At 34.6% G+C, this 566,862-nt stretch overlaps 8 protein-coding genes across 11 annotated transcripts; 5 read left to right on the plus strand and 3 right to left on the minus strand.

Annotated features, from left to right (window-relative positions):
* Nucleotides 1–78,730: 78,730 nt before the first annotated feature.
* On the plus strand, nucleotides 78,731–402,763 carry LOC124540124 (KH domain-containing, RNA-binding, signal transduction-associated protein 2-like). Of its 2 annotated transcripts, none has more exons than XM_047117562.1 (10): nucleotides 78,731–78,881; nucleotides 211,161–211,313; nucleotides 326,205–326,302; nucleotides 360,009–360,125; nucleotides 360,557–360,703; nucleotides 369,332–369,481; nucleotides 377,814–377,942; nucleotides 385,117–385,216; nucleotides 399,900–400,050; nucleotides 402,560–402,763. In XM_047117562.1, the coding sequence occupies exons 2-10, from the start codon at nucleotides 211,211–211,213 to the stop codon at nucleotides 402,630–402,632; spliced, it is 1,068 nt and encodes a 355-aa protein (XP_046973518.1). In that variant the 5' UTR covers nucleotides 78,731–78,881; nucleotides 211,161–211,210; the 3' UTR covers nucleotides 402,633–402,763. The 2 variants fall into 2 exon arrangements, with proteins under 2 accessions (XP_046973518.1, XP_046973517.1); XM_047117561.1 differs by lacking the exon at nucleotides 78,731–78,881 and adding an exon at nucleotides 207,272–207,452.
* A 54,842-nt stretch (nucleotides 402,764–457,605) lies between these two features.
* Nucleotides 457,606–473,674, plus strand: LOC124540074 (transient receptor potential channel pyrexia-like). The gene is made up of 11 exons (XM_047117487.1): nucleotides 457,606–457,737; nucleotides 462,757–462,877; nucleotides 463,918–464,112; nucleotides 464,507–464,724; nucleotides 468,947–469,128; nucleotides 469,994–470,175; nucleotides 470,258–470,483; nucleotides 470,556–470,714; nucleotides 470,985–472,100; nucleotides 472,171–472,431; nucleotides 472,597–473,674. Exons 1-11 carry the CDS (start codon nucleotides 457,722–457,724, stop codon nucleotides 473,458–473,460), a joined length of 3,540 nt encoding a protein of 1,179 aa, XP_046973443.1. The 5' UTR covers nucleotides 457,606–457,721; the 3' UTR covers nucleotides 473,461–473,674.
* Nucleotides 473,675–482,568: 8,894 nt separating this feature from the next.
* LOC124540261 lies at nucleotides 482,569–487,767 on the plus strand. Its single transcript, XM_047117730.1, has 6 exons — nucleotides 482,569–482,613; nucleotides 484,440–484,521; nucleotides 484,935–485,035; nucleotides 486,482–486,569; nucleotides 486,882–486,982; nucleotides 487,609–487,767. The coding sequence occupies exons 1-6, from the start codon at nucleotides 482,569–482,571 to the stop codon at nucleotides 487,765–487,767; spliced, it is 576 nt and encodes a 191-aa protein (XP_046973686.1).
* Nucleotides 487,768–489,168: 1,401 nt separating this feature from the next.
* Nucleotides 489,169–499,479, plus strand: LOC124540086 (KH domain-containing, RNA-binding, signal transduction-associated protein 2-like). 3 transcript variants are annotated; one of them, XM_047117500.1, is made up of 9 exons: nucleotides 489,169–489,204; nucleotides 492,379–492,685; nucleotides 493,806–493,930; nucleotides 494,177–494,286; nucleotides 494,910–495,115; nucleotides 496,349–496,468; nucleotides 496,806–496,978; nucleotides 497,613–497,836; nucleotides 498,931–499,479. In XM_047117500.1, the coding sequence occupies exons 2-9, from the start codon at nucleotides 492,475–492,477 to the stop codon at nucleotides 498,998–499,000; spliced, it is 1,239 nt and encodes a 412-aa protein (XP_046973456.1). In that variant the 5' UTR covers nucleotides 489,169–489,204; nucleotides 492,379–492,474; the 3' UTR covers nucleotides 499,001–499,479. The 3 variants fall into 3 exon arrangements, with proteins under 3 accessions (XP_046973456.1, XP_046973457.1, XP_046973458.1); XM_047117501.1 differs by having other exon boundaries at nucleotides 489,175–489,204; nucleotides 497,613–497,849; XM_047117502.1 differs by lacking the exon at nucleotides 496,349–496,468 and having other exon boundaries at nucleotides 489,180–489,204; nucleotides 498,931–499,478.
* LOC124540085 (E3 SUMO-protein ligase ZBED1-like) lies at nucleotides 489,744–492,367 on the minus strand. The gene has a single exon (XM_047117499.1). The coding sequence runs from the start codon at nucleotides 491,987–491,989 to the stop codon at nucleotides 490,118–490,120; it is 1,872 nt and encodes a 623-aa protein (XP_046973455.1). The 5' UTR covers nucleotides 491,990–492,367; the 3' UTR covers nucleotides 489,744–490,117.
* A 2,237-nt stretch (nucleotides 499,480–501,716) lies between the features above and the next one.
* Nucleotides 501,717–503,034, minus strand: LOC124540030 (dynein light chain roadblock-type 2-like). The gene is made up of 4 exons (XM_047117429.1): nucleotides 502,934–503,034; nucleotides 502,790–502,868; nucleotides 502,579–502,679; nucleotides 501,717–502,450 (listed from the first exon to the last, which is right to left on the minus strand). Exons 1-4 carry the CDS (start codon nucleotides 502,934–502,936, stop codon nucleotides 502,340–502,342), a joined length of 294 nt encoding a protein of 97 aa, XP_046973385.1. The 5' UTR covers nucleotides 502,937–503,034; the 3' UTR covers nucleotides 501,717–502,339.
* A 253-nt stretch (nucleotides 503,035–503,287) lies between these two features.
* Nucleotides 503,288–515,749, plus strand: LOC124540330 (SH3 domain-binding protein 5-like). Its single transcript, XM_047117821.1, has 9 exons — nucleotides 503,288–503,500; nucleotides 504,133–504,324; nucleotides 504,949–505,134; nucleotides 505,981–506,102; nucleotides 507,701–507,882; nucleotides 509,508–509,680; nucleotides 513,538–513,763; nucleotides 514,414–514,546; nucleotides 515,139–515,749. The coding sequence occupies exons 1-9, from the start codon at nucleotides 503,450–503,452 to the stop codon at nucleotides 515,257–515,259; spliced, it is 1,386 nt and encodes a 461-aa protein (XP_046973777.1). The 5' UTR covers nucleotides 503,288–503,449; the 3' UTR covers nucleotides 515,260–515,749.
* Nucleotides 515,750–529,562: 13,813 nt separating this feature from the next.
* LOC124540304 (zinc transporter 2-like) lies at nucleotides 529,563–543,529 on the minus strand. The gene is made up of 9 exons (XM_047117785.1): nucleotides 543,413–543,529; nucleotides 540,443–540,605; nucleotides 537,853–538,044; nucleotides 536,525–536,666; nucleotides 535,766–535,859; nucleotides 534,104–534,228; nucleotides 533,101–533,216; nucleotides 532,403–532,581; nucleotides 529,563–529,873 (listed from the first exon to the last, which is right to left on the minus strand). The coding sequence occupies exons 1-8, from the start codon at nucleotides 543,413–543,415 to the stop codon at nucleotides 532,430–532,432; spliced, it is 987 nt and encodes a 328-aa protein (XP_046973741.1). The 5' UTR covers nucleotides 543,416–543,529; the 3' UTR covers nucleotides 529,563–529,873; nucleotides 532,403–532,429.
* Between the last annotated feature and the right edge of the window lie 23,333 nt (nucleotides 543,530–566,862).

Consider the following 566,862-nt stretch of genomic DNA (forward strand, 5'->3'; position numbering starts at 1 on the left):
GAGGTAGATTGAGGTGTGTCATAATGATTTTAGAAGTAGGTGGATAGTCATGCAGTCTATATATTTTTCTAACGAATAAAGCGATAGTTAAAATTTATTACAACATAAACGATTTAACAGCACCCTCATCTTACGCCCGAAGTTGGAGTAGCTGGAAATTGATAAAAATGTATTCTTAAGCGAAGATTCAACCCTTAATTCCAATAGTTCGCAAGAGTAATATAAGTTCTCGATTTTGTTTTTTTTTTATAATTTTGTTAACTTTGGCTCTAGTAGTAATGGTGTAAAAACAACAACAAAAACATCCTGTAAATTCCCAACTGCAGGGCTAAGTCCTCCTCTCCTTTTGAGGATGTTTGGAACATATTCCACAACGCTGTTCCAAGTCGGGTTAGTGGATACACATGTGTCAGAATTTCTATGAAATGAGACACATGCGGCTTTCTTAACGATGTTTTCCTCCATCGAGCTCGAGATGAATTATAAATACAAATTAAGCATATGAATGAGTGGTGCTTGCTTGGGTTTGAACCATCATTCGTGATTTCATCATCGTTCATTATTGGTTAAGATGTACGCGTTCTAACCACTGGGCCATCTCGGTTCTGGTGAATATAATTTTAAATCAGCGCGAGCTGGTTAATTGTTAATGCTGAAAATTGGAATGTAGGTATTGAAAAGGGGAAACACCGCTGGCATTCTTACCACGTCGAACGGTCAAGATACATACAGTATAATTTATTATTTTAATTCATTAATACATATTGAAGTTTTCAATTAAATTCTTTCAAATGTTCAATTTGACTTCGCAAGAGTGATAGGTTATTTGTTAGTTAAAAAGAAATTTCTGAATTCCGATATGAGAAGCACTTACTGCAACGCATAAAAACCATCAAAATCGTCCATCCGTATCTTTGACGATTTTTTAAATGATTGTCTGGTTAGTCTAATAAAGTGCAATTTTAATTTTGATGATTCTTGCATCATGTAAGCACTATTGAACGAATTATCAAAAAACCTTCCTAACGGGGATGTAAGTTTGTATGGAAATTCGTTATTTGGAGCGTTAGAAACATGAAATTTTCTTTTCAAGCTTCTACTTTTGATTTAAAAATACTGTTATGTTTGTGAAAATGCATCAGCTAAAAAAGTAGAATTGGGTATAAATGTTTGTATAAGAAATCAATGGATTGCTCTTAAATAGATTTTTCTCCTATCCGTCAAACGCTTGTATTTATTGCATTTGTCGAATAGAGACATTTTAATATAATTCAGATATGGGGCTTTCTATTAAAACTAGCGGATCTCCCACGAAACGTAGCCTTTATTCAAAAGAGTTTTTTGGACTTTCGTGGCATTTTCTCTCTCTAAAATTGATTCTTTGTCAAATTGTACAACAACAGCCTGTAAATTTCCAACTGCTGGGCTAAGGCCTTCCTTCCCCTTTGAGGAGAAGGTTTGGAACATATTCCACTACGCTGTTTTAATGCGAGTTCAAATTGTAACTATTTAGTAAATTGCATTGAATCTCCCCCTCTTTTCTGCACATCTACGGCTGAAGCTCTTCAAAAAACCATAAACGATTTTTCATGTGCAGCTATCGCCCCGTAATGACTGGGAGAACGCTATTAATACATAAGGTTATGTAAGTCGTAACAACAATGAACGCAGATAGCATGTGAGTTTATTTGTGTGTATGTGTGTGTGAGAGATTACCTTTATTTTAATTTGGCTAAGTTATTAATGTCTTTTATATTATGGTCGGATAGAAATATTAGTGTAAAGTCAGAGAGCTTCATGTGGAACAACACGATCGATACCCCCAAAATGCGCCAGTATATTCTTTACATAAATATTAAATACTAGCTGTGACCGCGACATTGTACGTGCTTGAATTTAACAAAAAATATATATCCTAAGTTACTCCTTGACAAATGATATAAAAAATATTATACTTTATATCTACATTTTTGAATCTCATTGTTTATATTTTTTTGTCATTTAAATTATTTTATTATTATACCTATTTGTTGACATTTAAATTAAATTCGATCAATTATTTTACTTAAATAGATTAAGGATTTTTTAATTTTTAATGTTTAAAGAAGTTATTACATTTTATTCACATTTTAATAAATTTTAATATATTTATTTATTGAATATTAAAAATTTTATCATACGTATTCGCTGACACTAGACAGATATCGATCCATACTCCGAACGGCCAAGCAACACAGCAAAGATTATTTAATTTTCAATTAACTACAATTAAAAAGTATAGAGGAAGTTAAAATAAATAAAAATAAAAGAACTTATTATACCTGTTGTCGAAATATCAGAATGTCTGAATTAGAGAAACTATTAAAAGAATTGAGAGCCGACATTAAAAAAGATTCTATTGAATCTTTGCAAAATCTTGAAGAGAGAATTACAAAAAAGATAAATGAAAAGATAGATGAAAAATATGGTTTGATGCAGGAAGAACTAAATAAAATAAAAGAAAATAACTTGGATCATGAAAAAAGAATTTCCATAATAGAAAAACAAAATAGGGAGAGAAATATTATTTTTTTCGGAATAAAGGAAGAAGAAAAATCTTATAGTGACTTAGAACTGAAAATCATACAGACACTGAAAAACGAACTCAATATTGAATGCGACCAAATGGAACTGCAGATGGTAAAAAGGATGGGTAAATACGACAAGAACAAAGTGAGACCGATCGTGGTAACCTTGTCTACCTATGGGAGAAAAGTTACTATATTGAAAAACAAAAACTCCATAAAATCAAAAACCATATACATAAAAGAAGACTTTCCTCCAAAAGTTTTAGACACAAGAAAAAAATTACAAGAACAACTAAGAAAAGAGAAAGCAGCTGGAAAAATCGTCCATCTTAGATACGACAAACTAATAGTACGTGAGCCAATTAAAAGAAACAATGAACAAAAAGGAGAGAGAAAAGACCCTAGAAGCAGCAAAAAAAGAACTCTAGAAGTAACACCGCCACACAAAAACAAAAATATTCAGACAGAAACAGCACAACAACAAGCACTCAAAAAAAACAAAATATTTGAAAAGAAACCTGGGACTAGTCAAAGGTCTATGGAGAGTTTTCTGAATGGATCCTCCCTGCCATGTGACGAGTAGCAACCAAGGAAGCCACTCCAGATAAACAATCACGCCGCACCCTCAAAAATAAAAACAAAGATAAAAAGACACACATACAACAATTTTAGAAATTCTCCCCCAGAACGGCTCGTCACCGAGGGGGCAGTAGACGACCACCCTCCAAGTAAACAAAAACGAAATAAATATTATATTGCGACATTCAATGTTCGATCTCTGTCAAATGAAGCTAGAGTTGAGGAACTGGAATATGCATTATCCAAAATTAAATGGAATATAATAGGCATCTCCGAACTAAGAAGAGAAGGATACAAGATAGAAGATAGAGGCAGCTATTTACTCTATTACTACGGAATAAGAAAAGGGGAGAGAGGCGTTGGTTTCCTCGTAAAGAAGCAATGTAACACAGAAGTACTTGACTTCATAGCAATATCTGATAGAATCACCATATTAAAAGTGAAGATACATGAAAACCTCTTCAACATAATCCAAGTCTATGCTCCAACTGCCACATCTTCGATAGAAGACATAGAAAAGATGTACTCTGACTTAGATATTGCAATGAGCAAATGCACACACAACATAATGCTTATGGGAGATATGAACGCAAAAATTGGTTATCCTAAGAAAAACGAACAATTAGTTATGGGTGACTATGGTTACGGTAAAAGAAATAAAAGAGGAGAGATGTTTATAGATTTTTGTCTACAATATAAATTAAAAATTGCCAATACTATGTTCAAAAAACCGGAGAAACTAAGGTGGACCTGGATGTCACCAAATGGAAAATCAAAGAACGAAATAGACTTTATTGCAACAAATCATCCTAAATATGTGCAGAATCTAGAAGTGTTAAGTAAACTAAAACATCCGAGTGACCATAGATTGGTAAGAATAACTATTGCTATGGAAGCCAAAAAGAAAACACGAAGATCATATAAAAATTTAACAAAACCAATAATAGAAAAAGCCCATACGAAGCTCCCCATTGTCACATTTTCCGACTGTGAAGAAAACATACAAAAACTTAGCGAAAAAATAGAAAAAATGTTATCAAGTACCTTAACCAAAAATGATACGAATAACAAAAGAAAAAATATAATAACGCCAGAAATTGAAGAACTCAAGAAACAAAAATATGAACTAAAACATAAGAAAAATAAAACAAAAGAAGACAAAATAAAACTAAGCAAATTATATAGAGTAATACATAAAAAAATAAAGCAAAACATCAGGAACTATAGATTAAATACGATGAGTAAATATATAGAAGAAAGAGGAGGTGTAAGAAAAGCCTACAGAAAAATAGACAACACCAAACAGCTATTGACACAGCTCACAGATACCTCAGGAAACGTAGTCACAAATAGAGGTGACTTAATGAAACTAGCCACCAAATTCTACCAGGATTTGTATACAGACGACGGAAAGACCAAACTAACACTATTAAATACCACTCACGTCAAAGACTCAGTTGCACCTTTCATAGAGAGTGAAGTAGAGTTATCCATAAAACTGCTAAAGGGTGGAAAAAGCCCAGGACCCGATGGGGTCACAAATGAAATGATGAAAGCTAGCAAGGATTACCTTATTAAACCACTTACAAAGCTATTTAATCTTATTCTAGTCAAGAAAGAATTGCCAGAATCTTGGACACTTTCAGAGATAGCACTCATATATAAAAAGGGAGATCCAAAATTAGTCACAAACTATAGACCCATTAGTTTGATTTCTTGTCTCTACAAAGTATTCGCATCGACTCTACTAAGACGGATAACTAATTCAATAGATGAAAATCAACCAATTGAACAAGCAGGGTTTAAGAAAAAATATTCAGCTGTTGACCACATACATACTTTAAAAATAATCATCGAAAAATACACGGAACACAATCTTCCCATATACATCGCTTTTATTGACTATTCAAAAGCATTCGATTCTATCTCGCACAACTCTATTTGGCAAGCACTTACCAATCAAGGCATCGAACATGACTATATAGATTTAATAAAAACAATATACTCAAAAAGCAGGACTAGAATACGACTAGAGAGAAAAGGACCAACATTCCAAATAGAGCGAGGCGTAAGACAAGGTGACCCTCTATCGCCAAAGCTATTTATTGCAGTATTGGAATCGATATTTCAAAATTTAGAGTGGGAAGACATTGGTATCAATATTAATGGCATATACTTATCACACTTGAGATTTGCCGACGACATTGTCCTCCTCTCTGAAAGTCCGGAAGAACTGCAATATATGCTGACCTCTCTCAGTTATTATAGCGAAGCTGTTGGATTATTAATTAATAGAGATAAGACAAAGATAATGACAAACAGTTATAAAAAACAAGTTTCGATATCGTCAGTACCGATAGAATACGTAGAGGAATATGTATATCTTGGCCATGTAATTTCATTCAGATCATGCACAGAGAAAGAAATAGAACGAAGAATAAAAATCACATGGAACAAATACTGGTCCATGAAGGAAGTATTTAAAGGAAATATACCAACAAAACTCAAAACTAAAGCCATGAACATATGCTTACTGCCCTGTCTCACATACGCATGCCAAACCTGGCCGCTCAAAAAATCCTATCTAAATAAAATCAAGAGATGCCAAAGGAGCATAGAAAGAAGTTACATGGGTATAAAGTTAAAAGATAAGATAAGAAGCTCATATATCAGGAAAAAGACCAAGGCTAAAGATGCAGTCAAACAAATATTGACACTTAAGTGGAAATGGGCCGGCCATATTCAAAGAACAACAGACGGAAGATGGTCGAAAACTGTGACAAATTGGTCCCCGATTTACAAAAAGAGAAAACAAGGCAGACCATTCAAAAGATGGAGTGATGATATTGCAGATGTAGCGGGAGCGCATTGGACGAGAGTGGCGAGGGACAGAGATAGCTGGCAACATTTGGAGGAGGCTTTTACCGCAACAGGCGGCCCTTACATAGAATAGAAAATATACATAGAGGACAAAAATAGAATAAATAAATAAACATACTAATATATTTAAATAATAAAAAAAAAGACAACATACTAAAATACTAACACATAAACGATGACAATGTTATATACAACTAATAAGGGAAATAAAGCTTTATTATTATTATTATTTTCATTTGTTTACTTTTTCTCGGTTTTCACCGGTATACTGATATGCACGGGCCTAAGCCAAGTGCACAACAGGGTTAGAAGTTAAGGAGGTGGTTTGTGGAGTAGGTTGTGAAGTAGATTCTATGGGGTTCTCATTTTCAGTTTGAAGGAATTTTCTTACGATCCGGCAGGTGTTGAGAATTGCAGCTTTTTATTATTATTATTATTATTACTCCTTATATCAGCTATCTGCTAGTGAAAGTCCTGTCAAAATCTGTCCAGCCGTTCCAGAGATTAGCCGGAACAAACAAACAGACAGATAAAAATAGTAAAAAATTTTATTTTGGTATATGTACCGTGTATATGGATTGAGTAAAAAAGGGCTATTTTAATATTACAAACAGACACTCCAATTTTATTAAATGTATAGGTTATTTATTTTTGACTGGAAAACTTATTCCCATTGTCGTCCCGGTCAATAGCCGATTAGATATAGTTTCGGCCAACGCTTTATGATACTCGACCGCTGAATTTAATCGTTTAATCTGGTACCAAGCACAAAAGGCAATGTTTCTTTAAACGGCGCGTATAGTATGGATGTTTTTCATCCTGAAACTTTATCATCCTCTATCATTCATATTATTAATAATGGCCATAGACTATTTGTATGGGAAGAGTGAAGTGCTATAGAGAAGAAATCTTCTAGTAAATTAATGAACTATTAATCTATATTTAAATAAGAAGAGCAAATGGGCAGTAATCCCACATAACCTCCAAAGGGCACGGATCCCTTCGGAAGGTTTCAAAGGCATGAGAAAAAATCTAAAAAGTATTTAGGACACATTTTAAACGATAATTGCGGGTACAAGTCCAAGCAAGCACCACTGATCTTTCATGTGCTTAATGTGTTCACGTAATTCAATTCAAAGGAAAACATCGTGAGAGAATTTGCATGTGTTCCTAATACCTACTTTCAATTAAATTTTGCTTGAATAAGCCACGATCCCCCTACTCAAACGGAGGCCTTAGTCCAGTAATGTGACATTTATATCCTGTTACTTTACCTGTATATAAATGTATAAAAAGCAAGTCATTTAATGTTTCAATTGTAAAATGTGTTCTAGAAGCATCAGGAACAGTGGATTCGGGCGTTCGTGATCTATAACTAATGCAGATATATTCCCTGGCTAACTGTATCTGGGTGAGTTTACAGAGTAATGTGTGACTAGGGGTCGCCCATTGGTCAAAAATGATTAATAAAAAAAGACATATACATGTATTAGATAAGATAGAAAAACGTGGCGCAGTTGGATGATACCTTGTCACTATTCCAATAAAAAAAAATAAAAATAAATGTCAAAATGAGTTTTTTTTTAATTTGACATGACATGTGTTGTCAATGACAGTATACTCGTAAAATCATAACTCGAAAGTGACAGTGGCGAAATAATCTGTGCCCTCTGAACAAATAAAAGTCACATTAACTTACAATATAATAACAAGATGGTCCTCGAAAATTAGGCAGAACGTCGTCCGCCTTGATCTTTTATATTTTCCCGCCGAATAACAAATGACAGATTATACAATATACAACAATATGACAAATATTTTTTGGTATTAATTCGGAAAAGTAAGTATACTATATACATTTAAATAAAGCTAGTTATAACGGATTTGAATCGCGTATATTAATATTGGCATTATTTTTGGCATCCCGACGTTTCGAGCACTATACAGCGTTCGTGGTCACGGGTAGACTACACCGGGACAGTCTCAAAAATCAAAAATAATTAATATACGCGATTCAAATCCGTTATAACTAGTTTTATTTAAATGTGTAATAATCGCGAAAATTTAAGACAACATTATGTATACTATACATTTTCATGTAAGATGCGTTCTCTGGGTTTGGATATTCTATTTTCAACTAAACAGATTCTAGATAGCTGCGGTTTTAGTCTGGGATCGGCATCGATGGGTTTACTGCACGTTAACGTAGCACAATTTACAGTCCTGCGTTTTAAATACATATTAATAAAATATCATGAAACTGTTTGCTCAGTATTTATATTTGTATTTATAATAGCCAAGATGGCCCACGTGAATCTTAACCGATAATTGCGGGTTCAAACCCAGGCAAACACTACTGAATATTCATGTGCTTAATTTGTGTTTATAATTCATCGCGACCTTGGCGGTGAAGGAAAACATCGCGAGGAAACCTGCATGTATCTAATTTCAAAAAAATTCTGCCATATGTGTATTCCACCAACCCGCATCGGAACAGCGTGGTGAAACATGTTACAAACCTTCTCCTAAAAGGGAGAGGCCTTAGACCAGCAGTGGGAAATTTACAGGCTGTTGTTGTTGTTGTTGCTGTTGTTGTTGTATTTATAATAGATCTCTAATTCGATTTATTATTATTAAAGGAATTATTAATATTCCAATTTACCCAAGATCAGACTTAAGCGGGTTCCTCACATCAGCTAAGACTCTCAGACATATGTACATACCCATATCCGCCTTATAGGGCATGCGGATTCTTTGTCAATTTTCCGTTTCAAAAATCATTTTATATATTGGAACAGTATCAATTGAATTATGAAGTGATACTCCAAACTTATATTATTTCTAAAACGATTTAAAAAACACCTTGTCACAAATCAGTTAGCTTATTTTTTTTATTTACCAAATAGGTATAACAATATCATAATAATAGGTATCAACAGTCACAGATAATATTATCATCGCAAACTCGGTTACTTTTGTAATTAAAACTGAGCTCGAAGTTTTTAACCGGTTAACAGCTTGTTATGGCAAAGATTGCTTTGTTTTATGCCAGGAACTTTTGAAAATATTGCCAGTGAGGGTGGTGTGGAAACTTTTTATTGATATTTAAAACTTTCTTGTGTATTTATTGAGGATATGGAAATTTGTTTTATTATAATGTGGTAATGCTTCGTGCTGGTTTGGGTAGGTACCATTTATCACATATTCAACCACTAAACAGTGGCACTTGGTATTGTTATGTGATACGAAGGGTGAGTAAGCCAGTATAACTAGAGCCTATATCTATCGAAGTAGGAATAAAGGTAAATAAACCTAAGATTCACATATTTCATGAGATCTGCTAATAACTCAGTTGAATTGTGCTCTTCTAAGAGTTTAAGATCAAAATATTACACTTAACTACTTATATCTACTTTAATTTTGCTTCCAAAATTCCGACAATATTTGTCGATTTTCATAACGCCATTTTGTCGCCATTCCATTCATTCCAGTTACCATGAATAAATTAATCAAGCTCTCGGCCAATGATATCGCGTCAGTAATTTCAAGTCAGTCGTCAAATATTGTTTATTTGGCTTTTCTCGTTTTGTGGTTAGCATAGAATATAAAAATGTAAGGAACATGATAAAATCTTCACAAGGTTCCAATTTGCAATTGTTAATTTAAAAAAAGAAATATAACGTTTTTTTAAATGGCAATAATTTTATCCTGTAAATATATTAGTCTGTGTATTTTTTTAACGTTTTACGTGATAGAAGTGTAATATCATAGTGCCCAATATGGCCGCTTACGTCATCATAGGCAATAGCTCTCATGCGAGCGACTAATCACATCTGGAGTTTCACGTAAATAATTTGAAGAGTTAAGACCTAACGGTGTAGTTAGAAACTTTGCACAGAATGTAGATAGAATTTGTTATGAGACAACAATGAAGTCAAAATGGAGGCAAACTTTTAAAGCATGTTCCACAACTAGTTGGTACGAGATGATGAACGCGTTTCGTTTCATAATTTATTGTTTACATTATACAAGAAAATTAAATTTACGCTTGTTAAGAAGGACACAACAACGACCTATATAAATCCAGAAATTTACATGTAAAATTATTTATTTCAAATTAAACTAATGAATGAGAAAATATGTCTAATGTAACGGCGTTACAATGAATGACAAAAATGTTGCCATTACAGTTTATTTGAAACTATGCGTTGAGTGGAGACAGCGTCTCGGCAAACGTCGTCCTCAGGCACCGTGGAGTGACGATTGCAAAGCGGCAGGCAGGAGCTGGATGAGAGTAGCCGGAGAAAGACCACAGTTGCGTGCACTTGGAGAGGCTTATGTCCAGCAGTGGATAAAAAAGGGCTGATGATGATGATGAAATGATGAAAAACAAAAGTGTCCGATTGTCAGGTGTTGCAAATGCTGATGTGCCGCTTCGTGTCAAAGAAGAGAAGCTACACTCGCTTAGCAATAGTCTCAAATCAAAGAAAACATAGTAGTTTTATTACGTATGTGTAGTATATGAAATCCTTCTCCGAAACGTGATGTAGATTTTGATATAAGTTTTATGTATATTGGCACAGCGTCTTCTTCAGGAAGGCTTTATAATATCTAAGTATTCGTATACAGCTTATTAGCAGTTTTCGCCTGCGGTTGCGCCTACAATGGTGGAGATTTTGTAGGTAAAATAGAATATAAAGTAACGTCTATTGCGTTCCTCAGACGAACTCCCAACTTGCATCATACCAAAATTTATCTTCTTATCGAATACCCTTCAATGGTATGGGTGTGGTTCAAAAGTGTAGCAAACGGACAGATAGATAATTACAATAAGTATGTTTTGGAATCCAGCATGTGTCGAATTTCAACGGATTTCTGCCACATGTGTCCACCAATCTACATTGGAGTAAAAATGCTCCCAATGTTCTCCTCAAAGGGGGGGAGGGGCCTCTGAGACCAGCAATATGGAAATTTACAGGCTGTTACTATTATTACCCAATATAATCATAACAAGTCTATTATTCACAGATATATACCCTATTTAGTCGAGATAGGCTATTTAACAAATACCTCATCTACTAGAGTAACATCGCGATTATTTTGCTGAATATTAGCAACACCGGATCCGGTAAACGAAATGACGTCAGATTCGGTTTTGAATCCGCAATCGTCAGGAAACCTTTATTAGGTCTGTTTATTTACTTGCTTTCACCCGCGTTATATATATAAATAGCGACCTATTCCAACTTCGCACGGATAATACTACAAAATATGCTACGATATTACATTAGAAACTTCTAAAAATTATCAGTGTTTCCTTACTATATTGTCCTCGTATATAAAAAAAAAACTTCCTTTCAAATCACGCTATCTATTAAAAAAACACCGCATCAAAATCCGTTGCGTAATTTTAAAGTCTGAGGATACATATGCTGCAGCTATGCAGCTGTAAGCGACTTTGTTTTAAACTGTGTTATGATTATAATATAATATGTATAGAGGTGTAAGGTTTACTAATCGAATAACAAGAAATATATATTTGATTATGAAGATATTTTAATTTTTTTTATAAAATATTACTTTAAATTGTTCACTGCCTAGTTTGTGTTATAATACTATTAAAAAAAAAGAGTTGAATGTCAAATACGTACTTGAGTAATGGCGGGAAATTTGGTAGGCGGTACGATAATCGATTCTTTGTAAGATAATTATACTATGTAAATTTGTAAGAGAAGTTTTCTAATTGATGTGTGTTAAGAGCTCTTATTTCAATTTTCAATTTCTCAGCACTTCTCATTTTTTAAGGTTGTGCGCGTGTAATTACTTACGCGATTATAAACACACACATACAAACACACGACTTCAGTCAAGGCATATAAAACACCGTGAAGTTATAAGATTATTTATTCCTACATGTATAACATCAAGATGGAATTTGAGTGAGGGCGCCACTGTATCAGTGTGACTTAAAGAACAATTGATATCCATAAGTGTCATACTTGAGTTACCAACTAAATCGTGCTCCATCCTTTCTTGCAATTTAGTTACTCGCCATGCCTCTTTGTTTTTTTTTTAAAATTAACAGTCCATAATCTGCATTAGAGCAGCGTGGTGGTAAAAGTTCCAAACATTCTTCTTGAGGATAGAAAGCGTTAGTCTATCAGCGAAAATTTAGTTGTTTCTTGTCATTCATTGGAGTCGAGATGGCCCAGTGGTTAGAAGGCGTGCATCTTAACCGATGATTGCGGGTTCAAACCCAGGCAAGCACCGCTGATTCATGTGCTTAATTTGTCTTTATAGTTCATCTCGTGCTCAGCGGTGAAGGAAAACATAGTGAGGAAACCTGCATGTGACAAATTTCATAGAAATTCTGCCACATGTGTATTCCACCAACCCGCATTGGAAAGCGTGGTGGAATATGTTCCAAACCTTCTCCTCAAAAGGAGAGGAGGCCTTTAGCCCAGCAGTGGGAATTTACAGGCTGTTGTTGTTGTTACTCATTGGACGAATTTGCGTATTTAATGAAAATGTAGCAACACCATAGGTTTTGTAGCTTATCCTTGTAGCAGTTATTGAAATATTGCATAAACTAGGTAGGTACCAAATTAAAAATTGGGCATCGTACTAGTAGTCACATGGATTGATAATGAGAATACATATAGACATATAGGTAATACATATAGACTGTAACTGCCTGAGTTACCAACTAAATCGTGATCCATCCTGTTAATCTTGTAATATTTTATAGTTATTGTGATTAAGTAAATGATGTTTTAGTAAACAGATATGTTGTTAACGCGCAAAAAGTGAAGACTAGAAAACGTCCTAAGCGAGACGTTTGCCTTTAATCGTTTTATGAAGTAATACGTTATAACACATCATAATTACGTAATAATACGTTTTGCTTAATTAAAACATCTATTTATCCCTTTTACTCATTGTTTTTATCAAGCTATCCTTTTTACTTGTAACGAAATGTAAAATAAACGGTCCCCGGCGAGGCACACTTTTTTCTATTGTTTAGTATGGGTATAACATATCTGTTTATTAGAATATCATTGGATTAAGTATTGAAAATATACTACTGAAGTGGTTGTGTAGACTTTTATTTCGAAGATTACCTTGTCTGATATTGCGAATTGACGTATTATATACGAGTTGTTGCACGAAGCTTTGCTCGCGTTTTAGATGTGTTAGTCGTTACGTGTTGGCCAAAAAAGAAGCCCATGTCCTTTCTCGAAGTTTAAGTTTGCTTCATACCGAATTTCATCGAATTCGCTTCAGCTGTTTAGTAGTTAAAGAGCGACAATTTATATTATTATGGATTCTAAGCTTAAATCAAACCTCTATAATAAATAATATTAAGCAACACTATTTTTATTTACCCCCAAAGTGTTTACCCCAGGCCGCCATTTTTATTACGTCTTTTATTTATGTTTCCGTAGCTATGCCTTATTCGAAATTCAAACATGTTTTTTTTTTAAGTGTACGTAGGTAATATATGCTTGCGTGTTACGTGCCAGAGTTTCTAATGAGCGAAATCTTGTTATAAATATTAAAATTGAGATTTCGTCAGGAATGTGCTATACTTAGAATACTTGGAATTAATTAATCAAAATATAATTTATTCGAGTAGTCTTTTACAAGCGCTTTAGAATCGTCATTTTAAAACCTATATTAAGTGAAGCTACCACCGGTTCGGAAAGTAGATTAAACTCAGTAGTTATTTTTTTTTCAACATAAAAATACAGACATGTACTTCAAAACAATAATATATGTATGTGAATATTATATAATGAATAGCTAGTTAAGCGATTTTAAAATTAGCCTTATAATTTTAGGAACTTATATAATGGTCGAAGAAATCACATAAATTAGCAATTAGATACGATCTTTTAATCAAAATTAATATGACAGACGTCTCAATAAATTACAAAGTTTGAGAAATATGTTTAATGAACGAATTTAATACATATTAATTTATACCAAAGACAACTGAAATTTTAAATAACTGGTATCTTTTTTCCATAATCAAAGTATTTTTAAAAGGGTTATCAGAATTTATACAATTTCATTAATATGTCAACATGCTTTATGAATTAAAATTTGTATCACACGTTTCGAAAATGAAAAAAAAAATTCAATTCCAACAAAATGTATTAACGCACCGCCAAAATGGATTGCGGGCATTTAAGGCTCATTTGAATTCAGAGTCTTCGCATTCGAAATTCGAATTTGTATTTGGAGGGAAACGCTAATACCCTTGATTATACTGCATTCATTATAAGGCTGATTCAAGAAGTTTTTATTCATCCGTCGGTTTGAATGCTACGTGATTTCATTTAAATTAATTAACGAATTTTATATAGAACAAATGAAATTAATTACACTGTTATGGTTATAATATTAGTTAAAAGGTGTAAAAGAAATAAATATTCACTTGGTGGGAAGGCTTTGTGCAAGTCTATCTGGGTAGGTACCACCCACTCATCAGTTATTCTACCGCCAAACAACAGTACTCAGTATTGTTGTGTTCCGGTTTGAAGGGTGAGTGAGTCAGTTTAACTACAGGCACAAGGGACATAGCATCTTAGTTCCCAAGGTTAGTAATGCATTGAAGATTTAAGGAATAGTTAAGATTTCTTACAGCGTCATTGTCTATGGGTAATGGTGACCACTTACCATCAGCTGGCCCATATGCTCGTCCACCAACCTATACCAGAAAAAAAATCCGAATTGACGTTTGAAACTTACCAGCAAAAGTCCTATTTTGTTTTCTTCACTTTTTTAATTGTAGTTTTGGTTTGCTTTAGACTCTGATATTTTTGACAAAAGAACGTCACTAGGCTGTATTATTAAGCTACCTTTGCTTAAACATGACGAACAATCAAATGTAACAATAGCAACACCATTCTGTAACATGTCACTTCGAATCCGCAAAGTCATATAAAATCCGCAGACATTTTTAACTTTGCCGTTTCGTAAATTCAAATGGTTTATAAATAATAGAGTGGTAAAAAAGGCGTATTACTCGATACAAGATTTTGTAGATGATAAAAAAGCGTGGAATTAATACCTCTTGAGGATACTACAAGATAGGAGGAGACTACAGGATACAGGAGACTACAGGAGACTACAGGATATATTAATTTTTATAAATAATTGTATTAACTAACATGACTTTGTATTTTTTAAATGTTGAAAAAGAGTAACTACTGAGTTTCTTGCCGGTTCTTCTCGGTAGAATCTACTTTCCGAACCGGTGGTAGTTTCACTTAATTGTTATTGACGATTCAAAATTGCTTGTAAAAGCCCACTTGAAAAAAGTTTATTTTGATTTTGATTTTGAATCTCATTGGTGAAATATTGACAGCCAACTTATAATGATACGCTATTTTGATACAAGTCTCCTATGCATTTAATAATTACTAAAGTCAATGTCGTATATTCTGACATTTCAAGCTCAGTATTTATGTATGTGTGACTTTCGAGTATCTTGTTACAGAGTAGCGTGTAATATGTGTCACTTATGCTAAATAAGACCGTGTCCCGGCCAACACAGTGTAGGAAGTCCTCGGTCACGGTGGTGTGACGACTTACGCAAGACGGCTGGCAGGAGCTGGATGCGAGTAGCCCAAGAACGATCTCAGTGGCGTGCAATTGAAGAGGCCTATGTCCAGCAGTGGACGGAAATGGACTGATGGATATATATGCTAAATAAAAAAAGTATTGTAAAAAATAAATCGAGACAACAGTATATACTGTATTGCCGAAAATATTTCATCGTTATTTTAGAAAAATATTACTAAGTTTTTGAAATTATTAAATAGATAACAAATTTAGTTATATTAAAACCTCATTACTTCATTTCATTAATTCGGTCGTGTTTCATAATTTGATATGTCATACACAGACAGTTTCAAAATGTCCGATATCAAAATGAATTCAAAATAATTCGTCTAAAATGGAAAATAAAACATAAAAAATGATTACAACAACGACATAGCATTTAATAACATAACGGTGCATAACGTGTAAATAAAATTGTTGTTATTGTTCAACAACATTATCAAATTGTTGCGTTTCAATAAAATGGGTAAACTGCCGTATCTGTACACGGATTCCGAGGAAACAGAGGAAACATCCAGTTCTGTGGAGAATGTTAAGAAGAAGAAGAAATTGTCGTTAGTATTTATGATAATATTGATCAACAAACGCTTGAACAACGATACATAATAAGCGTTCGGGTGCAAGCAATGTTCCCACACTTTCTTACAGACAACCTAAAACATTTTTAAAGAAGTTGGGTGCTTCACATTTCTGCCAAGTCTTGAGTAACATCAGAGAGGTGTCTTAGCGGCATCCCCTGCAGGCTGTATTAAAAAGCCTTCTTCGTAGTGCTAATGTATTTTTTTTGTCTTATATTATTACGGGGCTGTCTATATTACGGCCTCATCGTTATACGCTTAATTATATAAAAAATATTTCAATAATGCTAATGTCTTGGCCAACCTCTACCGTTTCAATTGTGTGCGTGAACCCACACAACACAATACAATACTTGTGTAAGAATGCACTTGTTCACGAATGGCCATCTGATGCGACAAAAGATAATTCAGCCAACTTTACCTGATTTGGTGTATCTTTTTAACCTTCCATATATATTGTATATATCAATATTCTGTACGTATGTGTGTAACTGAGCTGAACCTAAATGTATCGATTTCGACAGATGATTTAGATTAGACCCATTGCTGTCGTTATGATAGGGAAATAAATTCTTAATCTTTCATTTCATATCCCACCCGGATGAATTCGGGATGACCAGCTCGAATTTGTTTTATATGCAAAAATCTACGTGTTAATATGATTATTCTTTGATCACGGTCGTATGGCTATGATATATTGAAAATTGGTGTTATAGTCCAAAATGGAGATTTATTACGAGCGAAATAGTGTAACAGCTAGTCCATTACCTTCCGTAACATAAATTCGAAATATGTTTGTTACATTTTCATTACAATGACATACAATAAAAATATACAGACGCATAATGACATAGAATAAATGATTGTTGAAAACCTCTAGGATACTAAAATTTGCAAACGGAAATATCAAAAAGAAGAAATGCAACATCCACAGCAAGTCTGAACCGGATCCAGATTTCCGAAGCCGGAGCCGTTCGAGCCAACGGATCTTCAAGCAGAAGCTGCGTGGTATTCTGAAGCATACTGAAAGAGAATGTAAGTTCATACACATGTTAAAATTAAAATATACTTCACTAGCGAACCGCCCCCGCTTCGCACTGATACTAAGTATACTACAGAATGTCTTACAACGTCCACAGTTTTTCAGTCATTCGACAATACATATTGAAATTTACAAAATTATATCTTATGTATTTTATATAAATTTACAAATTTTTATAAAATACATAAGAGTCGAGATGGCCCAGTGGTTAGAACGCGTGCATCTTAACCGGTGATTGCAGGTTTAACCCAGGCAAGCGCCGCTGATTCATGTGCTTAATTCGCTGTTCCAATGTGGGTTGGTGGAATACACATGTGGCATAATTTCTATGAAATTTATCACATGCAGGTTTCCTCACGATGTTTTTCTTCACCGCCGAGTACGAGATGAATTATAAAGACAAATTAAGCACATGAATCAGCGGTTCTTGCCTGGGTTTGAACCCGCAGTCATCGGTTAAGATGGGATTCTAACCACTGGGCCATCTTGACTCCTCTAAAACAATTATCTTTAATATTAACCATAACAGTCAATCTATCACAAAAGAAAACATTTAATCTACAACACAAATAACCATCAATAATCACACTACACAGTAATAATCAAAATGGCGATCCAAAATGTGTCAACAGCAAAACTCCCGCCTTTTTTTTTATTTGTGTGACGTGACGTTGATGTTACTTGTTCATTCCAACAATACTTAAATCTATTCTACCTTTACTTGGAGTATTTGTGTAAGCCATTAAGGTTAAGTAATAAGTTAAGCTCATTAGATATTTCACTACTAAACAGCAATATAGTTTTGTCTTCCGGTTTTAAGGCATCTTAGTTTCCAAGGTTGGCGCATTGGTGAAGAATGTTTAATATCTCTTACAGAGCCAATATCTGGGAAAAATGGTGATCACTTGTCATCAGATCAACATTACGCCTTCCTCTTTGATAAAAAATAAACAGTTTTAGGTAATTTTCCAAAAAAATTGTATAGGTTAAATTCTTCGCGTATTTTTCAGCCTACTAGTTATGTGCTCATATGTAAGTTACGTTTTGGGTAATTACCTAAAAAACTGTTTTAAAACAAGTGCACTGTTAATAACCATAAATAACGTTACTCTCTAAAGAGTACTTCATTTCATATACCAACTCGTACCAACTAAAAAAATCTATTGCCTTACTTTAGCATATTTTTCATAAACTTCACGTTTAAAAGCACTCTTATAATCAAAAATATAAGCTCTTATGTGTGAGAGCGGTGAATTATTTCACAACGACCAAGTTTGTCGATGGAGTGATTTTGAACACATCAAATTGGGACGGCGATATAATATTAAACCCTGTTTAATTACGTTGTGCATGTTCTGTTTTCTTATTACGAAGGATGATGGGGTTTTTGTTTTGGTCGTGTTATTTATCAGCGTCACAGATAATATTTGTCTTTTTTTTTCTTTTTGTTTTAGACATAGAAAATTTTACTGGTTGTTTAATTCCTAAAAAAAATTAATTATGGAAATATTTTGTTTCATAATCTGATTATGTTTGAGCTTCTAAACAAAATGATTTACATTTATTAACTGGCAATATTGTCAGTATCTGTTGCGTTTTATTATAAAACTGCTATGCTCGCGACTTGGTGCACGTTTCAATAAATAAAATTGTCGTTTCCTTAATTACTTCTTATTATATGATCTACATGCCAGTGAAAGGCCCCTCAAAATCGGTCCAGCCGTTCCAGAGAACAAAGAAATAGAAAAAAAATGATATTTTATTTTATTATATGTATCGTACATACATATGAATTAAGTAAGAAGCGGTTTTTTTATTGTTATAAAAATACACTCCAGTGTTATGTATATGTATAATATATGTTAATATATTTACCCAGATTGACATGAAACATATAAGTGAAGTAACTTGGATTTAATATAGATAGCCCTAAGAGGTTAAGTAAATTTTGCTGTCATGTGCTTTGTAGTCTATATTCAAAATGGCGATAAAATGTCGCCGTTGAAGTCGCAGCCATTTTAAAAGTTTTGTAATATATTCTGTTTATTTTTATACTAGCTACTCACCCCGGCTTCGCACGGGTGCAATACTGATACTAAATATACTACAGAATTTGTTTATTTACGACATCACATCGCAAACTTCTAAAATTATCAGTGTTTCTTTACTATATTGTTCATGTATTATATACACAAACCTTCCCCTTGAATCACACTATCTATTATAAAAAACGTATCAAAATCCGTTGCGTAGATTTAAAGATATAGGGACAGAGAAAGCAACTTTGTTTTATACTATGTTGTGATGGAACTCCTATACGGCTCACAGTTAGGGTGCGATATGGGGCAGAATTTCTTACTATCTTTAATCAAATTTTGTGTATGTGATGTGATGTTATATGATGTACGAAATATATTGGCTCTTTTACAAAGTTTTTTTGCTAAGGTCGATTACAGCTTTTTCGAGGGATCCTTGTAGTTTACGCCGCGTGACGTATTAAAGCCGCATTTTCGACAGTCTATTTTTGCTTTATTCGCAAGTTTCCTTGCTTGGAACGCTTAATTTATCCATATTAAGAAAAAATAGTTAGTCAACATCAGCTTCACTTAAAAACAAAAAATAAATAAAAAAATTAACAAAAAGAAAAACCGAAGTTTGATCGTTTGAAGTCGGTTTTTCTTTTTGTTTTTGTTTTGGTTTTTATTTTTATTTATGTAGATATTAATGAGATCTACACTTAATTAGAACAGTTTATAGTTCTATCTTTTATAGTTTAGACATCATACGCAAAAAAACAACTTTTTTGGTAGATTTTTCCTTTTTTGTCCGAAAAACCCAATTATCTTGTGTCTTCCCTTCTTGTTTTTCAAAATAAAATTTAGCCTATATTATGCGGGACTAAGTTAGCTTTCGAATGGTGAAAGAATTTTAAAAATCGGTCCAATAGTTTAGGCAGATTACGCAAAAAAGCAACTTTTATGGTAGTTTTTTTCCTTGTTTGTCCGAAAAACTCAAAATATCTTACGGAACCCTATTTTTTTTTAAAATAATACTTAGCCTATGTTATGCGGGATTAATTAAGCTTTCGAATGGTGAAAGAATTTTTAAAATCGGTCCAGTAGTTTTTGAGCCTATTCATTACAACCAAACAAACAAATTTTTCTCTTTATAATATTAGTGTAGACTCACTAGAAAAATGAGGATTAGACTGATGAAAATTCATTTTATTATATCTTCTCTATAACTTTTATTGTTACAATAATTAATGATTATTGTAAAACATTGGCCCATATTTATGTTGTTTTAAAATTTATATTTAATATCCCTTATGCTCCCTCAACGTAGAATGTAGATGTAGGGCTTACACAAATCCCTCACACCAAGCTCATGATAAAATGTTTTTTTTCCAGCATCAGACGAGGATGACAGCGAGCCAACACGATTGTTCCGCTCCCAAGACCGGTGCCTCGTTGGACAAGTTCCCAGGCCGGCGGGCTCGAAGCCTGGCCGTGGGGGTGGTGTCGCCATCGTTGTGAGGAAGAATACCAGTGTAAGTATGTTCATGGTTTCCTAACAACAGCCTGTAAACTTCCATAGCTGGACTAAGACTTCCCCTCCCTTTGAGGAGAATGTTTGGAACAAATTCCAATACGCTGTTATAATGCGAGTGGGTAGAATACACATGTGGCAGAATTTCTATTAAATTAGACACATCAACAGCCTATTTTTGTCCACTGCTGGACATAGGCCTCTCCCAGTGCACGCCACTGTGGTCTTTCTCCGGCTACTCGCATCCAGCTCCTGCCTGCCGCCTTGCGTATATCGTCACTCCACCGTGCCTGAGGACGTCCTACACTACGTTTGCCGAGACGCGGTCTCCACTCTAGAACACGTTTTCCCCAACGGTTGTCGGTTCTACGACAAATATGACCAGCCCACTGCCACTTCAGCTTACTAATCCGGTGGGCTATGTCGATGACTTTGGTTCTTTGACGGATCACCTCATTTCTGATGCGATCCCTCAAAGAAACGCCGAGCATAGCCCTTTCCATAGCACGCTGAGCGACTTTAAGCTGGTGGACCAGCCTTGTCGTGAGTGTCCACGTTTCGGCTCCGTATGTCATGACGGGTAGGACGCACTGATTAAAGACTTTCGTCTTAAGGCACTGTGGGATCGACGATGTTAGGATTCGACATAACTTCCCAAACGCTGCCCAATCCAGCTGAATTCTTCTATTCACCTCGTCCTCAAGGTTGTTTCTACCTAATCGCAGAGTCTGCCCAAGGTAGACATATTTTTGAACAACTTCGAGGACGGTACCGTGTATCGCAATCGGTTCCGGTAGAACATGTTCATTGAACATGACCTTGGTTTTATCCAAGTTCATCCGTAGGCCGATACGCATAGAAGACTCAGCCAGATCGTTCAGCATTTGTTGTAGGTCCTGCAGCGTTTCTGCCACGATGACGATGTCGTCTGCGAATCTCAAGTGAGAGATGTATTCGCCATTGATGTTAATGCCACGTCTTTTCCAGTTCAGCGTCTTGAACATATCCTCCATTGCATTAGTGAACAATTTGGGGGAAATAACGTCCCCTTGTCTCACTCCTCGATGCAATGGTATGGGATTTGTTTGCTGATTCTGTACTCGGACGGACATGGTGGCAGCTTCGTAGAGACATCTCATCACTTGGATGTATCGCCAATCAACTTGGCAACGCTGCAGGGACTCCAGAACAGCCCAGATTTCAACCGAGTCAAAGGCCTTCTCATAGTCCACGAATGCAAGACACAGGGGCCGATTATACTCATGGGACTTCTGTATAATCTGCAGCACTGTATGGATGTGGTCTATGGTGCCGTATCCGGTCCGAAACCCGGCCTGCTCCGGGGGTTGGAATTCGTCGAATCTTCGCGCAAGACGGACGCAAGACGTGATCACTCTTGAAAACAGCTTATAGACGTGGCTCAGTAGGGATATGGGACGATAGTTCTTCAGCAGGGTTTTGTCTCCCTTTTTGAAGAACAGGACGACCACACTCCTACTCCACGCCTCCGGAGTTCTCCCTTCGAAGAGGACAGAGTTAAAAAGCGTCTGAAGTTTCCTAAGTACCGGTTTACCTCCCGCTTTTAATAGCTCTGTGGTAACGCCGTCCTCTCCAGGGGCTTTTCCATTTTTAAGCTGTCCAAGAGCAGTCTCGATTTCGCCAATACTGACTTCAGGTAGGTCTTCGGAGAAATGGCGTGTTAATGTAGCTCTAGGATCCTCATTTTCGGGATCAGGTGGAGATGCATGCGATGCGTATAACCGGCCTTAGAAGTCCTCTACTTCCGAAAGTACTGCCGGCTTAGAAGAAACGACTTCTCCACTTGCTGCGGTCAACTTCGTCAGGTGGCTCCTTCCAAGAGACTGTACGAACACCTTAGACCCCCGATTCTGCTCAATAGCTCTTTCTATTGCAAGAGTATTGGAGCACCGGAGGTCGTGTCGTACGCGCCTGCTGATCTCTTGGTTTAATTGCCGTTTCTCTGACGAAGTGACAGGTGGGTTTTCACGTCGTTTCTTCATGAGCCCCAAAGTCTCTTCCGAAAGGTTCGACTTCCTGCCCTTACGCTGCATGCCACAATATCTTGTGCCTTCTTCCCTGAGAATTCGAACTACATTTTCGAGGTTCTGGTTTACGTCAGTTGTGGTTTCCACGGCAGCGAATCGGTTCTCCAGGATTGACTGGAATGTTTCAGATCCCGCAATGGTTTGGAGCAGCTTTGGTCGGAGCGTGGACTTCATCAGACGGGCGCGCTCGGCCTTAAAATTGATATTCAGAGAGCCTCGGAGGAGTCCGTCATCACTACCGGTATTGAACCTGTGAATCACTGAGACGTCTCTGAATATATGCCTCTTGTCCGTCATTATGAAGTCGATCTCGTTTTTTGTCATAGTGTCGGGGCTTTGCCACGTCCACTTCCTTTGCGGCTGCTTCTTGAAGAAGGAGTTCATCAAGAAGAGCCCCTCCGTTCGAGGAAGTTGACAAGCATTTGCCCCCTATGATTCCTGCTTCCAAATCCATGGGGTCCTACTACCGATTCGCTGCAGTTCTGTACTCCCACTTTAGCGTTGAAGTCCCCCATGACAACGTTGTAGTGGGTTTTCGTGGTGAAGTGGAGGGCCCTCGATATGTCATCGAATAATTCTTCCACTTCATCGTCCGAGTGTGTCGAGGTCGGTGCGTACGCTTGCACCACCTTGAGGCTGTACCTCTCGGTGAGCTTTATAATGAGGTACGCTACCCTGTTCGACACACTGGAGATTTCCACAACGTTGTCAACTAGGGACTTATTTACCAGAAACCCAACGCCACCTTGGGATTGTTGGTCACCCTCTCGGAAGTACATTAGGTGGCCTGATTCGAGGGTTACGGTGTCCTCTCCCTCTCTACGGACTTCACATAGCCCTAATATGTGCCACCTAATTTTCCCAAGTTCTACCTCAAGTTGCGCTAGATGCGAGTCAAGCCGTAACGTGCGTCCGTTGTACGTCGCAAGGGTCAGTCGGTTGTGGTGGCCTCCCGTAGCCTGGTGATTCTTAGCACCCCCCGTCCCGCCGTTACCATAGTCGCCACCATGACGAGGAATAGCGGGGCTGCCGGGAACTGGGGGCCGTGGCTTGCGTGTGTGCTGCATGTGGAGGTTGTGCCCATAATCGCCACGCTGGGCAGGCGGGTTGGCGATCGCAGGGCGTAGCTTCTCGCACCGGTGACGCTGCTGCCCGTCACCGGCCTGTGGTATTTAGCTACGCCTATTATGTTGTTGGTTATACCGCCATCAGTCGGTCGCCAGAGCCTCGTTTGCTGGTCGGCAGGATGCACCACGGGCAGGTGAGGTTGGCTTGGGGCACTAAGGTGTAGTTTGCGCCCCCTTACATCCAAATTCAAATTAGACACATGCAGGTTTTTTTACGATGTTTTCCTTGGAGCACGATGTTTTCACAAATGGAGCACATGCAATGGTGTAGCTAGGTGAGGAAGGGCCCCGGTGCATAAAAAAAGAATCGGGCCCTCACCCCCACTTTCCCATTCCTCTTTAACTAATAATTACCCTTTAAAATTATAGATACCAAATATGAAATGTTGTGCGCAGGGTCGTGATTTTCTAGCTATAGAAGCTTAAGGTTTAGTTTAGAGGGCCCCCTGAACTCCAGGGCCCTGGTGCACTGCACTAGGGTTGCTGAGGATTCCTCTTCCTCTTCCTCATAATGCGAAAGTTCCTCAATATTTTGGGTTCCTCAACCGATACCGCATCCTCATAAATAAAAATTAAAAATCCTCTTCCGCTATCGCTTCCTCAAAATTTAAGAGCAATTTATGAGGAATCTGGAGCTGTGGTAGACACATCCTGCCCTACAGCCACCGCTGCCCCGTTTACCAATAGAAGATAGGGCTGTGGTACTAAAGCTACTATTAAATAACGACATTAAAGAAAAACTAATTATATGCATGAACACAGTCTTTTATGGTGAAAAATTGATCCGAAATATTTGGGAGCTTTAAGGAGCTGTACGGCAATACTTATCTTCTCCCCTATCAAGTATGCCCAGGGAACGATGTTTTAGCAATACTGAATATGATGAGCTAAGAAGCCGGTTATCAGGGGAAACAGCGTCCAAATTATTTTTTATAAAAAATAACCTCGCTATAATTAATTTTCATTATTTATTAGTATTCAATTCTTTTATTTTAATTAATAAAATATTTGACTTATGTAATTAATAAAGATATAAAGACTGCATTCTTATTATATACCTACTATATATATCATTTGAATTCCTAAAATAAATTGTACTATTCACTCATCTTTTTTGTGTGCTTGTGTTGTGTATGTTATTGAACTCATTCATAAATTCTGGACCGATTTTGATGATTCTTTATTGTGTGTTTTGAGAATAGTTCAATTTTTTTTAGTGTATGTATGTTATGTACAGTCAGAATAACGGCTTTTCGGTTTGATCCGCTAGTATTTATAATTTCCTATCTTCCTAATCCGCTTTCTCTACCGCTTCCTCATCCGCATCCTCTTTCACGAAAAATATCCTCATCCTCATCCGCATCCTCTAAATTTGCGTTCGACAAATCCTCTTCCTCCTCCTCTTCCTCATAATCACTTCCTCAACAACCCTACACTGCACCACCTGGCCCTACGATAGCTACGCCACTAAGCACATGAATATTCAATGGTGTTTGCCTGGGTTTGAAACCAAAATAATCGGTTAAGATGCACGCGTTCTAACCACTGGGCCATCTCGCCTATCATGACATACTGTATTCAGTATAAGATCGCTATTTATAATATAAATAAAGATAGGTAACATTAATCAAGAACCGTTAGTAGTGTACAATACAGCTGAGCTATTAGCAAATTACATGAAATGCGTAAATCAAAGGTAGGTTTATCTTTATTCATTATTCGATTGGAATAAACGATACTAATTATGAATATTAATACATGTATATTATATTAGTTTCATATATCCAAACAAAATTAACAAAAATAACAAGCTTTATGTAACTTTGTACTGCGATAATCAATCACATATATGTGCTTAATTTATATATATATATATGTGCTTTATTTGTGTTTATAATTCATCTCGCGCTCGGCAGTAAAGGAAATCATCGTGAGGAAACCTGCTTGTGTCTAACTTGATAGAAATTCTGCCACATGTGCATTACACCAACACGAATTGGAACAGCGTGGTGGAATATATTCCGAACCCTTTCCTATTAAGGAGAGGGTTTGGAACATATAACACTTTAACCCAGCAGTGGGAAATTTACAGGCTGTTACTTTAATTTACTTTTATGTCATTATATACAACGTTCGCAATTTTAACTTATAAGATAGTACATACAGCTATATCCCTGCTTTTTAAATCTGTAATATCATCGAAAATATGCATTTAAATTATTCCTGTCGAGATATTGATCTATATGAAATTAACAATGTATTCAAGGTACCTAATTGGATAAGGATTATTGCTGTATTGCTTAAAAACGCTTCGTAAATAAGTCATTATTTTTCGTAAAATCTATAGGGTAAAAAATGGTTATTGTGGATTATCCATAAAACACACTCATAGTGTCGCCGACTTTTTATTCGAAATATTTAAGTTGTACAATACTATAGTACATTATTTTGACATATTTCGTACAGATAGCGTTTACCTGTATAATAATAATAATCAGTGTTTGTGTATTGTATTACTGTGCATGTTATACACATGAACGCTCCTCTTAAATTACTCTATCTATTGGAAAAATCACATCAAAATCCGTTGCGTCATTTTAAAGATCTAAGCATATACAGAGAGAGACATACAGCGGTAAGCGGCTTTGTTTTTATACGATATAATTACACTATTACACTTTATTTAAAAAAAAGTTCCGATAGCAGCTTCGTTGATGTTCAAAACGCATTTTTGCGCTAATCCATAATCAATATAATATAGCACACATTAACAAATACACATAACCAAAACGCATTAGAACAACACGTTGGAATAAGTTCCAAACCTTCTCCTTAAAGGGAGATAGGCCTTAGCCCACCAGTAGGAAATTTATAGGCTCTTACTATACATACATACATTTGTATTAAGATGATTCTTGAAAGAGTTATTCGTTTTCAACAAATTACAATAAACACGGAGCTTCTTTTAATTCGCAAGAGAATGCTTACAGTAATAGGTATATTATAATGTAAAGAATCTAACCTTCCTTACGCCAGCTCTATATTTTATGATATCTGTAAGCTATTTCTCTCAAGCAATTTTGATCGTAATGTACAAGGTTTAAAGACGCTTTTAGAATGAAGCTAATAATCTTCTATGCCGGTTAGTTCCGTCGTATGTACTGGTAGGATGCACGTGAAATAGGGCTTAAACATTGAAAGTGAGGGTGATAACGGGACGATAGGGAGCTCTTAACCGCGATGTGAATAGAGCTACGAAATAATAGAACTGCCATTATTTAAAAATATATTTCGTTTATGTGTAATTTCTTTGTATTGGCGAGTATATTTAGCTGTTGTGAATTTGTAGTTTTAAATATGTGTTATTAGACAAGTTAAAATATTTAAAATTAAATATTCAGCTTTTAACCAAGTCCTACTTGTTATATTAATAGTTTAAATAAAGTCAACTCAACTGTTATTTTTTTATTATTGTTCTTCTTCACATAATTTATTAAAATATTATTTTTTTGTTTCACCTTTTTCCTACATATTCAATAAAATAATAATAATATATTTATTTTATATCTATAATGCCCGTTTGTCTTAAATTTGTTTTTTTTTAATAAATGGTCCATGTGTAATCACCAATAAATATGTAATGGTTAGGTTCTAAAAAAAATTGACATTAAACGATGGCATGTCTATATATTCTTAACTCTTTTAATAAGAACTTTGTATCGTCGGATAGTTTGGCACTCGTTCGCTCCATTTTTCACTAGAAACTCCCGTTGGATCTCGGTTTAAAGCCGAGTGAAATACGAAGGCTCCGACTTTGATTCCCGAGTGGTTTCCAAAACGTATTCATTACATAGATAAAGCTCGTTACATACATTTTCATTTTAGATTTCGAAAATGATAAAATTTATTTAAGATACATTTATTACCTTAGCATATGTTAATAAACATTGACAAGACGTTATATTGTCTATCAACCATGGTAGGTAGATAGCCGAAGTCACGAGTTTCCAGGTCTGTTATAAATACATATTATAAAACAAAGACCCCGGCTGCGTCTGACTGTTTGTATTTTCGAAACTCAGAAACTACTGAGCGGATTTTCATATGGCTTTCACTAGTATACAGAGGGATTTTTAGGGAAGGTTTAGGTATTTAATTTATTGAGGTTTTTAGGTAAATAAGTTGAAATAGAACAACAATTGTTAAACATGTCGGAGAAAGCAACAAAAAATATGTAAATAGATGGTAAAAATATAAAAGAAAACTTATGTCCACTCGTGCAAAACCGGGACGGGCCGCTAGCATGATATAATACAAGTAAGTAAGATTAAGTCTTCATGTGTTTACATGTGTTCATAATTTACCGGAAAACTTCCCTTACAGGATGATATTCTACCACATTTATATCCAGTCGAGCGTTGGCCAATAAGTTTAAAATATTCTAAATAAGAGCGGACGTTTATACGCCACAGTAGTCTAATACTTAAGTGAACGTTTTACCTTTAAGAGCTGAGATGGCCTAGTGGTTAGAACGCGTGCATCTTAACCGGTGATTGCGGGTTCAATCCCAGGCAAGCACCACTGAATATTTATGCTCTTAATTTGTGCTAATAATTCATCTCGCGCTCGGCGGTGAAGGAAAACATCGCGAGGAAACATGCATGTGTCTTATTTCATAGAAAATCTGCCATATGTGTATTCCACCAATCCGCATTGGAATAGCGAACACTTCTCTTTAAAGGGAGAGGAAGCCAGCACAGCAGTAAGAAATTTACAGGCTGTTGTTGTTGTTGTTGCCTTTAAAAAAATGTCTAAAAGATTCATATATGACGTATTCGACTGTAAACTGACGATATCCATCGGGATACGTGATGCTGCACGATAACTATTAGGACAGGACACGATCCGTTAGAGAGTGTTTATTGGAGTGAGTCGCATTTCAGACGGCAATATGCACTAACGAGAAGTTTGCTATTAGGTCACTATGATTTGTCGCTCCCTGAAGCCGAGCCGAGCTGAAATCGGCCATCTCATGATTTTTGTTGAGTAGAAATCCCATTTAATCTGTTCAAATCAGGTAGCTTTTGAAGCTTTTGAGAATAATAAATAGCTATAGCCTTTTTTTTGTATGGATGGTTGTTGGAATGTGTTCTTACCGTTACACGTAGTAACATTGAAAGCACGAAAAGTCGTTGATTTGACGACATAACTGTATCGTGTGCTGGCAAATTTGCCGTTCCTTCGATATATGATAGCCAAAGTGTACTTGTTTGGCAAACACGGCGGATGTCCTTATTCCCTAAAGAACAACCACCATGGTCGATATCAGTCATTAGGATATCAATGTATTCTTGAGTTTTTCCTTAATGTTGTTCTTGAGAAATCGTTGGCGGTAGTTGTAAATAATATTTCCTTTGTTCTTCAAATAGACAAATGTCACCTTAGTCTACCCGTGACCACGAACGCTGTAAAGTGCTCAAAACGTCGGGATGTTAAAAATAATTAATATACGCGATTCAAATCCGTTATAGCTAGTTTTATTTCAGAGTTTTTCCTTTCCTATATTTTTATATTCCGAATAATTTTACAAATGGTTTGACTTGAGTCAATTTGGGCCTTGAAAACAATACTAATTAACGTACATACGCATTATTCGTATAATTTTGTTAAGGATATTCCCAAAATTCAGAACAATTAGCACGAATTCTCGGATATAATTGGGCTTTATCTAAATATCAATGCTCGGTGTTGCTTCTAACGGATTCATTGTAGTATTAAATTTTCCACTTAAATGGGTTTTCATAATGGATCTGTTTGTCGCTCGGTTCATCGTTTACGAAATTCACTATTCCTACTAACTAACATATACGACATGACGTTAGATATGTTAGTATTATATGGTAGTAACGGTGTTTATATATACTTACTAGCGACTACAATACTAATACTAAATATAATACAAAATTTCTTTATTTATGACATCGCATTAGAAACTTCTAAAATGATCAGTGTTTCTTTACTAAATTGTCCATGTATTGTATATCCCTACTTCACTCGTATCTATTATAAATAAAAATTTTAACAAAAAGAAAAACTGACTTCAAACAAAACACTATTTTAAAACAAATGAATATGCACTAAAAAGTAATAAAAATAATTGCGTATTCAACATATTTTTAGAGTCCTCCTAAGTAAAATGAAATGACAAATATTAGACTACTTAAAAGTCGATTATATAATGTAGTTCGATACGATTATATAATGTAGTTATAGTTATTGTTATATTTGGAGCCAGTGTCAATGTCAAACATAAGAAAAAATTCTAAACATAATTAGGAACAGACAGCAGTAAACGACTTTGTTTTATACTATGTAATGATAATGATATTATAAATTCGAAAGTAACTCTATCTCTTTACCTTTCTGTTGCTCTTACATGAAGAAACCGATGAATTTAATGAAACCTGACAATGATATTTGGTCTCCTAAATAGGTGTACCATTCAGCTTCCAAGTTTGGTTCCAATATCCAGCCAGTACACAGATATTCCCATTGTTCGATGATGGCCACATTTTTTTAAATTATACATGTATATTTAATTCGTATCTTATACCAACATTCGGTTGAGCAGATTTGATTTTTACAATTCCATTTATTCTGAAAACTTATTAAGTAGCAACGTTCTCCGAATGTAAAACTGAAGTTCAGTCGAAACAGTTATGCTAATAGCTCAGGCTGGTTCCCACGACGCAAATGAACCCGAATTTCGTCCATAGGCGAGCTACGTGGAAATTCGTACGTTAAAATTGATCGAGCCCGAATATTGTTTGGGCATTTGTCTGATATTGTAAATTTATGTCCATAATTTGACACGAGCAATATGTATCCATTTGAAATTTTGAACGATTAGTGGATAGCTTCAGATGACTCAGTGCTAACTTCAGAAAAGTTAGGGAGCCCCTTTAACTGGGCTATATTAGATACCTATCCATCCATATTGTGATAGCCGTCTGCGGCACGGATCGTAAAGGCTACGGAATCGTTTGATATAACGCATCCACAGCCTCTCCCGTGCTCACGACTCGACGAAAATTTCCTCGGGGGGTGAAGGTGATTTGAATGATGAACACCTCGTACTCCTCGCGAGTGGGTACGGCAGCAAGAAGCAGTCCTAGCTGTGTGTCAATCTTGAATGATTTTATCATGATAACCTTAACTTGAGTATCTCCCCTATATCTAGACTGGATCTAAATCCGGGATTGGAAAGTTAGTTATCGATCTGTCGTTTTGTAAGATTGTGTCGTATTTTGGTTTTAGATATTCGAGTTACTAAAAGCAATTATTATCTTAAGTAAATTCTCTAATGCGTGAACGTACCTACTGATGGCTCGAGTAGCTGTATATTCTATATATCTGTCCTATTATGTTTTGTTTTAATAACATAGTGGTAAACATATTCAAATTTCTAGTTATAGTCTTTAGTTTACTGTGAGGTATGGTTTCTGTTTGAAAGACAAATCCAATCTGAGAGAGCCAATGTAATGACGATGTATGGAATGGTTAAATTTCTTACGGTGGCAATGTTTATGGGCAGCGGTAACTTAACTTCAGGTGGCACATTTGAAAGTCCACCTGCCTATAGGATAAAATAAATTGGCATATCAAAATAAGGTCAGGGATAAACATAATTGACACGTAAAATCACGCTCAAAAGTTGAAAATATGTATGATATGTAGTTCTTCTCAAGTATTTCAGTTAGACCAAAGCCGTAACACATATTATTACCAAATAAATGACATTAAAAACATTACTAGGCCATAATGGCTTCAGACAGCTTAAAACCTCGAAAAATGGCAATCTTTGTATGAGGACTATAACTAAAAATAAAACATTATTGCTAAATAAATCACCGAATTTATAAACGTATATTGTACAGTTAAATAATAATTGACTTAAAATAACGATGCCCTGGCCACTGTTTATTGATTGGCCATCATTGGCTCCAATTAAATTGGACCGAAACCACAAATAAGCTGCTGAATTCGCTGCGAAGCGATGGAAATGCTAATGGTGTTTGGTAAAGTTTATTCTGCGAATGCAGCCGAATTTTAGTTCCCCGTCAGTTTTATTTTGTTTCTCAGCTGTTTATTTAATTGTAGCAAGGTTTTGATTGAACTCTTTAAGCATATATTTTTAGCAATCTTAGCGTTAATTGAGATGGCCCAGTGGTTAGAACGCGTGAATCTTAACCTATGATTGCGGGTTCAAACCCAGGCAAGCACCGCTGTTTCATGTGCTTAATTTGTCTTTATAATTCATCTCGTGCTTTGCGGTGAAGGAAAACATCGTGAGGAAACCTGCATGTGACAAATTTCATAGAAATTCTGCCACATGTGTATTCCACCAACCCGCATTGGAACAGCGTGGTGGAATATGTTCCAAAACCATCTTCTCAAAGGGAGAGGAGGCCTTTAACCCAGCAGTGGGAATTTACAGGCTGCTGTTGTTGTTGTGTTTGTAGCGTTAATTTGTAAAAAAAAATGTTACAAAACATTAATATGTAAGGCCCATTATTCGACACAAGAATATGACGCAAGACGGTAGGCAGGAGCTGGATGTGAGTAGCCGGATAAAGACCAGAGTGGCGTGCACTTGGAGAGGCCTATGTTCAGCAGTGGACCAAATCAGGCTGATGATGAATGAAACATATAGTTTTAGAAACCTTAGTATTAATTTAGGAAAAAACACTTGTAAAAAACATTAATATATAAGTTATTCATTTCGGGATATTTATCATGTTTTTTATTTTTGTTCGGTGATATTTGCCATAGGGATATTTACCATGTGTTTTGTTTTTGTTTGGTTATATCTGATCTGATTTAATATAATGTCCCGGCATAATCGGTCCAGCCGTTCCTGAGATTAGCTCGAAGAAACAGACAGACAGACCGACAAAAACTGTAAAAAAAATGTTACTTTGGTATATGTACCGTGTATAAGTACATATGCATTGGGTAAAAAAGGGCTATTTTAATATTACTAAAAAGATTAAAACATTAAGATCAGGAAGACCAAATAAATCAAACTTGATAGTAACAAATATATTTCACAATCCCTTGCAATCCAACAGTCCTTACATATCACTTGCACTTTCCTCGCTAAATTCAGTTGTTGAATCACAGGAAAGCAAGACTATTTAATCGTTTTACTATATGTTCTAGCTAATACCACGTCAGCAGAGCTCCACAAGCAGTACCAAGAAGAGAAGGTGGACCAAGCACGTTGATAGGAAACGCTCTTATTGAAGATAAATTCAAGGATACCGTCAGGTTTTGGTTTTTAATAAATCTACGGACTTAAAACCTGTTTTATTATCTGTACTAATATTATTTGAGTGAAGGTAACTCTGCTTATATGTCTTAGCTGAACCGAATATGATGAAATTTTGTCTGAGGCAAGGTTGAACCTAAATATATAAATAAACCTTGCTATGTTAGTACTCTGTACGTTTCGGAACCATTCAATAGATTGTGCTGAAATACTAGTATTTTTTCGGGCTCGACTCCTAAATCATAAGCATGTGCTTAAATAATCTGACATGAATAAAGATTATCGTTTGGACATTGGTCCTTCAATGTAAACGTTTTATGGACACCCTTGTTTTATCCATGTTAAGTCAGGATTGGTAGAGAAAATTTCAATAGACAATACTTAAAATAAATAAAGATATAATAGTCTCCCAGAGGTTTGAAATATGAACTGTGATCTATTTTTAGAATTATTACACAATCGGTTGCTAGAGGGTTTCTGGTGGAGGGTTAGCCCAAGATACTATATGAAACGTACCTGAATTGTTACATACGTGTCAGGTATGGTCCTTAACTATAAATTAAACTATTATAAAAAGACTATTATTTACATAAGAATTAATAACATTAAATGCTTAAATATATACAAATATGAACTAAAACTAGTTACTGTATAAATCTTGACCGCGTGGAATGGTGGCAAGAATGCTAACAGCGTTTCCCCGTTGAATCGCAATTCCGATCCTCTGGGCAAAAAACGAACCAGCCCTCCTGTCACCAGTGGAGACAATGAGGCGAGGTGTTATACTTTTGATGAAGATTTTTGCACCACTACTAAAAAAGTAATTTTTTTGCTTCAGCTTTTTCCGCAGCGGCACCGGCTCTTAACATTGTTTCTCGGATGAGATAGGGCCAACGTTTATTTACATCATAAAAAATGAAATGATGTGAATATAACAGAAAAAGAACATCAAAATGGAACAGGAATGGCCTGAGTGGGGATAAAATTAAATTTAAATCTAGTCACGATATTGTTTTTATTTTGGTACTTAAATATGGCGGCAAAGGTTATTTTTGATCTACTACATTAATAACTTGAAAATTACGCGTTAATTGGAATAATTTCATCGCATATGATGTAATTTTACGGTTCTCGCTCGAGAATTAATTTGGTTATCGTATACATGTAGGGAAGTGTTCTATTAATAAACAATATTGGGCGGGATTTTGAATTTCGAAGCAATTTGTTAGTTTAAACGGTTTTGTCGTTACTTGATTGTTTAAATTAAAAATACAGGTGCTAGAAGATAATAATGCTTATCTTTTTAATGTGGGTTTATCTTGTAACAGTAGCGTGAAATGACAGGATGGGATATGTTACATTAAGTATAGTAATTACAATTATTAATAGGATACACTATCGAAATGGCGTTTTTTAATTGTCTAAATTTCTCAAGTGAGATTCGAATTCTTTCTGACTCGTACTTCTGGTACGAAGCACTCTTATTATTTATGTAAATAATATATGGGCGATTCTTCTAAAAGTTTTTAATTTTTTTTAAATATTTTTATCATTTTCCACTTTGATCGAATTCATGGGAAATAATCAAATTCCAGATAGCACCAGTAGTGTGAAAACTATGACATTTCTAGTAAAAGCTGAAAAATACAAGTGGTAGGGCTTTGTGACACATTCTACCGCTAAAAAGAAAAACTTTGTTTGTTTGTTCTTTTCTTCTCTTTGTTTTGTTCCAGTTGGAAGGGTGATCCACCATCCATCAGATAGCTCACTTAACATATAGTATATACGTACTACTCTTGATGAAATAACGGTTCTCATATATTTGGTCATGTTCGCGAGTTTGTTTGTGGAATATGTTCCTACTCTGATGCAATCAGGTTCTGTTACTCTCCTCTGTGGAGTCAGGTATAGTAAGACACAACTTAGATGTAGCATTCAAATTCAATAAAACCGATTACTGCCGATTTGGCCCAGTGGTTAGAACACGTGCATCTTAACCGATGATTTCGGGTTCAAACCCAGGCAAGCACCACTATATATATGTGCTTTATTTTGTGTTTATAATGCATCTCGTGCTCGGCGGTGAAGGAAAACATCGTCAGGAAACCTGCATGTGTCTAATTTCTTTGAAATTCTGCCACATGTGCATTCCACCAACCCGCATTAGAACAGCGAGGTGGAATATGTTCCAAGCCCTCTCCTTAATGGGAGAGGAGGCCGTTAGCCCAGCAGTGGGAAATTTACAGGCTGTTACTTTACTTTTTTTACTGCCGATTTATACAACCAATAGAAATAGCTTCCTATCGCGCCGTTCGACGCTATTCGTCGCTTTAAATTCTCGCGTCAGTTCAACCCGAGAAAGCAAGTGCATGTAAATCGACGACGTCAAATTGACTTTTTTTTTATGGAATATGTGGCAAACGAGCAGGAGGCTCACCTGATGGAAAGTGACTACCACCGCCCATGGACATCTGCAACACCAGGGGGCTTGCAAGTGCGTTGCCGGCCTTTGAAAAAGGAGTAGGCTCTTTTCTTGAAGGTTCCCATGTCGTATCGGTTCGGAAAAACCGCCGGTGAAAGCTAGTTCCACAATGTTGTTGTTGAATAATATATTGGAGTCATATAATATTACAAGTTAATACGTTTGTGTAAAGATCATATTCACATAAGAAAAAAATATTGATAATTTGGGATAGCGTACTTGATTCGGATGTGATCGGTTTTACGAATTTTGCCGATGCTACATCTAATTTGTGTCGTACTATACATTGATCTCACTCATCGTTCAGATCGTCCAAGAGATGTTTTATGGGATTAAGGTCGAAACTTTAGGCGACCTAATTCAATCGACGATTACATCTACAAACGCTTTCAAATCGCCAGACGGATAGGTGAAAACTTTTGCGTCCACGTAAAATGATTTTGTCCAAGGGCAGATTATGTGGATTGCGCTTGAGTAATAAGATCTTCCAATCTGTACATTAACAACAACAACAGCCTGTAAATTTCCCACAGCTGGCCTAAGGCCACCTCTCCCTTTGAGGAGAAGGTTTGTAACATATTCAACCATGCTGTTCCAATGCGGGTTGGTTTGTTCCATTTGGTAGAATATCCTGCCCAATAAGTAAGAGTGACCCTAACATAAGTTGTTATTTCTTTAATATATTATATGGCTCTGCTAAGCATTTTTCTCATGTTAGTTTGGGACCGTACTGAGATAATATCTTGGTATCATCACAGAAGTATCCTATCCCAGTTATCTTGAGACAAAATTGATAAGACTGGCAACTCAGCTTATTAAGTTATTTAACCGTCTCGTAGCTTATTAAAAATGGTGGAAATATTTTTCGTAGAGCATTTTCACAGTTTGACTTCAACTTAAAAAGATTAAATTTTGCAAAGGAACTTCTTATAGAACATACGTAGAATTATACTAAGAAATATTTTTACGAAAACGGTTGGCAGATGAGCATATGGGCCACCTGATGGTAAGTGGTCATCATCACCCATAGACAATGAAGCTTTAAGAAATATTAACTATTCCTTACATCGTCAATGTGCCACCAACCTTGGGAACTAAGATGTTATGTCCTTTGTGCCTGTAGTTACACTGGCTCACTCATCCTTCAAACCGGAAAACAACAATACAGAGTACTGTTATTTGGCGGTAGAATAACTGATGAGTTTGTGGTACCTACCCAGACGGGCTCGCACAAAGCCCTACCACCAAGGAAAGGATGTAAGATGTTGAAATTGGAGACGAAAATATGGATTAAGCTTTGTCTTTCTTCAATGTTTTTAGAAATGTGATGTTCTAACACAAAAATCCTGGTAAGACAGTTATATTTTGGAAGAATATTTGTTCCTTATTTTTGGTATTAAAAATATTTAACTAACTGTATATATGGTACAGTTCACGTACCATAAAAACATATAATTTAATGTAAAAATCTATAAATGGCGGAAAATGAGCCGCCAAGTTAATAACAATGTGCCTCGACCGAGGTAAAACGAGCTTATGGGCAATTTAAAGGTTACTTAAATATTCAAATTTGATGAAAATAATGTTTTTGATCGGATGTCCAATCAAGTACACGCTAGTACACTAAATAAAACACAATTTATATAATTGTGGCATTTTAGCGATGAAAGTGTACAATCGTATTTATTTGAAATCATGATTACGCTTTATCAAAGCGCTTCAGCGAACTACTATAGTTGCAGTATATAATTGGATGCACAACGAGACGTGCGCACAATCATATTTACATATTAAATAATTTTTTTATTTCATTTTTAAAACGTATATTATATTTGTATTGTAAAGTACTATTATGTGCATATTTCTTTCATTTTCATTTATATACTATATACATTTTTGGTTTTGATTTTTGACCCAATGGTTAGAACGCGTGCATCTTAACCAATAATTACGGGTTGAAACGCAGGCAGGCATCACAGAATTTTGTAATTTATCTAACTAATTTCAATAAAATTCAGCCACATGTGTAACCAAACTGCATTTGAGCAGAGTGGTGGAATATGCTTCAAACTTTCTCTTCAAAGGTAGAGGAGCTCTTAGCTCGGCAGTGGGAAATTAACAGACTGTTGAAGATGATGATGATAAGCTAATTGTACTAACTTCAACACAAATATTTACGACATTGATAAAATCTTTACGCTTGGATGCGAGCAACAGTTAACATATTTTTCCAGATTATTTCATTGATGACGTTCCAGGAACCCTGAAAATGCTGATTGTTATGGAAATTCCATGATATAAATACGATATCGAATATTTAAATGTTAATATGGTATACGTAATTAGAACTTGAACTTGGCTTGACACGTTGTCGCGTGTCTAGATTATTAAGACAGCGGTTTGCTTCTCTTAAAATCCCTCCATGTCTGAACATCTAGTATAGTTTGAACTGATTTGGAAAAATGTTCTATAACAAATTTGATTACCTATATACAAAAAGGTGTAAGTAACTATCACAACAATATTGGCTCGTGTACTCTCTTTATCTATCTATTATCTATAAAAAGATCGCAGATTTGGAACGTACATCACGACAAGGCCACTGAAAACGTTGACATGAAAGTTGTAGAATTATATTCAGCGTATCCCAAAGTTCTTGGCTAAGCTTTATCAACAACAACAACAACAGCCTGTAAATTCCCACTGCTGGGCTAAAGGTCTCCTCTCCCTTTGAGGAGATGATTTGGAACATATTCCAGCACGCTGTTCCATTGCGGGTTGGTGGAATATACATGTGGCAGAATTTCTATGAAATTTGTCACATGCAGGTTTCCTCACGATGTTTTCCTTCACCGCTGAGCACGAGATGAATTATAAAGACAAATTAAGCACATGAATCAGCGGTGCTTGCCTGGGTTTGAACCCGCAAACATCGGTTAAGATGCACGCGTTCTAACCACTGGGCCATCTCGACTCGTAAGCTTTATCATACTATTATAATACACACAAAGCAAATAATCTGTCTGCTAGTAATTTATATATAACTATAAATAAATATGAGACAGCATCACATACATTACTCGGATCCCAATGTAAGTAGCTAAAGCACTTGTGTTATGGAAAATCAGAGGTAACGACGGCACAAGCACCCAGACCCAAGACAACATGGAAAACTAATGATAATCTACATCGACTAGGCTGGTCGAACCCGTGACCTTGGAGTGGTGTACCCATGAAAAGCGGTGTACACACTGATCGACAATGGAGGTCGTCAAAGGAGGTATATGTGTTGATTATTATTATTGTAACGCTATCAATCACAGCCCCGACTCATACGAAGCGCCTTTTGGCATTGTGTCAAGTAATGCAGATCTAATCAAAGAGTATTAAGATGATTCTATAATACTCTTCAACTAGGATACTTAGCCAAGTTTCATTGTATTGTTATTTCTGTTATTGGTGTTTATATGATTAATCTATATTATCTGAAAGTCTGACCGTTTATTGGTTGCTTATCACGTCATCCTCTGATATCAACCAATTACGTTTCAGACTAGCTGTGATCTCGACTTCGTGCGCGTTGGGATTTAACAGAAAACATATCAATTTTGTATTAGACAGCTTTAGTGATTATAGTCGTTTGTCGTACTGAATAGTATTTGAGCAATGCATGTTTTTATTATTATTGTATAAATAATTCTAACATAAAAGTATCCCCTAAGTTACTCCTTATTACATCAGCTATCTGTCAGTGAAAGTCCCGTCAAAATGAATCCAGCCGTTCCGAAGATTAGTCTAAACAAAAGGGCAGACACACAGACAGAAAAGATTGTAAAAAAGGTTATTTTGGTATGTATACCGTGTAGACATGTTATGTATTAAGTAAAAAGCGGTTATTTTATTAAATGTATAGATTAAAATAAGTAATAATTATAATTATTTTTAAATCTTAACAATTTAGTAACTTGTAATTAAGAAGAAGTTACATTAAGTATAGTAATTAGATATACTACATATGCATACACTATCGAAATGGTTTATTTGAATGTAAACATTCCTCGTGTGAGATTCGAGGTGAATTCATTTAGACTCGCACTTCTGGTCCGAAGCACCCATGTTATTTATGTAAATATTATTTATGTAAATGACATGGGCGCTTCTTCTAAAAGTTTTCAATTTACGACTATAGGTCTTCAAAATGAGACCATAACCAGTTTCAACCGACTTCAAAAAGGAGTAACTAAATTATATAATCGTAAATCGACTTTTAAGTAGTCTAATATTTTTCATTTCATTTAACTTAGGAGACTCTAAAACATATGTTGAATACGCAATTATTTTTATTACTTTTTAGTGCATATTAACTTGCTTAGAAATAGTGTTTTGTTCGAAGTCGGTTTTTCTTTTTGTTAAAATTTTTATTTATTATGTGCTATATACAATTACTGGGACAAAAATCTGCTTCCGGTATATAAGATGTGAAGCTGAGAACCAATCAAAATTTCGAGCTTAAACCTACAGATGTTAATATGATATAAAAAAATGTCGATGAATACAGACGAAAAATTTTATCGCATATAGATCGGATATCTCGTCGAATATTTAAAGCAGATTTAAGTCGAACGCATATTCATTTGTATATTTCATTTTATGTAGTTCGTTATATTTTTATCTTGTATGTTGGAACAAATATTGGTACATATACAACAATTGTCTTCTTGGTCTAGTGACTATTCTATTCTTGAGTTATATCATCTGTTAAGAATTAAAAAGCAAATGTGTAGTAGCAGCAACAGTTTGCCAATTTTCTACTGCCGGTCTAAGGTCTCCTCTCCCTTTGAGGAGAATACTAGGAGCTTATTCCACCACGCTGCTCCATTGCTGATTGGTGGATACACATGTGGCAAAACTTCGTTGAAATTAGTCACGTGCAGGTTTCCTCGCGATGTTTTCTTTCACTGCTGAGCACGACATGAACATTCAGTTGTGCTTGCCTGAATCCGCAATCATCGGTTAAGATGCACACGTTCTAACCACTGGGCCATCTCGGTTCATTTTTATTTATTAAGGCAAGAAATATCCATTTTTTTAATACTCACAGTATTAAAAAAATGGATATTTCTTGCCGTTTACGTAATTCGTCTCTTCCTTTAAAGAAAAACACTTTTTATAAATTATTACCTTTAATTTCCTATTCTAGAGACCGTTTGGTTTTAAAGACATTACCAACCCTTATTCCTAAGTAATGACATTAAAAATAGGCCATAAGTAAATATCGTACAAGCGATATTAATTCTTATGGAGTTTGAAATAATGAGTATAATTCTTTGTTGATGATTTGTTTGTTATTTGGATCTCCATTGAAATGGGATTGGTAAAATGAAATCAAGGTCACGTCGATTAATAGTGTACGTTACGCTCATTGGTTGAGTTGGTAAAATGGCTGTTCGCTTCCAGATGCTAAGGTTTGATAATACAATAAGTTTAACTAGACATTAAATAATTATCCATTATATCCCATGCCATATTCGAAAATATTCTTTTCTATTAATCACTAAATCACCTTTTTTTTTTCTCGCTGGAAAAACGCTTTACGCGCTTCCCCCACGTGATGAAAAGTGGGGGGGTGTGTGGGACTCCCCGGAGCCCTGAACGCCGAGTGCGCCCAAGCACACCGGGTTTACCCACTAAAAAACCAGCGGTACCCTCTCCGTCTTACGGCGGACGCCACGGGATCGCTTACGCATGCTACCGTGACGCCCTGACGGTCGGCCCGTCTATACGGGCCTCCAACAGCTAGGGGGGATTCCCAGGGTACTGAGACCCCCCCTGGTCCCTACGGCGCCTATTGAGGCGGAGGGAGAAGGTGCGCGTAGCGCCTTTTCCTTCTCCCAGGTCGTCTTCTGCGGAGCGAGTCAGCGGCGGCATTCTTTTCCCGCTCCCGCTCCGCGGCTTCCTTCTGCGACATGACACTTTCGCAGAAGAAGCGCATCTCCGACCAGCACATCTCGCTAGCGAGCATGGCGTTGATAACGCTCGGCAGCGAGAGGTCTCCGCCCATACTCGCCGTAAGGGTGTGCCTCTGGGGCCCCCACGCAGCACACTCGTACAGGGTGTGGTACGCCGTGTCCACTGGCGCACCACACTCGTGGCAGGAGGGTGACTCCTCCCGCCGCGCTATCCCGTGCAGGTACTTACCGAAGCACCCGTGTCCGGTAAGAATCACTAAATCACCTAAACAAACCAAAAAGTTTTTTTTTTTAGGTAATGACGCTGTAAGAAATATTAACTATTCCTTACATCGTCAATGTGCCACCAACCTTGGGAACTAAGATGTTATGTCCCTTATGCCTGTAGTTACACTGGCTCACTCACCCTTCAAACCGGACCACAACAATACTGAGTACTGTTATTTGGCGGTAGAATAACTGATGAGTGGGTGGTACCTACCCAGACGGGCTTGCACAAAGCCCTACCACCAAGTAGAAAAGTATCAATTACATTTGAATAATTCTGTGTTTTAATAAAAAGCTAGCTATACAACCTTTAACGATTGTGTATAAATGTGTTATCATCACACAGTACAAAACAAAGCCGCTTACCGCTGTCTGTCCCTATATATGCTTAGATCTTTACAATTACGTAACAGATTTCTATGCGGTTTTTTTTCTAATCGAAGACGACCGTCGATCCCACAGTGCCTTAAGACGAAAGTCTTCAACCAGTGCGTCCTACCCGTCATGACATATGGAGCCGAAATGTGGACACTCACGGTAAGGATGGTCGACCAGCTTAATGTCGCTTAGCATGCTATGGAAAGGGCTACACTCGGCGTTTCTCTGAGGGATCGCATCAGAAATGAGGCGATCCGTCAAAGAACCCACTGGATTAGCAAAAGAAGTGGCAGTGGGCTGGTCATATTGGCGAAAACGTGTTCTAGAGTGGAGACCGCGTCTGGGCAAACGTAGTGTGGGACGTCCTCAGGTACGGTGGAGTGACGATATACGCAAGATGGTTGGCAGGAGCTGGATGCGATAAGCCCAAAAACGATCTCAGTGGTGTACAATTGGAGAGGCCTATGTCCAGCAGTGGACGAACATGGGCTGTGGATTGATTGATTTTTTTTAATATATAGAATGATTCGAGAAGAAGGTTTTTGTATGTAATATATTGACAATGTAAAGAATTTGATAATTTTAGAAATTCTGTAGTTGTAAATATATTCAAGCCATTTAGTATTAGCATTAAATCCGTGTGAAGCCAGGGCGGGTCGCTAGTTTAAATTAATTTATAGGCTTACACTATGTAATTTATGTGATATATATTTATGTATGAAGATTAATCTTAAATCAGATTTATCTCGAAATGTAAGCTAAACTCGTTGAGACATTTACGGCAAGCCACAAAAACGTAACCTCATTGTGTCTCTAATTTCCCGAGGGCACATCTCGTCCTGGATATTCACATTAACTTAGTAATTTTAATGTGTGCTTTAAAAAATATGTTACATAATCTATTACATTTGTTACAAAAATCAAAATCGAAATATATTTTATTCAAGTAGGCTTTTATAAGCACCTTTTAATCGTCATTTAACAACTATATTAAGTGAATCTACTAGGTTAGGAGAGTAGACTCTACCGAGAAGATCCGGCAAGAAACTCTTTTTCAGTTACTCTTTTTCAACATTAAAAATACAAGATTATTTTAAATTAACATGGTTATTTTTATTACAAAAGTTATTAATTTCGGGATATTTACCATGTTTTTTATTTTTGTTCGGTGGAGCTCGATATTTCGAATGTCTTGATCTCGTAAAAAACGTGGTAAATATCCCGAAATTAATAACTTTAGTAATTTAAAAGACAGTCTAGTTAGTTAATTCCAATTATAAACGTATGTAAGTTATCCTGCCTGGAAGTCAGTAGGTATTAATTCAACGCCTTTTTTCATCTGCATAATCTTGTTTTGAATAATATGCCTTCTTTAACAATGTATTTTTTTTACAAATGATTTCAATTTATGAAACGGCAAAGTTTACATCACAAGGTAACAATCGACATTGTTTTTTTTATTCCCGTCATGTTTATACAATTTATGGGTTGCATACAGTGTGTAATATTATTATTGTAGTAAGTATTAGTTGCATGTACTGTCTTCCTCGAGGTTAAATAGGAATTTTATTTATTTCTAACAGACAGCGACGACCAATGGCTCCAGTACAGGCTCCATAAAATACAGTCCACCTATATACGAGATGTTCAGTTAAACACACACGTATAATTGTGTAAATATTCATCAACATTTGATTTCCCAAATATTAAGATTTAAATAACGATGATTTTTTTTTGCTGACCGTACTATATCTCAAAATCAAAAGCTTCGGTAGACTGTATCATAAGATCTTGTTCTCGTAGCCACTGGTCGCTTATTTCTAGGAAACCATAGTGCCGCATTATTACATAGTATAAGCTTAGGATATTTAAAAATTACGCAACGGATTTTGATGCAGTTTTAATAGATAGAGTGACACGAGAGGAAGGTTTTTGTATATAACACATGGACTATATACCTAGTAAAAAATAAGTACGTATCTGTAGTACCTGATATATTTCAGTCATGTTAAATTAAAGGTTTTATCAGACTATACAAGTGAAGGTTCACGAATTCACTAAGAACGCAAACTGGTCTTAACTATATCTCATATGAACAATGTACAACCAATGTTTCGTGATGACGTCACTAAGATAATATATTAATAATGCGTTTTAATCTAACAATAATTAAATTATTATCTCACACTCGACGCTGTTTACGTAATCATCGACCACAATTAGCGGATGGTAATTTGTTGTTTTTGTAAAGGCATTGTGTACGAGGCAGTTAGTATATCGAATTTAGTAGTGGCGCATTTCCGAGTAAACCTTTACTATTGAATTTTGCAACTCTTACATTTTTTATGATATACATCACCATCGTTCATAGAAAATAGCACTGTACGAACTATTTATTGATAATCCTTTACTTTTTTAATGTGCCACCAACGTTTAATTATATTTAACTTTCATTTACATAAGAATTATTGATATTAAGTCCTTAAATATATACAAATATAATTTACAACAAAAACAACAACAACAACAACAGCCTGTAAATTCCCACTGCTGAGCCAAAGGCCTCCTCTCCCTTAGAGGAGAAGATTTGGAACATGTTCCACCACGCTGTTCCAATGCGGGTTGGTGGAAAATATAATTTAAACTTACTATATAAATCAAGAGTGCGTGGAATGGTGGCAAGAATAGCTAGCACGGCAATAAAACGTACCAGCCCTCCTGTCACATTATTTAAAAGTAAAATAACAGCCTGTAAATTCCCACTGTTGGGCTAAAGGCCTCACATTATTTAATAATTAATTATAATCACTTTTATTTAATACTAACAATCTATACTAATATTATAAATTTGAAAATATCTCTATTTGTCGGTCTGTCTGTCGTTCTTTCACTACCAAACCGTTGAACCGAATCTGATGAGGTATAAAACAAACTTGAGCACTAAGAAAGGACATAAGTTCTTTTTTTGCCTAACACGCGAGCAAGCCCAGGGCGCAACTAGTATTTTATAAAACAACGTCTATGTAGATGCAGTTATCAAAGATGCTAACTTAAATTCAACCCGAGAACTTCAGTAAATTTAGTTTTAGAAACAAAATCAATCGTATGAATATCGTCGTCGATCTCTTAAGCTGATATAAAACACCTTTATTAAGATAAAATACTTTCAAAACTTTCGTATATTGGCAAACGATTGAAATGGACTTTATAATAAAATTTTTATTCCATCAAAGCCGGCTTGACACCTACAATCGCCCCTGGGCGTCGTAAATGTCTATGAGCATTGTAAGTAATGTTCTATCAGGCGAGACTTTTGTTAGTGTCCCATTAATGTCATAAAAATTATGCGTTTCAAGCGTTATAATTAAGTTTTAATTTAGCTCTAGTTCAGTTTCTTTCCGAGCGTAATCACTGAATCACAAACATAACACTGAGTCGATGATAATGATAGAAAAACTGAGCTTTGTAGAGTATTCTAGTAGCCATTATATTATAGTTTAAATCTCGTGTGAGAAAATCTAAATATATAAATAATATTTCCCCCGTAACATATTTTACCACACAACAGTTCTGAAAAAATACCTTTTGTAACTCTACCACAATAATTACATTATTGCTTATTATTTAGGGCGTATCTATGCCAAGCCTTATTATGATCTTTTGGAATACGTTTCTCCACGTGAAGTGAGGGTAATCTGAAACTGTCAGTGTCTATGATACCTAGTGCGTATTAATGCCGGAATACCAATAAATTTGGTATGAAGCAAACTTGAACTCCAAGGACTACTTTTTTGTCTAACATGGGGCGGGCGAAAACTAGTTAATATTTCTTACAAGGTAAGTATAAGTAGGTCAGATAAAAATGATCACGGGATCTTTAGGATATATGTTATTTGGAGTCCCAGATACAGTCTCAGAGTTTCTCGCTCACCACCATACCACCACAATTTACAAATAAGAAAAACATATGGAAAAAGTGATATACAAAACTAATATTCAATAAAATCAACCAACTAAATAAACTAAGATACTATTGTGTATTTTTTTAGAAAATATACCTATATTTCGAGAAGTGAAGCTATGGGGGATAGACCAGCTATATATAAAAAGATTGTACCATGAAGTAGTATGTACACCGGTCTTCTGGGTACGCCACTTCGAGGTCCCGGGTTCGATTCCCGGCCGAGTCCATGTAGATAAAGTTCATTAGTTTTTTTCTTGTTCTTTTATGTCGTCTTGGGTCTGGGTGATTGTGGTACCGTCGTTACTTCTGATTTTCCATAACACAAGTGCTTTAGCTACTCACATTGGGATCAGAGTAATAATGTATGTGATGTTGTCCAATATTTATTTATCTAAAAAATACTGACCAATGTAATATTTTCTGGCTCAATTTATCTAAATAATTATGTGAGTTGTTTACGCAGCTAGGATAGATCTTGTTTTCTTTTACACGATAAAACAACTTGTCTTATTTCGAGGGCGGTGCTTTTATGTAAGAAATCACTTCGTACGTCACTCTTGATGTATTGGAAACCGACTTCCGGTGCGCTACGATGTTTTATTTTGTGTTTTAAATATTATAGACAATATATAGTAACATCATTTCATAGTATAAAACATGTTGTATATGTCACCGTAAAATGACAAAATTCGTTAGATTACAATCTCACGAGATAGATGGTAATCTGTCGAAATATTGTGAACCGTGAGATATGATTGCAATTTAACGTATTATTTTCGCTATATTGTAATCTATCGAAGTTAAACTGTTAGATTACAATCTGTCCCGTGTCAAAGTGTCAACTTTTTTGTCAAATATATATAGTACGACACAAATTAGACGTTACATCGGAAAATGCAATGGAATGAAAATAAAACCGATTACTGCCGGTTTACACAACCAATAGAAACAGCTCCCTATCGCGTCATTCGACGCTATTCGTCGCTATAGATTCACGCGTCAGAGAAAGCAAGTACATGTACATCGATGTGTCAAATTGACGAATATATTAGGTCATATGATATTACAATTTATTATGTTTGTGCAAAGATCATATTAGCATGAGAAATAAATATTGATAATTTGGGATAGCGTACTTAATTCGGATGTGATCGGTTTTACGAATTTTGCCGATGCTACATCTAAGATGTGTCGTACTATACGCGATTTTTAATGACAGTTTTGTCTTATTCATTTAAATTGTTAGTTGTTAATTTATTTCTCTGTTTATATAAGGTTGTTCTGTAATATTTGCTGTAACAATAAGCTTTCATTAAACGGTAGGAGGAAGTAGCAGTGTTCGCCTCGTCACCAATCCCTATTGACAAGTAATCTATAAATTATTCCTCTCATCTATTTGTTACATCTCCGAAGACATCTGTCGTTCGTTTGTTCATTAACTATACTCATTAGTGAATGGTGTAGAGTAGTTGACAACAGAGAAATATTTTGACCATTCCTAAAAAAAACGTTAAATTCAGTGCTTAAAAGTAGCTTGTAAATTTCTTAGAAGAGCCTAAGCTGTTTCTTTTGAGCATCTTTGAGAGGCTGTAACGCAGAAGTGCAAGTCTGTGCCCAAAACAAGATTATGTTTGCAAATAGAATATGTTATTGTTTTTTATTTATTACATATGGGGAGATGAATTTGCCAATCGGTCATCTGGTGTTAGCGACTACCACTGTCTATAGATATTACTCTAAAAGTTAATAATCATTTTTTATATCACCAATTCACCATCAACCTTGGGAACTAATAGAGGAATCCCCTGTGTCTCTGTGTGCTGGCTCACTTGCTCTATTGATCAAAACAATACTAAATATTGTTGTTTGGTGGTAGAACAGTGATAAGTGGATGTTACCCAGAAGGGTTCGTATAAAGCCCTACCATGGAAATTGTAATATTCGTCCGTAATTTAAAAGCTGAAGTCTTTACTGTTGAAAATTTTGATTATAAAACTTTAACTAAAACATATATTAAATTTCGGTGAATTTTAATTTAGTAATGATGATTATGATCCACAAACCCGGATTGAAGCAGCGTGGTGGAATATGCTCCTAACCTTCTCCTTAAAAGGAAGCCTTGTCCCAGCTGTACTGTACTGATTTTAAAGTGGACGTATAGTTACGATTGTTGGAAATAAGAAATATCTTTGTTTTGTATTACATTTTGAGAGAATCTACAAATTGAACCAGCGCTAGTTATAAATTAAATAAAACGTACTTCAAACCTATTGGAATGAAATAGCTGATATAAACGCGGATAATATTTTCTCTGTAATCAACTACTCTATGCCAATTTGAATTATTAAAGCGGTTCGTCTGTCCGTCTGTAACGGCTCCTCACTGTATTCTTAAACATTAAACGACCTACTTACTTTGAAACCGGTCTGAAAGACTTATTAAATACTAAAATTATTTCTTGGAGAAAATTAGTATGAGAAGCTTATAGTATTTTCATATTAGATATATAAGAGGAGGGAGATATGATTATGATGTTAAAGGCAAGATAGTTGAGTGGATATTTTACGTGGATTTTACCTTAGGTAGCGGGTTGAAATGCTTAGTAATAATAATTTATTTGGTAACATTTATGAACTAATTCGTAACATATGATTATCAGCTTACGTTATTTTTATGAACGGTTCATATTGTATACCGAAGAAGTATCGGCAAATATAGTAGTAGATTAATGATAATTATATAAATAATAATTTCCGACTTCTAAAAAGAAGGATAATGTCATTATCGACTGTAATATTTTTTGTACTTCAAGTCTCCGTTACTTACCATATACCGAACGGAATAGGAAAATTATTTTTTGGTTTCGAAATATACATTTGCTGCTTGATTTCGTTTATATTTGAAATCGGATATTTTCTTGCTATTTAATTTAATTTTATATTTTATTAATCTTCTCCATTCATTCCATTGAAAACAGGTACTGTATTGAGTATTACAGTATAATTTTTTTTACACTAATTAAGGACCGAGTTGTCTTCTTAGAGGAAACGAATTAAACTCTCTTAAGAATTTACGTTAAATGAGAGAAATCATTAGCACTTGTAACGCAATAGGCGTTTCAAGTTTATATATATATATTTATCCTTCACTGATGGTTGTAAACATTTCTTTTCAAGTAAGCTGTCAGGCACACTATCGGACGTATAAATTCAGTACGGCAGGTGAGTTATTGGGAAGGCTTTACAAATCATTAAACCGTTCAGAAAACCTACATAGAGTTCTCACTGAGATTTTGCCTTAAGAGGGTTGACACACACGGTGGAATGTATGCTCAATCGCGTTATACTTTTGCCTTTTTTTTTAAATGTGTTGTTGATTTATGAGCACCAATGATTGCGGGTTCAAACCCAGGCAAGCACCACTGAATATTCATGTGCTTAATTAGTGTTTATATTTCATCTCGTGCTCGGTGGTATAGAAAAACATCGTAAGGAAATTTGTATGTGTCTAATTTCATAGAAATTCTGCCACATGTGTATTCCACCAACACACATTGGAACAGCGTGATGGAATATGTTCCAAACCTTCTCAAAGAGAGAGGAGGCCATAGCCGAGCAGTAGGAAATTGATTGTTGTTGTTGTTAATCTATTGGCTTACTGGAGTCTCAGGCTGAGATAGAAAGGTATTGCCCCAAAATCTATACCTCGATTAGCGGCAAGAGCCAGTCAACGCTGGAAGTGTAATCTTCGAGAAAATCAGCAGTCCACTGTGGGTCACTGTTGCTTTTCTTACCCATCTCGATAAAACGAGAGCATTCATAAGTACAATAAATAATAATAATTGCCAACAATTGCCTTCTTCATTTCTCTGCATTTAACCTAATATATTTTTGGTTAGTGCAGTACCTCTTTTCCTTCCACTCCCCTCTATTACTCCTCATCTATCTCTCTTATATACCTCCTACCACACTCCATCCATGAATTCTTAGGTCGCCCTCTTCCCTTCCCTCTCTTTGATGTAGTGTCGCTTTGACCAGTTGCCACCGATATGAGGCATCATAAAATTGGAAATTGAAAAAAATGTATGATTGCTTACCACTACTATTACTTACTTTACATATTGTAAAGTATGATGAATTAAGATGGCGAGTTCCATTTCAAAATTAACATTTGCCAGGAGTTTCTGAAAACATAAAAAAAATATATCAAACTTTTTTCCAATGAACTGTTGGTCGAAATATGGGTCAGTGTGTTCCAAAGGTAAAATAAAAGCGTTAGGAACATCACTCTTTCGACTTCTGACGCTAGATATGTTTCAGCTCCGACGTGAAATATCGACACCTATCCCACGCTGGTTTTCTCGATTGGTCCAGATTTTTTTTCCAATTAAACCGTTGAGGATACTTGAGTTTAACGTATTTATTATGAATTTAATTGGACGCCTCTCGGGACGAAGTAATGACGGGCGATAAATATATATTTCGAATTTCTGATCTTAATTGGTGTCGAAGGATTTTTCGGAAAATGTTCTTTTGAGATTTCTATAATAGTTGTTAAATTAAGATGCAGTGTAAGTTAAATATCGAAATGTTTATTTTTATCAATTTTACCCTATGTCTGAAGCAGCCAGGATACTTTATAGTTTTAAATTTAAATGAGATGCAGTAATTTTATTAATATGTTACTGAACTCAGATTAGGGCACGATGGGACTGACAATTTCACCTATGAAAAAAGTCCCTAAATAAAATAAAAAAAAAAAAGAATTTTACGATTTATTCTCATGCTATTTTGGGGATTTTAATAACAAAAATAAATATTTTGATGATGATGTCGTTCTGACTGTTTTCAGCTACAGTGACAACCTCTATGGTGATCCAACGACGCTTTATCGATTTGGGGTTGAAACCCAAGAGTCTGCGGCCTTACATTTAGACCACAAGCTAGTCAATACTATCTTAACTAATACATATTGGTAGTCTTGTTAAATAATTATTTCTTGACACACGTTGCGAATGAAACGATCGCCTCCTGGCTATATTCATATACAATATGTATTTAATTAATTTGACAAAAAAAGACCCGCTGAGTTTCTTTCGCCGGTTCTTCTCAGGTCAGGGTGCTCATTTTTCCGAACCGGTGGTAGTGCTTAAATTGACTATCAATAACTAAGTGTAATGCTTCTATATTGAATAAAGTTATTTGAGTTTGAGTATGAGTTTGAGTCTGATATTGTCATTATTGATTTAACATCCGAAGGAAACCCAGCGTTGGTTATAAAACTCCCTGTACTTGTAGCGCGAAGGAATATTATAAACTTAACTAAAAACTCTTATTATCGTCGAAGGATGTTTTTTTAAGGATTGTCGAATAAAAAAACTACAAAGTCTTTATCTACAAGACTTTGCCGATAAAATGCAATATAAAATTGAATATGCGGTGCGAAAGCGCTTGCATCGCTCGCCGATAAGTTAGAGAGGTTTGAAGCAGTTTCAAAGAGGTGTTAATGGAAAAACTTAAGATATTCCCTGTAAAAGAATTGTCTTCTAGCAAAGGATTTAGAACTCGCGTCGAATACTGATAGTATTCACATTGAATCAGTATAAGTGATCGTAAATTACGTTAAATTAAGACATATGCTGATAATTTAAAATGGTGGCGTTTGGATGTTTCAATTAATCGTGCTAAACCTGTAAAATAAACTCATAATACCTTTAATACGTGTAGCAAGTTAGTCATTGTTTGAAAACATGATGCAATTCAAATTCGAATTGAAATTGCTTTATTCAATACTAGTTGTCGCCTGCGGCTTCGCTTGCGTTTTAGAGTGTTGGTTGTCATGTGTCAGGCAAAAATGTCGCCTATATTCTTTCTTGGAGTTCAAGTTTGCTTCATACAAAATTTCAGTTCAGTTAAGAGGTTTGGTCGTGATAGAGCGTCAGACAGATAGAGAGATTTTTTTTATGGAATAGGTCACCATCACCCAGAGACATGATACTGTAACAAATATTAACTATTCCTTACATTGTCAATGCGCTACCAACCTTGGGAACTAAGATTCTATGTCCCTTGTGCCTGTAGTTACACTGGCTCACCCACCCTTCAAACCGGAACACAACAATACTGCGTACTGTTGCTTAGCGGTAGAATAGCTGATGAGTGGGTGGTACCTACCCAGGCGGGCTTGCGCAAAGCCCTGTCATCAAGATACATAAAGTTAGTTACAGATTTATAATATCAATATATTTATATTAGAATTACACTTATTTATTGATAGTCAAACACTAGCACCGGTTCCCTGTCTTGAGAAGAATCAGGGAAAGTCAATCAAGGAAACCTCATCGGCTTTTCATTGTCTATTATGCTATTTACATATATAGAAAAGAATAAGTTCACAAATAGTGAATTAATGTAACCCTTTTTGGTAACGGAACAGCCCACAAAAATTGTATCGAGTTACAAAATATACTTCGTTATAAGAAGGGGGAACTCGCAGGAAGATCTCGTTACAAAAATATTTGATTCCAAATCAATCGTTACATCCAAACATCATGTTACAAGATACATAATAAGTAGACTTTTGTAATATTGTCGTAATAATTTGTGTACAATTTAAAACTATTTTTAATTACACCGAAGAAGTAGAGAGAACATGGTAATCTTACACACTCACATTAGAACAGGTACCATTTTTATATATTCAACGGCTCTGACAAAATAAATGTCTAATTTTAAAAGATCACATAAGTCAATACTTTTCATACAATGTATATACAGTGAAACCTGGTTAAGTGAGACATCAAGGGACCTGCAATGTCGTTTCACTTATAGAGGTATTCCACTTACCCAGTGTCTCAGATATACACGTATAAATAAATATCTGTATCATTTACAGAGGGTTCCATTAATAGAGGTGAGAATACAGGTTATTTCAGTTATACAGGTGCGATCATTAAATAAAATAACCATACAAATGTAATCAACAAAAATATTTTTTAAAGCCTTTGATCACGTGTCTTTTTAAAATATAAAATATTTTGATTTAAATGATTTATAAATAATTCTGTTAGTATTTCATTATTACCAATAGGGGCGTTAATATAACTATATTAAAAAAAAATATTGAAAATATTCATAATTATGGAAGGCTCATCATTACATAGTATAAAACAAAGTCGCTTTCTCTCTCTCTAGATCCCTAATTATGTTTAAATTTTTAAAACTACGCAAATCATTTTGATGCGGTTGTTTTAATAGATAGAGTGATTCGAGAGGAAGGTTCTTGTATGTAATAGTACAATATAGTAAATAAACACTGATAATTTTAGAAGTTTCTAATGAGATGTAGCAAATAAACAAATTCTGGTAAAAGGTATATTTAGTTTCAGTGTTGTACCCGTGCGAAGCCGGGCGGATCGCTAGTAGAATTATAATTTATTATTACTCATGTTTCAATGTTAGACGACCTCCATGGTCGAGTGGTGTGTACACCGGTTTTCATGGGTACGCCACTCCGAGATCCCGGGTTCGATTCCCGGCCGAGTCGATGTAGATTACTATTCGTTTTCTATATTGTCTTAGGGCTGGGTGTTTGTGGTACCGTCGTTTCTTCTGATTTCCATAACACAAGTGCTTTAGCTACTAACATTTGGATCAGAGTATGAGTAATGTATGTGATGTTACCTCATTTATTAAAAAAAAAGTAGAATTAATTTTTTTATCAATGTTTTTATGACATGAGTTTCAAATTTTTTAATAGGGCAAGTTAAAGTTAGCTGCGGAATCTTATTAAAGCAACGAATACCGCGCCCCAGGAAGGATTATTAACTTTGCGAAGTCGGAAACAAGGTGTTATTAGTTTACCTGTCCCCCTACGCAATCATTAACACCGTTATTTTTCAAAAAGATGTATCTTATAAAGCTATCGTCATTAAATATATCATAAATGTGTATGTATGAATAGAGTCGAGATGGCCCAGTGGTTAGAACGCGTGCATCTTAACCGATGATTGCGGGTTCAAACTCAGGCAAGCACCGCTGATTCATGTGCTTAATTTGTCTTTATAATTCATCTCGTGCTCAGCGGTGGAGGAAAACATCGTGAGGAAACCTGCATGTGACAAATTTCATAGAAATTCTGCCACATGTGTATTCCACCAACCCGCATTTGAACAGCGTGGTGGAATATGTTCCAAACCTTCTGCTCAAAGGGAGAGGAGACCTTTAGCCCAGCAGTGGGAATTTACAGGCTGTTGTTGTTGTAGTTGTTTGTTGTTGTATGTATGAATGTGTGATATTTGATCACGTGTCTTTCTCAAAATGAATGAAACAATTGACCATTTCACAATAAAGTATCAGCCTTCTATTTCTTCCATTAAAAATACTATTCTTTCGTTTTTTCGTCGAAAATTACTGCAAAAATCGGTCAGGCGTCCCTTTCAATATGTTTTCAGCGGTATAAAATGAATAGGTACGTGTGTACGACGTATTCGAATTTTTCGTGCTGGCGTAGTGTTTTTTAAAGCTATGGAAATACGCAAAAAATCGGATGTGAAAAAGTGAATTTTTATCCGAATTCGAAACGAAACATTCGATGATAGAATATTAGTGGAGTTCGATCATTTCGGAAAATCTTATGAATGTTACTATTTTTTTATTTTGATGTTCAACTTGGTCACTCTTGAACTGATGTGTGGGTTTTGTCGTCGGAGTCAATTATGTCATGCAATAAAAGGTAAGGTTTTTATCATTCATGTTTTTAATTACTCAAAAGAGTGATTCGTTAAAATACACGATACATATTATGTTAATAACAGTAGTTTAGTAAAGCTCAACAGAATATTTATATAAATAGTTTATCTGTTATATATTATGTATTATTCACAAAAGCTCTATTCGCTTTGTAGATATTAACTTTAAAAAATAATTATATATATTAACAAGCAATACAATAAAATCTAACCTTTAATTTAGAAGATCACTTATATATACCAGAAATAAAATAGGTCCTAAAATTGAACCTTTTGGAAGCTGACGTTCATAAATTAGAACTAAAAATAATAATAATAATAAACGACTATTCAATCTCATCTCCGTCGAGACGGAGAAAAATACTTCATCGGAATTACTACTTTTTCAATTATGAGGAGGCCTTAATCAGCAGTGGGATATAGACCAGTAGTGGAGTGGACATATGGAATAAGATCCAAGCTTAAGAATAACTTTTAAATAACACATTGGTAAATCTATAGCCGTTATTTTTATATAACTTATATATATATTTTAAATTCAAATTTTTACAAAAGTGTTGTTCGTTCTTTTATGTACTTTTTTCAGTTTACTAAACTCGATTTGTTTTTATTTCCATGGAGCATCACAATCTATTTATATTTATCGCTTTATCCAACAATACCTGGTACCGTAACATATAAAAAAAAAGCATGCGCTCGCCTGTCACAGAGATTTGAATTCAATTTTTAGCGCGAATTTTGGGTGCTTCGGTCATACTATTTCTAAGTCACAGATTTTTTGTTTCAGTTGGATTTTATTATTAATTAATATTCATGTCAAGATTTTTATGTTTTTGTTCTATAATTTCGGTAAGAATAAGAATTTGATAGCGAGGTTGTGGCTCTGTCATAGATCGAGACTGTAAAAGAGAGTAATTAATAATAATAATAATAATAATTTAATAACTAATCTGGCAACCAACTAATACGTCAACACGAAAAAAATGGGGCTGTCATAAAATTATTTAAAGAAATTAATGAAAAAATTCTATATTTATCTAAAAAAGTGTAAACAGATATTCTTGGATCATAAATAATAAAATATACGTACAATTATACAAAAATGAACAAATATACCTACATCAATAATTCTACCAAAAATAAAAGTGACATTGTCAAACCAAAATAAGAATGTTTAAAACCCAAAAACATGTTGACAAGAGCCAGACAACGAGCGCACAACTATCCATCCCCGGACCCGCCGCTCAGCTCCGCCTCGCAGACACAGGACCCCGCACAAGGAAGTAGTCTGGTGTCTGCAGTTGCGTCGAGCTCGAGCGACGAGTACTTCTCCCCGCCGACGTCGCCAACACCTGTACGTCGAGCGGGGAGACGCCGGCCACCGACGGGCTTGGGAGCCAGAGGCCAACCGGTCTCGAACAGGGTCCCCGCTTCCGGTGGTGGTGTGCAGCGCATGCGATGGACACAACCCATCAATGAAAATTTCATGCGCGCATACTATGGGGCTACAAAGGGGGGAACTAACCTCACGGCGTACCGTGTTAGGATGCTCTCTCTGTTTCAGGCGCTTGAACCAGCTGTCAACGTCTCGGCTCAACGACTGTCGGATCAGGTGCGAGTCATTCTGCGTAACAACAGGCTGAGTGACACCGTACTTGATCGGATTCGCTCGGAAACATGTAATAGCGGTGTCACTTCCGGCCCGTCAACGCCCGTGGTTGAGGTACCACTTCCTACAATACCACAGGGCCCAGAACATGATGACGAGGGCGGTGGTGACATGGCTATTACAACAAGTAAGTACAGTGATCATTTGAGGAGCGCACTGGGGGATGCGATTCGGGAGTATCGTAACACTCCCGCTGAGCTTAGGCCACGGTTGCCACGTTTGCCCATGACTAAACGGAATAGGGACCTAGTGTGCACTCTGGATTCACTGCTCACAGATTATTTTGGGGGCAGTGAAAATCTCGAGGATACGCACTCAATTCTGTTTTGTGCGGCTGTTGCAGCATGTCGTGTAGCTGGTGTTACATTTGAAGACACCGAACGTGCTACACGACCGAAGGCTGTTGCACCGGCCTGGCAGAGCAGGATTGAGAAACGTATTAATGAGACCAGAGTGCTCATTGGAAAACTATATTGTTTTAAGGAAGGGAATACGCGTCCACGTGTAATGCGTTTCGTGGGGCGGGCGTTCTTGGGGACTGGTATAGGTCCGCAAGAATATCCGTCCCATGTCGTGGAGCGTATTGACTTCCTAAAACAAAAAGTTTATGCATGGGCAAGCCGCATCCGTCGGTACAGGCGGCGAGTGGACCGTTATCACTTGAATCGCAAATTCCAGAGCGATCAAAGGTGGGTGTACAGAACGTGGGAGCGACTCGACCAGGATGTGAGCGATGGATGCCGCCCAGATGATGATGCCACGAATACATTTTGGCGCAACATCTGGTCGGTGCCCGTCGACCACATTGAAGGTGATTGGATGCTGGAGGTCAGGCAAGCGTGCGAGCCTTTGGAAGTGATGGGAAAAATTTCCATTGCTTCTGAAGATGTAGCCGCTGCAGTTCGATCCGTTTCCAACTGGAAGTCTCCGGGACCGGACGGGCTGCATAACTTCTGGCTAAAATGGCTGCGCAGCTCGCATGAATGCTTGGCATCCCAGTTCCAGTCAGCTCTAGAGTCTGGGTCGCTACCACAGTTCCTTACCACCGGAGTCACCCACCTGCTCCATAAGTCAGGTAGTGCAACGGATCCTAAAAATTATAGACCGATTACTTGTTTACCGACGGTCTATAAGCTCCTTACCGCCATTCTGAGAGATAAGATTAATAGTCACATACAGAATAATAGTATTTTGTCTGTCTCTCAGAATGGATAGGGGTGGATCACGAGGCACTAAGGAGCTACTCCTCATTGATATGACCATTAGCCAACAGGTTCGTCGTTCTCGAAAGAGTCTGTCGACATGCTGGATAGATTACAAGAAGGCCTATGATTCCGTGCCGCATACATGGCTCTTGAGGGTGCTGGAGTTGTATAAATTAGATACAACTCTATGCAGTTTCTTGAGATCATGTATGGGGCAATGGCGGACAGTCCTTCGCTATCCAGGATGCCGAACGATTCATGGTAATGACGAACCGATAAGGATTGAGCGGGGAATATTCCAGGGCGATAGTTTGAGTCCATTGTGGTTTTGTTTAGCCTTGAACCCCCTAAGTACTCTCTTGGAGAGTTCAAGGCTGGGCTATCGTTTGCGGAGTGGAGGTAAAGTAATATCCCACCTACTTTACATGGATGACTTAAAGCTCTTTGCACCTTCAGATTCACAACTAATGGAGTTACTAAAGGTAACAGAAACTTTTAGTAATTCTATTAGAATGGAATTTGGAGTTGACAAATGCGCGGTTATGCATGTAAAGCGAGGAGAGATTATGGAATCTGACGGATTACAACTTTCAGATTCCATAAACTTTAAGTCACTGTCCGCAAACGAATCATACAAATACTTGGGTATGTCGGAAGCGTTAGGCATCAATGTGACCGACATGAAACAATCATTGCAGGAGCGTTTCTTTGGTCGCCTGAAAAAGGTACTCAAAAGTCTTTTATCAGGTGGCAATAAGGTTCGCGCCTTCAATGGTTGGGTCATGCCGGTCTTGATGTACTCTTTCGGCATACTCAAGTGGACTCAAAAAGAACTAGACGCCTTGGATAGGAAAGTCCGTGTCCTGCTGACTGCATATCGAATGCATCATCCTCGGTCTTCGGTGATGAGATTGTACATCCCACGGAGATGTGGTGGCCGTGGCTTTTTAAATGCCAAGACCCTACATAACCGTGAGGTATACAAACTCAGGGAGTATTTTCTCCACACTGACTTGGATATGCACCGAGATGTAGTTACAATGGACAAGGGACTAACTCCGCTCTCCTTAGGCAAAGAGAACTGGCGCAAACCTGTAGTACTAAGTACTGAGAACCGCAAGGAGGTATGGAAGTGCAAGGAGTTACACGGACGCTTCTATCGGGTCCTTCATGGACCCGATGTGGACTTTATGGCGTCCGTATCTTGGCTACGGTTCGGTAACCTATTTGGTGAAACCGAAGGTTTTGTCTGTGCGATTATGGACGAAGTTATCATGACGAACAATTACCGGAAGTATATTGTGAGGGATGGCACGGTGGACATATGTCGGGCGTGTCACACTCCGGGCGAATCCCTTAGACATATTATTTCCGGTTGTTCTCGTCTTGCTAACGGAGAGTATTTGTACAGACATAATCAAGTGGCCAAGATTATCCATCAACAACTTGCAATTCGATACGGTCTTGTGGTATCAGAGGTACCATACTACAGGTATGTGCCCGACCCAGTTCTCGAGAATGGTCATATCACAATGTACTGGGACCGATCTATAATCACTGACAGGACTGTTGTCGCCAACAAGCCTAATATAGTGGTGATAGATCGGTTAGAGCGAATTACTCTTTTTTCAAATATGAGGAGGCCTTAATCAGCAGTGAGATAAAGACCAGTAGTGGAGTAGATAGGTAGAATAAGATCCAAGCTTAAAAATAACTTTTATATAACACAGTGGTAAATCTATAGCTGTTATTTTTATATAGTATATATGTATATATATTTAATTCAAATTTTTACAAGTCTCCTTGCCCGTAGCTGACATCGGCTCCAAATATAGCAATAATTATAACTACATTGTATAATCGTAAATCGACTTTTAAGTAGTTTAATATTTTTCATTTACCTAGGAGGACTCTAAAAAATATGTTAAATATGCAATTGTTTTTATTACTTTTTAGTGCATATTTATTTGTTTTAAAACAGTTTTTTATTAACATAAGAATTAACAACATTAAATGCTTAAATACATATATACAAATATGAACTAAAACTAGTTACAAACAGTTTTTAGTTTGAAGTCGGTTTTTCTTTTTGTTAAAATTTTATTTTTTCAGTTTACTAAGCTCGATGTGTTTTTATTTCCATGGAGCATCACAACCTATTTATATTTATCGCTTTATCTAACAATACCTGGTACCGTAACATATTAAAAAAAAGCAAACGTTCGCCTGTCACAGAGATTTGAATTCAATTTTTAGCGCGAATTTTGGGTGCTTCGGTCATACTATTTCTAAGTCACAGATTTTTTTGTTTCAGTTGGATTTTATTATTAATTAATATTCATGTCAAGATTTTTATGTTTTTGTTCTATGATTTCGGTCAATAAGAATTTGATGGCGAGGTTGAGGCTCTGTCATAGATCGAGACTATAAAACAGAGTAATTAATAATAATAATAATTTATTTATTCTCTCCCACATTACATATATTACAGTTTAAACGTATCTTAATAATAAGTACAATAATGTGTGGGAGACAGGAGCCCAAACTAGGTTGCCCTGTGCTAAGGGTCTCCTGGCTCCACCTCTAGGATATCAACAATTTGTTATATAAAATTACATGTAATATGAAAAAGACCAAACATGATATAGACATTGTAAATTATGAAATAAAGACAAATAAAATGAAAAGTAATTTATGTTCGTGACTTTGTTGTATGAGTGCGCGCATCTGCGAATTTCCGTGTATGTGTGTGTGTGTGTGCGTGCGTGTGTGTGTGTTTGCGTTCTAGTGTGTGTGTGCGTGTGTGTGTGTGTGTGTGCGCGTGTGCGTGCTTGCGTGTGTGTGTGTGTGAGTTATATATAGTGTGTCGGATCGTGGTTATGTATAGCCATTACATAATTAATTGTATACTTCTTGTTGTTAATCTTACTTTGACCTCATTGAGGCATCGCTGTTAATTTGGATCGTGTTTGAATCTGAATAAAGAAGAACAAGAAATACTTTTTAATGGAATATCTATTGACGCAAGTGATACATTGCAATATGCCAAAAGAGGCCAGCCCATGACCACAGACCTCTTTTGTTTTTCCGATTATTTCCGTTGCTATGGTTACTATGACAGTTGTTATCTGTCAGTGTCATATATCAGTGTGATCTGTAAATGATTTTTATCATTCATTAATATAAGAATTAAAAACAATAAATGCTTAAATGTATACAAATATAAATACAATATAGTAACTGTATAAATCTTGACTTGCGGAATGGTGGCAAGAATGCTAGCAGCATTTCCCCTTTTGAATCGTAATTCCAATCCTCTGGACAGAAAACGAACCAGCCCTCTTGTCACCAGTGGAGGCACTAAGGGGAGGTGTTATACTTTTGATGAAGCTTTTTGCGTCACTACTCCAAGGGCCAGGTATTTCGACAGTAAATGGAACAAACAAGTAATTTGACATAAGTCACGAATATTTAAATAATTTTTATCTTCTGCTTTTTCCGCAGCGGCACCGGCTCTTAACATTGTTTCTCGGATATGAGACGGGGCCAACGTGTTAACACATGTAGCGTCCTACACAAGGGCCCGTCCTTATATACATATGTGATGATTTTAATTATGTTATTCTGATTTAGAGATGGTAACACTGTTGCGTCGTGATTGGCTGGCTGATCGAAGCCGACATTGATCGACTGACCAATTGGATGACTGGAGAGATTGTGAGGTGACAGGAGAAAATAAAAGAAGAAAAACAGGAGAGAGCGGTCGGTGGTCAGAATCCGGGGTTTTGAACGGGGTTATAATGAAAATTAAGGGTGATTGATTGTACAACTTGGAATTATGCCGATTGAACCTATTATGTTAAATAAATGTATTTTATATTGGTTATTGTTTGGATTTATAAAACATATATCATGTACTTAAATATATTTGATATTGAATCTGCGAATTGTAGAAGACAATTGTAAATTAGTAGTGTAACTAAATTAATTTAGATTCCAAAATACAACACGGAGCGTTGTTAAACTGTAATGCCGGCTACACCCACGGCAATTCAAGATAAACTAGACGGCTCACTGTCACTTCTAAGTTGTGATTAATTGATGCAATATTAATTGGCACACTCCGAGTTGCAGCTTGTTTGATCCCAGCGGACCTGTTGCGTGGCGCAAGTTGCGTTTATGTGATTCATTATTGTAAAATAACGCTACTTTAAAATCACCGTCACAAATATATGTAATTTCAGTAGTTCGGTATGGCCAAAATAATATTATCGTTTTACAATGATGCTTCAATGTCTCTATCTTTTGCTAGAATGCCCCACGCTATAGTACAATTGTTTTATAATTACAGCTCAATCATATTTAAAATAAGAAATGGTGTTACATGCCAGTATTAAATGCTATGCCATATAAAATAATATTAATTTCAGTTTTACAAATTATTGATCAATTAATTACAATAATAATTGTAATTAAATATAATAAAGTAAATTCAATAGCTCCTGCTATATTAATAATATTCAATAATAATGTAATATAATTTATGATATAGAATCAAATGTCATCAAACCGAATTGAAGGCTAAGGTTACTCTCGTAACATATATCTTCGAATGAATTAATAAAATGTTGCTTAGGTTTTATTTATTAAGTTGTTGAAATAAAAATGAAGGAATAAAATATATTTTTTTATGGCATAGGTGGCAAACGAGTAGGAGGCTCACCTGATGGAAAGTGACTACCACCGCTCATGGACATCTGCAACACCAGGGGGCTTGCAGGTACGTTGCCGGCCTTTAAGAAAGGTGTACGCTCTTTTCTTGAAGGTTCCCATGTCGTATCGGTTTACTATACTTTGTTTAAATAAAAATAAAACCTAACCTAACCTAAATATTAGTGCAAACGCAGGATTTTTTATTAAGTACCACAATAACTTAATAGTTAATAACAAAAATAATGAAGAAACTTTTTAATAATTTGAATATAAAGACAGCATACGGGATAGGATTTTGGAAATGTTACAAACAAAAAGTGTGCTATCATAATCAACTTACTTTTCAATATCTGCGTGTTATACATAATTATAACCCTGATAAAGCTATTAGGTTTAAATTTGGGTGGGGATTTTGTGTGTATCTAAATTGTAGATACACATTTGAAGCAAAAAAGAATATTACTTATATAAAGTAAAAACAATGTAGGTTATTTTTGTGTGTAAATATAGTAAACTGTTACGAGAGTGACCTTGGCCTTCAATACGGTGTTATGACATTTGATTCTATATCATAATTTATATCACACTATTATTGCATATTATGAATATAGCATTTATTGAATTTACTTTGTTATATACAATTATTATTGTAATTAATTGATCAATAATTTGTAAAACTCTAATTAATATTATTTTATATGGCATAGCATTTAACACTGTCATGTAACACTATTTCTTGTTTTAAATATGATTGAACTGTCATTAGACAACAATTGGACGATAGCGTGGCATTGTAACAAAGGATAGAGAGATGATCCCGAACTACTGAAATTACAGTACGTATAAATTTAGAACATAATCCTTATTGGTTTTCCTCTATAATACGGGTCTTCCTAGTTAAGATAGAGAGAATAATTTAAAACAATTTCAATACTTTTACAAGCGATTATATATTTTAGTAAAAACGCATAGTCCTCTGTTTTGGGCCACACCTTGCATTCAAGGTATTTATTTATAATAAATGGGGGTTGTAACTACTCTGACTATTGTTTGAACTAAAATATGTATATTATGTAGAGTAACACTTGCTTATTTCAGGTGTTTTTTAGAAAAAGGTATTATTTAAGGTTTATAATATATTTAGATAGTGTTGCAACAAAAAAGCTAACTCAACAACAACAACAACATACTGTAAATTCCCATTGCTGGGCTAAAGGCCTCCTCTCCCTTTGAGGCTTGGAACATAATCCACCACGCTGTTCTAATGCAGGTTGGTGGAATACACATGTGGCAGAATTTCTATGAAATTTGTCACATGCAGGTTTCCTCACGATGTTTTCCTTCACCGCTGAGCACGAGATGAATTATAAAGACAAATTAAGCACATGAATCAGCGGTGCTTGCCTGGATTTGAACCCGCAATCATCGGTTAAGATGCACGCGTTCTAACCACTGGGCCATCTCAACAGCTAACTCGAATAAGCCAAATTCGACGTGTTCTCTGACTGTCACTACATATTAAAACTGTAGGCCTCTGGGCCGCTCTGTCCGTCGATATGTCGATAAAGTCCAAACTACTGAACGGATTTTCATGCTGTTTTCACTAATAGTCCCAGCGATTCATAAGGAAGATTTAGGCATAAAATTTATTAAGTTTTTCGTGTAAATAAGTTGAAATAGAACGACAAGTGTTAAACGAGTCGGAAAAAAGCAACAAAAAATTTAAATAAAAGTTAAAAATTACATTTGGTAACAGTAATTCGATTTTTAATTATACGCGGGAATTTCTTTTGCCACCTTTCCAAAACAATACGGATATCGTTCTGAAATTGACTCGGTTTTTTTTCATCAGATACCAAATTAAAATATGTTCTTATTTATTAAATATTATATATAGATATGGTGGTGACTATTTTAAGAATATAATTGAAGTTATTGTTAATATACATAATACATAAACTGCAATGCTTATAGAAGTAATCCAGCTTTATTCAAAATTCCCGAAGAGAGCGCCGAACTCTAAGAGCACATTCACTTGGTTTCGAATAAGGATCTACATAAGATATATTGAAGATATAATTTGAAGGGTAGAATTCCTACCAAGTGATTGGCTCAGTCTACAAGGCAAACATATAAATAAATTTTATATCTACATATTAACATACTAGTACGTATATATATGATATATATGAGACAACATCACATACATTACTCTGATCCCAATGTAAGTAGCTGAAGCACTTGTGTTATAGAAATCAGAAGTAACGACGGTACCTTGTGGTACCGTCGTTACTTCTGATTTCTATTTTCTTCTATTCTATTCTACTTCTACACACAGACCCAAGACAACATAGAAAACTAATGGTAATCTACATCGACTCAGCCGGGAATCGAACCCGGGACCTCAGAGTGGCGTACCCATGAAAACCGGTGTACACACCACTCGACCAAGGGGGTCGTCAATATCAACTTATATATATATATATACTTGACGACCTCCGTGGTCGTGTCCGTTCCAGAGATTATCCGGAACAAACAGACAGACAGACATACCGTCAAAAATTGTAAAAAATGTTATTTTGGTATTCATATACATTGAGTTAAAAAGCTCTATTATAATATTACAAAACCGACACTCTAATTTTATGATATGTACTCGTGCATACTCCTACATATACATATATATTTTAGATACACACACAGACATACGTATTAATGTTGTAAGTAATATAAATGGGAAAAAAATTTATTTTTTATTTCTATGAAATGTATTACATTTCATAAAAATAAAAAATAAATTTTTTTCTGTATTACAGTACTCTAAAATAATTTTTTTTTTGTATTACAGTACTCGAAGTGTCACGTCGATTCTGGTATGAGCGCGTTGTACTAACAATAAAACTTTTCACCTTTATTGGGTATCGATTAATTTGACATACGCCGTTATGGTTCTTAGCATAGGCTTAAAAAATACTACCTCTAATCCAGGTTGCGGCGCCATTAGCCACTGTCTCTCAAATTACGGTTGGGATGGATTATTTTTATTGACGTTTAGGATTTGTCTAGCCAATCACTGTCTTATTGTTTTTTAGAAGATTGGAATTTCTTTAGTTAGATCTGATCTTTCTTTTTGTTATTATTGACAAAATCTTTGCTGTTTTTTAATGATACTTAAAACAATTACTTGGTGGTGGGGCTTTGTGCAAGCCCGCCTGGGTAGGTATCACCCACTCATCAGATATTCTACCGCTAAACAACAGTATTGTTGTGTTATGTAAAAGTCTATCAGGGTAGGTACCAATCATCACATACTTTTTTTATGCAATATGTTGGCAGACGAGCATATTGGCCCTTGTTTGTAAGTGGACACCACCACCCATAGACGCTGACGCTGTAAGAAATATTAACTATTCTTTACATTGTCAATGCGCCGCCAACCTTGGGAACTAAGATGCTATGTCCCTTGTGCCTGTAGTTACACTGGCTCACTCACCCTTCAAACCGAAAAACAACAATACTGCGTACTATTGTTTAGCGGTAGAATATCTCATGAGTGGGTGGTTACCACTTTAGTACTTTGCCGTTAAATAGAAATACTTCGAGTTTTTGTGTTCTTGCTTGAGGAGTAAAGGAGCCAGTGTAACAGGCACAAGAGTCATAACATCTTAGTTACCAAAGTTGGTGGAAATTTCCAATGTTGGCGGAACAGTTAGCCATACAAAGTAAAGCTGTCAATAGTACCACTGGTTTCCGAGTTCCTTTAAATATAAGAAGTGTTGTACCTTATGACAGTAATAATATTAACTCACTTCAAATCGAGAGTCATCTTTTGAGTTTCTTGTCGGTTCTTCTCGGTAGAATCTACATTCCGAATTAGTGGTGATTTTGATAGTAAAGTATTGATTTTTGGTAGTTAGCGAAAGAAATTATGCTTTATTTTTTAAATAATGATTAATTTCTAGTATTTTATAAAAAAATAGAGCTGAGATGGCCCAGTGGTTAGAACGCGTGCATCTTAACCGATGATTGCCAGTTCAAATCCAGGCAAGCACCACTATATATATGTGCTTAATATGTGTTTATAATTCATCTCGTGCTCGGCGGTGAAGGAAAACATCGTGAGGAAACCTGCTTGTGTCTAATTTCATCGAAATTCTGCCACATGTGCATTCCACCAACCCGCATTGGAACAGCGTGGTGGAATATGTCCCAAACCCTCTTCTTAATGGAAGAGGAGGCCTTATCCCAGCAGTGAGAAATTTACAGGCTACTTTACTTTACTATAAAAAAATATATATTTGTGTATTGTATCTTAAAATACATGTTGTGGCCGTCTTAAAGAATGGCACACTTTATATGAAATATATATATATATATATGTTTTTATGTATAACATGTGCAGGTTATTTCTTAATAAATAAATGTTTGTACTCAGGGTTTGGAAAAAGCCGTCTAATGTCTGTTAACGGTAAGTATACTTCAAATCAAGTCGAATGGTACGTGGGTGTAATAAACTGCCGTTCCCTTGTATTATATTGTACAAAATAAATTTATTGCTTCTCGTAAGTATTTGCAAATGGTATAAATTGTGCCGTTCAAACATTGACCTTGGAGGTATAATCGCCGCTTACACTTTGACCATGGAGTAATAATCCAAAATAAGTTTTGGCTTCCCGTCTCATTACCATTGCTGATCATTACCCGCGTACTTGCTGGTTCAGTTTTGGCCAAAAAAGCACTTCAACAGAAACATAATATTGGCATTCTTGCTACCATTCGATTAGTATTTCTTATTTGGATATTCAACGGAATATTGTTAATCAGCCGATGTTATATTTCTTACATCATTATTTTTTATTGGCTGTGGTGATCACTTATGGTTTCCTATTTCTGCTTAACTATATAAAAAAAATCAGTATTGTATTTTAATTTTAAGGAATATTAGTGGGTTGCCCGCGAAACTTGCAATTATTCAATAGATTTTTTTTATTACGGAGTGGAGTGGTCCAGTGGTTAGAACGCGTGCATCTTAACCGATGATTGCGGGTTCAAATCCAGGCAAGCACAGCTGATTTATGTGCTTAATTTGTCTTTATAATTCATCTCGTGCTCAGCGGTGAAGGAAAACATCGTGAGGAAACCTGCATGTGACAAATTTAATAGAAATTCTGCCACATGTGTATTCCATCAACCCACATTGGAACAGCGTGGTGAAATATGTTCCAAACCTTCTCCTCAAAGGGAGAGGAGGCCTTTAGCCCAGCTGTGGGAATTTACAGGCTGTTGTTGTTGTTTTTTATTATTTTCGACAGGTTTTGTTTTGATTTCATTGCATTGTAAGCTGCAAGTCACTCATCTATACGTGTATTTGGCACCATAAACTCTCGCGGTGAAGAAACATTTTCACCACTGATGATACATTATTTAAATTAATTATATATTTTTTACTAAAATATCAAATGAAAAACAACGTATGTCGTAGTAAGCTCTCATGGATCATTTGGTTCCATTTTTTTAATTAGGCATTTTAAAAAATCGCTATAACCGGCCAGTAACTTTATGCTCTCTCAAACGAATTCTTTCTTACATCGCTACAATTTCATAAACTACAATCAAGAAACCCCTTCAATTTTCAAAATTCGAAAAGACACGATAACCGACTTTTCATGTATTTCCATAATTACTGGGACAAAAATCGGCTGACGCTATTATTCACTAGAGAAAGATATTTTGCTGACCGTACTGGAAGTAGAGCACAGATAATACACGCGCAGGCACATGAAACAACTTGTCCACAATGTAATTCTAGTTTTAAACTCGGAAATTAAATCAAAACTCAACTCAGTTTCACCGTCTACGTTAATTAGGCGTGTTTGCGTATCTGAAGTTTCAAATGTATTTATACATCAATCATATTAAGTTCAAAGCTCTGTGTAGGCCGAGCGCTGGTCGTAATAATACATCACTCTTTTGTCATACGGTTTCTTTGATTAAATAACATATTATTAACTAATATAACATATTAGTAAGTAATAGTCGCCCGCGGCTTCGCTAATTTTTTAGGGTGTTAGTTGTAATGTTTAAGGCAAAAAAGTAGCCTATGTCCTTTCTTGAATTTGAAGTTTGCTTCATAACAAATTTCTTCAAATTCAGTTCAGCGATCCTTTCGTGAAAGAGAGATAGACATACAGACAGATTTACTTTGACATTTATAATATTAATATAGATTTATTTTTAATTTTTCATCTCTGTTATTGATCAGTTAGGACCAACAAATGCATGTCTTGACTTCATTGATACGTTCATAAATTTATTACATTTATAAAGAAAGCATATTATACAAGATTATGCCGACGATAATAAATAAAAATTTTAACAAAAAGAAAAACCGACTTCAAACAAAACACTATTTTAAAACAAATGAATATGCACTAAAAAGTAACAAAAATAATTGCGTATTCAACATATTTTTTAGAGTCCTAAGTAAAATGAAATGAAAAATATTAGACTACTTAAAAGTCGATTTACGATTATATAAAGTAAAGTAACAGCCCGTAAATTTCCCACTGCTGGGCTAAGGCCTCCTCTCCTATTAAGGAGCGGGTTTGGAACATATTCCACCACGCTGTTCAAATGTGGGTTGGTGGAATGCATATGTGGCAGAATTTCGATGAAATTAGACACATGCTGGTTTCCTCACTATGTTTTCCTTCACCACTGAGCACGAGAGAATTAAGCTCATATATGTAGTGGTGTTTGCCTGGGTTTGAACCCGAAATCATCGGTTAAGAGGCACGCGTTCTAACTACTGGGCCATCTCAGCTCTGAATTACATACATATGTAATTGGAATTAAGTAACATCACTGTATAGTAAAATGTTGAAAAAGAGTAACTACTGAGTTTCTTGCCGGTTCTTCTGGGTAGAATCTACTTTCCCAACCCGTGGTACCTTAACTTGATATATTTGGTAAATGACGATTCAAATGTGCTTGTTTAAGCCTACTTGAATAAAGTAAGGTTTTATTAAAAATAAATATTAATATTATAAATGTGTAAGTAACTTTGTCTGTCTGTCTGTCGCTCTTACATGACCAAACCGCTGAACCTAATATGATGAAATTTGGGATGAAGCAAACTTGAACTACAAGAAAGGGCATGGGCTTTTTATGACACATGACAACTGCGAAGCGAGCGAAGCTGCGGGCGACTGCTAGTTATAAATAATATCGTCATAAATTTTTGCGTGTTAAAAGCGTACAACATGTGAAACGCAGCCGCCTCCCGGCCTATTTCAATTTCCTCCCTCAGCCGTGTATAGTATATCATTCATATTTGACTACACCTGCGCCGTTGTGACGATCAAAAATTGATATTAATTTGATGAAACAATGAAAGCTAGCGAGATTACTGAAATTAACCCAGTTAAGCTTATACAACATATAAGTTCATGTATCTAACTTTACATATAACCAACCAACAAATAGAAATACTATGTGACTATAAAATAGTCTATTTGCTTAGTTGTATGTGCTTGTGGAAGCTGGTCTTGGTTGGTACCACTTATTTTTTTATTTTATTTTATTAAATAGGAAGCCAACGCTGTATACAGTTTTGTTTCTTTTTCTAGACTACAATTATTAAATAACTTAAATATAAAAATTGTATACCTCACTTATAGGCTAACTTAACATGCGTAGGAATAAAAAAAAGTACATTCTTTGTTATAAAACTTAAAATAGAACTAAACTACGTAAGCAAAAAAAATAAAAAAAAAGGAAAGAGGAATTAACAAAACATGCTACATACACTTATCATTATACCGTCGATATCAATACTACTAATAATAGTGAGCCAATGAAACGTAACGTCTTAGTGCCCAAGGTTGGTGGAATATTAGCTATATACAGAAAAGTTCATTTTCTTACAACGACAACATCTATGGGCCATGGTGACCACTTATCATCAGAAGATGCCAGGCAAAATGCTTAAAAAAACATACCCTCCGCTGTGTTCTGCTGGTGGCTTGATGGAGATAGGGGGTAAAAGTGATGTCACTCCACCCCTCTCCTTTATTGTGCGTACAAGACGCGACGTCATCCCCGCTGACATGATCCTCAGGGCTAGATTCCAGTCATATCAGATAAAAAAGTGGTCAACCTCGGAATGAAACGTAATAAGCTGTAAATTGGTAAGAACCTTTGTTTTGTCGTTGGTGTCTCAAAAGTCACAAGAGCTAACGTCTTCGCGTCTTGAGATAGTCAAGGTCAAAGGTCATAAGTCATAAAAATCGGTTTTCTATTGCTCAAATTGGATTTGCACCCATTATAAAAGTTGTAGTGTATAAAATTTTCTACAATTTTTTCATACGATCAACCGTTGTTGCGGTGAGAGTGAGAGGGCGCCGCGTAGTTATATACGGTACTTATTATGGTGAAACTGTGAAAATGAGGTAAAACCCTTAATATGACTGGGCTACTATCTGAAACAGGACGCAAGGCACTTACCTCACGCATCCATAAAAAACTATCCATTAGGCTAAGAGGCACTCCAATATATATAACTACATTTCCCACTGCTGGGCTAAAGTCTCCTCTCCCTATGAGGTGATGGTTTGGAATAAAAATGTGGCAGGATATCCTGTGAATATTTTCCTTCACCGCTGAGCACGAGATGAATTATAAACCCAAATAAAATACATGAATATTCAGTGGTGCTTACCAGGGTTTGAACTCACAATAATCGATTAAGCACCGCGTTCTAACCACTGGTCCATCTCGACATGATTATATATCATGTAGTAATTAATACGCTTGAGGCTTACATAACAATAATGATAACATTGCGGTACAATGAAATCGTAATGTGTGTTTTTAATTAAAATTTAAATAATTCATAAAGCGGATACCTTTGTAGCTGTCAATCGGAATGATTGTGACTTTAGCTGTGGTCGGGCTTAATTTTCGTGTGTTATTTTGCATGTACAGTCGGGGTAGGAAGTGTTCGTCACCTTATCACCGTCACAACTACACAGGGTACCATTGAAAACCAGCGTTTGGTATTTGGAACCCATTAGGAAGGAATGGTACACCTTTTAGGATACGTTAATTATCACTGTTTTTTTTTAGTACTAAGTTATAATTACTTAATATGTTTTTTTTTTTATTTTGGTTGCTTTTCTTTTTTTATTAATTTTTTTTTATAATTTTTATTATTTTTTAATGCGTCTCGTGTCCTAATCAACATTTCTTTCTTTCTTAAGATCTATTTTCATGTTCTCAGTATGAGCGATAATCTGCTTTACCGATCGAGAACATATGACACTGACAGACATATTTTGACAATTCAGTAGAAGATATCATATCTAATTTAAATTTGGAATGACTAATTACGCCAGTAAAAAGATTACATGTTGATATAAAACTAGATGTAGTCCGAAGATGCTACACAATTTTGAACCAAGTTCTCATACTGTGTAAGTTTAATTTTATATGCAGTTGTCAGTTTAGTGCTTTATTTTCAAAAGGTATTAAGAGTTTAAGACTTGATAAAGGAATGAATTTGAAAACTGACGTAGGTTTTCTTACTCTGACTTAACGAATCCCTCTGAGTTTGCGCAGCCATGATAAATGTGTTACATGATGCTGCAGCACCATGATGAAAATACGAATAGTCGCGCCATTTTATATTTGACGACTTCCGTGTTTGAGTAGTGTGTACAGTGGTTTTCCTGGGTGCACCATTCCGAGGTCCCTGGTTCGATCCCGGGCGGTGTAGTGGTTGTGATACCGTCGTTACTTCTGATTTTCCATGAAACAAGTGCTTTAGCTATCAACAACAATAAACAACTGGGTCAACTGGGTTCTAACCATTTGGTCATTTCGGCTCATATATAGGGATCAGAGTAATGTATGTGGTGTTGTATTATATTTGTTTTTATATTATTATTTATTATATAAATAAAAACTAAACGAAGACCCGGCTTCGTGCGGTTAAATGTTATTGATTCGGATTTTTTATTTTTTACCGATCTATTATTTACTGTGGGTAAGTTTCCATCGAGTATGCAGTATCCCTGCACGAAATTTTTATTTAGAACACACTTCCTGAACGCACCCGTAAACGTCAAACATGGCCGACAGTTGTCAACTGTCACGTGACATGGCATCCATTGAATTTCATGGGTTTAATGTCGAAATATCTGGATTATACAAATTTTCCGGAAATGTGTTGTCGACTCAAACTCATTATTTTTTATTGACCTATAATTATGGATAGTTTTTGATAGGGACGAAATTATTAGCTATGTATGTTATATTATTATATATATTTTACTTCCGATAAAAATGTTTAATCGCGAAATAGTTTGTTGTGTTTTGATGTTGATTTTAAGGTTGGATGAATTAGTGGTATTTATTTATTTAGTGGTAGTTTCGTTACAAGGGATATATTTGTATGGAACGTCTGGTGTTATCCCGGATATCATGTAAACGATTACAATTATTATTGTATTAAAATGAAACAGGAAATACACATCATACTGTATATTTATTTCATACAACATATTTAAACATTAATACATTTTAATTTAATACAATGAACATTACAATTAGTACAATAATCTTAGCTTAAATTATTTTCGCCATCAAAGCCCCAAACGAACTGAGAGCAAATCTATTCACACAGTGCTTTTAATAGCTTTAGCCCTTCTTACATTTACAATTTATTTGACTACCCGCCTTGCTGTTTTTTTTCACATTTTAATAAAAATAATCAAATCATATATCATCATATATTTATGTACAGTATGTATTATTTATTTTTAAATAGCTTACAATCATTATCAAGGTCATAAACGAAATCTGCTTTAGTATTTTAATAAAATAAATAAGAAAGTTACGGATTCATTATTTTTTTGAGAATTAAAATTGACTTATTTAAGGTGTAAATTTGACTCTTCCCGACACCCTGTGTGTACTTATGTATGTATATGTATGTATATATGAGTTAAAAAAGTTAATGCAACACGTTTATCTCCCTCGACACACTGACAGCGTCCTTTCCTGCACTTCCTAACGTCGGCTGGTAAATGCTAAATTAGCATTATTCTCGTATTTCGTGAAATATATTTTTCTGTTGACAAATAACAAAATGTAAATATACAACAAACAATAATAATAAAAATAAAATCTTATGTATCAAACTAAATATGCGACTATAATAAAAAAAGAATCCGTTTTCAAGGCATTTTTAACCTAGACAGTGTTAGAACGTGTACATCTTAACTGATGATTGCGGGTTCAAACCCTGGCAAGCACCACTGAATACACATGTGCATTCCACCAACCCGCATTAGAACAGCGTGTTGGAATATGTGCAAAACCCTCTTCTTATTGGCAGAGGAGGCCTTAGCCCAGCAGTAAGAAACGGGCTGTTACTTTACTTTACTTTTTTTAATCTATAATGCTGTTAATTACAGTGAGTACACAGAGTAATACTGACTTTTCAAATTAAAATAAGCTTTATTTTACACCAGTAAACACATACATAAGTCCATTCAAGAAAGAAATGGTCTTATCGCTAAATCAGCGATTTCTTCCAGACAATCTTAAGGTATATGGAACTAACAGGGGTAAAAAGAGGAAGGAATAATATATTTAAAATAAAGTAATGTACAGTACTTGAAACATGGATACACATACATACATGGCTTTGTATGTGTATCTACATATAAATATGGATGTATATATGTCTGTATATAATTTAAAGTGCAAGATAGTATTGTCACAATAAGAGTGAGTTTTAATGTGTGTGTGTGTGTGTGTGTGTGTGTGTGTGCGTGTGTGTACTTTGTTGGTTTAGAGAATTGAATAAGTAATGTCTTTAAAGAGTCGAAAGCGGTTGCATCGCATGTTTTCGAAACGCTTGAAATTTAACGAAATTCAGCGAAAGAAGTCAGCGCTGTACCAATCAATATTAGACGAAGGTCTCGTTATGTTAACCGTCAGTCAGTCTGTCAGCGGTTTCAGCTTGTTTTATTTATTTAAAGCGCTCGTTACAGCCTTTCGATATTCAATGGGTTGTTTAGTGTTTTTTCTAGGCTAATTTTGACGGCGCTGAATCGCTGATAGGATGAAAGTGATTGATGTACGAGTACATAGCTTTTTTATGGTATTCATAAAAAGGCTATTTGATTTGATAGGTTTCGATGAAGCGAAGTGGCAATTAAGGCGGATAAGGTTTTACTAAAAAATATGTGTGAGTAATTGTTTTAGGATATATAGGATTATGCAAAGATATAGTCGCTTTTTTCTGAAATTTGAATGTTGACATTTTGACCACAGATTATAATCTGATAGTTGTCACATGTCGAATATTTCTAACACTGTTTGTGATGTTTTGTTTTTTTTTGTTGTGATTTTTTTTTAATTACGATTCAACGGAGATATGCTGCCAGCATTCTTGCCACCATTCCACGCGGAAGGTTTATACAGTGACCAGTTTTAGTTCATATTTGTATATATTTAAGCATTTAATGTTATTAATTTTTATGTCAAAAAAGAGTCTTCTATTTTTATCGGGAGTTATACATATTATTATGACATATAAAATCTTAATGTAATTTCTTATATTTTTTATAAATAGCCGGATTGGTAAATATCCTGACGAGAAACATTCACTTTTGACATTGTCGCTGTAGGAAATATTTTTAATTGCAAAAACAACAATGCGCCACCAACTTTGGGAACTGATTTTCTTTTTTGATATAGGAAGATTTTTGGACACTTTTTCGGTACCCACAGACAGTGGCGCTATCAGGCATATTAACCATTCCTTACAATGTCAATGCGTGACCAACCTTGGGAAGTAAGGTGTTATGTCCCTTGTGCCTGATACAAGCTTACTCAAAGTGGAACACAACAATACTGAGTATTATAATGCGTAAAATGAAAATAAAATCTTTCTAAGATATAAAGATAATCAGCTCCATCAATCTATCTCATCGATTAAAAAATGCCACGAGATAAAGTCCCTACTTTATCCGGGCGAAGTCGAAACGGACAGCTTGTAAAAAAACTCTTAGTCTGGAATACTTACATCTTGGAAATAAAAATAAAGATCTAATAACGAAGGGAATAGTTGGAGCGGCTTGTTTAAAATAATATTAAAACTTACGAATTATTTCATAGTAATTGACGGATAAATCATTACATAGTATAAAACAAAGTCGCTTACCGCTGTCTGTCCCTATGTATGCTTAGATCTTTCAAATTACGCAACGGATTTTGATACGGCTTTTTTAATAGAAAGATTGATTCGAGAGAAAGGATGCACATTATAGTTAACACTGATGATTTTAGAGATTTCTCAAGTTATGTCATAAATAACTAATACTCCGCAAAGTCAATAGATCCTTTTTGGGGCAAGGTATCCGTTTCTATAATAAAATTCCGCAGAAATTTTTAACTATGCCCTTTGGTAAATTCAAATCGTTTGTAAAAAATACATTGGTAGAAAAAGCATATTATTCGATACAAGATTTTATAGATGATAAAAAAGCGTGGAGTTAATACCTCTTGACTTCCAAGGATACATTAATTGAAATAATTGTATTTAATTAACATGACGTTGTATTTTTTAAATGTTAAAAAAGAGTAACTACTGAGTTTCATGCCGGTTTTTCTCGGTAGAATCTACTTTCCGAACCGGTGGCAGCTTCAGTTAATTGTAAAATGACGATTCAAAAGTGCTTATAAAAGCCTACTTGAATAAAGTTTATTTTGATTTTTTTGAATAAACACATTTTTTGCGCATACAATGCAAACGTTGGCTCAACCCTACGTAATAGATAATAATGTATAGTACGACACGACTTAGATGTAGATACAGTATGTAGTACATCCGAATTAAGTACGCTATACCAAATTATAAATATCTATTTCTTATGTGAATATGATCTTTACACAAACGTAATATCATGTGACCTAATATATTCGTCAATTTGACACGTCACTGACGCGAGAATCTATAGCGACGAATAGCGTCGAATGGCGCGATATGGAGCTATTTTTATTGGCTGTGTAAATCGGCAATAATCGGTTTTATTTAATTCGCCGATGCTACATTTAAGTTGTGTCGTACTATACTATAGTATTGTAAACTTTAAAAAAGTCAGTGATGGTATATGTCTATCCTTCAGGGATAACCCATAATAACCATTTTTATCCTTTATAGATAGATATCCATCTATAGTATATTTAGTTTAAGTATTGCACCAGTACGAAGCCGGGTCGAGCCGCTAGTATATCTATACATTCATGTTATACTTATATATTATATGTTTGACGACCTCCGTCGTCGAGTGGTGTGTACACCGGTTTTCATGGGTACGCTACTCCGGGTTCGATTCCCGGCAGAGTCAATGATAATCTATATCATTAGTTTTCTATATTGTCTTGAGTCTGGGTGTTTGTGGTACCGTCGTTACTTCTGATTTTTATTTCTTATTTTTCATAACACAAGTGCTTTAGCTACTTACATTGGGATCAGAGTATTGTATGTGATGTTGTCTCATATTTATGTATTTATTATTTATGTTATTACGACGACACACACTCATACATAGTTAAGATTAGGCACATAAGAAGCCTTAGAGCAAATCTTTTTGACTTTTCTCGACTGTAATATGTATACGCATAAACCTACATCTTGAATCACTTACTCAAACCGCCTATAAATCCGTTGCGTAGCTTAAAAGATCTAGCGAGGGAAGGGACATTGTTTTATTCTATGCAAAGATTGATTAAAATATTGATACATTTTACTCCAAATGTTAAAAATCAATAATACGTTTTTTGCCATTTCTTTAGGTTTTTTATTGTTATAATGATAAGATCGATCAGTAAAGCCTTCTCTTTAGTGACTTTGTAAATCATTACGCTTGAAATTTTTGGAACAAGCAGTAGGGGACCACTTGTTTTAATTCTATAAATCACTTTATACCCCGCGCCCGGCTTTGCCCTCACGTTGGAGGGAACATAGGTTTAGGTATATAAAATTAGCCTATGTATATAGAGTTTAAACTTACTTCATACCAAATTTCAGCAAATTCGCTCCAATTTTTAGCCATTAGACAGACGGACAAAAGTTACTTTCGTATTTTTAATATTACTGTGTACTATAAAGCTTTAAATTACACAAAAATAATGTATTAGTTAAATATTGTATTTGAATTAATAGAGTTAATATTTCGTAAAATTTTAATTAATTTCGTGCTCGGGGGTGAAGGAAAACATCGTGAGGAAACCTGCATGTGTCTAATTTAAACCAAATTCTCCCACATGTGTATCTACTAATCTGCATTGGAGCAGCTTGGTGTGATGTGCTCCTAACTTCCTCCTCGAAGGGAGAGGATACTTTATTCCAGTGTGGAAAATTTACAGACTGTTTCTATAAGATATCTTATGACTAAGGAAAGGTGGGTATCGACTGGATGAGGTAGTGAAGAACTGGGTGCTCGTGTACGCCTTAATTTGCCTTGTCCAACAGTGCGAAATTTACAGGCTGTTACTGTGGTCATACAAGGCATATAAACACAGTTTTTTTTATACATTAGTGATTTGATTCCGTCACAAACTTTATTTGTTTATTACTATTTTTATAATGTATGTATCGTAATTTAACCCAAAAAATGTATTGTACCTCGACCACTTATTAACTTAAACAAACTTTACTTCAAATAGATTATTAAAAATCTCATCAATTATTACCATAGGTGGCTACGAATTTTCCGAACCATGGTAGCGTTGGTAACATTTTCGGAACAATTGTATCGTAAATCCCAAATTGATTTTTGGAAATTATACCTTAATAGACAAGATTTAGAGTTCATTTTCGGTTATTGAATATACAGACATGCGCTCTCCTGTAAAGTACGAATTATATCGTTCCTGTTTCTTCGCATTTTCAGCGCCAGTACCCGTCCGACTTTCATGAGGATTGGACGTCAGTAAGGAAGGTTATCGTATAACGCTCGCGATCGAAACGTGTGATTAATATTTTTATTTAGAGTGAAATCAAGTGTCTTAAGTATATTTCAAGACTGTAACATCGAGAACGAACGAAAAATTAAATAAAGGTAAGTGTTGTTATTGAGAAAATTTAAAAAAAAGTTATTTTTTTTAAATCGTTGTGTTAATGTCGAAGTACTCAAAAAGGATGTTTTCTTTCGCTTTTAAGGGGTAAAAATATTGTTTTTATTATCTATTAATATTATTAATTCATTATCAATGAATATACATAGCTATCGTCTTGTAGTTTTTTGTTGTTAAGGTTATATTTGATAAAAATATTCTTAATCTGTTAAGGTTTGATATTATGTAGGTATCTAACAAAAAGGCTTAGCTTAATTACTGCTGATATCTAAGAAGGATATGTGTTTACTGTACATATTTAGAGTAACATACAGAAAATATTATATAAACGATTTGTTTGTAAAATATACAACATAATTCATTGGGTTTTGTAATTAATTAGAAATAAAAGAAATATGTATAATTGTATATAATGCTTATACATTAATTGCTTAAAAATATTCGACAAATTTTATTCAATAAAGCAACACTAAAATTGTTCATTTACACTGTGTATTTGAGCGTTATGTTATTAAGGGTCGTTGACCTCGCAATTATTATTTTAGGGGACTTCCGATTTCATTTAATTACTTGAAAATGTTGAATATAATATATCTCGGATAATTATATTACATTTGTTTTGGACTTTTAAAAAATCTTATGTTTAATAATTTTTGATTAACAGTACTTATTTCCTGTTAAAGCCTGAAAATAGATGACTATATTTACGCCCAGCTTTGCTTAAGTGTAAGGAGTATGGCGTCTACACATTTGCACATTTCTAAAGTCAAATTTGAATAACTTTTGTACAACTAACCCCAAATGTACCCCCTTGTATAGATAATTAAAAAAAGAAAATTGCTTCATATAAAATTTTATCAAAATCGGTTTATTGGTATACCTGTAAAAATATAAGAGACAAACAGAGTTACTTTAGCTTTTATAATATGAACAAGATGCTGGCCGCGGCTTTGCGTGCGTAGAAGTTGAATATATTTACACATTAACAAAAAATATAACGTTAATTTAAGACATCATACATCATCATATATATTTCACTGCTGGGATAAAGCCTCCTCTCCCATTTAAGAAAGAGTTTGGAACATATTCCACCACGCTGTTACAATGGGGCTAGTGGAATGCACATGTATCAGAATTTCGAAGAAATTAGACACATGCAGATTTCCTCGTGATGTTTTCCTTTACCGATAAGCACGAGATGAATTATAAACACAAATTAAGCATATACTTATACATATATAGTGTTGCTTGCCTGGGTCTGAATCCCAAATCATCGGTTAAGATGCACGTGCTCTAACTAGGCCATCTCAGCTATTTATATATATAATCTACTTATATTTAATCAGTAGCCCAAAAATGTTTCTAAGTTAAAAATGACAGACGTCCACACAAACTTCGAACAATTATTTCACCCCCTCAGACATATAATTTCCAAAATTCCTTCTTTAGTGTGTGTCTCTTACTTAGACATTGTGGAATCCGAACTCAAATAATCCGAATTCAATTAAACAAAAAATTGCTTTTAAAACTAGTTTATATCAATAATTCTTTATCAATTTAATTGTACATTGTAACGTTGTCAGTAGTGGTTAGTTAGTGAATAAAAAAACAAAAGAAGATCACAGAACATTCGATTTTACACATTACTTTTTCTTTTTGATCGATGGATGGATGAAAACGATCCTACTCACCAACTTTAATAGTTTACGCTCCGTGATAATGTCAGTCCGGACATATTATTTAATATATGTATATATATACAATATACATATATAGATAGATATATATGTAACTAGTTGACACCCAACTCTTCGCTCGCGTATTTGGGGTTGCTTATCGGTGTCAGGCATTAGAAGTAATCCTTAATCTTTCCTTAGATTGCAAGCTCTTTTCATACCAAATTTCAAAGTAACAAAGTTGTATATGTATTCTTTAATTTGAATTAACAATAATGAACTATATATTTTTTTAATAAGTCGATAAAAATGATCACTGATGTTTTTGCTGATGTTTCACCCTTATAATAGAAATTCGGGCTTTGCATTTGATTTAATTCTTATAAGAGAGTACTTGAATTGACTTTTTGATACTGACTGTTTTATTGACGTCAGAATTTTCTTTACAATCGTTAAATAATTTTAATTCGAAATTTAAATTATTTAAAATATAAATGCTCTGTGCGATACTTCATCGAACGTCAGAAGAGAGTACTCGTTCTATTATGATCCCAATGAACATTGAAATTTAAATTTAATGGATTGATTTAAACGTTTTTTAATTGTATTTTAAGTAAATCCGAAATCGGTTTGTCGTTTTAAATGAGAAATGAATTTATGTTATTTATTTACATTATAATATTGAGTACACTTACTCACTTGGAAAGGGTGATGGAAGCTCCGTATCTACAAAGGAAAAGTTCTTATATATGATTTCTAAATCTATATAAACCCTCTGTAAATTATCATACATACCGATCTCGGAGGAGGTAGACGTGTTCCTTTCACTTGTAACATTTTAATTCGCAAAACAATAGTAAAAGTAAAAATTATAATAAACAATTGTGATACACGGTGTTTACTATTGACATTCGGTTAAATTTGTGATAAAATTCATAGTGAAAGTGTAAAACAATGATGAAAATAGAAATTTAAAAGTGAATTCTTATCAATGTTTAGACAGTGACGGTGTATCAAATTGTTGGTGTCTACCATATACCCACTTTTATATATTATCAAATATAAATTAGTCAAATAAACAGCGCTTTTTCGCAAGTAAGATCAACTGTAGATTGGACCAGTGGCATAAAATTGGTATACGTATACGATAATACCCGAGTTCAATCCTCAGTAAAAACAGAAATATTTTACATTTTAAATTTTAAACAACATTGTATTTTTCTTCGCATTATTATAACATTTAATATTATAATGGCAGAGAAACAGACATCGTGGGGATGCTGCAATGTAAATAAAGACAAGGACGACAAACATATGCAATGTATAGAATGTAAAAAAAAGTACCACTTTGGTTGCTTGGGAATTGATTCTTGTACGAAAGTGTGCACAGATTGGAATTGTCCCAAATGCAGCAGACCTAAACTAAAAGGAACTAATAATGATGAAACTCCAGTTAAACCATCAATAAGTCGTACAAGTTATAAAATTACCGATTCAAATGTGACCAAAAGATCATCAAAAAGACAAGCGCTTAGTTCTCCAACGTCACCTATAGCAAGTGAGGGACCTTCACAAGAACTGATACGAAATGTCATCAATGAAGCAATTAATAAACAAATGTCAAACCTTATGATAGATATTAACAAAACAATAAAAGATTCCATAAGTACTCATTTTAAAAACTTAGAAAATAAATTTGAAGAACTTCAAGCATCAGTTTCTTTTATTAGCAACCAGTACGATGATATGAAAAAACAACTTGATACTCATTTGGAATTAGTTAATAAATTAAAGCAAGAAAATCAAACCCTTCAATGTACAGTGACTAACCTACAAAATAAAGTAAACTTAATGGAACAACATGCACGAGCTAATAATGTTGAAATACAATGTGTTCCCGAGTCAAAGAACGAAAATATAATCAATGTTATAAAACAACTCTCAAAATCTGTAGGATACAATATTAAAGATAATGAAATAGTTCACTGCACCCGTATCGCTAAAATGAATCCAAAAACTACAAGACCCAGATCTATCATAGCACAACTCAGCGCACCTATGATTCGCGACCAACTATTAGCGGCAGTTATAAAATTCAACAAAAATAATCCCTCCAACAAACTAAATACATCCCATCTTGGCATAGCAGGTAACAAGGCTCCCATATATGTATGTGAACATCTATCCGCATCGAATAAATCTCTTCACGCTGCCGCTCGTCAAAAAGCTAAAGAATTAAACTACAAACACATTTGGGTTCGTAACGGGCGCATATTTATGAGAAAAACGGACATCTCCGACTACAAATTAATTAATAGTGTGGAATGTCTCAACAAATTAACCTAGACCTAAGTTATGTTGCATGTAAATACGTTGATTCATTGCAAAAATGTTGGCATTAAATGTATATTACCAAAATGTTAAAGGTCTTCGTACAAAAACACTTGATTTCCATAGAAAAGTGTGCTGTAATAATTATGATCTTATTGTATTGACTGAAACTTGGCTATGTTGTAGCATTTTAAGTGCGGAACTATTTAGCGATAACTATAATGTTTACAGAAGAGATAGAGACCGACTCAATTCGAGCAAAAAACATGGTGGGGGAGTATTGGTAGCTGTAAGTACTAAACTTAACTCTCGGCGAATGGAATCCTGGGAGAGTTCCTGTGAGGATTTATGGATCACAATAGACATACACAAAAATAATAAAATAGTTTTGTGTGCTGCCTATATCCCCCCACCGGTCAATAAATCCGTATTGAACAGATTTATAGACAATGTTAATCGTGTTTCAGAATTTACACATTACAATACGCTTATCATTGGAGATTTTAATTTAAGCTGCATAAACTGGGATTTGGTAGGCAAAGCTAGTAACAAGTGCAATTTACCTTCTTTGGCTCAATCTCTTGTAGACTTTTCTCAAATGAACTCTTTTTGTCAAATGAATCACATAAAAAATCAACAAAACAAAATCTTGGATCTCGTTTTCTTTAATAGTGATAATTTTAAAGTTACGGTTAGCTCATCATCAAATGTATTGAGTCGAATAGACCCTTTTCATCCACCTTTAGATATTAGCGTCAACAAGGATGACAATACAGCAAAATTATTAGAGTCAAACTCCAAATATGTAAAATATAACTTTTTTAAGGCTGATTTCGCAGCAATAAATAGTTTCCTCAATCATGTAAACTGGGCAGAAAAACTTTCAGTGTACAATGACGTCGATACAATGGTAAAAATATTCTATTCTGTCATACGGTCTTCAATAGAACAATACGTACCCAAACAGACACACAGAAATAAAACTAAATATCCTCCATGGTTCAACAAAACTCTTATTAAAAGAATTAAAGAAAAAGAAAAACTAAGAACAAGATACAAAAAATATAAAAATCCTATGGACGAGATTTCCTTCAAAATTCTAGAAAAGAGATGTGAGAAATTATCATTAGAATGTTACAACTCTTATATAAAACGCTCAGAAGATAACATCAAAACTAATTCTAAATATTTTTGGACATTTACGAACTCAAAAAGACAAAACAATTCTCGTGCATTTCCATCTACTATGACGAGAAATAATGTCGAAATTTCAGGTGCCAGTAACATTTGCAACAACTTCGGTTCACATTTTTCTAAAATTTACAATAGTAATACAGCTACCCAATACAACGTCAATGATATCCTAGCTAATATGTTTGATGACGCTAACAAAAGCTGTGTCTTATCATGTATTCAGCTAAATGAACACGAAATATTGAAGAAATTACAAAACCTAGATCCGCATAAAGGTGCAGGAGCGGACGATATACCACCAATTTATTTAATTAACTGCGCATCATCTCTTGCTAAACCTCTAAGAATAATTTATAATGTATCACTAAGTTTGGGAGCATTTCCAACTAAGTGGAAGGTGGCAAAAGTGGATCCCATTTTTAAAAGTGGTAATAACGAAAAATTAGAGAACTACAGGCCTATATCTATTCTTTCGGTGTTCGCCAAAGTATTTGAGTCTTTAGTTTATCCGTATATATATGCCCAGTTTAAAGGTGGTATTAGTCAGCATCAACACGGTTTTATATCTGGGAGATCTACTAACACAAATTTAGTTAACTATACTGAAATACTAATCGAGTCTGTTGACAAACGAAAAAGAGTTGATGTAGTCTATACAGATTTTAGCAAGGCATTTGACCTGGTTCCCATTTCAGTTCTCCTTACAAAATTATCAGTATTTGGCATGACTGGATCTATATTGGACTGGTTAAAATCATATCTTTATGATAGGTGTTTCTATGTAGTTGCAAATGGATATGAATCTATAAAATTCAACATAACATCTGGAGTTCCTCAAGGCTCACACCTGGGTCCTTTACTTTTTAATATTTTTATCAACGACCTACCAAAAAGTTTTCATCACTCAACACCTTTCATGTTCGCTGATGACCTTAAACTCCTAAAGGTTATTGAAAATTTTGAAGATGCTAGTCGCTTACAGGAGGATCTAAATCGATTGTATCATTGGTGTAAGGTGAACGGAATGGTACTCAACACAGAAAAATGTTCTTGTATATCGTTCACTCGGAATAAGCTTGAAGTTAACACCAGTTATTACCCATACGTCATTGCTAATGTCCCTCTAAAACGCCTTAATACAATCAGGGATCTTGGTGTGATTTTCGATGAGAAGCTTACATTTATTCCACACATAGATAATATAGTCACCAAAGCCTCAAAGATGTTGGGTTTTGTCCTGAGGAACAGCAAAATATTCCGAAATGTACATACCAAAATAATTCTATATAATAGCTTAGTAAGAAGTATACTAGAGTATGGTAGTGTCATTTGGAGGCCACATTATGCAACACACTGCCTAAGAATAGAGAGGATACAAAGGCGATTTCTCTATCATCTGGCGTTCTCTCAAAGAAAGGCTAAAGAACTCTCTTCGTATAATGAAAGGCTAGCATTTTTTAAGATACATAGCTTGAGCCAAAGAAGAGATTTGTTGGATTTGATGTTTTTGTATAAAAGCCTTAACAATATCTATGATAATCCAGATTTAGTATGTAAGATAAAATTTAATGTTCCCTCTCGATATCCACGTAAAACAATTAATCCTCTTACAAGACCTTTTCGAAAAACTGTTTTGGGCAATAACTCACCAATTTCCAGGATGTCTAAAATTCTAAATGATAGTTGTAAACATTTGGACCCTTTTAGGGACTCACTTAAAACATTTCGTTATAAGTTTTTAAACCACCTGTAACCTAATTTTTATATATAGAGATTTTAATATTTTTTTATCAATAAGTTAATACATTTTTAATATAATGTAATAAATGTTTTATAAACTTCCTAATATTTGCATGCTGTATCTGCCTTAAAAGATAATGCATTTAGAACTAAGCTACACTGTAATTCTTTTTACCCAATATTGTATTAATGTAATTATCACTGGTGGATCTTAAATAAATAAATAAATAAATAAATAAATAAATAAATAAATAAAATAAATAAATACAGATAATAATCTTATATATTGAAAGTGTAAGCCGCTTTTTGTTCCAATGATTATAGGAAGATAGCTGCATGGAGAAGATCGATTATGGTCTCAATATGGAGAGCTCTAGCCATAAATGTGCAGAAAAATAAAGAGGATTCTTTCATATATTTTTTGTGATTTAACAAATATTTAAGATACTGGCCGGTTAGACAACAATACGGTCGTATATGAAAAAAAAAATTAAAGATAATTGTTATTGATAAATAATAATTGTGAATAAAAGCGAAGTTTCGCAGGAGACCCAAAGTAAATATTATTCATCGAATCATTAATTGTATTACTAAGTAATACAAACTTTTGAATTGTTATAAGGATGAACAGACGTAAGATGAACTGACGGCTTCAGGTCAGAAAGTATCATTAAACCAAATTGATTTTGGTCACGAACACCAATTTCAAAAGAGACTGACTACGCAGGACAAGTCCAGGCGTGTGAAAGCAAACACAGATGCCCTCTCCGAAACCAACACGAACTGAGTTGTAGGGTACAGGCCCTATAGCTTAATTTACTTTCCGAGGTGTACCAATTGCTAGCCCCGGACTTTATTTGAGAATAAATAAATAAATAAATATTGGACAGCATCACATACATTTCTGATCCCAATGTAAGTAGCTAACGCACTTGTGTTATGGAATATCAGAAGTAACAACGGCACTACAAACACCCAGACCCAAGACAACATAGAATACTAATGATAATCTACATTGACTCGACCGGGATCGAACCCGGGACCTCGGAGTGGCGTACCCATGAAAACCGGTGTACACACTACTCGACCACGGAGGTCGATAAAAGAATTTTTTCCACTTAATCCATAGTCATAGGATCAAATCTGTGGGATTGTAAGCAACTATGAAAGGGAGATAGTCATCAAAATCGTAACTTATACATATTACTAGCTTAGTCTATTTATTGTAGTCATATTTCTCGTTACAGTGATTTCTCTAATTTCAATATTATTGATTTGACACCTAAAAGGAGGTTCAGCGTTGGCTAAATAACTACTCCTTAAAAAATAGTGTTATATAAGAAATTTGAACGCCAATTTCACCACAGTTGAATATGGTATAACTAAAGTAAAATTCTGACTATGACTGTTATTCCGCTAATCCACTGGCATTGCTTGGCACCACACGGTATGGCATATACACATATACTGATACCCTGGACTCGTGAAGGTTGTTCACGTTGGTCTCCTTCGTAGTTGAGTACGAAATGAATTATAAATAATTTTGACCAAATCCAGCACATGAAGTTGGACACACGTGAATAATATTCCTGATTGGATAAAAGATGATGATGATGGATAGAATCTCTTCTGTGGATGTTTATCATGAGCCACTCAGCGTGTACAATGTGAGAAGCAGCTTCGTTTCAGAATATTTAAAGAAAAGAAATATTTATACTGTGACATTAATTCCTCGATCAAAGTAGTATTAAATGTAATTTTTGTCTAAAAATTCTTTACGTAGTGAGTGAAAAAAGAAGGTTTGATCTTTGTGCAGGTTTTTCAAGGTTCGGGAATAGAATAAAAGGGCGGAACAAAGTACTTTTTAATTGTACTACACTTCCAGTTTTAAAGCGTTTCGCACGTTTCTGCGGTCCGTTTCATTCTGGAGTTAAAAGTTTTGTAAAAATAAACGTACATAAGTTGGAATTTATTTTTCCAAGAAATATATGGTGAAGTTTTCTCCAAGAAATATATCGTCAAGTTTATTATGAGAATAGAACAACACTGACTCAGCCGCAGCTTGGAATCTTAAGAGTGTAGTCAATGAGTTTCTTGCCGGTTCTTATTCTTAGAATCTACATTTTGAACCAAGTTTGTATTTAATTTAATCCACTTCCATGATTCAAAGATTCTTATAAGAACCAATTCCATAAAGAACATTTTGACTTCCCATGCAAGAAAAAGAACAGAGATGTTGTTAGTGGTTAGAAATCGTACATTTGTTTTTTGTTTTATGGTATAGGTTGGCGGACGAGCAGATGGGCCACCTGATGGTAAGTGGTCATTATCACCCATAGACAATGACGCTGTAAGAAATATTAACTATTCCTTACATCGTCAATGTGCCACCAACCTTGGGAACTAAGATGTTATGTCCCTTGTGCCTGTAGTTACACTGGCTCACTCACCCTTCAAGCCGGAATACAGCAATACTGAGAACTGTTATTTGGCGGGAGAATAACTGATGAGTAGGTGGTACCTACCCAGACGGGCTAAAACAGAACCCTAAAGTAAAGTAAAGTAACAGCCCATAAATTTCCCACTGCTGAGAAAGGCCTCCTCTTCCGTTAAGGAGAGGGTTTGGAACATATTCCACCACGCTGTTCCAATGCGGGTTGGTGAACCCTACCACCCAGTAAATTTAGTCAAGGTAATGACGTCACCCTGTAAACGTAGAAAAAGAAATGGGCAACCATCTTGGTTGTCCCGGTGCTAACAAACTTTGAACTGCCAGTTGCACTCTTTACGAATTTCATAATATATTGTTGGTATATAAATTAAAATCAATTTATCAGAATCCATTCATATTAATTGAAATACATTTTTGTAAATCATAATGTTTATAAATATATGACATTTTTTTTGTAATTGAGATCTCTAAAGATTTCTCGTAATTTAATTTTCTAATTTTTCGGATAGATGGCTTTGTCAAAAGAGTTCTGAAACTTTACACCACATTAGTCATCCGGTTATGATTTAGTTAAATTTCACAAAACCCAAAACATTTTTTTTTGTTAACATCTTGTTCTATTTCAAAGTCAAACAGCGACAACAAAGTACTTTAAAATATAAAGTTTCATCCAACCGGCAGAATCGTTCAACTGGTTAATAAATTCATTCAAACGTTATATATAAATTCGGTTCGGTTTTGAAATCAGCTGAGTTCCTTCGAAACTATTGTGGTATTATAATACGAACTGCCAACGTCTTCATTTAACTTATATATATACATATATATAATAAATGTCGGCTACGATTGTTTTAACCCTATTTATATATGTGTCAATGGCCCTATTGGTTTAGATTATGAGATCCTATTATTCAGACCTCAAATCGATTCGGTGAAATGTTATTGGTTGATTCCATTGAGAGTTTATCAGTACCAGTGAAGTCTGGAAATAGTACAGTAACAGCCTGTAAATTTCCCAATGCTGGGCTAAGGCCTCGTCTCCTTTTGAGGAGAAAATTTGGAGCATATTCCACCACGCTGTTTCAATGCGGTGTATTAACATGTGGCGGAACTTAGTTGAAATTAGACACATGCAGGTTTCCTCACGATGTTTTCCTTCTTCACGGGTACAAGATGAATTATAAACACAAATTAAGCACAGGAAAATTCAGTGGTGCTAGCGTTTGACCCCGCAATGATCGGTTGAAATGCACGCGATCCGACCACTGGGTGATTCCCCCTGGAAATTGGCTTTGCTTAAATTCACATGCCTTGCAAGCACGTTTATGAACTAGAATCCCCACCTGATTATGAGAGTAATGGTAATACAGTGTCCATCATGACTGCTGGCATATTCAAGAAGATAGAATAGGATTTGGAAGATAAAGTGACCACGTTAATATTGGCAGAGGCCATTGCTGCCAATAAATCTGTACTTGGGGGTTAATGTCTGGTAAGTAGTATTTTATATTCCAAATTATGCGAAGCTTTGTGAAGACCTACATAGCTACAATCGAGTTGCTCGTAAAACAATAAAAATACATCCAGGGCCTTTGTTTTCTGTACGAAAGAATTCAAATTAAAGCATCCATCCGGGCTTAGCAAACATTTCGACTATTTATGTTTTTTTTTACCTAATGAGAACATAGTTGCTGATTTGATGTTTTCAAAGAAAATTAAGACCTTATTATGACAGAATTTTGGAGTTCAACCAGTACATTTGTTAATTTCAAAAGTACAAGCAACATACTATTTATTTATTTATTTTTTTATTATAGAGCTTAGTCATCAATTTGACTATATTGCTCTGTACTGTAAGCAGTTTACATTAATTTATTTTCTTAATTATAGAATATTAATAACTAATTTATACAATTGTTTTGCTTCATATGATGTAGGAAAGGTTAAAAGCTTATACAGTGCGCAATAGTTAAAGTAATGCCCAAATCAACATTAATATCCTTTCTTAGGGACTCGCTCCGGCCGCATTCCAATAGAATATGGTAAATATCTTCGATTACACCGCATTCGGTGCAATTTGGGGAATTCACTTTCTTCATTAAGAAAGCAAAAGTTTATTGAAAGGTGGCCGGAACGGAGTCTTCAAGCAACATTAAGATCACGGCGACTCAAATCACAATTATCAATCCACGGTATATTTAAGGGCTGAGCTTGCATCGTTCTGTACCATATACCTTTTCCAACATACTATTTAAATCTTCAAATTGTGTATTAAGATCCCAGTTTTATAAATTAGAAAGTATGTATATTTGTTGGTGTTTATTATTAACAAATATTTTGGACAAATTTTATATAATTCTTGTGTATTTTTTTAAAGGTTGAAAAACAAACCCAGTAGAGTTATTTGCCGATTCTTCTCGGTGGAATTTGTATTTCGAACTGGTGGTAGCTTCTTAAATACAGTTTGTTAAATGACTTTTCAAATATTCACTAAAGGCCTACTTGAATGAAGTATATATAGATTAAGATTTTGCATGTATATGTTACTGAACTCCTAAGCGGCTGGACCGATTTTGTTGGTTTTTGTTTGTGTGAAACCACACAAAAAACATCAATATAGATCCCTAATGGCTTAGATTAGACTCAGTAGATGGCGCTGCTATCGAGTGCCAAAATATTTTTTAACGAAAAAACTTATTTTGATGGACGAGGTCGGAACGGATAGCTATGTATACAAGTAATCTTCAACGAAACAATAGTAAGTATGTTCGTATACATAATAATCTCGTTAATTAATTGTTACACAAACGAATTCTATTTGAATCGTTTTCGTAACCTTTGTTTTATTATCTAATTCTGTATGATTAAGTCTTAATACGTGTAATTTCGGAGTGCGGGACAAAGGCTTTCTTCTTTTGCAAAACCTTTGTACCTTTCGATCACGTCTATCAATTTAATTGGGGCTTGCACAGAGCACAGACACAGGTGTCATAACATCTTAACCTCCACGGTTAGTGGCGTGTTGGTGTAATGTGAGGAATGGTTATTACACCTACAAGGTCATTTTTTATGGGCAGTGGTAAACACTTACCCTCATGTGGCCTTACTTACTCAGGTGGTTCATTCACCTACCTATTACATAAAAAAATCGTCGCTCCAGTGTGATACACATCTGACAGGATTTCTTAGATTCTTAGAAACAGACGCATTGCAAAATAAGTGGGATTGGGCCGGAATTGGACCCAAAAGTTGGGTTGTAGAGAACTAAACACGGTGTTGCTTTGGGTTTTGAAGTTGGTCAAAAGCGTCAAGCCGCTATCGTCACTGCGAAAGAAACTTGATAGACGAATATGACGAAAGTCGCGCAATCTTATCATACGGGCATTGAAATCACACCCAAACATATTTCTATATTACGGAGATGAGAATCCTAAGAGAAATGTGTGGTGTGTGGTGTTACGCGAATGGATAGAGTAAGAAATGAGTACATAAGAGGAAGTTTGAAAGTGACACCGATAGCCGAGAAGTTATGTGGAAGGCGGCTATCATGGTATGGGCATGTAATGCGGAGGAATGAGAAACATATTGTGAGAAAAGCCTTGAGCATGGATGTGGACGGATATAGAGGTAGAGGACGACCAAGGAAACGATGGATGGATTGTGTGAAAATATACAACATCACACACATTACTCTGATCCCAATGTAAGTAGCTAAAGCACGTGTTATGGAAATTCAAAAGTAACGACGGTACCACCAACACCCAGACCCAAGATAACATAGAAAACTAATTAACTGTTTTATATCGATTCGGTCGGGAATCGAACCCGGGACCTGGGAGTGGCGTACTCATGAAAACCGGTATACACACTACTCGTCAACGGATATGTATAGCAAATTATAATTTGATAAAGTAGGTTATGCAGCACTACATCTCCATTGTTTTTCATCTGGATTTCTCTTCAGCAATAGAGTCACTCCCTACATTTGAAATGGAAAGACCTGAATTACCGTGGTCACCCAAGGGATAATAATAAAATCATAAACTTGGTAACTGTATGTAAATTGCGTCAGTTTAAAAACGGATTAACATTTTTTGCAATTGTAGTTTTGTGACGTCATAAATTACATATAATTACGTTTGTGCTTACTTTTTAAATTATTTATTTACACATATTAAGGTCCTGACTTCGTATGTGTTTGTAGAAATACATTTCGAGGTTTATATTTTAACCAACTTCAAAAAAAAGAAGACTGTCTTACTATTCATATGTTTTGTATAGTTCGTGTAATCTCCTTAAATAATGCTAAATTATTTCTCCGTTCAAAAGAGGTTTTAAATGGGAAGAAGAAGATGCAAAGAAGCAATTCTTTGTTGTATTACGGTTTAACGAGTGAGTGAGCTAGTATAAGATTATTAACAGAGACAAGGGACATAATAACATAGTTTCCAAAGTCGAGGGGTTTTGAGTTGTATTGAATGGTTATAATTTCTTACGGTGCTAATGTCTAAGCGGTGGTGATCACTTACCATTAGGTGACTCATTTCCCCCTGTCTGTTTTGCGTACCTTTTCATAAATAAAATACTATTTAAATTTCGTAATGATCTCTCGGAATTTAAAACTTTATAATAAATGCAAGCAAATCAAATGTGATTGTTGCGTTATTATTGCTATAACCCAGTGGTCCAAGTGGACCCCCAGGGGTCCACGGGCGACATGATGGGGAGAGCATTTTAGCTCTTTACATAGCATATATAAGCATAGTTATATTACCTTATTAATTTTTTCTCGTAATTCTATTCTTTTAATAAGTATAGTGTTAGAAAATGTATGTATTTATAATGTATAATTAGTGTATAATGTTTCGTTTTTATTTTACCTATCGGAATATAGGGACAGAAGTCAGAAGCGACACAGTTTTTATTTTTTGGTGACTTTAAGAATGTGGTAGAAATGCAGCAAAAGGGGGTCCACCGAAACCAATAAAATTTTGAAAGTGGTCCACGAGAAAAATAAGTTTGGGAACTACTGGTATAACCTATTAAATAATTTTATTTTGTAAAATACTTACTTAATTTCATATGATAATCGAAGTATTTAATAAATAATAGGATTGTACGAGAGAATCTTCTACCAATTAATTTATTATTAAGTCATGTAATCAAATATATAACAACAATATATGGACCACCCTTCATCTTCATCTTCGTTAAGGGTGTATCAATTTTCCGCCCAAAATAATCTAAGACGGGGATGCTGTAAGTTTTGCCAACATACTGTGAAGTCATGGAAGTAATATTAATTCTTTAATTAAATCCTGCAGATATTTTTATATTTACCATGTCATATATTTAAAGATGGAATTAAATATATATGTTGCTATACAATATGTTCAAAGTAAATAACATATTAAGTGTTTGTTCGAATATTATATGTGTGGTGGTACTTGTTGGTAGGGTTTTGTACAAGTCCGTAAATTGTGATGATTGAATGATACCTACCTAGGTACCATCCAATCATCACTATCTACCACATTAGAAGAAACACGAAATACAAACAGTAAATTGTATATGATATAAATTACGCAGTATATATATGTATATATATATGTTATTGCTATATTTGGAGTCGGTGTCAGCCAAGAAAACCCTACAGTATATCTATCAAAAAATAATACGAGAATACTTTAACAAACATGTTTTTTACAAATTACCTTTTATACAATGATATACTGGATCAATCAAGGGGCTCGTATCGCTTCTTTCTTTTGATTATTGGGGTAAGGGAACCGTGGCTGACACCAGCTCCAAATATACCAATAACTTTAACTACGTTATATAATCGTAAATCGACTTTTAAGTAGTCTAATATTTTTCATTTCATTTTACTTAGGAGGACTCTAAAAAATATGTTGAATATGCAATTATTTTTATTACTTTTTAGTGCATATTCATTTGTTTTAAAAATAGTGTTTTGTTTGAAGTCGGTTTTTCTTTTTGTAAAAATTTTTATTTATGTATAAAACATACTTGAACTCCAATGAAGTATGAAAGGCTTTTTTTGCCTACCACAAAAATGAATACCCTAAAACGTGAGCTACGCCGAGGATGGCTACTATTTGATAATATAATAAAGGCATTGTCGGAAGTGCTGTTTGATCGATCGTTGCTCGCTAGATCGATCTTCCTTCCAAATAACAAAACAAACAGGGTTCTTCATTTACATCGAGAATACAATTAAAATTTGCATGTTTTTTTGTTTATTTAAATAGTGTTGTTTATCGGATTTCATTAACTATGTATAAATATGAGAAAACGGAAGGCAAAATTGATGTCAACTAGCGCCCGTCCCGGCTTTGCACGGTTAGACATATTAAGTTTTTATATTTTTACCCTTTATTTATATATTTTTTGTTTTTTCCGACCTTTTTAACAATTGTCGTTCTATTTCACTTAATATACGTAAATCTTCCTTATGAATCCATCTGTCAGGCATGAAAATTTTATAGTCCAAGTTTGCTTCATTCCAAATTTCATCAAATTCGGTTCAGCGGTTTTGTCGCGTCAGAACAGAAGCGTCAGACAGACAGACAGAATTACTTTCACATTTATAATAGTGATATAAATAGGAGACAACATGACATACATTGCTCTGATCCCAATGTAAGTAGCAAAAGCACTTGTGTTATGGAAAATCAGAAGTAACAACGGTACCATAAACACCCAGACCCAAGACAACATAGAAAACTAATGATAATCTACATTGACTCGGCCGGGAATCGAACCCGGGACCTCAGAGTGGCGTACCCATGAAAACCGGTGTACACACCACTCGACCACGGAGGTAGAAATAATATAGAAATATAGATAGATAGGTATATACCTATCATTAAATACGTAATCCTTTTTTTATTCGGTTATAAAGCATTATTGGCAATTTCCGCAGTTGGCCAAATATTAATGCGGTATCGGCCGACAGTTTAGTGGGGAAAGGGGTGTTGATGCCTTTCATATAAAAGCCCGGCAAACTATTTAGTAATTGGATCGCCGTGACTAGGCTGAAATGCCGGTTCGGTCCGTTTCAGCCTTTTCGCTCATTTATATAGATAATGTATAAAGTAGGTCATATGCCCTTTCGGAAAGGGGATAGAGGGGTTACACGTGTAGTTGAGTAAGTCAGTAAGTAAGGTCGAGATGACACAGTGGTTAGAACGCGTGCATCTTAACCGATGATTACGGACAACCCAGGCAAGCACCGGTGAATTTTCATATTCTTGATTTGTGTTCATAATTCATCTCGTGCACGAAGGTGAAGGAAAACATCCTGAGGAGACATGCATGTGTTTAATTTCATATAAATTCTGCCACAAGTGTATTCCACGAACCCGCATTCGAACAGTGCGGAATATGTTCCAAATCTTCTCCTCAAAGGCAGAGGAGGCTTTAGTCCAGCAGTGGGAAATATACAGGCTGTTGTTGTTTGTGTTGTATAAAGTAGATCATATGCCTTTTTTTATTTTTATCGCGAAGCGGGAGCGGGTAGAGGATGCCGGTGAAGAACCGCTTCGCCGAAGAAGACCGTGGAGGAGGAAGAACCGCTATGCGCACCTTCTTCTCCCGCCTCAATAGGCGCCTTAGGGACTAGGGGGGTTCTCAGTTCCTCTGATATGCCCCTGGGAGTTAGATGCCCCCATAGGCGGGCTGACCGTCAGGGCGTCACGGTTGCATGCGATCCCTTGGCGCTCGCTAAAACAACGGACAGGGTACCGCTGGTTTTTTAGTGGGCATTCCAGTGTTTTGTTCACCGGCGTGTCCCACATACCCCCCACTTCCACGTGTGGGAAACGCGAGCGCGTTCTTCCAGCGAAAGAAAAGGTCATACGCCTTTTCGTTAAATGGGATATAGGGGTTACACGTGTAGCTAAGTAAGTCAGTAAAATTAAAGTCTTGTAAATTTTTGCTTTAGACTTATTTTTAAAAGCGTCACGTGTACTACGATTATCCTAAGTCACGCTATGATATATTAATAGTATTCTTTACTGTACAAAAGTGAATATATATAAAAAAGTCCGTATGTTTATCTATACGTCCTTATATCCTTTATTAGATTGTGATGAATTTTGGAATATGGATAGTTCGCTAAAAGTTCCTGGTCCAAAATAGATAAGATTTTTGATTTGTATGTTGGTACTTTTCAAGTTATAGAGGACAAATTATCAGGAGTCTCAACTGATGGAATGTGATTACCACCGCCCATGGACATGTGTAACACCAGGAGGCTTGCTGGTGCGTTACCGGTCTTTAAGGAATGTGTACGCTCTTTGCTTGAAGGTTTTCAAGTCATATCGGTTCGGAAAACCGACGAAAGCTGGTTGGAGTGATTATGCGAGGCAGAAATTGTTTTAAAAATCACGATGTTGTGGATTTTCGGACAAATAGGTGGTGCGGGTGAAACTTCAATATGAGTCTGTTACATTTACTTCTTTAAGAATCTCTTAGTTCTCGAATGAAGGCTGGTGTTATGACGATGATGGATTGGTTGATATTACTTTCAGATACAATTTTCAAGGGTCATAGTGACCACTTACCATGAGACATCCCATTTTATTAGATAAGTATTCATTTTTAAAAAATAAGATCTTTCATCCTAAGAGTAGGAGGATGAAGGAAAACCTAAGAGACGAACCTAAGAGTAGTTCTTTGATGAAAGCTGGTGGAGCATTAATGATGATGTGATGATGATGGTGACATTGCTTTCAGACACAATGTTTATGGCTTATGGTGACCACTAACCATCAGACAGACAATTTTATAAGCTGAACATTAATTTGTAACCTAAACACACAAATACATATACATATGTGTTATCATACCAATCTGTGCCTGCAATAAAAATGTTAATCCATAGATTCCAGTTATCATATTCATAAAACGATTCGTTTTGCCTACGGATAGTACACTTTTGACGAGTATGTCACCTTCATACATAAGCTTGTATATCCTATTACAATCGAAAAAGGCGCAGATTTAAATGAATCTTAGATTTACATATACCGTATGATTTGTCAAAGCTCTGCTATGTAATATGCACTACAAACAATCTTTGATTAATATATGTTAATTTATAACACAATAGTGTTCTCCTAGAATCAAAATCAAAAAATATTTTATTCAAGTAGTCTTTTACAAGCACTTTTGAATCGTGATTTAACGACATATCAAGTGAAGCTACCACCGTTTCGGATTACAGATTCTACCAAGAAAAACCGGCAACAAAATCAGTAAAAACAGTATCTTTCTCAACATTTAAAAATAGAAAGTCATGTTAGTAAAATACAATTACATATGTACATATATAAATCACCCTGCCTCGAAGTCAATAAATGTTAGCCCCACGCCTTTCTATCGTCTATATAATCTTGAATTTAATAACATGCTTTCTTTACCAATGTATTTATGAAAAATGATTTGAATTTATGAAACGCCAAAGTTAAAATTATCTGCGGATTAAACTACTTATATGCACTTTAATTTTACCTTTAAAGTTCTAAAAATCATTGTCGATACTCAAAAGCCTGATATGATTGGTCGAAATAATTAAAACATGATTTCGACCAATGAAATCCCGATACTAAATCGATATTGTTATTTGTCTTTACAGTTCCTATAGTTGGAATAAGCTTAAGACTATTATTTTTCTTATAGGGGTAGGTGGATGAACAGTTGAGGCATCTGATGTTTGTGCTCACCTCTTATCAAAGACATTAGCACTGTGAAGTATATTAATAATACACACCAATCTTTGGAATTAAGTTGTTATATTCCTTGTGACAATATACCGACTTATTCACTTTGCAATCTGGAATACAATACTAATAAATCTTGGTATTTACCAGCCTTGCCAGCATTGATGAGTATATAATACCGACCCAAACGGCCACACACAATTCCGCATAAAGTAAAATTATCTGAAACAAAATAAATAATTTCTTAAACATAGTAACAAGATAACATTTGCGTTTTAGTTGAATAAATTCTTATTTCTTCACTTAGAAAGGAGATTTAAGACATTTTTCGAAATTCCTTTTTAGAGAAGCATTTTTCAGTTCTGTTTTCGTGGACTTCTGAAGTGCTTTCGAGACCGGTCCGTAAGTTCTTTGAGTCTCGGATAATTAATTTAAATTTGGCCGTCTGTCACACTTTACGTTACTGTAGCCGTTTTTCAAAGAAGTAATAAGTGTCCTTGGTTGATACTTTTTTCTTGATTACACGAACGTTCGAGAAGCTTTACAAATGGATATTTGTCACAAATATCTTTACAATTAAAGTACTTTAAACAATTTCGCTGTAGGGCGTTGTTCAATACCGTCTGTGGGGATACCATCCTCTCATTATATATTCAACTAATTAGGAATACCATTACATCGAGATTATCGTTGTTATACATCACCATCAGTATAAAAGTAAATGATTTAGGCATATGTCATGATAGTCAGCCTCTATTCAATCAAAAAGTAAAGAATACATATAATTTGTGCTCAATTTTAATTTTAATTTCAATCGCTAATTTAATGTATGTTTTTATTTTCTATTATATAATTTTAGTTTGAATAATGTTTAATTTATATTTTCAGTAATATGCATGTTGAGACTATCTGTAAATAGTAGAACTTTTGCTTTGATAATTTTGAAATGTTATTTATTTTTCATGTGATATTGTATCTACTGTTGGTTGTCCTAATAAAATAAAATAAACTACTACATAGTTATTATACATACATACATAGTTATAACTACTATATAGTTTATTTTTACATTTCATTAAAAGTAAAAAGGATAGCTTGATAAAAACAATAAGTAAAAGGGATAACTAGATGTTTTAATTACGCAAAACGTATTACTTCGTAATTATGATGTATTATAACGTATTACTACGTAAAACAACTAAAGGCAAATTAGGACGTTTTCTAGTCTTCACTTTTTGCGCGTTAGTAACATATCTGTTTAATAGAACATCATTGACAGACAGAGATACTTACACATATATAATATCGGTATAGATTAATTACCCATTTTTATTAGTAAATAGTTTCTTGTTAAATCTGTTTTCAAGATATACCAGTCGAGTTGGCCTCTGGGGACCAATCAACGTCGAGATTTACAAATATTTGGACCTCTGTTAATTGGTCCAATCACAAGTACCCAATTAGAATGTAATGTCCTTGTATCATACGTTTATCTACGGCCTCGTGGGATAAAGATATTCAGTAAAAATCCGGGAAAGAGAAACTAATGATGTAATTTATATTTGTGGGAAATTTAGTCAATAATTGGTTAGTCGGAGTCGAGATGGCCCAGTGGTTAGAACGCGTGCATCTTAACCGATGATTGCAGGTTCAAACCCAGGCAAGCACCACCGAATATTCATGTGTTTAATTTGTGTTTACAATTCATCTCGTGCTCGGCGGTGAAGGAAAACATCGTGAGGAAACCTGCAATCATCGGTTAAGATTCACGCACTACACAAAACCACTGGGCAATCTCGGTTTGTGCGTGTTTCCTGTGACAAAAATTAGTTGATACCTTATACTGACCGGTTTATTGACAAATTTTCTCTTACGATTACGCAGCGGTATTCAAACTCCTCCATTCTTCCTCTAACCCAAAGCGCTAGCCGAGACCAAAATGCTTTTTTTTCCATTTGTCATTTATACAGAAGCCTCTTAAGACTTCAAAATTATCGCGTACAGTTCTGAATAAAATCCGTAGTTATTCTACTGCCAAATAACAGTACTCAGCATTGTTGTGTTCCGGTTTGAAGGGTGAGTGAGCCGGTGTAACTACAGGCACAAGGGACATAACATCTTAGTTCCCAAGGTTGGCGGCGCATTGACGATGTAAGGAATAGTTAATATTTCTTACAGTATCATTGTCTCTGGGTGATGGTGACCACTTACTATCAGGTGGCCCATATGCTCGTCCGCCAACCTAAACCATAAAACAAAAAACCGTATTTTAACGAAAATGACACTTACGATTTAAGAGTTAAGAGCGTTGTAGTTGTATTAATATTATTCGGTGTATTTACAAACAATGCCATGTTTTGTCTAGTGGCTATCATCGATTTTCACTAGAGCACTTTGTATACTCTCTTTGATGTGCTGGAGTATACCGAAACATACGTTTGTGAATATTAAATCAATGATTTCACGTACTAAATAAATTATATATTATGTTCACCTGTTCAGAGCCTGGTGGCCGTAGATTGAGGTTGTAGATTCCGTATAGAGGATGTGTTGGGGGTAAGAGCGTCACGGAGACCGTAAAGGCAAACGATACGACATTTAACTTACTTTAAAAAAGGAAGTGACGTTTTTCGGCTGTGTTTTGTTATTTGCTACCATTTATAAACCGATTTGGAAAAATCTCTATTTGTTTGGGATGGCTTACTACTCGTTTGGTCCCATTTGAATTTGAAAAAACATAACCTCGTTAATAAGGGTAAAAGGATAATGTAATAGGTGATTTTATTTCGAATATTATTTTCCAAGATTTTTATTTAAGGTCGATTTTTTGTTGAAGCAAAATGTTCTTGAAATTATATTGTAGGAAATGTTTATTCTGAGAGAATATAGCTCTATGGATTGAATATCTGACACGAAAATAACAGGTTCAAATCCGGAGAAACACAATTGGTTTTCCATGTACTTAATCATCAGTTTCTAATATTCTACTGTTAAATAGTAATCCTTTGTATTGATGTGTTTCGATTCAAGCGAACAAGTTTAGTTAGTTTATAAAGGACATAAGTTCAACTTTACCAAGATTAGTATTACATCCGTAGTGTAAGGGAATCTTAACATTATTTCGATCCTCAATATCTATAGGCGGTTATGACCACTTACCATCAAGCGAAATATTGGGTACATTGTCAAAAAAATGAAGATTTACCACGTGGAACTTTGTAGTGAAGAAATAAAAGCAAATACAAAATTAAAAAACGAATACAAATTCCACGTGGTCCAAACAACATGTCATTTTATTAATACTTTACTTTGGATAATAATTATACTGACGTTTTAACAATAAGAAGCGTCAGGCAGTCTTTTGTTTTATAATCGGCGAGCGAAATATGTTAATGGAAATAGTTTTCAGTAATTTAGTTTCATGAACAGAACCTAAGGCTCACTGTTCATACGTTTATATGTAAATTTCGACATCATGTCGGCATGTACGGTTTGATTATCAAAATATGTTAATGGCCTACGTGTTGGTTGTCCGTACACGCTTAACGGTCGCGTTACGAATAAATCAAGTTGACCCTACCATTTGTGCGTCTTGGTATCAAGTTATGGAAGTCTAGAATTGAAAAGAGACTATTTTCGTTTTCGTCATTTTTCAAAGATCTAGTCACTTGCGAAAACAACCGCTCGCGTTTAATTATTATCGTGCATTAGTGTGCGTGTGTGACGCCCGAGTTTACATGTCTTAGTGTGCGTGAGACGGTTAAAAGTAATGTCAGCAAAAAATTGCGGTGCGTCTATGTGTATGTGTATATTCATTCACAAGGCGTATTAATTTTTTCAGATAGTGTACATGAGAAACAGAGCAATTATTAATTACTGAATAAGTAAAAAAAAAAACAAAACCAATTTGAAGCAAAATATATGAAAACCTAGACTTTCCATAATAAAATAAATACAGACTATATTAGAGAGATGATTCGCCGTCCAAGCCAAATAAGTCGTATCCCCAAGACACCCCAATCAAAATGAAAATATTCTTTATTCAAATAGGCTCATACGAGCACTTTTATTGTCGTCATATCTATATGTATAAAGTCAAAGTCAAAAATCCAGTAGTATAAAGTAGTTAAAAATCTACCACCTGTTCGGAATTTAACGCCTCAGAACTGAGAAGAACCGGTGATATACAACAATGGTATCTGTTATTTGATATGTAGGTAAATTATTTAGTCAAGACAATGCCCTTTCTATGTACAGTCAGAGTAGGAAAACCTTCGCCATTTTTCAAATCCATTCCTTTATCAAGTCCTAAACTCTTAGTACCTTTTGAATCTAAACATCAAATCATTGCGACGCAATATGTCTTCTCGATCGGTAAAGCAGATCGCTCATACTGTGCACGCGAAAATAGATCTTAAGGTGACGAACCTTTTCTTATTACTGTACCTATATATTGTGTACATATCAACGGATCAATCGTCACTGTTTCAACTTATTCGCGCTTTAATTCGTAAAATAAATAACGTTAACTTTTTTTTTTAAATTTTCAAATGTATTTTACTATCGACCAGTGTTCGATCTTAGGCACTAATTTTCCAAATTAGTACAAGCCAGTGACTATAACAATGAGGCTGATGACATGACAAGTCCACCAACCGATGTCGACCAAGACTTCCATTCTCAGGAGTCAAATGGCCTGAGTGCGGTCTTCGTTACTATATAGTTTGCATTTGACAATTGAAATTGCAATTCAACAAGGAACTATTGCTCGGATTTCCCACAACTGACCACTTCGTTATTCATATTATATCTGGAGAGAGTTACACACAACAAGGCACGGCAATTTAAAAACCTACCTTCATTGACGACCTCCGTGTTCGAGTAGTGTGTACACCGGTTTTCATGGGTACGTCACTCTGAGGTCCCGGGTTCGATTCCCATTAATTTTCTATGTTGTCTTGGGTCTGGATGTTTGTGATCAGAGTAATATATGAGCAGTTGTCCAATATTTATTTATTATTTGAACTATGAATTAAACCGAGAAATTCAAGACTCGCCTAATAAGCTACACTACACCAATAGCCTGTAAATTTTTAGATAGCATCAGATTTCGTTTCAGTGGTAAGAGCAATTGACAGACAAACAGACACAGCTAATTCCGAATTCATAATATATAATTTGCGTGAACTATACAAACGACTTCCCATGTTTTTCTCTTCTTAAAATATGCCTTTTATTTCACTTGATTTTGTTTTAACCTTAACAGCCTGTAAATTTCCAACTTCTAGGCTAAGATCTCATCTCCCTTTGAGGAGAAGGTTTTGAAGATATCCTACCACGCTGCTCCAATGAGTGTTGGTAGGTACACATATGGCAGAATTGCGTTGAAATTAGACACATGCAGGTTTCCTTACGATATTTTCCTTCACCACCGAACACGAAATGAATAATAAACACAAATTAAGCACATGGAAGTTAGTTAGTGTAATTAGTTATCATCATCATCAATAGTCTGTAAATTTCCCACTGCTGGGATAAGGCTTTCTCCCAGCAGTGGAAAGTGGCCCTTTGAGGAGGAGGTTTGGAACATATTCCACTACTTTGCTCAAATGCCGGTTCGTTACACATGTGGCTGAATTTCGTTAAAATTAGTTAGATGAATTACAAAATTCAGTGATGCTTGCCTGGGTTTGAACCCGCTATTATCGTTTAAGATGCATGCGTTCTAACCACTGAGGCATCGTGTTTTCTGTCTATAGCCTGTTATCAGCTAATTAGTGTCGTATTGAATTTGCTCAAATGTTGTACCATTATATCAAATATCAATCAAACTGTCCGACAGTGTGATGTCACAGGATCATTATGTAGTTAATTCGATCATATGATAATGAAATTAATTAACATTCACGAAAACATACGTTATTGTTATGAAAATAAGATATTAATTGCTTTGGTGTTTAGTGAAGTTAGGACATCTAGTAGTTGGAGAAGTTTACTTTTTACCATTTTCGATAGTGTGATATACAGTCAGGGTAAAAAAGGTTCGTCACCTTAAGAACTATTTTCGCGTGCACAGTATGAGCGATAATCTGCTATAACGATCGAGAATGACAAATTTCGTCGCAATTATTCGATGCTTAGATTCAAAAGGTACTAAGAGTTTAAGACTTGATAAAGGAATTAATTTGAAAACTGACGAAGTTTTATCTATTTAGATGCTCTGCCGGTTCTCGGTAGAATCTACTTTTCGAACCGTGAGTAACATGACGAGTCAAAAATGCTTTAATGAATCGACTTAAGTAAAGAATATTTTGATATTGTTTAATTTTAAATTTGGATCAAATTTTGGCTGTTAGGATGAGGGTTACAATCAACAAATAAAATGCGCAAGGCAACTTTAAGCAAAGCCCTTCCCTTCAATCCACCTGGTGATTCTCGTTGATTTTCATATTTAATTTATTTGTTTAATAAATGTTTGTGATTGATGGATTAAAGAAAATTTACATTTAGAAATCGTAATAATTTTAATTATATTTACATAATTATTGTTAAGAGCCGAGATGGCCCAGTGGTTAGAACGCGTGCATCTTAACTGAAGATTTCGGGTTCAAACCCGGGCAAGCACCACTATATATATATATGCTTAATTTGTGTTTACAATTCATCTCGTGCTCGGCGGTGAAGGAAAACATCGTGAGGAAACCTGTATGTGCCTAATTTCATCGGAATTCTATCACATGTGCATTCCACCAACCCGCTTTGGAACATGTTTCAAACCCTCTCCTTAATGGAAGAGGAGGCCTTAGCCTAGCAGAGGGTGATTTACAGGCTATTACTACTACTACTACTTAAATTATCTGAATCATGCTAATGTTATTTAGAAAAATATACAGAATGAAAAATTAAGATGTATGGTATCTAAGCTAAGGGTAATTAATAAATAACATTTTCTGCAACATTTCGAACTACAGGATATTTTTATATCTGTATATATCTCTGACCTTATACAACATTATCTGTGACTGTGACATTTTTCGCGTTTGAATTTTTCAAAAAAAATATATTCAAGCCTAAGTTACTTCTTATTACATCAGCTGTTTGTCAGTAAAAGTCCCATTAAAATCGGTCCAGTTATTCTAGAGAAAACCCAGAACAAACAGACAGACAAACAAAAATTTAATAAAATGTTAATTCCTTATATGTTTATACGCATTTATTAAAAAGCGATTGTTTTGATATTCAAACAGACACTCCAATTTTATTATATGTATAGATTACGATTAATTTTGAAAGTAAAGTTCATTTCCTGCAAAATTTTGTTTGAACGGCATTCAGCCGTGTTTCCTATAAAGATCATAAGTCTCTTAAAATAGCGGATCTGACCCAAGAAATTCACCAGAAATTTATTCAAAATTAAAATTGAATAAGAATTGAGAATGTAATGACTCAGAACAACATCTCATACATCACTCTGATCCCAATGTAAGCTAAAGCACTTGTGTTGTTGAGAATCAGAAGTAACGACGTTACCACAAACACCCAGACCCAAGACAACATAGAAAACTAATGAACTTTTTTCTACATCGACTCGGCTGGGAACTCGCAGTGAATACCCTTAAATCCGGTGTATACTCGACCACGGATGTCTAATTGCTAAGTTATAAAATACAATTACATTAATTACTGTTCACTTTAATGGTTACACTAGCCTTATGTCCTGATGGCCTGAGATGGCCCAGTGGTTAGAACGCGTGCATCGCGCAAGCACCACTATATACATAAGCTTCATTCTCTCGTGCTCGGCGGTGAAGGAAAACGTCGTGAGAAAACCTGCATGTGTCTAATTTCATCGAAATTCTGCCACATGAGCATCCCGCATTGGAACAGCGTGGTGGAATATGTTCCAAATCCTCACCTTAATGGAATAGGAGGCCTTAGCCCAGCAGTGGGTAATTTACAGGCTGTGACTTTACTTTATACCTGTGTCCATTGAGTTACGTGTGTTCTCCGTTCACGAGAAATGTGAATCATAGTCCTGAAATATATCCAGCAAGCAATTTAGTGTCATATTTCAAACACAATAAGGTACATAATTCTGTTTTCGCACATCATTATCATTTGTTACGGCTTTGTTTGATACATAATTGCTTTTTATAGCGTGAAAATGTCTGGTCCCGTAATGGGGACGCTGTATGAACACGTTCAACGGTAACATACGTTAACTGTACGTTTTGGAAGTGAATATTTACAGCTCTATTGTAATTAATAAACCTTTTCATTTATTTAGAACGTCAAACAAATAATTATGGTTGTAATATAAAAGGTACATGAAGATTTAGAAGGTACATTACTTGGTGGTAGGGTTTTGTGCAAGCCCGTCTGGGTAGGTACCACCCACTCATCAGTTATTCTTCCGCCAAATAACAGTACTCGGTATTGTTGTGTTCCGGTTTGAAGGGTGAATGGGCCAGTGTAACTACAGGCACAAGGGACATAACATCTTAGTTCCCAAGGTTGGTGGCACATTGACGATGTAAGGAATGGTTAATATTTCTTACAGCGACATTGTCTATGGGTGATAGTGACCACTTACCATCAGGTGGCCCATATGATCGTCCGCCAACCTATACCATAAAAAAACATGAAGATAATACTTCTTAAATGATACCGGTTGCCCGCGGCTTCGCCCTCGTTTTAGTGATTGGTTGTCATGAGTTACGTAAGTAGCGTATGTCTTTTCGTGGAGTTTTTTTTACATTTATAATATGATGAACACTACAAACGGCATACACTTGCTTTTGTCGTATCTCTTCTTAAAAAATGTATTGCCTTTAATTTTACTTACATTAACAGCCTGTAAATTTCCCAATGCTGGGCTAAGACCCCCTCTCCCTTTCAGGAGAAGGGTTGGAGGATATTTCACAACGATGCTCTAATGCTGGCTGGTGGTACCTAATAAATAAATAACCTCAATTTCCTTGCTTGTATATTATTACTTTCATTAAGATAATTGTTCTTTTATTTGCTATTATTTGCCGTTTTTCTTTCATTTCGAAACCAACAAATCCATTGTTACCTATTCCAAGATAAATTGCTTGTAATAAAGCCATTATAAAAAATAATTCAAGCGTTACAAAACGGTTTTCATGGGATCAGAAAATTACCCGAGAAAATTCGTTAAATTAAATTTGTATCTATCATAAATTATTAAAAGGGAAACATCTTAACCCTTCCCGGATATAATTACTCAAAACAAAATGGCGTCGAGAATGTCATTAACGGGTTAAGGATCTGAAATGGCGGGTAAATCATAAGTTTTGTCGGAATTAAAGATTATCGTGTATTTAAACAGTTTGTTTTATTACGTGCGATGTAAAAGCTTTAATGGTATGTTAAAAATTTGCTCAAAACCCCAATTCTAATTAAATTAATTTTCTTAGTTTAATCCTTGTAAAAATCCAATCAAATCAGTATACTTTCGCTCGCTACTTTGTACCGCGTGATAGAGGGGGCCGTATGTTAAATATTTAAATTTATATATATATTAAAAGATACTGTGATTCGAGTGGATGATTTTTGTATATAATACATGAACAATATAGTAAAGAAACATTGATAATTTTGGAAGTTTGTAACGTGATGTCGTAAATAAATAAATTCTGTAGTATATTTAGTATCAGTATTGTACTCGTGTATATATATAAAGTAACCAATGTTGTACTTTAGGGTTCGAGTTTATTTTATTTATTTGTTGTAAAAGTTACATCATCGGCTTATCACTAAACACTTAAAAGTAATATTTAATATAGGTAACATTCGAGGTGATACATCTTTATATGTATATACAACATATATATATGTATATACCTATACAAAATATAAAATAAATTTAGCTAAATTATATTACAAATTTAAGAATAATATATAACTACATAACTAAAACAAAACATATACGAAAGACAGACGGACAAAGTTAAACTTGCAAACAGTACAATACTAATGTGCAATATGTCATAAGATCATATGACACACAATCTTTGATTTTAGTATATTTGTTAGAATAATATATACGCTTATCGAATAGATATATAAATATTTAATAATGTTATAGTAAGCTGAAGGGATCTCCGTGTACGTGTTTTAAATTAAAATTTAAAACCTGTTAACGTATGATTTTTAATCTGTGCCGAAAATTAATTTTCACGAAAATTGGATCGGGCGCGATTGGGTCACAATATCGAATTACATTTTATATATTTTTAAAGTTCTATATTAGCGATGCTTGTGTTGAAGTTTGGATAAAAAAAAAGGGTCGAATTTTTATTTCTACTAGTAGTCACCCGCGGTTTTCACATATTATATTATGTTTATGTAAAGTGTAATAAATAAAATAAGCTAAATAAATGTAATAATTCGCCTACATGAATCAGCGGTGCTTGCCTGGGTTTGAACACGCAATAATCGGTAAAGATGCACGCCTTCTAACCACTGGGCCATCTCGACTCTATCCATACATACATATTTATGGTATATTTAATGACGATATCTTTATAAGATACATCTTTTTGAAAAATAACGGTGTTAATGATTGCGTAGGAGGACAGGTAAACTAATAACACCTTGTTTCCGACTTCGCAAAGTTAATAATCCTTCCTGGGGCACGGTATTCGTTGCTTTATTAACTGCAGCTATTATTAACTTACCCTATAAAAAATTTTAAACTCATGTCATAAAAACATTAATAAAAAATTTAATTCTGCAATTCCGCAATAATCGGTTAAGATGCACGCCTTCTAACCACTGGACCATCTCGTTTTTGCTTAACGCATTACAACCAATTCCTTAAAACGCGAGCTAAGCTGCGGGCTACATCTACTTCAAAATTAAAACTTAAATTCCAATTAAGAAGATTTCAGAGCGAATAGATAGTCATTACACATACATATATAAAAGATAGCAGCTACAATTGACTTCTCACGTTCAATTTAAAACAATGAATGAAATATGATTGAATGGTGTGAACATGAAAAGTTAGTTATTGACTGTCGTTGAATGGAAAGAACGAATGGGCGTATCCAGAGGGGATCGCAGTCCGTATACGTGATCTGGTCAACTGTACGAAATAACAATTTATATCTTTTATTTGATTATTTCGCCAGTTTTCTTTCAACAGGCTATGCTATATATTATGTGGTAACTATATAATTCGCTGGTAAATTTGACTCGTTTCAACGGATAACGTTTATAATTGAAACGTTACCAAAATTTTCTTTGTCTTGTGTATACTCTCTTTTTTAAGTAAGTCCAGGCTAATGAGCTATCTGATGGTCAGTCACCACCTTCCATCATCCTCCTGCCCTTTTCCCAATTTTATTTGGGATCAGCGCAGCATGTCTTCTCCTTCCATACTTCTCTGTCAGACGTCATCTCACAAGTAACATTATTTATAACCATATCGTCTTTCACACAATCCATCCATCGTTTCCTTGGTCGTCCTCTATCTCTATATCCATCCACACCCATGCTCAAGGCCTTCTTCACAATATGTTCCTCATTCCTCCGCATTACATGCCCATACAATGATATGACCAGTCACCACCTCCCATAACCTAGAATATTCTATAGCATTGGTGTCATAAGAAAAATTAATCCTTCCCTAAATGACATCACTGTGCTACCTGCTTTGGGAGCTAAGATGTTATATTCCTCGTATCTGCTATCTTACTGGTTCCCTCACCATCAAACCACAATACGTAGTATTACTGTTAGGTGGCACAATATCTGCACATACCTACGTATCTACCTACCACCAAATCTTTTGCAACTTTTAAAAAAATACACTCAAAACATGAACTTACAGTTCTATACTTACTCGAAAACATGTATTTTCACGTTTAATCCAACATAAGAAAAGAAAACCCATCTCGATTCAAACTATTAAGCAAATGCATGAAAAAAAACATCATTTGAGAGTGGTAGATGTGTTGTGTAGACGTTTTCTCGCCAGACGCCTCGCACGAGAATGTATTACATGTTATATGTTGCTTGTTGTATAAAGGAGGGATATATATCATTAGAAATTACATAAGACATTACTACTATTAAACAAGCATGCTTGATAAAGTCTTTTCTGGTATATACCGGTTCAATCCAGTTGAAACTGGTTCTTACTGGTTCTTGATAGAATTGACATTACGTTGTAGTTTATGATTGATTTGATCTTATTTACCTAACCTTAGTTAATTTCGCAAGATCTTCTAAAAGTTTTTTTGTCCGAATCGGTAATATATTTAAGAATTAAAATTATCAATAGACAAGTGCAATCTATACATATAATAAAATGGGAATGTCCGTTTGTAATATTATAATAATCACTTTTTAATAAATGCATATGGATATTACGTACATATACAAAAGTACTTTTTTTCAATTTTTGTGTCTGTCTGATGTTCCTGTTTATCTATAGAACGGCTGCAAAATGCTGAAAGCCCCATCAAAATCGGTCCAGCCGTTCCAAAGATTGGCCGAAACAAACAGACAGACAGACAGACCGACAAAAACTGTAAAAAATGTTATTTTTATGTATGTACCGCGTACAGACAGATATGTTTTGAGTAAAAAAGGGCTATTTTAATAATACAAAGAGGCACTCCAATTTTATTATATGTATAGATGTAATATTTTTAAGGGTATTAATAGATAGGCAATCTGAATTTCAATAGAATATGAAAATTCCCTTTATTTTTGTAATGATTAAATAATGAAATATCTTTACGTATTCAATTATGTTTTGCGTAAACGGTCGTACCGTTATGGACCTTCCTGTAACTGCGTATGAAAAATAATACTTTTGCACAATCTTTATTTACTCAGCAATTGTGAATGCTATTTTACATTTTTTTACTTATTAATTTTATTTAAATATATGATGTTTCTTCGGCTGAGTCGAGATGGCCCAGTGGTTATAACGCGTGCATCTTAACCGATGATTGAGGGTTCAAACCCAGGCAAGCACCGCTGATTCATGTGCTTAATTTGTCTTTAGAATTCATTTCGTGCTCAGCGATGAAGGAAAACATCGTGAGGAAACCTGCATGTGACAAATTTCATAGAAATACTGCCACATGTGTATTCCACCAACCCGCATTGGAACAGCGTGGTGGAATATGTTCCAAACCTTCTACTCAAAAAGAGAGGAGGCCTTTAGCCCAGCAGTGGGAATTTACAGGCTGTTGTGGTTGTGGTATATGATGTTATTTATTCGGTGAACGTTTTACTAAACCAATAACTGTAATGATTGTTAAACGTTAGCCACCGCTGGGCTAAAGTTTATGAATGCTTGGAAAAGTCTTGGCTGAATTTCTTCCTATACAGGAAAGTCTTATGAGGTCTTTTGCTTTGAGCAAATCTAACTGCGTAGGTATCACTCTCTCATCAGATATTGTACCGTTAAGCAGTAGTTATTTATATATATATAATAAAATTGGAGTGTCTGTTTGTAATATTAAAATAGCCCTTTTGAACTCAATGCATATGTGTACACGGCACATATACCAAAATTACATTTTTTACAATTTTTGTCTGGCTATCTATCTGTGTGTTCCGGCTAATAATCTATGTAACGGTTGGACCGATTTTGACAGGATTTTCACTGGCAGATAACTGATATTATAAGGAGTAACTTAGGCTACAATATATATTTTTGTTCAATTCAAACGCGTCTAAGGTCGCGGGCACAGTAGATATAACATCTTAGTCCACAAGGTTTGTAGTGCAATGACGATTTAAAGAATAGTTAATATTACTAACAGTGTAACTTATGGGCGGTGGTGACCACTTACCTTCAGGTACAATGGGTCGTCAGCCTACCTATATCATAAATAGCACGAGATCGGTAACCGATTAAGATTCATATATGCTATTGAGCTTTTAAATATAAATAAATATATAAATATTGGACAACATAACATACATTACTCTGATCCCAATGTAAGTAGATAAAGCACTTGTGTTATGGAAAATCGGACGTTAGTCGACGTTACAATAATCACCAAAACCCAGGACAAAATAACTAACGAACTCTTTCTTCATCGATTCGGGAATGGAACCCGGGACCTCACAGTGTAGTATCCATGAAAACCGGTGTACATACGGTTACACAATTCGACCACGGAGGTCGTCGAATATTAAAATTAAATTCAATTTCTGATAGTAGAAATAAATTTATACAATATGTATTAATATTAAAAAGGTATTGTAATCGCAGATATTTTCAAGTTAAATACGAAGGCTTGAAATTCGCCGACGTCATAAAGACTCCGTTTCGAAGTTTTGATGTGAAATTAAAATTTTACGCGATTGCTCCTCCAGCGCTTGGAAATGTTACAATTCGGTAGGAAATATCCGAAAATTTGAATATTACAATAGAATATTAATTTTTATCAATTACTATGATAACAATATTGAATATGTATGGCTTTACCTGATGACTTCCAGACAGGATACATTACATACATATATAATTGTATTTAACTAATATGATTGTATTTTTGAAAAAGAGTAACTACAGAGTTTTTTGTCGATTCTTCTTTCCGAACTGGTGGTAGCTTCACATAATTGTTAAATGACGATTCAAAAGTGCTTGCCAACTTGAATAAAGTTTATTTTGATTTTGATTTATTATTATACTGTGATTTGGCAAAGATCTTGATCCTGGTAGTACAGGTTCATATAGATATCTTTCTTCCATTATCCAGTCAGTGGTGATCCCAATGAGATGTAGATGTGAGTGTAGCAATTCTTTGAGATACATTTCCTCGAATAGTTTGACCATCAGTTGGGGTGATCAGATCAGAAGGTATGGTTTATTTGCTTCGGTGCTGCTTTCACCATCTTGTTTTTAACTATGTTCGATAACTAATTAATATAATTCTATCTTTAGTATTGTCTTTAGTGATGTATGATATTTATTACTCAATCATTCTATAACTGCTGATCTGGTTTTAATGAAATTTGGCACACTGATATAAGAGTCTGCAAAAGGTTGCTTTATAAAGGTTATTTTCTATTTCGGAAAAATATACCTAACACCGGAATTTGCCAACATGCGGACGAAGCCGCAAACAAATATACAATTTCTTTTAAATGTATAATCATATATGAAGCTATAATATATATCTAGGAGTAATATACACATACAATATACACTATGAGCTTATGTTAAGAAGATTCAAGTAAAATCAATCCATAAGCTAAACTTTATAATGGTCTTCTATTACATTATTAAGCACAATTTTAAGTCTAGTTTTATAAATATTCAAGAAAATCCGGATTGAACCGGTTAATACTACAAATTTAGCTGCTTGACAAAATTTTTAATTAATTCAATTATTTCAGCTCGATATTATTACAATGATCAAAATGAAGGCTTAATAAATTGTTATAGATTTCAATTGAAACTTCCAACGAAAACAAATGAAATTTAATTAAATTTTCCAGATTTTAATGAGGCGTTCTACGTCTTGGATTTATTTTATACCATTCCAATACGATTAAATTTCGAATGTACCAAATAATGTTCTTTAATTATAAAGAAGGAATTTTCATATAAATACATATTGCATAGTAAAATTTTATTCATTTAATATACTTCACAAGTGTCTGTTGTTATATTTGCCGAACTGGATTTATCTGGATTAAAGACACATGACACTCATAGTGCCCGGGCTTTGTAAAGCAACTAATTTCTAATGGTGGTATGAATAACAAGGGGTCTCGAGAAATAATTGGTGGCTTTCGGTCTACCTTAGTAGGTACCAGATACTCATCATATATACCACTGACAAACAGTTATTCTTAGTATTATTGTGTTCCGGTATTAAGGGTGTATAAGCCAGTGCAATAATTACAAGCACATTTTAGTTCTCAAGGTACAACAGTACCAATGTTAATAAGCGATGGTGACCAGATACAGTCAGGTATGCCATTTGTCCGTACTAACCTAGGTGGCTTGATAGCTCAGTCTCCCCACCGATTTCGTTCTGAGCCGAGGTGCGATCTCATAGGAGACACCCTCAGGACGAATTTTAGTTTTAATTTAGTTTTAATTTAGAGCCCCGCGCTCAACCTCAGGGCAGGGGACATTAGTTCTCGCCCGAAAGTCAGGTGACGCTGTGAAGGCCAGTAGGGCCAACAGCAATACACAACACACAAAAAAAAAAATGATAGCTCAGTGGTTAGGACACGTCGAACCTGGACTAGGTTTGAAGATTCACGTCTTCTAACTACCAGTATATTGGATAGCTCATAAGGCTGTAGATACTGGGTAAGATAATAATCTAAGCTTAGAAAAGATTGATGGACTCTATCAATCCGATTTGTAATCTTTCCGCATCAGACCATTTATCCAGCTAGTTTATATATTTCACTAGTGACCCGAACTTGATTCGCACGGGTGCAACACTGATACTAAATATACTACAGAATTTGCTTATTTATAACATAACAATATAAAGTTCTAAAATTATCTCTGAATCACTCTATCTATTAAAAAACCTCATCAAAATCTGTTGCTTAATTTGAAATATCTAAGCATACATAGGGACAAACAGCGGCAAGCGACTTTGTTTTATACTATGTAATGATAACATACCGCTTCGATTAACGAGAAAACATGTATGTAATTAATATTTTACTATTGGTCAAATACAAATAAATGTGTTGTGTTATTTATAGTTCGTTTCATAATTAAATGTAATTATACAAAATTATACATTCATAATGTCAAGCTAGTCACGACAAACACGTTTGGTTCCGTATAATTCAGATCTTTTAGTAGGTTACAATAAATTTAAACTTAAAATAAACTAATGCTGGATTTACAAACTATCAACTAATAAAATAATTAAAAGTGTATTTCATAGATAAAAAAAAACACCTGGAGTTAGGCTCGGGTTCCATCATAGGACACTAATTACTGTAAATAACAGCATTTATATTTATTTGAAAAGAGTAACTGTGTGAGTTTCTTCTCGCTAGAAGCTGCTTGTCAGAACCGTATATATATATATATATATATATTACGGTATAGGTTGGCTGACGAGCATATGGGCCACCTGATGGTAAGTGGTCACCATCGCCCATAGACAATGACGCTGTAAGAAATATTAACTATACCTTACATCGTCAATGTGCCACCAACCTTGGGAACTAAGATGTTATGTCCCTTGTGCCAATACAACAATACAACAACAACAACAGCCTGTAAATTCCCACTGCTGGGTTTAAGGCCACCTCTCCCTTTGAGGAGAAGGTTTGGACCATATTCCACCACGCTGTTCCAATGCGGGATGGTGGAATGCACATGTGGCAGAATTTCTATGAAATTTGCCACATGCAGGTTTCCTCACGATGTTTTCCTTCACCGCTGAGCACGAGATGAATTATAAAGACAATTATAAAGAAAAATTAAGCACATGAAACAGCGGTGCTTGCCTGGGTTTGAACCCGCAATCATCGGTTAAGATGCACGCGTTCTAACCACTGGGCCGTCTCGACTCCCAACAATACTGAGTACTGTTATTTGGCGGTAGAATAACTGATGAGTGGGTGGTACCTACCCAGACGGGCTAATTTAATTATCGACGATTCAAAACGCTTCATTGCGAAGTTACAATAGTACCGTTTCTAATCACTAATTATAAAAGATAAGTCTCTCAATGAGAGCATGCTTGCAGCTATCGAAATGGTTAGCGAGCCTTACAATTCAAAAACATTAATTAATTATGCTGCGTCGTCATCCAGTCGAACTCATAAGCATCCTCAGCATCATTGTCGTGTAAGAGGTTGAAAAGTCAACAATAAAAACGGAAGTCGTAGGTTCATTTAAAAATAGAGAAAATATTGTTGTTTTTTTTCGAGATGGTTCTAGACTAGAGGAGGTAGTTGTCAACCGGAGGTCCGGATAAGCGATGTGCTTAATTTGTGTATCTATCGTTCTCATTATTAAAGGAAAAAAATGTATAGCTCGTGAAACCACGCGATAGTTAAAAGTACTTTAAACTTCATCTCGTGCTCGGCGGTGAATGAAAACATCGTGCGGAAACTTACATGTGTCAATTTCATAGAAATTCAGCAATATGTGTATTCCACCGACCCCATTAGAACAGCGCGGTGGAATATGTAATACCTCTCATTAATGGAAGAGGAGGCCTTAGCCCAGCAGTGGGTAATTTACAGGGTGTTACTTTACTTTACTTTTACTTTACTTTACTTTAAAACTTGTGATAGGTTTTTTATTTTAACTGTAAAAATGCCAAAATGCGGAACTTCATTTAAATGAAAATTTTATTGTCGAATACATTAGTTAGAATCAAAGTCTATCGATTAAATTTAGTTTAATTTTTTTTACGTTTCTCAAAATGTTTTCTTATACAGCCTTAGCACCGCTCTCTAACTGGCCAGTAACCAGCTATTCAGATAATCTTTCAGCTGTCTAAAATCAATTTACTTTTTTAATTTTTAACAATTTAGTAAACTGCAATCAAAAATCATTTTTATTTTTCTGCACATCTACTTTTTACATGTTTATTTTATTACTGAAAATCAGCAGATCTTTGCTTGACGTCGTACTCGTCGTCTTCTTGTAAGGTGACTTCACTGAATTTAATTTAATTTATAAATTGTATATGGTTTTTATATTACTTTAGTTTCACACAAATTGAACATTCAGTAATTTAGAAAAAGTATAGATAACTATAAGAATGACACAAAACATATCTCTTAAGTTAATTCAATTATATACATAGAAAACAAGTAGAAGCATGTAGGAAATCATAAGGTACCCTAAATTTTGATAAAAATTTGTACAACTCATCAAATTATACGTTAATTATGTTCTGTGGTCTAATTTACATTCATTTCAATATTTCAACATAATATATTAATCGTTCTGTACATATAATTATGCTATGAATTAATTGTATATCATATATTGTATGCTCGGGGCTTTGCTTATGTATATATATTTGCTTATATATATATTTGTTAGGCATACAGTTACTTTACATAGGTATACTGTAACCTGAAATCTGTGGTCGAGACTAAAGATACTTTTCGCGAGGTTCTAAATAGAAGTAGCATAAAACTCTCATTAGCTTCCTTCGAGAGATTTTTGTTTTCTTTTTTCATAATTTTTGTTTATGGAACGAACAGTAAGTGGTCACCCAGTGGACTTACTGGAAACTGGAACTGGAAATCAATCTATATTAATAGTATAAATGTGAAAGTAGCTCTGTCTGTCCTGAATGCTCCTCGTACAGCTGCAGTAGTGGTTACGCTGCAGCCAGAAGCGGAGCAGAAAGGTGTCACATATGCTCAGGTCTTGGAGCGCGCTGAGCAAGGCATTAAGCTGCAAGAACTCGGCATCAATGGAGGTCTAAAAGTCCGACGCTCCGCGACGGGAGCCAGGGTGCTGGAGCTGCCGAGAGCACAGTCGAACCAGGCAGAAAAACTAGCCGATAAGCTCCGCACAGTGTTGGATGGGGTGGCCAGCGTCGTTCATCCCGTAAAAAAAGTGGACATTAAGGTGATGGGGCTAGATGACTCCGTCACCAAAGATAAGATTATCGCCGCAGTCGCCCGCGAGGGGCATTGCGCCATTGAAGAGCTAAGATGTGGAGAGATTGCGCGTGGGCCCGGTTACATGGGTATGGTCCGCGTGACATGTCCAATAGCTGCGGCGAAGAAACTGTCTGACGCCGGTCGTCTCTTGGTTGGGTGGAGCTCGGCCAGGGTATGCGTGCTAGAGCAGCGCCCTTTGCGCTGCTACAAGTGCATGGGCCTTGGCCATACAAGGATATTATGCCCATTCAATGCGGATCGAGGGAGCCTTTGCTTCCGGTGCGGCGTTGAAGGTCATAAATCGGCTGAATGCACCGGGAAGCTGCGCTGCGCGGTGTGCGCAGAAGCCGGAAAGTCCTCCGGGCACGTGATGGGGTCGAAAGAATGTAACCCCCCCATCACGAAAGGTAAGGTGGTCCTCGCTACCCAGACCACCAACAACGTCGGACGGCGCCAGGCCGAGGAGGAAGCTGCAATGTCAACATGAGTACCGACTTCAGCTTCCTTCAGACTAATCTCAACCACTGCGCCGGGGCTCAGGATCTACTGCTGCAGTCCATGGCGGAGTGGGGGATTGACCTGGCTGTGGCCTGCGAGCCCTATTACGTTCCTCCCTTAACTCATTGGGTAGGGGACGTGGACGGCACCGTGGCGGTCCTCGCGAGGAGTGGAACGGGGCCCCCCCTCTCACTCATCGAGAGGGGCTCGGGCTACGTAGTGGTGGGGTGGGGGAAGTACGTCATCGTCGGTACGTACTTCTCCCCTAACCGCAGCCTGGCTGAGTTCGAGACATATCTCGGCTTTGTCAGAGCTGCGGTGGCCAGGCAGTCACCGAAACCGACACTGGTTCTCGGTGACTTAAATGCGAAGTCGCGTGCCTGGGGCAACCCTGCCACGAATCCGCGAGGGAGGGCCGTTCAAGTGTGGGCCCTGCTCTCCAACCTGTCCCTTCTCAACAGGGGGCAGGTTCACACCTGCGTTCGCCAACAGGGGGGTTCCGTGGTGGACGTATCGTTTGCCACCCCTGTGGTGGCTCGCATAGTGCGGAACTGGAGAGTAGAGGAGGAGGCGGAGACTCTATCGGATCACCGCTACATCCGATTTGAGATCTCCACCTCTCGCAGGCCGGCGGAACCCCAGAGGGTGCCGACCACGCTGCCGAGATGGTCTCTCGGCCAGGTCGATCGAGAGCTGGTCAAGGAGGCCGCCATCGTGCAGCGGTGGGGTTCCACAGGAAGGAGGGAGGGCGCAAACGCAGAGGAACTGGCGGGCCGTATGCGCAGTTCACTCAAGAAGATCTGTGATGCGGCCATGCCTCGGACCCGGCGCAGATTAAAGCGCCGGCACGTCTATTGGTGGTCGCCCGAAATCGCCGACCTTCGGGCGACGTGCTGCCGGGCGCGGAGGGCCTATGTCCGCTGTCGAAGGCGCAACGGCCTTGACACGGATCTGGAGGGACAGTTGCTAGACATTTATCGCCAGCTGAAAAAAGATCTGCAGCTGGCGATAAGGAAGGCTAAAGAGGAGGCCAGGGAGGAGCTTCTGGCGGGTCTCAATCGAGACCCGTGGGGGCGTCCATACCGCGGTGTGCGCGGGAAGTTCCGCACCCAAGGCGCCCCTCTCACCGAGACGCTGCCGCCGGAACTCCTTCTGCGCCTGGTTGGGGAACTCTTTCCCCACCCAGGCGAGCATGTCCCTCCACAGATGGCCCCCAGCTCCGTGACCGAAGACGCAGTGGCTTTACCATTGATCACGGAGCGGGAAATGGAGATGGCCCTCGGTCGCTTGAAGGCCAAGAAGACGGCGCCGGGTCCGGACGGGGTTCCTGGGCGTGTTCTATGCGACGCCCTGGAATACCTAGGTGCAAGGCTTCGGGAGCTGTTCGACGAGTGTCTGTGCAGTGGGCAGTTTCCGAAGCCTTGGAAAGAAGGGAAATTGGTCCTGTTGCCGAAGGAAGGTTGGCCGTTAGATTCCCCTTCGGCATACAGGCCAATCGTGCTGCTGAACGAGACTGGAAAACTCTTCGAGAAGATCCTCGCAGCCCGTCTCGTTCAGCACCTCGAGGAGGTCGGTCCGGGTCTCTCGCAGGCTCAGTACGGGTTCAGGGCAGGCCGGTCGACGGTCGACGCCCTGGACGCCCTGAAGACTCGGACCACGGAAGCGGTGGCCCAGGGGCAAGTCGTCTTGGCGGTTTCGCTCGACGTGGCTAACGCCTTCAACAGTCTCCCCTTTGAGACTATACGGGAGGCACTTCGATACCATGAGGTGCCGTCCTATCTCAGGAGGCTGTTGGAGGCGTACCTCCAGGACAGGGAGATCCTCTGGGCGGGGGTCGATGGGAGGCTCATCCGGCATCGAGTGAGCTGCGGCGTTCCACAGGGGTCGGTTCTCGGCCCAATTCTGTGGAATGTCGGTTTCGACTGGCTCCTGCGGGCTCCCGTCCTTCCCGGGATGGGGGTGTTGTGTTACGCTGACGACACCCTCGTCACGGCGATTGGGCGGGACTTCCGGGAGGCGGCTCGCCTCGCCGAAGTTGGAACGGCTCTCACCGTGGACCGCATGGAAATGCTGGGCTTGAGGGTCTCCATATCCAAAACGGAGGCCCTCCTCTTTCACGGTCCACGGAAAGGACCCCCACGAGGTGCGAGTATCACCGTCCACGGGACGGTGATCAAGGTGCAGGCTCAGATGAAGTATCTGGGCCTGATCCTGGACGGTCGATGGAGCTTCGGGCAGCATTTTATCCAACTCGGCCCGAGGCTCATCAACGCCGCCGCCGCTCTTGGTCGCCTCCTTCCGAATGTGGGGGGGCCGGGGTCACTATGCCGGCGTCTCTATTCCGGTGTAGTGAGGTCGATGGCGCTTTACGGTGCCCCGATCTGGATAGATGCCCTCACCACTAAAAATCGGGCCCTGCTGCGCAAGCCGCAGAGGGTCATAGCGGTGAGAGGCATCAGAGGGTACCGTACGGTGTCGTGGACTGCGGCGACACTTCTCGCGGGCGATCCGCCCTGGGAGCTCCAGGCGGAGGTGCTCGCGGAGGTGTACCGGTTCCGGGTCGAGGCGAGGAACCGCGGCGACCGTCCAGGGTCGGCGGAGATCGGGCGGATCAGGACTCTAGCCCAGCAAGCCCTGATCGTCCGATGGCAGGAAGATCTGGGGTCACCCACGGCGGGCCTAGCGACAGTGGAGGCGATCCGTCCCCACTTGAGTCGCTGGGTCGAGAGGAAGTACGGCACACTGTCGTACAGAATGACGCAGGTACTTACTGGACACGGATGCTTCGGTAAGTACCTGCACGGGATAGCGCGGCGGGAGGAGTCACCCTGCTGCCACGAGTGTGGTGCGCCAGTGGATTCGGCGTACCACACCCTGTACGAGTGTGCTGCGTGGGGGCCCCAGAGGCACACCCTTGCGGCGACTATGGGCGGAGACCTTTCGCTGCCGAGCATCATCAACGCCATGCTCGGTAGCGAGATGTGCTGGTCAGAGATGCGCTCCTTCTGCGAAAGTGTCATGTCGCAGAAGGAAGCCGCGGAGCGGGAGCGGGAAGAGAGTGCCGCCGCTGACTCGCTCCGCAGAAGACGACCGGGGAGGAGGAAAAGGCGCTACGCGCACCTTCTCCCACCGCCTCAATAGGCGCCGCAGGGACTAGGGGGGTCCCAGTACCCCGGGAATCACCCCTAGGTGTTAGAGGCCCGCATAGGTGGGCCGACCGTCAGGGCGTCACGGTAGCATGCGTAAGCGATCCCGTGGCGTCCATCGAAAGACGGAGAGGGTACCGCTGGTTTTTTAGTGGGTAAACCCGGCGTACTTGGGCGCACTCGGCGTCCAGGGCTCCGGGGAGTCCCACACACCCCCCCACTTTCCATCACGTGGGGGAAGCGCGTAATGCGTTTTTCCAGCGAAAAAAAAAAAAAAAAAAAAAAAAAAAACCAAAAAAAAAAAAAAAAAAAAAGCTCTGTCTGTCCGTCGTTTTTTCACGACCAAACTACTGAAGCGAATTTGATGAAATTTGGTATGAAGCAAACTTGAACTCCAAGAAAAGACGTAGGTTACTTTTTTTTACTTAAAACATGAGAACCACCATTCTTAAACGCGAGCGAAACCGCGGGCGAATACTAGTTATATATAAAGGCGAATATTTTACTATAGTAGGTCGGAAAATTCTCGTTAAAAGTAAAGGAAATATAGTTATTGTTATTGTCTTTAGATGTAAACGGACGTTTTTGAAGGCATTTTTAAGGTGTACAAAACTGTTGTAGATTTCTTTGATCTATATCGTAGTATTCAGCCAGTATTTGCAGTATAAATATAAAGTGTGTTTATTTACGACATCATATTCGATAAATTAAAATTAACAGTATTTCTGTAACGTATCATACCTTACTCTTGAATTACTCTATATAAAAAAACCGCAACATAATCCGTTTCAAGACTTTAAAGATATACATACAAAGGAACGGACAGACAAGGAGGCGACTTTGTTTCATACTATGTAGTGACTACAACTAAATAAAACAGACGACCCGACTCTTATCATCTTGATAAAACTTCGTTTGACATACGCCAAGCACATCTTTATAAGTGCGAGCTTATTTAGTTACCAACGATTGGCCTATATTTCAACGCGTTCTCACTTTTTAATAAATAATAAATTAATATAGGACAACATCATACATTACTCTGATCCCAATGTAAGTGGCTAACCCACTCTTGTTATGGAAAATCAGAAGTAACAGTAAACACACACATATATCCATGACAACATAGAAACTTATTAATTTGTTCTATATGGAGTCGGCCGGAAATCGAACCCGGGACCTCCTCTCCCTTTGAGGAGAAGGTTTGGAACATATTTCACCACGCTGTTCCAATGCGGGTTGGTGGAATACACATGTGGCAGAATTTCTATGAAATTTGTCACATGCAGGTTTCCTCACGATGTTTTCCTTCACCGCTGAGCACGAGATGAATAATAAAGACAAATTAAGCACATGATCAGCGGTGCTTGCCTGGTTTTGAACCCGCAATCATCGGTTAAGATGCACGCGTTCTAACCACTGGGCCATCTCGACTCTCAACTTAGCCTTATTTAAAAATAGTCATACATATATATTTTCAGTAATTTTTTATATAAATGATAACAAACAACGTCACCAGTATTTTGTTTGTTCTTGTTTTTAAAAGTTAACATTTCACCGAAATTGATGACGACAATATTGTGTTCGAAAAATCGCAGTTTAGATTTAATTGGAACCGGTTTTGAAGCGTGAATTTGGAAAAATATATCGGAAGAATATATTCGATAGTTTTTTTTAGTAACTTCCTCGTTGGTTCAGGCAGGAGACATGCTTTCCACTGTTGCAGATATTTCGACAAAAAACTCAAAACCATAACAAAAACAGCCTGTAAATTTCCCACTGCTGAGCTTAAGCCTCCTCTGCCTTTGAGGAGAAGGATCCGCACATATTCCACCGCGATGTTCCAATGCGGGAATGGAATACACATGTGACAGAATTTCTATGAAATTAGACACATGCGGATTTCCTCACAATGTTTTCCTTAACCACCGAACACGTGGTGAATTATAAACATAAATTAAGCACATGAATATTCAGTGGTGCTTGTCTGGGTTTGAACCTGTAATCATCGGTTAAGATGCACGCGTTCTATCCACTGGGCCATCTCGGCTCTTATTATATATTTTTAAGTCAGTTTCATAGTAAGATTAAAATAAAGCTGTGTTTTATTATGGAATCTTATTCAGATTTGCGATTCATGTATGTGTTTGTGTTTTTTACATTCATTATGCATGCGGAGGGCCGTTTGAATTATGCGTTGGTTATGAGCGTTGTAATTGAATTTGACCACATTGCGCCTGTCAACAGGATTAGTAACAGATAGACATGTTATCACGACTACATACGTTCCATGGGACATTTGGAAAATGGAAATGTATGTCTTATTTTTGGTATACTGATTTTTTTTGTTGTTGTAAAATTTAGTGAGAAGATGAATTAGTAAGTGGCGGTAACGGCGGCATGTGAAATATTTTTACCCCCTAATAGCGTCAAAATATTTTACACCAAAAATATAATAAAATAAATCCAGACAATGACATTTTATATATAACATTACATGATGCATCGTCGCCATTTTGACTGTAAGGGCTCATTTTTAAATGTCAAATAAAAATTTGGTACATATGTTTAAAAATCAAAAATTATGTAAAAAAGTATTTTTGACACGTGGATATGAAAAGAAAATTAAAATGATAAATAAAGTTCTATTAGTCAAATATGATCAATTGATTAAAATATATCAATTTGTACTTATCAGTGATGAAAAAATCATGTATAAATGCATCTCTTTCAATCTGACAAATGTCAACAACATATGAAGCATACCAAACTGCAAAGCACTGGATTTCTACTCCTTCAGGGCGTTAAAGTATTCCTTCAAATAAAATATACAGAATGGTAACTAAAATTTCGAAGTAGGAAACCAAAATGTTGCAATAAAACATTCCGCATAGAGCATTTCTTCTTAATTATGCAGATGCTGTGGCGGCTCTGATTGGATTGGGCTGCGTCGTTACTGCACGGATTATTTCACCCCCCACGGGATTATACTAATCCTTACACGTTGTATTTGAATTTCAACTTAAATTTCGTGTTCTTGCATTTCATTTTGGAATTTTGATGTTTATATTCACTGTACAGGGTGTATATTATGTTTGAGGGATATTTTCAAAGCCGGAATATCAATGGTGACATTGATATGATTTCATAATTAAGGCTGTGTAACCACAGGTTTAAATACCCGATTCAGTTTTAAAAATGTTTTGGATTTTTTTAAATATATATCCTCAGTAGTAGTTTGACTATAACTGCCTCGTTGGTTAAGTGGCTAGATATAAGACATATCTCTAGGTTATGGGTTCAAATCCAAGGTCAGATTAATAACAAGTTATTGGGATTTCCAGCCTAAATATTTTCAGTAGCAATACTTCCTTCCCTCGAAATAACACAAATCTTCTGGTAGCACTTCAACACTTCTCAGTCCTATCGAGATTGGGATATTAGAGAATATGTCTGTGTTTGTGCACACACATGGAAACTATAATATTACTCAGTTGCAGAAATCGATCAGGTCATAAAAAATGACATAATGATTATTGTGCCAAATAATATTACATTAGCAACAAAATTAAATAGTAATAAGTACTATATATAATAAATAGTAATAAGTACTATAATAGTTACTCGTTTATATTCTTTTGGGCAAACTTTTTTGAAGGGTTAAGGTTTAATCTTGGATTTTATTTTCGTCTTTGTGGTTTGATGCACATATGCACCCGAACGTTTCATCTAACGTATTTCTTTTAAAAGAAACCACAGACGGCAAACTATAAATGTGTTTGCGAAGCTGCTTTTAAATACAAAAGGGCATAATACACAAACACTATAAACTCTATCGACATATGAAAAGAAGAGAAAAGAAATATCTTCTGTCTTCATCTACAAAAGGATAGCTCTTTTGGAATGGACATCACGCATCGTCCCAATATTTTTTACATGAAATTTGTACCTTTATATTCAGCGTGTTTCAGAAGTACGCTATACATCATCATAGTAAGAAATCATGTCACTTTGATCTCACAAACATAGTTCGCTGAAACTGATGGACGGTGGTACAACGAATCAAAGATTTTTACTTCATTTAACGTGTTTTTTGGTATTTTATGGCAATTCTCTTCGATATATGAAAGCCTATGCCTTGTCCATTTAAACTTACTTTATAACATATGGCCATACTAAAACTATATACTACAACAATACGTAAATTACGTATATATATAGAGATTAGTAGATTTTGCTTTAAATCTTAAAAAAACAAACATACAAATTACTTACAATCTTACTTCAAAAACAAACTAAAAATAAATAAAATCAATTCAACTTATAAAACACCCAATCAAAACTCATTATTGAAATTCGAAAAAACTTCCAAGTTCGAATATCGAACTTCGAAATTAATTTATAAAAGTAATTAAGACCTCCCGTGATCTGTAGACGAGATGAAATAAAAAGTATTTAATAAGAAAATAAAACTTACGGAACTCCATCGGGGTACTGCGATGAAAACTTGAATCTATAACATCTTACAAAGTGGGACAGTAGTGTAAGTTTCGCGAAGATATTGTGTGTTCGGCGTAATTTAGAGGCGGAAGAGGTCGACACAAATCTAAATATGTCTAAACTTTTAGATGATGTAGATGCCCTGACCGATTTTTATTATGGCGATAAGACTTCAATTAAAATTAAAAACAAAAACAATTATTTACAATAAAAATAAATGGTTATGTATCCATCAGCGGCTAAGGGCCCTTAAACAGGTCCATATCTTGTACTTAAATAGATTGATGGTGTATTACACAAGTATGAGTGGCTAGGGAGAGGGGGCATGTCTACCGAAGTGAATGATATGATATTTGCTGTCAAAGCAAGCCAGTCTGTCTTACCCCCAAGGCGCCCCAATAGGTTGTACAATAAGATTAATACAGTAGTTTTGACGAACTCCGTGGTCGAGGACTGTTTACATGGGTTATCATGGGTACGCCACTCCGAGGTACCGGTTTCGATTCCCGGCCGATGTAGAAAAAAGTTCATTAGTTTTCCATGTCTTGGATCTGGGCGTTTGTGATAGCGTCCTTACTTGTGATTTTCCATATCACAAGTGCTTCAGCCACACTGGGATCAGAGTAATGTATGTGATGTTGTCTAATATTTATTTATTTATTTATTTAATAGTTGAATTTCGAACTTTGCAATACAATCTATAAAATTATTAATGTAAAAATAAAAACAATAAAACGCTACCTCTCTTGAATTAAAGCGTTCTAAAGACAGCAGGACGTGAGGTGCCTCTAATATTACTGTTCAAACCGGAACCGTTAATGCTGTTTTATTATCAGCGAATTTTTTCCTCTGGTAGCAGGTTTCAGGCAATTTAGAAGTTTAAAACTTGGACAGGAAGTTTTCAGGATCATGGCGTAAACTTTGTAATATTTCAAAAGCGTTCGCTTGTGGCACAGTGACGTCATAAATAAGGTATAAAGTTCAAGATGGCGGATGTCCTTTTGTAGGAGACTTTATGAATAAATGACTCAGTGGACTATATTTAGACGAAAGAAGAGTTTTTATTACTTTGCGTACATAATTACTTTTAAATTACCAATTAATAAACATTGCTACATAAATCATGGAGCCAGTCCTTGAGTTGCAGGGAAGATATCTTTTAATTGAATATTATATGCAGTGAGCCGAGATGGCCCAGTGGTTAGAACGCGTGCATCTCAACCGATGATTGCGGTTTCAAACTCAGGCAAGCACCGCTGAATATTGATGTGCTTAATTTGTGTTTATAATTCAACTCGTGCTCAACGGTGAATGAAAACATCGCGAGGAACCCTGCACATGTCTAAATTCATAGAAGTTCTGTCACATATGCGTGGTGGAATATGTTCCAAACCTTCTCAAAGGGAGGGGAGGCCTTAGTCCAGCTGGGGGTAATTTACAGACTGTTGTTGTTACTGTTTTGTTGTTAGCATACAAAAGTGAAATAGATTGAAACGAGACAAGTATATAAATTACTTTAAACATACTGTTATTATAAATATGAAAGTAACTTTGTCTGTCTGTCTGTTTGTTTCATTTTCACGCCCAAAATACTGGACCGATTCAAATGAAATTTTGTACACAAATAGTCTAGAATCTGAGAAAAGATAAGACTTTTTTTAAATTGGGAAATAAGTGTTGTAAAGGGTTGAAAAGGGTGATGAAAGTTTGTATGAAATTATTGTTATTTTTAGAACTAGAAGCATAAAACTTATATTTTAGGCTGTTTATCTACACTTATAAAATTTCATATCATGACATTTTATAAGGAGTGTTGTCATAATCTACGCGAGCAAAGCCGCCAGTAACAGCTAGTTTACTTATAAACAAAAATTGGTTCTACCTTGGAATTTATCTGAACATATATAAATCACCAAAATCACACATATTGGCATCAATTAGTAAATCACTTATTCAGTTGAGCTTAAAAAAAAAACACAAATAACACTTTTGACAAATTACAAGTCGCGCCAATATCGACCTTAACTTAAAGAAAAATTAATCAAAATCAAAATAAACTTTATTCAAGTAGGCTTTTATAAGCACTTTTGAATCGTCATTTTACAATTAAGTGAAGCTACCACCGGTTCAGAAAGTAGATTCTACCGAGAAGAACCGGCAAGAAACTCAGTAATTACTCTTTTTTAACATTTAAAAAATACAACGTCATGTTAATTAAATACAATTATTTCAATTAATGTATCCTGCTTGGAAGTCAACAGGTATTAACTCCACGCTTTTTTATCATCTACTAAATCTTGTATCGAATAATATGCTTTTTCTACCAATGTATTTTTTACAAACGATTTGAATTTACTAAACGGCAAAGTTAAAAATTTCAGGCGGTTCAATTTAGTTTCGCGCGCATTTGTTTTTTTTACGAGACTAGATGGCCCAGTGGTTAGAACGCGTGCATCTTAACCGATGATTGCGGGTTCAAACCTAGGCAAGCACCGCTGATTCATGTGCTTAATTTGTCTTTATAATTCATCTCGTGCTCAGCGGTGAAGGTAGACATCGTGAGGAAACCTGCATGTGACAAATTTCATAGAAATTCTGCCACATGTGTATTCCACCAACCCGCATTGGAACAGAGAGGTGGAATAATTTCCAAACCTTCTCCGCAAAGGGAGAGGAGGCCTTTAGCCCAGCAGTGGGAATTTACAGGCTGTTGTTGTTGTTGCATATGTTTTTTTTAATTGTTCTAGCCAGTTGTATGTATAAAGGAATCTTCTAAATGTACATATTTGTAATTTATATGATGGAAAACGTGCAAAAGGAAATACAATACCGGATGTAGATTCACATTCAATAAAGCAAATTGATATATTAAATTTAGTATATATTTTTTATATATCTGATTCTATAATAAAACATTCCGAGTAACTAACGAGTTTCTTGCCGATTCTTCTCGTTGAATCTACATTCCGAACCAGTTGTGCCTGTAAAATAACGATACAAAAGTGCTCGTTTTTACTACTTGAATAAAGTATATTTTGATTTGAATTTATCTATGCTATATATTTCCGATCACTAATAAGCAAACATTTTCGTACACAATAAAATAAAAAGCCTTTTATTTCTTCCTTCCACCAAGTCGTTTACGTTATATATATTTAACAATTCAATAGAATTAAATGATTTCAACTTATAATTTAATAAAATTAAAAGTAACACTAACTTTATATTTAAATTAACAACATAGTCAACAAATCAACAAATCAAATAAATTAGTCGTTTTATTATTAATTTCTTATACACATATACATAGCCTTAAAATAAAATATGATTTCATTTGAAATTCAAAATTTGGACATCGAGAATAGTCGAGCATGTCCAAATAATATATTTTTCTTAGTAAGATGTTATGTTTTCATAAATCGCATGATTCGTATATTGATTTTAATTATGGAACCCATAACCCATCCCGAGGAAGTTCGTAACATTATATTCGAATCAACCTATTTCGTATCTCATAAATCATAGCAAAATTAAACTGTTCGTTTCGATTTCCCACTGCTGGGCTAAGGCTCTCCCTTTAAGGGGAAAGTTGGTAACATATTCCACCGCGCTGTTCCAATGGGGTCGGTGGAATACACATATGCCTAAATTTCTATGAAACACAAGCGGGTTTCCTCACGATGTTTCCCTTCACCACTGAGCACGAGATGGATTATAAGCACACATTAGGCACATGAATATTCAGTGGTGCTTGCTTGGGTTTGAACCCGAAATCATCGGTTAAGATTCCCGCATTTTAACCACTGGGTCATCTCTGCTCTTTCTTTGTAAGATGACCTGAATTATAAATGTGTTATGTAGTTCCATATTTTTATTATTATATTATTTTTTTTCAACTTTTCAGCCTCTTTGCGGATACCTCTTATTTCTATAGTGGTTTCTTAATTTCATAAATCGATTTTAATTATGGAACCCATAACCCATCCCGAGGAAGTTCGTGACATTACTTTCGAGTCAATCTTACCCGTATCTCATAAATCATAGCAAAATTAACACGTTCGCTGAAACAGCGTGACGACATTTGGCACGCAGCTATTTGCTCCATTTAGATAATTCCAGACGTACAGTGTTAATTTAAACTTAAAGTTTGAACTAACGTGTCAAAAACATATGTTATGAATTTTAAATTTGTTATCTGTATATTATTTCTCTCTCACTGTCTGTGTGTTACGGCTATGCTATGCAAGGAAGGACTTAAGAATTTTTTTTCGAACCTACGATATTAATAAAATAATTTATAAGAAATATAACATACTTCAAAATTAGTAAAGCTAGTGAACTAAAAATAAAAATTAACACCTTTAGTAATACCTCTAGACTAGACCGATTTTAATGGAACTTACGCTGTTTCTTAATTTGAAGTGTACCTAACTAAGATTAAGAATCATCATCTCAATACGACTATTCGTTTTCGTGAAATTTGTGAACAAACATACATACAAACACTTACGATTTAAAGTACTTGTGCTTGGAAACCTAAATGGATGGTCATACTCAAATATAATTCAATTCTAACAATGTTACATATATACATGTATTATGTCGAAAAGCTGATACCTTCTTTTTTAAAATCAGCTAGCCAGGCAGACAGAGTTACTTTGCATAACTATACAACTATAGTATAACTATGGAACTAACTAACTTTGCAAGTATAGTTTTCATCAGTTGTAATAAGTATAGTATGTAATAAATTTGTTTACTTGATACATAAATAAATAGAAAAGAAAAAGTTCGACACTTCAAGAAACGTCTACCTTTATCGGAATTTGAAAAATAACGTTAAGAAGTTTTTACCGATGTTTTCCATGCGTTCCCGGGGAGTTTTCCCGAACTTAAATAAGAGAGTGTTATAATTTAGTAAAACAATAAAATCTCTTAGACTCTGAATCTCTTGACGCCAAAAAAGTGGATTAAAACGAAACCTGGGACTTAGCCAATTTAACTTCGCTAACTACCCCACTTCGGCTGTTTACGATCTCTGCCACGCATTACACCGTTGCCTGTTTATTAAAAGTTAAAAAAAAAAGTTTATTGGATTCGATTTTTAAAATGAATAAATCATACTAAATTAAAATCAATACTTAAAAATTTGTTTTATATTGAAACTTAAAGGCTTCTACTTTATAACATACAAGTGTGATGTTATTTCCCTTGTGTCTGCAGTTACATGGTTTATTCAAGTAAGCTCTTAAGCACTCTTAATCAATCTAGCACCGATTTATAGAACAATCGACAAGATAAGAAGAAAGTAGATATTATTTTTCTATAAAGAATAATTTACACATCACAAATCGGTATATTCATCAAAATCAAAATAAACTTTAATAACTTTATTAATATAAACTTTATTAACTCAGTAGTACGTAGACTCTTTTTTCAACATTTAAAAAATCATACATATTAAAATTTCTTGTATGATCTTCAATGAATATTGACACTAAGCTCTTCCATAATTATACAACCTTAAAGGTTGTATAACCAGCCTTAACTTTATTTATTTAACAGGCGTTTTAAATTTTAATTATTCTTCTTCTTCCTAGTTGTTTCCTCATTACTGAGGGTGGTGACCACTGCGTGTGAACACTTCGCACCACCTTCCTCCAGCCATTCTTATTCTGTGCCATTCGTAGGCAAACCTGGGCACAGGATCCAGTGGCTGTCTTTACCGTGTATTTTAATTATAGGTAAATGTAAAATGATCTGCTGAATTTTATAAGCAAGTAATTTCTATATTAAATTTAGCTACTGGTAAGCCTTTAGCATAAACGGAGAGTAGAAGTCTGTGAAAGAATTATCAAAAGTCTTGTCATTAAAAAAAAACAAACCATACTTTTAGCCGCTTCTGAGATTCACGTGTCATTTCTGAACTGGTAGTATCTCTCAGATCTATCTATTTATATTGTTTTTTTTTTTTAAATTGCAATTTAATTTTGAATTAATTTTTTATCGTTCTCGGTGTAAATGCAGCCAAGATAGTAATTAGTACTGAAGGCTTCGCGATGGAGTGCGCTACAAACAAAACGTAGTTAGATAATATATTGTTTCACTTACATTCCACGTCTGTTTAGTTCTTTGATAAATTTTATTTGTATTTTAGCGTTTAGGGTAATTTACGAACTATTTAGTTAATGTTCAAACCTTTATATGTGTTAAATGTTCAAAGCGTTTTTAAAAAAAAAACACTTTATATTGTAAATGAATAAACAACAACAACAACAACAACAACAACAGCCTGTAAATTCACACTGCTGGGCAAAGGCCTCCTCTCCCTTTGAGGAGAAGATTTTGGAACATATTCCACCACGCTGTTCTAATGCGGGTTGGTGGAATGCACATGTGGCAGAATTTCTATGAAATTAGACACATGCAGGTTTCCTAACGATGTTTTCTTTAACAGCCGAGCACAAGATGAATTATAAACACAAATTAAGCACGTGAATATTCAGCGGTTCTTGCTTGGGTTTGAACCAGCATCGGTTAAGATGCACGCGTACTAACCACTGTACCATCTCAGCTCTTAAAATACATAAGATATGTATAAAATTACTTCCATCGAATGTAAAGTCAGCTTACAAAACGGGAAATTATAAAGTTTATCTAAATCCACATCGACGTAACCATGCAGGCTAACTCGGTTTACGATCGTCGAGAAACGTTATGACTTTTACCGTATGCTATTATACTTAGGGTTCAACTTGAATAAATTAATTTAATAAAACCATTTGACCTTGAAAACTTTAAATAAGGAACGTTAGGTTGTTAAATTAATATACTAACCATATATATATATATATATATATATATATATAATATATATAATATATATATGGTTATAAGTATCTTCCCGATCGACATTTAGTATCTATAAATTATAGATTCTAGAAATAGATTTGTATTCGAGAAAATTTGGCACGAAAAGATTAGTTACTCGTTAAATTGTACACAACTGGTTTCGCACGCGGTTTCTTTCGCGTTTTAGGACTTGGTTGTGCAAGCTCACCGGGTAGGTACCACCCACCCATCAGATATTCTCCCGCTTAACGACAGTGCGTAGTTTTGTTGTGTTCCGGTTTGAAGGGCGAGTGAGCGAGTATAACTACAGGCCCAAGGGATATAGCATCTTAGTTCATCTTAGTTCCCAAGGTTGGTGGCTCATTGACGATGTAAGGAATAGTTAATATTTCTTACAGCGTCATTGTCTATGGGTAATGGTGACCATTTACCATCAGGTAGCCTATATTCTCGTCCGCAAACCTATTCCATAAAAAAACAAAAATATGTTAGGGGTAAAAACTACTCTATATCTTTCCTTGACTTTTAAGTTCGATTAAATCAAATCCTTTCTTAGAAGATGCTTACGTCATAACATCTAACTGCATACCAAATTTCAGTTCGATCCATCCAGTGGTTTGGGCTGTGTTGATAGATCACTATATCAGTCCGTTAGTTACCTTTGGGATATATATTAAATAGACTGATTAATACGCCACCTGAGTGAAAGTGGTCACCACCTACATTTTCTTCAAATTGAAGCATGACCAAAGGTGAAGTAAGCCTTTTCATACTTGTTGCATGTTTACGATGAGGCTGGAAAAACTCCTTAAATTCTTTGATTTTGGTTTCTTCTTTTGTAATCAAGTGCAGTCTGTAAATATTCGACAATCCTCAAAAGAAGAACACAGACTTTTCTTTATCTCTTTTATAGTTCTGAAGCCTTTTTTGTTATTAATAAAAGTTTGGAATATATAGGAATTATATTGTACGGATCTGAAGAGAAATATAAGACGCGCGAATTTTTATATGTAGATACATTAAAATGTATATAATCAATAAATATCCCTAACCCTCAAAAGAAGAACACAGATTTTTCTTTATCTCTTTTAGAGTTCTTAAGCCTTTTTTGTTATTAATAAAGCTTTCGAATATATAGGAACTATATTCTACGGATCCAAAGAGAAATATAAGAGAAGCGTTTAAAGGTGCTGCTTTATTTTATACGACCAATAAATTAAATTGTAAAAAAGCTTAAAGCTGTAACTTATATTAGCTTCAGGCACTTGTAATATTAATTAGAAAATCGTAAAATTGTGGTTGGTTTTATTAAGAGAACCATAAAACAATTTATTTTTCATTGGTAAAGTTATTCGACTTCTTTGTATCTAGTTTTGTTGATTGCCGAATTGGTCTCGTAGTCAGCCAAAAGGCTACCCGATGGTAAGTAGAAATTTCCTACTGTTGGCTTCTTTAAAGGGAGAGCCCTTTGAGGAGAAGGTTTGGAGTATATTCCACAATTCAAATGCGGGTTGGTGTATACAAATATAGCAGAAATTTGTTGAAATTAGTTACATGCAGGTTTCCTTACGATGTTTTCCTTCATCGTCAGCTAGTCTACTTTAAGAGTGGCTGTTATGAAAAAAGTAAGGTGTTTATCATCACAGTATTTAAGCTTGTAGCTACCACCGTTTATTTCACCCTGTCCCAATGTGGTATGTTAAAAACATTGCATAATTTTCTCAAGATATTTCCCATAATGTTGTCTTAGATTTTCGCGATTATTACACATTGAAATAAAACTAGTTATAACGGATTTGAATCGCGTATATTAATTATTTTTGACATCCCGACGTTTCGAGCACTTTACAGCGTTCATGGTCACGGGTCTACCCGCGATTCAAATCCGTTATAACTAGTTTTATTTCAAGATATTTCCCTTTCATTAAGTAGAAGATGAGTTATAAACACGGATTGACACTAAAAATCAAAATGATCCGTAAAATAAACTCGTTCCGTTTTAATTTTAAGCGAAATTATTTCAGAATCTTGGAACGTCTGTGTTTTACTGATGAAAGTTTTCACTTATCTCGGGAGGATAACTTTGATACTAAGTCAACTAGTTAACGTCTGGCGTATTTGAAGAAAATAATTAAGTAGAGTTTTAACAATTGGATGTTTTTACTTGGATTTTGTATTGTTCATATAAAGTTCTGCTGAAAACTGTAATATTGAAACATCCCAATACGAAAGCCTCTTTTATTACTTGTGGATGGATAGAAGTATATGTTGCCAATTTTTTTTTATAAAAATAAATAAATATATATATGAGACAACATCACATACATTACTCTGATCCCAATGTAAGTAGCTGAAGCACTTGTGTTATGGAAATCAGAAGTAACGACGGTACCACAAACACCCAGACCCAAGACAACATAGAAAACTAATGGAAATCTACATCGACTCGGCCGGGAATCGAACCCGGGACCTCAGCGTGGCGTACCCATGAAAACCGGTGTACACACCACTCGGCCATGGAGGTCGTCTTATGCTGTAGCTTTGCTGAAGGAGCTGAGATGGCCCAGTGGTTAGAACGCCTCATCTTAACCGATGATTGCGGGTTCAAACCCAGGCAAGCGCCACTATATGCGCTTAATTTGTGTTTATAATTCATCTCGTGCTCGGCGGTGAAGGAAAACATCGTGAGCAAACCTGTATCTGTCTAATTTCATCGAAATTCTGCCATATGTGCATTCCACCAATTCCAAACCCTCTCCTTAATGGAAGAGGAGGCCTTGTCTCAGCAATGGGAAATTTACAGGCTGTTAATTTACTTTACTTTTTACTTTATAGGTTTGCTGACGAGCAAATGCCGCAACCACCCATAGACATTGGCGCTACTAGAGACATAAACCATTCCTTACATCGTCAACGTGCCACCCACCTTGGGAACCAAGGTGTTGTGCCTGTAGTAACACTGGATCACTAACCCTTCACACGGAACACAACACACACAATACTAAGTACTGTTGGTTAGTAGAAGCGTATTACAATATATTCGGTAAATGCATGGTGCATTCGATGCTTTTCTTGAGTGCTGAGGATTGAAGACATGGCACAGCATTTGGAGCTTGACATGGTGTCATTGTAATCTTTAGCAGATAAATTAGCGTGCACTATACTGGATTTGAATCTATCATCTCTTAAGATCTACCTCTTATATCTACTTGTACAAATCGCGACCATGAAATGACGCAAAACAAAAAAACCTAAGATAGGTACGTATGTAACGGCGACGGCGACATGCAGAGCTGGTTGATAGCTGGTTTTTTGCACCTGATATCTCTCCGGCCCTATCAGCCCGTCAAATGTGATTTTGACAATCTATACAAATAATGAAATTGGAATGTCTGTTTGTAATATTAAAAAAGTCCTTTTCTACTCAATGCACATGTACGTACAAAGTACGTACATACAAAGTACCAAAATATTTTTTTTACATTTTTTGACGGTCTGTGTGTTCCGGCTAATCTCTGGAGCGGCTGGACCGATTCTGACGGAACTTACACTGGAAGACAACTGATATAATAGATCTACTAATACATGGTCACGGGCACAGCTAGTGAAGGAATATAAAATACATATGTGTTTGTACACACACACATGTGATGTATAACATTTCTACAATATGTCTGCATCCAAATGGCTACCAATGGCTGTTATCAAATATGTCATAGCGTTTGCTGCAAAACGTAATGACAATTATGATTATGAACAAAGAAATATTTTTCGTCCTTACAGTATTGGTATTACTTGAAATAGAATGATTTAATAAACGGAACTTCGCAAATTCGTTATAAGCTGCAATAAATAACACAAGTTAGCGCAAATTAACCGCAATCTGGGGTTTCTATTTTAGAAATGTCAGGGAGAGATTTAATTAAACACCGCTGTTTGTGTCTGAATACGTTTCAAATTACCTGTGCGTTGTTCTGAAATATTTATGAGGTGTACGGATCGCACCGTGTACGGTCTTGGTATATGTTCGTTTCATGTTATAATCTAACTAGCCCTGTATTCTGAATTTGCTTGAAAACTGAACTGGAACTGAGATTTGTTACCTTGTTATTATTACTTTACAGAACCAAGGTTTTGTTCAAGTCCACCTTGGCGGCCATTTTGAATTTATTCTAGCAGTTCACCAACTTTCAAAGAACAAGGAGATATAACATCTTAGTTCACAACGTTGGTGATGAAATACAATTATTTAAATTAATATAACCCCACCCATGAAAACCGGTGTACACTAAGCAGCCGTCAAACGTCATCTACCTATTAAGGTTAAGCTCCGTTCACACACACACACACACACATGTATAACATAGCACTTATTTGCACAACTGGATGAAGTTTAAGCCCTATCAGGTATAACAACGTGTTGAAAATATTATGTTCGGGAAATGAGTTCCTTTGAAACGATTATTCAATTTGGAATATTTGAATAATGAATTGTACTTGTTCATAAAGAAACGCCCATTTCTATTTCGGTTTTTATATTACTGATAAATTATCTTAATATTTTGTGGAAGGAGAATATGAATTAGTGTAGAGGATAGACCAAAAAATCTAGTTTGTGTGTTTGTGTGTGTTTGGGTATTTCTGTGTCTATTTACGTTATAGACACATAGATATTTGCCAGTTTAACTGCTAAAATAATCAATAATATCAGAACGATTTTAAAAGAATACAAGTATTGCCCTTATTAATTAAGCAATTACTAATATTATAAGAAGCGATTAACTTAAAATTACAAACAGACACTTTATTTTATTATACATATGTATACACAGAGATTTTTATTGTATAACTCAATATACTACTTTAACTCGTTATTTTCTATGTATTTATCTCAAAATAACTTTTCAAAGGGAACATTTCATATCGGTCTCCGCTGCGCTTTTCCATATAAATTGCCAATATTACAGAATATGGTTTAGTGGTAAAGGTAAGTGCATGCTCGTTGGAGCATGTCTCGTCTACTTACTCGATATTACCCATTAGAGGAACAGCAATATATGTTTGAAAATAAAATGCCAGTAAGAATATTTAAATGCCGTGTATTTGCATTGTGAGATAGTCAAGTGTTTTCTTCGAAATCTTCGATCAGATATGGTCGTTCTGACATACTAGAGGCTTCGCACGGGTGCAATACTGATACTAAATATACATAATTTGTTTAATTACGACATCATATTACAAACTTCCACGGCATTTTTTTACTAAAGTGTCCATGTATTTTATACAAAAACCTTCCTTTCAAATCGCCGCATAAAAAAACCGCATTAATTATAAACACAAATTAAATACTCAATAATTCAGTGGTTTTTACCTGGGTTTGAACGCGTAATCATCTGTTAAGATTTACGTGCTCTACCTACTGGGCCATCTCCGCCTCATTAACATCAATTATTGATAAGTATATTTAAAAAACGATGAAGTAAAAATAAATAAGTATAATTATTTAGCTGAAATTGTCCTCAAAAATGAATTTCTTCCATTGCAGCCAAACTAAACAAAGGCAGACACTAGAAAGAAATAATAGTGTACCCATAAGCGCAATCAGAGTTGAATCTTTAGCCCCTGTCATGCTTTGTTCGATAGAACCTTACCGAGAACATATCAAGCGCGATACAGCGCTTTACGAGATATCGCATTATTCTACTCAATCAAGGCAGTAGAAAGAGACGGAAAATAAAAGAGAGGGAAAACAAAAAATCCCTAAAAGTTGAAAACATTTCGTTAGCTATTAAAGTAGTTTCCGACTTATCAAAGTGTTGCCAATCCTTATAAATCTTCTTGACATTTAAACGTTCGGAAATACAACTTTAGGTGAATATTATTGTTCAGTGAACGGCAAGTTTGTTATTTTTTTGCTAATATTTGATTTTTATTATCGGCTTGGGTGGGAAAATTAGATAATATATTATTGGGTCGGGGAGGTACTGGCATGATTCCAGGAGAGGTTGCAAATCACGTGATTGCTTAGGAATATAACATGAAACGGCTGCGTCTGCAGAAAATTATATGAGCTGTTAGGCTCTTGACTTTATATCTGCTTGAGATAGACTCGTGTAGACTATTACATCTGGTGAAGTAATATAGTAAGTAATATATACAAATACGAACGAAAACTAGTTACTGTATAAATCTTGACCGCGTGGAATGGTGGCAAAAATGCTAACACGATTTCCCCGTTGAATCGCAATTCCGAGCCTCTGGGCAGACGAACCAGCTCTCCTGTCACCGGTGGAGGCAATGAGGCGAGGTGTTTTAGTTTTGATCAAGCTTTTTGCACCACTACTCCAAGCCAAGGGAAAAACTCGACAGCAAATGGAACAAGAAAGTAATTATACAGTTAGGTCTGGGTATCTTTCATTTCTACAACAATCAATATTTATTTGCTACATGCATATCTCTTTGAATATACGTGGAGAAGCTTTCTATTTAACTGAAGAAACTTCAATGATGTTATGTGGTGTAAATCTGTCAAACTAAAAAGCATAGTGTAATGTTGTTTTAATACGACAATTCGAAAAACACCCAGTACAGAAACACGCCTTTGGGACTTGTGACTTTCATTATATTTTATGCTACTATAAAATCTCAAGATGTATTTGCATGATCTATATTTTATTTTTGGTACTTTTGCGAAGACGGCTGGCAGGAGCTGGAGGCGAGTAGCCGAGGAAGGACCAAATTGGCGTGCATTTGGAGGGGCTTACATCCAGTAGTGGACAAAGAAAATCCAGTATGGACTGCTGATACAGATTGGGACTTTCTACTAAATTAACAATAAAAAAAACTGTTTTCTAAACATATAAATCGACTTACCATTTTTACGAGAAGATTTAGTGCGTTTCAGAGAATGTTTTCTAGAATATAAAATGATTGTATTGTCCCCGAAAATTGCCTTTATTTCCAATAATCGGATTTCTCCAGATATATTGACCTTATCTTTATTTTCTACTGATATGATTTACGTTGTTTTTATATGCCTACGTGTTTTTATTTCCTGGCAACAACACCAACATTTAAGGAGTACTCATAAGAAAACAAAATTTAATTGGACTTTAATTTTGTTCGTTACGACTTCTAACGGTATTTTCTTATCTAGACGACTCCTGCAGTGACCGTGAAAGTTGTGAAAACAAACGTTTCTCCAACATAATGTTATTGTGGCAAGTAATGATTACGTCATACAATTTTTGGGATACTTGAATTGTATATATTAGTAAATGTGTCTCTTTGTGTGATGTCCATGTTAAAACCAATTTTTACCATAATTCGGCTAACGAGCAATGGGTCACGTGATGAAGACCAATATATGATAGGCAATGGTGTCATAAGACATTTTAACAATATCTTAACTTATGAAAGTTACACCGGCTTACTCACGCTTCAAAGAATACAAGATTACGAATTGCTGTTCTTATTTCCCAAAATTTTTGGACGTCTATATCAATTTACAATTATGACCACTTTCCATCAGGTGGCCCATTTATGAAAAAATAGATGATTTAAACATTTGCGAACAAAATAAATCTTTTCTTATATATAGTAATCGGATATAAGCTAAGTTCCAATCAATTCCTTTTACTGGATTAAACGTCAAGTGTGAACGATTATTCGTCCTAAATACATTCGAAATAACACAGAAACTTGGAAAGGTTTTTCAATCAAGATTTTTGTCGTACTAATGAATTTATTGTAAGGTACAACTATATACGATCATTTTTATTTAAAACTAGCTGCTAGCAATAGTAATATAGCAATAGCATGTCAATTTATTATCTGTCTCCTGTAAAGTTCCCATTGCTGGGCTGAGGACCACCTCTCCCTTTGAGGAGAACATCAGACGCATATTTCACCACGCTGCTACGGTTGCTGGATTCACATGTACACATAATTCTGTTAAAATTAGCCACATGCAGGTTTCTTCATGACGTTTTTGCACAGTTTAAGCACATGTAATTTCAGTGGGTTTGAATCCGCAATCATTGGTTAAGACATACGCACTCTAACCATTGGGCCATCTCGGCCGTTCTTCGATGGACATTAATACAAAATTAATGATTAAAATATTCGTTATAACTGCCATGCCTTCCACTGGCATTACATATAGTCTATAATATGCACAAACACATGCTCTTACGGTATACCAATTTTTTTAAAGATCACTTAATAGTTCTTGAGTTATAGCGGAACATACAGATAGATAGATAAACATTTCAAAATTTGTAAATCTGATATCAGTGACTTTTATAACATATATTTATGACGAAATTCGACAAAAAAATTGAGTGTACAGACAGACTCTATAGATTTATATTTTAGTAATATAGACTAATTCGAACCAGTAGTTATCTGTTCATAGATTGTTACCTTATTTTAGTAGAGCGCCTAATAATTTACTATTAATTATATTAGTTAAGATAATATCACTAAATAATAAATTGTAGTTTTAACCCACCTTACTTTTAATCCCGTGCTAACGAATCCCGTAAATTGCGGGATTCGGGATTGAACACGGGATTCCGGGTAACCTGCTTGTGTAATTAGGTTCGTAATTAATTAACATTTCATTAACCGCTCGCATATGGAAAACTTTAGATAGTTAAGGTGATATAGAATTCAATTATTATTAAACGTTTTTTGATCGAAAATATGTATAAGCTAAGATGGTGCAGTGATTAGAACAGATTCTTATACACGATAAAAAAGTGTGCAGATGAAAAGCATGCTCTCTCTCTCTCTCTGTCGCTCTTTCACGACCAAACTGCTAAACCAAATTTGATGAAATTTGGTTTTGTATGAAGCAAACTTGAAGTCCAATAAAGAACATCAGTAAGTAAGTACAGTAACAGCCTGTAAATTTTCCACTGCTGAGATAACTGTTTGGAACATATTCCACCACGCTGTTCCAATACGGGTCGGAATGCACATGTGGCAGACTTTCGATGAAGTTAGATTCATGCAGGTTTCCTCACGATATTTTCCTTCACCGCTGAGCATGAGATTAATTATAAACACAAATTAAGCACATATTTATATATTGGTGTTTGCCTGGGTTTGAACCCGAAATCATCAGTTAAGATGCACGCGTTCTAACCACCGGGCCATCTCAGCTCCTGCTTTTGCCTAACACATGACAACGAATACCCTAATACCACATACAATTATAATATTTAACTGCTATGATTGTATTTATAAATTTTGAAATACAGTAACTACTGAGTTTCTTGCCGGTTCTTCTTGGTAGAATATACTTTCCGAATCGGTGGTAGCTTCACTTGATATAGTTGTTAAAGAACGATTCAATAGTGCTTGTAAAAGCCTACTTGAATAAAGTAGATTTTCATTGATTTTATATTTCACTAAGTTATTATGTATCTCCTGATTTGCCTTATTCATACTACTTGAATAAAGTATATAACGGAGCAACCCGAGCCCGTTTTTAAAAAACATGACGTCAACATAGATGACGTCACGAGTGTCAGGGTTTCGATCTTTATACATCCTCGGAGGTTTGAAATTAAACACAGTGAATATTCTTCTCTGATTTATTCCAATCGGACCGCCTCATGCGGTCCGATCGCTCCGACGGCTCGACCAAGCCTGTCGATACCGGCGGGCGCTTGATCTTTTATAACAAAAATAGGTGGGTAGACTTATTCACTCAACATACCAGCTGTTTACAAACACTAAAATACTTTAGACTAGTTTAACTTTTCAAATTTCACTAAAACTTATTAATTAATTAATCAAACAGTTTTAAATTATTAAAATAATCATTTCTGGACACGTGTTTTTCTTAAATTCGTGGTTTCACGCCGACATATATTTTTAATTTCTTTTTCCGGTCTATAAAGGATAACATTTTACACGTATTGAATGGAAATATTCCATCATGACAATCTTAGTGCTGTAATATAACTCGAAAAAAAGCATCGATCATCTAAATATCGATGTTTTGAACTAACTTGAAAATCAAAATCATAATACTCCTTTCTTCGATCTTCGATCGAATCAGATCACATCTTATCGAAGTAAGATAGTGAGAAAAACAGTACACACATATTTGCATACATATTTGTGTGCTGTGATATTTTCAACGAGATTAAATTTCTGTTGAAAAAATCTTTATTCGAGTAGGTTCGTAAGAGTTTTTCAATCGTCATGTAACATAATTAAATGTAGAGCTACTAGTAGTAAAGTAAAGTAACAGCCCGTAAATTTCTCACTGTAGGGCTAAAGCCTCCTTTCCCATTAAGGAGAGGGTTTGGAACATATTCCAAAACGCTGTTCCAATACGGGTTGGTGGAATGCACATATGGTAGAATTTCGATGAAATTAGACACATGAAGGTTCCTCACGATGTTTTCATATTAACACAAATTAAGCTAGTTAAATGCACGACCGTTTTAATATCGAACTTTAACTCAACTGAGTTTTGGGCGTTTTTACACTTAATAACGGTAAGTGCCACTTACGTTAAACAAATAAACTTTTTTTATAACTTTGAAACTCATAAATTAACAAAAACTAACGCCACGATACGCTGCCACTTAAAATTCTCATACGCAACACCAAAATTGCATGTTATAAGAATTTTAGAGTTTGGGCCACATTTTCTGCCGCTTAGTGTATATACATATATTGTCTTGCCTGGGTTTGAACCCGAAATCATCGGCTAAGGTGAGTTCTAGCCACTGGGCCATCTCAGCTCTCGTTAAACTACTACCGATTCGGAATACAGATTATATTCAGAAGTACATTGAGAAACTCAGTAAGTACTCTTGTATAATTAAATCGATATTCAAATAATTTGAATTTCTTAATAGTACAGAATATGGAAGTCTGTTAGTTCGTCGTTTTTGATTATTGTTGAACGGATGCATTTTTTTATATTAATAACGTAAGCTGATTTTTGTACCAGTGATTATGGGGTGATGGCTGCATATAAAAGATCAGTTATGATCTCATTTTAAAGAATTTACTTGGTGGTAAGGCTTTGTGCAAGCTCGTCTGGATAGGTACCAACCACTCGTCAGGTATTCTCCAAACAATAGTTCATGGTGTTGTTTGAAGGGTGATTCAGCCAGTGTAACTACAAGCACAAGAGACGTAATATTTTAGTTCTTATGATTGGTGGCGCATTGGCGAAGTAAGGGATGGTTAATACTTCAAACAGCGCCAAACGTTTTGGCAGTGGTGACCATTTAACATCAGGTGGCCTATATGCCGCGTGACTTATATAATTATCATTTTATTCTGTAATGAGTCAATGTTCTGGTATTTATTAATAGTTTTTATTAATAATTTATTATATTCTGTAACATTTCCTGTTCATCAATGTTCGTGTATTGATTATCGTACTACGTAATTTATTTTGCATTTATGGTAATACCGGAAAGCTTAGAGTCAGCCATGTAAAAGGCTGAAAAACAACCACAAACGTTTTTAACTCGGAATTTTTGCTAGTTCAGATCAAATTTTGAAATCATTATATTCTTCGTCATATACACCTTCTGCATAAGATGTTACGCCCCTTGTGCCCGTAGTTAATACGAAAGTAACTTTGTCTGTCTATCTGTTAGTAACGCTTTCATCATTAAATCACTGAACCGATTTTGATGTGTATTTGGTTCCAAGCAAGGCTGAAACTGGGAGGATATGGATTATTAAATCTAAAATCTTTGACTGCTCCACATGTGTGAAACGTGGGCAGACTAGTTAAAATAAATCCAATACTTGGCTAGCAATAAAAACTGGTTAAAATCGTAGATGCATTTTACAAGCATCCGTTTTTGATAGTAATAGTTAAGCGGCGCCAACTGAGACCAAAGCTATTACGTTCGATGTATTTGTGATACTCTTTTAAGCGGTTTTGAGACAAATTTTAGTCCATCAACTGTTATATTGAAGGATATTTGTATAGTCTGAAGACTTTTAATAAGGCAATAGTTTGTTAGGCGAAAGTTTTGGGATCTAATTTCAAATATCAAAAGTTTTTCAACTAAAATTGAAATGTTATATAAAAATACTATTAGGCGAGATACATAGGTTACAATAATTTAAAGTGGTTACTATTATTTATATTAAATGTAAAATTAATTTAAATATAAGATATTATTTATGCCAATATTTGTCCGACTCTAAGTATACTAAATTATGAATCATGACTACGACATATTAAATCAAAATATACTATGTTCCTGTTGGCTGTTACAAGCATTTTTGAATTGTCATTTAACAAGTGAGCTGAGATGGCCCAGTGGTTAGAACGCGTGCATCTTGACTGATGATTGCGGGTTCAAATCCAGGCAAGCACCACTATATATGTGTGCTTAATTTGTGTTTATAATTCATCTCGTGCTCGACAGTGAAGGAAAACATCGTGAGGAATGTGTCTAATTTCATTGAAATTAAATTGTTATTATTATTAATGGAAGAGGAGGCCTTATCCCAGCAGTGGGAAATTTACAGGCTTTTACTTTACTTTACTTTTTACTTTATTTAACAACTATATTAAGGGAAGCTACCACCAGTTCGGAATGTAGATTCTAACGAGAAGAACCGGCAAGAAACTGAGTAGTTACATTTAAAAATACAGTCATGTTAGTTAAATACAATTATATATGTAATATATTCTACCTGGAAGTCAACATGTATTAATTCCACACTTATTTATTATCTGCATAATCTTGTATTGAATATATGTATATATGTATATGCCTATATATAATGCCTTCTTTCGTTAGTTCTTAGTCACCCAAGTCTATTAGTTACCCCAAGAAGGTTTTATTGACTTTGTTCTATGAATATCAACAATGCCTTACAGTATATTAAGTATTATTTTTTAATATGTGATTCAAGTATTTTTTTAGAAAAAAAATTATATAGAAATACAAAAATAATATGTCAAATAACAATTTCATTAATTGACATAAACGTTTATATTTATCGTTATAATTAATCTGTGTTACAGGTACGATTCTCCATTTTTTCGGCTGAACAATTAGTAAGTAATTATTTTAAATATCAATATGTATAATTGTGTATACCGCAGACAATCAGCGTCATTATCTATTTAATTAATAGCCTAGCTTTTTTTATAAGCGACGCCGTTCTACCAATACATCTATACTACAACCGTTTATAGAATAAAATAGTTTGTTCAAGAATAACCTAATAATAAAAAGATAATTCAACTATTTGGTTGTTAATTATTTTATTAACATAAGAATTAACAACATCATCAATCAATCAATTAATAACATTAAAGTATAAATCTTGATTGCGTGGAACGGTGGTAAGAATCAGCATTTCCCTGTTGAATAGCAATTCCGATCCTCTGGGCAACGAACCAGCCCTTCTATGATATATATGATGTATAGGTCCTAAAAGCCGTACATATACAGTATGATTCTGGCATATTGGAAATGAGCCTTAACCCATAGAGAACTGACTTAAAGAATTTCGTTATTTTTCGTACGATTCGGCGAAACAATCAACTAAAGGATTTCCCAGGAGCTTGCGTCATCCTTGTTAATGTTATATAAATAAAATATGAAAGTAAATGTATACTCGTCACTTCAATAGACCATATTTAACCTTCGTGGTTGAGTAGTGTGTACACCGTTTTCTTGGATACGCCACCAAAGTCCCGGATTCGACTACCGCCTGAGTCGACGTAGAAAAAGTTCATTGGTTTTCTATGTTGTCTTGGGTCTGTGGTGGTATGTGTTTGTGGTACCGTCCTTACTTCTGATTTACCATAACACAAGTGCGTTAGTTACTTACAGATGATCAGAGTAATGGATGTGATGTTGTCCAATATTTATTTATTTACTTATTACATTTAAAAAGAATGATATTGTAGCGATATTCGAATCAAGCGAAAATATACTTTATAAACGTATGCTCTAGGGAGCACTTTTGAATAAATTAAAGTCACTTATGTAACTATATATAACTGAAATATCTAACGAGCTTCATATATGACAATAACATTGTACGAAAAAATCTACTTCGAAACGCGAACGAAGATGCACTTCTGATAAAGTAAACTGGTGCCATTACAGACAAAACTTCTCCCCATTTCTTTGTAAATATACACATAAATGTCTTTTTCCTTTCAACAGTTAACTCATCTATACATATAACAAAACTGGAGTGTCTGTTTGTAATATTAATATAGCCCTTTTTTCAACCGACTTCAAAAAGAGGAGGTTATCAATTCGTCTGTTTTTTTTTTTTTTTTTTTTTTATGTTTTTTACCTCATAACTTTTCACTGGGTGGACCGATTTTGATAATTTCTTTTTTTGTTTGAAAGGTAGTGCTTTCCGTGGGGTCCCATTTTAATTTTATCCTGTTCCAATGAGGGTATCCCTATGAAAACGACATAAGTCTTAAATTTGCATTATGTATGTGCGCGATGAATAGGTGAATAACTCAAAATTGTGCCAACCAATTTGGATAATTCTTTTTTTATTATAAAGGATATACTTCAAGGGTAGTTTGGTGAAAGTTTAGTAAGGTTCTGAGCATAGGATCTATCTATTAAAAAAAAACCGCATCAAAATCCGCGTCGTTTTAAAGATATAGGACCAGAGAAAGCGACTTTGTTTTATACTATGTAGTGATGGAACTCCTAAACGGCTTATATTTAGGGTGCGATTTGAGGCAGAATTTCTTACTGTCTTTAATCAAATTTTGTGTATATGATGTGATGCCATATGATGTGATGCCATATGATGTACGACATATATTAGCTCTTTTGCAAAGTTTTTTTAGTGAGGTCGATTACAGCTCTTTCGAGGGTGGTACTTTGTAGTTAATGCCGCATGACGTATTAAAGCCGCATTTTCGAAAGTCTATTTTTGCTTTATTCCAAAGTTTCTTTTGAAATTGTCCCCGAAGTAGTTTCTGATTAATATAAACGGCACGCTTAATCTATCCATATTACCAAAAAATAGTTAGTCTACATCAGCTTCACTTAAAATAAAAAAATAAATAAAATTTTAACAAAAAGAAAAACCGACTTCAAACAAAACACTTTTTTAAAACAAATAAAAATGCACTAAAAATTAATAAAAATAATTGCATATTTCACATATGTTTTAGAGTCCTCCTAGATAAAATGAAATGAAAAATATTAGACTACTTAAAAGTCGATTTATGATTATATAATGTAGTTAAAATTATTGCTATATTTGGAGTCGGTGCTGTTAAAGGCAATATAATAGGTTGGGGAAAAAGTTTCTTCGTATTTTATATGAAAATTCAAAAAGTTTTTTTTATAGTTTATTTACATTTGACTAAAGTATGTAGGTACCATTTTGTTCCATAACTTTTTGCCATCTTGTTGGTAGTGACATGATCCCATTGCTGTAAAAATTTTGGGGCTTCTGATCGAAAAACTGCGACAAGTGGTTTTGGTAGTCCTCTCGTGATGTTAACCTTACTCTGCCTAAGGAATTCTGCAGAGACCGAAACAGATGAAAATCTGAAGGTGCAAGGTCAGGACTATACGGCGGATGCATTAATACCTCCCAGCCAAACTCTCGTAATTTTTGTTGAGTGGCTAAAAATGTGTGAGGTCTAGCGTTGTCATGGTGAAAAACTACACCCCTTCTGTTGATCAATTCTGGCCGCTTTCTCTCAATTTCTTGCTTCAATCTCATCAATTGTTCGCAATACAGTTCTGAATCGATGGTCCTGCCGGGCGGTAACAGCTCATAATGAATGATGCCCTTCCAATCCCACCATACACACAGCATTACCTTGTTGCGAGTTAATCCGGGTTTTGCCAGAGTCTGTGAAGCTTGACCGGCCTTTGACCACGATCTTTTTCGCATGTTCTTGTCGTATGTGATCCACTTTTCATCACCAGTTATCAGCTTCTTCAAAAATGGTTCGGTTTCATTACGTCGTAATAAAGAATCACAAATGAGTACACGGTTCATTACGTTTCTTTCAGTGAGTTCATGAGGCGCCCATATATCGAGCTTTTTTGTGTACCTAGCTTTATTCAAATGAGTCAAAACCGTTTTGTGGTCAATTGCCAGTTCTTCAGCTGCATCGTAACTACTAATATGCCGATCTTGCTCCAATTTTTCAAAAATGGCATCAATTTTTTCCGTAACAGGGCGACCAGAGCGAGATGCATCTTTGATATCAAAATTTCCGGCTTGAAAACGCTTAAACCAAACTTACGCTACTCTCACAGATACTGCATTAGGTCCATAAACATCACAAATTTTTTTCGCGGCTTGAGTTGCATTTTTACCTTTGTTATAGTAAAATTTTAAAATGTATCGAATTTCTTCTTTAGATTCACACATTTTAACAACAACAAAAACAAATGAAAATCACACAAATTCCTAATTTGAATTTGGAAGTGCCTTCTTTAAAATTAAAACTTTGTAATGATACCAAAACCAGCCAGATACAAATGGTATAGCCAAAGAGATTTTATTACAAGTTCATACATACTATATGCGAAAAGACTTTTTCCCCAACCTAATATACAATAACATTTTCTTTAAATCAAAAGCGTGCAAGATCGTGGGCATAGCTAGTGAAACATAAGATAAAACAAGATCGAGATACCATATAATTCACAAATTTGCAAATAAAATGAAATTGAACTTCGACTTATTTCGTAAACTTTTCGTCATTTTAATCTTTGAACGAAAACATTTAAAACACACCCTCAGGGAGTATAAATCAGACTGCGGCACCCTCAGGGAATTTGACGATTTGTATTCTAGGAAAGGTCGAACAGAGAATGTGTTAATTCAATAAAGGCAGTCGACAGGATTGAAAAGTCCAGAGCGTTAACGCTTTTGGCGAAATTCGAATGAAATCTGTTTGTTTGTATTAATGGTGAATGGATATATTTAAACGATAGCATCGTTCCATGCGTACTCGATTTGAATTGAAATAAATAATCAACTGATAAATAATGTATTAAAGTTTCATTAAAACAGTTTAACAATTTTCGAATCGATAGTAATTGGATATGTTTGTAATCAATACAGCTATTACGTTCAGCTGCTCCAATGGTTAGAACAAGTGAATCATAATCGACCTATCGCGGGTTCAAATCCAGACGTATATTTGGAATTATTATGTCTTTAATTCTTGTTTATAACGATCCGTAACGTACGTACTCAGTGAAGGAAAACATCGTGGAAATATACTCTTGTCGTATGAAATAATTACAGTGTAATTAGGTGTCTCCAATCGTTATTAAAGTGGCGTGGTGGAATTTATTTATTTATTCATAGATACATAAAGAGTCGAGATGGCCCTGGTTAGAACGCGTGCATCTTAACCGATCTTTTCGGGTTCAAACCCGGGCAAGCACTACTATATATATGTGCTTAGTTTAGAAAACATCGTGAGGAAACCAGCTTGTGTCTAATTTCATTAAAATTCTGCCACATGTGCATTGCAGCGTGGTGGAATATGTTCCAAGCCCTCTTCTTAATGCGAGAGGAGGCCATTAGCCCAGCAGTGGGAAATTTACAGGCTGTTACTTTTTTTTTACATAAATAGAATACAATCAGAACATACGTTAAAATTAAGGACACACACAATTTTGAGCCAGATTACATTTCTAAATATGCGTAGACTCAAAATGAATAATAAAATTAAATATATAACTGAATATTTATCACGATTAAACTCATAACAATACAATTATCAGACGAATATTACATTCAGAAATACCTATTAATGGTCAATAAGTATTTACAGTCAATGATTGGATCGGATAAAAATAAGTTCCAATCCTTCAACTTAAAGATAAATTAAGTTCTAGCCTAGCTAGACATTTAGATATGTAAAAATAACAATTTATTTATTTTATTTATTTATAAGGACAATTTACAAAACATACACCTTTTATAGGTTTTAAAATAAAGGTAATAATTACATTTTTAGCGAAGTGTTGTTTCAATTAAAAGTTATCACGGCATGGAAAAGGACAGTTTTTTCTATTAACCTAACGCAACTTTTTTTTTAAATTAAATAAATTACAAAAGACAATAACAAATTACCAACTTATTACTAAACAATTAGAAAAAAATAAAAATAAATAAAATGAAACTTTTTTTTACAATATCAAAATATCAATTTATAACTTTCATCAAAGTGAAATGATAAAATCCGATGATAAATTTTAATTACTATATTTGCTCGATTGGGTCATTTAGTTCATGTAATCGATTATTTTAATTGGATTTTACAACGCAGTCTAATTACTCCTGTAAATGAACCTCAGGCATTTGCGCTCGTAATTATAATATACGGTACGATAAGTCGTTTCGATCAATCTGAAGAAAATCGCTATGATCTATCACTTGGGTAGCCAGTTACACCCTAAATGAATAGTCTTTACGATCAATCATTTAGGGAGCGTTCAAGTTACGCAATTTTTGAAGATATTTGCCCCCTTGCCTTTGTAACGCAACGTAACGTTTTTCTGTAAAATATGTGTTTGATTACCTAAATTTTATTAAAAAAAAAAATACATAACGTGTTGTAAGAAATACCCCCTCCCACCCTTGTAACTTCCCCCAAATTGCATTACGTAATACTTAAATGTCTCCTTACTAGTTCGAACGGAATTATAAAAACGTATCGTAAATGAGAAAATAATAGCCGCTGTTTATGAACAAGACACGATGCTGTGACGTGAAAACTGACGATGACTAACAGGGTGAGAACGCAGCGTGATGTCCAATTTTTACGATTAAATCGTCACCTCCAATGCATTAAGTCGTATGATAAAATTTGTAATTTTGCTGGAGAGAGATTTTTAACTTTTATCTTTGCATTGCTTAGCCGTCACACAAAAAAATTGTTACTAATCAAATCAATGTATTTTGTAAAACTAAAAAAAATTAAACGTGTTCTAGTAAACTTCACAAACGCTACCACTTTTTCGGAATGCAGCTTCCAGCGGGAAGAAACGGCAAGAAAATCGCGTAGTTCAATTAAATGGAACCCAATTCTAAATCTATTTAAGGCGTTATTTCCTAAAAAGTATTATTTTTATGAAAAATAAGATTTATTGATTTCCATTCCGAGGTCCGAGGTATTAATTTCCGAACCGGTGGTAGATAGTCTTACAATAAGCAAGAGTAACTTTTTTATATTTAATTTAAAAAAAAATGACTTTCACTTTAACTTGACCTTATTCTTAAAAAACTTTTTAAATTTGTTGAATGGTAAATTGACTATATTATCCGATACCTTATTATGTACGTATATACGTATCACTAATTAGTAAAATAAGCGCCCTACGTAACATCAGATCGAAAAAAAACAATCGTTCCGTATGTGCCTGTAAAATCTACGTCGTAAATAATCATTAACAATTTAATGATAAGACAGTACATATATTGCTATCTTTTCAAAACTAGATTCGTAAATATACCCAATTTAATTATATGTAAATATTTGAAACTATATCTTCAACAAACTCAAACTGAAATTGCTTTATTCATTATTTAAAAGTATTACACTTTCTATTTACACTTTTATTGATGGTCAATTGAAAGAGTACCACAGGTTCGGGAAAGAAAATACTCTGACCTGAAAAGAACCGGCGAAAGAAACTCAGCGGGTTTTTTTTGTCTCATGAATTACAATATATATTTTTGTATTAAAAGACAAACAAAACTCTCATTCACAAAGATATACGTTAATGTATTACTTACTAGGCATTCTCTGTGTTTCCACACGCTTCAAACTTGGATTAAACACAGATTTCTAAACTTACATATGAGTTTAGACTTACTGCTACATTCTTAGCTGAAGCGTGTTCAGTGTGTTAGGCATTTGACGCTTAATATAATTACATAGTATAAAACAAAACTTACTTTTGTCTGTCCCTATGTAAGCTAAGATCTTAAAAATTACGCAACGGATTTTGATGGATTATTTTTAATAGATAGAGTGATTCGAGAGGAAGGTTATTTGTATATATTACGTAGACAATATAGTAAAGAAACGCTGATAATTTTAGAAGTTTCTAATGTAATGTCGTAAATAAACAACTTCTGTAGTATATTTAGTATCAGAATTGTCCCCTTGCCACCGGGGCGAGTCGATCGTGTAATTGTAATTATAATCAATTGAATTGTATATTATTGATATACATACAAATTTAAACAATACAGGTATTCGTAAAATAATGTAATTAAGTGTTCATAAAAAACTCAAAATGAAACTCAAACTCAAATACATTTATTCAATATGGAAGCATTACACTTAATTATAGATAGTCAATCAACCAAAATAAAGTTTTGATGTAATCGCTTTCAAATACAGCAGAGTAATTGACATTGAAATCAGCGATAAATTATAAGATTAACTGTATTTTTTACTCTGTGTATTATCACCATCACTTCTTCCTTTAATCTCGTTCGTCTGTCGTCAAAATAGGAAATGGACGCAATCCATCACCGGCTAACTGATTCCGCGGCTAACAATACTGTACTTCATCACCGAAATTGCTTCTGATGTTTGCCGTGGATATATTACGTTTTTACTTTGTTGTTTTTTCATGTCATGATGGTGTTTTGTTTTTATAGTTCAATGACCTTTTTTTATTAGTGTTGGTGATATATATATCTATCATTTAAGTCGCACCATCCATGTTAAATTATAGGCGATACAACTTAGATGTAGCATCGGAAAATCCGTAAAACCGATGACATTCGCATTAAGTACGCTATCCCAAATTATCAATATTTATTTCTTATGTGAATATGATCTTTACACAAACGTAATAACTTGTCATATCATATGACCTATTATATTCATCAATTTGATGCACTTGCTTTTTCGGGTTGAACTGACGCGAGAATCCATACCGACGAATACCGTCGAATGGCGCGATAGGGATCTATTTTTGTTGGTTGTGTAAATCGGCAGTAATCGGTTTCATTGAATTTGCCGATGCTACATCTAAGTTGTGTCGTACTATACGTTACTTGAGTATAACTTGTACGTATAATATGTCTTAGTGTGCATGACAATTAATATAAAAGTAAGGGCAGCATAAATACTAATACGATTACATCTTAATTGTTTGATACGTTTATATTAACGTGGAGGGTACGTCTTCTATGGAAGGGAAATTCCTATTTGTTCAAAACGCCGCGTTGTAACGTGTCTCTCCGAGGTCCCGGGCCCGATTCCTGACCGAGTCGATGTAGAAAAATTTCATTACTTTTCTATGTTGTCTTGGGTCTGAATGTCTGTGGTACCGTCGTTACTTCTGATTTTCCATAATACAAGTGCTTCAGCTACATACATTGGGATCAGAGTATTGTATATGACGTTGTCTAATATTTATTTATTTATCAAGTAAAAATGCGTTATTTTTGCCTAAACTACGTTCGTATTTGCAACGAAACTCTTGAAACCTTTTTCTTAAACAAAATGAATTGGCAATAGCGTGATCTTGAACTTGTCTGCCGCGAGATTTTCATTTCAGTGCTCATATTATATCTATTTATTATTCTGATGGCACAAGTTAATCAGAGTAAGGAGCACCTACACGACATATATTATATTATCTGGGTCTAAGTGTGAGTGAGCTCGTATTATTACGTCCTTGTATTATTAGACTTGTCCCATAAGGCTTTACAACAGCAGCCTGTAAATTTCCCACTGTTGGGCTAACCTTTCCTCTCCCTTTGAGGAGAAGGTTTGGAACATATTCCACCACGGGTTCCAATGCGGGTAGGCGGAATACACATGTGGCAGAATTTCTATGAAATTAGACACATGCACGTATTCCTTCACCGTCGAGCGCGAGATAAATTATAAACACAAATTAAGCATAAAATCGCTTAAGATGCACGCTGATATAATCTAGGTGATATGATACGATTTTTTTTATTTCTGTAAGATAATAACAAATTTGGGCTAAATTTGCCGCCCTAGGCTCCAGTCTACTTAGCCTATTGGTAAATCCACCACTGCTCTAAATTTTTACATCCTTTCGGTCATTTTTCCATGAAACCGATATGCATGAGAAATTTACCCACTGTAAACGTCTGCGGTACGATGATATATGGTGTCTAGAGAGGGTTATATTTTATTACAGCCTTTGAGGATAACGAACTAAAGTTTGTAAAGCTCTGCCTTAACTCGCTACATTACACTTTGGGAGGCGTTATAGTTTTCTTCAAACAAAACCAGAATAATACTGTTGACATAACGGAAAGGACAAAAAATCATGTTAGAATTAATACTTGTTAACTTCCAGGCAGGACATATTACATACATAATTGTATTTAACATATGAATTTTTAAATATTGAAAAAGAGTAGCTACTGAGTTTCTTGCCGGTTCTTCTACACATGATGTAGTTGTTAAATGATGATTCAAAACTACTACTTGAATAAAGTGTATTTTGATTGATCGATTTTATATTTTACTAAGTGATTGTATACATACTAATTTACCTAATTCATCTACTGTAATTATTTTAATAACTTTTACTGGATTATCGTAGTGAATTAGAATTTATACTATGCTCTTAGCCTGACGACTCTTTAGCTAGGGGACATTACCTCGACTTTGCTTATTCTATATTATTTTAAATATAAAATACGTCGATCGGGAACATTAGTAATAAGCTGGTGAGTGGTCACCACCAGATAAATAGATATTGGTGTCATTTTCTATATTTCCAACGCACCAATAATTTTGGGAAATATCATTTCATGACCATTTTGATTGTGGCTGGTAATAATACAGACGGCGTTAAACATAACCTACTTATATTATAAATTTGAAAGTAACTCTGTCTGTCTGTCTGTCTTTCTTTCAGTCTTTCATTAGTAAATCAACGAAACGAATTTGATAAAATTTGGTATGCAGCAAACTTGTACCCCAAAAAGGACAAAGGATACTTTTTGCCTACAAAATTACAACTAACCCCTAAAACACAAGCGACGCCGCGCGCCATAACTAGTGCATAATGTAATTTAGTATGTATAGTATAATGTAGTATGTATAGTATAATGTAGTATGTATATATAAGAAGTGCTATACATATACATCGTAGTATATGTATAGCACTTCTTGTCTCATTTAAGTCTTAAGTTCGCGATTAAGAGTTTTTCTACTCTAACTAAACTAAATAATCTTCTATATTTAATACTAGCGGTCGCCCGCGGCTTCGCCCGCGTAGACAACGGTTCATAATCAGTCTTTTAATATCCCTACTGCTGAGGCACGGTCACATTTGAAGAATTACTGCAACCGGCGCTTGAATCTATTGAGATCTAAACTCCCCTCCTGCATGCGCCAATGCAACGCCCACTTTGCAACGCGACGGCCGTGCAGCAGAATAATATTTTAATTTCGCCATAACTTGAAAACCAAACGTCCAATTTTAATCATTCAAAGACCAAATATTATCTACATAAACTTTTCTTAGTGATGAAATAATTTATTTTGATAAGGATTAGTAGCATGAGTAAAATAAACGCGTTTTAATGTAGCCCAAAAGAAATTCAACTTTTTTAAATAAAAAAATGGTTGTTGTGCTTCACCCGACATAGATAGGTATAGTGTGTCGCGGACTTATTTGAAGATATTAATGAGATCTACACTTAATTAGAACATTTTATAGTTTAGGCATCATACGCAAAAAATCAATCCTTTTTTGTCCGAAAAACCCAAAATATCTTACGGAACCCTATTTTTTTCGAATTAAAATTTAGCCTATGTTATGCGGGATTAATTTAGCTTTCGAATGGTCAAAGAATTTTTAAAATCGGTCCAGTAGTTTTTGAGCCTATTCATTACAACCAAACAAACAAAGTTTTCCTCTTTATAATATTAGTGTAGATAAGAGCTGAGATAGACCAGTGGTTAGAACGCGTGCATCTTAACCGATGATTTCGGGTTCAAGCCCAGGCAAGCACCACTATATATATGTGCTTAATTTGTGTTTATAATTCATCTCGGGCTCGGCGGTGAAGGAAAACATCGTGAGGAAACCTGCATGTGTATAATTTCATCGAAATTCTGCCACATGTGCATTCCACCAACCCGCATTGGAACAGCGTGGTGGTATATGTTCCAAACCCTTTCCTTAATGGAAGAGGAGGCTTTATCCCAGCAGTCTGAAATTTACAGGCTTGCTTGCTTTATTTTATTTTTTACTTAATATAATTAATCATCAACGCAAATTGCCTCCTTATCTGTATTAAATTAGAGTATATTATTGCTTATTTACGACGCGATAATCCTATTAAGTACCGGGATACCAGGGATTGGCTATTGATTCGATTTATATTGATTACGTTGATCAGATGGCCTAGTGGGCAGATGAATCTTAACTCAAGATTACAGGCTTCAATGAGTTTTCATGTACATAATTTGTAATTAACTATTCCAATTCCGAACAACTCTAGAATTTACATATTGCATGCGATTTCCTAACGCTACTATATTGTGCATATGAGAGTAACTACTGAGTTTCTTGCCGGTTGTTCTAGGTAGAATCTTCTTTTCGAACCGGTGGTAGCTTCACTTGATTGATTCAAAAGTGCTTGTAAGAGCCTACTTGAATAAAGTTTATTTTGATTTTGCACTAACGTTCAATGCGGAGCGATTTCTTATAAGCCTCGTATGCCCCTTGCGGTGCGGCTAAAAATAACGCAGGTAGTCATGAGGAATCCGTAACGACCATTTGATATATTGCAGGAAAGTGATATATATATATATATATATATATATAACGAAGGGAACGTTGGAGATTGTGGGCGATCTTCTTCCATGATGTATATTCAGAAACGCGGCGAAGTCGGACGTTCCTCAATTCTTTGCTTTTTCTATATAAACAACCCTTGGCAACCGTCAGCTGCCAACCATCTCAGTGTTGTCCACCATTGTGTCCGAATACGCCCAAATCGATTAGGATTTGACGTTCCGTTTTCCAATCTCCGACACGGCCATCATGACACATCACACGTCCCTGTGTGATGGTGCTGCAAAATGGAAAACATTCTGCAATATCTCAAGCTCGGCCCATTCTGATCATCATTTAGTCAAAGAATAGGATTTGTTATGTAATAAACCACCGTTTAACGTCAAGTTTATTTCAATTACATCATATAGTTACATTACATCATATTATAATGATGGCAACTCGCTCATTAGTGAACAGTATCATAAAAAGTAGTAAATAACATCATAGCAGAAAATAATATCACAAATGTAAAAAAAAAAAAAAAACAAAATGTCGTTGCTATCACCTATATCGAGCGATAGCAACTCATGCCACCTCCATCAAGTGACGATAACCTTGCCACCTCCATCGAGTGACGATAACCTTGCCACCTCCATCGAGTGACGATAACCTTGCCACCTCTATCGAGTGACGATAACCTTGCCACCTCCATCGCGTGACGATAACCATGCCACCTCCATCGAGTGACGATAACCATGCCACCTCCATCGAGTGACGATAACCATGCCACCTCCATCGAGTGACGATAACCATGTCATCTCCCTCGAATGACGATTACCATGTCATCTCCCTCGAATGACGATAACCATGTCATCTCCCTCGAATGACTCTTACATACTGCCTTCAACAACCAATATAACAAACACATCACCTAAAACGAGCGATATGTTCCATTACCAGTTTACTAATGATACCAATTATTGTTCACTAACCAAAAAGAAAGCACCACTTAATTTAACTCATCATTCAGTCATTGGACTCGACATCTTCTACATCACAACATGTCGAAGCTGCCCGTCAGGCGAGTTGACGACGCACCCATTGACTCGCTTCTCTTGGGAAGGTCCGGCCATACTGCTGGTACTACCCTCCTTGTTGCCCCTCCGTGAACAGTTTTTCGCATAGTGACCTGTGGCATTGCAGTTGAAACAGGTAACAGAAGCAGCAGAAGAAGTCTTCCTAGATATGACGTCAGCAACTGGTGACTTTGGTTTCACGTCTTGACTCCTTGCTCCGATTCTTGAGCGACATTGCAGAGCTTTGTGACCCGGTTTGCCACAAATGTAACACTTTCCAGCAGGGGTATCAGTAGAAAAACGAGATCGTTTCTGGTCCTGACTGTGATCATGTGCGTAGGATATTTTTTCGTTTCAAAAATAAGGTAGCTTTAAGTTCTTGTTGCAGGCGGTTTCTGGTGGTAATATTTTCCGTGAAGGAGATTCGCTGAACCCGAGGTTCAAATTGAGAAATATGCGCTAGGACAGTAGACACTGCAATTTGTTCAACTGAGAGATTTTTCCACTTTGACATAATAGACGACATCAATTTTGCTGCATATGAGGCTAAACATTCGTTCTCTTTTGGTCTACCATTGTTTCAATTAATCAAAAACGCAGCAGAAGTTTCGGCACTCTCATACCTGGCAATAAATAAATCCTTGAAGTTGCTCCAGGTCATTCCATTAAAAGACACTTGCGATAGCCAGGCCGAAGACTGTCCTTTAAGCGCACTACTCAAAGCCATCATAAGTGAAGCGCCTTGCAAGTTTGGATCCGTGATGCGGTTCGCATGTAATGTGCGATCCGCGGTTGTAATCCATGCACGAGCATCCACATTGTCTTGATCTGGTTTGAATTCGGGTAGCTGGATATCCTTACTAGTAGATGGTACTTTCATTGCCTCGATCAACGCCATAAAATTGCGGTTTTGCTGCTCCATAAGTAGGTGCCATTTTGTATCTCCGGTACCACGTGCTTCCCCTCGATTTTCTGCTCGGTTACATCCCGCTTCTGATAAAGAAAGGAACGTTGGAGATTGTGGGCGATCTTCTTCCATGATGTATATTCAGAAACGCGGCGAAGTCGGACGTTCCTCAATTCTTTGCTTTTTCTATATAAACAACCCTTGGCAACCGTCAGCTGCCAACCATCTCAGTGTTGTCCACCATTGTGTCCGAATACGCCCAAATCGATTAGGATTTGACGTTCCGTTTTCCAATCTCCGACATATATATATAATATGATGCCTATTGAAAACATAATACTATGGTTTATATAATTTAATACGGGGTCTCTTTGACCACACATCGCACCGAATAAAAATAAAATTCGATCACATTACGTTTCTTAGAGGGTCTAATTAGCCCCGTAATGGTATTCCGATAGTTTTTTACGAGGTCTTAAACGCCCCGTACCGTGGAAATGGCAAAATAAAAAATTGAAGCCCCTGCCAACGTGTTAATAATCTAACACCACCTAAATACATCGTCTTTAATTATACTTTTAAAGTTCCAATAGCAATTTCTCAAACATTCGTCTTTTAATGAATTCCCAAAATAAAAACTACCGATTGTGTAAGATTCACAACCAACAACATTTACAAAGACATTTGTTTCACTGCCATTGGAATAAACTTGAATTTAAAGTAGGTATTACTTAGTTTCGAAGGAAAACATCCTGAGAAAAACTGCATGTGTCAAATTTCATAGAATTTCTGTCACATGTGTATTGCACAACTCGCAATGGAACAGCGTGGTGGAATATGTTCCAAATTTCACTTGGTGGTAGGGCTTTGTGCAAGCCCGTCTGGGTAGGTACCACCCACTCATCAGTTATTCTACCGCCAAATAACAGTACTCAGTATTGTTGTGTTCCGGTTTGAAGGGCGAGTGAGCCAGTGTAACTACAGGCACAAGTAACATAACATGTTAGTTCCCTAGGTTAGTGGCGCATTGACGATGTAAGGAATAGTTAATATTTCTTACAGCTACATTGTCTATGGGTGATGGTGACCACATACCATCAGTTCATCACATCACAACTATATGTAGTAATTTCAACTAGGACGTTTATATTTGGAGTTCTAGTATGTTTGAAAAATTCGTCCTTTAGTTTAAAGGTAACATAAATTAGAATGGAATCTTCTTAAAGCTCCTCCGAGTCAATGGGGAGCAGTGATTGAATTCGATTGCACTTTGCTGATATGTTTGTGCACGAACGTTAGTGATTTCAGTTTAGTAGCTAAACCGATCAGCTTCTATAGCGACTTACAAATTGATTTCCAGGATACCGTAGGATATTTTTGTAAAATAAACATTTCTCCAGTTTTTCCTGCCTTTTGGTGCTTGTATTTACTTAACCCACGAGTTTGTAGGTGGGTGAATTTGTGGGTCTGGGTTTTGAAAATTATATACATGTAAGATTTAAAATGAATGTATTTATTTTTATTATTACAGTTTTTAGAAACGAGACATATACCATGTTTTTTAACTTCAATCTCGTGAACAAGACTTTCGTAGATAATGGCGAAATATTGAGTTCCACTGAATAAAATACACAGTAAATATCCAGTTTCTAATCACTGTAATTAGATCCATGGTCACCAGATATTAAAATATACCTTTCTGTGAAACTGGTCTACACTCCTGGTGATTCTGGCGTTCAAAGACCTGGCAAGTCAGAGAGGTAGTAATGCCAGCGTATTAGGTACAATGATAAAGGACAATCTTTTGGAGCATGTGTTTTTTCTATAATTTACATCATGTCTGTATAGTTTAATGTAATTTAGGTATTTTTATTAATGTTATGAAATTTACCTTGCATATTCTTTCATTTTAATTTTTTTAAGAAATTAATTCCAGAGAACTTTGTATTAAATTGACCATTTTAATTCTAAATCGAGCCTATTTTGGGTATACCAATAAATTTTCGTTGATCTTTTGGCGAGTATGTAGGGGTGGTAGGTCTCCTTTTTTTGTTTTTAAACAATAAGTAACTGTAATGTGTCTTTTGCGTATATAAAGTTATTCTTACTTTTCTTGATTCGCTGTGGCAATCTTCAGTGAGGTACCCGTACCCCTGGAAAGCGATATTATGTGGGATTTCAACACACTATAACCAATGCGATGCCGGTCTCAGCATGGATCGGTGAGGCTGCGGAATCGTGTCGATAAAAGGCATCCACGGTTCCGATAGTGCTCGTGGCTTGACGGAGCTCACCTCAAAGGGTGATGGTAATCTTGCTCCCAGGCGCTCGTTGATAGTGCGTACAGCAGCACGAGGTCATCCCAATTCCCGTCCTCCTCAGGGTAATGAAATACGAAACGCGAGGTCCCCACCTCACGCATCACGGCTACAGGCTCACGTCCTATCTTTTAAGCCCCAGACGTCATTTTGATATAAAGTTATACTAAGCTAAGCTAATCCCGTGTTTCTGGGATCAGTTCACGAGTTTGGAAAAACAAAGTTAGGAATAAACAGATTTTCATTTAACATTCGAAGTTAAATCGCACTCAACACAAGTTTGCAAAACATCGGAAATGATTTTATAAATGTATGTATGTTTATGTTAACTTGTGTTAAAGCTATCTATAGAACTGATCTCATGAAATCTGTCTGAGAGAGTATAGGAATTGTGGATATTTAACATATAAAATAGAAAATACAAATATGTTCTACATTATAAGCATGTTGAATAACAGTAGTGAATTCGAGAAGTGATATTTTTTACTCTTATGTTCAGATTTTGGGAGTCAATAAATTCTATGTTGTATTGGTTTTTATTAATACGGATATCGTCAAGTCTTACCTGTATTTTAATGACGAAAAAGAAACACAAGTGGTATTAGGTGACGTTATGTCGTAGCGGTAGTGATTGGCGTCCTTTTAGTAAATGTGCTTAAATAATATTGCTAGATACTCTACCTGCATAGGAACGGGCTGTGGGCCAATGAGTTTACCCCCCCCCCCGCCCATTTGGTGTGGCCTTAAAATATTATAGCATTTTTCCAACATGAGAAAAACGATAATATTGTTATGTACTAGTGTACCATTATAAATGCAATCTGTTCCCTTGTTCATATTATCCAAGGAGTAAATACATCAAAGAGGTAATATACCACTACCGGAGTCAGTTCAAGACTCTGAGTGAATATTACGCTTTCCAAATCACGGAAGTTTAAATACACCATTACACCAGGGATTCAAAACTCCAAGTTTGGATGTTTTGAAATTAGTAGAAGTTTGAAGTTTTTGACGATCGATGATAGTATTACTCGAAGTACAACAGCCTTTAAATGTTCCATAACTGGATATTGCTCCTTAATTCGAATAGAGGATTTTAAAGAATATTCCATAGAATGACACGTGGTACATTTTCATTATTTGAATTATAAATACTAATTAACAACATGAAAATTCACCAGTGCTTTTGGATGCTTTTCATACCACTGTGCTATAACGTCAATGATCACTACAGTAACAGCCTGTAAATTTCCTACTGCTGGGCTAAGGCGTAATTTCTCTTTAAGGAGAGGGTTTCGAACATATTCCACCATGCTGTTCTAAAGCGGGTTGGTGGAATGCGCATGTGGCAGAATGTCGATGAAATTAGACACATGCAGGTTTTATCACGATATTTACCTTCTCCGTCGAGCACGTGATGAATTATAAACACAAATTAGGTATACATGTATATGTATATGTATATGTATATAGTGGTGCTTGCCTGGGTTTGAACCCGAAATCATCGATTAAGATGCACGCGTTCTAACCATTGATGATCACTAACGTCTTTATAATTATTTAAATTTTTCATAGTAATTAAGTTTCTAGGTAATATAGGTAATTAAATACGATAAACTCAAAATCTCCTTTCCAAGATGACTTCAATTTTAATTAATAATTAATTAATTCTCAAGCGACTAATCACAACTTAATTTGACATGATGAGACCTTTTTCTTGAGTTTTTATAAAAGTTTTAAGGACATCGGGATTACTGTGAAGAAGGTAACATTGTAATTTGATCATATCTCGAAACTTTGTAATATCGAAATTGATTAACGATTTTATATAATGGTCGGAATTTTTATATTTATTCAAGTAATGGGGACTGAACTACAAATTACAATGAAACTGATTATCTCCTCAAAGGGGGCCTTATTATTAAGCTTGTATTGTAAACGAGCTGTGCCTACGACATTGTACGCGTTTGAATTTAACAAAAAAAAGTATTAGTGTAGCCTAAGTGACTCCTTTTTATATCAGCAATTTGCCAGTGAAAGTCCTGTCAAAATCAGTCCAGCCGTTCCAGAGATTAGCCGGAAAAAATTGTAAAAAATGTTATTTTGGTATATGAACCATATTATGTATATATGTGTATACATATATATGTGTATACATACATATGCATTGAGTAAAAAAGGACTATTTGGAAATTAAAGACACTCCAATGTTATTATATGTATAGATAAGGTATTACAACAAAATCCCAGGATGCGTTCAAAATGCCTCTGTTACTAATATGCCGAGTTCCTTGCCGGTACTACTGAAGGTATTTTTTATAAGAGTAACCCAGGCAGCATTCGCAATGTCTTTATTGAAGTTCATTTCGGCGGTGGTAATGTTTAATTTGTCAGTCTGTAAATGAGTGTAATGCTTCTTTATTTTTTATTCATTTACTAACGATCATCAGGTCTTTAGTAAATAAATAAAAAATACTATACGAACACATGTTATACATAAGACATTATTATTATACTTAATATAAAGCATGCGATTGTTTAAGATGCCCACGACATGCATTTTAGGGTACAATAAGCAAGTATATTTTATATTACTAACATTTCATTTTAATTTTTTTTTTAAATAAAATAATAATAAAACGTTTAAATATTTTCCATTGATAACATAAACTAACATGCTTTCAATTTATTTGTAATTAAATAAAGGCATTCGATTTTATTTGAAAAATGAAAGAAACATAAAAATAAACATTAAGCGCGTTTTGGAATGAGTTTTCTAAAACGGATGATGTGTTAAATATTTACGCCAAATTGATTCATCTCCCGCTACTAAATAATATTGCTATAGAATGCTGCTCCAGCTGAAACGCAGCAGCGATTTATGTCTACGATTTAGTCTGCCAGTGATCAGGATTTCGTTGGCGCTGCATCTTGCGGACTCAGGTGAAATTTCGTATAACATTCTACCCGTGGGTTTGCCTGCGCGTGAGTGAGAGGGTAAATAGATATTAGGTTATTTTCTGCCCCACCACAATGCTCTGCTTGCATTATTTTTTTTTTATGTAATTAATTCTTAAAACAATATATCATTAATCTACTATCTTGTTAATGTTTTTCTAAGTACTCTGTATGTGTCATTTATCTTCTGTATTACTGTTATTGGCAAATAAAGATTATTATTATTATTATATGTGTTTAAAAATAGAATAAAAATATCTAAACTATTTAAAAAAAATTGTGTTGTCTGTGTGCATGCGAGCGCACGTGCGTTTGTGTGTGCGTGTATGCGTAGTTGCGAGAGTGCGTGTGTGCGTAGTTGCGAGAGTGCGTGCGCATAAATCAATCAATCAGCAGCCCATGTTTGTCCACTGCTGGATATAGGCCTCCCCAATTGCACATTACTGTGATCGTTCTTGGGCTACTCGCATCCAGCTCCTGCCAGTCATCTTGCGTAAATCGTCACTGTGCGCATACTAAGTAGACAAATACATAATATAACGTATAAATATGTGTGCGTGCGTGTATGCGTCCTTACGTGTATGCGTGCGTTACGTTACGTGTAAATTGGTGCGAACGTATACTATGTGTATTATACATATTATAATGTATAAGTGTTAAACAAAATAAAGAACGTGTTAAGCTTATCATTAAAAAAAGTCAACAGATTTTTCTCATAGTTGTTCGTTCTTAAATATGCATTTTTATCCTTAAACTTAGCACTGAACTTTTGTTTGTATAAAACAAACAAAAGTTCAGTGCTAAGCTGGAGTAAGCAGAGAAATAAAAACAGTAACCAAGCGTTATTGAAAACTTAAAGCTTCTATGAACTTAAAGCTATTTATAATTTAGAATAGGAAGACTGACTCACAGATACGACCACTAATGGTAAATGGTTGCTTATTGTTAGACATACCTATTTCAAACTTGCTATTAAAACGCGCTACCAGTCTTCGGTATGCTATGGCCCTTGTGTCATTATTTTCACTGATTAATCTCCAAAACACAACAATACTCAGCATTGTTGTTTGGCGGTAGAATAAGTGATATGTGTATGGCACCTAAAATGGTTTCGAAACCCTACCACCAAGTAAATCATAGAATAAAGAGGTAGGGGAGAAAAGAAAATAGAGAAAGAGGTAGGGAAGGCCTTGAGCATGGATGTGGATGGATGTAGAGGTAGAGGACGACCAAGGAAACGATGGATGGATTGTGTGAAAGATGATATGGCTAGAAAGAATGTTACTTGTGAGATGACGTAGGACAGGGAGGTATGGAAGGAGAAGACATGCTGTGCCGACCCCAAATAAAATTGGGATAAGGGCAGGAGGATGATGATGGTAGATAAGAAAATATAAATTTGCCTGTCTGTTAGTCTAGAACGGCCGGACAGATTTTGATAGTACAGATTTTTACTGGCAGATAGTTAATGTAATAAGGAATAACTTAGACGTTATATTATTTCAGAATTATGTATAAAGCAATAATAAACTGACGCTGCAATGTCCGAATACTGTCAAGTCGTCGTCATCACGTCGAATGCCACTCACCAACGACTTAATATCACATAAGCTGCCCAATACAGAATTAATACATTGTAGTAAAATCTCCAAATTGAACAATAATTTATTTGTTCAATGGAAAAGCGCATTAGGTCGCGTGCATAGCTAGTATGTAAAGGCAAAGCCGTATATTTCCAATATCACGACGAGTGTCAGACAAGACACTAAAACGTGTGCGTCGGAAGGTAACATTTGTAAATTTCGACTCGAATGAGACCTCTGTTTGTCCCAATTTTATGCGTAATAAACCCAACAAATTCCAGTGTTCGGAATTTAAATAGCGTGCCACATAGTATATGTATTCATTTGGACATATAAATAATTTGCATGGTGGCATTGACGATGTAAGGGATGGTACAAAGTTCATACGGAAATCATATCTTTTAACATGTGACTTGCTTTTGCTGTTTGACAGTATATCGGTATATATCTGATTGCATAAAGCCCTTTCACCAAGTCGATTTTCAATTGTTTTCATTTAAAATACCTTCTTCTTAACTATGGATTGTTTGGGTGTAATTGCATAACATATATACAAACAGATGAATTTTCGTAATAATAAGTTCGCAACAAAATTTATAAAATGTATAATAAAGTTTTTTTTTTAAATAAATCAAGGTTAGACTTTCGCTATCTAAAATAAATTAGTAAAGTGACAGCCTGTAAGTTTCCCACTGTTGGGCTTTGGCCTCCTCTCCCATTAAGGAGAGGGTTTGGAACATTTTCCACCACGCTGTTCCAATGCGGGTTCGTGGAATGCACATGTGGCAGAAGGCTCTAGTAAAATAATATAAATAAAATGATTCTAAAAAATAAGCAGATATAAAAATAGGCAGAATTTCGATAAAATTAGACACACGATGTTTTCCTTCACCGCCGAGCACGAGATGAATTATAAACTCAAATTAAGCACATATATATAGTGATGCTGCCTGGGTTTGAACCCGAAACCATCGGTTGATATGCACACGTTCTAACCACTGGGCCATCTCAGCTCTTTCGCAATATAAATTACAAAAATATAATTGCGTCACTTACGTACGCTTCACTTGCTCGCGTAGGTGTGTACGACGCTTTACGCTCCATTTCTCAATCTGATAATACGGTTACTGAAAACAGATGCGAACGTGGGTTTACATCTGTTATTAAAACTAGATGAATAATGTTTAATAACATAACCAAAATATTTTATATTTATAGCCCCGAATTCGCACATGATAGTACACTTAGCAATATAAAATTAGTAGGTTTATTTGGTGGTAGGGCTTTGTGCAAGCCCGTCTGGGTAGGTACCACCCACTCACCAGTTATTCTACCGCCAAATAACAGTATTCAGTATTGTTGTGTTCCGGTTTGAAGGTTGGTGGCACATTGACGATGTAAGGAATAGTTAATATTTCTTACAGCTTCATTGTCTATGGGCGATGGTGACCACCAATGGCGATGGTGACCATGGTGCCAACCTATAACATAAAAAAGGTAAATTAACCTACTCCTTAAAGGTTCTCCCATCGTTCGACTTTAACTGGCTGTGAATGTACTTTTTTTATTTCAAAATCTTTTATGCATAATATTATTGAAAATTTCATAATAATAAGTTTGTAATATTTAATCACTGCAGATTATAAAACAAAGTCCCCTAGTCACGTCTGTCTATCTGTATGTTCGAAACTCAAACACTACTGAACGGATTTTGATGCGGTTTTCACTAATAGATAGAGTGATTCATAAGGAAGGTTTAGTTATAAAATGTTTGAAGGTTTTTGTCTAAATAAGTTGAAATAGAACGACAATTGTTAAACATGTCAGAAAAAATCAAGCGGTCAACGAGTATTTCAATAATAAATATATTTAATAGAACAACACAATTATATTATATTAAATATAAAAGTATGAAAAAAACATCTTAGGTCCACTAGTTATAAATAAAATGACATAAGCCACCGAACACGGGGTGTGAAAACGCGGGTGAAGCTGCGAACTGAAACAAGTATTATACATTTAACGGCATACCTTGATGTCAATATAAATGGTTTATGTTTTTTTTTTTAAATTGAAACCTTATTACTAATATTTTATATCTGTGCTGGAAATAAATATCTTGTCAAAGGAGTTTCGATTTTATTACTAGTATTATTTGAGTTTATTTTCGATTAGTGAATCTTTTCAATTTTTTAATTTCCATAGCCGATATCGGAAATTACTTTTCTTTTAAAGAGCTTTTTATGCGAGCTAATTTATGATTACAAAACGACAAGAGCGTCCACTATTAATTTACAAAATGGCGGTCATAATTTTACGCGCGCTTTTCTTTTAATAGATTTCATTTGATTTTCTATATTTTTACTTACGACTAGCTGTGCCCGCGACCTTGTACGCGTTCAAAAAAAAAGTATTATTGTAGCCGCAGTGACTCCTTTTTATATCAGTTATCTAGCAGCGAAAGTCCCGTCAAAATCGGCCCAGCCGTTCCAGAGATAGCCGAAACAAACAGACAGACAGACAAACAAAAAAATTAAAAAAAGTTAATTTGGTATAAGTATATACATATATAAATATACGTGTATACATAAATATGCATTGAGTAAAATATAGCTATTTTAATATTACAAACAGACACACCAATTTCTATATGTGTATATAGATTTGAAATTTTCTCAGTGATAACATTTTTAGTGCAATTTGAATATATTTCTTGAATGACATTGACATTTTATACTGTGATAACAAAATTTATTTTGTATTTGTTTTTGTATTCTATTTTTTTATATGTATTCCTTGATAACTTTAACGAACTAGTAGGTCACTTGAAGGTCAGTGGTCACCACCAATCAGCGTCAGTAAAGCAAGAGGAATAGCCATACCATAGCTAATCTTTTTTTTTACTGTAAGACTCTTTGCTATTTTATTTTTTATTTTTGTGTATGTAAATGTTGATTCGAAAATTAAAATCCTTTTTATACTCAGTATCTGCTTAAAATGTAAATAATATATGTGATGACGATATATGCGAAGTTAACTCTATCGCACGTCTGGCGTGGGTGAGTAAAAATATTTATCCAGCGGTCTCTGTGACCGTAGGCTTTTTTCTTAATTAATTTTGTGTGTGATGTGACAAAATGTTTTAATTTAATTTAAAACAATAAATATACTGAAAAATGGCTTCATCCAGCAACAGCAAATAAAATATTGCAATTTAAGGTACAGTTGGGGTAAGAAAAGGTTCGTCACCTTAAGATCTATTTTCGTGTGCTCAGTATGAGATATAATCTGCTTTACCGATAGAGAATGACATATTGCGTCGCAATGATTATATGTTTAGGTTCAAAAGATACTAAGAGTTTAAGACTTGATAAAGGAATTAATTTGAAAACTCACGAAGGTTTTCTTACTTTGACTGTAAATTGTTAGATGAGGAATCAGATTCGAGGGTGTTACGCAGATTGAGAATTTAGTTCATTCCGTAGATCCTGAATTTTATACTAAACCATAAGCGGTGCCGCAAATAGTTAATATAGAGTTGGAAAAAGATAGATAGATAAATTATTATATAGACAACGAAAAATAAGAAAATTTGTCCATGAAAATATTTAAGTTTTGTCAAAGCATTTTTTCATTGATTATATGTAAATCATAAATAAATATTTTTTCTAAACATATTGCAACTAGAACGGTATTATAATACCTATTTATATTTCATTCGAACCCGAACAGTTGGTTCGAGACGTTGGCTTAAACGACTATTCTTATTTCTATCTAAAGACACATTTTAAGAAGTATTTTTAAATATATTTTAAATGGCGCTTAGTAAAATAAATAGCGAATGTTGAGTCGCAGTGCTGAATGAAAGCCGGCTGGATGCGTTCCAATACATGCGTTAGGGATCGCTTTGATTGATCTACATCTCTAGCTTCATATACTCTTCTAATTTTATGAAGCTGAGAAGTGATTTATGAAAGAAAATTGAAAACTTCTTAAGAATGGAAGTGACGTCACCATACAGACGTAAAAGCAAGGGGCATCCATTCTTCTTGATGAATTTGATTATATTTTTTTGATAACAACTGAATCTTGGTTAATCAGTGTCAGGTTGGGGCGATGGTCCCCTACAGTGGTAACGCCGTCTGCAAGTACACCTGGGCCACTGGGTGGATCCATGGTGTTCGATCCGGGTGGGGTTCACGCCACAGAGCACATCAAGCCCTGGCAATCGGCGACCTGTGGCGGATCCCGGTGTGGTATGTCCGTGTGTGTGTGATGGATCCACCCGTGGCGTCATCATCATCATCATCCCGTTTTTGTCCACTGCTGGACATAGGCCTCTCCAAGTGTACGCCACTGTGGTCTTTCACCGGCTACGCGCATTCGCCGTCGTCGTCGTCGAATTCGCCTGTAGATCCCGGCGAACGCCCGTCAGCTGGCGACGACGAAGGGGTCAGAGTAAGGTAGCTTGGAAAGGTCGAGATACTATATATTTCGGGGTGAACCAAACGTAAGCGTGATTCAGAAATCAGTTGATTCAAGCAAACTTTAGTACGTTCTTCTGAATACTTAGCTGTTACTATACAAATTATTTGATGCTAAACATTACATCTAAATATATGAAGAACACTTACGATCTAAAAATCTCTTCGACATTTCTGGTAGACGTTTGTTACATTTATTACGTGATAATTGCGATAAAACAATGATGGTTCTTGGTACAAAAAGACGAGATAATATATATTTCGGATTGAACCAAACGTAAGCGTGATTTAGAAACCAGTTTTTTCAAACTGTCTTAGTACAAGTATATTCTTTGGAAATCTTAGCTTTTTATCTCTACTAATTTTATGAATTTTAGTGATTTTTAAGAACAAAATATAAATAAAACACTTTAAATACACTGAAGAGGTGTTATATTTATGTGGTCATTGGTCATTAATGAATAAAAACATACCAAACATGAGAACTCTATATTTAAAAACTAATAATTTTATTTCATTCTACATTTCAAAATGATAGATTTATACATAATATCAGATAATCTCTTAAGAACCAACTCGAATAAAGTATAACAAATATTTTTTTATTTATATTAACTAAAAAGTTTTTATATAATTCTTTAAACATTTTCCTGCAAGCAGGTCTTATTAAACGCCAGCTGTTAACTTGTATAGAAAAACTGTCATACATTTAAAAATATTTTCAATTCATGACAGCACGTTCGAAAATATATTTACTGCTATTAATAGTTAAATGTAGCCATGACTGATGTGATAGAAGACAACTGTCCTTATGTTCAAGCGAAAGTATTCTTTATGTTTGGGAAATAGAGTCGAATATTGTGTGACACATACGTTTGTTGTTTTGCTTGAAATGTTAGTTGAACGGATATTTAGTTAAGTGGATGTTTTAGGGTGGAAACACACTTATATCTATAAATTTGAATTTATTTATTTATAGGTACACAAACAGAATACAATTAGAACTTACATTAAAGTACGAATTTAAACAATTTGAGCTAGACTGCATTCCTACGCATGTGTATAAAGGCCGGAGCAATTATAATAAAACAGTCAAGTACTCTTTCACATAAGAACACTGAATCCAAACAAAAAATCCATGAAAACAAGAAACACTGATATCCAAACTATAAATAACATAGAATATAACCTCCACAGTACTTACAGGGAACCACCAACATAAGAAATTAAATTCAAATATAACAACAATCGAAAATATCAGAAATACTGATCGATTAGTATCTATTTACAGTCGATCACACACACACACACACACACATATATTTATTTACATTGAGGTAGAGCTAACTAACTCACTTGGGTACCATCAATTAGAATATCAGTATATTAAAGCAATAGATTTGCTAGGATTTCAAGTAGGCAAGCAATATATATAATATATGTGCTTAATTTGTGTTTATAATTCATCTCGTGCTCGGCGGTGAAGGAACACATCGTGAGGAAACCTGCATGTGTCTAATTTCATCGAAATTCTGCCACGTGTGCATTCAACAGCGCAGTGGAATGTGTTCCAAATCATATCCTAAATGGGAGAAGAGGCCTTAGCCCAGCAGTGAGTCATTTACAGGCTGTTACTTTACTATATATATATATATATATATATATATATATATATATATATATATATATATATATTAGGCATGTATGTTGTGTGTTTAATTGTTCGCCCTAAGTCACGACGGTCAAAATGTGGATGGAATTTAGTTAGACTCAGGACTTAAGATTTTATTTGCAGTTTTGTGTAATTACCAGTGGCGGATTTACTAATCTGCCGCTAGTAGGCTAGTATGCTATTTAGTTTTGCCGCCCCCGCATTTTTGTATCGCTCTCATTACATCTAGATTAGATTATTTTTCCATAGCGGGTAGTGACGAGTATACCCGTACGGATATTTTTTTTTAATTTCGGTAAGATAATAACAAATTTAGGCTACATATATTTGCCAACCATTTAAATCTGCCGCCCTAGGCTCTAGCCTACTTAGCCTATTGGTAAATCCGCCACTGGTAATTACTCTTACAAATTACTAATTTGGTACTACACCAAATTAGTAATTTTACATTAAAAAAAAACCGTAAAGTCACATGTTCTTAGAGAATTAACATTATTCTGTTGTTCGTTTTTTAAATGAAGGAAAACTATGAGTTCATCTTTTGTCGAACGGTCTGTTAAAAAACAATTTAAATCGTATTAAACATTCACAATTTCACTCATGTGTTGCGCTTGGATTGTTATATTTATAGCCAAGTGTGTATTGACCTTTAAACTTTGATTGTGTATTGGTTATCGATTAATTCTCATTCGAATGTTGAGTCGAATGATTCATTCACTAGAGTAACATAAAATGAACTAATTCCCTGCAAGGTAGAAGCGTATTCTCTTGAAATAGAAGTATCGGAGATTGATTTTTTTAAGCATTGCCCCAAATTTATTAGGAATATACTAATATTCCTATTTACCCCTCTTTTTAAGCTCATACCTTGCGTTAGGAGTATGTACGATAGTAACTCTAGGGGTCAGGATCGATCCTGGGACTTTAGTGTCTCTAGGCGGTTCGTAAACATTGACGCTTCAAATTATTCCACCATATTGCTAATGAAGATTGGTATATCATCATCATCCTCCTGCCAAACTCAAACTCAAACTCAAATTACTTTATTCAATATAGAAGTATTACATTTTCTTATTGAAACAGTACCATCGGTTCGGAAGAGAAAACACACTGATCTGAGAAGAACCGGCAAAGAAACTCTGAGGATTTTTTTGTCTCATTTATTGTATAAACAATTTAATTAATGAAATGAAATAGCCAGGAGGCGATCGTTTCTTTCCCAAGATGAGTTATTGGTCATAATCTCATTAATTGTATAATAACCTTTTGCACACAAGCCTTCCTTAATTTTATTTAAATTTGGTAACAGAACGCTTTCTGGGATCTTGTTGTAAAACCAGCTAGCGCAAGATGTCTTCTTTTTCCATTTTCTCTGTCTGATGTAATCTCACAAGTAACATTCTTTCTGGCCATTACATATGATACAAAATCTCCTGTCCATTATCTTTAAGATCATTTATGGTGTCCTTCTGTCCGATATTCACTCAATCGGAACGGAAATAAATACCGATTCCCTATGTAAGAATACATATTTTATGTAATGATATGGTAAATTCATCACAATTGGAGAAAATTCAAGCACATATCCATGAAAACCGGTGTACCATTAGTCGACCACGGAGGTCGTCAAGTATGTCGAAATCTGGGGTCTTCTTAGCTACCCATAACAACAACAACAACAGCCTGTAAATTCCCACTGCTGGGCTAAAGGCCTCCTCTCACTTTAAGGAGAAGGTTTTGGAACATATTCAACCACGCTGTTCCAATGCGGGTTGGTGGAATACACATGTGAGAGAATTTCTATGAAATTTGTCACATGACGGTTTCCTCACGATGTTTTCCTTCACCGCTGAGCACGAGATGAATTATAAAGACAAATTAAGCACATGAATCAGCGGTGCTTGCCTGGGTTTGAACCCGCAATCATCGGTTAAGATGCACGCGTTCTAACCACTAGGCCATCTCTGCTCTACCCATAATAATTATAATAAAAAAGCTTTATTTATTTCACAAACATAAATTGTAACCAACAAATTTAATAAATTAAAGTAAATTAATCTAATTTAATTTGTGGACCCCCACAAACCCCCTCAAGGTAAAAGCCTCCTTCAAAGAATTTCATTTGGTTCTGTTTTTGCAGAGGACTTCCACTCCTGTGTAGGCCAGACTTCCTCGGTGACAGGACGAGATTACGGCCTACCCATTAGAGAGATAAAACAGCATACATTTCAATAACACATCTCTAATTTGTTCCCAATATGTCACTTGATAATCTTCTGCCCAAAATAATTGGCTCCGTAAGAAATAATTATATTACGATCATTGCACTATCAATTCGCAATTACTAAAGATATCTGTAATAATGCAATCACGGTCTTCATCTGGAAGGGCAAGGCTACTCTAAACAACGCGATAAGGGTTTATGGCTTATAAAATAGCTATATGAAGCAGAGAGACCGCTGTTTCAAGGAATTGATCAATGAGAGTCACTTATCCATTTATTTTAGCGTTAACATTCTTTGTTATTCAGACTTAAACGTGTGTTTAAATTATTTGTTAAATAGTTTTCCAGCCGTATAAAAAAACTAAATTGAAAAATTTCGTGTACAGTCGGGGTATGAAAAGGTTCGTCACCTTAAGATCTATTTTCGTGTGCTCAGTATTAGCAATAATCTGCTTTACCGACTGTGAATGACATATTGCGTTGCAATCATTTGATCTTTAGTTTCAAAAGGTGCTAAAAGTTTAAGACTCGATAAAGGAATGAATTTGAAAACTGACGAAGGTTTTTTTTATTCTTACTTTACATACGTGTTTAAAAGTTCTTCTTGATTGACGCAATTAAGAACTATAAGTTACGGTATAATAATAATTACTTTTGTTTGTATTACTATACTATACCATACTATACTATACCATACTATACCATTAGTTATTACTATACCACTCAAGTTGTCTATTTCGAGAGACTTGACATTTAATTATTTGTTTAGCGATCATCATGTACTTTTAAAATCATCTTGTATGTATATGCATATGATAAAAAAACACATTTTTCCATAACGCGTCTACAGAAGTATGACATCAAATAATATTACCGACAATGACCGACAATTGGATCACGTGACACATCAATCCAAAACATTCATGTCAATGAAATCGCTGATAAGTTATGTTACTCGATATATTTTCTCCATAATTGCATTAAATGTTGCAAATAATGACATTGAATTTCGGGAAAATTAGGGGACAGATAGGGAAACCTTCATTCTCTGGTTCTAAGCAAATATCTGTTTGTCGCGACCTTTGTCCCTGGTTACCTTATTATAAGCGGGACAAGGATCAATGGGGACTTTTGGAATATTGCTTAGAACTTCTTTGGTGGTAGGCCTTCGTGCAACCGTCTGGGTAGGTAACACCCATTCATCCGATACTCTACCGCCATACAACAGTAGTATTGTTATGTTTCGGTTTGAAGAGCCTGTGTAACTACAGGCACAAGTGACATAATCTTAGTTCCCTAGGTTGGTGGCATATTGGGGATGTAAGAAATGGTTAATGTTTCTTGCAGTGCCATTGTCTATGGGCGATGGTGACCAATATCAGGTCAACCTATAGCATAAAAAAATTAGAACCACAAAAGAAAAGTTCATACAAAAATCCATTTCTCTCTAATTTTCCGAAGTTCGGTTATTTTGTCTTTATTCACAGAACTAATGTAATGTTTTGATGAAGCTGTGATTATATGACAGAAGATAGCAAACTATTTATATCGGATATCAACATAAATAATACCTGTCATACATTAAAACAGATAAAGACATTTTTGACATTTGTTCCACATATAAATGCACTGTAACGTGTACGCCATTATCGTCTCTATTGTGTGCTCATGAAGATACAATTACGCCTGCATTAGTCTAAATTACATTCCCGTTGGCTCTTAGATGCAATTTACCGGGCTTTTTGAGCCGTGACATGGCATCTTCTTGATCGATGATTTTACGCGACTGTTATTAATGTACTAGTTCTGGATTCCGGTGATTAAATCAAATGTATAGATATATAATCTGAAATGGCTTATATACATAATAGGTATCTATATTTGAATTTATTTTGGTCTCGTCTCGTTCTAATGGATTATGTCTGGTAAAATTTTGAATGTATTCGAATCTAGATAGAAGCTAAAATATTATGGAAAATTAATAAGTAACAGCATTAATAAAAATATCACCTATAAGTAAGGTTTTTAATCTTATTGGCAAATCAGTTGATTATATGAGAGAACTGAGGTTATACTAAAGCAACATGCTTGTTTTCAGAGTTTTTTAAAAGTTCGACGAAATACGATTCGGAATTTAGGAAAATTTACTAACTTCCTTATTAATTTACTCGTAAATTAACAATATTTATTAACATAAGAATTATTCAAATGTCCTTTAATACCGAACATCAATTAAAAATAATTATTTTTTTTTTCCATTTAAATGCAGCATTTTCCCATTTAAATGCAATTCCGATCCTCTGGGCAAAAACGAACCATCCCTTTTGTCATCAATAGCAGCTGTAAGGCAAGGTGTTATACTTTTAATGAAGCCTTATACACCACTAATCCAAGGGCCAAGTGTTTTGACAACAAAATATAAAATATAATACAGATTTTCGTAAATTGATTATTTAAAGAACATTTTTAATTTGTCATATTTGTACCTTATTGTATCTTCTGACAAGGAAGTTTCAGGTACAAAAAATAGAAGGATATTTTACAAGCAATGTTACCGTTCCTCGGTGACCACGAGAAGCTGATGGTTCTGCTGATGCATCTCTCTTCGTTCATGTCGGATTGCTATCTGATATGAGTTAGTAAATAGAGCGACCAGTGTACATTTACGCTCTATAAAAATATCTTGCGTTGTTGGCTAGCCGCTGTTGAGATTAGCCGCAATTGTTAGTATCGGTCCAGAAGATATTATTTATGATCTCATTATTAATTAAGAACAACACCTCAGCTTTTATTTTTAACTTTAAAATATAATACATTAAATCTTATATTATAAAATATTTGATACAAAATCTTACAGTTAGTATGTGCTGTTATTTTAAAATTATAATTACCTATCCAATTATTGTAAAGAATAGTTTTAATTGGTGGTGAGGCTTTCTGCACATCTAGTAGGTACATATTACATACTCATCAGATATTCCATCGTCTAATAGAAATAGTTGCAATTATTGGGTTCGGTTTAAAAGGGCTGATGAGCCAGTGTAAATATAGGTATTAGGGACGTAACTTCCTAGCTCCCAAAATTGGTCGCCAATGTCTATGGGTGGTGAGACTTACTTTGATTTGTTAAGAGTTATTGTTAACATAGAACATGATAGTAGTTGCCCCGGCTTTGCTTTCGTTTTAGGGTGTTGGTTGTCATGTTTTAGGCAAAAAAGTAGTAACCTTTCTGGAGGTTCAAATTGGCTTTATATCAAATTTCATCAAATTCGGTTCAGCTGTTTGGTCGTGAAAGAACGACAAACAGACAGACAGAGTTACTTTTACATTTATAATATTAATATCCGTAGCAATTAAAAAAATACGAGGAAAATAAACGCAGTTATTTAAGTTCGATACAACAATATTAAAACATCCATCGCTTTCTTGGAATGATCCCTAATGGTTGCGAAAGCTTTTTATTTATATATAATAATTGATAATGTGGCAACAATGTAACAGCAATAATTAATACTTATCAAAATAAACATGGAGCCGAAATGGTCTAGCAATTATATCATATAAATCTTGAATGAAAAACCAGACAAGAACATGATTATTCATGTGCTTAAATTGTTTTTATAATTGATCACGTGTTAGAAAATCTACGTATATCAGACTTTTATTTGCCACGTATGTAGATACATATATAACACGTGATCAATATATATATAGTAAGCATTGGAGCCGCATGGTGGAATAAGCACCAAACCTTTTAGATGGAGAATAAGACCAACAAAGAAATATTCACAGACTGTTACTTTTTTAAATATTTTATACTAAAATACTTTTTATTTTTTTATTTTAATATCAGAACAGATAAAATAAAATATTATTAGATCCGTCAATTATCTGTACGTCAAAGTCTCGTTACTATTACTTCGAATAAGTTTCTAAAACTCGAAGAGACATCAATCGTACTTTGAGTACTATTGAAGTTTCATTGTACATTTTCAACGATACCTCACTATTTTGAATATTTTTAAAGATTTGTTTGCTTTGGAAGAATAACGAAGCAGTAACAAAGAGAAGTTGTGAGGATATTATTAAAAATATATTTCGTACTGATAGATGTGACTGTTTATGTCTTTATTGGTAAACTTATAAAAACGATCCAGATATCCTGGGTTCAAATATCAGGTCGAGTCATTAAAAATTCTAAATCTCGTAATCTGGGAGTCTTAATATCTTCGTGCTTCGAAATTTAAATAGAGGTATTAATCCTGTGCTTGAATTATTATCAGCCTTATCAAATATTAAGACTAAGGGAATACTGAGTGCATCTGTGATTTTCCACATTTCAAACATTGTTACGTATGTCCTGCATAGTCAGTCTAGTCTCTCTTCATAATGGCTGCTGTGTGATCAATAATAACAGTATATTTATATAATGCTAGATTGTATGATTTCTTTAAATTATTTAATTTTAAATACAAATATTGTAAAACAACCAAAACGAATAACGAACCAAACTGTGTATTACGGCTTTGAACTATTTTGTCATTGAAAGTTCATATATAGACATGAGAAAAAATATAGGTCCAAGAACACGTCCCTGCAAAACTTTCCTCTATTATAACGTACAGACATTTAATCAGATCAATTGATTGGAAAACTCTTAAGCTTTTGAGTTGAATATCCGATCGTTTAGCCGGAAAATGTTAATCGCACCTCACACTCAATCCCAAAGGGTATACTTTCTTTTGTTAGAAAGGGTCTAACCTTTCTTATTATAAATTGCTGACTTAGAAAAACAAATTTGGTAAACTTTTGTTATAGCAATCGAAGTGTGTGAAGATGCCTCTATTATTAGAATAAAATATTCTTTGGGATGAAAGCCGAATTTCGAGGAAGGGCCAAAGTTTCTAAGTGTGACATAATGAAGTAACTTTTGAATAACTTACCCTGCTAGGCTAATACCTTATTTTCGTAGTTTTATAAATATATCAATATGAGACAACATCACATACATTACTCTGATACCAATGTAAGTAGCTAAATCACTTGTGTTATGGAAAATCAGAAGTAACGACCTACCACAAACATCCAGACCCAAGACAATATAGAAAACTAATGGTAATCTCCATCGACCTGGCCGGGGATCGAACCCGGGACCTCGGAGTGGCGTACCCATGAAAACCGGTGTACACACCAGTCGACCACGGACGTCATAGAGGAGTTTTGACGCTCCTAAATATGGTCTAATAATAAAAAAGTTTCACTGTTCAAAATTAAGATCTTTTTCATTTTGGTTTTATTTAAGTGAATCAATTGGACACTATATTATAAATCTAATAATTACAATCTGTTTCTTTCACTGTTCATGAGTTCTCATTGTATTATCGTAATCTTGAGAAAGACTTAATTCATCTACACCTACATCTCTCTTATAAGTCTATCTATGTATATATTTTTATTTTATTGAGTTAAGATTACTAAATTATATTTTATAAAATAGCTAGATAGAGGGGCTATTGGGCTTAATGGTAAGTGGTCACCCTCGCCTGTAAACATTGTCACTGTCATCATGCCAACCTTATTAACATTGGGAACTAAGATGCTCTGTCTCTTGAGCCTGAAGTTACACTGGCTCACTCGCCTCTTGTACCGGACCACAATAAATAATAATAATAATAAAAGGAATACACATTTTTAAATTCCTAAAAACAAAAGGCAACAAAATATTAAAGAGCGTTACCGATCAAAGAGTTAAAAACGAAAACTTCCGTCCAATATGCGATGTTTGTTTATTAAAGTATTTGTTATAATAATCTCTCCGACCCTCTAATTTATAGGCAATATACTCTAACTAGTGAGTCATGGAATGAAATAATTTGGAATAGTTCCAAGCTACAAACCAGTAATCATTGAAATCAGAGGTTAGAAACAACCATAACTCTTGTGAATATTTATTTTAATATGGCATAAATTAGTGCCATTAAATTATGTAACAATTTCTCTGTAATTACAGCTTTAACATTTAATATGGCAACTGTTCTGATTGGAGGAAGTACTAAGACTACTGAGCTGGTTCTTTAATATTTGGAACCACTGGTATTTTTTTTCGTTTCATTTTGGATTTAATACTGTAAGATCACGATTAAAATGTGCGTATGAGAACACAATTAAAGATTTTTTCAACGGAGATATAATTTTGTAGCAGGTGCCCTAGTGCAAAACATGTGCACAGTTTTATGACGTCTGTGAAATGGGATCGGACTCGGTAGAAGAGAGTATGGATATCAAGGGTTTTATTAAAGCTCAGCATTTTTACTGCGAAATTCTTGACGAAAAACCCGATATTTTTTTTAATTGGTAGAATATCTGAATTGTAAACTCACAAGGTTAACGAAATGGTCAGTTCTTTCCTAGGTATTTTGCTTAGCTATATTTGTTCAATACTTTTTTGTACAACATAATATATATTTTGCGCAAAAGTTATATGAATAATGCATTTTCTTCTTAAGTATATACAGGCAAATACATTTGTAAGAGTACAAAATATTAGGGATATTAGTACCCGTCCAGGGACTCTTGAGATGTGGAATATTTCGAATTTCAAAATTTATATTCGAAATTCAAAATATAAACAAATGAATGAAGAGTTAAAAACATATAGTTTTGTTACAAAAATAATGATTATAATAATATATACCAAAGGAGCTTATGGTTTCCATAAGCTCCTTTGATATGATGAGTCGAGAGGGCCCAGTGATTAGAACGCGTGCATCTTAACCCCGGCACGCACCGCTGATTCATGTGCTTAATTTGTCTTTATAATTCATCTCGTGCTCAGCGGTGAAGGAAAACATCGTGAGGAAACCTGCATGTGACAAATTTCATAGAAATTCTGCCACATGTGTATTCCACCAACCCGCATTGGAACAGCGTGGTGGAATATGTTCCAAACCTTCTCCTCAAAGGGAGAGGAGGCCTTTAGCCCAGCAGTGGGAATTTACAATATAGTATGTAATATACGAGTATGGTATCCACCATTTAGGCGCAATACACATTTAAATAGAAGAGGGTGACAGCGGTGAGAAGCATGGAGGAGTAAGGGTCGTTTTACATAAATAATAATAATAACTAATTCATTGCTTGGTAAGTATTTGCTCGTAAATTCGTTCTTGTTTTGTTGAACTTTTTATTGGCCACATTACAATCACTGAAGCAACCGATATTTAGGAAATAAACGTCTTTCTAAATCCCACGTAACTCTTCTTGAATAAAGTATATTTTGATTGGTATATTTACTTAACCAGTCGTTCGTAAATGTGATATTTTAAAACTCAAATCTATATAACACGTCTCGTCAAGCGATTTTAAACCCAATTTATAGAACGGGAAAGTATGTTTCAATTTAAATGTATGTTTTCTCAGACGGTCGAGAAGCAAGGAGATAAAACTTAAGCTCTTTTCACAGTGTGAACTTAATAAAAATGTTATGGATGTAGTCTGAAACTTTATTTCGAATATTATACACGTGCTTTCAAAAGATAGAAAAGTGATTTTACGTCATACATAAAATACTGTCATGGAATGAGGGGAATAAAGATAAAGAAACCTTAAATTTACATACAATAACAACAAAAACAGCTTGTAAATTTCCCACTGCTTTGTGCAGGCCTCCTCTCCCTTTGAGGAGAAGGTTTGGAACATATTCCACCACGCTGTTCTAATGCGGGTTGGTGAAATACACATGTGACAGAATTTCAATGAAAAGACACATGCAGGTTTCCTCACAATGTTTTCGCTCACCGCTGAGCAAGAGATGAATTATAAACACAAATTAAGCACATGAATATTCATCATTCAACATCGGTTAAGATGCACGCGTTCTGACCACTGGGTTATCTCGGCTCAATAAATAAATATGCATAATGCCACGCAATGTGTCATTAGCTCCTTACTAACAGTTCTTGATTAACTTATCTTTATTTAACAGTATTCCTTTAATGTTCCGTTAAGCTACGTCGCTATTAAAAACGCCATTTTTTTGCAAATCCACAATATGACCCATAATCATAGATATTCAAGCTCGACCAACGATTTCGTGTGAATTCGATTTGCATCGCGTGATTCGTAGACATTGGTGCTGAAAAATTTTTTTTGGAAAATAATATTTTATACCCCTTGTATTTTCACACTCAACAACAGCCTGTAAATTCCCACTGCTGGGCTAAAGGCCTCCTCTCCCTTTGAGGAGAAGGTATGGAACAAATTCCACCACGCTGTTCCAATGCGGGTTTTCATTTCACACTCGCTCATTCTTTATTAAAACCGCAACAAAACAGTATTAAGTATTGCTTATTGGTAGAATATAGGATCAGTAGGTAGGTACCTACCCAGACGGACGTGCACCAATCCCTACTAAGTAAGGAGACCTTTGTTGGTTTACGCGAATCTGCAGCTCCATTTCCACTGAAATTCCATGTGTTTAATTTGGATTTATAATTGTCGTGCTTACCTTCGTTTACTAACAACTTATTGATGTGTAACACTGACATTACCCCTAATACATACTAATGGAAATGTAGATCTTCTTCTAACTAAACTTCTACTTACTCTAAATCTATCTACTTAACTAATAACAGAACTTTTTACACTTGAGTTAATACACAATAATCCATCTCCTTAAAATTCATTTGTCGAACAACGGAATGCTTTGAAAGCTAAAGTAAATAAAAAACAGATTAATTCAAATACATTTGAAATACAAGTATTTCAAGCATTGCGTTTAATTTTTTCCTTTTGAATTAACATAATTACCAAACCAAGAAGAGTTTTACATCATTTATGTTTCAATTCAGATTACATTATATTTAGTATCTCAAAGAACATACATCTGCTTATGAATTTAGTGAAATATTGGCGTATTTATACAATTCCTGTGATTTTTTACTAAAAACTCTATTAACCTTCTTTAAAATCTTCCTCTAATCATGTATCTAGAAACCCTTTTCTAGTTTAGATTAACTATTAACCTTCATCTTCCATATTTTGTATTGTCTTCTTCTTGTCCAGTCTTGTTACTATTAAGCTCCAATTTTTCGGATACTTCTTATAAAATGACTTTATAATATATATTATCTTTTGCTGAACCGAAAACACTGATAAAAAACAGACGGTTTGATTTTTTAGTAAGCCAGTAATTTAGTAAGCAGTTGTTAGACAGTAAGTGTAACAGGGGAAAAAAAGACGTAACAATTTAATGAGAGATATGACATTAGCAAAATCGCCATGGTTCAATCTAAGATTGAAAACACATTGCGTGTGAGCGAAGGTTGACAATTTGCCATCACAGCACAGCCAGTCAGCCGTTATTATAAACAAATCAAGTCACAGAAATAAGTATAACTTACAAACTTTCCAAACAAATTCCTCACGCCTGCTTCGAAACGATAGCGACTGTAAACGACGCCTACGGCTTATATGAATTATAAAACTTGGCGCATCGCCATTCGTTCTTAACTATGAAAGATGCGCTCGTCCAGAAATTCGTCACGGCGTAAGTTCGTCCGGGATTCCGTCACGGCTATGACACGTTTTGAAGTCTTCTTTTTAGCTGATGGATATCCATGCTGGACTATTTTGGATATTCCAAATTCGAAGACAATTTGGGGAGTCGATAAATCTTTCATTAACGATTTTAACTTTTGACAATTTATTTTCTTGAATCAGATTTACACAATCTTTTAGATAATATAATATAAAATATACTAATATTGAGAGCTAAGATGGCCCAGTGGTTGGAACGCGTGCATCTTACCCGATCATTTCGGGTTCAAACCCAGGCAAGCACCTCTATATATATGTATATGTGCTTAATTTGTGTTTTAAATTCATCTCGTACACGGCGGTGAAGGATGACATCGTGAGGAAACTGGCATGTATCTAATTTCATCGAAATTCTGCCACATGTGTATTCGACCAACCCGCATTGGAACAGCGTGGTGGAATATGTTCCAAATCCCTCCTTAATGGGAGAGGAGGCCTTAGCCTAGCAGTGGGTAATTTAAGGACTGTTACTTAAATATTTTCTTTTATACTAATATTATAAATGCGAAAGTAACTCTATATTTCTGTCAATCTGTTGTTATAAGTATCATACATTCTACAGAACCAACATGTCTAGAACGAAGTACAAAATCATATAATTATAATAATTACTTTTACATATAAAATGAATATGAAAAACAAATGTAAATATTGTCTGTTTTAATAATAACAAAATAAATACAAGTAAATTTAATCTGAGGCTTGCAACTTTGACATGAGACAAGCGGTGAGCCTCAGTTGCTAGTTAGGTTTGTGACAACTAACACTGGTTTGCAGTTGTGCTCTGTGGTTACCACTGAAGAGATAAAGATAAACAAAACCTACATTAACATATTCCATCCAATTAGCTAATATATCTGATATATTATGCAATACAAATAATTCTTGATTATATACAATAATAACAGTTTTCGCCCGCGTTTTCGCTCGCGTTTTAGGGGTTGATTGTCATGTTTTAGGCAAAAAATGTAATCTACATCCTTCCTTGAAGTTCAAGATTTCTTCACAACAAATTTCATGAAATTCGGTTCATTGATTTAGTCGTGAAAGAGCGACTGACAGTCAGACAGAGTTCATTTGACATGTATAACATTAATAAAGATAAGAATACGATGTCGACCAATGATGTCATTCAAGGTCAATGTCGTTTTCTGATTACTCCTTCTGCCATTGAAATGAACCTGCGAGCTGACTCGTCTAACATGACCTCTTGGCAGGATTTGGTCAGACTGCCATTATTAATCATTATTATTACTGAGCTACATTAAAACATACGACGGCTTCGTGGTCGAGTAGTCTGTACATTGGTTTTCATGAGTAGTTTTCCGATGTCCTGAGTTCGATTCCCGTCCGTGTCGATGTGTAAAAGTTATTTATTTTTCTATATTGTCTTGGGTATGGGTGTGGGTGGTACCGTTGTTGCTACTGATTTTCCATAACACAAGTGCTTTAGCTACTCACATTGGGATCAGATGGATATGATGTTGTCAAATATTTATATTTAAACAACGTAGTTAAATATGTTTGAAACTGTCTCCATTACAGCATTTTGTCTGTAATTATGGGTTATTATATAATATAAGCCATATTACATAATATGTAATTACTCAATGGTAATAATTTCCTCCAATATTTCACGCGATATCTGATTATATGTCTCAAATATTAGAATTGTTAATATTAAGGCCTTTACTAAATACAAATATATTTTTTTTCAATTAATCAAAATAAACTTTATTCAAGTAGGCACAAGCACTTTTGAATTGTCATTTTACAATTAAGTGAAGCTGCTATCGGTTCGGTAAAAAACTTAGTAATTACTCTTTTTCATCATTTAAAAAATACAAAGTCAAGTTAGTTAAATGCAATTATTTAAATTAATATATCCTGCTTGGAAGTCAACAGGTATTAACTCCACGCTTTTTCATCATCTATAAAATCTTGTATCGAATAATATGCCTTTTTTTCCAATGTATTTTTATAAAAATATATGCTGAAAAGTCATAATCGCATGAAATGGCAAGAATGCTAGCAGCATTTATCCGTTTAGTTACAATTCTGATCTGAGAAACCAGCACTTCTGTCACCAGTGGAGGCAATAATCAAACTTTGGCCGTAATTATTTGAGTATGTATGAAACTACTTTTACGATGAGCTTTTATGGCCGCCGTTGATGTTCGAAGATTTCTTTTTACTGAGGATAAAGTGGAACTTTTATATTTTATTAACATACTAGAGAGCCGCCCGGGCTTTGCTCGAATGCAAAGCTAATACTAAATGTACCTCTAAAATTATCAGTGTTTCATTACTATGTTGTCCATGTATTATATACAAAAATCTTCTTGAATCACTCTATCTATTTAAAAAAACCGAATTAACATCCGTTGCGTAGTTTCAAAGATTTAAGCATGCAAAGGGACATAGGGACACAGAAAGCGACTTTGTTTTTTACTATGTGATAAGAACTAAAAATAGTTTCTGTATAAATCTTGACCGCGTGGAATGGCGGCAAGAATGCTAGTAGCATTTCCCCCGTTGAATCGTATTTCCCTTCCTCTCGGCAAAAAACGAACCAGCCCTCCTGTCATCAGTGGAGGCAATGAGGCGAGGTGTTATACTTTTGATGAAGCTAATGGGACAAAAAGTAATTTGACATAAGACGCGATTTCTTCGACTATTTTCGTTTCAAATCACAACGATTTTAAAAAGATAACTTAATAAATGTAGCTAAGTGAAATTATTCTGATGATTTGAAAGTAAAATACTTGGATTTCATCAGAATGTCTTAATTAGTGTAGAATTGACTTGGCGGTAAGACTTCGTGGAAGCCCGTCTGGATACCACACACTCATTAGATATTCTAGCGCAAAACAACAGTACTGCGTGTATTGTTTTGTTCCGGTTTGAAGGGTGAGTGAGCCAGTGTAACAACAGGCGCAAAGGACATAATATCTTAGTTCTCAAATTTGGTGGCGCATTGGTGATGTAAGGAATGATTAATATTTGTGGTGGTGACCATATTCCATCAGGTGGTATCATAAAAAAAATCGTGTCCTATCGTATTGTTTAATACCATTGCATTCAAATAAAATTGACAAGGATCCGAGTAATGGAGGTTCACAATCATCTCTCCGAGAACTGTCCTTACAAATCATATCCTGCTCGGCGACAAAGGGAAATTTCCACAGAAAACTAGAATATAGAAGATTTGAATATGGACAGATTTTGAGGCCCGGATGCCCGAGGGCAACAAAGGCTTACCATTATTTAACTAATAAAATGAATGTACAATTCAGTCAGATATTGAAATTATTTAAAACAAATTATTAACACTATAAAATATTTTATATCATTATTTATATTCAACAATGATGGAGCAAATATAGTTGTGATGTCATCTTGAGTTATTTCAGCAATATCGTATTTAGTATTATCGTAGTTAGAACGCGTGCATTATAACCGATGTTTGCGGGTTCAAACCCAGACAAGCACCACTGAATAGTCATGTGCTTAATTTGTGTTTATAATTCATCTCGTACTCGGCGGTGAAGGAAAACATCGTGACGAAACCTGCATGTGTGCTCACATGTGTATTCCACAAACCCGCATTAGAACAGCGTGGTGGAAAATGTTTTAAATTTTCTCCTTAAAAGGAGAGGAGACCTTACCGAAGCAGTGGATAATTTACAGGCTGTTGTTGTTGTTGTTTTTATTATATTAATAGTAACAGCTTGCAATCTTCTCACTCCTGGGCTAAGGCCTCTCTTTGAGGAGGAGGAGGAGGATATTCCACCACGCTGCTCAAATGCGAGTTGGTGAATTTAAATGTGTTAGAATTTCATTGAAATCAGACACTTGGAGCTTTCCTCACGATGTTTGGAAAACGCTGCAAACCCTCAAAATAAAAGAAGGCGTTAGCTCAGCAATGCGTCATTTACAGGGTGTTACGTTTTTTACTCATACCTGTTTAAACTTCAAAATGAACACAGTGAAGTGTTATTAGGGAGGTAAGCGTAACACAAAGTCATATTAACATGCGGTAAAACAAAACACGGCCTCGTCCACACTGTTGCTGTAATTATGCTCATATTGTAGTCATATGTAGCCCAAGCTCGTGTTATTTCGGCCGCGCCGCGTCGGTTTAGAACGTGTAATTTTAACAGAAATATAAAATACAGTCGGAATTAAGTTAATTCTGTGTACGGTCTGTTTCGTTACACACGAGCTTAGCTTAGCTTAGCTTGCTGCTTTATTGTGTTCTGACCTATTTTGACTTTTCGTCACAAGAAAAGGTTTGTTTAGAGGTTCTATAAGAATGTGTGACGCTTTTGAATTTGCTTTTGATGATGTTTTTTGGATATTGGGACGTCTACAGATTGCATGGTGTTTTGACAGACTGCACAGATTAAATATATGATATTTCATTGATGCTTGCCTCATCTTCGGTAAAGACTGATTTCCAATGTATCTCTCTTTGGTTTGTGTTATTTTCATTAATTAAGTAATATCTTTATTTTCGTTGCATTTCGATGACCTCCGTGGTCGAGTAGTGTGTACAACGGTTTTCATTGGTACGCCACTCCGAGGTCCCGGGATCGATTTCCAACCGAGTCGATGTAGAAATGTATAAGTTTTCTGTATTGTCTTGGGTGTGGGTGCTTTAGTGCTTTAGCTACTTATAATGAAATCAGAGTAATGTTTGTTTTTGTCCAATACTTATATTAATATTTATTTACATTCAAACTATTCGTACGCATTAGAAAGAGACAGCTTTAGATGTAAAACAGTAGTCTTTTACATCTCAAGCTTGCTTCATCAAAATCAGTTCAATGATTAAACTTATTAATGTCGAGATACTTACCATATTTTTATTGATCATCATCTACCCGCAAACTTCAGTCTCGTGAACAAGACATTCGTAGATAATGTCGAAATATCGACCTCACCAACAAAAATAAAAACCATAGTAAATATCCCGTAATTAATAACGTTAATAATAAAAATAACCATGTTATTTAAAATCATTTCAATGAGTTTTCGCATTTATAATATTAGTATATATGTTATTTACTATAAATAATCTCCTTTGTACTTTGATGTGTTTAGTCTAATTCCCAGTACATAATATCGTTAGATTTGTAAACGTTTGGCACGTTCTCAACGCAGTATTTATGAATGGCCGGTTCGATCAACGCTTCCGTAGTTTGTGTCCATTATTTCTGGAAACTCAGCATTTGTTTATCATGGAACACGCTGATGGATATATTATGCTCGTGATTGGTTTTATATTATAAAATTTATTTGAATATTAATACTGTAATAACAAATTGTTTTGGTATTGGTCCAGTTCCTTTTGTTATTTAATATATTATATTAGCTGCACCTGCGGCCGTGTAGGCGTTTGAATCTAACAAAACAAATAATTATAGCCTAAGTTATCTGCTCCCTATTATATCAGTTATCTGCCAGTGAAAGTCCCGTCAAAATCGGTCCAGTCGTGCCAGAGGTTAGCCGGAAAAAACAGACAGGCAAAAAGTGTAATTATTTTGATATATTAATATTACAAACAGATACTCCAATTTTATTATATGTATAGATTACTATGTAATGATTGTTTATGTGCTCTAATGGCTTATAAGAATGTGTAGTTGTTTTAGCTTTTGATACAAATTATTCCAACACCTCATAATTAAGAGATTAAAAGTACTTTGTAAATAATACTAGTAGGATTACATTTGTATGTCGTGTAACACTATAACAGACGATTGGATGAATGAATGAAGTTATTATAAACATATCATGGACGAAACAAACAATATTTTTAGGGATAACATTTAAAAACTCTCAGTGGCGGATTTACCAATAGGCTATGTAGGCTGGAGCCTAGGGTGGCAGATTTAGAGGGGCGGCAAATTTAGCCCAAATTTGTTATCTTACAGAAATTAAAAAAAACTTATAATTATTTGTGTATAATTACGTCCGTAATCCGTATACTCGTCACTGCATAGCGGGTTGGAAAAATAATCTAGTAACTGACAGAAATATCACCTAGTTTATAATCATACTAATGACGGGAAACCGATGTAATGAGGACGACAGAACACAAATCAAAAATGTTGCAAAAAAACGTAGGGGCGGCAAAAATTGAATAGCAAACTCTATAAAATACGAGCCGCCAGTCTCGACGTCGTACTTGTACATAAAATTTTTTATTGTTGTATTTTTTTCTTAAAAAAAGCCATTGATTTCCATAATACTAACTTGATTGCGTCACTTATCGCATCAAATACCAGAAGCCGAATAGAAGAATTATTTAATAGGAAAAAAGATAAACAGATCTTAGATTTATGTATTTCACGCGATTTGCTAAAAACACAGCTATATTGTGTCCTAATAAGTTTTTACGATTAATATATTGTAATTTCAGTAGTTCGGGATGGTCAAAATAAAATTATCGTTTTACAATGATGCTCCAATCTCTCCATCTTTTGTTACAATGCCCCGCTGTCGTCCAATTGCTTTCTAATGACAGCTCAATCATATTTAAAATAAGAAATAGTGTTACATGCCAGTATTAAATGCTATGCCATATAAAATAATATTAATTACAATTTAACAAATTTTTGATCAATTAATTACAGTAATAATTGTATATAATAAAGTAAATTATTCATTAAATTATTCGGTAATTACTTCTGTATAGACAACTAGATAATCCTAATCGTTTCGTATAATGTTATGTTAATTACCAATGGCTGTGATGACAGTTATTTTGTATCAAACATTATAAATTTGGTTAAATTTCTTGGTAGTAGGACTTTGTGCAAGCCCGCCTGGGTGGGTACCACCCATTCATCAGATATTATACCGCTAAACAACAGTATGCAGTATTGTTGTGTTCCGGTTTGAAGGGTGAGTGAGCCAGTGTAACTATAGGCACAAGGGACACATCTTAGTTCCCAAGGTTGCTGGCGCATTGACGATGTAAGGAATAGTTAATATTTCATTGTCTATGGGTGATGGTGACCACTTACCATCAGGTGACCCATATGCTCGTTCACCAACCTATTCCATAAAAAAAATTACATCCAGTTTTAAACATGTATAGTTCTAGCTATTAAAAGAGGATTTGCAGATAACTTTACTAATTTTTCAAAAGTTTGTGACGTCACGTTTAAACCGCTGAACTGATTTAGATGAAGTTTGGAATGGAGAATTGTTTGATTTCCTGGGAAGGATATAGGCTTTTTTTTAGTGCAGCTCTCATGGGATAAAATAGTGTGATGTTATGGGTGCTCTGAGTAAAATTTTATAAATTTCGCGTAAAATTCTGCGGCTTTACCGCAGGGTTAGCTAGTGTAATTTCAGTAGTTGGGGATGGCCAAAATAATATTATCGTTTTACAATGATACTCCAATCTCTCTATCTTTTGTTACAATGCCCCGCTATCGTCCAATTGTTTTCTAATAACAGCTCAATTATATTGAAAATAAGAAATAGTGTTACATGCCAGGATTAAATACTATGCCATATAAAATAATATTAATTACAGTTTTACAAATTATTGGTCAATTAATTACAATAATAATTGTATATAATAAAGTATATTCAATAGCCCCTGCTATATTCATAATATGCAATAATAATGTGATGTAAATTATGATATAGAATCAAATGTCATAACACCGTATTGAAGAGTAGGGCAACTCTGTGACACATATATTATATAATATTAGGTTTATTTAAAGTGTCTTCTTGATGACACTCGATCAGAGCATCACGTGTTATATCACTATCTAGCATATAGTCATCAGAAGATTGATTCTATGTTTGTTAATGACAACTTTCCACAGATATTTTTTACTTGACCTATTAAAAATAAAAAGTGTTTTATGCTAGGCTTAAATAATTAAATTAAATAAAAAATTAAAATAATTAAATAAAATTACACATGTTAAAAAAAAATCTGTCAATAAAATATAATTTGTTATAAATTAGACGCTAATTTGTCTTTCGTAATGTAATTTTTTGGAAACATTTTTTTAATTTTTCTCGATTTAATATCTATGTTTTATATTACCGATCTGATACTTTTTTAAAATCATTTTTGAATTCGGAAACGCAGGTGTTGCCATAACTTTCGGTAAGCCAGGACAAAGCAAGTGTCATGCGGTCTTGAAAGTTACGTCGGTAAGTTTCGGAGACTCGCTTGCACTTGCTCTAAAGGAGTTCTCAGTTTTCAATAATACAATTATTTTGTGTCAAAGCAATAATTAATATATAAAGAACAAAATATCCGTCTGGTGTAAGGCATAAATTACCTTATGTCCTTTTTTTTTAAAATTTTCCACTGCTGGCATGAGGCATCCTCTTCCACTAAGGAGAGGGCTTGGAATATATTCCACCACGCTATCCCAATGCGGGTTGGTGGAATGCACATGCAGAATTTTGATGAAATTAGACACATTTAGGTTTTCTCACGAAGTTTTCCTTCACCGCCGAATACGAGATGAATTATAAATACAAATTAAGCACATATATAGTGGTGCTTGCCTGGGTTCGAACCCGCAATCATCGGTTAGGACGCGTTCTAACCACTGGGCCATCTCATGATTTTATTTATTATATAATGCTATTACACCGAACTATATATCCACTTCAATCCATAGTGAATATCGTAGAATAATAAAGCTCTCGACCAAAATATCGCGTCAATTTGCCGTCAAATATTGTTTATTTGGCTCTTCCCTCGTGGTTAGAATAGAATATATCTTGGCTAACTTTGACAGGAGACAACATATCAAGAAGCGCACAATTACAATGATCTGTCAGAAATCGTAAAATACTTTTTTCATATGATTCTAAAAATATATACTTTTAACGCCTTGTGCATCACTACCTTGTAAAGTAATCGATTAAAAAAAAAAGAGCACGCGATCACCTGTCAACGGTTTACGTTTTGATGCGAAATTTTGACGTTTCGGACATACTGTTTTTGACTTATAGAAAATATGCCGCTTCAGTTGGTTTTATTATTGATTTAAAGTAATTAATGGTATAGTTGTCTTTTATTTTTTATTATTAAGGTATAATCCTATTCTTTTTGACAGCTTAATTTACTTCTGGTCTGTTAGAATATAATATATACGTGTAATAAAATTGCCGTATCTGTTTGTAATGTTTAAATATCTGCTTTTTACTAAATCCATATATATATATATATGTATACACGGTACATAGATCAAAACAGTTTCTTTTTGTGTGTCTGTTTATTCAGGATTATGTCTGGAACGGCTAGACTGATTTTGATGGGACTTTCACTGGCAGATAGCTAATGTAATAAAGATTAACCAAAGCTAAATTTATTTTAGAATTATATTTAAAATAATAATAAAGTCACGCTTCAAAGTCCAAATATATCACCGCGCGCAGCCTTCGCACAAGCTACCACTCTGCTATACATAATTAATGAGCTATAATAAAATCTGCGAAATAAACAATAACTTTATACTAAGCTAAGTCGCGGGCAAAGCTATTTTATTTCATAAAATATGTCTAAGAACTCATACGATATATCAACATGCCACTCACAGTTATTACTCGAGGAAAACATTTTTAAATTACATTAAGAAACTTTGAAAAACAAATTAAATAAGATTCAGTTTAAGTTATAATTGATTGTCGCGCATGCGTACAGTACGTATATTTAAATTTAAAATTCGAAAGCACTACGATTGATAGATTTGGTGGTAACGGTAACGTTTTTGTACCACCGACTAAAATATTCAGAGATACACTAATCTATTAGTAACTGTGCTTAGTGATTTTTTGCTGACTTCATATATTAAAGCGTACAGCGTGGACGCTCGTCGCAAGCTGTTAAAAGCTGTTATGATATTAAAGTTCAAACAAACAAACTTTGTTTTCAATTACTTATCGCATAAAATAGCTTAGAATTAATTAAGGATTTTTTATTTGTGACATTAAAAACAGGCTATATTGATTTTTATCCGATTTAAAAAAAAGAGTGTTCTCAATTCGATCGTATATATTTTTTTATGTTTGTTCGCCGATTACTTCGCCATTTATGAACCGATTTTGATGATTTTTTTATAACTACGTTATATAATCAGAATTCGACTTTTAAGTAGTCTAATATATTTCATTTCATTTTACTTAGGAGGACTCTAAAAAATACGTTGAATATGCAATTATTTCTTAGTGCATATTTATCTATTTTAAAATAGTGTTTTATTTTAGGTCGGTTTTTGTTTTTGTTAAAATTTTTATTTATGTATTTACCAATAAAAAGGAGGTTCGTCTAAAATGCCCTACATAAACATACCTAACACCACTACTGATTTTTTTTAAAAAAAGTATTCTTATCTTCGTACCTTCAAATATTTCAATAAAAAAAAGCGAAAGTTATTTCTTAACACTATATTTCAGTATACAATAAAGAGTTTAATTATAATTAATATTGTTATTAATTTAATTATACGTTTCCAAACAAAACAGTTTTCGTTAAAACTTCGCAATATACACAGAATACAGGACGAAATAACGTCGAGTGTTCCATCATGGTTTATTAAAATCAAACAAGTGTGCGCACAAAAGCTGCGCTCGAACCGGGGATATTTAATTTGGACGGGTATTCACGTCAAAAACTCGAGATTGATGCAAAGTTTTGTGCAACGGTGAAACGTTGCTCATAATTATGCAAACACATTCAACGCAATGACACATACTCCTCAACTTAGCCAATTAATATGATTACTTGGGAGGTCCCTATATAAAGCCAGGTATCTACTCAACAACAACAACAGCCTGTAAATTTCCCACCGCTGGGCTAAGACCTCCTCTACCTTTAAGGACAAGGTTTGTGAATACTCAAGTGGCAGATTTTTCTATGTAATTAGACACATGCAGGTTCATCGAGCATGAGAAGAATTATAAACACAAATTAAGCACATGATGTTCAGTGGTGCTTGCCTGGGTTTGAACCCGCAATCATCGGTTAAGATGCACGCGTTCTAACCACTGGGCCATCTCGACCTCTAAGTTCAAATTCTATCGCCGAACTGAAATACTCAGTATTGTTATACATACAAATGTATTTCGGTTTGAAAGCTGGGTAAGCCAGTGCATTGATAATATGGGGAATATTTCTGACAGTACCAATGGGTGATGACCAATTACCATCAGGTTTAATAAGCCTGCTTGCCAGTCCAATCTATATGTAAAAAATAATGAATTAGGTATTTATATGTATTTCACTTATATATATATATATATATATAAGTGAGTAAGTGAAATACCACTCAGTGATTAATCACGAAATCTTAGGGACTACAACACGTACAAACTTCACATTTTGGAAATTTTGTTCCTTATAGATGTAGACATCCGCTAAGAACGTCCAAAACTCCACTAAAGGGGTAAAACGTGGGGTTGGAAGTGGTAAAGCCGCAGACTCAGCTAGTATATTAATAAAATAGGAGTATATATGTATATGTTATGTATTTCCTCAACTTATCCTTTCGATATAGCTTTAAGTTCACATCATTCACGCCCCAGCGCTTGCCCTAGATATTTGAAATGTTGAAAGATGCAAACGCGTGTAAGACGCCTCTTGAATAAAATATACTATGAAAGAAACCCGGCTTGATATACTTGCAATACATTTTTTTAAACGCACTTCATCTATTGTCTAAAGAAAACCAGGAACTTTCAATTAGTATGCCTACAAAGTTTCAACTCAAATTATTGCTTTCGTAACTCATACACAGCAAAGATAATCTATCTATATCTATACTAATACTCTGTCTACTCGTACATAACTCTGTCTGTCTGTCTGTCTGTCGCTCTTTCTCAACCAAACCAATGAACCGAATTTGAAGAAATTTGCTCTGAAGCAAACTTAAACTCCAAGGAAGGAAATAGGCTACTTTTCAGCCGCCTTCAAAAAGGAGAAGGTTATCAATTCGTCTGTATTTTTTTATGTTTGTTACCTCATAACTTTTTACTGGGTTTTTTTGTTTGAAAGCTTGTGCTTCCCATGTAGTTCCATTTTAATTTAGTCTAGTTCTGATGATGGTATCCATATGAAAACGATGCAAGTCTTAAATTTGCATTATGTATGTGCGCGATAAATAAGTGAATAACACAAAATTGCGCTGACCAAGTCGGTGTCAGCCAACAAAACCGTACTATATATCTATTAAAAAACAATACGAGAATACTTTAAGAAATATGTTTTTTACAAATTCCCCTTATAAGATAATATACTGGGTCAATCAAGGGGCTCGTATCGCTTCTTTCTTTTGATTGTTGAGACACGTGCCTGTGGTTGACACCGCCTCCAAATAAATCAATAATTAAAACTACATCATAACATCTTAAATCGACTTTTAAGAAGTTATATTTTTCATTTCAATTCCTCCTAAGGACTCTAATAAATATGTTGAATACGTAATTATTTTTATTGCTTTTTTGTGCATACTTATTTGTTCTAAAATAGTGTTTTGTTTGAAGTCGGTTTTTCTTTTTGTTAAAATTTTTATTTATTAGCATAACACTTGACAACAAACACCCTATAACGCGAGGGAAGCCACGTGCGACAACTAGTATAATTATATTATAAAAGCGAAAGTAGCTCTGCCTTTTCTATAATTGAACCGATTTAGATTAAATTTGGTGTAAATAAAGTCGCGTAAAAGGAATAGCCTGCTTTTTCGGTTTATGTAATATTAAAATTGCCGCGTCAGGGCCTGTCAGCGAAGATAAAGGGTTATAAAGGCATATAGGTTCCCAAACACGTGGGTAGAGAAAAAATGCTGTTAGCTTTGTAAACTATTTCAACAATAGCAATATTATAAATGTGAAAAGGTTTACTTGGTGGTAGGGCTTTGTGCAAGCCCGTCTGGGTAGGTACCACCCACTCATCAGTTATTCTACCGCCAAGTAACAGTACTCAGTATTGTTGTGTTCCGGTTTGAAGGGTGAGTGAGCCAGTGTAACTACAGGCACAAGGGACATAACATCTTAGTTCCCAAGGTTGGTGGCACATTCACGATGTAAGGAATAGTTAATATTTCTTTCAGCGTCATTGTCTATCATTGTCTATGGGTGATGGTAACCACTTACCATCAGGTGTCCCATATGCTTATCCCCGCCAACCTATACCATAAAAAAAGGAAATTGAAAATCTTCAAGCAAACTTGAACCCTCGTGTTTTGTTGACCGTACAATTTTCTCAAAATCTGCGTATGCCGGTCGAAACGTTTAAAAATGTAGAGGCATCCTATAAAGGTTACTTTATCGCTACGACGGTTAAAGTTAAGGTCTTTACCCCCCGTTTCGTATTTCCGCCCTGGATATCCACATGTTTATTGTATTCGACTACGCTGGAGCTGTGGAGCGGAGAATACTTTTTTACCGTCAGCAAAACAAGTTGCAGTATTTCTGTGAATCTTTTTTTTGTAGTGTTTTAGGTATATGATCAAACTTTGGCTGTGTATGAAATCGAACCATTATTACAGTTATTAAAAACTGTATATTTACCGTGTTTTTATTTGTATCTGATGGAGATCGACATTTCGACATTCTCTACGAAATTTTTGTTCACGAGATTGAAGTTTGCGGGTAGATGTTGATAATGTAAGAAGAGTTTGCGTAATAAAAATAAATAAATAGTAACAATTCCTTACATAGCTAATGCGTCATCAACCGTGGGAGCTAAGATGTTGTGTCCTTTGTGCCTGTAGATACTGGCTCACTCAGCCTTCAAACCGAAACTGAACAATACTAAGTATTACAATTTGGTGGTAGAATATCTGTTGAATAAGTGGTACCTATATAGGTTAAGCGCAAAGCTCTAACACCAATTGTGCAATCGTAAATAAATTATAATTAATTGAAACTGTGAGAAGATGAGATAAATTATAATTTATTTATTTTTCGATATGATAGTCATACTTAAATTTTTATTGTATTTAGCGAAGAGTACACAGACTACGCCGACTTTCTTATTTATAATATAAGCAATTTGAATGTATATAAAGACTTATCGATTATTTTACTATTTACCATAATTTCTAAGTCCAAAGTCAAGCTCCAAATCCCTCAAAACTTCTACCGTCGTGACCTTGAACGTACGGAAAACGATTATTTACACGCACACATACAGCGCGTACTATTTATTGCGTATTGTTATATTTATCTTATATTTATTTTTTATTATTATATTTATCTTGCGTACAATAAGAGTAAGAAAACCATCGTTAGTTTTCAAATTCATTCCTTTATCAAGTCGTAAACTCTAGTACCTTTTTTAATTTAAACATCGAATCATTGCGACGTAATATGTCATTCTCGATCGGTAAAGCAGATTATCGCTCATACTGAGCACACGAAAATAGATCTTAAGGTGACGTATCTTTTCTTACCCCGACCGTACATACGATTGATATAATATATACTTGCCAGTATATATTATATCATTTTCAGTTGATCATCGCGCTTTGAAAAGTCGAAAATGAGTTCTTAAACTACCCTGATAAGTATATGAAGACTTGATACCATATCGTTCTTACTTATTAAATGAAACATCGTAAGGAAACCTGCAAGTATCCATCCATCCATCCATCAGCCCATTTCCCTCCACTGCTGGACATAGGCCTCACGCCACTGAGATCGTTCTTGGGCTACTCGCATCCAACTCCTGCCAGCCATCTTGCGTAAATCGTCACTCCACCGTGCCTGAGGACGTCCTACACTACGTTTGCCGAGACGTTGTCTCCACTCTAGAACAACGTTTCCCCCAACGGTTATCGGTTATGCATGTATCCTGGCGCAGTGTAAAATAATCTTTACTTTCAAAGTTTTTTTTTATAAATAAAACTAGCCACCTACCTCGGTATCGCTGTGGTACAAAGCTGATACTAAAAGTACTACAGAATTTGTTTATTTACGACATTTCATTAGAAACTTCTAAAATTATCTGTGTTTCTTTACTATATTGTCAATGTATGATATACAAAAACCTTCTCAAATCACTCTATTTATTAAAAATAACCGCATCAAAATCCGTTGCGCAGTTTTATAGATTTAAGCATACAAAGGGATACAGGGACAGAAAAAGCGACTTTATTTTATACTAGTGTAGTGATAGTGAAGTGATGAGGAAAAACTTCGCGCAAAAAAAACCATAACTATTCTGGTTTTGTAAATATTTCATATCCCATTACTGGCGGTAGTTCATCATGGCGCGTTTATTATTCCAGCCGCCATTTTGATAGTTTTATGTTGAATTTTGACAAGTACTTTACTGGGACGTGTTGTCTTTCAAATAGTACGTCTTTATGGGAATTTAAGAACCGTGTGGTACTAAGGGGTATTAAGCGGAGATGATCTAGAATATATCTACTTAATGGTGGCCTTTAAACCTCGTTTATGTTTTACTGAGATTACTTGGATATAAACTTCTATTATATCTTAGTTTCTCTGGTACTTATAAGATATAGCTATGTTTAACGTTTAATTATTATTAGGCGTTAGTATGTGTGAGTGACATCGTGCTTACAACAGTTCTTTGTGTGCGTGCGACTATCAGTAAAGACAGCAAATGAATGTAAATTAGATTATATATTACGTTAGTTATATTTACTTGGTAGTAGGGCTTTGTGCAAGCCCGTCTGGGTAAGTGCCACATTTTACTTTTTTTTTTTTTTACTCATCAGTTATTCTTCCGCCAAACAACAGTACTCAGTATCGTTGTGTTCTGGTTAAAAGGGTGAGTGAGCCAGTGTACTACTACAGGCACAAGAGACATAATGTCTTAGTTCCCAAGGTTGGTGGCGCATTGACGATTTAAGGAATAGTTAATATTTCTTACAGCGTCATTGTGTATGGGTAATGGTGACATATGCTCGTCCGCCAACATATACCATAAAAAATATATATATTAAAATATATTAATTCAACGCACATTGACGCGCGCGTGTGTTGAAAGTCAAATGTAATTAATTGCACAGATAACCCAAAATATAGAACGCGTGAATATAGTGTAGTTTTTTCTGTGGATATGGATTGCGGTGTTCTTAAAAAAAAACATTCATTCTCAAAACAAGATGTTCTTGCAAAACCTCTAGTATTGTAAATGTCAATAAGCAATTATAATCACTTTGAATCAGTACAGTCTTGATACAGCTTGCCTCTTAATTTATTAATAAAAATGTAAAAAGTTCTAAACATTAAAATAACACTACAAATCATTATACAATACAATATATGTGCATATTTTTCACTTGAATTTTCACTAATGATTATGGCTTGGCGGAATAATTATGGTTGAATGTTAAAGACAGAAGTACAAATAAAAGTCGTACAGAACTTAATTAAAAGAAAAGTAAAATTAAAGTATTATGACAGCTAAAGGAAAATTTCCCGAAAAGTATTTTTAAACAAAACAACATAAGGAATTTCTCATCGCACTCGTTTCCCTTAGACGAAAGTGTTAATAAATTTACCAGGAGTAAGGATAAGCTTATAACGCCAAGTTTCCGACTCCGCAAAGTCAATAAGTCCTTCTTGGGGCAAGGTATCCGCTTCTATAATAAAAATCCGCAGACATTTTTAACTTTGCCGTTTAGTAAATTCAAATCGTTTGTAAAAAGTACATTGGTAGAAAAAGCATATTATTCAATACAAGATTTTATAGATGATAAAAAAGCGTGGAGCTAATACCTGTTAACTTCCACGCAGGATATATTAATTTAAATAATTGTATTTAACTAACATGACTTTGTATTTTTTAAATGTTGAAAAAGAGTAACTACTGAGTTTCTTGCCGGTTCTTCTCGGAGAATCTACTTTCTGAACAGGTGGCAGCATCACTTAATTGTAAAATGACTATTCAAAAGTACTTGTATAAGCCTAGTTGAATAAAGTTTATTTTGATTTGATTTGATATAACATGTTGTTACCTTACCAATCATTTTATTGTATGTAATTGTACTTTACAACTCAAGTACCCTACGACACGATTTACTAATTATTTTATTAACAGTTACCCTGCATATTTAATACATTAATATATTAATCTGTATAAATCTTGAATGTAATTTTAAACATATTAATGTAATATTAATATGTTTAAATGAATATATCTTTATAGCTCCATTTAAATACATACAGCATCATATCCTGAGTTTATCATTGACTTGTACACAAATGTACCGTTTTTTAGATATCAATATATAATCAACTCAATCAAAAAACTTGGTGGTAAGGCTTTGTGCATGAGAACCCACACACACACACACACACATACACATACACACACACACACACACACACACACACACACACACACACACACACACACACACACACACACACACACACACACAAGACTTATCATCATTCCCAAAGTGGGTGGCGCAATGACAATGTAAGAAATGGCTCATAATCCTACAGCACCAATGAGTGATATGACATTATACCATCGAAACTGGTCAGATTTCTATCACTTGCCAATGTTACCAAAACTATTTTTAATCTTCAAAGCAGATATTAAGATACATTAGTCGTTGAAATGTCTTCGCCTTTCGGTATAAAATATCTCGATATGATATTATACAATTGACGAGACGCAGGAGAGGATGTCGTTAATCGCAATGATTTCGGGCTCCAAGTGAGCACCGTTGAATTTACATGCGCTTATTTCAGTCAGTGGAATATTTACAGTCTAATTTTATTGTAATGAAATATACTACTAGGACTGAAGAGCTGAGATGGCCCAGTGGTTAGAACGCGTGCAACTTAACCGATGATTTCGGGTTTCAAACCCAGGCAAGCACCACTATATATATGTGCTTAATTTGCGTTTACAATTCATCTCGTTCTCGGCGGCGAAGGAAACATCGCGAGGAAACCTGCATGTGTTTAATTTCATCGAAATTCTGCCACATGTGCTTTCTATTAATCCGCATTGGAACAGCGTGGTGGAATATGTTCCAAACCCTCTCCCATTAGGGAGGCATAAGCTCAGCAGTGGGTAATTTACAGGCTGTTACTACTTACTTTACTACTAGGACAGAAAAAGTTAATAGTTTATGTAAGACTAGCGACCCGCCCCGGCTTCGAACGGGTAAAACACTGATAATTATTACAAAAGATGCATTTATTTATGTGATGTACATTAGAAACTTCTAAAAATATCAGTATTTTTTTACTATATTGTCCATGTATTATAACAAAACCTTCCTCTCGAATCACACTATCTATTAAAATAACCGCATCAAAGTCCGTTGCGTAATTTTAAAGATACATACATAGGGACAGACAACGGTAAGCGACTTTGTTTTATACTATGTAATGAGGATTTAAGGCATGGTTTTTCTTATTACTACTTGTTATTTTCGCTTTTTTTGTGGAGCTCGATATTTCGGCATTATCTACGATGTCTCGTTCACGAGACCTCGTAGATTATGTCGAAACTTGTTTAAGTTAGAAAAAGAGTAACTACTGAGTTTCTTGTCGGTTCTTATCGGTAGAATCTACTTTCCGAACCGGTGGTAGCTTCACTTAATTGTAAAATGACGATTCAAAAGTGCTTGTAAAAGCCTACTTGAATAGAGTTTATTTTGATTTTTGATTTTGAGTTATATATACAAGTTAACTTATATATATATATATATATATATATATTGTTTATGTCATAATATCACAACAACAGCCAAGAGCTTTTAAAAGTGACAAATGATATTGATAGATCGCTGTCCAAATAGGAATGGAAAAATGAAGCTTGACAGGGAACACAATTTAATGAAATAGATTTACAAACAAACGACGAAAGGGACAAAAAATATCAATCTATCAACAGTAACAGAAAGTAAACTATTCTGTGGAAAAGGTTGAAGGTTAATCCAGAACGTTCCTCTAATTCATGGTAAATACATGGAGCAGATTTGCACACACCATATCAATGTTCGAGATGGCCCAGTGGTTAGAACGCGTGCATCTTAACCGATGATTGCGAGTTCAAACCCAGGCAAGCACCGCTGATTCATGTGCTTAATTTGTCTTTATAATTCATCTCGTGCTCAGCGGTGAAGGAAATCATCGTGAGGAAACCTGCATGTGACAAATTTCATAGAAATTCTGCCACATGTGTATTCCACCAACCCGCATTGGAACAGCGTGATGGAATATGTTCCAAACCTTCTCCTCAAAGGGGGAGGTGGCCTTTAGCCCAGCAGTGGGAATTTACAGGCTGTTGTTTATCAATGTTTCCTCAAGAATACTAGGTATTGCTGCTCGTCGGTAGAATAGATGATCAGGATATATCTATTTATATATATATATATATATATATATATATATATATATATATATATATATATATATATGTATATACAACATATATGTATGTCTAACGCTCTTTCACGACCTATAGTCTGAACCGAATTTGATAAAATTTGGTTTAAAGCAAACTTGAACACGAAGAAAGGATATAGGTCACTTTTGTGCCTGACATATGACAACCAACACCTTAAGTTTTTTTTATGGTATAGGTTGGCGGACGAGCATATGGGCCACCTGATGGTAAGTGGTCACCATCATCCATAGACAATGACGCTGTAAGAAATATTAACTATTCCTTACATCGTCAATGTGCCACCAACCTTAGGAACTCAGATGTTATGTCCCTTGTGCCTGTAGTTACACTGGCTCACTCACCCTTCAAACCGTACAACAATAACATTGAGTGCTGTTATTTGGCTGTAGAATAGTTGGTGAGAACTAATATTATATAATAAAATGGTATAGCGCGCGAACCAGGTTGCTCAAGGTGGCACCACTAACGCGCACGTTACGTACTCCCAATGTGATAGCTGACAGGGTGGATTTGTTACGTATTTAAATGTTGAAAAAGAGTAACTACTGAGTTTCTTGCCGGTCTCGGTAGAATCTACTTTCCGATCCGATGGTAGCTTCATTCAGTTGCCTTTTAGCAACTAGAACGAGTTAGTCAATAATGTACATAGTCATTATAAAACTAAGAACACTCAAAACGTTTGAATAAAATAAAAGCAACGTTTCGTTCAGTTAAATGTGCTCTCTTATGAGCCGTTCGTACACTGCTGGTCGAAATAAGGGTATAGCTTGAAACGTTAGTTGGTGATGAATCTGTACAAAAAGATCGATGTTTTTGTGCACGTAAAGTAAAGTAACAGTGTAAATTTACCACTGCTAGGATAAGGCCCCCTCTTCCATTAACGTACACAAGCCACTGAGCTGAGATGGCCCATCTTAACCGATGATTGCGGGTTAAAACCCAGGCAAACTCCACTATATCTATGTGCTTAATTTGTGTTTATAATTCGTCTCGTGTTCGGCGGTGAAGGAAAACATTGTGAGGAAACATTCATGTGTCTAATTTCATCAAAATTCTGCCACATGTGAGCTAACTCGCATTCGAACAGCGTAGTGGAATATGTTCCAAACCCTCTCCTTAATGGGAGAGGAGGCCTTATTCCAACAATGGGAAAATATACAGGCTGTTACTTACTATTTGAATTAATAAGCAAAAATCGTACGTTCGCATTGTACCAGTGTATTGACTTTTGTTTTATTTTATAAACAATAGCAATTTTTTTTAAATATAAAAATATAAGTTATATTATTTATATTTTTATATTTAAGATGTCATGAAGTGTATTTTGAAAGACAAATATTTCAACGTATCCGGAGAGTGTATTTGCAAGGACTTGATGTTTAGAAATAATGGATGAAATATATTTATAAAATCTTTCCTACTATTAATATTATAAATACAAAACATTGTTTATTTCTTTGTTTGTTATGCTTTCACGTCTTATACGCAGTCAGAGGTATATATCATAACAAACAAATATATCCATTATTAAATAATTAAAAAAACTATGCTCCAGTGTGGGTTGGTGGATTCACATGTGGCAGATTTTCTATGTAATTAGACACATGCATGTTTCCTCACGTTTCCTTAACCGCCGAACACGAGATGAATTTTAGACATAAATTAAGCACATAAATTTAGTACTTGCCTGGGTTTGAACCCACAATCATTAGTTAAGATGCACGCGTTCTAAGCGCTGGGCCATCTCGCCTCGCGGCATTTTTTATTGTACGTTTTTGTTGCATTATTTTTCATTGATACAGAGCAAGACGCGAACTTTACAGCCAAACATTTTTAACTCGACCAATACTCTCCTAGTAGATATTTCTATGTATATTTGAAATAATGACGTAATAAATTTTATAAAACAAAATGTGTTATTTTTTTTAATTTCTACTAAAATGATATATTTTACAGAACATGCTTTTTCACTTGAAATGTCAAAATTGTCGCGGGAACTTTGCCAGAAACAGAAAAGACTGAGAGCTGGTGATGTAAAATAATATCTCATTGGTTTCTTTTTTTTATAAGTTTTATTTTTTTTAATTAGAAATAAAACCTGCTCGACTATCTTCTTATGTAATAACAAATAAAAGTCAAGTCAATTTTTGTCCCAGTGATTAGTAGTAAATTGTTATTTTTTTATGGTATAGGATGGCGGACGAGTATATGGGCCACCTGATGGTAAGTGGTCACCGACACCCATAGACAATGAAGCTTTAAGAAATATTAACTATTCCTTACATCGTCAATCTGCCACCAACCTTGGGAAATAAGGTGTTATGTCCGTTGTGCCTGTAGTTACACTGTAGTCACCTTTCAAACCGGAACACAACAACACTGAGTACTGTTATTTGGCGATAGAATATCTGATGAGTCGAGATGGCCCAGTGGAGTCAAGATGGCCCAGTGGAGTCGAGATGGCCCAGTTGTTACAACGCGTGCATCTTAACCGATGGTTGCGGGTTCAAACCCAGGCAAGCACCGCTGTTTCATGTGATTAATTTGAGTTTATAATCTCGTGCTCAGCGGTGAAGGAAAACATCGTGAGGAAACCTGCTTGTGACAAATTTCATAGAAATTCTGCCACATGTGCATTCTACCAACCCGTATTGGAACAGTGTGGTGGAATATGTTCCAAACCTTCTCCTCGAAGGGAGAGGAGGCCTTTAGCCCAGTAGTGGGAATTTACAGGCTGTTGTTGGGTGGTACCTACCCAGACGGGCAACCTACAGTTTATAACTAAATTAATGTAGTATATACTAGTTCAGTTAGTCATTTGACATTATTGTTTTATTATAATAGCATTCCATAATTTTGGAGATGAAATCAAAACAAAACCTGTCATTCTGTTCCCAAAATAATCTTCTAAATAAATGTGACGTTTCCCGGAGATCTATTAGTTCACATAAAACGTATACATGTTTATTTTCAGGACAATTACGAGTTGTGATTATTTTATTTGACATGGCTTAAATTTATGAAACAAAGAATGCCTCGCAATTCGTTTCAAATTTCGTACAAAATTTAACTTAATAATTATTGACTCATTAAAACATTTGTTACACATACTAATTACAGTAATTATCCCCTGTTAGAATAATTTCATTATAATATGAAAGTAATAATTGAAATACTTTGAGTATAAATTACAGGGAACGCGTGTGAGATTAAAATTTAATTAGTAACGTGTTATTTTTAGGTAATTTATTACGATGTGTTTAGGTTATTTATTACTACATACATTACTTACTCGAAAAATATTTTTTAACGTTCGAAATTTAAAAAAAAGTTCTGGAATGAATAAATGAATCTATAGCCAGTGTCACTCGGAATGATGTAAGCATTCTATTGATACTCCAAAATCAAAATGTGTTCTGGCATTTAAAGGTTGTACTAGATTAAAGGAATTCACTTATTAATCTATATTATTTGTTATATTAATAACAATAAAAATTTATAATAAAAAATTAAATTAGATAGATACTCATATATACATATATTCAGCTCCTGGCCTACTTTTAGAACATCTGTAAAAATAGTGGCGCTCCACACAGAGTGCTCAGTTTATTGCAAGCTGCGTCGAAAACAACCGTTTTAATATTAGAACGCTGCTTCGAAATTTAAAACACCCGCGCTTCAATTTACTAGCTTCGACGGTTCGAATTTGTGAATCGAAATTGTTTTTTTTAATCTGTGTTTTAATTATGGTGTTTTTTTTAATGGATCTTAGCCAGTTTATGTCAAACGAATTTTAGATACAGGTAATTAGTGTGGTGTGATTTATAAATCGACTGTCATTATTGTAATAATGTTATATTTCTAATTTTGAATTTCGAATCCATTGTTTATTTTTTAATTGTTAGAAATTTTGTTTCTTTATACAAACTTGGTCGTAGTGTATATTAACTTTTTAATTATTATATTATAAAAATGAAATAGAAATGAATTTTATTTAAGTATGCTCCTAAAAGAGCGTTTGAATAGACATTTTACAATATTAAATTATAAAGTTGACTGTGTCAAAAATTAAAGGCAGGTGATGCAGTATTAACTACTAAAATTATTTATATATTTTAATAACAAGCAACTTATATATTTGTTAAAGTTTAGTTACTTAAGCCGAGCTGTTTACTGGTTACAACTCAAAGATTTAATCGATTCTATATTTTAGATAAATCTTTTTTTTTTATTTCTGAAAATAATCTCAGGATTGGCTGTCAATCATCGTAAAGGAAATTCTATGTGTCGGATGAAAATCTGACACATGTCTATGTCTACACGTGTTAAAATAAACTCGAAACTTTATCATTTAAAATGAATACGTTATAAACTCCCATTTTATTCATTTTTATGACATTGTATAGAAATATTTTTTTCATGATTTTGGTCTAAAGTCATTCACAATTTCATATCATAATTTAATCGCGTTTGTGTGTGGGAGAGATGGACATATATAATAATAAAAAAAATATGAGCCGATGTGGCCCAGTGGTTAAAACGCGTACATCTTAACCACCATGATTGAGGGTTCAAACCCATACAAGCACTACTGAATTTTCATGTGTACAATTCATGTCTCACTCGACGATGTACTGAAACATCACGACCTAACCTTCCTGTCTTATTTCAACATTTTGGTTTCATTTAATATCGTGGTGGAATATTCTCCAAAAGACTTCTCTCTTAAAAAGGAGGCGTTAGACTAGCAGTGGCAATTACAGGCTGTTACTGTGCAAGGAAATACAATATTATTTTTATTACTGCAGGGTGTTACACCGTTTCTAAATGCCTGGTGTTCCTCACATAAATCTTGATATAGCGCTAGGCTAGGATTTACCCTTGATATATTATTCCACCTCTAAGAATATTAACGTACGGTCAAGGCTATTTCTGTTAGTATAAAACAAAGTCGCTTCCCGTTGTCTATATGCTCGGATTTATTAAACTATAAATCGTATTTTGATGTAGTTTTCAACAATAAATTGAGTGTCTCGTGAGAATTGTTTAAAATTTTTATACATGCTTTTTTATGGTATAGGTTGACAGACATATATGGGCCACCTGATGGTAAGTGGTCACCATCACCCATAGACAATGACGCTGTAAGAAATATTAATTATTCTTTATTCGTCAATGTGCCACCAACCGTGGGAACTAAGATGTTATATCCCTTGTGCCTGTAGTTACACTGGCTCACTCACCCTTTAAACCGGAACACAACAATACTGAGTACTTTTATTTGGCAGACGAATAACTGATTAGTGGGTGGTACCTACGCAGACAGGCTAGCACAAAACCCTACCACCAAGTAAAATGCTTATTGTAGTAGAGAAATGAGCAAAATTTTTACAATCGTAGCCAAAGTTTTTGTGCGAAGTCGGACATTTTATGTAGTTTTGTACACACGTATTAAATGCGTATTATATAGCTATTTAAGTGTAAAACTTGAAACATATGTAGAACTGTTTGGTGCAATGATTATCGGAGCTGTTTGCTGCTCGGTTTGCTCACATACATTTCTTGGTTTAAAATATATATAGATGTATGAACTTAGATGTTTAAAGAACATATAAATAAATTTACGAAGACTTCCACAAGGGTACTACCGGACCAACAACAACAACAACAGCCTGTAAATTCCCACTGCTGGGCTAAAGGCCTCCTCTCCCTTTGAGGAGAAGGTTTGGAACACATCCACCACGCTGTTCCAATGCGGGTTGGTGGAATACAAATGTGGCAGAATTTCTATGAAATTTGTCACATGCAGGTTTCCTCACGATGTTTTCCTTCACCGCTGAGCACGAGATGAATTATAAAGACAAATTAAGCACATAAATCAGCGGTTCTTGCCTTGGTTTGAACCCGCTATCACCGGTTAAGAAGCACGCGTTCTTACCACTGGGCCATCTCGACTCAGACTACCGGACCATTGGAGAGAAAAGCTATTATAATATTATTATTTGAGGTATTATTAATTATTATAGGCCTTTGTCGTAAACCATTTAATAGTCCAGTCCTTTTATATAAAAAAGTGATAGATAATGTATTTATCGAAGAAGCCTTTAAGCCACAACAGCGTTTAGCCTTAGTCTAAACAACAATGATTCATGTATCTCTAGGTCAGGATGAAATTTGAGTGAGCCAGTGTAATTATATACACCAAAGCCGAACTGAAGTTACACGTTTGAAAGTTAAGTTCTACCTCTACTAACTTAACAATCTATTACAGTAAAACGTATTTTAACTTAGAATTAGTAAGTTAGCTTAACTACTTACCTTGGTGGTTACTATATGAAAAAATTTTTAAAAATATATAAATATTTTACTCGATGATGTCGTGAGGAAACCTGCATGTGTCTAATTCCATCGAAATTCTGCCACATGTGCATTCCACCAACCCGCATTGGAACATCGTGGTGGAATACGCTCCAAATCCTCTCCTTAATGGAAGAGGAGGCCTTATCTCAGCAGTGGGAAATTTACAGGCTGTTACTTTACTTTACTTTACTTTACTCGATTTGTAAATATAACAAAAAGCTGGGTTAAAGACAGTTATATTCAATCCACTATCTGTTTCGGCTCTCGAATGTATACAGAGACATTGGTAACTCGACGTATATCCGTTAGTAGGTGATAGGGGTGACTATTTGTAATTATTTTAACCCCCATATGCACAATCCAAAAGTGAACCATTTTTGAGTTATCACGTTTTTTAGCTATTTTCAAAATTTGTTAAAAATGCAACTTCAAAAATTTATTTAAAAAAAAGTATCAATTAAAATCTATATTTTTTCTTTTGTTTTATAAAAAAGTTTAAACACTCGATATTTGTCAACATTTAAACTATAATTATCGGTCCAAATTTAAAAAAGCGAGACAGAAAACGAATTTATTTCAATATTTTTTTGATTTTTTTCCTCAAAAATGCCTTAAAAACTAAAAAAATCATTATGAAAATAACCGTTAATTTAAAAACATAACCGTTTTATTAGCTTTATAGAAAATGTATAAAAAGAAGAAAATTATTTCAAATCAATCGAAATAAAACCACTAGAAAGGACGCTGGTGGACATTCGTATTCGAACATGAACGAATTCGTACTAAAGGTCGCTCTTTAAAATTCTCACAAAATTAACTAAAAATAAAAACCAATGAAAAAAAAAACTTACTTGCTTACTAAACTGACATACCTAATACAAATTTGAAATAAAATTTAGAAACAGTAACAGTTCAATAGCTAAGTATTAAAAAATGCTTTTTGTAATATAGCCTAAATAAAGTATTAATAAGCGAATCCGAGAAACTCTCTATAACGGAGCACAGAACACACAGCATGTTCTACTACAATGAATAATGCAGGATTCTATCATAGCAGGATGACTATTATCCTCACGAAGAAGTCTCCGAAAGGAAAGTTATTTTTTGGAAATATAGCGCTATGAGTACTAAAACTCCCTTTTTCTTTTCAGATAACAAGTGGCCGTGTTGTGTAGTGTAGTGATGTGCTAGTGCCGTCAATATGGAGCCATCTCTGCCTCTCGAGGAAGACGAGGGCAGGCCTCAGCAAGGGTCCACTGGAAGCGGCTCGTCCTCCGGCACGGGTTATTACGGACACAAAAATGGTAAGTACTCATTATATAATATTAATTCAAGGTACATAAACAAGACTGACAATAAAAGAATCAAGGATAATATATACTTAAGAAAATGTAACTTGACAAAAGTTAGGCCTTGACTAAGGCCTGAGACTTGGGAGATAATTGCGAACAGAACAAAAGCATGTACAAAAGTTTTATCATAAATACTCCAACAATCACATTTTTTTCAATAGTTATTTAATCATTGACATTGATAAACATTCTTATGAATTTTACTTTGTTATAACATAAAACTTTATGATATAGTTTGTGTAAAGTAAGCAAAGTATCAACTCTCTTATATCCTATTGGTCTCGACTCTCCTCGAGGAGTTTTGAAACTTATTCTTGCTACGCAGTGGGAGGTTAACATGCATGTTGCAGAGTTCCATTTGAATACATGTAGGCTTTTTAGAGTAACATAAGAATTGGGCCGTGAAAAGAAAATCAAACTTGTCTTTTATATGAATTGTTTCTAAAATATGTATTCAATATTATAGTTATATACATACTCAATTTAAAAGGTTACTGTAATATTCGTTTTCTCCCTTCAATCTTAACGCCTTTTTATAAGAATTTGTGGACAGATTTTTATGTCACACTCAAATTATTTATAAAAAAAATCAAGTATATTATTATCATATTCTTACGTATAAGTCTAAATCAGTCCATTTTGATTGAGATCAGCCTTGTCCTTTCTTCTGGAAAAAAATGACATCTAAATGTTTGTATAAAAGTTAGCAGGAACAAAGTGCTGTCTGAATTATTCGTGAGGAAAAAGGATTATTTGCTCGAGTAAAATAGTATAAACGACAGGGTGGGTCTACATAAGAAAACACAGCGCTTTAAGCGCTTAAAATAATAATGCGTACTAGACGTTTTGATATGCAACTGTTTCGCAGCGCACAAAGCATGTTTGCAGGCACACGTGCAAATAGACGAAAATGTTTTTATAAAGACGTATATACTCAGAGTGATCGTCAATATTCTCAATATTTAATGTGAACGAGGCTTTACTTAAAACCGACGGCAAAGTTGAGTTAGGTAATGTGTTTATTTTAGTTTATACAATTATACAGGGCATCCTCTAGCCCGTTTGACATCTATACCATAAAAAGTTTATATTTTTAAATGAATAAATAAAAATGAGACAACATCACATACATTACTCTGATCTCAATGTGAGTAGCTAAAGCACTTGTGTTATGGAAAATATGAAGTAGAAATTAACAGAAGAACGAACGATACCACAAACATCTAGACCCAAGAAAACCAATGATAGTAATCTACATCGACTCGGCCGGGAATCGAACCCGGGACTTCGAAGTGGGGTATCCATGAAAACTAGTGTACACACCACTCGACCATGGAGGTCGTCGAAAACACTGTTAAGTAAAAAATAATAAGAGGTAAATAAATATTTGTATCGCTTTCAAAAGCCTTATATCATATATGTACTAGCGAACCGCACCGGCTTCGCACGGGTCATACTGATACTAAATATGCTACAGAATTTGTTTATTGACGACATCACATTAGAAACTTCTAAAATGATCTATGTATTTCACTATATTGTCCAAAAACCTTCCTCTCGAATAATTCTATTTATTAAAAAACACGCATCAAAATCCGTTGCGTAATTTATGCAATCTAAGCATACATAGGGACAGACAGTGGTAAGCGACTTTGTTTTATACTATGTGAAGATATATAAGGTCAAGACATATATAATATATAATCGATACAGTTTGAGGAATAACTTTACGAACGGAAACTGCGCTCGTTTGAAATGTCAAAGTGTACGCACCACGAATGTGTTTTGATTTTCTTCGTATCGGAAAAACGGAAGCAGTTTTCTATTATTAGTTGTAACTAGCTGTTACCGCGATTCTTGCGAATTTGAATTTAACTAAAATGTGATTATTGTAGCTTAAGTTACTCATTACATCAGCTATCTGATTATTAACTACAGGCACAAAGAACATAACATCTCAATAACAATTATGGAATACTATTATAATATAAATAAAATTTTAACAAAAAGAAAAACCGACTTCAAACAAAACACTATTTTAAAACAAATGAATATGCACGAAAAAGTAATAAAAATAATTGCGTATTCAACATATTTTTTAGAGTCTTCCTAAGTTAAATGAAATGAAAAATATTAGACTACTTAAAAGTCGATTAACGATTATATCATGTAGTTATAGTTATTGGTATATTTGGAGCCGGTGTCAGCCACGGTGCCCTTGCCCCAACAATCAAAAGAAAGAAGCGATACGAGCCCCTTGATTGATCCAGTATATTATTGTGTAAAATGGTAATTTGTAAAAAACATATTTGTTAAAGTATTCTCGTATTGTTTTTTGATAGATATACTGTAGGGTTTTATTGGCTGACACCGACTATTTACCATTTCACTGATGAGTTAGCCAGTTAGTTATACAGGCACAAGGGACATAACATAACACATAACCAATACATAACCCAAGGTTGGTGGCGCATTGACGATGTAAGGAATAGTTAATGTTTCTTACATCGTCATTGTCTATGGGTGATGTTGACCACTTACCATCAGGTGGCCTATATGCTCGTCCGCCAACCTATACCATAAAAAAATCTGCCAGTGAAGCTGCCATCAAAATCGTTTTACCTGTTCTAGAGATTACCCGAAACAAACAGACTGACATACAGACAAGAATAAATATAAATATTATTTTGGTATGTATATCTTGTATACATACATATTCATTTAGTAAAAGGTCGTTATTTTAATATTACAAACATACATTGTAATTTTATTGTATGTATATATCATCATCAGGCCACTGCTGTCCACTGCTGAATATAGGCCTCCCCCAGAGCGCGCCATGCCGCTCGGTCCTTTGCATCCCTCATCCAGCCTCCACCGGTGGTCCTGCGAATGTCGTCGGACCAGCGGGTCGGAGGTCGTCCTACATTATGCTTTCCGAGACGTGGTCTCCACTCTCGGACTCGTCTGCTCCAACGGCCATCGGTCCTACGACAGATATGGCCAGCGCACTGCCACTTCAGCTTGCTGATCCTCCTAGCTATGTCTGTTACTTTGGTTCTCTCACGGATAACCTCATTTTTTTTATGGTATAGGTTGGCGAACGAGCATATGGGCCACCTGATGGTATGTGTATCACCATCGCCCACAGACAATGACGCTGTAAGAAATATTAACTATTCCTTACATCAATGTGCCACCAACCTTGGGAACTAAGATGTTATGTCCCTTGTGCCTGTAGTTACGCTGGCTCACTCACCCTTCAAACCGGAACACAACAATACTGAGTACTGTTATTTGGAGGTAAAATAACTGATGAGTGGGTGGTACCTACCCAGACGGGCTTGCACAAAGCCCTACCACCAAGTGATTTTATCCACGAGAGAGACACCTAACATAACTCGCTCCATCGCCCGCTGCGCGACGTTTAAGTCTTGGACTAACCCCACGGTAAGTGTCTACGTCTCGGATTATATGTACATATATGTATTTAGGTGAAATAACAACATGACACTTAATGGTTGGCACTTTAAGACATATGAAGCATCATTTGTCTAAACTTGGTGACTTAGAAGAAGTATACATATGTCAGATGAAATTGTACCACGTGTACAACCGACAGAACGACGTGAGGTAATAAACTCCTGCCCCAAGAGAAGGCGTCAGCCAAGCGGTATAGTTAGTTATAAATTACTCGTTATCGCCCGCAACTTCGCTTGCGTTTTAGGGGTTTGATTGTTATGTGTCAGGTAAAAAGCCTATCTCCTTCCTTAGTGTTCAAATTAGCTTCACGCCAAATTTCATCAAATTCGATTCAGAGCAGTTGTCCCATATTTACTTTCTATAAACGGTAACACTTATTATAAAGAGTCTATCCGCAAAACTGCAAAATAAACATAATAAATAATATACGACAGCGGTACCCTAAAGAGCTTTTTGTCGCAAGCCGAACAACATTTTTCTAGTTCCACTTCACTGGATCAGATAACACTTGTTTGCTCAAGTTTCTATTGGTTTACTAAATTACACTTTCTGATTCATAGATTTATGACTTTTTTTTATGAATGTTCTTTTTTGTACGGAATTTCTCGGAATTATTATAATGACTGGGCGAAACTATGATTATGCTTAATGGTGGCTTGAGCTTGGGTCAAATGAATCTACTTTAGGGTTGTCACATCTAAGTTGAGAAAAAATAAGGATGTCAAAAAAAAAATATTTTTTCTACAGTGAAAAATTGATGATTTTGTATTGGGTTGCTTTTCTTAATTATCTGACAGTAGATCAATAAGGCACGTGTACTTAACACGATGTATAGACTAAAACACAGGATGCCAAAGCTGAAATTAAACCAGGTTTTAAGAGACCAGGACTATTGGAAAGTCTAATATAAGTATTTCCATTACGCATACTATTTTATATGATTTCGGTTGTTTGTATGATATATGGAAAGAATTTACAGTTACCCACCACTCTGTCGCTGGCAGTGTTCCCTTCAACAATTTTGGTGGTGGGTTTGGTGCTTCGCCACCATAAGAGAGTCAGGTCAATTACAAGACCAACGGTTTTCCTTATTTCCTAGGCTTGGGATAGTAAATACTGTCGAACTAATTCCTTGAAAATTTAAGATGCCAATTTCAGAAAAACGCAAAAGGCCTGGTAATTGTACCAGTTATTGATGTCACTTGTGCACTATCTCATGTGCAGTTAACTAGTGTATCTTGAGAGTAACTGCCGTAGTCAAATTAAACCCGGAAAGAAGCATTGCTATCATTATTATCATTAGAATCATTAGACATGCATAAATATCTATTTTTTAAGGGAGAAGACCTTTCAAGACTCATTAATTCGTGCAAAAAATAAGCCAACAACATAAGCCTGTAAATTTCCCACTGCTGGGCAAAGGCCTCCTCTCCCTTTGAGAAGGTTTGCAACATTTTCCACCTCGCTATTCCAATACGGATTGGTGGAATACACATGTGGCAGAATTTCTAGGAAATTAGACACATGCAGTTTTCCTCACGATGTTTTCATTCACCACCGAGCACGAGATGAATTATAAACACGAATTAAGCACATGAATATTCAGTGGTGCTTGCCTGGGTTTGTATTCGCAGTCATCGGTTAAGATGCACGCGTTCTAACCACTGGACCATCTTGCCGTGGATCAACGAAAATACTTCTAAACAAATTATGATCTGTCCAATGAGGGCTATTTTTTATTACGTAAAAGTACGAATGCTTATAACAACCATTTTACTTGGAGCTTCGCTATTCTGAAGATATGTAAGGGACTCAGGATTAGGGCCATTGCCATTATTGAATTACCTAATGTCCTAAGTATATCTGTTTCTGAGACGACTTTAGTCTCAAATAACAAAGGAGGTAATGGTGTGATTGCCATTACGGACACCTGAATCCCATTATAGATTTTCGATTACGAATTATGATTTATACGGTCACAAGTAAAATATTTTTTGTCATTTAAAAAATACCGAAAAATTCAGAAGAACAGAATCTCAACTTGTTTAATTTTTTGGGTTTATCTACGTGTGAACTATTAAATAACATATGTATCTTAATGTATTTCTAGCTATAAACTTCCCCTTTTTTTGAAAATCACCCAAAAACAGGACTTATTTTGATGAAATTTTGTGGTCGTAGAAAAGGCTGAAATGTATGGCAAAGCTGTCTTTATTCCATTTCATCTCGTGATAAATTTGATGTGTTTAATTGAGCTAGTGGTCGAATATTGACGAATCATGTGTTTAGCAGAAAAAACAGAAAAAAAACGAAATGTCAAAAATGGCTGTAGCTTTTTTCTATTTGATATGACGTTTATCAGTCAGTAGCAGAGTTAACGTTATCTATGGATCTTTTTTTTATTGTTTATCATGTATTTGTAACATATATTTTATCTATCTCCTTATGCATATACATACAATCTTTAACTATGCCTAGTCCTCCTCTACTTTACTTACTTTTGGGTATTTTTGAATAAGTGAAAAAGATTTTTTTCACTTATTCAAAAATCAAAATCAAAATAAACTTTATTCCAGTGGACTTTCACAAGCACTTTGAATCGTCATTTAAAAAATTAATGAAGCTACCACCGGTTCGGAAAGTAGATTCTACCGAGAAGAACCGGCAAGAAACTCAGTAGTTAATCTTTTTCAACATTTAAAAAATATAATCATATAAGTTAAATATAATTATATATGCATGTAATGTTATATACATTATTATGTTTTAAAACAGATAATTCGGAATATAAATACAAAACGTAATTTATATTCGACACTTGGTAATTTTGCTCATTTATTCCTATTCCTTACTAATAACGCAAGCCATCAAACGCTTCCTGTGTTCTTCAAATTAATGAAAAAATTTCCAACAAAAAAGTCAATACCATTCATTTGTTTTCAACATTTCGAATAAAAAAAATGTCATAGAAAGACATTATTTAGCATCAATTTACATGATTTATAGATATTTAAATTAAAGGCACAGATACTTTGTCTATGTCCAGTACTTGTATCGTGAAATGTATTAATTATTTGGCAACCTTTCGATATAAAGCTTATATTTTAATGCAATGATAAATTATCTGTGAACTGTTAAATTTATGATCACCATTTATAAATTAGAGCACGCTGGATGTCCTGGATTGTGAAATGGGCTGGTTTTTTTAAATCATCAGTGCATTAAAAGGTTTGTTATTAAAAAATAATGTTTCAACATGCATTCAGCGAAATTTTTTAGATAACTGGTATAAATGATATTTTTATGATAATAGCAACAATTAGTAAGACATTTTACAAAAAAATTAATAAAAAAAAATATATTATTTAATAAATTTGGTAAATTTACTTCACTTTGAAGTACTAGTACTACTATAACCAAAAAAGTACTAACGTATACCCTATTCCAATGGAAGTAGGAAAAAAGTTAAACAAAATTTATATTTACGTATTTCATGTGATTTGATAAATTAGCTATATTGTACACTATTAAGAGTTCCTATGTATATTAATATATTTATTTATAATACACTACTAATTTTCACTTCAATTTTATATCCAAAATAACAGTTTCGTCGACGTTCAAAACGCTATTTCTTCGTAAATCCATAGTGATTATCATAGATTAATCAGGCTCTCGACCAACGGTATCGCGTCAATTTGCTGTCAAATTTTGTTTATTTGTTTTTTCTCTTATAGTTGGAATGTAGTATAGATACGTCACATCAAACATTTAGCTCAAATATTTTTGCATTCCAAATTCAAAAAATATAAAATTTTATTCTCTATATCAAAAGTACTAAAATATAGACTGATCTACTCTGTAACAAAAACATTCAGGCAAACATAAAATGAAGTATGAAAAAAAAAGCTATCAGTATTTTTAGCTTTTGGCTCAGTTGCGAGTACTATTTTTCTTGTAAACATGACGTATCACTTCGAAAAGCCCATCACTTGCTCTTGTTCTGAAATAACAAATCAATAAAAACATCGCAGAGTTGAGATGGCCCAGTGGCTAGAACGAGTACATCTTAACCGATGATTGCGGTTTCAAACCCAGGCAAGCACCGCTGATTCATGTGCTTAATTTGTCTTTATAATTTATCTCGTGCTCTGCGGTGAAGGAAAACATTGTGAGGAAACCTGCATGTGACAAATTTCATAGAAATTCTGCCACATGTGTATTCCACCAACGCGCATTGGAACAGCGTGGTGGAATATGTTCCAAAACTTCTCTTCAAAGGGACAGGAGGCCTTTAGCCCAGCAGTGGGAATTTACAGGCTGTTGTTGTTGTTGTAAAAACATCGTATATATATATATAGGATTGAAATGGAATCCTTTGTTTAAAATTTAATTGTACCTTATTGATATACCCTGTCAAATAGTGGATGATACTACTTGGTTTCTTGCCAGTTCCATTGAATCTTCTTTCCGAATCGGTAGCTTTACTTTGAATTCATCAATGTGACCATGACCATTAAAAAGTGCTGCTATGAGTTTAATTGAATCAATATTTTTCTGTTATGGGGCATTTATTGATTATTATTAATTAAATCGACTTCAAATCATTTATGATACCTCATGGCATAATAGTCACCTTAATTATGATATTATCAATATCAATTCAGAGATTTTTTTTAAATAAAAATCTACGAAAGGTTTCTTACAGAACGTTAAATATATATATGTAGTAAGTATAAGTATTAGTGTGTAAATATTTGTATGTAAGTTTATGACTGCACCGCCTACGCCGATGGTTTTAAAATCTCCCTTTGATTGGGTTGTCTGGAAGAGATGGCTAACAAGCCAGTCCGCCCGTTGTACAATACTTTTGATCTACTTCTTTTTTTATATATTCTATTTTTGTATTGCTTTCTTTTTTTGTTTGTGGTGTGCAATAAAGTATCATTCATTCATTCATTCATAAATGATAGGAACAGTTTTTATTGGTTCACTGACTTTGATGCACTTTATTGTAACAACTTGTTTGTAATCTGTACAATATAAAAGAATAAATAAATAATAATATGAGACAACATCACATACATTACTCTAATCCCAATGTAAGTAGCTGAAGCACTTGTGTTATAGAAATCAGAAGTAACGACGGTACCACAAACACCCAGACTCAAGACAACATAGAAAACTAATGGTAATCTACATCGACTCGGATGAAAACCGGTGTACACACCACTCGACCATGGAGGAGTTTATATATAATCCATATGAAAGATTAAGTAACTGATTCTTACCAGATTGAATTCTTGATAGGATTTATATACTATTTTATCAATGGTACAGCTTTATATATAATTAATATTCTAAAGCATCTCATCAAAAGGGAATTGCGAGCGTGCTTGAGTTAAGGATCTCGTGGTTTGGCTTCAGTTTTTGCCTTTGCCCACATCACATGGTTCAGTGAACAGGTTGGAGAGATTTTAGCTGAAAAACGAAATTGGAGATGATTTTCAAAATTTCTAAGGAATCGGAAACTTTTCGTATAAGAATCTATAAAATATCGGCCAGTAAACGTCCCACTGCTGGGCTAAAGTGTTCTCTCCTAATGAGTGGAAGCTTAGAAGTTTATTCCACGGTTCTTAAATTAGGTTTGTATAATATTTGCCATAATTTCATCCAAGAAGATTCCTCGTGTCGTTTTCCTTTCTGCCACAGCACGTCTGAATTAAAAACAAATGAAGCACATGAAACGCCTTTTGTTTCAATTGAATTTGAACCCGTAATCTCCGATTAAATTTCAGCTCTTAAATTTTAAGAAAGGATTTATTATATATACCTAACTGCTTTGTCGTCGTCTGTCGTTTCTTCACTGTTGGTATATTCGAAGCATGTCGTAGCTGTCACAAGTGCTTGTGAATTCACGTAAATAAAAAAAAAACATTGACATCAAACTCGATCTTAATTATGAGTACCAATGAAATGTTTACGTCAATTTTATTTAAGCACACTGTATCTGTCTCAACCTGCGTATTATTTTCCATATCCAAATTATTATAAACTCTGACCTTTGTCACGTGACCTTTGAAATAACCTCCGCCATGGCTTAGCATCTGTTTTAAATAACCCATAGCGAAATGTTGCATAACTAGAGTATTGTGAAGCCAAATTGAAATCAGATAATCATGAAAACCGCCAAATTTACGGTACAATTACCTCATTGTGCTGTGGTTTGACGTGAGCATTTGTCGTGCGATATTTGACCGCAATCGGGCTTACCTCCAATTAACGAATGAACACAATGCTTGTTCATATATTTTTAATTACATTTCGAAGATATTTCAAGCGGAGCTCCTTTGGATGCAATGTCATCCGTCAAGTTTATTGTCTTTGAATGCGGGAGTCTTTTATCTGATTGGGTGGAATTTGTACAGTTGTTGGCTCAGTGATGTGATGTGGCATAATTATTGGCCCAATTGTAAAGTGCCATCTATTGATAGTATAAAAGAGGTCTAGCATTGTAAATGTAAATACGTCTAATGGGAGCTTAGATATTATGTCCCTTGTACCTGTGATGGCTCTGATTTTCTAATAATTTAATACTAGTGGGTGGGTCTTCTGAGAAAATTTGTACTTTTTGAAAATATGCAAGTCACTCATCTACATTTGGCACTCAAATGATAAAATCTCTTATAAATTACATTTTTTAATTTTAATATTGGAGTTTAAACAAACAATTTAAATTTGCTTACGTTTTCCATTTTTATCAAATCCTGGATGTATAGCAGCGATCTCTAACCGGCCAGTAACTTTTTTTAAAAGAAGTTACTTGCTAATTCGTAGCAATTTAGTGAAATGCTATCAAGAATCCTCTATAATTCTGCACATCTAATGCTAAAGCTCTTCAAAATGAGACCATAACCGATCTATATGCAGCTACCGCCCCATAATCACGGCCCCAAATCGGCTCACGCTATTAATATATAAGATATATACAACAATACTTATTATTCCAGTTTTGCGGTTGAACGAACTATGAATGGTTGGTACCAAGTGCCATCAACTCACAATAGACAGCAGGCGAGCTCAATTAATGAATTATTTGCATTAGCATTTATTGTTATGCACTCCAGTACTCGCCGTAATAGGGTTTTACGTCTGTTCATTAGCAGATAGTTCTATTATTTTTATAGTTTCTCGTTGATAGCCTCTCTTATCAGCTTACGGAGAAAACTATTCTCAATGTTTCTTGTATTTGTAAAAACAACTGCTCACATTCTTTATTATTATAAGAAATACTAATTACTACGTTACGGGTCACGTCGGGTTAGGCAAAAAAGTAGACAACGTATATAAATTTAAACAAATCCAGGAAAGTAATTTGAACATTGTGTTACTCATAACATTTGTACAAAGAACAAATACTAACTTGTTACTTCTATTACTCGACTGCATAGTCAGTACCTCCTTGATTGGGAAATTTGAACGATTTTAGTTACTGAGTTAATTTTGGTCCTTTTTATTATTTTAAAACTGAAAAAATACATAATAAAATGAACTTAACCTTCGAGTTCCCGAATTCTTAGGCCAGGGTTTTTGCTGTTCTGAAATGGTTTAAGTTTTATCTTTATCAATGATGATATTGTCTTGACGGATTTGAGTTGCGGCGAAATTTCAAGGAAGACCAGCCAACCCAGTATTGTTATAGTGTCCAAGTGTATACACAAGCGCTCCATAAGGTGCACTTTCTATTCCCTAAGTCTTGTAATTCGATGAGATCCCAATCACCAGTTTTACGTGATTTTCGAGGGGTGTACAGACGCCTATCTTCCGGAATGTAACGAACATTATTTCGATAGGGAAACTCATTAATCTTTTATTTAACCGATTTGGGGCTTGGACCAAAGACCTCCGGATCTACAGCTTTATAGCTCTCAAGCCATAATTTAATGAATAAGTAATGCTTATATTCTATTCATCACTTTGAAACTTTGCTAGTGTTTTAAGTTCAGCCATTCAGAAGTGCTAGAGGAAATGAAAACATACTATTGGTACCAGAGTTTTGAGCTCAGGTAGGTTGTGTTGATGTGTTCCGTACGTTGACTTTGGTAACATCTCTTACTGATAAAAGCAGGTATTGAATATTTGGAACTGTTCTTAAATTCATAAACGAGATTCCTTTATGTCACTGTTCGCGAAACGTTCTTAATTCAAAAGTTATGTCATAATCATTGAAGCAAGAATTGAATTGAATTATGTTATAATGCTCAAGTTTTACTTGATGAGACCCTTCTTATTTTAAAAGAACATATGGTGTTCAATATTATTATTATTAGTAAGATATATACATACATACAGCGAAGTCGTGTTAGATGAAACAACATCACATACATTACTCTGATCCCAATGTAAGTAGCTAAAGCACTTGTGTTATGGAAAAGAAGTAACAGAACAGAACAGAAGTAACAACGTATCACAACACCCAGACCCAAGACAACATAGAAAACTGATGATAATCTACATTGACTCGGCCGGGAATGAACTACATGAAAACCGGTACATATCTGGAGCTCGTCATAACTTCTTTAACTTATATGTTTTTATACTACTATTCACTAATTACTTTTTACTGTTCTAACTGCCTTTCCCCGCTTCGCGCAGGTAGTATAATTACGAGTAAAATGACGTGAGAAGCAGGTGTTGGAGAGGCGCTAGTGTAGCGGTGTTAAGTGTGGGGAGCAGCGAAGTTGTGGTGGGAGTTGATGGGATTGCGTATAAATAAATATCTTTATTTTCCCTTACGTCTCCATACAACGCTTACATCATGATCACTCACTAAATATTACAAAACAAACCCGGTCGCATCTGTCTCTCTGTCTGTTCTCCATCTCCAAAATTACTGAACGAATTTTCATGCGGTTTTCACTAATCGTCATAGGGATTCATAAGGAAGGTTTAGGTATATAATAATTAAAGGTTTTCATGTAAATAAGTTAAAATAAAACGACAATTATTAAAGATGTCGGAAAATAACAAGAAAAAATATAAATAAAATGTAAAGAAAAAAAAATACTCAAACCGTGCGAAGCTATGACGGAACGCTAATGTATAATAAACCTTTATGTGTTCGCACTTGACATTTATTGTAATATTAAAACCATTATTAAAAATGATCCATAAATCAAACCTCCTTCATCAATCAATCCAGAGGTGAGAACCGTATGAAAATACGTTAGACTGATAATCTGTTTATACACATCAGTACATTAATTAAACAAAAATCATAAATGTATTCACATTTACTTAGGAGATTAAAGTAAGCATCTTATTTTGTTATCCCCTCATCTCGCACCTGTTTTAATTTATTATGTAAGGTCTTCGACCTAAATTACAAGGTAGAGAAAATTTTCTTAAAGAGATCACTTTGAATTTTTTTATATTCGTAGTTGTAAAGTTGTATTAACATAGTTGTGAGGATTATATGAATCGTTATATAAAGCCGAATGTATGAAAATATTAACCCATTTTTTAATACTTAATGATCCACTAGGTTTGTCCATATTATTTTATACATAATTAAACAACGTTATTCATTAATATAATATATTAAATTCCACAAAACGTAATTACTTCATTGTGCAGTGGTTTGACATGTTCATAGTTTGGCGCCCAATGTGGGACCGCAAACAAACGTGCCGTTAGTTGACAACACCGGATATAATTTGGCGACGAACAAAATAATTAAATTTAAGCTACTTATATGGCATGGTTTTGATGGAATAATTATTTTCTTGTTAATTTTCAGTGTTGTTAATTAAAAACGAGATACAAGCTTGTTTTATGATTTTTTAAACAAAAGTAAACTGCTACATTTTTACAGGCAATTACTTTGAAAGTGATATTTATTTATAAAAACACAAATTTAATTACTAGTGCTTAAAAAAAAAAAACAATTTTTTTATTAATAAAAATGAAATTGGTTTCTCAATAAAATGTATTTGACCAATATATTACACTCACTTCTTCCAATCAATGTAAAACCTACAACCGATGTGGAATGGAAAATACCATGACCTCAGAAGAACCGATGAAAAACTTTCAAATACATTTATCGTAAAATATAAACATTCGTTAATTATTGAAAATAATAATAAACATTACTATACAAACTAATATATATACTTTAAAATAGTATTCAATGTGAGATGATTTGATAAACCTTTGATAAATGACAAGATGAATACCATCCCTTTTCAATGCCTCTATTAGTTAATGGGCTATGTGGGTCTGGGGATGGTTCACCTATTCAAATATTATATTCATCAAGTAAGATCACATGTATTTGTAACGTTAAAAACTGATTTAAATTCGGCCATAAGTAACAAACATGAAAATAATAAATGACTGTCCGTTCATAATGAGTTTTTTTTTTTTTGTTACAAAAACAAAATCAATTTCGTTTGGACTTTATTTCTTCGTCGATTTTTTGGTAATGCTATTGAGATCATAAAACTAATAAGATAAAATAGTCTTAGTAAGAGCTTTTATTTCATCAAAAACTATTATATTTCTTGTTGACTTTTAGCAAGATATATTATATACATATATAATTGTTTTTAACTGACATAAGTAGTACTTAACAAAGAGTAACTACTGAGTATCTTGCCGGTTATTCTAGGTCGAATCTACATTCCGAAATGTTGGTATCTTCACTTAATATAGCTTGTAATAGAATACTTAAATAAATAATCTTTTAATCACTGTATAAACTACAAAGCGTAGATTTTTAAATAAATATTTACAGCGAATTGAAATCGATTTGATGTTATAAGCTCAGAATCCTCCCTCTTACCCTGAAAGTCTGTTTACCGGTGTAATAGTAACTGGATTATCCGAAAAACAAAACAAAACTTCTTACGTGACAACTAGATACATCTGAAGGTTATCATCACATATTTTGATGACTTTCTTTCGCCGGTTCTTGTCAGGTCCGAATTGTAAAATTCCGAAATCGGTGGTAGATTTTTGACTGATCAGTAAGAAAGTGTAATCATTTCTAAATTGAATAAAGATTTTTGACTTTGACCTGTTCCCATTTAAAGGGTGATTAAGTCTACTAAATTGCAAATTTAGTAGATTGAATTGCATGTGGTGTTTTATCGATGTAAGGGGAAGGAAAGTGTTTAATAATTCTTACAGTACCAGTATCTATTAGCAATGGTAGATCACCTACTATTAGATGTCTATTTATATAAAAAAGGATAACTTAGTCTATAACCTTAAAACAAACACGTTGCAACAGCTCTCGGTAATATACGGATCACTATTGGTTGTCGGGTTGATTAAAGGGTACGGTTAGTTGACCCACATGCAGGAACGAGGAGGGGAGGCGTAATTACGGACGAAGGAATTGGTAATGATCCCTTGGCTTGACGAAACGAAATTTCGTTTAAAATTATTATCAAAACAAAACAATTCAAATTGAAGGCTATGTAAAGTTATTATTCAGAATTTAGGTTAACAGCAATCTTAATAACTTTGTATTTATTTGTTTGACGGAATTTATAATATTGCACTTATTTAATTTTCAAACATTCAGCATCCATTTTACGCTTATAGCAATATATATGTATTCATTGATTATAGTTAAAAAATATATTAGTTTAAAAAAAAAAAACTTTCTAATAATGTCACGCTCTTATCCAACCATATTTGGTAACTTAACACTTAAAATTGACTAAACAACTACAATTACATTACACAGCGATACAAAGATGTGATAAAAATTATTAAAAGTAAATTAGGTTATTTGACAAGCAAAAATAATTTTCTTTCACGGTCAATCATTTATTAAATTAAATAATGTATATTTTATTCAATAAAAGCATAACGGCTGATTCGTTATGCTTTTATTTGCGTGTAGGATAAATACGTAATAAAAATAATATAACATTATAACACAGCATTAAAATATATATCGTTCTAGTTAGGTATCTCTCGGTTACATACCATACACAGCAAAACTAAGGACGATAGAAAAATAAGATTATTCGTAGATAAAATTTTCCAAATTTGTATTTAACTTTAAAAGAAAAATTTTATTTGCTACTGAACAAAGTGTTGTACATACACTTTGTACATGCGTTTTTGGGGTACCTTTCGGTCTTTTAAATGTAAATAACTTAGCTGTCAGAAGTTCAGCCAAATGTGGAGGAAATAGGATTAAATTCGGAAAGTACTTTATACACTATTTGCTTATGTAATAATCAGTTATTCTATAAAGTATATAAAAAAAGCCTCGAGGTCATGGTTTTTTATATCTACAGCAATTTGGAATATTAATAGTATCATAAAACATTCTTAGGGTGATATATTAATAAATAAATAATAAATCTAAATATAAGACAACATCACACACATTACTCTGATCCCAATGTAAGTCGCTAAAGCACTTGTGTTATGGAAATCAGAAGTAACGACGGTACCACAAACACCCAGACCCAAGACAACATAGAAAACTAATGGTAATCTACATCGACTCGGCCGGGAATCGAACCCGGGATCTCGGAGTGGCGTACCCATGAAAATGAGTTTTGTGTACACCGGGTACACAAAACTCGATCATGGAGGTCGTCAAATTAATTATTATATTGTTAACCAGACCTTTTCGAATGTTTTGAAGAACCTACTAATAAAATCTAATTAATCCAGTCTAAATTTGGGTAGTGTTTATACTCTAGGACTTGACAGGCATATAATGTTGAAGATTCATGAATCAAATTCACCAGCGTACGAAGGATTCCTTACATTGTAAATGTATCATAACTTTTCCAATCTCACTATATAAAATTGGCGCCCAAGATGGGGCAATATTATTTTATAAGAATATTTTATGAGATAAAAGTTTTCATTGTAACTTTCCTTTATTTATATAGTTTTTTATGACTAAGAAAACTTCTCAAAGTAGAAAATTAACAATAATACAACAAAAAATATTTTAGCTAGCAGCTTGCGTGCTTACAGCCCTTTTGGTTGACTTGTAAAGGGCTCTGTGATTGATAGCCGAAAATATTATAAGGCGTATTATTCTGTACACCTCCATATTGCCTATAAACTTGCACGCACGTATTTGGAGTTTATATTTGGCTTGAGGTTAAAAATAGAATTATAGGTGACACATTATCTTAAAAAAAAAGGTTCATTAATTAACAAATATATCACGTATATATTTTTTCTCTATGTAACATAATCAAATTCGAGTAGATTTTTACGAATATTTTTGTTTCTTTAGTGTACATAATTTATTAAACGTTCAAGAACAGTGCAAAATATACGATCTAGAAATCAGAACCAGTAAGAATTTAGTAACTCAAATATATAGATTTTCAAAAAGTATTTAAAGATACCAAAACAAATTAAAACATTCACTAATTTGCAACCAGAACGATCAATCATTAAATGTTATTCGTAATGTACATCCGTCACTTGGGTTAAGGCGTGTTTTAACAGCATTTTTAGTTTTTCATTTTTTACAACAATATTATCCAAGTTCTTTCGGGTCATGCGTTCTTCTTTATTGTTCTGATCTAGGTTTTATCTTCTATATTGAATCCATCGTCACCAAGTTTATAGTAAGTAGGCTTTTACAAGCACTTTTGAATCGTCATTTTACAATTAAGTGAAGCTACCACCGTTTCGGAAAATAGATTCTACCGAGAAGAACCGACAAGAAACTCAGTTGTTACACTTTTTCAACATTTAAAAAATACAAAGTCATGTTAGTTAATAGAATTATTTAAATTAATATATTCTACTTGGAAGTCAACAGGTATTAATTCCGCGCTTTTATATCATCTATAAAATCTTGTATCGAATAATATGTCTTTTTTTACCAATATTATTTTTACAAACGATTTGATTTTACGAAACGGCAAAGTTAAAATTGTCTGCGGAATTTTATTATAATGGATTTAGTGACTTGTATGTTCAACTCTTCATGCTCAATATAAATCTTATTAGATAACACTCCCGACGCGAACATTATGTATCATTATTTTAAAGCGTCAAAATTAAAAAATAACTTGAAAATAATTTTCAAACAATTTCCACGCTAAAATGAAAGTCGCAAGTCACGCTGACGACGCACGACGAGGCACCGCTTATGTTAAATATATCAGGTAAAATTGTATATTATTAACATAATTTAATTTATTTTGTTAAGAAAAAAACCTAAAGATATTCCGTCTCAATAGGTAAATTTCCATAACCTGACACGATTAAATGAATATTTAGGCATATTGCTTCATTATATTCAAATACGTCGGGGATGAAACAGCGGTCGTTAGGGAACATTGAATAATTCAAGAAAAGAAATTGCTGGTATGTTTACCCGACGACGTAAAACGCTGTAATTATAATGGTATATTCATTTTTATCTCAACAGCGAAATTATGAAAAGGATCAAATGTAATAAAAAATAATTATTTTACTTATCTATACATATAATAAAATTGTTCAATACATATGAATATGCTGTTCATATATCAAAACATATTTGTTTACAATTTTATCTCTCTGTCTATCCATTTGTCCCGACTAATCTCTGGTACGGCTGGACCGATTTTGACGGGACTTTCACTGACAGATAGCTGATGGAATAAGGAGTATAATAACTCTACTTTTATTTAAGAATATTAAATATACAATAATAACAAAGACACGCAATGTCTAACTGTCCAGTATCACGGGCAGCCCTCGTGCCGCCGCGCCGTCAATAATTATAATAATATTATACAAAGTATCTCTGAAAGTACCTGAATATGTTGGTCTATCTAGTGTGTTAGATAATCTTTCTATTTGAACTTAAGAATAGTAATTGCATCTATGCACACACACGCACGTTAACATCTGCGCCATTTGATAGCCTTTGCTAGAAAAGGATAGAAGGACGTCTATGAATAAAGCCTGTAATGTTATTTGACCACGCTTTTTATTCGCTGGAAAAGCGCATTACGTGTTTTCCCCACATGATGTTGTATGATGGGGAAGGGGCTTATGTGGGGCTCGCCGGCGTTGGAGGCACCGGAATATCCATTAAAAAACCAGCGTAACCTCCGTCTTTACGAGGGGGTATCACGAGATCGCTTGCGCATTCTACCGTGACGCCCCGACGGTTGCCCACCATGGGCATCCAAGCATTTGATCACGCGGCCCCCTTGCCGTTGAAGAAATACTTGTGACAGATTTTTAACCTAATCATGGAGGTTTCCTTGAGTTCTTCACTTTACCGTTGAGGACAACTTACAAAAACAAAATAACCATGATTAAATTTTGTGGTACTCCATCCACCACCATCGTCCAGTTACCCTTGATCCCTAGACCAATAAGGTAATTCAATTTCGAATATTATTTAGAATAGCAAATAATTTTGTGTGTTCTGCTTAAAGATATTCCTAATTTTATATAAACAAATGTTTTATGAAATTTCTTAAGAGCACTGGGGAAATAATTGAATTGTATTATGGAGTAGAATTGTATTAGAAGGTAAAAATATAACTTAAAATGTCGTTGTTCTACAAAGGATATTTTTCAAAAGACATTCTTTATATCTTCCATGACAGCCTCGCTCTGTATGTTCTTGAAATCCAATATAACGGACCATTCATTGAGAATGAGGTTTTAATACTTTTAAATAAAAAAAAATTATATTCAGCGTTTACAAAGAGCCGAGATGGCTCAGTGGTTAGAACACGTGCATCTTAACCAAAGATTACGGGCTCAAACCCAGACACGCACCACTGTATATTCATGTGCTTAATTTGTGTTTATAATTAATCTCGAGCTCGGTGGTGAAGGAAAACTTGCATGTGTCTAATTTCATAGAAATTCTACCACATGTGAATTCCACAAACACGCATTGGAGCAGCGTGGTGGAATACGTTCCAAACCTTCTCCTCAAAGGGAGAAGTCTTCGACCAGTAGTAGGAAATTTACAGGCTGTTGCTGTATTTAGCGTTACGGATATAAACTCCAAAAATAGAAGGCCACCTCTTGTGATGTTCTGTTGGAATTTGATTACTCTGAAGGAAAAAGTCAGTGGCTTGTTGAACTATATAATTTATATTTAAAGTCGCCCGCGGTTTCGCTCGCGTTTGAGGGATTTGGTATTCATGCGTTGGGCAAGAAAGTAGCCTATGTCCTTTATAGCAGATCAAATTTGCTTCATTTCTATTTCATTTAAATTTCATCAAATTTCTAATTCAGTTCCGCGGTTTGGTCGTGAAAGAGCGACTGTCTGACGCTCTAAACCGCTACACTGACGACAGACAGAGGTACTTTCACATTTATAATATTAATGTAGACTAAAGTATATTTTTTTAGAGTCGAGATGGCCCAGTGGTTAGAACGCGTACATCTTAACCGATGATTGCGGGTTCAAACCCAGGCAAGCATCGCTATTCATGTGCTTAATTTGTCTTTATAATTCGTCTCGTGCTCAACGGTGAAGGAAAACATCGTGAGGAAAACTGCATGTGACAAATTTCATAGAAATTCTGCCACATGTGCATTCCACCAACCGGCATTGTAACAGCGTGGTGGAATATGTTTCTAACCTTCTCCTCAAAGGGAGAGATTTTACGCTTATAGCAATATCTATGTATTCATTGATTATAGTTAAAAAATATATTAGTATATAAAAAAAATAACTTTCTAATAATGTCACCCTCTAATCCAACTATATTTGGTAACTTAACACTTAAAATTGGCTAAACAACTGCAATTACATTACACAGCGATACAAAAATGTGATAAAAAATATTGAAAGTAAATTAGGTTATTTGACAAGCAAAAATAATTTTCTTTCACGGTCAATCATTTATTAAATTAAATAATGTACGGTTTATTCAATAAAAGCATAACGGTTGATTCGTCATGCTTTTATTTGCGTGTAGGATCAATACAAAATATATACTATAACATTAAAACACAGAATTAAAATACATATCGTTCTAGTTAGGTATCTCTCGGTTACATACCATATACAGCAAAACTAAGGACGTCAACTAAGGAAGAATAAATAAGATTATTGATTGACAATTTTTTTCAAATTACTTACAAATTTCTTTACTACAACTGTACAAAATGTATACAGAGTTTTTGGGGTACCTTTCGGTCTTTTAAATGTAAATATTTTTGCTGTCATTAGTTCACTTAAATATGAAGGAAATTGGATTAAATTCGGAAAGTAATTTATACACTATTTACTTTTGTAATCAGTCATTCTACAAAGTATATAAAAATAGGCTCGAGGTCACGGTTTTATATATGTACAGCAATTTGGAATATAAGCAGTATCATAAAACATGCTAAGGGTGATATGTTAATTATTATATTATAAAGCAGATCTTTTCCAAAGTTTTGATGAACCTAATAAAATCTCATTAATCCAGTTTAATTTTGGGTTTTCACTCTAGGACTTGACAAGCATATGATGTTAAAGATTCATGAATCAAATTCACCAGCGTACGAAGGATTCCATACATTGTAAATGTATCATAACTTTTTCAATCTCACTATATAAAATTGGCGCCCAAGATGGGGCAATATTATTTTATAAGAATATTTTATGAGATAAAAGTTTTCGTTGTAACTTTGCTTTATTTATACAGTTTTTTATGACTAAGAAAACTTCTCAAGGTAGAAAATTAACAATAATACGACAAAAAATATTTTAGCTAGCAGCTTGCGTGCTTACAGCCCTTTTGGTTGACTTGTAAAGGGCTCTGTGATTGATAGCCGAAAATATTATAAGGCGTATTATTCTGTACACCTCCATATTGCCTATAAACTTGCACGCACGTATTTGGAGTTTATATTTGGCTTGAGGTTAAAAATAGAATTATAGGTGACACATTATCTTAAAAAAAAAAGGTTCATTAATTAACAAATATATCACGTATATATTTTTTCTCTATGTAACATAATCAAATTCGAGTAGATTTTTACGAATATTTTTGTTTCTTTAGTGTACATAATTTATTAAACGTTCAAGAACAGTGCAAAATATACGATCTATAAATCAGAACCAGTAAGAATTTAGTAACTCAAATATATAGATTTTTAAAAAGTATTTAAAGATACCAAAACAAATTAAAACATTCACTAATTTGCAACCAGAACGATCAATCATTAAATGTTATTCGTAATGTACATCCGTCACTTGGGTTAAGGCGTGTTTTAACAGCATTTTTAGTTTTTCATTTTTTTACAACAATATTATCCAAGTTCTTTCGGGTCATGCGTTCTTCTTTATTGTTCTGATCTAGGTTTTTGATCTCCTATATTGAATCCATCGTCACCAAGTTTATAATAGTAAGTAGGCTTTTACAAGCACTTTTGAATCGTCATTTTACAATTAAGTGAAGCTACCACCGTTTCGGAAAATAGATTCTACCGAGAAGAACCGACAAGAAACTCAGTTGTTACACTTTTTCAACATTTAAAAAATACAAAGTCATGTTAGTTAATACAATTATTTAAATTAATATATTCTACTTGGAAGTCAACAGGTATTAATTCCGCGCTTTTATATCATCTATAAAATCTTGTATCGAATGATATGTCTTTTTTTACCAATGTTATTTTTACAAACGATTTGAATTTACGAAACGGCAAAGTTAAAATTGTCTGCGGAATTTTATTATAATGGATTTAGTGACTTGTATGTTTAACTCTTCATGCTCAATATAAATCTTATTAGATAACACTCCCGACGCGAACATTATGTATCATTATTTTAAAGCGTCAAAATTAAAAAATAACTTGAAAATAATTTTCAAACAATTTCCACGCTAAAATGAAAGTCGCAAGTCACGCTGACGACGCACGACGAGGCACCGCTTATGTTAAATATATCAGGTAAAATTGTATATTATTAACATAATTTAATTTATTTTGTTAAGAAAAAAACCTAAAGATATTCCGTCTCAATAGGTAAATTTCCATAACCTGACACGATTAAATGAATATTTAGGCATATTGCTTCATTATATTCAAATACGTCGGGGATGAAACAGCGGTCGTTAGGGAACATTGAATAATTCAAGAAAAGAAATTGCTGGTATGTTTACCCGACGACGTAAAACGCTGTAATTATAATGGTATATTCATTTTTATCTCAACAGCGAAATTATGAAAAGGATCAAATGTAATAAAAAATAATTATTTTACTTATCTATACATATAATAAAATTGTTCAATATATATGAATATGCAGTTCATATATCAAAACATATTTGTTTACAATTTTATCTCTCTGTCTATCCATTTGTCCCGACTAATCTCTGGTACGGCTGGACCGATTTTGACGGGACTTTCACTGACAGATAGCTGATGGAATAAGGAGTATAATAACTCTACTTTTATTTAAGAATATTAAATATACAATAATAACAAAGACACGCAATGTCTAACTGTCCAGTATCACGGGCAGCCCTCGTGCCGCCGCGCCGTCAATAATTATAATAATATTATACAAAGTATCTCTGAAAGTACCTGAATATGTTGGTCTATCTAGTGTGTTAGATAATCTTTCTATTTGAACTTAAGAATAGTAATTGCATCTATGCACACACACGCACGTTAACATCTGCGCCATTTGATAGCCTTTGCTAGAAAAGGATAGAAGGATTATGATACGTCATTGAATAAAGCCTGTAATGTTATTTGACCACGCTTTTTATTCGCTGGAAAAGCGCATTACGTGTTTTCCCCACATGATGTTGTATGATGGGGAAGGGGCTTATATGGGGCTCGCCGGCGTTGGAGGCACCGGAATATCCATTAAAAAACCAGCGTAACCTCCGTCTTTACGAGGGGGTATCACGAGATCGCTTGCGCATTCTACCGTGACGCCCCGACGGTTGGCCCACCATGGGCATCCAAGCATTTGACCACGCGGCCAACTTGCCGTTGAAGAAATACTTGTGACAGATTTTTAACCTAATCATGGAGGTTTCCTCGAGTTCTTCACTTTACCGTTGAGGACAACTTACAAAAACAAAATAACCATGACTAAATTTTGTGGTACTCCATCTATCACCATCGACCAGGTACCCTTGATCCTTAGACCAATAAGGTGATTTTATTTCGAATATTATTTAGAAATCCAAATAATTTTGTGTGTTCTGCTTAAAGATATTCCTAATTTTATATAAACAAATGTTTTATGAAATTTCTTAAGAGCACTGGGGAAATAATTGAATTGTATTATGGAGTAGAATTGTATTAGAAGGTAAAAATATAACTTAAAATGTCGTTGTTCTACAAAGGGTATTTTTCAAAAGACATTCTTTATATCTTCCATGACAGCCTCGCTCTGTATGTTCTTGAAATCCAATATAACGGACCATTCATTGAGAATGAGGTTTTAATACTTTTAAATAAAAAAAAATTATATTCAGCGTTTACAAAGAGCCGAGATGGCCCAGTGGTTAGAACACGTGCATCTTAACCAAAGATTACGGGCTCAAACCCCGACACGCACCACTGTATATTCATGTGCTTAATTTGTGTTTATAATTAATCTCGAGCTCGGTGGTGAAGGAAAACTTGCATGTGTCTAATTTCATAGAAATTCTACCACATGTGAATTCCACAAACACGCATTGGAGCAGCGTGGTGGAATACGTTCCAAACCTTCTCCTCAAAGGGAGAAGTCTTCGACCAGTAGTAGGAAATTTACAGGCTGTTGCTGTATTTAGCGTTACGGATATAAACTCCAAAAATAGAAGGCCACCTCTTTGTGATGTTCTGTTGGAATTTGATTACTCTGAAGGAAAAAGTCAGTGGCTTGTTGAACTATATAATTTATATTTAAAGTCGCCCGCGGTTTCGCTCGCGTTTGAGGGATTTGGTATTCATGCGTTGGGCAAGAAAGTAGCCTATGTTCTTTATAGCAGATCAAATTTGCTTCATTTCTATTTCATTTAAATTTCATCAAATTTCTAATTCAGTTCCGCGGTTTGGTCGTGAAAGAGCGACTGTCTGACGCTCTAAACCGCTACACTGACGACAGACAGAGGTACTTTCACATTTATAATATTAATGTAGACTAAAGTATATTTTTTTAGAGTCGAGATAGCCCAGTGGTTAGAACGCGTACATCTTAACCGATGATTGCGGGTTCAAACCCAGGCAAGCATCGCTATTCATGTGCTTAATTTGTCTTTATAATTCGTCTCGTGCTCAACGGTGAAGGAAAACATCGTGAGGAAAACTGCATGTGACAAATTTCATAGAAATTCTGCCACATGTGCATTCCACCAACCGGCATTGGAACAGCGTGGTGGAATATGTTTCTAACCTTCTCCTCAAAGGGAGAGGAGGCCTTTAGCCCAGCAGTGGGAATTATCAGGCTGTTGTTGTTGAAAGTATATTTTATGTTATATAATATAAGTCTTATGATAATCAGGTTGAGTAAATCTGATAAGCCGACAAAAAATTCAGGGGCGTTCTAAGGGACGGGGCTGTAAACACTTGAAACTTACTTTGGGCTATACAACTACTGTCGACTATAAAACCCAATAAATTTTACAATCCCGACCCAAGGTACGAATTCCTAACCAACAACAAAGCATGTTTAATTTGTTGTTGTTTATTAATAAAATAAAATAAAATTACGAAAACGAAGGATTTTTTCCAACATTTCTGATAAACTACAAAATGGTGTTCGGATATACTTCTAGCTTTTTTAAAAGTGTTCTATATTTTTCACATCGTCTTGGGAACGCTTGAGCTGTTAAACAAATTTAACTAGTAGTTTTTGTCAATCAATATTCAAGTGTAATGACATAATTACCTACGCCCTATTCCCGTTTTTGTCCACCCCCCGATATTCCAAACAAAGGTCGTTTCGAAGAGATCGTTAGACTCGATAAGGCCACGCTTGCCTGCTTTATTCAATTTATTTTTCTAATTGACACAAGTTTTGTGTCATTAATGCAATAATATATAAAACAAATATTATAATGAATTGTTATGATTAATGTGTTTTGGTCATTCGATTTGTGAGCTTTTTGAAATTCTGCCTGGTTCGTATGTATCCTAGATACCAGATTGTGCCAGTATATCTATGAGGCATAAAAATAAAAAGTAAATTAGTAAGTGGCCTGTAAATTTTCTACTGCTGGGCTAAGGCCTCCACTTCCATTAAGGAGAGGGTTTTGGAACATATTCCAACACGCTGTTCCAATACGGGTTGGTAGAATGCATATGCATCTCTTACATCATCTCTTACTATCAGGTGACTAATCCGTACACCTATTTATACTAAAGACTTTTTACATCTTATATAGGAAAAATGACAGCCACATTGGCATTTCATAACAAGAACTTACATAACATGACATACACAACTGCCCAAGATCAAGAAATACATCTTAAAAACATACAATTTTCCTATTAATGCCAGGGCATGCTTTAAAGACATATACAGAGTACCTGTACTCTGTATATGTCTTTAAAGCCGGCAATTATACAAAGTATAGGCGTCTGATTTTCTTAAAATCTAAGCACTCTTGCATATAAGATTTAGAGTGTAAAAGTAGTAGATTTAATTGGGAAAAAATGCAAAATATCCACTATTTATACGAGACAAGAAGAAATTAATACTTAATTAAACCACAAATACTTGTAATATATATAAACGATTAATTGAAATATAATGATAACGTGATTACTATCTCTGATCAAATGCATATGGAATTTCTCGGTCCATTTGCATTAAGCCTTCCAACCGACTAATAGCATTTACAGATTGCTGTTCTGCGTTTTGAATAGTGTTATGCGAAGATTAATGGAATACACTGTATTCTACATGAAATATCTATAAGAGAATGAGCTGAGAACGCTCCTGATAAGACAACTAGTGTATTTGTACTCTTGAGTTTAAAATCCCTTGTGATGGTACCGAAAAATATATATAGAGAAATTCTGAAATATTCAATGGCTTAGGTGTAACAAGCTCCACATCAGCACATTTTCCATAACAAGATATCCAAGATAAGGAAGAGAGGATACGAACTAGCGAGAAGAGATAGGACCAGGTTTCTATCGAACCCAGAGGAGTGATCTGAAAAACAATCAGAGCACCACAAAGTATAGCAGGGAGAAAAGAGATTTGGCAGATCAAACCGCGTACTTACTGCCCTGATTCCAACTTTTCCAGACTTCAGGCTACTGAAACTGTTTATCAGCTCGACCTAGTGATTTCAATACCTTGAAATCTGCAGTCTTACACCAAGCCACTAGACCAAGGAGGCAGTAAATATAATACATGAGTAAAAATACCGTCGTCATATCGTCCCAAGGACGATACTTACACTTTTAATATGTTTAAAAAAACAATTTGTGCCGTTTTGGTGATCGTAGATACCCATTAATATAACTATTATTAGAATCTTACCCTGTAGAGTACAAATCAATATTTATCGCCTCGCCTAGATATACCGAATGTGTTTTCCCATCCAAGTTTATGGCACACGCCGACAAAGGTCGGTTAGTCGACCGTTCGTGGATGGGTTATAAAAAACAATTTTATAGCTCTAACGCTTCGGATACAAAAGGCGGAGTTTACGTGTCCGACTTTACGATGTTTTTTGAAGTGTATTGGGATGTTATAAAGAGGAATAATGGAGAAGCTAAATCTGTAGACAAATGATTTACAAGTATCGCTGGGTTACGCAACGAATTAGAAAGAAAATATGAGTCAACCGTTAAGCAATCATTAAATAGTATAAAACAAAGTTGCTTACCGCTACTGTCATCAAACGATCTTGATGGGGTTTTTTAATAGATAGAGTGATTCGAGAGGAAAGTTTTTGTATATAATACATGGACAATATAGTAAAGAAACACTGGTAATTTTAGACGTTTCTTTTGATGTTGTAAATAATTCAATTCAAATTATGTAGTGTATTTGGTATCAGTATTGCACCCGTGCGAAGCCTGCGTTGCTAGTTTTAGTATAAATACTATTCAAATGTATTGCAGCCAATTAGCCTTTGAATAACAGCTTAGCCTTAGATTATCAGCAATAAAAACATGCTTAACAACTGCCCGAATTAGACCGTTATTAGTTTTACAGTCATGTGCTCCAGAAAGCACATGACGTAACATAAGCTGAATATCTATGAATCTTGCTCTATTTTTACACGTATTGATTTAAAAATGAATTCGAAAAAAAAACAAAAGACTCATGAACCAGTATCTCAGTAACAGCCTATAGTTTTGCTCGTGTGAGGGAGGAAATTACACTACACTTTTTTTATGGTATAGTTTGGCGGACGAGCATATGGGCCACCTGATGGTAAGTGGTCACCATCATCCATAAACAATGACGCTATAAGAAATATAATCTATTCCTTACATCGTCAATGTGCCACCAATCTTGGGAACTAAGATGTTATGTCCCTTGTGCCTGTAGTTACACTGACTCACTCACCCTTCAAACCGGAACACGACAATACTGAGTACTATTATTTGTAACCCTGAGTACGTGCCTGCAAAATTTCAAGATGAGCAGTTTAAGAGTTAAGAAGAAACAAACAAATAAAAAATCGCGTATATAATACTAGGTTATGTGAAAATATATCGCTCGTGAAAACCGTCACAGAATAATCAAAAAATGGGACCACTTAGGAACACCTTCTGAAATTACCCGCAAAACGACCAAAAATTATATACTCGAAATAAGGGGTAATCTACACAGATAGCTCATGTAAAAAGGGGTTCGTGAGCATAAAGCCTCCCGGACGTCCATAATGGGTCACAGGTGGTCGATCTAAAAAAAAATATAACCCTCATTTCGACACCATTGTTACTTCATTGTTAATAATAAAAAATCTCATCTCATACAAATATGCCAAAACACTCATACGTTGTTAAATTTTTGCATGATGAAATTATTTTTCTTTATTATATTTTCGCGTCAGTGTGTTTGAGAGGGGAGATGGCTCAGTGGTTAGAACGGGTGCATCTTAACCGATGATTGTTCATGTACCTAATTTGTGTTTATAAAGCATGTTTATAATTTGACAGACAACCTCCGTGGTCGAGTGGTGTGTACACCGGTTTTCATGGGAACGCCACTCCGAGGTCCCGGGTTGTCTTGGGTCTGGGTGTTTGTGGTCTGTCGTTACTTCTGATTTTCCACAACACAAGTGCTTTAGCTACTTACATTGGGATCAGAGTAATGTATGTGATGTTGTCTCAGATTTATTTATTTATTATTATCTCGTGCTCGGTAATGAAGGAAAACATCGTATGGAAACCTGCATGTGTTTGATTTCATATAAATTCTGCCACATGTGTATTCCACCAACCCACATTGGAACATCGTGGTGGAATGTTCAAAACCTTCTCCTCAAAGGAAGAGGAGGCCTTAGTTCAGCAGTGGGAAATTTACAGGCTGTTGTGTGTTCCCTGTACGTAACTAAATTGCGTTTGAAAAATATTTTATTTAGAACTAATTCGTTAGCTCGACTTCGTTTGAATTTTATGTGAGGTTCATTCGCCAACACTGGGTTGATGGTGTCGTGACGTAATGGCGTATATATTCCGCTTTCATACAGCTTCACTCCGCTCAGCGAAATTAAAATATTCTTTATATAAATATACTTACGAACCCTTTTTGATTTTTCATATTACAGTTCGGAATGTTCTATAAATTCAATTGTATTCATTTTCTACCAATTCATATCCTTATTTAAATTAAATCCAATTAAATTATCATTTAATCTGCATTAAAATCAATTAATAAAACTGAAAAAAAAAACAGACAATTGGTAGCGAATACCGCAATCGCTTAAGATACCATATTACTTTTAGATACCCCCCAGGGGGTACGATAAACCCAGGCGCCACACGTTGTGGTATAGGACAATGGTAAAGTCTGAGAAAATCGGTGAGGCGAACAGATCTCTTAAAACCTTAATTGGAGGGTGGGAGATCTGTTGCTTACGGCGCTTGTCTTGGGCACATCCAAGAGGGACAATAGAACGCTTAGATAGTATATATGTACATAAACATAAAACAAAACAACAGTACTCAGTATTGTTGTGTTTCAGTTTGAAGGATGAGTGAGCCAGTGTAACCACAGGCGCAAGGGACATAATATCATAGTTCCCAAGGTTAGTAAAATACCGTGAGACAATTTTTTTCTAAAATTTATATCTGACTAGCTAAGTCTGTGGCTTTACGTACGCGAAATTTCTAAAATTTTACTCAGAGCACCCAAAACGTCACACTATTTTATCCCATGAGACCTGAAATAAAAATCAATTTCCGAAAAAATAAAAAAAATCTCCATTCCAAACTTCATCTAAATCAATTTAAGCGTGACGTCACAAACAGCTACTTTTATTAAATTAGAAGAGTTATGTTTAATACTGGTAGTCAATTTATAATGTTGATACAAAATAATTGTCATCAAGGCCTTTGGTAATTTGCATAATATTATACGAAACGATTAATGCACTTGGAGCCATTAGGATTATCTAGTTCTCTATACAGAAGTAATTACCGAATAATTGATTAATATGTGCAATTGAATTATAATTCCAATGCATAATCATTATTAAGATGATTGTTTTGTTGTGGAAGCTTTAATTTCCAAAATCTTTGAGCTAGATGCTTGGGTAGGTTGGTCCACTCATCCACCAACCACTTCAGATGTTCTTTCGTCAAATAGCAAGGTACTATTGTGTTTCGGTTTCAAAGGTGAGTGAGTCAGTGTAAAACAAACACAAGGGACATTATAGTTCCCAAGTTTTGTAACGCATACAATAGTTACAATTTCTGATAACGGTACTATATAAGGGCGGTGGTGACTCTTACCTACCATCTCACTAATTTTGCAAACATGTCATAAAGTCATTAGACATGATAATCTCTTATAGCGTCATGCGACCTTAATACCTCTTTACTTTCTTTATGTGTTAGGCACATATTCGACACACGTCATATTTGTGTGTGCACACTCAAAAACAATAATTACAAAATATATTTTTTATTATGTATGTCTCGAATTCCAATGGATCTAAATTATGGTCTTCCGACATGTTGTGTGTTGGTTCATCCTGCTTGGCCTAGGTGAAGCGGGGTACGGGCCTCCTTGTCCGGGCATGTCCTCAACTGCAGCCTACACCTGCCGTGTCAATGTGTTTTGGCCCAATGGGTCAGGGTCCCGTGGGCCCAGTGGAATGTCCAAACATATTTGAAATTATTACTGCAGTCAGTACGCACGTCTGGCGCTGCAGCTGTCCCAAGACTAAGAGACCAAGAGCCTCATTCAACAAAGGAACTGACAGATTCTTTACTACTGACATCTCTCAACTGACAACCGATGAAACTTAAGTTTGTTATTCTACCGCCAAAAAACAGTACTCAGTATTGTTGTGTTCCGGTCTGAAGGGTGAGTGAGCCAGTATAACTACAGGCACAAGGGACAGAACATCTTAGTTCCCAAGGTTGGTGGCACATTGACGATGTAAGGAATAGTTAATATTTCTTCCAGCGTCATTGTTTATGGGCGATGGTGACCACTTACCATCAGGTGGCCCATATGCTCGTCCGCCAACCTATACCTTTAAAAAAAAAAAAACTTAATCACGTTGACTTTGTAATAAATGATTTCGTATACGTATTCATAATTTCCGCCATTTGTATTTTACTGACGTGCGTCGTGTAAACTCAAAGTGTCATATGCAGTCGCCCATTTACCGATAGGCTAAGTGGGCTAGGGCGGCAAATTTGATATTATCTTACAGAAATAAAAAAAATCATCAAAGCAATCAAATCTCCTAGATCATAATCATACTAATAACGGGAAAAAGCCGATGTAATGAGGACGATAGAACACAAATCATAAAGTTGCAATTTTAGAATAAATTTATTTGGGGGCGGCAAAAATTGAATAGCCTATTAGTCGCAATTTCGCCACTGTTTATATGATTTACATTATAAACTTTAATGTAGGTCGTGTGGAGTCAGTAAGGAAAGCTAAACATATATATGTTTACTTGAATTATAAATATACAAAACTTTATCTTAACAAAATCAAAACATATTTAGCTGAGAGATAGTGGTGAGCAAAATAATTCTCTGTTAAATAAAGCTTCACTGTAGTCCGAGACGTGATTACTAAAGCTGGTAATACAGTCGATGCAGTGCTATGCATCGCGATATTTTTTAGTTATACTGACTTATAAATCTGTTTATTCACTATCTTGTTCTTATTATCTTTATTGTTACATTACACATATACAAAAACATGTTTTAAACGCGAGTGTCACTTATACAGATACAATAATATGTCAATTTAATCAAAGATTTTAGGTTAAAGCTCAGGCATGTTTTTACAAGCGCTTTCTTCATTTATCGTTGAAGTCGTGATAAGCGGTAAAGGAATACTTGGCAGGGCTTTGAGCAAGCTTTGGTTATGTACTACCCATAGATCAGATACCCTATCGCCAAACATTAAACTGTATTGTAGTCATTGAATAATGGGACAGCTGTTAACTACGGCAAGGTGGATAAAATACCTTAGTTTTCATGGTTGGAATTGAAGAATGGTAAATATTTTGTACAGTGTCACTCCCCATCAGGGTGATAAAATTTCTAGGTTCTGTCCAATTAGACACATGCAGGTTTCCTAACGAATTATTAAAAAACACAAATCGAGCATATAAATATTCAGTGCCCTGTGTTTAAACCCGCAATCGTCAGTTATAATGCACGCGTTTTCTTATCGTATCGCTTATAATAAAATCATAGCTTAGCAACGCTTAGCTATTACTGGACGCTATGTATTTTAATATTTTAAATGTATTTTCATATACATAGAAAGCTTTTATAGTCCCGTAGCTATTGTATGACGACGTATTTTGTTTTACCGCGATTATTGTTTCAAGCGTGATGTTAATGGGTCTGTCGACAAACATACATTTGTATATGTTTATTATAGTTTCCCCTTGTTTCCTGCTTTCATGAATATTATGTTAAATCTATACTAATATTATATGTGAAAATCTGTCTTTCTGTCGCTCTTTCACTACTAAAACGCTGAAGCGAATTTGATGAAATTTTTTATGGAGCAAATTTGAGCTCCAAGAATAGATAGGCTACTTTTTGCCCCTAAAACACGAGCAAGGCAGGGAGGACAACTATTATACATATACAAAAGAGTAATACAATCATTTATTTCAATTGATCTATTGCATTTTGTAAATCAATATCAAAATCTAAATATTCTTTATTCGAGTTTGCTCATAAAGACACTTGAATCGTCCGTGTATGGTGTTGAGTTAAATGTAAAGTTATCAAAGGCTTGAAGATTCTATCAAGAACTGTCACAAAACAACAAGAAACACAGTAGTTACGAACCGATTTATCAGTAATCCTTTTTATATTTATTGTATTTGTTTTGTAAGACCAATGGCATAATGGCGATGTAAAATATATCACAGTTTAGCATAAATCGGTTATTGGAAAATAAATTTTCTTAAATTCAATATTAATCTTAATTCACATAAATATATTAGTTGTACTCGATATTACGATTAGATTATTATTGTCCTATAAACTAATTAAGATAGAATTCTTCAAATTATATCATCGCTTCTAAATTACTGGCATCGAACAAATAATTATAAATTGCATTGAAACGGGTGGTTACATAACTGGCTGTTACAATAAAATTGACATCTACATTAAATATATTACAAACACCAATTTCAATATTATGTTTCACAATTACATTATGAGCAATTATGCATTACCTCAGCAATATTGAGCACTGATGATGGTAGAATATCCTATGAGTGTGGGGTACCTAGATGGGCTTGTATAAGTACATACCACCAAGAAAAAACTTTACTAACTGTATTTATTTTATAGTAAACTGTACCGTGTGAATTTATCAAAAAAAAAAAACATAACAGCAATCCCAACTAAGAATAAGAAATGGTCTCAAATATAGTTTCTCGTAATTTGAACTCTCGTTGTTTGAAAGACCTTAAATCAGATTGAAAGACGTCCCTGAAGAGGATTAAGATAAGATGTCCTAATGGATAAAAATCCAAGCGAGCATTTCTCCACTATCCAAATGCTAAATTAATATATGATGACATGGCTACTTTTGAAAAAAAAAGTACTTTTGCAACGAAGTACGAGAAACTTTTACGTGCCTTACAGTGAACTGGCAGAATTCTTCACGTGAGGAAAATGCGTTATCTCCCCTATCTTTCTCTCTCTTTCTTTTTACTCTATCTCTTTCTTGCTTTGATAAGAAATTGGATATTTTTTTATTCTTTTAATTCCAACGATGTTTTAATAAGTTTTATTTCTTGTTTTTTAATTATTCTTAAAATATGTTGATTTATTTCATTTTGTCTGTCTTTTAATATATAGCTTGTAAGTTTCGCGAAACATTTATTTAAAAGATTTTTTTTAGGAATATCATTAAGATGTTAGTTTGGTTCTCATTTCATTATAAACTGCAAGTTTCTCATCTACATTTGCGGCGAAAACAATAAAACGATTTTTAAACGAATTTCTCAATGACACATACTATATGTGCATTAATACAGTTAGGACTAGTGTTTATTGATTAAAACATACTTTTATATTGTTTACGTTTATCATTTTATTCTTACACAGTCGTAGAATCGCTCTCTAACCGGCAAGCACCTCTTTATTTCTCTTTCTAAAATTAATTATTTGTTAAATTGTAAAAATGAGCCGAGATGTCCTAATGGTTTAAATGTACATCTTAACCGATGAATGCGACTGACAACGAAATACTGCCACATGTATCCACCGACCTGCAGAGTAGCGTCGTGAAATATGCTCCAAATCCTCTTCAAAGGGAGAGGAGGTCTTTGCCCAGATGTGGGAAATTTACAGGCTGTTAATGTAAAAAATAAACGGGAATTAATGTGAGGGACGTTTAAATAGAATCTTGATACAAAATCAAATAAACATCGGAGGAAATCTTAAAGAGCTGAGATGGCCCAGTGGTTAGAACGCGTGCATCTTGATTCGCGTGAACCGATGATTGCGGGTTGAAACCCAGGCAAGCACCACTATATATATATATATATTGTGTTTATAATTAATCTCGTGCTCGGCGGTGAAGGAAAGCATCGTGAGGAAACCTGCATGTGTCTAATTTCATCGAAATTCTGCCACATGTGCATTCCAGTAACCCGCATTGGATCAGTTTGGTGGAATATGTTCCAAAAACCTCTCCTTGAAGGAAGATGAGGCCTTATCCCCAGCAGTGAGAAATGAACAGACTGTTGCTTTGCTAAATCTTAATGATTGGAAGAATGTATTGGATAAAACAGATATGTTTTCTTTAATGCAATTGATTCTGAAATCAATGGTATAGAACGTTGTAACAATAAAAATAACAATTCCAAGACAGTAGCCGTTTTCGATAGAATTTCAATGAAATTTTCTATCACTGCAGATAATCGTATCACCTACTGTATTAAAGTATTATTCTTTGAAACAAATATACAATACTAATATGGTGTAGGTCTACAGACCACGAGCGTGAAATATCCAGAAATATAGATCGATAAAAAAAATATATTGTATAGTCGACTAGAGACCAATCACGCCTTCGCACGGGTTGACATAAGTTCTTTTTTTTTAAATTATTTGTTCATTTTATGTGTGATTTTTGTTATGTTATTTTTCCTTCTGTTATTTTCTTTTCGGAACCGGTGGTACATTTTCAATCGACCATCAATAAGAAAGTGTAATACTTCTATATTGTATAAAGTTATTTGAGTTTGAGTTTGAGTTTGCAGTGTTACGGTATTTAGTACCTATATTTGTTTATCATTATATATTTTAACCAAACGAAACCAGGTTTTCATCTAGTATTAAATATTCAATATCGAAACGCAGAAACAATTTTCCAGCATAATTTTTCCACTGTTCATCTTTCTTGGGAGTAATTTTCTCATATCATATATCACAATTTATCTTCAGATATCTGATCGCATGAACTAAGAGCTGTAATAAAAAAGATACGTAATAGTATTGTTTTAGGTAACACTAAGTCTTAAAATTCCTCATTGAAATAAAGTAAAGTAACAGCCTATAAATATCCTACTACTGGGCTAAGGCCTCCTCTTCCATTATGGAGAGGGAGCACGAGATAAATTATAAACACATACATGTAGTGGTGCTTCCCTGGGTTTGAACCCGAAATCATCGGTTAAGATGCACGCGTTCTAACCGTTGGGCCATCTCAGCACTCAATTTTTCAACCTCACTGAAATACTTGAGCCATTTTAGTAATTACCAACTAATGATTTATGTTGATTGTCATTTAAGGATAATAAATATATAAATGCTAAATTATGTTGATTTATATGATGCCTAACTGAATAATTGCTAAGCCCAAATACGTAACACTTATATTCTGATATAAGATAGAGCACGTTCGGAGAGCATAGAGTAAATATGTATATATACAGATTCTCCTGTTTTAAATTGAAATTGTCATCATAAGCGTGTTTTTATATCATATAAAACAATAGTTTCATAAAAGTACCCAAAAAAAAGTAAGCCCGTCAATTTCCCATTGCTGGGCTTATGCCTCTTCTCCTATTGAGGGGAGAGAGTTTGGAACATATACCATCACGCTTTTCCAATGCAGCACATGTGGCAGAATTTCGATGACACATGCAGGTTTCCTGTTGTTTTCCTTCAGCGCCGATAAAATATTATATATTATATTGATAAACTATCAGGTCGTCCAGATCTCTGAACTCAGAACTGCTAAGTGTGTCAAATTGAACAAGGTTTCTTGTTCATTTGAAAGTATATATGTACTTTACATACTATATTCATACATAGCTGCTATACTCTATTTGTATTCTTCGTGTAGTAACAAAACATATATTTGTTATCTAGCGCAAAAAAGTAACATGTAGGTAATTTATTCAACATATGTATAAAGTATATAGGATTAATTTTGACTTCAAAACAGCGACATATATTTTTACAGCGCCCCCATATGTTAACATTCGCGTCAGATCTTTGCCAAATAATAAAATCCGTGTTAGAGAATGAATGAATCGTAAAAACGATATTACCTTCGGAAACAATCCCATTACTTGGATGATACTTTAAAACGAGATGGCGCTGGTTTCATTAGAAAATAATCGAGTTTCGATGGGATTTTTGGTGCTTAGTTTCTATAAGGAAAGGTTTGAGTGGGTGTGAGAAGGTTTGAATGGGGAAGGGTATATAGGAATATTAGTGATTATTTAACTATTATGGGGAATTGCTAGTACTCTATTAAATAAATAAAAATGATATGTAACAATTGTCATTCCATTTCAACTTATTGACACGAAAACATTAATAAATTATATACCTAAACCTTATGAATGCCTCTATCTATTGGTGGAAGCCGCATGAAAATCCGTTCAGTAGTTTTGGAAATTATCGCTAACATACAGACAGACGGACGCAGTCGGAACACTTTGTTTTATAATATGTAGTGAAAAATAAAATTATAAAAATGTTATATTCCACTAAAGCAAGTATTCAATTGATACAAGTCTGTTACCAGAGCATATAAGATCGAGGACCAATTTCTTTATGTTTTTGTCAATGTATCCCTGGAATATTCTAGAGATATAAAAGGGATGTGTCTCAGGATATCGGGATGAAATGAAATTTCTTAAGTATTAAAAAAGAGGCAGAAAAAATCAATATCGAAGCGTACTTTATTCAAATAGGTTTTTACATCGTCTTTTGAAACCTCATTTAACAACTAAGCAAGTGAAGCTACCACTGCATTGGAGAGTAGATTCTACCGAGTAGAACTAGCAAGAAACTCAGTAGTTATTTTGTTCTTTCAGAATAAATACACGACAAAAAATAAAACCGTTTATAAAATTCACACAAAACAGAATAAAAACAGGAACAAAAGGCAAAGAAAGAGAGAAGTACCACTTCTTCCTACGTGTTGATTCCTGCCAGTTCCAAAAACAAAAAAGAAACCTATCTCCGTATCACGATCCCACGATCAGTTGCAAAATCTAGACACTCAATCAGTAGGACAGAGTAACAGTAACAGCCTGTAAATTTCCCACTGCTGGACTAAGGCCTCCTCTTCCATTAAGGAGAGGGTTTGGAACATATTCCACAACGCTGATCCACTGCGGGTTGGTCGAATGCATATGTTGCAGAATTTCGAGGAAATTAGACACATGCAGATCCTTGTGATGTTTTCCTTTACCGCCGAGCACGAGATGAATTATAAACACAAATTTACACGTTAATATACAGCGATACTTGCCTGGGTTTGAACACGCAATCATCGGTTACTATGCACGGTTAAGATGCCATCTCAGCTCAGGACATAAAGATATTGAAAAAGTATTCTAAATGCGTCATTGGTGTTGAAAATGATCGAGCCCGTTTAATTACCAAGAGCAGATTGCCGCGTCAGATCCACGAGATAGCCAATTCTGCGTTCGAGTCTTGTAAAAACATTATTTTATTTCTGCTACGATCGAGCATAATATCTTGCTTGTGACAGATATCTTTAAGAAATCTAAAGTAATATGAATCACTGATCCAAGATTTTGTAAGGGGGGATAGGAGTAAGCCCTCCTTAATAATTAGTTGGTAATAAGTAAATTCTTAAAACAAAATCAACGTCAATTTTATCTACGTAATCCAGAACGAATGGCATTTTTGAATCTTTTGAGCCTTCAGCCCTGTATTTAAAAATTTTGTTTATAGTTATAGGGTTTATAATTACAATTAGTTGCACAGATACTTAATAACTATTAATAGTTTAACATAAGTTGAGTCACAAATAAAAAAGGATTTGACTTCATTACCTTTCCCAAGAAATTATGATGGTATTATTTTACATATAAAATCCTATATTTTTCATGTAATAGATTTTTAGACTTCCAAATAACCCACCTGATAATCGTGGAATATGATCATTACCCATAAACATAGACACTTAGAAATAATAATCATTCCTAACGTCATCATCGACCTTGGAAGGTACTAAGGACATGCCATCTGTATGTCCTATGTACCTTTTGTATAAGTGGAAATACAACTATAACCAAACATTAGTGATTTGAGGAGGTCGTCAAATATAATTATAAATAGAAGACTGAATCAACTAAACGCTCAAAGTTGTTATTACACGATTTTTATCGTTCTCCGAAACACTAAACCATTCGAAACGAACTTCGCAAATTGTGACGTATGAGAAAGGAAAATTGTTCCAGAGGGAGACGAACAATGGGAAAATTATACCGGGAAATTGTTTCGTCGTCTCGTATTAAAGATATTTAATATTAGTGATGTCTCGGTGAGTTCCTCATGGTATTTACTTGTAGCTTCTTTTCATACGATACATTTGTAAAGACGCACAGATTTGAGGATGTTTATCTTTTATTCTTCTTCTGTTGTTTCGTGTACAGAATTATTTGTGTTTTGCATACAAGAAAGAGTATATTATTTGTATATAAGAGTCGAAATGGCCCAGTGGTTAGAAAGGCACCGCTGATTCATGTGCTTAATTTGTCTTTATAATTCATCTCGTGCTCAGCGGTGGAGGAAAACATCGTGAGGAAACCTGCATGTGACAAATTTCATAGAAATTCTGCCACATGTGTATTCCACCAACCCGCATTGGAACAGCGTGGTGGAATATGTTCCAAACCTTCTCCTCAAACGGAGAGGAGGCCCTTAGCACAGCAGTGGGAATTTACAGACTGTTGTTTGTTTTGTTTTGTTATACAAGAAAGAAGATTATTTTTACAAAAAATAATTCTTAGATTGTCGTTGTTGTTTTTATTACTACTACACTTACTAGTTTAGGTATCATATAGATTTATTTAGTCATATAGATTCGAGAGAGGACACTGATTTCTGTAATACAGGTCTTTGAGCCTAGCTCAGGGTAGGCGAACCAATGGCACGCGTGCCATTGATGGCACGCGACACAATATTTTGGGCACGTTCTCAATTTGTTTGGTTAGAAATTGAAGAATTTGAAATGCAGCTGATTGATTTCCAATATGGATTCAAAAATTTATTGAAAGAAGGAAAGAGTTGGAATTAATTGAAACTGAAAGATCGACAAGTAATTTAAGTAAAAATGCTAATAATAAAATTCTGGAAACATGGAATGCGTTACCAGACACATTTAACTGTTTGAAGAAGCTGGCTCATGCTATTTTAACCATGTTTTCATCTACATATGCCTGCGAGTCATTATTTTCAGAGATGAATAACATTAAAAACTCGGTTAGAAACCGTTTGACAGATGAATCTAGTTCAGCATGCATTTTGCTAAAAGTAACATCTTACAAACCTAACATAAATTATTTGTCATCCAACCTCCAGCAACAGAAGTCACACTAATTTTACTGAAATTTAATATAAACATACCAAAATGTACCTCTTTTGCTTACTTTATCTAATAAAGAGTTTTGATAGTATTTATAATTATTATATTCCAAATAATCAGAAATTCAAAATTATTTGATGGCACGCGAATGACCCCATTAAACTTTTTTTTAGAAAAAATGGCACGTTGATGCATAAAGGTTCGCCTACCCTGGCCTAGCTCATAAATCAGGTATTTCATTATACTTTGTAACTTTTTATGTGAATAAAGATTATTTATTATAATTAAAAAAAAATCTATACTAATATTTTAAATGTAAAGTAACTCTGTCGGTTTGTCTGTCACTCTTTCACTGCCGAATCAATGAATGGAATTTGATAAAATTTGGTGTGAAACAAACTTGAACTCCAAGGAAGGATGGGCTACTTTTTTTGCCAGACAACTAACTCCCTAAATCAGGAGCGAATCCGTAGGCTACTAGTTTTTTTTTTTTTTTAAATAAATATTGGACAACATCACATACATTACTCTGACCCCAATGTAAGTAGCTAAAGCACTTGTGTTGTGGAAAATGAAGTAACGATTGTACCACAAACACCCAGACCCAAGACAACATAGAAAACTAATGAGTTTTTTCCTTTAACTCGGCCGGGTATCGAACACGCCTCGGAGTGGCGTACCCATGAAAACCGGTGTACACATAACTCGACCACGGAGGTCGTCATAGGTTGACCTTTTTTATCTAAAACCTACTCCCTAACATGCGGGCGAAAACTAGTTACTAATAAAAGTTACTGAGTAATAATGAACTTTTAGAATAAACTCATTAACTGAGTATACATCCCCCCTTTTTCATGAATATATTTTATTTCAAGATATATGTAAAGTGAAACAAAATGGAGTCACTTTAAAAGCGTTTGTCTCCGTTCGTACTCGGTTTAAAATTTTCATTTTCATTAAAATTTCAAACGTCTCGCTGAGCAAGACTGTGTTATCCTTTAGGGGGTATTTTTCAATTGCGGTTAAAAGTTAATTTCGTATGTCTGATATAGTTGTGTGTTCGCCAGACTTGTTTATACTTCTAGTATATTCATGAAAGTAATTTTGAAAGATATATATATATTCTTGTTTAGTTCTTATTGTTTGAATTTTAATGTAACAGCTACACGTCCCTTTTGGGAGAAATATTAAACTTAATAGTGTAACTTACTGTGCTTAATTTAAACTTATATATGTCGCATCCAGTCAATCATACAGACACTCAATAGAACGAAAAACAAGCATATGGTTGTGAACTTGACTTAAGTAGTACGATGTTAATATCCGCGCTGTCGTATGTCGCCGTCTGTATGTCGCTCTTTCACGTCCAAACCAATGAACTTTTTTGATGAAATTTGGTGTGAAACAAACCTGAATTCCAAGAAAAGCCACAGGCTACGTTTTATTCCTAACACATGACAACCACCCACCTTAAAGGCGAGCAAAGACGCGGTGAATATAGTGTCATAAGCTACACAAAAAAAAAGTGACTACGATTTCTTTGTATTCTTTTCACGATATACACATACATACACATGTACAGAAGAATTATATATTTAAAGATAGGTAGGCGAACTGGCAAACGGACAATCTGATGTCAATACTGATTATAAAACACCACTGTAAGAAATATTAACATCGCCAACGATCTGTCAAACTTGGAAACTAAGATGCTTTGTGTGTTGTGTCTTTAGCTACACTGGGTGCTTTGTGTTTCTTGTACTTGAGTTTCATCATTATTTTGAGTCAACTGTGGACTGGTGGACCGATTTTGATAATTTTTTTTTTGTTTGAAATTTTATTTTAATTTCATTTTAATTTTATTTTTTTCCGATGATGGTATCCATATGAAAACGACATAAGTCTTAAATTTGCATTATGTGTGTGCGCGATAAATAGGTTAATAACTCAAAATTGTGTCAACCAATTTTGATGAATCTTTTTTTATTATGAAGGATATACTTCAACGGTAGTTTGGTGAAAATTTGGTAAGGTTCTGAGCATAGGGTCCATGACAATGTAACGGAACGGAAGCGATAGCGTTGCGTAGCGTAGCGTTGACACCGGCTCCAAATATAACAATAACTATAACTACGTTATATAATCGTAAATCGACTTTTAAGTAGTCTAATATTTTTCATTTCATTTTACCTAGGAGGACTCTCAAAAATATGTTAAATATGTAATTATTTTTATTAATTTTTAGTGCATTTTTATTTGTTTTAAAATAGTGTTTTGTTTGAAGTCGGTTTTTCCTTTTGTTAAAATTTTATTTATTTAATTATTCCATTCAATGATTATTTATTTATATGAGTTATATATTTACAGTTGTACTTATATTAACGTGACTGCATTTTTCTCTGTGAATACAAAATATGTACGAAGTAAGAACGTATTTACAATATTTAACTAATTATATTATTGTCGTTGTTAATTGAAAGTAGAAAACCCTTTAAAGATATAAATGAGCCGAGATGGATCTCGTGCTCGGTGGTGAAAGAAAACGTCGTGAGAACCTACATGTGTCTAATTTCATAGAAATTCTGCCACGTGTGTATTCTAACAACCCGCATTGGAAGATAGATTCCGGCGTGGTGGAATATGATCCAAGCTTTCCTTCCTTTTCCTCAAAAGGAGGCCTTAGCCCAGCAGTGGGAAATTTACAGGCTGCTGATGTGTTTTTTTTTTGCTTATATTCTACAGTCGATTAAATTTGGACAATTTCAGGAAAGCTATTGCATATCAAATCGTGTTACAGACTCTTTACGAATTATCAAAAACTATACTTTCTACTATAAACTCCGAATCACATTTATTGTACAGTCAGAGTAAGAATACCTTCGTCAGTTTTCAAATTCATTTCTTTATCAAGTCTTAAACACTTAGTACCTTTTGAATATAAACATCAAATCATTGCGACGCAATATGTCATTCTCGATCGGTAAAGCAGATTATCGCTCATACTGAGCACGCGAAAATAGACCGCAAGAGAATACAAGGTGACGAACCTTTTCTTACCCCGACTGTACTTGTATTTGAACGCCCACGCAATGAAAAGCTAGTGAAGTAGCAGAAATAGGTTATAAAATATCTTGAGGAAAATATGTAAAATAATATAAAGTTGAGGTAAATCTCTTTATAATAACTATAGTTTGTGTTGAATGTCAACACAAACTAAGGTTATATAAAAATTGTTTTTCTTTTGAGTGAAGTAATAAAATCAATAATATTTTTACGTTAAAAATGAATGCTCTACTTTTTAATGATTTATTCATTTTGTTTCTATAATAAGATTCAGCAGATATGTGGCATTAGTGGGAACGTATAGGAAAGATTATCATCCTATATATTTCCGCTCTCATTGATTGCCGAGCACTTGATATACATATATACTTGGATTGGCTGTGCTGATCGATGTTAAGGCTGTCTACAGGCAGAGGAACTATAAAATATACCAATAATATCTCGAACCACCAACTTCGAAAACACAGATTTTATACCTTATGCCTGACTCACTCAACAGCCACCAATTTCCCAATGCTGCTCTTCCTCTTTGAGGAGAAGTTTAGGACTTCTCATTCTCTTACCTTCAAATTGGAATACAACAATACTAATTATAGCTTAGCAGTAAAATTTAGCTGGTACGCAAACTTACTAGCCAGTAAAACTATTTCAATAAACGGTAATATAGTCTTACATTTAAAATCGCCATTCGATCGAACTAATACGAAATGGAGACCGAGTTTCAGACATAAACGCTGTAAATATACCAGAGCGGTCAGGCGGTGTTTCCTATCCCGACTTTGAGTTATTGCAGTGACGATTCGTCTTGATCAGTATTCGATATAAAAAGTTATTGAAGGATTTGTTTTAGTGTACGTCGTTGCAAGAGCTAATGATTTTTTAAGATTGATTGATGCTTTTCATGGAACAGCGATTGGGTATTAGGGATAAGACTTGCGTGAATATATGACAAAGGGATGCTTTCTTATCATGCACCATCTTCATCGCTCCTACTTCCTTGTATGAGATACACCATATACTTCGTTATATATTATTAGAATTATAAGGAATGTATATTCATTTTAGTATAGATGATTACATTGATTTTATATAAGTATAAATTATTTCAATAACCATATATTTGTCATATCTTCTGTAAAGTCCACATTTTTATATCATTGTAATATTTCTACCACTTTTTTATAGTGTAGGTTAGCCTAGTGATCACCATCACCCATAGACATGGCGCTCTAAGATATATTAACAATTCCTTTTATCACTAATGCATCACATATCTTCGAAACCAAGCAAGTATATCTCTTATGCCTCTAATCATACTTGCTAACTCACCCAGCAAACTGTAACACAATAAAGCAAGTATTGTTCTTTGCCAGTATAATTGCTATCTGATATATTTTTAAAACGTATCGTTAAATTTCTCAAGTATCGTTTTATTTTTTATCTGTGATATTTTTACATCCATCTGTCAGCCATTAGTTCAATATTTCACCCTTTTATCATAAACAATTCCTTTTATTCGGCTGCCTTCATCTTCACATCACGAATTCACTGATTTCCATCTCAAAGTGTTAATACTTCCTTTGTAAATCAGAAATGTATTGTTTTTTTTTATTATCATGACAATCCACTGAATGCTAAACTATAAGCTGAAATAATCACTTTACTTGCTTAAGTAATATTATAGAGTGAAAATTACTGTTTCTAGATGTTTGTTCCTTAATCATGCAAAAACTGTTTGAAAGATTTTGTAGATAATTTCAATAAAAATAGACTAGATCACGTAAACCTGTTAACTACACAAACACCTACCTTAAACGCAAGCAAAGCCACAGCAGTATTAACGAGATAATAATAATGTCCATATAATTTTATAAATAAATATTTCATTGCAAATCATATGCGTGATGCAATAAAGTAAAAGTAAAGTAAATTAATTGCCCGTAAATTTCCCACTGCTGGGCTAAGGCCTCCTCTCCTATTGAGGAGAGGGTTTTGGAACATATTCCAATACGCTGTTCCAATGCGGATTGGTAGAATGTACATGTGGCAGAATTTCGATGAAATTACACACATGCAGGTTTCCTCACCATGTTTTCCTTCACCGCCGAGCACGAGATGAATTATAAAAACAAATTAAGCACATATATATAGTGGTGTTTACCTGGGTTTGAACACGAAATTATCCATCTTATCTCATCTCAATGATCAAGTCCTCTGCTACAATTAGGTACGTTGATAATACAGTGTATTAAAATATTTGACGTTTTAGACAAGCGAAAATGTATAGCTTCAATCTTGCATCTCTTTCACTCATATATATTTAGGTATAAAGATTTTCATTCCCTCTCATGTCGTCCGCTATTCTCAATTCACTATATGTATCACATGCAAACATACTCGACGTATATTACAATCTAAGAACTACGTCAGCTCTCAAAACAATTTTGTCTCAAGTAGTCTTCAGAATATAGAAGTGGCAGAGTTCAAATATGTAACGACTGCTCTAGCCATTTGTATACCTGCATGTTCTACAACCGTTTTTGGATTTCACAAAATAGTACATCAAATTTGTAACGAATTTGAAACTTTTTTCACAACTAAGTAATTATTTGTATGTCTGTGACCTTTAAAATCTTAAGACTTTAGGGCGATACTCACTAACAGCACTCGTTTCAAGATATATCGAGCTTTCAATGGATGAGAGCCCTTAACTAACTTGAATAAAACAAAATACACGAATGATTTCCCAAGTAGCAGACGCAATAATCCAACGAGGAATTACAAGAGACTCGCAAAGTTTAAATAGATGAAAGCAGCGGAGGATCGCGGGTGGTTTTGTTTAATCGTTTCCTCTTCCGCGATATTTTTCATCCTTTTTCATTGTACTCGCTAATGCAGTTTGGAAAGGAATTGATAATGTGTTGGAAAAATATGGAAAAAACTTCTTCTAGCCAAATTTTTTTGGGCATATCCCATAATTTATATTGTTTTTATTTGGGCTTTGGTGAACATAGAAATGGACCACCTGATGGTAAATCTTAGTACTGCTTGACGGTTGAATATAAGATGAATATCATTCATCTTACCCCCATAGACTTTTGACTTAGTGAGAAGTGGATAAATAACTGTTTAGAATGCCATTTTATTTGTTACTATATTGGTTTAGGTTTATAGTTCTGATTTGGGTAGGAATTGGATTAGAATAGCCGAAGATTGGGCTCAGTGGCGCGTTTTGGAGGAGACCTATGTTCAGCAGTGGACTGATACAGGCTCATGATTATGATTATCTTGTTTTATGTCTGAAACAAAGTGAATGATTGGATGATGATGATGATGTTTTTTATGTCTGAAATAAGGCGACTGCTTGAAAACTAATGCTGTGTTTCGAGTCAGCCATACTAAGCTACTCATTGTATTCGAAATTTAAATTACCCTTCTGATGGAAATAATTTGCCTATAGACGTTTGTCAAATCAACTTATTGGCGTTACTAACTGTTCTATAGATATTTTTATGGCTTTGGCATATTGTGTGTTCAAATTTATCCAGTATTCGTTTTTATTTTTAATTATTGCTCAAGTTTTGTTTCTGCACCATAATCACTGTTACGAGTGCCCTTGCTTTTTGATGTCAATTATACGACCTGCATGGACATTTTTAATGATGTTATCATAACGATGACTCTGTAATCAAATTAAAAACACAAGTGCTCACTTACATGCCATTAAAAGATCTTAATGCATCTGAAAGTAACATACTTTTATACAATCAGAGTTATTTTTGGAGTTGTGTTGTAAAATTACATGATTTTCTTTTTTTATGTTCATATAATTAACGATCTTACTGGCGAATTTACTTACTAACTTACTGACACAGTCTAGCCTATACCAGTTGGTTTAGTAATATACATTATGCATAAGATTTACGTGTATAATGTACATGGGTACTGATTGAGGATTTTAAAAAAATTAAGCAGAGTATATAGTTTTGTATGGGATACAATATCATCTGAGAAGTTAGAAAAAATTGAACTCGTGTTTCAAACATAATAAAAATAGCATTCTGTGTAGGTTCCACTGCTGTTCCAGTAACATTTATCTTTTAAGGTATCGGTTTTTTCAAAGCTCTGGGATTTCGTAAATATATGTATTGACTAATGGTAACAGAACATATCGTGACTTTCACCTTTACCTCCAAGCACAAAATGAATTATAATACTTGATAATAGTTTGGACTTATGATCTTAAGTTTTACAACCACCCACTAACATATTTCGATTCAAAGATAACATGACCTTTAACTATTTGATAATTAAAACAGAAAATCAATGTCGAAATCTAGTTGAATTCACAAGTTCTAAGCCAGATTACTAACAAGAGTCTTACTTCTGACGAGTTTCTTTGATACGAATTCTTAAGATAGATAAACACATGTATTACTTGGAAAACTCTATAGCGTCCTAATTAAGCCCAGTGCCCACAACGCAGATCAACGTGGCTCCACGGAATTGTCTCGACTATTGCAGATAATTAAAAAAAAAAACCTATTTTTCAATTAAAGCCCAGACTGAGTGTACTGAAAAGCAGGTGTGTTTACGGCCTTTTCAACAAATTAAGTTTCAGAATTTTTTGTTTAGTTTGGCGAACAAGCAAATAGGTCACCTGATGGTAAGTGCTCACCACCGTCCATAGATAATGGCGCTGAAAAACCAACCAACATGGTCAATGCGCCACTAATCTTGAGAACTGAGATGTAGTCTGAAAAATAGTTACTTTATACTATTACTTTTACCACCTATATACATTATAAGAAAAAATATATATCTTTACAATATCTGTCATAGAAACATATTTTTTATATGAGATCGAATTCTGCACGTTTTACTATTAATCGTTTATTTTGCTTTAAAGCGCTTTTATTCATATATCATTCCATATGTTTGAATCGCTGGAGCGCTAGAAAGCCCGACCATTTTATATCAACGATTTAACACACAAGGTTTAAGTTAAATATTCCCATATGAGCCTTAGCATATAGCAACCCCTTATTATATACACACACACATATATATATATATGAGTCATACAAGATATCGAATCAATTTATATTCAATATTCAGCGTTCAGTGCAGGTTTTAGATATAAAAATAAGTCTGCCCTGCATTTTATAGCGGGTTCGTGTTGAAGGGTGGCCATGACAGCTGCAATTTGTTACACGAGCCGGTACAGCCTGATGTTCTTATTACGGACTCACGTGACACACGGCTTTGAAGAATCATTGATGAGAAGAGACACTTCGAAATTGTTCCTACGCTTTTTTTTCTACGTTTATAAATTTGTACCACTGTGCTAGTCTGATGGTGGATATACCATTAATTAATTACAAATTTAACCTTTGTTTGATTCGTCTGATGTATTGTTATTCAAAGTAGGTTTTATATATGGAATAGTGGCATTTCAATGCAAATGCACCAACTAAGGTATGCCCAAATAGACTCTAACTCTGTTGTATTAATTCAAGTCAATTTTATAAGAGGTTTTGTATGTTTGGTCATTCATTCTTATTTAACTCAAATAAATAAAACAGTAATATACTCGCTACAAGAATCAGCAATAATTTGTGTTTACAATTCACGTACTCGTTAGTGAAGGAAAACATCGTGAAGAAACCTGCATGTGTCTAATTTCATAAACTCTGCCACATGTGTATTGCACCAACCAACCTCATAGGGAGAGGAGCCTTTAGCCCAGCAATGGGAAATTTACAGGCTGTTATTGTTATAATTGATGGGTACGATTAATATTTAGCTGATGGTAACGGCCGTGTGCCCAACTTTATATCTTTATTCGTAGTACGAAGCTCTCGTTACGACACAAGCCCGCGCCACACAATTACTTTCAACTCGAAGAGTGACTTGCTAAACCACACAGTGCTTTCGCCATAATACAAACGTAACACTGTGTCAAACATCGTGTACAATGTTAGGGGAAATGGAAAACACGTTGGAATCTTTTCGACGATATTTATATTTTTATCAATGGAGTATAATTCTAATTGTGAAGATTTTGCGAACGGTTCATTTCCAGAAATGAACTTGGATCAAGGATCAAATTCACCGTTTTCTCTTTTCTAATTTGTAGGTAGGTAAATATTGATTGGATGTAGTCACCACCTTCCTTAAAGAGCTCTAAGAAATGTTACCCAAATGAGCTACTAACCTTGGAAACTAGGATGTTTAGCCCTAGTAGTGTTTGACATAAGACCAGACCAGACCTGTCATAGCAGAACAGAAAATACTAGTAGGTATTTCTGTTCGGCGGTAGAATACAAAACCATGTTACAAATGGTTTTAATAATATCTATTTATTTCTTATACCGGAAAAAAAGTGCAAGAAGAAGTAGTTTTTCTGAAGCAGGAAATTTCTGTTTTTTATAAATTAAAAACATATTTTCATTGTTTGCAATAGTTCTTGCCTACATCTTGTATTTCAATGAGTCTCTTCCTTTGCTTCTCACACAATCATCTTAGAGACTGGGCCTCTGAGAAAAGATATTCATCGTTATTTTTTTTGCCCCATCTATTTGTGGTCGGTACAGGAATCTACTTGGAAATGTTTTGACAGCTTTGAAGGGAGACAGGCAGACGTCAATCTTCCTTGATGATTTTTTTTTTTATTGTATAGTTTGGCGGACGAGCATATGGGCAACCGCCCATGGTTGCTCATATGCTCGCTAACTATTCCTTAAATCGTCAATGTGCCACTAACCTTAGGAACTAAGATGTTATGTCCCTTGTGCCTGTATAGAAAACGGAAATCAGTCCAAAGAATGTCCTGCATCTCAAGACTGATGAATTGAGTAGTTCATTTTATATTCAAAGTATCATATAACAAGATCCTTAAAAAAAGTTGTAGGAAAAATGTTGCCATATCAAAAAATAATAAACTACACTCAAAACTTGAAATATGTTAAGAACATTACAAAGTAAAGTGACTTTATACTTTGTACACGAAATAATTACTGGGTTTCGTGATATTAACGTCAAACCCAACCTGCCGAAACACAGAGCAGAGAACGTCGAAGAAATATGTGTAGACAAGCTTGTAATTATTCTCTGATAACATACTATATATATGTCGGCGCGAAACCACGAATTTAAGAAAAAACATGTGTCCAGAAATGATTATTTTAATAATTTAAAACTGTTTCATTGTTAAATAAATAATTTATAGTGAATTTTGAAATTTTAAATTAGTCTGAAATATTTTAGTGTTTGTAAACAGCTGTTATTTTGAGTGAGTAAGTCTACCCACCTATTTTTGTTATAAAAGATCAAGCGCCCGCCGGTATCGACAGACTTGGTCGAGCCGTCGGAGCGATCGGACCGTCTCTAATTGGAATAAATCAGAGAGGATTATTTCCTGAGTTTTATTTCATACCACCAGAAGATGGTTAAAGATCGAAACTCTGACACTCGTGACGTCAGCTATGCTGACGTCGTGTTTTTTAAAAACGGACTTGGACATGCTTGCTCCGTTATATATAAAGTTAAAATGTATTTAAAAAATAGTAAATTTGTTGCTAAAATTTAAATGTATACATTCTTTTTTTGGGTCATTATGGCAGTACACCACATATTCTATCACTGAAACCAACTTACATAAGTAAATTTTTATTAGTTGATATATGTTACTCATTTTAAAAGTGAATGTAAGGTTCTTTATGAGTAATAAAACTTCTTAAGCCTGACAAAATATCCTGAGGTCTGGGGTTTGACCACTGAATCGACTTTTTAAGGGCTCCTCAAAAGTGAAAGAAAGAAAATGCACTTGTCTTTTTTTTTCTTTTTTTTTTTTTACTCGTTCGATATAATCTATCGCCTACCGTTGGTTACTCTTGGTTGATCAGAAACAATGTATACATTATTTATAAGTAATCAAAATAGACGCTGCTTATGATAAATTGAAAATAACTATCGACCCGCCCTGGCTTCGCACAGGTAATACTTATACCAAATATACTACAGAATTTGTTTATTTACGACATCACATTAGAAACTTCTGAAATTATCATTGGTTCTTTTCTATGTCCATGTATTATGTACAAATACGACCACTTTATCTATTAATAAACCGCATCAAAATCCTTTGCGTAATTTAAAAAATCGAATCATATATAGGGACAGTCAGCAGTAAGCGACTTTGTTTTATACTATGCATTTAAAAATAATGTTGTAGTGTCATCATATTTGTTTCCATACCTTAAAGGGCTATTGTATTCTAATAAGTGTTGTGTCATACGTCATTCATGACATTTCCAGCCCACTCTCCGCTCTGAGTCCGAAATTCACGGGATCGAGGACAAACTTTGGGCAACTTCGCAAGAATGGCAGAAACGCTGTGAATGATTTATTTCTCGCGGAAATGAAAATTCTAAATTAGCAAATTTTAACTCAGGGCCTCTTGTGTACAAAACAACAATATTAACAAAATGGCGTCTTTTAACGTACAAGTATTTTATTCTTCCATTCCAATGGTTGTGATGGATATAATGTTGGTAAGGCTATCTATAGAGATATACAAAAACTAAGTGTTGCCCTAGGTTGTCTTATCGTCGCCATTTGCTGGTAAGTGGTCACCACCATCTATAGAAATTACATATACATATACTAACTATTTGAACTAAAGTGTCATGTTTGACGACCTCCATGGTCAAACAGAGTGTACAACAATTTTCATGAGTACACCGTTCTGAAATCCCAGAATCGATTCCCGACCGAGTTGATGTAGAAAAATTTAATTACTTTTCTGTTTTGTCTTGGGTCTGGGTGTTTTTAGTACCGTCGTTACTTCTGATTTTCCATAACACAAGTGCTTTAGCTACTTACATTGGGATCAGAGTAATGTATGTGATGTTGTCCAATGTTATTATTTCCCTTGTGCGTGTTACACTAGGTCACTCACCCTTCAAACTGTAACACAACAATTTTATTTGTTAACTACATCGACCCAGAGAAATTGTCCTAAAATCCACCAATCAAGGACCCTTCCTTGATTGGTGGATATAAGTGAAAATTTTGACGTATTTCTAAAATTATTTATTTTCCAACTCGATTGAGTCAACCCTTGAACTAATTACAATAAATTAATATTAGCTCCTTCTACATTTCCCTTTTAGGCTTAACGACTGTAACGCAGCGTTTACCAAACTTTGGACCGCAAATACACTTTCATAAATAATATTTTTATAATAAATACAGATTGAAGAAGAAGAAAAATACAACAATAATAGATATACGAGTAGGAAAATTACAACAATAGCAGGCCTTACTCTAATGTCGTAAAGGAGTTAGAAAGAACTATATATAAATTTAGTTACTGGTTTGTTTTATCAAAATGTCAGTTAAACAAATGCAATTTTGGCATTTAAATACTGGTTTTACGTTAAAAAACCGTAATCATAAGTAAGTAATTCATTATGATATAAAATCACAAATACATTTTTCGCTTACTAGATATAACCTCCGTGGTCGAGTGGTGTGTCCACCGATTTTCATGGGTACGCCACTCTGAGGTACCGAGTTCGATTCCCGGCCAAGTCGATGTACATTATCATTAGTTTTCTATGTTGTCTTGGGTCTGGGTGTTTGTGGTACCGTCATTGCTTCTGATTTTCCATAACACAAATGCTTTACCTACTTACTATGTGATGATGTCTCATATTTTAATATAATATATGTATATCTAGAGGTATTTCTACAACGTAATTACATCATAATTTGAATGCTTAAAGAAATATTTGATAAAACAAAAATAATATTCGATTAAAATTATCCAAAGGTTCAGTACCTCTGAAATGAAGTAAGACCTGCCTATATATTTTCATTGCCCATAATTTAACTGAACTCAAGAACTCTCACAATTGCTTTACGGTTTTACGTGATTTTTTTTTCTTTTTTAAAGCATTTTTCATTATTATTAACAATACAATACTCCAGAACTTTTAACTGCGTGTTTTAAATAAAAATGTTTTAAATACATTTTCATAGAATGTAAACCTTTTTTTATTTTTTGTTACTGAATTAAAATTATATAATACTAGTAGTCGTCTGTGGCTTCGCTTGCGTTTTAGCCTGTGTCCTTTCTTGGAGTTAAACTTTGCTTCATAACAAATTTCATGAAATTCGGTTCAGCGGTTTGGTCGTGAAAGACGGACAGACAGACAGACAGAGTTGCTTTCACATTTATAATAAAGTAAAGTAACAGCCTGTAAATTTCCCACTGCTGGGCTAAGGCTTCCTCTTCCATTAAGGAGAGGGTTTGGAACACATTCCACCACGCTGTTCCAATGCGGGTTTGTGGAATGCACACGTGGAATTTGATGAAATTAGACACATGCAGGTTTCCTCACGATGTGTTCCTTAACCGCCGAGCACGAGATGAATTATAAACACAAATTAAGCACATATATATGGTGGTGCTTGCCTGGGTTTGAACCCGAAATCATCGGTTAAGATGCACGCGTTCTAACCACTGGGCCATCTCAGCTCTAAATGTCTAAATGAGCTGAGATATTTATAATGTTAATATATATAAACAGAAGAGTTATAGTGTTACTTCTAGATTTTTAGAATCTTCTTATACTAATAACAATTGTATATATTGTCCTGTCTGTGTAATTGAAATCCTGTAGTGCCATCTGGTGACCAGCTAATCCAAGTGGATGGTATGAAAAAACAAATTACATCGTGATCGATCGTACGGTGTCTTCTGTTAATCTCAAACAGTTATATCAGCGTCTAAAACATATATATGTATGTATTATGTAATTTATATATTGCTTTTACGCACCCCAACCACAATCTAAAGACGCCAATCTATACATATAATAAAATTAGAGTGTCTGTTTGTTATATTAAAATAGCCCTGTTTTTCTCAATGCATATGTATGTACACGGTACATATACCAAAATAACATTTTTTATAAAAAAAAAATCTGTTTATCTGTTTGTTCTAATCTCTGGAACGGCTGGATTGATATTGACGAAACTTTCACTAGCAGATAACTGTTATAATAAGGATTAACTTAGGCTACAATTTTTTTTGTTAAATTCAAATGTGTATAAGGTCGCGGGCACAGCTAGTTAATATTATAAATGTGAAAATAACTGTCTGTCATAGTGTGGGTGAGATGACTGTGTGAGAATAACAAAAAAGCCAATTATGGCTGTAAGTACGAAAACACTGATTAACCTGAAATTCCGTGTAATAACATATTTCGTCGTACTTATCTTTGCCATTTGGAATATGAAAAACTAAGAACCTCTTGCGTTTTTAAAGTTTATTATGCTCGTGTACAATTCTGATACAAAATATACTACAGATTTATTTTTGTTTCTTTATTATATTATACATGTAATAAACAAAAAAAAAACAATAATTTTAGAGATCTAAGCATACATAGGCACAGACAGTGGGCAGAGACTTTTTTTTTGTATTGGTTAGATATTCTTATTTAACGCGTTCAAACCGGAGCGAGGTCTAATACGCCTCGTAACTGTTGGGGTACGACTTACTTATAAATAATAATAATTAAATACGAGACAACATCACTTACATACTCTGATCCCAATGTGAGCAGCCAACGCACTTGTGTTACGGAAAATCAGAAGCAACGACGGTACCACAAACATCCAGAGCCAAGACAACATAGAAAGCGAATGATAAAATCTACATCGACTCGGCCTTCGGCCGGGAATCGAACCCGGGACATCGGAGTGACGTACCCATGAAAACCGGTATACGTCCACAGAGGTCGTCAAATACTTGATATATTATAGGAAAGTAATAAATATATTTATATGACGATTTATATGAAAAGAATGCCAGTGTAACTAAAGGCTCAAGGGACATAACATCTTAGTCCCCAAGGTCGGTGGGGCATTGACGATGTAAGGAATATTTAGTATTTCTTACAGCGTCATTGTCTATGGGTGACAGTGGCCACTTACTATCAGGTGGCTCATATGCTTGTCCTATTCCTTAAAAAAAAACGTGTTAATGCCATAAATACAGCGAGGAAGCGCGTTCCTTCAGCGTAGAGATCTATGGCAAAAAATTTCCATCTGTCGTCAAGTCGGAGCCGTAAAAGCAGACCAAGAGAGACCGTAAAAATATGTTTTACAACCGTTCATAATGTATGTCTGTAATGTATTCCGAAGTAGCACGTGCCTCTTGATTGATGCCACGACTCACCTTCCATATATCAGCTTTATGGTCCACTTTGTTTTTCAATTTGATTCTGATTTTATATAAATGCAGAAATATCACACCAAGATGGATTTGTTGAAAGAATCTTACATGTGAGATAACGTCAAACAGAATCCGCAATCATCGGTTAAAATGCATGCGTTCTAACCATTGGGCTATCTCAGTTCCTAGTTTCATAACATCGTCCTAATCTAACAAGGGTGGAAAAATTCCATAAATCCAAGTGGATGTTTTCACGTCTGTATGACGCAGATCCTAAATAAATATGCTTTAGCGACATAGAGTAATGAATGCTCAGAAACTTAATAATATTATTAACAATACCGCTTGACCTAACCCTGTCTTACACTTTGTGTTATTAGTTTAATTTTTTGACATACTAGCGGCCCGTCCCGGCTCCGCACGGATGGTCATAAGCCTTTTATTTATATTTATTTTTTGCTTCTTTTGTTCTACTTCAAATTATTTACACAAAAACCTTAATTATGTATATAAACCTTCCTTATGAATCTCTCTGGTTCAGTGGTTTTGGAGTTTATAGTGAGCGTAGAAACAGACAGACGCGGCTGGGGAGCTTGTTTTATAATATGTAGTGATAATATTTTATCCCCACACTATTAATATGAAAATAATATTTAAAAAAAAAGTACATATATGACATCTAACATATACAAACTCCGTACATACCTTTTTTTTTCTCGCTGGAAAAACGCGTTACGCGCTTCCTCCACGTGATGGACAGTGGGGGGGGGGGTACTGCGCCCAGATCCACCGGGTTTACCTACTACATAATCAGCGGTACCCTCACCATCTTTCAGTGGGCGCCACGGGATCGCTACTCCGTACATACCTATATTTATATATGACACAATACTATTCCAATTAGTTAATTATATCCACTTCAATTCTACTTCAAAACTTTCGATTAAACTCCGCCGACATTTAAATTCCCATGTTTTCGAGAATCTTTAACGAATATCACAAATTATTCACGGTCTCGATCAATAACACTTTATATTTTATTGATTAGTTAATTTTTTCACGCCTTATGGGTGGAATATTCTAATTTTGTTTCGCGGGCGGGAAAACTTAAAAAATAATAATTGAATCAAAATTAAAAACTAGAACATCTTGAATTCGGGATCGATCTTACAAATTTCCCTAATATAGTAACAGCCTGTTAATTTCACACTGCTGGGCTAAGGCCTCTTTTGAGGAGAATATTAGGAGCATATTCCACAACTCTGCTTCAGTGTGCGTTGATGGATTTACATGTAGGAGTATTTCACTGAAATTAGACACAAGCAGGTTTCCTCGCGATGTTTTCATTCACCGCTGAGTTCGAGATGAATTATAAATCCAAATTAAGCACATTAACATTCAGTGGTGTTTGCCTGGATTTGAACTCCTCAATCATTCATTAAGATATACGCGTTCTTACCACTGAGCCATCTCGGCTCAACATCACTAATATAATATGAACCCATAAAAAGCTATTCCAAATGAAATATGTGAAAGGTTAGAAAGAATGTTACTTTTTTATGGTTTAGGTTGGAGGACGAGCATATGGGCCTCCTGATGGTAAGTGGTCACCATCACCCATACACAATGACGCTGTAAGAAATATAAATTATTCCTTACATCGTCAATGTGCCACCAACCTTGGGAACTACGATGTTATGTCCCTTGTGCCTGTAGTTACACTGGCTCACTCATGCTTCAAACCGGAACACAACAATACTTAGTAGGTACTATTATTTGGCGGTAGAATAACTGTGGTACCTATCCAGACCGGCAATCTTTACGTTACTTGTGAGTTTGTTATGTCTGACGGAGAAGTATAGAAGGAGAAGACACGCTGCGCCGATCACAAGTAAAATTGGGATAAGGGCAGGATGATAAAAATTCTATTCCAAATTGATACCATGATTTCTCTAGTTTTGTTTAATCTGTACAACGATCAAAGCTTGCACACGGACGAAATGAAAGATATCTCTGTGTATTTTGTTTCTTTTCACCATGTTTATCGGTCACCATGGAAAAATACGTTATATTGCTAACCGAAAATAAACTTTCCCTGTGTTGAGGTTACGACCAAGATCAGCGTCGCTATTCTGTAAAAACTCACTTCGCATCTCACATCTCACTCGTGAAATGTTGACCACCTTACAAAGTATACTTTTGACATACAACGTTATATCAATGATTTTTTTTTTAATTTCACGGTTATTTCTCCGGTACGTGATAGTGGATTCGAAATTCGAAAACTGCTGAAGGATATTATAAAATGAACATAATATATACTGCCTGATCTATAAGCTCGAACTGCACAATTTGCGAGTGATATGCGTTATTTATTCATGTGTTATTAGACTTAAAGTTTTATCGTTTATTGTTAAGCAGTTGTCGCCCGTCGTTTTGCTCGCGTTTTAAGGCTTGGTCAGGTTTTATGCATAGAAGTAGCCTTTCTTGGAGTTCAAGCCTACTACGCAATTAATAACAACAATAAATTACATTAAGTATTCACATTTTTAACTTTGCCGTTTCGTAAATTCAAATCGCTTATAAAAATACATTGGTAAAAAAGGCATATTATTCGATACAAGATTTTATAGATGATAAAAAGCGTGGAGTTGACTTCCAAGCAGGGTATATTAATTTAAATAATTGTATTTAGCTATCATGACTTTGTATTTTTTTAAAATGTTGAAAAAGAGTAACTAATGAGTTTCTTACCGGTTCTTCTCGGTAGAATCTACTTTCCGAACCGGTGGTAGCTTCACTTAATTGTAAAAGGACGAATCAAAAATGCTTGTAAAAGCCTAGTTGAATAAAGTTTATTTTGATTTTGATTTTAATACGGGATATTTAACAGGTTTTTTTTATTTGGTGGAACTCAATATTTCGAAATTATTTACGGTGGTCATATAAATAAAACAAAGTTACCGTATATATTGACACTTCCAATGCCGTCAAAATTGAACCGCAAACTTCAGTCTTCGACATAACCCACCGGATAAGTAAGCTGAATTGGCAGTGGGCTGGCCATATTTGTCGCAGAACTGATAACCGTTGGGTAAAACGTGTTGTAAAGTGGAGACTGCGTCTCGGCAAACGTAGTGTAGAACGGATCGGGCACGGTGGAGTGACGACTTACGCAAGACGGCTGGCAGGAGCTGGATGCGAGTAGCCCAAGAATGATCACAGTGGCGTGCAATTGGAGAGGCCTATGTCCAGCAGTGGACGAAAAAAGGCTGTTGATGCTGATGATGAAACTTCAGTCTCGTAAACAATTCATCAGCTATAAATAGAAAAAATGGTAAATATCCCATTTTAAATACTTGGAGTAATAAAAATAACCATGTTAATTTAAAATCTTCAATAGCATTAAATGTTGTACATTGGTTAAGCCGCTAAATAGCAGCACACAGACAGTTTCGAATTTATAATATTAGTATAGTCGAAATTATATGTCGCAAGCCCTATTCTAACATTTCACGAACGAGTTCTGCGGTGAGTATCGAGTTTCATCTTAAATAATACTGACATAAGGCTTTATTAATGTCACGTCACTCCTTGACATTTCACGATCGTGTTATGTGTTGAACTTAAATGTTAAGAATGTATCAAATCGGCAACAAGTAGTAAAATTATCTATGTATACACGTAAATCTAGATAAAGAGCCGAGATGGCCCAGTGGTTAGAACGCGTGCATCTTATCCGATGATTTCGGGTTCGAACCCAAGAAAGAACAACTATATATATGTGATTAATTTGTGTTAATAATTCATCTCGTGTTCGGCGGTGAAAGAAAACATCATGAGGAAACCTGCATGTGTTTAATTTCATTGAAATCCTGCCACATGTGCATTCCACCAACCCGCATTGGAACAGCGTGGGGAATATGTTCCAAACCCTCTCTTTAATATACAGGCTGTTACTTTACTTTACTTACACGTAAATCTTATTGCCTTTGATCATTTAATATCTTTTGTATTTGACAGCACGCCAAGCTAGCACATGAAGTTGTATGCCGGATAAATACATTATAACAATTACGAATATTCTGTAATTAGTAATTAAATTATACCAATACATGAATATTGATTACTAAAAAATAATTGAAAAAGGCGTGGTATTAATACCTTTTAACTTTTAGGCAGGATATATTACATACATGTAATAAGATTATATTTAACTTACATAAATGTATTTTAAAATGTTAAAAAAGAGTACCTACTGAATTACTAATTACTACTGAGTACTATTGGATCTCGTGGTAGCTTCACTTATTATAGTTAAATAAGTATTCAAAAGTGCTCGTATATTTGGATTTGTATGTAGGAAGAGTACTTCTCATCAATAGGAGCATTTATTTTAACCAACGATGTAGTTCTAAAATGAAACACCAAGCACCTCTGAATATTATCATTTTACTAGTTGTACGAGGGGCACTAGGCGTTCTGCCCACTAGCGTGTCCCACAAACGCCCCACCCTCCCCACTTCTCAGGCTACCGTAACGCATTTATTTTCTTATTTATAGCAGAAAAGAAGCTGGGTAGACAACTTGTTTATAATACATCTTCTAACGAATTTTTCACGGGGAATGTTCCGAGGAATTGTTCGGATTAATCCCGGCTGCTGAGTTTCACCTTCGGACATCTCGTCAAAATTTTAACGTTCACCCGCACCACCTTGATGTCCGAAAATCCACAACAGCGCCATTTCTTAGCCATTTTCTGCCTCGCACAACCACTTTGTGGAACCAACTTTCGCCGGCGGTTTTTCCGAACCGATACGACATGGGAACCTTCAAGAAAAGAGCGTACTCCTTTCTTAAAGGCCGGCAACGCACCTGCAAGCCCCCTGATGCTGCAGATGTCCATGGGCGGTGGTAGTCACTTTCCATCAGATGAGCGTCCTGCTCGTTTGCCACCAATCACGTAAAAAAAGCAATAATATTGTATAACATACTGGAAGCCATAATTCTGAGCAAACCATTTCCTTATTATCAAGAATTGAAAACAAACTTGGTTAATATATTTTTTCATTGTCCTTAAGATCAGTCAGTGTAAAACCTCTCGTAAGCCCTACCGGCTTACCGTCGCTGTAATGTGAATAAATGAAAAAAGGGTCGCAGCTCTTGAACGGCTGTTCATAGTATTTATAGGCTGAGCCATTCATCATACCAAAATAGTATAAAAAGGCTTTACATTTTTAGTTTATCATATAAAAATATGAGTCGCACGCGGCTTCGCTTGCGTTTTGGTTGTCATGGAGTTGAGATGGCCCAGTGGTTAGAGCGCTTGCATCTTGACCGATGATCGCGGGTTCAAATCCAGGCAAGCACCACTATATATGTGTGCTTAATTTAAGTTTATAATTCATCTCGTGCTCGGCGGTGCAGGAAAACATCGTGAGGAAACCTGCATGTGTGTAATTTCATCGAAATTCTGCAACATGTGCATTAATTGTACAAAATTAGAAACATAAATATTATTTCTCTTGTGTTTTTAGTACCAGTGGTACTATACCTGTACTTAACTTTCAAACTGGAACACCAAATTACTATTACTGTTTGGCGGTACAATATCAGATTAGTGGATGGTACCCAAACGATCTTGCAGCCCTACCACCAAATAACTTTATATTGACGACCTCCGTAGTCGACTTTTTTGTACACCGGTTTTCATCACGCCACTCTGAAGTCAAGGGTTCCAGTCCCGAGTCGTTTTGCTCGCGTTTTAAGGCTTGGTCAGGTTTTATATAGTTTTGTATAGGTTAGACGACCTCCGACGCGATGTGTACACCGGTTTTCATGGGTACGCCACTCCGAGGTCCCGGGTTCGATTCCCGGCCGAGTCAATGTAGATTATCATTACTTTTCTATGTTGTCTTGGGTATGGGTGTTTTGGTGCCGTCGTTATTTCTAATTTTCCATAACACAAGTGCTTTGCTTACTTTGGGATCACAGTAATGTATGTGATGTTAGCCAATATTTATTATTATACCCACAGACTGCATCGAAGAGGCTTCATATGTACAGGGTAGAATCATAGGGTAGAAATAGAGATTTCCATCTTCACCCAAGTAATACCAGAATAGTGCTGTTTGCTCAACTTCCCCCCCCCCATATCTCAGCTCACTCAACGACAAGTCTGGTTATCACAGAAGCGCTAATAAAACACGTAGCAATCTTATTAGAAGCGGTGAACCAATTACCAATCTCAATTATTCGCGACGTAATTTCATTTTATAATTAACACTCGTTCAAATAAAGCGATCGTGTGTTCTTTACTCGATTGCGATGTTAAAGTGGGTTATGTTATACACCTAATATAACCCAACTGGGTAATTTTATTTGATCTAGCTGGGAAGCAAATCTGATATACAAAGTAACTTATTATATATACATTAAGTCTTAAAGATATTACCATGTATAGTACGACGCAACTTATATGTAACATCGGCAAAATTCGTAAAACAGATTACTGCCGATATATACAACTAATAGAATTAGCTGCCTATCGTGCCAGTCGACGCTATTCGTCGCTATAGATTCTCGCGTTAGTTCAATCCGAGAAAGCAAGTGCATGTAAATCGAAGTATCGTGACGTGTGAATATGTGTAAAAATCATATTCACATAAGAAATAAATATTGATAATTTGGGATAGCGTAATCAATTAAAATGCGATCGATTTTACTTATTTTGCCGATGCTACGTCTAAGCTGTGTCGTATTATACATGATTCTTATAGGCTAACTCATCATGTAAGATAAAAAAGAAGAAAAGAAACCGACAAAAATACTGCTGGCCTTATTAAAACAGAAACAAATTAAAAAACAAAAAAAAATATTAAATTAAATTGTTAAATTATGTAGTAATTTAGCAGTATGTAAATTTTCTACTGCTGGGTCTGCTGCTGTAAGGTTTCCTCTCCCTTGAAGGAGATAGGTTAGAACTTATTCCACTACGCTTGTCTAGTGCGATGGATAAACACATGTCAAATTACACTGAAATGACACACGTGACACGTGCAGGCTTCCTCACAATGTTTTCCTTTACCCCCGAGCACGATAAAGTTGAATTAGTATAAATGACGAGGAGTTAGGCATATACTCGTAATTAGATATGATGATATTCAAAATATGAGTCTAGTCGTTCACATTCGTAGTGTCTTTTTTTTCGGTATTCTTTTAAATATCCCTTTTTCGCTGTCATATGTTCTACGTCATACCGACGTCACCAGTTTGTACGATCCTAATTAAACTTTTTGACGCTTCGACATATATATATATATATATATATATATATATATAAAAAGATTAAATTAAATTGTTAAATTATGTAGTAATTTAGCGGTATGTAAATTTAATTAAACTTTTTGACGCTTCGACATATATATATTTGATTTTATTTGAATGTCCTTCGTAGTTGTAAGGTTTTCTTCGAGATCAACTGCTATATCTGAAATCTATAAGGGCGACATAAATATCATCATTAATAAAATAAAAATAAATAAAATTAGCCTTTATTGCTGTAAACTTATAAAACATAACTTTACTATAACTTAATCTAATTAAACGTTCGGGTAATTATTTTCTGCAACAGCATGTCTTTCGACTTAGGCCTCCTCCGAAGATTTCCATTTTTCTCTGTTCTTAGCAACTCTGATCCATTCCTTACCAGCCACCTTCTTAAAATCATCTTCCCATATTTTTGTTTGTCCATCTTTGCTTCTTTTACCGTCTCTTGGATACCACTCTGTTATTATACGGGTCCATTTCTCATATCATCATTAAACATAATTAAAGTCGGTGAAGACTTGGTTTTATTTTTATCTTTTTCTTAAACATTAAACAATGATTCTATGACCACCTTTTAAGGGTCCCGGTAATTTATTATGTATTTTGACAGCCATTGTTTTGGAATGCAAAATGTATTTGTATTATTTTTTTTTTATTTAAAAAGGTTCAAATCATACAGCCCAAAAATATATAAATAATGTTTTCTGGTATTTTGTAGGTATGTTGTAACTTTTAATCTTTATTCCACCATAAACATTACATGCCTGAACATATATTACGATCCTTAAATGTTAACAATTATTTTAGCAGGACTAGGAATCGTGTGTGATCCTAGGCGGCTCAGTGATCAGAACGATACATTTGAGCCTTTGATTGCCGGTTCAACTCCAGCCCAGCCGCAATTAATTTCCATGACATTAATTTGTGTTCATTATTAATCACATGAAGGAAAACACCGTGAGGAAATCTGCAGTTGTTTAATTTGTCATGAAATTCTTCTACACGTGTTTCCATATTAGGTCAGCATGGTGGAATTACCTCCAATCCATTAAAAGGAAGAGGAATTAGTAGTCCAATAGTGCAACAGTAAAAAAGCTGTAACTTTACAACGTATATTATCCGTTAAGTGAGACAAATCAGTTAGAAGTCGCACCCAATTTCGGAGCAATTAAAAATCAATTCGCTAAAGCTAAGTGCAGGTGAAATTGCCCGAATTGTAGATGCACGTGACCGAATCGTTAATGCACGGGTGCATTTTACGAATGAGTAGACGGCTTTATCCGTTTGCTGAACGACTACGACTGTTAGGCTAAATTTTGCGAATGGATTTTCCCCACAAAATGCAAACGATTCGTCACTCAATGAGACGCTTTGACTTAAAATGTTTGGAATTAATTGTAATTGATTTTTTGTTTCAATCTATCTGTTCAAATTTAGTTATATCCTATAGTTTATAGAATTTTAAATTGTTATTAATATTTATAACAATTCAACTATTTTACCAATTTAATTACGTTTGAACTGTTGATTAAAATAATTTAGATCTTGTTTCTTGGAAATGAAAAAAGATACTAACTTTAATACTCTACGTGCTATTTAAGACGTATTTAAAGAAAATATTTCGATATTATTGAGCCACAATACTTAACAGTGGTTTCTTGAATATAAATGATAACAAAATACGCTCTTTTCAACATTCGAAACACAATAGCTTATCTGAAAATCGACAAGTAAGCCATAATAATAAATGTGACAAATGTTTTTAAACTAAATAATATTCTCAAGAATTTCATCCAACCCTAAGTTACACAGCGTACTTTTTAAATCCATTGTTACGAGATATTTACGGACTCTTAACTATTTAACTATTTTACCCCACGATTAGACAAATTAACTCAACCCTTATGATCAAACGAAAAAGTTTCCTAGGCAAAGATGAATATAGTACGACACAACTTAGATGTAGCATAGGCAAAATACGTAAAATCGATTACTGCCGATTTACACAACCAATAGAAATAGCTACCTATCGCGCCATTCGACGCTGTTCGTCGCGATAGATTCTCACGTCATTTCAACCAAGTGCATGTAAATCGACGAACACATTAGGCCATATGATATTACAAGTTATTACGTTTGTGTAAAGATCATATTCACATGATAAATAAATATTGATAATTTGGAATAGTGTCGGAATACGTATGGTAAAATCTCTATATTTATTTGACTGATGTTATTTTTAATATTAGAACACTAAAGTCATAGTGAGCTAATCTCGTATGTCGAAGGATGTTCATTAAAACCGATGAGATCTAGATTGGAGACCACAAACCTGAAAATGCATTGATCATTATTAAGATTAAACATTTTAGCAATTAAATACGTAAGTATAACATAGCATGTACTTTTTAGTAATTACTTGCTCACACATATTATAAACGGGGTACATTCCTTCCCAATCGACAATCCTGGATACGCAACTAAAGGCAATGAAGACATTGTATGAAACACACTACTATATAAGGTTATCAGTAAAAATAAGTACAGGAAAAAAATGCTTAAAATAAATAGCCCAAAGTCGTTCAAATTTCGCTAATATTGTTCGAAATGTAGTTTCCATCATCTTAAAAAACTGCTAGGTTACCCTGACTTATGGCACAACTCTAGACTTGTCTGAAATTACCCCAGACCCATTATTTACCCGCCAAACAGGTATCAATATCATTGCACAAAACAATCCACGTAGCATCGAATAAACAACATTCACTAACAAAAAAAAAAAAAAAATAGTGAAAGAATTCGAATTCGCCACTGTCAACTTGAAATAGAATCGGGCAATTTGGAAAACGTCCAAATTCAAGTGATAAAGTAACTGTGACATTAAACGCTGTTTTATTGTTGAGATATCATCTCATTGACTTGCGCTTTTCATGTATAATTAATGAACGATCAAATTTTACCGGAAGGTGGGCAAATGTAATGTGGCAAATTTTTGAAGAGTCACTGTCAATTTGCCGCTCTGCTCTCAGTTGACCTATTTTGCCAGTCAACCTAACTATTTGCCAGTCAACCTACCTATTTAAAATAAATAAAGGAAGGACTTTTATCTGATCCTATCAGTGAAAAGTTGCTGATTGCTGCTTAGGAAAGAGCCTACTCTTTAACGACTAGTATCTCCCCTGCACGTAACATCATGTTGAAAATAATCATGGGTAATTTTTGTGATAGCAGGTTATTGCAAGTCGATCTTCTACATAAGAAAAGTAAAGTAACAGCCATATATGCACAATACAGTTAAGACCAGCTTTCTTTTCTGGGAGCTCTTTTAGTCCTCCAATCTCAATTGGATATTCATATGACAGGATTTCGTCCGACAGATTCATCGTCCGATACGATATATGCCTTTTATAGCGATATTTAAATGGAATATAATCACGTAACAAATTATAAATTAACTACATTAATATTTGTGATAGCTTAGACTTGATCTCGGCTATAATATATAAAATAAAAGTAGTAAAGTAAGAGCTTGTAAATTTCCCACGGCTGGGATAAGTTCTCCTCTCTCATTAGGGAGAAGGCTTGGAGCATATTCTACTTTGCTGTTCCAATGCGGGTTGATGGAATACACATGTGGCAGCATTTCAATTATATTAGAAACATGCAGGTTTCCTCACTATGTTTTCCGTCGAGCACGAGATGAATTATAAATACAAATTAAGCACATATATATATAAGTGGTGCTCTGGGTTTGAACCCACAATCATCGGATAAGATGCACGCGTTCTAACCACTGGGCCATCTCATCTTTAATATATATGAAGATAAAAATCTGATCTGGTAGAGTTTTTTTTTCACATAATGATTAAGAATAATCAGACGCTTTATTTAATGAATACTTAATGATATCGAATGAAATGATTATCGATTTGGATCGTTATTACCTCGAGGCAAGACTATGTTAGTTGGTAATAGAGATATTACTTTTGGCATAACGTCCAACATTACGCTATAAATTAACACCAGACCAGCGCCAAATGGCCACAATGTTTGTTATAAAAATATCATATAGAATGTTTCCCAATCAGTTTCAACCAAATTATATTCGAAAAGGACTGTTCTTAAGAACAAACGATAAAACAGAATTAATACTCGTAGACTTCCAAGCAGGATATACATACATATATAATTTTAATTAATTAATATGACTGTATATTTAAATGTTGAAAATATTGTTGAACTTTGTTACTTTTCAGTAGAATCTGTATTCCGAACCGGTGGTAGCTTCACTTGAAAAAGTGTTAAATAAAACTCAAAAGTGCTTGTTTTTAGAGTAGTGATTTAGATTTTTCGATTTTTAAATATTATAATGCAAATTATATCACTTTTTGCCTTCCAAAAATACTGACAGAGTTTCTGTTCTAGTGACCAGTTGATAACACTCCAGATTTATCCTAAAACTCAGGAGCTCCAAAAACATTTTTGTTGCTTCGAAATTTCGAATTAGGGTGAGTTTCACTCCCTTGCTTTGAAAAGCACGTAAAGCCATTGATCCTGCGTTTAAACTCTCTTCGGTGGTATCGAATTGCCATTCGTAATGAGGATGAAAGAAAGGGTTTTCTTAAGCATAATAATATCTCCTGAGTAATTGGAAATTAAAAAAAAAACGGCCGCAATAATCGATAAAATCATGTAGCACCAATCACGTTAAAGCACCTAAATATGTAAGCGATCTTATGACTTTCTGCTTTTCAAGACATTTAAATTAAAGTAACAGCCTGTACATTTCCCACTGCTGAGATAAGGCCTCCTCTTCCATTACGGAGAGGGTTTGGAACATATTCCACCACGTTGTTCCAATGCGGGTTGGTAGAATGCACATGTAGCAGAATTTCGATAAAATTAGACACATGCAGGTTTCCTCACGATGTTTTCCTACACCGCTGAGCACGAGATGAATTATAAACACAAATTAAGCACATATATATATAGTGGTGCTTGCCTGGGTTTGAACCCAAAATCTTCGGTTAAGATGCACGCGTTTTAATCACTGCGCCATCTCAGCTTTAATTTTGTCATAAAGTAATTATTGACGGTTAAAACAACTTTTTTAGTTATATAAATGTCTTAAACAGCAGAAAGTCACAAAGTCGCTTACAGATTACGCCAAAATCGATTATAAATGTAAATATTTCGAAACGTTCTAAATTTAAATGCAGACGAATCAATAAAGAACTGTTACAAAATTATTATCTTTAATATAATTAATATTTACGGGCCAACACTTGAGAAGCCCTGATCTTAACGATATAAATATTTTGCTGAAATTAGAGCATAGTAATTAATTTTTAATGCGTTTAATTGGGCACGGGTTCTAATTTTAAACTCGTTTAGTTATTGTTAATATTAAAACGAGAGTATTTAATGATCTGTTATGCGAATTAATCATGATACAAAATCTGCTTTTAAATTAAGAACTACCTAAATAATTAATTTAAGGTCATCAGTGTTATAATATAAAAAATGATTTTTATGAAAATCGGTATATCAGAAGATTCTAATGTGATGTCGTAAATAAATAAATTCTGTAGTATATTTAGTATATCTGTACCCGTGCGAAGCTGAGGCGACTTGCTAGTTATATAGCCTTTTATTCGGATCATAAAAACAACATATCAAACTTAAACTACAAAAGTATTGTCTTAAATTTTCGCGATTATTACACATTTAAATAAAACTAATTATAACGGATGAATCGCGTATATTAATTATTTTTAAACATCCCGACGTTTCGAGCACTTTGCAGTGTTCGTGGTCACGGGTAGACTGACCACGTCTACCCGTGACCACGGGTATCACCACATATTAAAAATAATTAATATACGCGATTCATCCGTTATAATTAGTTTTATTTAAATGTACAAAAGTATTACATAAAACTAATATTAATCTATCAATTACTTGATAATCTATTAATTACTTGGTGGTAGGGCTGTGTGAAAGCCCGTCTGGGTAGGTACCACCCACTCACCAGTTATTCTACCGCCAAATAACAATACTCAGTATTGTTGTGTTCCGGTTTGAAGGTGGAGTGAGCCAGTGTAACTACAGGCACAAGGGACACATCTTAGTTCCCAAGTTTGGTGGCACATTGACGATGTAAGGAATAGTTAATATTTCTTACAGCGTCATTGTCTATGGGTTATGGTGACCACTTACAATCAGGTGGCCCATATGCTCGTCCGCCAGCCTATACCATAAAAAAAGATAAATAAATAACAAGTTTTGAATTAAATATTTTCCAACATTTCTTGTTTTTTTATCGTTTGCAGTTCCATCTGCCAATCGCCAAAGGCCTCTTCCAACCTTTTCCATGCGGCTCTTTCCTGAGCCACTCTACTCCATGTTACTCCTGCCACTTGTTTGATGACATCATCCTATCTTTTCTGAGGTCTACCTCTCGTTCGCTTACCTTGTCTAGGATACCAAACGGGTACGCTCGCTAGTTACGTACCTAAAAAGAATTTAACGTCTTATTTACAGGAACATCCAGCTATCAATATATTTTATTGATATTTAATTTAATAAACTATTAGCAGATCATGAAGCCGATAGTCAATGATAAATTTACCAGTGTATAGAATAGGGTGACCACATTTAAAAAAAGTTGCGGACTGTCCGGCAGAATTTTATTTAATATCGACCATAGATTATTATTTATGAGGTTTAATAGTAATATATTTATGAATATCAAATAATAATAACCACGTACACACAAGGTGAGAAATTATCATGAGATGGAGGAAAACATCGTTAGGAAACCTGCATGTGCCTAATTTCAATGAAATTATATCATATTTGTATCCTATTGCACTAAACCGCATTTTGACAGCTTGTTGGAATAAGCTCCAAGCCCTCTCCTCAAAAAAGAGAACAAGCCTTGGCCCAGCTGTGGGACATTAACAGGCTTACTTTAATTAAATAAAATAAATAAAATTTTAACAAAAAGAAAAACCGACTTCAAACAAAACACTATTTTAAAACAAATGAATATCACGAAAAAGTAATAAAAATAATTGCGTATTCAACATATTTTTTAGTCTTCCTAAGTTAAATGAAATGAAAAATATTAGACTACTTAAAAGTCGATTAACGATTATATCATGTAGTTATAATTATTGCTATATTTGGAGCCGGTGTCAGCCACGGTGCCCTTGTCCCAACAATCAAAAGAAAGAAGCGATACGAGCCCCTTGATTGATCTAGTATATTATTGTATAAAAGGTAATTTGTAAAAAACATATTTGTTAAAGTATTCTCGTATTGTTTTTTGATAGATATACTGTAGGGTTTTATTGGCTGACACCGACTCCAAATATAACAATAATTATAACTACATGATATAATCGTTAATCGACTTTTAAGTAGTCTAATATTTTTCATTTCATTTAACTTAGGAAGACTAAAAAATATGTTGAATACGCAATTATTTTTATTACTTTTTCGTGATATTCATTTGTTTTAAAATAGTGTTTTGTTTGAAGTCGGTTTTTCTTTTTGTTAAAATTTTATTTATTTTTTGATTTTAAGTGAAGCTGATGTTGACTAACTAATTTTTTTTAATATGGATAGATTAAGCATTCCGTTTATATGAGTCAGAAACTACTTCGAGGACAATTTCAAAGGAAACTTGCGAATAAAGCAAAAATAGACTTTCGAAAATGCGGATTTAATACGTCACGCGGCGTAAACTACAAGGATCCCTCGAAAGAGCTGTAATCGAACTCAGCAAAAAAACTTTGAAAAAGACCAACTATATTTCGTACATCATATGACATCACATGACATACACAAAATTTGATTAAAGATAGTAGAAATTCTGCCCTATATCGCACCCTAACTGCGAGCCGTATAGGAGTTCCATCACTGCATAGTATAAAACAAAGTCGCTTTCTCTGTCCCTATATCTTTAAATCTACGCAACGGATTTTGATGCGGTTTTTTTTAAAAGATAGTGTGATTCAAGGGGAAGGTTTGTGTATATAATACATGAACAATATAGTAAAGAAACACTGATAATTTTAGAAGTTTGCGATGTGATGTCGCATATAAACAAATTCTGTAGTATATTTAGTATCAGTATTGCACCCGTGCGAAGCCGGGGTGGGTAGCTAGTTGATTATAATATTCGACTATGATAATTACATAAACATAACTACATTACGGAAGGTGACTCAAATATCCAAATAACCTATAAATAAAAGATTCGACCGAGTATCGCTAACGTGCTCCTCAGAATTGTTCCGTTCCCTTCCGTTCCGTTACTTTGTCATGGATCCTGTGCTCAGAACCTTACCAAACGTTCACCAAATTACCCTTGAAGTATATATTTTATAATAAAAAAAGAATTATCAAAATTGGTTAACGTGATTTTCAGTTATTCACCTATTTGTCGCGCATATACATAATGCAAATTTAAGACTTATGTCGTTTTCACATGGATACCATCATCGGAAAAAAAAATAAAAAAAATGGGACCCCACGGGAAGCACTACCTTTCAAACAAAAAAAAAATTATCAAAATCGGTCCACCCAGTGAAAAGTTATGAGGTAACAAACATAAAAAAAAAAAAAAAAAAAAAAAAAAAAAAAAAAAAAAAAAAAATACAGACGAATTGATAACCTCCTCCTTTTGGAAGTCGGTTGAAAATAATAAAGCACTTTTGAAGTTTTATTTTTTATAATTTTATTAAATATAAAGCAACCAGTTCGGCATATGAAAGAACCGACATGAAACTCATTAATTACTCTTTAAAAGAGAAATTGTTTTCTACCCTCTGAATGATTTATTATTTAATTGATGTATTGTTTTTTAAGTGACTTACTATGGAAACAGCTTTTAAAAATGTATATCATACGGCTCGGTGTACACTATACGGTTTATTATGTAAATGTATAATACCGGAGTATAATTTCAACATATATTTATATAGTTGAAAGTGGTTACAACGCGTGCATCTTACTCGATGACTTCGGGTTCAAACCCTGGCAAGCACCACTATATATATGTACTTAATTTGTGTTTATAATTCATCTCGTGCTCGGCGGTGGAAGAAAAGTGTCTAATTTTATTGAAAATCTGCCACAATTGTGCATTCCAACCACCCGCATTGTAACAGCGTGGTGGAATATGTTCCAAACCCTATCCTATCGTTTATATTCTTACTCATTGTGTTTAGATTTATATGTATATTTATTTATTTTATATGTATTGATAATATAATTTATTAATGGATATATAATTTGTGTATTCTATATTTATATTTATTTCATAGTTTTATTAATAGACTCATATTATTTTAATTCTTAGTAGAGCACCACCCACCTTATATTCTATGACCTATCCTACACATGTTGGTTGCCTGGAAGAGATCTCTATGTAGCGATAAGGTCGCCAAAATTATACGCCTGTTATATCTAGGCCATATCTTTGTCATTTGTGGTTTTATTTCACTGTGTGGTGTACAATAAAGAATAAACTAAACTAAACTAAACTAAACTTATTGGGAGAGGAGGCCTTAGCCCAGCCGTGGGTAATTCAGAGGCTGTTACTATGCAAACTTAAAACTTAACTCAAATTCCTTTATTAAATATATTATGATAGTACAATTCAACAGTACCACCATTCAAAATTTAATAGTGATCAACACATCAAAAAGCAATGAAATTAACGCCACGCAGGGATTCAGATCTATAGAAACGTGGGCCCAATAATACCTAAAAAAGAGTAACCATTGCTGTTAAATCCTATTAGTATAAATAAAGAGAGGTATTGTTGTAATACGCAATGAAAACTAATAAACCAACACATAAAACCAATGGCTAAATTTTTTTTTTGAAAAGGTTTTATTATATGATAATAGTTTTCGTCCGCGATTTAGATAGATAGTTATTATAAAAAGTAATTCCTTATTTGGATTTCATGCTTCATGGCAAATTTCATCAGAATCGGCTCACTAATTTACACGTGAAATGGTAGGAGCAGGTAAATAGATAGAATTACTTTTTCATTCATAATGTTAGTATAGCTCATTAAATAACGATATGCGCTTCGCAGTGTCATCCCACTTAAATTTACACAATTGACATGACTGCTTGACAAGCGTGAAGGAAATATTAAACCATAAGTATATGCTTAAATAAACATATAATCATTCCTAGGTACCTAAATATATAGGGCGAGGTGATGATGGACGGCATTGAGTCGTTATTAAGGTAAGAGAAAAAATGGCCAGATGTGAGATCTCAAGGTCGAGTCCTAAGCTTATAAGCTAGCCATTAGACCGATGAAGCTAACATTATTTTACATGTGACACGAACATAATAATATAAGTGATAGTATATTGTAATGATAATGAACAAAATTAATAAAGTTTTTTAAATAACAACTCACATAAATTCATACGCAAAACAGTAAAAAGTTGTTCTAAATTCAAATATCAAAACCATTTAAAATCATTCATTCAGTCAAAAACGGCTTGATAGCTCAACATAAATCTCTATAAGTCTGTAAGCCGTTTACCCCTAAAATAAGTTTAAATTGATTAAAATATATATCAACTGGTAACTGATCATGAATTACTCCCCACGGCGTAATCGTCTTCATCAAATTACCCGCATGTAATATGTTCCGGATGTCGCCGATAATCCTAATTAATGGTCACCCTACACTGCAACTTTATAATCTCCGTAATAGATTTAATGGGATAAATTTTGAGTTATCGACGTATGTGTTACTTATAACAGTAAAAATTTACTTGGTGTTAGGGCTTTGTGTAAGCCCGTCTGGGTAGGTACCACCCACTCATCAGTTATTCTACCGCCAAATAACAATACTCAGTGTTGTTGTGTTCCGGTCTGAAGGGTGAGTGAGCCAGTGTAACTACAGGGATAAGGTACATAACATCTTAGTTCCCAAGGTTAGTGGCACATTGACTATGTAAGGAATAGTTAATATTCCGTACAGCGTCATTGTCTATGGGCGATGGTGACCACTTACCATCAAGTGGCCCATATGCTCGTCCGCCAACCTATACCATAAAAAAAAGATATATACTAATATTATAAATGGGAAAGTAACTCCGTCCAAAACGTACTCACTTCCTTAACAGAAAAATTAATACAGAATTAAATTAAAATTTAGAAACAGAAACAGTTCAATAGCTTAGTTAAAAATAAGACATTTTGTAATATAGCTTAAATAAAGTATTCATAAGCGAACCCGCATAACCTCTCTATAACAGAGCACAGCACACACAGCATGTTCTAAAGTGCATAGTGCAGGATGCTTATTACGTCACGGTAGCATGCGTAAGCGATCCCGTGGCGTCCGCCGAAAGGCGGAGAGGGTACCGCTGGTTTTTTAGTGGGTAAACCCGGCGTACTTGGGCGCACTGGGCGTCCAAGGCTCCGGGGAGTCCCACATCCCCCCCCCACTTTCCATCACGTGGGGGAAGCGCGTAATGCGTTTTTCCGGGGAAAAAAAAGGTTGCTATCCTTATCATTATCCTCATGAAGAAATCCCTTAAAGGAGAATTATTTTTTGTAATTTCGTGCTTATTACATATTCAGGAGTCGAGTGAGTAAGTTTTTTTCATTGAATATTATTATAAGTTAATTTTGTGGGAATTTTAAAGAGCGACCTTTAGTACGAATTCGTTCAGATTCAAATAAGAATTTCCACCAGCTTCATTTCTGGTTTCATAATGATTTTCTTTGTTTTTAAGGCATTTTTGAAGGACAAAAATCAAAAAAATATAAAAATATTTTCTTTTCCGTCTCACATTTTTAAATTTTGTACGATATTTAATGTTTAAATATCGACAAATATTCAGTGTTTAATCGTTTTATAAAACAGGAGAAAAAAAATAGACTTTAATTGATACTTTTTTTTAAATAAATTTTTGAAATTACAAACAACAGACAAATTTTGAAAAAAGCTAAAATACGTGATAACTCAAAAATGGTTGTTTTTTACACTAGGCATATGGTTGTTAAAATTATTGCAAATAGTCACCCCTATCACCTCCTAACGGATATACATCGAATTACCAATAATTCTGTATATAGTGGTGCTTGCCTGGGTTTGAACCCGAAACCATCGGTAAAGATGCACGCGTTCCAACCACTGGGCCCATCTCAGCTTATACTATGTAGTGATTAACAAAAGCGAATACGAAATGCAATGTACGTCCCATGTATTCGCTTTTGATTTTGCCCTTTGTTTTATAATCCGAGTGATATACGAAGTGAGTTCCTACATCTGATAACTATCACGTCTGAACTACTTAACCAACTATTTTGGCTAATTGCGTGCCAAGTCCAACAGCGGCTGTCATCGCTTAATGTCAAACCCCGAAGCGCTGACACGATGCGATCCTCGCATACTCTGATAAAGCTGCCAGCTCACCAGCGAAGCGAGGACAGAGATTTATTTTTCTGCCACTACTTGAATAAAATTCAATACATCCTCCTTGGGGTAACAACAACATCAGCCTGTAAATTCCCACTGCTGGGCTAAAAGCCTCCTCTCCCTTAGAGGAGAAGGTTTGGAACATATTCCACCACGCTGTTCCAATGCGGGTTGGTGGAACACACATGTGGCAGAATTTCTATGAAATTTGTCACGTGCAGATTTCCTCACGATGTTTTCTTTTACCGTCGCGTACGAGATAAATTATAAACACAAATTAAGCACGTATATATAGTGGTGCTTGCCTGGGTTTGAACCCGAAATCATCGGTTAAGACGCACGCGTTCTAACCACTGGGCCATCTCGACTCATAGACTCATCCTTGGGGTAAGGCCTTGGCCTTTACATTTAAATTATAACAATACATATAAACAATACAAGATTAGACTTAGTATTGGGAACACACCTTGGATGAAAATGATCGCCCCCAGGCTGTTTCAAATAACAAAAATAGATCCCGCTGAATTTCTTTCTCCGGTTCTTCTTAAGTCCGAGGTGTACACACACATAGAGTACACTTATATACACTTCGATTTTGAATAAAGATTTTTTACTTTAACTTTGTCTTTATTGATTTTTAGGTGTGATATATAATTAATTGTACTTTAATTTTCCTATGTTCAATTGTTCTTTTTTATTTAAAAGGTACACATAAATTATTCAGGTCTAAATTTTTTGTAATTTTCTTTGAGCCCGGACAAGAAAAATCTAATAGATCAACAATAACTTATTTTCTTAAATGATTGAAACCGTAATCGAAAAAAATACCTTATAAAATAACCTGAAAATTATATAACCTTATAAAATCTTCGCAACATCGTAAGTATTTTCTATTTTGCAATACCGATAATTTTTCTAATTCAATTTTAAAATAAATGCAATAAAATTCTTCTATAAAGAAAATATAAAAGACAGTTCGGACGAACGATCCATTCGTTGAATGAACGATTCCATTCAATTCTAAGTAAGATATCTTCTGAATATATATTGGAAATTTTCGTACTTATAATGATGAAGAAAAATCCTTATGTCTGTGCGATCATTTAGAAATATCAACAAGCAAGAGTAACTGCTGAGTTTCTTACCGGTTCTTCTCGGTAGAATCTACTTTTCGAACCGGGTGTTAGAATCTACTTCAATTAATTGTAAAATGACCAATCAAAAGTGCTTGTAAAAGCCTACTTGAATAAAGTTTATTTTTATTTCTGATTTTGCACAGATATGTAACTTCATTCACCCAGTTATATAGGGTAAGTAACTCTTTTGTGGAACAATGTATATGTTTTTCTAACAGGATCTTAGAAAATCTCCAAATAATTCAATTGTAAAATGTTAAAGAAGCGTTTGTGTGCGATAGGAATTCTGCTTAGTTGATTATATGCATTGGGAATGAGATAATTACTTCTGCTGTTTCCAATCACGATAATATATTTTTCAAATATGAGACTAGACATAAAATCCACGGAGTTTTTATCACCGGTTCTTCTCAGATACTTGGTGTTTATTTCCGAACTGGTGATGGATTTTGGACAATAAACTAGCAATACACTTCTATATTTAATAAAGAGTTTTGAGTCTCTTTATCGTGAAATTAGGAGACTTATTCAGATTCTTGAAGATATAGGAAAACTTTCGTTTAATGGATTAGTTGTAAAACGTTGAAGAAGGTCTACTACTGAGTTGCTTGCCGGTTTTTCTTGGTAGAATCTGCATTCCAAACGGATAGTAACTTCACTTGATATAGTAAATGACGATTCAAAAGTACTTGTAAGAGCCCACTACACCTACACTGGCATATAGCTTATGACAGGGTTGTTCCTACTTTGTAGACTTAGTAGCAAGTTTGCATAAAGCCCTACCATTGAATAATAGTTATAAAAAAGCAATTTACAATGACTTACATCATTCCTGATCAATCCTAAGTAAGTTACAGTATACTAGTTAACGATCGTCGTCTAAATTTATTGACTTCCTTGTATACAAATAGACAGTCCGTAGTCAGTAAATCGTACTATGGTAATTTCGAGACGATTCCAGCCCAGCCGGGCCTGGATAAGCTATTGATCGACGAATGTATTCGCAGAAAACATCCGCATTTGTAGAAACCACGGTAGAGATTACGTGTCAAATATTCTAATACATATCGTATTTTAATTAGGAGAGTGTCTGTAATTTTGAATTAATGGCTTCTTACTAAATTTTATGGACAGATAGCTGATGTAATAAGAAGTAACGTAGAATTACGTATAAAGTCACGCTGTGATGTCCAAATACTGTCCAGTAACGCGTGACCTTTCCGCCGTCAACTCGAATGCCTCCTTACAACTTAATATCACAAAAGCTGTCTAATACGGAAACAACAACAACAGCTTGTAAATTTCCCACTGCTGGGCTAAAGCCTTCTCTCCCTTTGAGGAGAAGGATCGAACATATTCCACTACACTGCTCCAATGCGGGTTGGTGAAATACACAAGTGGCAGAATTTCTATGAAATTAGACACATGCAGGTTTCCTCACGATGTTTTCCTTCACCGCCGAGCAAAGCAAACACAAATTAAGCACATGAATTTTCAGTGGTTGCCTCGAGTTTGAACTCGAAATCATCGGTTAAGATGCACGTGTTCTAACCACTGGGCCATCTCGGCTCTGATATCGTTTATTATATAGTTATAACATAAAGTTTCCATTGTAAGTACTTGGCTTGACCTGATCCTATATTAAACATAACTTTAGTTTCTAGGAATACGTACACACACACACACACATATATACAAACACACACATATTCCTGCTTTGCCACGTGTAAAAAAAGTTAAGGAATTCAATAAAAATACTTTACAATTAGGAATTATGTACGCAGCCAATTTATCCTACTCCATACGTCTTACGCTATATATTGCTCATCCCACGCGCTCTTTAAAATTTATATTCTTTCATACATTTTTTTAATATCATTACGCGTGTAGTACAAAATAAATTCTTCATTTTTTTATTTATGAACTGAAGTCTTTAGCCGAGAAATGTATAAAACTTTACCCATAGCATTCAAATCGCTAAAAATACGGATTCCTCTTAATAAAAATAATTAAAATAAATTTTATTTATATTTGAACTAAATAGGCTTAGAGAAATCGGTTTAGAGATTTGCTCTTGAAAGACCAACAATCGGACAGACAGAGCTACTTTTCACATTTATAATATCAGTATAAATTTTGTTTTAATATTTACCATGGATTTCTTTTTCTACTATAGTATCCTCATATGTTGTGCTTAAAGAAAACCCTGGGTCTAAGCAGTGGTCTGACGATATCCCTTCCCCCCAAATAAATGTTAATGGACCAAGTCTTATCTCTCATTATGAACACAGCTTCCGAAGCGTGATATCTGTTTTTTTTTAATCCTGCATTAAGACGGACCTGTAATTAATCATAGTACCACCTGACCGATGTTATCTGAGACAGTTAGCCTACCGTACGTAGTTATATACCAGTTATTAGATAGATCAGTTGACACATATAAAAGTACATGAGCTACAATGCCATCTGTTGGCGAGTTACAATAAAATAAATTAAAGCAAAATGCACAGTATAAAAACCTCCATGAGACTCCATTGTATAACTCTGGCCTTACAGGATTGTGATATTGTAGTAGCCGAGTTTATCGGTGATGAAAAGAGCGGATAAAGAGGTGATACGAATAATTCTTCTGGTGTCGAAATCCAATCATTTCAAAATAATACCCTTATATATAACGTGCCACCAATCCCATAAAATCAAATCAAATCAAAATAAACTTTATTCAAGTAGGCTTTTACAAGCACTTTTGAATCGTCATTTTACAATTAAATGAAGCTACCACCGGTTCGGAAAGTAGATTCTACCGAGAAGAAACGGCAAAAAACTCTTTTTTAACATCTTCGCAAGGATGTAATAAAGATCTAAATATAACGTTTACATTGAAGAATAAACATGAAGAAATTTATTTTGGTGCATTTGTCAACATCGCAAATAAAATATCTTTTTCCTACAAAAAACACACCAAGATTTAGATGAATGCTTCAGGGACATATAAATCCATCCTAAATTATACGTCAACGTATACCATTTATCCAATTGCGTTGTAACGATGTACAGTAATCGTTGTTGATACTCGCTTGAGAGATTTTGGCATTGCCGTACGTACAACAAGTGGCATTACACGAACGCTGTGAATGTACAATTTCATTATAAATAAGTCGCGCAAATAACAAATTGGTGATAAAAATCAAAAATAACACATTGGCAACATAATTCCACCTAAGATTTAATTATTATAACAGAAATGGTATCACTGATAATGGATTGTATTTCTATCATTGTGAATTTGTTTTATAGTTGAACGGTCCAATGTAATTGTTGGTCAGTTATATGTCATAGATGTCTGATGATGGTAATGGTGATGGTCTTTTGACTAATATTGGTCATAGTGGTAGTTTTCAAGAAAGTCTAGCTAACTACGCGGGTATCAAAGTGCACAAATGTGTACGCAATCCGAGGTGCTTTTTGTATTCCTCATTCTTATAATCCAATGCGCTACCAACTTTGGGAACTAAAATGCCCTTCAAACCAGAATACAGCAATAACAGAGTGGGTGGTGCCAGCATAGATAGGCTTTCTGTATTCCTCATTCATATAATCCAATGCGCTACAAACCTTGGGAGTACAGGTGTTATGTCCCTTGTGCCGGTAGTTACACTATCTGAGTCACCCTTCAAACTGGATACTTTCAGACTGGATACAACAACACCGGAGCGGGTGGTGACTACACAGATGAGTTTGCACATAATCCTACCACCAAGAAGTATAATTTTTGTACCATGAATGGGGATATAAAAGTGAAGTTAGGTCATAACGGGCTCTTAACATCCCACATATGGGCTAAGGTTGATATGGAACCATCAAAGCAGAAGAATATCACGAAATAAATTATTATAAGCACAAATTAACCAAATCAACAGATAACACTCGCTGGCTTTGAACCTGACATCTCCTGTTAAGATTGACGTATTCTAATATCTGGTTCATTTCGGCTCTTATAAGGAGGAGTTCAACCGTAAATATTCCATGATAACAATTAACGATACACATCCCACTTCCATGAAACTTCTTGTTCTCGGTACTATATCACTGAAACGATATGTAAATGTATGGCACCCAAAATTGAAATTCAGCTCATGAAAATAAAATTGAAAGCGGGCCGCGCTCCCGACCTGGGTCTCGTTCGTATTCTTAGGTAATATATGAGACCTAGAATATAAATTTTGGTCTCTATACAATAAAAAATATGGCCATCGCAGACGGATTGTTATATAGAAATAAATGAAAAAAACGGACTACATTGGTAAAAAAGATATATTATTCGAAACAAGATTTTATAGATAATAAAAAAGCGTGGCGTTGATACTACTTCACTTCCAAGCAGGATATATGAATTTAAATAATTTTATTTTACTAACATGAATTTGTATTTTTTAAATGTCGAAAAAGAATAACTATTGAATTTCTTGTCGGCTCTTCTCGGTAGAATCTATTTTCCGTCACGGTGATAGCTTACAGCTCACTTAAAAATGTGCTCACTGTAAAATGACGATTCAAAAGTGCTTGTAAACGCCTACTTGAATAAAGTTTATTTTGATTTTTGAACTGGCGACCCGCCCCGGCTTCGCAAAGGTACATGATTTCGTTATACTGTGACCAAATCACATAAAATCATTATAAATAGTAGTAGCCTATGTGTTCTCCTATTTAATTAATATATTATAGTTTTCAAAGGTCAAAGATTGCCACTTTAATGAATGACACAAACGGCATCTTTATTATAATATAATGTAACTGCATTATAAATCACCGGTCAATATTATAAAAACAAATAATAAAAAAAAACTTTTATCAATATTATTTAAAAGAAATATAATTATTTTAAAATCCTTTGTACATTTACAATGGTAGAAATATGCATTCATAATTATTTTCAGTACAATGCGCTTTCATAAACTTAAAAATGTCTGTATTTATTACGCTTAGGAAGGAAGCATTTCCATGAAAGGTCGAATCAATACAAAATTAATTTGGTCCGGTAAAATATCCAACGTTGTGGAATTTATCCATTAAAGCGCTTTTTACAAGCAAAACAAGATAATATAGACTAAACCATTATTCCTATCAGCCGCTTGAGCTGAAAGCTGCAAAACATTCTAAAAATGAAGAAAATCTACTCGGCTAGAATGAGCATAGTTTTAAAAATTCAGATAAAAGATCTACTAAGTCGTATGCTCGTTCAAAATTGGAAGCAGCACAATCTCTCACGGACGAGAATCATGACCAATCAAACGAAAGCAACTAGGAAATGGCTTCTATTCGATTGGTTATGACTCTGAATACGAAAATAATCATAGACAATTTGCTCCATGATATTAAACTGCTTTCTTTTTAATTCGTCCAGCCATAATTGAACCAAGGATTATGTATAGGTATCGATCTCTGTCTTATTATAATCTTAACAGTCTTTATTGGCATTAGTAATGTAAATTAAACTTTATGTGTCAATCTATTATCCAAAATACGGTCACACTTCTGAATAATTTTATGGAATCACCATTGGAGCAAGATTTAAATGCAAAGTATAAATAAATAAATATTGGACAAAATCACATACATTACTCTGATCCCAATGTAAGTTGCTAAAGCACTTGTGTTATAGAAAATCAGAAGTAACGACGGTACCACAAATACTCAGACCGAAGACAACATAGAAAAATGTACTTTTTCTACATCGGCTCAACCGGAAATCGAATCCATGAAAACCGGGGTACACACTACTTGACCACGGAGATCGTCAAAGAGGGAAATAATGTAACGCAACCAAAACAACAGTTGACATCTAGTTCTATAATTTCCTATATTGTTACGTACCCAAGAATGAATATCACAAAAAGTTAAGACGTCTACAAAAAATTAAAAAAATATTATATTAGATATACTTAAGTAGAGGACGACGTACGCCTCTTGAACTTAAGCGTCAGCTATTTAGCAGGTACGAGATGTAATCCTAGCATCCTGCCTCTAAATCGCTGACATCCGAGTGTAATTAAAAATCCCATATCCCCTGGAGACTGTGTTCTTATAAATGAAACTTCAAAGACATCTCTTAGCATCGCAGCGGACCGTGAAACTGTACTACACGCTCGGGTACAGTTTTAAGGCGAAAGTTTGAGGATTTTGACGTTTTTTGGGTTTTAATTATCATTATATCAATAGTCCCACACAAAGCCAAAGCATCTCGTCATCTCTTAGTCTTACAGTGATTTCGGAGGTAATTGGCACGATTTCATTCCAATAATGTTTCCTCCTCAATTCCTCATAACTTCTTTAATATTTATAAGATTTTGAATTGATATGGTTATTTTTATTATTACAGTTATTTAATACGATATATTTACCATGTTTTTTATTTTTATTAGGTGGAGCTCGATATTTCGATATTATCTACGAATCTCTTGTTCACGGCTTGTTCAATTCTACGTATTCAGATAGCTACTGTATTATTTCTTATAGTTCTATTGATATTCTGCCTTACTTTAATTTATAACAGAGTTGAAGGTGGAACTCCAGGATCGACGATTTTCAGTAGAAATTCAACAATGAATCAAGAAAAACAAAACACGTGCGATCTATATCTCGTCGAACTTTCATTGAGCATCGTTTGCGCACATACTTTCTCCCTAAAACATCCATGGAAACAATTTGTCCAAATAATAGAATTTAATAATAGCGATGGTCACTTAAATTTGGTCACTAATACATACACATATTAATGTCGTTGTAGAACGACAACAACCTATTGTAGTTTCTGGTACTGGTACTCGTAGACAGAAAATGCTCTTAAAAATAGCGGTGATATTTTAGTCGCTTCCTCCTGTAATTTGTAGCGCAGCAATAATTTCATACCGCAAACGTGAGTTTAAACTAAAGGCAGGCAGCCACATACAGCCAAAAACTTTTCCTCAAACGTAGAAATCCAATTCCCTCTCCATATTATATAGAAATAATATCTACTTTTAGTATCCCGCAGTATTTTAATTTTGTAGTTTTCGTCAATAATAATCTATGTAATATAATTTTCAATCCTTCATTAGTAATGAGACTAGTTCGTTAAAGTATTTTTAATGTTATGTGTGTGTATGTGTGTGTTTAAAGCCTTTGTTTAGTCACATCTTCACATTATATATTAATCTTATAATATTAAAGCGAATACGCTTCAAAACATTTTTACAGAATTATATCTTATTTGCAACATCAGAAAAAACAAGTAATAAATTTATATTGCTAGCAAGTGTAGTCGGTTAAAACTTCGAATTCCTTACCGACAATTAAATGGCGTTTTTCGTCATTACTGTCACCACTTTTTGTTTATAGAAAGTTTTGTCTTAAATTCATCGACACAGATACAAAACAAAATGTCTAACAATGCGTTTTTGTAAGATGCTTTTAGTAAAATGTAGGTTTCGGAATAACAAAAGAGTGAAAATCTATACATTAAAAATTTGTCTGATTCCATACAAATTTAGATGAAGAATTTTTACAATATTCTTGTAAATTTCTTAACAAAAGTATAAGCTTATAAACAGAAATCATCATCATCATCATCAACTGCCTATTTTCGTCCTTTGCTGAACATAGGCCTCTCCAATTGCACGCCACTGTGATCGTTCTTGGGCTACTCGCATCCAGCTCCTGCCAGCCGTCTTGCGTAAGTCGTCACTCCACCGTGCCCGAGGACGTCCTACACTACGTTTGCCGAGACGCGGTCTCCACTCTAGAACACGTTTTCTCCAGCGGTTATCGGTTCTGCGCTAAATATAAACAGACTATTTTTTGGCAAAGGTTTTTCACCATAGCTTGTGCTTGTCGTCTATAAAAAATATGTTAACAATAAAAAAATCTTACCATTACCAAAGTTTATAGAAGATCGATCCAATTTATAGTTTATTTCCTGTTCCTACAATTATATTTATTTCGGTAGATTTGATGGATTTCGATGAAACTGAATGGTTTCTAGGTTAACATAAGTTAGAGGTCGCTATGATCCAGTAGTACAGACAGATTTATCTAAAATTGTAATTATCTAAAAGTACTGGGGCAACCTTAAAAATTAACTATCAGCAAATAATAGGTTGGATTGTTTAATACAGTTTCCCATTTGTCAAATGGAGCCAGTGGGACTTAAAACATCATATGGGGATGTTCAAATTTAACCGAAACACTTATTCAGTCCGAACAGGATCGACCTGAATCGATTGATATGAGTTACCAGCATTCCAAGCTCCACGAACTTACTTGGTGGTAGGCCTTTGTTCAATCCCGTCTGGAAAAGTACCACCCGCTCACCATATATTTTACCGTCAAACAACAGTAGTTGGTATTGTTTGAAGGGTAAGTGAGCCAGGGTAACTACAGCCACGTAACATCTTAGTTCTCAAGGTTGGTGGCGCATTAGCGATGTAAGGAATATATATTTTTTTCTTACAACGCCATTATATGATTGGCGGTTACCATATTAGATGACCTATTTGCTCATCATATAGCATAAAAAAGCAATAAATCAACGTAAGATATAAAGCAGAAAAACTAGAACGCCTGAGCTAACGACATATCTAAGTTTTCTTACATATCTTCGATCCTTGTCACGTATTTTATAAAAAACTTTACTAGACGGGCGTGACAAAGTGTGACAGATACCGCAATACTGAAAGTCTTTCGAAAATTACTTCATAGATATTGTATTCGTAAAGTTTTTATTAGGTTTGGAACACAAACTTGTGTTTTTTCTTGTTACGTATATGTATAACCTAAATCAGAGGAAGAACGTCGTATGCCCGTCGGAAAAATAATGTTAATACTTTATTGTATATGTTACAGAAGGCCTAAAAATATATTTGCTGAGTTGTATAACGGCTGTTGACTAATTAGCCTTCCCTTCCAGACGTCCTAATCTGAGAGAGATTTTTAAAATCGTAATCTGGTACAGCCTACTTATATATGTACATATAATAAAATTGGAGTGTCTGTAATATTTAAATAGCCATTTTTAAAGGTTATACCAAAATAATATTTTTTACAATTTTTGTCGTTCTGTCTGTCTGTTTGTTTCGGGACTTTCACTGGCAGATAACTGATATAATAGGGAGTAACTTACGCCTCAATCATATTTTTTTGTTATATTCAAAGGCGTACAAGGTCGCGGGCACAGCTAGTACTTAATACATTTTAAGATACTAAAGTAAAGCTTGTCTGATTATTTAGACCAAGATTACAAAGTCATAAGATTATAAAGATCATGGTAATCGTAACTGATGATTGCGTGTAAATGCTGCGAAACGTAATATGATAAAAAAACACGTTTTGAATGAACATCTTGCAAGGAATCTTGCTCAACGCCTTTTCCTCAATTAGTAATCAATTCCCTCTAATTTATCTTTTGTCTTCTTACTTAATGTCAACCATCCTTCTGCTGGAGATTTCAAAGACCCATGAGGAAAAACAAGCGGATTTATTTGACACTAATTTTCGCCCGCGATTTTACTCGCGTTTTAGGGGGTCGTTTTCATATGTTAGTCAAAAAAGTAGCCTATGTCCATCTTTGGAGTTCAAATTGACTTTATATCGCATATCATCAAATTCGTTTCATTGGTTTAGAATTAAACGAGCAACAGACAAATAGACACCGTTACATTCACCTTTATTAGTATAGATTACGCCTTAGGATGAACTAATTTTCAACCGACTTCAAAAAGGAGGAGGTTATCAATTCGTCTGTATTTATTTTTTTTTATGTTTGTTACCTCATAACTTTTTACTGGGTGGACCGATTTTGATAATTTTTTTTTTTGTTTGAAAGGTAGTGCTTCCCGTGGGGTCCCACTTTTTTTAAATTTTTTTCCGATGATGGTATCCTTATGAAAACGACATAAGTCTTAAATTTGCATTATGTATATGCGCGACAAATAGGTGAATAACTGAAAATCACGTTAACCAATTTTGATAATTCTTTTTTTACTATAAAATATATACTTCAAGGGTAATTTGGTGAAAGTTTGGTAAGGTTATAGGTGCTCAGAGCACAGGATCCATCACAAAGTAACGGAACGGAAGGGAACGGAACAATTCTGAGGAGCACGTTAGCGATACTCAGTCGAATCTTTTATTTATAGGTTATATGGATATTTGAGTCAACTTCCGTAATGTGGTTATGTTTATGTAATTATCATTGTCGAATATTATAATCAACTAGCTACCCACCCCGGCTTCGCACGGGTGCAATACTGATACTAAATATACTACAGAATTTGTTTATTTACGACATCACATCACAAACTTCTAAAATTATCAGTGTTTCTTTACTATATTGTTCATGTATTATATACACAAACATTCCTCTTAAATCACACTATCTTTAAAAAAAAAATCGCATCAAAATCCGTTGCATAGATTTAAAGATATAAGGACAGAGAAAGCGACTTTGTTTTATACTATGTAGTGATGGAACTCCTATACGGCTCACAGTTAGGGTGCGATATGGGGCAGAATTTCTTACTATCTTTAATCAATTTTTGTGTATGTGATGTGATGTCATATGATGTACGAAATATAGTTGGCCTTTTTTTAAAGTTTTTCTGCTGAGGTCGATTACAGCTCTTTCGAGGGATCCTTGTGGTTTACGCCGCATGACGTATTAAATCCGCATTTTCGAAAGTCTATTTTTGCTTTATTCGCAAGTTTCTTTTGAAATTTTCCTCGAAGTAGTTTCTGACTCATATAAACGAAACGCTTAATCTATCCATATTAAAAAAAATAGTTAGTCAACATCAGTTTCACTTAAAATCAAAAAATAAATAAAATTTTAACAAAAAGAAAAACCGACTTCAAACAAAACACTATTTTAAAACAAATAAAAATGCACTAAAAAAATAATTGCATATTTTACATATTTTTTAGAGTCCTCCTAGGTAAAATGAAATGAAAAATATTAGACTTCTTAAAAGTCGATTTACGATTATATAATGTAGTTACAATTATTGTTATATTTGGAGTCGGTGTCAGCCAATAAAACCCTACAGTATATCTATCAAAAACAATACGAGAATACTTTAACAAATATGTTTTTTACAAATTACCTTTTACACAATAATATACTGGATCAATCAAGGAGCTCGTATCGCTTCTTTCTTTTGATTGTTGGGGCAAGGGCACCGTAGCTGACACCGGCTCCAAATATACCTTATATTCACATAAGGAATAAATATTGATAATTGGGATAGCGTTCTTAATTCGGATATCATCGGTTTTACGAATTTTGTTGACGTTATGTTCCTACAACTTATTTGTTAATATTATTTTCGTTGTTTTTTGGTAAAATAACAACAACAACTGTATTGTCTTTAATTTATTTTTCATCTGGTGTCAAGACTACGTTATAATCTTCAATGGTCCAACCTAGCATAAGCATTGGACAATATCTCATACATTACTCTGATCTCAATGTAAATAGCTAAAGCACTTGTGTTGTGGAAAATCAGAAGTAACGACGGTACCACAAACACCCAGATCCAAGACAACATAGAAAACTAATGAACTTTTCCTACATCGACTCGGCCGGAAATCGAACCCGGGACCTCGGAGTGGCGTACCCATGAAAATCGGTGTACACACTACTCGACCACGGAGGTCGTCGAAAAGTTGAGAGCTGTGGCTAAAAGAATGTCGTGAGCAGAATTTTATGACTGACTTAAAACTTTATAAGTTTTTACGATTCTTTTGATCCTGAGCGATCATGGAAAATATTTTTAAAAACCTGTTTCAATTCTGAAACATATTGAAAATCAAATACTAGATATTTTTTTTTTAATTAAGCATTCGAGCCGATTAAAACCTCCTTGCCGTGTATAACATTCATTACAGCGAGACGTCATTTTAGAAGAAAAGAGATTGCGCGTGGAGACTTAAACGTCAAACAATAATAAAAAATAATGTTATCTGATTAAATTCATTATTAAAGAGCAAAACACTATTCTCATTTTATTTTATTTTATTTATATTTGGGAAATATACAGTGTGTTATTACATAGAATTATGGAATTATAACTCATAAACCAATAAAGTTTCCACTTAAAAATAGTACAAATGTTAGAGTATGCGTGTAAAAAGACAACAGAAATCATTTCTCCACAATGAATCATTAGCGCGATCATTAGGATAAATCAAATTAATTTACTTTATTCAATATAGAAGTTTTCACTTACATTTCAGAAAATACTCGATCTGTAAAAGAATCGGCGAATTAGTTGAGTTAGTCGACTGTTTGGCTAATTACGTAGTTTATTCATTATTATTAACAAAATGTCCGGAGACAATCGCTTTATCATGCGTGAATCCCCTATTTGCAGACTTTTTCTTACAATATCTTAATCACTCTTGGTGGTAGGGCTTGTGCAAGACCTGGTTAGGTACCACCCACTCATCAGTGATTCTACCGCCAAATAACAGTACTCACTATTGTTGTGTTCCGGTTTGAAGGGTGAGTGAGCCAGTGTAACTACACGCACAAGGGACATAACATCTTAGTTCCCAAGGTTGGTGGCACATTGACGATGTAAGGAATAGTTGATATTTCTTACAGCTTCATTGTCTATGGGTTGATGGTGACCACTTACCATCAGGTGGTACATATGCTCGTCCGCCAACCTTTACCATAAAAAATCATTAATCATCCCAGTAGTTCCAAGTGCTTCACCAAGTCAAGCTTTTTGGTTAAAATGTTAACTTAAACCGTAACCAAATTAAAGATGTGTATACACACATCTTTAATATTAAAATCTCTTTCCAATGCGATACAGAAGCAAAAAACTGTACAAAAGCAAACCATACCTGCTACCGTACAGCTACTCATTTATGAATACCGGAATTTCTAGAAATAAATGGAAACCAGTGTTTAATGTTCTCAGTGGAAAAAGTTTTTTAAGTTGTGACCATTTCATGAAGTGCGTTCAAATTAGGACAAAAAAAAAATTTGCAGTGTTCTGAAAATTCAACGCTGAATTAATTCTTTACTTTGGACTTTTAAGAGAATTGTGAATTTTATATGGTCGCTAGTTTTGTCCCGCGTCTCTGTATGGTCCAGTTTATTGTCAGATATCATTTCGCGATTGTTCTTTTGTTCAGAAGCCTAACGGTCTTTATTTTTAGGTTATTGAGGTTAAAATGCGCTGTATTTACATAATATTACATTCACTCGAAAACGCGTTCGATTTAAAGAATAAGTTGTCATCTAGAAGAAGGAACTAGTCTAGATCGTTGACTTAAAGGAGACATAGATACACTTCCCACTATCTAAGGGTAAAAAATTAATTACATTCCAATCATTTTCCAAAATCGAACATGTTCTTCCGAAAATTAAAAATCTAATGTATTTTGGATTAAAATACTTGGTGGTAGGGCTTTGTGCAAGCCCGTCTGGGTATGTACCACCCACTCATCAGTTATTCTACCGCCAAATAACAGTGCTCAGTATTGTTGTGTTCCGGCTTAAAGGGTGAGTGAGCCAGTGTAACTACAGGCACAAGGGACATGATATCTTAGTTCCCAAGGTTAGTGGCGCATTGACGATTTAGGGAATAGTTAATATTTCTTACAGCGGCATTGTCTATGGGTAATGGTGACCACTTACCATCAGGTAGCCCATATGCTCTTCCGCCAACCTATACCATAAAAAAACCTAATTAGTTTGTTACCTTAGATAGTGGGAAGTGTATTTATGTTTCTTTTAAGACAACGATCTTGACTAGTTCCTACTTCTAGGTGACAACTCATTCTTTAGCTGGTGCTCCAAAAAAATCCAGAAGTTTATGAAGTAAACAAAAGTTAACAACTATTCATACGATATTGTTAATTTTTGGGTATATCCGAAGAAATTCAAATATCGGATACAAATATATTACGAACAATTCTGTGCAAACATACTCTTAAACTTATCCTAGTTTTTGTATTGATTATTTTTCAGCTGGTAAAGGTACCTCTGCTTGCCTAAAAACTCATCTTTCCTCAAGTTTGTAACTTATTCCACCTGACTCCTACAAACATCATTGACGTATAAAAAGTTATGTCGAGTTTTTACGTTCATTATAAAAGTGAGGATGATATTCGCGTTAATTGTATAACACTATACGCTTTCATTTAATCCGCACGTGTTCATAGTTTCATACATTTTCATTAAAAAATTTCCATAAATCATCGATGCATGCATCGCATTTCGCTCCAAATATTCGAATTCATTGAAATCTCGAAAAATCAACATTTCAATACCACGTATTAAAATATTTAAAACAGCTTGCGTATTGGTTAACGTGAAATCTTAATAAATAATGTAAGTTACATGAGCCGAGATGGCCCAGTGGTTAGAACGCGTGCATCTTAACCGATGATTGCTGGTTCAAACCCATTCACGTGCTTAATTTGTGTTTATAATTCATCTCGTGCTCGGCGGTGAACGAAAACATCGTAAGGAATACTGCATGTGTCTAATTTCATAAAAATTCTGCCAGGTGTATTCCACCAACCCGCAATGGAACAGCGTGTTGGAGTATGTTCTGAACCTTCTCCTCAAAGAGGCCTTAGCCCAGCACTCGGTAATTAACAGGCCGTTGTTGTTAATCAAATTAAACCGGCTGTCTTAATGCATTCGTAAATAGAGATAATACACTGAAAATAATTTCAACATCAGATGCGTTGCTTTCAATTTCCAAGTGGAAATTCTTTAATCAAGAAAATGGCTCAAGAATTGTGTCCTGTGGGACTCCTATATTTATCGAAGCCTCGTGAAATACTATCCTATTCACGTCAATTCGCTGAACTTGATTGTTCCGTTATGATAAATAGAAGATGGAGTGTAGCTTCTCTTATGCTACATAGATGTAAATTCCCAAAAGAATTGAGTGTAATTAGGCTTTTTGAAAATGAAAAAATAATAGAAAAAATCATACATAACAAAATTATGTATTATGTATTCAAATTGCTTTGATATGTAATCAATTAATTATTATATAATAGAACTAACGACAACCTGCTTCGCAGGGCGAAAATACTGATGATAGATGTACTACAAAAGATGTGTTTATTTACGATGTCACACTAGAAACCTCTATAATTATCTACTTTACTATACTTTGCTACATTGTCCATGCAAAAACCTTCCTCTTGAATCATTCTATCTATTTAAAAAAAATGCATCAAAATCCATTGCGTAGTTTTAAAGATTCAAGTATACAAAGGGAAATATGGACAGAAAAAAAACAACTTTGTTTTATACTATGTAGCAATATTTCCAAAAATCTTAACAAAGCGAGGTTATTGTTTTGCCTAATGATGATATATAAGCGTTCTTTTATAAACGTTCATAAACGATTCTTTCATAATTTATGAATTAATGATTTTCATCACACATTTACAAGACAATGATATCAACGTCAACAAAGAACGTTATTAGTAAAAGTAACAGCCTGTAAATATCCCACAGCTGGGATAAGGCCTCCTCTGCCAATAAGGAGAGGGTTTGGAACATATTCCACCACGCTGTTCCAATGCGGGTTGGTGGAATGCACATGTGGTAGAATTTCGATGAAATAAGACACATGCAGGTTTCCTCACGGAATTATAAACACAATTAAGCACATATAATATATAGTGGTGCTTGCCTGAGTTTGAACCGAAATCATCGGTTAACATGCAAGCGTCCTAACCCAGTGGTTGGCCATCTCAGCTCAAACGTTAATCAAACGATCGAATGTTATTAATCAAAACGATATACTTGTAACCTAATTTTGGCCACAGCGATCAATTTCAAGGCCAAACTAAATCCTCAGGAGAAATTATGATATATACGTAGAGTATATTTTTCTTCTGTAACAAATTCAGATAGAGCCGTAAAATAGCTTGACCTGAGAGATAAGAGTAATGCTTTTCAAGGTACGTGTAACTCTGGGCTGAAACTGAAATTCTTTTCACAGAAATATTTGATAATTTTTATTTGGTCCAATGGGAAAATAGATCCCAGGACCTCGAGACGGGAGTGTTATTATCGAGAGTTCCAACCAAAAAGAAAAATATGACATTCATAAAAATAAAACATCTTTCAACATTTAATATATACGAATAAATACTACAAGTAGATAAACTATTATATAAATGAGAAATGGTGTCGACTTCTGTACAGTACTGTCATAATACTCACATATAAATTTCACAATTTATATATTGGTTTCGGAATTACTTGACCAAAAATAGAAATAGCCAACAATACGTAGTCATTATGTCCTAACAATAAACTTAATTCTTTCGAATACATAAAAAGGTGACCACTTTACCCGACCTCCCCTATATACTAAGTAACAAATAGAGTTAACGCTTGTACTTGATTACCACTGTCATTACAACTTGATAAATGATTCACCTAACGACGTGTAGTGTATATACATCTTCCTGTATAACAGGATAAGTCCTGTAGAGTAAATTAGTGAAAAAAAATGGGGTAAGTCATCACCTATCCTTCTTATATCTTCATGCTCGACCAACCTTGGGAGGTAAGATTACTTGTGACATTAGTTACACTGACTCACTCACCCTTTAAAATCAAAATCAAAATAAACTTTATTCAAGTAGGCTTTTACAAGCACTTTTGAATCTTCTTTTTATAATTAAGTGAAGTTACCACCAGTTCGGAAAGTAGATTCTACCGAGAAGAACCAGCAAGAAACTCAGTAGTTACTCATTTTCAACATTTAAAAAATACAAAGTGAAGTTAGTTCAATACAATTATTTAAATTAATATATCCTGCTTGGAAGTCGACAGGTATTAACTGCACGCTTTTTTATCATTTATAAAATCTTGTACCAAATAATATGCCTTTTTTACCTATGTATTTTTTATAAACGATTTGAATATGAAACGGCAAAGTTAAAAATATCTGCGGCATTAAAAAAAATACTACTGCTGATTGGTGGTTTAATATCTAATTACTAGTTGCCGTGGTTTGCCTAACAGGTTTTAATCTAAACAATTTAATCCGTTTCGTAAATTCGAATCATTTGTAAAGAATATATTGGTAAAAAGGCATATTTATTCGATACAAGATGATAAAAATATTATATATGATTTATAGATGATAAAAAAGCGTGAACTTAAAACAGGTGACTTCCAGGCAGCATACATTGCATACATATATTGTAATTGACTAACATGACTGTATTTTTAAATGTTGAAAAATTTTAACTACTGAGATTCTTGCTGGTTCTTCTCAGTAGAATGTACTTTCCAAACCGGTGGTAGCTTCACTTAATATAGTTGTTAAATGACGATTCAAAAGTGCTTGTAAAGCCTACTTGAATAAAGTATATTTTGATTTTGATTTGTTGAATGTTTTTAATAGATGTACTGGTCTAATACATATTAAATAGATCTTAATAACGGAGCGTTTATACCTGACGTAAAATCAACCGCGGACTGTAAACGGGCTCTTTTCCAGTCCTAGTGTGAATGTTGAAACAAATTGCATTTATCGTTTAAGCCACGTGAAAGCACAGCGGGTGACTAACGAGCGTGCCTGCTAAGTAGCCAATCAGCATTCGCGAAGCGTTATGACGTATTACAATAGGTTGCCGAAAGGCAGTGACTATGTATAGAGTTTTTTTTATTTGTTACTATTCTGAGTGGTATATATTCCGCTTGCTGTGAAACAGAAGTTTAATATAACTGTGAAAATATTTAACTGCGTTGATATCACAATTTGCCAGCATGCTAATATGTAAAACAGTATTTCAAAAAAATAAACGTTATAAGTTTAATGTAATTGGTATTTTATAGCCGATTTTATAGTTAGTCACACATACTTAGACACTTTTTAAGCACAGATGACAACACACAAGTGAAAATTCTTTAATCAAGATAATGGTTTAAGAATTGAATCCTTTGGGACTCCTATGTTTATTTAAGCCTATCCTATTCACGTCAATTCGCTGAACTTGATTGTTCCGTTATGATACATAGAAGATGGAGTATAGGTTCTCTTATGCTATATAGAAAAAAATCGAAATTCCAGCGAGAATAATTTCTGCTTCATCAGATGCTGACTTTACATTAAGCGTGAATGCACGCCATAAGACGCATCACGCAAAGTACCATAATACAAATAATAATGTACTATATTTTCTGAACATAAGAAAAGGCCTGTACTGTAACAAAATTCCGCAGACATTTTTAACTTTGTCGTTTCCAATTCAAATCGTTTGTAAAATATACATTGGTAAAAAAAGAATAATATTCGATACAAGATTTTATAGATGAAAAAAAAAGCGTGAAGTTAATACCCGTTGACTTCCAAGCAGGATATATGAATTTAAATAATGGTATTGACTAACATGACATTGAATTTTTTAAATGTTGAAATAGAGTAACTACTGAGTTTCTTGCCGGTTCTTCTCGATAGAATCTACTTTTCGAACCGGTGTTAGCTTCACTTAATTGTAAAATGACGATTCAAAAGTGCTTGTAAAAGCCTACTTGAATAAAGTTGATATTTATTTTGACTATATTCTTAAAGAGAAAGATTGCAACTTGCTAGAGCTATTCTGTTTTTGAAAAAAATAAAACAAATTTTTAAATCTTTTCTCTTGAAAAGAAACACCTAGTTCATTCGACATTGAAATCTGCGTTTGCCAACTATAGATTCAAACATAAATTATATTTATAAATAACAAGTTATCGCACGTGGCTTCACTAGCGTTTCATATGTTAGCCAACAAACTAGTCTCTGTCCTTTCTTGAAGACCAAGTTTGATTTACCAAATTTCTTCAAATTCGCTTTATTGGTTGTGGTGGCAGTAAGAGGCAGACAGACGGACATAGTTACTTCTACATTTATATTAATATCATAAAATATTTTTTTTATATATTTTTTAATTTTATCCGATCAAACAACTAAAATGTTGGTCACCCTAAAATCCTAAGCTGATGAAATGAGGAGGTTAATACCACTATGTTGATATTTAATTAATTGAAACTACAACATCTAATTAGAGTATAATTTGAAATTAATTCATATTTGGAATTAATTTGCAATTAGTTGAAACAGCAATGAGTTGTCTATTCGTTTAATGAATAAAAGCTAAATTATCTCGACTTCCCATAAAGACTAGCTTTGAAAAAAAAGCGCAACAACAACAACGACAGCCTGTAAATTTCCCACTGCTGGGCTACGGCCTCTCCCCCTTTGAGGAGAAGGTTTGGGCATATTTAACCACGATGTTCTGAAGTTGTTTTCCTTCACCGCCGAGCACGAGATGAATTATAAACACAAATTTAATAATATTACAAAAATCCAAGTCTCCACAGATACTAAATAATTATAATATTAATTAATAACATGAGTATTCAGTGGTTCTTGCCTGGGTTTGGACCCGTAATCGGTTAAGATGCACGCTTTCTAACCGCTGGACCAACTCGGCTCGAAACACAAGTGAATTGTATTTTCATATTTAAAAAATAAAAACTTTCAAGTATTTCAATTTCGTAAATTGAAATATTGTATAAGAAACTTGCCGAAAAAATCCGCTTTATTTATTCAAACTACCCGAGTCAGAGTCCGGTTTCGAGTGACGCTAACCGAATTGAACTAGTTACAACTAGTTAGTACCGCTACTGTGGCAGATGCAGCCTCTTTCAGTCCACCTGGATTTTGCAAAGTTTCAAGCGTTAGTTTTGTAGAAAATTTAATAAACCACCACAATGTTTTCAACCTTTGTATACAATTGAATTAAGTACAGAAATTCGAGCATAATACAATTTCTGATACCGAGTTTTATAATCTGTGTCATGCTGAGCATTTATAATATTACTGCTTATTTAATTGTTACAAGAGATCCACAGATACTATAAAATTGTAGATGGATTTATTACCTGTAATTGACTTAATTAATAATAGTAGTGACTTCTAAAACTAATAACGTAATATTAGATTTTAAATTAACATGGTTATTTCTATTACTACAAGTGTTAACGTGAAGAAGACATCACTACATAGTATAAAACAAAGTCACTTTCTCTGTCCCTATATACGTATGTGTGCCTACGTTATATCTTTAAAGCTAAGCAACGGATTTTGATGCGGTTTTTTTATAGATTGAGTGATTCGAGAGGAAGGTTTTTGTATATAATACATGAACCATATAGTAAAGGAACACTAATAATTTTAGAAGTTTCTAATGTGATGTTATAAATAAACAATTTCTGTAGTATATTTAGTATCAGTGTTGGCGGTGCGAAGCCGGGGCGGGTCGCTAGTTCGTAAATAAAGTCGAAATATCGAGCTACACCGAAAAAAAAAAACATGGCAAATATCCCGTTTTAAATATTTCAGTAATTATATATGTAGATAATTTATATATTGACGACGTGTTACACTGCTAATATAAAAAGGTCAACTTTATTATCTTAGTGTGAGTGACAGCTACGCTTGTCATTCACGAATCGTCAGACTAATTTACTAGTGTGCTTTCTTAGTGTATTTCGACATATGAATAGCCTACCAATGTAGATGATAGGAGCCAGCGATCGTTAAGCCAATTTTCCTTCCGATGAAAACCCTTTTGGTTAGGGAGGGCGAATGATACATCCTTAAACACTATCCCTCGCACCTGTTATCTTTAAAAAAAAGGCTACCCTATATGTATTAACTCAAAACTACCAAACAGATTCTTATTACGAGTTTACAGTAATAGATGCAGAGACTTGTGTAAATTAAATAAGATATATATTCGTTTTATGTAGATCTATACTATATTATCATTAGACTACATATATACAAATAAATACACTTATAGAAATTAATTTCATATACTATTATTCATCTTTCACACAATTTATAAAAAATCGTAGAAAAAAAGTGCCTTCAAATACTTTTACTTTAGTCTCAAGACGATCAATAATATATTAATAATAATAGCGAATAATACAGCTCCTTATCATACTAAAAGTAACTAGACAGTCCTGTATATACTGCTATGTGTATTATACACAAGTATATAATATACATAAACTAGCAGAGAGCTTCCTTTGTTGCTTCAGTCGCCTTTGACACTGATTCTCTTCCTCCCTTTGTCCTAACGCCAAAAAATAGTACAAAAAATTGCTCTTTGACCTACGAATGCCACAGGAGGACTCATTAAGGCTTGCAAATTGAATTGTCATAATGTATTATCAACCCTTTAATCTTTATGTAATTACATAAAAAAAAATTCAAAGTAACATATAAAATCGTTGCACATAAATTTGACCTTGAAATTGTATACTTCAGTTAGTCGGAAGTTACACAATAAAAATCAAAGTTTACTTATTTACTGTGTAGAAAAAGTAAAGTAACAGCCTGAAAATTTCCCACTGCTGGGTTAACGCCTCCTCTTCCACTACGCTGTTCTAATGTGGGTTCGTGAAATGCACATGTGGCAGAATTGCATTGAAATTAGACACACGCAGATGCACGCGTTCTAACCACTGGGCGATCTCATCACAGCTTTATTGTGTAAACAATTATGATTATAATCCTCAACTTATTAATTTAACTGTTTTACATTTCGCGCAAAGACCAGAATTCTGATGCAGCGGTGAAAGGGTGCTATCATTAGCTTCTGATTCACGAGATCATGATATATGTAAATGCAGTTTTTAATAAACACATACATATATCAACAAAATACTGACCGTGATAACGAGATTTTAAAAACCTTCGATAACATTCACTTGAAATTGAGTATAGTTGCGAATTTTGCAACCTAAGGTCACAATTTTGGTGTAAACATTTTTGGAAATTTTGGGGTAAAACTGTATGAATGCTATTACATAAAATGTTATAAAGCTCCATTATCAAGAAGCAGATTGCTGTATTCTCATTGAGGATGAAGATATTTAATAGAATTTAATAGATATTGAATGTAAAGTAAATGATTCTTATTTTCACGGTCTAATAACACACATGCAAGTACCGACTACAAAGGCAAGTTACAATCAAGTAACTGGTTATTCACTTTGATCCAAACATTCCTCTGATCCAAGTCGTACTCAAGGAACATCACTGACCACTTAAACCCTAATGCCAGTTAAGATGGCCGCCATTCTCAGATTTGTGTGTCACTTTGAGAACATCGATTAAGTCATGTGGAAGTAATGGTTATACCTAATTCCAATAAAATTTCACATTTTACGATGCATTTATTTTTAGTTGTACATAAAAACGCCTTCATCTGTACTAATATTATAAATTTGAAGGTGTCCTTCTGTCTGTCTGTTTGCTATCTTAAGGCTAAATCACAGCCGAATTTAAGGATGGATATGTCATTGTTATGGTATTAGACACATAACTATAGTTTTGAGATGTTGGGCATGAAACTATGGTTTAATGCCTCACGATTGATTACCGCGGACGAACTAGTTTTCAATCAGAATTATATTTTTGTACAATGAATTTGACATATTATGACCGATCTTATAGTAGTATAGTCGGCTACAGCAATGATTTTCAATGAAAGCCAGCCGACTACGGAATACATTTGTATTTGTAATCATGTACATGTCTTATCACGATCAGACCGAGGTCCGAGGTGTTTATCAAGACAGGAGAAAGTGTAAATACCACCAACTACCACGTACCAAACTCCTTTTGAGGATTCTTTTGAGGATTCCTTAATAAGTACACCAAATAACTAAAAGCACATCACAACATCTTAGTTCCAAAGTTTGGTCGTGCATTGACGATGCGATTGATGGTTGCTATGACGCTGATACGATATTAGGATACTGGTGGTCATATATCATAGTCCATTTGCTATTCTGTTACGTTAAATAAAAATACACTGGCTCACTCACCGTTCTAACCGGAACTAGTAACTGGAAAAAGTATAAAGTATTGTTGTTTGGCGGTAGAATACCTTATGAATGTGTGGTAGCTATGGTGGTGTTTGGTATCTTGCGGGAAGGCATGCCGAGGGTAACAAGTGGAGGGTAACAACTCCACTTCCACTTAACAGGTGAAGTGGTTCATATGCCTTCCTGTATAAAAAAACCTACCTAGCCAGATTGGCAGGAACTATTTTTTTATCATCTAAATGTAGTATGTAAATGCAATTATATCTGTATAGTATATTTAAAAATGATAATTAAATTAAGAGTTAATCCTATCGCATTTGATATCAAAGGTCTTATTTTAGAGATCTCGGATGCTGCGGGCAGGGCACAGTCGAGATAACAACTCCATGGCTCCTAATTCCCGAAAGTTTTAACTAACTGATGTAATCTATCGATACGGGTCTGTTAATGTATTATGTAAACATAAATTTGTGTTTTCACGCTGTAAATAGAACATAAAGATAACACTAGCTTAGCGGGAGATTACCAAAGTGTGTGTGTGGAAACGACTTCGTGTTTTAGTCAGATTATATTATAAGCCGGCCAAATTAAGTGGTACATTTTATATCAAATTAAATTTTTATTTCCATTATGAACTGTACTCAATATTTTGTTAATTTAATAAATATTCATTTACATTGAAATAATATTTTGTATTTATAGTAGGTATGATAATAAATTGTTTCTAGGGTAGCCAAATGGCAAAAACGGTCTTCAAATATATAGAGGTTTCTAAATATATATTTTTTCTAATCTGAATACTTTGCACGAGAGACGCTCCAAATGGTAAAATATGTCCCCAACCTGTATCTTCGAAAATAAAAGAATGTTAAAACTAAAAAAATATATGATATACCATTCACCACCTAAAACTGTTTGAATGGAATCTAGTAAGTTTGTTTTTAGTACATTCAATCAAATCAAATTAAAAAAATAAAAATTTGAATTTCATAAACATAAACCTTGTTACTTACTGCTACGGATGCCTTCATAGGCAAGTACTGACTCACACTTGGCCAAATACTTTAGCGCTGTATGAAATACTAATCACATATAATACAATGTATAGATATTACAAAGTCATCTTACCGTTTTCGAATAGTAGGATAGGATAGTCTTTCTTCAGAAACACCCGGACCGACCTCCTCGAGGTGCTGAACGAGACGGGCTGCGAGGATCTTCTCGAAGAGTTTGCCCGTCTCGTTCAGCAGCACGATTGGCCTGTATGCCGAAGGGGAATCCAACGGCCGACCTTCCTTCGGCAACAGGACCAACTTCCCTTCTTTCCAAGGCTTCGGAAACTGCCCGCTGCACAGACACTCGTCGAACAGCTCCCGCAGCCTTGCGCTTGGTATTCCAGGGCGTCGCATAGAACACGCCCAGGAACCCCGTCCGGACCCGGCGCCGTCTTCTTGGCCTTCAAGCGACCGAGGGCCATCTCCATCTCCCGCTCCGTGCTACTTTTTTCGCCTGACACAACAACCAACACGCTAAAATGCCTGTGAAGCCGCGGGCGACTACTAGCTTTTTAATTGTTTGCTTATTCGTTCTGATATTTATTTCCTTCCTTCATCAGATTTGAGTGCAGTCACGTCTCGTTACTAGTATAATGTATTTCCATCTAGGTTAATGTTGCTTTATTTATTTAATATCTTCAATAGACTACTAGGGACCCTTGTCCCTTTATACATATTATACTTGTTTATCTAATACGATCCTCATTACGAGGAGCCCTTTTTGTGTCCTTCAAGGGATAAAATGGAGTTGTTAGATAAGTGTCAGTATTACCTGTACCTTTAAAGGTATCTTCTGAAACTGAATAAATATAAAGATACACTTAACTATGTCTACGTTTATTCTCAGATTTTACATTTATATTAAATACACTTTGATTATTTTAAGTCAGATTTTATGTCAATAGACAGATGAAGCGTTCCCAACATAATAAGTGAGTTATATAAGCGAATACAAAACGAAAATCGAATATAAATTATCAAAAGTTCGAAAAGTCCCATATTTTTGTTAATACGACATAAATTAATAATTGAAAGTGTTAGCAATCTGTTATTAACACTTTTGAACCATAATATAAAAAGTGTTAGCGTTATATATTGATAAACGAAAATGATTCACGGATTAACAAACTGTGTTATAAATATATTCAGTTGAGAATTTTTTTAAGCTCTTGTTTTTTTAAACATAATTTTTCAGTCTTATTTCAGAAGATATATTTGTACCATTTGTACTCCTATCATCATATCATACATTGCTCTGATCTCAATGTTAGTAGCTAAAGCACTTGTGTTTTGGAATATCAGAAGTGACGACGGTACCACACACCCATGACCCAACACCCAGACCCATGACAACATAGAAAACTAACGAATTTTCTACATTGACCTCAGAGTGGCGTACCCATGAAAACCAGTGTCCAAACTATTTGACCACGGAGGTCGTCTTGGAGTGATGGAAAAACCTTCGTTAAAAGTATGACACGCCTTATTCCCTCCACTATTGACAGGATACCAGCCCTCCTCCGTTTTTTGCCCAAAGGATCGGAATTTATACATATATTTTTTTTACATATCTTTTTTGCCACATATCCAATCAGTCATTTGTACAGTATCTGTTTTAATAATTAATTTAGTTGAGGCCATAATGATAATAATTCTTATGTCAATTATTTATTTATTAAATCCTATGTATATCCTAATATTCATTTCAAAGGATATTATTTGCGAAGCCTCTGTTTTTGATTAACATTTGTACAGAAACGATAATTGTTGTTTATTTTTAATTTCACTTTTGAAATGTTGAAAATTAATCAAACGTTGAGATATTTTTGCCACATATATATATTACGTTGAAAACATATTCGAGTAAAAATTAAAATAACAAAATCGATTAAAGTCAAACTAAAACTCAAAATCAAATAACTTTATTCAATCTAGAAGCATTATACTTTATTATTGATGGTAAAATTAAACACTACCGGTTCGGATCAAGGATTACCCTGACCTGAGAAGAACCGGCGAAAGAAACTCAGCGGGTCTTTTTTTGTCAAATTAATTAAATACATTTTGTATATGAATAGACACAGCCAGGAGGCGACCGTTTCATTACCGAAGCGTTGTCAAATCGAACATTCTATATATAATATATAGAATCTTCGATTGATACAATAGTTTTAATAATTACACTAGACTGTCTATATGAATTTTATAATTTATGATGTTATCAGAGATAAGTATGATTAGTCCAGTGGGAAGAACACTTGTATTTCACCCAAAGATTATTGGATTAAATTCCAGGTAAACTTCAGATAATTTTCAGTAAGTTTATTAGTAATTCAGCTCGTACTGATGAAAGGAAACATCGCAAGGAAAGCAGGTAAACTTCCATGAAGCCGAATTGGAACAGTTTAGTGGAATTATCTCCATTCTTTAAGATTGAATAATCCTTCAAGTTCTGAATCTGAGCATAGAAAAGGAGTATTTACAAAATCTGTCAAAAATCAAGTCCAAATAATTTATGTTCTTGGTACTCTGACTAAAGTTAAATTACGAACACCTAAAATTTGCAGTTGACTCGAAATTCCAAACCTGTTCCAAGTAAAATTACTAACGAAATTTTAGCTATATTAAACTAACTCTGAACTCTGCATATTACCACTAACACATGCAGCAAACAAACATAACTTCGATATTAATAAACCAGAACTCAACGTCTAAATCGACGTTTTAATCTAAAGTACGTTATCAAAACCCCTAATCCAAATTCGAATTCAATTTAACGAAACTTATAAACTACACGCCCTGCGGTAACAACAAAAACATCGAAACTAACCTCATTCATTCCAATACGGTCCCTATTTAATCTGTGACAGAAGTTTATAATCTGTTACAATACGAAACGTCAAACGTAAATTTTCCCGCGCAACTGTGCACAACGTCAAACACGTTGGGGCGATATCACACGGTGCTTGTTATATGCAAATTAATGTTAAGGACGATTAGATTTCCATCAAAAGCCAATATCGTTTAATGGTATTTGCAGGTTTTAAGCCTAAGTGATATGTGTATATAGCTTAATGAGAATGTTAATTTTCATTAATATTAATCACTGTTGAACCAGCTGGCAGGGAATTTTCCGAACGAATATGACTCGGTGTACACGCGAGAGATAAGTGGACTGTATATTTTAGTTGATTAAGAAGGGGTTTTGTTACCTCAAATTCTGGGCTCTTGATTTTGAAGACACTCTCTCCTTCTTGGGAGTGCTCTCTTGATCTTCACACACTCGAAGAACACGCCAGGGGATGGGTGATGTTATAGGAGAAAGATAATAGTAAAGTAAAGTAAAGTAACAGCCTGTAAATTTTCCACTGCTGAGATAAGGCCTCCTCTTCCATTAAAGAGAGGGAGCCTTCACCGCCGAGCACGAGATGAATTATAAACACAAATTAAGCACATATATATAGTGGTGCGAGCCTGGGTTTGAACCCGCAGTCATCGGTTAAGATACACGCGTTCTTACCACTGAGCCATCTCAACTCCAGATAATAGTCCGTTACACTGGCTAATTTCGAAGCGTCGTGCACTCACATTGCCCACGTTACCGCGGCCCACACGAGAAATGAAATACGTCAGACGTCAAAATCATGCCATGGATACATTATTGACGTTTCAATACACGCATAGAACCTAAATACGCTACACTTGGAAATGTTTGATGCTGGTGTCGATCACCAGGTAATCCAATGTTGCATATGTCCATGGATGGTAATCACTTTGATGATCACAAGTTGAAGTCAAAAATCTATATATGAAGAAGTGTTCAACTTACTTATTAATATTTAAAATCTACCAGCGGTTCGGAAACAAACATCTCGGAACTACGACGAACCAGCCAAAGAAACTCAGCGGCATTTTTTAAATGTCATATTTTATATTCTTTTGATACAGTAGGGCTTTATGCAAGCCCGCTTTGGAATGTACCACCCACTCATCAGATATTCTACCGCTAAACAACCGTACGCAGTATTGTTGTGTTCCAGATTGAAGGGTGAGTGAGCCAGTTTAACTACAGGCACAAGAGACATAGCATCTTAGTTCCCAAGGTTGGTGGCACATTGACGATGTAAGGAATAGTTAATATTTCTTGCAGTTTCATTGTCTATGGGTGATGGTGACCACTAACCATCAGGTGGCCCATGCGCTCGTCCGCCAAGCTATTCCATAAAAAAATACAATAATGATCGTTGCTAATTAAACAAATTAAAATTAAAATGCGATTTAAGAGCAGCTAGTTGAAAATTTGAACAATTAGGTACATCGCTTATATCTAGAGCTACCAATCGGATTGGATAAAATTATATTATTATAGCCCGTTTACTAAAAAACGTTGATGATATGGTGACTAACCAACTGCGCACAATACATTGAAGTGCACAAGTGTGTCCGTAAACACAACTCGCTCACTCACCGTTCAATGGATAAGGAAACGCGAAGGAAAAGCTTTACGATGCTCACAGCATTACTGACTTGCAAACTTCGTGCTACTGCTAAGTTGGTTACTAACATAACTTAACAACTCCAAGCAGCTTTACCGTAACCATAAAGGTGAACTAATATAGCAGACTTTGTAAATTACATATAATGCAAAATTTACGTACATACACGACCAATAGAAATAGCTCCCTATTGCGCCATTCGACGCTATTCGTTGCTATAGACTTACGCATCAGAGAAAGCAAGTGCATGTAAATCGACGTGTCAAATTGACGAATATATTCGGTCATATGATATTACAAGTTATTACGTTTGTGTAAAGATCATATTCACATGAGAAATAAATATTGATAATTTGGGATAGCGTACTCAATTCGGATGTGATCGGTTTTACGAATTTTGCCGATGATACATCTACCTTAGTTGTGTCGTACTATAGCAGATTTAATATAATAATTACTAGTGTCTTGCCCCGGCTTCGCACGGTTACAATACTGATACTAAGTATATGTCGGAGATATAGTTGGGTTGTCAGCTTCCATTGCAATTAAACGCAACCATTTAAATATTATTTATTACATGATATTAACAATTTTATAAATTCTTCGAAAAAAGTTTCAATGCGATGTGTCGTTGCTAAAACAATCTTCGTTTCTAAAGCGTTCTTCTAGAATGAATCAAACGGATATTCACAACTACAACTTTTATAATAAGTTCATACAATTACTGCAAATTCATTCTTGAAATATAGTTTAATATTAAAAATGAATATTTATTATATATAATAGATGACTTAAAATATAAACATCGTTATTTGACAACCATTACCGATAGATGGCGACTTGCGCCCATATGTACTACAGATTTTTTGTTTATTTACGACATCACATTACAAACTTCTGAAACTATCAGTGTTACTTTACTATGTTGTCCATGTATTATACATAAAACATTCCTCTCGAATCACTCTATCTATTAAAAAAACCGCATCAAAATCCATTGCGTAGTTTTAATGATTTAAGCGTATAAAGGGACATAGGGACAGAGGAAGCGACTTTGTTTTATATTATGTAGTTATTCACACATCAAACATAAGTAATACACACACGATGATATTAAGTGATAGATTTGTGTTTTGTTCTTTTTTTGAAATAAAATAAGTAAGCGGGCAGGCTAATTAGGGACTCAGGTAATGATCACCGCTGCCTATATACCAGGGCACCGTAAGATATATAAACCTGCCAATACAACAAGAAATTGCCACCAACTTTGGAAACTATAATATTACACTTCGAAAGTGCTTCTAAGAGCCTACTTATATTAGTTGGTTTACCACAAAACTACGCGTTTATTAGGACATTCGTACCTTTTGTTTTTTTAGTAAATTGCAATCAAAAATCCTCTTTTATTTACTTCACATCCACGGCTGGAGCTCTTAAGAAGAGCATAAACGAATTCTTATGTGAATCATCCCGTAATCACTGGGACAAAAAACTTCTTAAGCTAGTAAAACATAAGATATTTTCATACAAAGATCATTGAATGTTGTGGTAACATAAAGATATCCCACTACTTTATATATATCTGTGAACACATACACTATCTTAGTTTTCAATGTAACTTGCCCAAGTCAAACAAAGCGTCACTCGTAGCGACGCGCCCGAACTTCTGTATTTAACTCGACCGAACGTGACCACAGACATAATACAAGTTATCCAACTAATTTTATATTCTGTATCTGTCGGTACGGGTAATCCGACAAGTCGACGCAGACCCTTATTTGCCTGCACGCCAATATGTTCCCTGGGTCGAAATGATTGGTGCGAATTGTGCACGAGGTCAATTCGAAATTCGAATCGCTGTCCAAGTTATATTAAGATTTTTTACGTCAATTTTACTTAATAGGCTTAGGAATTACGATATTATGCCATATGCCTGTAGTGGTACTAACTCAAACGACCTTTCAACTGTAAGGTTATTATACCAAGTATTGTGTACTGCTAGATCATGTACTGAGTGGACCTCTAATCAAACAAAGCACAAAGCCCTACCAGCATGACTGTTCGATCTGTTATACACAGAGTGGCAGTCAGTACATGATAATAATGACTAACAAATACACTTTATGACGTTTCCAAAAATTCGTTTAAAAAATAATAATTAAAAACACACTAATAAAGTAGTTTGTCGTTTGTTGAGTATCAAGAATAGCTGTCACACCAAGATCATAAGTTGATTTGTGTGTAGATTATAACAATTAGAATAATTGTTAAAAGAATCAATCGTAAATAACTATACAGTCAATGATAACACGATAAACAATACAATATATTTTTTATCCAGTAAATACAAATTTTTCAACACGACATTAATAACAAGAATTGCACGCTATTTAATCTTAAACAACAGGCAACACTAATACTTCACTTTAATAAAAAAAAAACACTTAGCTGTCAAAATTTACCGCCATAATTCCTCCTGTCACTTGCGCCACAGATAAAACAAACGGTCCGGGTCCGCATTATCTGCGCCGTGCTTGAGTTGGCAACGTTTCGGTCAACTCACTTCTAGTGCCATTAGAGTTTGCTCTCACATAAAAGCTTTTACTTGATTCAGTTCGGAATTTTACCGTTTAACGTTAATTTCGAGCCTTAATTAAGTAATTAGGTTTATTCGTTAAACTTCAGATTTATGATATCCTCACTTTTAATTGAAACATTTACATTCCATACACGCAAATAACCAGACATTTATACTCTAGCGAACCCCGGATTCGCACGGGTGCAATACTGATACTAATTTTACTACTGAATTTGTTTATTTACGACATCACATAAGAAACTTCTACAGTTATCGGTTTTTCTTTACTATATTATTATATATAGTGTCACTACAGGCACAAGGGACGTAGCATCTTAGTTCCCAAGGTTGGTGGCGCATTGACGATGTAAGGAATGGTTAATATTTCTTAGAGCGTCATTGTCTATGGGTGATGGTTACCACTTACTATCAGGTGGCTCATATGCTCGTCTGCCAACCTATTCCATTAAAAAAAAATTATCCATATTTTATATACAAAATCCTTCCTTTTGAAAAACTCTATCTATTTAAAAAAAAACCGTAAGAAAATCCGCTGCATCGTTTAAAAGATTTAAGCATACATAGTAATATAGGGACAGAAAAAGCGACTTTGTTTTATACTATGTAGTGATAAGAGGTAGATTAAAATAATTTGAATACTACTATTTTAGTGTATTTGTAAAGACATCAACTTAAGGCATTGTTCACACTAGTACATAAGTCATGGTTTCATTATAAGATATGCAAGTTTTGTTTTTAATATTAGAGTAAAGTAACAGCCTGTAAATTTCCAACTGCTGGGATAAGGCCTCCTCTTGAAATTAAACACATGTAGGTCCTTACGATGTTTTCCTTCACAGCTGAGCACGAGATGAATTATAAACACAAATTAAGCACATATGTATATATATATATATATATAGTAGTGTGAGTTTGAACCCGCAATCATCGGTTAAGATGCACGCGGTCTAAAAACTGGTATTATTCGAAAAAAAAATTAAAATATTCAAAGAGTTTAAATATGCGAGTGAGCTAGGAATTTTAACGAAAAATTTTTAAAAGGTGTTATTACCATAGCGATCTTGCGCCCCAGCGGAGAAATAAAATATTCATATAGCATAAAATAAAACGCAAGAACAAACGGAAGCGTTGCAACTTGACATGGTTATATATATTTTTTTTTAATTCTAGAACCTTCGCAGCGAATTTTCATCACATTTGAATATACTCCTCACTAATTTTCATATTCTCTCTGATATTTAAGTGCCAATTAGCAAGTACTTTAATGTTGACGAGTGCGAACTTAATTTACAAAATACTCGTATTTTTTGGTAAGTTTTGATATGAAAATAAAATATATATTTTTCGTTACATTCGAAAACTTTAATAAGTCACTGACAGAATACGTCTGTGCTATCTTGACGGTAATATTTAATGATCTTAATGGGATTCTTAATTCGTTAGACATTAAAAATGAGACGACAGCTTTTAATTTAAGGTGGAAAGGCAAACGGGCTTCGTGATAAGTGATCACGTCTGCCCGTTAATATTTGCACTGCAAATAACAACTAAGATCTCACATCCCACTTTATTAAAGTAGGCTTTTACAATTTAGAATCGTCATTTAACAAACTATATTAAGTGAAACTACAACCGGTTTTGACTGCAGATTCTACCCAGAATGACCGGAAATAAATCAGCACTTATGCTTTTTCAACATCTAGGATATGTTAGTAAAATATAATTATAGTACGACACAACTTAGATGTCGCATCGGCAAAATTCGTAAAACCGATCACATCCGAATTTAGTACGCTATCCCAAATTATCAATATTTATTTCTCACGCTAATATGATCTTTGCACAAAGGTAATAACTTGTAATATCATATGACCTAATATATTCGTCAATTTGACGAACCGATTTACATGCACTTGCTTTCTCTGATGCGTGAGTCTATAGCAACGAATAGCGTCGAATGGTGCAATAGGGAGCTATTTCTATTGGTCGTGTAAATCGGCAGTAATCGGTTTTATTTTCATTCAATTGCATTTTCCGATGCTACATCTAATTTTTGTCGTACTATATATATATATTTAATACATCTTCCTGAAGTCAACAAGTATTTGCTCTACGTTTTTTATCATCTGTATAATCTTGTAATGAATAATATGCCTTCTTTACCAATTCTTTACAAATAATTTCAATCCAATCCATCAGCCCATTTCAGTCCACTGCTGGACATAGGTCTCTCCAATTGCACGCCACTGAGATCATTCTTGGGCTACTCGCATCCAGCTCCTGCCAGCCGCCTTGCGTAAGTTGTCACTCCACCGTGCCCGAGGACGTCCTACACTACGTTTGCCGAGACGCGGTCTCCACTCTAGAACACGTTTCCCCCAATGATTATCGGTTCTGCGACAAATATGGCCAGCCCACTGCCACTTCAGACTTTGGTTCTCGCGGATCGCCTCATTGTGATCCCGCAGAAAAACGCCGAGCAAAGCCCTAATAATACCATTATAGTACAAAAGTAATAATAACACAAATCATTTGAATTTATGAAAATAATGCTTGTAAAATCCTACTTGAATAAAGTATATTTTGATTTGGTTTGATTTAAATTATATCATAATTATTCGCTTCCATCCTCCCATTAAAATACAAAAGTCAAAATCAGACGAAACCTTGAAAATAATGACATTTTAATTCCGAATTTCAATAATCTCAATCCTGTTAAAACCGGTTATCAAAATCGAGGGATATCTAAATTATAAATGAGATCTAAAATCCTTTGTTTATTAATAATACTCTATGTCATGCCATTGTAAATAATTGGATAACATTAATAAATTTGTTATTGTAAATTAATCAACAACTACAAATTTTAGATATAGTACGACACAACTTAGACATAGCATCGGCAAATTCAGTAAAACCGATCACTGACGATTTATACAACCAACAGAAATAGCTCCCTATAGTGCCATTCGACGCTATTCTTCGTTAAAGATTCCCACGTTAGTTCAACCCAAAAACGCAAGTGCAATTAAATCAAAGTGTCAAATTGACGAATATATTAGTTATTGTGTAAAGATCGTAAAAAATATTGATAATTTGGGATAGCTTAATTCGGATGTGATCGGTTTTACGAATTTTGCCGATGCTAAATCTAAGCTGCGTCGTGTTACATTTTCGACAGGTAATAATAGTTATCATGACATCGACCCATTGTTTGACATTTCCACGTTAATTTTGAATCGCTCAAATAACATGGCTCAATAGATAAATGTCGTAATTGCCAGAACACTGCAACCTAAAATCGACCATTGTTCAAAGATTCTAAGAAAATTTTCTCTTTACTCAATTTATGTGCCATTGTTTGGGAAAATACATGAACGCCTTTTATGACTTTTTCACTATCAGCTTTATATATGTTATGAAAGTTTCAGGTGTATAATTATGTACAGAGTTCGAGCAATTTTGACCGAATTCTAAAAAAGGAGTTTATCACTTCGACATGAGTGTATGTAACATTGTTAGAATTGAATAATATTTGAGTGCGTTAGTCCATTTTGGAGCTGAGATGTCCCAGTGGTTAGAACGCGTGCATCTTAACCGATGATTTCGTTTTCAAACCCAGGCAAGCACCACTATATATAATATGTGCTTGATTTGTGTTTAGAATTCATCTCGTGCTCGGCGGCGAAGGAAAAAATCGTGAGGAAACCTGTTTGTGTCTAATTTCATCGCAATTCTGCCACATGTGCCACCAACCCGCATTGGAACAGCGTGGTGGAATATATTCCAAAACCTCTCCTTCATGGGAGAGTAGGCCTTAACAGTAACTTCCCAATAGTGGGAAATTTACAAGCTATTACTTTACTACTTTTTCAGTCCATTTTTGCTTCCTAGTACGTGTGCTTAATTTGTTAAGTTAATGTTTGTCCACGAATTTCTCGAAAGCAAAAAGTCGTATCGAGATAATAATTTTTAATTTAAGTTAGATATACCCCAACTAAGAGAACAGTGTAAGTTTCATTAAAATCGGTCGAGTAGTTACATAGATATATATATTTTAGTTTCATTCACTACCTGTTTCTAATTTTGAAGTCAGTTTTTATTTTTCGTAAATTTTATGGAAATATAAACTTCTAGTAAAACAAAATCTCACCTAGCCTAGTATATATGCTCAAAAGTTGTTATGCTGTTTTATTTGAAATGTTATATCGCCATAGTTCGTTGAATTGTTTTGGCAATTATATTACAGAACAGAACTCAAATCGTAAAAACTGTAATCGCTGCAAAAACTTAAGAACAAATATAAAACATATTTCGTTGATACGAAGCTGCTTTCGCTGTATATTATGTACTAAGTAACACATAAAATTAATAATTTAACAATGTTTGAAATTAATTAAATAACAAGATATTAAATGCACTATATATTCATTTTAAACAATTTTATAGTAAAACATATATTACAGAAAGAAAGATTTGTAAAGGTAGCCTTAAGGGGGATGAAACGATTTTTCCCTCCGTGACGATTGAATTCGTTCCAAAAACAAATTGAAAGTTTAAAATAAATATTACAGAAAGGAACAGATAAAGAGTAGGAAAGGTCACCTTAAGGGGGTGAAACGATTTTTCCTTCTGTGACGATTGACATAAAACCAAAAATATTTTTATTATAATTCAATTAAATTCTTAGTTTAATGGCTTTTATTTGTGCCGGCAGGACTTTATTTTAATGTTTATATTCCCGCCTTTACTTATAGACATAAATGATAAGTGTTGCCAGTGAAATAAACAAAATCTCCTTTTAATAACATAATATGATAAGGGATTGACCTGCCGCTATAATACCTAACATTTAGTGGCCAATACAGATATCTCTAACGATGAGATCGCTTAACCTAATGCGGGCTCATAGCTAACGACCAAATGACGGGTTTATTGTATTCCGACTAGACAATACCCACATCGGAATCACAATCGTCTATTACGACAAAGATTATTAAACAAAACACTACGATTGTCCGATATGTACCCGAATTCTTATCTGAATTCTGATACATCATCTTTACATAGTATAACAAAGTCGCTTTTTCTGTCCCTATGTCCCTTTGTACGCTTAAATCTTTAAAACTACTAAAAAATTGACATTGACACTATACTAATATGATGCTGATAAATTAAGATGTTTGAATATGATGTCATAAATAAATACATTTTTGTTTACATTGTTAATTCTGGCTGAATCCTACAATTTTCTATAAGTTTTACTGTTTGTGAAAATGCCATACCATGTATAAATTGAGTCCTTATCTTATAGTAGTAACAGTACGTAGTATTGTTGTGTTCCGGTTCGAAGGATGAGTGAGCCAGTGTAACTACAGGCACAAGGGACATAGCATCTTAGTTCCCAAGGTTGGAGGCGCATTGACGATGTAAGGAATAGTTAATATTTCTTACAGCTTCATTGTCTATCGGCGATGGTGACCACTTACCATCAGGTGGACCATATGCTCGTCCGCCAACCTATACCATAAAAAAATTAAATTATACATGGTCATAAGTTTTGTAAACTCATATATAAAAACTTCTTTTTGTCATATTTCCTTTTAATGTCAATAAATTATTGTTATAATTATTATTATTGTTATATTATTATTTATATTGTTTTATTTATATTCTTTTAATTTTGTTCGCGTTGAGTAGTGTTTAGAATGCTAGCAGTATTTCTCGGTTGATTCCCAATTCCGAGTATCTTTTGTCACTAGTGAAGCAATGATATAGTGTTATATGTTTCAAATGGTGTTATATATCTGTACTATTATTCCAAGATCAGGTTTTAGTTGCAAACGAAACTCAAATTATATATTGTTAATTTAATGGATCATTAATCTATTGGTTTTAATTTAATTTAAATTATAAAGGATGTGCTTTATTCAAAAATCAAAATAAACTTAATTCAGATGGGCTTTTACAAGCACTTTTGAATCGTCATTTAACAATTAAGTGCAGCTACCACCGGTTCGGAAAGTAGATTCCAACGAGAAAAACCCGAAAGAAACTCAGTAGTTACTCTTTTTCAACATTTAAAAAATACAAAGTCAAGTTAGTTAAATACAATTATTTAAATTAATATATCCTCCTTGGAAGTCAACAAGTATTAACTCCACGCTTTTTTATCATCTATGAAATCTTGTATCGAATAATATGCCTTTTTTACCAATGTATTTTTCATAAACGATTTGAATTTACAAAACGGCAAAGTTAAAAATGTCCGCGGAATTTTATTATAGAAACGGATACCTTATCCCAAGAAAGATTTATACTTACTCAGTGTGTACTGGAGTGTGGTATGTATCAAGCGTGCCCCAAGTCTGTGCTATGCCCAAATTTGAAGCATACTTTAGTTTGTGTGCTCGTAACCGTGCCCTTATAAACTGTAATAACACTTTTAGGCTAGTAAATCGATTTAATAGTATTGTTCATCGGTAATTATTTCGTAGATTATATAACGGTGACATCATCGCAGGCGAAAAGATGACAATGAATTTTCATACTATACAATAAATATACATATACCAAAAGAATACATTTAAGCCTATACTAAATCTATGCATTACATTTTTAAATTGGAAGTTAAAGCTACAAAAGCAAATAAAACCATACCAAACAATATATTTACTGATAATGATAATAATTGTTGATCGGTAAAACAAACGTGTTACGCAAAATCATTTGTAATTCAAACGACGTGTTCAAAAGAATAATTAACCATAAAATGCTTAAATAATTCATGAAGCACTCACAAAAAAAGCATTTCTGATTTGACGCGATCGGTTATGGCGTAATGAAAAATAATATACGCCAAAGGGCGTCTGGTGGGCGGGAAAAATGACAGCTGTCGAACGCGGATTAAATATGGCGCTCAGTTTGCGCGACGCGTTCAGAAAATTTAGAATCGTTGATTTTTATTGACGATTTTAGATTTCTTTTCAAATGTCATTTTTGTTATGAAAATAAAATAAAATAAAATTTTAAACAACGACAACAGCCTGTAAATTTCCCACTACGGCCTCCTCTCCCCTCAAGGAGAAGATTTGGAACATATTCCACCACGCTGTTCCAATGCAGGTTGATGGAATACACACGTGGCAGCTTCCATGAAATTAGATACATGCAGGTTTCCTCAAAATGTTTCCTTCACCAAAGGCGAGATAAATTGTAATCACAAATTAAACACATACATACAGCGGTGCTTGTCTGGGTTTGAACGTAATCATCGATTAAGATACACTCGTTCCACTGGGCCTTTTCAACTCTCAAATTTTAAATAAACAATTATTATTATTTTTTAAAGGGAATTTAATTTCTTTATCCTGTTTATTATTTTATTGTACACTAATGATAAAAAAATGATGCAACACAGATTTGGCCTTAATAAAATAGGCATACAATTTTGGCAACCTTATCGCTTCATAGCGATCTCTTCCAGACAACCAAAGTTATAGGATAGGATAGCTCGTAAAGTATGAGGTAGGTGGTGCAGTATTAATATCTTTTTTTTTATTGTCAACAGGCGAATGGCGCGGTGAGAGAAGAATGTTGGATATCACACGTGACAAGCCTGTCAAAGTGTGCGTGCGTGTTGTCGTTCCAGTGCGGGACCACCCAAAAGTAAGTAACCACTTGAAAAATTAAAAAAAAAACATAAGTATATCCTATAGTACATACGACACAACTTAGATGCAACATCGGTAATTTCAATAAATTCGATTAATGCCGATTTATAAAACCAATGGAATAAGCTCCCTATCGACATTTGTTATGAACTCTACCCCTCTTTAAAATGCTCATCTAGTATAAGCTCTATGTATTTTTTTTTAATGGTATAGTTACTGTCAAAATGAAGCTGTCTGAAAATGAAGCTGTAAGAAAAATTAACTATTCCTTACGTTGTCAATGTGCCACCAACCTTTGGAACAAAGATGTTATATCCCTTGTGCCTGTAGTTACTTGGCGGTAGAATAACTGATGAGTGTGGGGTGGCAACCCAGACGGGCTTGCACACAGCCCTACCACCAAGGATTTGAATAAACGTTCTGTGTATTTGCTTATCGCACTTAAAATATACTTGATATTTGTAGTAACAAAAGTTGCATTAGGTGCAACAGGTGGCATTATTACGAAAGCAGCGAACTCTTCCAAGTGACTTTTGGACTGAAAACTACAGAATACACATAAAAGAGCGTACAATTATTTTAAATTGCGAACAAATAATATACTGCATATACAATACACATATAACTATAAATATATATTCCCATTTCTCGAGGACCTCCGTGGTCGATGTATGTACACCGATTTTCATAGGTAAGCCAACCCGTGGTCCCGGGTTCGATGTAGAAAAAGTTCAATAGATTTCTATGTTGTCTTGATGTGGTACCGTCGCTACTTCTGATTTTCCATAACACAAGTGCTTTAGCTACTTACATTGGGATCAGAGTCATTATATTAGCAAATTAGCAAAGCTCGGAAAACACGTTTGTGTAGATTTACTAATTTGGTGAGGTAGATGGGTATATATTTGGTAGAACATATTTGGAATCCATTTTCATTATTTCATTCCACAAACTTAATAGGTCGATATTTGATAAACTCCGTAACCTACATTGAGATGGGTCATCACGTCCGGATCTCGTTTGTCTGCCCACTTGGTGAAAAATAACCTGAATTTACTTCGAATAAGGCTTGGGATACACTGAGTTCGAATTTTACTTCGATATTTTATCTATACATAAAATTGGAGTGTCTGCTTGCGATACACGGTACAAATATCAAAATAACATTAAATATCATTTTTATCAGCCTGTCTATCTGTCTGTTTATTCCAGTTAATCTTTGGAACGGATGAACAGATTTTGACAGGATTTTCACTGGCAGATAGCTTATGTAATTAGGAGTAACTTCTACCAACGGCTTAATATCACAAAAGCTGTCCAATACATGGTTAAAAGTTATAGTAATATCTGCGAACTAAACAATAACGCTTTTGTTAAATTCAAACGCGCACAAATTCGGCGGCATAACTGTAAATTCTACTCATTTAAAATATTCAAATGAATGATCGCAAAGGATGACCGATGTCTTGATTATCGTAGACAGCGATCCTCTCTTGTTGTCCAGTTGACATGAAACGTTATGCTGGTGAGCCGAGATGGCCCAGAGGTTAGAACACGTGCATCTTAACCGATGATTTCGGGTTCAAACCCAGGCAAGCACCACTATATACATGTGCTTAATTTGTGTTTATAATTCATCTCTTGTTTGGCGGTGAACACCAACCCGCATTGGAACAGCGTGGTGGAATATGTTCCAAACCTTCTCCTCAAAGGGAGAGGAGGCCTTTAGCCCAGCAGTGGGAATTTACAGGCTGTTGTTGTTGTTGTTGTTGGTGGTGAAGGAAAACATCAAGAGGAAACCTTCATGTGTTTAATTTCATTGAAATTCTGCCACATGCGCATTCCACCAACCCGCATTGAAACAGCGTGGTGGAATATGTCCCAAAACCTTTCCTTAATGGAAGAGGAGACCTTATCCCATCAGTGGGAAATTCACAGGCTGATACTTTACTTACTTATCTCCTTTCAAGCAATCTATCGACTTTCGTAACAAATAGCAGTCACCAATACGATCGTAAATGATACATCAGATCTTCATTTAGATTCAAGAACAAACATTACAAGTTAAATTACTAGTTAATTTGGACCAGAACCAATGTTTGTGTACGCATAACTCACGAAGTTTTACCAAGTTTACTTCACAATCATTGGTCCAGGAATTGTTTGCTGTTATTTTACCAATTTGAAGAGGGGAGCCAAGTCATCTAAATCCTTTATTTCGTAGGTCATTTTTTTTTTATTTACGTCGAATTATACTTAGATTAAATTACAAAACATGTTATAACTAAAACTAAGTTCGACTTTTTCTTAACATAACTTATTCTAGAATTTTCGAAAAGAGTAATTATGGCCAGTCATCATCATCGGTATGTAAATACACTAGAGGCTATGTTGACATGATTTTGTAGATTTACATGCGATACATAAAGATTTCGACACAATTATTATGAAAATGTGAGCAACGGAAAATTCAGCGGTGCTTGTGTGTGGGTGTGTTCGATTCTTCATTCTTCGAAACCCTCAGTTCAGTTTCACATATATATATAATTAAGTCTTCACAGGTTATTCACACACACAGTCAAACTAATCCGTAGATGGATTTCCGTTTCTTAATATTGACGAATTGAATTGACGACCTCCGTGGTCGAGTGGTGTGTACACCCGTTTTCATGGGTACGCCACTCCGAGGTCCCGGGTTCGATTCCCGGCCGAGTCAATATAGATTATCATTAGTTTTCTATGTTGTCTTGGGTTTGGGTGTTTGTCGTACCGTCGTTACTTCTGATTTTCCATTACACAAGTGCTTTAGCTACTTAATCTTGGATCAGAGTAATGTATGTGATGTTGTTTCATTTTTAATAGTAAATTTGCTACCAAAAATTTTTAACCAGATGCAAATAAAAGAACAACTAAACTGATCAAATTCCATTGACGGATTTAATCTAAGCAATGTTAAAAATTGCCATAGGACGTCAGCAATGGACATTGAAATGACGAAATCAACATTAAAACAAATTATGTCATATTCATTCCCGGTGTGATCCAAGTATTAGTTGGGAAACATATGATCCCATCTAATGCCCAATTCCACCTTTATACTTTATCTAAATTGCGAACGACCTTAGATCTAACGTATGGCTCACGACTATCCGTGTTTTATTATCCACGCGACGTTACGCATAAGTTACTTATAGTTCAGCTAAATCGATTAAAAATAAGACTTCAAATTTTGACGTCATCATTATGAATTTGTATGTGGCGAAGCGAGACAGCGAGCTGAAGTGGCAATGGGCAGGGAAGGAAGGACGCTAGAAGGACTGATGCCCGATGGAGCAAATAGTTTCTCGAGTGAAGACCGCGTACCGGAAGTGCAGCGTAGGGCATCCCCCCGCGAGATGGAACGACGATATGGCCAAGACATTGGGAGAGCCTATGTTCAGTAGAGAACGCCTTACGGCTAATATGATGATGATGATGATTAGTGAAGCTTGTACTTCCAACATATCGTAGTGTGCGTAGAACGACTAAGAGTAAAGACACCAAAAAAATAGACTATTAATTAATTGAATAAATTCTTTACAATGCTGATAATTAAATGTGAAAAGGCACGTTTACATGAATGAATATGTCGTACATGAGACTATTTTATAAGGCAGTTAAAACCAAACCCATGGGATCAAACCTGACTATCGATCAAGCTAATGAAAATTACTTATTGTTTTTTCCATAAATTTTCAATAACAATGAATTGTTTGAATTTTTTTATGGTATAGGTTGGCGGATGAGCATATGAGCCAACTGATGGTAAGTGGCCACCATCACCCATAGACAATGACGCTGTAAGAAATATTAACTATTCCTTGCATCGTCAATGTGCCACCAACCTTGGGAACTAAGATGTTATGTCCCTTGTGCCTGTGGCTGGCTCACTCACCCTTTAAACTGGAACACAACAATACTGAGTACTATTATTTGGCGGTAGAATAACTGATGAGTGGGTAACTACCCAGACGGGCTTGCACAAAGCCCTACCTACTACAATTCGGTGGTTACTTTCTAATTATTTGGAAAACACGTAAAGATGTTTGTAAAGTATTTCCGATCGTATTAAGTTGACTGTCCCATATGATTATTGGAGTGAGAGAGTACAGTACCCTGTATTGAGAGTACAATACACTTGTATTTGTGCACTCACTTACGCTTTCATATGTTCTGCGCCGTTGGGCAATCTCAATTGATATGAATACACGCTCTACAATTGGACTGTGGCATTTTCATCCTTATGCTAATTTCCAAACTAACTTTTATTTAAGAGGAAGCTTAAACTTGTTTTGTTTTCCTTCTCGATCCAGAATTAAATTAATTTTAAACACAAATTACATCGAATATTATTGAAGGTTTGTTCTATAACCGTGGACCCCTTAGAGAGCCATCGATCGCATGACGATAAGGGGCCAACTTCCTCCGTCCCCTGGGGCTGGAAATTGGTGTATCTGCTAGATTTTCAAGGCGCTGAAATTTGTGAAACTAAATCTTGAATATAAGATTCGAAATTTAATATGTAAATTTTGGCCACAAATCCTAAAATTTTAGAGAAAATAAAGACATAGAAACGTCTGAATGTGATGACAGAGTTACATATGAAAAATAAATCTTAAAAAAAGCACTTGCTCAATATATACTTAGAAATAAGACTAGAAGTATTCTTTTTAAATAAAAAATTATCACAGCCCTCAAAAAACAATTTTCTTGAAAACGATTAAATTTAACATAATAAAATTAATTAAACAAAAACTAAAAAGATAAGACCTCTGAAACTATTTCGAAACAATCTATCAAAAATCCTAACGGACAGAATGACGTTGCCGATATGTTGACCCGATGATAGCCGAGCAGTCAAGTAACGCTAGTAGTGAGTCTTTCCGTTTCTATAATAAAATTCCGCAGACATTTTTAACTTTGCCGTTTAGAAAATTCAAATCATTGTAACAAATACATTGGTAGAAAAAGCATATTATTCGATACAAGATTTTATAGATGATAAAAAAGCGTGGAGTTAATACCTGTTGACTTCCAAGCAGGATACATTAATTTAAATAATTGTATTTAATTAACATGACGTTGTATTTTTTAAATGTTAAAAAAGGGTAACTACTGAGTTTCTTGCCGGTTCTTCTCGGTAGAATCTACTTTCCGAACCGGTGGTAGCTTCACTTAATTGTTACATGACGATTCAAAAGTGATTGAAAAAAGCCCACTTGAATAAAGTATATTTTGATTTTGATTTTTTTTTTATTTAGAACTAGGGCACACTGGTAACTTTTGTCACGGTGACTGTTTCGTTACTCTTGTCAAATCCGTGAATATGTACAGATGCAGACACAAATCACGTTGTAATGTGCGGGCACCTCGATACATATTCATGGACTCGACAAGAGTGACGAAACAGTCACCGTGACAAAAGTTACCAGTGCGCGCTAGTTCTTATATTAATAAATAAAATGGAGTTTCATGTAAACGTACGCAAAGCTGCCAGTCCCCTCGTGACCACAAAAGTTGCAACTATGTCGAAACGTCGAGAGAAATATAAAAAGTATTCGAAACGCGTTGAAAAACCGAATGAATTGCATAAAATGAATTCTTTAGAATTTTTAACGGCAATTTTTGACGAATATATCACGGATTTTTTGTAGTAAAACATTTGTATTTAAACATAAAGACAATGAACAGCTCAACTGTTGATCGAAACAGTCTATATATAACAGTATGTATAACTTATAATGTAATTTTAGAACCAGAAGTAGGAAGTAGGTTAACCCAAAAAACAATTATCTTTAATTTAAAATAACAATCAATCTACCACAAAAGAAAAACATTTAGTCTACAACACAAATAACAATAAATAATCACATTACACCGTAATAATTATAATTGCAATTCTCAATGTGTCAACTACGATCTCCCGCCTTTATTTTTTTTTAAAGGGAAGTTATGTGACTTGACGCTGATGTTGCTTGTTTATTCCAACAGTAATGATTTCAAGTATATTTCAAAATTGGAATTGTTTCCAGACTTTAATTTTTTTTTTTTACTCAAGAATATCTCGATTTAAATTTGAAAAAAGAAAAGAAATCGCAATTATGATTATGTCTTTCTGAACGATTAGTCACGGTGAACCAAAAAGGAAGACCTCCTACGCAGGACATGTCTACGAGTCTGTGTGCAAGCTCTGATGCACCCTTATTTCTCTTCTCTTTCACTATCTGACTTGACGGCAAATCAGACATAATCGAAGAGCTCAAGCTCAGGAATAATTGGTTTAAGTGTTTTCCGAAGCAATAGAATATCTTTCAACTTACAAACTCCGGACTGTGTTACTGAGAATTTTTGCAAACCCAATAATCTTTCACTAGCACAATTTGGGGTTTGAAGATCCATGATCTTATATAAATTAACGTTTTTTTTTTTTATTTTGACCAATGGCAAACAAGACTTTAAGGTTATATTAGTTTTTACCAATCATCGTCCAATAATCGTCAATCATGATCTTATATAATTTCATTACATATAACAAAACAAAGTCCCCCGGCCCCATCTGTATGTTCGCGCTAAACTCCAAAACTATTGAACGGATTCATGAAAAAGGTTTAAGCGTATAATTTATTAAGGTTTTTGTGTAAATAAGGTGAAATAGAACGACAATTGGTAAACATGTTGGAAAAATAAAATACTGAAAAAATATAAATATTTAAAAAAAAGCAGTTATATCAACCTGTGCGAAACCGGATCAAGCCGCTAGTCTTGATATAATTTTAGCATTTGTTAGCATAATCCGTTCTTAAATAAATCTATATAAGAAAGCTGAATTAAAATCCAATAGTTCCCGATATTTTCGGGAACTTACAAACAGACAGACGTGACGGGAGGCTTTAATTGACACATTTTCCAACAACACGAGGCTATTTGTCCGATCCTGTTTATTTCATCCTCGACATAGGAGCGCGTTATATTGGGACGTGACTCGCTTTCATTGTATTACTTCTTCGAACTTTTAAAGTTTCTTTTCAAAGTATACGAAAGCTTCAAACTGTTTTGATCTTCAGGTGAAGATTATTTTGGATTTTGGGTTTGACTTTTCACAAGTATCGACGTTCTTTTAAAGTAATTATAAATTATTATGATGTTTGATTTATGTTGTAACTAGCTGTTATAGTACGACACAACTTGTAACATCGGCAAATCCAATAAAACCGATTACTGCCGATTTTTACAAGTAATATAAATAGCTCCTTTTTTTCTTTTTTTTTTATAGTATACGTTGCCAGATGAGTATATGGGCCACCTGATGGTAAGTGGTCACCATCACCCATACACAATTAAGCTGTAAGAAATATTAACTATTCCTTACATCGTCAATGTGCCACCAACCTTGGGAACTAAGATGTTATGTCCCTTGTGCCTGTAAGTTACACTGCCTCACTGACCCTTCAAACCGGAACACAACAAGACTGCGTACTGTTGTTTAGCGGTAGAATATCTGATGAGTGGGTGGTACCTACCCAGGCGGGCTAGCACAAAACCCAACAAAAGGAATAACAACAATTTGCGGCACCAATGTATATACCATTGGTGACTACGCCATGGTGAATAGGCCCTTTCAACTATGCCTTAATAATACTGGTGAATATTTTGTATTGTTAAACCCGAGTTGGCACCGGTCTTAACGCGTCTTTTCCGGCAATCCTACACATTAGGCGTCGTCCCGAATTCCTGGAAGACAGCTTTGGTGCATCCGATCCCTAAAAAAGGACCGAACCGCTCAGACCCGTCCAATTATAGGCCTATAGCCATCACCTCCTTGCTCTCCAAGATAATGGAGTCCCTTATAAACTGCCAGCTCCTGCGGTATCTAGAGGTGAACCAGCTGATTAGCGACCGCCAGTACGGTTTCCGTCGGGGTCGGTCAGCCGGTGATCTTCTAGTTTACCTTACTCACAGGTGGGCTGAAGCAGTTGAGAGCAAGGGGGAGGCATTAGCAGCCAGCTTGGACATAGCGAAGGCCTTCGATCGTGTATGGCACAAAGCGCTTCTTTCGAAGCTTCCTTCCTATGGGCTTCCCGGGAAATTATGCAATTGGATTACCAGCTTTTTGGCAGATCGGAGCATCAAGGTCGTTGTCGACGGTGCATGCTCTGACTTAAAATTCGTCAATGCTGGTGTTCCACAAGGCTGCGTTCTATCACCCACTCTGTTTCTTCTGCATATCAATGATTTGTTGCAAATCGGGAACATTCATTGCTATGCAGACGACAGTACCGTTGACACCTTATACACCGGCCGCGCTAATATTTCTCGGGAAAACGTCGAAGAGAACCGGAACAAACTTGTGTCTGAAATCGAGTCTTCATTAAACGAAGTCTCGAATTGGGGCCGGCTAAATCTAGTCCATTTCAACCCCAAAAAGACGCAAGTTTGCGCGTTAACCGCTAAAAAAACACCATTTGTCGTATCTCCACGATTTGAGAACATTCCGATAGCCGCTACAGGTAGTATCGGAATACTTGGCGTTGATATTTCGAGCCTCGTTCAGTTCCGCGGTCAATTGGAAGGCAAAGCCAAATTGGCTTCAAAGAAGCTCGGTGTGCTCAGCAAGGCGAGACAGTATTTCACGTCGGCCCATCGCCTAAAACTTTACAAGGCGCAAATTCGGCCTCACATGGAGTACTGCTCTCACCTCTGGGCGGGTGCTCCCCAGTACCAGCGGTCTGGTACTGAAGGAGCTGGTACTGGGGAGCCCCAGTACCAGCTCCTTCCATTTGACCGCATCCAACGTAGAGCGGCTCGAGTTATCGACGATCAAGCCCTTTCCGATCTCCTTGATCCTTTGGCTTTGCGTAGAGATGTCGGATCACTCTGCATCTTCTACCGAATTTTTCACGGGGAATGTTCCGAGGAATTGTTCGGATTAATCCCGGCTGCTGAATTTCACCTTCAGACATCTCGCCAAAATTCTAAGTTTCACCCGCACCACCTTGATGTCCGAAAATCCACAACAGCGCGATTTCTCAGACATTTTCTGCCTCGCACAACCACTTTGTGGAACCAGCTTTCGCCGGCGGTTTTTCCGAACCGATACGACATGGGAACCTTCAAGAAAAGAGCCTACTCCTTTTTGAAAGGCCGGCAACGCACCTGCAAGCCCCCTGGTGTTGCAGGTGTCCATGGGCGGTGGTAGTCACTTTCCATCAGGTGAGCCTCCTGCTCGTTTGCCTCCTATGCCATAAAAAAAAAAAAAATTTCCTTAGTATTTATATGCGGAACCCTATAATTCGAAATGAATCGCGCTTACCAAGGTTGTTATTGTATTGTGTACAAATTTCATCGCTATTGAGTACCAAAGAGAACTCGATTTCATATACTATGTGTATTGTAGGAAATTCCGGTATTGTTAGTATACGTGATCTGAAATCAAAAATAATTTATTTGAAATAGAGTTACGGTACCCCAAAATCAATACCCATAGAAGCCGGAAATATACTTAAGATTATACTTTATACATATAATGATTTTATATATATCAGCAAGTTTTAGGGGATTTGTAATTATCAATTTATCAATATATTATATTAATTTTGAGTTGAAGTTTGAGTTCGAGATGGCCCAGTGGTTAGAACGCATGCATTTTAACCGATGATTGCGGGGTCAAACCCAGGCAAGCACCGCTGATTCATTTGCTTAATTTGCCTTTATAATTCATCTCGTGCTCAGCGGTGAAGGAAAACATCGTGAGGAAACCTGCATGTGACAAATTTCATAGAAATTCTGCCACATGTGTATTCCACCAGCCCGCATTGGAACAGCGTGGTGGAATATGTTCCAAACCTTCTCCTCAAAGGGACGGGAGGCCTTTAGCCCAGCTGTGGGAATTTACAGGCTGTTGTTTATATTAATTTACGTAGACACTATGTATGCTGAGATTTTTGCTAGACTTTAAGACACAACGAATTTTGATGCAGTTTTTTTTTATAGATAGAGTGATTCGAGAGGAAGGTTTTTGTATACATATATGGACAATATAGTAAAGAACGCTAATAATTTTAGAAGTTTATTATGTAATGTCGTAAATAAACAAATTCTGTAATTTATTCAGTATCAGTATTGCACACGTGTGAAGTGAGGCAGGTCGCTAGTTTTTAATAATTATTATATTGATGGGTGTAATTCAATAACATATTATATCAAATTACTTTTTTGATCCATTTGCTGTCGAAACGCTTGGCCCTTGGAGTAGTGGTGCACAAAGCTTCATCAAAAGTATAACACCTCGCTTCATTGCCTATACTGGTGACAGGAGGGCTGGTTCGTTTGCCCAGAGGATCGGAATTGCGATTCAACGGGGAAATGCTGCTAGCATTCATACCACCATTCCTAGCGGTCAAGATTTATACAGTAACTAGTTTTAGTTCACATTTATATATACTGAAGCATTTAATGTTATTGATTCTTATGTTAATACAAGACTTGAATAAATTATATAACATAAATTACATCAAAATCATTTTAATATTTTTTGGAAAATCGCGAACATATTAACCTATAGACCAAGATCAAAAACGGTTTTTTGATATCGTAGATATTGTAAATGGGTGTAATCGAGAACAATGTTTCTCGATAGCAAGCATATCTTCATGATTGCCTCTGTAATAGATCGATGGCTGAGGCTGCACCTGAGTCCTAATATAGTGAGTGGCGTAGAAACTAGAAAAGATATAAAGCAACCAAGACGTAATTAGATTTCAACCGACTACACTATGTATGATAGTTACTAACATATATCAAATGTATATTTCATGAATAAATAATTCTAAATCTAAACTTACACAACATAAATGCGAAAATCTGTCTGTTACTATTTCATGACCAAACTGAATCGAATTTCATAAAATTTACCATGGAGCAATTTTGAATTTCAAGAAATAAAGGACCTACGTATTCAAAAAGAGCTGAGATGGCCCAGTGGTTAGAACGCGTGCATCTTAACCGATGATTGCGGGTTCAAACCCAGGCAAGCACCACTATATATATGTGCTTAATTGTGTTTATAATTCATCTCATGCTCGGCGGTGAAGGAAAACATCGTGAGGAAACCTGCATGTGTCTAATTTCATCGAAATTCTGCCACATGTGCATTCCACCAACCCGCATTGGAACAGCGTGGTGGAATACGTTCCAAACCCTCTCCTTAATGGAAGAGGAGGCCTTACCTCAGCAGTGGGAAATTTACAGGCTGTTACTTTACTTTTTTTTTACTTTACGTATTCAAAGCCGGTAAAGTTGCGGGTGACAAATAGTTAGTATTAAGTATCATCATCAAATAAAAATTAGTCATAGCTGGTATAGCCCAGTACTGTGATACACTGGCTATTTATTTGTGGGCGAACAACGGGAAACAAACGGGAGCGAAGTAGCAGGTAACAAATTGCTTCTTATAATCTAGGATGATCGAAAGGTTTTTTCAAGGACATATTATTTATTTTTTGTTGGAACTAATAATAAAACGTAGGGCTCGTACAAGCTTTTTCATATTTATGTTATATCAATGCGATATCAAAGCAAGGTATTATAAATTAGATAATTTTAGGTTTTCAAAAGATCCATGGAAAAATCCGCGATAGCTTTAACTTCAAAAGTATAATCTTCATACTCTACATAACGATATCTATTACTGATTAAAAAATATATATTACACATTTATGACATACACATATAAAGTGATTAACAAAAAACTTCATAAAATTAACATACCTACTTAATATGGTTTTACTGTGCACGTTACTTATTTCCTAATAAAATAAAACAGCTAAAAAAAGAAATCCTATATTTTGCATTAAGCCATACATCACCGTTTGAAAGGGGATAGATCATACTGAAACCAATCATCAGCTGTCAAGACGTTTCCCCGCAACCGAAACATCAAAGGGAACGCGCCCTTCAAACTCTACTCCATATAACACCTGAGGTAGTTAACGTTATATCAACTAACATGACTTATGGGTTCGTCCGAAATAAACTGAGATCAATACAAATCCAAGCATTGGATTGCTAAAAATTGCTATTAATATAAAGGGCGAGAGATAAATGGACTGCATTAATATGAATATAAAGGGTTACCTCGTAATCCCGGTCCTTAGTTTCGAAAATCTTCATGGGAGGTCCCTGGGTCTTGAAGAATTGAACAGAGCCAAGGGATCGGTAGTTTCCAGGATAGAAGAAGGATAATAGTTCGTTACACTAGCTAACTTTTAAGCGCGGCCCATTAACGATACACGTCATACATCAAAATCATCATTATCAATGTTTCAATATATCCTTTATCTCAAATCAATATTATTATTATAAATGTGAAAGAAACTCTGTCTGTCTGTCTGTCTGTCGCTATTTCACGATTAAACCAATGAACCGAATTTGATGAAATTTGGTGTGAAACAAACTTGAACTCCATGAAAGGACATAGGCTACTTTTTTCCTTGACATATGTATACATGGTAGATATACCAAATTCACAGTTTTTTCAGTTTTTGTCTTTGTTTGTTCCGGTTAATCTCTGCAACGGCTGGACCAATTTTGATTGGAGTTTCACTGGCAGAAAGGATGAAATAAGGTAGCTTAGGCTAAATTAAAAACTTTTTTTGGTAAATTCCAACGCGTACGAAGTCGCGAGCACAGCTAGTTTATAAATAAGACTTGACAGTAACTTATGTGAGATGAGACAATACATTTACGGGATGTTTATTCGTACAGGAAAAACCGATGTTTATTTCCAGACAGTCTTATCAGCCGATAGTAAATAATGGGATCAATTTGACCGGATGGCGAACGAGAAAGGGAAAACAAAACACGATCAAATAATATCTACGACTCCAGCAAGGATTGACGGTATAAATAACATTTGAAAGTCGACCCTTGGATATAACCTTCCTCGATGTATATAAGTTATATTTAGCTAGAATTCAGAGGGTAATTCAATTAAAAAATAGACTGTAAATAAAAAAAATATTGTGTACAATCTATACATGTAAAAAACTTGAGTAGTCGTAACAAGAGTGTGTTTGTTGTATTAAAATAACTGTTTTTTACTCAATCTATATATCTATCTACTGTTACGAGAGTAACCTTAGCCTTCAATACGGTGATATGCCATTTGATTCTATATCATAATTTATATCACATTATTATTGCATATTATGAATATAGCAGAGGCTATTGAATTTAATTTATTATATATAATTATTATTGTAATTAATTGATCAATAATTTGTAAAACTGTAATTAATATTATTTTATATGGGATAGCATTTAAAACTGGCTTGTAACACTATTTCTTATTTTAATTACGATTGAGCTGTCATTATAAAACAATGGGACGAGAGCGGGGCATTCTAACAAAAGATAGAGAGATTGAAGCATCATTGTAAAACGATAATATTATATTGGCCATCCCGAACTACTGAAATTACACTATATCTGTTACATTTATGAGTAATTACAATCAAAGTATTCAATTTTATCTGATGCTAAGACATATAATTAAATAAAGGCAACACTGCACAGTAGTGTATCGACACAAAGAGAAACGTAACTCAGATGTTGCCTAGGGGAAGAGTTCAATGACCCCTAAAGATCAACACTGTTTCTTTCTGTATTCTGTTTGTAATAATGGGCCACTTGATGGTTAGTGGTCATCATCGCCTAAAGACATTGTTGCTTGCAAAATCTTCACCATTACTTGCAAATGCACCACTAATATGTACCTAATGGGTGCAGTTACACTGACATATGTTTGATGAGTAGGATCAATTAAATAATCATCATATTTTATCATAGAGAAAAGAATAATTATCATCAACTACACACAAAAAAAATGTAAAGTAACAGCTTGTGAATTTCCCACAGCTGGGCTAAGGCCTCCTCTCCCATTCAAGAGAGGGTTTGGAACATATTCCACCACGCTGTTCCAATACGGGTAGGTGGAATTCACATGTGGCAGAGTTTCGATGAAATTAGACACATGCAGGTTTCCTCACGATATTTTGCTTCACCGCCGAGATGTATTATAAACACAAATTACGCACATATATATAGTGGTGCTTGCCTGGATTTGAACCCGAAATTATCGGTTAAGATGCACGCGTCCTAACCACTGGACCATCTCAGCTGCAACTACATACAGCAGAAAGAAAATAGAAACAAACATTTCAATTTGCACACATTATAGTACAAAACAAATAACAACTTCAATTGCCCGTATAATATCGCGTGGCAAGATCGCGATGTGTTCTTTTTTTAAACTGGAGAGACTTCCATTAAATAACTCACAGCTTTCGGACCCAGATCAGTTACCGACATATATATTTAAGTATATTTTGCAGTTTACAAATCAACACCTGAACTAATACAGTCGAGACAGTCGCCAAAGGTATCACCTTCTTCCTTAAACAGCTTTTGGGACGCTTCCAAATAAAATCGGGAACATATAAACTTATACGCAACAATATGGAATCATTTCAATTATGACAACTTTTTATATGGTATAAGTTGGCGGATGATCCCCTACACCCACAGACAATGACGCTGTAAGAAATATTAACTAATCCTTACATCGTCAATGCACCAGCAACCTTGAGAACTAAGATGTTATGTCCCTTGTGCCTGTAGTTACAATGGCTCACTCACCCTTCATACACAACAATACTGAGCACTGTTGTTTGGCGGTAGAATAACTGATGAGTGGGTGGTACCTACCCAGACGGGCTTGCACAAAGCCCTACCACCAAGTAGTTACTGTTGCACCATCACCATCATGGTAGTAGACTGGTGAATACATATTCTTCCATCTTGGGCATAGTATTTATTGAATAAATATTCTTACAGTTTAAGATATATGAGCTGTGACCTTCAGGCGGCGGATAACAAATACGAAACAACTTTTATTCTTGCTCCTAAAGAAAAATAAGTTGTTATATGGATGTTATAGAACCCATATAACCTACACAGGATTTAGGGTTCCATACCAAAGGTAAAACGGGAGAAAAGCCCTACTTCCAAGTAAATTATTGGTATCGACTTTTACTTTATTTATACAATTGAGCTAGAATATTAAATATATATATAATTAATAGAATTATCACAGATAACTTCAGTGAAATTTGTTAAATACATCAAAGACAGTTTCAACTCTAATTATATTTCTTTAAGACATAATTATATGACTCCCGTCACGATCATCTGATTATCGTTTTGCGTTTAAGTGTGTATCCTCCCTTTAAGATCAACAAAGTGTTCTATCTTCCGCTGACAGGTGACGAAGGCAGCGAAGATCGTTCGTTTTCATACATTTTGCATTCTCCTCGGAATCTGGTTTCAAATATCTTATTTTGCAACCCATAGATAATAGTCATTATTGAAATTCGACGAAATTTATTGAATTCTATTTAATTTATAATGCTTGCGATTTTCGATTCTATTTCACAGTTATTTGGGTCTAAATTACATTTCTTAGTATACTTTCAAGTAGGCTCTTTTAATTATTGTGTGGTATTTAGCTTTTGTATATATTTTTAGAACCAGAAGTAGGAAGTACGTTAACCTCTAAAACAATTATCTTTAATTTAAAATAACAATCAATCTACCACAATAGAAAAACATTTAGTCTACAACACAAATAACCATCAATAATCACATTACACCGTAATAATTATATTCGCGATCTCAATGTGTCAACCACGAATCTCCCGCCTTTTTTTTTAAACAAAAGTTGTGTGTGACTTGACGCAGATGTTACTTGTTTATTCCAACAATATATATATATATATATATATATATATCGATTTTAATAATAATTAAATCTGTCTCCCAAATGCGCTATATTTTCGTATCAGTTTTTTTTAGTTACACTTGTGGAGATGGAATAAAGACAATGTAATGGCCAGACTCTGTGTCTAATTTCTTTAAAATGCGTTCAGACGTGATTCAGTAACATCCATCCAAACTTTGTAAAATTACTACAACCGTTTTGTATAACTTAACACATTTAGGCGTCATGTTAGTATTTTTTTTATGGAATAGGTTGGGCGAGCATATGGGCCACCTGATGGTAAGTGGTCACTATTACCCATGCACAACGACGATGTAAGAAATATTAACTATTCTTTACATGGTCAATGCGCCACCAACCTTGGGAACTAAGATGCTATGTCCCTTGTGCCTGTAGTTACACCGGTTCACTCACCTTTCAAACCGGAACAAGACAATACTGAGTACTGTTGTTTGGCGGTAGAATAACTAATGAGTGGGTGGTACCTACCCAGACGGGCTTACACAAAGCCCTACCACCAAGTGATTCAGTAACAAACATCGATCCAAACTTTGTAAAATTATTACAGTCATTTTGTATATTTTAACACACTTAGGCGTCGTGTTACTATAGTAAGTTATTGTCAATCTCTTATTATTATTGATAACATATACAACCTCTTTCTTTATCAACATTGGCTCAAGTCGATAATACCGATTTAGGGTTCAGCGTAACAGCGTCGAAAACGCTCAAACGAGGAAATTGATACATTGTATGGGGAATACGTTTATCTAGTAAAATTCCATATTTTCATGGAAATAACGCGATTGAAATTCATGCAGCAACCGAGTTTGTGTGTAGGTGGCCTTAATCGTAAATCAATATAGTGTAAATATACGGGAATATATTGCGAACTTCAACGCTTTATTTGAATTTATGAATAAGTATGTTTTCATGATATTCTTTATAAAATCGTTTCTTATGAAATATCAAGTATCATCAATAATATCATATCAAGTACTTTAATGTTATGAAGGCTACAGAGTTACCAGTTCAATTGAGATCAAAAATATATTACTACATATTATAAAACAAACTCCCCTGGTGGCATCTGTCTGTATGTTCGCGATAAACTCGAAAACGACTGAGCGGATTTTGAGAGATGGAATGTATTTAATTGATTAAAAAGGGGAGAACCTCGAAATCTGGGCTCTTACTTTTGAAGATGCTTTCTTCTTGGGAGCGCTTCCTTGGTCTTCACACACTCGAAGAACACGCCAGGGGATGGGTGATGTTATAGAGAAGGGTAATAGTCCGTTACACTGGCTAATTTCGAAGCGTCGTGCACTCACATTGCACACGTTACCGCGGCCCACACGAGAGGGGAAGTCATACGTCATACGTCAAAATCATACCATGAATAAAATTATTGACGTTTCGATTATTGCATAAAATATAGCATAGAAGAGATGGCCCAGTGGTTAGAACGCGTGCATCTTAACCGATGATTGCTGGATCAAACCCAGGCAAGCACCATTCAATGTTCATGTGCTTAATTTGTGTTTATAAATCATTACGTGCTCAGCGGTGTAAAACATCGTAAAGAAACCTGCAAGTGTCTAATTTCATAGATATTCTGCCAAATGTGTATTCCACCAACAAGCATTGGAACAGCGTGGTGGAATATGTTCCAAACCTTCTCCTCAAAGAGAGAGGAGGCCTTAGCCCAGTAGTGAGAAATTCATAGGCTGTTGTAGTTGTTGATACGCTACAAAATCGATCAGCATTAACGCTGCTAAAATGGCAACGTGTGCGTTCAAATACATGTATTATATTGAAGAAAGACGTCAATTCCCAAAAATGGGCCAGATGAGAGCCAATTTGCAGCACGTCTACGTTTTAAAGCTTAAAAAAATGCCCACATTAAAATTCTATACAATGCATTGTTGACGATTTGTTATATATAACACTAACTTGTTTGACGCTTAGAATTAACACTGATCACTAATAAGCCTGTGATAAGGCCGTGTTTATACTAGCGAAATAATAAACGCTACTATTTACACTTAACCATTTTTTCTTTTTCTTTTACGTTAAAAGTAAACGAATGGAACATGGTAGATGATCAAGACCCCCACAGATACTGGCACTGTAAGATTTATTAGCCATTTCTTACATTGCCAATAAGCAACGGTCTTTGGGAACTGTATTAATTGCAAATAAAAACTACTGAACTTGGCGGTTCTTCAGTAATTTTTTTATGTTATAAATATTAATAGTAGTTTTATAATGTACTACAAAATTATTATTAATCTGATATAAAATTCTCTAAAATAAACCATATAACAGAAATAATGTGCCACTTCGCAGTTAGCACACTAACAGCTATACATTATGTGCTCGTTTCAGTGTAAATTGCAAGTGTACTGGTGTAAATTACGGTCACGACGAAGATAATATCTTAGATCCCGTGGTTAGCGGCGACATGACAGTTTAATTAATGGTTTATACTTCTTACAGTTACATGTTATGGACTATATCTCTCGAGTCTTTGCAAAAAAATAATAAGGAGAGCTGTTGAAGGACATCCGGTTCTTAATTGCTTTCTCTGTACCTATATCACTACATATTATAAAATAAAGTCTGTTGGCGGACGAGCATATGGGCCACCTAATTAAGTGGTCACCATCACCCATAGATAATGACGATGTAAGAAATATTAACTATTCCTTACATCGTCAATGCGCCATCAACCTTGGGAACTAAGATTCTATGTCTCTTGTGCCTGTAGTTACACTGGCTCACTCACCCTTCAAACCGGAACACAACAATACTGCGTACTGTTGTTTAGCGGTAGAATATCTAATGAGTGGGTGGTAGCTACCCAGGCGGGCTTGCACAAAGCCCTACCAAGTAAGCTCGCGATAAACTCAAAAACTACTGAACGGATTTTGATGCGGTTTACATTAATAGTCAGAGAGATTGATGAGGAAGGTTTTGGGCTATCATTTATTAAGGTTTTTCCGAAAATAAATGGAAATATAACTAGAATTGTCACACATGTCGGAGAAAAGCATCAAAACATATATGTGATATCATCATAAATAAACAAATCCTGTCGCATACCTATTTACTATTAGTATTGGACCAGGCGAAGCCGGGGCGGGTTGCTAGTTTAATAAAAAAAACATTATAATATAAAGATAAGTCGTTTCGAGGAGACATAACAGCTAACTCCGGACGTGATTTCTGCCAGCTCATTCTACTGCAAGCCGTAACTCCCCGTTCAATAATAAACCCATTCCAAATTTAAAATCAAAAGATAAATGTCGACGTGACCATCAAAGAAATAGAAAGAAATAGAATAAAAGATTAACGATGAAAAAAAAAATACAAATTTCCCGAACGCAAATTCAAAATCATTTTTTATTATGGTACATTTCATTTGTTTCGTAAAGCATTCCCTTTTTAGATAGAAGTCCTAATGGAGGGGACATCATTACACCCCCCACTCAGATGCAAATGAGATGTCGAGATGATCTCAAGCAACGAATTTCACAATTTGCTGTTATAACTTTCGGTCTGTTGTTTTTGTTATCTTAATATAAATCACGCTGATTGGCATATTATTTCTAAATAGTGAGCTGAGTTACCGCAATGGGTGTGGGTACATGGGAATCTTAGACGGCGTTTAAACCCTATTCAGATCAACAAAATGTTAGTTACGAAGTTCTTTTACGGGGCTTAAAGTTGAGTGTACTGTCAGATATCATTACGTTAGAAAAATAGAAATGCTTATTGATGGTCAAAAATCTCCCAAGGTTTTGGAAATAAACAGCACACTTGAGAAGAACCGACAAGAAACTCAGTGGAATTTTTTTACCATTACATCTCAAATTTAACTATTGTAAATAACAATGACATTTCTTAATTGATGTAGCGTGCATAAGATCGTACGAACAAACAGAAAGTATATTCATCTAGTAAAATAGTTAAGGTTTAAACATATTACGGCAAAAATCGTAAAACCGATTACACCCGAATTAAGTACACTATCCCAAATTATCAATATTTATTTCGTATGTAAATATGAACTTGTAATATCATATAACCTAATATATTCGTTAAATTGACACGTCGATTTACATGCACTTGCTTTCTCGGGTTGAACTGACGCGGAAATCTATAGCGACGAATAGCGTCGAATGGCGCGATAGGGAGCTATTTCTATCGTTTGTGTAAATCGGCAGTAATCGATTTTATTTTCATTTCATTGCATTTTCCGATGCTACATCTAATTTGTGTCGTACTATACAATGTTATTGAAGTTTTTAGACTCGTGTAACTAAAGTTCATTTTTCGTAATCATACTTCTAAAGATCTAGAAAAAACAATAATTGGTTTTCATTTCAAGTTAATATTAAGTTTTCGTGTAGCATTTACAGTTTTGGCAACGTTCTCTTGGCTAGCGCCCGATGTTTCTCCGACTACATTTCCATATTAATTTTTTATTACCAATGTCATTCTGACACTATAATTGCTTAAAGTAACAGCCTGTTAATTTTTTACTGCTGGGCTAAGGCATCCTACCCCAATAAGGAGAGGGTTTGGAATATATTCCACCACACTATTCCAATGCGTGTTGTTCGAATGCACATGTGGCAGAATTTTGATGAAATTTGCCACATGCAGGTTTTCTCACGATGTTTTCCTTCCAGATGCACGAGTTCTAACCACTTGGCTTAGTAGAATAGTATTTTTAATGATATAGGTAGGCTGACTAGCAAATTGACCAACAATTGTTGTAAAGTGATCATCTTTCAATAGCAAAGGCGCTGTAAAAAATATGAGAACTGTGATACCATATTTCTTGGGGAATACAACAAACAGAAATATTGTCATTAAGCGGTAAAATATCTTATGTGTACTACATATTTGTCGACCTCCGTGGTCGAGTGGTGTGTACACCGGTTTTCATGGGTACACCATGCCAAAGTCCTGGGTTGATTTACGGCCGAGTCGATGTAGATTACCATTAGTTGTCTATGTTGTCTTGGGTCGGGGGTTGTCCGTCATTACTTCTGATTTTCCATAACACAAGTGCTTTAGCTACTTACATTGGGATCAGAGTAATGTATGTGATGTTGTCTTATATTTATACCTACCCATATGGGCTTGCACAAAGCCCTAACATGAAAAAAAAGCAATACAAAGCAGAAAATAAAGTCTTGAATACTTATTCAGGACTTCAGAGTCGGCGATGTATTTCTGTTTCAACCATTATAAAGTTTGCAAACAGCTGACGAATTTTCTACTATTGTAATCATTCTTGAAGAAGGCTTACCTGAACTGATAATGGGACTTACCTGAGATATCATAGTTGGTAATTATAGAATGCGTGTCTGTGTATATTTTTTTAATATAATTTAACTACTTACATGCAAAATTTGACGACCTCCGTGCTCGAGTGGTGTGTACACCGGTTTTCATTGGTACGCCACTCCGAGGTCCCGGGTTCGATTCCCGGCCGAGTCAATGTAGATTATCATTAGTTTTCTATGTTGTCTTGAGGTCTGGGTGTTTGTGGTACCATTTACTTCTGATTTCCATAACACAAGTGCTTTAGCTACTTACATTGGGATCAGAGTATATGTGATGTCGTCCCATATAAAAAAAATGACCATACCACAGTTTTCATTCACTTGCGTCCACAAAATGTTCTCTTAGATAGTTCTAGAAAAGGTACAGTCATAACAATGGACTATCGATCATAATGGATAGTTCGAACGGCTTTAACAGTTTAACACACACGGTGAAAGTGCTTCTCAAACATTTGTGTAGAGCGCTCCAGTTATAAGTATAGGCGTAGCCGGGAATTTTATCAGGGATGCTATCAAGAGGTCCTTTATTGTATTGAAACATATTCCAAGTTAGGAAAGAGCACTTTATGGTTATTTAGGAAGAATTTCAAGACAGACTTCTCGGTAGAATCTACTTTTAAAACCGGTGGTAGATTCACTAAATATAGTTGTCAAATGGTTATTCAAAATAGCTTTTAAAAGCGTACTTGAATAAAGTATGATTTGGTTTTTGAATACTTTCGGATTTTTATAATTATTATATAGTAGTGATCGTATATATTTAAATTAAATGTTATTAAATGACCTCGTCTACGGCTGAAATTAAAAATAGAAGCCAGATGGAGCGTATGGATTTTACTGAAGCCACAAAAGCGAATACATATTTTATTATTAATAACTAGCAGTCAGTAGGCACTGTGAGACTAATCCAAAAGTAATTACGAAACTATTCCAAAATCATATTAAAATCAATTAACTTTCACTGGTTACTGCATTAAACCTTGAAAATACATTAAAACCATTCCAATAATTATATCTTAAATTATTTATATAAGTACTAAAACCAAGCCAAAGTCTAAGTGTCATATAAATACACTGAAAATAAAATTGTTCTTATTTTCTTATTAACAATAAATGGGACGCATCAATTTAGTCAAATCATGAAATAACGAATCCCATGATTCATATCTGCCGATTATGAGATTCGAGTCGAGATGGTCCAGTGGTTAGAACGCGTGCATCTTAACCGATGATTGCGGGTTCAAACCCAGGCAAGCACCGCTGTTTCATGTGCTTAATTTATCTTTATAATTCATCTCGTGCTCAGCGGTGAAGGAAAACAGCGCGTTGAATGTTCAAAATCTTAGCCCAGCAGTGGGAAAATTTACAGGCTGTTGTTGTTGTTGTTGACAGCTTCGCCGTGAAAGCCAGGTCTTCTGACCACAGATAAAATAAAACAATCGTATAATATTTTAGGCTCTCTTTTGTTTTTTAATCTGCGGTCTACAGGACGAGGAGTGACTTTTGTGTTTATGTTCACTGTAAGTTTTATAATGAGCTTGTTATGTGAAAACAAATGTCATTAACGCTTTGTTGCTATACCAACTTATTTAATTAAATTAAAACGTTTTTAAAATCGTACATTTTTGTTTAAGTACATATTTGAATAATATAAAGCGTTTAAATATTTAACAAATTCATTTAAATCTAAACCTAGCATGAGTCGGATTTAAGTGATGGGTTCCGTGAAAAAAAGATAAGTATTTCACTAGTTAATCATTCTAATTCCAAGCAAATGTTTATTTAATACATGTACAATATATATAATAATAGATAGTCGAAATGGCCCAGTAGTTAGAACGCGTGCATCTTAACCAATGATAGCGGTTGATAATGATGTTTTCCTTCACCGCCGAGTTCGAGCTGAATTATAAACACAAATTAAGCACGCATATATAGTGGTGCTTGCCGGGGTTTGAACCCGAAATTCATGGCAATACCACTGATAAATTCAAGGAATACATGTTCAAGTAATTAACGGGACCAATGAAGTGTTCATAAGTGATTTCGTATTTACCAACGGTACCCTAACATTTTATACGTTTGCACCGAAACAAGATAGTCATCCTGAAAAATGAGTTTATTTGCCCTTGTTTGTTAATCCGCTGTAAAAAGTTTGTCTAACGTTAAATATACCTTTATATTTATACAAAAATTACACAGCGGTGAGATACGGTAAGAACTCATTTCGAATTTCACTCGCACACAACCGACTCATAATGATATAATTTTTATAATAATTATTACACCCTGAGCCTTTCACGTTCGTTTCTCGTGACATTTCTCACTCGTGAACTCGGGTGAGTCATGAATTAATCCTTAAAGACAATAATCAGAAATAAAGAGACACCAGGACGCCCACGGTGGAGGAGTTCGTCCGACACCTCGCGCGCACCATGTTCGCTCGTGCGGACAAGAGTGTGTGCGGGCACCTCCACGGTATCGCGCCACTACATGCCAAACCACCTGACGGGCGTCCTCAACCTCGTAAGCTCCTGCTGCCGCCGACCACCTGCCCCGACGCAAACATCGACGCAGACGATCTGGAGCTAGAATAGGACGACAAACCACCGGACATGACACCCCCAAGGACGAGACATCCCAAAGATTAGACCACCATTACTAAGAAGAAGACACCACTGGGTCCACGGACCCTGACCCATCGGGTCAAGAACAAATGACGCGGTAGCCGAGGCTACCGAGGAGGAAAAGCCCGGGTAAGGAGGGTAACCTCGAGGCCGTACCCAAGCCTAGCCTAGGCCAGGCTGGAAGACCCGTTTATTAATCAGAAATAATCTGACAGTGCAGGAGGTCTGACAATGTAGGTAGCATTTCCGTCTATTTGACGGGCTTATGGCATATTTTTTTAAATTGTAGTACCTTTCACAGACTCCTCTTTCCTATTGGGCACTTTGGAAAAGTGCCCAGAGCAGCGCGATCGATAGGGGGGGGGATCCTCAGATCAAATAAATAAAAATAATATATATATGTTATTGTTAAAAAAAATAAATCTACAACCTTGTTATCTACCTGTTGACTTCCAAGCAGGATATATTAATTTAAATAATTGTATTAACTAACATGACATGACATGACATGTGTTGTGGAAAATCAGAAGTAACGACGGTACCACAAACACTCAGACGCAAGACAACATAGAAAACTAATGATAATCTACATTGACTCGGCCGTGAATCGAACCCGGGACCTCGGAGTGGCGTACCCATGAAAACCGGTGTGCACACTACTCGACCGAGGTCGTCATCAGAATACCCACTAAAAAATCCAGCGGTATCCTTCACGTCGTTTTGTTTGGCGCCATAGGAAACTTGAACTCCAAGAAAAAATATAGGCTACTTTTTTTGCCACGTAAAAACGAACGCCCTAAAAGGCAAGCGCAGCCGCGAGCGACTACTAGACAATTATACAAGATTAAATAGTCTTGAGCCACAATGTGTGTCCGTGATGAGTTAGGTAGTTCTACAAATGATTATTATGAGATTAATTTTAAATTTAAGCGCGAAAGTTTTAATTATTCTAGTTAGTTCTAGTTCGCTCTAGTTTAATTTAAAACGAAGGATCCCGTGTAGGTTTTTTTTGCAAATTAAACAAACTTTAACTATTTCCAAGATTGTAACTACCGAGTTTCTTGTCGGTAGAATAAATATTCAAAACTGATATTTTTTTACTATAAAGTATCTCTCGTGAAAATATCATTGAATAAAAATGTTACAATAATAAATGTATTTATATATTATGTTGTAAGCATAGAATATTTGATACTTGATAATAATAATAATCAGAACTAATTTTATACAAAATAAAATTAATTATAACAATATTATATGTTAGGTATTATATTTAACGTAATATTTAAATGTATAGGGTTTTTCCTTAAAAGAGGGCGTAAGGGCGTTTGATTAAGTTATCATAAAATAAATCAAAATCAACATATTTTTTATTTCATAAAATCACTTTTTAGCTTAATGTAAAGCTACCACCAGTTCGAACAGTAGATTCTACAAAAAAAACGACAAGAAACTCTGTAGTTGCTTGCATACATCAATAATATAAAGACTTAAATAAAATCTCATCCATTAAAAATATATGTATATTTTTTAATTATTTTTAACGACAGCACAACAGCGACGCTTTAAGAAGACATAATTGGTCCCTCGAGTCAATATTGCATAATTAAACATCCACAATGACCTTAAATATAAAGGTAAAATACAATACAAAAGTATCTGATGAATTTGTTTTATCAAAAGGTAATCGATAATTAATTACTGGCCAAAATCGTGTTAAGTTGAATATATTATCGATTTTGACGACCTCCGTGGTCGAGTGGTGTGTACACCGGTTTTCATGGGTACCCCACACCGAGGTCCTGGGTTCGATTCTCGGCCGAATCGATGTAGATTATCATTACTTTCCTATGTATACTTGGGTCTAGGTGTTTGTGGTACCGTCTTTACTTCTGATTTTCCATAACACAAGTGCTTTAGCTACTGACATTCGGATCAGAGTAATGTATGTGATGTTATTTCATATTTATTTTTTATTATTTATTATATAAATTTGAAACAAAAAATTGTCAGATCGTATCATTTATTGTATTTTTGTAGTAGTGACCAGATTTTATCAGAGTTATAAATTTTTAACAATTTTTTTGTATTGGCTAGTCTCTCCTGAGAACATGATACGATGTAGATATATCATACGGAACTTTCGGTATTTAAGTCAGATTCACAATTGTTTTGCTAATAATGTTCGATCGATCGAAATGTGTAAGAACTTTATTCTAATTGATTTGCCAAACTAATACCAGACTGACTTATACATTGAAGTTACCATACTATTTTAACAACTTTGCGGTCGTCGTTTCGCCGACGAATGACCCAGAACGAGGTCGATCCCGGATCCCGGATCCCGTGAAAGGACTGCCCACCCGGGACTTCGAATCAGAAGGTTAAGTTTGTAGATGCCGAATGGAATCCCAGCGTATTTTATCGTCTTACAAGATTTATCTGATCAGATATTCGTATTATTTACCTCTCGAGAATCGACGGTATTTGTTTTTTATTAATTGGTAATCGGAAGATCGGGCATAATTTGTCATGTCGTATTAATTAATACATCTGATATGAACGTTGAGGAATTGTTTCACGGGATAATTGCTACATGATAAGGTTATATGTTAAGTAATCCTGGTTTCACTGTTCCAGACTAGAGGTTCTTTTTATTTGGGTCTGGTGTCTGTTTTTTTTTCTAGCCTGTACATTTGTAGGGTCGTTGATATATAATATAAAAATTTATTTAAGACAATTACAGTCCACTTGTTAGTAACAACAGCAACTTAAAAACTATGTTAGTGTACTAATACTAAAAAAATTTACAATGAAAAAATAAATAGATAAACATAAACACAAAATGAAAACATAAGAATATCTATTTCATTAGCCTTAATTGACTCACCACTACGCCAACAAAATGCTCTAACATTGGCTCGGCAAGCTTGGCACTGAACATCAGAATTTTGTTAGGATTGCGCAGTATTCTGTTAAGTAATGATGCGGTCCGCTTTCTTAAAATCGCGGAAAAGGTGTCGGTACCCGCTTTTGTAAGCATTGCGGACGCACTACAGAAGCGCCGCAGTCCCAACAAAACCCTGAAACCGTTGTTATGCTGCACTTTTAGTGCGTTCAGTTACTTTTTAATGTCCAGAGGGCACACGTATAGAAAGTTTGATAGTACGAATATATGTTTCAGGAGATAGTGTCAAAATTATTTTATTGTTATCTTTGGGTTTAGTTTTAAGTAGTATCACAAGTATGTCATATTTGATCTTTACTATATTGCCTTTCAAGAGTCGAGATGGCCCAGTGGTTATAACGTGTGCATCTTAACCGATGATTGCGGGTTCAAACCCAGGCAAGCACCGCTGATTCATGTGCTTAATTTGTCTTTATAATTCATCTCGTGCTCAGCGGTTAAGGAAAACATCGTGAGGAAACCTGCATGTGACAAATTTCATAGAAATTCTGCCACATGTGTATTCCACCAACCCGCATTGGAACAGCGTGGTGGAATATGTTCCAAAACCTTCTCCTCAAAGGGAGAGGAGGCCTTTAGCCCAGCAGTGGGAATTTACAGGCTGTTGTTGTTGTTGTTGTTTGTATATTGCCTTTTTGTCGCTTGCTTTCGCAGCCTGCTTGTAGCACTTTTCTCTTCTCTAATATTTGCTTCGGGTACTTCCATTCAGTGAAGATTTGCAGATCATCATTACTTGCCGTGGAACTTTTATTTTGTAATATTATCGGATCGGAAAACTTATTTTTTCATGCAATGAAAACCTTCATGGTTTCAATGGTTCTGGGGAACCACATAATCAATGTGAGATTCTAATCTGTCATAGGCTGTAGGTTATGCATATGCCTATTCGTCATCCGAGCCCTTCTGCTTTGCTCCGTTCGTAGATCACAGTCTTCTCTCTCCTCACTAGGCAGCGTAATGCCATCCCAACAGCTGTCGTTCTTAGTGAACTAATTGTCTGGCTATTACAAACCATACTTTATCACATTTTAAGTGCAGTCATTTTAATTTATCCTTTTGCAAAAGTAAATCTACCACTATTGTTCTCTCTATAATAATAATTTGTTGTTTGCAATGTAGATCCTACCAAGTACAGCGCTTGATATTTAGTATGTACTATTTTCCAACATTTTAAATACAGAATGATGTGAATGTAAAACCGAGAGGGCTCAGTACAGCCGAGATGGTCCAGTGGTTAGAACGCGTGCATCTTAACCGATGACTGCGGGTTCAAATCCCGGCTAGCACCACTGAATATCCATGTGTTTAATTTGTGCCTATAATGCATCTCCAACCCGCATGGGAATAGCGAGGTGGAATATCTTCCAAACCTTCTCCTCAAAGGGGCCCAGCTGTTGGAAATTTACAGACTGTTGTTATTGTTGAATGTAAAACAATTTTTATATTATTTATCCTGCGTGGAAGTGTAAACATACTAGCTTGTCATTTTTTCTCACCTACGTCTCCGGTGTTGAGTAACAAACCTTATTTATTAATGTGTTTTTAACAAATGCCATTAAGTTTAATGAGTCGAGGCGGCGCGTGCCCCGGCCCGAAAATTGCGAGTTCGAGCCCAAAGCGGCATGTGTTCCCACATGCTCAATTTGTATTCATAATATTTCATCTCAGGAAATTTGAATGTTTTGGATAAAATCTTGGCATTATTGTAGCGAGGTAAAAATATGCTGCTTTTTATATTTATATAATATAATTTTGTTTTATATAATAAGAAGTTTTGACTGACTCATTCATCATCGCCGAGTAAACTGTTAGGGATGTTGGTAGTAATTAGGACCTTGAAATTTAGTGATGACCATTTTATTGATTAGACACCCATTACAGACGTAGATAGTCGATGTCATAAGGAGTAACTTAGGATACAATAATAACATATTGTTAATGTAACGCAAAGTCGCGGGCACAGCTAGTCTATACACATAATAAAATTGGAGTGTCTGTTTGTAATATTAAAATAGCCTTTTTTACTCAATGCCCATGTGTATACACGGTACATATAACAAAATAACATTTTTTACAATTATTGTCAGTCTGTTTGTTCAGGCTAATCTCTGGAACGGCTGGGCCGATTTTGACGGGACTTTCACTGGCAGATAACTGATATAATAAGGAGTAACTTAGGCTACAATATTTTTTTTTTTACAAACGCATGCAAGGTCGCGGGCACAGCTACTTATAAATATATTTGATTGATCTCAGTTTATTTGGAACTAACCCATAAGTCATGTTAGTTGGTATAACGTTAACTGCCTCAGGTGTTATATGAAGTAGAGTTTGAAGGGCGCGTTCCCTTTGATGTTTCGGTGGCGGGGAAACGTCCTGACAGCTGATGATTGGATTCAGTATGATCTATCCCCTTTCAAACGGTGATGTATGGCTTAATGCAAAATGTAGGATTTATTTTTTTGGCATATTTATTTACACTAGTAGATAACAAAATGTGAAGTATGCTTAGGAAAAACATATTAAGGTATACTTATTCATTTTACGGAGTTTATTTTTGTTTCAATTTATTGCTTTTTATAAGTATTTTATAAAGTGAACTATATTAATATTGTACAAAAAGACACAATAACCCATTGTATTATATTAATAGAGTTCAATTAGCTATCGGGATTACGGAAATTATTAAGTCAATAAATCCTTCTTGGGGCAAGGTATCCGTTTCTATATTAAATTCCGCAGACATTTTTAACTTTGCCATTTCGTAAATTCAAATTATTTGTAAAAAATACATTGGTAAAAAGGCTTATTATTCGATACAAGATTTTATAGATGATAAAAAAGCGTTACCTGTTGACTTCGAAGCAGGATAATATATTAATTTAAATAATTGTATTTAACTAACTTGACTTTGTATTTTTTAAATGTTGAAAAAGAGTAACTACTGAATTTCTTGCCAGTTCTTCTCGGTAGAATCTACTTTCCGAACCGATGGTAGTTTCACTTAATTGGAAAATGACGATTCAAAAGTAAAAGCTTGTAAAAGCCTACTTGAATAAAGTTTATTTTGATTTTGATTTTTTATAACGTTATATTAAAAATATGTAATAAATTCAATTTTACGACGATAAATTCAATGTTTTCAAATGTATTACTTACAACTATTCAATAAAATCCCTCACATATACAAGAATCATTCCTTTTAGAAGGAGAAAATAGTTTTAAATCAAAATATCCCACAAAGACTTGATGGATAAATAATCTGAAGACGTGGAATTATTGAATCAATCGGCTTAACGGCGACGTCGTTATAATATACGTCTTGTATTATTGAAATAATATCTTCAGATAAAATATATTGTATAGGAGATTTAAGAGGATTATTAAAGATGATTTAAAAAAAAAACGAAATTGCTTCCACTAATATTTCTTTAGAACTTTAACTATCTAACAGCCTATCCTGTGCGGTAAATTATTGGAAAAAACGTATTTAGCGGAAACTGTAACATTATTGAACTTGAATATTGTGTTGTTATGGAATGCAGATCCAAAAGTGTTGGCCTTAAATAGGCCAGTCTATAAATCAGTATAAATATTTATTGGGTTTTTCAAAAATTGTTAAAAGCTGCCCTGAGTCTGTGACTTGGAAGTATGTGCAATCGTGACCTTGAAAGCATGTTAAACCAAATGCTTCATTCACTGAACCTTTCCGACTTGGCAAGTTAATAGATCCTTCTTGGTGCAAGGTATTCGTTTCTATAATAAATTTCCACAGAAATTTTTAACTTTGCCGTTCATTTCAATTCAAATAATTTGTAAAAAATAAATTGATAAAGAAGGCATATTATTCAATACAAGATTATACAGACGATTAAAACGCGTGGAATCAATACTTGTTGACTTCCAGGCAGGTTATATTACCTACATATATGATTGTATTAGTTAATAACTTTGTATATACAATGTTGGAAATGAGTAACTACTGAGTTTCTTGCTGGTTCTTCTCGGTAGAATCAACTTTCAAAAGTGATAGTTTCACTTAATAGAGTTGTTAAATGACGATTAAAAAATGCTTGTAAAGCCTACTTTAATGAAGTATAATTATTTATTTATTTTTATGAAAATTAGGCAATGTGCATCTGTGTGTGTTTGCACATGCTTTTGTCTCCTACAATGAGTCCTGGGTAGTTGAATAGTCTCCCTTGAAATCTGCATGGTGACACTAATCTATTGTACAGGTAATAAATAAAAAATTTAACAAAAAGAAAAACCGACTTCAAACAAAACACTATTTTAATGTAATTAACAAATGAATATGCACGAAAAAGTAATAAAAATAATTGCGTATTCAACATATTTTTTAGAGTCTTCCTAAGTTAAATGAAATGAAAAATATTAGACTACTTAAAAGTCGATTAACGATTATATCATGTAGTTATAATTATTGTTATATTTGGAGCCGGTGTCAGCCACGGTGCCCTTGCCCCAACAATCAAAAGAAAGAAGCGATACGAACCCGATATTATTGTATAAAAGGTAATTTGTAAAAAACATATTTGTTAAAGTATTCTCGTATTGTTTTTTGATAGATATACTGTAGGGTTTTATTGGCTGACACCGACTCCAAATATAACAATAATTATAACTACATGATATAATCGTTAATCGACTTTTAAGTAGTCTAATATTTTTCATTTCATTTAACTTAGGAAGGCTCTAAAAAATATGTTGAATACGCAATTATTTTTATTACTTTTTCGTGCATATTCATTTGTTAATTACATTAAAATAGTGTTTTGTTTGAAGTCGGTTTTTCTTTTTGTTAAAATTTTTATTTAATTTTTGATTTTAAGTGAAGCTGATGTTGACTAACAAATTTTTTTTAATATGGATAGATTAAGCGTTCCGTTTATATGAGTCAGAAACTACTTCGAGGACAATTTCAAAGGAAACTTGCGAATAAAGCAAAAATAGACTTTCGAAAATGCGGATTTAATACGTCACGCGGCGTAAACTACAAGGATCCCTCGAAAGAGCTGTAATCGAACTCAGCAAAAAAACTTTGAAAAAGACCAACTATATTTCGGACATCATATGACATCACATCACATACACAAAATTTGATTAAAGATAGTAAGAAATTCTGCCCCATATCGCACCCTAACTGCGAGCCGTATAGGAGTTCCATCACTACATAGTATAAAACAAAGTCGCTTTCTCTGTCCCTATATCTTTAAATCTACGCAACGGATTTTGATGCGGTTTTTTTTAAAAGATAGTGTGATTCAAGGGGAAGGTTTGTGTATATAATACATGAACAATATAGTAAAGAAACACTGATAATTTTAGAAGTTTGCGATGTAATGTCGTAAATAAACAAATTCTGTAGTATATTTAGTATCAGTATTGCACCCGTGCGAAGCCGGGGTGGTTAGCTAGTTGATTATAATATTCGACTATGATAATTACATAAACATAACCATATTACGGAAGGTGACTCAAATATCCAAATAACCTATAAATAAAAGATTCGACTGAGTATCGCTAACGTGCTCCTCAGAATTGTTCCGTTCCCTTCCGTTCCGTTACTTTGTCATGGATCCTGTGCTCAGAACCTTACCAAACTTTCATCAAATTACCCTTGAAGTATATATTTTATAATAAAAAAAGAATTAGCAAAATTGGTTAACGTGATTTTCAGTTATTCACCTATTTGTCGCGCATATACATAATGCAAATTTAAGACTTAGGTCGTTTTCATACGGATACCATCATCGGAAAAAAAATTAAAAAAAATGGGACCCCACGGGAAGCACTACCTTTCAAACAAAAAAAAATTATCAAAATCGGTCCACCCAGTGAAAAGTTATGAGGTAACAAACATAAAAAAAAAAATAAAAAAATAAAAATACAGACGAATTGATAACCTCCTCCTTTTGGAAGTCGGTTGAAAATACCACACTTAAATGTGAGTTACCAAACATTACTATAACATATTTCTAAGTGAAATATATAAAAGATCTCGGCTTACGAAAATGGACCGCATTCCTGTTTATACGTCGGTTGATTCTCGCCAGATACTGGATGGCACTTAAGATATGTCGACATAATACTTTTGGGCTCAGAAACGATGAGCATAAATTCGCCAGAAATTTCCTAGTGTCCGAGATAGCGCTGTAGTTAGAACACTTGCTACCAAGTGCCGGGTTCAAACCCAGGGAAAACCACTATTATTTTCATGCTAAATTTGTGTTTATAATTCATGTCGTGCTTGGCCTTAATAATAAAGGGAAACCTTCATACAACAACAACTACGACGACCTGTAAATTTCCCACTGCTGGAATAAGGGCTCTCCCTTTGAAGAGAAGGTTTGGAACATATATCACCACGCTTTTCCAATGCAGGTTGGAATACACAAGTGGCAAAATTTCTATGAAATTAGACATATTTGTGCCTAATTTCAATTAAATTTACAAATGACAGCCTTCAAATCTTTCCAGTTATATCCGATTTACTACACAAGTAGCGTACGATAATATGAGAATATATCGTGTGTTAACGCAGTATACTTACTTGAACACTGTAATAGGTTGATTTGGTCGGTCTTTCATGAGAAAGGCCCCCAAAAAGCAGATGAAATAAGAAAAATATCACTAATATAAACAATGCGTTAAGCTTAATTCCTTGTCATATATAGGTATTAGTTTAATATTACATTAAAAACTTTGATTTTAAAAATAAATTGATAAATTCATATTAATATATCATACAAACATTAAGACGAGCCTAAACAGACTTAAGCCTTCAAATAACAGTTTAAGTAATATAAGTTTAATGAAATGCATTTTTCATGTGGATAAATTTGTTCCAGTTCAATTTCGTGGGGAAGCTGCTGGGCCCCAAAGGAAATTCTCTGAAAAGGCTGCAAGAAGACACAATGTGCAAAATGGCGGTTTTAGGACGAGGTTCTATGAAAGACCGTCAAAAGGTATGTTACTAAATCATTCACACTATTTTCTTATACTGAACATGGAAAAAAAAACTTCATTAACTTTTCCAATACATATAATTGGCGATGATGATCTCATATCAGATTGCCAATTTGCCATCCTACTACCCATATCATAAAAGAGAATCAAACTAAACAACTGGAATATCAGGTAGCACAAATATATTGTCAAGATATAAAGTCACCATCATCATCCTCCTGCTCTTATCCCAATTCTACTTGAAGTCAGCACAGCTTGTCTTCTCCTTCCATACCTCTCTATCGAACGTCATCTCACAAGTAACATTCTTTCTAACCATCGTCTTTCACATAGTCCATCCTTCGTTTATTTGGTCAAGTTTGTCAGTCTTTCAAGAGGATATAAAGTTGGGGTAGGAAAATATATAGCTCTTATAATTGCTTATTTACAGGAAGAAGAACTCCGTGTATCCGGCGATCCTAAATTCGCTCATCTATCTGATGAACTACACGTGGAAATTAGTGCGTTCGCAACACCAGCTGAGGCGCATGCGCGGATTGCATATGCACTTGCTGAATTGAGGAGGTTCTTAGTACCGGTAGGTATTATTTAATATTAATACCATACATAAACAATCACTATAGTATAGTTACAATCAAGTAAACGCTTTGGAGTCGCCACTTTGTAATTCCGTTTCTAAAGTAGATTATACCGAGAAGTATTGCTGACAAATTCATTATAATGGGCATTTTATACTCTATGGCACCAATTAAATATTATAACGTTAATAAAACAAATTTACATTTAAATATCCTGATCGAAAAATAAAAATACCATATATTGTATTTCTAACATATATTTATAAAATCATTATTTAAAATTTATATAAATACAAATTAAATTTTAGTCATTGTATTGTCAATCGTGACCGCGTGGAATGGTGCGACCATTCCACGCGGTCACGATGAGAATGCTAGCTGATTTTACCGTTGACTAGCCATTTCGATTCTCTCATCAAAATAAAACCAGCCCATCTATCAGCGGAATCAACCTGTGGAGGCAATAAGGCTACGTGTTTTACTTTTAATAATTCATACATATATATGGTATTACATTGAATTATATATGGGTACAGACATGTATTTATTTAATAAAGAAATATAATAGTAATGAGCATGATAGTAAGCAGAGTCAAAGTTTTTCTCATAAAGTTCAATATTTGACATGGAACGAGGATAAATCCAAATTCACTTTTAGAGGTCTTATTGGAGTCAACAAACCGTAAATCCCTTCATGACGTATTGCGTCACGCGACCCAAAATAAACCAATTTATTTTCAATTGAACGATTTCTTACCCAACATTGCTTCAACGTATTTTTCATTATAATATGGAACAGCGTCAACAATTTTCATAATAAATTAATTTAAGCGACATTTTATGTTCGATGTGACATGGCTCTTATGAATTGAGGGGATTTCCCCCTTCCCATGAAATGATGAAGCTGCGTAAATAGATATTACATCTTCACCAACAGATATAAGGTATATATTTGTCTTAAGATAACGCAATCTTTAAATAAATCATGTAATACAATATTGAACATTTTCTCAGTCGTTGGAATATCAGAGCCAACAAGATGTTGAGGCTCCGAATCTTCAACTCTTCACACTGGGTATCAAAATGTGCTTAATTTCACGCTTCACCCAAAACCTCAATTACCCAGACGGGCTTGCAAAAACCCTACCTTCTCCAGAAAACGCTGCATCTGCTGATATAAGTGTTATTATATATAGGTATATATTTCTTCGTTTGGTAGTCAAAACAAAAATTGTCATTGATTGGTTTAATTTTAAGAACGAAATTAAACTCCAGTTAAGCATATAACCCAAACATTAATGCGGCCGCTTTAAAATTTTCCACAGCGATGTTCGTTCGTAATTTTACATTGTTCAGCTCCAATTCTCTATAAACTTTGGCCCAAGAATAGATGCCGGGATTTGTAATATTACTTTAGAACGAACAGGTGCGAACTTTATTTTACTAACATTTCATTGACGGTGATTTGAACGCCATACGCTTATAAAATTCGAAATTTACGACCAACGGTAACTATGAAAGGAATTCCGATCAGATACATTAGAAGATTGTCTTTACAAATCTTACATTTTACGATTAGTGCCGAACAGCTCAGTAGCTAGAATGCTTGAATTTTGATCAAAGATTTTTGGATACATATCCGGATAATCTCTATGTTTCCTTTAGCTTTCTATAAAGAGGAATCCTGATTATCCGAACATCAATTACCGATTATCCGATTATCTAATTTGTAAAAAAATAATTTAAAAGGCACGTTACGATAAGTTTATTTCCGCCACCGACGGTGTACTCCTCTATTTTTTGGGGGCCTAAGTAAAACCCTCTACATATTAATAAAATATTAAATTTTAAGTATTCTTTAATTGGCTTCGGAATCGGTTATCCGGATTTTTGATTATACGGAATATCTCTGGTATTATTTTATCCGGATAATCGGGATTCTACTGTATGTAATCTTTTCTCCAAGTATTAAAGCGGCCGAACAGCTGTTCTTTAATGGCCTTTACTAAACCATTTCTACGATCATAAAGCGTAATTGAAATTTCTTTAGTAGTTTATTAATGAAATGGCTCGCCTCAAACGACTTCGTAAGAAGCGTATTTTTTTACCAATCCCTCGCTTTTCCAACAAAATTGTATAAAGAAATTCGATTACATCAAATAGAGGATAATATTAATGCGTGGATTGAACAAACAAGACATTTTCGAAAATATTTGAAAAACTTAATATTTTTTGATGGATCTTAAAAAACAATGGTACTCATTTCGTCCATATATATCATCATCAGCAGCCCATGTTTGTCCACTGCTGGACATAGGCCTTTCCGAATCCAAATTTTCAGGGCAGCGAATCGGTTCTCCAGGTTTGACTGGAACGTTTCAGATCCCACAATGGTTTGGAGCAGCTTTGGTCGGAGCGTGGACTTCATCGACGGATGCGCTCGGCCTTAAAATTGTCATTCAGAGAGTCTCGGACAAGTCAATGATCACCACTGGAATTGAATCTGTTGATCACTGAGACGTCTCTGAATATGTGCCTCTTGTCCGTCATTATGAAGTCGATCTCATTTTTGGTCATAGTGGCTTAGCCACGTCCACTTTTTCTTTTTACATTGACTTTGAAAAAACTATTTTGTCACTGATCTTATTTTAATGTAAATTCAGGGTCAGTCTTAAATTAATTGCTATTGAATACATATACATTTTAAGCCATATGTATAGTATATTTAAGGCTTTGTTTTTTTCGTAAGCCTACACAGTACGTCAAGCGTTAAGTGAAGTGAATTTTCCTATCTAAACAATAATCCAAACAGTATCCATTCTTCAAAATTTAGTGCCAATAAATTTTGCAACGCAGCAATAAAGCAAATTTTATATCTATAACGTCCGCAAACAATCAAAACAAATATTGAACCAATAAAAACGACGCTCCAGTGATACCAAAACTCGTAAACTTTTGATGTATGGCGTATGAATTTAAATGTTTGTAATGCATAATGTCGTATCGTGAATGGTGGACATGATTTGGCACACTTTAAGCAACTTTTATTTCACTTCCAACAACAACAGCCTGTAACTTGCCCACTGCTGGGTAAGGCCTCTTTGAGGTTTGGAACATATTCCACCACGCTCTTCCAATGCGAGTTGGTGGAATGCAAATGTGGCAGAATTTCTATGAAATTAGACACATGCAGGTTTACTCACGATGTTTTCCTTCACTACCGAGCTGGAGATGAATTATAAATACAAATTAAGCACATGAATATTCAATGGTGCTTGTCTAGGTTTGAACCCGCAATCATCGATTAAGATGCAAGCGTTCTAACCACTGAGCCATCTCGGCTCCTAATAATAAAATAATAATATAAATTTTGAACAAAATCACGTACATTACGCTGATCCCAATGTAAGTTGCTAAAGCACATGTGTTATGGAAAATCAACGACGACAGTAACGACGTTACCTCAAACACTCAGACCCAAGACAACATAGAAAAGTAATGAACTGTTTCTATATCAACTCAGCCGGGAATCGAACCCCGGACCGAGTGGCGTACTCATGAAAACCGCTGTACACACTACTCAACCACGGAGGTCGTCGTTGTATGTAAAATTGATGCAATTATTTAATCATTCAGAAACAAGTTCAGCAGTGCGATTCTGTAACTCGCCTCGTATTTCACTTGTGAAATTTTGACAGCCGACTTAAAGTGATACGCCATTTTGATGGGTGTATCCTATAAATATTCACGTTCAAATTCTGACATTTCTAGCACGCGTTCTAGAGTGAGTTTCGAGTATATTTTTACATCATACATTTAGAGATTGTTTAATAATACTAGTGGATAGCACGCGTTTATTCAATAGTTTACGGAAACCTCGCGTTTATTCAATAGTTTTTACGAAATTCGAAATTTATGACAGGTTTTCTTTTGATTTAATTTCATTGCCTGTTGACTTCCAAGCAGGATGTATTAATTTAAATAATTGTATTTAACTAACTTGACTTTGTGTTTTTTAAATGTTGAAAATGAGTAATTACTGAGTTTGTTGCCAGTTTTTCTCGGTAGAATGTACTTTGCAAAACGGTGGTAGCTTCACTTAATTGTAAAATGACGATTCAAAGGTGCTTATAAAAGCCTTCTTGTATAGAGTTTGAGTTTGATTTTTTTTTTATTTTGATTGTAAACTGACATCGTCTGTCCTCACGTTTTACTTCCTTATATAAACAATCATAGCGCCTCTCTCTAAACGGTCAAGAACTTTTTCCGCTCTCTGCAGTCAATTCTTAAGGCTTAACATAAAACTGTTATGATGTGGAACCAATAATGCATTCACGATCTTAAGGATACATGTATCACATGTAGCCTTAGGTCATAACATCATTACATAGTATAAAACAAAGTCACTTTCCGCTGTCTCTCCCTATGTATGCTTAGATCTTTAAAAATACTCAACAAATTTTGATGCGTTTTTTTTAATAGATAGATTAATTCAAGAGAAAGTTTTACATGTATAATACATGCACAATATATTAGAGAAACACATATAATTTGAGTTTCTTAAAGTGATACCGTAAGACGTAAGTTAGTAGGACGTTTTGTATTGTCCAAAGACTGAAAAACTGTGAACGTTTTAAGGCATTTTATAGTTTATTGCACTCGTGCGAAGCCGAGGTCTGTCACTAGTATTCATTAAAGTCAATATTTTCAGGCACTTATGCTGTAATATATCTCTAATAGTTTCACATTTCGTGACAGACATAGATACAGTGAACATTTTGACTATTAATATTTAACAAAACTTCAACAAAACAAATAAGTTATTTCAACTCATATCACTGAGGACTAAGTTAGGGAGTTATTCGTGACAAATCGTCGAAATTCCTACGTCAAACAAAAGCATTAATGTCACGTTGTAATGTCTCTCGAAAGGAAAACAAATGAAGGGCCGTTATTATAAAAATTATGCCACATTTAGCCCCGAAACCGACGCCATTGAAACATAACTTGCGTTAATACTTTTATTTTCAAAAGAAGGTCGGGATCAAAGGGAGCTCTTTAAGAATTCATCGAAACGCTACGATTATTTACAAATCAGAAAGTTAGGAGACATTGTTTGCTTCGCTCGATACGATTACAGAATCATAAAGTATTTTTTCGCGAACGATTCGGGGTTTTATAAGACCTTTTTATATTTTATTTATTGGTAGAATATCTTCTAAAAATAATAAAACAACTGAATATCAAATGTTTTGTCAGAGAGGTCGATAAACACGCCAATTCTTAATATTGAACTTGGTTTCCATTTTGCCATCTATATTTTTTCTGGCCCAAGGCATCTCCCTTTGAGGAGAAGGCTTGGAGCGAATTCCATAACGCTGCTTCAATGTGGGACGATGGATACACATGTGGCAGAATTTCATGAAACACACATGTAGGTTTCCACACGATGTTTTCCTTCGACGAACACGAGATGAATTATAAACACAAATTAATTAAATTATAACGTTATAAAATCAAAGGGAGGTCACTGTCACATCTCGACAATATATAATACTAGTAGTCGCCCGCAGCTTAGCTCTTGTTCTAGGGAGTTGATGGTCATGTGTTAAAAATAAGCCTATGTCCTTTGTCAGAGTTCAAGTTTTCTTCACACCAAATTTCATCAAATTCGGTTCAGCAGTTTGGTCGTGAAAAAGCGTCCGACAGAGTAATATAAATTTCAATCTATTTCAGACACACGTTTCAAAGACAACTTTTTGCGTTAGACTTTACAACTATCACGCAAAATTTGTTCCAAATTTGTATCGATCAGATATTCAGCTTAACACGATTTTGGTCAGTAATCGGTTATCTATTTGAGTGCCTTGTGATAATTAATTCCTCAAATTACGACCAAACCAAGGTTGTGAAAGAACGACAGATAGATAGACAAACAGAGTTAGTATCACAATAATATTATTAAATGCAAAATGAAGGTTGTAAATATATAGGAGATTATCATTACCAACGTAACTTCGGTCTGTTACAGCGAGCTTAAAGTTTTAATTGACGGACTCAATTCGACCCGGAATTTCAAGATCTGTAGCCGCACAGCCCTTAAAGTGGCATCTAGTAACTACTGTAACTAGTAATGACGCTGTAAAATACACACACACAGATAAACAAATCACCCACAATTTTATATATATATGTCATCGATTGAGTTACTTGGGTCAAATCTTAATTATGTAATCTTTGATCGTGTGCAAAGACAGATTAATTGAATATTTAAAAACAAATCATACTTGTATAATAATAAATATTGGATAACAGCAGTGGCGGCGTAAGGCGTGGGCGGTGTGGACCGCCGCCCACGACCTTGCGTTGCAAAGAGCCTTGCACCTGCAATTTGAAAAAAACAAGGGCCTCGTTAACTCTTGCCCATATTCAGCAAGATTCGATCTTACGCCGCCACTGGTAACTAACAGCCACAGCCTCGCGGTGCAAAGGGTCTCGCGATCGTGTTTGAAAATGTACAACATAACATTGGGATCAGAGTAATGTCAATAAAACAAGAGCCTCGCAAAACTGTATCTTGCCCACATTAAGATTCGATCTTGCACCGCCACTGGATAACATCACAAACATTAATCTGATCCCAATGTAAGTAGCTAAAGCATTTGTGTTATGGAAAATCGAAAGTAACGATGGTACCACAAACACCGAAACTCAAGACAACATAGAAAACTAATGTACTATTTACATCGACTTGATAAATTCTGAAGACTCAATGGTCTGCTCTCACCTATCAGTCTGATAGGACCCTTATAAAGAGTTTAAAAAAAAGAAAATGCTTGTATTTTTGTTTGTTAACTCCGACGTTAATACGACTTGGAAAATTATTATTTGTTTTGGCGGAAATAATTTCGGTTCGGTTCCATTTAATTTTTAAGAAAAAATACCACCCTAAGGGTGTAAACCCTAAGGGTGCAAAAAATACGGGATGATTGTTTTTATGGTTTCTAATTTATTTTCTCATCGCATTATTACAAGTCGCTGTTTCAAAAAAAGGTTAACACTTATTTATGATCACAACCCATGATGTTAGGTACAGTCATTTTTAAAGCTGGTGAAACAGCCAGTGCTGCCTTGCCTTACCTTTATACATACTGATGGAATAACCGCTTAAAAGTAACTGGTCACCATAGCCTAAGGCATTGGGAATCCCTTATGCATCACCAATAGGCGTAATACTGGTTATCTCAAACTTGTAACCAGAAATCAAAAATAATAAGTGTTTCATTTTCAGGGTTAGATATATACATGGCGAGTGGTATCTACCAAGACTTGCCTAAAGTCACAAAATAGACTCCTAAGCGACTGATCATTTTTTATGGTTTTTTGTATCTATTTATTTAACTAGTAAACGAGAACAAAATGATGATGAAATTGAGATTAGTAAATTAAATAATTAATAAATATTGGACAACATCACTATATTACTCTGATCCTAATGTAAGTAGCTAACGCACTTGTGTTATGGAAAATTAGAAGTAACGACGGTACCACAAACACCCAGATCCAAGACAATGCAAAAAATTTCAAAAAAAAATTCTACTTCGACTCGGCCGGGAATCGAACCCAGGACCTCAGAGAAGCGATCACATGACAACCGGTGCACACTAACCGACCACGGAGGTCGTCAAATTAAGATTTTGTATACAAAAATATATGTTTCAAATAACAAAATTTCCCAGACATTTCTAACTTTGCCGATTCATAAATTCATATCATTTGTTATAATAACTTTTATAAATAGAGCACATTATTCAACAAGAATAAATAAATGTAAAAAAGCGTCGACTTTCAGGCAAGATATATTATATACATAAATAATTGTATTTGACTAAAATAACTTTGTGTTTAAAATCTTGGAATAAATTAAGTAATGAGTTTCTTGCGGGTTCTTCCCGGTAGAGTCTACATTTCCAATCGGTGGTAGCTTCGCTTAATTTAGGTATATATAACTAGCAATCCGCCCCAACTTCGCACTGCAAATACTGGTACTAAATATACTACAGAATTTGTTTATTTACGACATTATATGACACTTCTAAAATTTATCAGTGTTTGTTAACTATACTGTTGATTTCTTATATACAAAAACCTTCCTCTCGAATCACTATATATTAAAAAAAACGGTATCACAATCGTATTTTATAGATCTAAGCATACATAGGGACAGACAGCGATAAGTCACTTTGTTTTATACTTTTAGTAGCAACCCGCCCCGGCTTCGTACGGGTACAATACTGATACTAAACATACTACAGAATTTGTTTATTAACGACATCACATTACAAGCTTCTAAAATTGTCAGTGTTTCTTGACTATATTGTCCATGTATTATAAACAAAAATCTTCCTCTCGAATCACTGTCTATTACAAAAAAACGCATCAAAATCCGTTGCGTAATTTTATAGATCTAAGCATATATAGAGCGGTGAGCGACTTTTTTTTATACTATGTAATGATAATATGATGACGATTCTGAAGTATTTATAAAGTCTATTTTAATAAGTATGTTCTATTTAATTGTTTTTTTTTTTTTTTAATTTAAATATTCATAGCTTATGTAATTACAGGACTACAACGACGATATAAGGCAGGAACAGATGCTGGAAATGCAGATCTTGTCATCACAGAATGAACAAAGGCGATTAACTCCGCCCGACTCGTCGAGGAGCGGCAGCGAGGAGGCTTTGCCTGTGAGGGACAACGGCAACAAACATAGGGTTAGTGCATATATCAAATGTTCTCACAATTAATAGAACTTAAAGCTCCACAAAGCTACTTACGGAAACTTAATACATTTTCATTTATGAGAGTTTATAAGATAATAACTTTACACAAATTTAACTATAATAATATATATGCATAATTAAACAGTTTTGAAAGAAAAATATCGACACACAAAAACTCTATGTCAAAAACTCTGTATATATTTTATTTTACTTTTTTATTTATTAATATAGATTTTCTCTTGTTTTGCTGCATTCTGCACAAAATAGTCTAATTAAGTTTTATATTCTATCAATAAATAACAAATTTTTCCGACTTCGTCACCATATTTAGAGAGTCGCAGGATTTATTCATAAAAAAAAACTACGTGCTTCCTCTTCCTCCTTCTACGTGCCTCAAGAATACAAAATTTCATAAAATTCGTTTAAATGGTTTATCCATACAAGATATTATTTCGCATTTATTACAATTAGTATAGATATAATTTAAATATATTTATTCATGAAGGAGTTGACGCTACAATAACTTTTTTTTAATGTTGAAAAAGAGTAACTGAGTTTCTTGCCGGTTCTTCTCGGTAGAATCTAATTTCTGAACCGGTGGTAGCTTCACTTTATTGTTCAAAAGAGCTTGTAAAAGCTCACTTGAATAAAGTTTATTTTGATTTTGAATACTGTCGTACATTAGTGTAAAATCATGAAAATATAATTTAATTTTTCTGCTGTCGGTACTAATAGACGTCTCACTCACACTAAGACATAGTTTAAGCACGAGCGTCACTCACACATATAAGATAATAATTCAATACGGAATGGAGTGACCTGACAGAATACACGCATATTCTTTAGCTGTTTTTATAAACATATGTAATTATAAATCAGAAGCGGAGCGCCGATATGGCCCAATGGTTAGAACGCGTGCATATTAACCGATAATTACGAGTTAAAACCCAGGCAAGCACCGCTGAATATTCATCTGCTTAATTTGTGTTTATAATTCATCTTGTGCTACAGTGAAGGAAAACATGAAGAAACGTGAGGAAACCTGCATGTGTCAAATTTTATAGAAATTCTGCCACATGTGTATTGCACCACCCGCATTGAAAATGCGTGATAGAAAATGTTTCAAACATTGTCCTCAAAGAGAAAGGAGGCCTTAGCCCAGCAGTGGAAAATTTACAGGCTGCTGTTGTTTTTTTTATGGTATCGGTTGGCAGACGAGCATATGGGCCACCTGATGGTAATCATCACCCATAGACAACGAAGCTGTAAGAAATATTAACTATTCCTTACATCGTCAATGTGCCACCAACCTTGGGAACTAAGATGTTATGTCCCTTGTGCCCGTAGTTACACTGGCTCACTCACCCTTCAAACCGGAACATGACAATACTGAATACTGTTGTTTGACGATAGAATAACTGATGAATGGGTAGTACCCACCCAGATGGGCTTGCACAAAGCCCTACCATCAAATTATTTTAAACGTATAATAATATTATCTGTTTTGAATTTACAAGTATCACAAATCGAATTATCGCGATTCAACAACGAAACAAATCAAAGCTGATATGCACGCGAGTCCCCGAGTATGTACAGTCAGGGTAAGAAAAGGTTCGTCTCCTTAAGATCTATTTTCGTGTACTCAGTATGAGCGATAATCTGCTTTACCGATCGAGAATAACATATCACGTCGCAATGATTTGATGTTTAGATTCAAAAGGTACTAAGAGCTTAAGACTTGAAACTAAGAATTTGAAACCTAACGAAGGATTTCTTACTCTGACTGTACAGTCGGGGTAAGAAAAGGTTCGTCGCCTTAAGATCCATTTTCGTGTGCTCAGAATGTTAGTGAGAATGACATATCGCGTCGCAATGATTCGGTCTTTAGATTCAAAAGGTACTAAGAGTGTAACACTTGATAAAGAAATGATAACTTACGAAGCTTTTCTTACTCTGACTGTACATCAAGATTGACAAGTCCATTTCGTATCCCCATTTGGGAATTGAACTTTTATCTCTGAGAGGAAAACAGGATACAAATACACAGACTAGCGACAACAATGAAACAGGAAAAGATTACTTTCGTTGATTCCCTTGTAAGTCGAACGATTTGACATATTCGATACATTTAAATCCACTTATGATATATTCGCCTGCATTGTATCTAGTACTAGTTGACGCCCGCGGCTTCGCTTGCATTTTAGGAGATGTTTGTCATGTATTAGCAGTGGCGGATTTACCAATAGGCTAAGCAGGAGCCTAGGGCGGCAGATTTAAGGGGGGGGGGGTGTCGGCAAATTTAACCCAACTTTGTAATCATCTTAAAGAAATTTTAAAAAAACTTTTAATCATATGTATTTATTATGTCCGTAATCCGTATACTCGTCACTACATAGTGGGTTGGAAAAATAATCTAGTAACTGACAGAAATATCACCTAGTTTATAATCATACTGATAACGGGAAAAAACCGATGTAATGAGGACGATAGAACACAAATCATAAATGTTGCAAAAAAAAGTAGGGGCGGCAAAAATTGAATAGCCTACTAGCCTACTAGCGGCAGATTTGTAAATCCGTCACTGTGTATTATAAGGCAAAAAAAGTGGCATACGTCCTTCCTTAAAGTTCAAATTTGCTTCATAACAAATTTCATAAAATGTTGTTCATTGGTTTGGTAGTGAAAGACAGACATACAGAGTCACTTTCACATTTATAATAGTAGTATAAATTGTTTTGAGTCCGTTTAAAGGGCTACTATAAGCGTTAAGGACATGACATCTAAGTTGTATAATACATAATAATTATCTTCAATGAGACAACATGAGACAACATCACATGCATTACTCTGATCTCAATGTAAGTAGCGAAAGCACTTGTGTTGTGGATAATCAGAAGTAACGACGGTACCACAAACACCCAGACCCAAGGCAACATAGAAAACTAATGATAATCTACATTGACTTGGCCGGGATTCGAACCCGGGACCTCGGAGTGGCGTACCCATGAAAACCGGTGTACACACCATTTGACCATGGAGATCGTTAATATACATAAAGTGATGATGAATGAAATTAGAGTGTCTGTTTTAATTAAAATAACCGCAATTTACTAAATGCTAAGGTATTGTCAGTATGTCTGTTTGTTCCAAATAATCTGGAATAGTTGGACCGAATTTGATTGTACTCTCACTGGCAGATAGCTGATATAATAAGTTAAGATATAGTAACTTAGGTTGCAACAGGAACTTTTTTGTAAAATTCAAACCCAGTCGAAATCACAGGCACAGCGGGTATACATATATATATTAAACAATCGTTTCTATAATCAACTATTTCGCGCAGATATATAAAGTCTTTCAACTATCAAAATATATGTATATATTGGCACGTGGGTATACGTATATATTAAGGGAAAATTTGATTTGTATAAATCTCAATGCATTTACAAAGATTTATCCTTGGCCTTAAGTATAAACGTTGGGGAATCCCCTTTCTATATTCCAACGGACGCAAATCGGTGCAGCGTGGTGGAATAAGCTCCAAGCCTTACCAGGGGGAGACTATTGATTCGAGTGGATTGATGTTCTGTTTTGATGAATTTTAGAAAGCAATTGAAATGACAGAAGACAATGTTTTCATCTCTTTTTACATCTGAGCAAACGCGTTCCGAGATCGAAGGTCACAGAGGTCATGACTATTTCCAAATTTAGACAATTTACGAAAATTTAACAAATTGCTAACTAAGTCCTCTTAGTAGCTATAAATATCTCAAATACAATCAAATCGTTTGCGAATGAAATGATAATATTGTAATTGTTTTTGAAATAATTTTTTGAACCGAGTGAAAAAAATATCAGATATTTTCCTATCTATCTCCTAAATCTTACAAATAAATCTTAAAAAAAGTGCATTAGAATAATTATCAGTTTATTTATTAAATATTTAAAAAAAATTCAATTATTTTGTTATCGATACTTAATTCGTGCTTATACACAAGTTAATCAAAATTCCTAATATGCCTTTTAGATTCCATTCCATTCCTAAATAATTATACGTTACAGTAATTATGCAATAAATGGGGGCTTGCACTAAGTTTTTTCGCAATATTTCTGAAGCAGCAGTACCTTTCCTTGATCTTTTAATAGAGCCTGGAAGACATCACTGTACATGACAAGGCCTTTGCTTCTACTACTCCAGATTAATAGTTTATATTTTTTATTTTCGCAACACAATTTTTATATACTGTGATTAATAAATAATATTTTGTATTTTTTTTAAATTTTCCACTTCGTTTTCAACTTAAAACTTATGTGAAATATTCAATTAATTTCTTAGTTTAATTAATTATGTTATGACTAATAGTTATCTATTAAAATGGGCTTACGTATCACCCACCACGTACGAACTACTTTATGGTTATTTCAATAAAACTGTGAAACAAATCCAGCTGAAGTTTTTGGTTCTCAAACCAATTTCCAAGTGTCGCCTAAAGATATTACTTAATAAATATATAAGTATTATCGAAAAACCCATTATTCATCGTCATCATCATCATCACCATCTTGTAAATTTCCCACTACTTACGGCCTCCTCTCCCTTTGAGGAGAACGTTTGGAGCACACTCCACCACGCTGCCCCATTGCGGGTTGTTCGATATACATTTGGTAGAATTTCGTTGAAATTAGTCACATTCAGATTTTCTCACGATGTTTTTTCTTCGCCACCGAGCGCGAGATGAATTACAAACACAAATTAAGCAAATATAATTTCAGTGACGCTGATGATTTGTCATCGGTTAAGATGCACGCGTTCTAACTTAGCCATCGGCATTATCTACGTAATAGTTTTAATAGATAATCAAGAAATTACGCATTCAACGGCACAATCTCCAAAAGACAGTCTAGTACTCGATCAAATCTGACAGTCTACAAGTGACAGTCGACAGTCTTATCCAGTGCAAAGATTTTCGACCGTATCTGTTTTCTTTGGCATCCATTCAAATAAGGCATAAGGTAATTTCGTTGGAATGCCTTGACGTTATCAGCTCGACTAGTGAACGATCCTTTGTTAGAGTCGCTTTTCTTCGTGTCTGTAACTGTCTCTGCAAAGATTTAATGTTCAGCTGATATTTATTCATTTTAAATGTTAATCTTGATGACTTTATTTACTTAGTTTTGTAATTAGTTCTCTTTGGATTAATATGTCTTGTTTGTTTGTGAATCGTAAGATTGAGGTCGTATTTTAATGTGACACTTCAAACTTGAAGCATGGGTCGGAGTCATAGATTTGGTGTCATGTCGGTTAAATAATGTAGATTTTGAGCAAATTTTAGGAAATTAAATAAATGTAAAACTGCCAATATTTTCATAGTTCTTGTTTATTATATAATAATATTATTTGTTTATGGTATCCTGGAAAGAGATATCGTATTAAACAAACAGACATATGAATGTTCGTATTTATTTATTTCAATAGATATACGTAACTTAGCAATACGCAAAACTGTAAAATAACTTACTTTGGGACTATAAAAACACAAATTCAAGCCGTAAATATTTTATTAAAATAACGGTCTGTCTGTGAGTTATTCTAAGGCTCTGAGATGGGGACAAGATTTAGTAGATAGAATATGAAAAAACAGACTTTCATCCTCATCTTTAAATATGAGATGAGATTTTTTTACACCAATTGGTATATGAAAATTCCATATAGCTTGCCTAAAACCTGCATCTTTAGCAAAGATTCACAAGCTCACCTCTATTGCTTTACTTACAACATTCATTAACAGCCTGTAAATTTCCCACTGCTGGGCTAAGACCTCCTCTATCATTGAGATTGAGTTTTGGATCATATTCCACCACACTGCTCCAATGTGGGTTGATGGGTACACATGTGGCAGAATTTCTACGAAATTAGACACATGCAGGTTTCCTCACTATTTTTCTTCACTGCTGTACATGAGATAAATTATTATTAACACAACTGGGTTTGAACCCGCAATCATCGATTAAGATGCGCGCATTCTAACCATTGGACCATCTCGGTTTTTTAGCTTTGTTATGTCATTATTTTCTTTTTAAAGAATATTCTTTTCTCTTAACTTCAAATTGAAGCGCCCCAAGCGACTTGAAGTCCTCAGTCAGTTGACCCTTTTATATTGTAGCGGTCTTGAGGTAGATTTAATTTAAATGCTCATAAATTATATTTATAAGATGTACATTAACTTAATATTATGAATACGATTTCTTTTAAGCTCTTCATGGTAACTATTTAGACTGATTGTCTAAATCGTTTTATAACAGTCTGTTCTATTCGTAAAATAATGTTCATAATGATTTATTAAGTAATAGTTGTCGCCAGCGGCTTCGCTCGTGTTACGCAAAAAAGTAGCCGTTGTCCTTCCTCGGAGTTCAATTTTTTTTCATAGCAAATTTCGTAAAATTCAGCTGTCAATTATATAGCGACAGACAGACTTTCATATTTATAATATAAGTATTAAAATGGTATAGCGTCATCATCATCATCAGCCCATTGCTTTTATTCGACGACCTCCGTGGTCGAGTGGTGTGTATACACCGGTTTTCATGGGTATGCCACTCCGAGGTCCTGGGTTCGATTCCCGGCTGAGTCGATGTAGAGTATCATTAGTTTTCTATGTTGTTTTGGGTCTGGGTGTTTGTGGTACCGTCGTTACTTCTGATTTTACACAACACAAGTGCTTTATCTACTTACATTGGGATCAGAGTAATGTATGTGATGTTGTCTCATATTTATTTATTGCTGAATATAGGCCTCCCCCAGAGTGCGCCACGTTGCTCGGTCTTCTGCGTCCCTCATCCAGCTTCTACCGGCGATCATACGAATGTCGTCGGACCAGCGGGTTGGAGGTCGTCCTACATTACGCTTACCGAGACGCGGTCTCCATTGTAGGACTCGTCTGCTCCAGCAATGTCTAGCAATGGACCAAATTTTATGTCCCTTATGCCTATAGCTACGCGGTTACAGTAAACTAGCGATCCGGCCCGGCTTCGCACGGGTGCAAAGCTGATACTAAATATATACTACAGAATGTCTTACAACGTTCACAAAACAGATAATATAAACCTATAAAATTATATATACAGAACTGTTTATCATCATGCAGTGCATCATCTTATTTATCGTTATATTATGTTACCGAGTTAAATAAAATAATTGTAAATTTTAGATTATTTCTTGTTGTGCTGAGATGGCCCAGTGGTTACAACGCGTGCATATTAACCGATGATTGCAGGTTCAAGCCCAGGCAGGCACCGCTGTTTCATGTGCTTAATTTGTCTTTATAATTCATCTCGTGCTCAGCGGTGAAGGAAAACATCGTGAGGAAACCTGCATGTGTCTAATTTCATCGAAATTTAGCCACATGTGCATTCCACCAACCCGCATTGAAACAGCGTGGTGGAATATGTTCTAAAACCTTCTTCTTAGTGGGAGAGGACGCCTTAGCCCAACAGTGGGAAATTTACAGGCTGTTACTGTGTGTTGTTGTTCTGATGTATAACCTATATTACTGTAAAATTTCATCCAAATCAGTTCATTAGAGTTTTCGTGAAAGAGTAGCAAACATACATGCATCCATCCTCACAAACTTTCGCATATATAATATTAGCTTGTATATTTGATCTTCTTGGCAGATAAGCACATTTTATTGGTAGTACAGTCAGAGTAAGAAAAACTTCGTCAGTTTTCAAATTCATTCCTTTATCGAGTCTTAAACTCTTAGTACCTTTTGAATCTAAACATCAAATAATTGCGACGCAATATGTCTTCTCGATCGGTAAAGCAGATTATCGCCCATACTGAGCACACGAAAATAGATCTTAAGGTGACGAACCTTTTCTTACCCCGACTGTATATCCATGACGTAGCTTGGACCAGTCAAATGTCATGAAAAATTCCGAATAAATTATTTGGCTGATCCATAATTTAAATAAAACTAATTATAACGGTTTCGAGCACGGGTAGACTAAGATGACATTTGTCTATTTGAAGAACAAATGAAATATTATTAACAACTACCGCCAAGGATTTCCCAATTGATATCTTGAGTAACGTTCCGGTTGCACGCAGAAGGCACTAACTGTATCTTTAGGTCTTGCAGTCTGTTGGATTTGGGATTTTAAGTCTACCCGTGACCAAGAACACTGCAAAGTGCTCGAAACGTCGGGATGTTTAAAAAAGTAATTAATATACGCGATTCAAATCCGTTATAATTAGTTTTATTTAAATGTGTAATAATCGCGAAAATTGAAGACAACATTATGGTTCATAATTTTTTTCCAGCTGAGCACTGCGCCGCCGACGTCCGCACCAGCTATGCCAGCTGCAATCGTCAACCACAATGCAAACGTACGTGACTTCTCACCACCTGCACTCGCAACTGGATCTGAGCATATGCCTGCTCATCATCAGGTGAGTTCATTACATATGATATCGAAACACCTGCAAGCTTGAAACAATAAACGACCCATCAATTAACCCAATAATAATTTCAAAAAAAATAGTTTTCAAGATATTCATGGACAAACATACATACAAACATACGAAATCATCATCATCTGTCTGTCTGTCTGTTTGTTCCGGCTAATCTCTGGAACGGCTGGACCGATTTAGATGGGACTTTTATTGGTAAATAACTGATATAATAAGGAGTGACTTAGGCTACAATATATTTTTTTGTTGTTAAATTCAAAAGCGTAAAAGGTCGCGGGCACAGTTAGTATTCAAATATAATTAAATTTATTTTATAATAAAATTCTTACATTGTACACACATGCCGAGATGATAACCTCCTTTTGTAGGTAGTCGGTTAAAAAGTAACCTGGCGATAATGTTTGATTACTAACACTTAAATAATAAAAAGGATGAAAATATATTTACATAGTGACGTCTGAGCTGAGATGGCTCAGTGGTTAGAACGCGTCCATCTTAACCGATGATTGCAGTTTGATCAATTCAATTCAGGCAAGCACCGCTGATTCATGTGCTTAATTTGTCTTTATAATTCAACTCGTGCTCGTGAAGGAAAACATCGTGAGGAAACCTGCACGTGACAAATTTCATCGAAATTCTGCCACATGTGTATTCCATCAACCCGCATTCGAACAGCGTGGTGGAATATGATATGTTAAACCTTCTCCCAGTAGTGGGAATTTTACAGACTGTTGTTTTTGTTTGTCTGAGCTGCAACTAAAATAATTTAAAAGACGAAACATTTGAACAAGAAATCTTAAGGTCAGGCATTTATATTAAGATTTAGGTCGAGGATCCCCGATCCTGTTTACAACTTTATGTTTAGAGTTTTGTTTACAACTTATCTCTACGAAAATAATTAACAAACGTCAAACGAGACTTGGCTTGTATGAGGATTAGATAATCTCTATTTTCAAAACACAACCTGATATGTTATTTATTATATTTCCTATTACCAAGATAATATTTCAGTAACATTCTAAATGTTTCGTAAAGTTCTTTTAGTGTCGAAATATTTTAAATATGTAATTTTTTTTAGTGTGTATATATTTTGATTTTGGAATGCTACTATAATGATTTTAATTTTCAAATAAGATTAAGTCAGTTTAGCAAAGGCTCTGCGAAATATAACATACAAAACTATTAAATATAGTAAATTTAAATCTGTAACGTAGCAGACATCGACTAAGAAAGTATTTTTGGAAATTTAAACTTCAAACTGTGACTAAATAGGTCTAGTAACTTTATTAAAGTTTCAATGTTAAGTTTAACGTTCGAAATTTGAAAATTTGACTTCACTTTTCCCCATACCGAGTTGGTACCATTTAAATTACGTCATGTAAGCATGACATGTTAAAGTTGCTTATGACATATGAAATAAAGCTAATGTTTATGTGACGTGAATACTATATCTGTATTTATGCCAAAAACATTTTTTTTTTGTAATAACGAGCGCGTCTCGTCGTTAAGCAATATAGCTTGGCGAGAACTAATTTTTTTGTAAAAACGTTTTTATAATAAATAAAAATAAAATAAGGTATCCGTCATCCTGGGGTCTTTTTTGTCTTATTTATAGTATATATTGTTTTTAAAATAAAAATTCGAGTTCAATATAGAGATAGTTTCAGTCCTCAAAAAGAACACGGGCAGCTTTTTTTAATTCATCCCTCGAAGAGAATGGGGGGTGAAAGTTTGTGTACTGTAACTTTTGTGTGTGCGCTGTTAAATCAGCTAGTATAATGTAATGATCAAAATCAAAAATCAAAACATACTTTATTCAAGTAGGTTTTACAAGCACTTTTAAATCGTCATTTAACAATTAAGTGAAGCTACCACCGGTTCGGTAAGTAGAACCGAGAAGAACCGGCAAGAAACTCAGTAGTCACTTTTTTTCAACATTTAAAAAATACAGTCATATAAGTTAAATACAATTATACATGTATGTAATGCATCCTGCCTGGAAGTCAACAGGTATTAATTCCACGCTTTTTTATCATCTACAAAATCTTGTATCGAATTATATACCTTTTTTACCAATGTATTATTTACAAACGATTTTCATTTACGAAACGGCAAAGTTAAAAATATCTGATAATATGTTACCGTTAAAAAACGTTACAGTTTGTTCCTAAAGTTAGTTATTTTATATGGTTTATTTCATAATCACAACATGAAATACTAAAAATAGTTTCTTCATTTTGATTCTAGTTTTTCGTTCTTTAAATTAATATACTATATAACTCGTTTTATCAACTCAAGACTAAAACGTAACAACAGCCATTCTATTGTTCAAAATCACTAGTACACTTCCCTACATTCTTATAATAGGTTTTTCGGTTTAAATATAAATGTGACACATAACTTACGTTTTTTTATACTTGGCAGATTACATAATCAATTGTTCAAAATCATTCGCATAAAATCTTGGTCCAATTCGAGCTAAAATCCTTTACAATGATCAACGTTTTCAAATCGTTCAACCGTCACGATCGTCTTTATTTCATCATTATTCAAGAAAAATATACCGAATACAAGACAAAGGTATTTCTGGAAGCGTACGCTCAGGCAGGCTTTTCCACATGCGAAGAATGAGAAGGGAAAAAAGTAATTTCAAGCTTTGAATGCTGGAGGCGTGGATAATTACTCTAAGCATTCCTCTTTTTGGAACTGGTGAAACTTCTTGGCCTAGAAAATTACGAGGCGTTTCACATACCCGTCCATTTCTATTGTCTAGTATCAAGCATGTGCGAAATGATTTTAAAAATAGAAACTCGAAATTAAACGCTGAAGGTCCCATTTTTCAAATCCACGTTAAAATGTTGTAACCTTTTCTAACTAAGATTTGCTGAATTTTCCAAATTATTTTGTTCTAGTCAATAGGCTATTTGACAATGCGAAAAATAAATTGTGAATTATTGTAATTAGTGTATATTATGAGTTTAAAAATGTTTATTTAGTAACGAAAGTTGAAAACAATACTTAATTTATTCAAAAACCCATAAATAAAAATGCACTTTTCAAACGTTAGTCACGTGACACAAAACGCTCCTGATTGGCCGGGCTTATGATGAAGTCACTTTCTTGTTAACCTTGCTTTTCTCCTATATGTACCACAGATTAAAATACAACAAAGTGACGTCACCGACCCCATTGCAGCGCCATATTGTTCAAGTAGCGTTTTTGCGCGCTATTTAAATATGGAATTTTTAATGTGATATTTTTCGGCAAATTTGTACTACAAATAAAAAAACACAACTTTTACTGGATTTTAAAAACTAGTCAAATAGCCTATTCTGTGTTGCTCCTCAAAAAAGAAAGCTAAGATGCTCTACATAAGACCTTATAAATAAAACATTTGATTTCGAAATTTATATTATTTATTCGAACGTACTAAAAATCGGTCCTAGTCAGTCCTAGTCGGAAATTCGAAGAGGATTTCGATATGAAATAAAAAGAGAAAAGTCACTGTTGTCCACATAAAGATTGTCTTACAGAAAATCTATACATATAATAAAATTGGAGTGTCTGTTTGTAATATTAAAATAACCCTTCTTTACTCAATGCATATGTATGTATACACGGTGTACCGTGTACATGTAAAGTAAAGTAATTTTCCTACTGCTGAGATACGGCTTCCTCTCCCATTTAGGAGAGAGTTTGGAACATATTCCACCGCGCTGTTCCTATAGGGGTTGGTGGAATGCAAATGTGGCAGAATTTCGATGAAATTAGACACATGCAGGTTTCCTCAGGATGTTTTCCTTCACCGCCGAGCGTGAGATGAATTATAAACACAAATTAAGCACACATATATAGTGGTGCTTGCCTGGGTTTGAACCCGCAATCATTGGTGTAAAATGCACGCGTTCTGACCACTGGGCCATCTCAGCTCCATATGTAGGTATATACCAAAATAACAACTTTTACAATTTTTGTTTGTCTGTTTGTTTCGGCTAGTCTCTGGAACGGCTGGACCGATTTTAACGGGACTTTCATTGACAGATAACTGATATAATAAGGAGTAATTTAGGCTACAGTAATAATTTTTTTTGTTAAATTCAAACACGTACAAGGTCGCGGGCACAGCTTCTATAATGAATAAAAAAGCAGCGTTTCAGTACTAATCGAGGAAGGTGTACATAAAACTTGCTTAGCTGCGTCAGAGAGGTTAGTTAAGTATCGTAAAGTAACGGCCTGTAAATTTCCCACTGCTTGGATAAGGCTTCCTCTCCCATTTAGGAGAGAGTTTGGAACATATTCCATTGCGCTGTTCCAATAGAGGTTGGTGGAATGCAAATGTGGCAGAAGTTCGATGAAATTAGACACATGCAAGTTTCCTCACGATGTTTTCCTTCACCGCCGAGCACGAGATGAATTATAAACACAAATTAAGCACACATAGATATAGTGGGTCTTGCCTCGATTTGAACCCGCTATCATGGGTTAAGATCCACGCGTTCTAACCACTGGCCCATCTCTGCTCGTATTAAGTATCGTATGTTCGTTCGTTGCTATATTTAAAATATCCCGTTTAGAAATTAAAGATATATAGCCTATTCCAATGGAAGTAGGAAAAATGGTAAACAAACTTTATAAATACGTCTTTCATGCGTTTTTGATTAATATTAACACCAGCGACGTGCCTATAAAACGGAACGTCAAACGTGATTCAATCATGAATCATGAAATCATGATTATTTTCGAGAAATAGATCGTTTGGCTGATTTAGTTAACGTTAAATTATTCGTAGCTGATATTTTTTTTTTTTTAAAAAAGGTCACTTCTAGTTCCTAAAAATATCTTCATTTATAATACAGCACTATTAAACTTAATTATTTATTTCCATTTCAAATTTACTTCTGAAATTTCGATAACAGTTTCGTCGACGTTCAAAATGCCAATTTTTTTTCCATAGTGATTTACGAGTATCAAGCCTTCGTGCCAACCAATGATATTACATCAATATGCTGTCCAATGTTGTTTATTTGGCTTTGTGGGTGGAGACCTTCTGGAATAGAGTATAAATATTTGTAATTCGAACGCATTTCATTTGTCATATTATACAACCGTTTTAAATCTCCAGAAACAATCGAATCGCTTGAAACTAACACAAGAGTGATCGAAAAATATTTCGCTTTTCGATTGATAAACGGAACCCTAAAAAAGGGGCTCACTGACCAGACTAGATTTATCTTTGTGACGATCGGTTGACTCTAAAAGGTGTTCAAAAGCAAAGAAAAAACTTACTTGTATTGCTGATTTATGATAAAGGTATTGATATGAATCAAACCGAATTACAATCAGTATTTTGAAATAAAATTTATTAAAAACAATGACATACATTGTCACTTATGTGATAACAATAAATTCAAGTAAAGTTCACTTACAGTTCCATCGTCGTAACCATTATATTTAATATTAAATATATAATAGATATGTAAAGAAAATTAATTTTAACTAACCTAAGAATTAATAACATTAAATGCTTAAATATATACAGATATGAACTAAAACTAGTTACTGTATAAATATTGACCGCGTGGAATGGTGTATTTTAAAATTGCCCAATATAATGTACTGTTAGAGAATTTGCAAGATTATAAGACATAGGTAGCATTTCCTACCCTCTACCGTATCAACACGGTATAGATAAATATCATCTCGAGCTGTTAGTATCCATACAAGCAGGACTCAGCGGCAAAAACATCATACACGAAACATAAGTACGTCCATTTGATACAATTGTCGAATGACATTTAGAAGTACAAATCAGATTCTCTGGATTAGCGCATTTGAATGAGCTAAGCCTATTGACCTTTGAACGTATAAATGAATGAATTTGCCTTTGCATATTACTTAGAAATGTATAGCCTGTGAATTTAGTTTACGCCATTGTAAAACCTGTAGTACATCTGTCTAAATTAGCAACATACAGTCAATACATGAAATATAGCAGAGATGGCCCAGTGGTTAGAAGGCTTCATCTTAACCGATAATTGTGGGTTCAAACCCACGCAATAACCATTCTATATTCATGTGCGTAATTCGTTTCTATAATTCATCTCATCGTTTTGAGGAGAGACCTCGTATTAAAGTAGATATATCACAGCCTAAAGTGATAAATATATATGTCGGAGAAACATCATTCTTGTTGACATCGTCGTCCATGGTCACTGGTTTTGTGGGCGTTAATAGGGTAAAGCACAAGCACAAATCACAACTATAACGTTTATACAGTATTTTAATTAAAATACAATCAACATATTATCAACACCGCGCAACGAGTTCAGGGTACCGATCTGACCTTTATGAGCAATCTTCTACACTTTCCTAAATCCAACTCGATCTATCTCCTTTTCCAATCAAACCAAATGTATACGTCAAAACTGTCTCAATCTCTGTCAACCAGATGGCGCCTCGACCCCGCTCGAGACAAATGCTTCGCTTTAATTGGTCGTTACGAGAAATGCAATATTCATAACTTTTATAAAATTAATAGGTTTATAACTTCTTTAAAAACATGTAGCTAAAAAAAAAAGTAAAGTAACAGCCTGTACATTTCCCACTGCTGAGATAAGGCCTCCTCTTCCATTAAGGAGAGGGTTTGGAACATATTCCAGCTGAGATGGCCCAGTGGTTTAGAACGCGTGCATCTTAATCGATGATTGCGGGTTCAAATCCCGGCAAGCACCACTGTATATGTAGCTAATCAAAAAGAAATAGTATTATATATTATTGGTTCATATCTTCCTCCGACATATATATATCACTTTCCTACAATATATCTAATAGACGTTACGTCCTGCGCACAACATAGAAACCTATGTTTTTCATAGCCGCACCGCAAGGGAAACACATACGAGGCTTATTAAACCTCGCTCCGAATTTCACCTAAACTTAATCACTAGAAGACATACACAATTTCATCATCGACATTACTAGTATGATCAGTGAAAATTTTGGGCATATTTCCTACAATTTTGGCAAAAAATATTGACACACACACAACTACAAATAAATTTCAAAATAATTTCCGAGCCCGTATTGTTAAAGTGTGCGGACAAAGAACCGTTCTCCGCAAACATTTTTGCCTGAATTTTATTTTCTATTCCAGCAGCTCGCCCCCAACCACCCCGGTCACGGCGTGCTGGTGGGGGGCGGTGTGATACAACAACAGCCGACACACCACTTAATTACGCAGAATTCTATATTGGGTGAGTGATTTTACCTTTCATACTTGTGTACACGGTAAATATTTTTGTGAATCATATAAACAGGTATATATTATGTAATGTGATAGTGCATGATGAGACGTATACATCCTAGAACATTTTCCAAGATAATTTTTGAAATAGTAAGTTTTTTTTATGTTTTGACGTGGTACTGTATTTACTGTTGGTTGTCCTACTAAAAAAAACTTCTTCTAAGACTGAACACTTTTTTTCTTAACATTTATTATGTAACTTCTACTAATTTTATTGCTTTTAAAATTATAATCTAAGTTGTGCTAACAGTAAATATTAATTATATCTATCAACTAATCTTAGACATATAGAAAAATATCTTTAAATTTAACACGCTTTTCTTGTACACTAAACCTTTTCAATAAATAATCATTAACTTAAGCCTTTTCTAGATCTGTATATTATATTTTACTCCTGTCTGGAATATATCTACATTAAAATAGCATGATTTTTCAAATCATAATTATATACATATACTAAAAAGTAGCTACTGAGTTTCTTGTCGATTCTTCTCAGTAGTATCTTCTTTACAAATCGGTAATAACTGTGCATTCAATTAAACTCTGTAACGTTATGTTTCAAATGCTTTAACGACCCTACTTGAAAAAAGAATATTATGAATTTGATATTAATTTATTCCTAAATGTAACATTCTATATTTCTACAATATAAAAAATAGAATTTAAATTTATAAAAAAATGCCTACACTTAATTATTTCAACAGCAATTAAACACATTCTTGAATAAAAAAAAAACTTTTAAGCAACATCACTTAACTAATCGTCTATCATGTTACTTACTAACTGATTAATAACTCAATTAAAACAACGTCGCATAACGTAAAGAAATACAAAACCAGGGATGTCTTAGAACACTCGTTTAGAACCTGCTTTTACTTTTACAAAGTCGCTATCTCTGTCCCTATATCTCTTTGTATGCTTAAATCTATAAAACTACGCAACGGATTTTGATGCGGTTTCTTTAATAGATAGAGTGATTCGAGAGGAAGGTTTTTGTACATAATACATATATGGACTATATATTAATGAATATAATTTTAAAAGTTTCTAATGTGATGTCGTAAATAAACAAATTCTGTAGTACATTTTGTATTAGATTTGCACCCAAGCAAAGCCGAAAACTATAAAAACAATCAAAAACGCTTGGAAATTAATTAATTACAATGATAACACTGTTATAAGAAATCCTATATAAAGATCAGTAAGAGAAAGAGAATAAGAAGAAAATGGCTTGGAAGGTGTTTAAGACTTTCTTATTCCGAAGCGATAATATCTACGACCTAATTATTGTGAGTTATTTAAAGATCTTTGTTTCATAACGTAAAATCTCATCGAGATTTCCTAATGAGACCTAATCTTGAGCAGTCCCCAAAATGTGCATGAATATTTGAAGCTTATACTAAAAGTATTCTAGATTTCATGACTAACTTACTAACTAAACCAGGCGGAGGCGACATACTCGGCCTGAGCAGTCCCGTGCTAGGCGGGATGCTGCATGCGCATGCGCACCCAGCGTTGCGCGGTGTCAAGCCGGCCGCCGTGCATGCGCTTGCGACGCAAGGTCGGTACGTTTGCATTTAACATAGCATATTATTCATTTCGCATGTAATTGCAATTTTACCTGACCATTATCATTACATAGTATAAAATAAAATCGCTGTCCGCCTCTATGTATGCTTAGATCTTTAAAATTACGCAACGGATTTTGATGCGATTTATTTAATAGATAGAGTGATTCTTGATCAAGGTTTTTGGATATAATACATACAATATAGTAAAGAAACAGTGATAGTTTTAGATGTTTTAATGTGATGTCGCAAATAAACTTATTCTGTAGAATATTAAGGATCAGTATTGCACCATTAACTTTACACATTAAATTTATCAACCGAAACACTACATCGAGAATTACCTTTTTATACGCAGTATTCGCATACTTCAATTTATCTTGAACTATTTTTGGTACTGTCTTTTCTATATTGATCGCTGATTTATCAAAGATTTTGTTGTAAATAGCATTGATTTTAATAATACAAATAACTGTACACGTTGAATGCAAAGTCAATAGCGTAATGGTTTACATGTCCGTAGTTACACTGGCTCACTCACCTTACAATATGACAAAATTAGGTACTGTTATTAGCGGTGGAATATCTGATAAGTGGGTACCCATTAAAATCGCTGGAATGACAAGGAACATAATATATTAGGTCATGTGTTTGTTAATAGAAGTATTAATAACATTAAATGCTTACATATATACAAATATGAAACTGAAACTAGTTACTGTATAAGATATAATTTTGATGCACTTTTGATGAAGCTTTTCGCACCACTACTCCAAGGGCCAAGCGTTTCGACAGCAGATGGGACAAAAAAGTTGTTCGTTGGTGCATTAATAAGAGTCTTAAACTCTTAAATTTTAGAGGCAAATACCACATACATACATCAGATAACACGCTGTTAATATGCCAAAACTGGACAAAGACCTCGTTTCTCTGAATACAAAAAATAGGATACCCGTAAAATCTTTCTTCTCCAAGTGCTTATCTTAATTTGCACTATTTGACAACAATGTTTGAGATGTTTGTTTGTTACTTTTTCCCATTTTAATTATTCAACTGTACATTATGAAATTATGAACTCATTAAGACCCCTCCCCCATTGCAGGTAAAGATGAGGGCGGAAAATAGTCCAATAATAAAATGGACGAATTATTCGGGTCTATGCCAATCTTCTATATTGTCTTTTGTCATTAATTTTATCCATTGATATTGTCAAAGGGTTGAGGTTTCATTATTATAAATCTCAAGAAATTAATGGATTGCTCAGACAACTTGATATGCCGAAAATTTTAAATGGAGATTGAAAATGGCTTTTCTTGGAGACGATTTTGTTGAGTGTTCTGTTAAACCCTGATTTCTCTTTAAGTGATATTGTAACCCATGGTTAAACGTTCGAAAGAAAGAGACAGCAATAGTCATACTAAACCACCAAATTTCTTTCGACGACCTCCGTGGTCGTCTGGTGTGTACACCGGTTTTCATGGGTACGCCACTCCGAAGTCCCGGGTTCAATTCCCGGCTGAGTCGTTGTAGAAAAAGTTCATTCGTTTTCTATGTTGTCTTGGGTCTAGGTATGTGTAGTACCGTCCTTATTTTTGATTTTCCATGTAATAAGTGCTTTCGCTACTTATATTGGGATCAGAGTAATGGATGTGATGTTGTCCAATATTTTAAAAGGGTTTTGTGTTCCCCCATCTGTGTTACCTACACAGATACTTCAACTCATATGTATTAAGTTCGAAGGGTGAGTGAGTCAGTGTAACTGCAAGTAAAAGGGCTATATCGTCAACAGTGGTGGAGCATTGACCATATAAGATATGATTAATATTTCTTACAGTGCCAATGTCTAATAGCGATGGTAACCACTTGTCATTATTGGCCCATTTGCGAGTTTACCTACCTATTTGAAGAAACGAAATAATAATAATGATGCAATCAATAATATTATTTACAGCCCTAACTCTTTTCCGGTTAAAACCAGTTTCATCCGGTTTCACAGTTAAACTTTTTACTATTGACTTTCATATTTACTTTAGTTTGGGTATATCGAAAACGGGTATTATATCACCGAGTTTTTTAATTGAAAGTAAAGTCACAGCCTGTACATTTCCCACTGCTGGGATAAGGCCTACTCTTCCAAGAAGGAGAGGGTTTGGAACATATTCCACCACGCTGTTCTAATGCGGGTTGGTGGAATGTACATGTGGCAGGATTTCGATGAAATTAGACACATGCAGGTTTCAAATTAAACAAATATGTATATGATATAGTGGTGGTTGCCTGGTTTTGAACCCGCAATCATCGATTAAGAGGCACGCGTTGTAACCACTCGGCTATCTCAGCTCTCTTTAATTGAGAAATTAGTTAATTACAAACCTATAACACTTATAGAAATATACATAAGTACCCATGAAATCCGGAGTACACACTACTCGACCACGGAGGTCGTCAGAAAAAACCCCACTACGTACAAAATGTCGTTTAGTTACACGAAGTTTATAGTCATTTATACGAAATGGTCGTGTTTACAGCGCCACACATTTGCGGTTACTTTAATGTCTCTGAATAGATCATTTGAAATTGTTTTAAGTTTTAAAGTCGGATTCCAGTTTATTAATGGCGTTCAATTCTCAGAACCACGCAAACAGTGATCCGATTTTTCTTACCCTAACGACTTTCATAAGTTTTATATAACATTGAACTTACACGATTCGAATTTTAAATCTGTTGCTGTGTTTGTGTAGAGGATAATGAAAGTCACTAAATTGTTCACGATTTATTAACGAGACGGTACAATTATACGGGCTGTGACACCTTGATAGACACTGTCTTACATATGCAATGCTTCGACTTTTATACATGATATATGCCAAAGAATATGAGATACACAGATGTGAAATATTTTAGTCATAGAATATGTAACTTTACTAACTGTTTACTTTAATGTATATGTGCATATACGGCACAAATCTATATTAAAGTTATAAATGTGAAAGTAACTATGTTTGTCTGTCTGTGTATAAGAAAACTTTATGTTATGCTTAGGATCGATTCGGATAAAGGGCGTTCTACTGTAATGCATATTTTAATGTGAGTCGAGATGGCCCAGTGGTTAGAACGCGTGCATCTTAACCGATGATTGCGGGTTCAAACCCAACCAAGCACCGCTGATTCATGTGCTTAATTTGTCTTTATAATACATCTCGTGTTCAGCGGTAAAGGAAAACATCGTGAGGAAACCTGCATGTGACAAATTCCATAGAAACTCTGCCACATGTGTATTACACCAACCCGCATTGGCACAGCGTGGTGGAATATGTTTCAAATCTTCTCCACAAAGGGAGAGGAGGCCTTTAGCCCAGCTGTGGGAATTTACAGGCTGTTGTTGTATATATTTTCATATTCAAAATGTGTATGTGTAAGTAGCTCTGTCTGTCTGACACTTTCACGGCCAAACCGCTGAACCGAATTTTTTGAAATTTGGTATGAAGCAAACTTGAACTCCAAGAAAGAACGTATGCTACTTTTTTCCTAACACATGACAACCAACACCCTGAAACACGAGCGAAGCCGCGGGCGACTACTAGTAATTAATACCCTTTAGGCTTTCGTGGGATAGTATTAATAATATATATAAAAAAAATAGCGAGTACCCCAAGAACGATCTCAGTGGCGTGCAATGGAAGAGGCCTATGTCCAGCAGTGGACGGAAATGGGCTGATGGATGGATGGAATAAAAAATAGTAGTAGTTTTTATATATGAATATGTCGGAGAAACAGTATGCCGACCAGTTGGGATCGGAGATTGATCCGACATTTGGAAGACTATGTGGGCGTGCCTCGCCTGATTACTGTATTCATTGATTCAATAATCGTACATAATAACAATATCAAAGGATTACAATGTTATATCTCGATTAAGAGTAAATCGGTTTGCATTCGAGACGCTTGTCAAAACATAACGGCTCGCGCATTTTATTTATTTATTATTTATTAATATATATACCTTATTCGTAATAATTATATTCGCGATCTCAATGTGACAGCCACGAATCTCCCGCCTTTTTTGTTTTTTTTTTTAGGGATGTTGTGTGACTTGACGAAGATGTTGCTTGTTTATTCCAACAAAATATATATTCAATTTTGAAAAGACTTTTAATTTTTTTACTTAAGTCATCCATTATTTTAAGTGCCTTTAATATTTATTTTGTTATAGAAATACTAATGATGTTCTTAAAGCTATCCAGAAAAGAACCTAAGACGTTCATAATGGGGACATCTGCGCCTCTATTGACCTGTCAATCAATCAAATGTGAAATAAAATATCCTAAAGGGAAATACATTATAATGTCTACAGAATTGGGTACAAGCTCTTTAAAAATCTAAAATAAATTCGTATACAAAACACTTTTAAATGAACAATGTTTTAAAATGTCGACAGCCACTGATCGCCATATTACTAGTGACGTTATGACGTCATTCCCTTGTAAATACTCAAAAACTACATTGATCCAAAAATGTAGACTACACTACAGAGATTATGGATTCTAATCCAGGCAAGCATAGAAGAACTACATACTAAATTTGTTCCTACAATTCTTCTAATTTCCGTTTAAAAAATTAAATGTTTCCAAAAAAATTCAGAAAAATAGACCACGCCTAAATTAAATTGATAATTTGATTCTATCGAGATGTTGCCTAGTGGTTAGATCGCGTGCATCTTAAAGAATTGTTGTGGGTTCAATTTTCATGTGCTTAATGTGCGCTTATAATTAATTTCGTGCTAGGCGGTAAAGGAAAATTTCGTGAGGAAACTTGTATGTGTCGAATTTCATAGAAATTCTGCCACATGTGTATTCCACCGATGCGCATTGGAACTGCGTGGTGGAATAAGGGAGAGGAGGCCTTAACCCAGCAGTGGGCAAGTAAGCAAATACACACGATTGTTACACACATACAGGCAGGTTCACACTAATACAGGCTATTGTTGTTGTTTGTTTGACTTTTGCCCAACAGTGGGTCTTTATTGGTGGTTAAAACTTTCCCTCGTAAATTCCATAACACACAATTTAACAAAATTTTGTTAAATTTGTAAAATAATTTTAAATAAGTTTTCAAAGTGATCGATGTTCCTGAATAATCCCACATTGTTTCGACTTTAGACGTTTACGAGCGCTTTGTTTAAAACAACACAAACCGCGACATCATATCGAGTTTTAAATATCTTTGTTATTTAATTAAACGTCCCCGAGACAGCTCTTTCATACGAACGATTGTTACGTTAAAAACGGTAAAACACGGCCCACGGTTTTCCTTGTGTAATGAGAAAATCAGCTGTGGTACAAGTTTGAAGCTGATAATATTTTAATATGTATTTGAGTGTTTAATATATAACGGCGGAGGGCCATCACCACAGTTATAGTTCATGGTTTCCTTTGTGGGCGTCTATCGGTGGGTGACGTAGGATCAAGAAAACACACTTGTACAATCAACCACAGTATAATGACTCAGTAACAGAGTTTAAGTAGGTGACCGGAATGCGCGATGGTTCTGTGACCGCACGCGCCGAACGCTCGGAGAGTAGTGATGTCCGACGTTCTCCTCTGGCGCATGCTTACACAAACTCCATCGAGTGCCGCTACGTGGCGCTGGCGTTCCGGAAACGATTCCATAACGTAGTCTCGTGGTAGTGGTATACGTTCCGCTAGATGGCGTTGACCGAAATAATTAACCCGGTTGCGACACGGCCATCCTGCTTGCACACGCCCACGTGTGATTGTTAACCTGCCGACAAAACATACCACAGAAAACCTTGTTCTGCTCGGCCACTTCTGACATTACATACACATTGGACAAATAAAGAAACTCTTAGACCACTACAGTTTAATTTCTATTAACAACTCAGCTTCAACTCTACTTTAAAACGATATCGAACAATAGGAATTCAAAATAATTAAAATTACAATTACAGTCAAGATCACCACGCCAGGCCAGATACCACAGTCATTTTATTCCACATTAACACTATACTGCTAAATTATCTTTAAAGTTAACAAAACTCTACGAGTAAAAACCTCTAGCGCCACGGCTCTCTAGCCGACTGGCAATCACATTGCCCTGCCGCATCCACCGCGTGGATCGAAACCTTGCATGTGCCCATGTGTATCACCCCGTGACTACACACCATTGTGGTCTCTCTTAGACCCCGACCTCCGCCTGAGTTAAACGCGCACCGCGCACCCACGGTCTACTTGAGTTGCCTCAAGAGATGCCGACTTCTACCGGGCTACGACTACGTAATAACTACAGGTACGGTCGAACACAATACGGCCGCTAGCATCCCTTACTCGTCTACATACATTAAGCTTACTCGTCAACACCGTTACAGCTATCATCAACATCAACATCGACTGGTAAATGACCTGCTGGCATCTTTCTTAATCTATCGTGTGCATATTTGTATGTACGCTTTGAATTTAAAGCCTTTAACATGTAACGATCACCATCCAAAACCTTAATCACCTTAAACGGACCTTTATACTTCGGGTCTAACTTTGTTTGGTTCCGTTCTTCGTTTTCTAACAATACAAAGTCACCTACTGCAAAATTCTTAATTTTAGCCTTTGTTTTATCAAATCGAGCCTTATCATATTCCGCACCTTGTGTTATATTCTCAGCCGCGCGATCGCGAATTTCGTTCAAATGAACATCGGTCTCTATTTCGCTACACATCAGTGACAACGGTCTTGCAACTTTCCCGATTAAAAGTTCAAGTGGAGAAGCTTTTGTAACTCTATTCATCGTACAATTTATTGCTAGTTGAACCTCGCCTATAGTATCCTGCCACGATTTATCACCGCTTGTTTCTACTGCAGTTAACATTGATTTAAGAACACTCATAACTCTCTCTACTTGCCCGTTGGCACGAGATGAACCGGTCGCTATCAGATGTAAGTCAATATTTTTACTAACACAAAAATCACGAAATTCCTTACTCGAAAAACAACGTCCTTGGTCAGCTATTATGCGACTTGGAGCACCAAATAGAGCTGTACTTTTAGTTACGGCGTGAATGCTACTTTTAGAGTCAATGTTTGTCGAATGAAAGAGCAATACATACTTCGTAAACGCATCTATTAACACGAAAATGTATTCTTTTTTATCGTTTTTGCCGCTAAGTTTACCCGTCGCGTCTATGTGAACCGTATGCCATGGCGTCGTTACTTTAGGTATTGAATGCAATTCGGCTTGAACTTTACCAGAATGCGATTTCGCTACTTTACATGTAACGCAATTATCAATGAATTTTCTAACATACTGAGACATTCCCGAAAACCAATAATAATGAAATAGTTTTTCAGTAGTTTTTTCGGCACCAAGATGAACAATAGCGTCGTGAAAGTTATTAACTACGGACCATCTGAGAGCACGAGGTAAATATGGTAAACTCTTAGTTCTACCGTTGCGCTGTATTTTTCGATGTAATATACCCGACCGTAACACATAAGTTTTCGCTAATTGTTCATCTAAACGATTTTCTTCTAAGTCAGTAATTATTTTTGAAATCTCAGTGTCGCGCTGTTGTTCCGCTTGGAGCCAGTTAGGGGAAAGCTCTGTTACGTCAACGCGTTTTGGACTAACACGATCTACTGCTTTTGAATCAAGTGACAAAGGATTTCGCGAGAAGAAGTCTACATGCGACATACGTTTTCCCTCTCTGTATACGACATCAAAATCAAATGACTGTAGAAAGGACCACCATCTATGCGCCCGAGGAGTGAGTTCCTTTTTCGTTTGAGCAGATTTTAACGAATTACAATCAGTAAAGACGGTAAACTTTTTGCCATGAAGATATTGTCTAAAATGCTTGATCGAATTTACAACAGCGAGAGTTTCAAGATCGTACGAGTGATACTGACTTTCTGCTGGAGATGTTCTTTTACTGTAATAAGCTACTACACTACGTTTATTATCTTTGACTTGAAATAAGATTGCTCCATAGCCTAAACTACTCGCGTCTGTATGTAACTCTACTGGAAGCTCGGGGTCAAAGATCGATAATATAGGGTCACTCGTTAGAACAGAAATTACTTTTTGACGAATGACTTCATGTTCAGGTTTCCAATTTAATTCGCCTTTCAATGAAGTTAATCGGTGCAAGGGAGCCATTATTTTAGAGAAATCTTTAATAAACTGTCGAAAATAAGACGCTAGACCTATAAACTGTCGTAGTTGAGTCACCGTTTCAGGGGGCGGTAAAGCAGTTAACGCCTCTACCTTTCTACGATTGGGTTTAATCTGACCGGACTCTACTTCGAATCCCAAGAACTCTACCTTCGTTTTGAGGAAGGAGCACTTCTTGAGGTTCAAAGAGAAACCAGCTTTAGTCAAAACTTCCAATACAGTGTAAAGTCTCTGTAAACCTAACTCTACGTCGGGTGAAACTATCAAAATGTCATCGACATAAACAATCACGTAATCATGAGCTAGATCACCTAAAGCGTTCATAATAGCCCGTTGGAATACTGAGATAGCGTTCTTTAAGCCAAAAGGCATGGTTAAAAACTCGTATTGTCCGTCATTTGTTATAAAAGCAGTCATTTCTATGGAATGTTCACTAACCGGAATTAAATGAAAACCACTGGCGCAATCTAATTTAGAAAAATAATTGGCACCGTGAAGTCGCGCAATTTGGTCAGAAATAAGAGCGAGCGGGTAACGATCGGAGACGGTGTTACTATTAAGCTCGCGGTAGTCTATACACATACGATCGGAGCCGTCATGTTTCTTTACTAGCAGTGCCGGACTCGCGAATGGAGAACAACTAGGCCTAATGATATTAGCTTCTAATAACTCTTTTACACGTTCGCGTACAATACTACGTTCTTCTGTTGACATTCTATACGGTCGCCGCTGCACCGTTCGATTCGAATCAATTAATTTAATCTTAAGCTCGCCTGTGTTTACACGCGTTGTAGGTGAACCGGTAATAAAATACTCAGAAAACTGATTAAGCACGTCCAATAGTTTAGATTTGTTTTCACCAGACACTCCTGTTGTAATTAAATCTAATCGTAATGTATTATCACTATTTTGACTGATCGAATTTACACAACAAACCTTAGTGAACGAAAACTCGGTAGCTGTCATATTTACCGCGAAACCACGATTTAAAATCTCACGGCCTAACATAACGTTACTTTGCAGATAGCTGTCAGGTAAAACATGTAATAAGATTTCTAGAGGGTGACCGTTAATCACAATACAACATAAAATCTGCTCTGTACTGAATGCTTGTGTTTTACCAATACCAGTCATAGCAACAACATTATAGTGGCGCTTGCCACTGAACTTTGATGAAAAACTTTCTTTAACTAACGAGCATTCAGCACCAGAATCATATGTAAACTGAATTAATTCACCTTTGTGTATTAATGTCCCGGACGGTGGCTGCACCGTGCAGATGTCAACGCGTCGCTCGCCGCCGTGTGCGCCGCTGATGGCGGGCCCGCTGCCGCCGTGGCTGCTGCTGTTGCACCGCGCGGCGATGTGACCCGGCTTGCCACATTTAAAGCAAACCAAGGTCTTGGCTGCCGGCTGCTGCGATGCTTGACTCGACGATGTTGTAGGTGTAGGCCGTCCTCTCGGGTCAATCGTTTTACTTCTACATTCAATTCGCTTATGACCACTTTTGCCACAATTATAACACTGAACTTGGGTCATCCTCGCTCGCTTCATGTCAGTTGTATTTGACAGCTCACTGGTGGTGTTTATTTTGCGCTTGAGATGTGAAAAAGCACTCAGTTCTTGTTGTAATTTCTCTCTTGATGTAATGTTCGTAGTAAATGCCATGCGCTGAAGTCGCGGCTCGAACTGTGACAAGTGAGCGAGTACTGTTGCTACGGCGATTTCTTCTTTGTTTACGTCTTTCCATCGGTTGGTCAGCGACGAAATTAATCGACTTGCAAATGCGGGTAGTGTTTCTTTTTCACTTGGTTTCTCGGCACTCATCTTAATGAGGGTACCCGCCAATGTTTCGGTCGAAATAAATCGTGTTGCGAAGAGAGCTTTGAATTCAACCCACGTGATACCCTCCTAGGCTATTTGAGATAACCAAGTTGATGCTTCACCTATTAGCGCCTTGCTGACCGCTAAAACAAGTCGACCGCCGCTTGGAGGATTTTCGGCGAAACACAAGTCAGCCGTCGAGCACCAGGATCTTGCATCAGCATCCTTTTTGTCAGGATCGAATGCTGGTAGTTCTTCATGGTGGGCCGGCTTAGATGATTGCAGGGCCTCAATCAATGCTCGCATGTTCTGGTTTTGTTGCTCGAACATTGCACGCCAGATGTTCTCATTGTTTTGATCCAACGCTGATCCCGCTTCTGATAACGGCGGAGGGCCATCACCACAGTTATAGTTCATGGTTTCCTTTGTGGGCGTCTATCGGTGGGTGACGTAGGATCAAGAAAACACACTTGTACAATCAACCACAGTATAATGACTCAGTAACAGAGTTTAAGTAGGTGACCGGAATGCGCGATGGTTCTGTGACCGCACGCGCCGAACGCTCGGAGAGTAGTGATGTCCGACGTTCTCCTCTGGCGCATGCTTACACAAACTCCATCGAGTGCCGCTACGTGGCGCTGGCGTTCCGGAAACGATTCCATAACGTAGTCTCGTGGTAGTGGTATACGTTCCGCTAGATGGCGTTGACCGAAATAATTAACCCGGTTGCGACATATATAACGGAGAAGAATGTCTGAGCCCGTTTTTAAAAAACGTGACGTCAGCATTTCTGACGTCACGATTGTCAGAGTTTCGATCTTTAACCATCCTCGGTGGTATGAAATTAAACTCAAAAAATAATCTTCTCTGATTAATTTCAATATAAGGCGGTCCGATCGCTCCGACGGTCCGACCAAACCTGTCGATACCGGCGGGCGCTTGGTCTTTTATAACAAAAATGGGTGGGTAGTCTAATTTACTCAACAGAACACCTGTTTACAAACACTTGAATATATCAGAGTAATTTAACATTTCACAATTTACTAAAGAATATTAATTTAACAATCCAAATAAAATAATCATTTCTGGACACGTTTTTCTTAAATTCGCAGTTTCGCGCCGACATATACATTTTATTTTATATTCAACAGTTTATTAAAAACAATGTAACAAATTTGGTTTATGTGTTCATCGATTGTTTCGTTGTCAACACATATAATATTGAAAGTATACCATAACAAAAAATAATATGAAATTAAAAAGACTTAAATTTTAGTCCAAACCGGATGTTAACAGCGAAGTCGAGAGACACCTAGCTCAATTTGGAGGAGGCCTTTACCTGCAGAGTGATTCTTACAGAATATCACAACTTAATAACTATTTACCAACGTATCTAAATTCATTAGTTAAACTACTAACATAACAATATAATTATATATATACAGGGTTATTGGTAACTTATGTGTGGTTCTTTGAATTCCATTTTTCACCATCATCATCATCATCATCATCATCAGCCCGTTTTGGTCCACTGCTGGACATAGGCCCCTCCAAGTGCACGCCACTGTGGTCTTTCTTTCATTGTTGTGTGTGTTTTAAATGTTATTAAGAAATAAAACAATCGACTTACATTTCACTATCGCGTTCTGAAGTGAGTTTCAAAAGTCAAAATCAAAGTCAAAAACCTTTGTTCAAAATAGAAGTGTTTACACTTTCTTATTGATTGTCGAAAATCTACCACCGGTTCGGAATATAATATCTCATACCTGAGAAGAACCGGCGAAAGAAATTCAACGGGATCTATTTTTTTTTCTTTTTTTATAATGTCAATTTACAATATACAATTTTGTCCTCAATTTTCAATTTTATCCTTACAGAATAATTATATTTAAATCCTCAATTATTTAAAATCTTATTGTTATATTTGCATGCTACCCGCTTTTGTTCCATACCTTGAACCGTCCCGTAAAATCTCATTCGAAATCTTTCGTCGGGGCGATATTTTGCAGATCGTAACGCGTTATTTTTGCCGCAGAATGAAATAACGAATTGTTTGTTAACCGCACTCTCGCTACTGAATGATGGACTTTTGTTTTTGTGACGTCATTATACTCGGAACTTTCAAAGACATTTGGATGTTTCAAGGAAATATTGATGCTGTATAAATATTTCACTGTCTGTATTTGTTTAGACGTTTTATTTATTTAAAAATAGTAGTCGCACGCGATTTCACTCGGGTTTTAGGGTGTTTGTGTCAGGCAAAAAAGTACCTTATGTCCTTTCTTGAAATCCAAGTTTACTTCATACCAAATTTCATCTGATTCGGTTCATCAGCTTGGTCGTGAAAGAGCGACTGACAGACAGAGTTACTTTCAAATTTATAATATTAAATACAGGTAAAATTATATTCAAAAATAAATTTAATCATTAGTTTATATTCATAATAAATATTATCATATAATATTCTTTATTTACTTTAAAGTCAATCGCGTTGTAGTCGCTTCTGTACTTTAAAACAAAAAAACAGCTTGGCTTATACCTCCTTTCCTTTCAGTGAGAAGTACGTAACATATTCCACCACGCTGATCCAATGCGGGTAGGTGGATACACATGTGGCAGAATTTCTATGAAATCATACATATACAGGTTACCTCACGATGTTTTCCTTCACGCGTTCTAACCACTAGACCATCTCGGCTCTTATTTTTACTTGACTGTAATATGTACGAGTGAGGGTTCTTCCTGCACGCCCTTAGTACGAGCCGGGTACGGGCCTCGAGGTTACCCTCCCTACCCGGGCTATTAATCCCGGGTAACCTCGGCTACCTCTTAATCTCATTCTCCTTGGACCCAGTGGTGTGCCTTATCCGGTGCTACTCTTATCCTTGTAGCTGTCATGTCCGGTGGTTTCGTCCTATTTGCTCCTGTCGATGCCTGCGTCGCGGCAGGTGGTCGTCAACAGCAGGAGCTCACGAGGATGAGGACGCCCCTCTGGTGGTCAAGCATGCCGTATAAATATGTATCGATGTTCGTGTTTTAAAACGCGTGCGTTTTCCGCAGGTGCGGGTGGGGCGGGTGGCGTTGCGAGCGGTCGCAAGCGGCCGCTGCTCGGCGCGCGGGCCGCCATGTCGCCGACTAAGCGCGCTGTCATGACGCTGCTGGCTCGCGCGCGCGCCGCCACGCACAAGCACGCGCCGTGGCCTGCGCCGGAGTGAGTGCCTCATGCTGATATAACTGTACTAAACCCGCCTAGCTCGCACCTGTTTAACTTAAACACTATATATTATTAACCGTTCCATATTTTATAAAGTATGATTTAATGATGTCTTAAATTTTCGAGATTATTACACATTTAAATAGAACTAGGTATAACGGATTTGAATCTTAATTAATTTTTTTTTTTTGGCATCCCGACGTTTTACGACGGGTAGACTCTCAGTCAGTCTACCCGTGACCACGAACGCTATATAGTGCTCGAAACGTCGGGATGGCAAAAATAATTAATATACGCGATTCAAATCCGTTATAACTAGTTTTATTTAAGTATGATTTAAATTTACTATATCTATGTCATTGTTATAACCATTTTAAAGATAAAATAAATAATTGAATGCCTTTTAATGCCATTAACACTAAAATACTGACTGGTTATCTGCCACCAAGCAGGAGAACTGGACGTAGATTTTGACAAAATATAATTTGAATAATTAGACCGCCCTATGCCTTGAATCAACTCGAAAGAAATAACTGTGTACTTTTTATTAAAAAAAAATGTTTCGACTTTTACGTTGCTACAATATTGTGCATCAAAATTAAATTAGGTTCTCGTGAAATAGTCAAAAGTCGACGGTATTAAAAAGTAAACTTTATTTTATAACGTATAAGATTTAATTTTCTATATGTTGACTACAACATACCCTAAGACCAATATCATTATAAGACACTCCACTGCCTCATACCTCATAATGCTGACAATATTAGTCTCACCCATACATAGCCCATACTAGTGTTCACTAATTTCGTTGCAATTTTATTTAAGGCACCGTATATGTATTATATATTCCTACCCCTCGTCATGATAATATTCATTTTTTTTTCTATACTCTATAGTCTATTCCCAGCAAAAGAGGAGAAAAGCTTAAAAGACAATATTTGACAGCGAATTGATGCAACATCATTAGTCGAGTGCTTGATTAATCTATGATATTCACTATGGACCATCTCATCTCTTGAGCTGAGATGGCCCAATGGTTGGAACGCGTGTATCTTAACCGATGATTGCGGGTTTAAACCCAGGCAAGCACCACTATATATATGTGCTTAATTTGTGTTTACAATTCATCTCGTGTTCGGTGTTGAAGGAAAACATCATGAGGAAACCTTCATGTGTCTAATTAATCGAAATTGTACCACATGTGCATTTCACCAATCCGCATTGTAACAGCGTAGTGGAATATGTTTCAAACCCTCTCCTTGATGGAAAAGGAGGCCTTATCCAAACAGTAAGAAATTTACAGGCCGTTCACTATGGATTTGCGAATAAATGGCGTTTTGAATGTCGACGAAACTGTTATCGGAACTTTTAGAAGTAAATTAAAGTTGATATAAGTAGTAAAGTAACAGCCTGTAAATTACCCACTGCTTACCTGATTTTGAACGAGAAATCATCGATTAAGATGCACGCGTTCTAACCAATGGGTCATCTCAGCTCAATCTCTCGATAACATACAAAATCTCGATATAAATAGTTAAGTTTAATAGTATTGTATTATAAATGGAGATATTTTAATCATAAACTCTTAGTTGTTCCCAATGTAGCCGAGTTATTAGTAAAACGCCTGAAATACGTAAACTAAGGTTTGTTTTACTTTATTCCGACTATTATATTGGAAAATGCTGTTCGTTATAAACCACCACTTTAAGCTTCTATGGAATCTTAAGACAAGGCAATCCAGTGTGTGTTTTCAAACATATTTTTTTAAGTTAATTGAAAAAAGTATCAATTTATGTAAATATTGACAATAACGAGCTTGTCTAAGAAGGGCCCATCTTATGTGATATTTTATCAACAGACAGCATACTCAGACTGACTGTTTATTCTTTGAAGAGTTAGAAAGTAAGTTAGACAGTATTAAAGGTACAGTCGGGTAAGAAAAGGTTCGTCACCTTAAGATCTATTTTCGTGTGAGCAGTCAAGATCGAAAATCAAAATAAACTTTATTCAAGTAGGCTTTTACTAGCACTTTTGAATCTTCATTTTATAATTAAGTGAAGTTACCACCGGTTCGGAGAGTAGATCCTACCGAGAAGAACCGGCAAGAAACTCAGTAGTTACTCTTTTTCAACATTTAAAAAATTACAAAGTAATGTTAGTTAATACAATTATTTAAATTAATATATCCTGCTTGGAAGGCAACAGGTATTAACTCCACGCTTTTTTATCATTTATAAAATCATTATGATCGATAATCTGCATTAACGATCGTGAATGACAATTTGCGTCGCAATTCTTTGATGTTTAGACTTTTCAAAAGGTACTAATAGTTTCAGACTTGATGAAGGAACGAATTTGAAAACTAACGAAGGCTTTTTTGCTCTGACTGTACAAGGATTCTGCCATTTTTTTCAAGGTCATTTGTGAAGCTGCCTACCTCTTTAAAAAAATGCAAATTCAACTTGAAGATTTAATGAAATATTAACTTTAAATTTGTTTGTTACAGACACACAACCCTTCTTCCACTTATAAGGGATGACTTCGTAACCGGCGTCGGCGTGAATATCAACCTAGCGTAATACAAAGTTTCTAGTCAGATTCTGTTTTAACCGCAAACGATACAACTGTAAATATCATTTAAACCTTAGATTAATTTCGATCATATCCTTCAAATATTGATTTAGCCTGAAAGTTGAATGAACTTCACATTTAAAAAAAAAACGGTGCGTTTAACGAATAATTATATCCAGGCTATATCAATGTATACATTTTGAGACTAACATTTATTTATGACCTTATTTATACTAAACTAAGAAAACAAAACGCATTGTCCAATACAAATTGACGTATAACACTACTTGAGCGCTAACCAAAGACAATTCAAATCATTTTTAAAAGGACAGGTGACAGTTGACAGCTGTCTAAACCTTAGACTATCAACATAAAAAAAAAATACACTAAGAATTAAATTGAAAAATTAAAACCGAATGAAATTTAAAATTATTAATAGGTTTGTCAAATTAAATTTGATTTAATTCTTAAAATAATCTAAGCGAGCTACGACTTTCTGTATCGAACAATGTAAAAACCTCCTTTATGAGAATGCCTTTACTCATAATTAGATTATTGAATTCTAAATTTAAAAAGACTTTTTTATGTCCCTAAATAATATCCGAAAATCATTGTAATTTATGTTCTTTAAATAAAAGTATTTACTAGCAACACTCTGTATAATTTTTACAAAACCTATTTATGTATAATAATATAGCTAGTATTTATACTGTTATCAATCTATCCCAATCGTGGTCATTAAATTCGATTTATTTAAAAAAAATAAAGTTACATAATACGTCAAAGTATCTGACAGTTGATTGCAAAAGAGGCAAATGCATGAAAGAAAAAAGTCTTGTATTATCTGTGGTATCGAATGACATGTCAAAATATATTCTATTATGTTATGTATTGTTTAAATGTCAACATTTTTTTTAGATATTTAAAAAAAGAACTTTTTCTTTTTAATTTAATTCGGTCAATTTACATAAACCCCAGTAATTTAAGGCTTTTACTTAGTAATAATTAAAGGACCACGGTGTTATTTATCCTATGCCTTCTAGAGAAAATAGTTTGTATATAATATAGTATATTAAATATTAATAAGATGTTACGAGCAAATATAATAAATATATATAACTTAGATAATCATAAATTATATGTAGTTAATATTAAACATTGGAATTTTAAATTTAGTGATAGAGTTATCATTTATTAGGGTAACTCTCGCTTGGCTTTGCTTGTTCGTTTGATTAAATACTTGGTGTATTCGCCAATACTAGTCATCCTGTGCTAATCCAATCGCAAATAACTCGAATATGATACTGACTACAGATCGAATCGATTTTCGAAAAACCATAGACAAGTAAAAAAGTAAAAATATTTAAAAAGTGCAAATAGAATCGAATAGGTCATGTAGGGCACATTGTCGTATTTAAAGAATGAATGAATACACGTTCATGCCAAGCCAAGTATAGTACCACTTTTAATACATGTTTGTCCTTCCCCTGGTAGACCGCTGTGGTTATTCCAACAATATTTATCTAAAATCCACGCAGAAAATCGCGGGTCTTAGCTAGTATAACACGAAACTTAATAGTTAATTACGTCATAACACACTATACAGCACGTTATAATATAAAAATCGGTAATTTTAAATACAGTTAATATAAAACACATGCACTTAAGAATATTATCCTTAGAATAAAACAGCGGCCAGACATTCGCACATTCATATAACATTATAATAAATTAGCAAACAAAATTACTTGTGCATAAATTTCCATCGCGTATTTATAAATAGAGAGTAAATATTTATCGTTAAAGTTTCAACAAATTTGCTAAACAATTGTATTAATGAGTATACGCAAATAATTTGCGCGAATGTCTGGCTTCTCCGGTATTGATACTGCGACGTTATTTAACAAAGAAACAAACAATTTGATCATTATTATATCAGATTATTTAAGTGTTTTAATAAGTTTATATAAATATATAAATGTAACTGTAATTATGAATATAAACTAAAATAAAATAGTTTATTAATAATGATTAGCAATTATTATTTATTATAATATTTAAAGTCAGATTTTTTTTATTTTGAGTTTGAATGTAATTGGCAAAAAAAAATTAAGATTATAAAATTATTATTTTTCAAAAATGGAATATATGCTCAGTATTGTAATACGTAACGCCGTTGGTCCGACTTACTGGACATAGCGACCTTAACAGTGACGACACAGAATACTGCACACACATTTTCTATAATACAGTTTTCAGCTTATAACATAATAATAATATAAATGAATATTCAGTTACATTTTTATAAATATATTATTATACGATTGTCATTTTTATTCATATAAAGTTTTATATAAAATATTACAGATTTATATGTAAGTTTTTTTTATTAATAACCATAATATAATAATAGATAAATTAAATTTAGTTCATAGATTAAATGTCATTGGCTTTTTGTGGCGTAATTAGGAAAATTATTGTCATCTCTTCATAGTAGGAATATGTAATAGAAAATTTTTAAAGATACATTATAAATATAATATAATATCCTTGACAGTGCACTGAAATCAAAATATCCAGAATAATCCAGAAATATCCAGTAATAAAGTTTGTAATTTTTATATATAACAAAACAAATTTTATTAATATTTATACAATATTTAATTAATTCAAATATATATGTCGATGAATATAATATAAGCTATATGTTTTTTATGTCATTTGTTTTTGTATTTTAAGCTATGACCAAATTGTACCCTACTAGTATCATATTTGTCAGTCGACTGAAACAATCTGACTGACAAATCTCTACTGTTAAGACAGACTTTTACAATTTTCAGACCTATTTATTATTCCTTAATAATGTAATGTAAAATTAATAATTTGATTTTATATAACACATACACATGTTTTTATATTTCATGTATAGTTTCAATTTTTATATAATATTCATTATTCCATTTGTAATATAACCGATTCCAATCACATACAACCAAAAAATAATGACCTTAAATAGAGACGATTTCATTGGTCGAGCTCTTGAATCTTTGATATTAAATATGGATGTACAATGAAACACAAATCCACAAATCTATCTTATGTGAAACAATAAAACAAATTTGGAAGTAAATTTATAAGTATTCGAGTGTAAGAACTAGCGCGCACTGGTAACTTTTGTCACGGTGACTGTTTCGTCACTCTTGTCGAGTCCATGAATATGTATGGAGGTGCGCGCACATTACGACGTGACATTTGTGTCTGCATCTTTACATATTCACGGACTCGACAAGAGTGACGAAACAGTCACCGTGACAAAAGTTACCAGTGCGCGCTAGTTTTAAAGTAACTGTCAGTCAAAGTCTGTGTCACGTTATGGTGCAAATTGAAATATGAGAAGGGACATATAGGGCTACGTTTTTATAAAACTTTTTTATGAAACAGTGTCGAGCAATCTTTAAAACACGAGCTGAGCCACATTTTTTTTTGTATGGAATAGGTTGGCGGACAAGTACATGAGCCACCTGATGGTAAGTGGTCACCATTACCCATAGACAATGACGCTGTAAGAAATATTAACTATTCCTTACATCGTCAATGCGCCACCAACCTTAGGAACTAAGATGTTATGTCCCTTGTGCCTGTAGTTACATTGGCTCACTCACCCTTCAAACCGGAACACAACAATACGTTCTGTTGTTTTGCGGTAGAATATCTGATGAGTGGGTGGTACCTACCCATCATATAATGTATGTACATGCAACAACTGTATTGAAATTATAAATTAAATTAACAACTTTTATCATAAAATATAACGGCAATATTAGCAAGTTTTGGAATGAATTCCTCCTACGATTGGAAAAGACTAGGTTCACCAGTTCTAAATTCTATTCTTAATCTCTGCTATATTTGTAATACTATGTTATTAATATATGTATATATTATTGTTTATATACAAGAGTTATTGTTTTAACTATACCATAATATATTTAATAAGCAAATTACAGTGCATATATCAAGATGGAAGCGCTGTACTCGATAGTTTAAGACAATTCATTTCAATATTCGCCTCTTATTGTTTGATACTTAATGATAAGTTGTATATGCACTGATTATAGAAATAAATATATTAATTAGCTAAGTTATTTTATTTAAAAGCCATTTTAATAAACCATAATATACATTATTTTAAAATCCGAGATTTGCCAGTGTTTAGAACGCTTCTGGAACCAATGAACGCTTGTGTTTTTTCACGTGCTTAATTCGTGTTTCTAAGTCATATCGTTCTCGGTGAAGGAAAATATCGTGAGGAAACCTACATGTGTCTAATATCAATAAAATTCTGCCACATGCTACCATACCGCATTGCAGCGGAATTAAAATTATTAAAATATTTGTTGGAATTACCTTTTATTCAAAGGGAGGTGAAGCCCTTTTTAATTTATTAGTAGAGAAACTGTTATATAACTATGATGATAGGCACCAGAAGACGTTATTAAACTGACTTTCTAAGATGTTTATTATTAAATATATAATGCAAATGCATTAATTTAAAATATTCGACGGGAAAAGATCAGACATCTTAGTGATATAAATAATGTTTCTAGATCAATTAGTGAAAATGCAATTTGACGGTAGACTGCTTTTTTCAGAAGGCGATGGCGTTTTCTATCTCAAAGAAATATTTAATTATTTCTTCATGCAAACGTTTTCTCGGTACTAACGCACTATATCTTACCTGTGGAACATGTATAATTCATATAAAAAATAGCTATAAGATTTGAACGATAATACAGAATACCAATTTTTAAAAATATAGAAAACCTAAGTGTAAGTGCCCGAAATCCACATCCACTGTGTGGACCAGCTTTCGCCGGCGATTAATCAGAACAGATACGACTTGGGAAACTTCAAGAAAAGAGTGTACACTTTCGTTAAAGGCCGGCATCGCACCAGCAAACCCGCTGGAAGCCGCATTGTATTACAGATATCCATGGGCGGTGGTAGTTACTTTCCATCAGGTGAGCCTCCTTAGCCATCCGCCACCTATCACATAAAAAAGTGATTTATACACGAACGAACGTCAGGTAATGGTACAAATACAAAAGGTTTTATTAGTAATGATTTCATTCACAACATATATATACAATCCTAGCGTAGTATATATGTATAATGTTTATGTCACTCGCAAATATCAACAGATATCTGCAACAGCATTTAATGGAAATGTACAAACAATTAAATTGGTTGATATTAGACTGAGTGCTTTGTAAGATCAGATAATGTCTGTCACTCGAGCTTATACAAAAGCCAGTTCAAACTGTTTCTGTTTATGTGCAGAAGCTTTAGCTGTGCTTTGTATTTTATAGTATCAAACAGAAATACTTAGTTATTTCTGTGTACCGGTTTGAAAGGTGAATGAGCCAATATACCTGCACAGGAGACATAACCCGTCTGGGTAGGTACCACCCGCTCATCAGTTATTCTACCGCCAAATAACAGTACTCATTTGTTGTGTTCCGGTTTGAAGAGTGAGTGAGCCAGTGTAACAGGCACGAGGGACATAACATCTTAGTTGCCAAGGTTGGTGGCACATTGATGATGTGAGGAATAGTTAATTGGTCATACAGCTTCTTTGGCTATGGGTGATAGTGACCACTTACCATCAGGTGGCCTATATGCTCGTCCGCCAACCATAAAAAATAACATTAGTTCCCAAAGTTGGGAGTACATTGGTTCATTATGAGGAATTTCAATCAGTGTCAATGTATATGAGCTGACCTAGCCCAGTGGTTAGAACGCGTGCATTTTAACCTATGATTATGACTTCAAATTCAGGCTAACACCATTGGACTCATGTTCTTTATTTGTGTTTATAATCTATCTCATACTCGGCAGTGAAGGAAAACATCTTAAATGAACCTACTTGTGTCTAATTTCTCTTCTACCACATATGTAACCAGCAAACATGCTCCAAGCTTTCTCCTTAAAGTGAGAGGAGACTTTAGCCCTGCTGTGAGAAATCTACAGACCTGAGAAGAACGAAATAAAATTGAAAAACATTACTTTCAGTGATCTACTTAATGGCATAGAAATAAATAGGTAAATGATTTTTTTTTCGAGCTGAGATGGCTCAGTGGTTAGAACTCGTGCATCTTAACCGATGATTGCGGGTTCAAACCCAGGCAAGCACCACTATATGGGTGAAGGAAAACATCGTAAGGGAACCTGCATGTATCACATTTGCATTCCACCAACCCGCATTGGAACAGCGTGGTGGAATATGTTCCAAACCCTCTCTTTAATGGAAGAGGGGACCTTATCTCAGCAGTGGGAAATTTACAGGCTGTTACTTTACTTTACTTAAATTTTTTTTATAAAACATTTTAGTTTTATTAATACAAAGTTGATTCCTTTAGTATATAACCAGATATATTCCAATCATATATTATGTTTAGTTCAAATCCACATTACAGTGTTCCAGTGGAAAGTCATATGGTGTTGACGCGTTGCATTGTTCAGGATTTACGACGACTATTCTGAACTACTTAGCCATTTATTTCAATGACACTAGACATAACTTGAACATTTTATTATTTTAACGAACAGAAAATCTTTATCTAAAACAGATTTACATTATTGGTAACTCTTGTGTTGTCTACAGACATAAGTGTAAAAATTTTTCTGAACAAAAATAATTTAAATTGTTTTATTTATACGATAGGTAGGCATTTGGGCTACCTGATGAGTGAGTGAGTGCTGATTTTATATTATGTTTATTAAACGATATGAGCTGAGATGGCCCAGTGGTTAGAACGCGTGTTACTTAACCAATGATTGCGAGTTCAAACCCAGGCAAGCACCACGATGTATATGTGCTTAATTTGTGTTTATAATTCATCTCATGCTCGGCGGTGAAGGAAAACATCGTGAGGAAACCTGCATGTGCCACATGTGCATTCCACCAGCCCGCATTGGAACAGCGTGTTGGAATATGTTCCAAACCCTCTCCTTAATGGAAGAGGAGGCCATATCCCAGCAGTGGGAAATTTACAGGCTATTACTTAATTTTTTTTTTCTTGATTAAACGATGGATAGGCATTTAAACTACCTGATTAGAAGTGGTCAACACTACCCAACAGACATCGGTGCCGATATCTGATCATTTTACCTCAAATGCGCCACCGACCTTGGGACCTGAGATGTTCTGTCCCTTGTGCTAATTGTCAACTGGCTCAGTCACCCTTCAAAGTGGAATACACTAGTAGTTGATACGGAAAAATATATGTTGGATGGGTGGCACTCAGGGTAGATGGGCTTAAGAGTATCATGCACAGTCTGTTTTATAATCATATCTGAAATATATATATTTGATATTATAAAAAAATCTACTTGCATTTGAATGAAAATAACTCTGTGACACCTTATGGTCAAAACATAAAACTAGGAATATATTAAAATTAAAAACATAAGAAAATAACTGTTACATTAAAAATTATTTTCATAATTTTAACTTTTTTTTTAATTATATAAAACGTCAAAAAAGTGTCAATTCGCTAAATTCCGTGCCATTGACCCATTTCCCATTTAATTTATGTCGGTGTTGCTAGTATACCGCTTCAACTTGGCATTTTCTAAAATCTTAATTAATAAAATAAATTACATTTATTTTAAAGGTGCATTAAAACTATTATTAAAATAAGATTCTAATCATCTAATTCGTTTGTTGAATTTTATTAGAGGTCGTTTCACATCGTTTCAGATTAATTTAATAGCTGTCTTCTAGTTTAAAGGGTAGTTCTTCGATGTAGGTGTCGGAGTCTAGTTATGATAAATTTACTTTGCCTCATATTTGGCTTTTCTTAATTTTAATAATTATTCCATAATTATTTCCTTGATTTAATTATGGATATAATTCCTTTTTCATTAAGGGTATTTTAGTAGTGATACTGGTCACACTCGTTAACCTTTCAAAGGTTCGTGAACTTTCGATTTCGTTCTTTTTGAATTTTGGAACTATCGGCTTCACACCAAATCCAAACTTCTAATTCGATATACTGAATATATCGGTGAGTTATCTTAATAACTGAGTTTCTTAATTTGTGGTTGTTTAGTATTCTGTGCTTTAATAGCAGTTATCTTTTCAGAATTTATATTAACAATGAAGTTTTGAAGTTTGACAGAACTTTATATCATGTTTACCGACTCGTAAGAAATTGTAAGTCTTTAATTCTTGTTTTTGATTAAATGTATTGGTTTGCAATTCGATAAGTCGTAGTCATGTGTAAATTGTGGTTTCCAGTGACCCTTTGAAATGGTTCTCCGGAGTTGAGATCGTCAATTTGTGTAAGCAGGACTTTGAACCTCCAGAAGGTAAATTCGTGCTTACATCTCTCGTTAAAGGTATTTATCATTTGCTTATTTGCTTAACTTATTGAACCTGTATATTTCGTATTACAGGAGGTTTTTTTTTTTAATCGGATTTACCCACCACGTGGACTTCTTGAATGGAAATATTAAGAGTGAACAGCTCCAGGTTCCTGGTTGAGTGTGCCCAGATAGCGGCTGGTGCAACTCCAAGGACGGCAGGCCTGTTCCCTAAGCCGTTGTCGGTATCCACATGTAGCTGGAAACTTTGGTGATGTACCCCCTTTGAATTATATTATATATTTCGTTTACACCGGTCTGGCGAACGGTGTATTCTTCCAAACCACATCAACTAGTTTATTCGTCAGTGGCGCCTAATTTTCAACCTTAAATTTTAGATTAGTAAATATTGAATTTTCAAGCTTGCCTTTTATCCCAAGTGACCCACGATGAGTCTAGCTGGCATAATTTTTATATAATAGTCATTATAAGAAGTAACATAAGTAACTAGTAAATTAAGTAATTGGTTGTTTTTAATACTATGTTACTGTGCATTAAAAATTTTACAACCTAATATTGTTTCTTTATACCCACACCACCAGAAAGGTAACATAACTTAACAATGTTCTTGCTAAAATGTATTCTTTCATAAATCCTCTTTTTGGTTGTTTCACGAGTCCAAAGCTTAGCCAGCGGATAATGGATTCCCCTGTTTATATTTAGGTTGAGCTACGGGAATGTTTCCTTTTAAAGCCGCTGAAAACTAGCAACGAGTGCTTTAAAGCCAACTTAAGCCAAAAAGCTCCAACAAAGAACTTAACATAATTGTTGATACCTGTTGTTTTTTAAGGGTTCAGTAGGTAAATGATAAAATAGTCTGTATTCTAACACTCCGCTGCCTATTCTTCTATCCGTCTGTCACTGAGCTGTATCTCAAAAACCGTGATAGTTAGATACATTAATTTTTTACATATTTTTTCTGACGTCGCTTCTAACTTACTTGGTAGTAGGGCTTTGTGCAAGGCCGCCTGGGTAGGTACCACTCATTAGATATTCTACCGCTAAACTATAGTACGCAGTATTGTTGTGTTCCGGTTTGAAGGGTGAGTGAGCCAATGTAATTACAGGCACAAAGGACATAACATCTTAGTTCCAAAGGTTGGTGGCGCATTTACGGTGTAAGGAATAGTAAATATTTCTTACAGCGTCATTGTCTATGGGTGATGATGACCACTTACCATAATGCGTGGTGGCCCAAAAAAATATATTAGAAAGCTGAAAAATAAATATTTAAGATAGCTCCAATACAACAGACTTATTTGCCTTTTTTATATTATGGACGGTACGGAACCCTTGACATACAAGTCCTACTCGCACTTGTTTTTTTTCCTATTCCCTTATTTTTAATCGACTTTAAAATGCAGGTTAGCGTAGCGGCAAGTAACTAAAATACAATGAGGGCGTATCCTAGAACACAAGCATCTATGATTTGATTACTGCTCCAGAATCTATTTTCAGAATTCAGAATCTGTCAATAAATTTATAATTTGATCAAAGTTGAATTGTTGACTTGGAATGACAAATGACGTCATTTGAAATACAAGATGGGCGTTATCTTCGTTGTCTATGACAATCTAACGTCTGTCAAGATGTCAGACACTCTGTGTGTTAATATTTACGGAGAAAACAAGGTCATTTGGTCTAGTTTCACGTGTACCGTCCTTCTAAAGTATTTTTAATTAAATCTGACAAATTATCATTATATATAACGTATAAAAGATTACATTGTCAAAGCTCCGCAAATCCTTGAAATTAAGACGTTATGTATCTCGGGCCATTAGTTACACTGTCTAACTCAACTTGTAATAAAATTATAAACTTATTTATCGCCTTTTCACGATATCAATTTCCATGCATTTTCCATCTCACTCTAAACCTCCACGTAGATCAAATTACGCACGAAAAAACTAGCGTCGTTGTCCCAAAACTCAAACTCAAACTCAAACTCAAATATCTTTATTCAATATAGAAGCATTACACTTTCTTATTGATGGTCAATTGAAACACTACCACCGGTTCGGAAAGAAAATACCCTGACCTGAGAAGAACCGGCGAAAGAAACTCAGCGGGTTTTTTTTTTTTGTTTGTCTTATGTATTATATAAATAAACAATTTAATATGAGATGAAATAGCCAGGAGGCGATCGTATCATTCCCAAGGTGTGCTATCGATCATAAACTCATTAATTGTATAATAACCTTTTGCACACAAGCGTTCCTTAATATTTTTTTTAAATTTGGCAACAGAGGCATTTTGAACGCTTTCTGGGATCCTGTTGTAAAACCGTATACATTGCCCCACAAAGGAGTTACTGACTCTATGTAGTCGAGTAACAGGAGTAACAAGTTTGTGTTTGTTCCTTGTACCAATGTTATGAGTATCACATTTTCTCATGAAATCATTAATATTTTTTCGTACATACATAACATTAGAGAATATATATTGAGAAGCAACAGTCAATATCTTGATTTCTTTAAATTTATTCCTTAACGATTCTTTAGCTCCTAGGTTGTAGATTGCGCGAATAGCCCTCTTCTGTAGCACAAATATGGTATGGATAGCGGCTGCATTGCCCCACAGCACAATACCGTATGACATTATACTATGAAAGTAGCTGAAATATACTAAGCGAGCCGTATCAACATCGGTACATAATCTAATTTTTTTGACCGCGAATGCCGCAGAACTCAGTCTACTCGCCAATCCGTCAATATGGGGGCCCCATTGCAACTTGGCATCAACAGTAAGGCCAAGAAACTCAGCAGAATCAATTGGATCCATCGATTCCCCATTGATGAGTACATCGGCTTTTACATTTTGTACATTTGGCGTACTAAATTTCACAATTTTAGTTTTATTATTATTTAGTTTAAGATTATTTACGCTAAACCAATGTACTATATCAGCTATAGCATTGTTTACGTCGTCGTACTGTACCTGTTTTCTATTAATTTTAAAAACTAAGGAGGTGTCATCAGCAAACAATACTATATCTTGTTTGTTCCCAACAAGAAAGGGCAAGTCATTTATATATGTGAGAAACAGAAAAGGTCCAAGAATTGATCCCTGAGGGATCCCCATACCAACTGAGACCCCAGGAGACCTTTTCCTTTAACGTCAACCCTCTGAATTCTATTGTTAAGATAGGAAGTCAGAAGGTCGAGCGCACATTCTCTAATTCCATAGTGATAAAGTTTCCTGACCAGAGTCTCATGTTGAACACAATCAAAGGCTTTGGATATGTCACAAAAATCCCTAAGGCATTCCGTGACTCTTCCCAGGCTTCATAGATATTCTTAATAAGCTCGATACCAGCGTCTGTAGTCGAGCGACCCCTCGTGAAGCCAAATTGTATACTATGAAGCAGATTATGTTTGTTAAAGTGTTCTAATAATTGGTTTAGAATTATTTTCTCAAATATTTTGCTCAGGGTAGGTAGAATTGAAATTGGCCTATAGTTGTTGGGGTCTGAAGAACTACCAGATATAAATATTGGAATAACTTTACTATGTTTCATCAGGTCAGGAAATATACCACGTTGGACACAACTATTAAATATTAAAGCAAGATAAGGTGCAATCACATCAATAATCGAATTTATCACCTTTAGAGAAATACCCCATAAATCAGCCGTTTTCTTGATGTCTAATGACTTAAAGGCGCGTATTATGTCGTTGGGGTTTACAAGGGTAAAATTAAAGTTAGATTTGCAAGCTCTTACATTTTCTTTCATCAATGACTCGGCAACATCAGGAGAAGAAATAAGTAACTTAGTCGTGAAAACTGGTATGTCAGCAAAAAATTTTTCAAAAACTGTAGCAACTTCCTTTTGACTATTTACTACTTTACTATTATAATTCAGGCTCAATTCGGAGTTGCAACTGCCAACTCTACCAGTTTCACAATTAATAATTTTCCAAGTCATTTTTATCTTGTCATGTGCATTCTTAATTTTATTTTTTATAGTTAAAGATTTTGCCAAAAAGCACACTTTTTTAAATAATTTTGAATAGTTACTTACATAATTGGCAAAAGTGGCACTATGATTGTATGTCCTTTCATTGTAAAGCTCATACATTCGTTGCCTACTTTTATGAATTCCAATAGTCGCCCAATCATTGAAAAAATGAAGATAGTCGCACGCGCGTATCACATGGACAAATACACTAAAAAGTCATAACGAAAAACTATTAAGATTAAATAGATATATCCTTCAATCACTTAATAACTAACTTAATAACAGTAGACATAACAATGCACTATGAATTTAATTTTTTTTCTTAAAATATAATTCAAGGCAAAATCATAGCATTCATTTCAATTTAATGATAGCTAATAAAATACATTTCAGGCGTATAGTAATAATATTTTGATCGCAAATTCTCATCATTTCAAATCCACACCGTACATTCAATCTGGAGGCTGTCAGTAACTCCAGACGTTAGTGAACTAACTTTGTCTGAGGTCAATCAAAAATAGGGTCCTTAATAAACATGCCACTGAGAGAACCGTTATCATAATATAATTCCTGAACTAACCTTGTTACGAAGTTTGTAATTTAACATTAATATTATATACGACAGGTTCAACCGTTACTAGTTAAACTTTGTATATGTCGCGTGAGTCAAACGACCTTACAAGCATATTATGTTATCCACTGGCAAGATTGGGCGAAGCGAGAATAAGGGATAAATATATGACGCGTAGTCGATAAGATTATTTGGCTCGGGGTCATCAGATATACATATTCACGAAATAATACAACAAATCTATAGCTGGATTCGTGTATTGATTTTTTTTAATATTTTACAAGTAGCGACACCTTCGGTTATAACCTTTTTGACAGCTGACATTTCTTGTTTTCAACCGACTTCAAAAAGGAGGACGTTATCAATTCGTCTCTATTTTTTGTTTTCTTTTTTCTTTTTTTTATGTTACTTTTCACTGGGTGGACGGATTTTGATATTTTTTGTTGAAGAATATTATTTTGTGATATTAACGTTGACGCATGCGGTGTGTGTTACTTTCAACTCCTCTAAATATGCCGTTTAATTTGATTCTTCTTGTGCTCATTGCCAAGTCACTATAATTATAAAATAAAGAAAACTATTGATACAATTACTAAATGTTGATTTCTAAGTACATAATAATTTGAATAGGACTTGGCTATTATCAGATGAAAAGACTGCAGCGAGAGGCATGGCATTTTTTTACATTTAATGTTTTTGGTGAGATCTCATTTACTTTTTGTAAGTGTATTTCTTTTTTTTTTAAGGTCACTTCATAATTTAATTTCTTGGAATTTCTTGGACTACCGCTTTGCTTAGAACCCATTCTCTATCTCTATCTCTTTTGTTTCTTCTCTGAGGCTTTGTTACTTCAAAGGTAGACAAGTCTGGGCGATATATGCTTCGGAGTCGATTATATTCAGCCATTGCTGTCTCCTGAGCCCGAGCGCGCATACAATTGTTAACAATTGTAAAATAATCTTTTATATATTTAGGATGTTATGGTAATACGTGATAAATAATCTGCAAGTAATGTATTTCTGTAAATGGTAATACCAAAGTCAAACTTCCGGTTGCCGCCAATTTTTCTCATGGCGGGTAAGTTAAATGATTATTCTTGATGGTGTCAACTTCGGAAGTTCAGTAAGTACATTTTAAATTGTTTTCTTTGTTAGCTATAAAAGATTCCCCTTCACCGCTGAGCACTAGATGAATTATAAAGACAAATTAAGCACATGAATCAGCGGTGCTTGCCAGGGTTTGAACCCGCAATCATCGGTTAAGATGCTCGCGTTCTAACCACTGGGCTATCTCAACTCTTTTCTTTGACTTGATCTGCAGCCTATCGATAACATAATTGAAAAAGATGAAATAGATGACGAATATTAAATAAAATATTTTTTAAGTATTTGATTTAATATTCTAATTGTGTCTTGATTTGTTTCTTTATTATTAGTACATTGTTGATGATCAGTAATTAATTACGAAATAAAAAATTCAAAATTTATTTTTCTGCGACTAATGCCCAGCGAAGCGGGCGGGTATAGCTAGTATTAAATAATGTACTTTTACAGTTAGCCTCTTATAATCGAACTCTGCAAGACGAATACATTACCATGTATGTGTAATTTGATTTAAAGGCGGTATCGATTAAAAGGGGCTAATGTCGTAAACACAATATTTATCGCTATACAATGGAGCTTTAATATTTAAAGAATTATGAACTTCATGTATTAATTTGTATTCATTATAGTCTATGTATTACATTTATATAATTATTTTCTATTCTATGTATGTATTCATCCAATTTAATACTTAAACAACGAACAAAGTTAACAATGTAGTCAAAATCCATACACAACGTTCTTGCCAAACCGCAAATATAAAATTGTTTTCTACTGTACATTATTTTTTAATGGTTTTATAATTTTTCCTTTATACGTGGCAATTGACCTATCTTGATGCAGAATTTGAAGTTTCTAAGTCTGCTAGAAGTACCTTATATTTTTGATGATCTGTCAGTGAGTCAGTGAATGACAAAATCGTGTAACTTTAATCGATCCTAAATCCTAAACTATTAATTAAATTGGCATGTAATTTCGAACTTAATCGAATCGCTTCGAGAAAAGATGGTACGGCCGTGCACGTTTTGCTCGAGACTTGGCTTGGGCACTGCCGTGCCCTCAGATATACTGTACTGTACTGGTTTGGTTTACTTGGAGGTAAAGCTTTGGACAAACCATCAGATATTCTACTGCCAAACAGTTATTTAAAAATAAACGTTCTGAAATCGAAGTAATAAAATATACACTGCATTTTCAAATGAACCGACATATTATATCTGTGGTGATTTTAAGTACTAATTAATTTTTTTCTTCTGACAAATTCATTTCAAATTTGTTACATGTCTATTATTAGGTGGTAGCGCTTTATGCAAGCTCGTCAATGTGGGTACCACCAACTCATCAGATATTCTACCACCAAACAGCAATACTCAGTATTATCGTGTTACGGTTGAGTGAGTGAGTCTTGTTAGCAAATACCACAAGTACTATCACATCTTAATTCCAAAGGCGCATTGGAGATATAAGATGGTTGAAATGTCTTATAGCTCCATTGAAGGCGGTGGTCACCACTTACCATCAAGTAGTCTAAAGTTAGAATATAAGCTATGCCGCATAGTGTTATTGGCAACATATAGAGATGGAAAATGATCCTTGTGTCTGCAGATACATATACACCAGTGTTAGCGCCTACGATTTTTATTTGAATAATATCTGTGTTATATTTATATATAAATTAATTTAAGTTTAATTAACATTATTTCATAACATATAAAACCTTTTTTTATAATATTCAAAAAGAAAAAGTAATGTGTAAAATCGAATGTTCTGTGATCTTCTTTTGTTTTTTATTCACTCACTTACTACTAATGAAAACGTAACAATGAATAATTATATTACAAGAATATCAAGATTAAACTAGTTTTAAATCTAAGTGTCTAAATAATAGACAACCAGTACCATTTACATTTAAAATTGGAAATACAAACTACTGATATTCAGTATAATAACTGTTTAGTAGAAATAGTGGTTCTTACTCCTCAATATACATACATTGCACCGCAGCTTTCTCACGCTGAATTTCCATATATATTACTATGTCCGTTGATGTTTATAGCTACTTCTCTTATAAATACAACATTAACTTAAGTTACACTAGCTTTACCTGCGGCTTTGTCCCTGCGAATTTTATAACACTTCACCTTTACATTTATTTCACATACACAGCCTGTAAATTTCCCACTGGTGGGCTAAGGCCTCTCCTTTTGAGGAGAAAGTTTGAAGCATATTTCACCACGCTGCTCCATTGCGTGTTAGTGGGTACACATGTAGCAGAATTTCGCTGAAATCAGTCACATGCAGATTTCTTCGCGATGATTTCCACCGAGCACAAGATTAACTATAAATACAAATTAAGCACATGAAAATTCAGTGGTGTTTGGCTGGATTTGAACCCGCAATCATCGGTTAAGATGGACGCGTTCTAACTATGCGGTCATCTCGGGTCTCCCTGTACGCCCGTCATTTATTAATGGCAAAACAAAAATAATTAATATTGCATTATGTATAGTGTATCTGAATTAGCACATGAACTCACGATCGAGAAATGTGCTCCTACCGTCATACAGTTCATCTAGTACAGAGGGTATTGTCATGATTTTTAAATATACTTCTATAATTTTAATTTAAATAACAATATTTAGTACGGTTTTGATTTTTAAATACGTTTTTATTTGAAATAACATTTATTAGTATGATTATCGTAAGTCACTTCCTCTCGCGGCGTGGTGCGGCGACTGGTACTGCCAGATTGGTGGATGGGCGGAAAACGTCTATAATTATATATAATAAGCGGATAAATAATATATATCGATTGGAAGAATAATATAGTGACATAAATTAATGTTCATAGTTTTATTACAGTATGTTCATCGAACTTGAGTTGCTTAGCATTACTTTATTTATATTACATTATATTTTTATAACTAAAGTTACCTTTTCTATGTAAAATAATTGTTGTATGTATTTATTGTAAATATTAGCACTAAACTAAGTTGTTAATGGGTTAAATATATAAATAAACAATAAACCGTCAATCCTAATTGTATTCCTTCAAGGGGTGAATTAAAAAAGTACCCTATGACACCAAATTTCATCTCAATCGATTCAGCAGCTTAAGCCTTAAAAGTTATCAGACAGTTTCGTATTTATAATATTGATATAGATATAACCAGGCTATCTAACTAATGGTATTACTGAAATCGGAATATGTGCAGCGCGTTCAACCATCGTTAATATCCGGCTTCTATAAAATAAAACATTAAGTAAAATACTACGTTTTGCCAAACTGACTGCATTAACGTACAATCAAGTAGAGCGATTGATTACTATGGAAGATTTTTATTCAGTAATTAGAACCCGCCCGGCTTCGCACGGATGCAATAATATGACATCACAGTGGTAACTTCTTAAATTATCAGTGTTTCTTTACTAAATTATCCATGTATTATATATGAAAACCTTCTTATCGAATCAATCTATCTATAAAAAAAGACGCATCAAAATCCGTTGCGTAGTTTTAAAGATTTAATATACATAGGGATATAGGGACAGAGAAAGCGACTTTGTTTTATACTATGTAGTGATGATGAAGGAAAGTTCTAAGAAAAAGCTATAAAATATATTTCGTTTCCATTATAAGATTCCACAGCTATTTTCTACTTGGCCTATTAATGTAAAGCTCATATAAAAAAAAAAAACATTTATAAATAAGGCATGTTACTCAACATAACATTTGACGACCTCCATGGTCGAGTGGTGTGTACACCGGTTTTCATGGTCACTCTGAGGTCCCGGGTTCGATTCCCGGCCGAGTCGATGTAGATTACTATTAGTTTTCTATGTTGTCTTGGGTCTGGGTGTATGTGGTATCGTCGTTACTTCTGATTTCCATAACACAAGAGCTTCAGCTACTTACATTGGGATCAGAGTAATGTATGTGATGTTGTCTCATATTTATTTATATTTATATTATTTATAAGATTATATTCACGATAAAAAGGAGTGGACTTATTGTTTACTAACAATCGCCCGCGTCTTTGCTCGCGTTTTAGAGTGTTGGTTATCATGTGTTCGGCAAAAAAGTAGCCTATGTCCTTTCCTAGAGATCAAGTTTGCTTCTTACCGAATATCAAATTCGGTTCAGCGGTTTCGTCGTGAAAGAGCGACGCACAGACTGAGTTACTTTCAACAACAAACAACAACAAAAACAGCCTGTAAATTCCCACTGCTGGGCTAAAGGCCTCCTCTCTCTTTGAGGAGAAGGTTTGGAACATATTCCACCACGCTGTTCCAATGCGGGTTGGTGGAATACACATGTGACAGAATTTCTATGAAATTTGTCACATGCAGGTTTCCTCACGATGTTTTCCTTCACCGCTGAGCACGAGATGAATTATAAAGACAAATTAAGCACATGTAACAGCGGTGTTTGCCTGGGTTTGAAACCGCAATCATCGGTTAAGATGCACGCGTTCTAACCACTGGGCCATCTCGACTTTATTTTCACATTAATAATATTAATATAGATTGATTTCCTGTTCCAGTTTCCAGTAAGTCCACTGGGTGACCACTTACTGTTCGTTCGATAATCCAGAATTATGAAAAAATAAAACAAAAATCTCTCAAAGGAAGCTAATGAGAGTTTTATGCTACTTCTATTTTAACTTAAGTTTGAAGGGGGGTGTTACCGTATGTAGCCTCCACTTAACTTTAAGCTGTTACTGCACCTCATGTGAAGTAGACTGCATATTATAGCAAACTTTGACAATATTGTAAAATTTGAAATTTTTTTTCAAATGCAAAATAAACTTTAGTCGAAAAGGTTCTTAGAAGCGATCGCCAATTTATATGCTTCACGTTTTAGTAATAATAAAAGTTATAAACTTTTATTTCGGGACTAGTACATATACAGTTACATAGTACACTGTAAGTATTAAGACAATGTTTTCTTAAAAAAGTTGTATTACAAAATCAGGTGTAACTAGTTTTAGTTCATATTTGTATATATATATTCAAGAATTGTGAATATTTATGTCCGATATTAAGTGTAATTACAAAATATATCAACAAAACAATTACATCTCTACTTTATAAATTTTTAAAATACATTACAATAATAATACATACATATATAACAAAGTAATTCAATTATACTTTTTTTTATATTATATTAATTTGAATTAATTAATTATGGATCTGGAGTTGGCCCAGTGGTTAGAACGCGTGCATCTTAACCGTTGATTGCGAGTTCAAACCCAGGCAAGCACCACTACATATATGTGCTCAATTTGTATTTGTAAATTATCTCGTGCTCGGCGGTGAAGGAAAACATCGCAAGGAAACCTGCATGTATCTAATTTCATCGAAATTATACGACATGTGCATTTCACAAGACCTCATTGGAGCAGCGTGGTGGAATATGTTCCAAGCCCTCTCCTTAATGGAAGAGGAGGCCTTATCCCAGCTGTGGGACATGTACAGGCTGTTACTTTACTTAACTTTAATTAATTATCGTCAGCTTTTAATTTTAGTCTACCGATGAGACCGTTCCCACCCCACGCAATAAAAAATCCCTTTCAGAACTAAAAGCGACAATCCACAAATACGGTCTTAGTTTAAAGATGTATAATTATTTGTAGAACTTATGAAAATCAGAACCGGAATTAATATGAACATATTAAGAAAATATATCCTACAAGAAAAAAAAAATTATATAAGGTAAAATGGAAAATTTTCCATTGGGCAAGTGGCGTCGCCACACATAGACATACAGACAGACACTTATGTATTACATAGATAAGGGTGTTTACATTATTCCCCGGTTCTCATATCTCCACAACTAATTTAATCCCATTTAGATTAGGATTCAGCAGTTTCCCGGCTACTGAATTTCACCTTCGGACATCTCGTCAAAATTCTAAGTTTCACCCGCACCACCTTGATGTCCGAAAATCCACAACAGCGCAATTTCTTAGACATTTTCTGCCTCGCACAACCACTTTGTGGAACCAGCTTTCGCCGGCGATTTTTCCGAACCGATACGACCTTTAAGAAAAGAGCGTACTCCTTTCTGAAAGGCCGGCAACGCACCTGCAAGCCCCCCGGTGTTGCAGATGTCCACGGGCGGTGGTAGTCACTTTCCATCAGGTGAGCCTCCTGCTCGTTTGCCACCTATCTCATAAAAAAAAAAGTTTTATCGTGAAAAGATTACAAACAGAATTACAGTATAGTGTTTAGAATTAACAATATTAGAATATTGACGTAATCCTGTGTGTGTTGATATACATGTGTGTGTAGTATACACACACTGCTGTACATTCATAATGTGATGCTTACAAATGTATTACATGTACTTAATTGTTACACACCACATACGTATGTAATATTCTCACCTCGTCTCAGCGCGTTGGAGATAAGAGTTGGAAGCTGCAGCCTTCCTGTGATCGACACCGGATGGACCTTATCACGAGCGCCGCGCAAGTTAAATAACACATAAATGTGATGTTAAAGTGTTTGTATATTAGCATTATCTCTGAAACATTATTCGCTTTGTTTTTTTTTCCATAATTAGTTCGTGTAATGTTTTGTTCTATATTCATTCACGTTGAATATTAACTTTCCGACTTCAAAAAGGAGGAGGCTATCAATTCGTCTGTATTTTTTACGTTATATAATCGTAAATCGACTTTTAAGTAGTCTAATATTTTTTACTTATGAGAACTCTAAATAATATGTTGAATACGCAATTATTTTTATTACTTTTTAGTGCATATTTATTTGTTTTAAAATAGTGTTTTGTTTGAAGTCGGTTTTTCTTTATGTTAAAGTTTTTATTTATAAAGATAAAATGTCAGCGACAGTATAGTGATAGGTACCTTAACATTTTGATCCGGTGACTTTTTAAATTGTTTTTTTTGAGTAATTCAGTAATAATGAAATGATACAATGAATTTGAAATCTCCACCTCGAAGATTCCACACTCCTCAGGTAATCCCACATGATCATAAGCTAGACAAAGAAGCTGTTATGTGTAGTGGTAGAATTCCGCATTCTGAAGACTGTAGGTGATGACATGATGGCTCATAGGATATGAAGAGGATGGTGTTTATTTAGATCTAGATGATTTTTTTTATGTTATAGGTCGCCGGACGAGCATAGAGCCACCTCATGTTAAGTGGTCAGCATCACCCATAGACAATGACGCGGTAAGAAATATTAACCATTCCTTACATCGTCAATGCGCCACCAACCTTGGGAACTAAGATGCTATGTCTCTTGTAGCTGTAGTTACACTGGCTCACTCACCCTTCAAACCGGAACACAATATACTGCGTACTGTTGTTTAGCGGTAGAATAACTGATGAGTGGGTGGTACCTACCCAGACTTGCACAAAACCCTTCCAACAAGTAATGATACATTATACCTCCTTTTCTTGTAAGAAGAATATATAGAACTTATCCAAATAAGATAGATTCATACATGTCATATTTTCATCCCACGAAGTATATAGTCAGTGTAGAATCTTCAATTATTATAAATCAGATTTCCTATCTAGGCCATAGTCAATATTTGGCCTTATTATTACTCGTGTGAGTACTTCCATAAATATATAATACCCAAAGAAATGTTTCTATTTATCTTGATAAGCGAATGGCCCAGAACAGCGAAGCCGTGTCATTGGGATGCAATAAAGTCATATACCTCCAGCTCTGATTAAAATCTGATAATAATATGTAAGTCATGAGCGAGAGCGGATTGTAATAACATCTATTTTTTTTATTAAAAATAACATCAAATATACAATTTATTTCAATGCAGTGGCAATTTACTAATGATTCGTTCACGGTACATGTATCAAAATTATAACATTTTTTTTTAATTTTTGTTTGTCCGTTTGTTCTGGCTAATCCATTAACCGATATTGATGGGACTTTCATTGGCAGAAAACTGATGTAGTAAGCAGTATCTTAGGCAACAGGCTCTATCGCTATAATAAAGCTAAAAGCAAAATATTCGATTAGCGATTATGGCAAAATCATAATGTTAACAACACTTTAATAAAGCTCAGGATATTTTGAGATTTTGAGATTTTTGACGTAATAATGTTTGTTTTATTTTAATGCTTTTCTTCGTCGCACGTGACATTGGTGACATAATCTGTCTCTTTTTGACACAAATAAAAACCACAAAAAAATATTTAGTAATTCATACTTTTCGTGTCATCAATAAATATATTAGAAACATGATTTTTGTCCGAATAATCATACATCATTGCCAGAATAATTATCTTACCGAAAAAAAAAGTTTACGTGTGTTAATTTGAGAAAGATTTGTTCATAAAAAAAATAATACAATCTTGCAAGCATTAAATCCTTATTTCTCAAGAATATAGAATATATTAAATTGAAACTGTACTTACGTTACAGGTATCATAAAAGCTGATTATATGCAGGAATTTATGAAACTTATAAAGGTAGCGATCTCTGGCTAATTAAGTCACAGACTTGAAGTACAGTAATGAAGATTCCACGTCTATTCAATGATGTGACGACGCAGGAGCAACTCTATACGGACTTAATTAAAAAAGGCATAAGCTACCTTTGAAGTATAATCTTTTTTTATTATTTAGAATTAGATCAGAATCAGAGAGCTGAGATGGCCCAGGGGTTAGAACGCGAACTTAGCCGATGATTTCGGGTTCAAACCCAGGAAAGCACCACTATATATATGTGCTTAATTTGTGTTTATAATTCATCTCATGCTCGGGTTGAAGGAAAACAACGCGAGGAAACCTGCATGTGTCTAATTTCATCGAAATTCTGCCACATGTGCATTCCACTATCCCGCATTGAAACAGCGTGGTGGAATATGTTCCAAACCCTCTCCTTAAGGAGAGGAGACCTTAGCTCAGCAGTGGGAAATTTACAGACTGTTAATTTCCTTTCCTAATTTCCTAGAATTAATAGCATTAAACGCTTAAATATATACAAATATGAATTTATTGTTACTATTTAAATCTTGACCGCGTGGAATGGTGGCAAGAATGCTAGCTTCACCCCGTTGAATCGCAATTCCGATCCTCTGGGTAACAAACGAACCAGCCCTCTTGTCACCAGTGGAGGCAATGAGGCGAGGTGTCATACTTTTGATGAAGCTGTTGTGCCACTACTTCAAAGGCCGAGCTCTGAGGCCACTATTTCGGCATCAAATAGGACAAAAAAAGTAATTTGACATACTATACGAATATTTAATTAATTTTTTTTGACTCAGCTTTTTCCGCAGGGGCACCGGCTCATAAAATATTTAAACCGAATATAATATTTTTGCCGCCTAATGCATTAATACCTTGTAGCGTGAAACATTTAAAAAAAAGCGCGCCTGTCACGGACGCTTGGGTTTACATTATGGCGCGAAGTTTGGCTACTTCAGACATACAATTTCTAAGTCATAAAATATGATGTCCTATTTGCTTTTTATTCTAAATAATTATTCGTATTATTTTATTAATGTTATTCTTGATTGTTTTGTGCTTATTATAATTTGTAGACGATTAGTTATTAGTCTAGTAACAGTCTGTAAATTTCCCACATCTGGGCTAAGGCCTTCACTCTTTTTTAAAGCAGGAGCATATTCTACCATGCTGTTAAAAGGCGTGTTGGTAGATTCATATGTAGCAGAATTTCGTTAAAATTGGATACATGTAGGTTTTTACTTCAGCGCCTAGCTCGAGATGAATCATAAAAAACAAATTACACATGAAATTTAGTAATGGCTGCCCGGGTTGGAACCCGCAATCACTATGCCATCTCAGCTCCGTTAAGTTATTACTTTATTCTTATTAAAAAAAATGTCGTTTTAACTTCTGGTCTTTAAGAATGTATTGTAAGATGACAAAGGAGTTCAGTCAACAACCACGGACCTCTTCTGTTTTTCTGACTCTCTCCGTTGATATGGTTACGACTTTATAGTAGTTGTTATCTATCAGTGGATATATCGACTTTCTCCAGACAACCGCTGACCACATATGGATATATTGATATAAATTGTTAAATTAAATTTAAACTGAGAAATAATTACAGTAAAGTTTTGGTAGTCAACTTAACTAACGCGTTGTAATGTTACATATAAGTTTGTTTTTTGTAAATAAAAAATAATACATATTCTTACAAGAACTACCCTCTTCTCAAACAGGACCGAACGGAATCACATAAATACGGCAGAACGCTTAGTAACGGTTTAATGTTCGGTTGACTGTCGGTCGATTAGGTTCGAGTCTGTTTGTATCGGTCGTGGTATTTACTATTCTTACATACGTACATACTAATTAAGGCTTTATGTCTTGAAATATTTTTGTAACTGATTAAAGTTATGTAGTGATGGTAATTGTGTTCAATTATAAATAAATAAAGAACTGAAAAGTATAGGTTAGTCATTCGTGTTACTTTTTTTTATTTAATTAATCGTAGGGTTTGTTAGAATATATAACAAATTCATTATATTACAACGATAATCGCGAAAGCCTGCGCCTCGTTCCATACCCAGCGATTGTTTGTATCGGCGACCGAAATTAATTCGCTTTTACAACGTATACATAAATTGTGACTTCAGAATTAACAAGCAACCTTTTTGTGCTGCAGCGCCCCCTGGAGTACCTGCTCATTTATTCAATTACCCACAGATCGAATACGACGCACGTGATATTTTGAAAATGGAATCTGAAAATGCGGAAAACAAGTAAAATATAACACAACTTAGATGTAGCATCGGCAAATTTATACAACCAATAGAAATAGCTCCTTATCGCGCCTTCGACGCTATTTGTTGCTATAGACTCTCGCGTCAGTTCGACCCACTTGGTCATATAAATCGACGTGTCAAATTGACGAATACATTATAGATCATATGATATTACAAGTTATTACGTTCGTGTAAAGATCATATTCACATAGGAAATAAATATTGATAATTTGGGATAGCGTGCTTAATTCGGATGTAATCACGAATTTTGGTAATCACAATGGTTTCACGAATTTTGCCGATGCTACATCTAAGTTGTGTCGTACTATATGTTCACTATTGACGAAAATAAATTTCAAGAGTTTTTTTTTAACGTTGTACGTTTGAGTCTTTCAGCTTTAGGTGCTTGTATTTATGACACTCAAAGCATATTTTGTACCGACTTGAAAAAGAGAAATTACTCTACAGGTCTCTTGTATAAACATATGAGCTCAGCATTTTGAGAAATAACACGGACTAGTTTTTTATTCTGTACTGGGATCAGTATACTACTGAGTAGTTTTTTTATTCTGCATCACCATTTTAGGAGGTAATGCAACGATTTTGCTGTTACTTTACGTTGGTTATAAGTTAGAGAGCGGTTCTTCCCCGGACGCCAGTATAAAATATGCCACTATGATGATTCTACCGTCATTTTTTTGCGTAGAAATATTAATGATGCTTTAAGATAAAAACAAAATCAAAATAGCCTCAAAACTTCACCTGTCAATCAAATGTGAAAAACGAACTGCAGCTTGCGAAAAAATCACTAATCAAATATATTTTTTCTTAATTTGTTTCAGTATATTATCATAAATATTAAGTCAAATTGTGAAACGGCCATTAATATACCTTTATCTTAATCAAAATAAAAGAAGTAATAGTATAAATTTAGAGAGCTCTAACTGCAGAATAAATATCATTTCTTCAATATCTGCTTCGTTTCCCATAACAATAAATAAATAAATAAATATGAGACAACATCACATACATTACTTTGATCCTAATGTAAGCAGCTAAAGAACTTGTGTTATGGAAATCAGAAGTAACGACGGTACCACAAACACCCAGACCCAAGACAACATAGAAAACTAATGTTAATCTACATTGACTCGGCTGGGAATCGAACCCGGGACCTCGGAGTGGCGTACCCATGAAAACCGGTGTACACACCACTCGACCACGGAGGTCGTCGATGACAATGTATGACATCATACAAAAAAAAGATTAGATTTTAGTAACTTTATTTGTCTGATAGTTAGATGATTTTGGGCCGATTCTGTATGAAGCGCGGGGTATGTACGACTCAAGGTCAAATGATAACAGCATATGAAATATACGAAGTAATCCAAGACATATAATAAACAAGCCTAAAATTTAGCATTCTCATCAACTTTTAGTTGTCGAATTATTTTGATCGCATAAATTGCACAAATCACATTACCAAGTTCCAAGCTCTCGGCTGCCATTAACATCAAAACTTACTATTGCTTTGTTCCGGTTCGAAGGGTGAGTGAACTAATGGAACAGATACAAGATACACAGAAACTTAGTTCCAAAAGGTACTTAGTTTGGTTGCACATAAGGTCATAGCCAGTGGTACCCATTTACCATTGTTGTATCGCCCTGAAATGGAATTTGTACCCAACCCTTGTGGTGGGAAGGGAGCATTATATTTTTTTATACATTACACTTAGAACTAGCGCGCAAGGGTGATTTTCGTAATTCTTGTCGAGTCCATGAATATGTATGGAGTTGTGCGCACGTTACGACGTGACAATTGGGTGACACTTGTGTCTGCTAGTGACAAATTTGTCACTCTCGTCGTCAGTCTTGCGCTATCTGCACTTTGACTGCCGACTTTGGCGCGCGCAAATTTCATCACCATCTATTCAAAACGTAAACATTCGTGAAGACAATACTGAAAATGATGTTCTAATAGAAGAAGTGGAAAAGAGACCAGCTCTTAATGATAAAAAATTGAAGGAGTATTCAGATATTCAGGTGAAAATTAAAGTCTTTTTCTGCCGATTCTCGCGAGTTCACAGAGAACCACCGTCTCTTCGAAATCCATAGTAACAAATGATATTTCGATTTCGAAATTGTTTTGTCACTGTCTCTATTAATGAGCGCACTCCACTTTGGAAACGTGACGTGACAGTGACAAATACTTTAAAGTCACCGTGACAAAAGTTACTAGTGCGCGCTAGTTCTTACACTAGATCAACGAGACATTCATATAAATATATGTCGAAGCAACGTCAGGTAACATAGAACTGCTGAAGCTGTCAAGTACAGCCGAAAAGTCATATTTGATGGAATATTAAAAGGGGAGACATTACGAACGCGAATTACTTGTCTTATATTTCGAATATTATCATGTCTAATAACGAGTTGATGCCTAAGTCCTCGTACATATATGTATGTTTAAAACAAGCTTACCCCCAATAAGGTCCATCCGGTGCTGATCACAGGAAGGATTTGCCTTCCGACCCCTATCTCTCCCTGTACTAAGCTACTCAAACTTTTTATATGATAATGGACTTATAGGATGCATACATATATATTTATTAAAAGTAAGATTATATTGCTACATAATTATCATAATGCTTGATTATATATGTCGTGGAAAGCCAATTATTTTGATTAAAAGAAGCTTATTTGATTATTATAGTAGTGGGTAAACGCGGTGACGTCATGGAATGTTACGTCACGTGTACAGAGTCGTGTTGGGGAAGATGAGGACTGGATAACGACTATTGCGTTTTAGTAACTGATCAAGCCACACCTCCAAGGCGAAACTGTCGGTTTAACTACTTAAGAACGAAGTTGTAAATACGTAATAAAACTTCTGTCTTCTTCTGATAATTCTGATCACTGCAATCTAAATAGTGATGTATTTATATATTGGTATCCCTCTATTATATTTAACTGCATCTCGTAACGACAGCTCAATCTTGGGTGAATTAATAGAAAACTATTTAACTTTATTCCATCAAGAAAATTTTGTTAGCAGTTGATATGAGTGAGAGCCAGTCGAACTTGTTGTTTTTACCAATATGACGTCACCAAAGTGACGAATAGCGTTTTTGCGGGAATAAATAAGAATTAATATTTTATTTTGTCTCATGGCAAATGTTCCAAAAATATGTTTTTTATGAGGAATATCAACATTTTGAAATACTTTTTCAAACATAATATTACCCTATTGCAAATAGTGACCATTAAGTGTACTAGTATGCGCCCAAGGCTTCGCTCTCGTTTTAGGGTGTTGGTTGTCATGTGCAAGGAATAATTGACTTTAAAAAATAAATAAAACCGACTTCAAATGCCTGAACACAAAAAAAACATTCAAATTGATTTATAATCGTCGGAAATATTGCGTATAAAAAAGTTCATAGCCAATTTTCCACCCTTGGGGTTCGTTTTTTTTATTAATCAATTTAAATGGGACCACTCTTGACGTATTACCTATACGCCGAAAAAAGATTTGTTCAAATCGGATCATAATTGGCGGAGTTATCGCGTACAAACATAGAAAAAAAACATACGGGTCGAATTGAGAACCTCCTCCTTTTTTTGAAGTCGGTTGATAAAAGTACCCTACGGCCTTTCTTGGAGTTCAAGTTTGCGTCATACCCAATTTCATCAAATTAAGACAGAGATTTTTTCTCATTTATAATATTAATATAGATAAAATAGATATTATATAGTGTTTGCATTATAATCTTATGAGATATTGGAAAAAGACCTTATACAAAGTTCATACAAAAAGAAGAACTCTTTAGCAATATAGTAATAGTTTTTATTGTGTGCAAAACCAAGTGAGCAAACTCGTCTTAAGCCTCACCGACAAATAACGCACTTGGCGCAAAGTTTTTGGTAAATATGTCCATTAAAACCGTAATAAATATAACTTTGGAAAAACCTATAATTACAGTTTTCGCTTTTAACGGTTTTTCGGAGGTCATTATCTAACAAATGGTTTCATTTTATCCTCAGAATATAAAGATCGAAATAAGTGGTACACTGCTCGATATACCGATTTTCGTGACTTGGATATACCACAAAAGTAAAAAAAAAGTAAAGTAACAGTAAATTTCCTACTGCTGGGATAAGGCCTCCTCTTCCATTAAGGAGAGGGTTTGGAAAATGTTCCACCACGCTGTTCCAATGTGTGTTGGTGGAATACACGTGTGGCAGAATTTCGATGAAATTAGACACATGCAGGTTTCCTCACTAATACGAATATACCACACTGGTATGGAAATACGATTTAGCTAATTATGAATTAGTATTGAGAGTGTTTTTTTTTATCTATTGCCCATATGGCGTCAGCTTAAACGGATCTGATGTAGTGCACAGCCTTACTCTACAGTAAATACTTCACTGGATTAATGTGATAATAACAGCCATTTCTTAATAATAAACGCTTTGAAGAATGCCTCAATATACCGCCATCTGCTATCTCTAATATTATTCTTGGGCGCATTGTGTGAGTCGAGATGATCCAGTGGTTAGAATGCGTGCATCTTAGCCGATGATTGGGCCGTTAAAACCCGTGCAAGCACCACTATAATATAATATTCATGTGCTTAATTTGCGTTTGTAATTCATCTCATGTGGTGGTGAAGGAAACCTGCATGTGACGAATTTTATAAATATTCTGCCACACGTGTATTCCACCACACATTGGAATATATTCCAAATATTTTCCTCAAGAGAGAGGAAGCCTTAGCCCAGCAGTGGGAAATTTATAGGCTGTTGTTGTTGTTATTGTGTCTGCTTTGCCATTAAAATTAAACAATATCCAACTGTTTATGTTTCGCGTTATAGTAATCGAATGGATCGTTCTTAACCTCAATTAATTATTCTCGAGAAACCGATCTATTTACAATTAATCCAAGTTGTGACAGTTTTCACCCCGCGATCTTTGGGTAACTTGATTTTATTCAAAAAAAAGTGTTTATATCAATTTGTTTTATAATATTTTTTAAGATAAATATGAAATTTAAACGAATGATACTAAGACACTTCCTTCCTTCCTTAAAGGCGGGCAACGCACCTGCAATCCCCCTGAAGTTACAAATGTCCATGGGCGGATGTAGTCACTTACCATCATGTGAGCCTCTCACTCGTTTGCCACCTATCATAAAAAAAAACACTGATAACCCATCCGATATATTGAATTAAGTTCATTTTAACTCAGAAATGAAAATATATTTCTTAGGTTTTATATAAATAATACTAAATAAATATGAGACAACATCACAGACATTTCTCTGATCCCAATGTGAGCAGCTAAAGCACTTGCGTTATGGAAAATCAGAAGTGACGACTGTACCACATTGTATAATTGTTATAAAAAACGTTTAACTCGATGTTTAATGAAAATTATATATTCGAAAATGAATTTTCACGCCATTACGAGCATCGGTCAAAGTTTATACTGCCATTATAGAAAAAGATAATGTCATATGGATTGAACAAAGTGTCCGATACTCGTATGTAAAATTTACGGGCTGTTACTTTACTTTACTTTTAATTTTATTACAAAATACAAACTAATTGAGCCTATCATTGCAGGAAGCTGCAATTTCATATTATAGACTATCTGTGCCCGCGATTTCTTTCGCGAAATTCATCAATAAAGTTATTCTTCGGTTCGCAGATTATACTATAACTTATTAATTCTGTATTAGGCAGCTTTTGTGATATTAAGTCGTTGGTGGGTGGTACCCAACGTGATCGCGAAGTGGTGGCATGCGTTGCAGCATGCAAAATGCACTTGATTATTTTTTATTTGTAATTCTAAGACATCTGTAATCTGCAAGTGAAAACACCGTCAAAATCGTTCCAGCCGTTTGAGAGATGAGCGGGAACAGACAGACATACAAAAAACAGACACTCCAATTTTATTATATGCACAGATATATATTTTAAGACAGTAGTAGGTGCTACACTAACCAAAAAAATTGTAATTATTTTAAATACATGGCATTTCCAACATATTATTAGGTCTATGTTTTTATCAAATTTTCAATGCCGGTCTAAGCGTCTATTAAAGTTATCCAGTTAACTTTAGATGTTACTCTATTAGGAATAATTGTTACAATAGCTGCGAAGATAATGGCTGTTATTTTAATGGTAATATCTTGTTACTCTGTTTAGGAAGTGCTTAGGATTAACACTTATTATATAATGTTTCGCTTTGTATCTCTACAAAACTATTGCGTGAAATACATAATACATACACTCTATGTGATCATATACTCGTACACTGTAAACATAACATGTCTGTATATAATATGGCATATTGGATATTATTTGTTAACTTTTCAACCGACTTCCAAAAGGAGGAGGTTATCAATTCGTCTGTATTTTTTTTTTTTTTTTTTTATGTTTGTTACCTCATAACTTTTTACTGGGTGGACCGATTTTGATAATTTTTTTTTGTTTGAAAGGTAGTGCTTCCCGTGGGGTCCCATTTTTTTATTTTTTTTTCCGATGATGGTATCCATGTGAAAACGACATAAGTCTTAAATTTGCATTATGTATATGCGCGACAAATAGGTGAATAACTGAAAATCACGTTAACCAATTTTGATAATTCTTTTTTTATTATAAAATATATACTTCAAGGGTAATTTGGTGAAAGTTTGGTAAGGTTCTGAGTACAGGATCCATGACAAAGTAACGGATCGGAAGGGAACGGAACAATTCTGAGGAGCACGTTAGCGATACTCGGTCGAATCTTTTATTTATAGGTTATTTGGATATTTGAGTCACCTTCCATAATGTGGTTATGTTTATGTAATTATCATAGTCGAATATTATAATCAACTAGCTACCCACCCCGGCTTCGCACGGGTGCAATACTGATACTAAATATACTACAGAATTTGTTTATATACGACATCACATCGCAAACTTCTAAAATTATCAGTGTTTCTTTACTATATTGTTCATGTATTATATACACAAACCTTCCCCTTCAATCACACTATCTTTTAAAAAAAACCGCATCAAAATCCGTTGCGTAGATTTAAAGATATAGGGACAGAGAAAGCGACTTTGTTTTATACTATGTAGTGATGGAACTCCTATACGGCTCGCAGTTAGGGTGCGATATGGGGCAGAATTTCTTACTATCTTTAATCAAATTTTGTGTATGTGATGTGATGTCATATGATGACGAAATATAGTTGGTCTTTTTCAAAGTTTTTTTGCTGAGTTCGATTACAGCTCTTTCGAGGGATCCTTGTAGTTTACGCCGCGTGACGTATTAAATCCGCATTTTCAAAAGTCTATTTTTGCTTTATTCGCAAGTTTCCTTTGAAATTGTCCTCGAAGTAGTTTCTGACTCATATAAACGGAACGCTTAATCTATCCATATTAAAAAAAATTAGTTAGTCAACATCAGCTTCACTTAAAATCAAAAAATAAATAAAATTTTAACAAAAAGAAAAACCGACTTCAAACAAAACACTATTTTAAAACAAATGAATATGCACGAAAAAGTAAAAAAAATAATTGCGTATACAACATATTTTTTAGAGTCTTCCGAAGTTAAGTCAGCCAATAAAACCCTACAGTATATCTATCAAAAAACAATACGAGAATACTTTAACAAATATATTTTTTACAAATTACCTTTTACACAATAATATACTGGATCAATCAAGGGGCTCGTAACGCTTCTTTCTTTTGATTGTTGGGGCAAGGGCACCGTGGCTGACACCGGCTCCAAATATACCAATAACTATAACTACATGATATAATCGTTAATCGACTTTTAAGTAGTCTAATATTTTTCATTTCATTTAACTTAGGAAGACTCTAAAAAATATGTTGAATACGCAATTATTTTTTTTACTTTTTCGTGCATATTCATTTGTTTTAAAATAGTGTTTTGTTTGAAATCGGTTTTTCTTTTTGTTAAAATTTTATTTATATATATATCATATTTAGTAGGCATAGTATTCGTACACCGTCGGCTAACTTGAAACATTTATCGCCAAATGTTTGGCCAGCTTGGAGCCAAGAACCAGCTATGTTAACAGCGAAAGGTGCCAAATTAGAAAAATATATGGATTATGTTATAATGTGGCCTCAAATGGAAAAGTTGTTAAATGAAAGTAATCCGGATAAGGATTCCATTTCCATTTATGCAAACACGCGATAAAGGACACGACAATCTGCAAATTTGTAAGAAATGCAATATGTTCTTGCAATGTTGATGTTCAGAGCATTAATTCTGAAGAAATGGACTCAGTTCCAGTTGCTGGAGACTGATAGTTACGTGTCACGGAAATATTCAACGTGTGTCTTAAATCTTGTTGGAAAGAAAATATTAGAGTTAATAAGAAAACAGAGGTGCCGGGGGACAGTTGGATGGAAGTCGTAGGAGCAAGCGTTTAATAATGTTTAAGAATAATTAAATAACAGGAAATAAAAAAACCTACTTATACAAAAGAGACAAACAAAAAAATTTTGTCTGTATTTTCTTGATGTGACGATTTTACCATTTCGCTCTACTATAAGCCGCGTAAAAGAACTTCGTTCCAAAAAGTTTTAATACATATCCTTACTCATATAAAAGGATATTTTCTTACGCTTACCCTTCTTAACTGCTTACCCAATGTTTTCCAGGATCCAGAAGAAGAAACTACTATTACTTAAAGTATGAGCCGAGTTCACATGAAACCACAGAACAGACAAATGTATACATTTTCAACGCATAGATACTGCGTCAGTAACGTCATTACTGTTATAATATGTACGAGTGTAACTACGATCTATCAACGGTATTTATAGTTGTTACCTCAGTATATTTCCCGTTTCAAAGCAAACTACAATATATCATTATTTCGCCAACGTAGATCATCTAATCTCGGCCATTTGAACAGAATAGGTAAGGCTGCTATCATAATGGCGAGTTTTATGACCAAAATTACGTATAATAGATCTTTTCTTATATAAAGTGACAATGTTTTATATAAATAAGAGAGGTAAACAACTTATGACATCGAGTTTTAGCTCTGCACAATGAATACATTTTTGCAGACATTTTTAACTTTGACGTTTCGTAAATTCAAATCGTTTAAAAAAAAAACATTTGTAAAAAAGGCATATTATTCGATACAAGATTTTGTATATGATAAAAAAGCGTGGAATTACGTAATACCTTTTGACTTCCAGGCATTATACATTACATACATATATAATTGTGTTTAACTAATATGATTGTGTTTTTTAAATGTTGAAAAAGAGTAACAAATGAGCTTCTTGCCGGCTCTTCTCGGTAGAATCTACTTACCGAATCGGTGTGAAGCTACCACTTAATTGCTAAATGACGATTTAAAACTGCTAGTAAAAGCCTACTTGAATAAAGTTTATTTTGATTGATAAGGAAAGGTAAGGTATTCCTTTGTAAAATAACTTACGCCTGATATTTTTAAGTATAAATTATTGTATACATTTAAATTCATTATGAAATACTATTAATGATACATTATAAGACATTATATATAAATAGATGATAAAATCATACCTAGCCTAGATTATAAACAATGAAACGTTCGATCTTACAAACCTCCATCAAACCTCCTCCCTTCCAGATACTCATACTTCCATATACACATATACAATATTGACGATATAATATATTAATAAGTAGTATTAGACAAAGCAACTAGAGAAGACCTTGTCGAGATACACCTCTAAATTTGAACTCCGAAAAAAGCGATAAAAGGTTGTTGACCCGTAGCCTGCTTCTGTGTCTCACTGTATCTTCGAGATGGAGAAAGCAGAGATTCGAGAGCAGAGAAGACGAAAGCTTTGTCTCGTCCTTACAATCCGTCGCCCAAGACTTAGAGCCATAGCGTTCTCATCCCATCGCAGTAATTAAGGGGGTAATTCCCACATAAACCGGTTCGTATTTGTTTTTATGGTGTAGGTTGGCGGACGAGCATATGGGCCACCTGATGGAAAGTGGTCACCATCACCCATAGACAATGACGCTGTAAGAAATATTAACTTACATCGTCAATGTGCCACCAACCTTGGGAACTAAGTTGTAATGTCCCTTGTGCCTGTAGTTACATTGGCTCACTCACCCTTCAAACCGGAACACAACAATACTGAGTACTGTTATTTGGCGGTAGAATAACTGATGAGTGGGTGGTACCTACCCAGACGGGCTTGCACAAAGCCCTACCACCAAGTAACAATTACTTTGTTCTTAATATTGTGTATCAAGCCTTATAATAATAAATAGTACGATAGAACGTCGTATCTAACTGTAGTTCTTAAATTGGTCAATACATTTATTGGGATTGTACATTATTGATCCCTGTAAAACTACGAGTACGTTTGCTGTCTTTTGACAATAAACTGCAAGTTACACAAATTGTTTATAAAAATAATGCGAAGTTCATAGAACGGCCGTCTGATGTGAAATGTCGAAATGAATAAAAACATTAAGTTTCATATGTAACAAAACTAGTTCACGCCCACGACTTAGCTCGTGACGTGCGACTGTTGACATCCAAGCAGGATATATTAATTTAAATAATTGTATTTAATTAACATGACTTTGTATTTTTTAAATGTTAAAAAATAGTAACTACTGAGTTTCTTGCCGGTTCTTCTCGGTAGAATCTACTTTCCGAACCGGTGGTAGTTTCACTTAATTGTAAAATGACGATTCAAAAGTGCTTGTAAAAATCTACTTGAATAAAGTTTATTTTGATTTTGATTTTTGACCCCCTAAGGGTAGGTTGTCAGATATTCGGCAAAGAGCAGTAGCAAGTCCATTCTTGGAATTTAAATTTGCTTCACAATATATTTCATAAAATTCGATTCATTGGTTTTCAACCGACTTCCAAAAGGAGGAGGTTATCAATTCGTCTGTATTTTTTTTTTTTTTTATGTTTGTTATCTCATAACTTTTCACTGGGTGGACCGATTTTGATAATTTTTTTTTGTTTGAAAGGTAGTGCTTCCCGTGGGGTCCCATTTTTTTTTTTATTTTTTTCCGATGATGGTATCCATATGAAAACGACATAAGTCTTAAATTTGCATTATGTATATGCGCGACAAATAGGTGAATAAATGAAAATCACGTTAACCAATTTTGATAATTCTATTTTTATTATAAAATATATACTTCCAGGGTAATTTGGTTAAAGTTTGGTAAGGTTCTGAGCACAGGATCCATGACAAAGTAACGGAACGGAAAGGAACCAATAAAACCAATAAAACCAATAAAGCCAATAAAACCCTACAGTATATATATTAAAAAACAATACGAGAATACTTTAACAAATATGTTTTTTACAAATTACCTTTTACACAATAATATACTGGATCAATCAAGGTGCTCGTATCGCTTCTTTCTTTTGATTGTTGGGGCAAGGGCACCGTGGCTGACACCGGCTCCAAATATAACAATAATTATAACTACATGATATAATCGTTAATCGACTTTTAAGTAGTCTAATATTTTTCATTTCATTTATCATAGGAAGACTCTAAAAAATATGTTGAATACGCAATTATTTTTATTACTTTTTCGTGCATTTGTTTTAAAATAGTGTTTTGTGTGAAGTCGGTTTTTCTTTTTGTTAAAATTTTTATTTATTTCGTGAATGAACTATAAACAGACAGAGTTACTTTCACATTTATAATATTAGTTTATGTAGATATAAATATATTTTAAAATGACACTTATGGTGGTTGGGATTGTCAGAAATAGCCTGAGAGGCTGATCACCGTCATCATCATCATCCTCCTACCCTTATCCCAATTTTATGTGGGATCGGCGCAGTATGTCTTCTTCCATACTTCCCCATCTGACTCCACAAGTAAGCTAGGTAGCTAAGTAGCTGTGCCCATGACCTTGTAAGCGTTTGAAAATACAAAAAAAAAATATTTTAGTCTAAGTTACTCCTTATTATATCAGTTCTCTGCCAGTGAAATTCCCGTCAAAATCGGTCCAACCGTTCCAGAGATTACCCGGAACAGATAGACAGACAAAAATTGTAAAAAAAAATATTTTGATATATGGACCGTGTATACATACATATGCATTAAATAAAAAGCTGTTTTAATATTAAGAACGCGCCTTCGTGGTTGAGCAGAAATCTGATAACGAATATTACACCTGAAGCAACAACGCATTAAAATTAATTTTGTACGAAAAGTGTAAGCAGCAGTTCTTGTTTAAACAGAAACCCTAGTTAATGATTACTATATTTTCTTTAATATGTATATTTTATTGGGTACATATATCTTTATCATTATCATTACAAAGTATAAAACAAAGTCGCTTAACACGATACAAGATTTTATAGATGATAAAAAAGCGTGTAGTTAATAATAATACTACATAATAGTTAATAATAATACCTGTTAACTTTCAAGCAGGATATATTAATTTAAATAATTGTATTTAACTAACTTGACTATATTTTTTTAAATGTTAAAAAAGAGTAACTACTGAGTTTTTTGCCTGTTCTTCTCGGTAGAATCTACTTTCCGAACCGGTAGCTTCACTTAATTGTAAAATGACAATTCAGAAGTACTTATAAAAGCCTACTTGAATAAAGTTTATTTTGATTTGATTTGATTTGACTGTCTGTCCATCTTAATAAAATTACACACCGCCTTTTGTGGCGACTTTTTAAAGATATAGATAGATTCAAAAGGATAGTTTAGAGCATCTTCCGAAATGTATTCTGTAAAAAGTGACCAGTAATACCCAAGCAATCTTTTTATGATATCGCCCTGTATACACACGCCTTTACCCACAGTCTCTCACCCTGGTATCGTTTGATTACTTCCAATAAATCATATTAACTGTTGTTATTATTAGATCTGCTCCAAAATATGATTTACTCATTACCGACGATCGTTCTCGAAATTCTTGGTAAAGTTTTTTCTTTTTTAGTTCCTTCAAATGTATTTTTCGTTAAAACATAATATTAACTTTTTTATTTTATTGGAACTAAAAACACACATGCATATAAATGAAAAGTTTATTAAAATAAATCAATCAAAAATGATTATCACATTTATTTTTATAATCTTAATAATTTTGACTAATAAATGTTAACTACTGATGGATTAAGCTGACCAGCTAAAGAGTTAGTTACCTTACCTTTTACATTCCGATTCTAATGTCGAGTGTAAAAAGTACTAATTCTTAAGACTAGTGTTGCATTGCACTATAAAGGCTGTAAAGATCTCCTAACATAATTTTGCTAATTTCTCATCCAGCCTACCCTATTTTGACTAAAACAGTAACTGTTTTTATGTTTATTTTGAGCAATTAAAACGACAAACGAAAAAGTAAAATATGAGTTAACAACTTATTTTTCTAATCATTTACATTATATTATATAATGACCATAATTATTTATTTTATTTATTTATTCTTTATTGCACCCAATCTTACAACTAAAAAATAACATTTTAGTTACACAAAAGTTGCATGAGGTGCAACAGGCGGCCTTATCGCTAAGCAGCGATCTCTTCCAGGCAACCTTTGGGTAAAGGATCATAATATTGATATTAATGGGAAGGGTACAATAACTTTTTACTTACATATAGTATAAATACTTATATATAAATAAAAAATGTAAATTGTCAGTGGCAACATTTTATAAAAAAAAATTTCGGTAGTTTACATTCTCGATATTATAACGGTATTTTCAAATGGTGACATACAGATTATAACAATTAGTGAATATTAAACAATAAGTATGAAATTCTAATTGAGTATTACATACGTAATAAGAACTAAACATTCTACAATAAGTCTCGCCATAACCGGTTTATTGAATTCCATTGAACTATTTCTGGAATATTGGGATTCCAGGTTGTCCAGACGATTGCTATAACACTAGTTTATTGCGGGTTTCGAATTATTGTATATATGACGGTATATCTGTTTATATTCGACACTTAACCACTCATTGTCAAAGTTAAGACATTTTTTTCACAGTAAGATTTTTTATTTATTTATTTACAAAAAATAACGTATATCTAACATTACAGTAATCCAGTGCTTTAGTTAAGTTGACTAACACATTATTGTAATTTAAATATTCCTCAGTTTACTAATAATTTAACAATATACATCAATTTATAAAATCCAATAATTAATTTAAAAATAATATCAAAAATTCAATCAAATAATAAAATGACAAAAATTTGAAATTAAAGATAATATCCAATAAAAAGGGCAAAAAATATTTATATTACATTAAAAATATACATATATAAATAGCCTATAAATGTCCAACTTCCGGGCAAAGGCCTATTTGAAGAAATGTTTGAAAGATTATACCAACACCCTGCTCTAATACTGTTTGGAACATTTACCTACCAAGGAATGTTTTTAAACTATTTTTTTCCTCACCTAGGCTTAATGCAGTATGTGTCAGCTACACAGCACATCAATTTTTATATACTTTATTCCAACTCCAACAGGAAAAAAGCTAAATAAACAAAATTTAATAGCAAATTGGCGCGATACTATAGGTTGAGAGGTTGATTAATCTATGATATTCACTATGGATTTGCGAAAAATTGGCGTTTTGAATGTCGACGAAACTGTTATCGGAATTTCAGAAGTAGAATTAAAGTGGAAGTTAATAGTTAAGTGTAATAGTGTTGTATTATAAATATATATATATTTATAATTATATATTAATCGTAAACTTTTATTAGTGCACAACATAACATTATTCTTTTTTTATGGAATAGGTTGGCGGATGAGCATATGGGCCACCTGATGGTAAGTGGTCACTATCACCCATAGACAATGACGCTGTAAGAAATAGTAACTATTCCTTACATCGTCAATGCACCACTACGCCTTGGGAACTAAGATGATACATATGTCCCTTGTACCCGTAGTTACACTGGCTCACCTTGAAACCGGAACACAACAATACTGCGTACTGTTGTTTAGCGGTAGAATATCTGATTAGTAGATGGTACCTACCCAGGCGGGCTTGCACAAAGCCCTACAGGGATACATAATATAAGTTATTAGCAAATCGCATGAATAAAGTAGATCGAAGGTTGTGTATCCTACTTCCACTGGAATAAGGTATACAGTTAACCGAGCGCAAGGTTTGGCGAAGATTTGGACATGGAGAACATTGTCACAAAAGTTGTATTCAGAATTAAAATATTTTAGGGCTAGAAATTAATTAAGATAATCAAGATTTGGCTCTTCAAGTTCAATAGTAACTATGACGAGTTAGCCATGAACTTATTAATAGATCTTATGGAACTTTTTTATTTATAAGATAGCTGAGATGTCCCAATGTTTAGAACGCATGCATCTTAACCGATGATTGCAGGTTCAAAACCAGGCAAGCAGCACTATATATATGTGCTTAATTTGTGTTTATAATTCATCTCGGGCTCGGCGGTGATGGAAAACATCGTGAGGAAACCTGCATGTGTCTGATTTCATCGAAATTCTGCCACATGTGCATTACACCAACCCGCATTGGATCAGCGTGGTGGAATATGTTCCAAACCCTCTCCTTAATGGAAGAGGAGGCCTTAGCCCAGCAGTGGGTAATTAACAGGCTGTTACTTTACTTTACTACTTTCACGAGCAAAATAAGAAGTGTATGTAATATTTACAATAGTAAATATTTATTGATTGCGAATGAATACAATTATGAAAAATTTGCAACATAAATTAAAATTTTATACGGTTTATGAAATTCAAATTTAACATTTCCCGCCAATATGTAAACAAAATGGCGGCGGCTGCATAGATTAAATATCACACCGATTCAATATTACTCGTTGAACGTTTCGCATATATTTTACACGCATATTGGAAAAAATTATGGAGTTCAATATTCAGGTAAGAAATCCCTTTCATGAATAAAAATGACTTTTTTATTTAACTGCATCATACTTTAAAATATAAATATTAAAATAATCTTGAAATGTTAGTTTTTTTTTAAGAAATCTGCTGCTAAATCTTGTAATAAAAAAAAAACTTTATATTTAAAATCGGAATTCGATTTTTAACTCATCAAGTGTCATTTGTTTTTTTTTCAGTGACAAGTCGGCGAGGAGTCTCCTTTCCCCAACCAAGACATAAGTGATGATTAACACATTTTTAATTTTGTTTCGTATATACTTAGTGTCTCAATAAATATATGATTACTGAAAAAATACATGATTTTAATCTAATTGACACACAGATTATTAATATTTCTTAGTACTTAAAATACATCCTGTAAAACATAAAATTACTTTTTGTCGGTTTTTATTCTCAAACCATTTTTGCTTACCCTGACAACACAGCTAAAAGATCATAAGTCGAATTTTATTTGACAAAAATTAAAATAAACCCCTGACCCCACCTGAAAAACATCTTCATAGCCGTGTTATATTCCCTTTTATAAATCTTTTTTTATATATTAATTGAGCTTAGAAATTATTTCTTTTAATTTTCAGACGGCATAAAAATTCAGGATTCTATATTACTTATTAATATTTCTTACAGTGTCAATCTTTTTTTATTATAAATGGCACCTCAGAGCTTAGGGCCGAAAGTCAGAATTTCATTTCGAAGGGTTGAGTTTTGACCAGAGACAATCAGTATCTATCAACTTCATTATAAAATTAAAAAAAATATAATGCTGGCAGGTGGACGAGTAAATAAAGACGTATATATAACGTATAATATCGTTGGTTGAGGTCTTGATTAATCCATTACTCTTCTTGCTTTAAACTTGTTACTAGGTTACGCACTAGGCAGGGTTGCCAATGCCTATTCACCTAATTCCCCAAAAATCTAAGCGAAATTCCCCAAATTTGGGAAAAAATGTCCCATTTCCCCACAAATTCCCCCACACAGAAATAAAGGAAAAAAACATGTTATATTTGTTTTTTTTTTCATTTCCTAAAAATAAAATCTAATTTTCGAAGTTATTATAATAGTATATATATTATTATTTTTTTCGTTGAATCAGACTAGTCATGGTTACTGTCTATATATAATGTGGTTTGCTACCATGGTAACTAATAATCGACTACAATTTAAATTTTCGTACTAATTAAAAAAGTGGTAAACAATCAATTACCCATCGTTTTGGTATAAAACGCATAAGTATAAATTCCCCTCATTTTCCCCACACCAATCCCCGATCAACTTGGGATTCCCCCCAATTTGGGAAATTCCCCACACATGGCAACGCTGGCACTAGGTGACGTTTTGTCATTATGGCACTCATGATGCACCAGCTAGACCTTACTTTAAATACTATTACTGCCAGTTCGTAACGATATACGTTTAGATATCATTGATAAATCTCATCATACATCATGCCCATGTGAACTCATATATTTGTTCTTGATTTTTGCTGATAACAGATATATTTTCAAGCATTTGTTTTATACCTTAATGTAAATAATTATATTCTCACTAAAGTAGCATTTTAAATTTCGACAAAGCTGTTATTACTACTAGTACTAACTTTGAAAGTAAAGTTCCAGTGAATATAAATCATTGGCCTAATACTTTTATGTTTTACATTATCTATAAAATAAATGTTATTCAAATTTTCACAGCAGTTAATACACGAGTACATACTATAAAATAAATTTCGAATGTAGTATTAGTAATTGATACTATAGCTATAGTTAAATTCAAAAGAATTGACCTACTAGATTATATATAATCTTAAAAAAATTGTTTTGATCGACGGTTCTACTTTTTTTAAGTTATAAATTGGCGGAAGAGTATATGGGCCACCTGATGGTAAGTGGCCACTATCACCCATAGACAATGAAGCTGTAAGAAATATTAACTATTCCTTACATCGTCCATTGACGACCTTCATGGTCGAGTGGTGTATACACCGGTTTTCATGGGTACGCCACTCTGAGGTCCTGGGTTCGATTCCCGGCCGAGTCGATGTTGATTACCATTAGTTTTCTATGATGTCTTGGGTCTGGGTGTTTGTGGTACCGTTGTTACTTCTGATTTCCATAACACAAGTGCTTCAGCTACTTACTTTGGGATCAGAGTAATGTATGTGATGTTGTCTCATATTTATAAAAAAAAAAAAAATGTGCCACCAACCTTGGGAACTAAGATGCTCTATCCCTTGTGTCTGTAGTTACACTGGCTCACCCTTCAAACCGGAACACAACAATATTGAATACTGTTATTTGGCGGTAGAATAACTGATGAGTGGGTGGTACCTACCCAGACGGGCTTGCACAAAGCCCTACCACCAAGTAGCATACCTGCATTTATTTCACAAAGAGAACTTGTAACTAATTTTCTTATCAATCTTTTACGTAGACTCTTGAAACGTACTACAATTTGTCTATAATTTATTCACAGCTACGGAACCTCGTTTTACGTTCCTGACTTGTACTTTATCCTTTTTTTCATTCACTATCCGTATCAATCGCTCGAGTGCGTAGTCGAACGTGTTCTGAATTATATAAAATACTATAAACCTTCCCAACAAGCGTGCCTTAATAGGTATGGAAGGCGCGTTATATTTACGAAGATGTAGTATATATTTTTGAAGCGAGACCTCTATGGTCGTGTGTTCTATTCCAGAAAAAACATTAAGCTATCTAAAGCAAAATTCTTTTTTCAAAATTTGTAATGTGTTCTTTTTAGTGTTAGAACTAGCGCGCACTTTTGTCACGGTGACTGTTTCGTCACTCTTGTCGAGTCCATGAATATGTATGGAGGTGCGCGCACGTTACGACGTGACAATTGGGTGACGTTTTTGTCTGCATCTGTACATATTCAAGGAATCGACAAGAGTGACGAAACAGTCACCGTGACAAAAGCTACCAGTACGCGCTAGTTCTTAACGTTGCTAAAACCCGTAAAAGAAGGTTACAGTGCCTTCCATATGACAAATCCGGATCCACTGTTACCTGGTCTTAATGTGTATCAACGACTACTAGTAGACCGCAGCTTCCCTCGATTTTCAGGGTATTGGTTGTCATGTGTCAGGCAAGAAAGTAGCCAATGTCCTTTCCTGGAGTTCAAGTTTGCTTTATACCGAATTTCATCAAATTACGTTCAGCGGTTTGGTCGTCAAAGAGCGACAGAGTTACTTTCACGTTTTCAATATTGATATATATATTTTTTTATCATCGAAACGCTGTCAGTTGAAATAAAAGACAAAATGACGGTAAACGAAACAAAATAGCTTAATATAATTCTATATTTTTTTTTAAATTAACATGGTTATTTTTATTACTAAAGGTATAAATTTCGGGGTATTTACCATGTTTTTTATTTTTGTTCGGTGGAAATATCGAGCGATATTTCGTCATCATCTCGTACGTTTGCTCCGTAAACACAGGTGAGAAAGGAGGTAGTCCGATATGGGCACTTCTAACATTATCATCATCTACCCGCAAACTTTAGTCTCGTGAACAAGACATTCGTAGACAATGTCGAAATATCGAGCTCCACCGAACAAAAATAAAAAACATGGTAAATATCCCGAAATTAATGTCAATGATTTTTTTATTAGAATATAATAACATTAAAAATATATAACATAGTAACTGGTTATACGGATGCTGTCCTCTTGGTCTTTTTTATCAAATAAATCAAAGTTACTCGAAGGTGTAAGCCGGGATGGCCCAGTGGTTAGAACGTGTGCATCTTAACCGATGGTTGCGGGTTCAAATGCAAATAAGTATCACTGAATATTCATGTGATAAATTTGTGATTATTTCATCTTGTGTTCGGCGGTGAAGGGAAACATCGTGAGGAAACCTGCATTTGTCTAATTTCATAGAAATTCTGCCACATGTGTATTCCACCCAACCGCATTGGAACAGCTTGGTGGAATATGTTTCAAACCTTCTCCTCAAAGGGAGAGGAGGATAACCCAGCAGTGAGAAATTTAAAGGCTGTTGTTGTTGTTGTTGTTGTTCTTACTTGAAGGTGACAGTTACATATGTATGAGTAAAATACATATAATCTGTGTATATGTTTATATATTTATATATACTTAAGGAATGGCCCTTAATAATTCGACCAAGTCCTTTCTATAATGATTAAGGTCAAATTTCGACCTCACAGCGAACCCTGGTAGTTAATAAAATAGAAAATAGTCAAGGAAAATTTTGCGTAGAGTAAATTATTTGGGGTTAAACCCCAATTTATTTTATATGTAACGAGGGAGAAATCTTTCACTTACCACTATGAATAGAGGGATTAGCCGAGACAGCTTAGTGATAAAACATTAGAATCTTTATTGAAGACTGTGGGTTTAAAAACCAAGCTACGCTAAATTTTCGGGTGCTTAATTAATGTCTATAATTCGTGTATTCGTTCTTAGTGGTGAAGGAAAACATCGAGAGGAAACCTGCATGTAAATAAAAAATAAAAATAAAACATTAGGCAACATCACAAACATTACTCTGATCCCTATGTAAGTAGCTAGAGCACTTGTGTTATGGCAAATCAGAAGTAACGACGGCACCACAAACACCCAGACTCAAGACAACATAGAAAAGTAATCAACTTCTTCTACATCGACACCGGGAATCGATCCAGGATCTCGAAGTGGCGTACCCATGAAAACCGGTGTACACACTACTCGACCACGGAATTCGTCTTGTATGTTGTATCAAATCCTGCCACATGTATCCACTAAAGCAGATTGTAATCGATGTACATATCAGAAGTTGTTTTTCTTTTTTTGGATGTTGTGTAAGCCATCAATTAACATGTATATTGTTAGTGTACTTATTAAATAAATAAAATAAAATAAAAATAAAGCAGATAAATCTTCAAACCTTCCACAAAAGGTTTAAATCCAGTTGATATTATAGGCTTTATGGAGAATAAAAGTTCCATTCAACAAATATAGGATTTATGTAACGTTCGACTCGATGCCAGCTGTAGAGGAAAAGTACCTTGAAAGTATGAAATTACGAACAATTATCCACAGGCGTCAAATTCGGTCGACTTTGAGATATTTCGAGTATTTGAGATGATTTAAGATATATTTTAAAGCGAATAATAGTACGACACAAGTTAAAAAAATCAAACTCATCTTTGAAGTGAGATTTACGTCATACTCACTTCAAACCAAATGGGCAGACTTTATCCAAAAAACTACCAAATTAAGAAGTGTGATACTTTTTTTTTTTTAATTTTTTTTATAATTTATCTTAGGCTCGTGGTGAAGGCAAACATTTAGGAAACGAACATGTTTCAGAAAAATCTGCCACAGCTGCTAACATTGGCATCATGTATGTGATTTTGTCAAATATTTATTTATCTATTATTTATATAAAATGTTTTCCTCTTTTAAACCTTTAAAACAACTTTTACTTTAACACATTAATAATGAATTAAACATTTCAGATAAAATAAAATTAAGGCTGTAAGGTGAAATACCTTTGTCTGACCCGAACATAGTAAATAAAAAAAATATATCATTTTTTTTAAATTGTCATCATGTCGAGTGACACCATCTAAGGTCAAAAGCTGACCTAAAAATGGTAGCACATTAATGCCTCTGTTTTAAAATTCGCGAGACAAAGGCATACAATATTTAGGGAAAAAGGCGTCATAAATTTGAGCAGAAATTTCTAAGCAACATGACACCGTACCTGTTTTATTAAAATAATATAAAACAGGTATGCTCACTGATATACATATAGCATTAAAAATATATATATACCACATGTAACACAATGAACAGCCAACAGATAATTAAGTCAATTGTGTTCTATATTTAAAATTCAATACTTCCATAAACAACAAAATGTAATTTAATAATTTTTATTTCACGTATTTTATTTATTTAGTTTATTTTATCTAAAGTCAACCTTGACTATTTGATAAAATTTTGATAATCAAAAACATCGTGAGGAAACCTGCACGTGTCAAATTTCATCGAAATTCTGCCATCGTGAAATATGTGCCAAATCCTCTCCTTAATGGAAGAGGAGGCCTTATCCCAGCAGTGGGAAATTTACAGGCTGTTGCTTATTAAATATTCAGTACTATTAATCTTTTAACATAATACATTTATCAATTCAAATGAATCGACTATAAAACTAAATAAAATTAAAACACGAACTAAAATCAAAACCAGAAATGTTTGATGTCAATGTACACGGCACATTACAGTGAAATGTTTAGGTAAGTTTCAATAATTCAAGATCCACTCAAACAGGTTATTCTTTGCGAGTTCTTCTCTGAAAATTTTATTACCTAATTTATCAACATTAGAGGCACGATTACACAGGCCCCCAACAAGGTTACTTTAATCCAATTAAAATATGTTTTTTGATCTTGATATCCATTACTAGGAAATTATTTTTGTTTTCTTTGCATTTTCGTTATGTACAATAAAAATAATTTGGAATGTTTTTCCCAATCCAAGATGCAAGGACGTAGCTGCGTCCGGATACTAGTACTAACATAATAAATAAAAACTGTAACAAAAGGAAAAACCGACTTCCAACAAAACACTATTTTAAAACAAATAAAAATGCACTAAAGAGGAATAAAATAATTGCGTATTTAACATATTTTTACAGTCTTCCTAAGTAAAATAAAATAAAAAATATTAGACTTCTTAAAAGTCAATTTACGATTATATAACGTAGTTATAGTTAATGTTATTTTTTGAAGTCGATTAAAATTAAAGCTCTCCAAAATCGACTAGTTGTAATAAATATTAGTCAAAATGATTTTTTTTAACGAATCGATAAATATGCAAATGTGCTGTGAAAAATCTGCCACCTCACGGAAAAAAAACGCTTCGGACCTGTCAAGAAACTCCTTAAGAAACTCACCAGGGAATATGAGAATTACCTCTAGTCTAATCCAACCACAAGGGCATAAGCCAAATAAGCAATATTTGAGATCAAATTAAGGTGACCTAAGTTAAATTAAAGTGCATATACGTAGTTTGATTGAATAGTGTTGTATTATAAATAAAGATGTATTAATCAAGAATTAGTAGTACTGAACGATTATTTCCTTCGATTTCGTAAATCAAATGCTTGTCAATATTCATTCCTTCTGCGATTGGAAGACGATAGTACGACACAACTTACATGTAGCATCGGCAAAAGTCGTAAAACCGATCACATCCGAATTAAGTACGCTATCTCAAATTATCAATATTAATTTCGTATGTAAATATGATCTTTACACAAACGTAATAACTTGTAAAATTAAATGACCTAATATATTCGTCAATTTGACACGTCGATTTACATACACTTGCTTTCTCGGGTTGAACTGACGCAAGAATCTATAGCGACGAATAGCGTCGAATAACGCGATAGAGAGCTATTTCTATTGGTTGTTTCGTACTATAGGATGAAACAAAGTAAGTTTACTATAATAACACAATTGTTTACCGTGGAAAATAAATTGAAAAATGTAATATACCGCCATGACAGTAGATCTAGTTTAATTTATATTTGTCGTAACACCGAATCCAGTGTTTTAATCTTTGTCATCCAACACCTGTCGGAGATAACGAAATTTCTAGAAATTCGCTAAACTGCAAACGTGACAAGAATCTTAGGGATGCTAGCCGGAATACGCCAGAATCAGCTAACGTTCCTTGAGGATTAAGCGACGTAAATTACATTTTAGTTAATGTCTCAATAGAGAAGTCAAATTTAGATAATTTAATGATCCAACAATAATGTACCTAAACATTTAATTTTTTTAAGTTTGCCGATATACGAGTGCAAATCATTTATCTCAAGTCATAGTCTCAAGGAAAGACATTTTAATTTTTTTACCTTACAAATGACAACCAACGGCCCTAAAACACATGCGAAACCGCTGGCGAGTACTAGTGTATTATATTACTTGAGTTATTCTTCAGAAATATAATATTGGATATCAGATAAAAAAAATGAAATTTATTTAAAACAATTACAATTTACGATCGGTAGAGTATTATGTGGGATAATTCATAGTGGTGGTACCCAACCAGTTATTATAAGTGTTCACAACTGGTTATAAAAGCAACATGAATGTTAAATAGGAAAAATGTTAAATAAAAAATATTGACCATTCCTTACATCACACTAACTGCAACATTATTTTTTTAATATTCCAAGTTAAAAATAGCTCTGGAGTCTTTGCAACGTACAAGAAGGGTCTATTAACTTCACGAAGTCGGAAACTAGGAGTTATTAATTTACCTCTCCTCCTGTCCATATATTGGTGTATTACAGTAATGTCACCGCTTATGAAAAAAATATATTACACACAGTATGTTAGATTCGTGGAAATCAGACATATGCAGGTTTTCTCACGTTTTCCTTCACCGTTTATCACGGGAACAATTATAAACATAAATTAATCACACGAAAGCTCAACGGTGCCTGTCTGGGTTTGAACCCGATATCATCATTTAAGATACACTCGTCCTAACCACTTTACATTCTGAGCTCGTTTAAATCTATACATATAATAAAATTGGAGTGTCTGTTTGTAATATTAAAATAGCCCTTTTTTAATCAATGCATATACATATATACACGGTACATATAACAAAATAACATTTTTTACAATTTTTGTCTGTCTGTTTGATCCGGCAAATCTAGACTGGACTAACTTTGACGGGACTTTCACTATCAGATAACTGATATAATAAGGGCTAACTTAGCGTATAATAATTATTTTTGTTAAATTCAAACGTATACAAGGTCGCGCTCAGAGCTAAATAATAATATTAAAATAAAAATTAATAAATACACTGACCTAGGTAATTTATTAAATAAAGAAAATACTATATCCTTAATAAAATGGAGTTCATTAGTTCTACGAAATTGTAGATGAAGAAATTCAGCCACGTATTAAATGGAAGAACATTATTTTTTATTAACATGAGAATATCCAGTGATAGTTTAATAACTTTAAAAAAAAATCTATGTGATCTTTCAAGTCTGTGAAATCTTTCTTAATTAGAACAGAATAGTTCGAGAGTTGATTTTACTGATTTATTCATTGACTTTTGTATTCCAAATCAAAATAAACTTTATTTAAGTAGGCTTTTACAAGCACGTTTGAATCGTCATTTAACAATTAAGTGAAGCTGTCACCGGTTCGGGAAGTAGATTCTACCGAGAAGAACCGGCAAGAAAATCAGTAGTTACTCTTTTTCAACATTTAAAAAATATATAAAAATATATTGTATATCTTACCTATAAAAATGAAGCCGAATACTCTTAGGGATGTTTTTAATAAAATAGGTATAATTAGAGTTACCTCACAATATATTTACAACAATATTATGTATGTTCACAGTAATATAGATAATTTTGAAAGAAACGGTGACAATAACTGCATTAGTCCAGTTAATAAAGACAAGCAAAGCTGGATGTTTGTATGAACCATCCATAATGACCGTTCACGAGATAATCACGAAAGACTTTGACACATGTATCAATGAGGACTTTTTCGATTTTGCTTAAAACCACAAAAGAAAGGTTCATAGTTTTTTCAAAGTTCGCTGTCTATTCAGTGGACGATATACATATATATACGAAAAGAAAATTACTATAACACCCAATTTGTACTTTACTGACATACTTCGCAAAAGTTATACATCCTCTTTGGTGCACGGTACTAATTTGTATATTATATTAAGATACACAGTTTTTTTTTAATTTGTAAGCTCATGTCATATAAATTTGTTTCATTTATAGGAAGGATATACAACAACAACAACAACAACAACAACAACAACAACAACAACAACAACAACAACAGCCTGTAAATTCCCACTGCTGGGATAAAGGCCTCCGCTCCCTTTGAGGAGAATTTTTGGAACATATTCCACCACGCTGTTCCAATGCGGGTTGGTGGAATACACATGTGGCAGAACTTCTATGAAATGTGTCACATGCAGGTTTCCTCACGATGTTTTCCTTCACCGTTGAGCACGAGATGAATTATAACGACAAATTAAGCACATGAATCAGCGGTGCTTGTCTGGGTTTGAACCTGCAATCATCGGTTAAGATGCACGCGTTCTAACCACTGGGTCATCTCGACTCAAGGATATACATATATATTAAATTAAATGGACTTTATTGCATATTTTTACATACGAGTCGAGTCGGCCCAGTGGCTAGAACCCATGATTGCGAGTTCAAACCCAGGCAAGCACCACTTTATATTCATGTGCTTAATTTTTAAATTTGTTTATAATTCATCTCGTGCTCGCCGGTGAAGGAACACATCGTGGGGAAACCTGCATGTGGCTAATTTCCTAGAAATTCTGCCACATGCAGGTTTCCGTTTGCGTAACACAGGTTGATCAAAAAAGTATTTTTAGTGATGAATTTGTCATTATATACAAAATTTAAATAATTTATTTACATAATTTCTTTACCTAATTATAATTGATTTCAAGAACCATATCAATGTCAATGATTCACACCAGCCTTATTCATATATTTTTAAAATAAACTCGTTAGCAAATAGATGGGTTTACACAACGTAAAGTTTTGGAAAGCTACGTTTGTCTTATCAAGTAAAACCTCCGACCTGTGGCCTGCTTGCCAAGCGCAGCCTCTTTCAACTTTCTAAGACAACAAGCTCTCTATTTGATACTTGTATTACAAACTAACTAAACGCGCTACATTGAGCAAAAGAAAATGTAATATATTTTTATAAAATGGGATGTTTTTAAAATTTTCTGGTGGGTAGGGCTTTACGCTGAGTAGGTACTATCTTATATTCTCCCGCCAAACCCCCGTCAAGGTGATGATGATGATTGCGGTTTCAAAACCAGGCAAACACCACTGAATTTGCTTTTGCTTAATTTGTGTTTATAGTTCATCTCGTGCTCGGCGGTAAAAACATCGCAAGGAAACCAGCTTGTGACTAATTGTAACGAAATTCGGCCACATGTGTATCCACCAACCCGATTTGGAGCAGCATGATGGGATACAAACCGAAGTCAGCCGAGCACTTGTGCATAAGAGTACCTGAAAACTTTCTCACAAGTATTAAGTACAACTGCTATTCTATTATATTTGCCAAAGTCCTAACATAGTAGTACATCAAATTCAGCACAATTTATTACTATTTTTGTATAATACCTTTTAGTTGACCCAACATAAAGCATTATAGTGCAACAGAATAAAAATACGTTTTGACGTTTCACATTTTTCATGACGCAACTTTGTACAAGCGTACTTACACGAAAAACCTTTTACATACAGCCAAGAATTATAAAGTTATACGTTTTTCATTGCAATGTGCATATTTCTAAATCATCATGTGGTCTAGTGTGGTGATAAATACCTTTTATAATTTTTTAAATAATCTATTTTGTTAGTCATTTGGTATAAAATAACTCTGTTTTAAAAAACGAACATAAACTCAAAAATGGAAGTCATTGCATACACTTCGATTTTCAAAAATCGAATACCCACGTTCTTCACGTTTTAAAGTCCGAGATAGCCGTTCTTACTATTTACTATTTGACGTCTAGCCGTGTGTGTATAGATGCGAGGAACTGATTACATTTTCAAGTCAATTGATCGACAGTTCCGAATACATTCTAAATTTAATTTTTTTATTTCTTATTCATAAATAACTGTTTTCATCGTCAAATTACATTATTCGTCAAACCAGTCTGGAGGTATAACCATTCCATATTCTATATTTCAGCAGTACTTTATATTGGGTTCCGGTTTGAAGGGTGAGTGAGTCAGTTTAACTCTAGACACAAAGGACATAGCGTTTCCAGGGTCAACGAGGCTTTAGCGATATCAGAAATGATTAATATTTCCTACAGTACCTTTCTATACCTAGAGTAGTACCTACAATTAGGTATTCCGACTATCTACCCAATTACATATGTTATAAAAAAAGGTATCGTTATCCAACACAAACTTTTCATGTATATAATCATTACATAGTATAAAACAAAGTCGCTTACCGCTGTCTGTCTCTATGTATGCTTAGATCTTTAAAATTACGCAACGGATTTTGAAGCGGTTTTTTTAATAGATAGAGTAATTTAAGGGGAATGTTTTTTATATAATATAGTAAAGAACCAAGAAAAAATCCATAATATATTTAGTATCAGTATTGCACCCGTGCAAAGCCGGGGCAGTCGCTAGTATTAGTATATAATAAATAAACACATGACCTTAGCCAAACAGGCGGTATATACCAAGGCAAAATACGTCAATCATAATTATTTCCACCTTACCTAAATACTGGAGTAAGTCATCCTTATCAAAGATAAGTATCGACCATAGACCTAAATAAAATAGACACGGCAATAAACACTGCATTGCACTGATATCTGGATTAATGTTATCATTACTGATAATTAGTATTGTAATTATTATTTATATAAAATTAATTTATAGTCTGTATGTTTGATTTAAATATGTTTTGTTATTGTATTTTGTATATTGTTTGGATATACATATAAAGTGAAACGTGTCTGTAGATTCGTTCAGATAAATTAAGTAATATGTGTTACGTTAAGGGTAATTTATTTTCAAGCTTTTGAGTTAAATATTAAGGTCAGTTTTTGTCGAGCAGAACGTTCGGAAGTTAAAGCGAAGTTTTGACGTCAAAATGATTTTCTGTCATTTTTTAATATAATAAATTATTACATAACTTCCTATTATATGTGAAAATCGTGTGTTATAATTAATAATGTAATGTACATAAAGAGTCTTATTTTATTACATCTATACTAATATTATAAATGCGAAATTAACTGCAAAGTTTGAACCCAAGTTTGAATATGGAAGGATATGAACTATTATATGCCTAAAACTTGACAATCAAGCCTCTTAATACGAGCGCAGTTATGGGCGACAACTAGCTGTACATAAATAGATACATACAATAATTATTGTGTAATGACTCAATCTGTGTTTGTATTAACCCACTCAAACACAATAGATCGTTAATGATATTTATAGATTCATTTAAAAGCTTATTATTAAATATTTATACACAAAATTATATTGTACATGCAAATAATTATAATAATATTAAGATATATTTTCATCGTCTATTTGAAAGCTATTTTTATGACATGAGATTTTTTCGTATAAAAAATTTATGCATTTGATTTAGATCTTTATTTAAATCATATTGTAATTGTTTTTACTTTACAAATAAAACACCAGAACTGAGGGTGTTTTATGGATATTAATATTAAAATTCATATATTATTAGTTGCGAAACGATACTGGCAGACTCATCCTCTAATTCTGTAAGGCAGATTGCCTTGAACTTTAACCCTGTTAGTCCTTCACGTAACAGACGCTCACTAAGAAAGGAATTATGGCAAATTCAACTTCAAGGGAGTAAGGTGTAACTTTATATCTATTTCTGTTGGTAGCATCACTTAAAATAGTTGTTAAATGACGATTCAAAAGTGCTTGTAGAAGCTTACTTAAAAAATGTAGATTTTGATTAGATCTGATTTACACCCGAACGAGGTCAGTACAAACAACTAGTTTTTTTTATGGAATAGGTTGACGGACGTTCGTATGGGCCACCTGATGGTAAATGGTCTCCATAACACATAGACAATGACGCTGTAAGAAATATTAACTATTCCTTACATCGTCAATGCGCCACCAACCTTGGGAACTAAAATGCTACGTCCACTCACCCTTCAAACCGGAACACAACAATACTGCGTACTGTTATTTATCGGTAAAATATCTGATGAGTGGGTGGTACCTACCCAGGCGGGCTTCAAAGAAATGGTAACATGTTGAATATGGTTAGATTAGCATTAATTACTTTATTAACAGAACTAATATATATTTACAAATCACATCAAATTTACCTCAACCCTGACCAAATTATATATTGTATAAATTTATAACCTCTTGTCAAAACCATATCTGTCTCTTTCCAACACATATAAATAAACCATTAGTGCGAAGAGCATGACCGATTATTTAATCATATTAAACAACTAAGGTACGAGCCTTACTTTTTGCATTAAATACATGTGACAAACAACGTGATAATCTAAGGACAATATTGAAGATAATAAAATAATTTGCCAATTCTAAACATTCTAAAGGCACGAAATTGATTTCGTCGAAGGAAATTGATAAGAAACACCGTCACTCCGATACTTGTCACACGATTAAACAGTCGATTTAAACATAATACACGTGAATGTTTAGTGTGGTGTTATTATTTATTTGTTTATGTAATCAATGCGGTAACACAATATGTCTACGTCTAGAGGTATGTTTTTATTGTTTTAGTGTTATTTATAAGTTAGAAGTCTTATCGTAAATAGTGTTCACTAACCATAGTGATAATTTAAGTTTATGAATGTTTATTATTATATATATATATATATTTATATATATGTGGTACTAGCGACCCGCCCCAGCCTCGTGGTGTAATTCTAATACCAAATATACTACAGAATTTGTTTATTTACGACATCAAATAAGATACTTTTAAAATTCACTTTCAAACGTCAGTTTCTTTGGTATATTTTCCATGTATTATACACAAAAACCTTCCTTTCGAATTACGCTATATATTAAAAAAAAACTCTTCAAAATTGTGTAATTTTAAAGATCTAGGCAGACATAGGGACAGACAACGGTAAGCGACTTTGTTTTATACTATGTAAAGAAGAAGTTCCCACAGATAGGGTTGATTGTAATCTGCAAGGTTCATCAATAATTCCACCATGCTCCAATGCAGGTACCCTGTAGGCAGGGAGTACATGTAGCCGAATTTATAGCGGCAAGTGCATCCTCGCGATATTTTCCATCATAGTCGCATAGGGGATGTATACTTTAAAATACTAATACTATTATAATATATAAGTAATAAGTAGTAGTGGCCTGACTTCGCTCGCGTGTTAGATTGTTGAATGTCATATGTTATGCAAAAAAGTAGGCTATGTCCTTTCTTGAGTTCTTGAGTTCATATTTGCTTCATACAAAATTTCACCAAAATAAGTAGTTACAGTTGCAGAGACAGATAGGCAGACAGGCTTTCATATTTGATCGCAATTGTTTGTCGCGAAATTGGACCCTGAACTTTCTTAGCGGCACATGGATCAATGGAGACTTTTGGAATTCTGTTTACAAAAGGAAACCTTCCTTTTCCATTATTTTTCCGAAATTCAATCTTTATTTCTTCTATATTCACTGGAAGATATAGATACGAAAAGGAAAGATAAACTATAACACCCATTTTGTACTTTACTCACATTCACGGTAAAAAAGTAAAGTAAAGTAACAGCCTGTAAATTTCCCGCTGCTGGGATAAGGTCTCCCCTTCCATTAAGAGAGGGTTTGGAGCATATTCCACCACGCTGTTCAAATGCGGGTTTGCGGAATGCACATATGGCAGAATTTCATTGAAATTAGACACATGCAGATGTTCCTCCTCGCAATGTTTTCCTTCACCGAACACGAGATGAATTATAAACAAAAATTAAGCACATATATATAGTGGTGCTTGCCTGGGTTTGAACTCGAAATCATCGGTTAAGATGCGCGCGTTCTAACCACTTGGCCATCTCAGAATATCCTATCTTGTAATATGTGAGGGACATCTCTATCGATGCTCCCCTCCTTAACTGATATGTTTCCCGATTATGAATTATCGTTATAGCGATCGCGATCGTAATCATATCGATACCTAATACAAACAATATACCTGCACCATACCAGTGCATGTATATAGTTTTTATATACCTGTTGACTTACAATCAGGATATATTAATTAAAATAATTGTATTTAACTAACATGACTTTGTATTTTTTAAATGTTTAAAAATAGTAACTACTGAGTTTCTTGACGGTTCTTCTCGGTAGAATCTACTTTCCGAAACGGTGGTAGCTTGACTTAATTGTAAAATGACGATTCAAAAGTGCTTGTAAAAGTCTACTTGAATAAAGTTTATTTTGATTATGATTGGTAAGTTACTTTTATCTAAGGTTTTAAGTCATCAGCATCATCATCAACCCAGGTTTGTCCACTGCTGGACATAGGCCTCTCCAAGTGCACGCCACTGTGGTCTTTCTGTAGCTACTCGCATCCAGCTTCTGCCGTGTTGCGTAAATCGTCATGTAATCAGTGTACCACCATTATCACAGTTTAAATCTACGACTAAAAGCCGTAAAGCAATTACGCCCATCTTAGAAATAGTATAAAATGTACAAAAAAAAATCTTGAGTTCATTGGTGTTTAAAAGATACACTGTGAATACATTATGTATTAGATTTATTTGTGTTATAAGTGTTGTTATTATTTAAGTGTCACAAGAGAAATATAAACGTTGCTATTGATGTATAGAACTGAGATGGCCCAGTGATTAGAACGCGTGCATCTTAACCGATGATTTCGGGTTCTTAATTATATTATTATATGTGCTTAATTTGTGTTTATAATTCATCTCGTGCTCGGCGGTGAAAGCAAACATCGTCACGAAACCTGCATGTGCCTAATTTCATCGAAATTCTGCCACATGTGCATTTCACCAACCCGCATTCGAACAGCGAGGTGGAATATGTTCCAAACCCTCTCCTTAATGGGGAAGCAGGCCTTAGCCCAGCAGTGGGAAATTTACAGGCTGTTAGTGTTTGATGTTTTCCTAGTACTTAAAATTCAGTTCGACCCACTGGGCCTCGGAATATTTCCAGTGACGTCATCAGCAAATTATACATACAGTATTGAATATTTATTAATGCTATAAATTTTGATCGCACCTTCATTCTCATTGTAACTCGGGTACAATGACTTCAATCTGTTTATTCTTTAAAATTATATCAATATTTGAGTTAAATCCTGTTGACTTCCAACCAGGATAATATATTAATTTAAATAATTGTATTTAACTAACTTGACTTTGTATTTTTTAAAAAGTTAAAAAAGAGTAACTACTGAGTTCCTTGCCGGTTCTTCTCGGTAGAATCTACTTTCCGAACCGGTGGTAGCTTCACTTAATTGTAAAATGACGATTCAAAAGTGCTTGTAAGGGCCTACTTAAATAAAGTTTATTTTGATTTGATTTGATGTATAAATATCGTATGTAGTCCATTATATGACGACAAGTCTTGGGATCAAATCCTGCATCGGACAAAAGAATTAAATTCTTATTACTCAAATTTGGAATCCGGAATCTGGAAAATGTGTCACTTGCCCAGAATTGATCGCGCAATCCGTTAACATTCAAACGATGTATAGATCTCAAATGTAGATTCTAATAAAAACCGATAAGAAACTGAGTAACAGTTTTTTGTAAGGGAAATACTTATTAAACCGTCATCTCTCTCATATCCTTTGATCTACACCGTTGTGTGAAAGAGACAGCTATAAAGTCGCAAATTGTTTGCTATTTTTATGAAGCCGTATCCAATTTTTTTTTTTAATAAAGAAGTAATTCCAATTTTTATTCTTTTTCATGATAACTTAATAATAATCAGGCTAGCTATACAAAAATGAATCTTATACCTATTGATATAATGCTTAGATCATTTACGTAAGCCAGTGACTAATGATATGATTTCGTGTAGTTTCTCCCGCGCATCTAACCTTCGCTAGAGCAAATATTTACTTCCGATATAGTCACGCGATAACTATAAACAGGTATTCCATAATATTTTAAAAAAACATACAGTTAAAATCACTTCGTAACATTTTCAACAACAGTTCAATCATGAGCAGTGTGAAAAATACGAGTGTTTTATTGTGATTCTCGATAACATTAAAAAAATAATATATAGAGATATGTAAGTTATATGTTGTGAAGTTCAATTATGTGGAAAGGATTCCCAAGTTTATGTCTGAAAGGTAATGCTCTATAATATGTATGTAATTAACAAATTAGGTTTAGTATTGTTAGGTTACTTCAGTTGTCAAGTTACGACTTTACTTGGTGATAGGGCATTGTGCAAGTCCGTCTGGGTAGGTACCACCCACTCATCAGTTATTCTACCGCCAAATAACAGTGCTCGGTATTGTTGTGTTCCGGTTTGAAAGGTGAGTGGCCAATGTAACTACAGACACAAGGGACATAACATCTTAGTTCCCAAGGTTGGTGGCACATTGACGATGTAAAGAATAGTTAATATTTCATACAGTGTCATTGTCTATGGGTGATGATGACCACTTACCACCAGGTGGCCCATATGCTCGTCCGCCAACCTATATCATAAAAAAAAAATCAGTAAAATGTCTGGAGTGTAGACGTTATTGATTACAATTTATCGTAAAGCGCGTAAGGCTTGTTATTTTTCGTTGGATTTCCCATCGCATTGATTATGAGAATGTGGGTATAGATAATGCACTAAAAATCATGGTTTACTTGGTGGTAGTTGTGCAAACCCGTCTGGGTAGCTACTAATCATCAGATATTCTACTGCCAAACAACATTACTTGGTATTGTTGTGTTCCGGTTTGAAGGGTGAGTGAGCCAGTGTAACTACAGGCACAAGGAATCTTAGTTCCCAAAGTTGGTGGTGAATTGGCGATGAACGGAATGCTTAATGTCTGCTACAGCGCCATTATTTGTGGGCGGTGTTGACCACTTACCATCAGGTGGCCCATATGCTCGCCCGCCAACGAATAGCATAAAAAATATGGATTTAGAAAATCTGCCTTAATTATACGATCTCCTTGGTCGAGTAGTGTGTATACCGGTTTTCATGGGTACACCACTTCTTCCTCTCGATTTTTAATCGTGAAAGAATAACGCTGAAACGAATTTGGTGAAATTTATTATGAAACCCTAAAGCACGAGCGAAGACACGAGTGTGTTTTGAAGCATTACCAAAAATCGATAAAATTATTCGGTTAATATTTTGATTGATTTTAAACGATTATTAAAAACCAATAAGAACCAAGAACATCGTTCTACATTTGTTCTCCAAATTTAATGAAAAAAGTGAATGTAATGTATATCGTATTTAATAACCTCAACTTTGAAATATGAGTAATATTTGCACATATATGATTGATAAATGTTTATTATTTCGTTAATACATATTGTACAATATAATATTGCATGGTCAGATTACCCGTTAATAGTAGAACAATAGCCAAGATAATTTTGAATCTTAAAAAATATATCGATTTCATCTGACAGCTAACTAAAACCGCGCGTGCTCATTGGTTAAAACAAATCGCGCTCCTCTTTTTTCTGTTTCATACTTCCGTCCCTTTTCATGAAATCTGTTACAGTTTGCGAGAAAGTGAGAGGCAAGATGTTCATGACCATAATTGATATTATTTCAGATGTAGAGAAAGGTATACCAGAAGAAGATGAGAACTCCACGCCACTGCTGTGCCCCAAGGTCAGCGGCAGATTGCGACCGGTCAGACCACAGAAACCCCGCGTAAAAGACAATGGGACTTTGTGAGTATCGAAACTAATATGCTTTTAAAAATATCTTTTGAAGTGAAACTTCTCTAAAAGCAAAAAGGCATACAAATAATCTATTTGAATTGCACTTATAACTTTTAGTATACCTGGTACTTTATTGGACCAAAATTCTTATAATGAAACTGGTATAAATTGTCACGTTATAAAAGCTTTCTGCCCCTCCTAGGGGACTCCTTACCCTTCCTAAAGTTCCTGCCTTTGGAGACCTTTCCCTGTCTCTCTCTTTTATTTGACACGATGTCATATCACATCACATCATCATTATTTGTAAGAATCTCACTGAGCTGACATAATCCATATTGGTTAGAACACGTTTTAGAATACCTCTACTCATTCTTACAACAACAACAACATATGTAAATTCCCACTGTTGGGCTAAAGGCCTCCTCTCCCTTTGAGGAGAAGGTTTGGAACATATTCCACCACGCTGTTCCAATGCGGGTTAGTGGAATACACATGTGGCAGAATTTGTATGAAATTTGTCACATGCAGGTTTCCCCACGATGTTTGCCTTCACCGCTGAGCACGAGATGAATTATAAAGACAAATTAAGCACATGAATTAGCGGTGCTTGCCTGGGTTTGAACCCGCAATCATCGGTTAAGATGCATGCGTTCTTAACCACTGGGCCATCTCGACTCATTCCTATAAAATTATTATACATATATTAGTAAGAGCCGTGATGTCCTAGTAAACAGAGCGCGTGCATCTTAACCGAGAGTTGCCGGTTCAAACTCAACTTCACTGAATTTTCATTTGTGTTTATAATTCATCTCGTGTTCTGTGAAGGTAAACATCGTTTGAAACCTGCATGTGTTCAACGAAACTCTGCCATATGAGTATCCACTAACCAGCATTGTATCGTGGCGGAATAAACTCCGAACCTTCTATTCAAAGACTAGAGACAAGATTAGAGACTTGGAGACATGAGCCCAACAGTAGGAAAGTTAAAGGATGTTGATTTTCTTCATTTTTAAAGAATTTATTTATCAAAAAGAAAAACAAACTTTCAGACCACCCTCCCGTAATTCTCCTTTAAAAAAGCTGACATTGGAACCGCCGTCAGTGATATCGACACCGGACGACACGCCAGCCCCAGACACAGCCGAGTGGCCCAAGAAATGGAGACGAAGTGACAGGAGACTCAGGCGACTCAACACTGAGCTACTGGAAGCAATCGAGGCTCATAATGTGGAAGAAGTCGAAAGGTAAAAAAATACTATTGGACATTCTAACAAACAACAATACTTAGTATGTTTGTGTTCAGTGGATGGATGAATGGGCTGCATGATACTACGTATTCACCACACTGGCGTCTTTTAAATTTCTACCATTCCTAACATGGTAACTTTGCCACAAAGTTTGGCAACTAATATCTTCTGTCTCTTGTGCCTGTATTTACACTGGTTCTTTCAACCATCAAATCGGAACACTATAGTGCCATAAACCAACCCAAATCGACTTACACAATGCACCACCAAGTAGAGGTCAAATTAGAATGCCGATTTATATAGACGTTGGTGATCACTTACCCCCAGCTATAACATTTGCTCTCTAACCTATGTGTACACTGACCTAATTAGTATATAATAAATAATTCAGGTTGCTGAGAGCCGGCGCAAACGCAAACGCAACATGTCGTCTCGACCTGGTATCAGCGTGCCACATAGCAGCCCTAGAAGGAGGCGATGCCTTGGAACTTCTCGTCAAGTATGGTGCTGAGAAACATAGACACGATCGGCTTGGCCGAACACCGCTTCACTTAGCCGCTTATGCTGGTAACGCGAGGCAGATGGCGGTGCTATTGGATTTTCCTGAAGGTATGTCCATAAGTTTAAGAACAATTATGTCACGGGGTATAGTTCATACTTGAGACAAGAATCAGATAATTGTTATACTATAATTATATAATTGTATATAACCTCGTTAGTTATATAATAATATAATTGTATATAACCTACATAACATGCAATTCATCATTGTAATATGACGATTCAAAAGTTCTTTTATGAACCTATTTGAATACAGAATATTTTGATTTTAAAACCGCTTCCGAACTCAAAACACTACCTTATTTCGAAGGCTTATTCAACAGGAATGGATCTTTATTCTAAGTACATTAAATGCCATTCTAATCCTCAATTTGTAAATTAAAAACCAATAAAATGTTCAAAAATTTTGATCTGAAATAGAAGTCATAAAAGAAAAAGATGACTACAAAGTGTTTATTGAAAATTCACATCTTAATACGTATCACATTTTAAAATTTCTCATGATACTTATATTTAAACGCTTCAACCCATAGAAGTTATATCAACGTACGTGTCTGTCTGTATGCGTTCACGAATTGAAAACGCGTTTACGCCAGACAGACAAACACAACAGAAAACGATACATAACATGTATTCTAAAAACACAATAAGGCAGTTAGTTTGTACAGTACGACACAACTTAGATGTCGCATCGGCAAAATTCGTAAAACCGATCACATCCGAATTAAGTACGCTATCCCAAATTATCAAAATGTATTTCTCATTCGAATATGATCTTTACACAAACGTAATAACTTGTAATATCATATGATCTAATATATCCGTCAATTTGACGCGTCGATTTACATGCACTTGCTTTGTCTGACGCGCGAATCTATAGCTATTTCTATTGGTCGTGTAAATCGGCAGTAATCGGATTTATTTTCATTCCATTGCATTTTCCGATGTTACATCTAATTTGTGTCCTACTATACCTTTTTTGCCTTTACTTCAAAACGACTACAACAAAATGCATTATTTACACACGCATACAATTTATAATACAGAAGAAAATATTATGATTTTTAAGTACAGCAAAATATTTTTGGGAATGGCGGTAAATGTCTTCATGTGTTCATAATGTTTTCAACTGCGTCTCATGACGACGATCAAATGGAATTCGTGATCAGGCGCCACCACAGCCTCCGACTTCCTCGACACCAGACGCAAGACCACTAATTCATCTGTTACATCCTGCAAACATTGTAGACAAATTTAAGACGACATTGTTTGAATCTAACAAATCTTCGTCACGAAACAAATATCTAAAGTGATCTATTGGTACTGGTGGTCTCAGCTCTACCTAAATATAGAGCTGAGATGGCCCAGTGGTTAGAACGCGTGCATCTTAACCGATGATTGTGAGTTCAAACCCAGCAAGCACCACTGTTTATATGTGCTTAATTTGTGTTTATAATTCATCTCGTGCTCGGCGGTGAAGGAAAACATCGTAAGGAAACCTGCATATGTCTAATTTCATCGAAATTCTGCCACATGTGCATTACACCATCACTCCTTAATGGAAGATGAGGCCTTATCCCAGCAGTAGGAAATTTACTTTTTTTACCTAAATATATATAGATATATAAGTCGTCGATTTCGAATAATTATTAACTCAGATGATTTTGTTGTATCATTGGGGTGTGAAGACTGTGAAATAATAAGTCACGTGATCGAAATCGTTTAAAGGGGCAACTGTCACATTCTTTAAATTTTAGAGCGGTGAGCCCCAAGCTATATTTTATTAAAGAGAGCGATACAGTATGGACTTTCCAAGCGGGACCGCTGGGTCACGCAAATTTTATAATTACTGCTAAAATAACATAATTTATTCCTACATAAAATACAAGAATTGACATATTGTCATACTATATCTTTGTTATTTAATTGCCTAATACCTACGCCATGAACCGTGAACCAGAAGCTTCTCACCGTCTTATATTACATATATAGGTCCTGTGCCTGCCTGCCTATAATTAAATAAATATATAATTAAGTTAAATCTTACGATTTCTTTCAATGCATTGGATGCGTGATGTGACAAATTCCTCATATGGGTTGAGTACGTGGCCGCTGTCAAACTGTCCAGCGTTGTTGTTTCCGGAAAACCTACATCAGACGTTAAGATCAAATTGCATAATAATACTTTATTATTATCCACTAACGACCCGCCGCTTTGCACGTATGCAATACTGATAATATACTACAGACTTTTTTCTCTTTCTCTACTATATTGTCCATCTATTATATACAAAAACCTTCCTCTCGTATAACTTTGTCTATTAAAAAAAAACCGCATTAAAATCCGACTTTGTTTAATGCTAAGAGACTGAACTAATGTCAGTAGTCCTTCACTTAACATTATTACAAATTATACTAATTAATAAATTTGTTATTTACAAAAATAAATTAAAGCTCCATGGGAAATATGTTAAGTATTTGTGACGTACGGAATATAAAACTGCTAAATAGGATCTTTATTTCTTTTCAAGGTTTAACATAGCGTACTAACCTTCACAGTTAACTATGATTGAACCGACTACATTGCCGTTTTCGTTAATTCTCGTCATTGTGTTCGTCGCCAGCGGTCCCTTTGATAAAACAGAGAAATAGGTTTGTAAATTGGTGGTAGGGCTTTGTGCAAGCCCGTCTGGTTAGGTACCACCCCTACTCATCAGATATTCTACCGCCAAATAACAGTACTCAGTATTGTTGTGTTCCGGTTTGAAGGGTAAGTGAGCCAGTGTAACTACAGGCACGAGGGACATAATATCTTAGTTCCCAGGGTTGGTGGCACATTGACGATGTAAGGAATAGTTAATATTTCTTACAGCGTCATTGTCTATAGATGATAGTGACCACTTATCATCAGGTGGCCCATATGCTCGTCCGCCAACCTTTATCATAAAAAAACTTGTATATGTTACATTGATGCAAATTATGCATAAACATTTATACTGTCATGAAGAATATGATAAAATAAAAAAAAAACTGTTTAAGGGACTATTGCTGGATCTGTATCTTCTGTTTGAAGGTTTCCTTGTAAAGAGCTTCTGTTTAAGTGTGTGTTCTAATGTGAGATTTTTTCCACCAGAATGCTCGAGTGCCGTAAACACGTATTGATAATTTCATTTTTTTAATTATATTATTAGGTGATAACATCACAGATATAGCACGATACAACTTAAATGATGCATAGGGAAAAAATCGTAAAACCGATCACATACGAATTAAGTACGCTACCCTAAATTATCAATATTTATTTCTTATGTGAATATGATCTTTACACAAACGTAAAAACTTGTAATATTATGACCTAATATATTCGTCAATTTGATACGTCGATTTACATGCACTTACTTTCTCGGGTTACTAACTATTTCTAGTAGTTGTATGAATCGGTAGTAATCGGTTTGAATTAATGGCAATTTCTATAATGGCATAATATTATACAAACAATTTGCCATTATCGAAAGAAAGTGGACAAGAACAGAAAAGCTGTGAACAGATCGTTGGAAACAAGGAGAGCGACAGTATTAAGTTGTTTTGCAATTCGGCTTCTTAATTAAAGTGAAGGATAAAAGTTTTAGAGGCCAATAACGTTTTACAATTTAAAATTTACGACTCACTTAAACCACGAGATGCGTTACACTTTTAGGGATACTTACCATAAAATTCTGGGCTATTTCCATGATTTAGTGTAAGAAAGCTCTAAAAGACTTATAAAAGCTGCGGCTTTTATGAAAATTCTCCGTAATTTATGTAAATAAATGTATTCCTCTGCGTCAATCAAGTGTCAAAAATTAATCATAAAATTATGATTAATAACGTTCTAACATAGCCAGTCCTTTAATTATGGTAATCAGAGACATTCCTGATTAATTAAATGGTAGAATACGTCATTATTTACATCGATTTTTGTGTATCACTGAACATATATTAATAGAACATTTACCTGATGAAAAAAAACTAAAATTTCTCTGATGATTACATTATATACACTTTCTTCCTCGTTTTTCCGGTGGCTAGATATAACGCCGCAGATCACGAGGTGCAAGGTTCTAACCCCAAATCGAACCTTTAAAAAGTGACAAAATATTCCGTTAAAGATTTTCCCCAACAGTTTGAAATTTAAAAGTTGGTTTACTGCCGCAAGCACGTAAAAAATGTAGTCCTTCAACTATTTCCGGTCTTATAGATTTGCTGTATTAATTAAATATTTTTATTTTAGATATGCAAAGGCGCGTAGGCAGCGACGATATGTCATCAGAAGCTGAAGAAGACGTTAAGAAAATAAGCAAACTCACCAAAGAAATGGTCAATATGCGCTGTGACTTAGGCGATGTGGACATCGTACTACCCAAGGCCTGGAAGGACAACATCGATCACAATTGTATGGATATCAAAGGGACGGTGAGTTAACAATAATAACTATACAACAACAACGGACTGTAAATTTCCCACTGCTGGGCCTCCTTTCCCTTTGAGGAAAAGGTGCGGAACATATTCCACGACGCTGTTCCAATGCGGATTGGTGGAATGCACATGTGGGAGAATTTCTATGAAATTAGACACATGCAGGTTTCCTCACGATAATTTCCTTCGCAGCCGAGCACAAGATGAAATATAATATCTATGCCATAGTAAAATAAGCAGTTGGCAATTAACATTTTACCCAACATTTTGAACTTAAAATGAATCTTTACCTCTGGGTAAGCGATCATTACCAAGAGGTAAGGTATCATTAATCACTTATGAATGAGATGTTCCAAGTGTTACTGACTTACTCAATTTACAAACTGAAGCATAACAGTACTTTTATGTTAATAAGTATTGCTGTTTGGGACTAGATCATGATATTAGTGGGTGGTACCTACACATATTATCTGGCATATACAAAGCCTCTAAACATTCCTTATATATATCCTCCTCCTTTATTAACTACAAAAGTATTTTATTTTTTATTTATTTATTTGAATGGCACATCAACAGTACATACATTAAACACTTAAAACTAAACATATAAAACTAACACTTATCTGATGTATGTACCAATTACAGACGTACACAGCACTGCTGAAGATTACTGTCTAGCTGGTTAATAATAATACTTAACTTTTGAGATTACAAAAATATTACAAAAATAAAATAAAGATAGGTAACAAAAGAATTTTCAAATACAAAAATATTACGAAAAAAATACAGATAACAAGCAAAATAAACTAACTAACTACTTCAGCTAAAAAATAATTAAATAAAAATAAATTTCTAATTTCAGTTACCATTATTACAACCTGGCTGGACACCTCTCCACGTCGCCGCGTCCTGCGCCCGCAGACATTGTACTAGATTACTGTTAGCAGCTGGTGCTGACCCTAATGTTCTTGACCTCAAGGGCCAAAGCCCTTTGGACGTAGCTGGCCTAGCACACTATCACGATAAAGACATCAACCCTTCAAAGTAAATATATCTTGGAAAATTATAACTACAATATTCAGATTTACGTGAATTTCTGTAATAGAAACTATTTATATATTTTTAGTTTTACAGAGGTTGTCAAAATGCTTCTAAACGCTGGTAGCCAATTTAATAGCATGAAGGGCAGTGGTTTCGATGTGGATACACCTTTACATATCGCTGCTGAGTTAGGTAATATCGATTGCATTAAGGAACTCTTGGATGCTGGCGTATCAATAACATGTCTGAATTCTTCTGGACAAACGCCTTTACATGTGTGTGTCAAGAACGAATTGGAAGAACCATTGCAGGTATGTAAGAAATAATTTTAGGAACGTGAAAGTATTTAAGAATTTATAATAATAATTGTAACTTGGTTCCAGATTTTAGCCAATTATGCAACGAAGGATATTAATCCTTTAACAGCGATGGTAGATGTTAAAGACAAGGATGGATATACTGTTTTACAAGCAGCTGTCAGGGCAGCGTGGGTGCCAGGTGTATGCATCGCTTTAGAATCAGGAGCTGATGTAACGATGAAGGTAGTTTATTTTCTTATAACTTGATTTAAAGTTACATGTTTGAAATCATATAGTAAAAATTGAATTAAAAAATATCAATTAGCTTTATCTGTCTCGAGGCATTTATTTAAAGATTTTTATTGAACATTCTTATTTAGCTTCAGAAAAAATGTCTAATATATGCTCCGGATGCATTGTTAAATTTAATTTCTTTAAGTTAACTATTTTTATGCTTATTCTACGATCGTTATATTATTTTACGAATAATAACATCTTATTTTAATAATACAGGCAAATGATGGTGAAACTCCAATACATTCAGCTGCAACCCTTGGAAATTTAGATGTCCTTAATGAAATACTCAGTTTGGCAAAGCAGAAAAATTTCATTGATTATCAAAACGACGAAGGAGAGACACCTTTAATGAAAGCTATAGTAAATGGACATTTAAATTGTGTACAAGCTATCCTTAATGATGGAGCATCAATCAAAATAACTATGCCGGGTGATGTAAACGTATTACACATAGCAGCTGAATACGGACACATAGATATATTAAAATTTTTAATCGAATATGACGACAAAGCAACAGAGGAAATGATAAATGCTTTAACTTCTCCAGACAGAAGAGGATTTGGTCCAATACACTTCTCAGTATTTAATAACAATACTGAATGCTTAAATTACCTAATATCCAAAAATGCAGATATACGATTAAGAACAACATCGAGTCCTCATAAGTCATCGACCCCTTTACATTTAGCAGCGATGAAAAATTATGACGAAATAGCAAAAATTATTTTAAGCAATGACAGAACTACTCTTCATGAAGTTAATAGTCTTGGTTGGTATCCTTTGCACACTGCTGGTCACCATGGCAGTAGAGATCTCGTAACGCTACTTTTGCAAGAAGGAGCCGATCTGTCTGGATACACTGATGGCCCTAAGAAATATAGAAGAACAGCAATTGATATGATTATAAATAATATATCGAAACCGACAACGTTTTTCGAAGACGTTTTCGATTCTTATATTTCAGCGAATTCGAACAACTTTCAAGATTCGAAGTGCGAAGTAACTGTTGACTACAGGATATTAATGCCGACAATCTGTGAGATGGAACAAATGAAAGTAATAGAAGCTCTATTGAAAACTGGAAACAGATATGGACAAAGAAAACTTCTAGTACATCCTTTAGTGGAGAGTTTTCTCTATCTTAAATGGAAGGCGTTACTGCCATTCTTCTATACCATAATAGCTGTATATTCCCTCTTCGTGAGTTCGCTTACAATTTTTATTATAGGCGTATTCTTTTACAAGGACACAAATACAATACCACCCCCGTTTCTTAATCCCAATATATGGGGATATATAGTTTACACTACCATAGGTTTAATAATAATACAGGTGGGTTTAAGTACTATATGTTATAATTCTGAATTACAATTTGTCTTTAAATATATTTCTTTGTTTACAGGAGTTATTTTACATGAATATAAAAAGTACGAGATATTTTTTTCAACTAGAAACTTGGATCAAATTTTGGTCAATATGTTTATCGGCCGTTCTTCCGCTGACTTTTTTCTTTGTCCCATTGACAACAGCCGAATGGCCCAGACATGTGGCAACTTGCGCATTGCTGCTGTCATGGATAGAACTTATGTTCCTGTTATCGAGATTTCCAAATTGGGGATACTACGTACTTATGTTTGGGAAAGTTGCCGCAAATGTCATAAAGGTAATGTCACATTGTTATTTTTATTGTGTTATTTAGCTGATATTCAATTTATTGGTATTTACTATGTCCTCTACCCATAGGTTACTAATAAAAGAATGCGTTTTTTTTTTGTTTAATCTAATAACAATAAAAAAATCTAATTAGTAACGTATAATTACATTTCAGATTCTATTGACCTTTGCATTTTTAGTTATTGGATTCTCGCTAAGTTTCATGATACAATTCCATTCCGAAATACCATTCGATGGTCCTTGGGCTGCCATCGTCAAAACGATGGTCATGATGACGTCAGAATTTGATTACGCAGCTCTATTCGATAAAGAACACACCCAGGAACTAGCAACATCTTTAATTATTGTTAGACTGATTTTTGTAATATTCCTTATTTTGGCTGCAATCGTCTTGATGAATTTAATGGTCGGTGTTGCTGTCAATGACATTAACGATTTAGAAATCTTGGGTAACATTCGAAGACTCGCGAAACAAGTCGAATTTCTCGGTACATTAGATAACTTAGTATATAATAAATTCGTTGGTAAGATCCTACCAAATCGTTTGAGTAAAAGTATACGTAATAAAAGAAAAGTTATGGGCGTTATGTCCTTTTGTCCGGGAAAACCGAGATGGCGAATACACAAATCAATACCAACTCGCATAAGGAATGCTATCATGGACAAAGCACAGCAACAAAAGAAACAAATGGAAATGGAAACTAATATGGAATCGTTTAGAATGAAAATTGACGAAATGTATGAAGCTATAACTAAGAAGAAGGAAATTAAAGAAAAACCAGAAACAATTAGGAAAGAAGTTAGAGGATTACAAAAACTCAAATATGACGAAATAATGGATCGACTGAATAATCTAGACGATGGTGTTAATAAAGTAAAGGGCCAAGTTGCTGATTATATAGAAGAAACAAAATGTCCTATAGAAGAGATAAATGTGAAAATAGACCAAATGTCGTTAGAAATGGAAGAAATCAAACAATTCTTAAGCAGATTGGAGACAAAACTTGGCAACTTATAATTGTAATTTAAATTTAGAATAGATTAAAACCTAAGGCTTAATATTTATAAACATTGTTTATGACGTATGACATCTATTAGAACATCTAAAGTCCAAATCGTACGCAGAGACAACAAACAGCGTAATCAAGCTCTTGTTTACAACGAGCATATAGTTCAATATACATAGTTGTTATAAATTATTGTAATAATAAAAACAAATGTTATTTTATAATTATATGCTATTATTTTTATTTTTCTATGCCATCAATTAATATTATATTTTTAATAATTAATAAAAAATAAATTAAAATTAATTCTAGAACATTCTAGAACAATCATGATTCATCGATAGAATACATTTAAACTATTTATTCACTTCCATAAAATAACTATATATTGTTGTATTTATAAAATGCGATATATATTTTCTTATTTTATTTAATCGTAATTGAAAACCAACCTATCCGATACACTTACCTATAAATTATATCGTAGCGTCAGGAACTTCAAATATATTGATCAAATATTACTAAGACAGAAAGTTTCTGACACGATGGACTCTCATATATAATTCGAGGTCTCGGTCAGTTCTCTTAAGAGAACGTAGCGTCTATCTCACAATCGATTCCGAAGTTTTCATGTCTCTAGAACTAGGAGCATTTAAATTTTACATGACACCGCTGTATGTTCTAGAATTTACGAAACGTGAAACGATGAATTGTTAAAGGTTTATTTCGTTGAGTATTCTTGAAAATTCAGGGATCGTACGAAGTGTTTGTGTATTACAATTCCAAGACAAGACAGATCAATCGAATCAATGGAGTTAATTGTTTGTTTACACATTTCAGCCAATCAGGAGACAGAGAATTAGTGTACGTTTGCACGTATGCAAACAAGAATGTATTTAGTTCGTAAACTGACACAGATACGAAAGTCTGTGGAGATACAAATTTACTAAGTAAAAATACAGACGAATTGATAACCTCCTCCTTTTGGAAGTCGGTTGAAAAGGGATTCCTTACGATTCAAGTCCAAAGACTTTTATTTTATCGAATTATATCAGCTTAGCTGTTTGACATCATGCGCGTTTGAATTTAAAAAAAAAAAACAATTATTGTTGTAGCCTAAGTAATTCGTATTTACATCAGTTATCTACCAGTTCAAGTATCGTCAAAATCGGTCTAGTCGTTCCAAAGATTAATACAGGTCAAGATTTGTACAGGAACTATTTTTAATTAATATTTGTGTATATTTAAGCATTTATTGTTGTTAATTCTTATGTTGCCAAAGGGGTCTTGAAGATAGCCCAAAAATTTAATGGGTACCAATTATTTGGATTGAAGGAAATAAATACTCTTGTATTTATGTACATAAAAATGATTTGTTATATTGTTTCAGTTACACTTCGACGCCAATAGATCGATCTCAATTAAATCCAGACATATATGTATTGTTTTATATATAACGTTCTATATAGCCTGTCTATCCTAACTGGTCGTTAGTTAGTTCGTTAGTTCGACAGATGACAATTTGTGTACACGCAAGCACAATCTAGTTTTTTTAAACGGCTTTTGATAGTTATTTTATAAAACTAGATACGGTAAAACTATGGGACTATTTTTTAATGTATTTTACATGACTTGGTAAGTAATTGGGAATTAAAATATTATGGCAAATTAGTTTTGTTTTGTATTGATTAAGTGTACCTCAGGAACAAGGGACATACATCTTAGTATCTATGGTAGCGCATTGATGTTTTAAGGAATGGTTCATGTTTCTTATGGTGCCAATGATGATAAAGTCCTATGGGTCCCACATCTCATCAAGTTACCTATCTAGCCACCTACCTATTCAATAAAGAAAACTTCGTAAAAACTATACCATTTAAGAGAGCAAATATATTTTAGGTACTAATTTCCTAATTATCCAATAAGCCAAGTCTATCAGGGCCATGGTAGTTATATGGGCTCTCTTATCAAGCTTGAGAGTTAAAGGTCCTGTCATGTCTCACAGAAATTTTCGTACCATTTTATGTTTTTGCTAAGATATTTTTTAAGGAACTTCAGTGCGTAATAAAACCACAATTTCAATGGTTTTTCCGTAAGCTGTTTTGTTGATTGTATCAGATTGTCACGTTCAGATTGTTGTAGTATGTGTACTTGCATATGCGCCACACTCTTGCAAAATAATATATTAATCCAAAGTTAATTTAGTATTCTTAAAATGTTGCTGCCATAGCCGACAATTTCACTTAAAAGTTAAAAAAATACCTTCCAATGGTCATACTATATTACAAATATAGTAGTAAGAACGCGCCCAAAATGAAACTCTTCAAAATTCATTAATTATAAAGCATTAATAATAATAAACATCCTTGAATTTCATCAGAATTAACTTTTCATCTCAATAACAATTCCAAACTTCACTCCGAAACTCGTGAAAAAGATATAAAAAAATATTTCGACTAACAATTACACCATCTTTCAGGGATAATAGCGCAAAGTTTATACAGCAATAAACAGGAACTCTTGGGAAGCCGGAGACTTAAACTACTGCATTAAAACATCCATAAAATTGCTTCAATTAATGTTACATTAAAGAATGTTACCGTATGTATATCTAGCTAATGTTTGTGTCCTGTGGCTTTTGCCGCGTGTTAAGAGCATAGTAGATCCATCCCTCCATTTCAAGTTCCTATAGAGCTATCAGTTATTAAACTGTAGAAAATACTGGTCAAAATATGAATACAACATATTATAAACATCGTTAGTAAGTCTGTATGTGTCGGATGAAAATTAAACACGAATGAAACTGCGCTAATATAACTAGTGGTGATATCTAAAGAAGAGTTTGTACTCTTCTTAAGATATCACCTTCTTCTTCTTTTTCACTTTTTCTTTAAGTCTCTTGTGAGCATAAAATATCTAGTAAAAGAATTACGGCTGAGAAAATCTCGGCTTTTGTCTTTTCTATTGAATTTATAGTTCCTAGCATCAACAAATATCAAATACATTCTAACATACATAGTGTAGTCGGTTGAAATCCAATTACATCTTGGTTACTTTCTATCGTTTCTAGTTTCTACGCCACTTACTATATTAGGACTCAGGTGCAGCCTCAGCCATCGATCTGTTACTATGAAGATATGCTTGCTATCGAGATACATTGTTCTCAATTGCGCCCATTTACAATATCGAAAAACTGTTGTTTTCAAATACAACGATTATTCTTTCGAATTAGACATATTATACATCACTATAATTCAGTTAAACCTATAAAAAGATTTTGTTAAAGTCAATAGTTTGGTCTGATTAGTAATTATATTTTCTTTTATTAATTGCATTGACGTGTCCAAGTCTATATTTTAAACCTGAAGTCAAAAAAAAAGATAATTTAGATTTTAATTAAGTTAAGCTATTTTTATTTAATCTCGTGGTAGGGCTTTGTGCGAACTTATTTGGGTATCATCTACTTATAAAATAATGTACCGCAAACAGCAATACATATTATTATTGTGTTCCGATTTGCAGGTCTTTGTGCCATTGTAACCACCTACAAAAGGGACATAACATCATAGCCCCCAAGATTTATGGTAAAAGATTGGAGGTCATTTATTTTTATGAAGGCGATTTTTATACCAATGAATCAAGTCAAAAAAAAATCTTCTGTCAAAAAGCTATATTATTACTTAATGATAACACTATCATATACAGGGGAATCCGAGAAATTTTCTTTTTTAATAAATTTTTGAAGTTGCATTTTAGACAAATTTTGAAAAAAGCTAAAAACCGTGATAACTCAAAAATGGGTCACTTTTGGATCATGCATATGGCGGTTAAATTATTGCCAATAGTCACCCTTATCACCTCCTAACGGATATAGGTACGTCGAATTACCAATAACCCTGTATATTGCACAATTTATATATGTCTGCGGCAGTGACGGCTGAGCGATAGAATCGTCCTTTTCTGTGTTCGGTGGTACGGATTCCATCACGATGAATTAAAATAACTCGTGGTATAGTGACAAAGATTTATTACGAATTTACAACTTTGTTCTTAAGTAGCTAAACCGTTTCCTTGGAGGTGTGGGCTGATCAGTTACTGAAACGCAATAGTCGTTATCCAGTCTCCATACTCCCCAACACGACTTTGTCCACGTGACGTAACATTGCATGACGTCACCGCGTTTACCCGCTACTATAATAATCAAATAAGCTTCTTTTAATCAAAATAATTGGCTTTCCACGACATACATATCATATAAATTGCACCGGTGCGAAGCCAAAATTATTAATAGGATTTAAGGATTTTAGCCAAAATCACACCTTTTTAACCTAAATAAATGCTTGTATTAAATGCATTCAAATCAAATCAAAATATACTTTATTCAAGTGGGCTTTTACAAGCACTTTTGAATCGTCATTTAACAATTAAGTGAAGCTACCACCGGTTCGGAAAGTAGATTCAACCGAGAAGAACCGACAAGAAACTCAGTAGTTACTCTTTTTCAACATTAAAAAAAATACAGTCATGTTAGTTAATACAATTATTTAAATTAATATATCCTGCCTGGAAGTCAACAGGTATTAATTCCACGTTTTTTTATCATCTACAAAATCTTGTATCGAATAATACGCCTTTTTTACGAATGTATTTTTTTATTTAGTGTAAATGGACTCCTAATTAATAAATATATAATATGATTTCTACATATACCTTACAAACATAGATCCGAAACGTCGTAAGTTTCGTTTGCAATGGTAGGTAACAGTTTTGACGTTTGCAAGTTCCGCAGACGTCGAGCTTAGCAGATTTGACGTCTCAGGCAATGTTGTTTCACTCAGAGGAAAGTCAAAATAAAAACATATATTTCATTTTCACGCAAAGATTGCAATTTAACATGTTATTTTTCGCTATATTGTAATCTATAGATGGGAAGCGGTCGAATTGTGAACTGTCGTAGAACGGATGCATGTCGCGCAGTGGCGTAAATAGGGCGGTGCCGCCTTGCCGTAGCCTATCCTCCTTCCCTTGGTCCTAAGGTATTTTCAATCCAAATTTAAACTAAATCTTAAGCGTTAATAGTTACTATCGCAGTTTGTTAGTCATCATCCTCCTGCCCTTATCCCAATATTATTTGGGGTCGGCGCAGCATGTCTTCTCCTTCATCTCATCCGTCATCTCACAAGTAACATTCTTTCTAACCATATCGTCTTTCACACAATCCATCCATCGTTTCCTTGGTCGTCCTCTACCTCTATATCCATCCACATCCATGCTCAAGGATAATATTGCAGTATGTTAGTGTAGATAAAAAAACCGATTATATTTAAAAAAGTGATTAATAAAAAAAAACAAAACACAATCAATTTATACAATAATTGAAACGTGATTAAATTCAACTTTTATGATGAGCACTTTCCGTTTGCAATCCAGGGGAGACATAGCGCTATACTACATAATATCTTAGTTCCCAAGGTTGGTGGCACATTGACGATGAAAGGAATAGTTAATATTTCTTACAGCGTCATTGTCTATGGACGGTGGTGACCGCTTACCATCGTGGTCCATATGCTCGTCCGCCAACCTATACCATATAAAAGAAATTGTATTTTCAACCGCTTTTCAACTTCAAAAAGGAGGTTATCAATTCGTCTGTATTTTGTTAGTTACCTAATAACTTTCACTGGGTGAGCCCATTTTGATATTTTTTTTGTTTGAAAGCTAGTGCTTCCCATTTTAATTTGGTCCAGTTCTGATGATAGTGTCCGTATGAAAACCATGTAAGTCTTAAATTTGCATTACGTATGCGCGCGATAAATTGGTGAATAACTGAAAATCATGCCCACCAATTTCGATGATTCTTCTTTTATTGATAAGGATAAACTTCAAGGGTAGTTTGGTGAAAGTTTGGTTAGGTTCTGAGCATGGGATTAAAAGTAACGGAACTCTTCAATTCAGATGAGCACGTCAGCGATACTCAGCTGAATCCTTTATAGGTTATTTATATATTTGAGTGACCTTCCGTAACGTGTTTATGTTCAAGTAATTGTCATAGTCGAAAATGACAATCAAACTCCTTAACAGCTCATAGTGAGGGTGCGATATGTGGCAGAATTTCTTACTGTCTTTCATCAAATTTTAATGTGCTTATGTTCGTTGCTACATTTCAATTTATTTTGTCATCCAGAACTACTGAAATGATAACCGCTTGGCTACGCCATCCAGTGGAAAGCCGGCTTAACCGTCGTTTAAACGAATGACAAGTTTCAGAGCCACAGAGCGGCGATTGAAAGCAACGAATATTAATTAAAACTTTTATTTTAACAAAAATTAATGCTTGTCGAACTTCGTTGCCAGTATATTTGTCAGAATAATTAATTTCTGACAATTGAAACAATTAATTTATTGTATAATCACTACATATTATTAAACAAAGTCGGTCGCGTCTGTCTGTCTGTATATTCGCGCTAAACTTTAAAACTACTACATGGATTTTTATGCTGCTGACAGAGGGATCCTCAAGGAAGGTTTAATTATATAATTTATTAAGATTTTTGTGTAAATAAGTTGAAATAAAACGACCTTTGTTAAACATGCCGGAAATAGCAAAAAAATATATAAGTATAAATAAAAACTCATGTCCACCCGTCCGGAGCCGGGACTAATCGCTAGTACGAAATTAAGTATTCAGTGTGTTATCTCAATCAATGTACAAATTGAAAAAAATACTAATAATTTCCATCTCCATATACATCATAAATGCAAAAGTAACTCCATCAGTCTGTGTAAAATGAATTTAATATGAAGCTTCAGTTCACTCCAAGAAAGAACATATCCTACTTTTTATGTCTAGTTCCTGACAACTTATACCCACAAACACTACCAACACACTGGAGAGAGAAGCGAGCCACAACTAGTAATTAATAAATGAAGTTATGCTTTTATAAATATTTTATTAACATAAGAATTAATTACATTAAATATATTCAAATATGGACTAAAACTAGTTACTGTATAAATCTTGACCGCGTGGAATAGTTGCAAGAATGCTAGCAACTTTTCCCCTTTGAATCGCAATTCCGATCCTTTGGGCAAAAAACGAACCAGCAATCTTGTCACCAGTCATCAATGAGGCGAGGTGTTATGCTTTTGATGAAGCTTTTTGCTAAATATAAATTATTTAATACTTTTATTAAAATTCCCTCATAAATAATAGTGAAAATTAATAAGCATTATCACAGATATTCTAATGAGAAGTAATTATTTATGGTGACTAGTGCAAATAATTTATAGGACGCCTGCCAAAAAATGCCAAGCAATCCTCCGTGAGCAATAGCTTCATGACTTTCCCCACTCTTAACATACTTTAAGCTTAATTGAAGGGGTAGATAGGGATATTAATACAGTAGAACGTCGTTTTTCCGAATTAATTGGGATCGGGGTCGATTCGGATAATCGGACATAGTCTTGTAATAAAAACTGCCACACATAGAATGAACTTTATAAAGTTGAACAAGCACAGTTCTCCAATGACGCTTACACAAACATCTCGATCAAAGGGAATCCCCATCAGACCTTATCAAAAATACAATGTAAGTATAAAATCTTGAGACTTCAAAAAAAGGAGTGTTCTCAATTCGACCGAGATATATATATTTTTATGATTAATTCGACATTTATGAACCGATTCTGATGATTTTTTTTTAGTTAGAAAGAAGATACTCCTGGAATGGTACCATGATGAGGATATCAGTTTCTGATGATGTGATCCTGGAGAAATCGAGGGGAACCCTCAAATTTTATAGGAACATGTACCGTGTTTTACATATTTTCTGAAGTTATATTGACATTTGCTTCTGGCAATCATAATGTTATAGTCGGACGATTTTGAGTGAAAAACAAAATTTAGATATATTTACATACGATTGGCCGATTTCAATAGTACGTGTTTAAATCAAATTATTTTATTACTTTTAAGTGATGACTTTTAAGTCGGTGTTATTTTTTAGAAAAAAATATTTTTTATATTACGCTTAGGATCGATTCGGATAAACGGCGTTCTACTGTAATCTGTATTTTAATATTATAGATGTGTAAATAACTCTGTCTGTCTGTCGCTCTTTCACGACCAAACCCCTAACCGAATTTGTTGAAATTTGGTATGAAGCAAACTTTAACTCCACAGCCTCAAGACATTTATTTATTTATTTATTTATTTACAACAAGCACACTTACAACATACATATTGAACATTTACAGTTAAAGTGACTATATTAAAACATCAGATATGTACGTCAATGACAAGTGTACATAACATTTACTAACTATAAACAGTGCACAATTAAAAAGTTTACATATTAATTTAAAGATAAAATAAAAATATTACGTAAAAATCACAAAATAAAATAAAAAATATTACTATATAAACTTAGGAAAACTTTAACTTAGAAAAAAAATAGTCAATAATTTTTTGTTTAAATACATAAAATGAATCACTAAATAGGTCTAGACTTGGTAAGTTTTTAAGTAAGACATCATACATAAACGCGACATCAGTCGCCGAGGCCGTGCTCTCTCTGATCAAGCGCGGACCAGGAGCCACTGGATTGTAGTAATATGAATTACACATATACTACTACATATTTTTATTATATATTATTTATTATAGATCATGTATGTATTATTTATTAAAATATTTAAAAAAAAATGACAGCGTGGGCCACCTCTCCCAAGAAGACGACAAGAATGAAATCCAGCAAAGATCTGATGATGTTTAGTATAAAATATAAAACGCCTAAATGTTTAATATAAAATGTAAAAAAAGGCACATACACATACATTAAAAAAAAAAACTTAAACTCCACGAAAGGACATAGGCTACTTTTTTGCTTTACTTTTTGTTTTCCTGACACATGACAACCTAAAACACCAGCGGACCCGCGGGCCACTATTAGTTTCTTATAGTGAAGTAATTCAACAATACAAATACTAATTATATTATTTATCTGCAGACGACCAACCCGATTTTTAACATTTATTATCTTGGTGACGTTACAATACTTTTTGAAGTTATATTTTGAGAAATAAAATATATTTTTATAGTTATTACACTTTCAAATAAAATGCCAGCTTACAAAAGGGAGATCGTCAATAATGATGTACCAAGTGTGAGATTACTATAATATTAATTATGATTTAGTGTTCACGATATACCAGTTATATTTATGGGCCTATGATGACGTGATGGTAAGAGGTCACCATACACATTGCTTTAATTGATATTAGTCACTGCTTATATTGACAACAACAACAACAACAAGAACAACAGCCTGTAAAAATCCCACTGCTGGGCTAAAGGCCTCCTCTCCCTTTGAGGAATAGGTTTGGAACATATTCCACCACGCTGTTCCAATGCGGGTTGGTGGAATACACATGTGGCAGAATTTCTATGAAATTTGTCACATGCAGGTTTCCTCACGAAGTTTTCCTTCGCCGCTGAGCACGAGAGGAATTATAAAGACAAATTAAGCACATGAATCAGCGGTGCTTGCCTGGGTTTGAACCCGCAATCATCGGTTAAGATACACGCATTCTAACCACAATTTGGGATTAATCTTGAGAACTAAGATGTTTCTTGTCAATCCTACTAATATTATAAATGACAAAGTTCGTGAGGACGGATGTATGTGTGTTTGTTACTCTTTCACGAAGAAACTACTGAATGGATTTGGATAAAATTTTACAGTAATATAAAATGTACGTCAAAATAATACATATGCTACGATTTATAACGTTACTATGTAATCTGGTCGTAATATAACGATACATTTAAGTAACCCTGTGAAGCCAGAGCGGGACGCTAGTACTAAATATTGTTGTTTGTCGATAGAGTATGTGTATGTACGAGTTTCATGACTGTCCAGACGGTCTTGCATAAAACCTGCATAATATTTATATCTTGTATTAAGCGTCAATGGTTAACGAGCCTCCTAGCGATGTAAAATGTCGCCGGATCGATCCTGACCCCTTAGGCTATTATCATCTCCACTGCTATCACAAGTGATAAGCTTAAATGTAGGGGTAAAGAATATTAGTAATTCCTTAATAATTAATTGGGGCATTGCTTGTTTTCTCTATTGATTTACTTGAAGCGTGAAAATAAAGCTTCCTTATTTAATAAATAATGCCTCTAGACCTATGTCATAACTACTTCTTCGACCAGTAGCGAAACTCGTTTGAAAATATTTTCTATAATTATTGTGTTTATCGCATTCAAACAAAAATACAGTTGTGGCGAAAGGGGTTTATTTATAATTATGTAGTAATTATTTAAATTTTATCAAAATCCCACAGTAATGTATCCCTGTCTTCTAGTATTGCTTTTATATATGAAAGAAAAAAAAATGTTTGTTTCATTCCTACACAACATTTATAAGCAATGGAATATGTTCCAAGCCCTCTCCTTAATGGGAGAGGAGGCCGTTAGCTCAGCAATGTGAAATTTACAGGCTGTTACTTTACTTTATTTATAGTCAAATATAGATTTAATTGAAAAGAAAAAACTTAGTATTCGTTTGTTCTCTTCGATTAATTAAATAACATAATTATAATGTTTCCAGGCGAATAAGCTTAAGTTAAATAAGGATCTTCTTTTAGATGCAATATCACTCGAGCTTGGTTTTCGTAGTGTTTCTTTCGCCAGTTTCTTCAAATACCGGAATTCCTGATTCAAAGAAACCGCTCTCACTATGAGTAAAATATATTAAACCCGAATTTTGCGTAATATCTTCTTTTATGACTAATTTCATTTCAGTGATTAAATAGTCATTCAGTACATAAAAAACGAAATTGAATTTGATTAAATATATATAATTAAATAATTAATTTATTATGTAAAGTGAGAATGCCGTGATTATTTCAAACGTCTAGAAACTTTTAAAACAAGTTGTCACTATGCATATATATATGTTAAAAAAAAATACGTTTTTTACAGGAATTTGACACGAGCACAGTTAATACAATAAAACGTATTGAAAAAAATACAAATGTCGTGGGAATTATACACTTTCGTAAAAGTATGTATAATTTATGAATATTATTTTATTTCGATTATTTTGAGTAACTATTATATGTATTCAATTACAGTAATTTATAAATCAGACGCTTCCTTATTATTGTCTATGGTCAATAATGTTACCAACTACAAACTCAATTTCCATTTAATTTATTTATTAAATCACATTAAACTTTAAAAAATATTAAAGAGTCAAATATATATATTTCTAATTGAAATTAATAAGGGACAAAAGCGAATGAGTAACATGATTATAAGTGTTGACTGTTCCTTACATCAATTATGTGCTGCCAATCATTAAATTAGATGCTACATATATCCCTTTTGTTTATTAATACACTAGCGAATTTGATATTACACGCAAATTTGGAAGGTATGAAAAAAGTCTATGTACTAATGTCGGATATGTTTCAGGTAAAGCTCAACTGTGCACTGTTCCCGAAAGCATGACCAACATATTAATAAACAAATTACCGCCTTTAACATCTATCTTTCAGCACAGTATTGGTGAAATTGTAAGTAATTTCTAACATTATATTATTAACAATAATAAAATAACAATAAGTATATGTAATTAATTCTAAAAGCTTCAATGTGTGATTTTCTTTTCTTAAGCTGTTAATTGAATATTTTGAAATCACTTATATGCTTAAGCAAACCACTCATTATAATATATTCCACAACAGCCATTGTAATTGCGTATTAGGCCGTTAACCTATAGGCCTAAGGGGCACGTTATTTTAGTTCCACGGGTCAGTTGGCGTTATGAAATGAACGATTGGTTCCCAGTTCCAATTAAAAATTAAAAAAATATTTTAATTATAATATAGCTAAACTTATTCGACTTTATAACAGGATATCTTGGACGAATTGATTGGTTACCGAATCATAACCAACACGATTGAAATCATGGCGGTCGCTGATAAAGAGTTTACGAGTTGTGTAATACACAGGTTACATAAACAGAAACAGTAAAGGAAATATCATTTAAAAGGAGCGAGAATTAATAAACGTAATTTATAATTAATTGTGACGTATCATTAAACGTTTTTGAGAAGAATTTCGGCCCTCTAGCTTTGCTTGCTTGTTTTATTTTCTATTCATAGATAACAATTATGAAGATAGTATCTAATTTATTAAAAGACTCTCATGATGAATGGCTTGTCAGAACCGTAAGTGGCTTTTTATTACGACTTTTACTTTTTTTGCGGAAAGAACAATATTTTACGGAGACGTTTTTTTAACATCCTTTTAAAGTAATTTGAATATTTAATTTACTTAAAAATACGAGGTTATTATTCTTAACGGCCTACTTCCACTTCACTCTATTTTTGGGTTCGAAATAAATTCTGCGGGGACTCTTATTTACGACTGATTTAAGATAAAGTTGAATATGGTATGGTAACAAAGCCACAGTCTAATTCCAAATAGTCCTTTTAATTATTTTAAAGTGAAAAAAAAATCGTTATTTTTATTGTTTCTTCATACCCTTTGCATTATATGTAATAAAACTGTAACGACAAATAGAAAAACGCTACCCCCATTGCAAGCTTCGAAGTATTTATGTTATCAATGGTTTCATTAGAGAAACATAAGTAGGAAATAAACTTTAATAGGGTTGAGAAATGTGTGAATGTAATAAGCATCACAACAAAGTTGTATCTTTTATTATTGATTACATTCATAGCTAATTATGAGTAAAAGAATTATTATTCATATATAGTGCTGACAATACCACCGATTAAAACATACCCTTTGTTTTGTAATCTCGAGTCTATTGGCTGACTCGCTTCGAAACCAGCATGAATCAATAAAAAATATAATAATAACTAACACTTGGTACTTATCCAGATGGGATCACACAAAATATCAACAAGTTGACAATAACATACAACATTTACTATTTTCTATGCAGTGTGTAATTTAATCATAAAGTTTAAAATATGTATTTAATTAAACAGACAGCATCCCTGAATGAGATTAATCCCGTAGTCGACAGAATAATGGAAGATGATTCCGTTGAGGGGGTTATCATGACAAATCAAGAAGGTGCATTTTTGTCTATATTGATAACTTTTAGTATGTAATACATATACTGATCAACTTATCTAGATTTTTTTCTTCAATTTTCAAAAATAACTACATATATTTGTCCCACTATTGGACTTAGACCTTCACTCTCTTATATATAAAGATAAAATGATCTAACATAATGTATCACAACAAAACAAGCAGTTAATTGGGGACAATATAATAAGGAAAGAGACATATTTGATGACCAGAGAAAACCAATTAGCTGTTACCATCATCTTATGAAATAAATATTTTTTCCATACATAACAACGATTCTTTTTTTTTCAGGAATACCTATTTTAACAAACGTTAACCTAATGGGCGCTACAAACTATGGCCTCGCTATGAAACGCTTAGGAGAGATGACACAAATAAGTACTAAGGAAATTGTAATATTCCCTGGCATATTATTAGTAGATACATAAAACATTTAAAAGAACTTAATTTAAGCAATATTTTTAACTGACAACGACGACCAAAAAAAAACATTTTGTGTCGTTGTAATCATCTTCACAGTCTATGTATGTAAGATGTTCATTTGTTCCGTGTGGCTCCTAAACTACATCATGTTTTTTTATCATATATAGATAGGGTAGATAGGGTTAGTTACCTTCATCTTAGAGTTCCATCTATCGTAACGAATGTGATATCAAATTTAATCCAACAAATCCAATATGTCCTGCATACAAAGTCAAAGATAAGAAAATAATATAACAAAATTTAACGCGTTTAGATTTGATAACATATATATTGTTGCCATCTCGACTTCATGCTATTATATTTCATACAAAGTATCCCCTTATGTCCCTTCTTAAAGTTCAAACTTCCAACAATCCATCCAGAGCAGAGGCTGATCTTCTAAAATAAAACTATGTTTCAAATGTCAGCTTTCTTAACTCAGTAAATTAGACCGAGCAAGTAAATCAAGAAACTATTTAATAGTTATTTTAATATACATAACAATCAATCCAATTTATTTTTTCTTTGAAGGATTTAATTTATATTACCGTTCCAGGATATTTTTGACGATGTATTAGTATTACGACTCATAACGAAGAAAATTGAAATAATAGTGACACCAAATATGGAATTTAATATAATTGTGATGCAACACGCCAGAGACAAACAAAAATTAAATAAAACCAATAAACAAACAAAAATTGACAATAAGTAACTTAAAAAGCAACAGCCACTTTAACGATTACTCGATATATTTAATTATATGTATAATTTCAACTTTTTCTACAATAAAACTTTAAAAAAACTTTTTATCTACTTGTAAGTTATTACCAAATTATTAAGATTTACATGAAGACCGAAGAAAACACAACTTCTTTTTGCGTTTTTAGTCTTACTTCACTAGGCACAAGACTGGATTTCGCCCTAAAAATTGGAAGATCTTGGGCTCCTATGATGAATGGCATTATATCTTAACTATCATTGAATTTCAAAGGAAACGACTACTTAGAAATCGAAAGTTCTTAGCAGCAAAATTAATGTGTCAAAATTTACTAGCGATTGATTTTATATAATTTTCTAACTAAAAGTTAATGGTACTGAAATTAATTTATAATTTTTGAGGTCTCAAGTACTACCCGATATTAAGATTGCAATTAAATTAAATTGTGATCATTTGTCGGGAAGTGCATCATTGAAATGAAGTGCAATAACGTTAATCGTGAAATAAGTGATCTAAATAAGAATATCTTTTTTGCCATAAATTACAAAAAGTAGTTACGGCCTGTTATAAAAAGATATTAGCCACACAGAATATTATTATTTTTTAGATTAATAAAATAAAATAATAAATAAAATGTGGAAAAATAATAAAAATTTTAACATAAAGAAAAACCTTCAAACAAAACACGATTTTAAAACAAATCAATTTTATTCAAGTACACTTTACAATGGAGCGTTTTTGAATTGTCAATCATAAACAAATGAATATGCACTAAAAAAGCAATAAAAATAATTGCGTATTCAACATTTATTTTTGAGTCCTCCTAAGTAAAATGAAATGAAAAATATTAGACTACTTGAAAGTCGATTTACGATTATATAACTTAGTTATAGTTATATTTGGAGCCGAGACCACATGGGACCTACCTACCTAGCCTACCTACCTACCTAGTGCTATCGTCAAACAAAAATAATATCATCCCCCTCCTTTTTGAAGTCGGTTATAAAAGTGTCGTTGGAATATCAAACGGAATAACAATATACAGTTTATTCATCATAAAAAAAAATGTGAAATAGTGAGCTTTCTTTTAAGAGAGTGTCATTGTGTAGAGACCGCTACTCATTAGATTATTGTCAATGATCAATTCTTCGCTAATTGTTGCAATTTCGCAATGTAAAATAATATTCTACTTAATATATTTATATACGACGAGTACAGTTTTGTACTATGAGTTCTCACAGCTTTGAACGTAAATTTAATCTTATTTTATGGACTCTTATAAAAAAATAATTTCTAGCAACATCGACGAAAACTATAATTACTATGACCGGAAATAATTTAATTATATCGCTTAGTATCTTTTTCTTCTACATCTAGAATCTATAATCTATATCTTTTCTATTATCTTTGGTTCAAGCGTCACTTCGTTAGATTAGCGATGGGCGAACTCGTACTTTTTTCAGCTCGAGTAACTCGAGTTCATATTATTGTTGCCTCGAATTGTAACTCGAGTCAACTCGAAGCGGCCAAGGGCTCGTACGATCTTTCGCTCGATGTAACGAGTCTCTGCACTGACCGTGCTTAACGAGTCAAATTTGCTTGAGAACTTTGAGTTTACGAGTTGATTCGCCGGTATACCTTGTACCGTGTGCGTTATGCAGATAATTTTATGTTTAGTTTACTATTTATCCAGGACTTTTTAAATATTTTTATAGGTCAGGATGTTAAATAAGTCATACATCTAAAATTATAATGTTTTTAATTTGAATTAAAATAAACATTTTGAAAAAAAAAGTCATCTTTCTTTTAATATAAAAAATCGAATATGTATTTAAAATTATTATTATTATTTTTTCTGACTTATATTTTTTCTGACTGATCAGTGATTGAATCAATGACACTTAATTATTAAATCACAAAGCAAATATAGATAAAATATCAATCATACAAAACAGAAACAAACTAGAGTTTCATCGAATAGTTCCTATGCGGTAATGTTGGCGATTGGTTGGTCAGTCATTATTATTTGTCACTAATAATGACTGACCAACTAATCGCTATCGTTGACCGAGTTGTTATCGTTGATTACCGCGTAGGAACTATTTGATGAAACGCTTTATAACAAAACATTTATGTCAAATAGTTAACATTCCACGAAACTGTTGACTCGGTAAATAATTTTTAAGTCCCAAAACAAACGTAAAATATCAATCATACAAAATATATATACTTTTCTCCTTCTCTTCAAAAAAGGTAGAAAAGGAAATGAGATCAGGTCTAATATTTAAAATAAAAATGTGAAAAACAACAATTCTGACCAAATTTTATTATTTAATAAAATGTGTCAGAATTGTTGTTTTTCAGTACAGTATGAATTAAGAAATAAAATTTGGTCTACCTTTTTAGGTAGTAGTCTGTTTCGTCTTTGGTTTGTTAAAATACCCGCTTTAGAAAAAAGTCGTTCCGACGGAACAGACGTCGCCGGTATACATAAATACCTATGTGCCATTATATATAACGAAGGAAGTACATGTTTTCTTTGCTCCCAAAAATCCAAGGGATTCTGCTTACGGTCCAAATACGGTATTTCTAAGTATTGTTTCAGTACTATTGAAGCAGAAGATAAAGGGGTCTGTTGTGTATTGCTTTCACTAATTCTTTTGTCAAGAATTTCCCACAGTTCATCATCACCAGCTTGAGATGTTGATGGAGCAGCTGGGGCAGGTTCCAGCGGTCTCGCTGTTGATGCAGGCAGTTGATATTGCGCTAGTTCTTCCAAAACGTATTTGACAGCATTTTCAGCAGAAGTTTCTAAACCAAAAGCCTTTTTTTTGAATCTTGGGTCAAGTATGGTAGCCTTTGCTGCTGTTCTATTATTTTCATATACACTAAGTCGTTTGTCTATAACATCCAGCAACGACTGTTGTAAATGTTGGCCTGCCGAAGTACTCGGAACTTTTTTTGATACCGAATGTTGTAATCCTCTGACAAGTGGAATTATGCAGGATAATGTCGGATACGAGTCGCCCGATAATGTAGTAGACATCTTCTCGATTGGTTGCAACAGGGCAACACAGTCTTCTAAAATAGCCCATTCACTTGCATTTAAATTTGCCGGTGGAGAATCAAGCAATGGTAATGTTGCTGAGAGAGCAACTTTTGTTCTCAACAATCTTTCAAACATATAAAAAGTTGAATTCCACCTCGTATTTACTTCTTGTTTTAATTTAATTATGTCCATGTTCATTTGTCTCTGCATGTCTCTTAACGTGTTTGATGATTTTACGCTTTGTTTGAAATGTGTGACAATGGCGCGACATTTTGAAATTATGTCAAGCACTTCGGAATTTTTTAAATAATTAGTTTGAGCATTTTCACTGTCTTTAATTAAGCAATCTTTCACCGCTAAATTTAAAGTATGTGCTACGCAGAAATGGTTTCTTTTATTTAAATAATCTTTAACGGCTTTTTTCATGCTCGATGCATTATCAGTGACGATCGTGACAACCTTATCAAATATCTGCCATTCCATAAGTATTGCTTTCAACGAATTAGCAATATTTAGTGATGTATGATTTTCTAATAGTTCAGAGGTTGAAATAACAACCGAATTCAATGTTCCTTGCCTTATGAAATGGGTAGTCACACTGATAAAACTTTTTTGGCTATCCGAACTCCATATGTCCGTTGTTATAGCAATATCTGCAACCTCTTTTAACTTTTCTTTAGCTTCACTACTGCATATTTTATACTTCTCTTCCAGACTTTGAGTGACTTTTTTTCGGGATGGTAATTCATAATCACGATTTAATGTTTTAACAAATTTTCTAAACCCTTCATTTTCAACTATTTGTAATGGTTGCATATCTAAAACAATCATATTTAATAAAGCTTCATCACCAGTTCTTTGATTTATTTTTGTAGGCGCAGTTAACCGCATTTGTTTTTGTCTTTTTGGTGCTGGTTCGTTTAAAATTACCACATTTGAATTTTGAGACGAAGTGTTTCTATTTTCAATTTCTTCGACCTGTAAATTTGATCCGACAGCTTCTGCATATTGCACTATGTGCTTTTTTTTTAAATGATTCACAAGGGAAGTAGTTGTACCGCCAACATATTTATATTTTGCTGAACATAATTTACAACTCACTTGTGCACTGTCCGTATTTTTATTAAAAAACTCCCACACTACACTTTTTTTTGTTCCAGGGGCCATAATTATGTAATTCAAAACTAAATAATATCATATGCATAAATATTATCATAAGCAACAGAAACACTCGCCGAACTTTGACAACAATTCGAGTCGCAGCGAGCATAATATCATTATTGGCGCGAATCGCGTTCGGATTGCTTCGAGTCAAACGAAGTCGAAACGAAACGAAAGTCAGTCGGTAACTCGGTAAGCCATTCGACAACGTTCGGCAGAACTCGGGCTCGCGCTCGCTCGCAGATAGCACGGCCGCGGGAAGCGGGTGGCTCGACGTGTTCTAATACCGAGGCGAAGCGACTCGTTCCGAAACAATACGAACTCGAAGCTACGAGGCGTGATAGTAACTCGAGTTACTCGAGTCAGGCGACTCGAACCGCCCATCGTTACGTTAGATAAAATAAAGCTGACATTGTGTCCGCATGACGCATAAATTGTGTTTTATGTACATAGTAAATTTTGTTAAATCTTAAGATAAACAAATATATAAAATGGCAGAGAAATACGATAAAAACGGTTATAACAGTAGTGATTTTAAAAGAAATGCAAGTCAAGATATGGCAGAACATGATCACGAACAAGATGGCGAAGAGGGGTCCAAACTTAATGAAAAAGCCGGCGAATATATGAGAGAACTATTGAGTGAAAAAATCAAATTAAATAACTCAAAGTTTCCTATTTCATCGCGTCTTATTGACTCAGGTTTGTTTATAATTGTCCTTTTATCCAATAATTAATTATTTAAAAAAATAAATAATTGGACGGTATGTAACAAATTAAGCATTATTTTACTAAGAGCACAAATATTATTGCATTTTAATTGTTTTTACACATAAATATTTGTATGCATGTATTGCACGATTATTGCGAAACTATGTATACTCCAATAGGATCGTTATTTAATTAATTTTTATCAGTTTATGGTGAATTGTATTATCATTAATAATAATTGTGTTTGGAAAGTCAAATAAGTAGAATCTTATGTTACGTTGATAAGATTGGCACGTCAAGTATTTTGAGATCATTGACCTTTAAAAAGGTAAGCACTAATTAACGGTACTTGTTCAGACTCATTATTACGTTTCGATCCTATTTTACAAAGTTTATTTTCCATTCTAATAAATTAAATTACACATTTGTATAATTTATAATGTTATTAAAAAATACACAAAACACATCAATGTATAGAAGCAACTATGATTAAACAAACAGAAATCATTTTTTAAATATGCCTTCATATGAATAATAAAGCAGTATATTATAATTATATTATATTATCAGCAATTGCCCCAACAACAACACAACTACCCCCCATAATTGCTTATAAAAAGAACAGTTTGACCGCACAGAGAGATCTGAGCGTTTGTCGTTGTTAAACGATTCTGTTTCTCTAAATTTTGTCTTCACCTTGTTAGATGTTCGTATTTGTTTATTTTTCTGGTTTCTATAAATATTATTATTTCAATAAGTGATGTATGAAGATAAATAAACTTTAATTTGATGTATTAAATGTGGTTCACTAATATTTTAACTATAATATACTCTATTAACAGTTATTAATTGATATATCTTTATTTATAACTACACTTGTATTCACTTTAAGTTTTCTTTCCAAATCCAATAACAGTTTTTGATATTTGAATATCAAAAACTGTTATTGCTCTGTTTAACTCCAATTTTTTACAAATTTATATTGAATATCATAAATTAGTCAAGCTCTTAATAAAATTAATGGTCCTTCTGTGTAACTCTATAATAAAGAAATAAAATAAAAATGTAGTCATTAAACACTAAATATTAAATTATTTTATTTATGTTTTAGAAGTAGCAAAAGTGCAGGCATCAGGTCGTGTACCACCAAAGGACTTCAAATATCTAGATGTCTACAGGGAAAAAGCAATCAAAGTCACCGTCAAAGTATTGGTACCGGTCAAGGAACACCCCAAGGCAAGCATATGACTATATGTTGTCCAGTAATCAATGTTTTTGAGCCAGAAAGTAGTAACAGCGAAATATTCTCACCGAGATGTTCAAAGTTCTATTTGCCACTCAACTTCATGACAATAATAAAATTATTGAATTTTTTATTAAAATATTCTTATACCACAATAAACTAAACCAGTTGAAGTGAAATTTAGCCTACCAGTTGTCAACAAACTTTTATTTTACTATAATTTAATTTTGAATTTGCAGGTGAATTTTGTCGGTAAACTATTGGGACCAAAGGGTAATACAATGAAACAATTGCAAGAAGAAACAATGTGCAAAATGGCTGTACTCGGTAGAGGATCAATGAGAGACAGGTGAAAAATTAAATCATTATATAAAGCACGAAAAATTGATACAGATTTCTATTCGGAGAAGTTTCTTATGTGTTTTGAACTTTAAGGGACATAGTGATGTGAAGTAGTCTTTTATATATAGAATCTCATTATCAAATACAAGAATATTACAAAACTAACTTGTAATTCCAAAGATAAATGTGATAAAAATACAGCTTAATTACATTACAATGTAGTTTAATCCAACCACAAGAGGACAAAAACAAAATAAACGAAAGCTTTAATAATCTATGATATTCATTATGGCTTTGAAATGGATTTTTTAATGTTGTCAACTGTTATCAGAACTTTGGAAGTTAATTAAGTGAAGTAGTGTTGTGTTATAAATAACTATATAATTGCCAAAAACAGTTAATAGTACACAATACAGCTTAGCTATTAGCAAATGTCAGTTATATGAATCAAAGTGTTTGTTTATCTTTATTTCTTTTTCAATAGGAATAGATTATATAATAATAGGTTTTATTTAACGGGATCTAAATTATAATACAATACTATGAATCAAAGATGTAATATTTCAAGTTACTTTGCAAAGAGTAAAGTATGATCTAATATCAAAATGTTATTTATAAAATTATTTCCAGACAAAAAGAAGAGGAACTCCGTAACTCTCTTGATCCGAAATATGCCCATTTGTCCGATGAGCTGCATGTAGAAGTATCTGCAATGGCGCCGCCCGCAGAAGCTCATGCCAGAATTGCATATGCACTGGCAGAGGTCAAGAAATACCTTATTCCTGATGCCAACGATATGATCCGACAGACACAGATGCGGGAGATTATGGAAAGAGGTTATTATTTATTTTTACATATAATTACTGCTAACAATGTGAGGATATATACGTGTGTGTAAAATATTTGGTAAAAAGTTAGTCTTTGGATATCATCATTGTATGTGCATAATGAGACAGCATTTGGACATAATAAATATTGATTATGTCTAAATTTCAAATTGTCATAATTTAAAAAGTTACATAGTAACTACATTGAAAGTACGCCAATCCAACTGCACTAAAAGTTTCACTAGTATTTTGCTTCCAGTGATAAAAAGTAATGCAAATTAAAGCTTTCATTTGAAATGTTTTAAACAATATTGTCGTCATTTCAGCCAATTCAAAAATTTAATGAAAATGGCATAAAAAATTCGGTAGAGTGAGATACAGCATTTATTTAATAATATATCTAAATTAAAAAACCTTGCAGCAATATTGCATTCATTCATATTCGAACAATAAAATTAAAGTTACGCAGCTAAATCATAAATACAAGATTTAACCCTCTCCTTTTCATACACAATGCAATCAATATTATATAATTAACAATACACACACATTTAGATAATGACCCAGAAAAAATATTGTAATTGAAATGTCTGTAGTTGAATATTTGTGTAACTTCCGTCCTTTCACCTTAGTAATAAGCTACATTAACAGTAACTACTCTACATCACATAAAGTAACATTACAGTCAACTCTTGAAACCGGCCGCGTTCCTTGGTCAAATCAAATGGCTTGCTTATTCCACTTGCTGTTGCACACATCCTTTTTTATAAAAGCAAAGCCACAGATCGCATTGAAGAGATTATATACAAAACAGTTCTCAGAACTCTTAAACCTATCATTTTGGACAACAACAACAACATACAACAGCAGTCTGTAAATTCCCACTGCTGGCTAAAGGCCTCCTCTCCCTTTGAGGAGAAGGTTTGGAACATATTCCACCATGCTCTTCCAATGTGGGTGGGTGGAATACACATGTGGCAGAATTTCTATGAAATTTGTCACATGCAGGTTTCCTCATGATGTTTTCCTTCACCGCTGAGCACGAGATGACAACGGTGCTTGCCTGGGTTTGAACCCGCAAAAATCGGTTACGATGCACGCGTTCTAACCACTGGGCCATCTCAACTCACTGGGCTATCTCAACTCAATTCTCATTTTGGAAAATTATTTAAAATACCAGTCAAGAGCTCATCACATCAACATATTATACAATTTTGACTCACGGACAAATCTGTCCGCCAGATATGGGATTGCCGAAGCGGCCTTTGCTAGATGTGCCTGATAGCAAGAGCGTCGTATACAGTGCTTGCACCGTCACCAAACATTCCTTCTCCTACCAAGATCCCGTGCTTAGGATAGCAGGTCAGGTCTATTATTGTTCCATTAGGGGGAAATTGAGAAAAAGAGGGGTACATGAGTTTGAAAATCGTATTTCTGACCTGGTATAGTATTATTTTGTTGCTTTTAATTATCGTGTGTATATGACGCTCTTACTTGTGAGTATAATTAGGATAAATGTATGTGTAGTATAATTTTATTGCCTGAGAGTCTGTCAAAATATTGTAGACGTACACAAAAAATCTAAATGTATATAACACTACACAAAGTATTTTAAAATGTTTAGTTTGTATGAATATTTGTTTATTAATTTTCTTATGTAAATAAAAATATTTATAGAAATTAATTGTCCTTGTTCCAGGCGCCCCGCCCCCTCCACTGGCCGCGCCCCGCTCCGCGGCTCCCCGCATGCCCCCCGCGCCCATGCGGCCCATGCCGGCTAAAACAAAGGTCTTCAGCATACTGGACCGAGCTCGCTCCGCCATGGAGTCGTCATATTCGTATGAAGATCCTTACGCAGCACCAGAACCGCCGGTAAGATGTTTACATTTAGTTTAAAGCTTAAAGATGAAACAGATATATCTTTACCCAAGATTAAATTTGTTCAAGAATCACTCGATACTCTTATAATTTTATTTAAATATATTGTTGTAAATCTTTGTGGATTATGTTAAATTTAAAACATATCCCAATCAAATTTTTTGTTGATCTTCTATATTGTAATATGATAATAAAAAATATTGTTTTGCTACTTTATTTATTTTTATGGTATAGGTTGGCAGACGAGCATATGGGCCACGTGATGGTAAGTGGTCACCATAACCCATAGACAATGACGCTGTAAGAAATATTAACTATTCCTTACATCGTCAATGTGCCACCAACCTTGGGAACTAAGATGTTATGTCCCTTGTGCCTGTAGTTACACTGGCTCACTCACCCTTCAAACCGGAACACAACAATACTAAGTACTGTTATTTGGCGTAAGAATAACTGATGAGTGGGTGGTACCTACCCAGACGGGCTTGTACAAAGCCCTACCACCAAGAAAAAATATTGAATTTAGCATCTAAAATGCTATTAATTATTTTATGATATCATCAAAACCTTCTTATGATTATATAATTCACATATTAATAAACATACTCACCAATCTCAATCACACTAGATATACACCCGGTCAACGCAGGTGCCCCGGGGGCCCCGCGCGGCGCCCGAGCCGGAGTACTACTACGAGCGCGGCCAGGAGCGCTACTACGAGGACGACTCGTACTACAAGGAGGAACCGCGGGAGTACAAGGCGTCCGCGCGCGACGTCGGCACGCGCCGGCCGGGCCCGTCGCACGCGCCGCGACACTACGCGCGCGCCTCGCCGTACGCGCGCGCGCCCAAGTAGTACCGCGCTGTTCGTACTTTGCTAGTGTGTGACGAGCTCTGACGATTGACGACTGACGACTGACTTACATACGCACAGGGTGTGGCCTATCACGTGACCGTTTGCGTCTTGACAGGACACAGTCTTAAATTATTTTCATAAAGATAAACATACCCAGTACATACATAACGAGTATTAGACAACTAGAGAAAAAGAATTATAAAATTACTCAATGCTATGCTTTTACTAAATCTGGAACAAACAAGGGCTTTGTAAACACCATGCAATGAAATTTGTACTAATGCTGTTTACATCACTTAAATTATATAAATTATCATTATGTAAAATTCTTTATTAATTTGAGCAGAATATATAGCATGCCGTAACATAAGGTTTTGAATGCTCATTCAATAACATTAAAATAGCATAATTTCTGTTCCTAAAGAGTAGAATGATGGCTGGTCTTATCTGAATTTATGGTCACGTTAGATATCCACTTGTGTAATTGACCTTACTGTTATAGAAAAGGACTGTCCAAATCTACTTCGAAGTTGTCATTAATGTTGCTAGAGCAATGTGTATGTCATTATATATGAGGTCCACATCCAGACTTATGTTTAAAATTAATACAAATGAGGAGGGGCATTACGCGTTAGTTTTCAAAATACCTCAAAATGCTTCTTGTCTAAGTAAATAACTAACATTCTTAGTTTACATTGATAACTAAGTCCAAAAAGTATTAACTTTAGGGACTTCAAAGTAAAAGGTCCAAACTATTGTTGTACATAGTACATATATAAAAGGAAAATAAATTTCCTACATTGACCATCATACAAAGACCATTGATACTTGATATGAAGAGATACAATATTTATTAGGAATGACAGTCATGACCGTTACTAATCTGACTCTAGCTCGACTAAACATATAACAGCTTTTATCGTAAGACTCTGATTCACGCACATATTTTTTGTTGAGCTTTTTTTAAATAAGATATCCAATTAATTTTATTTTGCTCGTATGTTAAATTTCGATATGATTTGAAGGAATAATGAGAAAATCTATTATTTTGCTATTTAAACATATTCATATTAGGATGATAAATTTTCAGGACAACACAGAAGAAACGTTCACATAAGATTGGTGAGTACATAACAACAAAAACAGAATGGCAAAAATAAGCAAATAAAAATGGACTCAAAATTCAAAAAAGTATTTATATGACAACACTGTTAATAAAAGAAAAACTTATAGTTTGACAAAAATACAATAAATATAAAAATAGGTATCAAAAAGATATAATTGTAAAATATATTGATTATAATATTTATAAAAGAAATAAATAATAAATTGTGAACTTTCTGTGTCAATATAATGCGTGGGGCATTATTTAAAAATCATTTGATAGAAATTAGTTTTGTTAAAGGAACAAATTCACTTTTTAAATAAAAGTAGTCTTTACTATAAGTCAACTTTCAATAATGTTGAACTTTTTAAAAATAAATATTTCAACAACTTTTAATCTAGATATTAAATAATAAAAACTAGAATTAGTTTAATCGTAGGCTTACTAATCCTTAAATTATGTAATACAAGTCTTAACAAAACTATTCCTTAAATTCCGAAACAAGAAGATAAAATAATATGTATTGGAAAATTTGTGTGACTTAGAAATAAAATTACTTCAAAGAAAAAAGCGTAATTTTAATTTATAAAACTGCGGAAAATCTGCAACCCTAACATAATAATATATAACTATAGTTTTATTTTTTTATAAATAGAATATGAATATAAAGTTTATTGATCAAATAAGTAAAAAACAATTCTAGTCCAAATTTACTTCACATCATCTGAGAAAATACAAAATGTTTCTTGAAATGTGGTGGAAACATGTGTGGAATATGAAAGACTAAAATCCTATAACATTGTTTGGTAAATAATTCAAAGAAAATAGGGTATTAGCATTTTTTAATTATTTTAATTTTAATACTGTATATCATATACAAGGTTTCAATGATTAAAAAAAGTAATAATCTTTATTTAGCCAAGGCAGAAATCCTTAAAGCCTAAAAATATAAAACAAGTAAAATAATAATGATGTTGTTTTTTTTTTAATTTTTGTAAATTAAAAAAAATATAATAAAATTATAAGGCTGTATTATGAAGCATTAAAAGCTAAGCATCGTGGTCATCAGAGGAAAATCTAAACATGTTTAAATGTTTTAAATGAAAAGGTAAGCTGTGACATTTTATGTATTACAGAGCAAAAATAAAAAATAATTAAACACTTTTAAACTTGACTAAATTTAAATTTTCATTTAATAAAAATTAGTAATTTTTAGAAAACAAAAATGAATTATGCCACTAAACACAAACAACAAGAAAACAGAAATCTTCATTACTTGTAGATGAATCTAAAATTCAAAGCTTTTTGTATGAGGAATAAAAATAATTACTATATTTTTCTAATTGTAACATGTGTAATAATATGTAAAAGCAATTTATATTCGAGAGTTGAATGAAATTCATAAATAAATCAAAGAAGAACAAAGAAACAATGAAAGATAATAATTATTACATCAAAATAAAAATGTATACTTTAATTATCCCATAATCTTAACACAAATAAGGTAAGTAATTAATAAGAAAACTCAACTTGCACATGAATCAAATCCATAATTTAATTAGATTCACTGTGAATACAAAGTTGAAAACGACTGCTTTTAATTATAGTGCAATTTTGTCTTAAAATCTTTGAGCTGGTCTTTGAAGTGATCCTGTGTACACTGGTAAGAACAAATAAGTTATCGTATTTCATTTGTTTGGTGGTGAAGAAAAACAGTCCTGAGGAAACCTCCATGTGTCAATAAAACTGCCAATGTGTACCACCCATATTGGAGTAGTGTGAGATAAACTATAAATTGACATTAGAAATTAAATATTCACAGACGTTTATACATAACATTACTGGTATTTATAAAAGTCAGTTCGGTTACGTGGGTTGTTCTTCGATCAACAATACCATATCTTGCTGATCGGAGGTCCTAGTAGTTCAAAGCCCCATTACATCATCTAACACAAACGCCGAGATTTCATCATTTGATATGTTAATAAAATTAAATAAATATATTTTTATAAGAATATTATACAAAATAATTCCGTCTAAATTTATTTATTTATATATTTTTAATAAAGAAGATTTCTATAATTTGTTGTTTTATTTACAGTCCAGAATATAATTTTTGTAACGTGATACTTCCTAGATTTGGAGCCTGCGGCTTCACAAAATTGCCATTTTTGGCTTACAAAGCTTCGTGATTCTAGATTTTTTCGCATTACATTCTCCTATCATTGCTAATATTGCTATTATCTATAGCAATAGAAAAAAATGGTAGGGACACATTAAACACAAATTCCATATTATGATGCTCAGCTCAGCTCAGCTATATTATGCATTACAAATAGTCCTAATAACTATTGCATCGGTCCATTCAAAAGAATAGCATGCCAAACCGTGGCCGCGACTGAGCGATACCAAGTGCGTAGGTTGTTTTGATGAATCCCTCGATCGCAGCGCCATCTGGATTATCGTTGACAGCAGTTCACTCTACAGCTATTATAATCCTAGTTACAAGACATCCTTATGCATAACTTTACTTATGATTGTCATCAGCGCACAGATTATATCGCCAACGCCACAAAATTTAGAGAATATGTATAAACATCGTATTTGTTTACAATCGTTTTAAATTTCGAATCTCACCTAGACTTCATGTAACATCTGTCAAAGTTGTTATTTGTGCCATTGAAGAAGGCTTATGGGACTGACATACTTGTGTATGTATCCCAAAATAAAATTAGTTTTAAAAAAAAGTAGGCTTAAAAAAACTGAACTCATTTTATTTAAACTTATTTATTTGAAATAATTAACTTATCCCCTAAACATGAGAACATAAATTAATGAATATGGAAATTTCTATACAAATCTCAATGGGAATATAAAAAAAATCAAATACTTTTTTAATAATATACATTATAAAATATCTTTGTTCACAAAAATATTATAACGCCTGCCTGCCTTGTTAATTTGAAACATAGAGATCTATTTTCCCATGTCTGTTTTGTAAACAAGGTATTTAAAAAAAAGACATATTGTTGGCACAAAAATGCACAGAAAATAAATATATTTTAAATCATTTATAAAGTTACATTGTTGTTATAATGTATGAAATCTTAGTATTTTAGAAAGTTTTTTCTTATTACTACACTCAAATAGCACTGATCTTTCTGAGTATCTTGGCTATTGAGATGTACATGTGAAAAGCAGAGAATACTCAATCATTGCAGATAAAGCCACCATAAGTAATTAGTGTTGCATTATAATGGACCACAAATAAATAATTATCTTCAGGTAATATCAAGTGGTCAGACAAGAGACTGTGACTTCAGAATATTGGTGCAATACTATAATTGCATAAGAAAATTACATTTAAGCTTAACTAATCTTATAAATAAACAGACTAGTCTGATGTGCTCTGAATGACGATTAATATAAACTCCCGGTCTGGTGCAATCAATATCTCATGCTTTCTACTTCTCGCTCTTAAAAATGTCAGCTCATTTGTGGAATCCTGAAAATTGATGAAAATTGATTTTATCAGCAGTGATTTTTATTTGGAATTTCGGTAACACAATTTTAAATATTAATAAGGATAACATATAATTATAAATCAAGCATTATAATAAAATGTTAAGTTACCATTTCACGGACAACATTTTTAGCTTTTTCTGTAAGTTGACCGATTAGACCCGCATATAGAACTGAAGTTGCGTTATCCAAAGAACTCTTAATTGGAATGCCTGCGAAAAGCATATGTTTTAATGATAAATTAAACAGTATTTAATTAAGTTAGTGAGATTCAGATCAATATTATGACAAGTTACTAAGGTAGTGAATAAATTGATCAAACCTTCGTGGTTTACGATGACGACACCGATTACACTTTTGTGGGCTTGAATTCTTTTGATAGTTTCCTCTACTTCTGTCGCCTGAAACATAAAATGATATATTCACATGTACAGAAAAAAGTTATAGAGATAAGTAATGTTTATACCATTTTTAGATATCGTTTTCAGTAAAGCTAAAGTTATGTTTGCAATTTGAGCGAGGGCGAGACGACAACAACTGTCACTTGCTTGACAGACAGTCTCTTTGGAAAGTGACAGTGTTGCTAGACAGTATTATTTGCGTATTTCAAGTATCTTAAAAGAGAAAACAAAATGTAATATAAACGATTTTCACAAAAAAATAACACATTCAATCAACGGGTAAAAATAGATTAGACAAAAAAAATAGTGTAACCTGAGGTAATTACAAAACTATTCATCACAAAACAATTTAAATATAATTCAAGTGGCAATAAATTGAAAGTTGACGTTTACCATAGATTATAGACAATAACAATAAGCAAATCCGCAGGCGGAACGAGGCTTTGTATATTAATTTTTGTGCCCAATATTCGCTTTTTAGCGATGGCGTTTAGAAGTTCCACTGAACAAAAGCAATAAACCGTATATAAAGTTTTACATTGAATGTAACTTGGGCTAAAATGTATGTAATTTGAGAGACAATGAGCGATAGTGCCCCTGAATGCTCTGAAACACTAGATCCTCGAGTACAGGTAAAATAATCGATAGTATAAATTACTTTAAAGTACTGTGCAAAGAATAGATTATTTTTTATTGTAGGTGGTCATCATGATCAATTGATATAAATACGCGGAAGAAGTTAGTTATGATAAAAATAAACTCTGTATAAGAAAAAAATAACTTGTTATGCAATTGTTTATTTATTTATTTATGGGTATTTTAATTTGTAACGAAATATTTGTTTATAAAACTTTATCTTCTTTGTTTAAAATCGGTGTTAATATAGCAAAGTTTCATATTTTATTAATTTCTTATTGGATTAAAAAAAAAATTACCATTAGCACAAATATTATTAATAATAAAAAAATGCAATATACTATCGCAAATTTCTCTTATATACTAAATACTGTAACATATACATTAATTGTTAGGAATTAAAAGGGTGGGTTGGATATTTGTGTTAATAAAAATAAATACGTAATTTTTTAATTTCTTTAATGCAAAAAAATATTGAGTACATTATATTGAGACAAGACTTTATAAGCACCTTTTCAAATTATTACAAAACTTAAACTAAATTGATTAGAAATAACTGTTGGATTTAAATAAAATAAAAAGGATGTTACTTATTACTTTACAGTCATAAACGGCTTTTCCTTTTCAGATTGAGTTAGAGAGGCTTAATACAGCAACAGATGAGATAAATAGACTCGAAGTTGAGTTAGACGAGGCACGTCTTGCCTTCCGTCGATTGCTTGCAGAAGGCCATCTGCGAATACAGCAACTAACTAAGAAACTTGGCACAAGTGTACACAAAGCACGGCCTTATTATGAAGCTAGATTTAGAGCTAATATTGTAAGTATTAACAATATTCATACATACACTTTATATTAAAATTTTAAATGCGAATGTATATAAATAAAGAGTTTATTTATCTGTCAACTACATTCAAAAGAGACTTTGATGAAATTTTACTATAAAGCAAGCTTAAAAAATTAAGGATTCGTTTTTATATATGTAAAACTTAAGACGGCTCACTCAGGCTGGAACTAGATAATTATATAATGTTATTCTAAATTTAATTATTTCCTTTTCTCAATCTTGTTGTCTATGCTAGTGCACAAAACATTCTATGAACATTGCATATAAAACAGAGGACATGTGACACAATAAAAAAAAATCTGTACAAAATTATATAGCACTCAAAACAATGTCTAAAATGTTATAAAGATATTTAAGAGAATGTACTTGCATATTATCCTTTTTTTCATAGCTTGTATCTAAGCTGTTGAGTCCAATAATAATGAACTTATTAATTATTTGATTTTTTAAAACCATAAACAATAAAAATATACAGAGATAGAGGGAAAGATCACAGATCTTGCCAAGTTCTCTATACTGTAAGCCGTGTGAAACTCCACTTAGTTGGGGTTCATAATACAAGCATTCTTTTTTTAAATTTGAATCATCGTTCTTCAGACCTCACAAGAGCTGCAAGCAGCCAACCTCGCGTATGACAAAGCGAACAGTGCCCATGCCGCGGCTCGTGAAATGGTCTACTTGGCCGAGCAAGGCTTGGCGAGACTCGCGGAAGGCTCAGGTGGCCTCACCCTCGACCCAGCGTGGCAGGAGATGCTCAATCACGCAACGCACCGTGTTAACCAGGTACTAACAAACTACCTTATCTAATATCAAAACGAATAGGCTATTTGACTGGTTTTAAAAATCCATTTTATATTATTTAGTAGAAGTTAAGGAACCCAGTAAAAGTTGTGCTTTTTATTTCTAGTACATATTTGCCGAAAAATATCATATTAAAAATTCCATATTTAAATAGCGCGCAAAAACGCTACCTGTGGACTATATGGTGCTGCAATGGGGTCGGTGACGTCACTTTCCTGTATTTTAATCTGTGGTACATATAGGAAAAGCAAAGTTTACAAGAAAGTGACTTCATCATAAGCCCAGCCAATGGCGCGCTCCTGGCGTTTTGTGTCACATATCAAACGTTTGAAAAAATGCATTTTTATTTATAGATTTTTAAATAAATTAAGTATTATTTTCAATTTTCGTTAGTAAATAACCATTTTTAAACTCATAATATAAACTGATTACAATAATTCACTATTTATTTTTCGCATTGTCAAATAACCTATTGTCTGGAACAGTTGAAACGGTACCAAGATGGGCTTTTACAAAGTTTTAGCACCAAGTATCGAATATAACAGTAATGGCCAGGGCTAGATTATCTAGTATACCGTGTAGCCCATAGCCCCTAGAAAGTGGATTATGATCCATGATCTGGAAACCCCAAGACAGGCCATAAATTAGGAATTATTGTAAAAGTCAAATATTTTTGCCAATTACTATTACTATAAAAAAAGTAATAATTACCAAAAAAATTTACTTACGATATTTTTTTTTATTATTAGTATTGCCCATAGACAAAGTTAATCCGGCCCTGTTCCAAAAATTGTCATTATAAAACCTTACAAGATATTTATTATAAAGGCAGAGTCAGACCGTGCGTGCGCCACGGTGACGCAGCGGTCTAAAGCCGCGACACACAGGGCGGCCGCTACGCTAGTGCAGCAGCTGCAGAATGGCTTAAAACGACACATAGCCAAGTCACGGTAAGGATACTGATACACGTAGCGTATTTAGTCTCTAATGCTAGTTTGATTCTTATTAAACAGAATAAAATACAGCTTAAGCCATTTAAAAAAAAAAATTAATATTAATTCGAAGTTACACAATACGAGCATGTAATTATAATATTCACATGCATGAATATTGCTATTTAAAATAACAAAAAAGAAATTAAAGTCTGTGAAAATAAATAGATAGCATTCGTTGTAGAAATGTTCCAACACACGGAACCACTAACGACACCCAACTATAATTGCTTTTTTCTTTATTTATTGTGACCAATACTTATGATATGTAACAAGTTTCGCCACTATAAAAAAGATTTTGAAAATTTTACTAATAAATAAAATATTACTTTTTCAAGTTCTTTTATTAGATTGGAATATTTCTGCAAATTCCAGTCGAATTGTAAGCTATTATTTTTTCGAACATAAAATTTAAATTCGCATGTCACAGCACATATAATTTGTAGCTCGAGAAATGACAAAGAAGCTAAAATAATAATGCATCTATATTGAATTGATATTTATAGTACGACACAAATTAGATGTAGCATCGGCAATTTCGTTAAATCGATCACATCCGAATTAAGTACGCTATCCCAAATTATCAATATTTATTTCTTATTTGAATACGACCTTCATCGTAATAACTTGTAATATCATATGATCTAATATATTCGTCAATTTGACGCGTCGATTTACATGCACTTGCTTTCTCGGGTTGAACTGACGCGAGAATCTATAGCGACGAATAGCGTCGAATGGCGCGATAGGGAGCTGTTTCAATTGGTTGTGTAAATCGGTAGTAATCGGTTTTATTTAATTTGCCGATGCTACATCTAAGTTGTGTCGTACTCTTAAGTCTCGCTTCATCAGTAGTATAGATTAGAGCACTAATACTCATTCTAAGCCGATCTATTTCTTTGCTTGTTTAGTTTGCACATTTCTCTTTCAGGCACGCGGCGACATCGCTTCCAGTTTGGTATATTCTTTACACATTTATTTTGCATATAAGCACATTTCACCTTAATTTGCTTGTGATTAGATGATTGCATGAATTTGAAAATTTCATATTTTTAAATTTAAATGAAAATAAAAAGTAATTTATTTAAGATTTATTGATGATTGTGTATAAATAGTTGATTCTCTAATATTTTGGCCAATCAGAGCATCAATAGATGTGAATGGCGTATAACAACAACAGCCTGTAAATTCCCACTGCTGGGTGGGACACCAGAATTGTTAAATTTTAGGTCAGAGTATACGCCATTGTTCCAAACCTTCTCCTCAAAGGGAGAGGAGGCCTTTAGCCCAGCAGTGGGAATTTACAGGCTGTTGTTGTTTTCGAATGTTGTTACTCCAAATAATAATGTTTCTTCCATTTTACTGCATCAGTATTATATACTACGTAAATAAGTATCTTACAATTATCGACAATTTTATTAATCTATATGTTATCTATAGTATATTCCAAGTAGATAATGAAACGTTTTATTTCAAGGTCAGAGCTGTTTGTTTGGGGTTTCTCCTATTGGAATTTACTATATACCCTTTGTCCCATTAATTACTAACTCTTTCAGACCGTACTTCGAAGAGAAAGCTCGTATAAACGCAGCGCTGGAAGCTCAGAAAGCGAGGATCCAGACATTGGAGGAGCAAGTCGCTGAAGCGAAGCAGAAGTATTCAACAGCTCTCAGAAACTTGGAGAGAATATCTGATGAGATACACCGACATCGGTCTAGAAGACAGTCGGCTAAGAATGGTATGACTTTTGGATTAGTTAGTTATAAGTGATCCTGTATAGTTTGGGGTGAGTGATGTCATGATGCTTGAGAGATGGATTGGGTATTGCTGCTTACTTAGTGCAGGCAAGCACCACTGAATATTCATGTGCTTAATTTATGTTTGTAATTCATCTCGTGCTCAGCGGTGAAGGAAAAGATTGTGAGGAAACCTCCATGTGACAAATTTCATAGAAATTCTGCCACATGTGCATTCCACCAACCCGCATTGGAACAGCGTGGTGGAATATGTTCCAAACCTTCTCCTCAAAGGGAGAGGAGGCCTTTAGCCCAGCAGTGGGAATTTACAGACTGTTGTTGCTGTTGTTGTAGTAGGTATTCTGGTTTGTTGGGGAGCACCAGGCGTTTTAAGCTTTGCCAGTACGAAACCCATATATCCCCATTAATGTAAGGAAAACGCGTAGGTTTGTCCAGCGAGTAACATCCGGAAAAACATCGGCATCGGCAAACATCGCCAATAATAATATCGTAATTAACTGAATCGTTTTGAATCGAATTTGTTAGAATGCGTGCATCTTAACCGATGATTGCGGGTTCAAATCATACACCGCTGATTCATGTGCTTAATTTGTGTTTATAATTCATCTCGTGCTCAGCGGTGAAGGAAAACATCGCGAGGAAACCTGCATGTGACAAATTTCATAGAAATGATGCCACATGTGTATTCCACCAACCCGCATTGGAACAGCAAACTTCTCCTCAAAAGGAGAGGCGGCCTTTAGCCCAGCAGTGGGAATTTACAGGCTGTTGTTGTTGTTGTAACTGAATCGATTGTCAAACATTTTAGGTCCCAAAAGACTGTAATTTTAACTTTATATTATAGACTAATAATTGCCGTTTCTAAGATCAGCACCTTCACAAGTAAAATGACGATTCGAAATGCTTGAGGCTTACTATAAAGAATATCTTGATTGCTGATAAAATGCCTTCTCTCTTCGTGGCATTAATGGATACATATGTATCAGAATTACCTTAATCTAATGGTTTCCATACGACATTTTCCGTTCGAGCACGAATTATTTATGATGACAAACCTAACTCTCGAAAACTGACACCTTCCCTGGGTTTAGTAATCTATGTTAAGATTCTAGTACATTTTGTTCCTCTCCTTACTTTCCGTACTTGGTGGTAGGGCTTTGTGCAAGCCCGTCTGGGTAGGTACCACCCACTCATCATTTATTCTACCGCCAAATAACAGTACTCAGTATTGTTGTGTTCCGGTTTGAAGGGTGAGTGAGCCAGTGTAACTACAGGCACAAGGGACATAACATCTTAGTTCCCAAGGTTGGTAGCACATTGACGATGTAAGGAATATTTAATATTTCTTACAGCGTCATTGTCGATTCGAAGTGATGGCGACCACTTACTATCAGGTGGCCCATATGCTCGTCCGCCAACCTATAGCATAAAACAAAAACAAAAGCTCCTTCTGAAAAAAAAAATCAGATTGCTGATGATGCTCATATAAACAGGCAGAACGTCTGTGAAAAATTTTATTGTAAATAAAAAAAGTTATGCAATATTTTTTTCCTATTATCGGTGTCGATATTCAACCGAGTTTTAGACATTCGTGTCCGTATTCCAGACATCGACTCGACGATAACGGACACGGCGAGCGAGTCGAACGCCAGCGAGACGCTGGAGGAGCTGTGCGCGCACAACAACGACGAGCACGTGCGCGAGTGGCTGCGCCGCGCCGACCGCAGCGACCCCGACACCTGGACCGAGATCGACCTCGACTACTCCAGCCCCGAGGAGGTCGGACCATCTCACCTCCATAACCAACACCAGTTGTCTATTGCCGGCTGTTAAGTGTCAAGTGTCGACTACTCTAGCCCACTACTCTAGTTCCGAGGAGGTCTGCTGTCTCACCTCATAGCTAACGCTACTTGTCTATTGCTGGCTGTTAAGTGTCAAGTGTCGACTACTCTAGCCCACTACTCTAGTTCCGAGGAGGTCTGCTGTCTCACCTCATAGCTAACGCTACTTGTCTATTGCTGGCTGTTAAGTGTCAAGTGTCGACTACTCTAGCCCACTACTCTAGTTCCGAGGAGGTCTGCTGTCTCACCTCATAGCCAACTACTTGTCTATTGCTGGCTGTTAAGTGTCAAGTGTCGACTACTCTAGCCCACTACTCTAGTTCCGAGGAGGTCTGCTGTCTCACCTCATAGCTAACGCTACTTGTCTATTGCTGGCTGTTAAGTGTCAAGTGTCGACTACTCTAGCCCACTACTCTAGTTCCGAGGAGGTCTGCTGTCTCACCTCATAGCTAACGCTACTTGTCTATTGCTGGCTGTTAAGTGTCAAGTGTCGACTACTCTAGCCCACTACTCTAGTTCCGAGGAGGTCTGCTGTCTCACCTCATAGCCAACTACTTGTCTATTGCTGGCTGTTAAGTGTCAAGTGTCGACTACTCTAGCCCACTACTCTAGTTCCGAGGAGGTCTGCTGTCTCACCTCATAGCCAACTACTTGTCTATTGCTGGCTGTTAAGTGTCAAGTGTCGACTACTCTAGCCCACTACTCTAGTTCCGAGGAGGTCTGCTGTCTCACCTCATAGCCAACTACTTGTCTATTGCTGGCTGTTAAGTGTCAAGTGTCGACTACTCTAGCCCACTACTCTAGTTCCGAGGAGGTCTGCTGTCTCACCTCATAGCCAACTACTTGTCTATTGCTGGCTGTTAAGTGTCAAGTGTCGACTACTCTAGCCCACTACTCTAGTTCCGAGGAGGTCTGCTGTCTCACCTCATAGCCAACTACTTGTCTATTGCTGGCTGTTAAGTGTCAAGTGTCGACTACTCTAGCCCACTACTCTAGTTCCGAGGAGGTCTGCTGTCTCACCTCATAGCCAACTACTTGTCTATTGCTGGCTGTTAAGTGTCAAGTGTCGACTACTCTAGCCCACTACTCTAGTTCCGAGGAGGTCTGCTGTCTCACCTCATAGCCAACTACTTGTCTATTGCTGGCTGTTAAGTGTCAAGTGTCGACTACTCTAGCCCACTACTCTAGTTCCGAGGAGGTCTGCTGTCTCACCTCATAGCCAACTACTTGTCTATTGCCGGCTGTTAGTGTCAAGTGTCGACTACTCTAGCCCACTACTCTAGTTCCGAGGAGGTCTGCTGTCTCACCTCATAGCCAACTACTTGTCTATTGCTGGCTGTTAAGGGTCAAGTGTCGACTACTCTAGCCCACTACTCTAGTTCCGAGGAGGTCTGCTGTCTCACCTCATAGCTAACGCTACTTGTCTATTGCTGGCTGTTAAGTGTCAAGTGTCGACTACTCTAGCCCACTACTCTAGTTCCGAGGAGGTCTGCTGTCTCACCTCATAGCCAACTACTTGTCTATTGCTGGCTTTTTAGTGTCAAGTGTCGACTACTCTAGCCCACTACTCTAGTTCCGAGGAGGTCTGCTGTCTCACCTCATAGCCAACTACTTGTCTATTGCCGGCTGTTAGTGTCAAGTGTCGACTACTCTAGCCCACTACTCTAGTTCCGAGGAGGTCTGCTGTCTCACCTCATAGCCAACTACTTGTCTATTGCTGGCTGTTAAGTGTCAAGTGTCGACTACTCTAGCCCACTACTCTAGTTCCGAGGAGGTCTGCTGTCTCACCTCATAGCCAACTACTTGTCTATTGCTGGCTGTTAAGTGTCAAGTGTCGACTACTCTAGCCCACTACTCTAGTTCCGAGGAGGTCTGCTGTCTCACCTCATAGCCAACTACTTGTCTATTGCTGGCTGTTAAGTGTCAAGTGTCGACTACTCTAGCCCACTACTCTAGTTCCGAGGAGGTCTGCTGTCTCACCTCATAGCCAACTACTTGTCTATTGCTGGCTGTTAAGTGTCAAGTGTCGACTACTCTAGCCCACTACTCTAGTTCCGAGGAGGTCTGCTGTCTCACCTCATAGCCAACTACTTGTCTATTGCCGGCTGTTAGTGTCAAGTGTCGACTACTCTAGCCCACTACTCTAGTTCCGAGGAGGTCTGCTGTCTCACCTCATAGCCAACTACTTGTCTATTGCTGGCTGTTAAGTGTCAAGTGTCGACTACTCTAGCCCACTACTCTAGTTCCGAGGAGGTCTGCTGTCTCACCTCATAGCCAACTACTTGTCTATTGCTGGCTGTTAAGTGTCAAGTGTCGACTACTCTAGCCCACTACTCTAGTTCCGAGGAGGTCTGCTGTCTCACCTCATAGCTAACGCTACTTGTCTATTGCTGGCTGTTAAGTGTCAAGTGTCGACTACTCTAGCCCACTACTCTAGTTCCGAGGAGGTCTGCTGTCTCACCTCATAGCTAACGCTACTTGTCTATTGCTGGCTGTTAAGTGTCAAGTGTCGACTACTCTAGCCCACTACTCTAGTTCCGAGGAGGTCTGCTGTCTCACCTCATAGCCAACTACTTGTCTATTGCTGGCTGTTAAGTGTCAAGTGTCGACTACTCTAGCCCACTACTCTAGTTCCGAGGAGGTCTGCTGTCTCACCTCATAGCCAACTACTTGTCTATTGCCGGCTGTTAGTGTCAAGTGTCGACTACTCTAGCCCACTACTCTAGTTCCGAGGAGGTCTGCTGTCTCACCTCATAGCCAACTACTTGTCTATTGCTGGCTGTTAAGTGTCAAGTGTCGACTACTCTAGCCCACTACTCTAGTTCCGAGGAGGTCTGCTGTCTCACCTCATAGCCAACTACTTGTCTATTGCTGGCTGTTAAGTGTCAAGTGTCGACTACTCTAGCCCACTACTCTAGTTCCGAGGAGGTCTGCTGTCTCACCTCATAGCCAACTACTTGTCTATTGCCGGCTGTTAGTGTCAAGTGTCGACTACTCTAGCCCACTACTCTAGTTCCGAGGAGGTCTGCTGTCTCACCTCATAGCCAACTACTTGTCTATTGCCGGCTGTTAGTGTCAAGTGTCGACTACTCCAGCCCCAAGGAGGTCTGCCGTCTCACCTCCATAGCTAACACTAGTTGTCTATTGATGGCTGTTAAGTGTCAAGTGTCAAGCCAAAAATTGGCCTATGTCCTTTTGTGGAGTTCAAGTTAGCTTCACACCAAATTGATGAAATTTGAGCTATTAGTTTGGTCGGGAAATAGTGACAGACAAACAGTTACTTTCACATTTATAACATTAGTATAGATAGTTAATTTGCTTAGGATTGACATATGATGATACATTTAACATAAGGCTTGAAGGATGGGGGGCTTGTTTACTTTGTATATTTATGATGACTCAAGTATCATAGGATATTGATATATACATATATATGTCGAAGCATGAAAAAGTTTAATTATCGTGTATGTTGGCGACGTCAGTATGACGTAGAACATATGATAGCCGAAAAGTGATATTTCAGGGAACATCGAAAGAAAGATATTACGAACATGAACGACTAGTCTTATATTTCTGATAACGAGCATATTTTTAACCCTTCGTTAACAGATATAATATCAACCATAATCCTATGACTCTCGAGTCATAATCATCATAATATATCATCATAATATATATACATGCTGATGTGGCTTGCACTCCTCATCCTATGACTCTCGAGTCATCATAATGTGGCTTGCACTCCTCATCCTATGACTCTCGAGTCGTCATAATGTGGCCTGCACTTCTCCGCAGATAAGCTTCGAGAAGTGCTCGCTGCGGGCGCGCGACGACAAGTCCCCGCCCAGCCCGGCGTCGTGCCGCGCGTCGGCCGCGTCGCCGCGCCGCATCATCCCGCGCCGGGACGCCCGCGACGCCGCCCGCGACGCCGCCCTGCGCGCGCACCTGCAGCGCGGCCGCCGGCCCAGCCTCGACGCGCTGCTGCACGACACCGGCGAGAAGGTCAAGGAGATGTTCCAGGGTCAGTTATACCTTCAAGACTCTTGTGTTTTCTTTGTGTCTAAAATCAGTGATTGTAGTTTGTAGTGTAGGTCAGTTACGCCTTCAAGACTCTTGTGTTTTGTTTGTGTCTAAAATCACTGATTTTAGTTTGTAGTGTGTAATGGATTTTATTTTTTTTTACAAATATGAGATACATCTTGGTAATAAGTTTTGGGCTCATAACAGGGATTTCAGTTCACAAACTTTATCCATAGAATCCCCAAAGTCCCGGGTTCAAATCCCAGGTCGAGCCGATAAAAATGATTAAGTTTTTCGATTAAACAATACTCAGTAATGTGTAATGAATTTTATTTTTTTACAAATATGTATGAGTTAAACCTTAATAATAAGTGTTGGGCTCAAAAACAGGTATTTCAGTTCACAAACTTTATCCAAAGAATCCCAGTCCTGGGTTCAAAGCCCAGGTTGAGTTTAAAAATACCCAGTAACAGCCCGAAGTCTGGAAGTTGAAAGTGTGCACACTCCCGTTGATCTGCCGTTCCATTGCATATTGAGAGTGTGACACACGTTAGCGCGTACACCCGCGTCATATAATACTCCCCGCGTCACGCGTGGCGGAGACTCTGCCCTCGTGGCCCGCGAGTGATCCGTGCGTAACCCGCTCGGCAGGGCTGTCGCTGTTCGGCGAGCGGCGCGGCTCGGGCTCGGCCCCGCGCAGTCCGCGCTCGCGGCGCTCGCCGGCGCCCGACGCCGCGTCGTCGGCCTCCGACGAGCGCTACTCGGACTCCGACAGCCTGGCCAGGTGCGCCGAAGCCCCCCTTAAACCACGCCCACTTACTCTTTCGTCTACCATACCACAATTTGCCTTAAACACTGATATTAATACCTGGCTACCCTCAAAATTTATATTTGTGTTGTAATATATCATCATAGCTATGCAAGAAAGTATAATTGCCAAGTTAATATGAGAGGCGAGATGGCCCAGTGGTTAGAACGCGTGCGTATTTACCAATGATTGCGGGTTCAAACCCAGGCAAGTACCACTAAATATTCAGGTGCTTAATTTATATTTACAATTCATCTGGTGCTCGGCGGTGAAGGAAAACATTGTGAAGAAAAATATGTCAAATTTCATAGAAATTCTGCCATATTTGAATTCCACCCGCGATGGAACAGCGTGGTGGAATATGTTCCATAACCTTCTTCTCAAAGGGAAAGAAAGCCTTAGCCCAGTTGTGGGAAATTTACAGGCTGTTGTTGTTTGTTGTAAGTTAATATGATCATTTGTCTAGCACAACACTGCTTTGCATGCTTTTACTAAGTTGGTATACGCTACCATAAGGTACATAAGTCTCCACCCCACGGTCCAACTGACGTCCGGTGCTCTGTTCCAGCGTGGAGATGCTGACGGATGACCAGATCGCATCCCTGATGCTGGACGCGCAGTTGGAAGCTGTGTGCGAGCGGTTGGCCGGCGTGTCGCGCTCGCCGCACTCGCCCGAGGCTCGATTTTGAACCTCACCGCCTTGTAATAAGGTATCATTTGCAACGTCACAAACACCGTGTAGTAATTGATGCAATTGTTCGAAGGAAAATGTTATATAACCTCTTTAGTATGTATATTGTGTACGTCTACTGGAATTTTAACCCTATTTAGTTAAGAATAAAGTTCAATTTGCAATGTTATAAATTTGACGTTTAAATGTATTTGTACATTTATTATAATATATACGGGATTTTGAACCTTATAGTTGTGGAATAATGTTCAATTTGTGTTGATTTAAAATGTGGTAGAATGTGTATAGTTGTCTGAATCAAAATATTTGAAAATTGATGATACTATAAGTTGTGGAAATTGATCCGGGAAAATTTTTAGAAACTTTTTTTAAACGACTTTATACCTTATTGTTTAAGTGATAAGATAGCGATTGCCTTGCATTGTTACGTCAAAAACGCGTTTGCTTGCAAACGAATTAGCCTTATTGATCGATATTAAAAATATAATGAAGGAATTAAGCGCGTCCAAAATGTCTATAACAAAATCATCATTGTTGATAGAAATAACATTACTTCCAAAGCATATCAAATATTCCCTACTAAATATAACACTGGAACACTATATAATAATAGTATTATGAACACATCTTGTTTGAGCTGAATCAGTGGCGGATTTACCAATAGGCTAAGTAGACTGGAGCCTAGGGCGGCAGATTTAGAGGGGCGGCAAATTGAGCCCAAATTTGTTGTTATCTTACAGTAATTAAAATGATATGTATACACATTACGTCCGTAATCCGTATACTCGTCACTACATAGCAGGTTCGAAAAATAATCTAGTTACTGACAGAAATATCAGCTAGTTTATAATCATACTAATATCGGGAAAAAACCGATGTTATGAGGACGATAGAACACAAATCATAAATGTTGCAAAATAAAAGTAAAGCGGCAAAAATTTAATAGCCTACTGGCAGATTTGTAAATCCGCCACTGCGCTGAATAACATAACATAAATATTAAATTGTTGTCATTATCAGCTATAACCTTGTAAACACAAACACAAACATACCTACAAAATATCTATCAAAGTGACGTCATAATAGAAGTTTTTTTCGAATAAATAAATATGGATATTGCATCAACTCCAAAGCAATAACACCTACTTATGAATAAGTTTGCATGTATGCAATGTAAATAATAATGCGCAAAGCTGATTGGTCGATGCAAACGCGACAGATGATTATTGTTTTTTTTATGAGATAAACACAAAGGCAATTTAAATATTTGATTAAGATTTACGTGTACAGTATGTAAGTCTGTAAAAGTGTCGAACTGCTGTATTTAATCTATATATCCAGTAGTGTGTTATGCAAAGCAACGGCGGATCGCTAATATAGATCTATTCAGTTCTGAAGTTACTCAAATAATCGTCACCACGCGTGCATCTTAACCGATGATTGCGTTTTCAAACCCAGACAAGCACCACTATATATATGTGCTTAATTTGTGTTTATAATTCATCTCGTGCTTGGCGGTGAAGGAAAACATCGTGAGGAAACCTCCATGTATCTAATTTCATCGAAATTCTGCCACATGTGCATTCCACCGACCCGCATTGGAACAAGGTGGTGGATTATGTTCCAAACCCTCTCCTTAATAGAAGAGGAGGCCTTATCTCGGCAGTGGGAAATTTACAGGCTGTTACTTTACTTTTTTATCGTCAAATTATTATAGACGTTTAATAGTATGAGTGCGTGTCATACGTACTTTCAATGTCTTAGTGTGCGTTGAGCGACTAAGAGTAAGGTCAGCAAAAAAATATGACTATATTTGTTGAGTTTATTTTATTAAAGCAATTTGTGAGTGAACCCTTGGGGGTTGATTTCACTAACCCTTTATGGGTGTGAATGAATAGATCTATAACTCATTAATTGAGTCCGCTATCATTTAGATTTTGTTTGCATAATTATGATGAAAAATGATCTAGAATACTTAAAAATCTCTATTAAAACCACCGTATGCTTCTATTAAATAATATTATTCTATATGTATTAAATTAATCGAAAACATAGCCACGCATTATATAGGATAACTATACGAAGGAATTGAACGCTTATATCAATGGAATAAGGTACATATTAGCATCACTACTAGCTTTAGTAATCGCAATAAATTTCGATAATAATGCCCAAGCGTCGCCTATACTTGCCTAGTTTATTAACGCTAGATTTAAATATAGATAATTAAGGGAAATATATTAGAAAACTAAATTAGATAATTGAGTTCCTGTAACCTCTCCGTCTTCAATGTCAAATCAGCTCATTAATAATTAAATTATTTTTGATTTAAACTTAAACAGATTAACAAAATTAAGTGTATCAAAAAATTTAAAATACGTACAGTATGAAACAACTTAGATGTAGCATCGGCAAAATACGTAAAACCGATCACATTTGAATTAAGTACGCTATCCCAAATTATCAATATTTATTTATTATGTGAAAATGATCTTTACACAAACGTAATAACTTCTAATATCATCGCTGTCTCGGGTTTAACTGACGCGAGAATCTATAGCGACGAATAGCGTCGATTGGCGCGATAGGGAGCTATTTCTATTGGGTGTATAAATTGGCAGTAATCGGTTTTATTGATTTTGCCGATGCTACATCTAAGTTGTGTCGTACTATAAATATTTAGCATTAAAACAAAACATGTGTTATGTGTCTACCTAAAACACACAGTGTTTAAGATGAAGGATGAGGCTGCTTGTGAATTTTCCGCTGATTATAAATTGACGAAATTCTATCTAAAATCGGCTATCGACACCGACATTTAATACAAATATTCGATACAGTGCTGGTAACTAAATTCGGATATCGCAAATGCCTACCGCTTGCTGTTGAAGATGCTGTGACAATTAACAATGACAGCGTTTAGACATAGACTATGGACGCGTTATTCAATAGGAAACTTCCAGGAGACTTTACAATCCAAAGACAATGTAAGTTTGTCAATTTTATAATTAAGGGAGAATTCATAAGCAGCTTCTTCATCTTAACACTGTTTTAACACACAATATATGTTCATTCATTCAAAGTTAAGTTAGCAACGAATGAATGACAAATGTAATTTATAGATAGATGTTATCTATCTATATAGACTCATTTTATACACTAGATGGAAGATTATATATCTTAATTATCAATTAAAAAAGGATTTATCTGAAACCGACGGTTAATTAAGGATTAGTAAGGAAAGACAAATATATAGTACAGAGACTGGCTTTGTTTGGTTGACAAGGCTAGCAATGTTATTAATGATAAAAATTCGATTAAAAAACAGTGCAGTAAGAATACTCATTTGTTGTATTTATATAAAGATGGTGCCTAAAATAATAAATATTAATAAAACTGTCATCTTTAAGCTTTTAATCGCAATCTTAGGGCATTTGTTTTATTAACAAGCATGCTACTTGTAAGCCTTGCTCTTTTCGTGTCATTACTATATTAAAAATATGTAATTTCAGCTATTGTACATGGGTACACTTTCTACGTACATGTAATTTCTATTGCACTTCTTGTATGATTAATATGAAGTTTAATAAATAATAATAAAATGTGATGTAGGGCAAGAAATATAGTAGATATCGCTAGGTCGTTTAAGTGATAGCTTTATAATTATTGAATACAAGTTGTCGCCTGCGGTTTCGCTCGCGTTTTAGGCTGGCTATCATGTGGTAGGCAAAAAACGTAGCGTATGTCCTTTATTAAAGTTCAAGTTTGTTTCACAAACAATTTTATCAAATTTAGTTCAGAGTTTAGTTGTGAAAATGCAACAGACGCAAAGAGTTACTTTCATATTTATAATATTGGTAAAGATTTCGGTCAAATTTCATTAATATGTATAAGACAATGTAATAATTAAATGCGTGTGCGTCTCAGGATGCCTGACAGAAGTGACAACTTAAAACGTATGTCCGATTAGAGTGAGAGAGCATGAGCCTGCCTATAGCTTATGTCTGCGTAAGAGAAAGGGAGGCCAGACTAATGACGTAACGCGTTACGTAACGAAGCGGTTTACCCTCCCAAAATAAGTTGTCCCAAAATAAATCGTTATCTCTGTTTTCGAACAGGTTTAAGTAATGTTATGACAAGTAACTTCACAGCGATATTATATTGGGCCTATTAAAAATATTTATGACAACTATCATGTATAAAAACAATAGGCCTCTGCTAGACAAACGCGCTCTGCCTCTGTCATGATCATAATTTTTGATCAGGTGTGATAGCAGTCTAGTTATAGACTATATATATTGTTTAAAAAATTAAAAATACTCATAATTTCGTAAGCCTTAATTTTTTTCTGTATTTTTATACTTTCAGTATTATTTTAATATTTAGAAACTTACTTTTAAGTTGAAATTTTAATCAATTTGCTGTTAATTATTTATTTCGATTTTTGTCGCTTATTTCATAATTGAGAATTTTTTTCATTATTAAATATTTAGCTTTGTCATAGAAATACATAACATTAAACCATCATATACAAATAGCGCTGGCTTTGAGGTAAAACTTCGACGTTTAAGATACTGTTATTGTGTCTATTGACAGAGAAAAAGCTATCAGCCATAAGTACGTTATAATTTTATATGTCGGTCAGAGGAAAATACTCAAAAATTAATAAAAAAAAAATGTTAAAAATATTTTAACTCAGGTCAAATAAACCAGTGCTGTTTCAAGAAAAATAAATTACCATTGACTATTAATTTGATATGTCAAATCCATGATATATTATATATATTATGACATATACATATATACATATTATTTATAATAGTACATTGATTACAATTGCAATTTTGATACTGACTTTTCTATTTAAAAATATTTTTAAAAACAATATTTGTGATCAAAAGTTAACTCATATATAAAATTATGTATTAATAAAAGGATTTGTTACACATAAAATCGGATCTTATCGAATAACAAGCAATAATTAAACTAGTAATCAGTTGGAAACTATAATTGATAGAATTTTAAGATTCTGTAACTAGTACATGACAAACTTATTGGCAATTAAAATATGTAATGTAATGTAGGCATTAACTATATACAAATAAGGTTTTAAAATGCCTGTACAAATAATGGTAACAAGAATGCTAGCAGCATTTCCACTTTTAATGCAAATTCAGATCCTGATTTAAATTTAATTAAATTCTTTTAACATATACAATTCACTTGCTATGTATAGTATATTTAATATGTTAAATCGTTAGATTTTGTACTCAGGGAAGCCAGATCAGATCCCCTTAGTCTGGTCCTGATAATTTATATTTAAATAATTACTATAAGGTCATCTCAATTATTATTTTATATAAAAAGATGACAAGCAAGATAAACGAACATTTTGGGTTACTTGCAAGCCTAGGTTTTACCTCCCAGTTAACACATTCTAATTATTGCTGATAATTCTAGACATGCAGCATTGTTAGGATGTGTTATGTTCCAATTTTGAAAGGTTACTTACCGGAAATTAAACACATAATTATCTAATTATTTTTTTAATTAAAATTAAATTTTATACGGCACTGGTATTATGTATAGAGCATAAAAATATAATATATTTTATTCAAATAACTGAATGCCATGGATTATTACAATTATGAAAAAAAAATGTTATTTATAATTTATTCCTCTTTCGTGATCATTAAATACTAAGCAAATAATATTTTAAAGTACAAAATATTTTTTTTTTTATATATAATTTGTTTTTTTTTTCTTGATTGTCTTCCAGATATTTTTTTATTTATAATACAAATAATAATGATGTTTCATCTAAAATAAATATTTAAAAAATCGAAACATTTATATGTATATAGAATTAAGTATATAATAGATATAAGTAAATCAGTTTTGAATATATTTCTTAATTTTAGAAACAGTTGCAATATTAAATTACAACATTCCATAGATATAATAATTTATTTATGTATGTTTTTTTTAAAGATGTCCTTTTAATTCAATTACATATTATTTTAGTGTTGCCACATAAAAATATTCTTTATATAATATTTTCACACCAAAAACCGTTTATTAAATGATATTTGGTTGTTGCAACACTGGGGTGATTTCACATTTTGAAATGCATTAGTTAGTTTATTTTAGTTAACTTTTTTTAAGTAAGTTGAAATATTTCAGTCATTAATATTTACATTTGAAGGAAAAAAGAGAGATATATTCAAAACATTTTAATTAAATCTATACGAAGAAGGAAATCAATTGTTAACTAATAAGTAAAATAGGATACATTTAATGTTCTGACACACCTGTTGAGCGAAACGCGATGTATATGCTACGACCACACTTGTGCCTCTGGTGTATTCAATGTTTATTTTTATTGGTGCCATGTTGATAGAACTAGACAGCTAAAAAGACCAATTTATGAGAATACTTCAAAGTATCGTTCAAATTCTTCAAATTTTTTATCTATTTTCTTGGATTATGATATTTAGACGGTAGGAGTTCGTTTAAGCCCCTTTCGTTATATACCGCTCACTCATCAAATTCCCAACAGCAGTAAGTTTTGTTTTTTCTAGTTTGAAAGGGGGGGGGGGTGAGTTAGAGTTACACAAGGTTTGTGGCGTATTGGCGATATAAAGTATTGGTTTATGTTTCTTGCAGTACAAATGCAAGTTAAGAAATAATCTATACCGGCGAGTAGTAGTATAAAAAGAAAAATATATTGGTATTTATTTTTGTATTTCCAGTTAAACAATTATAATTTGTTTTACTGGCAATCCATGATTTTAAGTTTTTTTAAGAGAACCAGTGCAATCAAAATCATTTCCTCTCAGTGACACAGGTGTGGTCGTAGCTTTAAAGCTTCTCCATGTGTGTGCCCTAATAGTAAGGATCGCTTCATACGCTTTTTAGATTGTGCTAGCACAAATTGTAATGGAAAAGTGGATGCTTTTCATTTTATAATTGTTTTTGTAAGGAAATAATTTGATGGTTAGTGAAGGATTATGTGTATTGAAAATATTTTGTTTCAAAATTGTGACGTAATTTTTGTATTTACAAAGTATCCTTTTTGTACGGAATTGATTCTTGATGTTTTTTTAAGTATTTATTTGCTCAAACTGTTCGATTTTTAATAAATGAAATTTACATAGTACTTTTTTATGTATATATATATTCAATGAAATTTAATTATAGATGCTCCAAAATTTCAAATAATATGGAGTTTGTATTATGAGTTATTAAAGTTTTATATTAAATAATATATAACTCGGATGGCACTATTCACTCTTCTAGTAGTAGTGTTTATATTTATGTTTCTGTGGTCGGTACAAATTGAGCTTAATACCGATCGCAAAACAATTACTTATTTCAATTTAAACATACATATACGTATATTTCGTTTTATATATGTATATTGAATATTCATAATTAATATTAAAATTGTTTAATTTTAAAGATTACATATATTTCATGACATCATCCATGACACGGCTGTGATGCCAAAATTACAAATATAATATGCATTATTAATGCAATTGTTATTATAATTGCGAAAATGTGTATTTTTTTATTATTTGCTATTAAGCTAGCTGTGTGATTTATGTATTTGCAAGCCATTTAAGTAATAAGTAACAGCTTCCTATTTAATTCATTAGTGTAGTATATTTCTAAGTTAGACATATCCCGATAAGTTACAATACTTGGAAGTATTCTAAGCAATACATTAAGTGAAGCTAACAACCTACTTATAATATGAGCAATACATGACCACGCACACATTAAACATTAACTTTTCTCGGTGTGCGTAGATGTCGCATAAGACATTTCAGATTTAAATATAACGTTTCTGTGTGCAGGAGTACTGAACAATTTCGCTAGATGGCGCTCATTTCAATTAATACGTACGTTTCATTTAGCCCAAAAAACTATTAGATAGGCCTATTCGGTAAGTCGAAAGATAATATTGTCAGATGTAAAATATTATTAACAATTTATTATATTCACGATGAATTCGAAAATCATTTTGTTTAATTTTCGTATGAGATATAAATTTGTATTTAATTGATAATGTTTAATGATATGTACGCGAAGATAGTTTTAATGTGTTATTATTTTCGCCGTTGTGATATTACTCTGTACAAACATTAGCCATAATACAATAGATTAGATTATAACATTCATGTGTTGTGTACATATTGAGTTGAATGACTTGCCTTCAGATGAATAAATATCAACATGTAGTTAAGAATTGTTTTATTTCGTGCTGTTTGTTAACCTATATACTACCTGGTATCATTTTTTTCTCTATAACAATGCATCATACGTTTATATCATGTGAAGTGGGGGGGGGGGGCTATGTGTGACTTGACTATGTGGCCAGGGCGCCTCGTGCACCCTTGTAAACGATACCCTCTTCGTCCCTTCGGGGGGCGCCACGGGATCACTTTTGCATCCGTGACGAAACTATCTGGGTACGTGTGAACCAGGTAGTACATATTGTGCATATTGTACCTCTAAAGCCCATTACACAATGAAAAAAATAAGGTATAAGAGATAAGGAATAAGAAATAGCACAGCAATCAAAACACAATAGGCGATTGGCTACAATATTCAACCAATCACAGCAGTTGAATATCTGCTACTAATTACGTGCTGCTGTTAGTTTTACGACACTTCCTTGAAAAAATACCCTGCGATTGGCTGGCTATAAGAAATAAGAAACAAATTTCCACACGGAAATGTTATTCTTATTTATTATTCCTTATTTTTGAATTCTGAATTGATTAACGGGGCTGCCATCGCTGGATTCCGCTATTCATAATTTCTTGTTCCTTATCTCTTATATATTATTTTTTGCATTGTGTAATGGGCTTAAAAGCAATAATCAGTATTGTTGTGTTCCATTTTGAAGGGTTAGATCCAGTGTAACTATAAGCATGACATGATATCTTGGTTCGCAAGGTTGGTGGCGCATTGGCGATGTGTGGAATGGTTAATGTGACTTAGAGCGCAAATATCTGTGGGCGGTGTTGCCCTCTTACCCTGTTGCCTGGTCTCGAAATATTAATCTAAGTAAACTGTATAGAACAAAATATACTATAAAAGGAAGGAATTCTCATTTGTAAATTCTATAGTTTCTTAAATAGTTCATACTTTATAATAATTAATTGACAACAAATTTAAAATCCGAATCGACAACCATAGACAATTCTATACTATATTCAAGTACAGGGTATGTTCATCATGTGAAAAATATGGAACTTTAAATGTCCCATTGTCGGACTAAGACTTCCTTTATAAAGTTTGGTTCTTGTAAAAAAAACCACAAAAAATATTTCACATGTTTTTTTATTCATTACTACATTTATTACAACAGATTAATTACACGGACGGCAAATACATTGACATATAACGAAACAGCTAATAAATTAAATTAACAATATACACATCGGTTGATTCCATAGCAATAGCAATTTTATTTTAACCAACATCTTAGCAGTAATGTAATAACTACCCATTTTGTATTAAAGCATAAATTGCATTTTAAAATCATAATTTAAATAACAGTAAGATTTAATAGAATTTTATGATAAACAAAGATATAAAATAAAATAAAAATTGAATATATTTAATTAAAATAACTAAAGATTTTTATATATAATAAAATTATTTATTTTATTATTAATAAATATTATTAATTCGGTATGATGACAATTAACTAAGCGGTGTCGAATTATTTTGTGACATGTATTTCATTATTATTTCATGTTTTATTAATTTGAAATTATTGAGACATCATAAGTACAGCGCCTTTTTGTAATAAACTCCTTTCCAGCATCGTAACTATAAATTAATTGCATCCCAAAATAATCAAAAATTAAGATTAAAGAATTTATGTACAAACTGTTCTGAATGACATATTTCAATTCAAATTTAATTTTATAGTTCCTAAATTTTTTATACCCATTTTATATAATAAAGATGTTGTTATGACTGTCTTTGGTATACAAAGAAAAAGCCTTAATAATTTCTTGTCCGTACCCACGATCATTCCGCCGACATCAAATACAAATATATAACAACTTTACTTGTCATATGGAAGTTGAACGGTTACAACGAATTGATGACGTCACTAAATGTCATATTTGTTTTAAGGAATCAGGAAGCGAATTTGAAAATATGGCCGCCTTCATAAGTCGTGAGAATAATTATCATGTCAATCATTTTTGAAAAACCTATACATTAAATACTTTATAATAACGTTTTTTTTTTTCAAAACGCGCAAACGTCTACCTCTTACTAAAACTAAATACAATAATACCTATAAAACTATCACAATAAATTCACTATTTGAGCATGTAATTGCGTTCATTTATGTTTTATTATAATTTAGATACAATTTGCAAATATAACTTAAGATTAGACAAAAAACAATGTATTTATCTTTGGAAAATAAATAGTCTTATATCTTATATTTACAGTAAGTGTACAATTGCAAAAAAAACTTTACATAAATATACATATTTTTTATTAATTTTACTGCTATACATTATAACCTTGCATTCTTTTGATTCTTCTTTAATACTGAATGACATTTAAGAATATTACATACACATTTTAAAGTAATTGTTAATTTCGAAATACAGATTAAAAAAATAAACATCTGTCAAATTCACTATGACAGATTTTCGCGCCTTAACATATTTTTAGTGTTCCCTTTTTTAGAACCGGTGAAATCATAGCAAAGACTGACGTTTATTAATTTTAATATCTAAATCTGTTACAATAAAATGCATATGTACTTATTAGACGGTCTCAAACATGTTATTAATAATAAAAAAAAGAATATATTATTAAAAGTTTTCAGAATAATTTAACAAGCATTCATATTTATGACTTTGCCTTATACTGATAACAATGTAACCATAACATATCGAATACGAACGCACTATTTCGACGTTAATATAATAAAAAAAAAAACACAAACCATTAAATAACATTTTGGTCGAAATCTTTGTACAATTTCATTACACACTTAAAATTCAAAATATCTAATTAAAACAATTAAATAATACAGAATTAACACAAACTAAATAATATCATAACATTAAATACTTTTTTAATTAAACTGAAATTTGTACAAAATAATTAAAACTATGAGCAATATTTTCTTTTTTTAATTGTATGAATGATGTTCAAGATTTGGACTTCCAATGGGGGGGGAGGTATTTGTCTGGGGTGAGATGTAAGATATGAATGGGTCGATTTAGGATAAGGGGGTGAAGGGATGTGACTAGAGATAGAGATGAATCGAAGAATCAAACTTTTATAACGTTAAAAAAAAATTAAAAAATCAATTCACACTAAACGCATTAAATAAACTATATTTACACAAATAATGTACTCGTGAGCCTCGCGATCAAAATTGTGCGTTCTCATTACCCACTAGAGAATATTAACATTTTAATAATTCAAATATAACTAATTTACTTAAATCTAAAAATATTATGCGAGTCAACAAGTGTCTTTATATTATAACAAAGCTTCATTAATCGAATAATTATAATCGACCATTTCATTAAACTTATCCTAATTATTCATAATTTAATTGTCAAATACATAATCTTTTTTTTTTATAAACTTTGGCACTAGAAATACTATAGGGGGTCGCGCTAATCTATCAATGTTTTATCGACGTTTTTCTTGAACCAGGATATTTTTGACATTATATACAAAATATAATCTTAAAATGTCATATTTTTTATTATGTCAAAGATTTACTGATGAACTGTCAAAGACAAATGACGTTTAAATTAATCGCTGTCAAGACTGACAGAAATTTGACAGCTATGTATCAAGACAGTTGGGCAATTGTTATGAACCAAGAGCCAGTTACAAAATTTAGGTGATCTTTTTAAAAGTCACGAATCTTTTCATAGTATAATTTCAATAGCTACAGATTTAGGGTAGTCCTTGCCGGCCACACAGGTCTGTCAGAAGTGGCTTTCCATTATCACACAAACACTTTAGTGAAATTTTAATACATACAGTATTAAAACTTCACTAAAGTGTCGTGAAATGACCACTTAAATTTGGTCTCTGAGTCTCCCTCTACAACGATTGTTGTTTTATAGCAATATCGATAACGATTTATCAAAACTGTTGGACACAATTTCAAAAATTATTCGACACGACTAAACACACGTTATCTTTCTCTATCACACGTAATGCAATCATATTGTTATCTCTTTCGCACGTTACGTAAATGTTTTAAGCGTGTCGAATAAGTTAAAAACTGAAATGTCATATCTATTGAAACTGTTAATAGCGTAGAGTAAAAATAAGCAAGCTTTAGAGCGTAGGTAGAGGGCAATGTTTCAGCAGATGTTCTACTTGAGAAATGAGCCCCTGATCGAAAATTGTTGTAAAAAACAACAATTATAAAAGATACGGTGCTTTCTTTTAAAAAGATCTTATGTAAACACACCCATTGATTTGCACGCTATAACTTACTTATTATTACTCTAAGCATTGAAGAGAATATTATAATATATAAATATGACATACATATCACGTGACCAAAGTATGACAAACCGTTGACGATGGAGAACGCTTAAACTTTTTGCTTTTGAAAGTCATCGTACCATATCAGTCAAAGATCTAAGCGTCCTAATATAAGCTACAACTTAGAAATCGTCTTAACGCGACCGCACTATTTACAATTATAAACAATTACAAATTTACTTTTCATATAAAAAAAAAATTAGCTTCATTATGTATAAATAGATATTTAAAGCAACATTTTCACTGCACAAGCGGTTTCTATATTTTTTATCGCGACTGTCCTTACAAAAGGTCGTATGTAACATTGATTTGCGATTAAAGTTATAAGGTCGTATGTTACAGTATTCTTTATCTGTAACAAAGCTTCTTTTCATACATTAATTAATATTTGAAAAGGCCGAAACAAAAATAACTATATTATATAAAAAATAATGATACTGAAAGAGACTCTTACTAGTCCTTTTGAAATATTTACTAATGTATAATATATTAATACATATACCTTCTTTTTATATGTGTATATGTATTAGGTCTTTATATAAGTTTGTAAGTGAATGACCGAATCACTTCCCCAGCGTATATATTTAAGTTTTAAACCCCTTTCATGGTAGGTTGTCTGGTTCCCATGACTAATTAACCATGACCTTGAAAATTCAACATTAATTAATAAGATCTACACAATTCTGTATTGTAAGTATTAGGCATGAGAGATATCCGACGTCAGATGTCGCGCTGTCTCTTTTCAACTTTACATATCACGGTATGTGAGAAAGAGATGAAACGAACGATATCGAAATCGGCTTAACATTCGCTACATCTCTTTCTCACAGATGGGTTACTCTAAAGTTAGAAAGAGAAAGGGCGAATATTTCATGAGTTTAATGTTATTGTACTTTTAATGGTCTGACGTTTATCCGTCCGTCCATTCGTCCATCCCAATGACAAAAGGAAACATTCAAAACATACCGTATTTTTCAATATCACAAGTGTTTTGTTGATAATTCTGCTGCATCAAGACGCCATTTTTCGATGACGAACATTTAAAATAGAGGCCTCAACTAAGGATGTTCGCTAAACGAATGTAGACTGAATGAATTTTTACAGATAAAAAATATATGATTTTAGTTTTAAGATTCATTATAGATATTTTTTTTATATATATTTATTTAATTGGTTGTAATATATAATATGAATTATTTATTAGAAAGGTAAAAAGTTACCTAACGATAGATAAAGAAGTAATTTTTATACAGTAAGGTTTTTACATAAAAATATTATTTTTACCAAAAATGTTAAAAGAATTATTTTACTTAAAAATAATCTCTTATCTCGAAATGTAGATCAGTTTTGTGCATAGCAATTTCATAATTTTGAAAATAATACAATGGTAAGAAAGACATTCGTCTCTCATTTTTCGCATCATGTGCACGGATGCTTATTCGGAATTCTCTAAAGTTTTTTATTTCGACCTGGCTTTGTTTAAACGGAAAATTACTTTTAAAATAAAAAAAATATCGTTCTTTAGCATTCATTACCCATTCATTCAATTACTTTCACCTCACTAGTCGAACGCAAATGACATATCAATTCAAGGTCAAAGTTGTTTATTTACCTTTTCTTCTCTTCCCATTGGAATAGACTACATAAGATCGATATCCGATTTTAAATGCGTCGATATATCGAACAAATGCCTAGTACAACTATAACATATAATAAATTCCTGTACAAAAGAAAGAGACAATAAAAGAGAAAGAGAAGGAAAAAGAGGGAAACATCGTCTGTTCGAGTCACTCTAATGACAATTCAATGTACATACGACCTTTTACACGAACAACGTCTGAATACATTTGAAAGCTAATCTTACGACTATTTTTTTATAGTAATACTTTTTGGAATGTCGCCTTCACAAGTGTCATTACTTACAAACAAACTGACCTTTCACGGAACATAGAATCGTTAGAGGCTCCCTTTAAACATTATTCCGGTCAATCTTCTCTACAAGTCGGTTAGTCTGGTAGCGCTCAGCCGCGTTATTCTATATCCTGTAACGAGAAATCGTTGCATTTCATTAAATAGTATAAAACAAAGTCGCTTTCTCTGTCTGTTTTTAATAGAAAGAGTGATTCGAGAATATGGTTATAGGGAATATATAATACAGTGAAACCTGGTTAAGTGAAACTTCAAGGGACCTGCAATGTTGTTTCACTTATAGAGGTATTCCACTAACCCAGTGTCTCAGACACCCAGGTATAAAAAAATATCTGTCTCAGATATAGAGGTACGCTTTGACATTTTGCAAACCTTTATAGGTAGTAAAGCAAAACTAAAACTTGGAGTTATTGATACTTCAAATTACATACATAGTAAAGTGCGGAATTTGCGGGTAGAAAAAGAATAAGTTAGTAAAAATATAAAACAATGTTATCTCAGTTACAAAAGTTTATGCATAAAAAAATCACTTGCTGTCTCATTTGTAGAGGTTATTGTAATGATAAAACAAAATAACAAATCCCAGTTACAGAGGTTTGCTTCGTCCCACTAACAGAGGTGATTCAATGCCAAAGTGTTGGGACCGCAGCAAGAGTTCCAGTTATGGAGGTATTTCACTTATCCAGGTCCCACTTAACCAAGTTTCACTGTACATGGACAAATTCGTAAAGAGGCACTTATAATTTTGGTAGTTTCTACTGTGATATATCATTTCACTCAGGTCGCTAGTTGAAATATATAATGTATTCGTCGAGAATATACAATATCTGTTTGTATGATTGGTTTATAGAAACATCGAAAGCGATTTCTATCAAAACTGTACAAGATATCTAAAATATTGTTATCTCTTTCTAACATAGTGCATGTGTTATATTACTATCTCTTTCGCACATAATGCGAGTATTTTAAGTGTCAAATAAGTTCAGAAGCGACGACACGTTATAGTCAAATTAAATCAAAATATACTTTATTCAAGTAATGTAAGTATGCTTGAGAATAGTGTCCAAACATTCTTCCACGTAACTTGTAACGACGTAGATCGAAACCACGCGAGTCGAGAACTGCCTGTAGTATATATTCTATTGGAGCTTAGATAATAAATAAGAATGCTTAAGTGAGAACCGGGTACACAAGTAGATAAGTTTCTTCGATCAAATTCCGCAGACATTTTTAACTTTGCCGTTCAGTAATCGTTTGTATTAAAATACATTAGTAGAAAAAGCATATTGTTCGATACAAGATTTTATAGATGATAAAAAAGCGTGGAGCTAATACCTGTTGACTTCCACGCAGGATATATTAATTTAAATAATTGTATTTAACTAACATGACAATGTATTTTGTAAATGTTGAAAAAGAGTAACTACTGAGTTTCTTGTCGATTCTTCTCGGTCGAATCTACTTTCCGAACCGGTGGTAGCTTCACTTAATTGTTAAATGACGATTCTAAAGTGTAAAAGCCTACTTGAATAAAGTATACTTTGATTTTTTTTTTGTAAAGAATAAATAAGCATGCTTAAGAGTACGTGTCTTAGTGAAAACCGGGTATACAAGTAGGTAAGTTTATTTTTAAATTTACAATTCGATCGATTGGTAGTGATTAAACGTCAAGTTGTTAGTTAGTCCAATAGTCGTTTGTGTGAGGGAGGGGAGGAGGGAAGGGAGAAAGGTTTACAGTTAAACCTTGATGGTTATTTGATAAGCTGTCTTTATGGTCACTTTACCAACATAACATCGCTCAAAGGACTTGAGCAGCCGGGTCATTTTATGTCATTTATGTGAGTCGAGATGGCCCAGTGGTTAGAACGCTTGCATCTTAACCGATGATTGCGGGTTCAAACCCAGACAAGCACCGCTGATTCATGTGCTTAATTTGTCTTTACAATTCATCTCGTGCTCAGCGGTGAAGGAAAACATCGTGAGGAAACCTGCATGTGACAAATTTCATAGAAATTCTGCCTCATGTGCATTCCACCAACAGCGTGGTGGAATATGTTCCAAACCTTCTCCTCAAAGGGAGAGGGGGCCTTTAGCCCAGCAGTTGGAATGTACAGGCTGTTGTTGTTGTTGAATGGCAATAGTTATGATAGATTCATTTGATTTACTCCAAAATCAGGACAAGTGCTGTGATAGCGTCACAGAACCAGTAGGTAATCGTGTGATGATGGTGCTTACCGGCTAGCGGTTCAGCGTGCACAGGGAAATTTCATAGAAATTCTGCCACATGTGTATTCCACCAACCCGCATTGGAACAGCGTGGTTCAATATGTTCCAAACCTCCTCTTCAAAGGGAGAGGAGGCCTTTAGCCCAGCAGTGGGAATTTACAGGCTGTTGTTGTATACTGATCAGCCCCAACAGTTAGTCGATCAGTGTGAACGGGCAAGGGTATCTAGCGGGTTGATACTTAAACATTAGATAGTTATTTGATAAGCTGTCTTTATGATCACTTTACCAACTCAACATCGCTCAAAGGACTAATGCAGCAAGGGCAGTTCATGTCACTGGGCAGATTAGGACAGAACTATTTGATTTACTCCAGAATCTCTTAGAAGAACCAAAATTGTGTGGTGTTTGTGGTTACCGGCTAGCGGCTCAGCGTGCACAGGGGTCAGGGCAGGGCGGCGGGCTGCTTGCAGTGCTGGCAGGTGCTCATACAGCTCGAATAGCGCTCCACCTGGAACGAGGCGCTCGCCACGCCGAACTGGCTGCGCGCCAGCTGCTGGCAGCTGTGGAGGACAGCCTCCCAGTCGGCCAGCTCATCTGTAAACAAACTAACCACACTGAGATACGACCTTTTTCAAATCATATGACAGCTTCATCCTACTACTATTATAAAGGCGAAAGTTTGTATGTATGGATGTTTGTTACTCTTTCACGTAAAAACTACTGAATGGATTTGAATGAAACTTTACCACAATATAGCTTATACATCAGAATAACTCATAGGCTACATTTTTTGAGGTATCTAATGTGAGGTCGTAAAAAAAACACATTTTTTGCGCTTACATTGCAAACGCTGACTGAATCCTACAAGATAGATCAAAACAATGTACTACAGTATTGTACAACTTCAAAAGGTCTCCAAAAAATTCCGTGATGGTATATGTTTATCTCTTAGGAATAACCCACAATAACCATTTTTTATCCTTTACTTTGTACGAGAAATAATAACTTATTTACGAAGCGATTTTAAGCGATTACTAGACTAGACGGGACGAACCTGAAGTCCACGCGAACGAAGTCGCGGGCAAAAGCTAGTATTTAAATAAATCAGCGTACCGATTGCAACGTGCGCCGTCAAAACGGTGTGGTGGGTCGACAGAGCCCACGCGTGGACAGAATGAACGTGCCGCACACCGTTCACCGCCGACAATGAGGCCACACATTCTCTATACCTAAGAAAAAAGAACATAAATTTAATCAACGTGAATGTCTGTACTTGTTTTGCTAACGCTAGCAGTATGTTATAAGTTGGCGGACGAGCTTATGGGCCACCTGATGGAAAGTGGTCACCATCACCCATAGACAATGACACTGTAAGATATATTACCTTACATCGTCAATGGGCCACCAACCTTGGGAACTAAGATGTTATGTCCCTTGTGCCTGTAGTTACACTGGCTCACTCACCCTTCAAACCGGAACACAACAATATTGAGTACTGTTATTCGGCGGTAGAATAACTGATGAGTGGGTGGTACCTACCCAGACGGGCTTGCACAAAGCCCTACCACCAAGTGTATCATCTGTATCTCCTTTATTGGATTTAAAGTTGGTTTCATACCAAATTTCATCAAATTCGGTTCGTTGGTTTCGTAATGGAAGAGCGACAGACAAACAGACAGAGAGGGTTACTTTCAAATTTATTGTATTTGTATAAAAGTATGGATTTACGATTTTGTACATAGTTGGTAAATATGAGTCGAGATGGCCCAGTGGTTAGAACGCGTGCATCTTAACCGATGATTGCGGGTTCAAACCCAGGCAAACACCGCTGATTCATGTGTTTAATTTGTCTTTATAATTCGTCTCGTGCTCAGCGGTGAAGGAAAACATCGTGAGGAAACCTGGATGTGACAAATTTCATAGAAATTCTGCCACATGTGTATTCCACCAACCCGCATTGGAACAGCGTGGTGGAATATGTTCCATACCTTCTCCTCAAAGGGAGAGGAGGCCTTTAGCCCAGCAGTGGGAATTTACAGGCTGTTGTTGTTGTTGTTTGTTGTTGGTAAATATATTGTCAATACATGTTGCCAAGAGAGTTTGTGAGGTTACGCACCGGAAGTGCGAAGGCACGGCCTGCATGAGCATGGCGAGAGCGTCGCGCACCACGCGCGATGACGTCATCAGCACGAGCACGCTGAACACGAACGTGCACACCGGGTCAACGACCTTCGCGTCAGGCTGCGCACGCGGGACCGTTAGCAGAACAATTAGTAACAACACTATTCTATAGTCTGTTCGCGTTAAGAATGCAGTGAGTTGTCATTGTTTACCGGCCCCTTTGACCAATCAAATCGTTTCAAATTACAAAGTCAAGTTCACTATAAAGACATAAGTTCGAACGTGGTGGTTGTGGATTTAATTAATTATTAACTGATATTTTTATAATTTAAATTAAACTTTTATCATTATTAATTGTTATTTAAAAAAAATGACACCACACCAATTTGTAACAATAAAAGTGCGAGAAATACTGCGACCACGTCTTAAAAGAAGAAATTGCCATGTGGGATTTAGATAATGTTATGGAACGCGCTGCAGAAAATTATTTTATTATAAACACTAACGACGACACTAGTAATAGTGATTAAAATATTAACGACTTAATTTAGATTTTTTACGTTAATGTGTATTTTTTTAATTCATTACACTTAGCCTTTAAAACAAATATAATTTGTTGGAATTTTAACACAAATATATAAACACCTTTACCCTTCTGTTAAAAAGATTTGATTGGTCAGGGGGCGGAGTCAGGCCGGTAAACAATGACAACTCACTGCATTCTTAACGCGAACAGACTATAGTGCATTTTCAACTCATTAAATATAATTAAGAACGTAACACTTTAAATCTGACTTATATTTTGAAAAAATTGCAGAAAACTGTTCAATCCGTCGTTTGTAACTGATTTAACTTTCTGAGTAGACAATAGAAATAAAATCCTCTAAATATAGACTCAGTAGAAAATTGAGTATTTCATTTTGATACTCAACTAGCTACCGACGCGCATTGGCATGAGTGAGTAACGGTTGTGCTTACAGAATGTCTTAGTGTGCGTGAGATGACTAAGAGTAACGACAGCAAAAAAATATAAATTTTATATTTTTAAATCCTCATGCACCATTGTAAGAGAATAAATCTATACAAAGATTATGTATAGCTTACTATGTATTGCATCTATTAAAAAAATGCTAGAAACGACTTTTCCTATAAATATTGTTTAGGGGTGATTAATGGAATGATGCTGTCTTATTCTTTCAAATTTAAAATCATATATGACTGAAAAAGAGCACCAGTGTTTGACTGAATAAGCTACATAATGTTATAAGTAAGATACTTGTTGATTGTTAGTAGAATCTACATTCACACTTACACAATCCAGAATAAATAATAAATAAATAAATATGAGACAACATCACATACATTACTTTGATACCAATGTAAGTAGCTAACGCACTTGTGTTATGGAAATCAGAAGTAACGACGGTACCACAAACACCCAGACCCAATACAACATAGAAAACTAATGATAATCTACATTGACTCGACCGGTATCGAACCCGGGACCGCGGAGTGGCGTACCCATGAAAACCAGTGTACACACCACTCGACCAAGGAGGTCGTCCAAATGAAAAGAAATAATTAATCGATTGTTTTTTTTTTTTAAGTGATGTGTCTTAAAGCCGGGTCTATATAAGCATATTATGTCAAATCTCACATATATTTTGATGAGTACAGCAGCGAGGAGCACCCCGCAGCTCTGGATGAGGTCACCGATCACGTGGATTAAGGCGGCGCGGAGATTGATGTTCCTGGAGACGAAAGCGTCGAACTTTGACAATATACTCAAAATATATATTAGTTTTTTTGAACTATATTTTTTTAAGAGAAATCAACTTAATTAGAGAAAACGTAGTTAGAGACAAGATACGAACTTTGATGCGTATTTAGATCGTGTATGACATTAAGGCTTACTAGCACAATTTATCGATTGTATGTACTGTTACTCTTACTTCTACTTGTGTGTACTGTTAACTTGTATTATTATTTCGTTTACGTTATGAGGACATTACTTTAAATTTAATCATTAATTATATTAAGTTTGCCTTAATTGTCTTGTGGATGATGTAATGAAAGGCAAATGAGTATAGATATATGTATTGTAATATAATTTAAAATATTTAATTGTTACGACGATATTACAATGCGATGTTAGAATGGCGACTCCGCGACAGAACATATAATAATAATTAATTGACAACGTAGCATATCGAATATCGACTTATTTCTAGGTCCAATATGGACAGTGATTTTTGCTTACATTATAAAAAATAATACGTAGGCACAAAAAAATGTTTTAATGCAGAAAAAGATAGAAACAAATGCTGCGGAATGTCATATGGCTTCTAATAGCGTGACGCTTTGAGGTTATGACAACTTAATTTGATGAGTGACGGGTTGGGCAGCGTGTACGCACCTGGCGTGCGTGGCGGGCACGTGCGCGTCGGGCGCGGCGAGGTCCTTCATGCCGTAGTCGCCGTTGGCCAGCGCGCCGTTGGCGGCCTTGAGGCGCGACCCGCCGCGCGCGCACGCCGCGCCGCCGTGCGAGTGGTGGTGCGCTGCGGACGAGATGGCCCAGTGGTTAGAACGCGTGCATTCTAACCGATGATTGCGGGTTAATACCCCGGCAAGCATCACTATATATGTGGGATATAGCTAGATTTAATGCACAAAACGGTTTTTTAATTCATATTGACTTTATTATTTCTTTCAACGTAATGATATCAATCTTAGTGACAGACAATATATAAAAACTAACAGACATTTCTGATATTACACGTGGCCAGTCATTATCAAATACATAATATACTTAAGAATATATAAACTATTTCCACATATATATGTGCTTAATTTGTGTTTATAAATCATCTCGTGCTCAGCGGTGAAGGAAAACATCGTGAGGTAACCTGCATGTGTCTAATAATTTCATCGAAATTCTTGTGCATTCCACCAACCCGCATTGGAACAGCGCGGTGGAATATGTTCCAAACTCTCTCGTTAATGGAAGAGGAGGCCTTATCCCAGCAGTGGGATACACAGGCTGCTCTACTGTACTATATAATGTATCACCACCGGATACTTATTGTTATTTTTTCAATATATTAAACAACTTATATAAAATCAACCCTACCGATGGTATTAAAAACTATAATTTCTTTGACGAAATTAACTTTGTATGTATATATGTGACCGAATCACCGCTTAATTACTCATCACGATATCCGAAGCTATGGGCCCGACGACCTTGAAATTTACATAATTATTTAATTAGTACCGCTTTTAGCGACATAGACGCTCCCTATGCAAATATTTTTTTAAAGAGTTCGACTTCAATGGATAAGTGGGTTATGAATATAACTAGCACGAGACCAACTATAATTTCTATGAGTATATATTTGCCATATAGCAAGTATAGTATAGTATATATATATATAGTATAGTATAGTAAGAGTAGAGATGGCCCAGTGGAACGCGTGCATCTTAACCGATAATTGCGGGTTCAAACCCAGGCAAGCACCGCTGATTCATGTGCTTAATTTATCTTTATAATTCATCTCGTGCTCGAGTGAAGGAAAACATCGTGAGGAAACCTGCATGTGACATTACATAGAAATCCTGCCACATGTGTATTCCACGGACCCGCATTGGAACAGCAACCTTCTCAAAGGGAGAGGAGGCCTTTAGCCCAGCTGTGGGAATTTACAGGCTGTTGTTGTTGTAAGTACACTCGGGGATAGGACTCACCGATGTCGGAGGCGCAGCCGTGCAACACGAGCGCTAGGACCACGTTGAAGGCCACGCCACAGCCCGACACGAGCATCATCATGTCGGGCTCGATCTGGTAGTCGCCCGTGTGGATGCGCAGCGCCGCCACGTACACGAACACACCCGTCAGCACCCAGATCAGCAGCACGGAGGTCATCGCGCCCAACACCTCTGACAATTTTTATAAGTACACGTGAAAATGAGTACTACCAAACTCAAACTCAAAACTCAAATATAGAAGCATTACACTTATTGATTGTCAAATAAAAACTACCACCGGTTCGGAAAAAGGAACACCCTGACCTGAGAAGAACCGACGAAAGAAACTCAGCGGGTCTTTTTTTTTGTCAAATTAATAAGATACATAGTAGTATATGATTAGAAATAGCCAGGAGGCGATCGTTTCATTCCCAAGGTGTGCTATCAGACATAAACTCGCTAATTGTATAGTAACCTTTTGCACACAAGCGTTCCTTAACAATTTTTTTAAATTTCGCAACAGAAGCATTTTGAACGCTTTCTGGGATCCTGTTGTAGAAGCGTATACATTGCCCCACAAAAGAGTTACTGACTCTATGCAGTCGAGTAACAGGAGTAACAAGATTGTGTTTGTTCCTTGTACCAATGTTATGACAATCACATATTCTCATAAAAAACATTAATATTTTTCCGTACATACAAAACATTACAAAATATGTATTGAGAAGCAACAGTCAATATCACAATTTCTTTAAATCTATACCTTAATGATTCCAAATTGCCTTTCTGACGTAGCAATGCAAAACCACAACGATTAACTTACTATCTCACTAACAAATATTGACAATTGATAATTATCTATACTAGCTGCTACCCGCGGCTTTGCTAGCGTAGAATATGAAAATATTTACAAATTAACTTATATTACGTTGATCATTGGTATACATAAAAGTTTTACCCCTTTGTTTCCAAAAAATGTAGACTTATGTCCTTTTGCAGGCTCCAGACAATTTATGTACCAAATTTCGTTTAACCCGTTCCAGTAATTTTGGCTTAAACGCAAGACAGACAGACAGAGTTACTTTCGCATTTATAATATTAGTATGGAAGTATGAATGCCAATCGTAGTAGGAATAAACAGAAACAAACAATAGATTTACGTATACGACTTAAAATGAATCAGCTGTTTTATGAACTACTAAGAACTTATGATAAATATATCTTAATTTCTAATACAACACTTTTGCAGAGGGAGGGCTTATATTATATATTAATTTATTTATTTGGGAAACAAACAATTATAATTACACCTAATAGTAAAAAACAGACTCCAGAGTGTTAACCGTTACACATAAGAGCTGAGATGGCCCAGTGTTTAAAACGCGTGCATCTTAATCGATGATTTTGGGTTCAAATCACCACTATACATATGTGCTTAATTTGTGTTTATAAAATTCATCTCGTGCTCGGCGGTGAACGAAAACATCACGAGGAAACCTGCATGTCTCAATTTCATCGAAATTCTGCCACATGTGCATTCCACCAACGAGCATTGGTGGAATGCACATGTGAACACATGGTGGAATTTGTTCCGAACCCTATCCTCTCTAAATTTACAGGCTGTTATTTTACTTTACTAGTAAAAAACAAATACAAGAAAAACATAAATCAATCAATATGACAGCGTATGTATATGTTGTGTCCCAAACATATAAATAAATAAACGACCTCAAATTGGATTATGACAGTTATCATGTATATCAGTCTATGAAGAGATGCGTACATAATCTAATAAATATATCAAAAATATATCAGATAACATATAATCTCGTATGCGTTATGTATAATGATAACACAAACTGATAATAAATGAGAAATAATACGTGACTCTTTACAACAATATTGCTACTGGCCCATTGATAAAAACAATAGGTGTTAATGAGACACCCATTTGGAACGGAGTTGAAAGAAATGGAGATAAAGGAAAGAGAGGAAAAGTAATCTTTTTTTTATGTTACAGGTTGACGGACGAGCATTTGGGCCACCTGATTGTAAGTGGTCACCATCACCCATAGGCAATGACGCTGTAAGAAATATTAACTATTCCTTACATCGTCAATGTGCCACCAACCTTGGGAACTAAGATGTTATGTCTCTTGTGCCTGTAGTTACACTGGCTCACTCACCCTTCAAACCGGCACACAACAATACTGGCTACTGTTATTTGGCGGTAGAATAACTGGTGAGTGGGTGGTACCTACCCAGACGGGCTTGCACAAAGCCCTACCACCAAGTGAATCATCTGTATCTCCTTTATTGGATTTAAAGTTGGTTTCATCAAATTCGGTTTCGTTTGGTTTCGTAGTGCAAGAGCGACAGACAAACAGACAAACAGAGTTACTTTCACATTTATAGTATTTGTATAAAAGCATGGATTTACGATTTTGTACATAGTTGGTAAATATATTGTCAATACATGTTGCTTGATTCAGTAATGAGTATACAGGAATATACATATAATAATAATAATTTAAGAGCCATCATTAGAAAATAGATCTTATGTTACAACAGTTAGAGTTTAAATTCTTACCAGCTCTTCTGTAGCCATAGGACATATTGGCGTTAGGCTGCCTCGCAGCGCAGCGGAAAGCGAGTATCGCGAGCGCAAAGCCACCGCAGTCGCTCAACATGTGCGCCGCATCGCTCATCACGGACAGGCTGCCTGCCAGGTAACCACCGACCAGCTCGCATATCTGAAACAACATATTAAATAATTATCACCAGATATTACGGCGAGAAAATTTACCATCTGATGGTATGATAAGTGGTCAACAGGACTGATAGAAAATAGCGCTGTAAGATATATTAACCATTCTTTACATCACCAACCTTGGGAACTAAGATTTATTTTTTATTTATTTATTTAATGCCACACTGTATAGATATTATTATAGGATTGTGTCCCAATTCGATATTACAGCACTTAACAAAAAAACAAATTTAAAAGATATATCTAGATAGATAGATATTGAAAAGATGGATAGATATCCATTTTAAAATATAATACTAAATTGTATATGATATATTCCAAGCAGCAATAATTGTGAGTTCACTCATACTGCAACAAAACAAATCCACCCTGTCTGCTATCGCATTGAGAGTACGTAACGTGCGCGTCAGTGGTGCTTCCTTGAGCAACTTGGTTCGCCCGGTGGGCACCGCTAGCAATGACGGTCGATGTCCTTGCCACACATATCTATAATAAGATGCTATATCCTCATGCCTGTAGTTAAAGTGGTAGACTCAACCTTCAAACCGAAACACAACTATACTGGGTACTGTTTTTTGGCGGTAAAAATAACTGAGTCGGTTGAACCTACGCAGACTGACTTGCACAAAGCCCTACCACCATATAAGTTGTTGCTTATGTTTTGTTGGTGCCCTTTGTGTATCTATTGTATTACTCCACATCAATTACCTTTTCACTGACAAGGATGTCCCCTTCTTGCAATTAAATGAATAACTTTAACAAATATAATTTCATTTTGTATTTTTTTGCTGTCTCTACCGTTCACATGTCACACGCACACTAAGAGATCTCGTAAGCACTTCCCTCACTCATACTAATGCACGCCGTCACTAGTAAATTTATTACTTACGTCATCTAGAATCTGTCTCTTTACACTGTTTCTTTTTTAGAGGAGTTGACCGTACATTTGGAAATAGAACAGGCTGTTACTTACTGTATTATGCCAAGAAAGCAAACAACATTTTTTATATATCAGTTTGATATCTCTATATATAGTAAAGATTAACGGTAGACATATAATCGTCGATTAACATAAATAGTGGATATTAATGAAAGCATGAAATGCATGCAATGCATCATTGTTATTTTCGTAGGAGAGGTACATGAAAAAAAATAATAATAAAATCTCCATTTTCAAAAAGCTCCGTAATCGAAGCCTTAATCCAATATATTGACATGTCATACAAAGCTGATTCATTGCGGCTCAAAGTAATAAATTAAAAAAAAAAACATTACATCAACAGAGTATCTACATTGTTCAACGTAAAATCATTATTCGAGACATGTCCGGAGCGAGACAACAAAGACGAAATTACACAGTTATAGAACGATCGATGCTCGGATTAAATCCCTATGGGGGGGGGGCGTCGAGGGGGTGGGAGATGACAGACGTCGATGCAAAAGTCACAAGGACGAGTTTGACGTCTGGCAAGTACTAATTAATTCAGAGAGATTTCATCGCTCCGTAAATAACCGAAGCGTTAACTCTGTACAATATACTGTCACATAAAATAACTACGTTATTAAACGTATGTCGGATTTATCATTTGAATATCATGACGACACTTGTCAATAACAACAAAAACAACAACAGCCTGTAAATTCCCACTGCTGGGCTAAAGGCCTCCTCTCCCTTTGAGGAGAAGGTTTGGAACATATTCCACCACGCTGTTCCAATGCGTGTTGGTGGAATACACATGTGGCATGTGTTTTCCTTCACCGCTGAAGCGGTGTCGATAATATCTTGTTAAAACAAAATAAAATCATACTTTCTTTATTTTTTTATATGCAATAGCTACGCGGACCCTTATGGTTCATATGTTGGTAAGTGGTCAACATGGCCCATAGACATTGGCCCCGTAGGAAAATTTAATCAAAATTCAAACTCAAATTCCTTTATTCAATACATCACCGCTACGGAAAATGATACACCCTGACCTAATCGTTCCTCAAATCTCCAATGCACCACAAACCTTGGTAACTAAGGTATTCCACTACGCGTGTAGTTACACTAGCTCACTCACGGTACAAAGCGGAAAACAACAATACAGTGTGTTGGTGCTTGATGGTAGAATATAACATAAGTGTTTTTTTTAATTTAGTTCAATTCCTTTTCACAGACTTGGATTCTTGACTTTTGAGATACTTTTATAATATTTTTAATATGTACTAGCGACCCGCCCCGGCTTCGCACGGGTGCAATACTGATACTAAACATACTACAGAATTTGTTTGCTTACGACATCTCATTATAAACTTCTAGAATTATATGTTTTGGCATGTGTACCATATATACATTCATGTCCACGTAGTAGAAAAATTACAAACAGGCGACGACGTCCGCGTGGGTGGGAAATTTGCAAAACGCAACGCAACATACACCCGATCAAGTACCAGTATAAGCTGACCCCCAATCCATATCGACAACCATATCAGAAAGAGCTCAACTTAAGTTGGGCGCTTATATTTCCAAAACTTTGTATTATTTGCGTATAAAAAGTAGCCTAAGTTACGCCTTAGTACATTACCTATCCGCCAATGAAAGTCCTGTTCAAATCGGCCCAACCGTTCCAGAGATTACCCGGAACAAACAGACAGACAGACAGACGGACAAAAATTCTAAAAATGTGTGTTTTGGTATGTGTACCGTATATAAAGACAAATGCATGTTGCAGAAAGCGGTTATTTTAATATTACAAACAGACACTCCGATTTTATTTATTTGTATGGATAAGTAAAGTTTGAACGTACCATAAAAACAGCGCACAGTATAAGTGCACAGACGAGTTGAGGGACAGCACTCGGGGGTTCAGGCCTCGTCCAGTGGCAGTGTTCGTCCGACTCGCTGGGGGGCGCCACCGGCACCTCCGTGTAGCTCTCCTGTGAAAATTTAATGTTAATGTAAAACCTGAGCCAAACTTGATGAGTTCTTAGGCAATATTGTATTAAAAAAGGTAAAAAATCAAACAGACCTTCGCTTATGTCAAACATCTGTATTTAATACATAATTAAAACAAAAAATTAAAATAAATTCGTTCGTCAAATGTTATCAATAAAGACGTTCAAAACGCCATTTTTTTCCGCATATCATTTAAATGTTAATATAAAACCTGAGCCAGTCGTGATAAGCTTGCAGGCAATATTGTATTAAAAAATAAAATGACCAGACAGACCTTCGCTTATGTTATAACATAATAAAAATTCAAGCATCTGTATTCAATACATAATTAAAGCAAAAATTTAAAATAACATCGTTCGTCAAAAATAGTAAATAAAGACGTTAAAAACCGTTCTTTATTCAAATGCAAATCCATAGTGAATATCATAGATTAATCAAGCTCTCGACCAATGGTATCGTATCAATTTGCTGTCAAATTTTGTTTATTTGGTTTTATTACTGCTATGGTTGGAATATATATTAATATTATAAATGTCGAAGTAACTCTGTCTGTCTGTTGTTCTTTCACGACCAAACTAATGAACCGAATTTTATGAAATTTAGTTTGAAGCATACTTGAGCTTCAAGGACACATACTATCTTTTTCGTCTTAACACACGACAACCAATCCCCTTAAACGCGAACAAAGCCGCGGGCAATAACTAGTAGAGTATAAATCTTTTAATTTTTATTTATCTATTGCGCGGAGTCGAACCCGCTATCTTTAGTTCAATACCCGCGTGCTCATATTCTAGTTATAAACACGAAAAGCTGTTGTCTATAAAGGCAGTGTAACGGACCTCGAACGGGACGCATTTCATTTTTCAGTTCAACGAAGCGAATATAACATCATCATCGATTCAAGCGTTCTAATATTCATTAATATTCTATCAGTAACATTTATAACATATTTTAATGTACAGGTCTTGTATAAAATATATGTAGTCAAAATTACATAACATATAACTCATCTGCAACAGGAAATGAAGACGTAATGTCACATGTCAAACATAAATACAGTGGAAAGTCAATTATCCGAATTAGTTTGGACCGGGGTTGATTCGGATAATCGAAAATTCGAATAATCGGACAAACACTGATTATAAAGACAAATGAACCGTCACACAGTACATATCTACAAGTTTATCTTCAAACATAACCGTTGAAATATATCTTATTTCTAGACTCCAACTCCTAACTCGTTTTAACAAAACTAAATAAAAATTACATGATTTTGATTTTTTAAATACGCTTTGGACCGATTCGGATAGTTGGCGATCCGTTTAATCGGCGTTCTACTGCGCGGCGTTGTAATACCAATTATTGCTATTTGACAGTAATACCTATTTAGGCATGCAAACGGGATCGGATTAAAAATGCTCTAGGCAATACAAATCTCGAAGCCTCCTTAACCTTTTCTTTATTTATTGTCTCCCATATGAAGTAGGGTAGATATCGTAACATATTTTGTAGTATATTTTATATCAGTATTTTACCCGTGCGAATCCGAGGAGGGTCGGTAGTATCCCTATGAAATATTCCATCCACAAGAGGACAAAAGCCGAATAAACAACATTTGACAGCGAATTGACGCGATGTCATTGGTCGAGAGCTTGGATAATCTGTGATATTTGATTACAGATTTAGGTACAAAAACAATTGTTTTTTTCAATATCGATAAAGCTATTTGCTAAATTCAGAGGAATAGCGTTGTATCTATCGTAATATTATAAATAAGAAAGTAATTCTTTGTTACCTCTTCACCTTTAAACATCTTAACAGATGAAATTAATTATGGAGAAAATTTAAGTATCAGGGATGGACAAATTGTAATGTTTTATAAATTTTGAGCGGGTAAAGACGCAGGTTTAACTAGTTCTAAACACAGATGCACTGATAGAAATGTACAAGCTGAGCTATAAGCAAATCACATGGAATATGTCAAAATAAGTATGTTTAGATATCTTTGTGTTTTCTTCGATTGGAATTGACTGCTCCGGAAAGTAAAACTTGCCCAGCCATGGAAGAATCACTAGCTATAAATTAAATATTCCTTTATTTTTAACCTTCAAGCCTACTATTTCTCGGCTCATAACAATAACTACATATATTAGATAACAACAAATCTTATGTTAGGCTTAGCTAATGTTTGGAGGATACTTTGGAGTGGGGGGTTGAATCGTAATCCTTACAACGAGTTGGCAAGTGAAGGCATGAGTTAATAGAGTAAGATATTAGGGGATAGACTTAAATAGCAGAATCTGCATTATATTGTAACTGTATGTTATATATTTGGTTTGTATCTATGTGAATAATTTAATCATCATCATCATCACGAAAACTTTATAATCTTACTATAATTTACTTGGTGGTAGGGCTGTGTGCGAAGTTGCAAACCCGTTTAGATAGGTACCGCCCATTGGTCAAATATTCCACCAATCAGCAATACTTAGTATTGTTGAGTTTGAAGAACGAGTGAGTCAGTGTAATTTCAGGCAAGAGATACCACACCTCAGTTCTTAAGGTAGATAGCACAATGGCTGTGTAGTAACTCGTTATATTTCTTATCGCACCTTTATCTACGGGATGTAGTGACCACTTAGTATAGGACTCATTTGTCTGAGAGTAAGAGCCGAGATGGCCCAGTGATTAGAACGCGTGCATCTTAACCGATGATTGCGGGTTCAAACCCAGGCAAGAACAGCTGAATATTAATATGTTTAATTTGTATTTACAATTCATCACGTGCTCGGCGGCGAAGAAAAACATCGTGAGGAAACCTACACGTGTCTGATTTCATAGAAGTTCTGCCACATGTGTATTCCACCAACCCGCATTGGAACATCGTGGTAGTATATGTTCCGATCCTTCTCCTTAAAGGGACGGGAGGCCTTAGCTTAGCAGTGGGAAATATACAGGCTGTTGTTGTGATCCGAAAGTTGGGTAGGAAAAAAGCTTGACAATCTTAAATTGTTCCACGAGAATATAACTCAATCAAATCAATTTTATTCAAGTAAACTTCACAATGAAGCGTTTTTGAATCGTCAACAATTAAATACTACCATCGTTTCGTAAAGCCGCTTCTGGCGAGAAGAAACGGCAAGAATCTCGCATAATTGCTCTTTTCATATAAACAGTTTTACAATGCTGTTATTTACAGCAATTAGTGTCCTATGATGGATCCCGAGCCTAACTCCAGGCGTTTCCTTCTAAAAAGTACTCTTTTAATGAATAATATGATTTATTTATTAATTTAAGCTTAATAGTATTTTTAAATTTTGAAAATGGTTAATTGATTATATTTCCCGGTATCTTATTATATATGTAACTGATATAATGAACTAGGATGCGAGTAGCAGCAGAAAGACCACAGTGGCGTGCACTTGGAGAGGCCTATGTCCAGCAGTGGACGGGTACGGGCTGATGATGATGATGATGATGATGATGAACTACACCACAGATCCGCTTCCAATCCATAAGAGCTGAAGCTTCCAAAACATCCTCGTGCTCAAATATCTCGAGACTAAAATCTTAAGATCAATTGAATTTTAGAAGCATACTTCGTCAAAGTGTCCGTCAAACGATCAGTCATTTAAAACATCAACGTTTCCAACTTCGCTCGCTTCGAACTTCAAAGACGAATTTACAAACAAGCAAAGTTAGTTAATCTTTGGCAAAGATAAATTATTTATCTCATAAATACAGTTTATAAACAAGCAAAGTTCATAAGATGACGGAGATTCATCTCAAAGTTTGAAAGAACAAACTATGCTTTAATTATGAAGTTGTTTTTACTTGATAACTACCTCATATTCTATGACCTAACCTAACCCACACCGTTGGTTGCGTGGAAGAGATCGCCAAAATTGTACGCCTGTTTTATCAGGGTAAGTCGATATGGCCCAGTGGTTAGAACGCGTGAATCTTAACCGATGATTGTGGGTAATTTGTCTGTATAATTCATCTCGTGCTCAGCGGTGAATGAAAACATCGTGAGGAAACATGCATGTGACAAATTTCATAGAAATTCTGCCACATGTGTATTCCATCAACCCGCATTGGAAAAACGTGGTGGAATATGTTCCAAACCTTCTCCTCAAAGGAAGAGGAGGCCTTTAGCCCAGCAGTGGGAATTTACAGGCTGTTGTTGTCGTTTATTAGGGCCAAATCTATGTTGTATTTATTTCAATTTGTCTGCGTGGTGTACAATAAAAGAATAAAGTAAAGTACAGTTGGGGTAAAAAAAAGGTTCGTCACCTTAAGATCTATTTTCGTATGCTCAGCATGAGCGATAATCTGCCTTACCGATAGGGAATGACAAACTGCGTCGCAATAATTTGATGTTTAGATTTAAAAGGTACTAAGAGTTTAAGACTTGATAAAGGAATTAATTTGACAACTGACGAAGGTTTTCTAACTCTGACCGTACAATCAACGAATCGTTATTGTACTCTGTAACGGATAGTTTTTTTAGCTAACGGACGTGTACAAAATAAACAAAAAAACAAACAACAATCGCCGTGTGTTCGACCAAAGATCATTTCAGGGTCGAATAAACTTTATACTGTATCAACACGTACTTTATTCATGAAAAATTCGCTCAACATTTACTTGAATAATACTATTTACATCAACGTTTTGGGGGATGCTACTGGGTATATTTTGACGGAAAAACTCGATAGCTATCCATGGCTAATTCGTTCTTTGAACACAGGATTCTCCCGACATTGACAGCGTCCTGAACCGAAGACCGGCCTCACAGCTTCTTTAGGACTCAAAGCCGTTTAGTGGACTCTTAACGCCAGTTTCAGTATTTTAAAAGAAAATAAATAATACACGATCTAAAATAGGAGATGTGTCATGGGACACAACAACAACAGATGCCTGTAAATTTCCCACTGCTGGGCGAAGACATCTGCTCGCTTTGAGTAGAAGGTTTGGAACATTTACCACGCTGTTCCAATTAGGGTTGGTGTAAGACACATGTGACTGAATTTCGTTAGAATAGACACATGCAGGTTTCTTCACGATGTTATCATTCACCATCGACTTAAAATACAAATTAAACACATGAAAATTAAATGGTGCTTGCCTGGGTCTGAACCCGAAATCATCAGTTAAGATGTACGCGTTCTAACAACTGGGCCATCTCAGCTCTCATTTGTTTAATAAGAAGTCTACAATTATAACAAAGAGCGGAGTTGTAAGAAATCACTTATCGCAGAGGATTGAACCTTTACGGTCGAGTGGATATTTGCAGCATCATTACGTTTAGTATATTCTTGAACGTTTTTTCCTTCTGAGAGCTCAATGTACCGTTTATTTATATTTAGGTATTAACTCGTATACCTTTAATGGTATAAAAGTCGAGATGGCCCAGTGGTAAGAACGCGTGCATCCGTTTTACCGATGATTGGGGGTTCAAACCCAGGCAAGCACCGCTGATTCATGTGCTTAATTTGTCTTTATAATTCATCTCGTGCTCAGCGATGAACGAAAACATCGTGAGGAAACCTGCATGTGACTAATTTCATAGAAATTCTGCCACATGTGTATTCCATCAACCCGCATTGGAACAGCGTGGTGGAATATGTTCCAAACCTACTCCTCAAAGGGAGAGGAGGCCTTTAGTCCAGCAGTGGGAATTTACAGTCTGGTGTTGTTGTTGTTGTACCTTTAATGGAAGACCGACATGCGATGCAAACATTCATCCAATATAAATCACGGCTTTATAAATATTTTTTAAAAGGAGCTGTGTGAAATATTGCTCTTTTCTTCTTTCATTATTAAATAAATAATGACAGAGCGAGAAAACGACACGACACATACGGCACCTATCATGTTGATTTTACTATGAAAAAATAGGCTATTTGACTGGTTTTTAAAATCAATTTTATATTATTTAGTAGAGGTTAAGAAACCCAGTAAAAGTTGATTTTTTTTATTTCTAGTACATATTTGCCGAAAAATATCATTTTAAAAATTCCATATTTAAATAGCGCGCGAAAACGCCACTTGGACAATATGGCGCTACAATGGAGTCGGTGACGTCACTTTTTTGTATTTTAATCTGTGGTACATATAGTAGAAAAGCAAGGTTTACAAGGAAGTGACTTTATCATAAGCCCGGCCAATCAGGAACGTTTGAAAAAATGCACTTTTATTTATGGATTTTTAAATAAATTAAGTGTTATTTTCAACTTCTATTAGTAAGTAACCATTGTTATCAATTATTACTTCCGGTCCTACATATACGGCTAGTTCGGTTACATCTTGATGATTATTTATAAGTATACATTAAAACTTTTGTTCAACGATTTAATTAGTAATTTCATAATCAAATAAATAGTTGATTCATATTTGTTTATACTTGGAACATTTTATTATATATTATTCTATTTATTAATGGCGCCTTCTGCTTGTCAGCTTCCGGCGCAATTAATAAATAGTGCTTATTGTTATTTATATTTTCTCAAATTATGTCGATTAATCAATGCTATAATAATTTAGTTTTATTATGTATAATGTAAGGATTAAGCTACTAGAATCTTACTTTACTGATCTGGCTAGGTTATCTGCTGCTTATCAACTTCCGGTGTAATATATTAAATCTTTAATATTTAATGTTACATAATCCTGTATTATTAAATAATATTTGTCCGTAAATAATCATTAGAATAATTAAGATAAACAATGTTTAATATTATCTTATAAGTTTGTGAATTTAGTATTAAATTAGGTGAAGATGTTTTTGTATAAATACCGCCAGTTTTAAATATATCGGGCATTGGTATTGTAACCGTTGTAACAAGCATTACAAGTGTTTTCCTATATAACGTATCGTCATTTTCGCCGCCACCCTGATAACCCACCTTCAATACCATTCTTAAACTCATAATATACACTGATTACAATAATTCACAATTTATTTTTCGCATTGTCAAATAGCCTATTAACAGTGTCAACGACTACTGTTCATCATTATCCTCCTGCCCTTATCCCAATTTTATTTACGGTCGGCGCAGCATGTCTTCTATACTTCCCTATCTGACGTCATCTCACAAGCAATTTATCGTCTTTCACGCAACTGTTCAATTCAATCGAGCAAATGATGAGTGAATAAAACATGAACAAAAAAAAAACACTTAACACTTGCACATCTTTATATAAATCTTCTGTACGTATATACGAACTCCTCGGAAGCGGTAGGACCGATTTTGATTAAATTTTTCCTCGTCAAGTGCACGTGCGCTGTTGGATGTCTTATTTCACCCAAACCAGGAAAATCGACTCATAAATGTATTACACTAGTTGTTGCTGGTAGCTTCGCTCGTGTTTATAGTTTAAGCTTGATTGACAGAAATTTCATTAAAATCCTTTTAGTGGTTATGGTCGGGAAAGAGCATTACATAAACAGAGGTGACTCTGTCTGTCTGTGGCTTTTTCACTGCTAAACCGAATTTGATGAAATTTGTTATGAACTTTGTTTGCCAAACATATAAAAACCAAGTCCCTAAAACGCATGGAAAAGGCGCGGGCGACAAGTAGTATAAACGAGATGAAAATATCTAATATTTGTCCAATCGTTGATTTTCATAGTAAACTATCTGGAGAAAAAACCACCATTACATATTATTTAAAATATAATATGCTCATCCACTGATAAAGTGACTAGCTTAGGTACATAGGTATCTTCACTTAAATATTAAATGACGATTCAAAAGAACTTGTAAAGGCCTACTTGAATAGAGTTTATTTTGATTTTTGATTTCGACTTAAGTGGTGAAAGACTGCAACAGGGGTCAGAATAATGCGTTTCAACTTGAACTTTTTCCCTAACTGTATGCCATCGGCCCTAATGACCTTGACAACGCCAGCCGGTCGGGTGGACAAGTGCTGAGACTCAAGGCAGATGTGGAGAGGCCACTTAAGAGCTCAGAAAACACACGTCCTAAGGGTGCCTTTATGAGGACCTCCGTCCTTGGCTTAGGTCGTCGTCAGAAGGGACGACAATAAAAACAGAAGCAGTTCTATATATACAGACGGAGTATATACACGGTAATATATGTATATAAATATATACAGGGTTATAGGTAATTCGATATTATTTTTAATTAATTTCGTGGGAATTTTAAAGAATACAAATTCGTTAATGTTCGAATACGAATTCCTACCAGCGTCCTGTCTGGTCATTTTATTACGGCTGCTTTGAAATAAATTGCTAGTTTTTATACATTCTTGGAAAGCTAAGAAAACGGTTATGTTTTTAAAATAATTTGCAGAACAAGTTCCATAATGATTTTTTTAGTTTTTCAGGCATGTTTGAGGAAACAAATTGAAAAAATATTGAAATAAATTCGTTTTCCGTCTCCCATTTTTAAATTTGGGTCGATAGTGATTGTTTAAATATTCACAAATATCCAGTGTTTACTCGTTTTTATTGCAAATAGTCACCCCTATCACCTTCTAGCGGATGTACGTCGAATTACCAATAACCCTGTATATTGTGTTATACAGTAACGTAGTAAGTAATGAAAAGATAAAAGAATCCCATAAAAATACATTAAATGTAAAAACATGCAGTCTCTCGATGCAGTCTTTCTATCGTAAAAAAATTTAAGACCTCATAGAAGCCAAGTCCTCTTCAAATTATTTTGTAGTTATAAATCAACATTTAGTAACTGTATCAATACTTTTCTTTATATTATAATTATAGTGACTAACCTATATTACTGTAAAATTTCATCCAAATCCGTTCAGTAGTTTTCTCGTGAAAGAGTAACAAACATACACACATTTATAATTTTAGTAGGCACGAAGTAGGATATAAATGATAGGTAGAATAATAATAGTAATAAAAGTTATATGTAAATACTCATATAAATAATGACCACGAGAAAAATGCTCCGCGCTGTTCAGCATTTCATTGTGATTCCAAGGCTCCGGGAGAAAAATGAACCGCGTCGCTAGTGGAAATATTAAAGCGGATTGTGCACCATTATTCAAAATCAAAATCAAAATAAACTTTATTCAAGTAGGCTTTTATAAGCACTTTTGAATCGTCATTTTACAATTAAGTGATGCTACCACCGGTTCGGAAAGTAGATTCTACCGAGAAGAACCGGCAAGAAACTCAGTAGTTACTCTTTTTTAACATTTAAAAAATACAACGTCATGTTAATTAAATACAATTATTTCAATTAATTCCAAAAAAACATCTTTTATTAACTTAAATGTTTCACATAGGCCTCTAGCGAGTTCTTGAATAAACAACACAATTACATAATATATATATACAATTCAAAAGTAGAACGGCTTAAACGCCAAAACATAGATATTGAAATTTCAACTTAATAGTAAAAACTTTAAACCTCATTTCCCAACATACTATTTTGGCATTTACGTGTATCCTTCGAACGATGATACAATTTCAGTATTTCTTGGTAAATATTTAATCAAACGAACGATTTATTGCAAAGCGAATATAATAAGACAATAGAAATAGCTTGGTTTAGTTATTTCAAGTTGATCAGAAATAGAATGAGCGAGTTGTATCTGCTATAGACAAGTTGAAGTCGCGTTGGGAAACCTGTATTACGACTACCAGCGTTCTATGAAGTTTCATTTACTGCTAGTGACCCGCCCCGACATCGCACGGGATCAGTGCTAATGGAAAATATACTGAGTGTCATTATATACAAGGTTCATAACTTTTTGTCATTAGACTGCATTTAAAATATCAAATACCTTATTGATCTATAAGGAGCCGAGATGGCCCAGTGGTTAGAACGCGTGCATCTTAACCGATGATTTCGGGTTCAAATCCAGGCAAGCGCCACTATATAATATATGTGCTTAATTTGTGTTTATAATTCATCTCGTGCTCGGCGGTGAAGCATAACATCGTGAGGAAACTTGCATGTGTCTAATTTTATCGAAATTCTGCTACATGTGCATTCCACCCACCCGTATTGGAACAGCGTGGTGGAATATGTTCCAAACCCTCTCCTTAATGGGAGAGGAGGCCTTAGCCCAGCAGTGGGTAATTTACAGGCTGTTACTTTACCTTTTTTTACTTTTATTCATCTATATGAAATGCACAACGGACTTAAGGTACTTTATTATTTATAAAATCGTATCGAAAATAAGCAATTTTTTCTCGTTACAAAATAAAGGATAAAAAATGATTTTAGTGGGTTATTTATTATCATACAGGTAGAGTAAAAACAACATTATATAATATTTAAGGATTTCATGTTAATAATTGTTATATATTACGTTATATTTTTTATCCTTTAGTGTTGTATAGTGGAAACAAATGCCTATAAATAACTACGTCCCAACCGAGACTTCGCCCGCTTGAGAAACCCATGTTATAGTACATAGGTACCTACTATTCCAGACTACAATTTATCACTGTCAAATGTCATTCAGATCCGTTCAATCGTTCTCTGGAGATTGAGTTACAAACATCCATTCCAACATTCGCATTTATAACATTACTAACGACCCGCCCCGACTTCGAACGAGTGCACTGCTGATGTTAAATATACTAAATGTGCAATGTGCCACCAACCTTGGGAACTAAGATTTTATGTCCCTTGTGCCTGTAGTTACACTGGCTCACTCACCCTTCAGACCGAAACACAACAATACTGAGTATTGTTATTTGGCGGTAGAATAACTGATGAGTGAAAGTAAATGATAAAAAAATGGTTATGGTGGCTTATCGTTAAGAGATATACCATTGAACTTCATTGAAGACCCATTTAAGAGGTGTACAATACTCCAGTACATTTTTTTGTTATATCTCGTGGGTTTCAGCCAGCGTTTGCAATGTAAACTCAAAAAATGTGTTCATTTACATCACTTTCGAAACCTCTAAAATTACCAATGTTTCTTTACTATATTTTACATGTGTTATACATATAAACCTTCCTCTTGAATCATTCTATCCATTAATAAAAACAGCATAAAATCCGTTGCGTAATTTCAAAGATCTAAGCATATATAGGGACAGACAGCGGTACGCGACTTTGTTTAATACTATGTAATGATAATAATAATAATGAAGTAAGTTTGTTATGTAGTACGAACTACGATGGACCATCGCAGCTAATTGGTTTCTTTCAACCGACGGATATTTGAACAGATAAAATTTCAGCTCAACAAACATTAATCTGTTGGGAAATTTCCCCGACCCAGTTTCGAAACCAATAAATTTTCCAATATTACAATAATCCGCAATATTTTACCGCTTCGTACTATAATAAACGGTATATTAATTTGTACAATACAAAAATACGCGATTCCTATATACAATAAATAGTTATTGAACATCATTGACCAAATGTTTTTGAGTTACGAGAAATCAGCCGTTGTTTTCGTCCCTTCTGTTTTACGTCACAAAAATAATGACGCATAATTTTTATTTTTTTTTAAATTGAGAAATTAGTAAATTCACCACTTGATACAAAATTGTCTCCTTCTCCTTACTTCTTACACTAATAATGCAACAACCTTGGAAATGGAATTGGTAGGCTGATAAGAGATGAAATTCCTGTGCCTGATTGACTATCTCACCTTTCAAATCAGAACACAACACAGAAGTATAATATCTGATGGGTGGATTCCATATTCAAATACAAATATATTTATCACTCTTTAGTCAAAATTCTACCACAACGCCCTCTTTTTGACGCAGGATAAATCTTCATAGATATCTGACTGGGGGGGGGGGGGTTTATGTGAGATTGTACTCACTAAAAACCCCTGCGGTGGCCGCCATCAGCATAGTAACGCAGAGGCTGCTATCATCAAAAATCAGATCATTCTCTCGATGGTTTCTTCAATATAACAAATGGAGCATAGGTCAAATAAATGTATATAAGGCAAGTTAAGTTATAGCCAGATTTTGTTGTCGAGTGTACAGCACATGTTACAGATTCATCCGACAAATCCCAACCCACGAAATGAACTGTAATAAACAGAAATCAATCACATGAAAGTCCTACGGTGCATCCCGAGGTTTGATTGGGATCTTCGCCAAAAATTCGCCAATATTTTAATCCTTGGACATAAATTTACATTATGCTTTGAATATCATAATATTAAACTGGCGTTTTAGATGAGTCGAGATGAGTCCAGTGGTTGGAACGCGTGCATCTTAACCGATGATTGCGGCTTTAAACCCAGGCAAGCACCGCTGATTCATGTGCTTAATTTGCCTTTGTAATTCATCTCGTGCTCAGCGGTGAAGGAAAACATCGTGAGGTAAACCTGCATGTGAAAAATTTCATTAAACTTCTGCCACATGTGTATTCCACCAACCCGCATTGGAACAGCGTGGTGGAATCCGTTCCAAACCTTCTCCTCAAGGGGAGACGAGGCCTTTATTTAGCCCGGCAGTGGGAATTTCATCACGCCAAATTTCAACAAATTCCGTTTATTGATTTGGTCGTAAAAGAGCAACAGACAGACAGAGTTATATATTATAAATAAATTTATTTTCCACATTTCCTACGTGTTCCTTTCAAAACTCTAAAGACACAATATTAGTTCGATTCAAAGTCCCTCTTAGTTTTGTATATGCACGTATAGTACGACACAAATTAGATGTAGCATCGGAAAATGCAATGGAATGAAAATAAAACCGATTACTGCTGATTTACACAACCAATAGAAATAGCTCCCTATCGCGCCATTCGACGCTATTCGTCGCCATAGATTACCGCGTCAGTTCAACCCGAGAAAATAAGTGCATGTCACGTTAAATGTAAATCGACGTGTCAAATTGACGAATATATTAGGTCATACGATATTACAAGTTATTACGTTTGTGTAAAGATCATACACACATATGAAAAAAATATTGACAATTTGGGACAGCGTACTCAATTCGAATGTCATCGTTTTTACGAATTTTGCCGATGCTACATCTAAGTTGTGTCGTACTATATTTGTTTCCCTCGCTCCATCCAAAGTGGGATACATAACACGAACTCGTTTTATTCACTCCGTCCAGCCAGTAATGTTAAGCGAGCCAACGACCAATTAACAGAGAATACCCGCGCCAAGCAATTTACTCGATCTTACATAATACCCATATAGTTGGAAAAAACTAGGCTAAGAGCTAAATTGGAAAACGGTCATGTTATTTACATCGGATAAGAATGTTTTTATTTTGCAGTAAGCTTATCCTTCACTGGTTTCATGATCGCTTTGAGCTAGATTTCAACCGGTATATAGCCGATTAAAACGATTTGTACTTGCTAGATTAAAACTGGTATGACTATCAATGTATAGGCTATTCGACGAAGAAATAACTAATAGTAAAGTAAAGTAAGTAGTAGTAAAGTTAAGTAACAGCATGTACATTTCCCACTGCTGAGATAAGGCCTCCTCTTCCATTAAGGAGAGGGTTTGGAACATATGCTACCACGCTGTTCCAATGCGGGTTGGTGGAATGCACATGTGGCAGATTTTTTTCCTCACGATATTTTCCTTCATCGCCGAGCACGAGATGAATTATAAACACAAATTAAGCACATATATATAGTGGTGCTTGTCTGGGTTTGAACCCGCAATCATCGGTTAAGATGCACGCGTTCTAACCATTGGACCATCTCAGCTTTCGAATAAATAAATATACAAACTTTTTGTTACATCATTGCACAATAAAAGCCCTGCTATAACACAGTCCTTGATAAATATATATATATTACGACACAACTCAGATGTGGCATCGGCAAATTCAATAAAACCTATTACTGTCGATTTATACAACCAATAGAAATACTTCCCTATCGCGCCATTCGACGCTATTCGTCGCTATAGATTGTCGCGTCTGTTCAACCCGGGACAGCCAGTGCAAACAAATCGACGTGTCAAATTGACGAATATATAAGGTCATATGATATTGCAAGTTATTACGTTTGTGTAAAGATCATATTCACATAAGAAATAAATATTGATAATTTGGGATAGCGTACTTAATTTGGATGTGATCGGTTTTACGTTTATACCTATACACTATCCTCACGAAGAAGAAACAAAAGAAAAAAATAGATTTTAATTGAAATTTTTTTTAAATAAATTTTTGAAGTTGCATTTTTGACAAATTTTGAAAAAACTAAAAAACGTGATAACTCAAAAATGGTTCACTTTTGGATTATATATATGGGGGTTAGAATTATTGCAAATAGTCACCCCTATCACCTCCTAACGGATAGTTGCCAATAACCCTGTTAAATACAACATTATTCCACAACCGTTACAATTCCGATAACAGATATATATCGTAGTTCAAAAAGATTTTTTTCCCGCGAATCTGTAATGAATTTCATAGATTATTTATTCAAGCTCTCGACCAATGGTGTCACGTCAATTTGACGCCAAACGTTGTTTAGTTGTTTTTCTCTTGTGATTGGAATAGGCTTTATATATTTATATTTTTTATCTGTGAGTCAGTCTATCACACTATCAAATTCAGATATATTTTTATTCTTTGTATAGAACTATTTAAACGACGTTTTCAGTTGTTATGGGCGGTGAATATAGTGATGGAGCTATATTTTATCAGACTTGAATAATCTATCGAAACGACATCAGCCCTACTTTTTTTAACGGAGGTATTTAAAATTTGGTGGTAATGATGTTTGATGGTAATTTGTGGTCACCACTGCCCATAGATATTGATGCCGTGAGATATTTTAACCATTCCTTCCATCGCTGATGCACCTTGGGAACTGAGATATGGGTCTTACACTGACTCATTCACCATCTCACTCATCCATCAAGCCGGAACCCCAAGTTGCCGTCTGGCGAGTTACCAATCGTACCTAGACGGGCTTGCACAAAGCCTTAACACCAAAACATCTTTATACTTAAACATATTAATAGTATTATGATAAATTCCAAAATATTTTATCGATTAATGATTTCGTCTTTAGACAGTACTGACAGCTTCTATCCTCTTAAACTCCATACTTGAAATAGAGATAGCGTCATTTGATTGATACGCAAATGATAGCATTTTTTACGCAAAGTTATTCTTCAGAAATGTACTGAAATGTTTTGAAATGAAGCCTAGTTATGTCGGATGCCTACTCACTAAAGCGCGATTTGCAGTTTCAACACATAAGAAACTTTCTCTTATATGCGGTATTTGTCTCCATTTCATTTTTCTTTTTTTTTCGAAACTAGCGTCGCGCCCCGACTTTGCACGGGTGTAATAACTGATACCAAAACGTATATTTTATTGCTATAGTATAGACTTATTTACGACATCACATTAGAAACATCTAAAATGATCAGTGTCAGCCCTTGGTGGTAGGGCTATGTGCAAGCCCGTCTGGGTAGGTACCACCCACTCATCAATTATTCTACCGCTAAATAACAGTACTCAGTATTGTTGTGTTCCGGTCTGAAGGGTGAGTGAGCCAGTGTAACTACAGGCACAAGGGACATAACATCTTAGTTCCCAAGGTTGGTGGCACATTGACGATGTAAGGAATAGTTATATTTCTTACAGCGTCATTGTCTATGGGCGATGGCGACCACTTACCATCAGGTGGCCCATATGCTCGTCCGCCAAACTATACTATAAAAAAAAGTGTTTCATTACCATATTGTTCATGTATTATATTTAAAAAACCTTCTGGAGTCACTCTTTCTATTAAAAAATCGCATCATAATCTATTGCGCAGTTTTAAAGATTTAAGGATATAGGGATAGAAAAAGTTACTTTACTTTATACTAATGTTGTCTTAAATTTTCGCGATTATTACACATTTAAATAAAACTAGTTAAAACGGATTTGAATCGCGTATATTAATTATTTTTGACATCCCGACGTTTCGAGCACTTTACAGCGTTCGTGGTCACGGGTAGACTGGTCTACCTATGTCAAAAATAATTAATATACGCGATTCAAATCCGTTTTAACTAGTTTTATTTAAATGTGTAATAATCGCGAAAATTTAAGACAACATTAGTATAAAGTCGTTTAAGTTCAAATCAAATCCGTTCTAACTAGTTTTATTTAAATACTTTATACTATGTTATGAGTATGTAGTGATAGTCATCATGTGGGAGATTGAGTCATCGAATACACTATACATTCGGTCTCATTAAGTCACTCTTCAAACTCCTCGAGGCCGGACCTTGGCTTAGAACACCATCGACGTCGAAATCGACATTGAGTGCTATTTACTGCCGCTGTAGGCGTAAAGCATCAATGGGTAATTGGATTGAGCTGAAAATAAATTCTATTTTTTTTTAACAAACGACCCATCCCTACTTCGCACGGGTGCAATGTCTGATACCAAAATGTATATGTTATCCATAATAGTTATAACTACGTCATATATTCGTAAATCGACTTTTAAGTAGTCTAATATTTTTCATTTCATTTTACTTAGGTGGATTCTAAAGAATATGTTGAATACGCAATTATTTTTATTACTTTTTAGTGCATACCTGCCCATTTATTTGTTTTAAAATGGTTTTTTTTATTAATTTTTTTTATGCTATGTAATAATGAAATAAGAAGACTGCCAAAATGAGCCACCTGATGGTAAATGGTTACCACAGACCCACCATAGTTATTGCGCCAAAAACCTTGAAATTAAGTTATCATTTCCCTTGTGCCTGTAGTGACACTGGCTTATAATAAATATAAACCTTATATAATAAAACTGTTATATCCTTTTGTATTATTAAAAAAACTTTTACGACATGCATATGTATAAAAGCACACACTTTTTAAATTTTTTGTCTGTTATTTGTTCCGGCTATTTTCTGTAACGGCTGGACCGATTTTGACGGGACTCCCACTGGCAAATAGGTGATGTAACAAGGAGTAACATAGGCATATAACATAACAAAATAACTAATAAATATATGTATACTGTAACTATATTTGGACTGGTGACTTTACACTTCTAATTATCTCAGCTTAAGTCATATTCATTATGATAATTAACTTGGACATCTCGTTAACTGATCCATACGCGTTATCTCGTGATCTCTGGCTCTATGATGCATCTAGATTTATATGTTCAACACGATTAACAATAATGCAAGATTATAGAGAACGTAGGCTAATTAGATATGCTGACGCGATCATGACAGAATGACAGACGATGATATTGGTTGGTCGACCAGTTGGTTACCAACGTCCAATGTACCCAACAATGATGTTCTAGTAAACAGATATGTCATTAACGCGCAAAAAGTGAAGACTAGAAAACGTCCTAATTGGGACGTTTGCCTTTAGTCGTTTTCATTATAATTATGCCAGTAATACGTTATAATACATCATAATTATATGGTAATACGTTTTGCGAAATTAAAACATATAGTTATCACTTTTACTTATCTTTTTTATCAAGCTATCCTTTTTACTTGTAACGAAATGTAAAATAAACGGTCCCCCGCGCGGCACACTTTTTTTCTGTTGTTAAGTATGGGTATAAAATATCTGTTTATTAGAATATCATTGGTACCCAATAATACAAAGCGTAAGAATATTAACCATTATTTTCATCGCCAATACGCCACCAACCTTGGGAACTAAGTTATGGCTGTAGTTACACTGGCTCACTCACCCTTAAAACTGGAACACAACAATACTAAGTACTCCTGTTGGCTCCAGATTTGGCTTGACTAGGGCTTGCACAAAGGCAGGTAAAATATCATCAAATTCGGTTGAAAGAGTTACTTTCGCATTTATAATATAAGCGTAAATAATATATAAAGCCACGTATATGTGTGAAGTAAAGTAAGAAACAGCCTGTAAATTTCCCACTGCTGCACGAGCACGAGATGAATTATAAACACAATTAAGCACATATATATAGTGGTGCTTGCCTGGGTTTGAACCCGAAGTCATCGGTTAATATGCACGAGTTCTTACCACTGGGCAATCTCAGCTCTTATATCGTATATGTGTGAAATATTAAAAGTGTAATCGCTATAGATACGATTACTACACGCACGTATGTGTATTTCCGTTTAATACAATGTCAGTTGTACAACGCAAGGTTACGAAGCTAATAGTATCATATTATGAACCGACTTCAAACATAGAAGTTTGCTAGTTTACCCCATATGTTAGTATTGAATGCCTCATTGTTTTAGTTAGAAGAACTGAAGATCTAGGATGAGTGGCGGATTTATCAATAGGCTAAGTAGGCTGGAGCCTAGGGCGGCAGATTTAGGGGGGCGGAAAACTTAGCCCAAATTTGTTATTATCTTACAGAAATAAAAAATATATCTTATAATTATATGTATACACATTACGTTCGTGATCTGTATACTCGTCACTTCATAGCGGGTTGGAAAAATAATCTAGTAACTGACAGAAATATCACCTAGTTTATAATCACACTAATAACGGGAAAAATCCGATGTAATGAGGACGATAGAACACAAATCATAAATGTTGCAAAAAAAATAGTAGCGGCGGCAAACATGTAATAGCCTACTAGCGACAGATTTGTAAATCCGCCACTGTCTCGGATTCAAATCCCAGGGCGAGCTTTTAAAAGTTTGTAATTGGTAATTGGCTCAAGAAAATAAACCAGTGTTAACCAGTTAACCAGTACACGCAAGCTGTCAAATCTGCCGGTAGGCATTGCCCTGCATGACTATATATTATATACTAAAGCCTACTTCGAAACACAGTACAACCTGTTTTTTACTCTACATCACTGAAATTATAAAATATCATTAAATCTTTAAACAAGTAATTAAAATTATATATTAAGTATTAACAATGTTCCTCTGGATTTAGCTGACCTTTACGTAAAACGAAAATAAAACGTTAAACAGGGGGTAACATCAAACGCTTCGTTTCACCACACAACGTGAGGCAACTCAGCGTTAAGTAATTCTAAGTTAAGTAGCTTACTGCTTATATACATGGCTTAGTGCAAAGCTCATTAAAACTTATCTCGGCGTCAACGCAGACCAGCATAATGTAATAAAAATGATAATTTACCTTATCACAACATCCTAGTTGCCAATGTTTGATAACGCAATGGTTTTTGAAAGAAGTGGTTAATTTTCTTAGTATAGTACGACACAACTTGGATGTAACATCGGCATAATTCGTAAAACCCATCACATCCGAATTGAGTACGCTATCCCAAATTATCAATATTTATTTCTCATGTGAATATGATCTTTACACAAACGTAATAATAACTTGTAATATTATATGACCTAATACATTCGTCAATTTGACTCGTCGATTTACATGCACTTGCTTTCTCTGACGCGTGAATCTATAGCGACTAATAGCGTCGAATAGCGCGATAGGAAGCTATTTCGGTTGGTTGTGTAAATCGGCAGTAATCGGTTTTATTTTCATTCCATTGCATTTTGCGATGCTACATCTAATTTGTGTCGTACTTTACTCAATTCGGATGTGACCGGTTTTACGAATTTTGCCGATGCTACATCTAAGTTGTGTCATACTATACCTATGTAATAGAAAAAATACGGGGCTCTGCGTATTTCTTATCCATTAATTTTTTTAGTATTATTTAATTTACACCAACCGCAGGCTCATAGTTGCCCGAGCTTTTTTTTTAAATTTTACATTTACATTTTGGCGTTTTTTTTAATATATTTACTAAACATCTTCTTGGAAGACGTGGATCATAAATGACGTGAGACGTGAATCATACTTTTTTTGTTTCATTTTAAAATAATACATACATAAATTATAATAAATAATATATAACATACAAGGTATTCTTGTAATTCTATTTCCTACAGTTCAGGGACACTATTCCGCACACACTATTCATTTTATCATCGATCGTATATTCGAGGGATAAAAATACATCTCGTTTTTCAATAACGAGTAATGAACGGTTAAAGTTTTTCCCCATCCCCATAACTTTTTACTTCATATATAACTTCGAATAGTACGAGAAATTTTTCCGAACAAAATTCTTAACGCGTCCTATAGTAGCGTGAACTGGCAAAAATCCTCACGAGAGGGAAAAGCATTCCCCCCCCCCCTTCTAGGCTATCGATCCTTCTCTTTCTCTCATTTTTATTACTTTTTTAATAAAATATGGTCGATGTAATTTGATTATACTCTGTTTCGAAATGCTGCTAGCATTCTTGCTACCATTCCACGCGTTTAAAATTTATACAGTAACAAATTAATATTAAGCATTTGATGTTATAAATTCCTATGTTAAAAAGATACAATGTTATGTAATACATAATATACATTGAAAGCAACGCCATTTAAACCTGGAATCCCACAATACCTGTTTACGTTTATTGGAATGCTTTTTAATTACGCTTCGTAGACCATTTTGTACCCGTAAGCAAAGCGAATCATTAATTGAATATAAGTGACCAAGTTTGTTATCTAATATCTAATATATTTTTAATATTTGCTTTAACTTTTATTTTTTAAATGTTTCTATACAATGCACGTAGAATAATTTAAATTTATATATTCGTAAACATGGAGTGAGAGTGTGAGAAAAGTTTTTTTATGTTTTTATTACAGTGCATGCTGAGTTAGCCTATAATTGTAATGTACTTTGTAGCTACATATTCTATATAACTAGGTCTGGTACGTACGAAACTGACTTCGTACAGTTTCGTACGAAGTCAGTTTACAGTTTCGTACTAAGTTAAGATATCTTCGCATCCCGTTGAACTTGAAATAAAACCCCTTTCTTAGTCTCCGTAATAAATATCCGTAAAACATAATTAATATACCTATATAAGTACTAGCGGCCGCCCGCGGTTTCGCTCGCGTATTAGTATATAAAAGATATAATATAAAAGATACAGATATGGTATCACGGACTTTTTTATAGAGATAATTAAGATGAACCAGGTAGCATACATTGTTTTTAATTTTAAGCAACTGTTTAGGCAGCGCGCGCAGATAATTCTGTTTTATGAGGTATTTTTTTCCGACTTGCTACACAAAAGTTGTGATAGCTCGGTTAATATACATGTTATAGAAACAATTTATAGGCTCATACAGGCTAGCACTCAGGAATAATGTAGCTTTCTGGCAGTTTTTAGAATTGGATTATGAGTTCCAGAGATTAATTACCCCCCCAAACAAATTTAGAAACTTACAAATTTTACCTCTTTATAATATTAGTATAGATGTACAGAAAACACGTTTCATTTTATCAATTTATATTAAATTCAAAAAGTAGGTTCAATGACTTTCATTAATCAATAGCATGCATAATTCTAAAACCAAAAATTTAAAATTAAACATTTTTTTATAAAATAAGCATATAAAATCAAACTTATAAATCCTATTTGAAAATCAACGAAAACTATCTTTTGTTTACGTAACAGTCAATTGGGCCAGCTGACTGTAAGTGGTCACACAGCCTTTAGACATTTGCACTGTGAGAAATATTAACCATACCCTGCATCACACCAAAGCTTAAATAATCAAATTTGGTTAATTGAAAACACTGATTTCGCTAAAGTTACAAATGCACTTTCAATTATAGGTCATATTTGTTATATACTTATATTTAAAAAAAAATAACCGACTTCAAAAAAAGGAGGTTATTAGTTCGACATGTATGTATGTAACATTGTTAGAATTGAAATGTATTGGAGTATGATTATCCATTTAGGCTTCCAAGCACGTGTGCTTAATTTCGTAAGTGTATGTTTGTATGTTTGTCTATGAATTTCTCGAAAACTAAAAGTCGTATTGATATGATCATTTCTAATCTAAGTTAGATACAGTGAAAGTTTCATTAAAATCGGTCTAGCAGTTTCATAGATATATTCTTTTATCTTTAGTTACCTGTTTCTAATTTTGTTGGTTTAATTTTTTATAAATGATTTATTCACACATACATGCGTACTTATCATGTAAAATACATTGACAAACGTACATATTATGTATTGATTGCTATGTAGTCCACGCACGTCGACTAAGACGAGGCTTTAACCGTAAAAAGCGTTACCTTCATATTAGATTCACGGTGAACAAGTCATTTTGATTTTAAATTAACTTTTTATATATTTCAAACCGACATTTGATACCATGACTTGGTACATCTCCACAACAACAGCCTGTAAATTCCCACTGCCGGTCTAAAGGCCTCCTCTCCCTTTGAGGAGAAGGTTTTTGGAACATATTCCACCGCGCTGTTTCAATGCAGGTTGGTGGAATGCACATGTGGTTTCCTCACGATGTTTTCCTTCACCGCTGAGCATGAGATGAATTATAAAGACAAATTAAGCACATGAAACAGCGGTGCTTGCCTGGGTTTGAACCCGCAATCATCCGTTAAGATGCACGCGTTCTAACCACTGGGCCATCACGACTCTCCACAATATTTATAATTAAAATATTTTAATATCTAGGGTGCGTATATTTTAAGACTAGCGAATTATAGAGTCTATTTGTAATATTAAAATAGCCTTTTTCACTAAATATATGCATACACAGTATATGAAGCAAAATTTTTTCTTTCCATCATCATGTTGGATAACCTCTGAAACGGTCGAACCGATTTTGACGGGACTTTCACTGGCAGAAAAGAGATATTATAAAGAGTAATTTAGACTCCAAAAAAACCTTTTTGCTGTCGCCTATAACACAGTCGCAGGCACAGACATTATTACACAGACATATTAAAAAAGTTTCTAGCGCAAACTCATCATAGTACATTACGTACATAATGTGGAGCCGGTGGTAGCTTTATTTTCGATGAAATCCTATAGCATTACATTTAAACGTAAACTAATATATAGAAACAAAACTAGAATTCCGTACTCACCTGAATCACAAAACACAAAATACTGTAAAATTAAACACGTGTTCTACAAAATCAAAACAAAGTTCGATTCAATTAAAACGAATTAAATCAACAAAGAAACTCACTCGAATTTGTTTCATCTCGAGGTGTTTCATGACGGACGTCGGTTACGGTGAAAACTTGTTATAATTTATACAATGGCGTCGTCGAATCAAAGCGAATTGTAAATAAAATTTTATGTCACTGCGGCGTCAGACTTGTGCATAACGACCCAAGAAATGAGGGTAGACGTGAAATTGTTTTTGATTGTTTCTTGTTTTCACTCGTTTCATAAACAATAATTATTTTTTTATTTGAACTATTCAAAAATTTCAAGCCCATGTAAAATAAAAACATTAATAAGTCATATTATATATATGTAAGATAAAAAAGTGTCGAGTCTTCATTGAGTTCTCGGATATATAAAAATTTTAATGATT

This window comes from Vanessa cardui, chromosome 24 (genome assembly GCF_905220365.1).
Source record: "Vanessa cardui chromosome 24, ilVanCard2.1, whole genome shotgun sequence".
Lineage (NCBI taxonomy): Eukaryota > Metazoa > Arthropoda > Insecta > Lepidoptera > Nymphalidae > Vanessa > Vanessa cardui.

Coding starts and splice junctions, on each gene's coding strand:
- LOC124540124 (XM_047117562.1), top strand. CDS start 211,211: ATGGAGCCATCTCTGCCTCTCGAGGAAGACGAGGGCAGGCCTCAGCAA. Junction 326,303..360,008: donor CAGTGCGGGACCACCCAAAA/GTAAGTAACCAC, acceptor AATTTGTTCCAG/TTCAATTTCGTGGGGAAGCT. Junction 377,943..385,116: donor ATATGCCTGCTCATCATCAG/GTGAGTTCATTA, acceptor TTTCTATTCCAG/CAGCTCGCCCCCAACCACCC.
- LOC124540074 (XM_047117487.1), top strand. Junction 464,113..464,506: donor AATGTGGAAGAAGTCGAAAG/GTAAAAAAATAC, acceptor TAAATAATTCAG/GTTGCTGAGAGCCGGCGCAA. Junction 470,715..470,984: donor GAGCTGATGTAACGATGAAG/GTAGTTTATTTT, acceptor TTAATAATACAG/GCAAATGATGGTGAAACTCC.
- LOC124540261 (XM_047117730.1), top strand. CDS start 482,569: ATGCCAGCTTACAAAAGGGAGATCGTCAATAATGATGTACCAAGT. Junction 485,036..486,481: donor AGCACAGTATTGGTGAAATT/GTAAGTAATTTC, acceptor TTAATTAAACAG/ACAGCATCCCTGAATGAGAT. Junction 486,983..487,608: donor AAATAAGTACTAAGGAAATT/GTAATATTCCCT, acceptor TTACCGTTCCAG/GATATTTTTGACGATGTATT.
- LOC124540085 (XM_047117499.1), bottom strand. CDS start 491,989: ATGGCCCCTGGAACAAAAAAAAGTGTAGTGTGGGAGTTTTTTAATAAA.
- LOC124540086 (XM_047117500.1), top strand. CDS start 492,475: ATGGCAGAGAAATACGATAAAAACGGTTATAACAGTAGTGATTTTAAA. Junction 493,931..494,176: donor CGGTCAAGGAACACCCCAAG/GCAAGCATATGA, acceptor TTGAATTTGCAG/GTGAATTTTGTCGGTAAACT. Junction 495,116..496,348: donor GCGGGAGATTATGGAAAGAG/GTTATTATTTAT, acceptor TCTGTCCGCCAG/ATATGGGATTGCCGAAGCGG.
- LOC124540030 (XM_047117429.1), bottom strand. Junction 502,680..502,789: donor CGTCATCGTAAACCACGAAG/GTTTGATCAATT, acceptor TGCTTTTCGCAG/GCATTCCAATTAAGAGTTCT. Junction 502,451..502,578: donor AAAATGTTGTCCGTGAAATG/GTAACTTAACAT, acceptor ATCAATTTTCAG/GATTCCACAAATGAGCTGAC.
- LOC124540330 (XM_047117821.1), top strand. CDS start 503,450: ATGAGCGATAGTGCCCCTGAATGCTCTGAAACACTAGATCCTCGAGTA. Junction 505,135..505,980: donor CAACGCACCGTGTTAACCAG/GTACTAACAAAC, acceptor TTTATTATAAAG/GCAGAGTCAGACCGTGCGTG. Junction 509,681..513,537: donor ACTACTCCAGCCCCGAGGAG/GTCGGACCATCT, acceptor ACTTCTCCGCAG/ATAAGCTTCGAGAAGTGCTC.
- LOC124540304 (XM_047117785.1), bottom strand. Junction 534,229..535,765: donor CTGTACTCATCAAAATATAT/GTGAGATTTGAC, acceptor CCGCGTGCGCAG/CCTGACGCGAAGGTCGTTGA. Junction 533,217..534,103: donor GCCGTGCCTTCGCACTTCCG/GTGCGTAACCTC, acceptor CTTTTTTCTTAG/GTATAGAGAATGTGTGGCCT.